Raw genomic sequence first — 576,716 nt, 5'->3', positions numbered from 1 at the left:
GCTGGTCAAGTACCAGCTACTACACTTCTGATCCAGCTTATTTTTTAAAGGTTAATTTATATGAAAGTCAGCATTACAGTTAGAGAGAGAGAGAGACAGAAAGGGAAAGGAGGGTAGAGAGAGCAAGAGAGAGAGAAAGAGAGAGAGAAAGAAAGAGATCTTCCATCTGCTGGTTCACTCCCCAAATGGCTGCAACCGCCTGTGCTGGTCCAGGCCAAAGCCAGTGGGCAGCAGGGGCCCAAGCACTTGGACTATCTTCCTCTGCATTTCCCAGGCCATTAGCAGGGAGCTGGATCTAAGTGGAGCATCCAGGACTCAAACCAGCGCACATATAAGATGCTGGTGTTTAAGGGCATGACTTTACCTGCTTTGCCACAATGCCAGCCAAAGACCAGTTTATTGTTAATGTATCGGGGAAGGCAGTGGAAGATGACCCAAACACCTGGGCCTCAGCAACCCATATGAGAGCCCAGGATGTAGCTTCTGGATTCTGGATTCTGGCTTCTGGCTTTATTCTGCCCCAGACCTGACTGTTGAGGCCATTTGAGGAGTGAACAAGCAGACAGAAGATTGTTCTCTGTTTCTCCCTCTTTCTCTGTCACTCTTTCTTGCAAATTAATTAATTAATTAATTTTGGGAAAAATTCACTTAAACTCAATAAATAAAATAAAATCTATAATATTCCTAGCTTATTTCTACTTGTCCCATATCTACTTTGTTTCTATTTTCTTATTTTTCTACATTCTATTGGATTACTTGAATATTTTTATGATTTTACTCTATCCTTTTGTAGTTTATGAACTCTAATTGTTTTGTTATTTTAGCAATTCATCTGGAGTTTATAGCATGCATATTTAACTTATTTTTGGCTACTTTTAAGTGGTGCTATCACATTTCACCTTACAATGGTATATGTCCACTTCTTCCCTGTGACTTGCAATTGTTAGCATGGATTTTACTGTTACATAACTTATAAATCCTGCATTATGCAACAATATTTTTGGTTTGGTTAGACAGTTGATTATCTTTTTAAATATTGAAATAATATAAAAAAGCTCTTGTGTACTTACCCTTATAATTACCATTTTCTGTGTTTTCCATTAATTTTTATGGGTCCATGCTTTTGACTGGTATCATTTTCCTTCTCCTTGAAAGACTTCTTTTCACATGTTTATATAGGGGTTTTGCTGGTTAAGAAATATTTCAGCGGGGCCGGTGCTGTGGCGCAGCAGGTTAATGCCCTGGCCTGGAGCGCCGTCATCCCATATGGGAGCCAGTTCAAAACCCAGCTGCTCCACTTCTGAACCAGCTCTCTGCTGTGGCCTGGGAAAGCAATAAGAAGATGGCCCAAGTCCCTGTACCCACGTGGGAGACCCAGAGGAGGCTCCTGGCTCCTGGCTTCGGATCTGCCCGGTTCCGGCCGTTGCGGCCATTTGGGGAGTGAACCATCGGATGAAGACCTCTCTCTCTTTCTCTCTCTCTCTCTCTCTCTCTCCCTCTGCCTCTCCTCTTTCTGTGTAACTCTGACTTTGAAATAGATGAATAAATCTTTAAAAAAAAGAAATATTTCAGCTTTCTGTTTTGTGTGTTGCGTCTCTGAAAAATTTTTTATTTGATCTTCATTTCTGAAAAATATGTTCACTGAATTTAAATTCTAAGATAGTAATTCCACTGTCTTCTCAGTAGAAGTATTTCTGTTGGGAATTCTCCCATCATCTTTAAACATTGTCTCTACACACAATAATGTGGCTGGTTTTGAGACGTTTTCTGAATAACTGCTCTGAGCAATCAGGTTCTGATGTGTTTTTGTATACTTTTCTCCAGCAAAACTTGTTCTTGGAGTTTGTTGAGCTTCATATTTCTGTGGAAGTGCAGTTTTCATCAAATTTGGAAAAAATCCAGCCACCAATCAAATATTATCTGTCTCTGTAGTTTAGGGACTCCATTTTTATTATATTAGTTTCTTTAAATTGTCACACAACTTGTTGATAGTCTTTTCACATTATTATTTTTTCTGTTTCATATTGTGAGGTTCCTGCATGTGCCTTAGAAGATGTACTGCCCCCGGCAGCTCCACTTCCTGTCCAGCTCTCTGCTATAGCCCGGGAAAGCAGTGGAGGGTGGCCCAGGTACTGGGGCCCCTGCATCCACGTGGGAGACCCGGAAGAACTTCCTGGCTCCTGGCTTCGGATCGGCACAGCTCTGGCCATTGCGGCCATCTGGTGAGTGAACCATCGGATTTAGGACCTGTCTCTCTCTCTCTGCCTCTCCTCTCTGTGTAACTTTGACTTTCAAATAAATAAATAAATCTTAAAAAAAAAGAAGAAGATGTACTACCATTCACTTCTTCAATGTCTGATCTATTAATTCCACCTACTGGGTTTTTCAGCTTGGACTCTGGTTTTCACCTCCAGAAATTTGACTTGCATCTTCTTTTATAAATGATTTCTTTAGTAAAGTTTTTGAATAAACAGAATGCCATTATGGTAAGTTTTAAATATCACACTGGTCATTCAAATATCACTGTGATTATTCTCCCTAGTATGGATTATGTGAGTCTGCCTTCTTGTGTTCCTGGAAACCTTTGATTGTATGACAGACACAGGGAATTCTCCATTGTTGGATACTGGGTATTTTTCTATTACGATAAATATTCTTGAGCTTTGTTTTAGGATATATTTCTTTGGAAAGAGTTTTATTGTTTTAAGCCTTGTGTATATTTGGGAGGTAGTTACTGGAACAGTATTTGTACTAGAGCTAATTATTTCTCCTGTGAATCAAGACCCTTCTTCAAGTACTGTCCATTGCTCAATGAATCTTTCTTTCTTTTTTTTTTTTTTTTTCTTTTTTTTTTTTTTGACAGATAGACTTAGTGAAAGAGAGACAGAGAAAAAGGTCTTCCTTCCGTTGGTTCACTCCCCAAATGGCCACCATGGCTGGTGCTGCGCCAATCCGAAGCCAGGAGCCGGGTGCTTCTTCCTGGTTTCCCATGCGGGTGCAGGCACCCAAGCACCTGGGCCATCCTCCACTGCCTTCCCGGGCCACAGAGAGAGCTGGTCTGGAAGAGGAGCAACCGGGAGTAGAACCGGAGCCCATATGGGATGCCGGCACCGCAGGCAGAGGATTAACCAAGTGAGCCATGGCGCCGGCCCCCTCAATGAATCTTAAAACTACATCCAATCAGGTTTGTTGGAATAGGTGCTCTTCCTAAGTGGGTGCTTCTTTCTCTGCCACAGGCAGTTTTCTGATCAGTGCTCTCTTGGACACTTGAGGGGGATCCCCTTTTTGTTTGTTTGTTTTTTGGATATTTATTACTGTAACATTATTTTAGGACATTATTTTCTGCCCTGTTTTTATCATTTAGTCAGTTTATTCTATTTTTATTTTCTTAAATTCTTTACATGGATAGTTGGCATATTAATTTTTAATAATTTTTTAATGTAATTTGTAATGTAACAATTCAATAACGTTTTCGTAGGTTTTACATATTTTTTTAATATTTTTTCTTTTTATTATTTAATAAATGTTAATTTACAAAGTGCAACTTTTGTCTTGTTGGGGCTTTCCCCCCCAACCTCCCTCCCTCCCGCGGCCCTCCCCTCTCCCACTTCCTCTCCTATCCCGCCCTTCATCCAGTTTCATTTTCAATTACCTTCATATACAGAAGATCAACTTAGTATACACTAAGCAAGGACTTCAACAGGCTGCACTCACACAACCGCACAAGGTATAGGGCATTGTTCGACTAGTAGTGTTATCTTTAACTCTCATAGTAAAACACATTAAGGACAGAGATCCTATGTGGGGAGTCTGTACCCAGTGACTCCCGTTGTAGATTTAACAATTGGCACTCTTATTTATGGCGGCGTCAGCATCACCCAAGGCTCTTGCCATGAGCTGTCTAGGCTATGGAAGCCCCTTGAGTTGACATGGCCTTGACTAAACAAGTTCAGAGTTGGTTTTACATATATTTTAAAAATATTATTCAGCAGCAGATGTTCTCTAATTGCTAATATGATTTCTTTTTTGACAAATGACTTATTTTAACATTATGTATTCAAATTATAGATAAAATTCTCTGGAAATAATTGAGATTTTCTGCTACACAATCTTGTTTTGAGTTCTTTGTTAATAGTTAGTAAATATTTGATTGCTCTAAGTTATTTGATGATAAATGCTGAGAGAAATAGATCTGATCATTGTACACTTTAGTTTGTTTTGGTATATTGCTCTGTGCAATTAAGAAATTCTGTTTAATCAAGCAGTAAGAGAAATGATATTGTAGAGTTTGATCTAATAATTTTAATGACAGCATACTTTGCTTACTATATTGAATCATTTGGAATTGTTATATTAATTTTAATTGCAATGATAGCAAGTTTTTCCACAAATAAAAATAATCATTTTAAATTTTTAAATGTTACCATGATAAAATGACAATTAAATCCTTACCGTAAAGACACATGCTAGTGAGGAATTTTCTCTGTGCGCACACAGTAAATCCTTGTGGAGAAATGGTTCAAAAATGCTAAGTGGCCCTTAAACTATATCAAATCAACTTACCACATTACTGCTCATGTTTACTTTAGCTTTCCCAGACCTTCCCTTTTCATTCCTTTCCACAAACATGTGAAGAACTGTGCAGTTGATGTAGAGTCACCAGTGTTTCATGACATGAGGTACAAGATAGGTGTATGTGCTCAGAATTGATTTTCTTTTTAGTGCAATGGTTTAAGTTTTATAATTATAATTCCTGAAATATGTGCATTTTAAATATTGTGTGAAATACAGATTTTATTTTCATAGCAACTCTGTCAACTTGAGTTTGACAGGACCAGCCAGTTTAAGTTACGAGCTCCTTCAGCACTGGAAAAATACTGCCTCTTTGGGAGGCCGTGAAAAATCATGAAGAGCCGAGAATTGCATCGAGGCCTGCTAAATAAAGAGCTGTCTTGGTTTTTATGCAAATGCTGAATGTTGTAGGATTAACCTGTTGCAGCATGGCAGATAAACTTAAAAACTCTTTGTTTTGGAGAAGAGATCCCACCACTGTCCTCACATTTGCTTTCTCTTCCATTGGAGTTGAATCAATACTCTCTCTCTCTCTCTCTCTCTCTCTCTCTCTCTCTCTCTCTTCCCATCTCCCCATCTTCTCTTTGAGTCGCAGCCACACACACACCCCTGTAGGTCCTGAGTCACCAGACTAATGAACCACCATTTAATACTTTGGTTTTAGATTGGACATAAAGAAATTAACAATGCAGATTTGAATTAATCATTTGAAAATAAAATATCAGGTAATCACATTCACTCTTCTATTGGGATCGTATACATTCGATGGCTTTTCCTGGGTAGCTGGAGACGGGCTGTCTTAGAAGAAGTCAAAGAAAATGAAAACGAGACAGGAATGTTTAAATGTAATCTTCCACTGGAGTCAACAAGGATAACATGTTCAGATGCTCTTAGTGTCCTCTGTATGTCAGGGTCATCATTGATGCAATAAAACTACAGTTTCAGTTAAAATGTCAAATGTTTTATAAACTTTTTTTTAAAGATTTACTTATTCATTTGAGAAACAGATTTATAGACAGAGAGAAGGAGGGACAGAAAGAGAGGTCTTCCATCCACTGGTTCATTTCTCAAATGGCCACAATGCCCAAGACTTGGCCCGGCTGAAGCCAAGAGCCAAAAACTTCCAGGTCTCCCAGATGGGTGCAGGGGCCCAAGCACTTGGGCCATCTTCCACTGCTTTCTCAGGCCATCAGTATGGAGGTGGGTCAGATATGGAGCTGCTGGGACTCGAACCTGCACCTATTTAGGATGCTGGTGCCAGAGGTGGAGCCTTATCCTACTATGCGCCAGCTTCTTTTAAGCTTCTTGAATGCAATGGTCTTTTGTTTGTCATTGGACTCCCCAACTTACTGTGTTGTTTTAGGCGCAGAATGAGTATATGTCCTCTAAATTGAATTACTAAGGTAGCCATATACCAATTACTCTATTGACTCCCCAAAAGTTTTTGTTGCATAGATTTATTGCTCTTGTTAAATCACACTTCTCAGATAAATTGATTATGAGCACATGTAAAAGTGATTTTCTTAAATTTTCATGAGACCAGAAATTTTTATTTTTAAAGACTATTCAAAGACTTCTTTCAGAGGAGAAATTTTATTGGGAAAAATATTTTAATACTATATCCAAAAATATGTATTGTTCAAATATATTTTTCTGGATTTTTATTCAGCTGGCTGGGCAACCTCAGTTTTCCAGAATTTCTTTATTCACTTGGGTACAGAAAAATACTACTAATTCTTAGGTGAAGGACATGGAATATGTCAAGCAGAAGTATTTTCTTCCAGCCTAGGTTTGAGAAATACTGCTTTATGATTAATTTATTATAAGTGGACTGTAACAAAGTAGGGTAGATTTGCTGTAGCATTCCTGAATTCAAATGAATTTGGATAAAACTTATTTAGTGGTTAGCTCCTTTCTCCTCTCCAGCCCTTTCTCACAAAGAATGCAGGTTATAATCTTTTGGGGAAGAAGAGGGGGGAAAAAGTGGAGGAGAAATATGGCCATGGAGAATATGTGAGGCAACCTCTTCCAGGCTAGGGAAGCAAGGAGACAGTGCACAGTCAGTCTATGAACTAGGTGTCAGTTTCTGAGAGATTCTGAGCATTTTTGCTTTGACTTTGGAAGATCTGCACCAGACTCAGAATTAAGCTTAATGATATCTAAGCCACATCAAAAAGTCACCACCAACTCAACTACATCCAGGCTAAGGCAAATGTGGGTCATGTAATCAATTCTTGGGGCAACTAGTCTATTAAAACATGTTGGATTTCATTCACTAGTCTTGTGAAAATGCTTTCTCGTATTTGATGTAACCTTTTTACATTGTTGTTGGAAGTTCAGCATAGTAGTATATAACTCATTCAAAATACAGTAGGGTGTGCATTTGACACAGCAATGAGGACATTGCTGGGGGCACCTGCATTCTGTATCAGAGGGCCTTGTTTGGGTCTCAGCTCTGCTTCCTATCCAGGCTTCTGCTAATGTGCATCCTGGGAAAACAGCAGATGCTGGCTTAGGTACTTGGGTCCTTGTCACCCATGTGAGAGACCCAGATGGAGTCTTGCTGGCTGGTTTTTGCCTGGCCCAGTACTGACTGTTGCCGGCATTTGGGAAGTGACAAGTGGGTGGGAGACCTATCTGCCTCTTTGTCTCTCTGCCTTTCAAGTAAAATGAGGAATATATACTGATGGTTGCTGAAGACGTGCTGAACACTGAGCTGGATGCTGAGGTGGCCTTTCAAGAAGCACTCAGCACAGATGGGCTCCAATTTTGGGAATGTGGAATAGAGGAATTAAATAATTTTCCAAGATCAAGGATGTGAGATGAGAAATATTGAAACCAATTTCTGTCAATGTAAATTTTTTTTTTTTTGACAGGCAGAGTTAGAGAGTGAGAGAGAGACAGAGACAAAGGTCTTCCTTTTTCCATTGGTTCACCCCGCAAGTGGCCACTACAGCCGGCGCGTTGCGCCAATCCAAAGCCAGGAGCCAGGTGCTTCTTCCTGGTCTCCCATGCAGGTGCAGGGCCCAAGGACCTGGGCCATCCTCCACTGCACTCCCGAGCCACAGCAGAGAGCTGGACTGGAAGAGGAGCAACCGGGACAGAACCGGTGGGACTAGAACCCGGGGTGCCGGTGCCACAGGCAGAGGATTAACCTAGTGAGCCGCGGTGCTGGCCAAGGTAAATATTATACCAATTAATTAAAATATACAGTCTCCAAGCTTTGATTTAAGAAACAAGAATGATTCCGTGCCATCTTGCCATAAAAAAAAAAAAAAACTAAGAAAAATTTAAAAGAAGATGGGCAAAATTGTATATAAAAACCCCAAAGAAAATATAGGGTATGATATTAATACCTAAATTTAATGATGTAAAGGCAAAACAATAAGAGAAAATGTAGTTATTTTCAAACAATGCTAAAAGTAAAGATAATATATTTAATAATATAGTCCTAATATAGTCCTAAATTATATCAAGAAAGAAATGGTAAAATTGTATGGAGAATTAAATGAATTAACCACTGCATTTGAAAATGTCAACAAGATTATGCAGAGCTGAGAAATATTAACAACATCATTATTAAAAATAGTACATTATATATTTGAAAACAAATGAAAACATCTTAAAAAGGGCTACAAATGAGATTGCAAACGAAACTCCAATGGATTTCAAACAAACCATATTATATCAAACTATGTTTACTGAACAGTTTAATTCCATTAAGTTGCTAATGGAATAGAATTAAAAACTCTTATTTTTAGAAATTCAAGTACTATCTTATAATCTTATTACATTGGAAATAACATTAATTAGAAATGTTTAGAACTAATTTAGAAATATTTAGAACTTAACAAAAATAAATACTAAATGCCAAGTTTTGTGTGAAAGCTAAACATTATTTAGAAAAATACATTACTTAAGATGAAATTATCAAGAAAACAATGTTAAAAGGAAATTACCTAAGCTTATTCAAACTTATAAAATGCAAAAGAGAAAGATAACTTCTTTCCCTCCCCACTTCTGCTTACTCCAATCCCTGGTAACCTCTATTCCACTTTATACGTATTGATTGAAATATCACAATATACACCATAAATATATGCAATTATTATGTGTCAATTACAAATATGGGGGGGAAGCCACTGTAATCCATAAACTATACTTTGGAAATTTATATTTATTAAATAAAAGTTAAAAAAATCAAATCAAACTAAAAAAAGGAATTCCAAATAATTCTCAAATAAATAAAATAGAGAACAATAACTGTTCAAAAAATCTAGATGAAATCTACTTCCTTAAAAAATATATAAACACTAGACTAACCAATAAAAGAATAAGACACAAATAACAAATTAAAGAAAAAAGTTAAAATAATAACTTCCATAATAAAAAGAACAAAATAAGTTATTATTAATAGTACACATGATAAATCTAAATATATGGCCAAATAGATAATTTATGAATAAAGAGTTAAAATGGTTAAAAGAACGAATAGAGAACTCCAAAAGATACCTCTATATTATGTACATTGAAATGGTTGTACCCTTCCAAAGGGAGGAGAAACGGACTCTCATGATTTTGAAGGTGGTATCTCTACTTTATTTAAAGTGATATTTAATTCTTTTCATATATAATGTTTTTTAGGATGTAGGAAAATAGCATTACCTTCTGGATCATATTAAAATTGAATCTTTCTTCTTTCTTACCATGGTATATTAGAATTCAAAAAACTAAAGTGGCTTAATCACTTAACTTATAAATACATGGACAAATTGTTAAAAAGATTTTAAGTTATAAAATACAATAGTGTTAATAGTGTAACTTACCTTAAAAACTCAAAGATGGTTTAAGACTAGGGAAAAAAATAGTAACAAATATAAGAAAATTTGAATTAGTATTTTAGCTGTTGAAAATGAAAGTTTGATGCATATTAGTGATTAAAAAAACTCAACCAACTAAAAATGCAAGTAGACTCCCTTAATTATGTAAGGCTTACATATCAAAGACCTAAAAACTTCTAATCCATTCTTTTAAAAATAAGAAATGGTAGAAAGATGCACATTTTTGTTGCTATCCTTTAAGAAACAATGATGCTTACCAGTGCCGTAAAGAGATAAAAAAAACTTAAAAAAGGGAAAAACTGGTCATTTTTGTTAGGTGATATGAACACTTAAAAACCAAACACATCAACAACAACAACAACAAAAACTATTAGGAAATTTGTGAGAATCTAGAAAATGGCTGAATATAAAATGAACACCAAAATATCAATAGCATTTTCACATCAGTATAAACAAACTGGACATCATAATCAAAGATAGACTACACATGATGGAAAAATAAATATCTACAAATCACTCACTCAAGAATGCATAATACTCTATGAAGACAACACCAAAGCTGCCATCAAAGTAACTGGTTGTATAATTGAGTAAAGGAATGTTTCTCATTCATAGGTAGCTCATCCTAACATAATAGAAAATTATTTCCAGATTAGTGCAAAAATTCCATGTGGTCTAAATCACATTGTTGTATTTATTATATAGTTTTAAAAGAAAAGCAATACAATTGATTATATTTATTCAGTTGCTTTTGATCTTGGTACTGGTGGACTATTAGACACAATTTGGTTTCCAAGGTGAGAAAAATATTGTGGATTCACACAATGGAGCTTCACTCAGCATTAGGAGAAATGGGAGATGTACACAGCACACTTTTGTTGTGTGCTGTGTAGATTAGTTTGATCCAACCAACAGAGCTGAGTAAAGAAAGTGAGAAAGAGAATGAAGTAGATAACGTACTATCTTGTTATTTTATGCAAATTTTAGAAGAGCACACAAGCAAGTAACATATTATTCACTTGATTTACACTAGAATGTTTGTCTATGTGGTGGCAAAATGAAAATGGAAAAAGAAAATAACAACAAATCAAGGATGATGTAGAAAAAAACTAAATCGCTGTGAGGAAACAAATGATAATAAATTTCCTTGTAGCTATATTTTAATCCTCTGCATTTGAGATCCAATAAAGAAAATCAAATAATCTGACATCTACCAGATTGTTTTCCCTTTGTAAATATTCTGTTTCTTTTTTACTATATACTTTACATATTATAATATACTATATAATTCTGTAAACACTTAAGCAGTTACGATATTAAAACAATTTCTTTATATTCTGAATTTAATGATTCTAAAATCTTCAATGGGAGAGGGGGATTGGAGTCTTTGCTTTTTGTGCTGAATCATGTTCCTGTGTCCTGCTTATGCCTGTAGCCTGAGAGATTTGTGTTTACGTCTTTCAAGAACCCAAATAAATTATAGCCTGGGATAACTTTAAACTAACTCTCTGGCTTGGGGTAATTTTGTAATGTATAGGTTATATGAATTCATTATGTACATCCACATACTTTAAATTTGTGATCAACACTGTCAGGAGAAATAGTTTAATCCCACCTAGAATAAAGATTAATACAGACACGTGTATCAGCCTTATCTATCACTGAATTTTTTCTAGCTCATCTGTCCAGGGTGTTACCCTTCAGGATCTTAGCATTATACAGAGGATTCCAGTCTCACAGTTCATCTTTTCAGAGCTTAGATTTGTCTCTTGTTGGTGCCAGTAAAAATTAAAATTCACATGATAGCTAATCAGATATGACAGATGCCTGTGCTGTGCTGCCCATTGTATCAACACTTCTGGTAAATTTGTTCCCAATTCAAAAATTCTCTCTCTCTCTCTCTCTCTCTCTCTCTCTCTCTCTCTCTCTCCCCCTCTCTCTTCTCCTACACACACACACACACACACACACATTCTATTCATTTGCTCCAGGATTGCTTTGGAGTCTTTTCTCTGAATAAGCTAGTCAGCTTTATTGCTGGAAACATAAGCTCTGATTTTATGTATTCTTAAGCATCATGTGATCTTGCTTGAGGATCTGTGCCTTCTTAGCTTCTTCAGCTCACTAATCATTCCCAGTACAAAATACTCATCAAATACTGCATGGTATTATAAGTTCATTGATGCAGTGGGTACTATATGAATTTTGATGTGGGATACTTGAGAAAATATTCACAAACAATCAAAAGAAACATAAAGCACTTTTTTAAAAAAGATTTATTTACTTATTTGAAAGGCAGAGTTACAGAGAGGAAGAGGCAGAGAGAGAGAGAGAGAGAGAGAGAGAGATATCTTTCATCTTCTGGTTCACTCCCTAGTAGCTGCAATGGTCAGAGCTAGTTGGATCCAAAGCCATGATACAGGAGCTTCTTCTGGTTCTACAATGCAGGGACAGGGGCCCAAGCATTTGGGTCATCTTTCACTGCTTTCCCAAGTGCATTGGTAGAGAGCTGGATGCAAAGTGGAGCAGCTGGGACTTAAACTGGCACCCATATTGGATGCTGGCACTGCACACAGTAGCTTTACCTGCTACACCACAGAGCTGGCCCCCATAATGTACTTTCTTTTTTTCCTCTTTTTTATTTAAATATTTATATATTTATTTGAAAGTCAAAGTTACACAGAGAGAGAATGAGAGGCAGAGAGAGAGAGAGAGAGAGGTCTTCCATCCCCTGGTTCACTCCCTAAATTGCCACGATGGCTGCAGCTACTCTGATCCTAAGCCAGGAGCCAGGAGATTCTTTGGGGTCTCCAATGTGGGTGCAGGGGCCCAAGGACTTGGGACATCTTCTACTGCTTTTCCAGGCTATAGCAGAGAGCTGGATTGGAAGTGGAGCAGCTGGAACTCAAACCAGCGCCCATATCGAATGCCGGCACTGTAGGTGGTGGTTTTACCCACTATGCTACAGTGCCAGCCCCCATAATGAACTTTATACTTAGATGAACAACTAGACTATGATCTGCTTTATACTCAGAAGTTTGCTCTGCTCAACTTTTCAGGAATGGGATATCATATCTACTCAATTCTATCATTCTACCAGAAAAAAGGGCATATTTAATTATCAGTGTTTTATTTATGTAAAGAAATAAAAGCACTCAGAACTTAGTGATGGTCAATGATTTATGAAAAAAATTTCATAATTTATATTGTTATATATAACAATAGTAATCACTTTCATGATAAGTCAACTAATTAATTTCAGAATTTTATATGATAGAAACTGCTAAGGTTTGTTTTCCAATAGGATGCGAATATACCACCTTCTTGACATTAAAGTTTTTATGATGGAATTTCCTTTTTTCTGTCTGGTTGATTTCTCCATTGCTGAGAGTGGGGTATCAAAGCCCCCCCATACTATTGTATTGGAGTGTATGTATCTCTTTAGATTTATTAACATTTTTTTGTAACAAGGTACCCTGTGATTGGGTGCATGTATGCTTTTTATAGTCACATCTTCCTGTTGGATTGACTCCTAAATCTTTACATAGTGTCCTTCTTCATCTCTTTAACATTTGTTATGTTAAAGTATGTTTTGCTGATATTAGGATAGCAACACCAGCTCTTTTTTGGTTTCTGTTAGCATTGAGTTTCTACAATCTTTCACTTTCAGTCTGTGTGTAATCTTTGTTGGTGAGATGTGTTTCTTGTAAGTAGCAAATTGATGGGTCTTGTTTTTCAATCCATGCAACCAATCTGTATCTTTTTTTTTGACAGGCAGAGTTAGACAGTAAGAGAGAGAGAGAGATGGAGAGAAAGGTCTTCCTTCCGTTGGTTCACCCCTGAAATGGCCCCTATGACCAACGCGCTGTGCCAATCCGAAGCAAGGAGCCAGGTGCTTCCTCCTGGTCTCCCATGCAGGTGCAGAGCCCAAGCACTTGGGCCATCCTCCATTGCTTTCCCAGGCCACAGCAGGGAGCTGGACTGGAAGAGGAGCAATTGGGACAGAATCCAGCGCCCAAGCTGGGACTAGAACCTGGGGTGCTGGAGCTGCAGGTGGAGGATTAGCCTAGTGAGCCGCAGTGCTGGCCCCAATCTGTATCTTTTAACCAGAGAATTGAGGCCATTTACATTCAAGGTGTTTATTAATAAATAATAACTTGTTTCTGCCATTTTCTTATGATTATTCCTATTGTTTGCTATGGAGTACTTTTGCTGGTTTTTCTGCCTTCTCATTCTTTCATAATAGTGGCTATCTTTCTGTATGTCTGTATGTAGCACATCTTTATGCATCTTCTATAGGGCTGGGCAAATGTCAACAAATTCCTTCCATTTCTGTTTGTTATGAAAGATCTTTATTTCATCTTCATTCATAAATGCAAGCTTTGTGGGCTACAGTATTCTGGGTTGACAGTTTTATTCTTTTAATATTTGGACTGTATCTTGCCATTCTTTTCTAGCCTTTAGGGTTTCTGATGAGAAGTCAGCTATGAGACTGGCAATTCTCTATAAATGATCTGGTGTTTCTCTCATGCCCATTTTAGAATCTTTTATTTGTTTTATTGTGGAGAGTTTGACTACTATATGTCATGGTGAAGCTCTCTTCTAGTCATCTCTGTTAGGAGTTCTATGTGGTTCTTCTATTTGAACATCACTTTCTTTATCCAAATTGGGGAAGTTTTCTGTAACTATTTCACTAAATAGGCTTTCTATTCCCTTTTCTCTCTCTTTTTAACTTTTATTTAATAAATATAAATTTCCAAAGTACAACTTTTGGATTATAGCGGCTCCCCCCCCCAATAACATCTCTCCCACCCGCAACCCTCCCATCTCCCACTCCCTCTCCCATATCATTCATATCAAGATTCATTTTCAATTATCTTTATACACAGAAGATCAATTTAGTAGTATATACTAAGTAAAGATTTCATCAGTCTGCACCCACGCAGAAACACAAAGTATATATGTACTATTTGAGTACTAATTATACCATTAATTCACATAGTGCAACACATTAAGGACAGAGATCCTACATGAGGAGTAAGTGCACAGTGACTCCTGTTGTTGATTTAACAATTGGCACTTTTATTGATGATGTCAGTAATCTCCCTAGGCTCTTGTCATAAGTTGCAAAGGCTATGGAAGCATTCCGAGTTCGCAGACTCCGATCTTATTTAGACAAGGTCACAATCCAAGTGGAAGTTCTCTCCTCCCTTCATAGAAAGGTACCTCCTTCTTTGATGGCCTGTTCTTTCCACTGGGATCTCACTCGCAGAGATCTTTCATTTAAGTCATTTTTTTTTTTTTTTTTTTTTGTCCAGAGTGTCTTGGCTTTCCATGCCTAAAATACTCTCATGGTCTTTTTAGCCAGATTCCAATGCCTTAAGGACTGATTCTGAGGCCAGAGTGCTGTTTAGGACATCTGCCATTCTATGAGTCGGCTGTGTATCCCGCTTCCGATGTTGGATCATTCTCTCCTTTTTAATTCTATCAGCTAGTATTAGCAGACACTAGTCTTTTTATGTGATCTCTTTGACACTTAATTCTATCATCATGATCAATTATGAATTGAAAATGATCACTTTGACTAGCGAAATGGCATTGGTACATGCCACCTTGATGGGATTGAATTGGAATCCCCTGGCATGTTTCTAACTTTACCATTAGGAGTAAGTCTGATTGAGCATGTGCCGAACTGTGCATCTCATCCCTCTGTTATTCTCACTCTTATATTTATTAAGTAGAACAAAAAAAATACTAAAAGGAATAAAGTAGTAAGTTGTTCCTCGACAGTCAGGACAAGGGCTGATCAAGTCATGGTTTCTCATAGTGTCCATTTCACTTCAACAGGTTTCCTTTTTGGTGCTCGGTTAGTTGTTACCAATCAGGGAGAACATGTGATATTTGTCCCTTTGGGACTGGCTTATTTCACTCGGCATAATGTTTTCCAGATTCCTCCATTTTGTTGCAAATGACTGGATTTCATTTTTTAGTTGTGTATACTATTCTATAGAGTACATGTCCCATAATTTATTTATCCAGTCTACTGTTGATGGGCATTTAGGTTGATTCCATGTCTTTGCTATTGTGAATTGAGCTGCAAAAAACTTTAAGGTGCAGACAGCTCTTTTATCTGCCAATTTAATTTCCTTTGGGTAAATTCCAAGGAATGGGATGGGTGGGTTGTATGGTAGGGTTATCTTCAGGTTTCTGAGGAATCTCCAGACTGACTTCCATAGTGGCTTTACCAGTTTGCATTCTCACCAACAGTGGATTAGTGTCCCTTTTCCCCCACATCCTCGTCAGCATCTGTTGTTGGTAGATTTCTGTATGTGAGCCATTCTAACTGGGGTGAGGTGAAACCTCATTGTAGTTTTGATTTGCATTACGTTGATGGCTAGTGAACCTGAACATTTTTTCATGTGTCTGTTGGCCATTTGGATTTCCTCTTTTGAAAAATGTCTATTGAGGTCCTTGGCCCATCTCTTAAGTGGGTTGTTTGTTTTGTTGTTTTGGAGTTTCTTGATCTCTTTGTAGATTCTGGTTATTAATCCTTTATCTGTTGCATAGTTTGCAAATATTTTTTTACCATTCTGTCGGTTGCCTCTTCACTTTCCTGTTTCTTTTGCTGTACAGAAACTTCTCAATTTGATACAATCCCAATTGTTAATTTTGGCTTTGACTGCCTGTGCCTCTGGGATCTTTTCCAAGAAGTCTTTGCCAGTGCCAATATCTTGCAGGGTTTCTGCTATGTTCTCTAATTATTTGATTGTGTCGGGTCGTAGATTTAGGTCTTTAATGCATGTTGAGTGGATTTTTTTGTGAGGTGTAAGGTAGGGGTCTTGCTTCATGCTTCTGCACATGGAAATCCAGTTTTCCCAGCACCATTTATTGAAGACTGTCCTTGCTCTAGGAATTGGTTTTAGATCCTTGATAAATATAAGTTGGCTGTAGATGTTTGGGTTGATTTCTGGTGTTTCTATTCTGTTCCATTGGTCTATCCATTTGTTTGTGTACCAGTACCATGCTGTTTTGATTACAGAATGTAACACCAGAAATCAATCCAAACATCTACAGCCAACTTATATTTGATCAACTTATATTTGATATTCCTGGAGCAAGGACAGTCTATTCTATTCCCTTCTCCCTATCCATTCCTTCTGGTACTCCTAAGACCTGCATGTTTGGTCATTTGATAGTATCCCATAGGTCTCCAACAATGTTTTCAAGTTTTATATCCCCCCCCCCTTTTTTTTGTCTCACTGTAAGGTTTCCAAAGTTTTGTCTTCTAGTGCAGATGTTCTTTCTTCCTCATCATCAAGTCTACTGTTAAGATTTTCCACTGTGTTTATTTGATCGATTGAAGTCTTCATTTCTAAAATTTCATTTTGATTTCCCTTTATATTCTCAATTTCCTGGAAACATTTTTCATACATATCTTGTATAATTTTCTTTATTTAGTGGATTTGCTTCTGATTTTTTTAATAACCCTATGATTAACTTTCTAAATTCTATATCTGGCATTTCTTAGATCTCTTCATCTTCGCATTCTAATACTGAAATGCTGTGTTCCTCTGGGGGGGGGGGGGTTCATTGTAACTTCTTTATTCTTGTTATTTGCATTCCTGTTCTTATTTTTCATCATTTTTGTAGTTGGTTTTTAATTTTTTTCTTTGTCGACTTCTGTTTTGGGGGCTATGCTTCTGCAGCCTACAGGAATGTCTGCCCTTTCAATGCTAGGAGTAGTGTGGTGGGTGTGGCCTGGGGGCTTTTGTCAATGCTATAGGCAGGGCAAATTTCCAGGATAAGGATTCCCAGCTATGCCCTGCAGCTTTTCATGTAGCCACCTAGGCCCCAAGGTCTCAGCACCTAAGATTCCCCAGATGTTGCTGGCTTGGGCACCCCTTTTTTTCTGGTAGTTGCCCAGCTACTTCCTGGTTAATCTCTGAGATAATGGGGCTGTGGGCCATTCCCTCTGTTCCTAGCTTTGGATCCCATGCTGGGGTCACTGGCTTAACACCTGCCTGCCGATGCTGACAGCACTGCATTTAGGCTCTCCATTTCAAGGCTGTTATATGCACGCCTGCAGGCTTCCCTGGTTGTAGTCCAATCTCTCTAAACTGAGTCGCAGATTTTGTTTTGAAGAGATTGGTTTAAATCAGCCATCTTTCTCTACTTCCACTTGGACCTCAGGTGATCACCAGCAACTACTGGCTCCCCGATTGTCAACCAGACCAGCACTATGCTATACCCATGGATTGCTGCCGTATGTCCTAACCCCCCCTCCCACTTCAGAAATGCTGCCAGCTCTGGGTGTTACGGGCTTTATTTTTCCAATCTTTCTGGGTGCTTGCCAACACTCACCAACCAGTTCAAGCTGGTTTCCCTTCTCCCATGGGGCTTCCTGGGCAGTTTTCTAATCTCTGTCCAGTGTATACCTCCTACACATCTCGCTGTTTCTCCCTAGCCCTGTGTATCATGCTGCTCCCTAATCTGCTTTTTTTTTTCTTGGAATTTCCTTTTTCAAAATTTTATTTTGTCAGTTCACAACTAAACATAGAAGTATTGCTACTTTTGAATTTTATTATAATATAACCATTATTTTTTCTTATTTTAGCTGTAACATCAATACTGAAATCTTCTATCCCAAACAGTTTAAATTTTTTTAAATCAAACTTATATTCAGGCTATGGGATAACTATTTATGGACAACAGCAACCTTTGAATATAAATATAATTCTTATCAAAATTATGGATTTCATAGCCATACCCTACATCCTACCTTGGGAAAGTCTGAGAGATCTGGAAAGGCTTTGAAGAGGTAATGAATTGCACAAGTCAGTGTAAACTGGTATGAGTGTGAGCATAACTTAGTTATGGGGCATCATTTGTGAGACTGTTTTCTAAAAATTGAATACTTTCTCTACATTTATACAGTGTGATCTTTAAGATTTCCTGTTTTTCAAAGAATGCAGAATATACAAGCTGGGAACGTCTGAAGATTCAGTATTGTGCATTCTTAGAAAATTATCCACAACTAATGTTATGGAAATGAATTTCAGTGTCGCATGGTTGTGGGTTGAAGTCCCAGTCCCTTCATCTTGTGCAGCTCTATGAATTGGGTGCGTTTCCATCCATACACTCCATCCATACACTTTACTGTTTCATCTCTGAAATATGCTTAATTATCCTTTACTTATAGAGTTATCAGAAATTATTGCAAAAATGGAGGCAAAGTGCCATTACATGGTCTGAAACATATATAAGACATGTAAATTCACTATTTACAGAGTTTCTATGAGCATTATATCATATAAGCATCAAAGTAGTGAAAAAGTTTTATTTTAAATTTCATGTTATGTGCAATTTAGCACAATCAAGTTCATTTTTTGATTGATTTGAAAAACAGAGATAGAAGGAGAGAGAGAGAGAATATCTTCCATCCACTGGTTCATTCTTCAAATGACCACAATGAGCAGGGATGGGCCAGGCCAAAGAAAGAAGCTTCTTTCAGATCTCCTACATGGGTGGCAGAGTCCCAAGGCTATCATCTACTGCTTTCAAAGATGCATTAGCAGGGAGCTGGATCTGAAGTGGAGCAGCCAGATCTTAAACCAGCACCCATATGGGATGCCAGCTCTGCAGGTGGTGGCTTAACCTATGTCACAGTGCCAGCATCAAAATATTTTGAAAATACTGAAGCACCATAGAAATCTATCACTGTTTTAATATTTTTTTTTAATTTTTAAAGATTTTTTATTTTATTTATTTATTTGACAGGTAGAGTTACAGTGAGAGAGACAGAGAGAAAGGTCTTCTTTCCATTGGTTCACTCCCCAAATGGCCGCAACTGCCGGAGCTATGCCGATCCAAAGCCAGGAGCCAGGTGCCTCCTCCTGGTCTCTTATGTGGGTGCAGGGGCCCAAGGATTTGGGTCATCCTCCACTGCCTTCCTGGGCCACAGCAGAGATCTGGACTGGAAGAGGAGCAACTGGAACTAGAACCCCGCACCCATATGGGATGCCGGCGCCACAGGCAGAGGATTAACCTAGTGTGCCATGGCACCGGCCCCATTAATAAATATTAAAATAAAATGGCACTACTTCCCTGCCCGCCTGCCAGCAAAGTTTTAAAAGGACCTGTTCCTGAACACGTGGCTCTCTCTCTCTCTCTCTCTTCTTCTCTGTCTCCTGAACTCTGTGTCTGTCTCTCTTACACTCTCCTCTTCTTTTCCTTCTTCGCCCCTTCCCTCCGGTCTGTTGGTTTCCCCCCAATAAATTCTTTCCCTTAAAAAAATAACTAAAATAAAATGGCAGAATTTCATCTATTTAAAAATTATTTTTATGAAAAACATATAAATAAAACACAAAATATAACAATTATTTTTATACAATTAGACAAGATAAAACCTTTTACTTTTCCCAATGACTCATAAGACAAAGAAATCTTATTTCACATACATACTGAAATAATAGCTTATTTTCACTCTAACCTACAACATTTACCATTTTTAAGAAAATCTATGTTGTTAATTCCATAGTAGGGTTTTAGAGAATGAAGACATATCTAGGAAATATTATTTGATTGAGAAGATAGTTATGGAAACAGAAAACTATTTTAAAAGCAGATAAAATATAAGCTATCATCATATGGACAGAAACAATGAGATAGAAAACCATAAAGGAAAGTATAATGAATGCATTTCAACTTAGGCGATAGAGAAAACCAGGGAGACTGTGGAGTTTGAGCCAAGTCTAGTAGTAACAACAGCATGTCATTCTGCATGGGAAAGACGAGGGACATGGCAGGCTGTTTGCTCAGCCTGAGCAAGGACATGGAGGTTTGAATGTGGGCAGAGTACTTGGCATAGGCCAGCAGAACAGTTGGGTTGGAGCTGGCAATTTGTAGATGATTATTGTGCTGTATTTTTCTCAGATCATTATTTTATATTTATATTTATAAGTAATAAAAATAACAAATCTTAAGGAATTACTAAATTATTCATTAATTAATGATACATGTACTTGCTGAAATAGTGTATCATCATTTAATGGCAATTGTGAAGGCAATGTAGCAACACAGATAAATGTCCCTGATAAAATGTGAGATGAAAACAAAATAGAAATTGATACTTGCATTGCAATTACCAGGATAAAAACATAAAGAAAAATAGTAAAAAGAAGCATAGAGAAATAAAAGTTGATGTGCTGTTTGATAGGAGATGGCATCCTTCCCCATTTCCATTTTTATTTTATAATCCTACTTTTGTAATCAACATTCAGACATCAATCCTTGTTTAAAATGCAGTGAGGTTTTTCTGAACTCGATATGAAATGTCTGAAACACTATATAATATTTTTAATCAGATGAGAAGGCCTGTCTTTCACTTTTAATTCAGTTCACTTCTGCCTAAAAGTAAATCTGCCTACATATTTGCAACAAAATAAAGTTACTGTGACAGTAGAAAAGGCTGCATAGTATATGTAGGGTTGGGGTTGGGTCTTCAGAGACCCATTTTAGACAGAAGGCTTACACAGTGTGATAAAATGTAAAATGTGGCATTTCACATGTTTCAAACATTTCAACTTAAATCTACAGAATTGCCAGTAACATACTGATGCATATCGTATTGAAAAAAGAGATGAAATCTAGTGGGACCCAAAAGAAGGGATATTCGTGACCATCAGACACGACGTTTACAAACATAAATGGACAATGTTGTTGGCCGTTGTGAATAGGATAGGGAAGAATGGAAGTTCAGTGAAAACAAGGGAGGAGAAAACATCCTCCTACTAGTGGAAATCAGGAAGAGATACCCTAGAGGCAAAAGCAGAAAAGGTGAAAAGGAAGGACATATAAAAAGGTATAATATCAAAACAGTAATAACTGGATAAAAATGGAAGACTTGATTATCTGAGATTGTTGAAGGAGAAGATAGAGCTTAAATTAGAGTGAGATGTTTTTCCTAGTCCAAGAGAAGCCTGTCATTGCATATGCAAAGTACAACAATGGATGAGCATATTCTCACAATGGAGAAATTCCCATCACTTGTCTACTCTACGCCCATTTCTGTACTAAGCGTTTCACAGATGTAAACTCACTTATTCTACATCTGCTGCCATCCAGAGTCAAAAAGAATGTGAACATGGGTGTTGTACAACAGCAGGTGCATAATCAAACATTTGGCAAAGATTAAAAAGTAGCATGATTGTTCTGAAATATTTCACACTGATATAGTTAATATACACTGCAATTGGAAAAAAATCCCTCATATTCATATTATACTTCCAAAGTGATAAAATATCCTCATAATTCATAGGTTAGTCTGTGATTGCCATGGTGTAGGAAAAGCAGTAGTAGCTCCTTAAACACTGTTGAAAATAGTTACCAGGAAGCGTGCTATGTGAGGGGTAGATAAAGATGAATTAAAAGTAGTGTGACTTCAGAAACTCATAAAATAGCTGCTGGAATGATGTTGGAACCAGCACCTGGTGCCTTTAATCAGCTGTTTCTGTTGCTTCTGTCTTGTGGCTTGAACTTGCACCTAGTGTATTAGTGAGCCAACTGTACTGCTAGTGATTCCTCTCAATGCTCCTCTCCAAAATGTTCTTCTCATTTGATTACACGGAGGCTGAGTGTTTGCTTTCTCAAAGTGCTATATGTGAACCAATTCTTAGAAGGCATAGCAGGTAATTTTGATGCTTCTGCCAAATCCATTTAGTGCACCTGACACAAAACATTGCTATGGCAGACAGCTCCGTTGTACTGTCAATCTCTCTCAAGCACACCTTCCACGTTTCTGTCTCTGCTTTTTCCACTCTGCTATTGACCTTTAGTAACACCAGAACAGCCATCACTGCAAGTCAAACTCCACAACCATCTTCAGCCATTAGTTGAATTATAAGGCAGGGTTTCAAAAACACGTTCAAGGGGACTTGGCCTCTAAATATTATAAAAATAATCCATTTGGAAATACAAGCACATCCATTTAAAATAACACCTGACCATAACATTTGTGTAGTATGAGTGAGGAAGTAAAAAATTCCTGCATAAGAACTTCATCTTTACATAAATATAACCCAGGAAAAGGTCAAAGATTTATTATAAAAATTAAAACACACAAAAAAATTTCAATCCCAAATCAAAAGAGGATTCAGCATCCAGCAATAAAGAAATAACTGCTATAACATTATTCACTGATGGAATCATGAAATAGTTGAATTGACTGTGCAAAGTGCATTCGAAAAACAGAAAGCAGAGGCAGACATTCAGCCCAGTGTTTAAGATACTCACATGCCACAGTAGTGTACCTGGGTTTAATTTCCAGCCCCAGCTCCTGGATCCAGCTTCCTATAATGTAGATCCAAGACAGCAGAAATGGTGGCTCAAGCAGTTGGGTCTGTCCCATCCACATGCAAAATTTTGGCTACAGCCTGGCCCACTTCCAGCTGTTTCAGGCATGTGGAAAGTGAATCAGCAGGTGGGACCATTCTGCTGCTGGTAGTGCTAGCAAGGGGAAGGGACCACACTTTGAGAACAACTGTGCCAAGGCTTCTGGCCACTCTGAAGTAATTGGGAGCTACATTTTTGAGATATCAAAAAGTAAACGCATCCACAATTACAGCCTAATTTTCTCATGACTTACGTACAGCCTTTCCATTCACCCCACTGCCACATCAACCCAAAAGAAAAAGAAATATGACTGTAGCTGCACTTTTGGCTGCTAAGTTCACAGCTGGGAAGAGAGCATGCTCGTTTTGCTATTGCAATGAAAATACTGCAGACTGTACTGAGTACCTGCTGTTTTGGGATCTTCTGGCTTGGTAAGGGGAGGGCAGACACAGTCTCAACGTATTAAGGGATTGTTAATGGAGTCTCCTGTAAATTGAAAGTCAAATGCTCTTTCACTTGGAAAATACAGGAGACTCCACAGAGCACACTCAGTGGTGGATGAATTGACTCCCCCCCGCCACGTCTGCTGTCTCCTCAGTTCCTGGTTTCCTGCCAACTGGCCCCCAGTGACTCCTTTTGCTGTGGTCACTTGGACTCCCTGGAGAGTCCCAGTTTGGAAAATTTGGGAAATGAGCTGGTTTTACAAGCTTTTAAACTATCCAGAATGGTTTCCTACTGTCTTTGGACTTTAGGGATACACATGAAATTCCCAAGCAATGAAAATGTGTTTGACATCATTTTACTATACATCAGTATGTTTTACATTTTAATTCCCTAGACTCTACAGAAATATAAAATTCTGTATTATTTCTAATTAATTTAAGCTGGATGTCCAAACTCCATTTTGCAGTTGTTAACTGGGATTCTATTCCCTCCTAGGGTTATACAAATGACTGGGCAAAAAATGAGAATAAAATTTATTTTTTAAAAAAACATATCTATTTGAAAGTTACAGTTAAAGCGAGAAAGTGAGAGAGTAAAAGAGAGGGAAACGGGGAGAGAGAGAGAGAGAGCGAAAAAGAGAGGTATCTTCCGTTAACTGGTCCGCCCCCTAAATGGCAGCAATGGTGGGGGTCGTTGCTGAAGCCAGGAGCCAGGAGATTCTTCCAGATCTCCCACCTGGGTGCATGGGCCCAATCACTTGCTTTCCTAGACACTATAGCAGGGAGCTGGATTGAAAGTGGACCAGCTGTAACTCGAATTGGCACCCGTATGGGATGTTGGCATCGAAGGCAGCAGTTTTACCAAAATGCCACAATGCTAGCCCTTGAGAGTAGAATTTCCAAGGTGAGGCTAGAACCTTGCATCTCTACTTCACAACAAGTGCCATGGCCTCTTTATTACAGCAGCTGTATGATTCTAAATGCCATAAGTTGGACTTGAGAGGGATGTTGATGCTGTTGGATACTTGACACAGCTGCCTGGAAGAGATCTTCTCACTTTCCTAAAAATTCTGCTAGTGAAAGTATGGGATTTTGAGAATGGAATAGCATTTCAATTAGCTAAATAATCACATGTGTTGGTGAGTCACAGAGTATCAGTGTACAGTGAAGCATGGAGCAATCAAGGGATATAGTACCACATGCATCCTTTATTAACAGGGATGATGACAAAGCCTGTGTTGTGGATAAGCTGCTTGTAACTACTAGAGAGAGTTCATTCATTAAATTCTAAGCTGAGGTCTTGAACTCCCAGCTCAAGTCATGGGTGCAAAATCAAAACCTCTAGGTTATTTTTTTCACTTTTTTCCTTTATTTTTATGTTAATGTGCTATTAATACAAAAAGGACAGATGCAATGTAGTTCATAGATACATTTATAAGAAAGTAACAATATTCCCTTCCTTCATCCCTCCTGTCTTCCTGTTAAAGGAAGAATAACCTATACAAGGCAGATGTTCTACACAGAAATTGAACAAGGTGCAGTATTGTACAATTATTTACATCTCATCCTTCCCAGTCTTCTTATGCTAAAATAAGATAATAGGAACTCATGGGATCTTGAAATGGGAGATGAAACCAAATTGGGCATGCTCCAATATGACTGAGAATTTTAAACTAAGAATTACAGCAAAACCTCTCTTCTCTAAAAAAGCAGCCCCTCTGCCACTGCAGTGAGGGATTAAGACTCTTTGCACAGAAATTTTCAAGAACTTCAAATGGGGATCTGGCTGCACAAAGAGATGCAGATGTGTTCAGTTTTCACATTCACCATCCAATATTATCTCCAGATCCATCACTAGAGCACAGCCCCAGCGAGGAGACAGCACAGATCCTGAAATAGTGCAGAATTTTGCCAGTTTGTATCTGGAAGAGCTAAGGGAGACTGTGTGGAGATGGTTGCTCCAAGAGTATTGACCCAAAGATAACAAAAACACAAAGTTGGATTAAACCTATGATTTTGGTATGCAAATACTCATCTGAAATGTGTGATGTATGATGTTGCTTCAAGTGGGTAACTGTGCACCTGGCCACAAAGGTGGGCTACAGGAAATGGCATTGGTACTAACTACCAGGTATAATCTAGAGGCAGGATTCTGGGAACCAAGGATATGGGAATGTTGGAGTAGAACTGTCACATGTAACCTACCTGAACATCATCCAATCATAGGAAAACTTAATGAACACTCTCTTCATGATTATAAAAATCAGCATCTATAAAATATTCTTTCAGGGCCTGTCCTCCAAAGCACAGAAGCAATCATGAATGATACAAGCATGCAGTTATGTTCCCAAACTACAGTGGGCATAGTTACCTCGTGGAGTATTACAGATGCATGGTAGCATGGTAGCAGAGGTGGGCCTGACTTTCTTAAGTGAATAACAGAGGAGCACTTGAAATTCTTTTTGATTCTCAGGACTCTATATTGGTGAGTAATCAATTGTCAAGAGAATCAATCTTAGGACTGAAATATGAGGACAGTCTAGATTTGTGTGATCAGATAAATTCTGGCCTATTAGGAAGAAAACTAACTCAATTTGCCTGACTGTTAATTCATAGCCCCATATACAATTTGCAGACCTAGAACTCCTTGATTCAAGAGGAGTCTGGTTCCTTTGCAAGGTGGCCACAAGTATGACGTAACCCTTCTAGTCAGCCTTCAAGATTTGTTGATGTTTACCAGGGGGCTGTGCACACTGGAAAAAAAATGGAAGTTTTCAGGTTTTCTGGAGTTTATTTGATGTTAGTTTAGACAAAAATCTAGTTCCTAACTTACCTACTTTCCCATATGCCACCCATATATCACTTCCCATATACCAACTGATCAGAATATGGCTTATAGAAAATAGATGATAGAAAGTGTTGTGGCCAGAATTGATCTCAGCATTGGTCCACTTGAGACCACAGAAATATCTGTGTTTTTTCCCGTGTTTCAGATGTAGTTCTAACTACCTATGTCCCTATCTAATAACTAACAGAAGTCCCACACTTGGTCCTTGATCCATGATATGAAGACTGTCATGTGGGAAAAGCCAGATTCATATTCTTGGTGTTCACTGCCTGCCATGAAATAAACTACAAAGCAATGTCATTTTCTGCAGAAAGTGCAGGATTTAATGCCCCTGTCAAAGACTTGAAAGTTGCAGAGGTGTTTCTTCCATCACACCATTATTTAAATTCAAATAGATCTTGGAGAGTGGCTGTGGATCATCTTAAATGTAATCAGACTGTTTGTGTGAATTTTTCAGAAAGTTGACCCTGAAAGAAGGATTTGGAGCACAAGTTCATGGGTGAGGTGATCTCAGTGTCCATTCTTCTTTCTTTCCTCCTTTCTGTAGAAAAAAGGAGTGGAGATGAAGAACGTTACCCTTTATTGTACATTGTTGGGTTGGATACTACTATGGAAGCTGGGACTCAATTCTTCTGGAGATACTTCGAGGGAACTGTGTGAATTATGACTTAAAATTTTCCACAAATGGGTTAGGAATTTGTGTTTGTCACTGATTGCTGTGTCTCATTAGTAGAAGAGTGCTCTTCATGATGCTCGAGTCTGGCATTTCCAGGTTGATTTCTGAGGCTCAATGTGGTTAAGTAGTTTATCCAAGGTCACAGAATTGGAAAGAGGAGTCTTGGATGAAGTTCTCTGTCTCTAAAACAGTTTTCTCATAAGGCTATACCTATGAAAATATCCAAGAATTGAAGAAAGTGGTCACTGGTATTAAAAGTGAGGATGATGCTATTGAGATGGGCAGTTTAGAGGTTTAAGGCAGTGTGTGGATGGTATTGATTCTGGACTCTGTGTGTGTGTACAAGCATGCCTGTTATAATCAGGAAGCATAGTTAAGCCAAACAAGATGTCTGAGCACAAGCTAAATTTAGGCTTGGGAGGGTCTCCATGTTTTTCTTTTTAAAAGAATGTTATCTAATCATTTGAAAAGGCAAAGATAGAGAGGAGAGACAGAAAGAACAAGATCTTTCATTTGCTGGTTCACTCCACAAATGGCTGTAACTGTCCCAACAGGGACCGGGACAGGCCAAAACTAGGAGCTGGCACTCCATCTCGGTCTCCCACATGGATGGCAGGGGCACAGACATTCATGTCATCTTCTGCTGCTTTCCCTGGCACGGTAGCAGATAGCTAGATCAGAAGTGGAGCATCATGGACTCAAACCAGTGCTCATATGGGCTGCTAACATCACAGGCAGCTGCTTAACCCACTGAGTCAAAAAGCCAGCTCATGAGGGGTGTCCCTCTTGACTTCTAATGTAGGGCATGCTGCCATTGTAGGTGGGACTGAGGCCAGCCAAGATAAGAATCGTCTTCATCTGTGCTTCACCTAAGGTCTTGGGATACCCCTATCAAGAGTGGGATGCAGGAATCTTAATGGCTAGGCTAATTGCACACTCATTATGGTTGCTGTTAAAATGTACATAGTTTGAGTATGAAGGGTCACAGAGAAAAATATAAATTTCTATAGATCATTATTATCCAAAATAAATACATTGTCTGTATATAGTATATATTATAAATATATACTATTCACAAGAGTGAAATATTAGGAAAAGATAAGCGAAATGCAAATAGGAACTATATCAAAAATTAGTTTAAAATAGGGGTGGGCATCTGGTGCAGATGTTGAGACACTGTTTAGGATGCTCAGGTCTATCAGAGCACCTGGGTTTGAGTTTCAGGTGTGCTTCAGGCTAATGCCCTGCTAAAAGCCCACCTCAAGAGGCAGAAGAGGTGGCTCGAGTACAGGTGTCTTTGCTACCTGCCTGGGAGACCAAGCTTGCATTCTGGGCACCTACTTTGGCCTGGCCAGCCATGGCTATTGCAGGTATTAGGGAGTATATCAGCAGATGAACTATCTGTCTTCCTCTGCCTCTCTTCTCATCTCCATGCTTGCAAATAAATAAAAATAAATTTATAAATTAATGATACAATAACAGAAAATGTAAAAAAAATGAAAGTACAAACACTGCACAAAAAATCAAAGGAATAGAACTAAAGAAGATCTTAGGAGAAAGCCATAAGATCTTTGATTGTCTTATTAAAGGTGATTAAGTAAACAGAGCAAATACATTAAGTACTTCCATTAAAAGCAAAGGAGAAAAAAGCAACAGTACAGAACAGCAAATATTAAAACATGTTTGATCTTTCTGAGATTACTGAGTCTTTCTGGAAAACTGGAGCACAACCATGAGGGTGAAATCTTCTAAATATTTCTGATCTCCAATCTAGCCTTTCAGGATCACCCTTCCAAATACCCCCATTAAGCTACTTCCCATTATATGCACACTTAACTATAGATTTATTCTGAGAAATCAAAAGTGCAGGAAATGCATGCATTCTGCAGTAATGTTCTTGGATGAAACATTTTCATATAAAGAGTTGAAGTCTTCTAAAATTAATTTATAAATACAGTGAATGTCAATCAAAAATATATAACAGAGAGAAGCACGCCTATATATTATAATATATACAGGGAATTTATACAACAATAAATCAATAAACAGGTCAGAATGCCCAAAAGCAGTCAATTCATGGCATGAAAATTGAATACAAACAGCAACAAATTGGAAAATCTTTGTTCCTTGAACAATTACAGCAGCTCTCCCCTGTCCGCCAGCTTGGTTGATCACAATGATAATTTTACCAGTATGCAGTTTGCCAAAACTCTTCAAATTCTTTGTTACTAGTGAGCTGGGCTAACATCTGGAGATGAAATGAAGGGCAGAAACACATGGCACTGCACTGCAAACAGCAGAATAGAAGGGAGGATTTGGAGCTTTGGTATCCTAATGCTGCCATACCTCATAAAGAAAGAAGTAGAGAAGTCAGATAGTTTTTAATGAAGAGAACCTGAAAGTGAAAGAGTTACAAGAAGGTGAACTAAGCTTTCTACATATACCAGGCAGACTGAGAAACTGTGCATGCACAAGAAAGAACCAAATGACTGAAATGAAAGGTGAGACCCAAGGCCATAAAGAAAATTGGCTATAATTCTGATTGCATTCCCCAACTTACACAGAGATCATTTGTAGAGTGAGAAAGACTGATGGGGTCCAAGGAAGTGAAACGTGTTTGCCAAAATCACTGTCTGATCACTAAACTATGCCAGTGCAGGAAAGATCCTAGAAAGCTAGGTTGAAAGTAAGTGTGATCAGAGGTTTTTTTGTTTGTTTGTTTTGTTTTGTTTTTAAGTAACTCAGTAGAAATATCAGGGGTACACATGATGAGTTAGATAGATTCTAAAGTTTAAGAATAGGCAGTTAGGGGCCAGCACTGTGGTGTAGCTGGTTAAGCCTCCGCCAGCAGTGCCAGCATCCCATATGGGCTCCACTTCTGATCCAGTCTCTGCTGACGGCCAGGGGAAAGCACTGGAAGATGGCCCAAGTGTTTGGGCCCCTGCACCCATGTGAGAGACCCGGAAGAGACTCCTGGCTCCTGGCTTCAGATTGGCCCAGCTCTCATCATTGTGGCCATTTGGGGAGCAACCAGCAGATGGAAGACCTCTCTCTCTGTCTATAACTCTGCCTCTCAAATAAATAAATATATACATAATTTTAAAAACAGGCAGTTAATTAAACAAACCAATAATCCCCAGAAAAATAAAACATGCTCTAATATTTCTATAGCATATCATCCAAAATATATATTTTTTCCACAAAAAAGGAACTGGAATTTATGACGCATGCTCAGATAAAAAAGAAGCTCATACCAACAGATTGAGTTAAAGTAAGATATCTATAAGTGAATCAAGAAATAGGAGAAAATAGTGTTTAATACAAACCACAAAAAGGAATTATGAAAATTCTGTAGTTGGGAGCCAGAACAAGTGATATGGAAAGTTCAGAAAATGGCCTAAAGATTATACATGTCAGAAAAAAAAACAATGAATTTGAAGATACAACAATAAGTTTTCCCATCAAGAAAATAATAATAGACAAAATTATCAGAGTCTCAGAAACCTGTCAGACAGCCGTAAGTCTCCCAACATACATATGAGATGGAGTCCCTGAATAAGGAATATAATAAAATTGTGCTGGAAAATCTAACAAGAAGCAATGTATAAGAAATCCAAAATCTAATGTAAAATTGATATGTTGAATCAGAAGCTAAAATAACCCCTAGCAAAATAAAAAATGAAACTATATCAGAACAAATCAGTCAACCTACTAAAATTAAAAGACATAGAGAAAATTATTCCTCTAAGTTTCTCTTAAAAAATTAAAAAAAGAGGAACAAATCAAATTTAAAGAAAAATAACAAAATAATAAAGATCATATTAAATAGAAAATAGAAAACTAAAATTTATATAAAAGAATTGATAAAATTAGTAATTCTTCAGCTGGACAGACCAACAGAAAAGTGTGAGAAGCACAAATTACCATAAAAAATTAGAGAGAGAGAGACAGAGAGAGAATGAATATCTCTGTAGATTCTTCCAAACTTAGAGTATTTTATGAGAATGTTATATCTTATGCCAACTTATTACAACTTAGGTGAAATATTTCCTTGAAAAACAAATATCAAAATTAACTTTAAAATAGAAAAACTGAGCAGAATTCTATGAAGTAAAGTTACTGAATTTTAATTACGAATTTTCATTGTGTAAACAAGTACCTCAAAAGGATTTCACTGGAAAATTATATAAAATATTAAGGAATTAAGGAAACAATGATATCAACCCTTTACAAACTTCTTCACAAATAGAGGAGAAGGGACTGCTTTCTGACTCATTTATAATAGCAAAACTCATCTAATAACAAAATTAGGCAAAAAAGAAAAGACTATACTATAAGCCTCATTAACAAAGATGCAAAAAATTCCGAAGCACATCATCCCACTGAACCAATCAACATATATTAAAATTCATTCATCATGATCAAAGTTTATTGAAGTTTATTGAGGAACACAACTTTTTTAAAATAAAAAATAAATTAGATACACTATACTAGAGGAAGGTAGATAAAAAACCGCATGGCCAGTTGAAGTTCCAGCTGCTCCATTTCCAATCCAGCTCCCTATTAATGCACCTGGGAAAGCAGTGGAAGATGGCCCAAGTCCTTGAGAGATCTGAGAGACTTGTATTAACTCCAGGTTCCCACCTTTGGCTTTGCCTAGCTCCAGCTGTTGCAGCCATTTGGGAAATGAACCAGAGGATGGAAGATTTCTCTGTCTCTCTGTCTCTGTCTCTCTCTCTCTCTCTCTCTCTCTCTGTGTGTGTGTGTGTGTGTGTGAGACTCTGCCTTTCAAATAATTAAATCAAAATTTTTGAAAAGCCAAATGACAAAAATATAGAAAAAGCATTTGACTAAATATAGCATGGACTTATGCTAAAAATTTAAAGAAATAAGAGTAGAAAGAAATGATTGACAAGTCATTGTACGCTGGCCTGGTAGTGGCATATCTCACAAGCAGGGCTCTGACTGTCATTTTGTTTTGAATGAAGTTTACAGGTATAATTTAGTTCTCTGTATCATGTTGTGAGAATTAGCGCTCAAGGAACTGATGGAAAAATATGCTGATATTTCAGCAACAACTAGCAATGTGATATAGAGTCTTTTCTCTTTGAATCAGAAGTCTGATTCTGCCATCATCCATCACATGTGACAAGAACTTGTTAGCTTACAAGTATGATAAAATATAAGATGTTTACAATTCTTTAGAGGAATTTCCTCAACCTAATTAAAGGCATCTAGCAATAACCTACAAATCATGCTAACTATTAACGTATTATTTCCTGCAAAGATCAGGAACAAACCAAGATTTCCATCTTCATTGCATCTTTTCATAGTGTCACTGAGGCTGTAGTCAGTACAGAAAAGAAGAGAAAAAGAAGAAAAGACAAAGATTGAAAATGAAGAAGTGAAAATATCTTTATATCAAGACGTCACAATTTCCATGTAGATTTGGAGAGAAGTGAAGCCACTAGGAAAATAAAATGCACTTGACAAGGTAGAAAGTATTCAAGACCCATGTGTGAAAATCAGTTATATTATTATGAGCTAGAAACAATTGGAAATTGAAAATATAAAGCAACACCATTTAGTATCCTTAAATGAAATACTACAGGGTATATTTGAGACAATTATGTAGAAGATTTATATACTAGAAATTATTAAACTTTTCTGATTGAAACTGAATAGATCCTATATAAGTAGAATATTAAATCATGCCAGTTAATCAGAAATTTTAATATACTTCAAATGGTGTATTTCTCCAAATTATCTACGAATTCAATGAAATGCCAGTCAAAATCTCAGCAGGTATTTTTGTAAAAAAAAAAAAGTTAATGCACTGATTTAAAAAATTGTGGAAAAACCAGATCTAGAATAGCCAAAACAGATTTGAAATAGGAAATAAAAATCAGACATTCATATTACCCAAACTCAAATCTTTTTATAGAGCTAAAATACTGACGATACTATTAGTGCTGTTAGTATAAAGACAGAAGAATTCAGGGAATGAAAGAGAAAATTCAGAATTAAAATTGATAACTTCCAGGGCTGGTGCTGTGGCGTAGCGGGTAAAGCCGCTGCCTGCACTGTCAACATCCCATATGTGTGCCAGTTTAGTCCTGGCTGCTCCTTTTCCCATCCAGCTCTCTGCTGTGGCCTGGGGCAGCAGTAGAAGATGGCCCAGGTCCTTGGGCCCCTGCACCCGCGTGGGAGACCCGGAAGAAGCTCCTGGCTCCTGGCTTCCGATTGGCACCGCTCTGGCCGTTGTGGCCAACTGGGGAGTGAACTAGTGGATGGAAGACCTTTCTCTCTCTGCCTCTCCTTCTATCTCTGTGTAACTCTGACTTTCAAATAAATAAATCTTTTAAAAAAATAAAATTGATAACTTCCAGTTTTTTCCTTTCTTTTCATAACCCTGACAAGTTTTGAGTTGTATTCATGCCTAAGATGTATTGCAGTGAAAGGACACACAGGAAAATCAACGAAGGGACAAGATGAATGAGGCAAAGTCCAGAGAAACGAGGAAGCAAGCTTCAGAAAGTCTTCTCTCAGAAGAGGCGAGAATGACATGTTTAATTCCTCCAATTTTTTGTAGAATGTCCTTCAATTAAGATTTTTAATAAGATCATTGATGGATGGATGTATTCTTTTTTTTAAAGATTTATTTTATTTATTGGAAAGACAAAGTTACAGAGAGAGGTAGAGAGAGAGAGAGGTCTTCCATCCACTGGTTCACTCCCCAGATGGCAGCAATGGCTGGAGCTGCGCTGATCCAAAGCCAGGAGCCAGGAGCTTCTTCCAGGTCTCCCACGTGGTGCAGGGGCCCAAGGATTTGGGCCATCTTTCACTGCTTTTCCAGGCCATAGCAGAGAGCTGGATAGGAAGAGGAGCAGCCAGGACTAGAACTGGCACCCATATGGGATATAATCACTTCAGGCCTGGGCTTTAACCTGCCATGCCTTGGCACCAGCCCTGGATGTATTCATTTTAAAGACAAAGTGACAAAAGGGAGAGACAGAGAAGAGAGGGATTTTCCATCTACTGGTTCACACCTGCTTCATGGGTAGGCTGTGGATATCTGTTAATGGGGGTAATAACTAAGAGGTGAGGTACCTTCTCATTACATCATATGATATGACTATATTTTCTTTGGGAATGTGTCTGAATTGATATTTTCAATATATTTACTGTTATTAAAAAATGATTAAGCCTATTAATTATGCTAATATTTTATATTCCTCAGTAGCATTTATAATGTATTTTCATGTTTGACAGAGTCTTAACAAGTTTACTCTTTTGTTTAAGATTTATTTATTTGCTTGAAAGGCAGAGTTACAGAGAGAGAGAGCGATATCTTCCATCTGCTAGTTTACTCCCCATATGGTTGCATCTGCCAGAGCTGGGCCAGTCCAAAGCCAGGAGCTTCTTCCAGGTCTCCTACATGGCTGCAGGGGCCCAGGTGCTTGTGCCATCTTCTGATGCTATTTCCAGGCCATTAGTAAGGAGCTGGATTGGAAGTGGTGCAGCTGGATACAAACCGACGCCCATCAGGGATGCTGGTAATACAGGCTGAGGCTTTATCCACTTTGCCACAGCACCGGCCCCAGAAGATACTGTTTTAATGTGAGACAGGATGACCCCATGGAAGAGACACTGTGTTGGTGGAAGAAGTGGAGATCACAATGTTAAACTTAAAAATCTGGGTCAGTTAAGTAATTTGGGGGATGTAGGTCAAAATACAAATGCAGTACCTGTTGTTCAAAAGTTAGGAAAAACATTAAAATTGCAACTAAAGAACAATGAACCCTTCTTTCTAAGTGTTAAGATCCTTTGTAACTGTCTAGGTTGTACACTCACGAGGCTAACCCTGTGCTTAATATTCTAAGAGCAAGTTACCATTTAAAAAATAATTGTAGTCTCAGCTTTTCATGTATTTGCTATCATACTTTTGGAACCATTATGCATGGAGTTCTGAGCAAGATTGCAAATGGTAAGCCTTTCTAAAGGACATTCATTTTCAAACACTCTTTCCTCAGGTGACCTAATTACTATATTTCTCTTTCAAACCTAAAACATTTCTTGCATAGTGATGTAAATTCATTCCATGGAAATTTCTTTGCTTTACTATAAGATTTTTTAAAAATATCTTAATGTATCTGTATGGTAAAATTCCTGTAAAAATAAACAAATACAGATGAGAGTAATGTCAAACATATATTTTAGAACACTTGAAAAGATAAAAGTCGTTTTTAGCCCGTCTCTTTTGCTTTTTTTATCTTAAATTATTCTAGGAGACAAAAGAATATTTTGATCTCTCAAGAATATTCATTCTAAGAGGTTCAAAGATTTGAGCCTTGGAACAACTTAGCTCTCTCAAGTTTCTTTCACTATAGGATTCCATGCAGTAGAAGGAGATTTTTTTTTTTTTCCATTCACCATAATGTTATCAGTGAAGCTTTCTCTTTTGAATGCTTTCACCACTGGTAGCAAATCCTTGTGTCTCTCGGGTAATGAGGAAAGTGTTTTCAATGTTAGAGTTAAGGTCCTTGTATAATTCTTCTGAATTTCAGGTCTTTAAAAATTAGATAATGAGGCTTATTCCAAAAAAGTCTGTACTCTGTCAGCTCGCTCTGCCCCCATACGTGTTCAGTGTAGGACGAGTAGCGTGAGTCTCATCGTTTAATGTAATGGATATATAAGGTGGAGGCATTTAAGTTACAAGTCACATCTATGAACCTCACTACTAATAACATCCATGTGGTGTTGGGGCAATGTATTGCAGCCCGTTCTGGCTATTTCTTCAGAGATTTAATTCAGCAATAAGAGTAACATTTGTGGGTTTGTTATTTCTATTTTTGCTTTATATCAACTGTAGTAATATGAGTAGATATTTTATAAATTTAAATGGCATCAAAACACCATTCCAATGCTGTGACAAGCACAAAGACTCATAGAATCTGAATCTTAATCATTTAAAAGTCTCATGTCTGATCATCTAAATCATCCAAATTGTGTATAATCAAATCAAAAGGTATAATCCATCCTGAGGCACAGTTCTTTTCCATTTGTGGACCTGAGTAACTGGAAAACCAGTTATCTGCCCCCAAGATACAATGGAAGGACAGGCATGGGATAGTAGTTGTAGAACTTCCCATTCAGAAAGCGAGAGTCTGAAAAGAGGGGTCACTACCTACCAGTAGTCAGTATATGATGATTTGGGTGTTCTCTTAAGAATGTGCCCTAACTCTATCATGCTCCGCACTTCCCTTTGAGTCCAGAACAGCAGAATTTTTGAATGTTTTCTAAGATTTTTAAAGGCAATTGTGGGATTTTTGCATTTCAGCTTTTTCCCATTGTCCAATTCTGAGCCACTTCCACATTTTTAGGTATTTGTTACAGCACCATCCCATTCCAATGACCACAGTCTGCATTTGTTTCTCATTTTTTTTTAACATATCCTTTGTTTCCTATTTTTGCTACACCAAATTACCATAAATTTGATGCCTTGAAATAAGGAAAATTTGTTTTCTCACTACCCTAGAATTAGAAGTTTGCAATGAGACCCACTAGGCTAAAATCAAGGTGTCAGATGAATTATACTCCCTCTGGGGGCTTTAGTGGAAAATCCATGTCCTTTCCTTCTCCAACTTCTTAGGTGTTCCCGTGTTCCTGTGCATTGCCCCCTTCCAGTGGTCACATCAATTTGAACTCTTTACTTACTCTGACCCTTCTATGTTCCTCTTTTGTGTACCCTTGTGATTACATTTTGCCAACCTGGATAATCTCTCCATCTCAAAAATCTAAACGAAATCACACCTTTTTTGCCATGTGAGGTAAAGTAACATATCCAGAGGTTCTGAGATTAGTACATGGCTATATTTCATGGAATGATATTCTGCTTCCATAATTGTTTAATGCATTTTGTCCCCTCCGTGCTTGACCACTCATAATAAAAGTCATAACATGATTACTTGGTCCTGCAAGAAGGTGAGACCTGGTGACCTACCCCTAGGACAGTCTGAATCATATGATTGGAGCAAATGAGATTGCCTTGTCTTGATCTACTTTTCTAGACAGGGGAAAGATAACACACTTCTGAAACCCATCTGTAAAAGTAAAATAATTCAAATTTAAAAATAAAACTGATCTATGTATCAATGAAGATGCTAATAACATGTTTTCTTGACAGATACATCACTGCCATGATTAGATTTGAGAAATAATGCAGAGGGCATGTGTTCTGGGCTGGGAGAAGGCATTCTCACATTTGTTAAGGCCTCTCTTGATACTTCGTCTGTTTCTCACTGTCTTGGGTTGATCCTTGGATCTTCCTTACTTCTGGGATTCCATTCTGTGCACTATTTTCTCTTCCTCACTCTTATCTGGGACTACCCAACATTAGGCTAATGTGATTCAACTAAACTTCAAAACTATTTTTACTAACCCAGAGCTGAACAAACCAATTATACACACAGCTTTGATACAATTGAGACCAACGTTAGTTTTTAGGAATTTAAAAATATGTCCCTGTTTTCAGAACCATTCCATTTTTATCCTGGCATCCTAATGAAAGGCTAACGTAGTATATATTTCCTGGCCACTACCAGAAATTTTGGCTAAAGATCATATTACTAAGTAATTTACTTAAATTTATGTTTTTAGTGAGAAAATAGAGTGTACAATAGGAAACAGTGATGCTACTGAAAAACATGTTGCCATTTTTTCTAGTGCTATTATATATTCTGCTTACTCTTTCATCTCCCAGCCACCCGTCAAGTATTCCCTGGTGCCTTTATTTACCTTTACACCTGTGAGTCCATCAAATTAGGTGGTTATTCTTCTAGACTCATTTCCAGTTGTCACTCTTCCTCCTGCACATATTTTTATGGATCAGCTGAGTGTCTAGTGTTTGAATCTTTTAGAAGAAAACATAAATTTTCCAAATATGCTTCCTTTTCAAAAACATGCTTTACCAGTATTTTATACCAGTGCAAAATTATTGTAATCTTTATGATTCCTTGAAAAATAGGAAGATCAGGGATCTTTCCACTTTCTATTATTTAGCACATAGCTTTCACAGTGGCATCAGCTCACTGAGTGAGATAGGAAAAAAGATTTCTCTGCCAATAATTGAACAGAATCTTCATTTGCCAGAACACATTGTTATACCTCAGAGAATATCAGGGTACAAGACACTGACTTTGCTACAGAAAAGAATATGAATAATATTATAAATATGAGAAAGATAAGTAAAGCTAAGACTGCCTTGCCTTACCTCTAAAAATATTTGTGAAGGTATTCGGTAAGAATGAATCCTTTCTTCTAAGCAAAAATAATTAACACAATCAATCATGTTCTTTTTATAGCCTTGGGATACAGATTTCCAGTCTAGTCTGTGTTCATTTAAGTGTTTTAAAGTTTTTAATATAAAATACTCTACTGATGTTAGTGAAAAAAAGTAGGAACAATGTTAAAGATTATTTCAAGTGTACATCCTTAGTAAAATTTTAAAAGTAAAAGAAACAGTGACATTTCTCTTGGTCCAGACAGGGGATGAAATGAAAAGCAATGTATCTTTTGTAGTATAGAACAGACATAATTACTCACAGGCCTAAATTAAAGACAAAAAAATCAAATAATATCTTAAGAAGATATGGGATCATTTCCAGGGCTATCGTCCTTTGTCCCATAGACTGAGAGGCTGATTGACCTTACAGAGAAAGATGTCAACATCAGTTAAAGTCTGTAGGTACTTGATATATAAGAATAGGTTAAGAAAGAATCAGTAAAGTTCATAAAAGTTGTCAGGGATATGTAAGGTATTGTTACCTCTGCGCATAGAAGAAGACATAGTTCTGCTGAAAAGAATAATGATTTGGAGAGTATATTTATAATATGAGTTGAAGCATTAAGAAAGTTCTATGTGTTACCCATCCTGCCTTCGCACTTCCGGATCCCCTTTCCATTCATCTGCCCCCAGTCCAGGGCTGACCTGTATTGATTGTACGCATTGTTTCTTTTGTCCTCTGACTTTCACCTGAGGGCCCTGAGAGAGAGATGGTCGCCTGCAGCAGAAAAGGAGAGACAGAGTAATGTCAGCACATTTATTCTCCTTGATACCTCCATGCATGGTCATCTTATGCTGGTTATGTGATCCCAAAAGAAATCTTGCCCTCCTTCCTGCTCTTGCTCTGCACCTTATGATAACTCCATCCTCTCACCCTGCAGGTCCAAGAGTGATATTGCCTCTCCTGTTACTTACCCAAGAACTGAACTACTGAACTCTCTTCTGTTTTCCTTACCCCTTGCCTTTGTCTTTGCAAATGTACCCTCTAGTAAATCCCCCTTATATTATCTTAATTCAAATTTTCCATCAATATCCTCCTGATACTTGGTCTGACACATCAAGTGTATGATCGTATGGCCTAAGGTTCCCATAAAGAATTAAATGGTTCACCTTAATTGTCTCTAGGTCACCAGGGCAGGGAAGTTTTCAAGAACACAACTGAACTACTAAAAAACTTTTTCACTTTATTTACATACATTTTTCAACCAATGTGTAGCCTGAACAAAACTATTTGAATAACTATAATAGGACCTATTTGCAAATGTTCCAAAACTTCTGGCAATAATGCAGGCTTAAATGATGTAAGCATTAGCTCTTGTGGCTTCCCTAAAGTATGAGGATGGGCTCACACCCAAAATTTGATGTACATATTAAGAAGATGATATCTGCCCCCCAAGGAGAGGTTTATTATTTGGCCATGTGAAGCTTTTCTAGAGAGAAATACCATTCTCAAAGACTTTGATATACTGCGTAAGTCCGATACAGGCATGTGAAGCTTGAGGGTCAGCTCAAACGTTCATATACAGTATTACAGGGACCTGCGTGTGGCACAACAAGTTAAACTGCCACTGGCAACCATGGCATCCTATATTGGAGCAACAGGTCAAGTCCCAACTGCTCTACTTCCAAGCAAGCTCCCTGCTAATGGGCCTGGAAAAGCAACAGAGGATGGCCCAAGTTCTCAGGCCCTGCCAATCATGTGGGACTCCTGGATGGAGCTCCACAGTCCTGCCTTTGGCCTGGACTGGTCCCAGTCTGTCCTGTATTCTCTTTCTCTCTCTCTCTCTTCCTTCTGTCATCCTTCTCTCTTTCAAACAAATATATCTTTTTTAAAAAAAAATACACCATTTAAAACAATGCTTAAAAATATGTACAGTGCTCTTCCCTGAGTTCACTCTTTTTTATGGTTTCCCGGACACTTTCCAGCTCTTAGCGCCTCCCTTCTTGGTCTACGGGTTATAAAAACGGAGCTTTTAGTTTTCCCACTCATTCATGTACTTCCTGCTACTGTTTTGCCTCTACAACCAAGAAGTGAAAGCACACAGAGAGCAAAAGAGCAATATGGATTCTGCCCATGTTTGCAGGTCCTGTGGCTACGGAGACACTTACCTCTCAGATTTTTATGCCATTGCTTTACTGCCACTGACACCATTGTGGCTGCTGTGGGTGCTGCCACCACCACTTGGGAATCTTACGGAAGTTGAAATGGGGAGAGAACAATTACAGCAAAATCTCTGCTTGGATTTCGTCCATTCTTTCTGACTTCAGGTTTGCCAGTTTCCCATTAGAGCAAAAAGATTGGTTTCCTGTTGTACTCTCGTAGTCAGCATCCAACAAAAAGTTCTGGGTGTCATGCTGCTATCAGTAGAGGATAAGAGATAGTGAAAGGAAAAAGGACCAGTCAGCACTGGTTTCATTTGGCTTCAAGCTCTGTTTTCTCTCCCCCCAACCATATGTTTTTCAGAGTATAGAGATGAACACTTCGTGTATTATGTCTCAGATTTTAAGAAGCAAACACTGGACAGAATGAAGGTGCTCACTCCTTCCTTAGTAGAATTGAGTCTTTGGTTTCATGATTTAAAGAAATTAAGGAAAATCAGATTCACATAGGATATGTCCGAGTAGGTGGCAAAATTTTTGTTTTGCATGCTGAATAAGTGAAGTTGTCTGATAATGATCACCACTTCAGTAATAAGCAAGATTTCCTACATTTATTTATTTTATAGTTTATAAAGAGTTTGCACATATTTTGTTTTGTTTTGCTTTCAACAAAGTTGGACAGTCGTATTAAGCTTCCTTTCAAAGAACAAATCTAGTTTAGAGAATTCGTTTCCTTTCAAGTTCATCTGGCTGCTAACTATCAAAGCCAGGTCACAAACCAGGTTTTTTGATGAAATGTTTTGTGCTTTTCCTTTAGTGTTACACATCTAAGCATTCCCTGATATTTCAAAGCAACTCGAAAGCAGTAATACTGATGGCAAACCAAAACACCAGCCATAGCAAATCAAGGTCTTTTGTTAATCAATCAATATGACACACATCCCTCTATCTAGGACTTTCAGATTACATCCTTTTAGGATCTATGATCAAAAAATACTCTTTAAGATAACTAGGACAGACTCGTAACTAATAGTAATTAATACTATCAACAACTTAGGAAACAGCCACACATATTACCTAAATTTCTAATTCGAATATTCAGCTCTATTGAACACCTTGGAAAGGAAGCTACCAGTGTTTGTAAATAGCCTATGAAATTGCTTAATGAGGGACCGATTGATATACTCCAATAAAAGAGAAAAGGTTTGTGATATCTGCAAATAAATAGATGACCTTAATGAGTCTATAGATGTTCTATTATCCTTATATAACAAAAACTAGGTTTTAATTTTATATTGTTTACATACATATATAATTATATGTATATGTAAGTGGCGCTACATAAATATAGGAATACACACACATATACTTGCATGTGTGTACCCATATGCATACATACATGTATATATATGTATGTGTTTCCAACTTATTTATAACATTTGTTTAGCAGTAAACTCTCACCTAAGTATCTGGGAAAACTAAAAAAAAAGCTTTTTTACAGAAGGTGGGCATTTGACTTAGTAGTTAAGATGCTGGCTGTACCCCATATTGGAGTGCCTGGCTTTGGATCCTGGCTCCACTCCTGATTCCAGGTTCAGTTAACGCATACCCTACAGGGTAGCAGGAGTTGGCTCAAGTAGCTGGGTCTCTGTCATCCACAAGGGTGTCCTGGATCAGATTTCTGGCTCCTGCTTACCGGCTTGACTAGCTGTGGGCATTTGAGAAGTGAACCAGAAGATGGGTACCCTCTGTCTGTTTTCCTCTGTTTCCCTCCCTCCACCCTCCTTTTAAATTAATAAATAATTTTAAAAGGCAAAAGACAGCCATTTTCAGTATCTAGAGATATCCTATTTATTCAGTACCCCCTCTACATAATTAAAGATAAACTCACAGGGGAAGAGGGCATAAAACAAGAGGGAAATGTAGGTACACAATGCAAACTGTTGGGTGTACTGCTAACACAGTAGGTGTTGTAGGAGCATGTAGGGAAAGAGCTGCGTACATAATGCTTTCCGGAGTTAATAGTCATGTCTTACACCATTAACTCATCGATAAGAAGGTAGAAACAGGCTGGCACCACGGCTCAATAGGCTAATCCTCCGCCTAGCGGCGCCGGCACACCGGGTTCTAGTCCCGGTTGCCCCTCTTCCAGGCCAGCTCTCTGCTGTGGCCCTGGAAGGCAGTGGAGGATGGCCCAAGTCCTTGGGCCCTGCACCCCAGGGGAGACCAGGAGAAGCACCTGGCTCCTGCCTTCGGATCAGCGCGGTGCGCCGGCCGCAGCGCGCCAGCCATGGCGGCCATTGGAGGGTGAACCAACGGCAAAAAGGAAGACCTTTCTCTCTGTCTCTCTCTCTCTCACTATCCACTCTGCCTGTCAAAAAAAAAAAAAAAAAAAAAAAAAAAAAAAAAAAGGAAAGAAGGTAGAAACAAACTGTACATCAGTCAACAGGCACTTGCACTACATGGATACCTCCTAACAGTTGGGCCAGGAACAAAATATGCTCATCAACATCCCTACAGGCAAGATTTTTAAAACTCTGTATCTGCGTTCATTTTCTGTTACTATAACAAAATGACTGAGGCTCAGTTGTGTTTCTAAAGAAAGAAGTTTATTTAGCTCTCAGCTTTAGGGGCTGAAAGTGCAAATAGCATGAGGGCTTAGCAGGGGGTTCTCTGGCTACACGACCTCATGGCAGGTGGTGCGACAGGAAGCCATGCAGAGATTCAGGGCCAGGTTCACTCTTACATGACAATACACTTTCTCATGAGACCTAACTCAGAGATGAGGTTCCTTTTGAGAGCAGCGCCCCAGTGACATTCAATTAGGTTCCACCTCTTAAAGTTCCCACCACCTCCTAACATTTCCACACTGAAGAATAAGCTTCTAACACATGAACCGTTTGAGGACAAATCATATCCAACCCTAGTGCCCAAGCACCAAACTGCAGTGTTATCAGTTGTCAGTGTTGTAAACCCACAAATCTATTATAAAAGATGGTCACACAATAAGGACGTGTTGTAATATGACATAAAATAGGATTTCTTGTATTTTGTACCAGGGTGGGGAGCCACTTAGAGATTTATAATGTCACTCGCTTGTGGTCCATGCAAAGTTACCAACTTAAAAATTATCCTATTATAGATTTGTCAGATTCTGAGTCCTTCCTACTTGGGCCCTGGAAGTGCCGAACCAAATGATTTTACATGCCTTATGTGGTCCTTGGGCCAGATGTTCCCCATCCCTATTATGTTGAGGCTTCTGAAAAAACAGGTCATGTATCTGTATCTGTATCTGTATCTGTATCTGTATCTGTATCTGTATGTATATAACTATGGAGAATTTAGGATCGGTGCAAAGGCTATAAGAAAATTCAAATTTCAAAATAATTAAAGCCTATTATAAAATGTACCAGAAAGGGAATTATGCTGCTGAAAATCAGATCAGTTAAATATATGAAACTTTAAAAGTATGCAAGATTCAAGAAATAATGAAATAACCAATAAGGAAAACACTGAGAGAGCACAATGTGGTGGTTCCTCAAAAACAACAAAGCTTTGATAATTGAAAAGAATTAACAATAACGGTAGTATTTGAAACAACTCTTATGGAGCCAAAGCAGTGTCTATAATGCATACAGGAAAATACATATTTTTCAATATTACTATCAGATAAATTAGTATTTAAAGGGTGGGCACTATGAAAGGGGGTGAACATCCTTTACAGGGAATATTAGTTTAAAAATCACAAAACTGTGTAAGAGCCCATCTTGTGAATGGAAAATAATGTTGCACTGAAATGTAAAGGGACTACGTTAGGCATCGTGGTGCTGGATTCATGCTCACAGCGCACAGAGGTATGAAATCTGACAAGGCAGGACACTACCTTTTTAGATCTCACACAGAGAAAACTGATTTTAAACTAGTGCAGATGGGGAGGGGGAATCTAACGCTGTGGTCTGGGCTGAGTTTGGCTTTTACCTGGAGGTTCCTTTCTGAACCCTGAGCTAAGAAAATGAAAGACAAGATTCTCTGAATTTAAGCAAACAGTAACTTCTCCAAGCTTAAATGAAACAAACTTGTAAGGATGTATACCACAGGAGAGAAGTTAGAATTTATTTATTAATTTAATTTTTATGTATTTATTTTTGTTTATTTCAAAGGCAGAAACAGAAAGTGAAGAGAGAAAGAGAAAGAGAGGGAGACAGAGAAAGTCTTCCATCACTTATTCACTCTCTAAATGCCTACAACAGCAGGGGCTGGGCCAAGCTAAGGCCAGGGGCTCAGAACTCAACCTGAGTCTCCCATGTGGGTGTCAAGGATTGGACTGCTTGAGCCATCACCTGAGGCCTCCCAGGGTGTGTTTTATCAGGAAGCTGAAATGGGAAGTAGAGGCCAGGATTCAAAGCCAGGCTCTCTGACATAGGATAAGGACATCCTAAGTGGCATCTTAACCACTGTGCCAAACACCCACTCCAGGTGTTAAAATTGAAATCCATTTGAAAAGGGAAACAATTTTAAACCATCAAGGCATTCAGTTGACTCTCTTGAAAGGCCACACAATAAAGTAAGTACTACACTGTAGAATAAGGGCTATGTCAGAAACTAAGAACTAAATTCAGAGTCCTAAAACTCATCCTCAAAAAGGTCAGGAATACCTGCCAGTAATATAACCTGCCTGCCAGAACAAAGCTCACCATGCTTTAGAGCAAGACTGGATTGTCCAGAAGAAACTCTGCAATACATCTTTCATACTACTCAACAATCACCAAACTCTAAAAGATACACAAACAAGCCAAAAACGTGACTCCATAAAACTCAAAGATAATAAATAGAGTCCCACAAATGACTCAGATGTTGAATTTGGCAGAACTTTAAAGGACTTTAAACATGCCTTCTATCTGAGTTAAATATACAGTAGAAAGAAGTGTTCACATGGTAAATTTAGGAAGAAAACTGGAAGTTTAAAAGAAAATAGAAAATTCAGAACAAAAATAAATCCAAACTCTGAAATAAAAAACTTATTAAAAGCACTTAGAAGTTCACTGAGCCCAGTAGAAAGTACAAGTGAACTGAAACTCTGCAAACTGAAGCACAGAAAGGAATTGGAATAAAAAATAGTAAAAGGGAGGTGGGTACTGTGGCATAGTGGGTTAAGCTGCCATTTGGGATGCCCACATCACATATGGGTTCAAGTCCAGGCTACTCCACTTCCAATCCAGCTCCTTGCTAATGTGTGTGGGGGTGCAGTGGATGATGGTCCAAGTACTTGAGTCCCTGCCACCCATGTGGTAAACATGGATGGAGTTTCTGGCTCCTGACTTTGGCCTGGCCCAGCCGCAGCTATTATTATTTAGGGAGTAGAACAATGGATGGAGAATCTGTCACTTTGCCTTTCAAATGAATGACTAAATAAATCTTGTTTAAAAATAGAAAACAATATCCAATACTTAGAAAAACAATAAATTATATACTTCAAGTTTAATAGCACTCCAAAAGACACAAGAATGAATGGGAAAATACGCAACAATAGTACAAAACATAAAAATTGATGAGCTATATCAACCCTTAAATGCAAAAACCACAGCAAACTCTAAGGCACAGAAAGTACATTAATGATACCAAAGACAAAACTAAGTTTAGGAAAAATGCATAAATGCTGTTTATTTATAAACTTGTTTCAAGGGAACATACCTGATATTTTTATTTCAGCATGAACTATGTAGAATAAATAATAGGAAATAATGAGGCAAACATTTTTATTATGGATTTTGGAAACGAAATTTGCTAAGTGATCTTCAAGTTCATTCAGCCATTTAAAAAAAAAGATTTACTGATTTATTTGAAAGACAGATGACTGGGAAAGATGAGGGGAGAGACAGAGAGAAATATCAATCTGCTGGTTAACTCACTAAATGGCTGCAACAAATAGGTTTGGGCCAGGCCAAAGCCAGGAGCCAGAAAATCCATCAGAGTTTCCCACACGAGTGGCAGAGACCCAAGTGTCTGGGTCATCTTCCACTGCCTTCCCAGGCAAATTAGCAGGGAACTGGATTGGAAGTGGAGTGGCTGGGACTCCAAACACCACTCTGACACAGGATGCCAGCCTCTCGAGCATTGGCTTAGCTTGCTGCACCGCCATGCTGGCCCTTCATTTGGGCATTCTCGCTGTCCGCAGGGGAGCAAATGAGCGTTCTGAGGACATCTGAAAAAGAAACAGGGAGGGACTGTGTAGAAGCATGGGGTAAGCCTTCATTTATGATGTTGGTCTTCCACATGTTATTGCTGGTCCAAATCCCAGATGCTCCATTTCTGATCCAGCTTCTTGCTAAAACACCTGGGGAATCAGCAGAGGTTACACTAAGCACTTGGGCCCTGGCCACCCACCTGGGAGCTCAGGATGGAGGTCCTTGCTCATGGTTCAGCTTGACCTAACTCTGGCTGTTGTGGACATTTGGGGAGTGAAGCAGTAGAAGTGTCTGTCTGTCCTCCTTCCCCTTCTCTGTTGCTCTACTTTTCAAATACATAAATCTTTTTTAAAAGGGGTGTGTGTGTGTTAGGGGAGTGATTGTTCAATAATAGAGGTAGAGAATTTTCTTGATTGCTCTCTTCTATGGCCTGGGAAAGCAGTAGAAGATGGCCCAAGTCCTTGGGCCCCTGCAACCATGTAGGAGACCCGGAAGAAGCTCCAGGCTCCTGGCTTTGGATCGGCTCAGCTCTGGCTGCTGCAGCCAATTGGGGAGTGAACCAGTGGATGGAAGACCTTTCTCTCTCTCTCTCTTCCTCTTTCTCTCTCTGTGTAACTCTTTCAAATAAATAAATCTTAAAAAAAAAAAAAGAAAAAGCAGAGTGAGAGAGAGGGAAGGATTAAGGGATTGAGAAAGAGAGAGAGGAGAAACAGAGAGATCTTCCATCCACTGGTTCAATCCCCAGATGGCCATACTGGCCAGGGTTGAGACAAGCCAAGGCCAGGAGCTTCATATGTGTCTCCCACATGGGTGACAGGGGCCCAAGTACTTGAACCATCTTCCACTGCTTTTCCAGGCCATACCCAGTGAGCTGGATTGGAAGTGGGGTGCTTGGGACAAAAACCAGTGTCCTAATGGGATCCCAGTGTTGCAAGCAGCAGGTTCACTCACTATTACACAATATCCAGAATTTAAGTTTTTCAAGTTCCCACAGGAAGGCTAATGTACAACCAAGGTTGAGATCCATTGCTGAATACTCGGTGGCTGCAGAGCTGCCATAATGAGAAACCAACTTCTGCTTCCATGATTACTGGCTGTCAGGGCTTCCCTGAAGCCAGGAGCGGTGCACTGATACCTTCTTAGTGAAGTAGTTGTGGTCTTTACAGGCACACGTGCAAAGCAGAAGCTAATAGAGCAGATCCTTCAGAAAGCCTCTCCAGCAGCCATGAGTGCATTTCTGCCTGCTCCTTCACGAATTCCACTTTCCCACCATCGGGGTTACGCTGAGTAATACAAATAAAGAGAGTGCGGTGATGACAGATAGCTTGGAAATCAGTAATATGTGGACTGGCTAAATGAGGCTTTGTTTTTATGCCACTGTACAATCACCATGCAGGCAACGTCCCAAGCAAGCAGCTAGTGCGTAAGACCAAGCTGGAACATATATCATAATTATGCAGTGTTTGTTTTATCCAATGGCATTTTATGTGATCTTTTTGACTCTGTTTAAAGAGAAGCCATGAAACAGATGGATGTCCTGCTGAAAGCTGCCCAGGAGGCCGCCTTCTGAGAGACAAGTGGGAAGCAGAAAGCAGTTTCAAAGTGATGAGGGGGAGGCAGCAGCACAAATCCTATTAACAAATAATGGGATTTGTGCATCCCCTGTACCTCCAAAGAGGAACGTTCCTGCATGCCTTTTCTTATTATTTGTTTTCACTTAAAAGGCTATTAAAACCATCTCTGCTCTTAGAACAGAGCACATCTTCGCTTTGTGCCCAATATCAGCCACGATAAATAGATTTGAGCTCAGAGATTCGGGGCGCTTTAATTGCCACTGTGCAGTTTTCGCAAGTAATAAAAAGAAAATGCCAACTTTTATGTGTCCCCTTTGATGTGGTCTGTGTATGGTGCCAGCACTTTATTCCCCCAAAGACCCACTCTCTGGGAAAGAACAACTGATCTGATGGTATTGTTTGCCTTTAAAGAAAATCAATAGTCAAACTTGAAAAGTGATATCACTTCAAGTACAACATGGGAGCTTCTTCAACATATTAAACAGGTATTCCTGGGCAACAGTTTGTGTCACTTGGTTAGAAATGACCTGAAAAGGACATTACATTCATACATGTGATGGGCACTGCCTCAATATACATATTGGGTGGCTTTACCAGTCTGCTCTAGACCCATACAAACTCACAGTTCAGCACTACTGAGTGTTGGAAAGACCTTACGTACTTATGTGAGAAATATGGCTTTGAGTTTTGGCCCTTTGTTTCACAAGTTGTGTGACATAAGGTAAATTGCCTAACCTGTCTGTGTCCTGTTCACAAGCATGAAATAATAACAGTATCTTTTCTACCAAAATGCTCAAGGCAAATGTGTGTTATGGAAAAAAACTAATCATGGATGTTTAACAATTTTTACCCCCAAATAAACTTAACTCTTTATTTTATCTGTCTGCAAACTTTTTGCACATCCTCCCCTTATAGTGTTCCTTTATTAATAAATCTAAGTATCTATATGATACTTAAGCTAGCATACTGGAGGCATTCAACACTCAGCAGTTATATTTTTTTTACTCTGCAAAATTTTCTTATTTCATTATATAAGCAATCAGAGAGGCCATGGATCTTTCTGTGTCTTCCAAAAAACTAGTTCTTAATTTTTTATGTGAGCTGTGAGCTTCTTTGAAAATAGGATGAAAACTTTGAATATTTCCTCCTACCCCTAACTGAATGTCTACATTTTACTCTCCATACGAGTCGGTTAAAAACTTCTGCTGTGTGTGAATGAATACTCCCTTTTGCTCCATATCTGAATCTGTACATCTATTTTAGATTACATATTGTGTCTGGGTACTTACTCTTTGATCCATCCTAACTTCTCATGTTATAGAATTGACTTGCTTTGAAGACAAATTGTAAGGAAAAAGAAATAAGTGGCTGTGGAAAAAAAGAAAACCTCTGTCAGTCATTAACTCTTCTGTCTTGCAAATCCCCTAACAATGATTCTTCAGAAAGTATGTTCATCAGACTTCCAGAGAAGATAATGAGGACTCAATAAGAGGTCACACCCACTATAGATATGATGCCCATTTACAATGAAGTGTAAAGAGTTTCTCTCACCAAGAAGGAAGGGCAAGCCAATGATTTTCTTAGGACTTGAGGATATTGTTTACTGTCTGTCCTATATGGTAGCAAATTGAAATTCAACGAATGACAGAAACATCACTTGAATTACCAGCCTTCAAAGTCTGATCATTATGCTGGGAATATGTTGTTCTCGGTTGATCAATGTCTTTCTGAGGCCAGAGGCAATTTTTTTGATGTGTGATGCTGTGGTTAAAGGCTTCATTTTTTTGCAGTCACATTCACTTACCAGAATTTCACAATCGTGCAGTTAAAATCACTTAGATTATTTGGTCCATAAAAGACAGGCTTGAGGAATAAACATCACTCTCTAGATATACATGAAAAAAAAATAAGAACTAAACCAAGAAACAAAAACTGAGAAAAGAGATGCAAACTATAATCATTTGGGGAAAGCACATTTTAGTTCCACATTTCCCTTAACCCTAAAGACCAAGGCTAGTCCTTGCAATGGTATGCTAAGGCTGAGACAAAGTTTTGCCAACTATTATTGTGCATTTAGTTATTTCTCTTCTATTGAATTACTGTATTTTAAATGAGAAGTCTACCTGTACTAGATGAAAATTATAATTTTCAACCAGTTCTTTAAAACATAATAATTTCTATACTTATTAGCCTCATATCTAGAAAGTCTTAGAATATACGTGGAAAGACAGTATGGGATACTTCTTCTGAAAGAGTAAATTTGTGGTGCTATATAAGGCATAGGTCAAAGATACCCCTCTTTTCTCCCTGATCTTATGTATATATTCTTGTAGGGTTAACTATATTCTGTGATGTTAACAGCTTTAATAATAATACATGCTTATTGGTTTATTTCTCTGTCTTTGTACAAACAAAAACTGAAGTAAATAGAAATTGTTTCCACTATTTATTTTTGTTTAAAGGTTTATTTACTTGAAAGGAAAAGAGAGATAGACAGACAGACAGACAGACACAGACAAAACTGTTTCCATTCCCCAAATGGCTACAATGGCTAGGACTGAGGCAGGTGAAAGCCAGGAGCCAGGAATTCCATCTGGGTGTCCCACATGGGTAAAAAAATCCAAGAATTTGAATTTTCTTCTGATGATTTCCTAAGTAGATTAGCAGGGAGTTGGATCAGAAGCAGGACAACTCATTGATATGGGCTGCTACAGTTGCAGCTTAACCTGTCACACTGTGTGCCTGCTCCATCCACTATTTCTTTTTAAGAGGGGCTTAGTCTACTAGAAAACAGAAACAAATATATATATATATATATATATATATATATATATATATATATATATAGTGGTGAATGTGTACCTACCAGTTAATAAACCCATTTCCCGTATTGAGATACCTGGGTTCAATTCTGGCCTCTTGCTTTTTACTTTGCTTCCTGTCAAGGCAGACCTTATGGGGCAATGGTAACAACCCAAGTAATTGAGTTCCTGCCACCTACATGGAGAACCTAGATTGAGTTCTGAAATCCTGTCTTTGGCACAGCTCAGCATCAAATGTGCAGGTATTTAAGGAGTAAACCAGCAGACAGGTGTTTTTCTGTCTCTCTGCCTTTCAAATAATTTACAAAATAAGTTATACATAAAGTGAATGCTATTTATAGTCTGTCTAATATGCTATACAGATCCTATTTAGTTATTTTCTCTTTGCTTTCCATCTTGATTTCTGAGTCTCTGTTTCTTTAAAATCAAAAAATATAGCTAAAATGCATGAGTTAAATTATGACTTCAAGGGTATCTCATTTGAGCAATTGTCATATAGCATTTGAACCATAGGTGTGCAGCAACGGCAGCATTCATTTGACAATCTTTAGATATTTGGAATGAACTAGGCAATATAGTGAAGAAGAGTAATTGCTTCCTCCTTATGACTATTTTTTTTTCTATTTCTCTAAAATATAGTTTAAATAGTTTGCTATTTATACTCAGTTAAGAGATTCAGCTTCTTAATAATTGGCTCATTATCTGAAACAAAACCTCAATATTCTTCCATAATACTTCAGCAGAACCACAGCCGTCTTCAGAATAGATTACATTTGGGGAATAAATTCTTTCTGTGCACCTAACCAGTCATTTGAAGTGCATATCAGGTCAGCCTTCATCAAGTCTGCTACTCCATCTCTTTCTCTTTCATTAATAAAAACTGACATTTCAAATTTCAGTTGCTATGTACCTAAACAGATACCCATTATACAAGCAAAAGAGCAACTATAAAAATATCCTGTTTCCATTCTGCCATGCAGGAGTTTCTGAAAAGCTTTCATTGTATTTGGCTTCCCAAACATAATTGTGATTTTTTTTTCACATTCTCTCAGGCATGCTAATAGCAAGAAGATGGTATTCACCTAACAGATTTAAATTCCACAGAAACATCAGCAGGTGCTCTGATCAGTAATGTGTGATCAGTATTTGACCTTTTGCCTTCCCTGTGGAATTCCATTAATTCTGATATAGATTGGGAAAAGATCTTCCTGCAAAATTTTCTGCATCAACTCAATGGAATTGCACATTTTTTGGATGTGACTTACTTTTCATAGTGATGGTAAGTCCAACTCACAGATACTGAATTCAAAGCATAGCAAAATAAATGTGAAAATAGGTGCAGGAATTACTAGACAGATTGAAAGTAAAAATTTACAAAAATCAATTGTGGAATAAGAAATAATTCCACATTCATCACATGTTCATTTATTCCACAAAATGAATTGCCTTAAAAACATCTGATAATAAAAGAAGTAGGGAAAGGATTTAATGGCAAATTCATGTACTGTACAGTATGGAGGAGGCCACTAGAAAGTAAGTAGAATCATGGTCAGCACCGCGGCTCACTAGGCTAATCCTCCGCCTTGTGACACCGGCACACCGGGTTCTAGTCCTGGTCGGGGCGCCGGATTCTGTCCCGGTTGCCCCTCTTCCAGGCCAGCTCTTTGCTGTGGCCAGGGAGTGCAGTGGAGGATGGCCCAAGTGTTTGGGCCCTGCACCCCATGGGAGACCAGGAGAAGCACCTGGTTCCTGCCGTCGGATCAGCTCAGTGCCCCAGCCGCAGCGCGCCGGCCCTGGCGGCCATTGGGAGGGTGAACTAACGGCAAAGGAAGACCTTTCTCTCTGTCTCTCTCACTGTCCACTCTGCCTGTCAAAAAAAAAAAAAAAAAAGAAAGAAAGAAAAAAGAAAGTAAGCAGAATCAGGAGTAAACAGTAAACAGGAGGAAAGACCTGGCTCGGGGGAAATTAGGAGAAGAATGTAATTTATAATAGATCCTGGGAGAATCAGAGGAAATACTTAGGAAGGAGATGGGAATATTTACACTTGAAGGAAGTCAGCAGAAAAGGCACTAATTCAGAGACAACACAGAGCAGAGCATGCTCAAAATACATAAATCATTGAGGATACATATAACACATGGTGTGAATAAGATGTGTGGTAAGGAGGAAAGTCAAGTTGTGCCATGTTGGAACTTGTCTTAAGGCAGTTGGACACCAGAGACAAAGTTTTAAGCAGAGAAATTCTATGATCAGATTGATAATTTAGAAAAATTGCTTTGTGCATATCATGGTGGTTGATGACGGGGTGAAGAAGAAAAATGTCATCAATTATGAGGCTAGTTCAAATTTCTGGGAAGATAATGGTACAGAATACAATTATGGTAGTGGCAAGATGAATAAAATAGATAAGAGATAAAGGGAATATAACTTGGTCAGTTATGAAAAGCACAGGTTGAGGTAGAAGGAAATAGTAATGCTCATATTTGCCTGAGTTAACAGGTTAGCTGGTGGAGTGACTCAATGAGACGTGGATAAAACATAAAGTTAAAGGGAAATTATAATCAAGTTAGTGACAATGCAATAATCCCATAATCTAGTATCCAGTGTCAGTTGGATACTAAGGTCAGTGGCTCAGGCAGGGAAACTAGGTTGGAAACACAGTTTTGGAAATCAGGAGCGCAGAAATGGATGATTCTCCTTAGAGAAAGTGCTCAGTGAGAAGGATGAAAATCAGAACCTTTTTTAATAAGAATGATCCACAGAGCAGGTGTTGTTGCATAGTGGGTTAAGCCAATGCCCACCACGTTAATATCCCATATGATTGTCAGACTGAGTCCCTGATGCCCCACTTCCAATCCAGGTCTTTGCTCATGTGCTGGGGAAGCAGTGGAAGATGGTCCAAGTGATTGGGCACCTGCCACTCATGTGTGAGACATAGATGGAGTTCTGGGCTCCTGGCTTTAGCCTGGCCCAGGTAAGGCCATTGTAGCCACATGGGGAGTTAAATAGCTGATATAAGGTCTCGATGTATCTCTTTCTCTTTCTCTCTCTCTCTCTCTCTCTCTCTTCCCCTCTCCTCCTCCCTCTCCCTCTGCTTCTCCCTCCTTTCTCTCTTCTCTCCTCTTTTTGCTTCTCTCCTCTCCTCCATCTCTCTCTCTCCACTCCCCCCATAACTCTGCCTTTCAGATAAATCAATTTATTTGTAAAGCAAGAAGAATGACCCAAAAGGGAAATGTATAGGTAAGTGGAGTCAGAAAAGCCAAGGTTATAGCACTTGAGAATAGTCAACAATACCCAATTATAATGAAAGTTTCTTTAGCAATAGGAATAAAGTTGCCAACTGACTAATGACAAAAATATCAATGGTGATTACTCTAAGAGCAGTTTCAGTGTCAAGAAGCAAATGGAAAGTAGGGACAGAATGACAGAAATGATGGGCAACACTTCCACAAGTAGATCATCAATGGCCTTGAGGGTTGGCTGACGTGCATGGGTGTGAAGATACTTGACAGGTTGACTGGTGAGTAGTCTAAGCAGTACAGAGAGCATGACACTGTCCATTAAAAGCACCATGAATATTCTTTTGTTGGAACATCCCCATGCAAGCAACTGACCTTGCACTCTCCTCAGCTGTGGATTCAGTCATCAGGGAAGTGCCTGTGGTTGGCAGAGCCTGGGTAACCAACCACATATAAGGATTTATAGGGATATGGCTTCTCTAGCTCTCCCATGGAACATGGGGCTCACAATGTATTCAATTTACTCAAATAGAGGAAGGATGTTCAAAGACAGTGGCCTTAAAATATTTGCTGCATCTTCTTATACATGAGAGTAAAATTGGGCATGTGTTAAAGTGAATCAGAAGTAAATGCTAGTTTAGCAATTATGCTAAAGGAAGTTAAATCTAGCTTGGAAGGTATTGAATATGAAGCTTGATTTCCAGAAAAAGAAAGTTAACTGTAAGGATAGATAAAGTTCAGTAATATGTTAAAGGATTAGCACTCCTCTGGTTGGAAATTATGGTTAAAAGTATGAGTGTGTGTGGTTCCAAGAATGGACAAAGTGATAATATTAAAGAACACTTTAGTTTAAGGGATTCCGGGTAAAGAAAAATAGAATTCAGGCCAAAATACTGTGAGAAAAAGGATAAATCTATATCAAAACCCCAAAAGCTGAATTTTATGATAGATTAATGGTTAAAAGTACAAATGGAGTAGTCAAATAAGGAGGGGCAAATTTGGATCTCAAGAAGTTATCGGTGATCTTAGAGAAATAATCTTCATTGGAACACTAAAAAGTAAATAGTGCTTGGGCTTAGAGTGCTTCTAAGTAGTACAATCCATGCCAGTATTTAAAATTAAAGAATGTTTATATGAGTAAATGCCAATGAAAAATCAGCAGGAGGGATTCGGAGAAATCTGGGATATTCACAAATGGTGATGCAAGTGTTCCCGTGTAAAAAACGGGTGGAGTGAGTAGAAGTTCTCAGACTTCTATATAGTCTAAGTAAGGCTCATCAGAGGCCTTAGGAGTTCTTTACGCCAACCATGGCCATCATAGGAATCTCGTGAATTCAAAGAAGGATCCTGTATAAGTATCTGTATTGCACTCAGTCACCGCTTAAGAACACTCATAGGAAACTTGAGCTGTTAGCAACTGTGGCAATGGATTTCCTACCACACTGCTTGTAAACCTTAGTTTTCCTTCATGGAGGTGGAGTTCAGCCAGACAAATTTTCATGGATAACACATCAAAGAAGAATGAGATATGTGGTGAAATTGGCAGTAAGGCATATCTAAAAGTAAAGCAAAGGTGATCAATGAGAAAATTGTGTAAGAAGATAGAGCAGTCAAAATTCCCTATAATTGAGTCACGTGATCTATGTTATTTATTAGGATGCTGGAGATGTTAGAAGGTTTACAATTACTTTTTTATTGCATACAAGGTATACTAGTTATACATAAATATTAGCAGATACTTGATAAACTATAATTTTTGGAAGAGCAGGACTCAGAATGAGGAAGAGAGATAGTTTAACCTCAAACATCAACATGAGAAAAATATAGAAGGTGAAATACTGAGATATTTTAAAAGGAGAGGAAGGAAAATAAATTGGATTCTTAAAATTAGGAAGCAAACTGTGGATATGATGAGATTGCAGCTTAAGCCAAGACAAAAAAAATATCTCCTGGTAATATTAGGGAGACTTACTTGGCCATTGATTTCTATGAAGTCACACATACAGAGTTATCAAATGTGCTTCGAATGGTATGTGATTCTCCAGAATGGTTCAAAATAGCCTGGGGACTTCAGGAGGAGGATTAATAAGCTGAGAAGAAAAGATAATTAGGAAAATTATTCTAAAATTATATTGAATAAAAATGAAATAACTCTAAATATGAGAAGGCGAGAGAAAGGGTAACTGTAATGGCAAACTCTCAATAGTACAAATCTAGGAGTTTAAATAATACAAAATTATTTCCTTTTAAGGACCTTTTGTTCTTTTTCTTTCTTTTCTACAGTATTTTTCAATATAATTTTTTCTTGGATACAGTAAACTTTTTCTCTTAGAAGAGACAGTGTTTTGAAATTTTGATACATGAGCCTAAGGGAAACACACATGCTATCCACCTGCTACCCCTTCATTAGGTTACCTACAAATCATCAGAATGTAGATAAGAAAAGAAACTGAGCCACTTGAGTCCATAAAGGTGGTTTATACTGTATCATATGGCTACAGATAGGCAGGCAACAGTCATTATTTCACTGGCAGAGTCAAGAAGTGATTTTGCATGCATCATAAACAAAGTAGAACAGATTTTTCTCCTATGGTGATGATTAAGACTTGGAACCCAAACACTTCATAAATTAATACAGATTCTCAGTTTCTTTTTATCAGTGAGTCCCGTAACGAGTGAGAATGGTGTCTTTATTCATTTTCACATTGACATAGTGCATTCTCATTGACCGCTAATTACCTTGTGCCAGCTGCTGTACTAAGAAGGTGATCAGATCGCCCCAGTCTCCACCTTGGTGACTTTTACCTTTTATTGGAGCTTGCTGCTCAAAGTGTGATTCCCAGACTTGCAGTATCTGCAATACCTGGGAGGAACTCCTTGAAATACAAAATGTGAGACTACCAGGATCCACCAAGTCTAGATCTGCATTCTGATGAAAATCCTGAATGATTTAAATGTAGAGAAATGTTTGCTAAGCACTGTTTAGCAAATACTATCTGGTCAGAAAATATTAGAGTGATACAGTACACCTATAAGGACATTCAGGGCACCAGGGACACACACAGGAAGAGTACCTGACTCAGACGTAGGTGCCAGGAAAAGTACTCATCAACCTTTCACTCTTGAAGCTTCTTTATAGGAGGACTCTGACAGTTCAAAATGCGCATCAGCAGGGAGGGCCACACTGGTAAATACTCCCTAGCCCACTGTGGCAGTCTCTTGCATTCTTGGCAATTTATCAGATGTACACTAAAATGCTGCAGCTTTTAAACATCATTCTAGGTTACCTTCATCACTCATTCTGCTTTTATGTATATTTTACCTGATGGTTGTGTCACTCTACAACTTTTTTATTTCAGTTTTTGCAACATGCAGCCTGTTTGAAGTGACTTTTAGGATGTTTGTCTTCTGATTGTCTTTAGAAAGTGACTTTATGTTCCTCAGAACTTGCAAACTAGTAAAGGCTTCTGGAAGGTCAGCTTCCAAGGTTCTTGCCCCCTTTCCTATACTTCCTGCCCAGATTCAGGTCTAGAACCCATTGCAGTCACCTCTGGCAGTAAACAAGTTTGGTTTTTGTTTTCTCCAATTCTTTGATATCTCCATGGATGAATGTGGTAACAATATTAGTGTAATAGTGCTTTGGTAAAGATCACTACTACTACTGGCAATGGTGATAATGGTCATTATTTATGCTCACATGGATAGAGCATTTTTGTATGCCAGGCCTTTCGCTAATTTCCTTATATCCATTTCCATCTCATGCCCAAATGAAGTTAAAACATAATTATTAACCCAAATTTTAAAAAATATTTTATTTACTTGAGAGGCCGTATTACAGACAGAGAGAAGCAGAGAGAGAAAAAGGTCTTGCATCTGCTCATTCAAGCCTCAAATGGCCACAATGGCCAGAACTGGGCTGATCGGAAGCCAGGTACTGGGAGCCTCTTCTGGGTCCACCACACGGGTGCAGAGGTCGAAGCACTTGGCCCATCCTCCACTGCTTTCCCAGGTCATAAGCAGAGAGCTGGATCAGAACAGTAGCAGCAGAGACAGGAACCGGTGCCCATATGGGATGACAGTGCCATAGACAGAGGCCCAGCCTGTTATGCAAAAGTGCTAGCCCCAATAACCCAATTTTATCGTTGCAAAATCAATGCCCAGAGAGAATAAATGCATTGCTCCATATCACAAAACAAAGCCTGATAATCACACCTGAATTTCACAACTTGATACTTATGCTCTTATCATCCTGAGGAAGACTTGGGGAACAAAAGGAGCATTGGCAATGACGTTAGCACTTGTGTTATAACAGAAAAAAATCACTGTGGCCAGCATTGTGGCAAAGGAGGTAAGGCTGCTGTCTGTGACTTTAGCATCCCCCATGGGCACTGGTTCAATTTCCAGACAATCCACTTCCAATCCAGCTTCCTATAATGTGCCAGGAAAAGCAGCAGATGGCTGAAGTCCTTGGGCTGCTACATCCACATGGGAGACCCAGATGAAGCTCCTGGTTTCATCCTGGCCCTTCCTTGGTCATTGCGGCCATTTGGGGAGTGAACCAGTAAATGGACAATATTTCTTTCTCTCTTTCTTTTTCTCTGTCACTCATTCAAATAAATATTTTAAAAATGAAAGTGCTATATTAATGTTCACATTTAAAAAATACAAAAAAATCATTCAAGAAATAACATCTTTTTTTAAAAGATTTATTTTATTTATTTGAAAGTCAGAATTACAGAGAGAGGTAGAGACAGAGAAAGAGGTCTTCCATCCGCTGGTTCACTCCCCAGATGGCCGCATTGGCTGGAGTTGCGCTGGTCCGAAGCCAGGAGCCAGGAGCTTCTTCCAGGTCTCCCACACGGGTGCAGGGGCCCAAGGACTTGGGCCATCCTTGACTGCTACCGCAGGCCACAGCAGAGAGCTGGATCAGAAGAGGAGCAGCTGAGACTTGAACCAGTGCTCATATGGGATGATGGTGCTTCAGGCCAGGGCTTTAACCCGGTGCACCATAGTGTCGGCCCCAGAAATAACATCTTTTTTAAACCTATGAAAATTTCTGTACTTCTTTTAGATCTTGAGGATTTCAGTTCATTTAAAATTTTATAAAGATAAAATTATCTTTAGGAAAGAAAGTTACTGCAGTTCTAGCCAATGACCCCCCAGTAAAGACAGGGTTCCCAGCTCTTCTGTGTTTTAGCTTCTGGGTCTTCAGCAAACCCAGGGCCATTCTGCTGTGGGAATATTCCATATCACTTCCCTGTCTCCCAGCCGCCTGATCTGTTTGGAAAATGTACCACCTTAAGTACCACATTTGTCTGAATTCCTAGCAATGAAATCACTATGTGTTTTTTCATGCTTCTCTTCCAGCACTTCTAATAGAGACTAGTGCATTGATTACAGCTGGTGAACGGTCCGATATGCCCAGACCAAGCATAGTTTTGTTGATTTACTTGGCTGCTGATTTCTCAAATCTGTTTCAATCTCTATGCTTTACTTAAGCAATAAAGATTGATAAAGTGATGGTGAGGGTGACTCTCTGGGACTAACAAAGATTTATGGAAAAAATAGAAGTCAGGGAAGCTTTGCCCCCCAAGGAGCACAACAATAACTTTTCTATACAGAATTGAATAGAATTCAGACTGACAAACCAAAGTGGCCAGTGAGAAAAGGGGCTTGGCTGGATTCCATTGATGTGACCTTGACATCCTTGACATCAGGGAGGACCAAACTAAAGGGCTATTTCCAATCTGAATTCTCCATTGAATATGCCTCAATCTTTTCAAAATTCAGACTGGTGAAACTATATCACACAAAACACTCTCTGCATATAATGAAAACAATGTCTGTTTTATTTCTGATATTCACTAATATTTTTCAGAGCATTGGTAACAGATTGAAAGAAGGAGACCCAGCTGTGCTTTTTTTTCCCTATATCTTCCCCAATTGCACAGGAGAATATTGTGTAAGACTATGAGCAAGTCCATGACACCTAGATAGCAAGAAAATAAGTAATGGATGGAATGAAAACACAGAGGTGTAAAAGAAAGGAAATATTGATCTTACAAAAGATCTTTGTCCCCCAGAAGTTCTTTGATTTAAGCTATTGAAGAAACTGAAAACCTTTTCTCTAAAGCCCACTACTGGAATGAACGCATGTGTATTTAACAAATCTGGAATTTTATAATGTGCTTCACAGCTGGGACTAGGCTCAAGTGCTCCATCAGTATGGACAATGCCGTTGAGTTCAACATCTCCACCATAGCAAGAGTCTTAAATAGTGCCTTCCTTGCCTGTTTAATCCTTTCTGGTGCAATTTTCCTTTGGTAGGCTACAAATAGTTTTGCATTCCTTTTATATGAAAGGGTCTTCAAAAAGTTCATGGAAATGGGTATTACAAAAAGTATACAGATTTAAAATTTATTTGCACTATTTATGATGAACTTTTTTTGAATACCCTTGTTATCAGCATCATGTGATATCTTTAGGGTAACCAAAAAGCTTCAAAAAGAAAATACATTTCTCTTAGTATTGATGATGTCAGCATTGGAACTCATCAGAAAGCAGTTGCCTTGTAAGTTTAACATAAGATGTTCCTGTTTAGACACTGCCAAGGTTGTAGTGTTTTTCAACCTGTAAAATGTTTTCTCTTCCAGAGATATTTTTTTTGGAACTTAACCCCAAATTCCTCCCAGCAGTAGCCCTCCTTGCAGCATTCTTTCTTTGTGTTTTCTTGTCCTGTTTTCCTTTCAAAAATGTCCCCTGACAAATGTGAAAAATCCACTGCAACCCCTTACCTCCTTTATATTTTACTTAACAAAGAAATCAGACCTTATGATACTTATCTTAAAGGTGGGATAAATGATAGTAAGAGTTATGCATTCTGTTATTACAATTCTAATCTATAACTCTGACTTCTAAATCCCAAAGGCTTAATGCATATTTACTTTCCTCAACAATGAAACCTTCATATCCGCCATTGGTGTATGCTCATAAAAACACCCTCCAATTATTGCTTTTCTTCCTTGGTCCATGTCTCTCCCTCTGTGGTTGATAATACTTCAAATCAAAAAGCAATCAGAATAATGAGCTGCCACCAGTTGGAGTCATCGTTGGTGCTATATATTGTCAAAGATTGTTCACACTAATCAACTAATAATGACATTGCTGCTTCCATCATGCTAAACAAAATTCCCTCCGTTGTGCAACACAATTACTACTAATAACCTCTGAAACCTTTGCATGTTTAAGGAGACTGCTCCAGAGATCATCTGGAGACCTATCAGAGAACAAGCCAGGGAAGACCGAATCTACCAGATGGAGATTACTCTTTTGTAATTAACTAGACATTGCTCCTTTGGGCTCATAACATTTCCTAACATCGTGAGGCATTTCCTTTAGCATAATGATTCATCTATATTAATATATTAGATTGGGAGTAGCTAGGAGATGGTGTTAAATATTAAACATTTCATACATGAATTATATTATTAATAGCCATTCTTTTGTTTTAAAAAAGGCATGCTAAAGTGACACTCAGTAAACAAATTTAGAGGCATTAATATTAAAGGAGAGCCAAAGAATTCAGACTCATGACAGAAAGCGCATTTGTTCATTCCTCAAGGGAGACACACCTTCATGATTATTAATGTGGTAGTTAAGGATTTATTTTGAAATGGAAAAGCTGAAAATACCTTGAGTGGAGCTAGATGAGGAGTCACACTATCAAAGCACCGAGATACACCACTTAGAGAATGTTCTCTTCCCCTGTGGGTACCAGGCTGCTTGGAGGTATGAGGTTAGATGACAAATGAGCCAGGACATCCACTGTGACACCAACATTGTACATCTTGTTTTGGGAAATATTTAAGAAGAGGGAGGAACTCTCTCAGAGGTGATAAGATTTTCATTAGGTAAAAAAGCCATCCCTCCATTTGTCTCTGTTAAAATTTGTGGTGAAAAGCATAAAAACACATTCAGGTTCAAGTTCAGTGGTTTCTGACAGGCTGACAGACAGCTGCGTTTTGCTGGTTTTGAAATGCAGATTTGGCAGTGATATAATGTGGCATCGTTATTTCAGGCCTTTTAAGGCATTTTTGTCTATGTGACAGCAGGTTGCCTCAAGGTCGATTTACTAATAGTCCAAGGTGAGGGCCTGTGTCATGTGTGAGACTCTACATTGTTAATTACCTCCTTAATAATGGCCAAGAATTTCCCATATCTTAGTCATGATTACTTGATATGTTTTACAGAAATTGCTAACTTAACTGTCAAAATTGTGCCTCAAGGGGAAAATTTTAAGTTAAACAATGTTGTCCCAAAGAAAATCAAATTCGAGATAGTAGAAAGATGTCTGAAACATACCTGCTTTACTAAAGGCATTTACTAAGGATCTGGACACTGGTGCTTTAATTGAATTGTCACATGCGCTTCTTTGCAGCAAGCATAAAGGGAATTATATCTTCCCTGGAGATAAGGAAGCCAGCCTGGGCAGTCTTGCCATAGGACTCTGCAGCTCGAACTGTAGCCCCTGCACCAGCAGCCTGCGCATCTTCAGGGAGCTTGTCAGAAATGCAGAATCTCACAATCCTACTGAGTTCAAATTGTATTCCAAAAAAAACCTGAGATTGCTATGCACCCAAGTTTGATCATCACTCCCCTGGGACAATAACCAATAAGTACTGGAACTTGTTTTCAAATCTAGCTTAGTTTAGCAATATATATACCCCATACTTTTTTTAGTAAGTTACACTGTTACCAAATGTGTTGTCATGCTGTACTTGTAAAAATTTGCCTTCTTAATACTTGTGGGTTTTGTTTGTTTGTTTGTTTGTTTTATTTGAGAGGCAGAGAGAGAGAGAAAGAGAGCAAGAGTGAGAGCAATGCTCCCACCCACCGGTTTAGTTCTTAAATGCTTGCAACAGCCAGGTCTGGTCAGGCAAAAGCCAGAAGTAAGGAACTCGGTCTCAGTGGATGGCAGGGACTCAGGTACTTGAGCCTTATCTCCTCCTGCCCAGGGTGCACAGTAACAAGAAGCTGGAATCACGCACTGAGCCAGGACTTGAACCCATACCCTCTGGCATGGATGCAGCTATCCTAATCAGTGTCTCAACCATGTCAAATGCTCTCCCTGAAATCTGCTTTGAACTGAAGCACATCACACAGGGTCTAGGCTAGTTGAAGGCTAAATCTTGTCAGGTCCTTCATTCTCCAACACTAAATTTTGATGCTACTGTTATCTCAGGTCAATGAAAACAGTCAGACTTAGGAAGTAGGGGTATAATGTACAGCTTTAGCAGGTCACTGCATGTGTAGGGGTCATTCAATGTGAGTCAGGGACATGATGATAAACACAAAGAATTGAAATGTTGGGGCTGCCACTGTTGTGCAGTAGGTTAAAGCACTGGCCTTGAGCGCTGGCATCCCATGTGGGTGCTGGTTCAACTCCTGCTGCTCCTCTTCCAACCCAGCTCTCTGCTCTGGCCTGGGAAAACAGGGGAAGATGGCCCAAGACCTTGGGCCTCTATACCGACATGGGAGACCAGGAAGAAACTCATGGCTACTGCCTTCAGACTGGTGCAGCTCCGGCCATTGCGGCCATCGGGGAATGAACCAGCGGGTGGAAGATTGCTCTCTCTGTCTCCGCCTCTCTCTGTAACTCTGTCTTTCAAATAAATAAAATAAATCTTTAAAAAATATTTTATGTTACTACTTTGATGAATGCATATAGGAGATAATTAACCACTGAATCCATGAAAAGTTCCTGATAGGTCGACAGTCATTATGGTGCAGCTGACACTTTATTATACCAAATACAGTACGGTCATTCTTTCCCCCGCTCTTTCGGCTTTGCTCTCTATTTTGTTCCATTTGTTTATAAAATTGGAAAATGTTCCCCACACCTATTTACATACAGTTCTAAAAGTTTAGCTAGGTGATGTTAAAAGTCATTCTCACAGATGTTATATGTTTTTAAATGGTGGCTTTCACTTAAAAATGTGCATAATGCCAGTAAAACACCTTATTCAAGAATATGCCTAGAATGGATCAAATATTCTCCAGTTGTTATCTTGTGTTATAGCCAAAATATGATTTGTCACCATATCTTAGAATTTCTTAAAAGACAATTAAGCTTTGTTCACATAAAGTTCATACTACTATTTATGATTTCAAGTATCTAGCTCTGTCATGTCAATAATTGCAAGGAATTTTTTTTGCAATTAAACCATACTGGGTCCCCAAATTACATAGGTTCAGAAGGAAAAAACTCAAATTCATCCCCAACTTGAACTCAAAGCTCATCTTCTCCCATGCTGACCTTTGCAAGAGCTTTCTGCCTTGGATCCGGCTCTCTGCAGCCGGCTCATACTCTAAAGTCACTCAAGCTCTCATTCTTCTGCTGGTCCTTTTCAGAAACTCAGCTTCACACAAGGACTTCTCTGCCATTTCCCTCGTTACCGCACTCTGCACCTGCCACTTCTATTTCTGTTGGATCACAGTTGATTTTATTCAGGTATGTCTCATCTGCTTCTCCTATATAGGGAACAAATTCCATTAAGGGCAGAAACTCTTTTGATCATTGATAATACTATATATGGGCTTATTCTTACTTATTTATTAAAAAGAGATTCCTACAGATAGGAATGGTGCTTATATCACACAAAACTAAGGTGGTTCTTTTTGTGCTTATTTAGAAAACACTAGACATCTCTCTTCTGTCCTGTTATCAGGCTCTTAGAATATACACTAAAAATGGTAATTAACTGCTTTAAAAAGGTACAATTTCCAAGCCATGTAGGATGGAGAAAGGGATTAGAATTATGACTTTCTACGTGATTGTTTCCATGACTTGAGCAAAATGTCTTAACATCTTCACCTGCCAAAATGCCTTATGTACACTTTATATATGGACTTTTTTGGATGTTAAATGAATTCAGGCAGCTTGTGCCAGCTTAAACCAATGCACCACATTGCTAACCCCACAAAACATATCTTGATCAAAGATGAAAGTTTCAAGTAAGCTAGAAAAAGTCTGGTTGATGCCATTTAATTCATTGTTATTATGAGACATAGATAGTGTTAGATAATTTAAATAATAATGCTTGTTGTAATTGTCTTAACACATTTGAATTTGTATAGTAATATTACAAAGTTCTAATAGTCAACTTTATAGGTGAGGAACTAAGAGTTTAAGTGACTTGCTCAATATCATAATCCTAAAGGAATTAATGAAGCAAGGCTTACAGAGTTTAAAAATTCAAGCAGTATTATTTCTGCCTTTCTGCTTCCTACTGTTGCTTTAAACCTTCTCTGTGGATACAGTCCTTCTATTGTCCTAGGAAAGTAACAAGATGTTCTAGTAACCAATCCAGAGCCATTGGTTTCAAAATTAGTTTAATTTATTAATTAAAAATGCTCATTCTGAAAGACTTGGCTTAAGGGTTAAAATGTCAGTTAAGACACTCACCTCCCACATCACAGTATCTGGGCTCAAGACCTGTTTCCACCCCCAGTTCCAGCTTCCTCTTCATGCAGACCTGAAGAGGCAATGTGATGGCTTCAGTGGTTGAGTTCCTACCACTTACATGGGAGAGCAGGACTGGTTCCTGGATCCTGGTTTCAGCTTCCTGCCATTGAGGACTTACCGAGAGTGGACCTCTGTCTCCCCCTGTCCCTGGAGTCAGGTCTTGAACCCAAGGACTCCAATATGGGATGTGGGTGTCTCAAGTAGCATCTTAACTGCTACACCGACCAGCTGCCCCCCAATATGGCCTCTTGAGGCAATCAAGGGACAGGTAAACAGGAGGTAAATGAAACTGCTACTAGCTTTAATAAAGCATACTGTTCCTTCAGAAACATTTTATTAAAGATTTATTTTATTAACTTGAAAGTAGAGTGACAGAGAGTGAGGGAGAGACACAGAAAGAGAAAGAAAACTTCCATCTACTGATTCACTTCCCAAACAGCTGCAATGGCCAGGGCTGGGACAGACCTAAGCCAGGATCCAGGAACTCCATTCTGGTGTCCCAAGACCTTGGAATATATTCTGCTGTTTCCTCAGGTGCATTAACAAGGAGCTGGATTGGAAGTGGAACAATCAGAACCTGAACCAATGTTCTGATATGCGACACTAGTGTAACAAACAGTGGTTCAATCTTCAGTGCTACAATGCAAGCTCCTATAAACTTTTTTCATAAGCAAAAGGAATATACTTGAAGATGATTATATGCATAGTAAATAGATAAAACAGTAATATAGTCATTTGTTATCAAGTAATATGTATGCGTTTTACTTTTTAAAATATTTTATTTTTTGAGATACCAGTTTTTTTTACCATCATATTAGCAGCTTTATTGCATCACAATGGAAGTCTATGACATGAAAATTAATTATGATTTTAGAATTGTTGGTTGTGTTGTCATAATAGTTGTATAACATTTCTTTTTTTAACTTTTATTTAATGAATATAAATTTCCAAAGTACAGCTTATGGATTACAATGGCTTCCCCCCATAACGTCCATCCCACCCGCAACCCTCCCCTTTCTCACTTCCTCTCCCCTTCCATTCACATCAAGATTCATTTTCGATTCTCTTTATATACAGAAGATCAGTGTAGCATACATTAAGTAAAGATTTCAACAGTTTGCTCCCACACAGAAACATAAAGTGAAAAATACTGTTTGAGTACTAGTTATAGCATTAAATCTCAATGTACAGCACACTAAGGACAAAGATCCTACATGAGGAGTAAGTGCACACTGACTCCTGTTGTTGACTTAACAAATTGACACTCTTGTTTATGGCCTCAGTAATCACCCTAGGCTCTTGTCATGAGCTGCCAAGGCTATGGAAGCCCCCTGAGTTCACTGACTCTGATCATTTTTAGACAAGGCCATGGTCAAAGTGGAAGTTCTCTCCTCCCTTCAGAGAAAGGTACCTCCTTCTTTGACGACCCATTCTTTCCACTGGGATCTCACTCGTGGAGATCTTTCATTTAGGTTTTTTTTTCCCCCACAGTGTCTTGGCTTTCCATGCCTGAAATACTCTCATGGGCATTTCAGCCAGATCCGCATGCCTTAAGGGCTGATTATGAGGCCAGAGTGCTGTTAGGACATTTGCCATTCTATGGGTCTGCTGTGTATCTCACTTCCCATGTTGGATCATTCTCTCCCTTTTTGATTCTATCAGCTAGTATTTGCAGACACTATTCTTGTTTATGTGATCCCTTTGGTTCTTAGTCCTATCATTACGATCAATTGTGAACAGAAATTGATCACTGCGACTAGTGAGATGGCATTGGTACATGCCACCTTGATGGGATTGAATTCGAATCCCCTGGTTTGTTTCTAACTCTACTGTTTGAGGTAAGTCAGCTTGAGCATGTCCCGAATTGCAAATCTCTTCCCTCTCTTATTCCCACTAATATTTAACAGCAAACACTTTTCAGTTAAGTTTCAGCACTTAAGAAGAATTGTGTATTGATTACAGTATTCAACCAAAAGTGTTAAGTAGAACAAACAAACAAAAAATACTAAGAGAGATAACATATTAAGCTGCTCATCAACAGTCAGGGTGAGGGCTGATCAAGTCACCGTTTCTCATAGTGTTCATTTCACTTTAACAGGTTTCCTTTTTTGTGCTCAGTTAGTTGTCACCTATCAAGGAGAACAAGTGGTATTTGTCCCTTTGGGATTGGCTTATTTCACTCAACATAATGTTTTCCAAATTCCTAACAGGGATCACTTTTCAGTTAAAGTTTAAACACCTAAGAAGAATTGTGTGTTAATTACAGAGTCCAACCAATGGTACTAGAACAAAAAAAAATACTAAAATGGATAAAGTATTACATTGTACATCAACAGTCAGGACAAGAGCTGATCAAGTCACTGTTTCTCATAGTGTCCATTTCACTTCAACAAGTTTCCCCTTTGGTGCTCAGTTAGTTGTCGCCGATCAGGGAGAATATATGATATTTGTCCCTTTGTGACTGGCTTAATTCACTCAGCATGATGTTTTCCAAATTCCTCCATCTTGTTGCAAATGACTGGGTTTCGTTGTTTTTGACTGCTGTATAGTATTCTATAGAGTACATGTCCTCGTTTTAATTGACATTATAGTCAAAGTCTTACTGATTGTACTAAATAAAGAACTCAACAAATAAAATGATTTATTTTCATCTACTTGAAAGGCAGAGAGAGAGAGAGAGAGAGAGAGAGAGAACTTCCATCTTCTGATTCATTCCTCAAATGTCCCCAATAGCCAGGGCTGGAACAGACCAAAGCCAGAGTCTAGAACTACATCTGAGTCTCCTATTTAGGTGACAGGGTCCCAAGCAGAACAGCCCTGATCTGCTACCTCCCAGGATCATTCCTCAGGAATCTGAATTAGAAGTACAGTATCCAGGACTCAAACTGGCACCCCTGACATGGGGTGTGGAAATCCTAAGTGGTGGCTTAACACCCTGCACCACAATGCCAATCCCTATGCTAGACTTTAATATGACTGAAGGTACAGTATGTTTGTTTATATCAGCATTGTCACAAACACGTGAGTTATGCTTTGCAGTAGGATGTTAGGATGGCTATCACATCACTAAGCAACAAGAGGTTTGAAAACCACACTATAATTTTATGAGACTAACCATTGTTCTACTTGTGGTCCATTATTGATTGAAGCCTCATTATGTGCCTTCTAATGACTTAAGCTTACAGCAAACTCTTGCTTCTGATTGCAGACTTTCTCACTAAGTTTAAGGTCAAAGACAGGTATCTGCTCCATCTCCTGTGTGGAGTGGGTGGTGGGGAAGCAGTGAAGGTGAGGTAAAGATTAGCTATTATGAATATGTCAACAGCTTTAACCAAAATTATGTTAATAAGAGTTCCCTTTACCACCCCTCCCTGACAATCATACTCAGTCACTTCCATAACCTTGGCCTGAATGGGCTAATCAAAGAGTTGCTAAGCTATTTTAAGGGTAAATCTTTGCAAAATATACCCCTATGTGGCGGAATGCAAAATTTAAGCTGCGGAGTTTAAATTAAATCTGTGTCTGTCTATGGTCATGATCTTTGTGCTTCATAGAAGGAATTGGGTGAAAGGATAATTTCAGTCAGCCCCTCAGTTTGGGTTCAGAATTATTTTACAGTGATTTCTGCAAAAAATGGACCATTTAGCAAGCTAAAGAAAGCAGTAGTGATTCATTTCTTGTATCTCTGGTCAAATCCAGTTATATTTTCTTTTTAGTGGCTTCTCTATATAACTAGATACAATGCATTCTTTAAAGGGGGATCAATGACAGGGATTACAATAATATAATCCTCAAGTAAAGGATTTTAGAGTATAAAAACTACAAAAAGACAAAAGCTAGAAAACATCTAAATTAGACAATGATACAGGAAAATTGGCTGCATTCTTGAGAAGGTGCCATATCTTTCCATCTATAGCTGTGGCAGAAAAAAAATCCACAAAAAAAGTAAACAAAATGATGCACTTAGAGTTTTTTTTTCACTATTCAGGGAAACATTTATTCCCTTCTTATGTAATCTAAATGGCAAATGCCAGAAGGAGTTAAGAATAGAATAAGTAATAATACAAAAATTTCATTGGAACTCCTGAAAGCTACCAATTTATTAAAGTATCAGTTGACATAATGAATAAAAGAAATAAAGTATATTGAATAAAAGGAATAAAGTATATATAAGGAGAGAAAGATAAAATAAAATGACATTTATATACACTTTTAACAATTAAGAAAAAATAATGACACCATTTAAACAGTAAAACTTTTGAGAGTTGGATCACCATTTACTCCAGGACACCCTTTGATATATTTCCCTTTGGCGTGCTTAAATTATTTGCTGATACATCATTATGGATAGGTGAAACTTTAATACCATGGAAATAATTTATGATAATTCTGCAAAATATACACTGTGTTAAGTACCTGAAAATTATATACATACATACATACACACACACACGCACATATAAATATATGTATAGATGTAATCTGCACTTGACTTTTATAGATCTATTGCCTATAGTGTTAAATTTAGAAGAATTTAGTTTAAGAATTAGAAATGTTGAACCCTCAATACAATACGCCTTCTCCCCACACTTTTGTGGTTTTATATGTAGGAGTTTTATCACGTTATTTTTGAAACTACAAGAACCATTGCTAAATGCTTCCAGCAGGGGAGGGGAAAAGCCAGCATTCTGAAACATGTATAGAGTCTTTTCTTCTGTCTTCAAGAAAAATTAACTCACCAGAGCTCAGCCCATTTGGAAGCAGACATGTACCCAATTCCTGTCTTACATAGCAGGAAAAAGAATCTTACAATCAGCTGTCAAGGTTACAGCCCAGGAACGCAGATCTACAAAAGGATGGAGGCATAATCATAACGCTCAAGAATGCTTTCTGCCCCTGACTACCATCTCAACAATTGTCCAACACCAACAATTCTCCAGTATTAAAAAAAAAAAAGATCCAACTAAAATGAATTGCAAGGCTCATATGCTATTTAATAAGGATTTTCTTGGAAAACCCAAAGACAATAGGACTGACAAAAGTCACCAGAGAAAAATTGAAGCCTCAGACACTGATAGTTATTACAAAAAGGAAACAATTTCTGAAAAAATATAATTAAATCATCACACAGGTTCAGTTCCTATTAGCTTAAAGCATTTTGTCCAGCTTCTAGAAGTCATGCCAAAAGGCTAAAGAATACACACTCTGAAGAGAAAAAATAAGAAGAAATCTCAGATATTGCAGAGAATCTGGAAGGAGCAGACTAAGAATTTCAAATAATGGAGTAATATGGTGAAGCTGCGTAAGGGAAAGCTGACAGCGTGCAGTAACAAAACGGAAAAGTAAGCAAGAAGGTAACTCTAATAGGATAAAAAGGAAATGGTACGAGTCAAAAACACTGTGGCAAAAGTGATGACCGCCTGCTAGTAGACTAAACACTGCCTAAGAAGCCATCAGTGAGCACTATATGACATTGGAAACATACAAATAAAATGCCAAGTGATTCAAGAATGGAAAAGAGAGAGTTGCCAAGAACTGTGGGTCAATTATAGAAGGCGCTATTTACATGAAATGGGAATGCTGGAAGGACAAGACAGAGAAAGAAGAGTAGAAACATTTTGAGTAATAATGACAGAATTTTTCAAAGAATTGACAGACACTAGACCACAGATCCAGGAATCTCAAAGAACACTGAGATTTAAAACAAATAAATAAACAAAAAACTACTAGGTATATCAAAACTGCACAAAACACAAAGAGAAAGGCTTAAGGAAACTGGAAGGAAAGAAAATACCTTACCAATAAAGGAACATTATAAGAATGCATCATACTTCTCATCACAAATCATGTAAGCAAGAGAGAGTAGAGAGAAATTTAATGCCCAAAGTGCTGAGGGGAAGGGCCAGGGAGTGAGAGGAGACTTGCAGAATCTGTCAACAGAAGACCTGCTTTATAGGAAATGTTTTCTTTTCAATTTTTTAAAATAAATATAAATTTCCAAAGTACAACTTTTAGATTATAGCGACTTTTCCCCCCATAACCTCCCTGCCACCTACAACCATCCCATTTCCCACTTCCTCTCCCATACCATTCTTCATCAAGATTCATTTTCAATTATCTTTATATACAGAAGATCAACTCAGTATATGCTATGTAAAGATTTCAACAGACTGCACCCATACAGACACACGAAGTATAAAGTACTGTTTGAGTACTAGTTATACCATTAATTCGCACAGTATAACACATTAAGGACAGAAAGCCTACATGGAGAGTAGGTGCACAGTAACTCCTGTTGTTGATTTAACAATTGACAATCTTATTTATGACATCAGTAAACACCCAAGGCTTTTGTCCTGAGCTGCGAAGGCTATGGAAGCCTATTGAGTTCACCAACTCTGATCTTATTTAGACAAGGCCATATTCAAAGTGGAAGTTCTCTCCTCCCTTCAGAGAAAGGTACCTCCTTCTTTGATGGCCCGTTCTTTCCACTGGGATCTCACTCACAAGATCTTTCATTTAGGTGTTTTTTGTTGTTGTTTTTTTGTTTGTTTGTTTGTTTGTTTTTACCAGAGTGTCTTGGCTTTCCATGCCTAAAATACTCTCTCATGGGCTTTTTAGCCAGATCCGAATGCCTTAAGGGCTGATTCTGAGGCCAGAGTGCTGTTTAGGACATCTGTAAGTCTGCTGTGTATCCCGCTTCCCATGTTGGATTTAATTTTTATTTACATTTTAATTCTATCAGTTAGTATTAACAGACACTAGTCTTGTATATGTGATCACTTTGACACTTAATCCTATCATTATGATCAATTATGAACTTAAACTGATCACTTTGAGTGGTAAGGTAGCATTGGTACATGCCATCTTGATGGGATTGAATTGGAATCCCCTGGCATGTTTCTAGCTCTAACATTAGGGGTAAGTCTGATTGAGCATGTGCTGAACTGTACATCTCCCTCTCTTATTCCCACTCTTATATTTAACATGGATCACTTTTCAGTTAAATTTAAATTCCTAAGAATAATTATGTGTTAATTAAAGAATTCAACCAATAGTACTAAGTAGAACAAAAAAATACTAAAAGGAATAAAATAGTAAGTTGTTCCTCAACAGTGAGGATAAGGGTTGATGAAATCATTGTTTCTCATAGTGTCTGTTTCACTTCTACTGGTTTCCTTTTACATGCTCAGTTAGTTGTTACCAATTAGGGAGAACATATGATATTTGTTCCTTTGGGACTGGCTTATTTCACTCAGCATGATGCTTTCCAGATTCCTACATTTTGTTGTAGAAGACTGGATTTCATTTTTTTAAAGAGTTCTTTAGGGGACTGGTGTTGTGGCATAGCAGGTCAAGCCTCTGCCTGTGACCCTGGCATCCAATTTGGGTTCCGGTTCATGTCCTGGCTGCTCCACTTCAGATCTAGCTCCCTGCTAATGGCCTGGGAAAAGCAGTGGAATGTGGGCCAATTATTTGGACTCCTGTCACTGATGTAGGAGACCCAGATGAATCTCCTGGCTCCTGGCTTCAGCCTGGCCTAGCCCTGGACATTGTGGCCATCTAGAGAATGCAACAGTGGATAGCACATATCTCTCTCTCTGGCATTCAAATAATTAAATAAATCTTCAATAAATAACTAAAGTTCTTTAGAGCGTAGTAAAATGATATGTGGAAGAATATTAGAGAAGAAATTAATGAGTAAAATATTTTCAATATTTATTTCATTTTCAATTGATCCAATGGAGAACTGTTCATTCAAAAACTAATAGCAACAGTGTATTCAGTGATTATAGCTATGGCTAAGGTAAGTGAATTATATCACTGAAATAAAAAATGGGGGTAGGAATTGTGACTATCATACTTTAACAACCTACACTACTGTGTAGTGTTTTGAAATTATTTTTATATTTTTTATAAATATATACTGCAAACTCTAGGGAATCTTCTGAAAAACACTAAAGATAAGTTGTGGAGAGGGGAGAAAATGAAATCTATAATACTCAACTAGAAGCAGAGAAGGCAGAAATAAAAGAAGAGAATGTTACAAAGAAGGCCAAGTATGCCATATACAAAACAGTTACAATATGGTAACTCTTAATACAACTATACCAATACCACTTTAGATGTGATAGGTATTCTATAGCATAGAATACAGTCTACTCTGTGAATGATACATAAGAATTCACAGTTGTTCCATGGCATATTCCATAAATATCCATTAGATTTGGTTCACTGATATCTTCACTGACTTTCTGTCTTTAGATAGATACTTGCAATAAAACAAAACTCACATAAGGGAAAATGTATTATCAGTATGTGTCAACATGGACTAAAGAAATTTAATCAATAATTGATAATATTCCCATATACAAAATACCAGTAAATTTTACCAAACATGTAAAGATACCAATTCTCTATCCTCTCTCTTAGAAATAACTTAACTTACCATATAACCTCAGTAGCACTCTAACAACAAGCCAGAAAAAGACATTATAAGAAAATAAAACCATCAACCGACATCACTCATGAACACAGAGGCAAAATTCCTCAATCAGGAAATTGAACTCAAAATATATAAAATAATTATGCACTATCACCAAATGGCATTTATTCCAGAGGTATGAGAAGGCTACATAAGCAAAGTTATATAAATGTATCAATAGAAGGAGAAAAAGCATTTGACCCTATCCAACCCCAATTCATGAGAAAACTCTTAGAAAACGAGGAATAGGGGAGAGTTACCCGGAGACCCGGGGGCAGTGGTGATCGCTCAGGTAGCTGCTCTCCTGCCACCCATGTTGGAGACCTGGAGAGAGTTCTCAGCCACCGGTTTTGCTTGCCTGACCATGGTTATTGCAGGCATTTGGGAGGGGAGCCAGATGATGCAAGTTCTCTCCCTTTCTCTCTGTCCTTGTCTTTCTGCCTGCTTCTCAAACAAACAAAAAACAACAAAATACTGCCTTTATTAAAGGCCTAAAAAATTAAGTACTTAGGAATAAATCTAAAACAAAAATAGCACTTAGAACCAAAATCTGTAAAGAATTTATATGAAGAAAGCTGTAAGACTCTGACAAAATAAATCAAAGACATTGTACACAAATAGGGATGTATGAGTTTCCATAGATTTCATAATTTTTGCACTAAAATATGCATCTCTTAACTCTATTTTTCATAAACTTTTTGAAGTGCATTTAGACATTCATATATAGGAAAACTCTATATCATAAGATGAAAATTCTTCCCAGCCATATCAATAGTTAATAAAACATCCATCAAGATCACCGAAAACTATTCTGTGGGCCCTGACAAATTGTTTCTAAAGTTTATTCGGAAAAGCAAAAGACACGGAATAGCTAACACTATAGTTAGAAGAAAAAGCTAGGGGACGGAAACTACTTGACTTAAGACTTGTAAAGCTGCAGAGGAAACTACAGCACTCAAGAGAGTACTGTACAGGTCAAAGGACAGACAAATATGAGAGAGAGAGATGGATAAATTAGATTCCACTGCAATTAAAAATATCTGCCCTCAGCAATACATTATTACCACAGTAAAGAAAAGGAAAATCAGAATAAAACGTTTGCAATTTTTGCAAAACCCTACAAATGGTGGAAAAACCCCTATCTTCACAATTTTTTAAAGCCAAAAGGAAAAATGGTTTAAAATAGGTAAGATTTCTGTAGCCACCTCACTAAAGAAGATATAAAGATTGAAAGTAAGTATAAGAAAAAATGCTTCATTCCATACTTCATTAGACAGTTGTGAATTAAAGCAAAACTGGTACACTACTCTACATCTATTAGAATGGTTAAAAATCAATGTTGCATGGAACACTGGCAAGGATGTAGAGTCACAGGAATATTCAATGATTCTGGAGTAATGCAAAGTGGTACACTCAGACTGGAAGACTGTATTTCTTACAATGGTAAACATAGGTTACTCTACAATCCAGTAATTGTACCTCCAGGTATATAGATGATTCCAAAAGCATGCACAAACACACACAACGTGTACACAAATGTTTTCAGCAATTTAATTGCTCAATACTGTAAACAACCAAGATGTTTTTTTAAAAGGTGAATGGACAAGCTATGGTGCATCCATAAAATGGATTTTTTTTCAGTAATAAAGGGAAATGATTTATGAATCCAAGAAAAGCCACTAAGTAAATTTTTAAAACTATCTGTTTATGTAGTTGAAAGACAGAGTCACAGAGAGGCAGAGGCAGAGCAGATAGATCTTCCAACCCCTGGCTCACTCTCCAAATGGCCTCAATGGCTAGAACTGGGCAGATCTGAAGCCAGGAGCTTCTTCCAGGTCTCCCATGTGGGTGTGGGGGCCCAAAGACTTGGACCTTCTCCTGCTGCTTTCCTAGGAGCATTAGCAGGAAGCTGGATTGAAAGTGGAGCATCCAGGACTCGAACTGGTGCCCATATGGGATGCCAGCACCACAGGAAGAGGTTTAGCCTTCTATGCCTCAGCACTGGCCCCACACTAAGTAATTTTCAATGTATATTGCAATGAAAGAAAGCCAGGAGGGGTGGGCATTTGGTGCAGCAATTCAGACACTGCTTGTGACTCCTGCACTCCACATAGAAGTGCCTGGGTTCAAATCCTGACTTTGCTCCTGATACCAGGATACTGAGAATACATACCCTGGGAAGCAGCAACTGCTAGTTCAAGTTGCTGGATCTCTACCATTCACATGAGAGGCCAAAATCTTGACTTCAGAACAGCCCAGCCCTGGCTGTTGTGGACATTTGGGAATGAATCAGTGAATGCATGACTGATGTCTCCCTTACTCTCTGCTTTTCAAATACGTTATACAAATGAGTCAGTCTGAACTAATAATAAATAATACTTTAGAATTAAAATAAAATATAGGTTTTATACATTATAGGTTTATACTATGCTATTTACTATAATAATATGAAGCATATACTATAGCAATATGTAATGCAAAATATATAAAATTCTAATTCTAATAATTTATAATGTAAATATTATAATATAGTCTAATAATTCTATTATTAGTTAAAACAGGCTTATTTATATAATTTATTTGAATATATTTCTACATATTATTTATTTGAATATATATATCTACATATTATTTATTTGTATATATGTGAAACTGTAGAGGCTACATAAAGTCAGCAGTTGCCAGGGTTCTGTGGGGAAGAAGGGAGGACTGAATAGAGGAACACAGGGCATTGTTTGATCATCAAAACTCTTCTGTATGACACTGTAATGGTAGAAACTGACGTTAGGCATTTGTCAAGACCCACAGAGCTGTTCAACAGAATGAACCCTAATGTACCATGAACTTTAGTTAATGATAGTGTACCAATATTGATTCATCAATTGTTATAGATGTGCCATATTAATGCAAGATATTAATAATAGAGGAAATTGTGAGCATGGGAGACAGGGGAAATTTCTCTACCATCTGCTCAGTGCTCTGTAGGTTAAAACTACTCTAAAACCTAACATCCATTAATTTAAAGAAAAAAGGTCTTTAAACAGGCAAGATACACTGTACCAGAAAAATATGAAAAAGTCAAAATAAGTACTGTAAAATATCAATATACTTATTTATCTGCATTCTCTGCCATTCCTTATTAGAATGCAGTGGTTTAAAATAAATATTTTGATGGGTGGATATGAATAAAGTCATATGAACATTATAAGATATATATCAATCAGATATAATAGCCTATAACAATTTCATATAGAAATAACCCTACAGACTTGTAATAACTATTAGAAGAGTGTGTCATTTAGCGTATCTTTATGTGTAAGTAAAAGAAAATTGTTACATTTATGTCAATTTTATGAAAAGCTATAAAGCTATAATCTCATATAACGAGAATTATTAATGTAGGACGCTTACATGTTTGGCTTAGTCAGTAGTATATCTGTCAGAATGCTTTTATCTCTAGTGATAGAAACATCAGGAAATAATGAATTCAACCAAATAGTGGTTTGGTTTTGTTTCTATAATGGAAAATGTAGAGTTTGGCAGTCAACAAAGGTTAGTTAAGGTCCCCGTGATGTCAGAATCAAGGGTCTCTTAATCACGGGTCCTTTTCTCCATGATTGTTTGTGGTTGCAAAATGGCTGTTCTCTATCCAGCACTGCATAATTGTTTTCAGTAAGTAGAAGGAACGGGTCAGAATGAAAAGATACATTTCAAGTGAGCCTGCTTCCATCTTCCAAAGTTTCCCTGGTGTCCAAGGAAACTCTTCTACTCACAGATCCCTGGCCAGAAAAATGTAATGTGGTCCTGCCTCCCCAAGGAATCCTAGGACCTCAGCTTCTTAGTTCATTAAATCAGTGCTTCCATCAAAATCAGAATTCTGCTAGTAAGGAGGAAGAGAAGAATCGATATTTTCCATGCAAATATCCATCACAAAAACTCATCTTTCTTGCTCTCCCTACCACTCTGCATCTCAGCTTTGCCCTGCGTGTGACTCTGCAGTTTAAAATATACCAGAATAGTGTACGAAATCAGTCACTTCCCGATCTGAGAACATTCAGAGGCTTGAAAAATTATTTCCTTTTGCCATCTCTTCCTTTGGAGCTGGGAACAATTTCTAGGTGCCCTTGGCCTCACTAGACTTTGGATCCATTGACTAGAATAGGCCTCAAACAGCCATCTCATCTGAGGGATTATAAAAATTTACAAAATCTTAATTCTGGCATCAAAGAGGAATTTATGTCATACATGCTGGAAAAGCACTGAACAATGTTTACTAGGGTGCTACTGTACCATGTGATAAAATTATGCTAAAAATCTTCCCTGTGTGATCAAAAAAATGGACGTTTCTTGATAACTAGCTTCTTAGGAAACATCTGTATAATTCCTCATTCCCTAATGAAAAATAAATCAGTCACCCCCTTATTATAGTAATAAAAAAAAACTCTTCTGTATTTTCTTCACAAAGCTGTTGTCTGAGGAGAAGGCCAACGGGACACTGGTTTTATCACCTCACAGGTGTAATCTTCAGGAGTAAATATAGCTAAACATGTTGAATGACCATCTTTGCTGCTACAGATTACTGTGTTAATCCTGAGTTCTGGGTTAGTAAAATATGGACAATTGGTTTTCTCATAGTCTCATAAAAGCATAATAAAACATGCCATTGAGTACTTACTATACACTGAACATACATTATTATACTTGTTTTGTGTTATAAGCATGTGAGATAAATGTCATATTCTTTTTACTATCTCAGAAAATTTGAATAATTTGTCCAAAGTTATACAGTTATGAAGTGGCAAGTCCAAGATTTGGATCTATTACTAACTCAATATATTGTTTTATTTATTTATTTATTTGTCACATAGAGTTAGACAGTGAGGGAGAAAGACAAAGAGAAAGGTCTTCCTTCTGTTGGTTCACCCCCCAAATGGCGCTGCACCAATCCAAAGCCAGGAGCCAGGTGCTTCTTCCTGGTCTCCCACGCGGGTGCAGGCGCCCAAGGACTTGAGCCATCCTCCACTGCACTCCCGGGCCACAGCAGAGAGCTGGACTGGAAGAGGAGTAGCCGAGACTAGAACCCGGTGCCCATATGGGATGCCGGCGTCGCAGGTGGAGGATTAACCAAGTGAGCCACGGCGCCAGCCCCTCCATATATTCTTGACATTCTTCATGTATTTCCTTCATAAAAGTTGGTTTTGTTTGGTTTTTGCTGACTCAGTCACACAAGTAGAATGCACTGAATTTACTCCAGCACCACAGTTCTGATATACAGGTATTACTTAGTGAAAAAGAGTAAATATTATATTTTAATAATAGAAATTGTGCAATATTCTCTTTATTTTCATTTCCATAACATTACTTTAGTAGTTGTCCTGATGATGAATCACTTTGAATAAATTCACAGGCAAATCATTAATTGTTAGAGAAGGTTATTCTTTGCTGTTGATGGTGATGGCATGCTGTAAATAAGAACTCTTTGAAGACAGACGAAAAGACAATTTAGGCTTACTGATGCAGTGACACTTTGACAGATTACTTGGCAGATATACATTCAGGGAAACATAGCAAGACAGTGTAATATCAAATTTTGACTAGAATAAGATATCAAGAGCTCAGCTCTTCCAGAGAGTGGCCAGGAAGGCTATTGGTCACCGTCACCAAAAGGCAAGAGTCTATCGTATGTCTCAGTTCAGTCTGTGAATACCACTTTAGGTGAGAACTGGAATCTCAACCCAGGAGATCAAAGAACACAGCCTGATTATAGGTTAGATGTTGAAGTTTAAGCAAAGGTTCTAATCACAAACAGAAATGAAACCTTTAAAAACAAAAACCACCAACTGGGAAATAAAAAGAAAGCCAAACTGATAAAAGAATGACAGAAACAAGTCAGAGGTGTTAGCATTCCCTCCCTAGCAAATACTTCTGTAAGTTTCAAACCACAGTGGGGTGTGAATGGGTTAAGCTCACAACTGATTAGATCCTGGGGATGAGACAACATGGAAGTGGACCTGAGAACAGGGTTTCATGTTATGGATCTTTTTTCTCTCTATGAACTCCATTAAATAGCTTTTTGGTTAAGATGAAATATCTAATTTGATCATTCTCTATTGTAGCTTTGTTAACACATGAATTTTAACATCTTTCTAAAATATTTTAATACTACAAGTTCAAGGCAATTTGTAGGACATCAAAAATTCACTGACAATGTTAGCATATTAAAATAGAACTGACACTCCATTCAGGATTAATATTCAAATGGAAGTTTCAAGCACTTTAATAAAAATGATTTTAAAAGCATCCTTTCTCATGTTTTTTACATTTGGCTTGTCTATATTACATATTAATATTATAACTTGAAGGTTCTAGCCTAAGTTAGAAAAATGTGGCAGATATGTTTCTGTGATTTAAAGACAATATTACCTTATTTGAATGAGATGGATGTATTAATACTCAGATATTTGGAGAACTTATAAAACTGAAATAGGATTCAGAAAAATAGATGTATATATGTCCAAATATTTCAAGCAAGCAAATAAAAACTCTGTTTTAAGGCTTTTTAAATATTCACAGTACATTTTGGTCTAGTCTAGAAAGCTGACTGGAGGTCACATGACTGATTTGTCCCCCAAAAAGAGTCCTCATTTCTTCCTACTCAAAAGTCTTAGAGAACTTCCCAATGAGCACAGGAAACAAAGATGAAAACATCCCAAACCATGGAACTTATTGCAATTAAAATACTCAATTTTGTGGTCTTTTGAGATTACCCAGAATCTGTTAGAAGCATTAAGATGCATAATATAAACAAAATAACAGCAAACTTTTTGTGGGCAGAGCCTGAGTCACATCCTTTAGTTTTATTTTTTTTTTATTTGTGAGTGAATGAATTGAAGACAATTAAAATGAAGACCTTGCACTTTTGAACAAATGGTAGGCCAATAGGAATATAGCTAGACACACAGATTTGTATGTTTTCTAGATTAGTATGGAAAGTTATTTGCATCTCAACAAAAACGATAAAATCCAAAGTCTTAAATTTGAAGTTAAGGGAGATAGCATGTCACAAGGAAGAAGGCAAAAAAAAAAAAAAAAAAAAAAAAAAATTAGCCAGATCTGGTACACTTCAATTGGCCATAGAACTTTATGCAAGATTGTTTCTCTGATTTCATACTCAGTTCTATTGTTACCTGAAAATGAGGAAGTAGCTCTAAAATAGAAAATCTCATCATGTAAAAGCTGCGGAGTATTCTAATCTATACAATACAAAATCAGGTGTGAACTTCCAGTTTCAGCTCCAATGGTAAAAAACCTAGAAGTTATCATTCCTGTTCTTTTAGCAAGCATAAACTAAAAATAACTTGGTTGACCATATCAAACAGCATTGAATGTGGAGAAAATTATCAATCTGAAATGTGAAGAGAGGCAAATTCAGGGCCACAGCCAAGATCCACTCACCTGGTACAGAAGCCACTGGAGTTGACAATCTGTACCAACCCTTAAAGGATGATTTTCACAAATTGTTGCCTGTTCAGTGTACATCACATCGCAGAAGAGTGAGAAATCCATGGATGCTGGGAATTACAGGGAGCCTTTCATGGCTTAGAACTTTAGGAACCTGGTATATTCTCCCAGTGAAGATCTTACAAAGATTCCCTCATGGCTCTGATGGAAAAGAACAATCATGATGTCTCAAAGAGTTTTAGCACCACAAAGAGTGCTTAGGGAATTCCCACACCAAGAGTGGAGACACAAAGAGGATCACAACAGAAATTAAAAACCTCCAACACCTGTAACTGTAAAAATAAGCACAATATATTTCCTAGCTAAATTAATATAGCACTTATTCTAAAGTCCCATTTAACTCAGCTCCTAATATGCAATATGTCTGAATTTCAACAAAAACTTAGAAAGAATCTGAAAACACAACATAAAACCATAGTGTGAAGGGACTAAATACACATCAGAACCAGATCCAGATCAGTTCAAAGATATAAGAACTTTGTCATTACTTAAGAAAAAAAACACAGCAGTTTACAATGCAAACAAAGATAGGGAAATTCTACAAAGCAAGTTTTAAAATTAATAAACCATTGTAGGGTAAATGAACAATGCCCCTTTGGGCTTATCAGTAGTTAAGACATGATGGATCAAATTGGTGAGCTTGAAGACAGCATGCAAGAATTGGAGATACTTCTAGTATAGAGGTGACCTGACTGAGATGCCAGAAGATGAAAAGGAATGGGGATGCATGTTTTAAAGAGTAATGGCTGTGGATGACAGGCACTAGACCAGAGATCCAGGAAGTTCTGCAAAGACCAAGAAGACTAAAAACAAAATGGACAAAACCTAGGCATGAGGTCCAGCCAATGTAAGAAAAATAAACCCAAAGAGAACATCATGGGGAAAAAAAACCCCATAGTATAAAATACTTCACAAGCGGAGGGCCAAGGATAACAATTGTGTGAGACTTGTCATTAGAAATACTGCAACATAGAACAGACTGAAGTGATGAAATATTTGACTTGAGGGGCCGGCGCTGTGGCATAGCAGGTAAAGCCACTGCCTACAGTGCTGGCATCCCATATGGCCGCCAGTTCTAGTCCCGGCCTCTCCTCTTCTGATCCAGCTTTCTGCTATGGCCTGGGAAAGCAGTAGAAGATGGCCCAAGTGCTTGGGCCCCTGGACCCACGTAGGAGACCCGGAAGAGCTCCTGGCTCCTGGCTTCAGATGAGTACAGCTCTGGCCATTGCGGCCAGTTGGGGATTGAACCAGCGGATGGAAGACCTCTCTCTCTCTGTCTCTACCTCTGTCTCTATATATGTAATTCTGACTTTCAAATAAATAAATACATACATCTTTAAAAACAAAAATATTTGATTTGAAAAAACTACTTAAAATGGTAAAAGAAAGCAACTCATCAGCTATGGTTCTCATCCCAGCAGAATTATCCTTCAGAGGCACAGAGAAGTAAAGAATTCCTAAGAAAACAAAACTCAGAACTTGTTAGTACACCTGCTTGGCCGGATATGTGAACCGTTCTTCAGGGAGGAAAAAATGGCCAAAGTCAGATCTAAATAAAAGATGAAATAGCTTCAAGCAAATTTAAGTCAAATATTTTATTTTTCTTTGTATTTATGCAACAGCTAACACTTTGCTTAAAGTAAGAATAGTAACGATGAAGTTGATAGTTAGGACAAATAAGTGTGTGAAATAAATGACAGCAATTTATTAAGGGATGTGAGGAAGGAAATGAGACGCCTGCACTACACATGAAGTGATACAGTTTCATATGAAGCTAGACTTGGGTCTTAGTGAAAAAACGGACAGCAGACGCTCTCAGGCAACTTCTTTACTCATTTTAAACAGAAGGTTGATGATAAGAGATAAAATGGAGTCATTTAGAATGCTAACTAAAACCAGAGAAAACAAGAAAAAAGATGATGAACAAACACAAAAATACACAGAAAGTACTTACTGAAATGACCAAATGAAAGATACATTCTACTAGACTCAAAGGAAATCCAATTGCATGCTATCAACAGAAACCTAAAGACTAAGAAAGGTTACAAAAAAAAAAAAAAAAAAAAAAAAAAAAAAAAAAAACCAACAACAACAACCATGGAGAACAATATTGCATGTTAACCCAATAAAAATCCTAACAGAAGGGGCCGGCATCGTGGCTTAGCAGGTAAAGCTTTCGCCTGCGATGCCAGCAGCACGTATGGGCGCAAGTTTGTGTCCACACTGTTCTGCTGATGCAGCAGAAAACGGCCCACGTGCTCGGGCTCCTTCCATGCACGTGGGAGATGCAGAGGAAGCTCCTGGCTTTGGCCTGGCCCAGCCCTGGCCATGTGGCCATCTAGGGAGTGAAACAGTGGAGGGAAGATCTCTCACTCTCTTTCTGTAACTCTGACTTTCAAATAAATAAATAAGTCTTAAAAAAATCTGGAGTAACTATATTAGTTTCAGAAAAAAAACAGCTTTGAAAAGAAGGATAATTATGCTACAAAGAGATAAATTAGACAAAAATAAAATGATCAGTTCTCCAAGATATAACTTTATTAAACATGTATGCACCTAACAAAAGTATCAAAATATGTGAGGCAGAAACTGTTAGAACTGCAAATAAAAATGAAGAAATCCACTGTTAAGTTGGAGACTTCAATAGCCTTCTGTCAGTAGTTGACATATTTGGCAGAAAATCAGTAAGGAAATAGAAAAAATCGAATAGCACCATTCACCAACTGTACCTAATTGATACTTAATTCATTCCAAAACCTGCATACTACACATTCTTCTTATTATTGTATGGAATATTCACCATAAGAGATCATATTATTATGTGTCCTAAAACACATCCCTGTCAAACTTAAAAGAATAAGGCATACAGAAGAAACTCTTAAAATACAAGAAACTTAACTAGAAATAGTCATCAATAGCAACAAGCTAGGAAATTTTCAAATGTCTGTAAATTAACAATATATTTCTAAATAACACATGGATCAAATAAGTCGCAAAAGACATTATTTAACAGTTTGAACTAAATACAAGCAAAAATACCAAGTTCTCAAAAGTAGTGGGTGGCAGTGAAAGCTGTGCTTAGAGGAATATTTATAGCCTCCCGTGCACATATTAGAAAAGACTAAAAATAAAAACTCAATAAGTTGAGCTTCTGTCTTAAGAAATCAAAAAATAAAGAATAATATAAATTTCAAGCAAGAAGAGGAAAGGAAACAATAAAATGAGAACAGAAATCAATGACCTTGCAAGTAGGAAAACAACAGAGAAAATCAATAAAAGCCAAAGAGCTGGAAAAGATAAATATTTTAACCTTTATCCAGGCTAAATAAGAACAGAACAAATATTTCAATCACCAGTATCAGAAATGAAATAGAGGTTTATCAGCCTTTTCAGGATGCCATACAAAATGACAAACCGAGTGATGAGCAACAGAAGTCAATTTCTCACAGTTCTGGAGGCTGAAGTCTGAGAACAGGGGCTTGCCAGTTGGTTCCTGATGAGGGGTTTCGTCTTGGGTGGCCAAAGGCCACCTTTGTGTGGTATCTTCATGATATTCACTTTCTGTACATGCAAGGAGAGATTTCTCTTCTCATAAATCCACCAGTCCTATCACCTGAGGATGCCACCCTTCATGACCTCTTTGAACTCTTGTCTCCTGAAAGCCCTAACTCCAAATTCAGTTGCACCAGGGGTTAGAGCTTCAAAAATATGAATGTGGAGGGAAATAGGAGACATAATCAGTGCATAGAAGCGGTCATCAATACTCACCATAAGGATATTCAAATTATAATAATTAAGTGCTTTGAAAAACTGTCCAAAACCTGGTAATTTTAGATTAATTCCTGAAAAAACACAGCCAACCAGCCAACCAACCCTCAGATGAGAAACAGATAATCTGAATAAGGCTAAAAAGTTTGAGGATTTCAGCTACCAATAATGTATCAATGTTGGGTCCTTGGTGAATGGTACTGATTATTTCTCTTGGTGCTTGCCAACACTAGACAGTATCCTTCTTTTATATTTTAAATAATTTCTGAGCAATGGATGTTACTTCGTATCTAAATTTATACTTATTTCCTTATTCATAAACAAGCATGCATTCAGCACATATTGACTGTCTTTATTCTTTTTCAAAGCACCTGCTTACGGGTAGGCATTTTGCCTAACAGTTGTGATGCCAATTAGAACACCCCCATCCTGTTACCAGAGTACTTGAGTTTGACTTGCAGCTTTGAGTCCTGATTGCAGCTTCCTGACAATGCAGATCCTAGAAGACATCAGGTGATGTGAAGATCTTGTCACTCCTGTCCTCCTCAAAGTAGAAAACGTAAACTCAGCATTTCTTCTTTGATCTACTTGAGAACTGAAGTCACAGGGAAAACTGCTGTCCTTAATTTGGAAAGACAGACAAATACAGAGACTCACAGCTCATTTGGCGCAGGAGCCAGCAGCTGTAGCTAATACGGATAGGAACTTTGTAACTGATGGAGGTTACAGTGTGTACCAGCCTCAGAGATCAAAGCTCTGGAGGCTTCACTGTTAGCGGCGTCCCCACCCTTAGCCAGGTTTTACCTCCAGGGATTTCACCAAATTCTCACCATGAAGACTACAGAGAAACCTCCTCTTGCTTCTCTCAGGGGAAGACGACAGTCTGGGGATTAAGTTGTTAAAAGAAACTATGTAAAATTAGGATCAGAAAATTTTGTGTAAGTATGAGACAAGGACAGAAACTATGGAGAAAACAATAAAGTATAATGCAATCATTTATGTTTTTAAAATGTTATGAATAAGATTTTAAAAGAGGAAATGTTTCCACAAGTAAGACAACAGATTATTATCTATGTTTAATGGACACATACAGATCAATATGAAAACAATGCAATGCTAACGAAATAGAAACAGGGGAAATAAACAGGCTTTTTTAAATTCAAGATACAGAGGGACAAACATGGACAGAGAGGGGCCAGTGATGTAGCAGAGTGGGTAAAGCCGCCACCTGCAGTGCTGGCATCCCATGTGGGCACCAGTTAGAGTCCTGGCTGCTCCACTTTGATCTGGCTCTCTGCTATGGCCTGGAAAAGCAGTAGAGGATGGCCCGTGGGCCCCTGCACCTGAATGAGAGACCCGAAAGAAGCTCCTGGCTCCTGCTTCAGATCAGTGAAACTCTGGCCTTTGCGGCCATTTGGGGAGTGAACCAGCAGATGGAAGACTCTCTCTCTCTCTCTCTCTCTCTCTCTCTGCCTCTGCCTCTGCCTCTCTCTCTGTAACTCTGAGTTTAAAAAAAAAGGAAAAATCTTAAATATATATATATAAAACAAGTACACTAAAGGATTTAAAAAAAAAAAAAGGACAGAGAGAGACGGAGAGAGGTTCGCTTTCCAAATGCCCGCAATGGATAAGGCTAAAGCTGTTATCTGCAAACTCAATGCACGTCCCTGACATGAGTGCAAGAAGTAATTCCACCACTTGAGCCAGTATGTGCTGCCTCCTAGGATTGGCACCAGCAGTCATCTGGAATCAGAACTCAAAACTTTAACTCCATCCCAGGTACTCTGATATGGCATGTGGGTATCTTAATCGGCATTTTAACTGCTAGGCCAAATGCCTACCCTGAAGCACATGCTTTGAAAAAGAATAAATACAAATAACCAATATAAGGCATGGAAAGCCAAGACACTCTGGCAAAAGATCTCTGTGAGTGAGATCTCAGTGGAAAGAACAGGTCTTCAAAGAAGGAGGTACCTTTCTCTGAAGGGAGGAGAGAACCTCCACTTTGACTATGACCTTGTCTAAACAAGATAAGAGTCGGAGAACTCAAGGGGCTTCCATAGCCTTGGAAACTCATGACTGGAGCATAGGGAGATTACTGATGCCATAGACAGGAGTGTCAATTGGTAAAGTCAACAACAGGAGTCACTGTGCACTTACTCCTCATGTAGGATCTCTGTCCTTAATGTGCTGTGCATTGAGATTTAATGCTATAACGAGTACTCAAATAATATATTTCACTTTGTGTTTCTATGGGGGTGCAAACTGTTGAAATCTTTACTTAATGCATACTAAACTGATCCTCTGTAAAAAAAAAAAAAAAAAAAAAAAAAAGAAAAGAAACTATCAACTCCCAACTTGACTCTCACTGGGATTAAACATGACAATAGGTCTGATCTGATTTCATCATCATTAAAAAAAATCATCTATTATTTTTCACTTTATGTTTCTGTGTGGGAGCAAACTGTTGAAATCCTTACTTAATGTATACTAAGCTGATCTTCTGTATATTAAGATAATCGAAAATGAATCTTGATGTGAATGGAAGGGGAGAGGGAGTGGGAAAGGGGAGGGTTGTGGGTGGGAGGGACGGTATGGGGGGGAAGCCATAGTAATCCATTATTCGTACTTTGGAAACGTATATTCATTAAATAAAAGTTAAAAAAAAAAAAAAAAAAAAAAAAAAAAACAAATAACCAATATATAATGACTTCATGCTCATAAGGATAAATTTAAATTTGAAGTAACATCCTTTGCTCAGAAATTCTGTAAAATATAAAAGAATGATGCTATGTAGGGCTGGCAACAATCAAAAGAAATAATGATTACTATTCATTGTTCTAGAAGATAGCTTGGTTATATATTTCAAAAACTTACAAAATCTGTCAAGTTGTGGGTCTCAAAACTCTATTATGAAGAGTTTAACTTAAGAAGTAATGACAAGGGCTGGCGCTGTGGTGCAGTGAGTTAATATTCTGGCCTGAAGCGCTGGCATCCCATATGGGCGCTGGTTCCAGACCTGGCTGCTCCACTTCCAATCCAACTCTCTGCTATGACCTGGGAAAATAGTAGAAGATGACCCAAGTCCTTGGGCCCCTGCATCCATGTGGGAGACCCGGAAGAAGTTCCTGGCTCCTGGCTTCCGATCAGTGCAGCTCCGGCCCTTGTGACCAATTGGGGAGTGTACCATCAGATGGAAGACCTCTCTCTCTCTTTCTGCCTCTCCTTTTTCTGTGTAACTTTGACTTTCAAATAAATAAATAAATCTTTAAAAAAAAGTAATGACAATACATAAAAATACACATTAAAATTGCATATCATTATTTCTTATACTATTAACATCTTGGATATACATACAGCTCCAACAACACACGGCATCTTCAAAAAGTTCATAGAAATGTGTATGATGAAAAATCTATGCATGATTTTATAAAATGATTGTACCAAAATAAACATATCATTTAATTCTATTTTTCCATGAATTTTTTGATATATCCTAATATGGGTTCATTTAAGAGAATCATAAATACTCATAAGCTGGAATAGTATGCAGTCAATGAAAAGAACACATGCTTTAATGATGTGAAACATTTACAACATATTTTTAAATGGTAATTAACAATGTATTTATTGAGACTGTAGTGGCGGCATTCCTGTTTTAAATGTTGGTAGCATTTACAAGCTTTTCTCTCACACACCCCCGCCCACCAATTTTAATCTGCACCATTGCCATTCCTAGAATTCACCCTGGCACTACAAACGTGTGAACTTCTCCTGCAGGATTTGTCAGTTTTGACTGGTATCTTTCTGACTACAAAGCATTGCACAAGTGGCAATTCACAGCTTGTTCTATGTCCCACCTTCTTCACTCCTCCGCCAATCTTGATTAAATATATCAGTTTTATAGTGTCAGAGCATATAACACTTCTATTGCACTTCCTTCATTTGAATCTTTCACGTTTAGTTTGCTCTTTCTGCGCCAGCTAAATATAACTTTTACATGTGTCCATTCCTTTTGTGTGTAGCTTTCAAAGTCTTTTTCGTTTTCTGAAGTTCAATCTTCAATGATTTCCACAATGCAGAGAACTCAAAGGGAAAACATTTCCTGACTAGTGGCTAATTAAAAATACCTTTCTTTCATCTTTTCCACATGAAGTTTGGCTTGGCTGAATATAAAATCCTTGGTTCACACCTTCTTTCGTCAATCATATTGTAGGTATTGACCATTATTTTCTGTCATTGACTATGACTCTGGAAAACTCTGATGGCAAATTTTTTCCCAAAATCATTTTCCATAAAAAGTGACTTCCACTGCTTAATTAACCAATAGTTTTCATTCCTTTATATTCAATAAACTTACCAGGATATGCCTTGCTGTTAAGTGTTCTGTGATGACTTTACCTGGAGCATTCTTTCCTTGTCTTCATTTTTAATTTGAATACCTGGGTTTTTCTTGAAAACTCCAAAAATATCTTTAAATACTGCCATTATTACATTGCTCTGATTTTCTTTTTTAGTTATAACTTTTGAATTTATCTTCTATCTAGTCTTTTAAAAACCTTAATTACATTTTTACTGTGATCCTTTGGACATTTTTATCTTCCAGCCTCTCTCTCTCTCTCTCTCTCTCTCCCTCTCTCTCTCTATATATATATAACAGATACAAAATCCCTTCAATTTTGTTTTCCTCTCTGTGATTAATTTTTCCATTTCTTTCTTGCATATGAATAAGTTATATATTTTCCCATATCCTATTGTCTACCATGTTCTACCCAAATTTGTTTTCTTTACTTTTTGTAACACTTAATCATGGAAGTAACTACTTTTACAGATATTTAAAACTTTTATGGTAAGATGTGATCACAGTTTTTATCTGCTCAATGAACGTTTCTCTGTAATGTCTCTTTTTAAATTTTAATGCCAAATTTATCTTTCTGCTAATGCACACCAGTTTATTTTTTTAATATTTAGCATTGAATAAATAATGTATTCCTGGACCATTGGTAGACACAAAGTTTCTGTTTCAGGAAGATAGTTTTGTAGTCTTTCCGTCTTCACCTCCAAGGGCTCCTTCCATTCCTTCCTGCCACAGAGACAAACAGCTCCCTTCAAAGATGGCTTTTCTCAATGAGACTGCATTCCTGAAAGCTTTTGCTGTCAGTCCTTCTCAACTTACCTCTGTTTTTACAATGAGAAGATAAGCTACTGCAATCCAGAGTGAGCTCCTCACTCTCAAGAAATGTAATTCTTGCTGTTTCCCAACACCTGCAACCAGCTGGGGGACTGCTGCACAGTATCTCTTCATTTCTTCATAATGGCTTTTGTCCAATCTGAACAGTTCCATGCATTTATCACCCACACATCAAACACACCTCAGGGGTTTCTGTGAAAATGAAGTTTTGCAGTTCTGTGTCTCCGGGGAAAAGTTTAATATGATTTCTAGAAGGAGAAGAGGAAAGATGCTGATTTATACAGTAATATTTATATTGGGACTATCTGATAACTTTCTGTTTAACAAGGATTTGCCAAATAATTATTTAAATTTACATTCACCGGAGTTAACATAGGTAGTCCATGAAAAATAATTACACATAGATTAATGTTGCATTCCATGAGAGAGAAAAGTAAATTTTTGATATTCAAAGAAACTAAATAGGGTTGCTAGCAACTTAAGCAACGCAGCAAAAACATTTATAACTACAAGACACAGATATTACAATAGATAAGAGATGCAAATATGAAAGGAGAGTTCTTAGGTAACATGGTCTATGATTATTGCTTTAGCATTTCCTTCAATTTATTCCACGCCATTCATATTTATGTCATCTTCATATTATTCAAGCAGCCCCAAAACAAACTTTCCCATAGTTCCCTTATACATCCAAAATTTTTCACTAACAACTAATAAAAGTTTATAGTCATAATTTGACTAAGAGAATACGTAGTTTTAGACATGAAAAAGTGAATATGAGATTTACAAGAAAGAATTGCAAGTTTTCTTCCTTTGGATTAAAGCCAATGGTGAACGTAAAACTCTAGTATTTAATCTGGCACAAAAAAGAACATTACGGTAGTTCTTGGTTTTATTATATAGCATCATCATCATCACTGTTATTCAGCAGGTAATACATATGTGGCAATTTTTTTTTCAAAATAAATTATTCAGGATGAAACAGAAAGATGGTGAAAAAATTCCGTGCCAGATACTCACAGTGTTTTATCAAAACAGGAAAACTACATATGATTGGGCAATTTTTCCTTTTACCTCTAAGATTGATAAAATAAAATTACCTAATAAGACAAAATATGGGCTGAATGTACCTACTCCGAGTTACTCTATGTTTTCTGCTTTTACTTATTACTTTACAGCATTTGTGAAAAAGTAAAAAAAAGCACTATTAGCAAACACAAGTAAATTTGTAATACAAATATTTTTCTCAAAAGAGTCAAAGTATATAGAGAAACATTTGTTTAATTATTCAGAAAAGTATAAGTTTTGAGAAGTATAAGTTTTGAGAATTTTCTACAAAGCAAGCTGGCAAATTATGTCAAGAATCTTTGAAAAGATCAGATCATTCCAATTATTGATGTAATTAAAATTAAATAAATGTAAAAATTTATGAAGAACATATTTAATGAAAAATTATAAAAGTAAAAACTGGAATAAAATCTAACTTCTGAATAACAGAGGAATTATTAAAAATACATGAAGCATCTTAATATTCATAGAAAATGCACATTGTTTTTTCTGTGAGTTCTTTGAAGTTCCCTCATAGCATTTCTGTGTAATAAAATGTCATAAAGTCACTGAGAAAATATATTTTTCAGCATCTTAAAAAGTGTTTCACAAATGTAAAGAAGGTTAAAAGTCATATGTACATTTAACATATATGTACATTGTTATGAGGTACCATATGATGTTTTGATACATGTGGAATCTTAAAAATGATAATCTCATAGAAGTTTAGAGTATGATGGTTACCAAAGGCTGGAGAGGCAAAGGGAGAGGCAGTGATGGGAACAGATTGGTTAATGGCTGCTAACTCTAACCATGGCTGGAGAGGAGTCAGAAGTGTAGGGTTCTATGGCACAGCAGGGTGACTATAGATCTAATGTACTATTTCTCTATAAAAAAAAAAAAAAAAAAAAAAAAAAAAAAAAAAACTTGTATAAAGAGCCGGTGCCGTGGCTCAAAAGGCTAATCCTCCACCTTGCGGCGCCGGCACACCGGGTTTTAGTCCCGGTCGGGGCGCCAGATTCTGTCCCGCTTGCCCCTCTTCCAGGCCAGCTCTCCGCTGTGGCCCGGGAGTGCAGCGGAGGATGGCCCAAGTGCTTGGGCCCTACACCCCATGGGAGACCAGGAGAAGCACCTGGCTCCTTCCTTCGGATCAGCACAGTGCGCCAGCCACAACGCGCCGGCCGCAGCGGCCATTGGAGGGTGAACCAATGGCAAAAGGAAGACCTTTCTCTCTGTCTCTCTCTCTCACTGTCCACTCTGTCAAAAAAAAAAAAAAATTTTGTTTAAAAGTCTTAAATATAAAGAAATGTTAAATGTTCAGAAGACAGATATATTTACTCTGATTGGACATCAAATTAAAATTTTAAGTGAAAAAAGCAAAATCTATAATTATTCATGGTGTGTTATCAATCCCATAAAGTTCATATGCACAAAAATAAAACGAATTAAATGAAATCCAATGAAATATGAATGACAGTTATTTCTCAAACATGTGAATAAATTTACTATGATGAATATATTTTTAATTTGAAATTTAATGCTAATAACATTATAAAGTATTTCAAGTTTAAGAAAGGAAATTAGTCCCTATATTAAGCCTGTTTTGTAAGGAAATGTCAGGATATTTTAATGTCGTTAAATGTCCCCATTCAATAACTTCTATAGAATTTGTATCTTTCAAATATCTATTTCAATCCTAAGAAGCAAAAAATTTGCTGATCTCTGAATTATTGAGTTATAATTACTGTGATCATATTCTGAGCATTATACACTGTTAAAGCTGTGGCATAACTTCCTCTCTGTGACATTTAAACAGATCCTTCTTTTTCAGCATTATCTTTGAGGTATAATCCATCTTGTCTGGAGAACTAATCAGATTCTTACCTAGTGTGCTTTCATTAATTAGTGTATTTAAATTATATTTAGTACAAAGAGACTACAATTTGCTTTTGGCCAATTAGCATCTTTTAACTTGCTTCTCAGTGTGTATAAATTATTTGCTCTCATATTTTCAAAATTTCTGTGATTTCAAAGAATTAGCTTAAAAATATAGATTTATCCAAAGTAATACTGTACCTTACATCTGTAAGTAGCTAGGATCTCCTCGCCCTTGACCAACAAAGGCCAAATGCCTTAATCCCAGCTTTTAAGGGGCTATCAATATTATGAGTGACTGTTGAATTCTTACAAAATTGATTATCTACAATGTACAAGAATGAATAGATTTTGTGTAAGATACAAAGATGAATAATACATTGAAAGGAGTCTTTTAAAGCATATAATCCAGGAGAAACATATAATTAACTTAAATATGAGGCAAACTGGGATGAGAGCTATAATAAAGGGACCAATGAATTACTTTGCAAATGTAGTGATAGGAGAGATAATTTCTAACTGATGAATGCATGCAGAACTCTTTAATAAACAAGGTACCTTGTATAAAAAAGATGATTCCTCAGACCTTGACACAAATGACAGCAATCAAAACACAGTGGGGATTGGATTATATTAGAGGATGAGTTTGTGTATGGACTGGTTAATTTTACTGTGTTGAGCAACCCGCCGCCTATTACTGATAACCCCTTTGGCCAAGGATGCTTCTAGTCACAATGCAATAGCACAAAGCCACCTCAATTGCAGTAAAGTACATGAATATTACCTTCTGGTAAATCAGCAACAGTAGCCACATCTTTAAGTATGAAGGATGCAAGTTTATTCACTGGGTCGATGTCTCCATTTGTCATGCTTTATTTACAATATGGCATCCATATAATTAGTCATCTGTAATTACATAGCTCACATCTCACCATGACTTCATTGGGGTTTTCTAAAAGTTAAAGGAGACAATATTCAGTAATCAATATTATCTATTTTAAGGACAGTATCCAATTAAATTACGCTTGCTAAATAGAGAACGTCCTTGTACTGATTAGATCATTCTGGAGTTGAATTGCGATTCTTCCATGAACTGTGAGGATGCTTCAACAAGCTAGTGGAAAATGGAAGTAAAAGGTAAGTATTTTGGTGCAAAAAATGTTGAAGTTCATACCTCAGAGGAATATTCAAAATGTTCACAAAAAATTGTATTATGTGAAAACTGTGCTCGGATTTCAAATTTTCTGCACCAAAAAATGTATCTTTGAATTCCATATTGCTGTGGACTCTTTCAAGTGATCATGTAATACAGACACACCAAGCGAGAACACCTGAGGCTCATGGTATTTTACTCAGCTCCTGAAATTCATCAGCTCCTGATGCAATCTCAGGCATATGTCCTTCTTCTATTCTGCCTCATACTTAGCTTTACTAAGGCATATGTGCATAAGAGTCTGCTCATTTCTCCTAACTTTGCAGTAATCAGTTAATATAATCTGGTCCAAGTTAGCTAATAAAAGCTGGAGAAAAATGAAAAAATGAGTTTCAGAAAATAGCTGACTCCAGGAAAGCTAAGGTTAAGGGAAATACATTTATTCTGAAAAGCATCTATTAATCAGAACTCTATTTGATTAAAAGCTCTTTCGGTAAAAAGCAACAGAAATCCATTTAAACTAACTTATTTATAAAAGTGAATTTACTATAAGAACAGGAACTTTGCACTGGGATCCAAGGGAAAAAGTATAGATAGTCACACCAGGACTGACACCAGGACCGGGAAACTCAGGCTCCAAGGCTGCAATTCTTGATAGCCATGCCCCGCCATATCTCTTTAATCATCTTTTCTTTTGCCTCTTGCATTCAGGTTCAATGTTATCTCTTCTTGTGATTTCATGTGCATACGATGAAAATGACAAACTAGAGACAGCCTCGCATATAAATTTGCTTTTCTTCCAAGTGCAGGTGGTATTAAACACTGACATGTACGACCCAATCCCAAATTTCTGTACGAAACATCCACAGTGGCACAGTGTGAATGGGGTATCCACCCCATAGGCTTTCAGGTCTGGCCTGTTGTGCAGACCAATAGGTGTGCACATGGGCAGTTCCTGTTGCAGTCTCTCCTCTTTGAGAAACCCTGCTTGGGGGTTTCTCTCAGACTTCTCTGGTCAGGACTTGTACCGAGGAAACAGGATGAGCCTTCACTTGAGTGGTTCAGCAGCCTAAAGTCTGCCTGGCAAAGCCAAAGTCAGCCTCAGGTCTGTCTCACTCCCAAACCTCCTTCCATTGCCAGACTTAGGGATGACAGACGTGTATGGAGGTTTGTTCTTCCCTGATGATTTTGAAGGAAACGCAGTTCTCTGGGGTGCAGGTAACATGGGTAGTTCAACAGAGATTTCACAATTGGGAAAAGTGGAGACCGTGCTACCCAGAGCCCTGCTGTGAACACAGCGGAGCCCCTTTCTGATTGGATCTTTGAGTTTTCAGTGAAGCCACGCTTTTGTTCTCCTGTTCCCACCCAATGAATGAGTCAGAGTGGCAGGCAGGGAACTCACTGTGTTCCCTCCTGCGAGGGGTTAAGCATTCCTGTAACAGCATCTCTAACACAGCACACCCCACCCGCTGACACAGTCTTCAAAGGGGCCTCCCTACCCCACACTCCTTCTGCCTTCCCCTCTCCAGCCCTGAACCTGCATCCCAGACAGGAAGTTCCCCTGCCTCCTCCTGCTTTCCCTCTTCCTCTGTCACAGGCGTTTTCCTCAGTTGAGTTCTTCACACCACTAAGCTCATCTTGGAGTTTGCTTATCGAGGCAATGGAAACACAAAAATGCTAGGCAATTTTAAAAGGGGAAAGAGAGAGCTGAATTAAAGAAAGACGCAACGGAAAAGATTCCTAAAATATATTTATTTCTATATTGTTTGTTGGATGTCGATTTCATGTGATTTTAAAAATAATGTGTATTGCTTTTTTTTTTCCCTATTGGGGGAAAAATCTTATATGTAAAATTAAAAACTATTTGGATCCTTTTCTTTTCACTGACAGTTATCAACACTTTCCAATGTCATTAAATAATGTTCTGTATTTTTAAATTATACAGTAAAATGAAGATTTATGCTTAGGGTCTTATATGTAATTGACTTTTTGTATATTCCTGTTTTCATTCCTATTCACTATTACAGAAAACAGATGTAAGTAGGGGGTTGACTGTGAAATGATGACTAATGTGCAGAGATAGTTAGGATTACTAGAACCCAGTGATGATTGGTTTTTGGAGTAGAAGGAAAGGCATCAACCTGCCATGATGAGTTTGGGGCTGGGACAGAAATTTCATATTAGACCACTGAAGTATGAGACACAGGAGGGAGTAATGGCCACATTTTCCAGAACTACCCCAACATCTTCCTCCCCAGGGAAGAGGCCCTGGTAAGACTGTCCTGGATTATAGCAAGTACTTAAAATATAAATGATGTAGAGTCTTCTTTCCCCAACCAGATAGCTCTGACCATGACCCAATCACCCTTCTCCTTAACCTTACTCAGAAATCTATCAAAATGGCAGCAATGACCTGAGAGTTTTCACCTCTAATGTAAATCACCCCCGATGTGTTTACCATCCTTGTAGTCATTTTACAGCAAGCACTGCTGTGGGTGTGATCAAACAGGAAGGACTTTGCTGACAATCCCTAGGCAGGCCCTCCAGAGCTACGTCCTAGACTCCATTGTTTGAATTGAATTGGAAGCCCTAAGGCCTACCAGTCAGTTAGGACAGACACTGAAGATGCTCTCAACTTGTATGTCCTTTGATGTAAGAACTTGTTTGGGGTAGTAAATGGAGGAAGCAGAAGTTACAAACACCTGCTTCTCCGAGGAACCACGTATGCACTGGGCATTGAGCTTCTTGTGAGAAAGTCAGGCATCAGCTCGCTGCAGAAAGCACAATGACTTCTATCTTCCTCAACCTTAGAAAGCTTTCAGGTCAGCCCAGTGACCTGGGCTTGTAATTTGTGATAGAATTACCCTGGGCACCTTCTTGTGGGATAAGAAGGATTCTGTTCAATTCTTAATAAATTCTACTGTAGCTAGAGGAATGCCACAGACCCAGTGGAAAGTCAGAACATAAATTTAGGAAGAAAGACTTGATTTTCTAAGGTGACCAATAATGGCTTGTGAGTTGTTTTTTCTTTCTTTTTCTTTTTTTTTTAATACGGATTTTGTTTATTTGAAAGGCAGAGTTACAGAGAAAGAGGGAGAAACAGATATCTTCTACCTAAATGTCCACAATGGCTGGGGCTAACCCAGGCCAGAGCCAGGAGCTAGAAGTTTCATCCAGCTGTCCCACATGTCTGTAGAGACCCAAGCATTTGAGCCATCTTCTGCTGCTTTCCAAGGTGCATTAGCAGGAAGCAGGATAGAAGTGGAGCAGCCAGGACTTATCTGGCATGCATATGGGTTGCCAGTGTTGCAGTGGCAGCTTAACCTGCTGCTCTACAATGCTAGCTCCAAAGATAATTTTACTGGAACCCTGGAGGCTGTGGCTGAAGTCAGTCCTGCTTCACTTCTTTTTTGTTTTGTAGTTTTATTTTTTTTCCAGAGATTTATTAATATATTACATTACATTCTCAGGGTCACAGCAAGTACAATTTAATTACTACAATAACATCCTCATCAATTCTTATGTTCTTCTAATAAGTTATTTTCAAATACTAAAGTATCTTTGCTGATGTAAATTTGCACAAGTGACATAGGTTCCAACAACTTCAGGATCCTGACTGATCATCATGTTTTGTGTTGTTTGGGATATGAGATTTAATTTTTCTCTATTGGAAAATATCTGTGTATCTGGGATGGGCTGTTGGTTGACATCTTTCTGTGTAATATTGATTCTGAACTGATGTGTGCTATGGCTATGTCTGTATTTCTTTCTGTAAATGGAGCCACTTGTCAAGACATTACTACAAGAAGATAACAATATTTTTCTTGGGATAGTGACTTCTCAAAGTCAGGGAACTCCCAGATAATGAGGTATTCCCGAATAATGCAAACCTTCAGCTGCCAAAGTGTTTCTAAGAATTATACTTCCAAGCTTGTCAGGCCTCCCCTTGTAAAATGCCACCTTGTCAACTGGGTTCTGCCAATCTTATCTGAGCTGGATCATCAGGGTCTCCAAAATGTTCTCCATTTTGTTCAATCCCTGATCATTCATTTGGTGATGCAGAGGTGAGGAAGGTATTATCATGTTGTCTGTTACCAAGTGGTAGTCTTAGCCAGAACTGTGAGGCTCCTAGAGTCCTATCACCTCTCAGTATATTACAGTGGCTATGAAAGATACAGTGGAATATAATTTCCTGTGAAGTGGTATCATGTGGGTGTAAAGACCCTGCCAACATAATCATTCCTCACACAGTCTGTTAATGTTGTGCTATTCTGGATTTCAAGAGTGACTGAAGGAAGATTTATCAGTATTGTGACCAGATCCAGTGAACCAAGAAACACAACATGTGTTCTCCTGAAGAGGTGCTGTACCTCTCCCAAGTGTTTACAATATTCATAACTATAACTTATTAGGCACCTCATCCTCGTCTTTTTTGAAATAATCACATTACCTGTCATAATTTTTCACTCTCAATAACACTTTCTGGTTCACGCATTTGATTCTTGATTTTCATATGAGGAAGCAGGCTCAGAGATAAGTCACTCAAATCCTAAAATTTGGAAGATGTAGAAGTAAGATTTGAGTGATATATTTTCTTGCTCTCAAATGCATGCTATCTCAGAAATAGGGGATGAAATGCATCTATTATTAATAAGCCAGGCAAAAATCTCAAGTTCTGCCTACTGTGACAAGTATTTTTAATACATCTAAGAACACACCAAACACAGTTATACCCCCCAGAAAAGACAAAGGCAGTAAAATATTTGAAATAAAAACAGAAAAATTGTCAAAATTCTTAGACATGCATTCTTTAATCTAAATATTTGGAAGCTGATTATTCTATAGGTACAAGGAAAAGAGGAGAGAAGGAACTCCCAACCACACGTTCATAGTCCAAATGCTCGTATTAGCAAGAGTTGGGCCAAACTGAAGCCAGAAGCCAGAATCCAGGAACCAAGTGCAGCTCTCCCATGCAGATGACAGGTAACCAAACATTCCAAACATCACCTGCCATATCCCAGGTTGCGCATTAGCAGGATGCTGGAATGGAGAGTGGAGCTGGAATTCTATCCTAGCACCCTGATGTGGAATGTAAATGTCTCAAGCAACAGATTAGCCACGCCAAATGCCAATGTCTCAACAGACTTTTTGAAGTAAATTTTCTCCCATTGATTGTGATAAAGACTCCCTCTATCTTTAGAAGGAGGAGAATATTTTCAATCTTCTATTTGAAAATCACCGCAATCACTATAGTACATATAAAAGACAATAGTTTTCAGACTTTAGAAACAGCAGAGGACTGTAATTTCTAAGAGATCACACATAAATAAGATGAACCATGTATTTGTCCCAGATTACAACCTAAAGTTGGCTCATAGGAAAAATACAAAACAGAGGAACTCAAACAAAGCTTACCATCTTTGTTGAATATAGAAAAAAATCAGAATACAAGCAAAGGAGTCCAATTTTGTAGGGCAATATACTAGAAGGAAGGGGACTTCTCATAGAGACACAATACTGGAGATCTGTAGCAGATTGTTCTCGTGCTTTTGGCTGTGAACAGATTTGTGCATGCATGGGAAGAAAGTACACACATTTCTGAAAAAGAACCACTGAAGAACAAGGTGGTCAAACTATTTCTGAAACTCGGATGAAGAATAGTTCAAATGACCAAAGAAAGAATGGAGAGACTTCATAGAATATGTGATATTGGGTAGAGCCCACAGAAAATTAGTGCACTACTCAGCCTTTCTACTTCTCATATCTCATATTTTGTTTATAGTCCAGAAAATAAACCTAAACCAAATAGTTTATATAAAACCTCACTTAATGATTTAAACAAATTTTATCAATTTGTATTAAGCATTTGTTAATGTCAGGTACTGTGCTAGGCATATGGGATAAGATATATGGTGGTAAACAAAACAGATATGGTCCATGTCTTCTTCATAGAGCTCATTGTTTACAGGAGTACCCAGACAGCAAGGAAGTAAAATAATAAACAAACAAGTATAGATTGAATTGGATACTATGAGGAAAAGCACAGAATGCTGTGACAGAGATGAATGACCAGGAGGCTTCTCTTTGAGGAGGTGTAGTGGGCACTGCAACCCACAAGACAGGAAAAAGCCAACTAAGTCGTGGAGAGTGGGGAGCAATGCACTAGACTGAGCAAAGAACATGTGCAAAAGGCAGGGAAGAGCTGACAACTTGAAGGACTTGAATCACTTCCCAGTGAAACATTTTAGCTTCTGGAAGCCAGGGCTTTTTAATGTTGCTACCCATAAATCACTATTTAATATTATTCCTTTACTAATAACCAATAATGTTACCATTTTGGTCACCAGAATTCACTCTCTGTAATTTTCCTATTTGAAAATGTGGTCCGTTAAAATACTAAGAATCCTGTTATTTTTGTAATCAATTATTATTGAACTTGAAAACAAAAATAAAAACTTCATTTAAAATAATCATAGTCTTAGATATAAAATATAAAACTATGCAAATTAACTATAGTGTTCAGAAAGTAAAAGTACTCAGCCGACGCCGCGGCTCAATAGGCTAATCCTCCACCTAGTGGCGCCGGCACACCGGGTTCTAGTCCCGGTCGGGGCGCCGGATTCGGTGCTTGGGCCCTGCACCCCATGGGAGACCAGGAGAAGTACCTGGCTTCTGCCATCGGATCAGCGCGGTGCGCCGGCCTCAGCGCGCCGGCTGTGGCTGCCATTGGAGGGTGAACCAACGGCAAAGGAAGACCTTTCTCTCTGTCTCTCTCTCTCTCTCACTATCCACTCTGTCAAAAAAAAAAAAAGTAAAAGTACTCTTTGACTATAGTGTAAATTTAGTTTTCAAGATGGCAGAGTAGGGAGGAAGCTTACTACTCTAATCCAGGGGAAGATAATTTAAAAAAGGAAAAGAGTGCAATTTTAGGGAAGAGTTAGAAAACTCAAGAGGAAACTCCACGCAAATTAGAGGGACAGTGTGGACCTACATGGAAAGTGTGGATACACACAACTCAGGACCCCAGCAGCTGAGGACCTCAGCATCAAGTCTGGAGTGAGGTGAGAACAGAGCAAACTATAGCAGCCCAAGCCACTGACAATAAAACTGTGGGAGAGCCTAGAGTGAATCAGGCTTGGAGCCTTGTGGGGGACAGCATACCTTCCAAACCAGAGGAGAAAAACTGGGGGCACATTTCTCTCTCCCCAACCACCTGGCACCGGTCTGTGTAACTAGGGAGGGGCAGGCAGGTGCCATTTTGAACATGGGTAACAGCTGTCCCAGCTTGTCCATGCACCCAGCAACCAGCTGAGAGGAGACGCCTGAGTCTGGCTGGGAGCATGGACAGGGCGCTGGGTGCTCGTGACATCGGGAGGCTCATGTGCCCAGACTGTGAGACACTGTGGATGTGTGGGAGGGTACAGGGTGTGGCTGAGACTTTGGGCAGTCACTGGGGGCAGATCCACATGCTTGGGGCCCCTGATTCCTGGGTGAGGGTGACTGCTGTGAGATCTGTTCTCAGACTGAGGACTGCACAGATTTTTTGTGTGTTCCTGTGGCAGTGCAGTTGAATATTGTGCCCACTGGGGCTAGTGCCTACGTATTGGTCTCCTTTGAGGAGAGAGGGTGAGTGTGAGATTATGCAAACAGAGAGGAACAAATCTCTACACTGATTTTAAAAAAACGAGTTACCATGCCCAACTTGGGTGTCACCTAGACACTTCCCTTACCTTGGAACACTGAACAGAGCTACCTGACCATGCCCAGCACATGTCTCTGGGAATTCACTGAAAGAGCAGTAACTCTACTAAGCCACAGAAGCATAGTCTAAAGGTAAAAACATCACAGAAAAAAAGGTAAGTATCTCTACAAATGCCTAATAATAAATGCAGCAAATCAAGAAACAAGAATAAGGAAGACAAGAACAAGCCCACAACAGAACACAACATTTCAATACTGGAATATGAAGATGAAGAGATTGAAAAAATGCCAGAAACAAAATTCAAAAAAATTGATAAGGGGATTACTTAGAAGTAAGCAAAAGCAAATCCATAAAATAAAGAAATCTGTACATGACATGAATGAAAAGTTTTCTCATGAAATTGAGATAAATTGAGATTTTAAAGAGAAATCCAATGAAACATTGGAAATCAAGAATTTAATAGCACAAATAAAAAATGTGGTGGAAAGCCTTAACAACAGATTGGTGAGGCAGAAGAATGAGTATCTGAGCTAGAAGATAAATCTTTGGAAATCTTCCAGTCAAACCAAAAAAAAAAAAAAAAACAACAACAACAACAACGAAAAAAAAAAAACAAGAGGAAATAGGAAAACTTAACAACAGTGTAGGAGATTTATGGGATACTATCAAACAATCCAACATATGGGCATTAGTAATTCTTGAAGGTGTGGAAAGGGAGAATGGACTAGAAGGCCTATTTAGTAAAGTAATTATAGAAGAAGTCTCCAATTTGGAGAAATAAAGGGACGTTCAAGTACAGGAAGCACGTAGAAATCCTAATAGACATGACCAGAAAAGATCTTCACCACTACACATTGTAGTCAAACTTTCCACAGTAAATAAAGAAGTTATAAAATGTACACAAGAGAAATGCCAGATTAGTTTCAGAGGATCTCCAATTAGACACAGCTGACTTCTCATCAGAAACCCTATAGTCTACAAGAGAGCGGTGAGATATATCCAATTCTTGAGAGAAAAAACTGTCAACCCAGAATACTGTACCCTGCAAAGCTCTCATTTATGAATGAAGCTGAAATAAAGAACTTCCATCGCAAACAGAAATTGAAAGAATTTTACCCCACTCGCCCAGCCTTACAAAAGATGCTTAAGGATGTGTTACAGACAAAAACACAGAAACATGGTCACCACTATGAAAATAGGTGAAGGCAGAAATTCTCCCAGTAATGTCGCTCCCCGTCTTCGTGGAGGAACGACACAGGACCCTGCGCTGTTCTTTCGTCTGCTCGGCCCTCCCCGGGTTTGCTGCTGGTTCTTCCCGGGTTGGCTGCCGTCCCTTCCACCTCCATGGAAGGGCGGTTCCCCATGCCACATTCCCCACTTCCGCAGGGGAGCGGCACACCACCAGCTGGCTCTCTCGGGGGTGGGGGGCTGCTCAGATGTTCCTCAGGTGTTCCCCTTAGATGTTTCCCTTAGATGTTCCTGGTGCATGTTGTCTCTCTCCTCCTTTATAGTCCTCTTCCACCAATCCCAACTCTGCTACCCACACGCCGAGTACGCTGCTCTCCTCCAATCAGGAGCAGGTCCTACAGTTTATTGGTTGAACTGGAGGCAGCTGTGTAGAAGCTGTTTCTCCCTTCTCAGCGCCATATTGTGGGAGAGCAGATGCATAGAATAAGTCTTAATTCCAGTAACTTAGTCTAGTCCGGGTTGCTCCCCACAAGTAAAAGTACAAAGTAAATCCAAAGTAAACAACAAGAAAATTTATAGAAAAATGGTAGGGTCAAGTCTTTACTTATCAATAGTTACCTTGAATGTAAGTGGTCTCAAGTTTACAGTTAAAAGATATAGACTGGGGGCTGACGCCGTGGCTCACTTGCTTAATCCTCTGCCTTCGGTGCCAGCATCCCATGTGGGCACTGGGTTCTAGTCCCGGTTGCTCTGCTTCCAGTCCAGCTCTCTGCTGTGGCCCGGGAAGGCAGTGGAGGATGGCCCAAGTGCTTGGGCCCCTGCACTCTCATGGGAGACCAGGAAGAAGAACCTGGCTCCTGGCTTCAGATCGGCACAGTGCTGGCCATAGCAGCCATTTGGGGAGTGAACCAATGGAAGGAAGACCTTTCTCTCTGTCTCTCTCTCTCTGTCTGTAACTCTACCTGTCAAATAATAAATAAATATTTTTTAAAAAAAGATACAGACTGGAAGAATGGATCAGAAAACAAAACCCATCTATTTGCTGTCTACAAGAAACATATGTCACCAACCAAGATACACAGTGAAAGTGAAAGGGTGGAAAAGATATTTCAGGCTAATGAAAACAAAACAAAAAAAAAGACTTGGTCTAGCCATCCTAATATCAGATAAAATACACTTTAACACAAAAACCATTAAAATAGACAAAAAAGAGCACTATGTAATGATTAAGGGATCAATTCAACAGGAAGATGTAACTATTGTAAACATATATGTACCTAATTACAGGGCACCTATCTGTTTAAAAAATATTAATGAATCTAAACAGAGACACAGATTGCAATCAATAGTAACAGGGGACCTCAACACTCCACTTTTAGCAATGGACAGATCAACCAAACAGAAAATCAGCAAGGAAACAACAGAGTTAATTGACACTACAGACCAAATGGACCTAACAGATATCTACAGGACTTTCCATCCTACGATTGCAGAATACTCATTCTTCTCACCAGTACATGGAGCTTTCTCTAGGAGGGACCACATGCTAGGCCATAAAGCAAGTTTCTACAAATTAATAAAAACTGAAATCATACCATGCATCTTCTCTGGCCATAATAGAATGAAGCTGTAAATCAACAACTCAAGAACATCTAGAACACATGCAAACACATGGAGACTGAACAACATGCTCCTACATGAACAGTGAGTCATTAAGAGATCAAAAGGGAAATCAAAAAATTTCTGCAAAAGAATCAAGATGACAATATAATATATCAAAACTTTAGTGATACAGCAAAAGCAGTGTTAAGAGGAAAGTATAGAGAACTTGGGGCCTTTATCAAGAAATTGGAGAGGCACCAAAATCAGTAAGCTAACAATATATCTTAAGGACCAAAAAAACAAAACAAAACAAACAAACAAAAAAAAACAAAGTGAGCCAAAGACAAAACTAGTAGGAGAAAAGAAATAATTAAAAATAAACAAAATTGAAACCTAAAAGACAATGCAAAACAGCATAATGAAGGGCTGGTTTTTCAAAAAAAAAACAAACAAAATTGACACACCACTGGCCCAACTAATCAAAAAAAGGAAGGTGAAGACCCAAATCAACAAAATGAGATATGAAAAAGGACACGTAATACCAGACACCACATAAATAAAGAAAATCATTGGAAATTTCTAGAAAGAGCTGTATTCCAACACATTGAGAAACCTATAAGAAATGGATAGATTCCAGGACACCTACTTAAATTATGCCATGAAGACAAATAAACCTAAAAAGACCAACAACAAAGATGGAAATTTAATCAGTAATGAACACTCTACCAACAAAGAAAAGCCTAGGACAGGATGTCCTCACTGCAAATTCTACCTGGCATTTAAAGAAGAACTAAATCCAATTCTTCTCAAGCTTTTCAAAAACAATGGAATGGGAGGGAATCTTCCCACACTCTTTCTATGAACTATATCACCTTAATTTCTATACCTGAAAAACATACCACAGAGAAAGAGAACTACAGACAAGTTTCCTTGATGAACATAGATGCAAGACTCCTCAACAAATACTAACCAATTGAATCGAATAACACATCAGAGAGATAATTCACCCAAAGTGGGATTTATCCTTGGTATGCAGGGATGGTTCAACATTCAGAAATTAATCAATGTGGTACATCACATTAAAAAATTGAAGAACAAAACCATATGATTATCTCAACAGATGCAGAGGAAGCATCTGATAAAATACAACACCCTTTCATGTTAAAAGCTATAGGCAAATTGGATATAGAAGGAACTTTCCTCAACACAATCAAAACAATTTATGACAATGGAGAAAGGTTGGAAATATTCCCACTGAGATCCAGAACCAGACAAGGATGCCCACTCTCATCATTGATATTTAAAAAGTTAGGGAAGTTTTAGCCAGAGCCATTAGGCAAGAAGAAATCAGGGATACAAACCAGGAAGGAGGAAGTCAAATTATCCCTATTTGAAGATGACACAATTCTACATATAGGGGACACAAAAGACTCAACAGAGAAATTATGGGAAATCACAGAAGAGTTTGGAATGCTAGCAGGATGCAAAATCAACACACAGAAATCAATAGGTTTTGTATACACAGACCATGCCACAGGTGAGAACAAGCTTGTAACTAAGATCAATCTCATTTACAATAGCTACAAAAAAATCAAATATCTTATAATAAATTTAACCAAGGCTTTCAAAGATCTCTACAATGAGAATGACAAAGAATTAAAGAAATAGAAGACACAAAAAATGGAAATATCTTCCATATTCATGGATTAGAAGAATCAATATCATCAAAATGTCTATACTACTGAAAGCAATTTACAGTTTCCATATGATACCAACCAAAATACAAAGGACATCCTTTTCAGATAAAGAAAAAATGATGATGAAATTCATATGGAAATACTGGAGACCTCAAATAGCTAAAGCAATCTTAGACAACAGAAATGAATCCGGAGGCATCACAATACCAGATTTCAGGACCTACTACAGGGCAGTTTTAATCAAAACAGTCTGGTACTGGTACAAAAACAGATGGATAGACCAATGGAACAGAATAGAAATGACAGAAATCAACCATGGCGTCTACAACCATCTTATCCTTGACAAAGGGGCTAAAATCAATTCCTGGAGCAAGGACAGTCTCTTCAACAAACGGTGCTGGGAAAACTGGATTTCCACATGCAGAAGTATGAAGCAAGACCCCTACTTAAGCCTTATGCAAAAATCCAATCAAAATGGATTAAAGTCCTAAATCTACAACTCAATACCATCAAATTCTTAGAGAACATTGAGGAAACCCTGCAAGACACTTGCATAGGAAAAGAGTTCTTGGGAAAGACCCCAGATGCAGAGTCAATCAAAGCCAAAATTGACAAATGTGACTACATCAATTTGAGAAGCTTCTACACTGCAAAAGAAACATTCAGCAAAGTGAAGAGGCATCCGACAGAATAGGAGAAATTATTTGCAAACTATTAAACTGGTAAAGGAATAATACCCAAAATATATAAAGAGATCAAGAAACTCATCAAAACAAAACAAAAAACCCAGCTAAGAAATGGGTGAAGGACTTAAACAGCATTTTTCAAAAAGAGGAACTCCAAATGACCAGCAGATACATGAAAATAATGCTCAGGATCACTAGCTGTAAGGGAAATGCAAATCAAAACCACATTGAGGTTTCACATCACCCCAGTTAGAATGGCTTTCATACATAAATCATCAAGCAACAAATGCTGGTGAGGATGTGGGGAAAAAGATATCCTAATCCACTGTTGGTGGGAATGTAAACTGGTATTAATTCCACTGTGGAAGACAGTATGGAGTTAACTTAGAAATCTGAGTCTAGAACTACCATCTGACCCAGCAATCCCACTCCTGGCAGTTTACCCACAGGGAATTAAATCAGCATATGAAAGAGTTATCTGTACCCCCATGTTTATTGCAGCTCAATTCACAATAGCTAAGATAAAGAATCAATCCAAATGTCTGTCAACTGAAGACTGGATAAAGAAATTATTGGATATGTACACTTTGGAATACTACACAGCAGTGAAAATAAATGAAATCCTGTTGTATGCAACAAAATGGATGAAACTAGAAAACGTCATTCTCAGGGAAATAAGCCAGTCCCAAAAGGACAAATACCATATGTTCTTCCTGATCTTTGATAACTAATAGAGCATTTAAATGATAATCTATAGAAGTAGAATTGACAGTTTGAGATGCAATGACTTTGAACAATCCTTATCTCAACTGTTAAGGAACAGGTTTTTTTTTTCACACTATTTGTTGAACTCTTTACTTAGTATACAATTATTCATAAATATAATGTTAATTGAAAACCTGAAAATAGATCTTAGTAAAAAATAATAACAGGAATAGAAGAGGAAAGAGGAAGAGGGGTGGGTTTGTGGGTGGGCAGGTAGAGTGGGAAGAATCACTGTGTTCTATGTTCCTGAAGTCATACTTATGAAATGCATGAAGTTTGGATTTCTTAAATAAAATATTTCTGGGGGAAATTTTAAAATTAAAAACAAAATATCTAAAGAACAAAAATAAGTAAGTTCAACGTATATAATCTCAAAAATCCCCATTATCAAGGGACATTTGACACGAAGAATGGATTTTTAACATTAACTTTTTGATTGACTCATTTAAAATTTTACATGCATATGAAATGCTGTACATTCATAGTGAAAACAACTTGATGAGAATGGATGTAAATGTACACCCATGAAACCATCTCCACACTCAACACAACAGACACATCCTTTATTCCTCACCCTACCCCCCCCCCCAAAAAAACCTATGAAACTTTTAATTAAAAAATGAAAAAAGTTGGGGCTGGAACTGTGGGGCATAGGAGGTAAAGCCACCGCCTGCAGTGCCAGCATCCCATATCGGCACAAGTTCAAGTCCCAGCTGCTCCACTTCCAATCCAGCTCTCTGCTATGGTCTGGGAAAGCAGTGAAATATAGCCAAGTCCTTGGGACCCTGCACCCATGTGGGAGACCTGGAAGAAGCTCCTGGCTCCTGGCTTTGGACTGGCCAACAGGGGAGTGAACCAGTAGATGGAAGACCTCTCTGTCTCTCTCTGTGTAACTCTGATTTTCAAATAAATAAATATATCTTAAAAAAATGAAAAACATTTTCCATACTAACCTAGACAAAAAATTCTTAATACCAAAACGCATAAAATCAAAAATTTAAAGATAATTTCTTAGTAGCTGACCTGCCTTGATAAGGAGAGAAATTTAAAAAATACATTCTTGTAGGATAAATATTAAAGTCAATTCATAGAAACTGAAACCTAAAATAAGAAATAAAGAAGACTAGCAAAAGTAAACACATAGGTGAATGTAAAAGCGTTCATGTAACGCTTGTTACCTGTTTCATTTCTTATCTGACTTGAAAGACAACTGCATTGAGTAGTAGATATAAGTCAATTGTATGAGCTTAACATGAGTAAATATGCAGTTTGTGTGAAATACTAGTACAAAGGTTTGGTGAAAAACACTAGCCTGGTGAAAAGTTTTTGTATGCTATTAAAGTTATGTTGGTGCAGTTAAGGAAATATCTTAGGTGTAATCTTGCAGGCAACCAATACAGAAAATGGTTCAAAAAACTATAGTAAAAGAAGTAAGAAAATACACAATTAAAATTGTGCACTGTAATACATCACTTCCTCACAATAGAAAGCAACAATGATGAATAAAGGCTCAAAACAGACACAGGCAAACATAAAACAAACAAGATGGCAGATTCAAATCTACATCACCAATAACTATATTAACATGAACGGATGAAAACATCCGAGAGATTGGAGGTATAAATAAAACCCTATTATTAATGTACATGCTATACATAAAAAGAATACCATTAATTCAGAGGCATAAATGTATTGCAGGTAAAAAGTACAAGAATTGGAGTGGATATAAAAAGACAAAATAGATTCTAAGAGAAAGGCTTGTTCTATTGAACAGCAAAAAATAATGATAATAAAATGGTCAGACTATAAACAGGCATAGCAATTATAATTCAGACCCCTACTCACACCATATATAAAATTTAACTGAAAACAAATTAGAGAACTAAATTTAAGAGCTTAAACAATAAGACTATTTGAAGAAAACATAGATCTTTATGACTTTAGGTAATGGAATAATTTCTTGATATGATAACAATGAAATGAATTTCATAAAAATTTTAAAAATGTTTCTTGTCATTAAGGATAAAACCAAAAAAGAAGATAACTCACAGAACAGGAGAACATTTGTAAGAGTTTTTTTTTTTTTTAAGAGATTCATATCTATTTTTGAAGAACTCTTCTAACTCAACAATACAAAATTATAAAACTCAATTAGTAACTAAACAAAAAGTTGAACAGACATTTGTCTGAAGAAGATAAATAAATACCCAATAAGCACACAGAAGATATTCAATGTCATTAATATTTATGGAAATACCAGTGAATACCACAACAAAATATTATTTCACACCCTTTAGTCAAAAAGACTGAAAATAAATACTAAGTGTTGGCAAGAAGCTGGGAAATCCAAATACTAACACAATATGATAGGAATTAAAATTCTGGGCAGTCCTTCAAAATGCTAACTTGTGAGTTTATGACACAGCAATTCCATACGTAGATATATACCAAAATGGCATTGAAAACCTATTTCCATATTGGAAAATTACATGAATGTTCATAGAAGCCTTGTGTAGACAACAAAGACAGTTCAAATGTTCATAAGATGAAATATGCATAAAATATGATTCAGCCATGCAAAGGATATTAGATAACCATAAAAAAGATGAAGTAAATAAACATGCTATAGGACAAATGAACCTTGAAAAAATTAAGTGAAAGAAGCCAGACACAAAAGATCACATGTTGTATTCTTCCATTTTTATGAAATGTCTCTAACAAGAAAATCACTATATTTAGAAGGTATATTAATGCTCTTGATTGGCTTGGGGAAAGATAATGGGGTTATTTTTGGGAGTGATGAAACTGTTGGGGAATTAGAGTGTGGTGATGAGTGTAAAACCTCAGAAATATATTAAAACCCATTAAATTTTACATTTTAAAAGGGTATACAATATATATGTGAATTATATATAAATAATTTTATTATCTTTAAAATGTGAAAGTATATAATAGTCTAATAGAAAGGCAGAGTCTTCAGAATGGGTTAAGAAAAACAAAATCCAACTATTCAGTGTCTGTAGGAGATAAACAATAGATATGAATAAGTTCAAAATAAAGGCGTGGAAAAAGATGCTGTATAAATAATAACCTGCTTCACAGATCATAAACAGAGGAGTAAAGAAGTTAGAGGTGCAGTTACACAGTTAACTGATAGCTCTGTATTCATAGAAATAACAGTGATGTATTACTTGGGAAAATACACAGCACTTCTAAAATTATTTTTTAAAGCACTTGAAAATCATGAGCATAGTGGCAGGTAAAATGTATATTTGTAATCCACAAAATGTCATGCATAAAAGGGCTGTTTATAAATTTCCCATGGGGGAGTCTCATATCTTATAGGCTCTATGACTCCCTATTGGGTTGTCTTTGGGTCAATCCTTCAACAGACTTTTCCCACATAAAATTTTTAATGAAATCATTTGGGAACCATTTCATGAAAGTGTCATGTGGATTGTAACTCTCCCTGAACCTGTATCAATAGGAGAAATGGAGTTGGATACAATTGAAATATTAACTATCAGTTTTTTACTCTGTACATAGTGAGTGCCCTGTTTCTACATATAAAAATCTTGATAGAAAAGCTTAAAGTGAATTAAACCTGGCAAAGAGAATCTGTGATTCTGAGTAGAATGAGCTGGTTATACTTAAAGTCATATTTTCTAGAAAAAAATCCCTGCAAGGCAGAAGGAACAAATACATTGTCTTGCCCTTACATACTTGCACTTATGATGTTCTAACCCATCTTTGGTAGAAATATTGAGGCAGAATGAAAAGTAAAAGCTGACCACTAAATGGTGATATACATTTTAGGTTTTGGTGTAGACTACTACTTCAGAGCCTGAGCCCTAGATCACATATCCTAGGTCTAAATCTTATGACCTTGACCAAGTCCTTAACTCTTCAAATGTCAGCCCACTAAGGATGATAATAAAGGTACTTACTGGAGAATTGAAATATCATATAATTATAATATAACACAAGTCCAGTTCCCTGGTAAGTGCTCATAAATGTCAGATATGGCTTTTGCTGTTGTAATTTTTTTTATCATTTAGATCTATAATCCCTACATGAAAATTCTGAAATTCAAAGACCCTGGAAACCAAAATATTTTTGTTATGTTGACACAAAATCATTTTGTAGCAAAGCCTGACTTGAAATGGTGTGAGGCTATTTATAGATGTTTTAATCCCATTTGATGGTGTATGTCCATGTGTTCAGCTGTAGAAATATTAAAGTGCTTGATTATATGATGCTGCCACAAATCTCACTGGGAGTATTCTGAAATATGTACCATATTGTTTTTGTGCCTTATTTGTGTCACCTTTCTAAAATTTGAAACACTGTGTTTGGAAGCTCATTTATCCACCTGGAGTTTAGGGAAAAAATTGTTAAACTATATCTTGATTATTACTGCCATTGCCAAAGGTCACAAAGCTAATATCTTTTCACTATGTACAGCAGGAAGAGATTAGAAAGGACATAGTTCTGTTGGAAAATGGAGCTGCCAGTAAGTGAGAGGTGAACAGCTAACACAGAATTTAATTACAGCTCTTACCTAACTCTGGCACATTCTGACCCCTCTGTCTAGAACAAAATTAAATGTAGAAACAGCGAGAACTAAAAATGGCTACTCCCAACTCATGGCATTGTTTGACAAAGGATATTTTTTGCAAAGATATTGTTAAATTACTTTTTCCTCCTACCTAGCTAATGATGGACTACGTGGAAGATGAAATCAGTACTGTGTGATAGAATAACACTACAAAAATAGTCCCTGATTGAGAAGCACCACCCTTAAACTAACCCAGTTAAAAACTCAATCAAAGGCACAAGCCCCAGGGCTGCCTTGAAAGAAGACCTAGTAATCTCTTTTGCTAGTTTGCAAGTTTTGGATAAGTTCTTATAGCCCTGGACCCTGCAAGACAACTTTGTTATGTTGCCTGTATATTCTAGTTCCTCAAATGTATTCTGAACTGATTTCTTGCTGATTTTTTCATTACTTAAAATCTCTGATGCATCTCCATTTTCTACTTCCATGTTGATTACATTTCAAACATTTTTTTTTTTTGGACAGGTAGAGTTATAGACAGTGAGAGAGAGAGAGACAGAGAGAAAGGTCTTCCTTCCATTGGTTCACTCCCCAAATGGCCGCCACGGCTGGTGCTGTGCCAATCTGAAACCAACCAGGAGCCAGGTGCTTCTTTCTGGTCTCCCATGCAGGTGCAGGGCCCAAGCACTTGGGCCATCCTCCACTGCCTTCCTGGGCCACCGCAGAGAGCTGGACTGGAAGAGGAGCAACCAGGACTAGAACCCGGTGCCCATATGGGATGCTGGTGCCATAGGTGGAGGATTAGTCAAGTGAACCACGGCGCTAGCCCTCAAAATTTTATTGAAATACCATATACATACCAAGACTTGCACGTAAGTATACAAATAAATGATTTTTGGTCTTATGATCATACTCATAACCAATACTCAAATTAAGACTAAAACATTACTGGTACTCCAAGAATCCTCAGTATTCCACTTGGAAAATTATATTTAATATTTGCATGGGGGAATGGATAGAGGAATGGGTAATTTTGAAAACTTCATATATGAAGTTAATAGTCCCTTGACTTTCCCAGAATTGGTAACATGCTGGACATCGGCATGGTGAGTGTAGGAACCCCATCAGCCTAATAGTCTCATCTTTACCAGTTATTTCTGGGGCTACAGAAATATAGTTTCTACCTAAATTCTGTGACTCTTAACTCTGATTGAGTTCAATAGTACTCAGCTGACCACTCCACACACTATGATGTAGAAATGACTTTCTTTTTATAATGCTTCTTTTTCTAAGTAATACTCTATTAAAATTGGGTATATTTCCTATATTCTGCCTTCTCTTCATACTAGTGTCCCAATACAAATATTTTTAAATATGCAAGATTACTTTGCTGTGAAAAGAAATACCCCGTTTTCCCATGTATAGACAGGTTGTGAAGCTGTCTGAGGCCTTTATTTGGGTCTCAGGAGGAAGAATGTCAACACACAATGGGACTTAATTGGGACCCAATCTGCTGAGCTGAGAAATTCCGCCACCTGGAAGCTGCAGTGATTTTACATGATAAATTTCACAAAAGGAAAGCACACAAACACATTTGGATATTTAGAATAGTGGAAAGAGCGTTATTGTTGCACTAAATTGTTTCTCATCCTTATTCCTTCCTTTATTAGTTGTTAGACATCAGGAAAGCTTTAGAAGACCTCTGTTTATTTTCTGTCTCTGCGAAACTTTTCTAGTAGCGTTATCGTGATGATAAATGGTAAGATTAGATGTGAATTTTTGTTCACTTCATCCAAGATATTCAAGAATATAGATTTTCAGAAATGCTGCAAACATAGCCATACTATAGAATATAATTTTTGCCATATAATATTATAATAAGTTTTCAAAAGAACTGTTTTAGGTGTAGACATTTCATGTGGACTGAACTAAATACACTTTCTCACTAGGAATCTTATTCCAAATCTTTGTGATTCAAATGTGCACCTCAGCAAAATAGTAGTGTAAAACGTCATGGATTTTCCAGTTTAAAGCGAATTGAACTATGAATGTCACATTCGTCAATAGCAAGTGCAAAGTGACTATTGCATAGCCTCATTGATGGTGGATTAATGTCCTAGTGAAGGTTTTGTGACAGAGAAAAGGCAAAGGAATGAGGCCTAGGAGTGTTCATCATGTAGGACTGACCACTCTGTGCTAGAAGGTAATCAGGGAGAAAGTGGAGGTGTGGTGTGTGCAACACTGTCCCCTAAACCTCAGAAAAGAATCCCATGCCCTTGTTCCTAGAACCTTTGACTGCTCTCTTAATTGAGATGAAACACAGAAGTAGGAGATCACAATGATTTGAGAAGGACTCAACCAGCCTTGGCTCACTTTGAAGATGGAGGAGGTCCACACACAAAGGAATTCAGACCCCATCTAGAAGCTGAAAAACAGCATGGAACAGATTCTCCCCGACAGCCTACAGGAGGAACATGACCTGGATAACACCTCACCTTTAGTACCCAGAGATCCATTCTGGACTTTTGACCTCCAGAATCACGACATGATATTGTGCTGTGTAAGTTACCAACTTGGTAACAATTTTAATAGAGCAGCTGTAGGAAGCTGATATGTTAGAGAATAGTGCTTGAAAATGGAATACATACAGACAACAAAGGAGATATGCTTTTTTTTTTTTTTTTTTTGGACAGGCAGAGTGGACAGTGAGAGAGAGAGACAGAGAGAAAGGTCTTCCTTTTGCCGTTGGTTCACCCTCCAATGATCGCCACGGCCGGCGCGCTGCGGCCGGCGCACCACGCTGATCCGAAGGCAGGAGCCAGGTGCTTCTCCTGGTCTCCCATGGGGTGCAGGGCCCAAGCACTTGGGCCATCCTCCACTGCACTGCCTGGCCACAGCAGAGAGCTGGCCTGGAAGAGGGGCAACCGGGACAGAATCCGGCGCCCCGACTGGGACTAGAACCCGGTGTGCCGGCGCTGCAAGGTGGAGGATTAGCCTAGTGAGCCGCGGCGCCGGCCAGATATGCATCTTCTTTAGTAATGTCCAGAGTTTTACAGAGGAAGGGAAACCAGCTATACTTTGTATATAGGCAGGTGTAGGCAGCCACAGATGATGAGAAGGTCATTAAAGGAGATTAGGGACCAGAGCATAAACAAGAGTAGGGCCAAAAACAAAATCACATGGAGAGGAGATTCCAAGATGGTGAATTAGTGACATACTACACTAGGCCAGGGATAAATAGTTAAAAAAAAAAATGGGAGGTGCACTCTCTGAAAAATACGAGAGAAAACCATACTGGAAATTCTACAAAAAAAAAAAAAGACAAATGCCATGGTCCTGTGTGGAAGATGCACACACACAGCACAAACACAGGCTTAACATATGACTGCAGCAGCTGAGACCCACAGCATGTGGCAGCTTAGAGCCGGAGGTGAAACCAGACTACAGCAACCTGTGGTGATCTCGCCAGAGGAAGACCATGGTGTGAGTCCAGACTGGAGCCCTAGGGGCTAGCAGTTACCCGCAGACCCAGTAGAAGTAAAAGGGCACATTTATCTCACCCCAACCTCCCCTTAACAGTGCCAGGTGCCCAGCTGAGAAAGGGCAGGAACCATTATGCACAGCCACTGGCTGAGACAGAATGCTCTGTTCTCAGCAGTACTGGCAGCAGTGGTGGGGAGAGAGCAACATTCAGCCAGTGGCTCTTGTGTACATATGTGATCCAGAGATTCTAGCGGGGGAAAAATACATAGTCCTCACTGACTTTGAGCCTGGCTGGGAGAACTGACAGGTGGCTGGGCACCCACGTAAGAGAGAAAACCAGTCTCCCAACACACTATAATCTCTGAGGTTAAAGCTGCCTAGGCAGAGCTGGCTCGGGGAACGTTTGCCTCTCTGTTGACTGAACTGGCTATCAGGGCAGAGTGAAACCTCTGAAAACATGCTAATAGAAGCCAAAAAAGAGCTGGTGTAGCCATCCTAATATCAGACAAAATAGACTTTAACACAGAAACTGTTAAAAGAGACAAAGAAGGGCACTATGTAATGATTAAGGGATCAACTCAACAGGAAGATGTGACTATTATAAATGTATCTGCGGGGCCGGTGCTGTGGCACAATGGGGTTAACACCCTGGCCTGAAGCGCCGGAATCCCATATGAGCACCAGTTCTAGTCCTGACTGCTCCTCTTCTGATCCAGCTCCCTGCTATGGCCTGGGATAGCAGTAGAAGATGGCTCAAGTCCTTGGGCCCCGGCACTCACTTGGGAGACCCGGAAGAAGCTCCTGGCTCCTGGCTTCGGATCAGTGCACTCTGGCCATTGTGGCCATCTGGGGAATGAACCAGTGATGGAAGACCTCTCCTTCTGTCTATACCTCTCTCTGTAGCTCTGTCTTTCAAATAAATAAAATAAATCCTTAAAAAAAACCATAAAAATAAATAAATGTACCTGCACCTAATTACAGGGGACATGGCTATTTAAAAGAAATGTTAATGGATCTAAAGGAAGACATAGATCCAATACGCTAATTACAAGGGACCTTAACACCCCACTTTCATCAATGAACAGATCAACTAGATAGAAATTCAACAAACAACAGAGCTAGTAGACACTAAGGGCCAAATGAACCTAATGGATATCTACAGAACTTTTCATCCTACAGTTGCAGTATACACATTCTTCTCACCAGTGCATAGAACTTTCTCTAGGGTAGACCACATGCTAGGCCATAGAACAGGTCTCAGCAAATTCCAAGAAATTGAAATCTTATTATGTATCTTCTCTGACCACAATGGAATGAAGGCGTAAATCAACAACTCAAGAATCTCTAGAACAAATGCAAACACATGGAGACTGAACAACTTGCTCCTTAATGAACAGTGGGTCATAGTAGCAATCAAAAAATATCTTGAAACGAACGAGGATGACAAAACAACATGTCAAAACTTATGGGATACAGCAAAAGCAGTGATAAGAGGAACGTTTATAACAATTGGTGCCACATAAAAAAGTTGGAAATGGATCAAATACATGAGCTGTAAATGAATCTCAAGGACTTAGAAGAACAACAAACCCCAAATTAATAGGAAGAAATAATTAAAGAATAAGCAAATTGAAACCAAAAAGTACAAAGATCAGTGAAATGAGAGCTGATTTTTTGAAAAAATGAACAAAATCCATATACCATTGCCCCAATTAACCAAAAAAAAAAAAACCCCTGGAAAAAAGAGAAGACCCAAATCAATAAAATCAGAGATGAAAAAGAAAATATAATGATATATATCAAAGAAATAAAAAGAATCATCAGGAATTACCACAAAGAGCTGTATGCCAAAATAGGGAAACCCAGAAGAAATGGATAGATTCCTGGACATATACAACCTTCCTAAATTGGGTCATGAAGACACAGAACACCTAAATAGATGAATAACCAAAACGGAGACTGAATCACTAATAAAGACCTTGCCGGCAAATAAAAGCCCATGTCCCGATGGGCTTCACTGCTGAATTCTACCAGACATTTAAAAAATAACTAATTCTAATTCTTTTCAAGATATTCAACATAATTGAAAGGAAGGGATCCTCCCAAACTCCTTCTATGAGGCCTACATCACCTTAATTCCTAAACCAGAAAAAGATACAACAGAGAAAGAGAAATACAGACTAACATCCCTGATGAACATAGATGCAAAAATCCTCAACAAAAATATTAACTAATTGAATCCAATAACGGAACAGAAAGATCATTCACAAGGACCAAGTGGGATATATAGTGGTATCTAAGGATGGTTCAACATTAGCAATCAATGTGATACATCACAATAACAAACTGAAGAACAAAGACCATATGGTTATCTCAATAGATGCAAAGAAACGTTTCATAAAATACAGCATCCTTTTATGATGAAAACCTTAAGAAAATAGGGTACAAAAGGAACATTCCTCAACACAAAGCAATTTATGACAAACCCACGGCTAGCATCCTATTAAATGGGGAAAAGGTGGAAGCATTCCCTCTAAGATCTGGAACCAGACAAGGATGCCCTCTCTCACCATTCCTATTTAACACAGCCCTAGGTGTTTTAACAAGAGCCATTAGGCAAGAAAAACAAATCAAAGGGATATAAATTGGAAAGAAGGAAGTCAAACTATCTCTATGTGCAGTTGACATGATTCTATATAGTGAAGTTCTAAAAGACTCATAGAAGAGTTTGTTAAAGTGACAGGATATAAAATCAACACACAAAAATCAACAGCCTTTGTATACACAGACAATACCATGGCTGAAAAACAATTTTAAGATCAATCTGATTCACAATAGCTGAAAAAGAATTAAATACCTTGGAATAAATTTAACAAAAGGATGTCAAAGATCTCTACAATGAAATTTACAAAATGTTAAAGAAAGAAGTGGAAGAAGACATAAAAAATGGAAAAAATCATTCATGTTCAAGGATTAGAAGAATCAATATCTTCAAAATGTCCATACTATTAAAAGCAATTTACAGATTCAGTGTGTTCCCAATAAAAATACCAATGACATTCTACTCAGATCAAGAAAAAAAGATAATAAAACTCATATGGAAATACAAGGGACCCCAAATAGCTAAAGCAATCTTAACAACAAAAACAAAGCCGAAAGCATCACAATACCAGATTTCAAGACATACTACAGTGCGGTTATAATCAACCTGGTCCTGGCACAAAAACAGATGTGTGGACCAGTGGAACAGAATAGAAGCTTAGAAATCAATCCATGCATCTACAACCAATTTACTTTTGACAAAGGAGCTAAAATCAATTCCTAGAGCAAGGATAGGCTCTTCAACAAATGGTGCTGGGAAAACTGGATCTCCAATGCAGAAGTATGAAACTAGACCCCTACCTTACACCCTACAAAAAAATCTACTCATAGTGGATCGCGGAACTAAATCTATCACCTGATATCCTCAAATAACTGGAGAACAATGGGGAAACTCTGCAAGACACTGGCATAGGCAAAGACTTCTGGGAAAATATCCCAGAGGTACAGTCAATTAAATTGACAGGTGAGATTACATCAATCTGAGAAGCTTCTGCATTGCAAAAAAAACTCATCATAGTGAAGAGGGAATTGACAGAATGAGAGAAATTATTTGCAAACTTTGCAACTGATAAGGGGTTAATATTCAGAATCTATAAAGAGCTTAAGAAATTTGAAAACAACAAAACAAACAATCCAATTAAGAAATGGGCAGAGGAATGGAACAGGCATTTTTCTTTTTATTTTTTTCTTTATTTTTTTTTTTATTTTTTGACAGGCAGGGTGGACAGTGAGAAAGAGACAGAGAGAAAGGTCTTCCTTTTGCCGTTGTTTCACCCTCCAATGGCCGCTGCAGCCGGCATGCTGCAGCCAGCACACCACGCTGATCCGATGGCAGGAGCCAGGTGCTTTTCCTGGTCTCCCATGGGGTGCAGGGCCCAAGCACTTGGGCCATCCTCCACTGCCTTCCCGGGCCACAGCAGAGAGCTGGCCTGGAAGAGGGGCAACCGGGACAGAATCCGATGCCCCGACCGGGACTAGAACCTGGTGTGCCGGCGCCACAAGGCAGAGGATTAGCCTATTGAGCCACGGTGCCGGCCCCAGGCATTTTTCAAGAGAGGAAATTCAAATGGCCAACAGACACTTGAAAAAATGCTCAGGATCACTAGCCATCAGGGAAATACAAATCAAAACCACAATGAGGTTTCACCTCAGCCCAGTTAGAATGTCTCTAATACAGAAATCAACAAATAACAAATGCTGGCAAGGACATGGGGAAAAAGGTATCTTAATCCACTGTTAGTGGGAATGTAAATTGGTACAGCCACTGTGGAAGACAGTATGGAGATACCTCAGCAATCTGAATATAGACCTACCATATGACCCAGCCATCTGACTTCTGGGAATTTACCCAAACCAAAAGAAATCAGCATCTGATTGAATTATCTGTAACCCCATGTTCATTGCGGCACAATTCACAACAGCTAAGATATATAATCAACATGTATGTTCATCAACTCTTGACAGGATAAGGAAATTATGGTAAAAATACACTATGGAGCACTACTCACTTGTAAAAAAAAATGAAATTCTGTCTTTTGCAACAAAATGGATGCAACTGGAAACCATTATACTGAGTGAAATAAGCCAGTTCCAAAAGGACATATACCATATATTTTCCCTCACCTGAGGTAACTAATAGGTGTACTGAGGTGAAATAAACACTTTGAGATTTGATGATTGTTTACAATCCTTGTCTCTTCTGTTGAGGAATAGTGTTTTTTTTTCCCCCTTCATACTATTTATTGAACTGTTTTACTTAGTGTAGGGTTAACTTTATGATCATTAATTAAACTGAAACTAAATCTTTGTAAAAGTTAAGAATAGGAATGGGAGAGGGAAGAGGAAGAAGGATTCAAATGTGGGTGGGAGGGGGGGTGGGGTGGAAAGTATCACCTGTTCTTAAATCTGTATATGTGAAATACATGAAACTTGTATAACTTAAATAAAGTTTTTTAAAAGTGAGATTGAATGTTTATGCAATAGTTGTGGAATAATTGGGCAGCAATGGAATAATTGGATGATAACTTTTCAAGGAGCATAGTTTATAAAACTATTTCAGTTTTACAGTAAAAATTAAATATAAATCAAGTTACATCTAATGATAAAGAAACTCACATGGGCAGAGGTTTCATTCTTTGTTTCATATGTTGCAATGGGCAAATACACCACAGCTATTGATTGACCTATCCTTTCATTCACTTGTTATCTATTCAAGATGATTCAGTCTGTTTCTGGTAACAGACTATACATATTGGAATAAAGTTGGCAACAGATCCAATAGGAACATAGTGTGCAAAATCCCTGTCTTTAAAGAGCCTATCTTCCTGGAAGAAAAAGACAACAGTTTGATACATATTACAAGTAACAGTATAAAGGAAAGCATGAAGTTCTGTACACAGGAATACTTACTGAGAACCTAGTTTAGATTGGAAGAATATGAAGCCTCCACTGAAAGTGCACTTCAGGGTTGAGATACAAAGTACATCCAGGTTTTGAACTATGTGAGTCTCACAGAAGATACTAAGATTCTGGGTTGTGGGAAATAGACTATCAAGAGTGCATTGAGAAGAGAATATGTAGAAACCAGCTGGTTTGGGCTCTGTCACCCCCCCCCCCCCCCGCCCCGTCTTTCACCCATGGCACTGCCAAAGACTGAGATTCTATCAACTTGTCCCTGACTGGCTGACCAAAGGTCTGTGGTGGTCCCACGATAAACTTCCTGCCCTTCCTCCCTCAGATGCCATAACAGTCAGACCTCTGAGAAGCACAGCAGATCTATCTGTTGGTAGAAAACAGCCCCCTGTAGAGGTAAGCACCTCTCCCTCAAACTTATGCCCCAGGAATAGAGTTCATCCTCTGGAGCCCTCATAATTCCCTTCACAAGGATACAACTTGTGTTTCTGAGGTCTCACCTTTATTTTTCCCCACAAGTCCATCCTTCTCAACGTGGAAAAGGTCCTGCCTGGGAAAATATTAAGAATGACCAAGAGACTAGCTAATTCCACCCTAGTTGATGCATAAACTATCGTTTCAAAATAAACTAACTTCTTATTTTTTTGTGTTAATATATGTCTTAAAATTTTCTAGTTCATTCAACTCTGTTGGCATTTTCTAGGCTGAGATCTTTGTGTGAGTTCAGTGGCTTTTTCCACCAGCTGAATATAGATATAATAATCCCACAATACATGTTAAGGAGTTGTTATTGTGTGATTTAGTTGCATTATGTTGTTACCTTGTATTATAGAACTCTCTGATGTTCTACGTATAAATGATAAAAATGGCAGGCTCTTAGAGCTGAAAGAGGTTGAGGGGAAAAGATTTTTCTGCTAAATCTCTGTTCTGAGTGATTTCAAGTTTTGTTTTCTCAAAAGGAGAGCCTTGGGCCAGCACTGTGGCAATAATGGGTAAAACAACTGCCTGCAGTGCTGGCATCCCATATCGGTTCCGATTCTAGTCTCGGCTGCTCTGCTTCTGATCCAGCTCTCTGCTACAGCCTGGGAAAGCAGTAAAAGATGGCCCAAGTCCTTGGGCCCCTGCACCCACCTGGGAGATCCGAAAGAAGCTCCTGGCTGCTGGCTTCAAATAAGCCCAACATAAGCCATTGAGGCCATTTGGGAAATGAACCAGCAGATGGAAGACCTCTCTCTCTGTTTCTCCTTCTCTGTGTCTGTCACTCCGCCCCTCAAGTAAATAAATCTTTAAAAAAAAATAAAGACCACCTACATTACACCATCAGGTGACTTCACCACACTGTATATGAGAATTCTCATCTGTATATCAGAATCTATATACCAAAGGTTGAGAACCAATGTTCTAGACCCAGTTAATTCAATGCATTATGAAAACCACTGCTATATCACAATACTCTCCAATAGACTATCATGGCCTAGCTGAATTCTCTAGAACATACATGTCTACAGACCCATCCCACTGAGCATTTGCAGTCAGACTTTTTGAAAAGGAAAAACAATGGATAATACGGAAGAAAAAGGATTCTGAGAAACCACTTCTGTGTCTTCTCAGTATATTACATTTGTCCCCAAGCAGGTTACATTCACAATTCAAGTTTCCTTTTTTGAAATTCATATTTCATAAATCCATCCCTTGATGGATATGAAGATTGAGTCTCCTATAGGATGATATCAACGTTACATTTGTCCAGATATGTCCTCCACATTAGCAAGTTGTCCACTGAGGAAGCACCAAACTGTAACTGCATTTTAAGCACTGAGTTACCCCCTCTCCATTGACATTAGCACGACTGTTAAGCTGTGCTTGGAACACCTGAATCCCATTCCAGAGCGCCTGGGTTTCGGTTCCAGCTGTGCTATTCAGCATCCCTGCGAATGCTTATGCTGGGAAGCAGCCGCTGAGAGCTCAAGCACTTGGATGATCACCACCCATGTGGGAGACCCGGGCTGAGCTCCAGGCTTCAGGTTTGGGTGAGCCCCAGCCCCAACTGTTGTAGGCATTTGGGTAGTAAATTAGCAAATGAAAAATCTCCCTGCTCTCTGCCTTTCAAATAATAAAGAAATAAAATATTTTTTAAAAGGATGAATGTATTCCTCATTACTTCATGCCTCCATGTTCTTCGAGAAGGCTCTTTTCACTGGGTTTGTTACACTAAAGATTTTCCCCTTAGAAGCAGGGATCTGGTATGAAAATATTGCAAAATTTTGGCCGGCGCCACAGCTCAATAGGCTAATCCTCCACCTAGCAGTACCGGCACACCGGGTTCTAGTCCCGGTCAAGGTGCCGGATTCTGTCCCGGTTGCCCCTCTTCCAGGCCAGCTCTCTGCTGTGGCCTGGGAAGGCAGTGGAGGATGGCCCAGGTGCTTGGGCACTGCACCCCATGGGAGACCAGGAGAAGTACCTGGCTCCTGGCTTCAGATCAGCACGGTGTGCCGGCCGCAGCACGCCAGCCGTGGCGGCCATTGGAGGGTGAACCAACGGCAAAGGAAGACCTTTCTCTCTGTCTCTCTCTCTTACTATCCACTCTGCCTGTCAAAAAAAAAAAAAAGTAAATATTGAAAAATTTTGTGGAAAAATTGAAGAAATAATTTCCCATGAAATTTTTAAATTGTCCTTGTACTTACTGGCTCAACCGTTTAACAAATCAAAATCTTTTAGCACCTAACACACAAACAGTGTGTGATCTTCAGTTACAGAATAAGATAAGGTTATTTTTTCATTCTCATCACGATATTTGTTGTTAATAAGAAGACTTGTACTTATTTTCTTCTAAGGAAGAAATTTCCTTTACAATTAAATCTACCAAATGGTCACAGATGTACTAGTTTAAAATTACAATTAACCTAATAATATCCACATAAGATAACATCAAAATTTTTAAGTGAACTCATAATTCCTGCCATAAGAGAGGTCAAGTAGCTTACCTGAAGCCATACTTCCACGAGAGGTTGAACCACAACTGAACCTACCTAGACCATTTCTGCAAGCTAACTCTCAACACTGCAAATCTCCCCTAGACAGGGCAAAGAGACACACGTGAGATCAAGGCAGATGGCTAACTGTCGTTGACAGAAATGTCAGCTGACAACTTAGTCTGACCTTGACCAAACTTTTAACATGCTCTTTAAGATTCCTGTCTCGTCATGTTCATGCCCTGTATAATCACCTCCCCTGGAATGTGATTGGGGCCAGCGACTTTGACAGAATATCACTCCTATAATTTTATTACTAATTAGCTGACTGTGGATTAGTCAAACAGGAGATTATACTGGGTGAGGCGGAGCTAATGGGGCGAGGTCCTTAAAAGCAATGTCAGAATGTCTTTGTCTTGTTAGCTGTGAAGACGTGTTAAACATGAGTTCTGCAGCTGCCAGATAAAAAGTCTGCCAATTTCCAGGTAAGCCTGGAAGAGAACCTGACCACCCGATGAGGACACAGCTGGCTGAAAACTGGACTGCAACCCTGGGATTCCTCAGCAGTGGGGCCAGCTAACTCATGCACAGCTCTGTGGTAATTCAATGTGCACAACAGAAAATTAATACAGGTCGTTTCCCTCTCTCTCTCTCTCTCTCTCTCTCTCTCTCTCGCAAACCCCTCCTCCTGCTCCCAATGTCTTTATCTACAAATATCTTTATCATTCATAATCCAAATCATCCACCAAGGATCGCTTTACATCATGCATCTTTGCCCATCTCCAATGTATTTTTTTTACTGCACCTGTCTCCTAGTGCTCAATATATATCTTGCTAAATAATTATGTGATTTGAGCTCTCTGCCCATCTTACTAGCTGTGTGAAGAAGGGACTTGCTTAAACATGTTGTTGATTGGCTACACGGATTCAAACTTTGTGGTCATATCTCATCTTTGTTGTTTGTCACAGATTCCCTAGCATTTAATAATGTGCCTAGCAAACAAGAAGCTAATAAAGTATCTGTTACTGGGGCTGGCGCTATGGCATAGCAGGTAAAGCTGCCGCCTGCAGTGCCAACATCCCATATGGGCACAAGGTCGAATCCTGAGGTACAAGGTCGAGTCCCGGCTGCTCCACTTCCAATCCAGCTCTCTGCTATGGCCTGGGAAACCAGCAGAAGATGGCCAAGTACTTGGGTCCCTGCACCCATGTGGGAGATCCAGATTAAGCTCCTGGCTCCTGGCTTCGGATCAGTGCAGCTCCGGCCATTGCAACCACCTGGGGAGTGAGCCAGCAGATGGGAGACCGACCTCTTTCTCTCTCTCTCTTTTTCTCTCTCTTTCTCTCTCATCTCTGCCTTTCACATAAATAAATCTGTAAAAAATGAAGTATGCCACATAAGATAACGTATGTGGTATCATTCAGAAAAAATTATGTTGTAGCTATTTTTTTTCTTTTCAAATATCAGGAGATGCAGCTGAATCATGGTCAGCCATTGCTTGCAGGATCTTCAATCCTCACAGTTTCAGATGTACTATACTGAATATACTATACTACATACTATACTATACTACATGCTTGAACAGTGTTGTTAAGCCGCAGGAATAGAGACCATCAAGGTAAGAATAGATTCATTTATGTGCAACCTTGATGGCAGCTGGAAGATTAGCTGTCTCGGCATGTGGGTTTTGTTTTCAGACATTTGTTTCTCTTTATCTCTTCTAAGCACAAATCAGATGGAATGAGTATGGTGCTCTGATTCTGTACCAAGTCAGGTGAAGTGAGCTAGCTGTTTTAACAGAGCAACACAGTTTTCAACATGCCTGTGTCAGCAGTCCAGGCCACTTTGGGCCTCCAGAGAATCTCAGAGGTCAGCAGAACACAGGGCCACAGCAGGATTTACTGTTTATGCTCAGCCCTGGGTAGTGTTAGTGGCTCTTCCACATAGTCTTCCACACAGTCAATATACACAATATTCCACCTCCACTCTCCCATCTCCGCTTCTGCCATAAACAGTAAGTGCATCAAAGAAAAACATCACAAGCATGTATTGGGAACCATAACAGGACACTAAAATTCCCAAAGCACTGACAGCTTGCCAAGCATTGTGTTGAGCACTTTATAAATATTATTCATTCAATTCTCATATTACACCCTTGGATAATGGCATGTATTCCCTGTTATACAGAGGTTAATATGGAACATATCAAAGACCAATCAAACATCAAAGACTGCAAACAGCAGGGATTGGAACCTAGAAACATTCTAATTCTAGGCCAATGCTTCTCTTATGAGTTCTAATTTGTCAAGATCTATTCAGGAACCAAGGCCTGAGACTGAGTCATATGGCCCAAAGAAATAGTTTCATCATGCGAAACGCTCTGAAGAGCATTTTCTAAGTGATGTGTGGAACCAGCAGGTGCTCTACTCACCACCCTCCCCCCAAAAAAGTGTCTCTGCTTATAATTAATGACAGATATGTTTCTGATTCATTTTCAAACCAAATTTTACCCATTCTTTAAGATTAGTTTAATGCCCTTTTTTGTGTGAGAACATATCCCTTACTTTCTTGGTGCTTGTGGAGAATATTATTATGCTTCTATTTGCCATTTTTATTCTTAATTTTACTGCTGTTCATTCGAAAAGTAACTCTTATTGTATAATATTTATATTCTAAACAGAGGATATATGGAAGAGTAGAAAAATCTATGAGCAGAGAAAATAATCTGTGAAACAGAGATGTGCCAATAAATACTTGTACACATATTACATAGAAGTATCTAAGGGATGGTGCCATAGCTCACTAGGCTGATCCTCCGCCTGCGGCGCTGGCACTCCGGGTTCTAGTCCCGGTTGGGGCGCTGGTTCTGTCCCGGTTGCTCCTCTTCCAGTCCAGCTCTCTGCTGTGGCCTGGGAAGGTAGTGGAGGATGGCACAAGTGCTTGGGTCCTGCACCTGCGTGGGAGACCAGGAGGAAGTACCTGGCTCCTGGCTTCGGATTGGCACAGCGTGCTGGCCGTAGCAGCCATTTGGGAGGTGAATCAATGGAAGGAAGACCTTTCTCCTCTCTGTCTCTCTCACTGTCTAATTCTGCCTCTCAAAAAAACTCTTAAAAAAAAAAAAAAAGAAGTATCTAAGAATTATACTGGAATAAGTCTCACACAAAGCTACTAATTGTATTTGGGAGTGAGGGGAGAAATAGTGAGAATATTTTGATTGAGATTAGAGGGTTTTGTAGGCTTTTTACTAGATAAAGAAGGCGATAGAAAAGCATCCTAGGAAGAAATCAGAGCATTTGCAAATACTTAGAGGTGCATGAAAGAGTATTTCCGTTTTGGAGACTGTAAGACAGACCATATGGTTGGAGTAGAGCGCATTCTGGGATCTGAAAGCAGAGTGAACATGGAAAAATGTTCAAGAGACTGATCATCCAGAGCCTTGTATAAAATCCAGAAATAAACAAGACAAAGCTAGATCTCGAGCAAGTGTGGGACTGATTATCCTGTATTTTAGAAAGAGCACATTGGAAGTCATAGGGAGAAAAGATTAAGACAGGGAGAGTAATATGGAGCACAGGGCCATCATGTAGGTGTTTACCACAAATTCCAGGAAAAAAAAAAAAGTGTAGTGATCTACTAAATAAATACTCATAGCAAGAAATACCCAAGAATAAATTTGAAAAATTTTTAGTTGACTGACACTAGAGTTGCATAAATGATAAATAAGGGAATAAAAAGAAGAAAAAGATGACTTAGGAGTTCTAGTTCATTAAGCCAGTAGAAAGACACTTAAGGAGGAAAAGAGATAGTGAGAAAGATAATTGGATTTCATTTTTGTCTATATCATTTCTCCTATTTATACAAAGTAGAATAACAGGAACAACTAATTAATAGAAATAAAGGTCAGAAAGCTGGTTACTTTGAAAACAATCTGGCTGGTGGCAGTGAATACCTCTGGAGCTCCCTGAGTCTATACCCATATTTCTTGATCCAGGTGGTGCTTACGTTGTGGGATGTTTGGGTCCAAGTTCTTGCTTCCAAGGCAAGAAAGAATTTAAGGACAAGATGTAGATGAAGGTTGGCAGAGGAATAAGATTTGCTAGCAGAGCGAAAGTACGTATTCAAGAAGTGATGTGAGTACTCTTGAGCAGACCTGCGCCCCATTCCCTGGAGGCACAGGAGGTGATGTTTTGGGTAGAGCTTTCTAGGAAATGGCAGAGATTTTCACAACTTTTGTGACTTCCCATTTTCTGGTCTTTTAAGGAAGTTTCAGTAGTATAATGTCATCTGATGTATGACCAAAGTAGGAGTACCAGCACAGTAATTTTATGATAATGGAATTATAATATGCTATAGGTCATTGTTCAGATGTGATCAGCAGGCATGTACAGGTTCTGTGCTGTGGCTTTGCTACAATTGTGATTTCAGGTTGATGGATTTGCGAGGAATTTTAGAAGCAGCCAAGGGCAAGGGTGTGGTGCACATATTTCCTCTGGCTCTTTTTCTGATTCTGAACTGTCTTTTTATCTATAATTTCTTTCTTCCCTCAGATATTTGTACCCATTAATCCTTATGGGGGAAGCAAAAGGAAGAAAGTCCATCTTTTGTAACTTCATTCTGTGTCAGAACATTGTCCCTGCCTAGCCAGGGAATGAAAATTCCTTGCTAAATGACCTAGGTATTCCACTGGAGGAGCTAGAAGTCTGTCACCATTCACTGGTAATGGCTAGAATGCCTGCATATCTATCATCTTTACATGAAACCATTGGATTCTAGAAGAGAAAAATCTGACAATTAAGATGAGTCTACATGGGCTGAAAAGGAGAAAGAGCAGAGATGCAGGAGCACTTATTACTGTTTGCAGATGGTGGAAGCCAAGGGACTTCCATTACCAAAATCATAGGGCCTCTTGGCTTGATCGTAAATCCCTTTGATATCTTCATCCACAAGCTCACTGTTGCTACATTAAGGTCCATGAGTTTTATTAATCACTGCACATGCTCTGCCCTATTCTGCCAGTAGGTAATCCAGGGTTAATTGGTTGTCCACGGCCGATCTAGCTGGGGCATCTGAAGAATCTTACAGTCATTCTAGAGCCTGGCCAGCAGTCTGAGCTCAGTCACCCAAGACAGCAGATTTCTTCAAGTGACTTTATGGTTTACAATATGGTTTTCTCCTTTAGGAATAAGAGTGGAATAGTTTACCAGGGAGTTTTCCTGCAAAGGGGCAGTTTCCAGACTGATAGAAAAAGTAGGAAAAGCATGTCATCTGGGAAGCGCAACAATTCCAATTGTTCTCTTTAGGGAGAAATTTACAGCAAAAGCAAAAATTCTACTTACCTTTTAATCTTTTGAGGATAAATTTTAGGTACTCAATTGACTCAGAAGAGTAGGCAGAGCTATCCTCTGAGTGTGTCTGTGAGAACTCCAGAGGTAGAGGTTTAATTCTTGATATATGTACTCCACTAGAAATTTCCTTTAATTTAACTGCGGTAGTTAGGTAGTACTTGAAAGGCAAAGTGAACTGTTGGGAGTGGGAGTTGCCATCTACTCCCATGATGACACAATTCCTTGAGGGTAGGGTTACACCTTGGGGATTGAGAGCAGACTAAGGGGCTTCTGTATCAATATGAAAATCCACAGTCATGCCTGCAACACCCAGGGGCATCAGGGCTCCAGGAGTGTGATGGTCATGTGAGTTGTGGGAGCCACCTGGGTTCATGGGCCCCTTCAACTCTTGGGTAAGGACATGCATGAACTGGAAGTTCTTCCCTCCCTTCAGAACAGAGAGCAATAAAAGATGCATGCCATTGGTACAGTATATTAATCAAATATTATCTGTTTCAAGTCAGACATACTTGAAATGTCTTTTAACAAGACCCACTGCGGTGCAATGGGTTAAGCTGCCTGCAACATTGGCATCCCATATGGGCGCCGGCTTGTGTCCCTGCTGCTCCACTTCTGATCCAGCTCCCTGCTAATATGTCTGGGAAAGCAGCAGAAGATGGACCAAGTGCTTGGGCCCTTGCACCCTTATGGGAGACCCGGCTGAAGCTCCTGGCTTTGGCCTGGCCTGGCACCAATCATTGCGGCCAATTTGTAGAGTGAACCAGCAGATGGAAGATGTGTGTGTGTGTCTCCTGTGAAGTAAACAAACAAATTTTTATAAAAGAAAAGAACATGAGTATCTTTATATTAAAAAGGACCTTTCCTGTTTTATTTTCTTTTTTTTTTTGGGTGTGGACTCCTGTGGAAATCCAAGACAGAATGACTCCATGTAGAATTACTAACAGGAAAAAAAGGAGAAAGTCAATGCACAAGTATATCAAATGAAGAAGAATTAAGTTTTTTTAGGTTACTGTTAATGCAAGATTTAATGAAATAATATAAGATTAAGGACATAGTTACACCATGGATTATAATTTTAAGGGCATTTTCTAATATTCAGAATTAAATTAATTTCTTTGTATTTTTTCCCAAAGAAACATTTTATTTAAGGAATACAAATTACATAATTACAACTTTAGGAATATAGTAATTCTTCCCACCATGCCCACACTCCCACCCATATGCTTTACCAACTTTCTTATTCTATTCTACCCTAAACAAATGTAATTAACTTTCTAAATTCAATTGTGAAAGTTGAAGGTAATTGTAGATTCACATACGGTTGTTGGAAATAACTCAGAGGCCCCAGACACTGAGCTGCCAGTGAGGACTCAGCAGCCCCTCCCTCGAGCCCCCTGTCTTCCAGATGCTCTGTCCCCCACCCCACCCCACCTTCTCCGCAGGCCATTTTGGCCTGCCGAGGAAAAGGAATTGTATTTTATGTCTGCTGTCCAGAACCTCCACTCTTTCGACCCCTTTGCTGATGTCAGTAAGGATGATGACCTGGTTCCCGCTGGCACTGAGGATTATATCCATGTAAGAATTCAACAGAGAACTGGCAGGAAGACCCTTCCTACTGTCCAAGGGATTGTTGATGATTACGATAAAAAGAAACTAGTAAAGGTGTTTAAGAAATATGCCTGCAACAGTACTGTAGTGGAGCACCCAGAATATGGAGAAGTAATTCAGCTACAGGGTAACCAGCACAAGAACCAGCGCCAGTTCCTGGTAGAGATTGGACTGGCTAAGGACGATCAGCTGAAGGTTCATGGGTTTCAAGTGTTTGTGGCACAGAAGTGTAACTGAGGATTTCCTTGCAATGAGTAGAATTGCCTTTCTGTCCCTTGTCACAAGTTTAAAAACCTCACAGCTTGTATGATGTAACCATTTAGGGTCTGCTTTTAACTTGGACTAGTTTAACTCCTTCATGCAATAAACTGAAAAGAGCCATGCAAAAAAAAAAAAAAAAAAAGAGTAAATAAATAACTCAGAATGATCTTCCATGTTGTTCACTCAGCTTGCTAACATCTTGCAAAACCACAGTACAGTGTCAAAACCAGGATGCTGACACTGACACACTGCACCATAGTTTGCTTAACCAGTCACCTATTAATGATCATCTTGACTGTTTTCAGCTACTATGAAGATCCATGTTTAAGTTTTGATGTGAACATAACTCTTTATACTCTGGGGTACATGCCAAAGCGTCCAGGTCATAGGTCATAACATGTTTTCAGAAATTACTAAACTGAATCCCAGGGTCACTCTGGGGGCTTAATTTCCCACCCATATTCTGTGAGTGATCCACTAGCATTTATTTTTTACTGTAGTCACTCTTAGGGTGTGTAGTAATCTCCTTGAGGTTCTAATTTGCATTTATTTATTGCTACTGATGTTGAATATATTTTATATGTGATTTGTCATGAATCACATTTTTAAAATTTGAAAACGAAAGTTCTGGTTAACATTTGGGATTGAGATGTTGAAAAGGCAACTATGAATAACATTCCTAATATCAGGAGAATAGGATAGAGTTGGCTGTAGGTACATAATTAGAAGCAGTAGATCAGGCTGGTGCTGCGGCTCACTAGGCTAATCCTCCACCTTACGGCGCCGGCACACCGGGTTCTAGTTCTGGTCGGGGCGCCGGATTCTGTCCCGGTTGCCCCTCTTCCAGGCCAGCTCTCTGCTGTGCCCGGGGAGTGCAGTGGAGGATGGCCCAAGTCGTTGGGCCCTGCACCCCATGGGAGACCAGGAGAAGCACCTGGCTCCTGTCTTCGGATCAGTGCGGTGCGCCGGCCGCAGCGCGCCAGCCACGGCGGCCATTGGAGGGTGAACCAACGGCAAAGGAAGACCTTTCTCTCTGTCTCTCTCTCTCAATGTCCACTCTGCCTGTAAGAAAAAAAAAAAAAAAAGAAGCAATAGATCAACCTAGAATTAGTGGTTAGATGGAAGAAAAAGATAGTTTAGCGGTAAAGATAGTTTAACAGGTAAAGCCACCACCCTGCGACACTGGTGTCACATACTGGTGCTGGTTCATGTCCCAGCTGCTCCACTTACAATGCAGCTCCCTGCTAATGGCCTGGGAAAAGCAGCAGAGGATGGCCCAAGTACCTTGGCTCCTGTCACCCACATGAGAGTTCCAGAGGAAGCTCCTGAACCCAGCCTCAGCCTGGCCCTGCTCTAGCTGTTATAGACATTTGGGTAGTGAAACAGCAGTTGGAAGATCTCTTACTCTCTCTGTTTCTCCCTCTCTCTGTGTAACTTTGACTTTCAAATAAATAAATAAATATTTTTTAAAAAACTGGTAGTTTGGCCGGCGCCACGGCTCACTAGGCTAATCCTCCGCCTAGCGGCGCCGGCACACCAGGTTCTAGTCCCGGTTGGGGCGCCGGATTCTGTCCCGGTTGCCCCTCTTCCAGGCCAGCTCTCTGCTGTGGCCAGGGAGTGCAGTGGAGGATGGCCCAGGTGCTTGGGCCCTGCACCCCATGGGAGACCAGGAAAAGCACCTGGCTCCTGGCTCCTGCCATCGGATCAGCGAGGTGCGCCGGCCGCAGCGCACCGGGCTCGGCGGCCATTGGAGGGTGAACCAACGGCAAAGGAAGACCTTTCTCTCTGTCTCTCTCTCTCATTGTCCACTCTGCCTGTCAAAAAAAAAAAAAAAAAAAAAAAAAACTGGTAGTTTAAAGGAAACATGGATATATGTGTAAAGCTGAATGAGAAATGAGAAAGAGTGATAGAGAGGGAGAGGGAAAGAAATGTCTCAGGTAATACAAGAATCGAGGGGCATGGGCACTCAGAAAGCATCAAGAAGTCTAGCCGAGGCAGGGCAGGCTATCATGGGAAAAAATGGCAATGCCCTATAAAGAACAGGAATTACTGAAAATTGAAAATCATGACAGCTTATCCGGGAGAGGAGTGGAGAAAATTTTGTGGGAAAGAGTTCTCTGATACTAGGATTGCAAACCATTGAAACAAATTCCAACTTTGGTGAGCATGAGAAAGGCCAAAAGTAGGATAGTTTTGGTTCAAAGCCAACAGCAGGATTTGTGCAGATGAAAGGCTGGTACCTTCCAGGGAAATGAATCTATATATAGTTCCTGAACCATAGCTGTTTCCTCATTTTGAAGGCTTAGGACTTTGCACTTAGTGTAGCTGTTAGGTACAACACTGTGTTGAAACATGGGTTCTTGCAGGGAAAGATCAAAGAAAGTCCAGGGGATGAGCCAATACATATGCAGCCAAAGGGACTGCAGAGCTAGAACAAAAAAGTGCTCTGTCTTTAGGATGTACCTACAAAGATATAGCCATTAAAACATTGTGGATCCTACTAACCCATTCCTGAGAGTAAATACTAGCCCAGCTACCATGATAGCAGCTGACATTCAGTCTACTAACCATGACTGGCTACTGCCTCTGCCTCCAATTTATTTTGTCCCTCTTTTGAGAAGAAAACAATACTTAGTTTCCTACTAATACAGATAGAGATAGAAAAGTATACAAGTGTGTCAAATGATTAGAACTAATTTATGAGGCTCAGGATTTAGGTTGTAACAAATATCAAAAGGTAAGGTTAGAAAATCATGACAACAAAAAGTCAATATGTGGATTTGAAGTTCTTAAACAATTCCAGCAACTCAATCTGGACTCCTTGTTATGTGAGAGCAGCCCAGCCCTACCTGTTTAAATCATATGTTGATTTGGTATTCTGTTAGTTGCAACTGAAAGGATTCAAAACTTATTTAGACACACAGGGCTGAAAATGGAGATGAGGCTTCCAATCTTGAATCAGAAGCCTAGCCTCCTGAAAGTTTACATAACTTTTAGAATAACGTCCCATGGAGCAAGCTCAACGATTCAGCTAATCTGTACAAGAAGAGAGTAGAGAAGTGCCCATATAACTTGAAACAGGAAGTTTGGGGAAGATCTTGTATTTCTAAGTTTCTCTCCCATCAAGGGCCACAAATCAATTCAGTTTTCTTTCTATGCTTCACTACTTGTTCTTGTTGGATCTTCCAATGATCCTAGGACAAAATATACTAATCACATGCACAAACATATTAGTGAATCATGAGATAATGTTTTCTCTTGAAATGAGAAAACCCCATAGCTTGAAAATACTGGGAACCTGCAGGTATTGGGAAACAGGGCAAAGGAAGAACAAAATAGTCAGCAAGGAAATGCGAGGATATACAAACTACACTTACCATGTTTGTGCTTTTCTCATAATGACCCAGATTTCCTCGGCTCTACATACTAGCTCTGACTCTGCTATAACACTGGAAACTCTGGAACATGAAGTTGTATTCCAGGGGCAAAACAACTACCTAGACAGGTTCTGTGCATGAGATATTTAATTTTTTTTATTTGAAAGGCAGAGAAACAGAGAAAGTCTGCTTTACTCCCCCAAATGCCCATGAAAGCCAGAACTAGGCCAGGCCAAATCTGAGATCCAGGAACTCAATACAGGCCTCCCATGTGCGTGGCAGGGATCCAAGTACCTGAACCAACACCTGCTGCCTCCCAGGGAGCACATCAATAGGAAGTTGGATCAGAAGCAGAGCTTGGACTTGAACAAGGCACTCTAATACAGAATGCAGGTGCGCCAAGCTGCATCTTAGCTGCTGCACCACATGTCTACCCTGAGATGACAAATTTTGACCACATGATTTCAATAACCTTAGTTCTAATCTAACCGACTACACAACCCAGCTTTGCCTACCACAGAGCCAGGGCTTGATGTGAGGGTGGCTCTTCAGCCTACTCTCAACACAGGTTCTGACCTGATGTGCAGCCTGTACATCAGCCTAGGGAGAGAGGTACAAACGAAACACCAGCATGCTTAACTAAGCGGATATCAGAGCAGAACAGAAATCCCTTAAGATGATATCTGTGGGGCTGGCACTGTGGTCTAGTGGGTAAAGTCTCTGCCTGCAGTGCCAGCATCCAATAAGGGCACTGGTTCAAGTCCCAGCTGCTCCACTTCCAATCCAGCTCTCTGCTTGTGGCCTGATGGCCCAAGACTTTGGGCTCCCGCACCCATGTGGGAGACCCAGAGGAAGCTCCTGGCTCCTGATCAGCGCAGCTCTGGCCATTGTGGCCTATTGGAGAGTGAACCAGCAGATGGAAGACCTGTCTTTCTCTGCTTGTGCTTCTCTCTCTGTAACTCTTTCAAATAAATAATCTTTAAAAAAAAAGATGATATATGCTATTGTGTTAATATTCCACTAATAAAATGTTTTTGATCAGATCTTGTAGCATGAGCATAATAAGCTCACTTCCCTGTATTTTGTAGTGTTCATTTTGGTACAGAAGACAGGTAACAGCCCAAGGTAGAGAGGCTTTTGGGTGAGAATTTATTTCTTTGCATTACCAGAACGTGAGCTTCTCCAAATTTCAGAGTTTATACTGATATGATAATGACTAAGATTACCATTAAACTGCTCCTTCCCCATCTCAACTTAAAATGTTTAACTTAAAAATATGGCTGATTCAGCTCTTTATATTTCCAGTCGTTGAGTAATAGATGTATTCCCAAGCAAATAACAAGCTTCTAAGAAATTATCCAAATCGACAAATCCTTTTACTCCAAACTGCTCATAGCAAGTGGTAGAGTGAGTCAGAATCAATTTCTCTGTCCTCAAGCCATAAGGGAAGCAGATAACAAGCAGGAAGCACTGAGTCTTTCTGCAGTTAATTTGTAAGAAAATGTTATACCTAGAGAACACCTGATAGTGCTTAGTGGGTAGGAACAAATATGCGCACGTGGGGTGTTGGAGAGAAGACTGTTTTCAATCTCTAAACACCCTTTGTCAGGTAAAAGAAAAGTGAAATCCTTGCTGGTATTTGGGCAGAGCAAGATTCCTTACAGCCTTCTCTTTATTTTCTATTTTGTACGTATGCACTCCAAGTTGTTAAAAAAGAAAATGAAATTAGTTCACCAAGGGCTTAATTATATCCTCTTCAATGGGCATCGATACTATTGGCAGCCCTCGCAGGGCCAGTCTCTTGACAAATCAAGTTGTTGTCTGAGGCATGAAGTGTTAGATTATGATCGAGCCAGCGTGATGCCGTGATTCATGGCTACCCTGTTTCTAAAGGGAAGCAGGATTTCTGTTTTATAAGCAGTAGGAATTCCTCGTGAGACAAGTGAAATCTTTTGTTCAACCTCAGGAGCTCATCTTGGTATCTTAGAACGGAATTATTTTACAGACTCAGATATGTGAGGACACAGAGGGGTATTAAATAACGATGCAGAAAAAGCTGCTCCACCTGAATGGAACCCTTTGGAATGCGGAGTGACTAAAGTGAGCTGAGTAATGCAGATAACAAGTGATCAGGCTGAATCTTTCCTTTGTAGAATTTAATGTAGCAATGAGTGTCATTTGGGCATTTTATATTTTGTATCATGGTCACCAGCACACGGGGCACTACTTTATTGACACAGGTGTTGCAAATCCTATTAAGGGAAACTTACTGTTCAGCTGCTTTTCACAAGCTTCGGCTTGCAATACTGGACAGAGGAAGTGTGCCACAGATCTCTATTAGCCACATGATGTTGAGGGTAAACAGCTGCTATGCTACCATGTGCTGTGCTGCTGGGCAATCATGTTTGTCAGGTTAGTTGTAGTAAATGACTTTTTAAAATGATATTTATTTGTATTTATTTGAGAGAGAAAGACACAGAGAGAGAGAGAGAGAGAGAGAGAAAGAGATTGCACCTGCTTGTTCACTTCCCCATAAGGCTGCAACATCTGGGGCAGGGCTGGGCTAGGTCAAAGCAAGGAGCCCCAACCTCAGTCTGTCTCTCATATGGGTGGTAGGGACCCAAGTACCTGACCTATCACCTGCTGTCTCCCAGGGAGCACTTTAGCAGGAAACTAATATCAGGACATGACTGGGCCTTAATCACACACTGGGGCTGGGACGGTGGTGTAGCGGATAAAGCAGCATATAAAGCCGCCACTTGCAAAGCCAGCATCCCATAGGGTGCTGGTTCAAGTCCTGGCTGCTCCACTTCTGATCCAGCTTTCTGCTATGGCCTGGGAAAGCAGTGAAAAATGGCCCATGTGCTTGGGCCCCTGCACCTGCATGGTGGACCTGGAAGAAGCTCCTGGTTTAGCTTTGGATCAGCTCAGCTCTGGCCATCTAGGGAGTGAATCAGCAGACAGCTCTCTCTCTCTCTCCCTCTGCCTTTGTAACTCCACATTTCAAATAAATAAATATTAAAAAAAAAAAAACCTCAAACGCTTTGATATTGGATGTGAGTGTCCCACGTAGCATCTTTACTGCGCCAATGAACACCTGCCCCTAAATTCATGTTTCTTTAAAAAAGACTTACTTGTTTGAAAGGGAGAGTTAGAGATAGAAGTGGAGAGACAGAGAGAAAGAAACAGATCTTCTATCCACAGGTTCACTTGCCAAATAGACGCCAAAGGCCAGGTCTGGGCTAGGCTGAAGCCGGGAATGTGGAATTCCATCCAGGTATTCCATGTGGGTGGCAGGGACCCAGGCATTTGGGCCGTCTTCTGCTGGTTTCCCAGGCACATGAGCAGGGAGCTGGACCAAAAATGGAGTAGTCAAATTGTGCTTAAAACCCCAATACCTTTAGGTTTTGTCCCCCTCCATGCCACTCTGCCTGGTGGTCTCTGATTCTAATAAATCTTGTTTTTAAACCTTTTTTTTTTTTAATAAAAGTGGAGTAGTTGGGACTAGAACCAGAGCTCACATGGGATGCCAGTGTTGCAGGGTGTGGCTTAACCTGCTGTGTCATAATACTGGCCCCCTAAGTGCATATTTGACTTCTGATACTTTCAACTTAAGTTAGGTTTTATGGGATATAACTTCATTCTCATTAGAAGATCATCTAGGACAAAAAAAAAAGGGCAAAAAAAGGGAGATCATCTAGGAAAAATATTTGTGAAAAAATAGTTCACAGAAAAATGCAATCAAAGGTTCAATTTGCTCCAAATTATTATTATTGTTGTTGTTATTATTATTATTTTGAAGTCCAGGGTCCATAGCTGGTTAAGCCATCACCTGCAACACCAGCATCCCAAATCCCATACAGGTGCCTGAGTTCTGGCTGTCCCTCTTCCAGTCCTTGCTAATGCTTCTGGGAAAGCAGCAACAGATGACCCAAGTACCTGGGCCACTGCAAGTCATGTGGGAGACGTAGATGAAATTCCATGGTCCTGGCTTTGGCTTGGCCTGGCCCTGGCTATTGTAGGCCCAGGGTGAGTGAAACATCAGATGGAAAATCTTATATTCTCTCTCTCTCTCTCTGTCTCTCCCCCAGTCCCATAACGCTACCTTTCAAAAAATGAATATATCTTTCCAAAACAAATTTTGCAGCTATACCTAATTTTTTCATAGTACTTTTATTCCATGAAGCTTTTGAAGACCTTTCCTATAACTTTGTAATACATTATGGGTAAATATATTTCTGTGTAATATTTCTTTTAACTACATGTGGGTAAAATCATCTCAAAATAGAAAGTTAAATACATTTTTAAAAGATTTATTTATGTATTTTAAAGTTAGAGTTACAGAGAGAGAGAGGCAGAGACACATCAGGTGAGAACTTCCATCCACTGGTTTACTCTCCCAATGGCTGCAGTGGCCAGGACTGGGGTAGGAAAAAGTCAGGTGCCTTTACCTGCAGCCAGGTCTCCCAAGTGGACATCAGGGGCCCAAACACTTGGGCAATCTCCTGCTGCTTTTCCCAGGCCATTAACAGGGGTCTGCATTGGAAGTGGAGCAGCTAGGATGTGAATAGGCATCCAAGTGGGATGCCAGCATTACAGGTGGCAGCTTTACCCACTACATCACAATGCCAGCCCCAGATTTAAAAAAAAAAAATCACATTCTTACCATATAAAGACAATTTTAAAATAATTTCTGTGTGTATTCCCTGTCCTTTAATATGCATAGACTTTTTTGCAAAGTAGCTCCATAACTCTACATATTGTTTTGTAATCTAAATTTTTCATTTAACAAAATGGTATGAACATTTTCCCATTAACAGTCAATCTTGTTAATGAAAATGCTGTTTTGGTGGAATATTTATGTGCAGAGACTGAAGCTGAATACTTCTACAAAGCTGAATATTTTAAAATAAATTCAGACATAATTTATGGATTGCTATAGGTTTATGTTTCCATAATTGTCGTAGGAAGTACTGCACACCCTCCCGTTCTTCACATCAGAGGGCTACAAACCCATATACAAGGCACTATCTCTGAGCATACCCTTTTCTCCCAGGATTTCTCACTGTGCAGGTTAGCCAACTAAGGAGATAAAAGCCAGGAGATGAGAAGTGGGAGGGGCTCTGCTTCAAAAATGATAGAGAATTGGAGTGTGTGTCACAATAATGATTGCATCACTCTCCCCATCCCCAATCAGCCTTCTCCAAATGTCCCCATCAGGATCAGGGTGAGAGCAATGCAGGAAATCTCATCATCAATAGAAATGGAAACACCTGTCAGCCTGGGCGTTTACCTTTAAAAACTCCATTGTTGTGAGGCCGGCAATGGTCTGGGTGCTTGGCCTCCTGCACCCACATTGGAGACCCAGTCCTGGCTTTGGCCTGACCCAACCCTGACTGTTGGGGCCATTTAGGGAGTGAACCAGCAGATGGAAGATCTTTCTCTTTCTCTGTCTCTCCCTCTGCATCTATAACTCTGCCTTTCAAATAAAATAAGTCTTAAAAAAAAAAAAAAACCTCCATATTTGTGGTTTGCCTTTAGTCTCTATTCCTACATATAGGACCCTATTTTTGTTAATGTCCCTTTGAGCATCACAGTGACACAAATCCTGCCTAGACAATGATGGGTTTCAAAGAAGAAGTCATGTATCCTCTGAACCATCCTTGGAGAATAAACCTAATTAAAAAAATCTTAGACATAGATTAAAAAAAAATCTAAAGCTTTAAAACTCAAGAGGAACACAAAAGGGGAAATCTTTCTAACCTTTGGTTAGATAATAATTTCTTAAATACAATATCAAAAGTATGATCAAAAAAAGAAAATATTGATAAATAGGGCTTTGTCTGTATTAGAATATTTGCTATTCAAAAAAATATTGTTGGTGGCTGGTGTTGTGGGTCAAAAAGTTAAGCCAGTGCTTTGAATGCCTGTATCAGGGTGCTAGCTTTGAGTCCAGGCTATTCCAAGCCGCTGATTTGGCTTCCTCCTAATGTACCCAGGAGGCAGCAGATGACTATCCAGTTAGTTGGGTTTGTGTCTCCCATGTGGGAGACCCTCAGAGAGTCCCTGGGACCAGGATTCAACCTGGCCTAGCCACAGCTTTGTGGCCATTTGGGGAGCAAATCAGCTAGGTAAGATCTGTCACTCCTTCTCTTTCTGTAACTCTGTCTTTCAAGAACACAAATAATTCTTTAAAAAATACTAATAGGACAATGAAGAGGCACCCAGAGCATAAGAAAAAATATTTTCATGGCACATGCCTGATAAAGGATGCTATTCAGAATGCAGAACCAGCTCCTCAAATTCAACAACAGGAAAACAGAGCATCAAGTAAATAAACATGCAAAAGATTTGAACAGACTTCTTATGGATAGGAAATAAACAAATGAAAAGATGTTCTGCATCATTCATAATTAAGGAAGTGTAGGTGAAAACTACAATATTATACACGACAGCTATTAAAATATTTAAAATGAAAAGAATCCAATGTAGGTGAGGATGTAAAGCTGAATCCTTCATAGACTGCTGAATAGAATGGAAATGGTATAATCACTTGGAAAAACAGTTCAGTAGCATCTTATAGAATTAAACACACATCTAACATTTGACTCGGACGAGGTATTGACCCAATAGAAAAGAAACAATGTCTACTCAAAGACTTGTACACAAACATTTATAATAGTATTATTTGCAACATCCAGAATGGGAAGACCCCCTAAATGTATCAACAAATGAATGGTTAAATCAACCATGGGATACTATTCAGTCTTCAGAAGGACTGAGCCACTGATATATAATGGAAGAAAATCAATATAATTATGCTAAGTAGAATAAACCAGATAGCACAAGGTACATGATTCCATTGGGCCAAACTTTGGATAATACAAACTAACCCATAGTTCTGAAAATGTTTGAATGTGTAGAGGGTAAAGTGGCACTCTAATGGGTGAAGAGAAGAGAAAGAAGAGATTACAACAGGGAATAAGAAAACCATGTCAGTTGATGGATATATTCACTACCTTATTTTTAATGATGCTTCATGGGTATGTATATATGTCAAAATATACAGGTAGTACATGAATATCTGTGCCAAGTATGATATGTCAATTATAGATGCATATAGTGTAAAAATAAAATGTGTTAGAAAGGTCCATGTGAGCAAAAACACTGTAAGCTTTTTTTTTTTTTTTTTTTTGACAGGCAGAGTGGACAGTGAGAGAGAGAGACAGAGAGAAAGAAAGGTCCTCCTTTGCTGTTGGTTCACCCTCCAATGGCTGCTGCAGCCGGTGCACCGCGCTGATCCAAAGGCAAGAGCCAGTTGCTTCTCCTGGTCTCCCATGGGGTGCAGGGCCCAAGCACTTGGGCCATCCTCCACTGCCTTCCCGGGCCACAGCAGAGAGCTGGCCTAGAAGAGGGGCAACCGGGAAAGAATCCAGCATCCCGACCGGGACTAGAACCAGGTGTGCCAGCGCCGCAAGCTGGAGGATTAGCCTATTGAGCCGCGGCACCAGCCAAAAACACTAAGTTTTAAAAACCACCATATATATTTCTACACTTTATACAGAGTTATCTTGTGGTGATTCTCATATTTTAACTTTAAATTGCTCCTTTAAAAAGTTAGAGACAGAATCTGTAATATGAAGTCTAGATAATGGTAAGAAATGTGTTCATTGTTGATCGAAAAAAGGGCAAAATGGTTCCCTCTGGGGATCATTTCCATAACATCAGGTAAGTCTCTGATGGCAACTCATGGATGGGAGTTGCTGCTATCCACCCTCTTGTAGGTGACAAGAGTATCATGCACATGAAGGGAAGCAACCCTGGGGCCAGAAAGCAAGGCATCTATTTTTCTGTCCCCTTCTCTCACGGAGATTCCTGACTTTGGTTGATTAGAATACACTCATGTACAAAGACACTCATCCTCCTGACCACACTTATAGTTATTTAGATCAGATAAGAAATGCAGTCACTGGAAATTGCTAAAGACCTTTGATGGAGTCTTAGCAGCTGTATTAAGTGTTTTTTTCAAATTTCAGTGTATGAATTAATATGAGTATCCCACAAAAACTTTGTTAAAACATGTAAGTTCCCAAGCCTGAATTCTAGATGTTTTGCTTCTATAAGTCTGGAATGAGAGGCACTGAGTTGAACCCAATCAAAGTAATTCCCATATTATACTTTCAGGTATACTAATTAAGTAGTGATTTTAATGCATTCTCTGTTTTAAAAGGAATGTGATGTTTTAGGTCATGCCACAAATTACTCTATAATTTGACTTCATTTTTCTAACTTCAAGATCTTTGTTATAGTTGAAATTTGGAACTTGTATTCTCTGGCTCTTAATTCCTCATGTTTCAAGTAGGTTCAGAAACTGTGAAATGATGGGTTAGATGCTTTCTAATATCTCTCCCAAAATTTACATGAGTTATGTCATTCTGCTTTATGTATTAGTTTGTTTCAAGCCTGTTGTCTAAAGGAAATTCCTAGCAGAATTTAAAGTTATAATTAAGTAAAAATAATTGAAAATTGTATCAATTATCTCTTCTACTTCCTAATAACTGACTATGGTGTTTTTGCTCTGATTGAATTACTAGAGAAGGAACACCAAGATTCTCTAGTTCACTTCTTGTTCACTAAAATTTATTTTCAACAATAAATTGCTTCTACTTGACTCTAGATTATCTGACACATATGAATACCAAAAAGACAACACTCAGCAGAGTAAGCTCTACTACACTAAGAGACTGAGACGACTTTGTATTCTGGATACACAGACAGCACTGGGAAGAAAGCCACAGTATGGGAAGTGTGAAATGACCTCCAAGGACAGGTCAGTTTAGGGGTCACCATGAATCGTCAGGGATTCCTTCTTCCATGTACATTATTCAGGAGACATCACACAGCCTTCTTTATAGAGTCAGGTCAGCATATGTATGTATCTCCAATAGACTGTTCTTAACTTAGAATGACAACTGCCAACTCTCTCACCCACTTTTCCACTGCTCCCTACATTCCAAGGTGAGCAATATTCAGAGCCCTTGTTGCATGGTTAGATTTCATAAAGAGTTAGCTTTTCTGTTGGAAATGGATAGTAAGCAATTTGTTACGTGGCCATCCGTATTTTTACTGAGGACATGCACATTTGCTTTCTCCACATTTGGAGGAAGACAGTGGCAAATGCATAGGCAGTGGCATCCAAAAGATACAGATTGCTCGGTTGGCAGATGGACCTACAAGACTGATTTTTCCAGCTGTACTGAAATGAGTTATCTTAAATGGAATATTACACACTTTAAACCATATGGAGCCCAATGATTAAGGCTCTTAACCAGAACTATGGACTACATTTTTTTCCAGGCCAGCCCTCATCATAAACAAATAGAGTGGCCAGAGAGAAGAGGCATTCACATGACTAACAAATTACCTCCACGAACAACCATAGTTTAATTGGTTGTAATTCTACATCAAAAATTGGTTGCATCTTTACATCAAAATTTGATTCTGTTGTCTTTTGGCTCACAGCCTGTCCTTTGAAAGCTCTCAGAGATTTTCTTGCTGATGGCAATGGGACTGAGCTAGGACATAGCAGGTTACTGCGGCCTTTCCTGCTGCAGAAAGTAAGTAATCAACACGCCATATAGAATTCCTGAAGCTGCATAGGCAAAAAGTGCCAGATCTGAAAGCTCACTGACACCAAGAACCAAATGAGCATTTAAGCAGTCATGGCAGGAGTCACACTGGAGAGTAATAGCTGACTTCATCCGTCTGCTGATGGAGATTGCCAACAGTTTGTCCCCCAATTACTTTTCTTTTTTCAAATCCACAGTGAAGGATGATGATTTTGTAAAGAAGGCACAGGCTTTCAAATGCTGTTAAATATATTTCAGTGCTGAAAAGCCACACAAAAAATATGAAAATAAAAACACTTGTGAATGTTTGCTTTGCTAGAGGAGTGTCTTCCATAATTGAAAGAGCTTTGATTTTCCCCCAAGTGTAATTGAAGGTCCTCTCACTTTGTTCTGAACTGCCAGGAACCCCATTGTGATGCTCCATGTCACTATAAATCCTGCAAACTTAGCCTATTCATTAACCCTGGGTCGGGCTAGTCACAGAGTTCCATGTTTATCTGTATATACGATACTAAGTAGGTAAATGGATACTGGGAATCTCTTTCAAACACTTTTTTGATTATATAATCAATGTCAATTGTAGTGAGGTCATCGAAATCCTTTCAGATTAAAAAAGCTTGCAAAATGGTAGCCTGGGGATAGAAGCTGGTCTGAGGATAGGTCGTATTTGACCAGGACAAGGTTTAACATGTTTTAACTTGATTTTAAATGAAGAATGTTCTCAAGCTCCTTGGTTTCCATAGTCCTGACTAACCCAGACTATGGGATCCACAAGTTGATGCATTAATGGTTTGGTCCTGGCTCATTTAACTATTTGAGCTTGTGACTTTTGATTTAGGTATGCCATTCTTCTGTAAAGAAAAATTGTTAAAAATGAAAAGTTTCTGAAGCTGGTAGAAACTCAAAAGCACTTGTTTCCAGCAAGTGAAATATTGTTCTGCCTATTTTTTTCATACAAATATATGCATTATTGCAGTTGTAATATATGCCTTAAAACTAAGTAATTTTAAAAGTCTTTATGAAGAAAAGGAGAATTTAAGAAAATAGTTCAATATAACTTTACTATCCCAAGAAACTCCTTTCTGAGATTAAACTTGAAAATAAGATGTCCTATTAGAAAACTTAAAAGATTCATCAGTTATTGACTAGAAAGCAATAAAGGACAATTCATATCCTAACTCTTGGAACTCATTGCCTCGAAATTGTCTTCCTGTACCTACCAATCCTAAACTATTATATCATGTTTTCTAATTTTTTTAAAGATTTATTTATTTTATTTGAAAGTCAGAGTTACACAGAGAGAGGAGAGGTAGAGAGAGAGAGGTCTTCCATCTGATGGTTCACTCCCCAATTGGCCGCAATGACCGGAGCTGTGCCAATCTGAAGCCAGGAGCCAGGAGCTTCTCCCGGGTCTCCCACGTGGGTGCAGAGGCCCAAGGGCTTGTGCCATCTTCTACTGCTTTCCCAGGCCACAGCAGAGAGCTGGATCAAAAGTGGAGTAGCTGGGTCTTGAACTGGCGCCCATAAGGGATGCTGGTGCTTCAGGCCAGGGTGTTAACCAACTGTGCCAAGCACCAGCCCCTCATGTATTATATTATATTATATTATCCAGTTCAAAACAAATTTCTGCACTTGAAGACATACTTGAAACCAGATTTCAAAATCCTATTAAATATCCCACATTTTCTCTGTCCCTTCTGAGACACTACTAAGATTTTTTTTTTTTTTTTTTTTTTTTTTTGGCAGGCAGAGTGGACAGTGAGAGAGAGAGACAGAGAGAAAAGTCTTCCTTTTGCCGTTGGTTCAACCTCCAATAGCCGCCGCAGCCGGCGCACTGCGCTGATCTGATGGCAGGAGCCAGGTGCTTCTCCTGGTCTCCCATGGGGTGCAGGGCCCAAGCACTTGGGCCATCCTCCACTGCACTCCCTGGCCACAGCAGAGAGCTGGCCTGGAAGAGGGGCAACTGGGACAGAATCCGGCGCCCCGACCGGGACTAGAACCTGCCGGCGCCGCAAGGCGGAGGATTAGCCTAGTGAGCCACGGTGCCGGCCACTACTAAGATTTTCTTAAGGTAGACTAGATAAGCAACAAACTGAAGTTTCTCATCACTAAGTAGTTTGGTGATATTTGGAAAATCAAGATTTGATAATATGTCTTAAAGCACTGTGATTCTCTCTCCCCTTTAATTCCTGGTAGATTTGAAAAATAGAATAAAAGCAGAGAAAAATAGTGTCATAGATACAGTGAAAGCATGGACCTAAGAAACAGATGTAGATATCTTGGAATGTTAAGGTTGGAATCGAAATAAGAGGTCTTTTCTGAGTTTCTGGTTTGTAATATTTTACTCTGATGCCTTGAAAACTGATCTCAGAATTTTCTTTTAAAATCTCAGTGAAAGCAAACCTTTTCCTAAAAAAAGATAACAAAACCACCCATGGATTGTAATTCATAAAAGGGTATACAAGTCCCAGACTCTGTAATGTTGCCCATAAGAAATTGACTTTTACTTGTAACATTTTCATACTTTGATTTAAGCAAAAGATTGATTTATTTTATTCTGTAATTTCCTTAATATCCTTTCCTGTCACGTTTTCATAAGAATTGGCTTCTATACACTAAATTCTTTTAAGTAAAGGAAAAAATGGCATATAATGGTTTAAATGTGAATTGGCCAAAAAGATATAGTCATAAATGCAAAAATGGAAGAGTATGGAGATATCAAGGATATGTAAAGAGTCAATATATTTAATCATGAGTAGGCCATGGAAAAAGGAGAATTAGAGAATGCATAAGAATTTAGAAATTAAAAATCTTGAGATGAAGATGACAAGGTCAGAAGGAAGGGAAATTGTCATGCCTTGATTATTTTATGGATTGACTATAAACTTGGGTGTTACTCATTTAAGACTTTGAAAGTTAAGATACCTTAAATAAATATATAATACATATAGGTGCATTGTAAGTATATGTATATATATGTACGTATGTATATATGTATGTCTATGTACTGCAGGTGATAGGCATGTAGAGCACAACTCTGTAAATGAGTATTTGGGAGTCTTGCGAGTGAACTCAGCTTTTCACAGGTACACAAAGGGATACATGGAAGTTGCCTGTTGAATATTAAAGAAAAAAATTTAAAAAAAGGAAAATGAAATAGGGAAAAAAAAAGAGGGAGGAAAGGAGGAAAAGGGGGCAGAGTGAGAGAGAAAAGAGAAGAGAAAGAAAGTCAAAGAATGAAAAAGGAAAAGGTTTCAATGAAGAAAAAAAGCTATGTGAACAATAAAGGAAAAGAAAATTCAGATTAAAAACATCCTCCCCACCCCACTCCGTGTAAAGGGTATAGCTAACTTTTCAAAATAAAGATCATAAGATACATGACCAGAATTTTACCAAAAAAACTTATACAAATAGTAAATTTTGTAACAAAAACAAAACACAGATAAGTTCTAGGATGAGATTTTAAACGTGGCTTAAGGTAAAAGGCAGGTTTTTGAAGATTAAGGATATTTGTATATAAATGGGAAAACCAGAAACGGTGTTTGAATAATTCTAGTTCTCAACTGTCTCTGTTTCATTTTATAGCAAAAACAATACACACATACACACACATGCATGTATGTGCATGTGCTGGAATCCCACTTAGCCATTAAAAAGAAAGAAGTGGATACAATTAGAGATCATTATGCTACTGAAATAAACCAGACTCAAAAAGATAAATACATGTTTTCTCTGATCAGTGGTAGCTAATATATAAATAACTGAAAAATAAATGTATATGAGTGAAATTGACATCTAAGGATTTGACTATTGTTTATAGCTATTGTCTATATTCCCACTGAATATAAAAACTTTCTACTTTTTGTCTGTTGAATAATCTATTTAGTGGAGCATTAAATCTGACTATAAAGTGAACTAAAAAATTATCTCAAAAACTTTAAAAAGAAAATGTAACTATGAGCTACATTAAATCTGTTTTCCTTATGTTATTAAAAATATAAATAACAAAAATATATAAACTATGCATGTATACAAATCTATTAGGAAAGAGTGAAAGTAAAAACACTTTAAGGGTAGGAGTTTGGTGTAGCAGTTAAGACACCACTTGAGACACCTGTATCCCATATCTCAGTCTGTGGGTGTCAGACCTGGCTCACCTGATGGCAGCTTCCTGCTAACTAACGTGCATCCTTGGAGAAGGGAGGTGATAGTCCAATAACTTGGGTCCCTGCCCACCACAGTGAGAAAACTGGACTGAGTTCTGGGCTCCTGGCTTAGGTCTTGCCCAGCTCTAGCTGTTGCAGGCATTTTGGGGAGTGAACCAGTAAATGGGAGATACTCTCTAAAAGGGGACTCTAACAAATAAATTGCTTAAATGAAAATATCTATTCCTGTGTGTGTGTGTGTGTGTGGTGGAAAGATTTAAAACACCATTTCTGTGCTCTGTCCTATCTTTTATCTCATTCCTGTTGGTCCCATTCTCCTGATTTCTGGGGACATTGCAGGTTGTGTCATCATCATGGTTTTGCTTTTATTTTCTTCCCTCTTTGCCATCACCTCTGCCTCAGCTCCTGTTTCCCAGGATTCCATGGCTCATGCAACCCATATCTTTACAGATAGATTCTTTTTAATTAACTTCCACAAAATCAAAACCATTTTGTTATGTAGCAGTTTCTCCCTTAAAGCACCTACAGAAAAAGCTATAATGATGTTCTTCTTAGGGAAAACTTTTCCCATTTCATGGATTTCATCTCGCCTGAACTTTCTCTGTAGTTAATGATATTTTCTTCCAATGTCTTCAAAATTGATCTCTCAGAATTTTCTTCTAAAATCTCAGCCAAAGCAAACCATTTCCTTAGGATAATAAGAACAAAGCCACCAGTGGTGGATTTAATTCATAAAAGGGCATGCAATCCTCAGCATTTGTAATATGTCTCAAAGGACTGACTTCTCCTTGAGGTATACTCATTCCTTGATTTAAGCAAAAGAGTTTGATTTTACCTGGTTTAAATGAAAATTAAATGCTCATGTTTACAGAGTGAAATATTGATTAAGGTGTTTTGCTTTTATAAATGTATATTGTATGTTTGGCTTCTCAGCTGTGAGCGCATCTTCAGGGTTTCGGCTTCCTTTGCTGTAAGATGTGAGATCTGCTGCTCCAGTTTCTAAGCAGCATTTCTCAATGTGTGGAACAGGTAGTACCTACATTAAAACCATTTGGGATTCTTTTCAGATGAAATGAATGAAGAATCTGCATCTGCAATAAGCAACTTCAGATGGTGATTAGGTATTGAAGTTTCAGAAATCCCCAGGAAAGAAATGCCACCAAAAGGAACCTTATTTGAATGCACCCTAAGGTACTCATCGGTGATTTGCAGATTTCTTTAGCCCACTACTGGCATTTGGAAGGAAGAGGTTCTAAGCCGTGCAATGGCTGGGCGTGGATGAAAACAGTGGCAGGCAAGTGCAGAAGTCGGCCCTCCTCACTTCCTGTGGGGAAATGCTCCTTAGGACCTCCAGCCTCTGGGCCAGCTCCTTAGTGCACCCCGCTCCAAGGTCAGACATGCAGATTTGTAAGTGCACGGTTAGTTTTCTGGGACTTTAGAAAGATGCTGCCTAAATCCTTGGGTCCTTTTCCAACATAAAGGCTAAGGCCTGATAGATCGAGGTGGTACTGTGGCACAGCAGGTGGCCACACCACCGTCTCTTAGAGTACTGCTGTTCTGCTATAGTTCTGGCTGTTGTGCTTTCGGTCCAGGCCCCTGCTAATATGCTCACAAGGCAGCAGAGAAGACAACCCAGTACTTGAGCTTTTGCCACCCAAGTAGGAGACCTGGATGGAGTTCTGGGCTCCTGGCTGCAGCCTGGCTCAGCCACAGCCATTGTGGCAATTTGGGTAGTGAACCAGCAGATGTCACTCTGCACTTCAAATGAATAAATAAATTATAGCTTTTGGGGGGGGGGGGGAGACTGATGGATCAGGCTGTGATTTAATGTATTTAGAAGATGAGGAGAAATTGACACATCTAGTGCAATGAAGGTGAGTGGTTAGTGCACAAGAGAGTACAGCTACTACTGGAAATGTAAAAGACTGGTTATTTATACAAGTACTGGGTAAGAAAAATAAGAGACAGGCCGGCGCTGCAGCTCACTAGGCTAATCCTCCGCCTTGCGGCGCCAGCACACCGGGTTCTAGTCCCAGTCGGGGCGCCGGATTCTGTCCCAGTTGCCCCTCTTCCAGGCCAGCTCTCTGCTGTGGCCCGGGAAGGCAGTGGAGGATGGCCCAAGTACTTGGGTCCTGCACCCCGTGGGAGACCAGGAGAAGCACCTGGCTCCTGCCATCGGATCAGCGTGGTGCGCCAGCCACAGCGTGCCGGCCGCGGCGGCCATTGGAGGGTGAACCAACGGCAAAGGAGGACCTTTCTCTCTGTCTCTCTCTCTCACTGTCCACTCTGCCTGTCAAAAAAATAAAAATAAAAAAATAAGAGACAGTCACCAGGTTTAATGCATATGGAGAAAAGAAAGGAGAATGAGATTTCTGGTTCTAAGAACTCTGAATTGAAGAAATGCTAGCTTTGAAATAGGTTATCATAAATTGGATACTTATTGTTTTGGGTATTTTGTGAAGCATTTTAAAGATATTATCTAGTTTAATCTCCACTTATCTTTTCTTCTGAGGCAAGCATTATTTATTTCCGTGTTGCAGATGAGCAAATAAAGTAAGGAGGATGGAGCATTTTCCCCAAGATTACATAGCTACTGGTGCCGAGTTTTTAAGACAAAGCTAGGACAATGCTTAAGAGAAGAAACTCTCTGAATGAAAGCTGAACAGACATTTTTCCCCTCAAAAGCTGAAGAGAATCAGCTGAGGATAAATTTGTACATGGGAGTTTTTGAAGGAAGAAGCAAGTTTTGCATATGGCTGCACCTATCTCTATTTGGAACATAACTATTTGCAGAAGTCCAGTGACTCATAGATCTAGTTTGCTTACTGACCGCAGTTTGTTGCTATTCTTTGCTATCCTGCACAGTGGTTCAGCCTGAAGGAATGCCAGGAATAACAAGATGACACCATGTCCACTGGCCGAGAGAGTCATGACTGGAATGGCTCGATGTGAAAGGGAGCTCTAGTCGCAAACATACAAAGAGAAATCTCCGTGTTCTCACATGAAGGCATTCCCTTTAGCACTGGCAAGGATCTTAATTTGTTCTGTATTTTCACCTACTGCCTTGTTAATCACCTCATCTTTACCTGTTAAACCTCTTAAATTCTCATGTTGAAGGCTCCAGCTACTACACATAAACAAAAGTAAAATGACCATTTCAATGTCAAAGAATTCTACAGACCCTCGTTTTTGCCTGCTTCAGAGTTTCCCCAAGGACATTATAAGTGGCATGCCCATCATTATATCACAAGACATAATGAAAGCGACATCACCTCTATGACTCCTATATGAATAAGAACTAATAAGCATACTTAATCTACTATAACTTTATTTCAAAAAAGAAGTTAAGAGAATCTGATTACTGGAGTTATGTTACTATGATCCACCTACAATCCATTTGTAATCCATGCAAATACTTTCAATTAAAAAAATAAAACAACTGAAGCAATATTACATCAGCCCCCTCGCAAAATCTCTCTGACCTAATTAAATAATTTTCTATTCACTAGTCTTCTTCCATTTTCCTACCCTATCTTGTTGCATAATGTTTTAGTGAATTTGAGATGTTACTACAAACATATTCTGGGTGGTAGATTAAATAAACAAATATTTCTACTTCACAATTCTTTTTTTAAAAAAGGTTTATTTATTTATTTGAAAGTCAGAGTTACACAGAGAGAGGAGAGGCAGAGAGAGAGAGAGGACTTCTATCCGATGGTTCACTCTCCAGACGGCCACATCAGCCAGGAGCCAGGAGCTTCTTCCAGGTCTTCCACGCAGCTGCAGGGGCCCACGGACTTGGGCCATCTTCTGCTGCTTTCCCAGGCCATAGCAGAGAGCTGGATGGGAAGAGGAGCAACCGGGACTAGAACTGGAGACCATATGGGATGCCAGGGCTTCAGGCCAGGGCGTTAATCCACTGTGCCACAGCGCTGGCCCCTCTACTTCACAATTCTTAGGCTGAGGAAGTCCAAGATCAAATTGTCTGCGGATTTATATTCTGGTGAGGGTCCTCTTTATGACTTGCAGATGGCTGCCTTCTCACTGCCCTCACATGAGAGAGAGCAAGAGACACCTCTGGTCTCTCTTGTCTTCTTACAGGGAAATTTCACCATAGTGATATAGGCAAGCAGATAGGATCAAATAGATTAAATTTGTGAGGTGGAAGACCACACCCCCTATGTGATCTCATTCCCCTACCTAACCCCACCTGGACACCACCTACCAATCAGACTACATAACCACTCCCCTTTGGAAGTAAATAAAAGGCCTAGAGCACGGTGGGCCCCTCCCTTGTTGTCCAGCACCTTCAGGGACACGGGCTATTGGCCACCTCTCTGCCTTTGCTTCCCTGCCCGTGCTAAGCTAGATGTAGCTACTCACAATCATACGCCTTGCTCCACATGGCTCCTGGCCTGCTCTCTGCCTGGGATGGACCCAAGTTAGTTTTTAGACTTCTGTCTCCCCTAAATAAAGCCCTCACTTTCCTGTGCATTTCCTTCACTGAATAAAACTAAAAACTTGCCATGTAGTCTGGTTTATTTTAAGCCAATACTCAGAATTCTTATCTGAATAGATGGTGAGAGCCCATAAAACTATTAATATTAAAATTATTAATAAGATTAGCTGATATCAATGGGGGCCCCCTTCTTACAACCTCATCTAAACCTAATGACATACCCCATCACATTAGGGGTTAGAGTTTCAACACGTGAATTTGCAGGGATACAAACATGTAGTCCACACCACATTGTACTCACTTTCTATCCCACCTGTTCCATGTCCCTTCTCTCTGTGTCACACATCAACACTGGATTTGGTCACATACAGACTCAGTATATGACATAGCAGTAGCCTATTCTGTTTAAGAGAAAGGAAGGCACAAGACATCATTCACTACCCACTGGAACACACAATGTAATTTTTGAGCTCAGAATATTCAACATCTTGTTTCTTCAACAAATTATTCAGAGTCAAACAACAATGTCAGTATCTTCAAAAAGTAATAGAGGAATTATTTGTTTCCTGGATTGATCTCTATACTCTGTAATGTGTATTTTTAAAACAATCTAAAGGTTTTTAATTTTTAGTTTCAGTTTTAGTTTATTCAGAAGGTTGTACCATAATCACCACCATGTAATTTCAGAACATTTTCATCATGCTGAATAAAAATTCACTACCTGTTAGCAGTCACTTTCCGTGCCTGCCAGAAATCATTTTCCATATCCCCTCTTCCCAGTGCTTGGCAATCACTAATCTACACTCTGTCTCTATGAATTTGCCATTTTTGCATATCTCATATAAGTGGAACCATACACATGTGGCCTCTTGTGTTTCATTTCTTTCACTTAGCATGTTTTCAAGAACCACTCATCCTGTACCTTGTACCAATACTTAACTCCTTTTTACATACAAATAGTATCCCACTATCAGTACATACTTAGATTTTACATATTTATTCATCAGTCAATGGATGTTTGGATTGTTTCCTAATTTTTGGCTCTTATGAATAATGCTGCTATAAACATTGGGTGAGCATATGTTTTGTGTTTGCTTGGGTATCAAACTTAGGAGTAGATTTGCCAGGACAAATAAGTCTATTTAACTTCTTGAAGAACTGCCAAGCTTTTCCACAGCAGTTACACCATTTTACACTCCCACCAGCAATGTTTGAGGGTGCCAATTTCTTCACATTCTCATCAATACACATTTTCCTTTTAAAAAGTATTGCTACAGCCACCCTGGTGTGGATGAAGCGATATCTCATTCTGATTTTGATTTGCAAGTCCTCAATCACTAATGGTATTGAATATACTTTCAAGTGTTTATTGGCCATATCCATGTTTTCTTAGGAGAAAAATTTAATCCTTAGCTCATTTTTAGTTATACTATTAATATTTTTATTGTTTTAAAAGATTTATTTATTTTATTGAAAGACAGAGTTACAGAGAGGCAGAAGTAGAGAGAGAGGGAGAGAGAGAGAGAGGACTTCCATCCACTGGTTCACTCCCCAGCTGGCCACGACAGCTGGAGCTATGTCAATCGTCAGCCAGGAGTTTCTTCTGGGTCTCCCACGTGGGTGCAGGGGACCAAGGACTTGGGCCATCTTGCTTTCCTAGACCATAGCAGAGAGCCAGATCAGCAGTAGAGCAGCCAGGACTTGAACCAGCAACCAAATGGGATGCTGGCACTGCAGGCGGTGGCTTTACCTGCTATGTCACAACACCAGCCCCAATATTTTTATTATTATGTTCCTGAGTACTTTATATGTCTTATATATTAGACCTTTATCAGATATATGATTTTCAAATATTTTCTCTCATTCTTTGATTTGTGTTTTCACTTTCCTCACTGTGTTTCAATACACAAAAATATCCTTAAATGTGATGAATTCAGATATATATTTTAGTTGTTTCTGCTTTTTGATATCACATCTAAGAAGCCATTGACAACCTAAAGTAACAAAGATACATACCTACGTTTTCTTTTGAGAATTTTATAGATTCAGAAAACAATGAGAAAGAAAAAAAAGAGCATTATAGATTTAATTCTTGGGGCCCCCACTGTGCCATACATGTAAAGCTGCAACCTGCAGTGCCGGCATCCCATATGGGTACCAGTTCAAGTCTTGCTGCTCCCCTTCTGATCCAGCTCTCTGCTGTGGCCTGGGAAAGCAGTGGAAGATGGCCCAAGTCCTTGGGCCCCTGCACCTGCATGGGAGACTCAGAGGAAGCTTCTGGCTCCTGGCTTCGGATCAGCGCAGATCCAGCTGTTGTGGCCATTTGTGAAGTGAACTCTGTGTGTAACTCTGACTTTCAAATAAATAAATAAATCTTTGGATTTAATTCTTATGTTTAGATTCTCAATCAATCTGAGGTTTTTTTTTTTTAATAACATGTGAGATATGAAGTCTAATTTCATTCTTTTGCATGTGGAAATCTATTTATTCCCACTCATTTGTTTAAAAAAATTCCTCTTTTCTATTTGAACAGTCTGGCACCATTATTGAAAATCTGATACTAGTATTAGAGATTTGAGTTATGTGACTACAACTAAGGAATATTGGGAGCCTCAATAAACTTAACAGGGCAAGGAATTGATTTCCACCCTAGAACTTCCAGAAGGAGCCATCTCTGCCAATGTGTTGATTTTATGCTTGACTTCTGACCTCTGGATTGTAAGAAAATAAACTGGCATTGTTTTAAATTACTTAAATTGTGACAATCTATTACATGAGAACTAGAGAATGAATACAGGTAATGTTACCACATTAATAACATTGTCTTCCAGTCCATGAATGTGGATTTTTTTCTACTTTTATTTGTTTAATTTCTTTCAATTATCATTGTGCACACCTTATACTTCTTTGCTAATGCATAGAAATCTGCCAGTGTTGGCCGGCGCCACGGCTCAACAGGCTAATCCTCTGCCTAGCAGTGCCGGCACACCGGGTTCTAGTCCCGGTTGGGGCACTGGATTCTGTCCCGGTTGCCCCTCTTCCAGGCCAGCTCTCTGCTGTGGCCCGAGAGTGCAGTGGAGGATGGCCCAGGTGCTTGGGCCCTGCACCCCATGGGAGACCAGGAGAAGCACCTGGCTCCTGCCTTCGGATCAGTGTGGTGCGCCGGTCGCAGTGGCCATTGGAGGGTGAACCATCGGCAAAGGAAGACCTTTATCTCTGTCTCTCTGTCTCTCTCTCTCACTGTCCACTCTGCCTGTCAAAAAAAAAATTAAAAAAAAAAAAGAAATCTGCCAGTGTTGTATGTTGATCTTGTATCACACAATGGAGATTTAACTTATCTTGCTGCATATTGGCTTAAAAAATTAGTTCAAGAACTGGATCCAGGTCTCTAAACCACTCTCACCAGTACTTGATTTACCCTTGAGGAGTTACAGCAACATTAGTTGGCAACAAACTCAGAATGCATTTTCTCACATGCACAGAATGGCACACTTTCTTTTGCTCTTGCGGCTATGCTAAAATTTAAGTCATGCTTAAGATTTGAATGTGCTTTAGGTATAAACTATCATTTATACTTTGCAAAATAATCAACTAAATAGTAATGCTTCCATGTAAGTCAACAAACAGTCTGCCCCCTGGATTTCTTCTGCTTCCTCTACTTCAGACTAATGTCTCCACTCATTCATAGAGTTCTATAATTTTGCTGAATTTTCTTCAAGGACGTCTCCAAAGGAAGCCGGCTCGTAAGCAAACAGAAGCTCAGCAAATCAACCAGGAGGGCCACGAAGATTGCCAGTCCTCGGAAAATCAAGTCATGTTACATACAACAAGGCCTCAGAGAACTGACATTCCTCTATACTTAGCATTTGGAAAACACAGACATTACAGACAGAACAGCTGATGCCTTCAAGACTAGAATTTCTTTACTCCAGAATAGACAGCATGAAACCTTAGACAAAAGGGGAAAAAAAAAAAAAAGAACTTTGCATATGTTCATCACACGCATAGAAAGCTTAGCACTTCATACCTTGTCAGAGTCATCAGGTGTAGAGCTGTCCGTGAATCTAATTTTCATTCCAGCTGACATGTGAAAAATCAAACCATTGCACAGGAAAAATGAAAGCTTTCTTCACTGTGCAGTTTGCTGTAATCGTATCTCTTGGGAATTTAGAAAAAAAGTACATTAAAAACATTAGGTTACATTAGATTCAATGCAAATTGTTTCACCAGATAATGGCATATATGAGCTCTAAATTACCCATATTTAGAAAACATACATTAGCAAATATCCCATGAGACATAGCTGTAAATTGTTTACTGACTCAGCCTGGTGTATTTGTTGTTTATAAAAATATTCTGTCTTCTAGGTTGAAGTGTTAAGAATTTGTAACATACTAAAGCTCTAGGAAATCTATGAGGAAACTACATGCAGAACTTTAGGTTTGGGGCCAGCGCTGTGGCGCAGTGGGTTAACACCCTGGCCTGAAGCACCTGCATCCCATATGGGTGCCGGTTCGAATCCCGGCTGCTTCACTTCCTGTCCGGCTCTCTGCTTCGGCCTGGGAAATCAGTAAAAGATGGCCCAAGTGCTTGGGTCCCTGCACCCACGTGGGAGACCAGGTAGAGGCCCCTGGCTCCTGGCTTCGGATCGGCACAGCTCCAGCCATTGCGGCCAATTGGGGAGTGAACCAGTAGATGGAAGACCTCTCTCTCTCTGCCTCTCCTCTCTCTGTGTAACTCTGACTTTCAAATAAATAAATAAATATTAAAAAATAAAAAACTTTAAGTTAAATCCTATGTTTATTTTCAACTTACAGGTAAAAATAACAAAAAAGAAGAGAATAGGTACAACAAAGCAAGCAAAGTTATAAAAAATGTTTCACAGTTAAGAGAAAAAAAGTCCTTCCTGGGATCATTTATTTTTTTCAAGTACTGAAGACATGGTGGGCGGGAGATGTGTTATTGAAAAATGTTTATTTGCTGGATTGAGTCTAGCTTGCATTAGGTTTACCTGATGAAAAATCATTGATCTATGAAACACAATAGTAATCGTGTGACTAGATGGATTCATGATTAATAAATGATGGATATGGACAGTTATTGTGATAAAGCAACTTAAAAATGTTAATGCTGGAGTATAGTAACTGAATATGTGAATATTCAGTGTAGAAGTTTTTCAACTTATCTGTACGTTATAATGTTCCTAAGAAAAAAATTTCACAAAGTAAAGACAAGTCCTAAGTCTCATGTGAATGGTCATGAGGAAGAAGTTTCAACTGCTGCTCCTAACTTGCAATATAGAAGAGTCCACATGGGGGAAGATCACAGACATCTAAAACCTGTCAAAAAGATACACAGTTAGCCACCTGCATTGTGACCCTCATATTTCTCTGGTGAATGGACTAAAGCACCACAAACATTTTAACAAAGTAAGCAATAAAATTAAATACCAATGAAGGATGCCATCTCATTAAGAGACCTATTGATACTTAAGTAATTTGAGCCCTCACAAACATGTTAGTTATGCCAGGACTAGGATTAAAGAGAACCCCGGGATTAAGATTAATATCCAAGGGAGAGAACACTATTTTTGTTCATTTGGAATTTGTCTAGTTCGTTTACTGCGTAGCATCAGAAAGCACTCTGCAGCATATACCCTACATATAACGAAGGGGGTCTTGGAGTTAGGCGGTGAGGGCAGAACATGTGACCTCCCTGCTTTCCAGTCTGTTTAAAGTGGTGAAAAATATCTTAGTGGTAACATCAAGCAAGACTCAGCCCCATCCTCACGCTTCAGCTCAGTCTCTAACTCCTCTCCCAGCCAAAGTTAACACACAGGTCCCTGATATTTTTCATTCTCATCCCCTTGTATTCCTTTATAGTATTAACATATAAATGTGCATTTTTAAGTGCTACATTTTTCTTGTGTACTGTTCTGAGTGCTACATAAATGAGACTCTTTTTTAAGAGTGAATGAGATTTTAAGAGTGAATGAGATCATGGGATTCTTTTCTTTCTGTACTGCAATTCTACCACATGGGTTCTTTCATGGTGAAGCTCTTTTCTGTCAACACTGAGTTTATGGGATTCATTCATGTTGTTACAAATAGCTATTTCTCACTACCTTCATTGATGCAAACTCTCTCATTTTATGATTATGCCACATTTATTTATTCTTTCTAATATTGACAGAAAGTGGGTAAGTTTGATTTTTGGAGCTATTGTGAATTTTGTGACTGTTAATATTCTTAATAATATCTTATTGGCACACATGTAATTGAATTGCTTCTGCATTTCTGTATATAGCTAAGAATAGAATTCCTGAGTTATAAGATAGGAATATCTTCAAACTTAACTGATAACAGTTAATGGCCTTCCAAAACAATCTTAATTTATGCTTCCATAAGTAAGTGTTGGAATTTCCAGTTGTTCCAAATCCTTCCCAACATTTGATACTTTATTTTAGCCATTCTCTTGGTTGTTACACTATTGCTATTGTTTTTGTTTATTTGACTAATAAAGGCATTGCACAACCTTTGGTCTTTCAATATCCCTTTTGGTAAATTTCACATGCAAGTATTTTGCCATTTTTCTGTTGAGATGTGTGCAGGTTTTTTTATTTGTAGAACTTGCAAATGTATTTTTTGAGTAGGTACCTTTACCTAATTAATAATTAATGATATGTGTGGCAATTGTTTTCTTCATTCCATGTTTTTGTGTTTATTATTTTTTAATCTCAATGTTTATGTCAGTTTATAATTTTTATCAATTATTGATATTTTATTATAAACTAATTTAAAGTGTTTGTTTATCATTAGTTTTCATGTCAACATTTAAGAAGTGATTATAGGGGTTGGTGTCTGCAGTGCCAGCATTCTATATGGACGCCGGTTTGAGTCCCAGCTGCTCCACTTCCGATCCAGCTCTCTGCTGTGGCCTGGGAAAGCAGTAGAAGATGGCCCAAGTCCTTGGGCCCCTGTACCCACTTGGGAAATCCATAAGAAGCTCCTGGCTCCTAGCTCCTGCCTTAGGATTGGTGCGGCTCCAGTCATTTGGCCAATGAGGGAATGAACCAGAGGATGGAAGATCTTTCTTTCTCTCTGCCTCCCCTCTCTCTGTGTAACTCTGACTTTCAAATAAATAAATAAATCTTTGAAAAAAGTGATTATATATCATGAAGCTATATGGATAATTTGCTGTATTTTTTCTATAAACGTTATTGGCTTTGTTTCACATTTAGTTTCAAAAGTCACATAGAATGAACTTCTGTCTCTAGATTAACATCTAATTATCACACTAAAATTTTTAATAAGGTGCCTTTTTCCTGTGCTTTTGCAGTATTACAGCATGGTTTCATTTCCATGCAAATCTATTCTATTTACCTTTAAAAAATATCTTCCCTATTTAATTACTATAGTTCTAGTGTGAGTATTGATCCAGAAAAGGAAATCTTTTTACCATATTTTAGTTTTCAAATTTGTTTTTACTATGTCAACTTTTAAAGTTCTACATACATTTTAGAGTCATTAGTCAATTTTCAGAACATGGAGACTGTAATCAAATCTATATATTAGTTTTGGCAAACTGCCATGATTAAAAGTTTGACTTTTCCAATCCATATCAGTAGTTTTGTGAAAGACATTTTACAATCTATTAGAACTTTTACATGTTAGTGTGTAATAAAACCATGTAAACCATCAAGGAACAATTCAATTATTTTTTAGGAATTTTGAAACAACCCCTATAATCAACATCTGATCAAAAAATAAACATTGCCTGCATCTCAGAAGCCACTCTGCTGCCCAGTGAACTCCACTTTTGAACTTCAAACAATTTGAATCATCCAGGAGGAATATTTTTGTAGTTGATTTCTTGGGACCAAGATTATATTTAAAAAATTCACCCACAATTTTGATGTTTTATTCATTAACTTTCATGGCCTTTTGAAAATACAGTAATTATTTTTCCATTTTACTATTTATGCCACCTGAAAGGGGCCATTGTGAATGGTGCTCCTGTAAGCTTATAAATAAATGACTTTTGGTTGGTTTTATACCTAAGGGTAGAATTGCTGAGTCCCAAAGATATGTATGCATTCATCTTTGGTAGATGTTGCCAAATTGTTTTCCAAAGTGCTCATACTAATGCTTGATGTTTTCAATGCTAAATGTAAATGTAAATTTAAAATATTCAGTTTTCTGGTATAGAGAAATAAAATTTATTTCCATCTTGTGATTTCCTTGTACTTAACAAGTTTGATAAACAATTTTTTAGTTTTAATCACTGCTTTATTTATTTATTTTTATATTTTAAAAAAATTTTTGAAAGGCAGAATTAGAGAGAGAGGAAGAAAGAGAAATCCTCCATCTGCTGGATCACTCCCCAGATGGCTACAATTGCTGGGGCTTGACCAGGTCATAGCCAGAAACCCAAAGCTTCCTCCAAGTCTCCCATGTGGGTGCAGGGGCCCAAGCACTTGAGCCATCATACGCTGCTTTTCCAGGCGGAATGACAAAGAGCTGGATCCAAGTGGAGCAGTCAAGTTACTAAATGGTCCCCATCTGGGACACTGGTGTTGTAGGTAGTGGCTTTACCTGCTACGCTACCATGCCTGCCCCTAGTTTTAATAATTAACTAATTAACTACAGTTTCTCTTGGATTTTCTGTGCACATAATCATGCTTTATATGAATAAGTAGTTTTCCTCCTTCATTTTTAATATTGCTATTTTAGTCTGTATCTACTACTGTATGATATGACAGAAATAGTGATAACACTTTCTATATCTCCTCCCTCCTCCCAGGAGAAACTGTTATGATCATATACTATTAAAATTGAACGTTTCTATACATTTTTCTATATATTCATTTTAGTTCTAGTTTTCAGGAGTTTTTATTGTCAATGAACAATGAATATTATCACCTGTATTCCCACATGCATTAAGATAGTTATATAATATGATAGTTCTCTTTGTATTGATATAAATTATATTAATTGGCTTTTAGATATTAATTTAATGTCAAAATTCTGTAATAAACAGAACTTAGTTACAATGAATCGATCTTTTGATACTGCTGGATTCAGTTTCCTTTGTTGAAAATTATTTCCATTTCTATGTTCAAAAATCAGTTTGGGGGCCAATGCTGTGGCATTGCTGGTTAAACCTCTGCCTACAGTGCTGGCAACTCATTTGGGTGCCAGTTCAAATCCTTGCTGCTCCACTTCTGATCCAGCTCCTTGCTAATGCGCAGAAATGGAAAGCAGTAGAGAATGGCCCAAGTGCTTAGATCCTGGTGCCCACCTGAAAGAGGCTGAAAGAGGCTTCTGGATTCTGGTTTCAGATTGGCCCAGCTACAGCTATTGTGGCCAACTGGGGAGAAACTAGAGAATGGAAGAAATCTCTCTCTCTTGCTCACTCTCTCTAGCTCTGCTCTTCAAATAAATAAGCAAATATTTAGAAAAAAGAAAATAATCTGTTTGTCCTACATTTTTTCTTTCTTTTTATTTAAAAAGATTTTATTTGAAAGGTAGAGTTACAGAAAGAAAGAAGGAGTATCAGAGAGTGAGATCTTTCAACCACTTGTTCATTTCCCAAATGGCCACAATGAATGGGGTTCACCAGGCTAAAGCCAGGAGCCAGGAGCTTCATCTGGGTCTCCCATGTGAGTGCAATGGCCCAAGCACTTGTGTCATCCTCTGCTTCTTTTCCAGGTACATTATCAAGGAGCTGGACAGAAGTGGAGCAGCCAGGACTCCAACTGCTGTCCATATGAGATGCCAGCCATTGCAGACAGTGGCTAAGCCACCATGCAACAATGCTGGTCCCATACCTCTTTTTTTCTTTCCTATGTTAGCCTTGATAAGTGTGAAGATCATTCTGGCCTCATAAGACAAAGAGTTCCTGTAAGGTTGGCATTATTTCTAACTTAAATGCTTGAAATAAATCCATAGTGAAGCTAATTGAAGACTTTCTTTCACAGGAAAGTTTTAATCACACATTTAATTTCTTTACTTGTTATAAGGCTTTTTCATGTTTGGTTCATTTTACTGCCAGTTTTAGTAAGGTAAGTTTTCAGTTCAACTACATTTAAAATTTTACTGGCATCAAGTTATTTTTCTTTTACTTCTAATATCTATGACCTTTATAGTATCTCCTTTTTTAATTCTTGTTATTGATTTTTGTACATTCTTTTTATACCATAGGGGTTTCCTCTTCCTTTCATCTCCTATACTTTTAGCTCATTCTTTAGCTTTTCTTGCTTCATCCCACTTGAGGACGTCTTCATTCATGGAGGACGGAAGACGGCAAAGAGCAGAAATCTAACTAGAGTGGCAGATTAGAGGTGGCAGCACTTGTCTACAACAGCTGTCATTTTGATGGCTCCTGCTTCAGCCCAAGTGCTCCTAGGTAGCATGAGAGAGAGTTCTAAATTTTGAGAATGTTATTTATTTATTTATTTATTTATTTCAGAGAGCGAGCGAGAGAGAAAGAGACGGAGATGACCTAGCATCTGCTGGGCCACTCCCCCAAAACCCACAAGAGCCAGGACTGGGCCTGGCCAAAGCAGGCAAGCAGGAATTCTCTCTGTGGCTCCCGCACGGATGGCATGGAACCAACTCCTGGAGATATTACTTGCAGCCTCCCAGGAGGCACATGAGCAGGAAGTGGAGCCAGGACTCAAATGCAGACACTGACATGGGATGCGGCCATCTCATATGACATCTTAACCTCTATGACAAATGCCTGCCCTCAAAGTTCCCTATTTCTTTAAAAGTTAGCTAAATACACAAGAAGTCATCAAGATAAAAAAAATAACATGCATTGGATAATTACCACAAAGAAGGGAGAGAGATGTGAGAAACCAATTTAATAAAGAACATCCACTTGGAGAAGCCCTCCAAAGGCTTCTGTGTGTCTGCTACTTTGACCCGAAACACCAGATTTACCTGAGTCGATAAGACTTAACCGTGATTACACAGATTGTATTCCAAAAAGGTTTCTAAAACTAAAGCTGCAGCAAGTTAGGAAGCCGCGTTCCGTAGGCCCATGCTCAACAGGATTTGAGAGTTTCACGACTCTGAGACAAAGCTCAGCATGCAAGAGGTTTACCAGAAAGTGAGTGCTCTCGTAACAGACTCCCAGAGAAGCACGGGAAGGGAAGCAGGCTGCAGAAGACGGAGAAGTGTGGCTATGATTTAGTCTTCGTGGACGCCTCCACTAACGCTCTGGGGATGTCTGAAGGTGGAATGACTTCCACATTTGTGATAAGTTTAGGTGGAAAGGTGAGGGTCCCAGATTCCTATATATTTCAGTCAAGTCTACAACAGGCCCTTGCCAAATATTTTGTCTATACAAACAATTTCATTTCTAAAAAACAGGTTACAAAATTCATAGGTACATGTGGTTACATGGTGATTTATGGGTGAAATTTAGAAAAACAGAGAACTGCTACTTACATTTTGAATTGTGCAATTTGTAAAGAATCCATTATTTTCTAGGCTCCAAATCTTATTCTGGCCCAGGAATCATGCTTGTCTCTTTTACTACTAACTGTTTCATTCATAGATACTTCAAAAAAAAGAATCTTTCACCTCCAACCTACAAGAGAAAAAGGTAGCAACACCATTGTTACTTAGGATGCCATGACTTCGAGCCCATCTATATTGAAGCAATATTAATCTTCTTGCCTCCTAATATCTTTTTTTTTTTTTTGACAGGCAGAGAGGACAGTGAGAGAGAGAGAGACAGAGAGAAAGGTCTTCCTTTTGCCGTTGGTTCACCCTCCAATGGCTGCTTGGCGTGCTGCGGCCAGTGCACCGCGCTGATCCGATGGCAGGAGCCAGGAGCCAGGTGCTTCTCCTGGTCTCCCATGGGGTGCAGGGCCCAAGCACTTGGGCCATCCTCCACTGCACTCCCTGGCCACAGCAGAGAGCTGGCCTAGAAGAGGGGCAACCGGGACAGAATCCGGCTCCCCGACCGGGACTAGAACCCGGTGTGCCGGCGCCACAAGGTGGAGGATTAGCCTAGTGAGCCGTGGCGCCGGCGCCTCCTAATATCTTTTATTTCATCATGCTTGCATTGTTACCATGATGCCGTGCCATCCATTATGCTACTCATGAATACTGGCTTTTAGTGACCTTCTCCAACGTTGTTAATGTGCTCCACTGGCAATGACGACAAATGAAAAGTCTTATCCAGCATACACAGGAAAATCTGAACAGTGATTCATTATCTGGTCACGTTCAATTTGTTGCTCATAACTTGATAGCATAAGTGTAGAACAGCATATCTCCTAGTCTTATCTTCTTTGGAACTATTTAGGACATAATCATTGCATTCCTGGCATGTGAACTCTTTCTCATAACATTCCCCTATGTTTTCATACAGTGCTACCAGGGAAAATTGTAAGAAACCTGTGGAATAAGCAATAAGAGTGCTTTCTTTCTTGCAACTACCATTTGCCTCTCATTTGGCACAGTTTAAGTTTGACCTAGAAAAACTTGTAGCAAGGTCAGAGGCAAGCAAGGACATTCACTGGAAGGAATGAGTGACATTATGAAGCACTGATGTTGAAAGCCTTTGCAGCCATACTTAGTGAACTGCCCAACCATGTCACAGAGCTTGTGGAAGGTTAAAGGACCACCCTGCGTACTAGCAGTAGGAGATGCACAGGATAAAGGATACCTACTGCAATGTCTCTTGCACTCAGTACAAGCAGCACAGTCGGTAGAAGACCTCATAACAAACAGAATCCCACAGTGGGGTTTAAGCCCATGAAGTGAGCGTGACAGTCCTTAGCCCAAACTCTTGAATTCATCTCTGTTCAGTGTTAGCATCACCCTAAATGAACACCTCAGTGCCATTCTAGTGGTCAAATTTCCCATGAACCCCATGGAAGGAAAGATTTTCTAGTTTTCTTTCTGTAACCGGAATCCAGCAGTGGGGTCTCAGGACGAGTCCAGAGATACAAGTCCTGGAACTCCTCTGGGTGACTGGTCAACTCTGTGCAGCATTACGGTGCACTGGTATAAGTTTGAAAACTACACTGGCATGGACCCAACTGTTTGCTCCTTTACTTGCTTTCTCTCAGGATGCACATTAGCTGGAAGGTGGATTGGCGCAAACCCTGAATGGAAACCTAGGCATTCTTTTATAGGATTTGGCCACACCAAGTAGCTTCTTAACCACTAGGCCACTGTTTTCTAAGCTGAAATCCATTGTGGTCAGAGAATATATTTATATGGTTTCTATACTTTTAAAATTTTCAGACTAATTTAAAACCTAGAAAATTGTTTACTTTGAAAAAATGCATATACGCTTGAATTCATATTCTCTTGTACAATGTAGTATTTGTCATTTGATGTTTTATGATGTTCAAGTGGTCTCCATCTATTTCAGTCTTCCATAATTATTTCCACTTTTGAAATTGGGGTTATTGTCATCTATAAGTACTGCTATTGAACAGTTTGCCCATTCCTTTATGTTTGTCTTTTTCTTTATATAATATTGAGCATTTTTGTTAGATAAATATGTATGTATATAATTCTTATATCAAAAAAGAAAAAAAAAGGAAACTACACTGAAATGGAACAGCAGAAACTTTTGGCTAAATGAGATCAGAAACTCTTGTGGTTCTTTATCCAGATATGGGGTCATGGAGCCTGCTCAGGTGGCACCATTGGAACTCTGGGTCCCAGACACCAGAAGAAGACTTAGAATTATTTTAAGAGGCACTCCAAAGGGCAAGGTCCCTGAGGCACAGAACCACTGTAGAGGCCCCATTTCCCTGGGCCTAAGCAATATTGTGGTCTGTGATCTGAGCAATTGCTCTGGGAAGAGGACTTGACTTTGAGAGAGGTGGTTCTCTTTGGCAGAGGCAATGACCACAGCACAAAGGGGTGGTGCAGGGCCCTGCTCTGCCAGCATTCTCAGCAGACAAGGTAATGAACACGTCTTTCCAGAAGCTGAATCTGCATCATGCATCACAGATCCCACTACAGAAAACTATTTCAAAACAAAAACAATGTCCAGAGTCGTTCATAATGCGTTAACACTTGTAATCATTTATAAAGACCATTTAAGATGTTTAAAATTATGATCATCGATATTTCTATTTTTACTGATGATTTTTAATCATGTTAGCCTCAATAGATTAAAATATGTAATCTGAAAAAAGCAAAGCAATAAATATTAGTTTTAAAATGCTGCTTATAAATATTTGGGGATGAGATAATCCCTCTTTCTAATCTCATGAAGAGCTTTGGCCAATTTGGTAATAAACTCTTGGGAACATAAATGCAAAATGCATTTATTCACCTGTGTGGAAAACCTACTGAATTCCATAGGATGGCAAAATTGTATTTCTAAATAATATTTCAGGGTTAAAAAAATAATAAACCTATTCCACAGTGTTTTTTAACAGTTCTAGACAATGGAATACACCAGAAGTATACTTAAAACAATGACAACTTACTTAATGCTTTTCAGCAAAATGGGTACCAGATATGGGGCAAGAAGCAGTTACTCACCATTAGCATTCATGATTTATTCAAGCCGTTTCTTTGTCTTCACTCCCTTTTTCTCAGTAATTCTGTCTTTTCCCCTCCTCCCTTCCTGCCTGCCTCTCCCCCCTCCCCGTCTCTCCCTGCCCCCAGCACGTGCTGCCACTTCCTCTCCCTCTGTGACCCGCTCTGGAAGAGTTATTTTACCCCTTCTCTTATGTCTAACCCCTTTCTTTATATTTCCCTTTTTTTTCTCTTCCATTTGCTTTTTTTTACTAGTCCCTAATGTGATAATAAAATCTATTTTAGCTTTCTTATTTGTAATAATTATATAATTCAATCATTTGCTGGCATCATTTTGAGAGATCTATTTAAGAACAGAATGCAATCAACAGACTAAGTCACATTGTTGTGTGTGTTGTTTTCTTCAACATTCCTGTTGCTGGCTCCGCAGAGAGCCACTTCCTGTAGCCCTGTCTACTGATGCACAAAGAAGAATGAGAAAAGAAACACAAGGCATGATCTTAGTATCCTTCATCCCAGTCATTCAGTCATTTCTGGAACACAGCTATTCCTCATCCTAAACGTCTAAGGCCAGCTGGTTTCACGTTGGAGGGGATATTGCATAAGATACCCAGACCCAGGGGGAATCGCAGGAGAGCCTGTGACCAGGTGAGCGCCCAGGAAGCTGAGCCACACCACCACTTTTCAGGAGCAGAAAAAGTGTTTTCCAGGTCTCCCTACTTCCCTAAACGTGGACTCTATTTCCCTTCCCTTAGCTTAGCAGTAGTGAGTGCCACCACGCCAAGCCAGTCCTCACATCCACTCAGTGACTCAGTGAATTAACACATCAAGAGAGCTTTGTCTCCAGAGCAGAGAGATGGCAGTGCTCACCTATTTACAATGGAGGAAGCTTCTATGGCAGAATTTTACAAACTCGGCCACCTGCAGGCTTTTCTTTGATTTATGTAAGGAGAGGAGCTTTATGTAGTTTTTCAAATCAGACTCCAGAAGCAATGACATACTGTACACACACACCAGCTTTGTTCATTATATACAGGTAGCAGTTAAGATCATCAAACAGAAAGGAAAAAAAAAGGGGGAGAAGGAAATTTCACTGTCCAAGTGACTGATACAGAATGAACAGAACGTTCCAATCAAGACAAACAGACAACTTTGTGGCCAAAAGGACACAATTCATAGCAGCTGACTGTTCTTCCCATTGTCTTGAGTTTATTTCTATGGCACCTGGAATAGCCTCAGATGTGCTATGCCCTTTCAATGCAGGGAGAAGTTCAACCTGACTTCATTATGGAACTTAGAAAGACTCTCTTCAAGAGAGTGGAAGTCAGGGCCAGCGCTGTGACACAGGAGGTTAACACCCTGGCCTGAAGCGCCTGTATCCCATATGGGCACCGGTTTTAGTCCCGGCTGGGCTGCTCCTCTTGCGATCCAGCTCTCTGCTATGGCCTGGGAAAGCAGTAGAAGATGGCCCAAGTCCTTGGGCCCTTGAACTCACATGGTAAACCTGGAAGAAGCTCCCAGCTCCTGGCTTCGGATCAGCCCAGCTCTAGCCATTGCAGCAATTTGGAGATTGAACCAGTGGATGGAAGACCTCTCTCTCTCTGTCTCTACTTCTCACTGTAACTCTTTCAAATAAATAAGATAAATCTTTAAAAAAAATTTAAAAAGAGATTGGAATTCTAGAGGGAGACATAAGTGCAATATTTAAAATATAAAATATTATCAACCTGGCCAGCGCCGTGGCTCAATAGGCTAATCCTCAGCCTGCAGCACCAGCACACTGGGTTCTAGTCCCAGTCAGGGTGCCGATTCTGTCCCGGTTGCCCCTCTTCCAATCCAGCTTTCTGCTATGGCCCGGGAGTGCAGTTGAGGATGGCCCAAGTGCTTGGGCCCTGCACCCCATGGGAGACCAGGAGAAGCACCTGGCTCCTGGCTTCGGATCAGCGTGGTGTGCTGGCCGCAGCGCGTCAGCCGTGGCAGCCATTGGAGGGTGAACCAATCGAAAAGGAAGACCTTTCTCTCTGTCTCTCTCTCTCACTGTCCACTCCACCTGTCAAAAAAAAAATATTATCAACCTGCTTTACCCCCCTAGCCCTGTTCTATCTTTTCTTGCCATAGCACATATCATGTTCTAAGACTCTCTACACTTTTTCTGTCAATGGTGGTATTTCTCCCCTAGTAGAAGGTAAGCTCCATGGGAGCAGGGATATTTCTCTTCTTTGGCTAATAATGTTTCCAAACACACAGAAAAAGTGCTTTGCATAGAGCAGGGTTGAATTTTGCTTGTATGAGTGAATTACACTTTACTTCTGAGGCCCACAATGCGGTACTACGGTACATCACAAAGATGCCTTCTTCCTAGCCAATGCACTCATACCCCAGCCTCTTGGAATAGTGGGCGCTACAAGGACTTCCAGCTGCATCCTTCGCAGCGTACTGGCTTCCGTGGCAGGGCACTGCACTGCTCAAGGCTGTACCTCCTTTTAGGTGCGGCCTGGGTCTGATGATTTATAACAAAAGAATACAAATAGCTGCTGCCTTTCTTTAACTTGGGACACTTGAGAAGGGGTATCCCAGGTTCAGAATTCCTGGTGGGACGAGATGAGGCTTCATTAGGAACTGCATTGTCTATGGGCTTCTCTTGCTTTGCTTTAACAGCTGTGGCTCCCCAGAGCACCTATCACTGTCTCAGAGCCTGTTACCAGGGAATCCAGGCTAAACAAAGATAAATATAAGAGTAATGAGCTTTTTCCATTGGCATACCAGGGATAGTTCAGTATGTGAGGATCAGGTAGTTAAGAGGAGAAATAGCGTTCGAATTAGTGACATAACTTATACAAATGCAGAGGAACACATGCCAATATTGTGTGTTCATCTTGACTTCAGTTTTCTGCAGGAAGAAAAAGCCATGGGTTATAAGCAGGAATTTATCATTGCAGTTTTATAGATAGAAAACTAAAGAACAAAAGTAGAGCATAAATGTTCCAGGAAAGGGGATGTGCTTTACTATTCTTCACAGGCTCTTCCCCCTGAAGCCATTGTCACTCTGCACTCCCAATTTCTTGGGGTTATAATTGGATATTACAGACTCATCAGTGTTCTTAGTTGATTCAATAAATGAAACATTGTTCTGAAGTAAAATGGAAAAATTCTGTTGACATTCATTATGAGTACATTTAGGCTAATAGAGTAACCATTTCAAATTAATCTTTTAAGATTAATAACCTAAATATAGAGTAGGGCCTACAAAAATGCCAGGAGAAAAAATAAATTATATTCACAAATCCTATAAAGCAATCTTTTGTTGTTATTGTTGTTGTTGTTATTAATTTTTAATTCTCGCCAGTTATATTTCCATATCTGACCATAAGCTTCAAATCTATTTATGTTTTGCCTTTCTTCCCTTATCTGGGCAACTTCTGAAGGTATGGGCACTGCACAGAAATGATTTACAGGAGCTCTAAAGGGTTGGAAAGACAGAAGAACAGGCCATGAGCACAGCGTCTCCTCTAAAGAACTGCAAGTACTCTGAATTCTCAATTAAAGAGCTTTAAAAAACTAACATCCTGCTTGTATAAGAATACATGGATTATATTAGAATAAATTTATAGATTATATGTGGTCTATAATTTTCAACATATTATTTACTTTAATAAAAAGATTTCTTTTAATTTTACTTCTATTTATTTTCATTTCTTTGGAAAGCAGAGAGGTAGAAGCCAAAGAGAGAGAAGAGAGAGACAAACAGCAAACTCTCATCCACTGGTTCACTCCCCAAATACCTACAACAACCAGGTTTGCACCAGGCCAAAGCAAGGAGAAAGGAACTCAATCCAGGTCATCCATATGGTGACAAGGGCTCTCAAGTACTTTAGCCATCATTTGCTGCTTTTTTATCAGTATAATCAACTGGGAACACTTGTTTGATTAAATATTAAAGGCGGAAATGGAAGGGGTTTCCTTACAGTGATGTCATTGACTTCGTTCAACTTTCTGAATTATATGCTCCTCCCACAAAATCACCTAATGATACAATGACTTAGAGTCAGAAATTATTTTATGAAATATAAATTGTTGGTTCTTGGATTGTGTTAAAAATCCACAAAGTTTCTCAGCCACCACAGGAAGATTTAGACTATACTGTGTGTGTATTTGATAAAGATTTATTGAACAAAAAGTCCATGCCTTTGGTCTGAAATGGGGAGATTATTGACTGGAGATGAGTCTAGAACCTGAGGAGGTGGCTTGTCTGGGGAAGGTCCATATCAGTGATGAGTACACACGAAAATTACACAATTCAAAATTAATCCACTTAAATTATTTGAATCTACATATTCCTTGCAAAATTGTCTTGTTTTCTAGGTAAACTAGTACTATCTGGAATAAATTAGGTGCTTGTCTGCGTCATAAATAATGATGAATGAAAAATGCATTAATAACCCTTACCTTACACCTTACACAAAAATCAACTCAAGATAGATCAAAGACCTAAATTTACAATCTGATACCATCAAAGTATTGGAGAACATTGGGAAAACCCTGCAAGATTTTAGTATAAGAAACGAGTTCTTAGAAAAGACCCCAGAGGCATAGGCAATCAAAGCCAAAATTGACAAGTGAGATTGCATCAAATCAAGAAGCTTCTGCACTGCAAAACAAAACACTCAGCGAACTGAACAGGCAACCAACAGAATGGGAGAAATTATTTGCAAACTATGCAGCTGATAAAGGATTAATAACCAGAATATATAAAGATATCAAGAAACTCAACAACAATAAAACATAAAATCCAGTTGAAATGGGCAAAGAACTTAATCAGACATTTTTTTCAAAAGAGGAAATCCAAGTGGAAAACAGACACATAAAAAAATGCTCAGGATAACTAGCCATCAGGGAAATGCAAATGAAAACCACAATGAGGTTTCACCTCACCCCCATTAGAATGGCTTTCATACAGAAATCAAAAAACAACAAATGTTGGCAAGGATGCAGGGGGAAAAGGTACTCTAAGTCACTGTGGGTGGGAATGTAAACTGTGGAAGACAGTATGGAGATACTCAGAAATCTGAATATAGACCTACCATATGACCCAGCCATCCCACTCCTGGGAATTTACCCAAAGGAAATGAAATCAGCATATGAAAGAGCTATCTGTACTCCCATGTTTATTGAAGCTCAAGTCACAATGGCTAAGACATGGAATCAATCCCAAATGTCCATCAACTGATGATTGGATAAAGAAATTATGGTATATGTACACCATGAGATACTACACAGCAGTTAAAATGAAATCCTGTCATTTCCAACAAAATGGATGCAACTAGAAAACATTATACTTAGTGAAATAAGCCAGTCCCAAAAGGACAAATATGATATGTTCTCCCTGATCTGTGGTACTAATAGAGGACCTAAAAGGTAATCTATAGAAGTGATATTGACATGTTGATATGTGATAACTTTGAACAGCCCTTGACTCAACGGTTGAGGAACAGTTTTTTTTTCCATACTATTTGCTGAACTCTTTACTTACTATAGGGTTAATCTTATGTGTATAAAGTTAATTGAAAATAGATTTTTCTAAAAAATTGGAATGGGAATAGGAGAGGGAGTATTGGGGGGGTGGTTAGAGTGTGAAGAATCACTATGTTCCTAAATTTGTATTTATGGAATGCATGAAGTTTGTATACTTCAAATAAAAGGTTTCTAGGGAAAAATAGTACATTGTCACAAAATTTTAAAAAAGAATAATGTATTAATATATTTAAATCTTAATCATGAGTAAGTTATCAGATTTATGATTTGTTATGATTTTTTTGAAAAATATATGTAGCTTTTGATAATCACTTTATAGAAAAATCTAAGCTACAAAATATATTGAAAGGCATAACTTTGTGAACACTGAAATTAATGATTAAAGAACTTTCTGCAATGTTCTATTTTACAGACATAAACTTGAAGTTAATTTTATTTTGGGGTTTGCTATTTCTTGTTTTGTTATAAATGGAATATTTTTATATAACTTGCGACATTGTCTTCTAAAAGCGTTATAATTCTTAAGTAGTATGCCTTTTGTGACTCATGGCTAAAATAGTCCTGGTCCTGCCTTGAATCTGTTGAAGAAAAAAAGAGAAGACATTAAAATAGGCAAGGACTTCTACTTTAGAGCATTTATTTAAATCTTGATTAAGGCCAGGTTTACAATAGGAATTGCAGTCTCTTCTGCTCCAAAGAGACTACCTGCCTAAGGCTGAAGCCAAATCATTAGTGAAATCATTACTCCTGGGACAGGCATTTTTTGAAAATTCATATAATAAAGTAATGAATGTAAAACATACTGAACTTCCAACTGAAAGGTCCTACTTTTCTCAAAATCAATTATGCTGGAGAAGAACAGGTGTTGAGACTGAGACTTCTGGGAACCCTATGTGTAGGCCAAAGGTGTGGGGGACTTACAGTGAAACCATGATGGGCCCAGAGAAAGAATGCATCATACATGAAATAAAATTATCAAGTTTGCCCATAACTACTCAAGTGCTTTTTTTCAGTCTCTTAAATTGTCTATTGTATTTATCATGTGCTTGAGCCATAAATGGCAACACAGAGCAGGTGTCCAGGTTCACAGACCATATTTTTTTATTTTAAAGGCAGAATAACAGGAAGAGAGAAACAGAGGGAGAGGAAGGGGGAGGGGGAAGGGAAAGGGGGAGGGAGAAAGGGAGAGGGAGAGGAAAAGGAGGAAAGGGAGAGGAAGATCTTCCATCTGCTGGTTCACTTCCCAAATGTCCACAATAGCTGGGATTGGCTCAAGACAGAGCCTAGATGAGGATGGCGGGGGTGCTGGGTGGGGGAGAGGTGCGGTGGCACTAGCTGCCGTTAGTGTTGACATCCCATGTGGGTGTTAGTTTGAGTCCCACTGCTCCACTTCAATTCAGCTTTCAGCTATGGCCTGGGAAAGCAGTGGAAGATGGCCCAACTGGGGCCCCTGCACCTGTGTAGGAGATCTGGAAGAAGCTCCTGGCTCCTGGTTTCAGATTTGCTCCACTGCAGCCACTGTAGCAGCCATCTGGGGAGTGAACCAGCAGATGGAAGATTCTCTCTCTCTCTCTCTCTCTCTTTCTCTTTCTCTCTACCTCTGTAAATCTGCCTTTCAAATAAATCTTAAAAAAAAGAACCAAAACAGGAACTTTATCCAGGTCTCTCACCTGGGTGGCAGGGACCCGAGCACTCCAGCCATCATCACCTGCTATCTCCCAGGGTGTTAACAGGCAGTACTGGAACCCAAGCACGTTTATATGGGATGTGGGCATCCAAAGTGGCGGCTTCATATGCTGTTCCACAATACCTGCCTGGTCAGACCATGTGTGTTGACACAGAGTCCTCTAAGTGCAACATCACCCAATATCTTTATTGTATACAGTATTACATCTGTATCCAGATGTAATACTTGGAAAGGTTTACCATCCAGAGCCTGCATTTGCCTACTCATTGACACTCTGCATTAGCTCACTCTTTGAGCTGCAGTTTCCTCTTTACTGTTAATCATAACGCTAGTGAACTCCACCAGTGATCAGACTCGACTTCCCAGCCCATTGAACAAGCTACCAAAAGCCATGAGGGAGTGGTTGTCTCCAGCTTCACATCAAAACGACATGGCCCAGCCTCAGCAGGGGTGTCAACCACACCCTCTAGTGCCTATGGGCCTCTGAATTCCCTTTCCCACAGCAGCTGGGCTCAACCCTTTCCACTCTCCTCAATGGCCACAACCCTCCTCATTAGTGGTCATTATACTCATCTCTCTTCATAAAGAGATGAGTCTCATAAGACCCCATAGCTTTTTGCACTTGTAACTGCATAGTGTTCAATCATTTTACATCAGTCTATCTGGTCTACACTTGAGAAAATGGCGCATAAATGGCAAGTGAGAGGCCCAAGGTCATGGAACTCAAGTGGAAAGTGGCAGAGCCAGATTTGGAAGTCAGGTCTTCTCAAAGCAAATGTGCTTTCTTCTTCCTGAAATAGTTCTCTGGTAAGGAAAAGCCATTTTCCATAATATAAATACCCCAAAATCTCAAGGTAAAAGGAGACTGTTTAATAGGACACAGACTGACTTGACCTAATAGGGTAGATTTATGGCCACTCTCTTTCTCTTTCCTCTTTGCTTCATTAGGTTAAAAATTCTGACATGACATTGGTTCACAAAGACAAACTGTATTCCTTCAATGGTAAAGAACATCATGTTTTAGACTGAATTGAGATAACTGATCAGAATGGAACTTTCCCAAAAGCTTCACAAGCCAGTTTTTTTTAAAATTGATTATTTGGTTTGTTAAGCCATATTAAGTTACCTCCATTTACCTCTCCACCATCCTCTTTTGGTACTGGGGAGGTCTGATATCACTGTTCTCTAACTTGTCAAGGGTGACACTGATGTAGACTTTTAAGTGGCAGTCTTATATGGGGCCCCAAAGATCCACGTCTCTAAGTATTCACACCTTTGTGTAATCCCCTTATCATGAGTGTGCACTGGACTAACTAAATCACTCCTCAAAAATAAAAAATGTAGTGACAGGCTGTTGTTTCCACTGTTATGTGATAGGAAGGGGGTTTCTCTCTTCAAAGCCTACTCCGGCTCTCGCTTTCTCTCGCTCTCGCTCTCGCTCTCGCTCTCGCTCTCACTCTCTCTCTTCCTCCCTCACTCTCTCCTTCTCTCTCCCCTTCCCTTTGCCAAGAAGCTAATTCCTCACCTGTAATTCGCTCCTCTTTTTATGTCTTTCCAAATGAATCGTGATTTCCTTAAGTGCAAAAATCATGTCATATTTATCTCTCCATCCTTCACACTGTCTAATGTTTTATCAAAATGCATATTAAGTATTAAATCTTTACCTTTTAAATCAATTATGCTTTTGGCATGCATCAATCAAGATAGCTTTATAGAACACATTACTGTTTGATGCTTTTATATCTCTAACAACCAACTGAAGCATTTGAAAGCAACAAAGACTTTCAGAATCAACCAAAAACATAAAATGTTGTATAATGTACATATTTTTTTCCAAATACTCTATGTGCAAAATTTGTATAATACCAAAAATAAATCCAGACTACCACTCTAAACTATAGTTAAGCCCACATAGATGCATATTTCTTGAACTAGTATCATAAGTAAGATCAAATGGTATATAAAATCACAGGTAGCATTTCTAAAAATCTAATATAAAGGTTAGCATAAAAGACTTTAGTTTACTTAATTTAGCAAAAATTATTTCTACTTAATGTATTTTGTATTTGTTTTCAATTTTAACAATTAATGTGGCACAGGGAAATCTTTATGCTAATATTACAGCTCTTTGGTTTGGCACTAACACCATTATCTGTGCTAATGAATAATTCATCCCCAGTTGAAAACTTAACTATATCATTTTTACTGGATGTGAATGAAACTTTGAAGTGCAATTTAAGTTGAAAGAATTTAAGATTGTAGAGAATTCCCATAACCCATCAAAAATGCTGTGTTGGCAATATTATCTAGCACTCAAGTGTAATAGCTTTACAGAAAGCTCCTGTGAGATTCTAAATTTTGTTTCCTTTATAACAAATATTGATGGGATTCATTTCTTGCTGTACTTTCACACTGGGCGGTGACTACTTCAGCTTCTAAATATGTAAAGCTATATGCTCTTTATTTCCATCTGTAGATTGAGAACCTACATAGTCACTGTAAGGAAAACAAACTTTTATACCTCTAATGACATGTTTGGCTCAGAAATCTTTCCTTTTTTAAGATTTTTATTTATTTATTTGAAAGTCAGAGTTTCACAGAGAGAGAAGAGGCATAAAGAGAGAGGTCTTCCATCCGATGGTTTACTCCCCAACTGGCCACAATGGCTGGAGCTGCACCGATCCAATGCCAGGAGCCAGGAGCCAGGAGCCAGGAGTTCTTCCAGGTCTCCCACGTGGGCACAGGGGCCCAAGGGCTTGGGCCATCTTCTACTGCTTTCCCAGGCCATAGCAGAGAACTGGATTGGAATTGGAGCAGCAGGGTCTCAAACCAGTGCCCATAAGGGATGCCAGCACTTTAGGCCAAGGCCTCAACCTGCTGCACCACAGAACCAGACCCAGAAGTCTTTCCTAGTCAAGAATACCAACACTTAAAATAGCTTAAAAATATCAACAAATACTGTAATGTGGAATTAACAGATTCTCTGTCCATAGTATCCCAAAAATTCAATAGAGAAAATAGGTAGGGCACATCCTGAGGCAAGAAGTTAAATGATGTAACTGTCTCAGAGTCTTAAGGAGCTTCCCAACAAACACAACATTTGGCGTTTGTGGCCCTTTAAGAAGGCAAGGGCAGGACCATGTGGGGTTGGAGATTTGCCTCAGTCTTTAAGAGGGTGGGTGCCACGGCCACTCTCGCAAATCGTCTGGGGCAAGCTTTGGGCTTCTACCATCCCACGTAAGCAAATAAGAACCACTCTGACTATCAAAAAATAAATAAATAAATAAAGGAACATTCTGCAGTTTCCCAGAACCACTGTTAGGTAAAGTTCTAAAAGCAAAATGTATCTAATTCAAGAAATGATACACTGTTTCCTGATGTGCAATACAAATCTTGCAATCACTTATTTCTCTTTGCTATTTTAGCCAATAAGAAGCCCACATTAAAACGTCTAACATAACTTTAGCACAACTATGTAAAACTAGTTTCTCTTAACCTGCACGTAGGTGCATATACCTACATCTTAGATGTTGTCTTATATTGTATTTAATTCAGAACACTTCAACTTTGGTTTAAATATCTATTTATAATTTCCTTATATTTTATGTGTTTCTGAAAATAATTCAAATTATTCATTGAATTAAATGGAGAATAAAAAGGCAGAGAGAAAGAAAAGAATAAAAGGGGAAGGAGGAAAGATAGATGGGGGAAAGGAAGAGGATGACAGAAAAGTTCAGGGAAGAAAGAAAAGAGGAAGGGAAACAAACAGAGCTGTTAAATGGTGTCTCAGTCCTTGGAGATGTATTCAAACTCCCAAAGTAGCCCAAACCTCACTTGTTAGAGAAAGAGAGAGAGAGAGAGAGAGCTAGCAAGGGAGTTAACTCATCTGCCAGTTCAGTCCCCTAATGCCATCAATTGCTCCTTTTTTTTTTTTTTTTTTTTTTTTGACAGGCAGAGTGGACAGTAAGAGAGAGAGAGAGAGACAGAGAGAAAGGTTTTCCTTTTCCGTTGGTTCACCCAACAATGGCCGCTGTGGCTGGTCCACCACGCTGATCCGAAGCCAGGAGCCAGGTACTTTTTCCTGGTCTCCCATGAGGGTGCAGGGCCTAAGCACTTGGGCCATCCTCCACTGCGCTCCCGGGCCACAGCAGAGAGCTGGATCAGAAGAGGAGCAACTGGGACAGAATCCGGCGCCCTGACCAGGACTAGAACCCGGTGTGCCGGTGCCGCAGGCAGAGAATTAGCCTATTGAACTGTGGAGCTGGCCCCAGTTGCTCCTCTTCTGATCCAGCTCTCTGCTGTGGCCCGGGAGCGCAGTGGAGGATGGCCCAAGTGCTTCGGTCCCTGCACCCGCATGGGAGACCAGGAGGAAGCACCTGGCTCCTGGCTTCGGATCAGCATAGCTCTGGCTGTGGCGGCCATTTTGGGGGTGAACCAACAGAGGGAAGACCTTTCTCTCTGTCTCTCTCTCTTTCACTGTCTAACTCTGTCAAATAAATAAATAAAAGAAATAATTACTCAATCCAGGTCTCCCATGTGGGTAGCAGGAACCAGCCCCCAAGCAGTCACCACTGCCTCCCAGGCTGCACATCACCAGGAAGCTCTAGTCAAGAACAGGAGCCAGGAATCCAGCCCAGACACTCCCACATGGGATGCCGGCATTGTAACTGGTGTCTTCACTGCTACGTTAAATGCCCATCCTTGGACATCAGTCTTATCACCAGTGCGAAAAAATCACAGATATCATAGTAGGGTGGCTCAAAGGTCACCAGTGGAACAGTCCTTGTAATAAAGATTCTGTGAATCATTCATGTTAATTAGATTACTGCATGAAGAGCTTAATTAGATAATGTTTGAAAAGAACTTCTTCACCAGCATCCTAACACACACATGAGTGTGCAAGCACACACACACACACACACAAATTTTTAACTGAACCTTGACCTTACTGTATTAGCATCTCTGTTAATCAACCATCTCAATCCCAGAGGAATTTGCAGAAGAGACTTTCATAGCAGAGCTGTGACCAGAACTGGAAGGAAAGCCTTGGGAGTGTGTTGGGGGGAGTGGTATTCTCTTCTCTCAAAGTTTCCAATGCTTCAGTTTCCAAACTACCCTGATGGTAAATGGAGCCCTTCAAGCCCTAAGAGTTCAAAGACCCGAGAAGAGCACACACGGCAGACACACTGCAGATTTCCGAAGGCTCTTCCCATCCCTGAGGGAGACTGCATGCTCCCTGTTTATGAGCCTCTCATATTCGGGCATGGGACGTTGCTTTTTATGATCTCGTAGAACTAACCGACACATCTTGGGCTGTAACATAAGGAAAGATGGTCATTTAATACAATCTCATCCCTGAGGGTACGGCGTGCCCATGCTGCCCACCGATAACATCTGCTTCCCTTCCTGGCTGTGGGCATGGTTGGTCTCATGTGGATTACGTCCCCCTCCAGAGTTTTGTTGTTAATGTTTTATGAATAAGAGACACAAGAGCTTTAAACTCGTGACCTATTCAATGGATTTTGGTTCTTCCTCAAACGCTGTTAGTCATAACTATAAAGGCTGGAAATAGGTGAGGGAAGAAATATTTAATTAAAAATTATGACAATATCACCAAGAGGATAAAAAGTAATAATCTCTTGAATTTAGTTCTGTATGGATAAAAAACAAACAAACAAACAAAAAAAGCAGCATTCCCATCTCTGCTTGATGTTGCTTTCGAGATGAAAGTATCCAATTCCCCAACACGCCTTCTGTTGTCAGCTTTCTGGCATGTGGCCCTTCCTCCAGGAAAGCAACAAAGGCAGACGCACGCGTCAGTGGTCCTGGATGACTCTCAAGACAGCAACGCCCCTCCCCTCCTAAATATCGTTTTGTGAAACCAGGTTGTGCCTCGTTTACATTCCCTACACATCTCTCTCTTTTTGTCTACCTTAGGTCTTTTAAATTTAGCTTCAAGAAAAGTGCTGTATTATGAAATCAAGTCCCCTTATCTTTTTCCTGAAAGAATTGTGTGCAGTATGTATTTCCCTTATGTTGCAATTTAAAACACCCAGGAAACTGTGTTGAATACCGGCCCTGTAACTCTCATCTCTCTGTCAAGATACACTTATCCTCTTTTTTTTAATACTGTGTATAATGAAGTGATGCTATACATTGCTATATTTTATCCATTGTCCAACAGACTTTGCACTCCTAAAACCAGTGGAGTTTTTACTAGTAATACTCCCCAGGGTAAATATTTGTCACGTTTGGTAGGAATGAATAACAACTTGAATTCTATGTTAAAAACAGATATGAGGCCAGCGCCGCGGCTCACTAGGCTAATCCTCCGCCTTGCGGCACCGGCACACTGGGTTCTAGTCCCAGTCGGGGCGCCGGATTCTGTCCCGGTCGGCCCTCTTCCAGGCCAGCTCTCTGCTGTGGCCAGGGAGTGCAGTGGAGGATGGCCCAAGTACTTGGGCCCTGCACCCCATGGGAGACGAGGAGAAGCACCTGGCTCCTGCCATGGGATCAGTGCGGTGCGCCAGCCGCACTGCGCTGGCCGCGGAGGCCATTGGAGGGTGAACCAACAACAAAAAAAAAGGAAGACCTTTCTCTCTGTCTCTCTCTCTCACTGTCCACTCTGCCTGTAAAAAAAAAAAAAAAAAAAAAAAAAAAAAAAAAAAACACAGATATGGTTCCTAACTCACTTTTGTGTATAGTTACCCCAAGGGCTAAAGAACGAGACATTTATGATATTTTCTTCACAATAGATGTTAAGCAATCATTCGATTTTTGATGAGTGAATGGTCAAGAACATCATGATTCTAATGAAACCCCCACATACTCAAAGCACAACATCAATCAGATTTAAAAAAAAAAAAAAAAAAAAAACATTTGGATGATATCCCTGTGGCCTTTTTCTCAGGAAAACTATGTTTTTAATAAAATTAAATAGCATCTCATCATAGGTTTTTTTTTTTTCTTTATGACAGGCAGAGTTAAACAGTGAGAGAGAGAGAGAGAGAGAGAGAGAGAGACAGAGAGAAAGGTCTTCCTTCCGTTGGTTCACCCCTCAAATGGCCACTACGGCTGGCGCTGAGCTGATCCGAAGCCAGGAGCCAGGTGCTTCTCCTGGTCTCCCATGCGGGTGCAGGTGCCCAAGCACTCAGGCCATTCTCCACTGCCTTCTGGGCAGTGAGTTGGACTGGAAGAGGAGCAACTGTTACAGAATCCGGCGCCCCAACCGGCACAAGAACCCGGGGTGCCAGCGCTGCAGGCAGAGGACTAGCCAAGTGAGCAGTGGCGCCAGCCTCATCATAGGTTATAAGTTGTCTCTCTCTCTCCCTCTCTCAGCAACAAGTTACAGGTTCTATGCTTGGTAAAAACCCAAGTGGTCAAATAATACAATTGCCATGATTTTTTAAAAGAGATTTTCAGGTAAAATTATCTATATTAGATTCAGGTTCATGGATCTCATTTAGTTGTCAAAGTTATAAATTAAGTGTAATTGGTTGATTTTTAAAAGACATGCTCAAGAATTATGAATTTCTTTTGAATTATAAGAGGAATTTAAAGTGTGAAAAGTATTTCTTTATGTTCTCTGACAACCCTGGAAATTATACTTGATAATCGATAAGAAAGGAAAACAGAATACAGAAAGAGAAATTAAATACATTGGCTTGAAAGGTACAAAATAAACTAGAAACACAGAGTAGAAGCAAACTCATACTCAAGGCTCGTCATCAGGACTGTCTTGGTGTTCAGAAGTATCAAAGCTTATATACAACATATAAATCACGTAAGAATTAGATATGAGAAAAACGTACCATAAGCAGAGGCTCTTTTGAAGTATCTAGTGCTTTCGCTATCAGTGGGGAAAGCAGAATTTCTAGAATTCTTCTCAGAAAAGCAACAGTATTTAAGCTTTTATAGGTCTTCCAAAGAAAGCACTTTTTTTACAAAAAGAAAGGAAAAGTGAAAAATAGGTGAAGAAAAGGAGTTTGCTCATTTTTAAAGAAAATGCTTTTTGAATATTTTATCATCTCTTTGCATTTGTAATATAATTCACTTCAGCAATCACAGAACACTTTTCTTCCAATGCCACAAACTGTATTATGAATGAAAATTGGTGCTGCTGCTTATCAAAATACACAAGACAATTGATGTTTTATATAAGACCACTTCTATGTTAACGGGTAATGTGTGACACACTCAGGATTACTAAGCCTTGCACAGGTGTAATTCTCTGAAAGTTATGTTGTTTTGTTTTGCTTTTTAACCTCTTCTGCCAACGCCCTAGAATACCCTCAGGAATTATTGGCTGGTATTTCAAGTGGGGTTCTTTTTTTTTTTTTTTTTTTTGTAGTAACAAAAAGATATTTCTTAAGATTTGATCAAGGACAACCAAAGGATCATTAATAATGACTGAAACCCAGAGTGAACTAAATGGAAATCACCAATTGAACTGTATTATTTAAGTTTAAATTATAAAACAAGTCATAAACATCTTTCAGTTTTGGAGTTGATCTCCAATCCTTCCTCTCCAAACACTGATTTATTGCTGGGCTACTGCCCTGGTTTTGCTTTTAGCCTCTCAATCCGTGTCATGTGAGGGTTTCATCTTTTGCACATGGTTCTCCCTGTCCCACACCAGTGTGGGTAACTCCCTTATAATGGGATTTGCTTGCATAATTCAGAAACTAATCCAGTTTTTCTGTGACTGGATAAAGTTTTCATATCATTTTATGTTTTCAAAATAAATTATGTAGATCCAGGAAATGAGGTGAGAACATAGGAGGTTTACTTCTCCCACTTCCTCTTGGCGGCCTCTAACTGTTCTGGCTCCCTGTTACTCAAGTAATAAGCAGTGAGTAGGGTTGGGGATGCAGCCATAAACTATTCTAGAACTTTTCCTATCATTGTCACTTCAGCTACTCCATGATCTACAGGAGTCGGTTTCAGCTCCACTTATGAACAGGTTATCGGGATTCTGATTGTATGTAGTTCTGCTTTTGGGGAGGAAAAAAACTCCAATAAGCATCTCATTCATCCCCAAAACATGGAAGGACATTATTATTTTCAGAATGTTTTTAAACTGTGTTTTAAATAATACTAATTTAGATGTGGAAAATAAATACCATGACAAACCTTTTCATGATGTTGTCCTTTTATCTGGAATGCCAATTGTTTTCACTATGTTTTGGATTATTGGATCTGTCCTTCCAGGTCAATTCTGACTCAACACTTTCCAGGTTCTCTGCCGTAATTTTTCTAGAAAATACTATGCTCCTTTCTCCCACAGTAGGGAGCACTTGGCTGTACCACACACTCTGGGATATATTTATATAATTTGTTTATCTTTCTCTGATTTGTCTTTTTTTTTAACAGGGATATGTTTACAAGTTCCTTGAAGAATGAAATCTCATCTTATACTTGTTTATACATTTTAATTACATGCCTAAGACAACGTGAAGCAAAAAATAACCCTCAAATAGTTTTTGAGCTTCAGTCAGAGAGAATCCAGTACTAAATGAGATTGGTTGATGGATTCCCCAAAGCGATAAACTGACGCTGATTCACTACAGAGGTCATGTGGAGAATGGAGCCAACTCAAAGGAAATCTGCCTTTCTAATCCTTGGCACCATTGTTTTCCCAATGCTAAATGCATAGCCACCTCCTAACAATTCTTTCCAATAAAAACTGCTTTCCAATGATTAGGAAAAGCTTGTTTCTAGAGGGGAAACTGAGCAATTACTAGGGAGAACTAAAGAAAATATTGTAGGCAGGGAGCCAATGTGAAGAACTCATGGTCCTGAATGTATTGCGGGAAGATCTACGGAAAAATGAAAGGAGATCCTAAACTCTGGCTTAAGTGAATGTGATAACATTTAATAGTGCTTTTTCAAACATTAGGTTTACCTAAGGGTATAGCACTCCACAACAACTTGCCATAAAGTTCAAGAAGGCAGCATGATTAGATTAACCGTGATTTCAAGACAAGACACCATCCAGGATTCTCTCCAGTAAAGTTGTGTGACTATTAAGGAATTTATTTATATCCCACATGTGCTGAGAAGTTCTTCCAATAGTCTATCTCAAAATTTTTCTTTAGATTTATTTTTATTTATTTGAAAGAGTTACAGAGAGAGATAGAGAAAGAGAGAGGGGTCTTCCATCCGCTGGTTCACTCCCCAGATGGCCGCAATGGCTAGAGCTGTGCTGATGTGAAGCCAGGAGCTAGGAGCTTCTTCTAGGTATCCCACATGGGTGCAGGGGCCCAAGGACATGGGTTATCTTCTACTGCCATCCAAGGCCATAGCAGAGAGCTGGATCAGAAGAGGAGCAGCTGGGACTAAAACCGGTGCCCATATGTGATGCCAGAGCTTCAGGCCAGGGCTTTAACATGCTGCGCCACATTGCTGGCCCCTATCTCAAAATTTGACATGGTAAAATAGTAAAGGATTGAGTATGGTTATTTCTATAACATAAAAGGAGAAAGAAAACCTAGAATTGATGTTGATTGAGATTGCATTGTGGCAGCAATCAAACCAGTATCACAAGAAGCTGAAGCCAAAGCTCTTCCTTTCTTCTTTTCCTTTTATTTCTACTCCTATCCCATTTCTTTAAAAAAAAATTTTTTTTAATTTATTTGACAGAGTTACAGACAGAGAGAGACAGAGACAGAGAGAAAGGTCTTCCTTCTGTTGGTTCACCCCCCAAATGGCCGCTATGGCCAGAGATACGCCAATCCGAAGCCAGGAGCCAAGTGCTTCCTCCTGGTCTCCCATGCGGGTGCAGGGCCCAAGCACCCGGGACATCCTCCATTGCCTTCCTGGGCCACAGCAGACAGCTGGACTGGAAGAGGAGCAACCAGGACTAGAACCCGGCGCCCATATGGGATGCCGGCGCCACAGGCAGAGGATTAACCAAGTGAGCCATAGTGCCGGCCCTCATATCCCATTTCTATCTTACTTGTGTTTTAAACCCATGCTCTCTATAGTTGGTGAAGGTAGGTAACTCACAGCTGGAAGTGGCCTTAGTACATTACCTGAGGCCTCAACATTCATCCTCAGTATCACAGTCAACCAAAAGGCAAATATGCCACAGTCCCTCAGAGACCAAAGTGTCCACAGTCAGTTCTAGATTGTCTGACATCTCTGTTAACACATGGCAGTGCCAGGCACACAGCAGACACCAAGTCATGCTTGCTAAACAAAATGTGCTATCACTGAACATCTTAAACTACTTCCTGATTATCTCTGATAAATAACTTTGAATTGGTCTATAATCGCACACACACATCACACACACACAACCCCTTTATGGCATGATGTGGTTTTCTCTTTATATCTTGGTTTATACTTCCAGTGTCTATCCGTCCACCTATAAACGACTGCATGAAGATTCAGAGTGAACATAGTTAGGGACACAGGACAATGGAACAGAACCAGCTGTGAGTTGGGGACACTGAGCACAACGGCGAGGTCGTGATAGCTTGATAGAGCACTTCAGGAAACCTCCGGCTCTAAATGCGGGCTGTGTTTCCCAAATGTCTTGAGCAACTTCTTGTTAACAGTGGAAGAATCTAGTACCAATTAAGTGGGGATCAGGGAAGCTTGATGCCAGTGCCCTCAGGGGCTTGATGCTTTTCCCTTCATGAAGTCTGGGAATCCTTGTGAGCCTGACTTGGTATAGGACTGAATTCAGGTTGAGAGAATGTTTGGTTCACACAAACTAATGCCAAGGTGGTGCAGCCTGTAAGCACTGGGTACAATTACACTCTCTGGATTCTCAGTCCCCGCAGGCTAACTGCAGGGACCCTAGGACAAACAGGGACTAAATCAGATTAGATTTGTCCACAAACATACTAAACACACGAACCTCACATATAAAATTATGTAAATGTCAAAATGGGTAAATATGACCCAGAAGTTTCATTAATAAAGTAGAATATTCAATAGCTATGGTTTTTAAAAATTTTTTTAAAATCCTGTTGAAAATGGTGTGAACAGTTGAATTGACTAGAGAATTTCTCTATGATACACAAATTTAACTGGTTCTCCCCAGACAGAGGCTGAATCCTTCCTAATAATACTTGAGTCTAAGTCTACCAACTGAGATTTGTGCAGATACAGACAAGACTGCAACAGCACGGTGTCAGGCAGCAAAGCAAACAGCCTGGTGAGTTGATATTTCTCTGAGGCACTAGTTATCTTTTCTCTGACAAATAAGTAATCCCTCACTCTGAACTGACTTTTTAATGTTTTTAAATTCAATACTGTCTGAAATATATATCTGTGTGGGTAGTAATTTGAGCTCAGCACACTTCAGCAAACATCAAACTCTTACCGTATACAACGTGTGTTTTATGTCGAAAGATAATAAAATTTCTACATGCAAGTACATGTGATTTTAAAACCATAGTTTTTGTTGTTTTGTCGTGAACTGGTAACAACACACCTGTTTTGTCAACAGGTACATAAGCTTGCTTTTTAAGTGGTTTAATTTGACCTGAGAAAAATTACTATTTTTAAGTTTACTTATCTATTTAACTAATTATTTATTTATTTAAAGGGAACAGATTTCATGTATTTCATACACAGTTTTAAGCACATAATACTTCCCACCTTCCCTTTTTTATTTTCCTTTTTTGGGGTGACATACTTTCAATTTGCTTTATAATCACATGCTTACCCCCCTACTAAATAAAGAATTCAATAAGAAGTAAGTAGAAAGACCATTGTTCCCCACGAGTATTGACAAGGGCTATAAGTAATAATCAAATCTTAAGTTGTCAATGTCACTCACATACATTGCATATTTTTGTATTCAGTATGTTAGTTACCACAAATCACAGTTTGATAAATTCAGGACCAAAATTAATTTAAAAATTGAAACTAAATTTAATGCCCTGAATATTTAAAAAAATAATTGATAGAATAAAAATAAAGTTGGAAAAATTTAGAATTTTTTGGAACACTACTGGTTTTACAGTCAGTGGAGGATTAACAAATATGACATGCCCCCTACTTATAAACAAAATGATTTAATTTTATATTTTTGATAGCATTGTGACACTTAAAGAATTTAATTAAAATTACTTATATAAAGGATTTTTACACAGAAAATATATTACCAGGCTGGCGCCGCGGCTCACTAGGCTAATCCTCCACCTTGCGGCGCCAGCACACCGGGTTCTAGTCCCGGTCGGGGCACCGGATTCTGTCCCTGTTGCCCCTCTTCCAGGCCAGCTCTCTGCTGTGGCCAGGGAGTGCAGTGGAGGATGGCCCAAGTACTTGGGCCCTGCACCCCATGGGAGACCAGGATAAGCACCTGGCTCCTGCCATCAGATCAGCGCGATGCGCCAGCCTCAGCACGCCAGCCACGGCGGCCATTGGAGGGTGAACCAACGGCAAAGGAAGACCTTTCTCTCTGTCTCTCTCTCTCACTGTCCACTCTGCCTGTCAAAAAATAAAAAATAAATAAAAAAAAAATACTACCGTATTAACTCTGAAAGTTACTTATAATTTGACACTTGGCAAATCTTAACATGAGTTAACCTGACTTAACTTATATAATTGAATTGTTTTTCATATCTAATTAGTATGAGTTTCTCACAGATATACTTTCCATAAATAAAAATTGACTGAATTTAAATTTTTATAAGGGCAAATTGAGTGTATATAAGGTTAAAAAATTCTAATTGGGAATATTCCATTGTTGTAGAATTCATTTGTTTGATGATATCCATTACAAGAACAGAAATTATTGTGACTGGAGCTGTTATTGTTTGTTCTTATTTCATTCTAATTAATGAGAAATAGCTACACACCTTTTCAAAGGTAATGAGCCTGCAATAATGCATTCCTCTCCTGTGGCACTGAATGCATTCATCTCCAATTATAAATTTGGAAGAGAAATATATAAAGCATTAGCCCATGAGAGAAAGGCAAGGACATTTATTCCCTGAATACACTTAGGCTAATGGGGAAAGCTAGCACTTGGACAATATATTTGTTTGAATCATATTGAGCTTTTGAGTCCTCTTGTTTCATCCAAAATTAAGGGAAGGTTTTTTGTTTTGTTTTGTTTGTTTTGCTGATGACCTAAAAGTAAATTTAACAGGAGTCAGAATGCGGGAGTATAAAATGTATGAGCAAACTGAAACGATCAGTGCAGAAGAGGTGAAGTTGGGAGTAGACCTTAGCTGGACAGTTATCAAGGAGCTCTGCTAGATCACCTAAAGTGCATCATTCTTAGGTTCAGGAAGTTTCAACAATTGTATATATCTGCAATCACACCCAAACACACCATAAAACTTCCCCTTGCCCCTTTCCAGTACCTTTCCCACCTCCCCTACAGCCAGGACTTTCTGATTTCTTTCATGTCCCATCCTAGGAGTCTATGTAAATGAATCATGTAGTATGAATTCCTTTATGTCTCTTATTATGGCTTCCATCAACATAATGATTTTGTGATTTATCCTTGTTGTTGAGTAAGTGAGTAATTTGTTCCTTTTTCTGAATATACCACAGTTTGTCTATATTCTCTCTATGGACATTGGTGGTTTCCAGTTTTGGCTGTCATAAATAAAACTACTATAAACACTCACATGCAGATCTTTTTTGTGAACATATACTTTCATTGATCTTGGGTAAATACCTAGGGATGGAACTTCTGGGCAGTAGCATAGACTTATTCTTACCTCATAAGAAACTACCAAATAAATTCTAAACCTGTTTTGTCTTCTCTTCTATTTAATAATTACTTTTCCCCCAGTGTTTCTATGACATGAAAAATTAGTTTGTAACTAGAGTTTACCTTACTATAAAAAGTCTGTATGAGTCTATTGTAGGGGTAGGATAATGGCTCTCCAAGGATGTCTGTGAACTGACTCCTGGAGCCTATACATAAGATTCCATATATGACTAAACAGAACTAAAGTTGCAGAAGGAAGCAGATTGCTATCGGATAACCCTGAGATGAGATTTTCCAGATTAACTGGATGGGCCCAGTGTAATCACTTCAGTCCTTAGAAGTAGAAGAGGGAGAAACGTAGATGATGTGAGAAACTGTCCATAAACTTCGTGGTTTTGAAGTTAGAGGAGTGGCCTAAAAGGAAGGTACAGGTAGGTTTCCTTTAGCTGGAAAAGGCAAGAAAGGAATTTTCTCCTACACGTTTCCTAAAACTTCCAGTAGGAGCAAAGCTATGTCCACACTGATACTAGCCCAAGACAAACAGAATAATAATAAGTTGTGGTATTTTAAACTCCCAAGTCTGCGATAATTTGTAAGACCATTGATAGAAGACTAATGCACCTAGGATGACCAAATGAATTAAAAATATAATCTCAAAGCTTCACATTAGACATTGAGGACCTCAAACATTGACTATATTGTACTGTTCTCTTGTACTTTAGTGGATCCACATGTTGACTAATTATTGATCCCTTATTTTCAGTGTAATTTTTAGTTTACATGAAGGATACTCTGTATGATTTTATGTGTTGGTAAGAAAAAATTTTGACCTTTTTGTAAACTTAATCTGGTGAATTAGAACTCTAACCTGACAGTAATTTTTCTCATAACATATTCAAGATATTATTCTGGTTTTTGCCCCTGGTTTCCATTGTTGCTTTGTAGATATCAGCTGTCAATTGAATAGCCTTTACAGATGGGTAACTGGTATTTTCAGTTTGGCTGCTCATAGGATTTGCTCATCTATGTTTGATGCTTCTCACTTTCTTTATTATGTATCTAGGAGAAGATTTCTTAATAACTGTATCTTACTTGGGATTTTGGGGGCTTGTTAAATCTATGCATATTGACGTTTCTGATCTGTTCTAGAAACATTTTAGCCTTCCCTTGTTTGAATGCTACCTGTCTTTGTTCCTCTTCCTCCCTCTGTCCCTCCATCCCTCTTTTTCTGCATCCCTCCTTTCTTTTATTATCAGGCATCAGTTCCAGTTAAATAGGTATTAGAACTCCTTACTACCTGTTCACTTGTATATTCTTGCTTTCCGCTTTCTGTTTTATTCTAGTTCTGAAGATTTCCTCAACAATTGCATTTTGTAATGGCTTTATTGCCTCTCAGTGTTATAAGAAATTAATTACATGAGGGATTCATTTTTGAGTCTCAAAAATACTTTTCTCTCAAAGTTCTAATTTAATTTTATGTTTCAAGGGCCTCATGTGGAAGTCATGCAATGAACTAGGACGTATTTTGAAATTCTCACCCCACAGTCAAAATTGTTCCTGGGACAACATATACTACTTTCAACACAAGAGACATATTATACACAAAAAGTATAAGAATGGGAGGCAAATGATAAAATTTCAAGAGTTCATACTGGTATTTCTCTTTTATCAAGTTCATTTATTCATTAGATCCATATGTAGTGGGTATTTCTTATGTTCCAAGCCCTATCCAGATAGAAAAGATGAAATTCAACCAGAAATGATTTCTTATTTAATGAAGCTTACTTTGGAGGAGATTAGAAGCTGGAAAATAAAGCAAGGTATATTGATTTTTCCCCCCTTGGTTGCAAACAAGAGCTCAGGTGTCAAATAAGACTTGGTGTGCTGATTGCTCCCTGGCCTTCTGCTTATAGGGCATGTGCATTTGCTACCCATCTCCAACTTCCTGCCACCTGCCTTGGCCTCTGTAGCGTTTCAGTTTTGAAAGAACTGGCGCTGGGTTCAGACTGCTTGAGTACAAATGTCATCTCTGACAAGTAACAACCACGCATCTTACATTACACCTGTGAGTATTTGATTTCTCACCTATAAAATAAGGTAATAATAGCACCTTCCTCAAAGCATCATTAGGAAGATCAATATGTGTGAAACGTCTGACTTATAACAGGTGCTGGCTAAATGCAAGCCCATGTTCATAAGCAAAGTCAGCAAGGCTCTGTCTCTGTCATAGCCCAAGTTCACTTCCAGATTTTGTTTCTCCGTAGCAGAGAAATATATGAAAATGAAATATATGTGAAAATGAACAAGTCATTTTTTAGAAGCCACTGGTGGTGGGGGGTTGGCATTGTGGCTTAGCAGGTTAAGCCTCTGCCTGTGATGCCAGAACCCCATAGGAGCCCGATTAGAGATCTGGCTGCTCCATTTCCAATCCAGCTCCCAGATAATGTGCCTGGGAAAACAGCAGAAGATGGCCCAAGTGCTTGTGTCCCTGCACCCAGGTGGGATGCCAGTGCCACAGGTGGAGGCTTAACCTAGTATGCCAAAATTTCATTTTTAAATTGATTCTGAGGCTGGCATTGAGGCACAGTGGATTAATCCACCACATGGGATCCCCACATCCCATATTAGAATGTCATTCAAGTACTGGCTACTTTATGCTTTTAGTTCAGTTTCCTGCCAATGCTTGTGAGAGACAGCACATTAAGGCCAAAGGACTTAGGTTCCTGCCACCTATTGGGAGACCCAGCTGGAGTTCCTGACTCTTGGCTTCAACTTGGCCTAACCCCAGTTTTTGTGGGCCGGGAGTGAACCAGCAGATAGTAGACCTCTCAGTATTTGTCTCTCCCTGTGTCACTCTGCTGGGCAAGTGAATCAATAAATAAATCTTTTTAAAAAAAAAAAACAGAGGTTATATAATGGCATAATTAACTATAGCATTGTTTCATCACCCCCTTCTCCACCTGCTGCTCTCCCAACCCCTTGAATATCATTTCAGCTTTCTTGTGCTATTTTTGATGAGTTTGAAGTTTAGAAGAAATATTCCTACTCCACAAATACCACTTTTGCTTTGCATTATTATGAACTGACATCACCCAAAGAACCATTCTGAAAGTAGGAGTAAGCAGGAGTGTTACATAGAAGAAAAATGGGGCAATAACTATACAGTGAAGACTATGACAGGCCCAAGATATCTGCTGAGACTAGTGAAGTTAAACTTTCAAAGAATAAGCAAAGGACGGAGATCATATGTGACACTGCACAATTTTATTCTAATTATCAGAATTACTAATTATTGGGATTTTCCTAGAGAGAAGATAGCACATCTTTAATACATGATAATTTCATTATGTTAGACCCTGATATCATGTCACACTATGGCCATTCCACTAGAATTAAGAAACTGACAGGCTTCAATAAAGAATGAGAAGGAGGTGGGCATTTGGTGCAGTGATTAAACACTGCTTGGGATGTCCACATCCCAACTAAGTGCGCAGGTTCAAGTCCCAGCTCTGCTCCCTATTCCAGCTTCCTACTAAGGTGTACCCAGAAGGCAGGAGATGATGGTTGAAGTACTTGGGTTCCTTTCACTAATATTGGATTGATTGCCCAGTTTCTTGATTTGGCTGGGCCAGGCTGTAACTGTTACAGGCATTTGTTGAGTGACCCAATGGATTAGGTCTTTCTCTCTCTCTCCCCCATCCCTTTTTTGAATAAATAATAATATGAAAAAAATGACAAACAGCAAAGACCAATTCCTAAGTGGAAATTCCACATTCTTATTTTTAGCAAATTCTATATAACCAAAGGAAATATAAATATATATTCCCAGCAGAAATTAGGTAAGAGAAATTAAGATTAAGTGCTATTATAATTATTTTTAATAGAATGGAAAAGAGAAAGAACTGAGAGAATTTAGCAGTTTTAAGACACATAACAGAGAAGGAAGGACATAAATGTTGCATTAGCAGGCAAGAAAGCTGAGTTGTTGCTAAATAATGTGCAAACATATAAATTAGAAAAGCAGCTGTAGGCAATCAGAAGCCACTGGAATAAATACTTTCTGCATCCAACTTTGGCCCATAAATATCAGATCTGTCTTTCATAGTAGAAAATGAGACTCAGTCCTTCCCTTAATTTATATTTGGATTGTTCATTTATTTATTTAATTGTTATTTATTTATATTTATTTTCAAGGCTAGACTTAGTTCTTTATTCAGCCCCATTGATCTGAGAGAAAGAATATTTTTATTTAACCCTCAGGAAATATTTCACCTTTACATTGAAACATGCTTCCTTAAAGGTGCTAAAATCTCAACATACTAGCAGCTGCTGACTTCTGCAAATATTACTACACCTGCTCTCTCTTACACATATCCCTGGGGCCTAGAGAGACTATGAGAATCAACTACTTCATCCCTTCCATCTCTGAACAGCAGGTCTAGTGTTCAGCTTAGATTCCCTGAAAGCAGAGGCCAATATGTGGTACAGAAGGTTTGCTGGGGAACTCACCTAGGATGAACACCTCCTTTGGAGTGAAGGAAGCAGAAATGAGCAGAAGGGCATGAACATGTGGCAGACAAGAGTAAGGCTTTATCTATTCCTACAGAAGTTCTGGAACTTTCACAGCTCCTCCTATTTGCCCCAGCTAATGTCAAGCCAGCCAGTCATTTGGAACCCTATGTTAACCCATGAAGAGGAGGCCTGAGTTTGGCTGAGTTGGCTCTCTTCAGCCAAGGGCAAGAACAGACAGTGTCTCAGCTGAGAGCTGTGGGCCACCAACATTCCCAGAAACTAGAGGACGAGAGGTTGGCTCAAGGCAGGCATTTGAAGGGTGCACCATGACCCCCTCACAGCTTATTACCATTGCTCCCAAAAGTCTTCAGCTGCTCACATGCTACCATCTTCTGCCCTAAATGCTTCTGCTTCCTTCCTGATTTCCTCCCTGCGTCTCAGTTGGGAAGATATTCAGTCTTCTCTACTGAGCTTCCATATTCCATTAAAGCCCCACTCACCGCCTTTTGAGCTTTTTATGTCCAGAATGTTACAACCACTGATACATTTTCTCTGCAAAATTTAGGGGTTTTTATCTTCTTCTTCTTCTTTTTTTTTTTTTTTTTTTGACAGGCAGAGTGGAGACAGAGATGTTGTCAGGTCATAGATTGAGATCTTTGATTAATTTTGAGTGGATTTTTGTATAAGCTATAAGGTAGGGGTCTAGCTTCATATGTCTGTACATAGAGATCCTGTTTTCCCAGCACCATTCGTTGAAGAGACTGTCCCTGCTGCAGGGATTGACTTTAGATCCTTTGTCAGAGATAGGATGTTGTAGATGCATGGATTGATTTCTGGAGTTTCTATTCTGTCTCATTGGTATCCGTGTCTGTTTTTGAGCCTATACCAGGATGTTTTGATTATAACTGCCCTGTAGTATATCTTGAGTTCTTTTATTGTGATGTCTCTTGTTTATGTTATATAAGATTGCTTTAGCTAATGGGGATCTCTTGAAGACACTGATTTTTCTGGTAGTCCTATTTGCTTAAATTGTTAGCCTTACATGTTTTTGGTAGAAAACTATGAATCCTACCATTTACAGTCCTTTTAGAGAATAATCTTGCATTATTACTTTGGAATTTTTGAGAGGACTCTGAACAAATAACGCATACTCTTATCCCTTGATTATACTTCTCCATGCCAGTGTGGATTCCTGGAGCAAAAATATCTCAAGGCAGATTAAATTTTCACGAGTGTTATTGGAAGAAACCCCAGTAAGGGGAAAGAAAGGAAGGAGGAGAAGACCGGGAGAGCCTAAAGGAGAGAGGATGGGGTAAGTGGAACTTCTGATGATGGAGATCTGAAGAAGCTTTATCTGGGCTGAGGAAGAATCTGAAATTTAGGGTGGTCTGTCACAAGAGTTCTGCAGTGGGCAGAAATGACCAGTCCATGTGCCTCTGCCATTCTCACTCCCTCATGGGGAACAGACCAGGTAGAGCAGTAACACCACAGCAGAGTCCTGGAGCACAAACTCAGAGAGATCTCAGTGTTGGACTTCCAGGTCTGTCAGGCATCCATTCCCCTTTCCAGCCACTGCATTTCTTCCCTTTACACTCTAAAATTTTCAGGTTTGAGTTCTAGGCAGTTATCTTTATCCATATGTGGTTTTACACACACACAAAAGTGTTTAAAATGCTTTTTTTAAGAGACCATAATGAGGCCGGCACCATGGCTCACTTGGTTAATCCTCCACCTGTGGCACTGGCACCCCAGGTTCTAGTCCTGGTTGAGGCACCGGATTTTGTCCCAGTTGCTCCTCTTCCAGTCCAGCTCTCTGCTGTGGCACGCTGACCATAGCGGCCATTCAGGGGGTGAACCAACGGAAGGAAGACCTTTCTCTCTGTCTCTCTCACTGTCTAACTCTGCCAGTTCAGAAGAAAATAAAAAGAAAAGAAAAGAAAAGAAAAAGAAAAAAGACCATAATGAAGGGCTGAAGGGCTGTGTTCTCAAAGAGCTAAAATTAGTAAGATTTGGATAAGATTCTTAGCTATACTTCCTTTGGGCAAGATACTCAATGCTACATTTTCAGTCTTTTATACACATTTTTTGATTTTTGTCTATTTCCTTCACAACTAATCACCTTCTGCTCTTTAGTTGATTTAGTGGGATTGAGGTTAAAGATTCATCATTTTAGCACAGCTCTAATGAGTTTCACCTTTTCTTCAATTTTATTGGTTTCTTTGTTTTAGGGCTACATTCCATGTATTTATGATGAACACTTTAATCTTTCAATTTCCTCCTAATTCTCATAAAAAGTATATGAGTGAAATGTATTCAAATAATTGCAAAAACACTGGGCAAGCAAGAAAGTTGGAATTAATATGCAAGAGTAACTCTGGCTAGCACTCAGCCTGCCATTGAGACTCTTGAAATGTTCCTTCGATGATTAATGAGCTAAAAGTCTACATTTAGAACACGAAATGGCATTTGGGAACATTTCTGAGTAACATGTGCAACTACATGTCTTAAGGCTGGCTTCCTTACAGAGGCTTCTTCTGTAAATAATTTATGTATAGGGTGCTCATAGGGAGGCCTCAAAAATTTGAGGAACCTGGGATAGGGGAGGAGTAGGGCCCATTGGAGACCTGGCTTTAGATGCCATCTTGCTTCAGCCAGGCACCAGACTTCTGAAACATGAATGTTTGCACTGTAAAGCCGGCTGTCTTGAGGCAACCAGGCAGTAGAGTTTCTGTTGTCACCACATCTCACCCATCACATACTCCTCCCAAGCTGCCTCAGGGGGATGCAGATCCAGTCCCCTAATGACAAGTCTTCAGAGAAATGTGATAGATGTGAGCCAATAGCAGCAAAACTCACACCAGCATTAAAATGATGGGTTCAGGCTGGGGTGAGGGATGTTGCATCCAGAATGCCTCCTCAACTGTGTGATCTTAAGAGATACACCCTGAGAGAGCTCTCCTGTATTGAAGCCACATTTGTCCCACGTAGGAAACAGGGGTGTAGTACCATGCCACATATCTCTGACCACTACTTCATGTATGCTCCCCTTAACTCTTAGGCAATGAGTTTCATGTGCTTTTGATCTAAAGATTTTTATTTATCTCCTACGGCCAGCTAACTAGCCAGAATGTATTTTTAATCATTCACTTCTCTCTCTCTCTCTCTCTCTCTCTCTCTCTCACACACACACACACACACACATGCACACACACACACACAATCTGGGACAAGTGGATAGTATTACATGTACATCTTTTAAATTGGTAATATTGATCAACTGACTTTACCAAAGCAGATTTTAAGTAAGTTATAGAGCAAGTAAGAGTCTCAAGTTATTATGTTCAGATCAAGTACTGTTTTTAGTATCATTATTACAGCTCCTGGATGAAGATTCACAGCATACACATGTACACTGGCCTCAACGACCAAAGTAAGATGTCCTCTAATTCAGCAGTTACTCAGCGTGCGGATCAAGGACAGAGGAAGATTATGGAAAGGCAAGCACAGAAGGCTGCAAGCACACTACTGAATTTTCCATCTCACAGAGAGAGAACAAAAAATGGCTGACTCAATGGCTTTTGGTCATAGGTTAAAAGTGAATGTTTTAGATAGCAGAATATCACTGACTCACCTTTCTATTTCTTTCCTTTAACATTTGAAATTTAAAAAGGTTATGAAGAAATCTTATTAAATAACTTTTAGCTAGAAAAACTTCAATTTTAATTCTCCCAAATGGTATATTCAGACTTTGCTCTCCTCATGAGCTCTTTCTATAGTAAAAGAGACTCGTTTTAGGACCTAGTCAGGGCTAAAGTAAATGGATCTATTACCTACCCCCCGGAGAAAATTCCTATGGGGCTCTCTGGCTCTGGGCTGCCTAAGTGTCTCATTTGTACCTGAAAACAAGAAGTGTCATTTTTTCCCTATTCAAGATGTCACAAGCCCAATTTTCTTTTGCTAAGGATCACAGTTATTAGTCTCTGAAGGTGCTAGCACTTGAGGCCAAGTCTGCAGTGATTAAAATGCCTCAGCACTTTGAGGATTGGTGCCCTTCCATCACTTCCAGTCTCCAGCTGCTTCCCTGTCTGATTCTCCTTCTGTCCCTCATTATGATCCATCATTATCCATTTTAAGGTCTGTGTAAGCCATGTGAGTACAGGAAAATTGAGAATCTGAGCAAAATACATTTCTAGGTGCATGTGCCCCTAGTAAAGTGAAGGAAATACAGCCCCAATCCCATTTAATGTCTGCCATTTGTAATGATGCTTATTTTGCCCTTCAGATTCCTTCTTTTCTCACTCTAAGTGAGCTTGCTCCCCCCTCTCTTCTTCTTTCACACACACACACACACACACATGCACACAGTCCATTGGCCTCATGCCAACTGAAGTTTTGGTTTTAATGCTTTTGTAACCATAGCACCATGAGGGCAAGGTGGCACCTGATAAATAGCTGGATTTGTGTAATGCATATCTTCCTGACATCTCCACAGTGTATGCCATCTTTGTTGCACACAAAGGATTTATTCTATATTTTTATCAGAAAGACAATGATCTCATGGTGCCCCAGTACTATTAAGAAGTTCCAAATCAGAAACATCCAGAAATGGAACACACCAATATATAATTGCCACAAATTATACCCTAGATTCTGGGTAATTTTCTTTATTCTGAATTCTCAGTCAAGAATGAGCATGTGGAGAAAAGAATGAATTATGAATATGATAGGAATATGATAGATTTTTATGTACCTCTCTGCTTTCTGGTAAAGATTGGGATATTTTAAAAAGATTTATTTTTATTTATTTGAAAAACAGTTACTGAGAGAAGTAGAGACAGAGAGAGTAGGGGGAGAATCTTCCATCTGCTGGTTCACACCCCAAATGGCCACAACAGCAAGCGCTGAGCTGATCTGAAGCCAGGTGCCAGAAGCTTCTTCTGGGACTCCCACATGGGTATGGGGGCCCAAGCTTGGGCCATCCTCTGCTGCTTTTCTAGGCATATTAATAAGGAGTTGGATAAGAAGAGGAGCAAGCAGGACTTGAACTGGTGCCCATATGTGTTGCTGCTGATGCAGACTGGGGCTTTAAGTTTCTGTGCCACAGCACCAGCCACAGATTGGGTATTTTTTTTTTTTTCGACAGGCAGAGTTATACAGTGAGAGAGAGAGAGACAGAGAGAAAGGTCTTCTTTTTCTGTTGGTTTACCCCCAAAATGGCCGCTCCGGCCGGCGCACTGCATCAATCCGAAGCCAGGAGCCAGGTGCTTCCTCCTGGTCTCCCACGCAGGTGCAGGACCCAAGCACTTGCGCCATCCTCCACTGCACTCCTGGGCCACAGCAGAGAGCTGGACTGGAAGAGGGGCAACCGGGACAGAATCCAATGCCCCAACCGGGACTAGAACCTGGGGTGCCGGCTCCACAGGCGGAAGATCAGCCAAGGAGCCATGGCGAAGATTGGGGTATTTTAATACTACCTTTTAGGGGTTGTCTACACCACAGGCAAGTGATTCAATCATTAGCATCAGTGGATGTGAGGGTATGAATTCAACACACTCAATTCTGCAATAGGTGATGAGGTGGCAGTGGATAGCCCACATAACAGAGACTGAAGAGGCCGATGTATTAAAATAATATGAATAGAACAAGAAAGATACAGAGAGGTCGAGGTTGGGGCATGGAAGGATACACGTAGGTGGGCTGTATGGATAGAAAAGCATGGCTCATGGGGCTGGCACTATGGCACAGTGGGTTAAAGCCCCAGCCTACAGCGCTGGCATCCCACATGGGCACAAGTTCTAGTCCTGGCTGCTCCTCTTCCAATCCATCTCTCTGCTATGGCCTGGGATATCAGTAGAAGATAGCCCAAGTTCTTGGGCCCCTGCACCCACGTGGGAGACCCAGAAGAAGCTCCTGGCTCCTGGCTTCGGATCAGCTTAGCTCTGGCTGTTGCGGTCATTTGGGGAGTGAACCAGCAGAACGGAAGACCTCTCTCTCTCTCTCTCTGGCTCTACCTCTCTTTGTATCTCTGTCTTTCAAATAAAATAAAATAATTCTTAAAAAAAAAAAAAGAAAAGAAAAGCATGGCTCTGTGAGACCTGTCAGGGAATAGTCCAGCACAGTGTGTTTCTGTGATTTCCATAGAGACACAGAAGTTCACCACATACAGGAAACTTCAGAGAGGCTCTTAAGAGGCAGCACATACTAGAAGCTATCTTCATCATGCTCCTTTGTTTGCCACTTTTATCGGGTATGTGCACTTACACTGATATTCTCTGGGAGTCACACAAGGGACCGACAGGAAGCATATAGAATCTCCTGTATTAGATGCTCTTTTTAAATGTCTTAGAGGAAAGCATTTGTAACACAAAACTGATAGTAACAGAAAAACTAGTCGTTGTAGCTTCAGCAGTTGACTGACATTGAAAAGTTAAGAAAAATTGATCAATAATTGAGGCTTGTAAAAGACAGATGAATAGATTCTAGATGAGACCTACTGCTGAGATTCTAAACCAAAGAATATATAAAAATTAAACACAACATATCTCTTTTATACAGGCTTTTTGTGAGAAGTCAGATGAATTAATAGATTGGTCCCAGTGGAAATTGAGAGTGCAAAACGCTTGCATCTCCAAAACATCATCTTTATCAAGTTCAAAAATACCTGCCTACTCCTTGGGAGCTTCCAGTCTTATCAGGAGAATAGTAAGGAAGTAGCGATTCCATTCTCCTGAGCTCACAGTTGCAAGATGTCTGGCACAACAAATTCTGCTCCTGGGCAAAGTTCACCGGTCCCAACAGGGTGGGGGGGAGAGGGTGGTAGCTTTGGGATCCCCATGGAAGGAAGGCCTATACTTCTGGGAATGGAAAGTTCCTACCTGTACTTCTTGGGAAGAAGAGTCCTTGTCAAGGTCCCCGCGGGTGCCTAAAGGTCAACCAATGAGGATCAGACCCGCCTCAACCTTTAACCCCCATGCCCTGAATCTATAAAAGGAGCTCTCCCAATCTCTGACGCGCGACTTCCCTGGCCCCCGCTCTGTTGCTCTGTTGGGACCGGGGAACCTCGCCCGGGAGCGGAACCCCAATAAAAGCCTGTGAATTGATTGCTTCGTCTGCCTGGGAAGATTGTTACGCGCTGGACACCTTGCAGATGGTGCCGAAACCCGGGAGCTGAGGGTATGTGCCTCCCCTTTCTGGGTTCGAGGCCCCCTCGCTCCTTGAACCTGTCTGGTGCCTCAGGCTGACTACGGACCACATTCGACCAACTGTAGGTAACTCCTCCCTTGCTCTCCCTCCCCCTCCTCTGGGTTGACCCAGTCTCTGCGATCTCCAGGTATCTCTCCGTCAGGACAGAGACCTCCAAATTGTGCACACGTGCGCTCTGTTCTCCGCTGTTTAGCCTCCCAGAGGCTGTGGAGACATCCCACCACTGGCTTGGCCCCATAGAGGACTGACCTCTAATCCATCTGCTGAAGTCCGGGACAGGGATCCGGGCTTCCAGGGAGACCATGGGATCTGGCCAATCCTGAGGGTGGGACCCAAAATGCCCTCTGGCCTGCCTCCTAAAGAACTTGAAGAAACTGGGACTGGCCCAGGACCTATGGCATAAATGCCTAATCTTCTACTCCACCCAGGCATGGCTTAATTACCTTAAGAATTTCTGCCGCAGGGAGAGAAAATGGTCACAGGTCCCATATGTCCAGGCTTTCTGAAACCACCACTCCCATCCCTTCTCCCTTCTCCCCTACTTTCCTCTCTGCCTGCTCCACAGCTCAGGTCTTGCTGGCCAAGATTGGGCCCCCACCTCTTCAGGACGCCTCTTCTGTGTTACTGCCAAACTCTCCACCCTCTACCTTTTCAGACCCTCCTGAGTTCCTGGGGACCCCACAGCTAGCCAGGAACTTCCGCCCCCATATGCTCATTCTTCCGCCCTGCCCCACCCCATGTCCTGCCTCTCCCCACCGCCATTGCTGGAAGCCAGGTAGCCACGTGGCCCAACCACTGGTGTCAAGCTCCACCCTCATCCTAATGGGATGCTCCGGCTTCCCTGGCTGCCCTCCAGCAAAGTTTTAAAAGAACCTGTTCCCGAACACGTGGCTCTCTGGCCTCCTCCTCTGGTCTCCTTTCTCTTCTCTCTTCTCTCCTGCTCGCTCTCTCATCTCTCTCTTCTCTCCTCACTAGCTCCTCTCCTCTCTTGTCTCTTACACTCTTTTTCCCTTCTTTACCCCACCCCTCCGGTCTGCTGGGGTTTAGGTCAAGTGCCTAAGCCCCACGTGGCCAACTGAATATGACATCATGGGCCTAAGGTGTTCTTACAAAAAATGCAACCTTATTTAAAAATGTCTTAATTTTGAGATTTTTAACAGGTTATTTCAAAATATAAAGCAAGAAAATTGGCAGATGGAAACATCACAAGTATAGAAATGTGCATTTGGTAAGGAAGGTTAAAAGGAAAGAGTTATTTTGAATAAAGAAAGGTCAAGGTTTGTAAGATTGACTTCATCCTGATGGCTAGTTTACTCTAGACTGGAATGGAAATGATGGAATGTTGAAGAGGGTGTGTGGAAGTCACAGAAGTTTACGAAAGAAATCTTGGATCTTAATGAGAAAGCCACAGAGGCCTAAAGAGTTACATGCTCTGTAAAATCCTACAGGTGCTTTCAAAAATGCTATGTGAAGTAAGCACGTGCCTCTTGTTAAGTTTGTAATAAGTTTATAATTTTAAACGAGGCAACTTAAAGTCTTTTGTCATCCACAGTTTTATATATCAGATTTGCTGCTCATAAAACTAAAGCGTTATTGGTTCTGTGGTTAGCTGTCCTCCTATAGATTCTGATGGACTTTTTCCAGCTACATCTATTGTGTTCAGTACTTTGGGACGGCTCTGTAAACAGATGAAGCCAATAATGTATTACAGCTACCAACTGAGAGAAAGTATGGTTAGCTGAGGTTACTAAGAGCAGAAAGTAATTAGAATCAATTGGTAAATTAAAAAACAGTTAAAGAGTTTAAAAAGCTAGTATTGAAACTGCTATATTTGTTATCTAATGATTGAAACTGCTTTCTAAATTTTCATTTGATATTGCTATTGTCAGTAAGTGATCTGGGACTTGAGCACCACCTTGACTTGCATCCTCTGGTCTGCTTTAACAAAAACCAGGAGGAATAGAAAGCTAGGCATCAGAAATGTAAAGATAGGTGGCAGACCTATTAATAGTTGTTCTGTACAGTGATCTGTCCTCATGTAGACCCAACAGGCCAGTCCACTGCAGTGGTTTTCAATGTGGTAAGCCTGGGCTTCAGCAGAAATCAGCTTGTGATGGGCCCTGGCAGCTCTGCCAGCCAAGATCTCTGGAAGTGAACCTGCCCTGGAGTTGAAGGACTTCAGATCAGAGCCACAGATCTTATTGGTTCTAAGCTGAAAAGCCCCTCATTCAGCCCAGCTTCCAAAGTGACCACCACAGCTGAGGGGACAGCCAAGTAGGGTCAGTAACATTGCAGGCAGAACTGTAAATTTCCTGTTAGAGATGCCACCTGCCTTTACCTAGCCAGCTCTCCTCTCAGGCCAGGTAGGTAATGGAAGTCAACAGGGTGACTTCCCCAAGGAGGTTCACACCTCCCTTAGGATGTACCCTATGTGAAGAGATAGGTCTGGGCCTCTTAACTTACAAGGCCTAAAGCCCACCAGATTATTATCAAGCCCCTTCTGTCAGGTTCTATTTGCCTCTCAATCAGAAAATTTAGTTGACTCTACTCCCAACCTGTGTGTATTGATGGTCCTCTCCTCCACCTAATTTGTATGATTATTCAGAATTTCTCTACAGACAAACCCCTCTACCTGCAAAGGTTGAGTGGCCTTTCTTCTGGTCTTGGCTGGGATCAGATTTAAACCATATCCATCAAACAATCCTCACAAGGGTCCAGGGACCCCTCATTTCCTCTCCTCTATGAAATCCTTTCATTACCTGGTTAATGCCACTTTTTTTTTTTTTTTGACAGGCAGAGTGGACAGTGAGAGAGAGAGAGAGACAGATAGAAAGGTCTTCCTTTGCCATTGGTTCACCCTCCAATGGCCGCCACGCTGTGGCCGGCGCACTGCGCTGATCCGATGGCAGGAGCCAGGTGCTTCTCCTGGTCTCCCATGGGGTGCAGGGCCCAAGTACTTGGGCCATCCTCCACTGCACTCCCTGGCCACAGCAGAGAGCTGGCCTGGAAGAGGGGCAACTGGGACAGAATCCGGTGCCCTGACCGGGACTAGAACCCGGTGTGCTGGCGCCGCAAGGCGGAGGATTAGCCTAGTGAGCCGAGGCGCCGGCCGGTTAATGCCACTCTTAAGATCATTGGTTGCTATTCTCACCCTGACTTGTATATAACAGTGTCTGTTTAAGTGTTTACAGCAGGTGATAATGGAATGAACCAAGGCCTTCAACAACCAGGCAGTCAACCAGATGTTTCTCCATCCATACGTGCCCGTCCCTATGGAGCCCCAAGATACCCCCAGCGGGCCCCTGTAGATGACGTCCCCAGTCAGCAGGAAGTGGCCAGAGAGACTCATCGTCGCCCCCTTTCCTATCATCAAAAGGTCAGGATGATAGCTTTGGGATCCGCATGGAAGGAAGGCCTATACTTCCAGGAATGGAAAGTTCCTACCTGTACTTGCAGGGAAGAAAAGTCCTTGTCAAGGTCCCTGCCAGTGCCTAAAGGTCAACCAGTGAGATCAGACCCGCCTCAACCTTTAACCCCCATGCCCTGAATCTATAAAAGGAGCTCTCCCAATCTCTGACGCGCGACTTCCCCGCCCCCCGCTCTGTTGCTCTGTTGGGACCGGGAACCTCTCCTGGGAGCGGAACCCCAATAAAAGCCTGTGAATTAATTGATTCATCTGCCTGAGAAGATTTGTTATGCGCTGGACACCTTGAAGGGGGGAGTCAGGAGTCAGAGGTTGGGAGGGCTCCTTTTGTAGATACAGGGCATGGGGGTTAAAGGTTGAGGCGGGTCTGATCCTCACTGGTTGACCTTTAGGCATCCGAGGTGACTTTGACAAGGACTTTTTGTTCCTGGAAGTGCGGGTAGGGACTCTCCATTCCCAGAAGTGTGGGCCTTCTCTCCTTGCGGGATCCCAAAGCTACCAACAATTTACTGTGAAAACTAGTTACCTAGTACACCCTTCCAGGATAGCTTTTTGTCTTATCATGAGCCAGTTAGGGCAAATAAGATTACAGTCGTTCAATGGGTTTTGTCCTTGCCTTGTAACTGAATATCAAGCTGATTATCAAGTTGTTTCCTTGTCAAAAATTGTGTTTAAAAACTCCAGTACCAATAGCCCCTTCACATTCTGCCTCTCCTGAAGTCCCCCTGCTGACCAATACACCAGGAGGTCTCTGACTTAAATAAATCTTGATTTTAAATATGTCCTCCTTTTCTCTCTGACTTGTCCACCTGGAAATTCTTCTTCCATGTGAGAAAAGAACCAAGGTAATATTTTCTCTGCCGGTGTTTCACCTGTAACATATTCACCCTAGTTTTTATAACAGAGAAAATATTTCACTTTAAAATGAATGTCAGTGTGGCTGGTTATTTTGGTACACTTGTGACCTTGCATCCCATGTCTGAGTGCCCACTGGAGTCCACCCTACTCCACTTCCAATCCAGCTTCCTGCTAATGCAACTGGAAAGTAGTAGATGATGGCTTAAGTGTTTGTGTGAGGAGTCAGACAGGTTAATAGGCAGTTGTCGCTCCCCGTCTTCATGGAGGAACGACACAGGACCCTGCGTTGTTCTTTTGTCTGCTCCGCCCTCCCCGGGTTTGCTGCTGGTTCTTCCCGGGTTGGCTACCGACCCTTCCACCTCCGTGGAAGGGCGGTTCCCCCTAGCCACTTTCCCCACTTCCGCGGGGGAAGCAGCACACCGCCGGCCGGCTCTCTCGGGGCTGCACAGGTGTTCCCTCAGATGTTCCTGGTGCATGTTGTCTCTCTCCTCCTTTGTAGTCCTCTTCCACCAATCCCAACTCTGCTACCCACACACGGAGTACGCTGCTCTCCTCCAATCAGGAGCAGGTCCTGCAGCTTGTTGGTTGAACTGGAGGCAGCTGTGTAGAAGCTGTTTCCTCCTCTCCCAGCGCCATATTGTGGGAGAGCAGATGCATAGAATAAGTCTTAATTCCAGTAACTTAGTCTAGTCTGAGTTGCTCCCAGTTGCTCCCCACAGCAGTCAGGGTGGTACTGATGGAAATTGAGGGTACAAAATGTTTTCTTCCCCCCAAAACATTATCCTTAGCAAGATCAAAAGTGCCTGCCCTTCTTCCTTAGGAATCTCCAATTTTACCATGAGAATGGCAAGGGAGTGGCAATTCTACCCTTCTGAGCTTCCAGTTTATTGTAAAGTAAATTAGGTATCTCACCCTTCTGATGGCTCTTTTTGTTTTACAAGAGCAAGCCAGACAGGGTAAAAAATTACAGTATAAATCAAGTCTTTAGATGGGTCTGTCCCCACTTTGTACTGATTGACAATTTCTTCCCCAGATCATCCTTAAAAACCCCACTACCACCAGTCCTTTACTTCTTCCTCCCTTGGAATCCCACTCCTTGCCGCTTTGCCAGGAGGTTTTTCCAACTTGACTAAATCGTGCTTTTCTTTTACTACCTTGTCCACGTGATAAGTCTTCTTTCATGTGAGACAAAGAATCAGGCTCATCTCTTCACTGCTGTTCTACCCACATCACTTGGACCCCTGCCATCCATGTGGGAGACCAGAATGGGGCTCATGGCTCCTGGCTTTAGCCTGGGCCATACCTGGCTGTCGTGGCCATTTGGAGGGTGCACTCCTGGATTGAAGAGCTCTCCATCTGTCTTGCCCTCTTTCTATCATTATGTTTTCCAAATAAATAAATCTTTAAAATAACCCCTGCAATAAGAGAAAGGATCATTCAGTACATATGGAAGCCACAGTGGACTTCTCAGAGAGAAGAAATCCTTCTTGCCCCTGCCTCCCAGGGGATGCTGCAATGTCAGCAGACAACACAGCAAGGACACTTGGTCTACACGTGATGAAGCTCTTGTTTAGGTTTCAGCTACCCATGATTTTATAATTACCAGCCTAGATAACAGAAACCAAAGCAGGTGAGGGGTGGAGTGGGCAGGGTTAAGTTTTGGAAACAGAAAGTGATGGATGTAGATGTCTGAAGATGGTACTTCTGCTTCTACTACCTGAAAAGTCACCACCTTAGAGAAACCAGAATGTAGCACTTTGATTTCATACCAACAATTCCTGTATTCTTGTCTCCACAAACAGAACATAAAATAACATCTGCTGCACTTTTCCTTTACTTAGAATGCAGTGACTCAGAAATCAAATATTAAAATATGAAAATCACATGGTTTTCTAATGCATTTACCTCATGTAGAGGATTGAAATAATCAGAAATAATCAGTGCTAATCCGTTTCTCCAATCTCACATTCTGACTCTGATGCCTCATCTCTCCCCCACCCCTTGCCAAATCAAAATCACATGTACACACACACACATCCATTTTTACCTTGAATAACGTAAACAGTAATCATCAGCCACCATTATTACAGAAGATTAGCCGTACCATTAAGGGGTATAATCTGCACTGTACTTTTATTCATCAAGCAGCATTTATGTGAAGAAAATTTAGGTGGATAATTCCACATCTTTGAAATGATAAAGAATGAGCTACTGAAACAGAACTCCAGAACAGGTGGGAGCCTGTTTTCATGATTACATTTTAAACACACAGTTCTATGTGGGGCTGCTTTGCGACTGACCCCTGGAGTGAACTGCCCTTAATAGCTGGGCTATTTCTGCTTCTTCACACACAATTGATGTACATATTCTTGTGCTCTCCTGCCTTCCCTCTTGGAATTGCACTCAAGGACCAGTGCTTGCTTTAACAGGAAGCATACAGAAGCTCCTAAAGGGATGCCTAAGTAGTACAAACATCCCCATTGCTCTTAACAGTGTTTGGGTTCCTTGAGTCATCTCACACAATTTTGTTATTTGCTTATTAGTGATCCTAATTTTTAAACATTAGTTGTTTAATACATACACACACAGAAACACAGACACACACAGAGAGAGAGAGAGAGAGAGAGAGAGAGAGAGAGAGAATATATCTCATCTACTGACTCACCCCCAAATGTCTACAATTGTTTGGACTGGGTCAGGTGGAACAAAGCAGCCACAAACTCAGTCCAGGCTTCCCATGTGATTGTCAGGGTCACAGTTGAGTCATACCTGCTGCCTGCCAGGATTTGCGTTAATAAGTTAGTATCAGAAGCAGTTTGTGTGGTGGTGGGTGGCACTGTAGTATAGCAGGTAAAGCTGCTGCCTGCCTTGCTGTCATCCCATATGGGCATAGGTTCAAATCCCAGCTGCTCCATTTCTGATCTAGCTCTCTGCTATGGCCTGGGAAAGCAGTAGAAGATGACCCAAGTCTTAGGCCCCTGCACTGGCATGGGAGACCTGGAAGAAGCTCCTGGCTCCTGGCTTTGGATCAGCTCAGCTCCAGCTGTTGCAACCATTTGGGGAGTGAACCAGTGGATGGAAGACCTCTCTTTGTCTCTCTGCCTCTGCCTCACTATAACTTTGCCTTTTAAATAAATAAATAATAATAATAAAAATGAGGGGCAGGGAATAGAACCCAGGCATATCAACTCAGCCAGCATCTTAATGGCTAAGCTAAACACATCTTCCTCCTAAATTTTCATTTTTTGAATTTTCTTTTTATTCTCAGCCCCACCCCCCTACATAGTGCCCTTAAGCATGATAGCAGAGAAGAATGAAAAGAATGTAAGGGGCATTAGGAAGGTACTGATAGAACTAATAACTAGATGTAGGAAGCTGTGGAGGAGTTCATGTTCTTACCTGTACAGGTGTAGTGATTAAGGCTGTGGGGAAGATCATATTTCTAAGGGATTAATTAGAAAGAGAAAACTGATGATAAAGGACCTTGAGAATTCCTACATTTGGGGTGTGAAGAAGAAAAGAAGGTAACAAAATGTCGAAGAATAAAGACTTAACAATGAAGATGCCAAATTTTATGTCCATTGACAGGTTGGCTCATTCATCTCTTCATTCATTCATTTAACAAAAGATTTGAGTTCATTCAATGTGACAGTCACTGGTATGAGTGCTAGGTATACAAAAGTGAGATGAATTAGACATGTGTCTAGTCTCACGGAACTTACAGTTTTGCAGGTGAGATAGGCATTAAGCAAATAATTTGGCAAATATGCACAAAATTGAAGATGAGATAAAGATTTTGAAGGATAGGAATGTGCTTAATTGGAATGATTAATCTTTGGTCAGCAAGTCCAGGGGAGATTGCCCTAAGAAAGTGATAACTACTATATGAAGGTGGAATGGGAGTTAATGAGGCTAAAAAGAGGGGAAATACAGAGCGACTCCACATACTCTAGGGCCAGGGCAGAGAATGGACTTGTACATGAACTTGAGCAAAGTTCAACTCTGGAAGCAAAGGGAAGCAGGATGGATGTGAGGCTAAAGCAAAAAGGGAAAATCAAATCACAGTTGAATGAAAAAGTCATGCTGGGGATGAGCAAAGGGAAGGCACTGGTGAGTTTTATATGGAAGAATATTTGTATATTACAATGATAACCCTAGCCAAGTGTAAATAAACCAGGATTGGGCAAACAGTGAATGCAAGATGACTAAGGAGGAGCTTCACTGCAGTCAAGTAGGAGGCCATTAAAGCTAGAGTTAGGTGCACAGCCATGTGTTTAAGTAGAGGGAATTGGACTGCAAAGATTTCTGGGGAGACAAAGTCAAGAGATTTTTCCATGATGTATACGTAGGTCCACTTGGGTGGCATACTCATCAGGGACAAGAAATATTTTAGGAAATAGGGTACAGGTACAATGGCTAGTATGAAAGAAATTAAAGAAAGTGAGTGAGTCTATGGGTTAATTTGCCTGTGTCCCATGTCAGAGCACCTGGTTGGATTCCTAGTGCTGTCTCCTAATTTAGCTTCTTGCCAAAGACCCAATGGGTAATAGTAATGCCTATTCAAGTAGTTGGGTTCCTGCTGCCCATACGAAAAATCTAGATTTCCTGGCTCCTGGCCCCTTCTCTTGCCCAGCCCAAGGTGGATACTGGGAGATTAAACCAGTGGATGGCAGCTCACTCTGTCTCTCACTCCTCTCCTTTCCTCCCAAAAACCTAAATTTTAAAAAAGAAAAAATTAAGAAGAGAACTATTGAATTTAGTAATTAAAATATTACTAACAATGTTGACAATCAGAAATTGTCATAAGATATAAAAACTCGGCAGACAGAAGCTGGAAGGGCAAGCAGACTCGAAAGATTTTTGATTTCTCTTTATATGACGCAGCAGATTTGCCGCTTGGCAAGGCTAACTTATACAGAGCACAGGCTCTGGGATGAAACAGAATTGACTATAAATATCAGTAGTGGAGAATATTAGCCGTGTAACCTTGTCCAAATTGCTTAAACTCCTGGAGTTTCAGGTTTTTGATGTGCAAAATAAATTAGAAATGGTATTTCTCAGCAATGGTGTGAAGGCTCATAATTCGGAGGGATGATGAAATAAGAAAACAGACGTAAATTGTTTGTCCCATAACATGTACTCAATAAATCAGATTTTCTCTCTCTCTTTATGTTTTGATATTGATTGTTGCCCTCTATACCCCACTATGTTTTTAAAAGAAAGATAAAGTATATGAGATGACAAAAATATAAAATAAAATAAACCCACAAGTTAGTCAATAGAGAAAACCCAGGAGAGGCAGGACCAAAGAGGGCAGAGGAGGTTTAGCTTTAGGGGGATGGAAGAACGCTTCCTGGGACTCAATAGCCTGGGTAGGGCTGCAGAACTGGAGAGGTGGGCTTCTGATACTCTTGTATCCTCCCTTTATTTCTCCTTCTCACGCACCACACAGTGAGCTGTATCTACAAACAAGACAGCAACCCTTGTTAGCGTAGTGTAGTTCTCTAGTGGTAGAACTGACTTAATTCTTCCAAAGGCGAATTCTGTCATAATATAAGAACACATCTTCACTGAGAAGTCAACCCTAACAGAATAGCCCTGTTGTTTAGCTTACTGGTTATGTTCTGTGGTTTTGTGGATAGAAAGGAAGCTACAGGCTACAGCTGTATAAAATATCTCAACTCTCACATAAAGCCTAGCTCTCTTCAGTTATCTGCCGGCGTTTTTCACTTTCAAAGAAATGCTTTAGTAAAACCAAGCAGAACAGCTTTTTCCAGCTATCATCAGAACAAAGGGGCTGAGGAAGGAGAACCATGCAGAACAGCTTGACTGGGGACAACCACCACCTCTGGTCAATGTGACCCCTTTGCTCTTGGCACTAAACATAGACTAATGGGGCTGACTTACTATTGGGTCCAAAAGAGAAATTCCATGCCCAAACTTTGGGAACAAGGCCCACATTTGCCATCTGGGCTCTTAGGGATTGGAGAACAGAATTGGACCTACCTTGTTTTCTAAGTTCTCATTAGGGAAATAAAATAGAAAACTCACTGTGCATTGCTTTTATTTTCAATGAAAATTTATTTTAATTTTAATTAGCACTTTTTGGTTTGGATGTTGATAAAAGGAAAAAGGCACTCAAATTCCCTTCTTTAAAATTAACTGGTTTAAATAAAATTTTCTTCCTTACAAAATTTCACTAAAATATTCATACTGAAATTTAAAAAAAAAAAGTCTCTGCATTACTATCCTGAACTACCTTGCAAATTAGACACTCCCACATCAAGGTGTTAATGCAAGGTCATATGCCTGATTGAAAATTCAACCAAAGACCACACTGTGAAGCAAAGGCCTGACTCCCTTCCTTTCAGCATCAGGTTGCATGCTCTTCCCCACACTCCTCTTGGCTAGGGTCCTTGCTCTCAGAAATCAGACTGTTTTCAACTCTTCCCTTCACCAAACCATGCCTTCGACATAGCAGTATTGTTGAGAATTTGGAAAAACGAAACACAGTTCACAACCTATTATACATTTCCTGAGCAAACAGAAGAGAGAAGTTTGATGGCACAATCATAAAAGAAGGACAAGAGGAGAGAAAGGTTGAATACCTGATTTGATCAGGACCCATTATATACATGCCCCAGAAAAATGTATAATTATTGTTAATCACAAGATTTTTTAATGTTTGAAGAGATAGAAATGCCAAATAACCTAACTTGACCTCCACATGTTGAACACAATGTTATCACAAAGTACCCCCTATATGCATAATTTAAAAAAAATTTTAAATTAACACCAGGGGCAGGCGCTATGGCATAGTGGGCTAAGCCTCCACCTGTGGTGCCAGCATTCCATCTGGGTGCTGCTTTGTGTCCTGGTTGCTCCTCTTCAGATCCAGCTCTCTGCCGTGGCCTGGGAAACCAGCAGAAGAAGGTCCAAGTGCTTGGGGCCCTGCACCCACATGGGAGACAAGGAAGATGGCTTTGGATCAGCCCCGCTCTGGCCCTTGCAGCTATTTGGGGAGTGAACCAGCAGATGGAAGACCTCTCTCTGTCTCTCCTTCTGTCTGTAAGTCTATCTCTCAAATAAATAAATAAATCTTTTTTTAAAAAAGATAAAGATGATTACACATTTAAAAAAAAAGTAACACCAAATTTCAATACCAGATTCCAAACTCTATGCTATGTTCATGGAAGAAATAAACATAAAACAGTGTGTGCTAGTCGATTTTAAATCTAAATCTAAATAAATAAATAAAAACCCACAGAAAATATTTACCACAGTCTACAAAGTGTGTGGGCAAATCATTCACGTTAGAAAGAGCACAAATAGAAAAGAATTATGAGGGCAGCTGAAAACTTCATAGAAAATCAAAGTAAAAGATCTGTTTATTTCAGTGCCAAAATTTTTGAAATCTATGTATATGGGGTACCTTCAAAAAGTTCATGGAAAACACTTATGATGAAAAACTGTGCATAGATTTCAAAAGCTTTTCACACCAAAATAAACTTATTTTTAAATTTCATTTCCACAAGCTTTTTGAAGTGCCCTGGCATATGAGCTAAAAATTCTCATCCTTTTATAAGGTAAGAAAGCAGAAAAACTCTTGACAAAGTGTTGGTGTAGCTTTTTAACTTACAGCAGAGAATTCTGCTCACTTACACAACCTATTTGGAAAATAATGCAACATAAAGATATTCATAACTTTGACCTAGTAATCTCTCTTCTGAGAATTAATTTTAAAGGAATAATATAGGGAGACGTAAAGTCCAAGTGAACAAAAGTGTTTGTTGTGGTGGAATAAAAACAAAACAAATAAACATAACAAAACCATTAAAAATCACCAAAATATTCAACAACAAAACAGTGGCTTATTAATTATGTAACATCAGCAGGAGATAATTTAGCAAACCCATTAGAATTATAATTACAAAAGCTATATATCTATAGAGAAACAAATTATACTAGCAACACATCTTGCACAACTACACGCCCTTATTACTTGTAGAGCTATTTATTCTGAAGAAGGCAGGGTGGGGCTTTGTGGCCAGCCAAGGAGCAAGGACCAAGAAGTCTTGCTCTCGCCATGATTGTCCTGTGCAATTCAGGAAAGAGAAACAGAAGTTAACAGATGGATTCAGACAGAGAAGAAAACGGACAGAGGGGATAGCATCAGAGGACAACAAAGGGAAATGCACTGGGAGGGATGGCATTGGCAGGAAGGAATTTCAGAGAACACAGGTAGGTATATGCTTGTTTAGATGGGTGGCTCTTGGTGCATGGTGTGAGCCCTGATCTGTCTTCCTGTCAGGATTTTCAGAAAGTCTACCTTGCCTATGCTATGATTTAAATGTGTCCCTCAAAGTTTAAATTTGGAGAAATAATTTCCAATACAGCAGTTTTGGAAAATAGGGCCTACTGAGAGGTGAGTGGATCCTGAGAGAGTAGAGATGGCCCTGAGAATTCAGAATCCTGATGGCGGAAGTTACAATTAAGGCTCCGGATCTATAAACATTTTTTCAAAATTTCAGTTGCTATTTTTGTTGAATCAACTCAGAAGAGTTTAAAGCAGAGAAAATGCAATTTACTAGATGGCCTAAATGTTAAGACTCCACTTAGAGGTGTTTTATAGGCAATCATTCAAAGCAGAGAACAAGAACAACAACAACAAAAAATCACCAAGGTTGAATTTTAAAGTGAAGGAGAAAAATCACCAAAACTGAACAAAAAGTTAAATAGTGAGAGGCAATGAGGCAGGAAAAACATTCTTTGAACAGAAGAAAAAGACAGGGGCCAGCACTGTGTCATACCACGTAGTGCTGCCGCCTGCAGTGCCGGCATCTCATAGGGGCGCTGATTTGTGTCCCGGCTGCTCCACTTCCAATCCAGTTCTCTGCTGTGGCTTGGGGAAGCAGTAGAAGATGGCCCAAGTGCTTGGGCCCCTGCACCCATGTGGGAGACCCGGAAGAAGCTCCTGGCTCCTGGCTTTGGATCAGCACAGCTATGGCTGTTGCAGCCAATTAGGGAGCAACCAGTGGATAGAAGAACTCTCTCTCTCTCTCTCTCTCTCTCTGCCTCTCCTTCTCTGTGTAACTCTGACATTCAAATAAATAAGTAAATCTTAAAAAAAAAGGCAATTGCAAATATGGAAAAGCAAGAGTAATATAGCTATGACATTTTAAGTTTTAACTTAATTTAATTGATTCTGATTACGGAAGAGAAAGCTATGAAAAACATGAGCAATCTAAGAACTGATTTGAACTGTTAATATGTAAATCCTGAGATTTTCCATGGGAATCTGAGAAGGTTACTGAACAATTCTACTAAGAAAGAGATAGAAAAGTGTTTTTAATTTGGTGTCTTTATAGCTTGAAACATTAAAAATGGAAGGAAGAAGGGTAAATTATTATATAATCATGTCAACGTATGATTATGATAGAAACGTAATTTTTAAAAGTCTTATGTGTTTTTATCTTTAAAAGATGCTTTCAACTTCTCCAATATATAAATACTGTGATTATTTAATGATGATATTTAGATGTTTAAACTTAGATACTTAGTTTTTAATGAGAAGCATAACTATGTGGAGGCAAATTATTAATCTCATTTTTAAGCTATCTCCAATAGAGAGTTTACATCATAACCCAAGCAGGATGATTTATCTGATAGAAGCTTAAGTGCATTGCAGGGAATGGGCTTGGGTTAAAATATAAATTTTGAGGTACTCATTTGACAATCCAAGAACATTATATGGGTGAAGCATTAATAGGAACAGGTTCATCTAATTAATAAGCACATAAATAAATCGTGAATTCTAGAATGCTAAAAGAAAAACCAAGGGCTGAAGAGAATGTGAATTCAGAAGTGTTTCAGGGCTAGACAACTGGATCTTCTGTGTCCTGGTCCAGACCAGAGATCCACAAAAACATATCCACTCACCCTAACACCAAATGTTCAGCACTTTCTCCGAGTGACCATGTTTACACTGGATGCAATTAGTGTTGTTCAGAAGAATTTCATCTCTGAAGTTCAAATATCTGAGCACCTGGCAAATGGAAATGAAGAAACCACTTTTTAAAAAAAAAAAAAAAAAAAAAAAAAAAGTCTGCTTTCACATCCAGACATGTTACGGATAAATGGGAGCACTAACAGAGCTACAGAAAACTTGCAGGGAATTGTAAATTACACCAGACTTAAGCTTAGCCGTGCAACCCTTCCATTCATTTGATGGGAACATGCTATGCATGTAAACTTCATTCTTCAGCTATGAACCATACCCCTCGCATCTCCAAAAATCACTGAAGAACCACTAGCAAGTAAATACTACAGGAGAACACTTAGCTCCAACTAAGCCACTCCAGGCCACCAGTGAGATGTTGACCTAAGGTGATGCCAAATCATATGTGAATTGATGATGTTTCTTTTTTACTTGATGATGTTTCTTTATTGTTTCTCTATACTGGAAGGGTCACTTGTCTCCCCAGTACCAGCTAAAAGCAAAAGAGTTTCCTTACCACTGTTTCCCAGGTCATTTCATGCTAAGGATTTTCCTGCAAAAACATTGTAATGCACACAGATGTATAAGAATCTCTAAACTAAAATGGTACCCTCAGCAACGTGGGAATCACACACCTTTAAAAAAAAATAAACAAACATGGAGATACAAATAACTCTCTTATATGCTGATTTCATTTTATTCAGGTAAATTTCCAGGAGTGGGATGGCTGGGTCATATGGTAGATCTATAGAACACTACTCAACCATAAAAAAGAAGGGAATCCTGTCTTTTGCAACAAAATGGATGCTACTGGAAACCTCTATGCCTAATGAAATAAGCCAGTCCTCGAAAAACAAATATATTTCCTGTGATATGCAGTTGTTAATATAGAATACAAAAATGTATAGGAACAAAACGGACATATTGAGTTTTGATTGCTGTTTTTAGCCCTTGTTTATACTCCTGTGGAACTGTGGTACTTCTACTATTTACCTGTTGAATATAATTGTTAGTGGTACATTAAACCTGTGATTACAGAGTGGACTAATATTATATTTTTGTAAAAACTTAAGGAAAAAAAGAAAGGAAGGAAGGAGGGGGATTGAGAGAGAAAAAGGAGGGAGGGAACTATGGCTATCTTCCTAGAATTATAACTATGAAATACAGGAAATCTATTTATATTAATAAAAATTGTTTTAAAATTCAAAACAAAAATAACTTCTATTCTTGCATATCCAGGAAAGGTTTCCTTCTATATGTGTCTGTTCTCATAACTTTCTCTGTGTTTGCTATCTTAGCTTCTTTTGAAGTGTATCCTGGGGAGCAGGATAGTGTCATGGGGAAACCTTTGGAGCCTGGATATGAACATCTTCTCCCTGATCAGTTGAAGCCTGGACTCCAGGGGGGAGAATGGCATAGTGATGGAGGCAAATTACTTGTTCTTTCCAGTTAAGCACATGCACAAATGTATGTACAGCCTTTCCCCAACCCTAGTACACATAAAGCTTCCCTTGTAGATGAGTTTGCCTTGCTGATGCTAGGGATTTGTGGAGAGAAACCAAAGGGGCTGCAATTCCTACACTCACCTCTGGATAGAAACCTGGTCTAAGCTCTTTGCATAGCTGAAGTAATAAGCATGCAATGCTCCCTGGAGCATGAAACTGATTGCTCAACTGGAAGTGTATTGAAAAGAAAGAAAAAAGAAATGAGCACATTAAATGCATTTTGGTCTGGGTTTTGTCTCACTGTGTAGAAGGTTCAGAGCCTGCTGGGTTTCCAGAGCTTTGTAAAAACTAAATATTGTAAGAAACACAGTGTATCGCCGCAGTCATCGCTCAGCACTAGTTCTCTTTTTATGCAGTAGGAAAAACTTGTCACTCCATACATCATTTGCAACTTACTGCAGTGATCCCTCAAAGTTAGAAAATACTGTATGTATGCAGTGAATAAAAACACAAGGAGGAAAAAGAGTTCTATACCTCAGCATTTTCATCACGTAGCATTGCTAAGTGGAATGTATTTGATGCCAGTAACAGGAAGCGTGCACTGAGACAAATGCTGAGGAAAATGATACAGAAATCATGTGGTTGGAAGCATGTGCTTAGATGCCTTTTCTTTTAATGCTGACTTCTCATTTGATAATTCAGGTATTTAAATGGGTACAGAAAAAAACCTAAAATGTTCTTCCTAAATTGTAAAGCTATGTCTTCTAGCCAAAAATCAAGTGGTATGTATCCCCAGCTCTCCATAACACAATTGAGAACAAAGGAAAATACGTGGGGAAAATGTCCAGGAGCCGACTGTCAAAGAAACAACCCCTTCCCACCTACTCTTTTCCTTCATGGAAATTACCAACCAGCACTCAGAAATAGATAGTCCTTGAGCTAGTTCTGTCCATAGCAGGTTAAGCCATGGCCTACAGCATTGATATCCCATATGGGCACTGGTTTGAGTCCCAGCTGCTCTACTTCTAATCCAGCTCCCTGCTAGTGTGTCTGGGACAGCAGTAGAGGATGACCCAAGTCCTTGGGCCCCTGCACCCACATGGGAGTCCCAGAGGAAGCTCTTGGCTCCCAGCTTTGACCTGGCCGAGCCCCAGTCATTGAAGCCATTTGGGTAGTGAACCAGAGGATGGAAGATCTAGCCATCTGTCTCTGTCTCTGTAACTCTCACTTTCAAATAAATAAACACATCTTAAAAAAAAAAACCGATAGTCTTATAATGTACCCATGTAAACACCAATTTTTCAGCTTCAGAATAAATACATACATAAACAAATACACTAATACAAGGAATGATGGAAGGAAGTAAATGGGAAATGAAGAAGGGTGGGAAGACCGTAGCTGAAGCAGGCACTCTGATGAGAAGTCTCAACTGACAGCTGCTTGTTCACAAGGGGAAGAGCTGTAAAACTTAAAAGCAGCAGCAGACGAGCTAGAGGCCATTTATTGCAGGGAAAGGAGTCTCACTTGCCTCAAGAGTCTTTATCGACACCAATTTATACAGCACCGCAAAACCATTGATGTGGCTCATGTAATGTCATAGAGAGATAAAAACTCTATCAGTATATTCTGTTTTAGAAGGTTAAGGGATGTAGAAGGAAGTGTAGAGTCTTTTTAATGCCATTTACATTTTTAAATAGGGTTTGTACTTGAAATTGTTACATGCAAAGTCCTTTTACATAAAATATTTCCCTCTGGGATAATGCCAAGAAAGCAAAGAATGACTAGGTAGATGTTGATTACATGAATATGCTGTAATTATATTCTCTTCAATTAAGATGCACTAATAACACATTACTGATCTGTTGAGCCTCTGTTGTGGGTAGGAGTGGTGGAGATCAGCACATGATGGAGGAGTTTGTGCCCCCAGCCATCTGGCCTGAGGCACTGTGTGGCACTGAAAAGTTCATTCAGTCTTGGGGATAGTCAGTGCTCCCAAGGAAGTAGCACTCACATCCCTGGTAGTGTGCTGCCTCGTGTGTGCCCTTACGCCTCCAGAGAGCTGTACTCTTGGGCCCATTTCAGGTCTCATCACTCTGTCTCCTTCTCTGAGCGGCCTTTGTTAAACCTTGAGGAACTACCTCACCTCTGAGACAGGGACATACACCTCAATCCTGGAAGTGGATGTGTGGATTTCATCCTAGATGCCCACTGCCACCACATGCAGGTATTGTTTGCATCATGGACTCCCCATACTGGATGCCTTAATTTCCCAAGGAGGAAAAATTAAAGGTATAAAAGCCCCCCATCCTCCAAAAATAGGGAGACACTAGCAGCAGCTTGCTTGTTCACACCATTGATACTAATCTCCATGAAGTGGGTGGATTCTGGGGAAAAGAATTTGAATATATTCTTCAAAAATTTGAAATGTGATAATAATTGTGATTTCACATTAATCTCTTTTTTTTTTTGAAAGATTTATTTATTTATTTGAAAGTCAGTTACACAGATCAGGAGAGGCAGAGAGAAAGAGAAGTCTTCCATCCTCTGGTCCACTCCCCAGTTGGCTGCAATGACCAGAGCTACAACAATTCTAAGCCAGCAGACAGGAGCTTCTTCTGGGTCTCCCATGTGGGTCTCCCATGTGGGTCTCCCCCAAGTTCTTGGGCCATCTTCTACTGCTTTCCCAGGCCATAGCAGAGAGCTGGATCGGAAGTGGAGAACCGGGTCTTGAACCGGTGCCTATATGGGATGCCAACACTGCAGGCTGAGGATTTAACTCTGTGCTCCCACAGCGCCAGCCGCTCATATTAATCTTATTTTATAATTTCTTGCATGTTTAAAAGCTGTGCACAGAGTCAAACATTTTTCATAGTGGTAAGTGCCAGCCCATGATTCTAGCTTCCTGTTAATACACTCCCTAGGAAGCAACAGGTGATGGCTCAAGTTTTTGACTTCCTGCAACTCACATGGGTAACACAAACTGCCCCAGCTCAGCTTTAGCCTGGTCCAGCTGCAGTTGCTGTGGGCATTTGGGGAGTGAATCAGTAGAGGACACTACACTCACACACTCTCTGTCATAAATTAAATAAATATTTTTAAAAGCTGTACATATTATTAATGTTTGTTATTTAACAGAATTGTACATTATAAATATGTACAGCCACACATTACTTAATGGCAGGAATATGTTCTGAGAAATAGGTCATTGTTGTACAAACATCATAGAGCATACTTTACAAAGATGGCAATAACTATGTATATCCCTACTGTATAGCTATTCAATTTAAATAGATAAAATACACATTTATATTAGCTATAATTTGCATTTTATTTTAACTATATTGATTTATCATATTTCCTAGTGCCAAAAATGGATCAATAGCTTCAAAAATTGTTTATTAAAGCATAAGACAGTGGCAAAGACATAAACACATACAATATCCCCTTCTGAATATTCTTGTTAGTAGAAATAATAAATGGAATTAGTAATGAATGTATATGTCTTAGGAAATGCATACATCCTAGGAAATTGAATCTCTAAATGTAATCACTTCACATAATTAAGCCAAATAAAATTATAATGTAGATATATATAATTATTTAAAAGTTATATTCTCTTGGGACAATGAACAATTTTCTTTTATTCTACAATGAGCTAGATGTTAATAAAAGTTAGCAAATGGCAACACAAAGCTGTTGAATTGTTTCCTAATTTTCAAATAATTACAAGATCTCCCATAGCTATAATTTTTTTAAAATTGATACTTCTTTGCTGCTAAAGAAAGACAAGGTACAAACTAAGGAACCATTGTCTGAAATTACATCATTCAGAGTAAAACTGAATACAAATGATGCTTATATTATTGTTGTCAATGCTGTAAAAACAACTTCTAATTAATGACCAGATTTTTTGCTATAAGATTAATAAATTGATGGGATGGGTCCAGTGCTGTGGCACAAGGGTTAAAGCCCCAGCCTGCAGTGCCAGCATCTCACGTGGGCACCGGTTTGGGTCCTGACTGCTCCATTACTGATCCAGCTCCCTGCTACTGCACCTAGGAAAGCAGTGGAGGTTGGCCCATGTCCTTGGGCTCCTACAACCACATAGGAGACCTAGAAGAATCTCCTGGTTCCTGGCTTTAGATTGGTTCAACTTGGCTATTGCAGCCATTTGAGGAGTAAATCAGCTGATGGAAGGAAGACCTCTCTCTGTCTCTACCTTTTTCTGTAATGCTTCCAAATAAGTAAAATAAATTAAAAAAAAAATAAGTTGCTGAAAAAATTTATTTATAAAGTGATACTGTTGGATACCAACAGTATAAGAAAACATATAAGAACGGGCCGGCACCATGGCGCAGTAGGTTAATCCTCCACTGTGGCACCAGCATCCCATATGGGCTCTGGTTCTAGTCCTGGCTGCTCCTCTTCCAATACAACTCTCTGTTGTGGCTTGGGAAAAGCAGTGGAAGATGGCCCAAGTGCTTGGGCCTCTGCACCCGCGTGGGAGACTGGGAGCAGGCACCTGGCTCTTGAACTCAGATTGGTGCAGCAGCTCTGGCCGTTGTGGCCATTTGGGGAGTGAACCAATGGAAGGAAGACCTTTCTCTCTGTCGCTCCCTCTCACTGTAACTTTACTTCTCAAATAAATAATTTTTTTAAAAGAAAAAGAAAACACACAAGAAAAAATAGAGGTCAAATGTATAGTTGGGTATGTAGAGTATGTGTATAACATGTATGAAGTACATGTATGTATGTATGTGTCAAAAGAGATTTCTTACTATACTTGGGTAGAATTACTAATATAATTATTAGTTTTTAACATATGTGCAGAAAAGGTAAAAGAATGATATGCCTGCTTAATAATCTGTGTCTTATTTCTCAACAAACTCATGGAGCTATAAAAGAAATATTTTTATCTGTGTTTTTTCTTTTTAAGGTTTATTTCATTTATTTGAAAGACAGAGTTTCAGAGAGAGGTAGAGGCAGAGGTAGAGAGAGGGAAGGGGAAGGAAAGAGAGGGGGAGAGAGAGAGAGAGAGAGAGAGAGAGAGCTGTCTTCCATCCACTGATTCACTCCCCAAAAGGCTACAATAGTTGGAGCTGAGTTGATCTGTAGCCTGGAACTTCTTCTAGGTCTCCTACATGACTGCAGGGGCCCAAGGAGTTGGGCCAACCTCCCCTGCTTTCCCAGGAGCATTAGCAGGGAGCTGGATCTGAAGTGGAGCAGCCAGGATCTGAACTGGTGCCCATATGGGATGCTGGCACTACAGGATGGGGTTTTAACCATAGCTGTGCCATAGCACTGGCCCTTTTTATCTGTGTTTATAGTAGTACATGATTATGAGACATCATGCAAACTCTAAAAGCCACCTTTGGAAGATGGCAAAAGATTATTGGCTCTGTGTGATGCAAAATAACCACATGGAACACAGGCAAAGACATGGTCTATGAAAGTTAACTCACACATAAATCATTTAAGGAGAACAGATGTTTTCAGTTTTTCCTTCTCAGGGAGTTGTGTTTAAGGCATGCTAGTTGAAGCATTCAGATTCTATAATTTGATATCATAATTTATTTTATAACTGACATGGCTCAGAAAATAGATTTTAATGAGATATATGAGTTATTGTCTCAAGATTTGAGAGCATGTTTGAGATGAGTGTCCATCTATAGCTGACCAAGCTGTAGATGGTTGCTCCTATTTCTCTATAACCTATCAGTGAACATAAGAAGGTTTTTACTTAACATAAAACTGCCACCTGTGGAACCTGGCCACTTGACTGTAGTATTCATCATTGAACTACATATACGCCACGGTATAACTAAAAAACAGCAATGTGCGCTTCCAGGATGGCGTAATAGGGAATGACATATTGTGCTAGGCTAGGGAAAAATAGTACAAAAAAACTGTAGGAAGTGTACTCTCCAGGGAGAATTAGAGAGAAAACCACATTGGAAATGCCAGAAAAGGAAGAGCAATGCCATCGACCAGTGTGGAAGGTGCAGATACACAGCAACAAACATGGACACAACACACGATTGCAGCAGCTAAGAGGTGAAGTGGGTGGCAGCTTGGAGACAGAGGTGAGAACAGACTGCAGGAGGCTGTGGTGATAGAGCTGGAGGATGAGCATGGTGTTAGTCGAGACTGGATCCAGTGGAAGAAAAAGGGGCACATTTATGTCACGCCACTCTATCCACAGCAGAGCCCACTGCCTGGCTGAAAAAGGGCAGGCACCATTTTGGGCTTGGACACCTGGAGAAGCCTTTGTGCACGCAGACAGCAACTGGCTGAGACAAGAAGCCATCTTCTCAGCACTACTGGCAGCAATGGCTAGGAGAGGGCAACATTCGGACAGTGGCCTTGTATACGTGCATGATCCAGAGATTCTAGCAGAGGGAAAAAATCTGTAGTCGCCACTGACTTTGAGCCTGGCTGGCAGGATTGACAGAGGGTTGGGCACCCAGGGAGGACTGTGAGGTATCCCCAGCCTCTCAACACAATTCAGGCTCTGGGGCTTAAGCTGCCTAGGCAGAGCTGGCTTGGGAAACATCTGCCTCTCTGTTGACCACACTGGCAAGGTAGAGTGGACCTCCCCACCCAGTGACTGTGGGAGCCTTTTGTGCTGACACTGCGGGGACTTGGTGGCTGCACAAGAAGTTTCAGGGGATAGCTGTGTTTCTGTGTAATCAGTGTGTGTGGCTCCATATGATCAGAGCTCCTGGGTTTCCTGGGGGAAGTCATTGCAGCAGGAACTAAACTCAGAGTGAGGACTGAACAGATCATTTGAGCAGTTCATACGGTGGCACAGATGAGTGTTAAAACCACAGGGGACTAAAACTCAGGCATTACTCAGCTTGGAGGAAAAGAGGTGAGGGGTTGATCACACTAACAGAGGTGACCATTCCTTACCTTCTGTTAACAAGATATCTACCATGCCCAACATGGGTGTCACCGTGTATATTTGTCCCACCATGTAGCACTGACCAGAACTTTCTGGCCACACTCAGCACAACCCTCTTGGTATTCATTGAAAGTGCAGACATTCTATTAAGCCATAGAGGCATACTTCAAAGATAAAAGCCATCAGAGGAAAAAAACAACAAATAACTCTACATATGCCTAAAACTAAATGCAGAAATTCAAAAAACAAAAATAAGGAAGACATCATGAGCCCCCAAAGGAACACAACATTTCAATATTAGAATGTGAAGATGAAGAGATTGATGAAATACCAGAAATTGAATTCAGAAGATTAATCATAGGATTACTAAAAAGCAACCAGAAGCAAATCCACAAACTACAGAAAACCATACATAACATTAATGAATTTTTTACATGTGAAATTGAGATTTTAAAGAAATCAAAATAAAATATTAAAAATGAGGAATTTAATAGATTAAATAAAAAATATGGTAGAAAACCTTAACAATAAACTTGGTGAGACAAAAGAAAGACTATCTGAGCTAGAAGACAAAATTTTGGAAATCTTTCAGTCACACCAAAAAAAAAAAAAAAAAGAAAGAAAGAAAAAGAAGAAATTAGAAAACTTAAGAACAGTGTTGATGACTCATGGGATACTATCAAATGACCCAAAATATGGGTCTTAGGAGTTCCTGAAGGTGGGGGAAGAGAGAATTGACTAGAAGGCCTATTTAGTGAAATAATTAGAAAAAAATTCCCCAATTTGGTGAAAGAAAGGGAAGTAAAGTATAGGAATCACAAAAAACTCCTAACAGACATGACCAGAAAAGATCTTCACCATGACACATTTTAGTGAAACTCTCCACAGTGAAACATAAAGAAAATATTCTAAAATGTACATGAAAGAATTGCCAGATTACTATCGAGATCTCCAATTAGACATAGCTGACTTCTCATCAGAAACTCTACAGGCTAGGACAGATCATAAAACATAGTCCAAGTCTTAAGAGAAAAAAAAGTCAACCCAGAATACCATACCCTGCAAAGCTCTTTTATGAATGAAGGTAAAATAAAGGTCTTCCATAACAGAAATTGAAATAATTTGTCACTACTTGTTCAGCCTTTCAAAATATACTTAAATGGCCGGTGCTGCGGCTCACTAGGCCAATCCTCCGCCTTGCGGCGCCGGCACACTGGGTTCTAGTCCTGGTCAGGGTGCCGGATTCTGTCCCGGTTGCCCCTCTTCCAGACCAGCCCTCTGCTGTGGCCAGGGAGTGCAGTGGAGGATGGCCCAAGTGCTTGGGCCCTGCACCCCGTAGGAGACCAGGATAAGTACCTGGCTCCTGCCAATGGATCAGCACGGTGCGCCGGCCACAGCGCACTGGCCATGGTGGCCATTGGAGGGTGAACCGATGGCAAAGGAGGACCTTTCTCTCTGTCTCTCTCTCTCACTGTCCACTCTGCCTGTCAAAAAATAAAAAAAATAAATAAAAAAAATACTTAAATGGGCCAGCACTGTGGCATAGATGGTGAAGCCACCAGCTACATTGCTGACATCCTATACAGGCACTGGTTCTAGTCCTGGCTACTCCACTCCTGATCCAGCTCTCTGCTATGGGTTAGGAAAGCAGTAGAAGATGGCCCAAATCCTTGGGCAACTGCACCCACATGGGAGACTTGGAAGAAGTTCCTGGCTCCAGGCTTCAGAATGGCCCAGCTCTAGGCTTTTTAGCCATTGGAGGAGTGAACCATTTGGTGGGGGGACCTCTCTTCTCTCTTTTGCCTTTGCCTCTCTGTAGCTCTGCTTTTGCAATAAATAATGTTTTTTAAAAAATTATGTGTAAGAATGTGTTACACACTGAAACCTAAAGATAGCCATCCCTATGAAAGAATGTGAAGGCAGAAAATACCCCAGTAAACAAAGGAAATCCAAAGTAAACAACAGGAATGTTCATGAAAAAATGGCAGGGCCAAGTAGTTACTTATCAAAAGTTACCTTGAATGTAAATGGCCTCAGCTCTCCAATGAAAAGATATAGACTGGTGGAATGGATTAAAAAACAAGACCCAATATTGAGTGCTTAACAGAAACACATCTTACCAGCAAAGATACATGCATACTGAATGTGAAAGGATGGAAGAAGTTATTCCATGCTGAAAGAAACCAAAAAAGAACTGGTGTAGCACCCCTAATATCACACAAAATAGACTGTAACACAAAAACTGATAAAATAAATGAAGGACACTATGTAATGATTAAGGGATCAATTCAACAGGAAGATGTGACTATAATAAATATATATGCACCCAATTATAGGGTGCCTGGCTATCTGAAAGAAATGTTAATGGATCTAAAGGGAGACATAGACTCCATACAATAATAATGTGAGACTTCAACACCACAGTTTCATCAATGGAAAGATCAACCAGACAGAAAATTCACAAAGAAACAGCAGAGCTAATCAACACAATAGACCAAGTGTAGCTAACTGATATCTACAAATGTTTCATACCAAAGTTGCAGAATACACATTCTTTTCATCAGTGCATGGAACTTTCTCTGGATAGACCATATGCTAGGCCATAAAGCAAGTGTCAGCAAATTAAAAAAAAAAATCAAAATCTTACCATGCATCTTCTCTGACCATAACTGAATGAAGGTGGAAATCAACAACAAAAGAATATATAGGTCATATGTAAACACATGGAGATTGAACATGCTCTTGAATGAACAGTGGGTCATAGAAGAAATCAAAAGAGAAGCATAAAGCCGGCGCCGTGGCTCAATAGGCTAATCCTCCACCTTGCGGCGCCGGCACACCGGGTTCTAGTCCCGGTTGGGGCGCCGGATTCTGTCCCGGTTGCCCCTCTTCCAGGCCAGCTCTCTGCTATGGCCAGGGAGTGCAGTGGAGGATGGCCCAGGTGCTTGGGCCCTGCACCCCATGGGAGACCAGGAAAAGCACCTGGCTCCTGGCTCCTGCCAGGATCAGCGCGGTGCGCCGGCTGCAGCGGCGGCCATTGGAGGGTGAACCAACGTCAAAGGAAGACCTTTCTCTCTCTGTGTCTCTCTCTCACTGTCCACTCTGCCTGTCAAAAAAAAAAAAAAAAAAAAAAAAAAAAGAGAAGCATATAAATTTTTGAAAATGAATGATGATACCATGCATCATATCAAGATAATGGGATACAGCAAAAGCAGATGTAAGAAGGATGTTTAGAGCAATTGGTGTCTACATGAAAAAATTGGAAAAGTACTAAATATTTGAATTATCAACGCATCTCAAGGACCTAGAAAAACAACAAATCACACCCCAAATTAGTAGGAGGAGAAAAACATTAAAATTAGATAAGAAATAAACAAAATTGAAACAAAAAACAATGCAAAATATCAGTGAAATGAAGAGCTAGTTTTTGAATGAATAAACAAAATTGATACACCATTGACCCAACTATCAAGAAAAAAAGAGAGAGCGAAGACCAAAATCAATAAAATCAGAGATGAAAAAGGAAATGTAGCAATAGATACCACAGAAATAAAAAGAACCATCAGAAATTACTACAAAGATCTGTAGGCCAACAAATTGGGAAACCTAAAAGAAATGGACAGATTTCTGGACACATACAACCTACATAAATTGAGCCATGAAAACATAGAAAACCTAAACAGACAATAACCAAGAAGGAAATTGAATCAGTAATAAAGACCTTCCCAACAAAGAAAAGCCCAGGACATGACAGCTTCACTGCTGAACTCTACCAGAGATTTAAAGAAGAACTAGCTCCAATTTTTCTAAAAGAAAGAGAACAATAGAACAATATGCCTGATGAACATAGACATAAAAAGCATCCTCAACCCAATATTAGCTAACCAAATCCAGCAACACATCAGAAAGATCATTTACCCAGACCAACTGAGATTTATTCCTGGTATGTAAAGATGGTTCAACATATGCAAATCAATAAATGTGACACATCATATTAACAAACTGAAGAATAAAAACCATATGATTATTTCAAAAGGTGCAGAGAAGCATTTGATAAAATACAACATCCTTTCTGATGAAAACCTTATGCAAATTGGGTATAGAAGGAACATTTCTCAACACAATCAAGGCAATTTATGAGAAACCCCCACCAGCATGCTATTGAATGGGGAAAGCTAAAAGCATTCCCATCATAAGATCCAGAACCAGACAAGAATGCCCACTCTCATCATTGCTATTTATATAGTCCAGGAAGTTTATGCAAGAGTCATTAGGCAAAAACAAATCAAAGGGATACAAATTGGAAAGGATGAGATCAAACTATTGCTACTTGCAATAACATGATTCTATATAGAGAGGATCCAAAAGATGCTATTGAGAAACTACTGGAACTCAGAAAAATCTTTGATAAAGTGGCAGGATATAATCCCAACACAGAAAAATTAATAGCCTTTGTATACAAAGAAAATGCCATGGCTTAGAATGAACTTCTAAAATCAATCCTATTCACAATAGCCACAAAAAATTAAATACTTTGGAATAAATTTAACCAAGGATGTCAAAGATCTCTATGATGATATTTACAAGCATTAAAGAAAAAAGTAGACAATACTAAGAAAGGGAAGTTTGTCCATGTTCATGGATTGGAAGAATATCATCAAATTGTCCATAGTGTAGAAAGCAATTTACAGATTCAACATTATCCCAATAAAATACCAATGACTTTCTTCACAAACCTAGAAAAAATGATGCTGAAATTCATATGGAAACACAAGAGACCCTGAATAGTTAAAGCAATCAAAATAAAGTTGGAGGCATCACAATATTAGATTTCAAGACATACTACAGGCAGTTACAATCAAAACACCTGGTACTGGCACAAATACAGATGCATAGAACAATGGAACAGAATATAAACCCCAGAAATCAATCCATAGATCTACAACCAACTTATCTTTGACAAAGGAGCTAAAATCAAACCCTAGAGCAAAGACAGTCTCCTCAAAAAATGGTGACGGAAATACTGGATCTCCACATGTAGAAGTAGGAAACTAGATCCTTACCTTACACTTCACACAAAAATCCACTCTAATGGACCAACGAACTAAATCTACAACCTGATACCATCAAATTACTAGAGAACATTGGGGGAACCCTGCAAGACATTGGTATAGGCAAAGACTTCTTGGAAAATACCGCAGAGGCAGAGGTAATCAAGGCCAAAACTGACAAACGGGATTACATCAATCTGAGAAGCTTCTCCACTGCAAAAGAAGCACTCAGTAAAGTGAAGAGGCACCTGACAGAATGACAGGAATTATTTGCAAACTATGCAACTGATAAAGGGCTAATATCTAGAATCTATACAGAGCTTAAGAAATTCAACAACAACAAAATAAGCAAGCCAGTTAAGAAAAAGGTATTCTAATCCACTGTTGGCAGGAATGTAAATTAATGCAGCCACTGTGGAATGATATGATACAATATCTCAGCAATATGAATATAGACCTACCATATGACCTAGCCATCCCAATCCTGGGAATTTATCCAAACCAGAAGAAATCAGCATATGTAAGTGTTATCTGTACCTCATGTTCATTGCAGCATAATTCACAATAGTTAAGATATGGAATCACAATAAATGTTCTTCAACTGTTTAGTAGATAAAGAAATTATGATATACATGTATTATGGAATACTACTCAGCTGTTAAAAAATGAAACCCTGTCTTTTGCAACAAAATGGATGCAACTGGAAATACTATACTTAGTGAAATAAGCCAGTTCCCAAAAAGACAGATACCATATATTTTCCCTTTTCTGAGGTAAATAAGAGTACCTGAACTTTAATGTATTGGAGTGAAGTACACATTTTGAGATTTGATGATTGTTTACAGCCCTTCCCTTTCTATTGAGGAATAGTGATTTTTTTCTTCATACTATTTGTTGAGCTATTTTACTTGTGTAGAATTAACTTTATGATCATTAAGTAGACTAAAAGTAGATCTTTGTAAAAATTAAGAGTGGGAATTATTTTTTGTAAAAACTTTTGTAAAAATTAAGAGTGAGTTGGAACATGGGTGGGAGGGATGGGAAGGTGGGAAGTATCACTAGTTCTTAAATCTGTACATATGAAATATATGAAGTTTGTTTAAAAAACTATAAAAGCAAATACTACCAAAAACAAAACTATAAAAGCAAATACTACCAAAAACAACAATGCATTTAGTCATATATGAAATGAATATTATTCTGTTTCACAATAAAGGGTTTTTTCTATAATAATTGCTTCAAAGGCTGTAATTTAAATGTGTATAATGATAATATAATTATCATTTTAGCCTATCACTGCACTAGTCACCCAATTATCAGTAACTGTTATAACTGTCATAACTGAGAATCACTAAGGATTCAGATTTATTGTGGATTTTTCACCTGCATATTCTCCCATATTTGGCATTTCAAGAAACATCCAGAAATCTGGGAGTTAACTTGAACATCTCCCCTGCCAAAGTATCTCATACTAAATCAACACCCAATTTCTAGAAATTTTATCTCAGATTGTTTCCTCATTCTTCATCATCCCAGCTTTACAGCCATACCTTAAATCAGGCATTTATTTCCTCCTCCTGAATGCAACAATGTCCTCCTAACTGACCTTTCTGTTCCCAATTCTTGTTCCCCTAAAATCCATTCATCATATTATCATCAGGTCTCTACTTAAAATTCATGCTTGATGTTTCTCAGCACCATTTAAAATACTACTGTGATTTTCTCTAGGTTGGTAATAAGCATTGAGAAATGAAGATGCTGAAAATATTCCCTTAACAACTATAAAAAAATATAATACTTAGGAACAAATTTGAAAAGAAAGGTCCAAAAATGGGTAAATGTGATTGAATATCATGAAAAAAATCATTAAAAAATTTAAATAACATACAATACAACCAAGAAAAATAGAGCACAGATCCAGGGAACGATGAATCAAAATTAATGAGTGAATAGACATTCTCACAATGATGACTTGCAGAGCAACAAGTCTAGAGAACAATCAAATTTTTGGTGAGGCTGCCGAGGGAATTGAACTGGTAAATAATCAAGTACTTATGATTATGGTTGCACTGACCTATGAGAAGCTATGACAGGATGTAATAATAGTTTCAAAGAAATGCACAAAACTATGATTAACAAGACCACTAATACAAAATAGGACAATATATCATGAACATGTGAGGTTTATCCTAGTAATGGGTTGGATATTAAAAAAATTGATCCATTAATATTTTATGTAATGTTTACTAATTCAGCCTTATTTAATCCATTATATCACTAGGCTATGATGAAATGTGTAAGTAGCTCAATGGCTGCAGAAAACAATTAGAGAAAAGTCAACATAAATTTATGGTAACAAATCTCAACAAACTAAGAAAAGAAAGGTATATTCTCAACTCAATAAAGAATATCTGAGAAAAGCCTTCAACAAAACTTGTACCTAGGTTTCCTTTTAAGATTGGCAAAAGGAGGTAGGTGCCACTGTAATGTAATGCATTGTTGTTTTCTTTATAGAGAACTCTTTCTTACTTTACTTCTTAAAATTTGAATTGCTTTGTATATGCAAATATATTACATTGATGGATATTAAATGAAATTAACAATAGTGTTATGATTGATGAGCATGAAAAATATGCCAGAAGAAGTGAGATACACTTTGTCTACATTTCATAGTGCTTCTGGAACTGATATCCAAATTATTTTTTATTTGGAATTTAATTTTAGCATTGAATCTCTGTTTAAGCACTAAATGCTCATAAATCCCAGTTACAAAGTTGTCTACCAAACCCCAAAAAAGCAAATGAGTTCTCCCCAAAGTGGAAAGTGAGTCCACATAAAATAATCTAATAAAAGTCTAAATCAATGTGCATATCTGCACAGGAGGCAGTGGGGAAAGATGTGAAAAATGACATTGCCAAAACAACATAGGAAAATAAACCTGCTCTTCCCAAGCTGCCACTTTAGAATAGAGTTGACAAGCTGATTCACACTGTGTTGCTTTGATGGATTATAGTTTCATGGATTATTCCTTCAAGAACACATGCATCTTAATACACAAAAAATCCCTTACCCAGAGGTATACTAATAAAGGTAAGATTTCAGACACCTACACTGGTTAATGGTAGAAACATTCAGAGGTCTGGGAGTTTGTTGGAATCTCCCAGACTACACAAGTAGGTAGAGATCTACTTGGCATGTGCATCTATCTGCAACTTGGGGGAAGTATCTCAACTAGGTGGTGCACAAATAGGAAGGCAGTCCACTTACTTTCCTATGGTCTGGCTACCACTATTTCACTCCACTGTGAAATTTAGTGTAACCAACATTTCATTTTCAATTTTCACTTGTAAATTACTTCTATAAGGGGTATGTTATAAAAGGTAAGTGATAAATTTTGAGTGCAACTGAAACATCTCAAGGCCTAAAATTTCCAGCATCTGCAATCAAGTTTTGCTTTCCTTAATCCATGCAGAGCAAGGTATTTGCAGTGCAATGCAGGTAATTTTATTCATAATCATGAACTGTGTATTTAAGTAATCAGTTCTATGCATAATTATTCATTCTGGATGAAAAGCTGTGTCTAGCACTTCTGGGGATATATGCACTTTTTTTTTTCAAATTCAAATCAATCATAAATGCTTTACAACTTCATTCTGAACTGATTTCTGCTCATCGATAAGACATGCTGCATGCGTAGAAAATTGGTTTGTAGGGGCAGATGGTGAAGGAGGAGGCAGCTCCTATAGAGAAGTGGGACAGGACTGCAGTGCCCACAGTCTGCAAGTATTGATATGGCCACATGAAGAATGACGCCCACCAATTCTGTGGGAGCACCACCCACCTGAATCACTGGCAGTGCCCAGGTCCCTAAAAAGTACTTCCACCCACCCTGAGAGATCCTGGGCCTCTCCAGAATGTGGCAACAGCTTCTGCAGGCTGTTGATTCTCACCAGTGTGCCGATGGGAATGCTCTCTGCTGGCTCGGCCCTCTTGCCAAATCCTGCCATGCCCTCTGGGGCTTGGTCACAGATGCCCCTGCTATTTCTTTGAGAAAATACTCAGATCCACTGCGTGCTGTCCTTCCAGAATATCTCAAAACAGACATCAAAAGCATGAAAGTAAAGGTGGATTCCTTCAATGGTAACTGCACAGAAGTGATAGTGCACTCTCTGAAAAGCAGGCAAGTGCTCACCCCTACTCCTCGCCATTGTGTGAGATCATGGTCAAAAGCAGCATTCATCCACTGGTTCAGGTGAGGGCGCGCCTCAACTTGCACTAAGGGGACTACATTCACCAGCCGGTTCCTCACACTTGCTTTTCCTCTTGAGGTTCTTCCTGAGCTGTTTCTCACATTGTTATCACCATTCTCCCAACCACTGAGGTTCAAGTTCTTTGAGACCTCTCTGTTCCAGGCCTTAGGTCAAATCATTCAAAGATCACATTGAGTGTCATTTGCATATTTATACCTACTTATCATAAACTCATTTGTTCATTTTCTGGAAGCCCATTTCCCAAAAAGCAAACCATGTGTTAGATACTGTAATAGAAACCTAGATTCAACATTTTAAATAAGATATAAAAGAATGGTAAATAATTACAATATTGCATGAAAACACTTAATTTAATCTGTTAGTTATCTTTCATGGGAACAATCTAAATATTCTGATATGCTCTTAAATTTCTTGACTCTCTTCAATTGCACCGGAATGGCTCTAAGCAATTAAATGAATTTTCTTAAAGCCTGGTTCTGAACCAATGTAATATTGCCCATCCTAACAGCCAGGGAATACTCCAATTACCTGATTAGTAAAATCTAATGTCTTTCGTTTACATTCTAAACCTGCGCAAGATGCAAACCTCCTTGCTTACATTTTAACCTTCCAGGTTCCTACAATTATCTGGGTTTACTTAGTAACCATTACAATCATGTTTCTCACGTTGATTATAAAACTGTTGTTTGTGCTTAGAATGTGTTCACTCCTGTGCTTTGTAGAGATCTTACACCAAATGGAGGTGGACTACCTTGTTGCAAACTCTGGCATCCCTTTCCTTGTTTTCCACCACTTAGGATGGAGTTTTATAGGCTGTTTGTGTATATCCAGCTTGCATCTCCCTAATAGAATGGAGGTTCTTTAAAAGAAAAGGATTGAGAGCTTATTCATCTTCAATTTCACATGCCACACAGTAAATAAGCCAAATCACACATTCAATTTGTTGATTGAATGAAAAAATATTTTTATTAGCAATCAATCTCTTTACTTACAGCAAGAGTGACTAAGTGGAAATATTTGTCCTATAAATCCTATTTTGTACTGACTTCCATTAAGTAATTAAAAAAGATGTCCCCACGGGAGGGGGAGTCTGCGACACACTTAGGAAGAAACTGGGAGAAAAGTGGTGACTAGCTTCATGAAACACAGAGTATTGTACACTAAGGATGTATTAAATCTGGAGGTTATTAGCCTTCTAGAGTTATTTTCATTTCTTGACAACCAGCTCAATAAATATTTGTTCAATAAATGAATAATTAAGTGAAAGAGACTCTCCATTCTAGATGTCTGTTGTTTTGTTTTGTTTTGTTTTGTTTTGTTTTGTTTTGTTTTCTGTAAACTGCTTCTTTAAGTGAGATGTCCGAGCTGGCGTATGTTGGGGCAGGGGAGAATCAAGGCTGCTGTCAGATAAGTGGGGCCACAGAGAGCTGCTGTCTCTTACCCTACATGTCACACTCTGTGATGACACAATCAAATTTGAGGTTGATGGACATGATGACTTGAGGTAAATTACATAAGGCATTCAGGAGAAACTCAGTTTCTGGATGAATATAAAGTGTTCCATCTGACATTCATGTCCTCCATGCTGGAACGAGCACATCCATTTCATTTTGTCTTCCATTATTCACTGTGGTCGACATGAGAACATGCTCTCCAAATCCTTCTTAGGGAGGGAGCTGCTGCTCAGCTCCCAGAGAGGAGTTCTTGCTCTGAACTCTGTTAGGGTTTGCCTCACTTGAAAAATCCTGCATTGTCCAAGGGAACACTCTTCTGGGGCAGCTCAGATCCCGCAATCCACTACAGTGAGAGTAAACAGGCTTAGCTATTTTGGTCTAATGTGGGGCCACTTTGCCAAGCCATGCATGATGCAGAGCCGCTGTCAGGCTGAGTGATTGTTTCCAGTCTGTACCAGAGCCCATTTCTCCCTCTGCCCATTCCTGTTGCCTCCCTCTCTCTTTCACAGGTGTTAATGAAATAAACAGCAGTGCCTTATCAATGTATTCGACATTATGCCTACTGATAAATCTAAATTCCTTCTTCTATAGTACTCAGACTACAGCACTTGATACCAGAAGTGACAAAGAAACAAAACTATAAGATGGAGTTTTTGAAGCTGAGTCATGCAACTGGCAATGAGAACCTCATCACTGGTAGTGGGGGTGACATACACAGACTCTGGCATCAGACGGCTGTCCAGTTTGTTAAAACTTTCACCATGTTTTTCCAGGAGAAGGGATATAGCCACAGGAGAGCGTTCAGGAGAGGTATTGGCACAAATGAAGTAAGAGACATGAGGGTCAAGAAGACAGGATCATGTGGCTTAACTACGCCATCAGCCTTAGTTATCCCATTTCTGTCTAACAGCAGACTGCTACCTGCAGCATCATTATCTCTGCTGGAAAGAGAAGAGCCCCAATGGTGGAGCTGATGGCACCATGACCCGGATCTGCTACAGGGTCCTTTTTTTTTTTTTTTTTTTTTTTTTTTTTAACAGGCAGAGTGGACAGTGAGAGAGAGAGACAGAGAGAAAGGTCTTCCTTTGCCATTGGTTCACCCTCCACCGGCGCGCTGCACTGATCCAAAGGCAGGAGCCAGGTGCTTCTCCTGGTCTCCAATGGGGTGCAGGGCCCAAGCACTTGGGCCATCCTCCACTGCACTCCTGGGCCATAGCAGAGAGCTGGCCTGGAAGAGGGTCAACCAGGACAGAATCTGGCGCCCTGACCAGGACTAGAACCCAGTGTGTCAGTGCCGCAAGACGGAGGATTAGCCTGTTGAGCCGCGGCGCTGGCCTACAGGGTCCTTTATTACCTTGAATCTCACTCAAAACCAGCAGCCTCCACATTACCCAGGTTATTACCAGATGTGAATATGTTGACTAACAGTCACTGTTTGGTACGGTACTTGCTTCTTTGTGTCAGAGAAAGCAACCTAGGACAGCCTACCTTTTACTTTGTAGACAATATGCTAGCACACGGCCAACCATTGGAATTCTATAGAGTTCCCGGGAGAGGCAGGTCCCTGGAATTGTGCAGGTTTTATTTCTTGTCCTCTGGAAGGCATGTGTCTTGTCAAGGCCTCCAGCATACTAGCCATCAGTTGCTTATTCTTTCCAATCAGCTTAATGTCACTGATGTGATGGTTCAATCTGATATTACATAGGATGTACAGACAGTTAATATCTCTTTAGGCACTGTAATAACAAGAAATAGAATCTATACAATATTATAACATATTATAACAGTCAAAACCTCTTTAGATAGATGACAGAAGTGAGCAAAACTGCAAATCAATATCAATGTCCACTCCACTTGGGGACTGTTGTGTTCCTCTTCTCTGATCTGCATAGCAAAGTATGTATTTGTGACATCAGTGGCTTATACCAGAAACTCTTCCACCCACTGATTCACTTCCCAGATGCACACAATAACCAAGGTAGGGCCAGGCCAAAGCCAAGAGCCAGAAAATCCATCCTGGTCCCCAATTTGGGTGACAGAAGCCCAAGCACTTCAGTGGTCATTTACTGCCTCCCAGGATGCATTAGCAGGAATCTGGATTAGGAAACAAAGATCTGGAACTTAAAATCATACCCCATACGCCATTATGGGATAGGCATGCTAGAAGAGGTGGCCTAACCCTCTTAGCCACAGTGCCTACTCCAAGCTCAGTTTTTTTTTTTTTTTCTTATTGTGTTCAAAAATGTTTTCCATAGGAATAGACTTCCTGAAAGATGTTTTTTTTTTTTTTTTTGGGGGGGGGGATTATTTTAATAGAAGGATCACCATGGCTAAGGCCATGCCACTTTTCCATGGACACCAACATCCAATGAGCTCTACATTTAGCACCCCCTTTCACACACAGGGTCAGTGTAGGCTTCTAGAGATCATCACAGCTCAATACCTTTCTGTACTCAGTTTGGCCTCTTTCTTCTTATTTTACCAGATGAGACTCCCAGGTAAACATCCAGCATGCTTACCATAGAACTGAATTTGCGAAAGTTGGCACAAGGAATATTATGCAAAAGCTGAAGGACGGGATTTTGGGGGCTGGATCACCCACCATCTGGTTAGTGATGAGGAATTCATTACTTGTGGTAGGCAGGGTAGAGATGGACTCTGGTGGCTGCACAGTGGCAGTCCAATCATGCTAAAATACCATCAGTAGTCAGCCACAATGGTATCACATTGAAAAAGAATGCATTAACCGCTGTGACATGTTAGGGTACTTCAAGAAACTAGGACTTGGGATAAAGTTGCAGTATAACCCAGCTGAAGACGCACTGGGTATGATGGGGATGCGGGGGAATATACCCAAAGCAGAGGCGGGACGTAGAACATCTGCAATAGCAGAGGAGTAGCAACAGCCTGTATTCAGAATGCGCTTCATCAAAGGAAATAAAAAACAAAGTAATGAGGTGATACAAAGGAGAGCTAACTGACCTAGCAGTCTCCTGTGAGAGAGGACTTAATGCCCCAGCAGGATCTCAGAGATGGTCTAGCCGTATTGTTAGGATAACTTCTAGAATTATGAAAAAGGTGACGTTCTTCAAACACTGGGCTAAAATGCTACAATTTTCATGGAAGACAGACCAAAGCATTTTTAGGCTCAGTGAAAATGGCACGCTGTGGGGTATAGACTGCATGAGTAAGAGGACGCATCAGAGGACCATTTCAAAGGAGGACCTGAAGGGTGCATCATTTACAAAGCAGGGCAAAACACACCAATGAATTCCAATCTTGCTTTGGGCAGAGAAAACATTATAAATAAAATAGAGTATTGTGTCCATCCTAACAAGCAGGAGAAGTTGGATAATACACAGAATCATAACATTTTATGAACCCACAATAACAAGGTTAACAAGGTAAATTGGATTTCAAAGGTTGACAAGATCCTGAGAAAGGAAAGCACTCACATTCTTTTACCTTTGAAAGATCATCAGAGGAAAAAGAAAGGGTCAAAAAAGTAGATGGCTAAAAAACACTGGGGAAATGTTCACTTAAAAGCTCAGTGTGGTCTAGTTTCATAGTTTAGCAGCTCTGGGAGATCTAAGCATAAGGGTGGTCACTCCATAAGTTCTTACGCATGTGTCTTAACAGAATGCTCACGGAGAAGATAGGGGACAGAACCAGAGAGAAGACTCTTCATTGACAGAAACCAGAGGAGGTAACTGGCCGCCCCTGCCACAGCAGCAGAACCTATTGTTCATATAAGAGATTACAAGCAAATCCTATCGGGCTTCAATCAGACCCTTTGGAAATCCTTCCCATCCACAGGTCACAGGTAAAGATCAACTGCTTCTGGGTAAAGAATACAAGGAAATCTGCATCTGACTGAGATGCAAGCAACTCCATTGAGCTCAAGATCCCAGCAGGTGAAGCTGAGCTCTACCAGGAAACGCTGTCTACACAAGACCTACCAGACACAAGACACAGCAAAATTAGGCCAGCATGGGAAGGAGAAGCAGGGCCACTGTAAAAGCCATACCCTTGAGGCATCATTGCACAGGTCTTGTCAAAGACTGAGGTTCAACAGCAAACACTGCTGCCGGGAATATAGCACCAAGCAAAGCCTATCACAGCTCACTCTTCTGTAGGGAATGGCAGTATGGACAGAGTCCCCTCTGTGGTGTGTGCTGAGGGTTGTGGAAAGCTTAGATGGAACACAAACACTTTGGCACCATAGGCTGCACTATAAAACAGAAGGCAACTGCAAATCACTACTTAATGCATGGAAGGTTGTAACACAGGTGACATAACCCAAACCCAGCCCTACACCTTCCCATTAAACTTCACTGCACCCTCACACATACATGTTTTCAAGCAAAAAATGGCCCTTACGTCAGGCTCATGTTCTTTTATGTGAAGCATTTAATAAAAAACTATGTGACACACAGAAGAGCAGAAAGGAAAAATGCATTATTGAGAGACAAAGCAATAAGAAAAAATATTCAGAAATGACTGTGATGCTGAATCTTAGTGACAGGGATTTTTAAAGAAAAACTGTGATTAAAATAAAAAAGCATCTGTGGAAGAAGTAGAAAACAGGCATTAAAAGGTGAAGAATTTCTGCAAAGAGGAATTATTAAAGAACAGATGAATAAAATTTGAGAAGTATAAAATAAAATCAAAGATAATACTTTTGGTATGCTAAAGTAAGGCTGGATATATTTTCTGAAAGAATTCTTGAACTTGAAAATAGATCAATAAAAATTATCTAAACTGAAACATAAAGAGATAGTAAAAAAGAATAGACTCCTCAGTGTGTAGGTACGATATCCAACAGGCTAGCCTATTGGAATTGCAGAACAGGAAGAGAAAATAAGACCAAAGAAATAGTTTAAGAAATAATGAGCAATTAGTTTTTCAAAAGTTAATAGAAGGGAAAAGATGCTACATATCCAAAAGTCCAGAGAAGCCAAGAATAAAAACATGACATACACATACACGCATGCTCATACATAATATGTAAATTGGTAAAAGGGAAATAGAAGAAATTGTGAAAGCCACTAGATACAAAGACACTACAAAGGAATAAAGGTAAAAAATAAAATCACAGAACATTTTCAGAGTTTTTGCCAAGCATGGAGTTATATTGTAAATGTACCAAGTTATTAAAACCAACAACCCAATATGTTTAACTTAGAATTAAATGTTTGGGTGGCATGTTTCAAAACTGAAGGAAAAAATAAGACTTTAAAAAATTTATCCATGTATTTTAACTCAGGATCACAGAGAGGTGGAGTGGGAGGGAAGAGAGAAAGGAAGAGAGGAAGAGAGAATTGGAAGTGGAGCAGCCAGGATGCAAACCAGTGCCTGTAGGCAATGGCTTTACCCATTATGCCACACTATGGGTGCCGAATTAAGAATTTTGTGGAAACAAAAGATGAGAAAATTCAGTACCAGCAGATGAGAGATTCTGACATAAATTCTTGGGAACAAGTTGTATGTTGAAGGATGAAAGTAAATTTCATATACACAAACAAATAGAAAACAAAGAGTAAAAATGAAGATAAATACACAATACAAATGATGATAAATATACACAAAGCTTCCTAATGTTTAGCTACTATAAGGAACAAATGATCATAGAAATAATGTATATTGGCAATGGAGAAATTCCTAAAAAGGCACAAACTACAAATATACAAAAGTACAAGTATGTTACATCTCATGAGGAAACTATATGGATGGGCTCCTTTCGCTCTTTGATCCTGGTCCCCAAATTCTCACTTGAGGAATAAATTTTGCCTTCTCATCCCAGTGTGACTGTCCCAAGATTTAGGTCACTACAATCTGACTTCTATGAATTGGTAAGGTATTGACAAGTATTCTGGAAATTAAAAAACGGAGGCAAGTAACATCACTCATCTCGGAGACTTCCTGTCTGTCTGGGATCCTGGCCCCTCAAGTCTATTCTCTCGTATTTGCTCTGTAATTTCTCCAAATACTTGTTTTCATGTCCAGTTCAGTTTGCATGGTTGATTTTGACAAGGAAATTAGTTTAATAAATCATCCACCATAGTCAGCCATGTAAATAGTCTTTCTTCACATTTACTCTCATACCTTTAGGCATATATTCTATATGTTAATTTTATATTTTATGTAATGATTTCAATACATGAACATTTGTGGGTCTGATCCTCATGTCTGTTTTGCCTGCTGGCTTTCAATGACTGAGTCATATGCTTCAACCTACCTACTTAGCGATTTTTTTTTTTTTGACAGGCAGAGTTAGTGAGAGAGAGAGAGAGAGAGAGAGATAGAGACAGAGAGAAAGATCTTCCTTCCATTGGTTCACCCCCCAAATGGCCTCAATGGCCGGCGCGTTGCGCCGATCCGAAGCCAGGAGCCAGGTGCTTTTCCTGGTCTCCCATGCGGGTGCAGGGCCCAAGCACTTGGGCCATCCTCCACTGCTTCCAGGGCCACAGCAGAGAGCTGGACTGGAAGAGGAGCAACCGGGACAGAATCCGGCACCCCGACTGGGACTAGAACCCTGGGTGCCGGCGCTTTAGGCAGATGATTAGCCAAGTGAGTCACGGAACCAGTCTACTTAGTGATTTTTGACCAACAGCTTGTCATCCTTTGATACTCAGGCTAAAGATTGGTTCATTTATAAATGGCATTTACTGTTACCACACATCTAGAACACAATTCTTTTATGAATATTTGTGATTTAAATCTTCAACAAAATATTATAAATTTGGTGCACAAATCTCTGTGAGAGTTTACTTGCAATTGTAAGTTTCCGTGGGAAAATATTTCTTTCCTTAGTGCCAAAATAACTATTTGAGAGAGGAGATCACCCAAAACAGTCCAGTAGGTAGAAAGGCAGTCTGGTGAATTTCTCAGTGCTTTTACACAAGGGAAGAGCTCTCGGAGGTCCTAGCCTAATGGCAAGGTAGGTTGATCTCCTATTGGATTTGCTGCTGAATCTCATCCTGGGCTTTCTCTTGTGTCTCCTATGAGGTCATGAAAACTCATTGATTTGGATTTGGGGTCTTCAGGGTGAAACTCAAATTCAGTTTCTTCACTTCTCTAGGTTTCAAGTTTTACTGAATGTTTGATTCCTTACATTCCTTTTATTAAGGCCATGCTTTTTTAAAAAGTGAGTTTAAAATGCTTTGTCCGCTGACTTTAGCTGCTAGAGTTGCTAAGGACATAGAGCCCTCCTGACTTCAAGCACCAGGTGTCTATAATTGCTTCCATATCCATCACTTTGGTTGAGTCTCATGTGAAATGGATGCCTTTATTACAGGCATCCCACAGATGACGACACTGTCACTTGAGCAGCTAGAGGGACTTTTCACAAATCTGCTGCCAGAAAGCCGCAGAGCTTTGCTTCCCACTATATTTTCTGATGCTGGGTCCCATATTCTTTTTATGATATATTACTGCCTTTGTACCACCTGCAGCGGATAATGAGTCTGAACTCCAAAATTTACATCAGCTCTGAAGCTGGAAAAACAAAATTCAACCCTGGGTCAACATAGTTCTGAAGATTTTTCTTGATGCATTAAGTAATGCCAGTTTAGAAAGGACATAGCTATTATCATTTGGGTGCCGCCATTCAAACTGCCATTGCCAGATACTCTCCATCAAAAGAACATCTCTGAACAACAGCTTAATGTCAGCGCTGGCTGCCTCCCAGTGAAAATTAATCATAATACCAGGAGTTAAAAAGATCTTGCACAGATTTCGGGAATATTGCATTTCTTTACCTTAACATCCACATTCTACCTGCTGTGTTTCATTACAAAATCCAGATATCACACCCAAACACCACAGCTACACTCCTCACTATATGCTTTTTAATCAAAAATCTTTGATCCTTGTGATATTGGCCCTGCAGGCAAAAAACCCTCCTCTGTTAAGAAACACTCCATTCTATCACTACTATGAGATGTTGTTAAAAAATATTCCCAGTAAAAGCCAGGGGCAAATAGTACACTTAAATGAAATAAATGTACTGTATGAGAATTAGCAACAGATGTTGTCTAGATTGGTGAAATATTCATTCACCTTGATTCTCTTGAGTATTGAGAAGGTACGTTGTTCTGTCCCCTATCCAATATCTATACTATTGTTATAGATCCCCTATCTTTCCTTTTTATTCCTCACATCAGTTATTCAAAGACTGTTCAGTCCTTTCAGGAAATGCATATGTTCTATTGGTCTACAAAGAAATGTATGGCTGGATTTGGAGATTCTTGCAATTTGGATATTCATATAAATGCTAGTTAATATTTTTGTACTTTGTTGCTGAATTTCATTTGCCTGGTAACTTCGATGTTTTCTTTGCTGATATAGGGATATGCACATGTCTTATTTGGTTTTCTCAGATTCTCTAGGTTTTCATAGAGTGTCAGAGCTCCAGGAGATTTTATGTCTAAGAAATAAAGAAAATACTTTTTATTATCTATGTGGCTTTAACACATTTGCATGGAACTCGAAGTTCCAATATAAATACTTATAGTAATTTCATATGTTACTGGAGTTGTCCTTGGAGTATTATCACCTGAGTTTCCCTAAAGTTAGGGAAAACAATGACAACTGCACCTTTTCTAACTTTTCCCCAGCTCTATGCAGAGGAAACAGTAGATAAGGCATTGTTGCTTTTGTTCTTAATATTACATTTTTTAAAGGTACAGGAAGAGTGAGCAATTAAGAGACATTCCTGGAAGCACAGAACTCTAACAGAATTCAAGCATGCTTTATTGTGCCAGGGTACGTGAATTTATCATTCTGTGTATACAGAATGTAATTCTGTCTTCTTCATAATTACAATAGAATGAGGAAAAACATTCACTTCTGAAACACTGCCATGTCCCTTGCCTGTGTTGCTTGCTGTCTGTCTACACTCAATCCACCTGTTCCATCCCTATAGTATGGCATTTAGGTACTTTGGTATTTACTTGGCTTATTATCAAGTAAACTTTATTTCCAGTCTGTTTCTGATCTTTCAACCTATTTCCAGTGATTAACCACATTTTGCTAATAATATAGCACAGTTTTAAAAAATATATGAATTTGGGCCGGCGCCATGGCTCAATAGGCTAATCCTCTGCCTGCGGCGCTGGCACACCAGGTTCTAGTCCCGGTCGGGGCGCCGGATTCTGTCCTGGTTGCCCCTCTTCCAGGCCAGCTCTCTGCTGTGGCCAGGGAGTGCAGTGGAAGATGGCCCAAGTGCTTGGGTCCTGCACCCGCATGGGAGACCAGGAGAAGCACCCGGCTCGGGGCTTCGGATCAGCGCAGTGCGCCGGCCGCTGGCCGCAGCGGCCATTGGCGGGGGGGTGACCCAATGGAAAAGGAAGACCTTTCTCTCTATCTCTCTCTTATTGTCCACTCTGCCTGTAAAGAAAAAAATATATCTATGAATTTGAACAACTGGGCTCAAGTCTCAGGTCTACTAATTTTAGGGATATGACTACAACATAGTTACTTAACTTTTTGATATCCTAATTTTGTTTAATTTTTTTTATTTCATAAAATAAGACTGCTAATTCATAATCTGTAGGCTATTTGTAATAACCAAATAATGTATCTTAAGGTGACTGGATCATGATAGACACTCCATAGTTGTTTCTTTGTCGCTCAGAGTCCTAGTAAAATACACATCATACACTGAAAAGTCAATCAATGATAATTTAATTAAGATACTTCATACAGAGGTGTGGGCCAGGTTACGGGGATGGAAAACAGATGGCCAAGCACATAGGACCTCATGGCAAGTGGAAGCTGTTCTCAACCCTGGGCCTGAAGGGATAGAGGGATTCTTGGCCCTGAACACAGGCAGGGCTATAAGCACATTTGAGAGGTTTCTTGACAGGATCTGTGGCAGAAGATAGCAGACCCTGCCAGAATTCCCCCTGCTAGGGGCTCGGGGAGGATAGGTAGAAGCAGAAATAGCATCCTAGGCTTTCTGCCATCATGTCCTCTCTTGTACTGCCAGGATATTTTATTGACAGATCCCACTGAAACTTGCAAGGCAGCCCACGTACCACTGTCCTGGGCATCACCTCCCTGTGACACAAAGTGGAAGTAGAACAGTAAATGATGCATCTAAAAGAACACCTGGAGAACCACCAGCAAAGCTCCTTTCCTTCATCTGCCACTTCTATTACTCCAACAACCCACACTGGTAACTTCTGCCACCACTGGCTGTCTCTGAAAGCAAGCATGGTATTCATTAATGTATGACTCTAGTATTTCCTAAAGGATGCACCATTAAATAGGCTGTGTGTGGGAAACGTAAGCTACTATATACACATTTTGGAAAAGTACGGTAGAAGTACACATGTGCTATAGAAGCTCTTAATGGTATTGTAGAAAATAAACAATAACAATAAAGGAGTGTCCAGGGAATTATTTTTTGGGGAATACCACTAATACATGAATATTAATTCAGGAAATACAATTTTAAAAATTACTGGATCACCAGTGCCTAGCCCAAGGTGCAGAATATAATATACACTCAAAAAGCATTAAGCAATCGCATAAATAATGGAGATCCTCTGTGACTGGGTGCCGAATTGCTCTTGCTGAAGTCTTAACCTTCTCTCCCCGTTCTTCCAGAAACTGCAATCTTGTCTCTTAACTGTAGTCTCACTGATCAGAGTTCCACATCTTCCCTCACTATCTGGCTAGATAGCTGCCTGAGACAGGCTTCCCTGTGCTGGGAATGAACAGTCGTCAGCAGCAGCAACAGCAGCATCATCCTCACCATCATCAAAATCTCTACATCTTACCTCATTTTTAGATTTCCAAATACGATACTCTATTTTACTGTGTTTGGGTCATCTGCCCACTCTTGAAGCATTGATTCTCAACTCAGAATTTACCTCCATCCACTCACTTGCCTTAACTTTGCCTAACCTGTGTATGGGTTTGGTCCTCCAGCATTTGTCCCAACACTGTATGGACTATTCCTGTTTCCAGTCCTTCCAAGTAAATGCTTACTACCATTTCCCTTCCACATGCAGACTCTTCAGAATGCAACAGCATCTGATTTATTTATTACCTAGGTTAACAGATCCATAAGAATGAGATGGTACCTTTGTAGAACTTCCTTCAATGCCACTAGGCCCTCTGTATACCATTGCAACATCTTTGTCTTTAAATTTCATTAAGCATGACACCAAACCAAAATTGACAAAGTAGAGTCAAATCTAATCCAAGACTAGAGGACATGATGATGGAAAGCTTCTATAAGAAATTAACTGTACCTTCTCAGAAGACTTTCTAGGGAGTGAGAGAGTGACAAAGAATAAGAGCCCAGGAAAAGAAAGATGAAATCAGGAGAAGACAAAATTCCTTAATAATCACCCAAGCTTAAAAGGTTTTTTTTTCTCCTTCCATCTTGCTTTGCTGACAAAAGTTATCCGTTGTTATACAGAAATGTGTGCACTCTTGAGATTTAGAATAACAAAGGCAATGACCTGAATGTGGCTGAGAATCTGGTTATAATGAGCCCAAGACCTTGTTGCTTCATTTCCACAAATTTTGTGTATGATGTGAGCCTACGTCCTGCATTTTTTACAAAGACACATGCATACAGACATAAAGATTAAAGTGTTCCACTTCTGGGCATAGAAACATGTCAACCTAGACCACAAAGTCATGGAGAGAAGAATACAGAACTCACGGTCCCCTTGCAGTTGCCAGCTGATGGAGAATCATTGACCTAGGACTCAGCCTTTAGTATTGCATTGGTGAGGGGACACTCAGGAAGCAAAGCCACTGGGAGTTATGCAAACAAGGAATTTACTCTAGAGACTAAGTGTACATTGTGCAGGGAGTGATGAGGAAGCCAATGGAAAGCTCTTGCTACGTCTACTACAGCCCTAAAGTTCCTGTAGGTCAGCATGGTTGGCAGTGGGAAGAAAACTTGGACCTGCAGCAAAGGACAGTAGGGACAAACTGAAACCCAGAAGCTAGAACAAAACCTGCTTCTGTCTACAACCTGACTGCAGTAGTAATCTGTAGGAGCTGGTGCCTTCACCCGCAAGCTGCACATTTGCCGGGCGTAGGACTTGGGGAAGCTTGAAGGGGTTCAGAAAGCACCTGCAAGCGCTCCAGGCCCGACTGCTGTTCCTCCCCAGTCAGCTGAGGCAGCAGCTCAGTGGCAGTGTGCGTTTCAGCGTCCCCTGCCCTGCTGCCCCAGCCTTCAGAGTGTGCTAGCGGCTGCTGCTTCTCCTTCCAAACCTCGAGCAAATTCCCATACAACTCAGTGTCATGAGAGGAAGGAAATTCTGGAAACCATAACTCTAACATAGAGCAGCTGCCATATTAGGAAATCACTGCAATTATAACACTTTTTAAAATTAAAAGATAGAACTTTGTAAAAACTAAGAGTGGAAATAGGAGGAGGAGGAAGAAGAGTGGGAGCATGGAGGGGAGAGAGGGCAGGGTGGGAAGTACCACTATGTTCCTGAACCTTTATATATGAAACACATGAAATTGTATACCTTAACTAAAACTTAAAAAATAAAATCAAAAGATAAGTTTATTTTGCTGTAAAAATATTTGAAATCCATTCATGGAAAGTGCATATTATGAAAAAAAAATGCAAAATTTTGACAAGGTTAGAGTTTGCTGTTCCAGATCTCAAGGGAACACAAAATCCAAGAATGGAAGCATCTGGGATCTGATCGCACGTGTGCCACTAATGTGATTTGTGGCACGGCCAATTCCATTTCCTCACTGTTCAGAGTTTGATTAGCCTGAGAAGTCAGTGCCCTGCACAGGTGATGTTAAAATGTGATCCAGTTGACTTCTGTCCTACAATGTCCTTTCTTGTGTTTGCCAAATATTCTTTTTTTCTGTATTTTTCCATTATTTGCTTTAATATAAAGACATGTTTAATGTATTTCATAGATAAAATTATAAGAATATAATACTTCCCTTCCTCCCTCCTGCATCCCTCCCTCCCTCCCTTGCCTCTTCTTTCTCTCCTTCCTCCCCCCCATTTTTCTTTCCTTCCGTAAAACTTTGAGACAACATATATTGAAAGTTTTTATAATACAAATTTAAAAACTTGGAGAGGTATTTGGTAGAATTCTGAGAACGCTATTCCTATTGGTAATGGGGTATGGAATTCAGAGATTGGATTAGAGGGAAAAGAACCTCGCAGATATTGGGATTATGTAAGGAAGGGCCTGCTTACTCAGATCCTACCAAGGGATGTGGTCATTTAGCGCCCTTCCCTAATTAACACCAAGGAGTTCCCTGTTCTGCGGTCTACTCTAAGGCTGTGAAATTTTTTACTCAGTCATTAAAATAGACTTCAAATTAGTAATGCAAAAAGCTTTCTCTGTTCTACCCTTGCCATGATAGTTGGTTTATTTCTAAAACACTTTTCCTAACTGTTTGAAGATCTGTGATAAAAAAAAAAAGTAGATGAAAATTGCATCCAAATTTCTGACAGTTGAAGATAAAACTGGGAGCACAGATTATCAATTTGAAAATAAAGTGCCTGACTGCATGTAAAATTTTTAAAAGGTGTTGATTTATACTTGATTCATGGGGTGAGTAGTTGCATTATAAATGATCAATGAACATTATCACCTGAGTAATGTCACACTATTACAATTATAGTGCATCAGAAATGCAAATCTAATTGCTTAGCTCTTAATGAAATACAAACGCCACATTTTAATATTAGGGCTATGGTTCAAACTGATAAAAATCATACATATTCAAAGTTAAGGGAATAAGTTAAGGGAATCCATCTCTAGCCCTTTGATATCTCAATGCAAAATATAGCCCACTTCCACCACGCTTATCCACTGTAAGAGTGGAAGATATTCTCAAAACCTAGATGGCTGGCTTTTCATAGGAAAAAATGTAGTTCTCAGTTAAGCTGACAATTCAGTTTATTTCATTTTGTTCAATCTGAAAGTAGACCCACATACACAAGTAAAACTGTATACATTTTTCTATAAGTGCTTGCAAATATTTTTATATCAGAATTTAATCTGTTCAAACTTTCACAAAGCAACACACTGAAAGCAAACCTTGAACACAACTGAAGGATGTAGTATTTCTTGGCTAATTCTAAGGACTATATTTGCTATCTGCAAATGGACAACAAGTAGGTATGTTTTTCCTCAACAGATTAGAGCTGTAAGCTTAATCAGCCAACTGTTGAAAAATCGTGCATTCATCACATGACTCAACTCTAAAATAACAAACATAGTAACTTGAAGAAATTCTGGGAAAAACTCTGGTGTGCTGTGTTGACCTTCATTACCTTTTTAATCCACCACCTTACCACATAGAAACAATGGCTAGTGAAGGATAGAATTTATAAAATTTCCAAAAGACAAAGCACAAGTCCCAAGTTCACATTTCCTGTTCTACTTGTAACTATATAGTAATTTTTTAGTGTATTTTAGCTTTATAGGAGATTCTTACATCAGATGAATAATTTAGAATACGGTCTTGCTTTCATTATGTAGACAGCACTAGTAATATTTGGCAGGGTAGCACCTGTACGCATCATGGATAACTCATGTTATCCATCATTTCAGTAACATCACCTAACTCCAGATGATTCATGTTGGTTACACACACACACACACACACAAACACTTTTTTATTTATTTTATTCATCTGTATAATATCAGGAGATCTAGAAAAGCCCTGTGAGGAACAATCTAGCTTCCCTAATCCTCTGACCTAATTGCTTCAACGAATACATTAGATGTGGGACTCTAGCCACTCCAGGGAAGTCAGTGATAATGAAACCACTGAGTTTTCCTGATAATCTTCTATTCATCCCCAAAGCACTTTGTACAGTGGAATTAGAAGCACCCCCCTCACACATTTTGTATTTCTTAAATAAATTTTATTAGGGACTTAGAATTCTTTTTACAAAATTCTCAGCAAATTATTATTCTACCCTTAGGAAATTTGGATGGCCTTAATTTAATATATTCAGAGAAATTCCCCTTTCTCCAAGCTTTAGCACTCTTTCCACATTTCAAGACTTCTCCTTCACTTCTCATTGATACTTAGCCAGGCAAAGGTTCTATTTCAGTACCTACTCTTTCTCAAAGTTGAACTGTACCTACCCTAGCAAAAGCACGGTCTCCCTGAATTTCAAGGGCTATGTACGGCAATTCTTTCTGCATTTCAATAAAATTTAAACACTAAAACCTACATTTTGTTATTCTTAAACTGAAAAATTATAGGAAAAATGCTTTGAGAAAACTTTATTAAGTAAAATACTCTAAATTCTGATGCTTCTAAAACATTGTTTCCTGCAGAAATCTCATCAATACTAAGAGGCTTAAAGGCTCTTCCTGGGGCCAGCACTGTGGCACAGCAAGTTAAGCCATTACTTATGGTACCTGCACCCCATATTGGAATGCCAATTCAAGTCTTGGCTGTTCTGTTTCTGATCCAACTTTGTGTTAATATGCCTGGGAGACAGTAGGGTATGGTACAAGTACTGGGGCCTCTGTCATTCTTGTGGCATGGAGCTCCAGGCTCCTGGCTTCAACCTGAACCAGTCGCAGCCATTGGGGCCATTTATGGAGGGAATGAGTAGACAGAAGATCTCTGTCTCTGTGTATTTCAAATAAGTAAAGCCATGTTTTTAAGAAGCTCTTCCTAGTTTACTCTGTCAAGACTAGGCATAATCATATAATCTGTCCAGTCCTTAGCATCTTCCGCTCCATCTAGAACCACGGTTCAAAGTAATTGTTGGAAATCCCCAAGGCTGAGATGCGGCGCAGTGACTTGGTATCCTCAGCTGGAAATAATGTGTTCTTGGTTGCTGCGTTGTCCTTTTCCTCACGTCAGTGCTTCTGTCTGCCTTCCCTGTTTCACTTTGCTCATCTACTTACATTTCTTTTGGCTTGCCCAGAATCTAGGGTCAGTCCTGACAACTTTCTTACGTTCTTTAAAAAAAAATAAAAGATTGATTAATTGATTGATTTGACAGAGAGAGAGAGAGAGAAGGAAAGTCAGAGAGAATATTCCATCTGCTGGCTCACTCCCCAGATGGCTGAAATGGCCAGGGCTGAACCAGGCCAAAGGCCAGGAGCTTCATCGGGGTCTACCACGTGAGCGGAAGGGACCCAAACACTTGGGGCATCATCTGCTGCTTTTCCCAGGCCATTAGGGAGATGGATCTGAAGCAAAGCAGCCAGGTCACACACCAGCACCCATATGGGATGCGGGCTTTGCTGGCCATGGCTTTACCTGCTATGCCACAATGCGGATCCCAGTCTTCCACCCTCATAGAGGAGAGAACCTCTCTAATTTCTATATCCAGCCCAGATCCCTGGTTTCTATTCCTCTGAAACCAGATATGATATCCAAGCTACTCAGCTAGAAATAAATGACTAATATGTGTTAGAAACATATATGTGCATATCTCTCTAGTATATATAACTCTTTAGTATATATAACATATAGATGATATATAATATGTAATGTATATTAAATAGATATATATGTGTCTGCATATATATACACATATACTTACCTACTATCTATGCATCTTTCATATTTTTCTCTATCCCACCTACATGTCAATAAGGAATTTTAAGTAAAAGTCCCTGTTCCTGGCTCTAGGAAAACAAAAAAGATCAAAGCAGTTCTTGGATGCAGCCTTTCAACAGGAACCAGCGAAGAATGTCTTATCTTTCATTTCCTGACTTACAACTAAATCCAAGCTATAGAAACCTTATAATCAATTTCTATTGGGGAAAACATAAGTAATTATTATTTAATTGCTGGTTTTTCACAAAGAATGTGAAACAGACTCCAAGTCACATTAATAATTTGGAACACTTGGAGTTGAGGGGAGCTTGTGAAATAACACAGTACAGTGAAAACAAAGCAAAACATCTTGGGGCTGACATTGTGGTACAGTGGGTTAAGCTGCTGCATGTGACACTGACGTCCTATATAAGCACCCATTTGAGTCCAGGCTGCTCCAGTTCTGATCCAGTTCCCTGCTAATGAGCCTGGGAAAGCAGCAGAAGACGGATTGAGTTCTTGGGCCCCTGCTACTCACATGGGAGACCCAGATGGAGTTAAAGGTTCCTGGCTTCAGCATTGCCTAGCCCTGGCTGTAGCAGTCATCTGGGGAGAGAACAAGCAGATGGAAGATTCTCATTCTCTCTCTCTCTGTCACTTTCTCTAACCCTGTTTTTCAAATAAATAAATAAAATATTAATAAAAAAATCAAAATAAGGTTTGGTGTGGCACAGTGGATAAAACAGCCACCTGTGATGCCAGCAAACCACATGAGTGTTGGTTCATGACCCAGCTGTTCTACTTTTGATTCAGCTCCCTGATAATGACCTGGAAAAATCACTGAAAATGGTCCAAGTGCTTGGGTTCCTGCCACACACGTGGGAGACCCCAGTGAAGCTCCTGGCTTTGGCCTGGCCCAGCCTTGGTTGTTGCTGCCATCTGGGGAGTGAAACAGCCGATAGAAGATCTCTCTTTCTCTAACTTTCTAGTGAATAAATACATTTTAAAAAAGAAAAATCCCTTCTAGTATCTTTGGATCAGCTTTTATATTCAGTACTGTTATTTTTATTACAAATGATGCATTCATCAAACCAAATGTCCTCCAAAGTTCTCCCCAACCCCCATTATCTTTGCTTTTTGTTGTGGTTGTTATGATCCTTGATCTGGTTTCAAAAATTCTCTGTGCATTTTTACTGTTCTATTATCTGAGGAGCTACATGTTAGTTGTCATTAATGCACTCCTCACAAGCAATAGTATTTGCATTTTGTTCATTTGTACAGAAAGGTATTTGCAAAAATGTATTTTTTTTTTATTTTTTTTTTTTTATTTTTTTTTATTTTTATTTTTTATTTTTGACAGGCAGAGTGGACAGTGAGAGAGAGAGAGAGAGAGAGAAAGGTCTTCCTTTGCCGTTGGTTCACCCTCCAATGGCCGCCGCTGCAGCCGGCGCACCGTGCTGATCCGATGGCAGGAGCCAGGATCCAGGTGCTTTTCCTGGTCTCCCATGGGGTGCAGGGCCCAAGCACCTGGGCCATCCTCCACTGCACTCCCTGGCCATAGCAGAGAGCTGGCCTGGAAGAGGGGCAACCGGGACAGAATCCGGCGCCCCGACCGGGACTAGAACCCGGTGTGCCGGCGCCGCAAGGTGGAGGATTAGCCTATTGAGCCACGGCGCCGGCTATTGCAAAAATGTATTAAAAGAATGATTTCTGCTTAATCAGTGAGTCATAAAACACTGAAGAACCAATGGAAATGAAATAGAACAATCCAGAAATCTTAAAATCATCATTTACAAATCTCTATCAGGTTAGGTTAGGGCCCAGATATTATTCCTTTCTAAACCTTTGGTAAGTATACAAACCAAATAAAAATACACAAAAATTTTAAAAATATATATTTTTGCTGATTTCCCTACAGGGATATACATGTTATAAATGTATTAAGCAAACACTCTCCTCAGTTACTATGCTTGATCCTACTAATAAATATCACTGTAGCAGCCTTATAAATAGTGGGGGCTCAGGAACAAGTCCTTGAAGACCTCTGCCATTTCTGACCTTTCAGGATTTGACCTAGAAATTTGATCTAGATTTGATCTAGAAACTTTGCCAACAACCCTGCAATCTGCAGCATGCAGAATCGTAGTCCGTGTAAGACAAGTCCTTCCAATATGCACCTTATAAGGACAGCTTTTTATTTACTGACACATTCAATAGGCTGTGTCAAAACACCTTGAACTCTGTGAGTGTATGCTTGAGTGTGTGTAAAAATGAAGGGTTACACAGAAATCTTTCTCCTGCCCATTTTTAGACCTGATGAACTAAGCCTTGATTGCTAATTGAAACGTGACCTCCTCTTTAAAATCCTTCTGTCTTTTCCAGAGTAAGTCATTCTTTTATGTTCCTTTGTAATGTTTTATTAGTATTTATAATATTGCATGTTTCATACTGCAATCTTCCTTATATATCTATCTTCCTACTGGGTTTTGAGCATCTTGAGGGAAGAACCTTTTATTTTCTCTTAATCCTTCATGTTAAGCATATTGCCTGGTATGTGGTTAAGAAATAAATGTTGGTTGCATGATGAATGAATATCATTTATATTTAATGTGTGCTTTGGGGAAAAATTAGGTCTGGAATAGTCAGAAGCATTTTAGATGGAGGAAATCTAGAAGTTGATTCTTCTGCCTAGAAAATTAAAACTAAAACTGGTTTATATTCTTCTGCAACTAACACGGAAATATTGTTAGATAGACACAATATAGAAGCCTCAATGTTCTGCCACAGGACCCATGGAATTGTGTCACCAAGGCTCACTTTCTCACATTTTATTTTACACGGTTTGCAAATTGTCTATATAATTAATTTCAATTAACTTCCCTCCACCAATCAATAGACCATAAACTCAACTTAAGCACTTATGAACAGAGCTTTGTGATGAGAATTTGTCTTTATATTAATTGTTAGTTCATTAAAAGTTTGCGCTCAGGGAATTACAGTAGCTATATTTGGGCTGCTCATTTAAGACTGCATTAATATATCTAAAATAAGACTTCTCAATCAGTAAGCCCAGAATATTAAATGCTTTAAATCATTTTTATCAGACTTCTTAAGATGGCTCCAACTATGCAGTAAATGCACTCAGGAATAGTCTGGAATTTGCTTAATCACTCAAAATAAAACTAGATCTTCAAAAGCAAAACCATGTTCTTTTTTGTCACTTGACCTCAATGAGGATAGCTTTACTTCCAGTAGTGCGTGGGTGCAATCCTCTAAGTAAAGCAATAATATCAGGCAAATATTGTTATTTTGAAATAGATCTAAGGGCTGGCGCTATAGCTTAGTGGGCTAAGCCCCTGCCTGTGGCGACAGCATCCTACATGGGCTCCAGTTTGTGTTCCAGCTGCTCTTCTTCTGATCCAGCTCTCTGCTTATGGCCTGGGAAAGCAGTAGAAGATGGTCCAAGTGCTTAGGCTCTTGCACCCAAGTGGGAAACCTGGAAGAAGCTCCTGGCTCCTGACTTCAGATAGGCCCAGCTGTGGCTATTGTGGACATTTGGGGAGTGAGCCACTAGACAGAAGACCTTTGTTTCTATCTCTCCTTCTGTCTATAACTGTGCCTCTCAAATAAATAAAATAAAATCTTACAAAAATTAAATAGATCTATCCCTGATAAATGTTAACTAGAAAAAAACTAAATCGTACTAGAAAACACTAGATCTCTCTGAGGTGTAACAGAAATTTAGGACAATGGGAGGAACTCACAAAATAAGAAGTAAGTGCTAAAGGGAACTGATAATCTAATTCTATTGATCAGTTAAGACAAAGTGCAATCTGAATGCAGTATGAGATGATCTGAAGCATACTTTGTGCCCAGAAAAGAGAGGTTCAAGACTCTTTCTATAATAGGTTAGGAAAATAAAGAGAAGACCCTGACTGTCACACAAATGGACAGGACATAAAATAGCCCAGAACTCTAATAAAACCAGTCAGAGAGGACCTTGGTTTCCCTGGGACTAGTGATACATAGATATAACTTAGAAGGCTGGAGAATGAAACCAATTGAAGTTAATGGATTAATCCTCTCTTTGCCAGGCAGACATGATACTGAAAACCAAATTGCAGCAATTTTGCAATATAAATAAATATAAATGTTACTGGAGAGAAGGATAAGACAAAACATCCAAAGTCTCTGCATTTCCATACTGATGTATTGTATGCACGTATGGATACACACACACACACACACACACACTGCCTAAACACACGTCTCACATAAAAAGAGTGGACAAAAATGAGAATGGGGCTATTGATCTCTTGAAGGTGAGTGGTGGAAATGGGAACATAAATTATGGGATACTGTGACTGGGTGTCTTCAGAGTTCTCAAAGATCTCATATCCCTGCTAACACAGTGAAATATTAAGCTCTGAGAGATGAAAGATGAGTATGGATAGGTTAAGCTGTGCTGTGGCAAAGGACACCCCCCATGTATCATGACTTAACAAATACTGTTTCCCTGTCACACAGAGTTCTGGGAACTGCTTCTGATGCGGCAGGAAAGAAGCCCTGGCTGATGAAATCTCCATCGCCCTACAGATTCATCATTTATCACTTCCAGGCTTCTTAACTGATAAGGATTGGGAAGAAAATGCTGTAAGGTCTTACACTAACAATTCGCAATTCAGCCAACCCAAGATACACATCACTTCTCCTTACCACTCACTGGCTGAAAGTTGTCAATGGCAAGGACTGGAGAAATTGAGTCTTCTCTGTGCCCAGAAAAGGAGGAAAATCAGACATTGTGGACACAAGTAATAACTACTACACCTGATTTTCCTGAGTGTGTTCACTGCATCCAAAATCTCTGACTTAGACAGGTGGTATTCCCCATATAATTGTAGGTCTTTGAATAGACCCTGAAATGGACACTTTTATGTGTTTCTTCATGGGATTTGTCACACTCTGACATGTTGAATATCAAGTTCTGCTGGCTCATTGTCTCAACTGCCCATTCAAATGGAGAACTCAGAGAAAGTCTTATTTTCTTTTTAATTTTGGGCCTGTTGCATTCTAACATTTAGAACAGTTCTTGGAAATACTAGACACTCAATAAAGATTTTTGAGTAAAAATAATAAAAGAAATGGATGTATCATTAAGATAATATTTATACATCAATGATAAGAATTATATAGAGCTTAAGGAGACTATAAACTACCTTTATAGCAAAAGTTACCAGTCTTCACTATTTTATGGTTAAAATATTGGGAGTAGACAGAAAATTTAAGACATAAAAAGAAGAGACCTTAGAACAATCCTTGAGAAATGTTGTGATCTAAAATTTGGAGAAGGCTGCTCCAGCAAGGAAAAGTGAAAAGAAGCAAAGGATATTGAAGAAAAAAAAAAAAACAGGAGAATTTATGGGTGACTGCATCAGTGCCAAGAGCAAGGCTGCATTGTAGACATTGAGGTGATCAATGACCTGGGCAAGTGTAGCTTCACTTGGAAGTGATGGGAGTGGAAGTGTGATTAGAGTAGGAGAGGAGTAAGTGGGAAGTGAGTAAACGGAGGCACCATTCACTTCTTTGAGACCTGCTCTTGCCACACGACTGCTATGTGATAGCTGTGATCTTGCTTTTTCATTTACAAAATGATGATAAAATATACTTCACCTATTTACCGTCACTAGAAGGAGTAAATGAACACAGCAAGCAAGTATACCTATAATGTGAAATATAACTGTGGGAGGTTTGCTTTTGTCAGTAATCTTTCTATTGAATTTGTGATTATAAAGTGAATTGAAATTCTGTTATTGTAAAAATTAAGGGGGAAAAATGAAAGAGGAAGGAGGTGGGACTGAGGGAGGCAGGGAGGGAAGTATAGTTGTTTCTGAAAATGTATCTAGGAAATACATGAAATCTGTTCTCTTTATATTAATAAAAATCATTTTTAAAATGGCAACTAAAGAACAAAAATCACTATTTGGATGTCAATTTGTAAGGTTTTTTTTCCCAGTTAACTTAGGTTTACCCATAACCAAGGCTAAATCTGTCAACAGAACATTAATCTTTTTCTTCTTGTCTGCTTTCACATAATTAGTACATGGTACTACATGCACTGGACAAAGAATACAAAATCTTTAGTACTTTGTCTTAAAAATAATCAAGTATCCAGGCATCAGCTGGTAGAGCATGTTTTAGCTTGCTCAGCCCTTGTGGTAGCACAAAATCCCCTTATGCTTGGATGTATGACTAAGACTCACTGATCTCTAAGCCCTAGGCCCACAGTCTTCAGCACTTCTCCTTAAGCATGCAAATGTGCACAAAAAAAATCTGATTACCCCTAGGTCTACATGGAGAACCCAGCAAAAACATTAACACTCAAGAGAAAGTTAAGGGTTCATCACAGTCAGCCTCAGCCCCGAATAGTATGTCGCAAAGGTGATAAAAGGGAACAATAGGAAAGTACTGCTTTCAAAAAGGCTTCCTCAATTTGCTGTCTCCACATCCATTATGTAAGTCCAAGAAAGTGACTAGACTCTCTGGAGGAGCTCATTAGTGGTGGGTTATTATTTTCCTGTTTTCAGAGTAAATGTGTGAGCAGGTGCTGAGGTCCCCACTAATGACCTTTTTCTCATCTGTAGAATGAAGTCAATAGTATCTACTTAGAAAAATCCAGCTGCGGTGATGAAATGCTGTGTAACATATTCACCATGTCTCTCATATTCATCTCATTTTTGTTCACTGTCATTATCTTTTCCCCTCCCTTGGATTTTGTATAGTTTCAAATGCCCACTACCAATCTATTAATTGAAATAACACATGTTTTGCATATAAAAGACCACTCCCATCTTAAGAAAGCCTATACTTGTTCAATGAAAGGCCAGGGTCATGGGGGGTGCATTTTGTTGCTGCAGGTAAGATGGTTGTTGGGACACCCTCATCGCACATTGTCAGAGTGCCTGAATGCCAGTCTTCACTCTGTTCTTGCTTCTAACTTCCCGCTGATGTCCACCCTGAGAGGCAGTAGGGTTGGTCCAAGTAGTTCTGTTCTTGTCACTCATGTGGCAGACCTAGATTGAGCTCCTGGATGATGACTTCCGCCTTGTCTGCCCCAGGGCCATTGCAGGCATTTAAAGAGAGAACCAGTGGATAAAAGCTTCATGTGTGTGTGAGTGTGTGTGTGTGTGTGTGCTGTGCGCATGTCAAATAAAATAAATACATTGAGAAGTCCCTGGAATTACAAAGTACCCAGAAGACAGAAGAGAAATTTATCACATATATTTATTTATAAACTCCTAGGTTTACCCTCAAGATATGCACATAGTGCTCCTACAAGTCATATCACTATGAGAACAGAATTAAAAATCAGACCACAACCCAGGTTGCAGACTGACCACCAGGTGATGTATACCAGCAGAGACTCAATTCAGTAAAACCACAGCCCACAGAAGACCTCTCACCAGAATTTGTGATATGACCCTGAGGAGGTCAATTGCTTGATAAAATGAAAACATCAACATTTTTCACAGCTTTAAGAGACCCAAGGTCTTACAACACAATATTCAAATGTCAGAATGCAATGCAAATTCTATCAGCATGGGAAGAACCAGGAAAAGCTCAACTTCCATGAGAGAAAAGAAGATCCATTCAGAGATCACATAAGGTGTGACGGGGTAGACTTTATATAGCTAATATTGAAATACTCCAGCAAATAAGGACAACTCTTGAAATAAATGCAAAGTTAGACAATCTGACCAATAAAATAGCAGATGTAAAGAAGAGCCAAAAGAAAGATTTACAGTGAAAAAATACCACCATCAAAATAAAACACTTAAAAGACTCACTAGCAGGCTGGAAGTGAAAGAATAAATACTCATTTAATTTGAAGAAACATAAGCTTAAATATCAGATATAAAAACAGAGAGAAACTAGATTTTAAAATACCAGTGAAAAATAACAGAGGAACATGTGGGGCAATGGCAAATGTCTCACATTGGTGTCATTATACTGCTATAGTACTTGAAAAAAATAAAGGCTAAAAATTTGCTAGATCTGATAGAAGATATAAACTTACACATTCAAGAAGCTCAGGAAAACTTCAAAACTATAGACCCAAATAGTTCATGCCCCCAACACATCATAATCAAGCTGCTCAAAATGAAGATTCAGGAGAAAAGTAAGGAAAAGAACCAGAGAGAAATGAAACATTATCCATAAAGGAATAGCACTTCAAATTACTGAGGATTTCAATTCAGAAAAATGGAGGCCAGAAGTAGGTAGAACAATGTTTTTAAAGTGCTGAAATTTAGAACATGAAGCTATATGTATACTAACATTCAAAGTATTATAACCATAAGAGATAATTTTACTATTTATTGTGTTAAAAGGTAAAATTCAAAATAAAACAAAAACATGGATAAGGAAGGAATTGATCAAAATCAAGTGACATAGCTTTGCTTTCTTTTCTTGCAAAAGTTGCCACATTCTACTGCATTTCTTTTTACCTCAAAAATCTCCAGAAATAGGGACCTCATCCTCCAAATTCCCTCTTCTCCTCCTTCTGTGGAGATCAGGGTCACATAAAGTATCACTGAACAGAGATTATAACCCCTCAAAACAATAAAGTAGTGTACCTAGGCTATCATGCCAGAGTTTTTAAATAATTTAAAAATTTTACACAAGTTAGGATCATAATTTTAAAGTCAAATACTTAAATGTATATATATACATATATATACACACACACACCTACATACATAGTTACTTAGAAAGAAAATATATTAGCTGCTCCCAGTTACCACTTTGCCAAAAGCATTTGCCTTCACAATTCTAGCTGATTAATTTGATACTTAATATTACATGACTTCATTGCTACTTTTGATTTTTTTTTAGTTTTAACAATTACCTTTTGGATTTTCAACATGATGATTTAGTCTATTTTTTGCACATACACATGGAAAGTTTACACAATTCCTGTCTCCCATATTCTCTTAAGACAGATCAAATTTTTAAAGATATTCAGTGTTTGCATCATTTTCCACTATAAAAACTATCAGTCAAATGAACTGTGCATGTTACTTTGATTTGTTTTCCCTTTCTGAATTTTTTATACTTACCTGTTTAGTATTTATAACCATGTCATTTTATTTTACCTTTTTTCCTGTGTTTTTAACATAAATCATAGCACAGCCTTCTCAGTGGTGAAAAATATCTGTTAATATGCTTAAATTCATTGGTAATTCTATCACACTCTGTCTTTGCTGTTAAAGAAGTCTTCTGATCTGCTTCGGTGTTGTTTGGTAGATCTCTAGCTCTGTTGAATACTAGCTATTAACAATCTCCTTCTAATTTCTTCTAAGGATCCTTTTTACCTTTGTCTCCTGCCAGATAAACCATTTCCTAGATCAAATATTTCCAACTGTTCTCACTTCAACATGCCTTTTGTGTGACATTAATATTTCTCATGGCAATCAAAGGCCCACAGAAATGCCTTATAGTTCTGAGTATGAAGCACTTGGGTTCCAGAAATGAATGCTGGTCATCAGTCCAGCATACGTCATTTCTTCTCCCCAGAACCATGTGATTTGGTTGTGTGTGGACACAGAATGTGCTTGGAAAAATATCTTCCACTCACCCTGTCTTCCATTGTAATTCCGTTTTCTTGGTGATATATGTGTTCTAGAAACTTCCTGCAAAATGCTACCCCAGAGGTAATTTTTGGAGACATTGATACTTTTCATTTATATTCAGGTTAAATCTATATTTGATTGACTTCAATGAGGATTATCTATTTTGCTTTATTATTTTCAAATACCTGGTAGATACAGGCAAATAAAAGTGATTGAATGAATGAATACAGCGGTCCCTGAAGAGGTCTAATTCAAGTCCACCAATTACATTACTAACATGACTGGTTCTCATTGTTATTTCTTTAAAAACAACTGCAAAATAGGATCAATTTTTATACAATTCAATTATCTGAGACTGTAGTGAACAAATATGTGCTTACATTTTACAAAGTATAAATGGGAAACTAAGAGAAATTTTGTAATTTTGATCTGAATTATGCTAATGAATTACAACATGTCACCCATCTTTTAAATTAATAAAATATTGCTTCTGCTTTTAATGATGTTGTCAATAATGCAGACAGCTTGAGCTCAATAGGTAAACTAGTTTATCATAGCTTGAAAGCTGTCCTATATTTATAGTGTATTAAATGTATGAGCTAGAATAATGCATCAATCCATAATGAGAATTGCATTTAATTTAGCTATTGATAAGTAAAAGATAACTCAATATTCCTCTTCTGAGAAAGCTATTTTGATAATGACTCAACTGTTGTTTCTCAATAATAAAGTCAACCACACAAGTAAGCATGCCATGTTCTAATTCCAATGAAAATGAGGTTATCTAAATCCTGTTAGATCAAAGCTAAAAGGGCCAGATTTGGAGCCTTGAGTCCCATGACCTCATACTTTTTCCCATTCTAAGGTAAACTTTATGCAGTTGCAAGTAGGGAGATTAAACAGCAGATATATCAATGCAAACATCTTTTTTTTAAAATTTAAGGATTACAAATTTCATAAGTACAACTTTAGGAATATAGTTATTCTTCCTACCGTATCAGCCCTCCCACTTCCACTCCCACCCCTCCTCCCTCTCCCCTTGCCAGTCCCATCCTCCATTAAGATCCATTTTCAATTTACTTTGTACACAGAAGACCAACTCAATACTAGGTAAAGATTTTAACAATTTGCATACACACACACAAAACTGAGAACTGGTTTTGTAGTTAATTCTCAATACAACTCATTAGGGACAGAGGTCCTGCATGGGGAGTTAGTGCACAGTGACTCTTATTTTTAACTTAACATTCTTATGTATGATATCAGTGACCATCCAAGGCTCTTGAAAAAGCTTCTTAGGCTATGGAAGCCTTTTGAGTCCACAAATTCCATGGTATTTGGACAAGGCCCTAAGCAAAGTGGAAGTTCTCTCCCCCCTTTAGAGAAAATGCATCCTTCTTTGATGGCCACTTCTTTTTACTGGGGTTTCAGTCACAGAGGTCTTTCATGTGGAACATTTTTTTGCCACAGTGTCTTGGCTTTCTGTGCCTGAAATGCTCTCACATTCTTTTCAGCCAGACCAGGAAGCCTTAAGGGCTGATTCTGAGGTCAGAGTGGCAAACACCTTTTTACAATAAAACAAATAAGCTCCACATCAGCATACCATACCATATTTAAATTTCTTATCAATCTCCTCTTTCGGTTAGAAAATTCTTAGGAGTTAATAATTACCTAGAGATAAGAATGTAAGCATAAGGCCAGAGATGCAGCTCACTAGGCTAATCCTCTGCCTGTGGTGCCGGCACCCCAGGTTCTAGTCCCGGTTGGGGTGCTGGATTCTGTCCTGGTTGCTCCTCTTCCAGGCCAGCTCTCTGCTGTGGCCCGGGAGTGCAGTGGAGGATGGCCCAAGTGCTTGGGCCCTGCACCCGCATGGGAGACCAGGAGAAGCACCTTGCTCCTGGCTTCGGATAGGCACAGCATGCTGGCTGTAGCAGCCATTTAGGGGGTGAACCAACGGAAGGAAGACCTTTCTCTCTGTCTCTCCCTCTCACTGTCTAATTCTGCCTGTAAAAAAAAAAAAAAGAATGCAAGCATAAACAGGAATATTGGATACAAAATGTATAGATTAAAGATTATACTGGTCAATAATTACTAATTAGTGTTTAACAATAGGTACTTGGGGAAATCGGGGTAGGCAGTAATTTGAGGCATTTATCTATTCCATGGCATAAATATGCCCCTCATGGCTGATATTAAGCTACCAATAAGATGTCATTGACAATCTAATGCTTAGGGAGTTATGAAAACATGTACGCAATCAACTGTCATGACCAAGAATGAGCTGCCTTCAGCCCTCACTCATTATTCTCCATCCTAGAATTTCTTGTCTAAATTTATACACTGCACTGTCATCCATTGTATGTAGTCCTCCTTTATGAAATTTATTGAGGAATAATTTACATATAATAAGGGGAATCCATTTAAAGTATATAATTCAATAATTTCTGACAATTATATAGACCCCTAAAATCATTAGCTTACATCAAAGATAGATCATCCACTTTGTGCACCATTTCAAAACACTCCTTCCTCACTCTATACCTGGCACTGCTGCTCTGGTCAGATCAGTTTGCATTTTATATAAAATGGAATTATTCAATAAGTAGTCTTGTGTCTAGTTGTTTTTCTCACTCAGAATAATGATTTCGTGATTCATCCCTGTTTTTGGCTACATCATAGTTCATCCTCCTTTTATTGTGGAACAGTATTCCAATGTTTGTCTTTCTGTTCACTTGACATGATGAGTTGTTGGTTTTTAGTTACTAGAAATAAAACTGTTTCAAACACTAAGGTATAAATTTTTGTGAGGACATGCTTTCATTCCTCTTGGGTAAATAGATAGGATTATAATAACTTAAAATTACTTAATAAACTACTTACAAAATAACCAAAAATTTTCCAAGGGCTATATCATACTTATGTTTCCATCAATAGTCTCTTTTTAATTTAGTTGTTCAAATGGGTAGGTAATAGTAACTCATTGTTGTTCTAATTTATGGTTTTCTGATTATTAATGATGTTGATCATACAATTATTCCCTCATATTTAATTTTTTTTGACAGGCAGAGTTTAGACAGAGAGAGAGACAGAGAGAAAGGTCTTCCTTCCGTTGGTTCACCCCCCAAGTGGCTGCCATGGCCGGCGTGCTGTGCCAATCCAAAGCCAGGAGCCAGGACTTCCTCCTGGTCTCCCATGCGGGTGCAGGGCCCAAGCACTTGGGCCATCCTCCACTGCCTTCCCAGGCCACAGCAGAGAGCTGGACTGGAAGAGGAGCAACTGGGACAGAATCCGGCACCCCAACTAGGACTAGAACCTGGGATGCTGGCACTGCAGGTGGAGGATTAACCAAGTGAGCCGCGGCACCGGCCCCTCATATTTAATTTTAAACTCTATACAAGATTCACGCACTTTTTGTGAAAAATGAATGTGAACCTTTTTAACTAATATCCAATGTATAGAGAATTCTTGCAACTCAAAACCAAGATGACTTACCAGCTTGATGACAATTCAGTCAAGGGAATCATGAAGATACACTAGGAGAGGCTCAAGTTCCCAGTGATTTATGTTTCTTTATTTCTAGCAACAAAGAAATAAGCCTGTATGGAAATAAAGTCAAAACAAAGGGAAGTAATGTCAAGATAAAGAGTGATTCCTTCAGATATGGTTCCACATCTGGGTTCAGCCATCCCTGAATCTCGATCACCCCAGACTTTCAGTAAACAATCTACTATATATGCCAGGCATGATACAGTGTTATCTGGAGAACAGATGAGCGAGGACAGATCCAGTGACAACGTGGTACAGAGGTGATACACAGACAATATGGATAGCATTGTGATATTAGACAAAGTCATTCTGGTCAAATCAGTGTAGGAATCATCTTGGACCAGATCTGACTTGTTGTTCCTTTGGATCTTGGCATTCCATCACAACAAATCAACTCTGTTTAGATAACTAGATAAATCAACTGTTTAGATAAATACTTATATATATACATATATATACAGACATATCTATATCTATATAAATAATAAGATAGATACGTGTGTTTGTGTATGTGTGTGTTGTACATCCCCCACAAAAAGCGCATTTTGCCCAATTTGAAGTTCTCTAGACAGTTTTATGTTGCCATACCTCTCAGGAAGGATATCCTTCCAATGGGCCTAGCCCTCATTCCATGGAGAGTTATTTTGTGGACTGAAAGACTAATTTTTAAGAAACAATTTTGACTGCCAGATAAGAGAACCTCATATGCAACCAAAGGAAAGAGCAAAGATATCAGGAGAGACAAATGTGTAAGAAAGGGAAAGGCTTCTCTTTTTGCTAGTTCATAGCAGGTGAATTTTATAAGTAGTGAGAGCAGAAAAACTAGTTAAGGAAAAGATGCAGAAAACTCCGGTTGGCAAGTGGAGGAATCAGGACATCCTTCTAATAGGGGTCTGAGTAGGGGCATCCCTCTTACAAGTGTAAGCCAGACTAGCACAGCCTAATGGGGAGAAATGGGCAGGAAGGAACTGCACACAATGCTCTGGAAATAGTTTAAATTGTAGATAGAGAAAGTCTGACCCAGAGTCTCAGCAATATAAATCAATAGGAGAGACATTTTAGGGGAAGCAACCTATAAACCTCATTACATATTGTTCCAGAAGAGTCAGGAGGAGTCAAGGGGACTCCTGGGTTTGGACTAAGTCTGATTGCCAGCCAGGTCTTGCAGCCAAAGAGCAGGGATCCACTAAACAAAGAAAGAAAGAAAGTAGTTTTTGGGGAGGATAAGGTTGGGAATGATGATAATTTAATTGGGAACATTTTGAGGCTGAGATACAGGAAGCTTAGCTAAGTAGCCGGCAATTGAAAAGGAATATCTAGATCAACACAGAGAGGCAAAGACCAAAAATAGAAATTTGAGAACCACATACAGGGAGGCTAAATTTAGGAAGCAGGCAAGGGGGTACTACTCTAGGACAGCAAACTGAACATTATGGGCCAGTTTTGCCTGACATCTATTTATTATCAGTTGTAAACTTTTCTTTTTTAAATAACTATAGACATATTCAATTGCTTAAAAATAATACAAAGATATCCATATAAACTTTACTCAGCTTCCCATAATCATAACATTTTGTAGAATTTTAGTATAATACCACATCAGGATATCAAGATATTGACATGATACCATCTACCAATCTTACCCAGATTTCCTCAGTTTCCCTTGTATTCATATAGATGTGTGTGTTTAATTCTATACACTTTTATCACACATGTAGTTTAATCCACCCATCACAATTAGCATATAGACCAGAGTTCTATCACCCTAAGGACCTCTTGAGCTGCCTCTTCATAATTGAGCTCGACACCTTTCCTTCTTAGGCCAATCCCTGGCAACCAGGCATCATTTTCTCCATTACTGTTATTTTGTTCATTCTATTAATGGAATTACATAGTTTGGAACCTTTTAGAATTACCTTTTTTCAACTAGCATTGCTCCCAGGAGATATGCTCAGCATGTTGGCCCTATCCAAAGCGATGCCTTTTCATTGCTGAGTAGGATTCCCGGGTATGGATCTACCACAGCTTGTTTAACCAGTCCTCTATTGAAAGATGTCCATTTTATTTCTAGGTTTTTTAAAATTCATATGAACAGTTGTGTGCAGGCTTTTATGTGAGTATAATGTTCATCTTATGGAATCAATGCTCAAAAGTAAAATTTGCTGGATCATATAGTAATCACATGTTTAATTTTATAACTGTCTAATAATTCCACAGAGCAGCTGTACTGTTTGGCATTCATGCCAGTGTCTGAGTGATACACTGCCACTTGTTTTTGTAAATTTGGTTTTATTGGAATATAGACATACTCTTTTTTATTTTACTTTAGAGGCAGAAAGAGAGAGGTCAACAGACAACAGACAGAGCTTCCATCTGCTGGTTCACTCCCCAAATGCCTGCAGTGACCTGGAATGGGTAACAGCCCAAACTAGGAGGTGGGAACACCACGCAGGTATCCCATGTGAGTGGCAGGAACCCCACTTACTTGAGTATCATCATTGTCTGCCACCATGTCTACTAGCAGGAAGCTGGAGTCAGTAGCCAGAGACAGGAATCAAACCCAAGTACTCTGATATAGGACACAGGCACCTTCATCTTTAGGCTCAATGCCCACACCCATTTGTTTCCATTTGCTTTCATATTACAATGATGAAGTTGAAAAGTTGTGACAGATACAATATGGTCTTCAAAGACTAGAATATTTGCTTTTTTCTCTTTTACAGAAAAAAAGAGGCTTTTGTCTTCATTTGTAAAGGTTGGTGTCTGACTGTAGACCCAGGCTCAGTAGCCTGAGTTGGGTGTGTATAGAATAAGGCAGCCGAGTAATGCAAAGAAGAATCCAAGTCTGGGTCAAGAATCTCCTGTGTTTATCCTGAGTTGGACAGAGTAGACTTTGAGGGAAATTCTGAATGGCATGTCTACAGCATTGGGAAAATCCAGGTTGAATGAGAGACCTGGAAGGAAGGGGTAACTAGAAAGACTTTCTGTGCAACAACCAAAAATGGGACAAAGACATTGATAGAGGGCTAAAATCACAGAAGGGATAGTGATAATGCTGGGACCAATAGAATTATCACAATTTTTCAGTTGTAAGAAGTCATCAGTTATAAGAAGCAAAATTATTTAAATAGCAGTATTTTAAAGGGAAGTATGATTGAAAAATTTAAAAATCAAGTGCAAAATGCATCCAACAGAAGTTTAAACATTTGAAAGCTCTGGCCTCAGAATCAGCCCTGAAGGCAGTCGGATCTGGCTAAAAAGCCAATGAGTGTATTTTAGGAATGGAAAGCCAAGACACTGTGGCAAAAAAAAATGACCTAAATGAAAGAGCTCTGTGAGTGAGATCCCAGTGGAAAGAACGGGCCATCAAAGAAGGAGGTACCTTTCTCTGAAGGGAGGAGAGAACTTCCACTTTGATTATGGTCTTGTCTAAATAAGGTCAGAGTTGGTGAACTCAAGAGGCTTCCACAGCCTTGGCAGCTCATGACAAAAGCTTCGGGTGATTACTGACTTCATAAATAAGAGTGTCAATTGTTAAATCAACAAAAGGAGTCACTGTGCACCTACTCCCCAAGTAGGATTTCTGTCCTAAATGTGTTGTACTATGCGAATTAACGGCAAAACTCAAACAGTACTCTATACTTTGTGTGTCTTGTGGGTGCAATCTGTTGAAATCTTTACTTAGAATAAACTAAACCAAGTTGATCTTCTGTATAGAAAGATAATTGAAAATGAATCTTGATGAAAAATGGGATGGGAGAGGGAGTAGGAGATGGGATGGTTTGCTGGTAGGAGGGTCGTTATTGGGGGGAAAAAGCCCCTATTATCCAAAAGTTATACTTTTGAAATTTATACTTATTAAATAATTTTTTTCTAAAAAGTAAGTAAAAACATTTGAAAAATGTATGTCTGAGAATGGAAGAAATGTAGGTGCCTAGAGGTTGAGAAGAGTATGGTGACCTTGCAGGTATGATGGGTCACAAGAAGCATCACAGGATGCTGAAGTCTTGGAGAATGATTTAAAGATGATTTAAAATTAGAAGACTGGGGCGGCGCCGTGGCACAATAGGTTAATCCTCTGCCTGCAATGCAGGCATCCCATGTGGGCACCGGTTCTTGTCCCTGTTGCTCCTCTTCCAGTCCAGCTCTCTGCTGTGGCTTGGGAAAGCAATGGAGGATGGCCCAAGTGCTTGGGTCCCTGCACCTGTGTGGGTGACCAGGAAGAAGCACCTGGCTCCTGGCTTCGGATCAGCACAGCTCTGTCCGTTGCAGCCATTTGGGGAGTGAACCAATGGAAGGAAGACCTTTCTCTCTGTCTCTCTCTCTATCTCACTGTCTGTAATTCCACCTGTCAAATGAATAAAAAAAATTAGAAGACTGAAACATCTGGGGATCTTGAGAAATTTGCCAGTAGTGGCAATCTTATCCATAGTAGCCAGGCATTACCTTGTTCAGGAAGCCACAGTCAGGTTTCTTTCACATTGGATCACTGTTTCAGCATTTACTCAAGGTAGGCATTACCATCTCCATTCTACAGATATGTAAACTGGCAAGATGGTGCTAGGGATTTTCCTAGGTCCAAAGACGGAGAAGGAGCAGAGCCCTTAGGTATAAAGTCAAGCACTCTCAGCTGCCTGCTGGAATGCCCTCGGTTGCAGAATGAAGATGAGGAGGATGAGCCAGCATCATGAGAATGGCACAGACTTCACTTATCACTATGAGATTCTGTCATTTCAACAGCCTGGTAGAGGAAGTTAAGAACAAGAACACTGATGCCTCTCACTCCATGCTTTTCACTTATGCTTCAGGGTTATGGGGCTCTGAAAGGCACCACCATCAGGGAAAAGCTACAACGTAGCAGGTGAAGTTGTATGAATGGAGGAAGAGGCACCTGCTAATAGATGGATAGAGGACAATATGTTCCTAACCACGCAGGCCCTGCTGAGATACTGAGCAAAAGGAGCAGACAGGATAGGGAGGATCTGGGGAACCCCCAGCCATTGCAGACGCAGGTCCCACCTTTCCCAGTCAACATTCTCTTCTCCTCTTCCTTTTGCCTACTGACTTAATAGGTTGCATCAGGCGTCTGTTTCATGTTGTTCCACTCTCAGTCACCTCCTGAGGCTCTCTTCCCAGGTTGCCTCTAAAGCTACAGGGCTTCTAAAAGTTCTTAGCACTTTTTTTATTCTTTCTGGGTCACACGATCTTTCTTAAGCAACACGGAGGTTGGGTAGTGTGCCCAGGTTCGCATGTTGCAGAGTATTCATTCACTTTCTATATCTTGCACCAAGAAAACACAACAACACAATGTTCTCTACATCCATCACCCTCTTCTGGAAACTTCCTTCAAATCAGTTATTTGAGGAAAGGCCTATGTTTTGGGTTTGCTATTATGTTTACTGTTTTACTGTAGCCACAATTTGTTTCTTTCAGGCCTCTCACAATTTCTTGCAGGCCTTCAGCCCATGGTTTGAATAACCTGTTTGCTTACATCAAATGGCGCAGGAAACAAAGGAGCAGAGAACAAAGTAGAGCATTCGTATATAAACATTTAAAGGGGTGTACTTAGGAGCTAATATAGCAACTGAACACTCTCCAAAGGGCATGCTCACTGAGGAGGACCTCAGATAAGCCTGGCATGCAGCCAAACACTAAGTACTGAGCAAGTATTTTAGTTGCTTTTTCTTTTTTTCTTGTTCATTCACTAGATTTCAAATAACACATAAATGATTAATTCAGCCTCCAGAGACTGGCTGAGATCTGATTCACCAAGGCTGTCTGCAAAACAAGAGGAACCAAAACAGAGATTTGGGAGTTCTATCAAGGCTAAAATAAAATGCCACATGTGTTTGATTTCTTCCTTTGTTTTTCCCTTTTACTAGTACCATTAACTATTTAAACAGATTCCTAAATGCCTTTGAAAATAAAGAGAAAATGGTGGCAATAGTAAAATTGGGGTGGCTCCCAGCATACTTAAAGTATATATATTTTTACTTTAGTTGAAACCACTGTGGCTGGTTTTTTTTTGGGGGGGGGGCATGCTTAAGCCACCAAAGCCATTTTACCTTCTTTAGTCCTTCTGATCTTTACTAACTAACTAATAGGGTAGTGACCCCTCTTCTAATGAGGCCTACAGACAAGAAAAGAAAGGGACCTATGTGTGCCATAGAAAAGTGGCTCATGAATGCAGCTGAGAATTTTCCTTCCTCCCTTCCTCACTCACTCCCTTCCTTCTCTCCTTTGTCCCTTCTGGGCATGGAGAAGGTCAGTTTGTGAAATGAATTTGTGTTGCCACTTCCCAGTCTTGGGACTGCCTGTAAATTTGAGAGTATCCGCTTATTAAAAGATATGTGTGTTTTTGAGTTGAGAAGAGACAAATAGAGACTCGAGTGACCCAGTTCTAAACATCACCTATTCCATTATGAGAACAATTAAGAAACTGAAACTAGAATTAAGAATCAATAAGAAAGAATTGTTTACCAAAGTAATTTTTTTAAAGATTTATTTATTTATTTGGAAGTCAGAGTTACACAAAGAGAAGAAAGGCAGAGAGAGAGAGAGAGGTATTCCATCCGATGGTTTTCTCCCCAATCGGCTGCAATAGCAGGAGCTGTGCCTATTCAAAGCCAGGAGCCAGGAGCCTCTTCTGGCTCTCCCACACTGATTCAGGGGCCCAAGGATTTGAGTCATCTTCTACTGTTTTCCCAGGCCATAGCAGTGAGCTGGATGTGAAGAGGAGCAGCCAGGACTAGAACCAGCACCCTTATGGGAGACTGGCACTTCAGGCCAGGGCATTAACCCACTGCGCCATACCAAGAGTAATTTTTTAAAAAATTAAAATTATTTTTCTTTGAAATTCAGAGTAACTGATCGAGAGGGAGAAACAGGGAGAGAGATCCTACATTCACTGATGCAGTCACCAATGGCCACAATGGCTAGGACAGGACAGGGCTGAAGCCAGGAGCCAAGAGCTTCATCAGGGTTTCAAACATGGTGGCAGGGTCCCAAGCACTTGAATCATCTTCTGCTGCTTTTACCAGGCTGTTAACAGGGAGCTGGACTGGAAATGGAGCAGCCAGGAAATGAGCTGGCACCCATATGTCAGCAGCTTTACCTGCTATACCGCAATGCCGGCCCCTAAAAAATTAACTCTATGGGTTCCAGACGGAAACCCAGCTGCTCTGCTTCCAGCTCAGCTCCCTACTGAAGGTTTGGGAAAGCAGTGGAAGATGGCCCAAGCACTCGGACCTCCATACCCACGTGGGAGACCCTGAAGAAGCTCCTGGCTTCGGATCAGCCCAGTTCCGGCTATTGTGGTCATTTGGGGAGTGAACCAGCAGATAGGAGATCTCTCTGTGTCTCTTTATCTCTGCTTCTCTGTCTTTCAAATAAATAATTAAAGCGATTTTAGTTGCAAAAATCTAGTTAGATTACATGAGATAGCTTCAATATTATGCTTTGTTTTACGTTCCTCAGAATCTATGATCCACATGTTCTGACTTGCAAGCAATTTGATTATTTAAAATTTTCTAGGTAAACTGAATCTACTATGAAAATTCATCAAATGTTCAAAATAATGCTTTGATAATACTTAGTCTAATAGTTTACAGAATAAACAAATTGAAAGGTCCTTTTGTATCCAAATTACAATGGAAAGGAGTCCTTTCACCCCTCTCTGGGTTCCTTCTTCATAGACCCTCAGGTTGTTTACAAGGGCCTGAGAATCAGTCAGCTACCTGCCCAGAGAACCTATAAGCCTAGATTAAGCTAGACAAAAAGCTAGACAAAAGAGAAGTGGAACGTCAATGTTTCTCTTTAATTTTCACGAGCTATTGGCAATTTGTGTTCAAAAACCCCTTATCATTAGCACTGAAAACATCCCTGCAGATACAAGGGGGTTCATCATGTTTTCCCCCAACACCTCCTACATTAAGGAAAATATCAAATTAATGTCCTGCAGAGGAATATCCTACAAACAAAAAGGTGGAGGCTAGGGGACTCAGAATGATTTATAGAAAAGAAAACACAGGATGGAAGGGTTTTCAGGGGGAAATGCTCGAAAATAAATCCCCAGAGTGATGTCCTGCAAAGGAAGATGCAAGCCCAAGAAGCTCTCACACCAGGCCTGCCCGCCCGCGGTGGGCGAGGTCACAGTGACATAAGCACCAATAGGTGGGTAGGCGCTGAGGCGCCCCTCGCCTTCAGCAACAACAAACAGAAAGCTTACAGGACTGGATATCAAAGAGGACATTGCCAGAGAGGTTTCTCTACTTTTGGGCTGTCAGGATTCTGAGTTGTGTAATGAGAAAGAAGTGGCTTTTTGTCTGGCGTCAATAGGGCTGAAGTCCAAGCCTTGAAATAGTAGTGGAATTATTTTGCCAATGACTCTGGCAACCTAGCAACAAGATGTCACCATGACAGATGTCACCAGGGCACCATTAGCCCTGCCTTGACACAACGTTGAAGCCGGTTTGGGAGACTAGATTGCAAATCAATTTGTTGACTAGGCATCTTGGGCTGTGCATAGTTTTCATTGAACCTTGAAGGAATTCAACTCATTTTCTGGGAGACCAACCTACAGACAGTCTTAGATATGTTACTTCATATTAACTCAGACCATCTCCCAAAGATGACCTTTAACCTTATGGCATGCTTTACTATATTATCAGCTTGTTCCACATCAACCCACAGCAATGCCCTCAGTGGTTTTGCTTGGGAGACTATAAAGGAGGGTGAGTTAACCAGGAGACTAATTTTGTTAGGTCGGAAGTTAGAAATTAGCCTATGTGCACGTGAGGGGGCTGAAGAGAACAAAATGTCTTTGGAAAAGAATGTAACAACCTCAGAAGCAGCCCAGTGTTGACACTTCAAGGTCCTGCCTGGACCCTGACCACTTTCCACGTGGTCTCAGCCCTTCCCACAAGGAAATCTCCCCAGGACAATTCTCTCTCCTCAGCACCAAATGGGTTACCTGGCCTGAGAATACGGAGCAATGAAACCTTCACAGCCTTCCTCCAAGGCAGGCACACGAGGGGAGGCTCTCCAGTCTGATAATACAGAGCAGTAAACCTGCGGAGGAATTTTCTGATTTGCACTCAGCAAACCCTTTGTCCTGGAGGAGAAGGGTGAGGCAGTACAGAGAACCAGCGGAAAAACAGCAGGAAAAACTGGGCCCTTTACCTTGTAAGCTGCAGTCTGAACTAAGACTGCTCCACTCGCCACTGAGCTGCTCCCTGGCCAGGTGCATTCTCTTCATTCAACCATGTCACCTTACCCTTCCCCAGTCTGCATGACTGGGCACTCTGTCCCTTCCATTCTGATGGATACTCCTATCTCCAATAAACCTTGCTACTTTGCTCTCTGTCTCATGACTGAATTCTTTCTTGTGCAGACAAGAATCCCACCACTCATCTCTGCTAACAAGTCCAGGATGCAATCATTTTCACCCAACGAAGGCAGGGTACTGCTGCCATTTGTAGGAACAGCCTAGTGGAAACACTTTTTAAGTTTAATAAAAGTAATAAGGCTGGCATCCTTTGGCTTTGGCTCTGAGGCTAGGTAAAAGTTAACCATGGCTACAGCATGGCAAGAGATTGAGAAACCCTTGTCATCCTGTGGGGAGAAAGTGTACTATATAGCTTATACAGCCTCTGATCTTAGGACCCATTATCGGCAGCCATTTTCACTGGCATGTACTAGCGGTATATCTTAGAGGCATTAGGCAAGACAGCAAGACAAATTTGGACAAGCTACATAGAGTAGCAGACTCCAAGACAGCTGCCACCTCCCCACTGCCTCCCTTTTGTTAATTATTATTATTATTTATTTGACAGATGGAGTTAGACAGTGAGAGAGAGACAGAGAGAAAGGTCTTCCTTCCGTTGGTTCACCCCCCAAGAGGCCACTACGGCCAGTGCTGCACCAATCCAAAGCCAGGGGCCAGGTGCTTCCTCCTGGTCTCCCATGCAGGTGCAAGAGCACCTTGGGCCATCATCCACTGCCTTCTTGGGCCACAGCAGAGAGCTGGACTGGAAGAGGAGCAACTGGGACTAGAACCCGGTGCCCATATGGGATGCCGGTGCCGCAGGCAGAGGATTAACCAAGTGAGCCATGGTGCTGGCCCTACTGCCTTCCTTTCACACACTCCTTCTCAACTTCTGCACTAGACAGCATGCCCATTACCCTGACACATTAGTTAGGAAGGTCATCACTATGAGGTAGCATGCTGTGCCTTATGGTATTTCATCATCTAATTGATACAGGCAGGCAGAGAGGACTAAATCGATTAGCTTTGTGTGCTGGAGGCCACGCCTTCACCCTGTGCCTTGTGATCTCATGCCTCTACCTGACCTCACCTGTATGTTCACCTGTCAATCACACTATGTAACCACTCCCCTTTGGAAGTGAATAAAAGGCCTGGAGCAAATGAGCCCTCTATAGTGTTCACCCCCATGCCTCTGGGCTTGCATGGCCTTTTGGCCACCCGGATGCCTGCTTGCCTGTGCTGCCCACATGCTCTCTCTCCATTGCAGCCTCTGGTTTATTCCTGGAATAGCCTCCTTCTCCCTAAGCTCCTTCTCCCTATTACAAAGCTCTCACTTTCCTGTCTATTTCTCTCATGAATAAATGCTAAAAACTGACCATGTTACCTGGTTTATTTGAGCTGATATTCAGAATTGTTATCTGAAAAGACAGCAAGGACCCTCAAAATATTAATATTAAAATTACTAATAAAGCTAGCCAATATCATAATTGGATAGGAAGCAGGGTTGTCCAATAGGTCCATGAATTATAAGTAGAGGTTTCTTTAGCTGAACAGCTCATCTCCACATCAACATTTGAGTCACTTCTCTAACCCTGGCATTTCAAGGAACTAGCTAGATTCTTTCCCAGGACTATTGTGGAGCCCGCTTTACCATTTCTTATGGATTATAGTATCTCCTCAGCCTTGTACCAATCCACTGCATGCTGATTCCTATTGGTGTATGTTTGTGCTTGTGGATGAATATGTGGAGTTGAGTTATAAGTAATTAATTCAAACCCTGAGTTAACTTAGGTTAAGTGCATTTGGAGTTAAGACTTAATAGTGTGTAGTATGTCAAGATTAAGTGATATGAAATACGGGGCAACATATTAAAGTCAAGCTAGATCATGGTCTCAAGAGCTTTTAGGACCTGTTGCGAGAATCGCCATTCCTCCATGACAGGCTTTATTTTAAGCTAGAAAAGACAGGCCTAAGGGTATTGGAGTGAAATTATTCCTGGAATTTAGATTCTTCCACCTTCCTGCATGATGCCTAGCCCCTGAATTGCTCAAATGTACCAAATGTACCAATAAAATGCGTAGATTTAGGTGATTGCCATATAAGGAATAAGGAACTCACCTACGTGTGTAGTGACGCATGTACTTGTTTACTCAAGTGCATAAAACGCTGGGAGGGAGAAGGACGGGGCTTCTCACCTTAGCACTACACTGCATCGTATGTGCTGGTGAGAGCCCCAGGTAGCTGGAAATAAATCCTCTTGCTGTTGCATCCAGCCTGCCTTTTGTGAGTTGTTTTGGGGAGGGTCTCATACTGGATACAACGAATACACAATTGTTTTTTAGGGGGCATGGTTCAACATTCCCTTCCATGGAACTAATTTCATTCTGAGTAAATTTCTCTGTAACACTTATTAACAATCTAGAAATTCAATCTAAGTTTTCTAGCCCCTGCAATATTCTATTTCTCTGGACTTCATAGAAGTTTCCATGAATAGTGACTAGCCATGCTAACAGCTATCCATGATGTCCAAAGTAGATATTTCCAAGATTTATCCCATCTCTAAACTGAGACATTGATCTCTAATTCTTTGATTTGCACCAGAAGTCTAAGGTGATTCTGTGGTTACATGTCTGGTGTGAATTGTAATGAAAATAAGGACAAATATTCAGGGGACATCTCACAAAGCCAGCTGTAGCACTGCTACCAGGAAAAAGCAAGGAGGAAAGAGAAGTAGCTGGTGCATAAGCCCTCATTAGTTTTATGTATTTGGGACAAGCAAAGAGATCAAATAAGACTGAGCATCAGACTCAGCGCAAGAGAACCTAATCCTTGGGCTATGGAGCCTTAAATTGTGTTAAGAAAAACATTAGTTCCTGCTGTTGTGATGATGGACCAACATACATACAGTAATAATATAGCATGATAATACCATGTCTCTGGCCATATCCTACCAGCTCAAGCTTTGTCATTGAGGGGAAGAACCAGAACTTCCCCGGCCTGATCAAGGAACCACTCTCAAGCCTTGCAGTTGTATTTCTATGACAAGACAAGCTAACAAAATAAATGCTCACATGTGTGTGTGTGTGTGTGTGTGTGTGTAATTTATTTCAACATTACCAGAGAGAAAGAGAGAGAGACAAGGATTCAGACCAGGATTGATTGTCGCAATCACTGAGCTGCCTCCAGTTTCTATGGAGCTTGAGAAAGTCAGCTTAGAGGGGATCAGCACTGAACAAATTAGTCCACAACTCTCAGAAGATTTAAAGCAGAAATTACAGATTCTTCTGAGCTCGATCATGTTTACTTGAATAAGTGAAATAAGTTAAAAGATGGCAGGGACTGTGGTGAACTAGACAGGAGTCCATCCAAATGGGGAGGCACTTGCTTAGCAACAACCATTGTTGTCTTTGGGAAGGGCATTGTCAGATCTTCCTTTTATGAAGAATCTAAGAAAAATAAAAAATATATATATAGTTTGATAACAACTATATATTTTTTAAAACAAAGCCCCTTTTCAGAATGGTCTGAGTTCTTGAACCACTAATTTTCAACCTCCTAAAACATACAGCTGGTTATTCAGCTTAATGCAGCTAAAAAGGGGGAATCAGTGAGAAGAATGCAGGCCCAAGCTTGTTTCCATTCTCCATACTCCTCAGAAAAGCACTCTGCGATTCTCTCTGAGCACTGCCTTTGTAAGCTCAATGAGCATCTACTAACCCTGTAAATCTGTTTCTCTGAAGAATGGTTTTATATCTGCTTGGAAGACTGAGTATATTTTATTGCTGCCAAGATTCTCTACAATATTTCAATGATATCATTTTCTGCCTTCTTGTTGCTTTTGCAGGTTTTTTTTTAATGCTACCATAAACATGAACTTGGGACAAAAGAACTTGTTTAGATAAAGTTCATCCCTCTGGAACTAAATCTACAGTGGTATTACAAAATACCATAAATAATGTCATTTCATCCTTGAGATGGAAGAAGGGGGTGTGGTGGTGGGCGTGCTTGAGTGACAGCTCAATCTCTTCTCATCAGTGTATCAGTCTCCTGTGGGTTATCCCAGGGATAAAGCAGAAGAATAGTTTTGTAGAAGAAATAGGCCTCAAAATCTAACCAGAGAATTTTGAAATGTGCAGTTGCGTGTTAAATCATCACTATTTTTTATTTTAACTTTGAATTGTTCTAAATAGAGAATATAAGAAATATACACAAGAAAACAAACAGATTCAAGGTCACTTAAAGAAACCATGTAGGATCGAAGTAAAATCAGACGAAGACAGGAATTCAGGGATCATCACCTTGAGAAAGGACAGGTTATGAACTCTGGGGTCATTACCTTTCTTTAAAATTAATTAATTAATTTTTTATTTATTTGACAGATAGAGTTAGACAGTAAGAGACAGAAGGGTCTTCCTTCCACTGGTTCACCCCCCAAAATGGCCACTACGGCTGGAACTACGCTGATCCAAAGCCAGGAGCCAGGTGCTTCCTCTTGGTCTCCCATGTTGGTGCAGGGGCCCAAGCACCTGGGCCATCCTCCACTGCCTTCCCAGGCCACAGCAGAGAGCTGGACTGGAAGAGGAGCAACCGGGACAGAACCTGGCACCCATATGGGATGCCAGCACTGCAGGCGGAGGATTAACCAAGTGAGCCATGGCGCCGGCCCGGGATCATTACCTTTAAGCGGGGAAAAGTAGGAATGGAGAGGTGAGAGAAAGAAACTAGTATGACTGTCTACACTAAGACGTGGACAAACACTGCACTCCACACATCCGGAGGGTTGCAACAACAATCTTTTCAGAAAGCAGAGAAAGCGCATCCTGGGGGTGGGAGGTAGGCGCACCCGGAGTGTGCAGGCCTCCCTTCCTGAACTTTGAGTAAACCAGCTCAGGGCAGGTGATACTGGAGAACTGAGTCGTTTAAGCCACCAAATAAAACAATGAAAATAAGCAAACAAAATGTTAGCGTTTTTGTTTCTGATGAGTTTACAAACTATTTATAATGTGATCTTTTATAGTATATCTTTATGATATATGTCATTACACTGTGTAGTGTATACACATGTGTCACATAAAAGGTATACAGTTATCTTTTTCTGTTATTGATAATATACAAGGAAATTACTATAAATCACATAGGAGAGACAGGAAATATCTGTGGTGCTGAGGCTTTTATCCTGAGTCAGCATCGCTGTGTTTTGTGTCTTTTTAGTCTTGTGAGGAGGTACATGTATGTGTGGTGGTGGTGGTAGTTTTGAGAATAGGAACATTTAAAACAGGTAAATAGAAATCAGAGAGTATGCTGTCTCCAGCTTTGTTCTTTCTCAATATTGCCAGGACTATTCAGGGTCTCTTATGATTCCATGAAAATTTTAGATTTTTTTTATTTCTATGAAGAATTCAGTGGTAAAAACAGAATGGTTACTGGCATAGAAACAGACACAAAAACCAATGGAACAGAAAGGGGTCCAGAAATAAACTCATGCATCTATGGTGACCTAAACTTTGACAAGGACACCCAGAAACACAGTGGGCAAAAAAATAACTTTTAAATAAATGAAACTGGGAAAACTGTATGTCTATGTGCAGGAAAAAATAAGCTTGAACTCTCATCTTATATATTAATATTAACTCAAAAACTTAGATTTGAAAGTCTTGGAAGAAAACAGGAAAAAAATCTTGACATTGGCCTTGACAATTTTTAAGATATGATATGGTAAGGAGTCAGATGGGTTAATAGATAGTTAGGGGATCCTGATGGAATTTGGGGGTGTAAAATATTTGCTTCCTTCGTTATCTTCCCCATGAACAAACAGGCCTTCCTCCTTCCTTCGGAATCTCCAAATTTACCTTCAGAATAGCAAGGGAGCTCTTCCTGAGATCACAGCTTATTTTGAAAACAAGTTACCTATTCCACCCTTAGCTGGCCAGACAGGATGGAGAATTGTAAATGAAGTCTTTAGATGGTTTTTGTCCCTGCCTGGTAACTGAATGCCAATCTGATTGTCAGTTTTTTTTTTTTTTCCTTCAAAATTGTAGTTAAAAAGCCCACTACCACCAGTCCCTTTGTGTTTTCCTCTTTTGGAAGCCCCCCTCCAGGCCACTCTGGCTGGAGGCCTTTGATTCTAGTAAATACTTTTAAATGTCTTTGCTGTCCACTTGGAAATTCTTCTTCTATGTGAGACAAAGAACAGAAGTAACAATAATTTCTCTGCTGCCATTTCCCCATAACAATATCAAAAATACAGGTAACAAGCAAAATTAGACAATGGCATGATATCAAAAAACTTATCAACAAAATGAAAAGGCAGCATACAAAATGGGAAAAAATATGTGCGTAGTATATTAACTGAAAAGGGGTTAATATCCAAACCATGTAAGAAACTCACCCAACTCATTAGCAAAATAAAAAAACAACATACCCAAGGTAATTCAATTAAAAATGGAAAAACTACCTTAATAGACATTTCTCCAAAGACAATATGCAAATGTCTTACAGGTATCAGAAAAGGTGTCAATATCACTAATCACCAGGGAAATGCAAATCAAAATCATAACTCACTTCACATCTGTTACTATGACAAGAGTCAGTGATAGTATAGGGAAAAAGGAAATTTTGTACAATGTGGGAAGGTAGATTGGTGGAGCCATAATGAAAATCAGTATGGAGTTAAAAAGATAATTATCACATGGTGCTATAATCTCACTTCTGGGTATATACCCAAAGGAAATGAAATCAGTATCTTGAAATGACACCTGTAGCCTCATGTTCATTGCAGTGTTATTCATAATTGCCAAGTTACAGAAATAACGGATGACTGGATCTAAGGATTGTGGCAAATACATACTACAGAATGTTAGCCACAATAAAAAAGAAAACCTTTTCATTTGCAACAAGGTAAATGAACCTAGAAGACATTAGATTAATAAAAGATAAATACCACATGATCTCACTCATATGTGGGATCTAAATTGTCAAGCCCATAGAGGTAAGAGTATAGAATGCTAATTATCAGGGGCTGGGTGGTGGATGAAATGGAGGTGATTTTGATCAAAGGGTACAAATTTTCATTTATAAAATGAATATGTTCCAGGGAATCTAATGCATGGTGTTGGTGGTGATGGATATGTTAATTTCATCATGATAATCATAACACAATAGACATTTGCCAAATCATCACATTTTACTCCTGGCATATATTTAATCTTTAATTGTCAATTAGCTCTTTTAAGTTAAAAATAGGTAAATTAAGAAGACAGTGGAGAAAGGTCTTTTTGGTTTGTGTTGGTACTTTGGGTCTTAATAAAGTAGAAGTCCCTTGAGTTAGTTTTCATCTTCCCCCAAACCAGGAAGGTATATGATCAGTTATTCCTGCTGCATAAACATGAACAAGCCTGAGAGAAGAGGGAGACTGTATGTGAACAAGCAATTCAGTCATAAAGACAGGAATACATGGGCGCCTGAGCGAACAGGGTTATGAGAGGAAGGGGGGGCAGATGGTGTGATCTGGGTGCCCAGTGACCCTGTGGTATGTCATGAAGCCAGGAAATGGCTACAAGGACGTCTGGGCTCTTTCGTGAGGGGACAGATGGGGAAAGAGGACATATTGCTTGGCTAGTAGGGACTGAATCTAGCATAGGGACAAATAAAGAAGGAAAATGAACTATCATATTTCCCTATTTTGAATGAATATATAGGAAGCAAAAATATGGAAAGAGCAAACACAAATGCAATAAAAAAGACCTAGGGAAAACATGGCAATGACAGCAGAAATAACAATCAAAAGAGAATTTTTTTTCTCTCTTTAGAATGGAAAAGCACTGGGCAAAAAAAAAAAAAAAAATGGTTAGAACAGAGTAGAGACAAAGAGATTTTATAAAATCTGCAGTATGAACAGAGGAGAAACAGGTGTGCTGAACTAAACCAAGAGAGGCTGAGAGAAGGGGAGCCACAATACTTTGTATCACACAGCCTGAGGAGTGAGTGCAGAAGACCTGACTCTATTATAGACTGGCTTTGCCCCACCTCTCCTTACAAATAAGTCCTTTGTGATGCACACTACTATTTTCTAACATCCTGCATTTCTTTTTTATCTTGAAGTAAGTAGACTTGAAAAGACTTGTAGGGTCCTTTGGGAATTGGGTTTATTCAGAGTTGAAGATCTTGACCTTGGCAATATTTTCTCTGGAGGACCTATGCAATTCTAGTGTTGCTTTATTTATTTGCACTGGATCATGGCGGGGGGGGGGGGGCAAATAAAAATGAAACAAAACTAATTGTGCTTCTGGCAGGATCCTTATGCCAGGAAACCTGAACAACACAGAATCAAAGAAGGTCTTGATATTCTGACTGTTAGGAGATATTTCCTCAGACTTACCAAGAATCTACAAGATTACTCAACAAAATACTCCCCCAGACATGGAGCAGAGGTGAGAGACCCCACTTCCCCTGGGGTGTGGCTAGGGTCAAAATGTGAGGACTTTACTTGTCGATGACTGTGGACGATATTGCAAGACAAAGAGAATGAGGCTTCACGAACTTCAGTCAAAGATCCTCATTTGAGTTGCACATCACGAGACCCAAAAAATTTGACAAAATTCAAAAAGGAGAACAGGCCTCTATTTTCCAAACATTGCATCCAGCAGGTGCCACTGGAAGGCTCCCACAGTCTGAAAGCACCAAGGCATAGATCTAGTTCTTAGCAAGAAGATCACCTGCAGCTCTACTAGATAGAAGATGCCGACAGAAACATTTTGAAGTGATAGCTATAATCTGAAATGTTAGTGGATTTAGAGAAACTGTACACACTCCATGCTTTGGTGTTTGTTTTAAAATGATACCTTTATTTTTCAGCTCCCAGAAAAGAAACAATTTCGCATTAGGCACACTATTGGAATCCAAGAGAAGTCAAAGTATAATCCAATTATTCTAATATTGTTAACTAAAACTTCCAGAGTCCTACAAGTGGCAGGTTATAAATATCACATATCTAAAATATTATCTTTGATTAAAACTACTCTATTTATTAGGTAAAAGAGATTAAGAGTTAGGTTGAGGTAGGAAGAATTTAAAAATTTTGCATATGAATTAGTTTTTACAATGCTATTCTGGGAGTTGATATCTTGTCAAGAGCAAATTTTGAAATTATTGGCGCTGCCATGGTAGATTCAGAGCCAAAGGAAAACCTAGAAAATATTCAATGAAAAGACCACATTGATGTGGTTAAAAGCAGGTAGCCTACTTGAACAGGCTTTAGATGCTTGAGAATTCTAATATCAACAAGACTCAAGATAAGATTCAAGTATTAGAAGAGAAATCAGTAATGAGATCAGCTTGAGTTAAAGGAAAATTCAAGTACAGAAACTGATTAACAAAAGACAGTCACAGATAAAGAGGGAAGACAGAGAGAGGTCTTCCATCCACCGGTTCACTCCTCAGATGGCTACAGTGGCTAGGGCTAGGCCAGGGTTAAACCAGGAGCCGAGAGCTTCTTCCAGGTCTCCCAGGTGGGTGGCAGAGTTCCAAACACTTGGGCCATCTTCTGCTGCTCTTCCCAGGCCTTTAGTAGGGAGCTGGATTGGAAGTGGAACAGTGGGGATGTGAACAGGTGCCCATATGAGATGCTGGCGTCACAAGCAGCAGCCTTAGCCACAACTCCACAGTGCCGGCCTCCAGAAACTGATTTTAAATAAGCATTGCAGGGTCATAAACTCAGTTTGCTGAAATCAGCTGGTCTTCGACATGAGTTTTAGAAACACTATCTGTGTCAGAACTGGGAGATTTCTAGATCTCTCCCACTCCTCCTGCACATTGGTTTGCAGGTTCTCTGTCATGTGCACAGGCAATGCACCTCCTCCCAGCCTCCTCCTAACCCGGAGTCCATCCACAGAGCGTCTTCTGCAAGGGTCTTCGTGACTTCCACACTTGAGTCTCATCACTACATTATGAAATCTCATTTCAATTTTGGTGAAATTATAATTTACTTAAATCAGAATTTAGGGTAATTGACCTGATTTGGAACCCGTCCCCCTCCTCCCACACAGCCTCAATCTGCCGTCCCACACATGCTTTAAAAAGTCGTATAAAAGTTTGCTAAGTACATCGACAGTGCAAAAATATTAGGGAAGGATGTTTTCTCTAATTAAGAGGGGAAAATTGCTTTAAAACACTTGAGCACAAACATTAATATGCTTCTCACTACTGCAAACATTAGATCGTATCTAAGGGAAAATAAGCAAGGCATTTGAGAACCGGAGATTGGAAAACCCCCAAACATTTTGAACGAAGGCTGAGAATGCCTCCAGGCCTGGACAGCACACATGGCCTAACTCCCTTTCCTCCTTGGGTCCAGAATTCTGTGACACGTCTTGGCAAATGGCAAGCATTGACTTGCAGGAGCGGCAGTGCAGTGCTCAGTAGACCTCTTAAATAAAGCATTCAGGATTTCAGTTTCCTGGATCATAGATTAGCTCACATACACAATCTTACATTTAACTAGTGATGGCCTGGCATCTAATTGTTTTAGGCGTATCTGTTCATGTGCATGCTTTTGTAAATTTCCCAAGGCAACACCCACTTCCTAGTGAACTGGTCCTCTTTTTAACCCTCTCTGATTCACCCTGGTGGCTAGGAGGAATGGTACTATTTAGAATATGGATGCTGAACCCAGGCACCCATGTTCTGGGTTTGAATTCTGACTCCTCTGCTTGTGGATTTGCTGCTTTGGGAAGTTAATGATCCTCAGCTTTCTCCTTAGGTTTTGTGATGAGCAGTCATTTAAACTGAAGAGGGACCAGCGCTGTGGTGTAGCAGGTGAAGCCACCCCCTGTAGAGCTGATATCCCATGTGGGCACCATTTGAGTCCAGGCTGCTCCACTTCCAATCCAGCACTCTGTTACATCCTGGGAAGGCAGTGGAGGATGGCCCAGGTCTTTGGGCCCCTGAAACCAAGCAGGAGACATGAAAGAAGCTCCTGGCTCCTGGCTTTTGATCTGAGCTTCGGCTATTATGGCCATTTGGGAAGTGAACCAGTGGGTGGAAGACCTTCCCCTCTTCCCAACACCTCTGCTTCTCTGTAACTCTGCCTTTCAAATAAAAAAGTAAATCTTATAAAAAATAAATACACACAACCAATTTAAAACCATAAATAAATAAACTCAACGAATGCATGACCCAGCTAGGGTGAGATGAATGAAGCAGTTGCCTTAATAGCAAAATTTAAGGTGGTGCTAAAAAAACTCAGTAGTCAAAACATATAATGTTTTAATGCAATGTTTTAAGAAATCTAAATGTTAACTGTACCTCATGCATTAGGATCATATTTGAATTTCTGGGGTCACAAAGTTCTCCGTGAACTTAACTGGTCACCTAGCAGAGTACACACATTCATCCATCCTTAAAAAGCATTGGCAGTTACTGAGAGAAGAACATACCCGAGATTATTGAGTCATTAGGTACAATTAGACTGCAGCCTGTTGCAGAATCACTGGGGGACCCCCAAACATATGTATTATTTCTTTTGAATCCCCTTTAATATTAGTGCACCCAGATAAATCCTGGGCTGTTCCCTTGCAATTGTATTAGCCTTTTCCCACTAAGAAATGAAACTACATATAATTTCACTCTGGCAATTTTTCTAATTATTCCTTCCCCCAGACAGTGCTAAATCACAGATGATGACAACCTGAGTCACTGTTATCTCTGGACACATTATCAAAAATCCTGGGTCCTGGGTTGGTAATAGCGCATCAGCAAGCTCTCTCATCATTTTGCGACTTTAGAATGAGTAGTATTTGGAAGATAAGGAACCCCCCCATCCCATTTCCCTTCCTTCCTCCCCAACCCAGACTGCCTATTCCTCTCTCCCTCCTTCAAGGAAAATTAAATGAAGACAGCTAACGAGCAGTTTTATTTTCTTTCAGCAAAGGTCAGCAATCCCACAGCAGCAAATTAATCCCAATTAGTAATGATATTTTGTCTTGATAAATGATGACACATTTGATTTACTGTGTTTCCAGGATGCAGGCAGCAAATGTTAATGATTTGGTTTGCTGGGAATTTATACTCTTGCTCATTTCCCATTTGCTGATCAGTTGTGGCTCATGAAGACTTGGCTGCTTCAGCTAATGAACTGAAAGCCTCCCAGGAATAATGGTGTGTTCTGCAGGCCTCATTTTTTGTTCACGCCATCTGTAGAAATGCAGGTTCTTCTCAAAAAATATCTCTGGCAGCCAGGAAGGAGTGATTATGACCATATCAATGTCACTTATAATTTGTATTTCACTTGTTTAATGGCATTCTCAATAAACGAAGCTTTCTGTAGAGAACAAAACTAATTATGGCAAATCCAGCATGATATGTGTTTGTGTCTATCTGCGAATGTGTATGTGTGTGTGAGGGAGAGAATTCACAAATAGAAAATACCTAGTCTTTCCTCCTTTTCTTAAGATTTTCTGATAGCAGTGATATGGTTTGCATAAAGATTTATCTACCCAGCTGGTGTGGTCTTAAATTAGACCAATGAGAATGTTTTCTTGAGGTTTTCATAACCCAACATGGCACCTTTTTGTATGCAATAAATGCAGACATAAATCAACTGTTTTCTCTTTTTTCACCTCCGGATTTCCAGGGGTACTTTTGACTGCTAATAAAGGCTTTGGGAGTTGTCCCCCTGAGGCTGTGCAAGGCAAGATGTGGGAGGTTCTGGGACTAGAGCTTGTCTGGCAGGCATAGCCTAATATTCAAACCAGCAGAGAGCCCTGGGGAAGGCGGGCTCTTCCTCCTCTGAAGGAACCAGGCGCCTTTCTCACAGCAGACATAATCTTTGCTATAGAAAATTGATGTGATCGGCTGTAACTCTTGGCAGAATGGTCTGTTTGTTTACATGGCACTGTGAGAATGAAACATGAGGGATCATTACCCATTCTCATTTAAAGCTGGGAATGTTAGAAACCCCATTTAGATCTCCTTCAGGGTAGTGGCTGTTTTCTTCTCATTCTTAATCACTGTTCTTACTATAAACTAATAGAAAATCAATAAACTTCACTCTTCTTGCTGACGGGGACACTTGTTACTGTGGCGAATCACTGGCTTCCCGTTGTGCATCTTCCTTTCTGCTGCCCTTCCTAAAGCTTTCATTCTGCCACTCCAACCTTGGCCCAGTTGCTTTTCACACTGGGATGAAGCAGACTTCCTCTGCTGTCTCTGGATTGCAGACAGTCGGGGCTATTGGCCTGTTTCCTCCATCCAAGGCTGATGGTTTGCCTGGTGCAGGGAGGGGTATTTGCAAGATGGTTTGTGCTAGACAACTTGCCTATTTCACTAATGGGCTCAGGGATAGGTTTTTCCCAGAGTGAGGAGAGGAGAAGTAGTTCCCTGTATTAATCCAGACATCAAGATGGAATTAAATGTGTGAGAACTTTACAAATGGAAATGCCTGTATGGGAAAATAAGAGAGCCAGAGGAGGTAGGGGTACCCTCGGTTATTTGAAGGACAATGTTTTAACATTTCTCTTACAGTGCACATGATTTAGCAATTACCTTATATCCCCATTTCATTACTGTTCCCAGATAAAGAATTTGCATCCTCATGCTACTTTTTTCCTGGAAAAACCACTTATTATAGAGGGCAGAAGAGATAGAGGAGTTGAGAATTGAGCAGAACAATAATCCTTTTAATCCTCAATTCCATGATAGTGATAAAACATCATGTTTTACCAAATTACTTACATATACATTATTACTTTGAATTCTGACAAAATGAAATCAGAATTATTTCTGTCAAAAATATGAGGCATTTCACCATATATGATGTGAATGAAAATTTTTCCCATGAAATTGAGATTTTAAAGGTAAATAAAAACAAAATATTAGAAATGAAGAATTCAGTAGATCAAATAGAAAATGCAGTGGAAATCCATAACAGAGTTGGTGAGGCAGAAGAAAGAATATCTGAGCTAGAAAACAAATTACTGGAAATTTTATAGTCAGACCAAAACAACAACAACAACAACAAAAGAAGCAGCAGCAGCAATTAGAAAACTTAAAAACAGTGTTGGAGATCTATGGATGCTATCAAATGACCCAACATAAAGGTCTTAGGAGTTCCTGAAGGTGAGGAAAGATAGAAGGGATTAGAAGGCCTGCTTAGTGAAATAATTACAGAAAACTTCCCTAACCGGAGAAAGAAAGGGACATCCAAGTACAGGAAGCACATGGAACTCCTAACAGACATGACCAGAAAAGACCATGACATAGTGTAGACAATCTTTCCACAGTAAAGCAAAAAGAAAAGATTCTAAAATACGCATGAGGGATATGCCAGATTACTTTCAGAAGATCTCCAATTAGACTCTCAGCTGACTTCTCATTAAAAACTCTACAGGGTAGAAGACAATGGCAGGATATAGTCCAAATCTTAATAGGAGAAAAAGAAAACTGTCAACCCAGAATACTGTAGCCTGCAAAGTTCTCATTTATCAATGAAGGTGAAATAAATACCTTCAATAACAAACAGAAACTGGAAGAATTTGTTACCATTCATCCATCCTTACAAAAGATGCTAAAGAACATGAAACACAAAGCAACACTGAAGGAATGCCAGCATCATCAAAGAATGTGAAGACAAAAAAAAAAAAAAAAACAGTGAAAGTCCAAAAGAAATCCAAAGTAAAAAACAGGAATATTCATGGAAAAATGGCAGGGCCAAGTAATTACTTATGAAAGTTATCATGAATATAAATGGCATCAACTCTCCAGTAAAAGATACAGATTTGCTGAATAGATAAAAAAAAAAAAAGACCCAACTATTTGCTGTCTACAAGAAACACAGCTCACCACAAAGATACAAGCAGACTGAAAGTAAAAGAATGGAAAAGATATTTCATTTAATGTAAATAAAAAAGGGAGTAGCCATCCGAATATCAAACAAAATAGACTTTAACACAAAAACTGTTGAAAGAGACAGAAAAGGACACTATGTAATGATTCAGGTATCAATACAACAGGAAGATGTGACTATAATAAACATATATGTAACTAAATACAGGGTGCCTGGCTACCAGAATTTTTAAAAGATTTGTTAATGGATCTAAAAGGAGACAGAGACTCCAATACAACAGGAGACTTTAACACCCAACTTTCATCAACGGATACATCAATGAGACAGAAAATCAACAAGGAAACAACAGAGGTAAAAGACACTATGGACCAAATGGATCTAACTGATATCTACAGAATTTTTCACCCCACAGTGGCAGAATATATATTCTTCTCAGAGGTGCATGGAACTTTCTCATGGATAGACCATATACAAGGTAATAAAGAAATTCTCTGCAAATTCAAAAAAATCAAAGTCATACTATGCACCTTCTCTGGCTACAGTGGACTGAGGTTGGAAATCAATAACTCAGGAATCTTTAGAACATATGAAAACACATGGAGATGGAACAAAATACTCCTGAATGAAAGTGGGTCATAGAAGAAATGAAAAGAGAAATTAAAAACTTTCTGGAAACAAATAAAGACACTACAACACATGAAAACATATGGGATACAGCAAAAGCAGTGCTCTGAGGAAAGTTTACAGCAATTAGTGCCTACATCAAGAAACTGGAAAGTCACCAAATGAATGAGCTGTCAGTGTATCTCAAGGACCTAGAGAAAAAAAAAAAAAAAAAAAACCAAATTAGTAGAGGGAAAGAAATAATTCAGGAAGAAATAAACAACATTTAAACCAAAAACAATACAAAAGATAAGTGAAATAAAGAGCTTATCTTTTGAAAAAATTTCTAAAAATTGACATGTCATTGGCAGAACTAAGCAAAAAAAAGAGGGAGAAGACCCAAATCAATAAAATCAGAGATGAAAAAGAAAATGTAACAGCAGCTACCACAGAAATAAATAAAAAGAATCATGAGGAATTACCACAAAGAGCTATATATCAACAAATAGGGAAACCTAGAAGAAATGGATAGATTCCCAGACACATATAATCTACCTAAATAGAATCATGAAGACATAGAGCACCTAAACAGACCAATAACCAAGATGGATATTGAATCAGTAATAAAGACTCTTCCAACAAAGAAAAGCCCAAGTCCTGATGGCTTCACAGCTGAATTCTACTAGACATTTAAAGAAGAACTAATTTCAATTCTTCTTAAGCTATTCAAAACAACTGAAAAGAGGAAATCCTTCCCAAATTCTCTATTAAGCCTGCATCATCTTAGTTCCTAACCAAGAAAAGGATATGACAGAAAAAGAAAACTACAGACCAATATTCCTAATGATCATAGATGCAAAAATCAACAACAAAATACTAGCCAGGTGAATTCAACAACATATTGGAAAGATCATTCATCTGGTACAAGGAGATTTATCCCAAGTATGCAGGGATGGTTCGACATTCAAAAATCAATAAGTGTGATAACAAACTGAAGACTACTAATATGATTATCTCAATAGATGCAGAGAAAGCATTTGACAACATTCAACACCCTGTAATGATGAAAACCTTATGCAAATTGGGTATAGAAGGAACATTGCTCAACATGATCAAAGCAATTTATAACAAACCCTTAGGTAGCATCCTACTGAATGGGAAAAAACTGGAGGCATTCCCATTAAGATCCTGAACCAACAAGGATGCCCACCCTCACATTTGCTATTTAATATAATCCTGGAAGTTTTGGCCAGAGCCATCAGGCAAGAAAAACAAATCAAATTGTTACAATTGGGAAGGAAGAAGTCAAACTATCTTTATTTGCTGATAACATGATTCCATATAAAGGAAACCCAAAAGACTACATGAAGAAACTACTGGAACTCATAAAAGAGTTTGGTAAAGTGGCAGAATATACAATTAACACACAAAAATCAATAGCCTTTGTATATACAGACAATGACACAGCTCAGAAAGAACTTCTAAGATCAATCCTATACACAATAACTACAAAAAATTTAAATTACCTTGCAATAAATTTAACCAAAGTCTATGATGAAAATTACAAATCATTAAAGAAAGAAATGTAAGACATAAAAAAGAGGAAAAATATTCCATGTTCATGGATTCAAAAACTCAACATTACCAAAATGCCCATACTGTCAAAAGCAATTTATAGCTGCAATGTCATCCCAACAACATTCTTTTCAGGTCTAGAAAAAATGATGCTGAAATGCATATGGAAATATTGGGGACCCATAATAACCAAAGCAATCTTAAACAATAAAAACAAAGCTGGAGGCATCATAATAACAGACCTCTAGACATACTACAGGGCAGTTATAATCAAAACAGCCTGGCACTGGCACAAAAACAGACATATACACCAATGGAGCAGAGTAAAAACTCCAGCAAATAATCCACACATCTACAACCAACTTATATTTGACAAAGGAGCAAAAAACAACCCCTGGAGCCAACACAGTCTCCTCAACAAATGGTGCTGGAAAAACTGGATTTCTACATGCAGAAGTATGAAACAAGACCCTACCTTACACCTTACACAAACATCCGCTCAAAATAAATGAAAGAGCTAAATCTACAAGCTGATGCCATCAAATTACTAGAAAACATTTGGGTAACCATACAAACCATTGACATAGGGAAAAACTTCTTGGAAAAGACCCCAGGGGCACAGGCAATCAAAGGAAAAATTTACAAGTGGGATTACATCAAGCTGAGAAGCGTCTGCAATGCAAAAGAAACACTCAGCAAAGAGTGTTTGACACTGAGTGTCAGAAACAACTGACAGAATGGGAGAAATTATTTGCAAACTATGCAACTGATAAAGGATCAACTTCCAGAACCTATGAAGACCTCAAGAAACTCAACAACTACAAAACAAACAACCTAGTAAAGAAATGGGCAAAAGATTTGAACAGACGTTTTTCAAGAAAGGAAATTCAAATGGCCAGTAGATACATGGAAAATGCTCTCAGGATCACTAGCTATTACTGAAATGTAAATCAAAACCACATGAGGTTTCAGCTTACCCTGTTAGAAGGTTCTCATACACAAATCAACAAACAACAAATGCTGGGAAGGATGTGGGGGAAGTGACCCTAATCCACTGTTGGTGGAAATGTTAAACTGGTACAGCCACTTTGGAAGAGAGTATGGAGATATCTCAGGAAGTTGAATATAGACCTACCATATGAACCAGCCACCCCACTTGTGGGAATTTATCCAAAGGAAATGATAGCATGTGAAAGAGTGATCTATAGCCCCATGTTCATTTCAGCTCTATTTACAATAGCTAAGATATGGAATCAATCCAGATGTCCATCAACTGAAGACTGGATATTATATATAAGGACTGGATATTATTAAGAAATTGTGGTTTATATACACTATGGAATAATACATAGTGGCAAAAAATGAAATCCTGTCATTTGCAACAAAATGGATGCAACTGGAAACTGTTATATTTAATGAAATAAGCCAGTCACAAAAAGACAAATACCATATGGTCTCTCTGGTCTGTGGTAATTAATAGAATACTTAACATGTAATCCATTGAAGTGAAACTAACACTTTGAGATGCGATGATTTTGAACAGCCCTTGCTTTGACTGTTGATGAACAATGTTTTTCTGGTTTATTTATTTTTGTTCTTTTTTTCCTTTTTCCTTCATACTCTTCAGTGAACTCTCTAATTAGTGTAGGGTTAATGTTATGAGTACAAAATTAACTGAAAATTGATCTTGGTAAAAAATAAGAATGGGAAAGGAAGAGAGAGGAGGAAGAGAGGTGGGAGTATGGGGGAGAGGGAGGTAGCAAGAGAAGAATCACCATGTTCCCAAGTTTGTATATGTTAAATGCATGAAGTTGTATTCTTTAAATTTTTTTTTAAATTTGACCAATAAAAAATAGGAGGGCTTTTCAACATAGTTTATGCAAAGTGTATATTATGAGAAAACCAAGCATGGATTTCAAAACATATGCAGCAAAATACACTTAAATTTCATTTTTTCCACAAGCATTCAGAGGTACATACTCTGAATTAATCCATGAGGAAAGATCAAAATGTCCTTACTAAGTGACATTTTACAAAATAACTGGCACATATTTTTTAAAAGATAGTAAGGTTATGAAAAACAGACTGAAGAATGTTCTAGATACAAAGGGATTTAAAAGATCGATAGTTAAATACAACATGAATTCCTGAATTAGCTGTTATAGTGGAATCTCTTTCTCTACACAAGAAATTTCCCCAAAAGGGCATTTTTAAAATAATTGGCAAAAAGCTGAAATTTTTTCCTAAATTAGATAATATTGATTTAAAATTAATTAATTGATTTTTTAATTCTTTGTCTATATGGAAGAGAATGTTCATGTTTTTAGGAAATATGCACTGAACTATTTAGGGTATTTAGGATATTGTGTCTGTAATCTTCCAAATGGTTATGAATGATCAAGAAAATGGAATTTTGGGGAATGTAGTTGATGGATACATATATTGATTTACTATTTTGTAAGTCTGAAATTTTTAGAAACATGGGTTGACATGAGCAAGACAGCCCCTCCTCTCTTACTTTACAAAGGAACAAATTCGGCTCCAGAGGAGTATAAAGGTGTCATAACTAACTGCCACTGTTGTTTATTGTCAGATTCCAAGCTTAATTCAGATTTATCTCCAAGTCCAGTGATCTTTTCACAGGACAAACACATCATCCCTCTGTATATGGAACAGCAAAATGCCTAACCAAATCCACAGCACCAGCTCACACATTTACTGTCAAAATGTCTTTGTCTGGATGGGACAATATTGCATGTTAACAGAGCCAATGACCCTCAGAGAGACCAGCTTGTCTCCGTTAATGGAAATATGCTTCAATCCTAGCTTCTATTAACTTGACAACCTAAATTGTGGTTAGTGAACTCATTCCTTGCTAGCTGTAGATCATCCTGTTCTTGGTCAATTGGAATTCTGAAATCCTTAGGCTAAGAGATAAGTACCTTATCAGCCACGCTATTGTCTGTGTTCTGACCACATTTCTAATACGCCTTTATTCCTTGAAATTAATTACCTTCTATGTGTCTCAGCATGTCTTTTTTTCCCTATAACTAAATCTTCATCATTTTTTTTTTCTTTCTGGTCCCCTTTGGTTTCTAGGTTCTATTCACTTCAACAATCCCAGTCACTATGAATTTATTCATCTGTAGGTCCTAACTAGACCTTCATGAACCTTCTACTCCTTCTTCCAGATGTGTGAATCAATGTCTCAATTTTCCAGGATCCAGACATTCTTTGACTGTCTAAGTCCATAGGTCCTATATCAAGCACAAAGTATAGTCTCTTTTTAATGTGATTCTCTCATTGGAGAGCTGAAATTTCACTTGATTCATTCTTCCTTTAAAGTCTAGTTTGAATCCCATATCCCCCTTTAGAGCCTTCCTTGGTCACCCTTGAACCTATGATAGCTCCCATGCAAATACCTCAATAAAAGCACATTGATCTCTTCTCAGACACACCTAGGCCATGCATCTAATCTGCTATGATGCTGGGACCCAGGAGATGATGATGTTGGCACCAAGGGCAGAGAGGGATTCCTGGTGAAGGTCCAGCATTTGCCCTGGTCCTTCTCAGAAAATAAAAGACAGTGGTTTTGTTCTGACTGCAAAATTAAAACTGCAGCTCAAGTTACTTGTTTCATCTCCACCCGAGAAGGCAGACTGAGTGGTGAGGCTTCTGTTGAACTTGAACCACATGTACCATTCATGAGCACAAGCCCCCATGATCCAATCACCTCCCAAAGATCCTGCCTCCTAATGTATCATTACCTTGGGGATTATGTTTTGATAAACAAATTTTGGGCGACACAAACATTCAGGCCAAAATATATAAGGAATTCAAACAACTCAACAGCCAAAAATCCAGAAAACAATAGATTATCAAATACAGGTAAGAATCTGAACAGACATTTTTCCAATGATGGCCAATAGACACATGAAAATACCTTTAACGTCATTTATCATCATGGAAATGCAAATAAAACCACAATGAGATATCATTTCATATATGTTAGGACGGTTATTATTTTAAAAAGATAAATATTGATAGGAATGTGGAGACTACTGCTAGGAATGGGACTTGGAACAGTCTTTATGGAAAATAGTGTGGTGGTTCCTCATCAAATTGACAATAGAACTACTTTATGATACAGTAATCCTACTTCTGGGAATATATCCTGAAGAAATGAAATCAGTATCTTAAACTTATATCTGCAGTCCTAAATTCATTGCTGTATTATTCACAACAGCCAAGAAATAGAAACAATCAAGGGTCCACAGATGGATAGATGGATCAGGGAAGGATGATGTGTGTGTGCGTGTGTGTGTGTGCATGTCCATTTTTTAAAAAGATGGAAATCCTGTAATTTGGAACAACCTAAGTGAACCTGGAAAGTATTATACTAAGCAAAATAAGAACAAATGGCAAATAATGCCACTTATATGAGGATTCTGAAATAGAATGGTGGTTGCCAGGGGTGGAGGTAAAACAAGATGGGAAGGAGTAGGTCAAAGGGTACAAAGTTCCAATTACACAAGTTAAAGAAGTCCTACTTCTGACACATTCTTCATGGTGCAGTGAGGCTCTGGTGAGGTGTGTAACACCCTGGAAAGCCCTGAAGAAAGGACTGGATTCATACAGACGAGGCTAAATGTCATACAGAAGTTCCTCCTCCGATGCACAGGGACACCTTCTCCTACAGAGCAGTTCCTGAACACTGATGGGTCATGTGCACTTCAGGGCCTTTCCTCAGGTCACCCACAAGGTACCTGCTACTTCACACCATCACTCAGCTGTCAGGACACCAGACAGAGCCCTGCACCTGCCTGATTCGTTTTTCATAGGCCTCCCCGCTCTGTTATGAAGAATTTCCTTACTGTCCTCACCTCGCTCCTTGTAAACCTCATATAAATGGAGGATCTGAAACACACTATGGTAAAACCCAAGCTCTTGGTATATACAGAGATCATGGGCACAGAAAGAGGCTAAGGATGGAGAGGCCAAGGGGAGACGTCAGCCATTCTGTCAGTGTGCCCAATGAATAAAGGCAGAGTGCACCTGTTTGTCATGGGTAGGAACCCTATAAAACCACTGAAATGAGACCTATCCCCCACCCCAGCCCCTACAGACCACCAATAGCTGACATTCACTTGAGAGGCCATGTGCTGCCAGTGACAGGGTCGGCCTCAGTGCCCTACTTGAGGCGGGGCTATGCTGGAGATGCAGAGGCAGGCAAGCAGCCCGCACAGAGAGTTTATTCCAATCTCCTCCCCAACGGTCCCACACTCGAGCTCAGAGGTCTGTCTGTGACAACCCTGCCCTCCCAGTTTCAAACTCCATGTCTTCCAAGTGAGCTTACTCGGTGCTCAGGAAGACCTGCTTGCACGAGGCGTTGGTTAAGGGGGACTAGCACCACTCCACATCTGCCATAGCCTCCTGCTCCATAGCGCCCAGGAGAATCATGTGCGGCTCAGGTCAAAGAAAGGCCTGAACTTGGTCAGTGTATGTCATGTCATCCATTTTCTTAGAGATATGGTGCTCGAACCAGATGCACCTGCTCTGCTTTGCAAAAGTGATGAACTGGTGGCTGTCATCTTCGGGTACAAGGAACAGATAACCAAGGGTATGAGGTACCTGCATGCCCAGGTTGGCAGAGAAGCCATGTCTGATGAGGTAGGGCTTGGCCCCTGACACAATGGTCCCTATTTTTAAAAATGGGGCTAAATTCTTTCATGCTGATAAAATCAAGATTTCAAAGGAGTCTCCAGTTACCTAATCAAAGCAAATGACACACTATGATGCTAAAACAAAGCAGCATTTGGGAGTGGGAAAGGAAGTGTCTTCTTGCCTGTAGTGCAGCTTTGCCTCTCTCCATCCCATGAGGCAAGTTCTGAAAACTTGTCTTTAAGCATTTGTACTCATAGCCATACTGTTGAGGTAGCCCTAACTGCATAGCTCAAGAGGGGACTATGGGAGTTTCCCAGGAGTCAAAATCAAAGTGGAGTGTCTCATTTAGTGTGTTTTTACTAAATGTGTCTGTAAAAAGGTCCTGATGTTCCCATATTTAAAGATTTGTTGTTTATTTAAAAGGCAGAGTTACAGAGGGATCTGCTGGATCATTCCCCAAATGACCTCCATGGCCAGGGCTGGGCCAGGTCAAAACCAGAAGCATCATGTGTGGCATGGGCCCAAGTACTTGGTCCATCTTCCTCTGCTATTCCAAGTACATTAGCAGGGAGCTGAATCAGAAGTGGAGCAGCCAAGACTCAAATCCATGTTCATATGTGATGCCTATTTCACAGGTGGTGGTTTAACCTGCTACACCACAATGCCTACCCAATCACGTGTGTGTGTGTTTTAAATTCTTTATAACAAAAGTTATTGGACTTCATGAATGTCATTTCCTTTTTTATGTCACTATTTGGAAAGAGGAAAGAACTCACAGGCTCCTTAATCACTAACAAAGTAAAATGTATAGTGAGCAAAAATGAACTATTTTGTTGTTTTGGTCATGAAGACAATAAAAATTGCAAACATGTCATTTTATAATTTCTTTCTTCTTTTTTTCTGGTCACATTTTTTAGGTCTGCAGTCTAGCCAACAGGATGTAGACTATATATGGAGATGAGTCTACTGCCTCATTAAGTCAGTGTAATGGACATATCCATGTCAAAACCAACACGGCTGGTCTGCCCTGGCGGATGGAGTCGCCCCAGCATGATGGCTCCCCTGTTCTGGTCCATTACCACTGGCTTTTGTGTATAACAGCAGGAGGCTCTCTATTTCCCTGATCATTCTGGATGAAAATGGCTGTGCTATTCTCCAACTCGGCCACATAAAGCACAAATAAAGAATCTTGTTTAAACTGTATTGAGATTTTTTATGATTTATATCCAACTTTATGAAAAGCAAGAGTCAAGTATCAGTGAAAAATAAAAGCAGTCCATTGTTTCAACTTAAAAATAATACCAAAGAATTAAATATATCTGGATTTGGTGTGTAGGCAGAGGGAGGGGACAGGGAATGCGAGTTGCCAAGAGAAGGGGTGTATATGTATGGAAATGGAGGCCCAAAAACATGTTCACAAGAACTGTAGCTAGATAAGCAAAGGTTGTCTGAAAATGTTAGTTCCAAATATAGCCTTAATCATATTGACAGGGAAAAGAAATGACATAAAAAGTGATGAAATCAAAACAAGGCAATTTATGCCATGAAGAAGCCTGAGCTATAATGATTTCTGAAACAGATGTTATAAAGAAAAGAAAACTGTAAAACTTTTTAAACTGCACTGTTATATTTAAGACAAAATGAAAATTTGGTAAGAGACCTATGGCAGTTTGCAAAATATCAAGAGCAAAGAGGTTAGCAAAGTAACTCTAGCACACCTCTGGGGGAGACCAATGTGATTGAATGCTGAGGAAGGGTGATTACAAGGCCACTGTCTACTGACAGAGTATTAGGGGCTTTATGGAGCAGGGAATCATGAAGTCATTCAACAGACTGGTTTTATTATCTCAGCCGTTTGGACAAGAAGTAAATAGATTGGAAAACTCAAGTGGTGATCTGAAATGTAAGTCAAAAAGCAGAAGTGGATTCCTCTTAGAGTTTGGAGCAAGAGGGAAATTGACACTTCTTTTCTGATAAACTATAGAGTTCAACACCAGAATATATGCTGACCTGTAAGAACCAGGGACGTTAACGTAGACTTGAAGTGAAAAAGGCAGGCAATACAAAATATTTCTGCTAGGTCATACACCAGAAAAAATGCAATATTTGCCTTCCTTGTCTGTTTTATTTCTAATAACCTAAAAATGAATAAATACTGTTAGTTTTTAAAGGCAGAAATGAAGTGGTAACTGTTCAGTGATGATTAGTAATGATTGCATTGCTTAAATACATAAACATAATGATGTTTATTAAAAGCACAATATAAATTCTTAAGGAACATTTCATTGCATCCTTAGTTTCCATGTAACAAAAATATGAAGAAATATTTATGTAAGTAAAGTGATTTTTACATAAATCAAATGTGTAATAAATTGTTCAATTTGGGGTGCAGCTTACCCAGAAATGTGCATGTTTTATATAAAATTACCTTGAGGGAAAAGCAGCCTTGCCTAGCAGCTAAGATACCTGCAACCCTTATCAGAATGTCTGGTTTTGATTTTCAACTTTTACTCCTGACTCCTGACTCTGGGAGCCAACAGTGATGACTCAATAAACTGGGTTCCTGCCATGCATGTGTGAGACATGGACTGAGTTCCTAGCTGCTAGCTCCGGCACTGGCCCAGCCAAGCAAATGTGGTCATTTGAGAGTGAACCAGGAAATGGAATCACTCCCTCTATGTCTCTTTGTCTTTCCTTCTCTATGTTTCTCAAATAAAAATTTTTAAAAAGACCTTCAATTCATCTATTTTCCTTCATTCCCATGTGTATTATGATTGTAATTTTGTCAATACTTCCCATTAATTAATTTCAGATTGTTTATTCACAAAATGGCAACTGTTACTGCTTTACTGCATGTTGTCATAATTTTTCCTGGGTTATTACATGGTTATTAAAAAAAAAGAGGCTTTGTGGGGAGCAACTCGGACTAGACTAAGTTACTGGAATTAAGACTTATTCTATGCATCTGCTCTCCCACAATATGGCGCTGAGAAGGGAGAAACAGCTTCTACACAGCTGCCTCCAGTTCAACCAATAAACTGTAGGACCTGCTCCTGATTGGAGGAGAGCAGCGTACTCGGCGTGTGGGTAGCAGAGTTGGGATTGGTGAAGAGGACTATAAAGGAGGAGAGAGACAACATGCACCAGGAACATCTAAGGGGAACATCTATCTGAAGGAACACCTGTGCAGCCCCCGAGAGAGCCGGCCGGCGGTGTGCTGCTCCCCGGCGGAAGTGAGGAATGTGGCAGGGGGAACCGCCCTTCCACAGAGGTGGAAGGGTCGGTAGCCAACCCGGGAAGAACCAGCAGCAAACCCGGGGAGGGCCGAGCAGACAAAAGAACAGCGCAGGGTCCTGTGTCGTTCCTCCACGAAGAGGGGGAGCGACAGGCTTCATCTACTTGAGTCAGAGACTCATCTATTAATGGGCTAGTGATGATTATAGACCAAGAACCCAAAGAATGTAATGACCGTAAGCATATGTACTTGAAGTATACTTTTAAAATAATATAAATGGTGTCTTAGTACATATTCTGCTGCTATAGCAAATTGTCCAAGACTGGGTATTTGTAAAGACTGAAGTTCATTTGTCCCGCAGTTCTGGGATCAGGGATATAAAAGTATGGCGCTGGCACTTGCAGGGCACCTTGTTCAGGTTTTCTTGCTGCATGAAAATATGATTCAGGAGGGCAGCACTGTGGTGCAGCTTATTAAGCTACCACTTGAGTTGCCAGCATCCCATAACAGAGTGCTGGCTGCAGTCCAACTGCTCCACTTCGGATCCAGCTCCCTGCTAATGCTCCTGGGAAGGCAGCAGATGATGGCCCAAGTGCTTGGGCCCCTATCACACTTGTGGGAGCTCCATATAGAGTTCCTGGCTCCTGGCTCCAGCCTGGGCCAGTCCTGGCTGTTACAACCATTTGGGGAGTAAACCAGTAGATAGAAGATCTCTTTCCTTCCTACCCCTCCCTCCTTTTCTTCTGTCATTCTGCCTTGCAAATAAATAAGCAATTAAATCTTTAAAAAAAAAAACTGTATGGAGTTGTGTAACATAGTACAGAAATGTTTAAAAGATTTATTTATTTACTTGAGAGGTAGAGTTACAGACAGAAAGAGGGAGAGGCAAAGAGTGAGGTCTTCCATCCACTGGTTCACTCGCCAAATGGCCACAACAGCCAGAGCTTTGCCAGTCTGAAGCCAGGAGCTTCTTCCAGGTCTCCCACATGGATCCAGGGCCCTAAGCACTAGAGTCATCTTCCACTACTTTCACAGGCCATCAATAGGGAGCATGATCTGAAATAAAGCAAATACGACTCCAACAGGTGCCTATATGGGATGTCAGCACCACAGGTGGCTACTTAACCTACCATGCCACAGCACTGGCCCCATGAAAATTTTTTTTAAGAAAAAGAAAGAAATGCAGAACTTCAGGCCCCACCCAGATCCAGGAACCAGGATCTGTATTAAAAATAAAATAACACGGTGGAGGACGTTGCATGGCACGGCAGAGCAAGCGTGCTAGGTTGGGTCTCTCTTCCTCTTCTTCTAGAGCAATGAAAGCACCATGGAGGCCCCTATCTTTGTGACCTCACCTAGTTTTTTTTTTGTTCTAAAGTCCTTATTTATTTAGAAAGTAGAGCAACAGAAAGATCTTCCATTTGCTGTTTCACTCTCCAAAGGCCCACAACAGCCAGGATTGGGTCAAGCCAAAGTAAGGTGCCAGGAACTCCATCAGGATCTTCCATGTGGGTGGCAGGGAACCAAGTTCTTGAGCCAACATCTGTACATTAGCAGGACCTGACCCCAGGTACTCATAGATGGGATGTAGGCACCCTAAGCAGAAGTTTAACCTGCTGTACCACAGCACGCACCCCTACACCATTGGATCTTAATTACCTCTCAGAGGCCCTAGCTTGAAATACCATTATAATGAACCTGAGGATGAGGGTTCCACAGATGAACTTTTGAAGGACACGTTCAACCCCAGCAAATGGTAAACTCAATTTGGAAAGCAGTTTGGCTAGTCCTTAAAATATTAAAAATGAAGGTACTACATGATCAAGAAAATCCACTTCTAGGTACATACCCATAGTAAAAGAAAAAAAAAATGTCCACACTAAAACTTGTACACAAGTTCTACTAATAGAATTATTTATAACAGGCTGAAAACAGAAACAATCAAAGGCAACCAACTGAAACATAAGATTCATTCGTACAATGAAATATTAGTCATCCAAAAAAGGGAATGAGATCCAGATACATACAATGCAGATGAACTTTAAATGCTAAATGAAAGGATCCAGATACTAAATATTACATGTATATGAAATGTCCATAAAAGGAAGAAGTATAGAGAGAAAAAGTAGGTTTCGAGTTGTCTATGCTGGGGAAAGGAGTTAAAGAATACCACTAATGGATACAGAGTTTCTTTTGGAGTGTTAATGACATTCTAATTTTAAACACTTGTGCTTGTTAAACAACTCTTTGAACATAGTAAAAATAAACTGTATGCTTTATATGGGAAAGTTTATGACATTTTAATATCTCAATAAAGCTGTTAAAATATGCTGGCTATTGTAAACAGTGCTGATATATAAACACAGCAGTGCTAGTATCTCCTTGATGCAGTCAGTTCATATCTTTTGGGTATAGACCCAGCAGTGGGATTGCTGGATCATATGGTAAGTCCATGTCTAGTTTTTTAAGGCATCCCTATACTGCTTTCCGCAGTGGCTGCACTAATTTAGTTCCCATCTACAATGTATAAGACTTCCCATTTCTCCACGTCGTTGCCAGCGTTGGCTGCTTTCTGTCTGTTGGAGAGCAGCTATTCTGAGAGAGGTGATGTGTTATTTCCTTGTGGTTTTGATTTAACGGTCCTTGATGGCTAGTGATGTAGAGTATTTCTTCTATTGAAAACCAACTGTTGAGGTTCTTTGTACATTTCCTCACTACATTTTTTTTATTGCTGAGTCTTGAGTTGCTGATATATTCTGGATATTAATACTTTGTCAGATAAGTAGCTTGCAAATATTTTTCCAATTCTATGGGTTCTCTCTTTACTCTGTTGATTGGTTCCCATGATATGCAGAAGTTTTTAAGTTTGATGTAATTTCACTTGTGCCACTTTCCTTTTGTTTCCTGTACTTTGGAAGTTTTTCCTAAGAAGTCATCACCTGCTCCCAGGATCTTCTCCTCATGGACTTCCACCAAGCACTCACAAAAATGACTGATGACACACTGGTTGGCTGGAGAGAGACTCCATCCTTGCTCCAGGTGTGGCTGCAGAGAGTGACTGTCAGTGTTAAAATGAACAAAACTCTGTTCTCTCCTACAGAAAAAAAGCCTTAAACTGCAAAGGGAACAGCTGCATACCTTGTAGTCCCCAGGGTACCAGAAAATACCTGTTGTGTCTAGGAGAAGAGCAAAAAAAAAAAAAAAATCTAACTCTTGATGGAGGGTAGAAATCATGGCTAGAGGAGGTGCAAGAATACAGAGAAATTTCCACTCTAAGAAAATACTCACCCAGACTGTCACCAAGCTTACAACCAGGAAGGAGAAAGCCACAGCACTCAGCTGTTAAGGAGGGACAAGGATAAAGACAGAGAACTTACTTGGGGAGCAAACCAAAGCTGAGGACAGAGCATAGACCTTGAGAAAATCTCTCAGATAAACCAATGTTCACACAATAAAAAGTGCAGAGGTCATAAAATCAAAACCTAGCTCAAGTCCCAACTTCATTGCTCAACCCTTGGCACTGATGAACTAGCAGAAGGAAAGCCATGCTCAAGTCCACAGTCTCAAGAGTTCTGCATTGTTGCTTAGCAAACAAACAAAACTATGACAAAACTGAAAATTGAAGGATAAAAAGAGAAAACCACTCTAAGGAAATTTTGATTATCGTGTTAAAGGTTTTATAGAGAACACAGCATAAATGAACAGATAGAAGATTTCAACAGTGGAATGAAAACTACATAAAATTTTGAATAGAAATTATGCGATAAAACAAAAATAGTGGACATGGAGAATGTTTTCAGTGGGCTAATCAACTAACTCACACGTCTGATGAAACAATCAGTAAACTTGAAAGTAGGTCCATAGAAAGGATTCAAAGTACAAAAGAGACATAATCACAGTTAAAGAGGAAGAATATCAAGAGACCTGCTGTACAGTAGGTGACTGTAGTCAATGATAATACACTGTATTCCTAGAATCCTGTACCCACATAGGAGACATGGAAGAAGCTCTGTGCTCCTGGCTTCAGCCTGGCCCAGCCACAGCCCCAGCAATTGTAGCCATTTGGGGAGTGAACCAGCAGATGGAAGATCTTTCTCTCTCTCTGTAACTTTAAAATTAAAAAAAAAAAAGGTTGAAAAAAATGAGAAAAACAGAAGAGTTCCCAAAGCTGTAGGATATTATCAAACAATGTGGTATGTTTGCAATTTGCATCCTGAAAGCAGAGACAGACATGGTGGAAGAAACCACAGATCCAAGATCTGCATCTCAATCTCGCTCTCTCTCTCTCTCCCTTTCCCTCTCTCTCTCTCTTTCACCCACACTCACACACATATATTCTTACACATTATATTCCAATTGCTGAAAAATAAAATTTGCAGAAAATCTTAGAGGCAGCTATAGAAAACAGAGACACAGCTATAAAAAAGAGAGGCACAGGAAAAAAAAAAGAGAGAGGCACAGATACAAGCACACCAAACTTCTCACTAGAAACTAGTTAAGTGACAATACCAATAAATCAGAGGAAAAAATCCTGCCATGCAGAAAGTAATAAACAGAAAAGTCTATAAAAATAGGGAGAAATAAAGATTAATTCAAATGAATCACATAAGAAATAATTAATCCCAATCACAGCTGTAATTCGAAAAATATTAAACTTCTTGGATGCAACATGGAAAGTTTGGATAGTAGGTACTAAAGTTACAGGGAAATAGGAGTAAGAAGTTTTGGGGTTCTCATTCTATAGTAAGGTGACTATAGATAATTTATATATACTATACTATATTTTTTGTATAAGAACAACAAAAAACCCTAGAAGATTGGATTTGGGATGCTTATACCACAAAGAAATGTGAAGTGTTTGACACAAATATACTGACCCCAATTGTATATGTCACAGTGAATACATATACTGAAATATCACATGTACCTAAGTATGTATAATTTATATGTACTGCATAAATTTTTAATGAAAATGTAAAAATAATTTATTCAAGAAGGAGGAACTTGAAGATGCACAGAAACTTGTATCATCTACATGAAGAAATTGATATTATCACAGATACTTAAAGGCTAATATAGCAGATTTTTTTATTTGTAATTACTCTTAAGTATACTTGGTTTTCTAAAGCAAAGAGGGCAGCAATGTATTGTGGGTTTCTAGTAATTTTATATGACAAAAATAGTATACCAATAGAAGATAGCAATTGGAAATATAGTTCAAAGATCCTGAAACTACTTACAAATATTGTTAACCCTGAAAACCATTAAAATATTTAAAAGATACTTAATAGTAAATAAATGGTAATAGTAAAATAGAACAAAGCCATACCTAGTCAAAATCAGGCAGAAAAGGAGATGCATAAGGAACAATGAATATATTAAAAGAATAGAAAATCACTAGCAAAAAAGTAAAATTTAATTATATTAAACATAGTATACACATACAAATTAAAAGACAGAAATTTTAAGTTTGAATAAAACAAGAAGCACAAATTATATTTACATATTACTATACTTATACCTATGGCTAAATATCTCTATACCATCTAGAAGAAAGCCAAGCTTGGGGCCGGCGCTGTAGCGCAGGAGGTTAACGCCCTGGCCTGAAGTTCCAGCATCCCATATGGTTGGAGACCCGGCAGCTCCACTTCCAATCCAGCTCTCTGCTATAGCCTGGGAAAGCAGCGGAGGATGGCCCAAGTCCTTGGGCCCCTGGCTCCTGGCTTCGGATCAGTTCGGCTTGAGCCACTGCAGCCGAACTAGCAGATGGAAGACCTCTCTCTCTCTCTCTATCTCTGCCTCTCCTCTCTCTGTGTAACTCTGACTTTCAAATAAACAAATTTTTTTTAAAAGAGAGAGAGAGACAGAAAGCCAAGCTAGATATAAAAATACAGGTAGAATCAAAGTTAATTATGGCAAGTGATACATGTAACCATTAATGAAAATAAAGTTAAACTTATCACATTAATATCAGAGCAAGCACACTTCCATATAAAGAACTTACTAGAAACAAAGAAGAATGTATAGTAAATAAGTTTCTTCACAAAAACTAACAGCAAAGACTGATGGAAACAAGAGGAGAAATAGACAAATGTACAATTATTTTTAAATCATTGATGCTTATTATCCAATAATTAAATGGATGTAATATCAGTACAAATACAGAAAACTTAAAAATATTGTAAATCATCTCTGCCTATTGACATTAAAGAACAAGTCACCAAAAACAGCATACTACAAGTATCTGTTCAAATTCTTATAGGACATTCACCAAGAGAGACCAAACTGTGGGCCAAAAAACATCAACAAATTTGAAATAATTGACACCATACAGAGTATCTCCTTCAACATGATGAAATTCAATCGGAAATTAGTAACAGAATGATAACTAGGAAATACCCCACATACTTGAAAATTTAGATGATACTTCTAAATAACCCATGAGTCAACGAGAAAATTAAAAAAAAACATTTTGACTTGGATGAAAATGAAACTGCAATACATTAAAATGTGTGAAATGCATTTAAAATGGTTTTTAGAGGGAACAATATAGCATGAAACATTTGTATTAGAATAATGCCAGAGTCTGGCATGTACAAAGCTTAGAAGCCGTTATTCTAAGCTAACCACAACTGCAAAGTTGAAGTAACTGAAAATCAATAGTTCTTTTTAGTTCTATAAGAGAAAGGAGGTTATGAAGCAAAATACCGCCCCCAAAACTTGAGAGACAGGCAGGCAAATCCAGAGACCCACACTGACTGGAGTAGAAAGTGCCACAGCAATCAGTGGAGAGCAGAGAAACCCAAGCAGTAACTGATGATTGCTCAAGGTTCCGTGGAGACAAATGTAAGAATTAAACTCCAGGAGAACCCAGCCAAAGAGAGCCTGTGCTGTTTTGAGTTTTACCTGCAGGAACTCTCTGAGATCCGCACAATGGAGAGCAGAGAAAAATCCGCTATGCTTCTGGCAGGAAAAGAGGAATAATGTTTTTCTTCTTAATAAGGTATGCCCTAATGAGAAACTAGTTGAGGAGGGCCCAACCAGTTGCCGTTTTTAATATGTATGTGTTTATTTTTACCTGTTTTAAAGGCGGGGAGGGAGACAAATCTTCCATCAGCTAATTTGCTCCCCAAGTGCCCACAGCAGCAAGGGCTTGGCCAGACCAAAGCCCTCCAGGTTCCATCTGGGTCTCCGATCTGGGTGGGAGGGTCCCAAGCACTTAGCCACCATCTGCTACTTACTAGGATGCATCAGTAGGAAGCTGATTCAGAAGCTGAGCAGCCAGACCTCCAACCAGAAGTCTGTGTGATAGGAGAAGCAGGCACCCTGAGGCACAGCTTAACCCACTATATCGCAATGCCTGCCCCCTGTTAGCGTTTTATAGGAGCCTAACTGACCTTATAGAAGGAAAATACCCAATTCCAGCCAACTGTATCATTCCACCTATGGGAAGGGAAATGGCCAACTTGAGCCCACTCGAATCATTCTGTTCCATCTAAACAATGAGGAAATGGGAAGCACTTGTGAATGAAGTTCACAGTCCAGAGGTACAGGATCAGCAAAGACAAGCTTCTCCATAGGACATAGAGCAGTTACTCCCCACCCCCGTCACCATCACCATACCAAGAGCCTATTCACAGCAGTTCCTTTTGCCCATCATGCCAAGCTGGCTTGATATACTGATGTGAACCAAAACTTGAAGGCTGTACTGTACTGTAAATCTCACTCAGGTGTGTCTGGTCAAGCAATAAGGAAAACAGTCCTCCAGATTTGCATGCCAGCCCCCTTGTGTGGATGAAGAAATGGGCCAATAAAAGAATGTACACAATCGCATGGTCAGTGGAAAATGGTCTACCAGGTTGATTATGAATCCTGAGAGAAATATTGAAATGTTGAGACCCAGGAAGTCTGAGAAAGAGGCCTAAGGATGGACAAAGGAGAAGGAGTGTAACATGGGAACATCTTTGTTTCATGGTAATGTTCAGAGAAAAAGCACTGACCACAAACGAGTTATAAAACAACTGAGTAGACATAAATGCTTGAGTAGCTGACATCACACAGCTTCTATCATTGGCCACTCGACCGCTGGCATGATGGGCTCCTGAATGGCAGGAAGATGAAACCTATGCAGGGACTTGATGAGTCAGGCTCCCTGTCACCAAGACCGATGACACTGCTGAATGTCTCAAATAGCAGCAACTGCCAACTCTGTATCACCACTATGATGCCATTCACGGAGGGGTCTGGCCAGCTATTTAATGACAAGTTGCCTAGATTGGACACCTTCCTCTCTAGAAGAGACAGGGATTCATCTAACTGGGATTAAATGAATTCAAGAGTAGGTTTGCTTTTTATGCCCTCAGGACCTCAGCCAGCAAAACCTCCTAAGACACAGCATCCTTCACAGTACTGTATCAGGTCAAGGGCCCTATCTCAGGGCAAAGAAGTCTAAAATTGCATACATGATCTTGGGATATATAGTTAAGCTCTCACACACTGCAACCACGTACAAGCTACCTACTTGAGAGGTCACCAAAATAGCCTTTTTAAAACACCACTGCCCAGTCACCAGTATACAGAGGACACTCTGACAGCACAAGCGCCGCCCTCCAGGCTGTGATAATAACCATAGATTAAAGGCTCTGTCCTCAATATGCAGATGGCATGTGTCTGGGAATCCATACGCACAAATAGGAATGGCCCCACTCTTCATTACCCCCACTGATCTGCTCGCAGAATGTGTGCCTTCCATCCCTGTAGTGTTTTATGATTTGTGCATCCACAGGATTTGATTCCAGATGAAGATGATTGCCACCAAGGGTTTTGGTTAGCGTTTCATTGACATTTCGGCTATAACAGCCAATCTGTCATTTGTGTCACAGACCAGCAGGCAAGGAAAAGAATCCTTGTGTGCTGAGAGGGGTAACTGTCCACAGTCCTCTCAAGCTGGCAGGTCAGAATATTTTTGGCATACAGGCAACACACTGTAGTACCTCTCGGCGCTTTCACGCTTAGATTTAATAGTGGACGAATACATGCAGCAACCACAGCCTATGAACAGCAGGTAATCTATGGCCCACATCCCTCAGGGATAAGGATCTGAGTGCACATACCAGGACAGTCACTGAAATCATTTAAATCATTTAGCTTAGCTTCAGATAACCTAAAAAGGGTAGTAGCAGACAGACATGATGAGCATCAGGTGTCACCCCAAGACCACTCTTATTGTTAATGGCTGTATATTTCCCACTAACCCAGGAAACAAGAATAAGCCAAATGCTGGAAAAGTAGCTCCCAGATGGGAAGAATTACCTTAAGTACCAAGGGGTGTTCTGTTCATATCTCCTTCCCAGAGCACGACGCTCATCCCCTAGCTGCTGTGAATACCAGCTACAGTATTTGCCGGGAATTGTTCCCACCATAAAGGAAGGCTTTAGCCAAAGTTATACTCTTTTTGAAGTCAATGATTAGTTTGCATAGGAATATGAAGCCCTGAGTCCCTGCCTACTCAATTTAAGATAGCACTGAAGATCTATTCCAGCTCCAGATTGGTACTCCCCTACCCACTAACCTAAAGTCTCTACTGAGGTCTCACGTTGTCACCATATTGTAAGCCAGTTTCTCCCCATTTTCAGAACTTGCTTCCATGTAAGTGTATATGTTCTGAGAAGTCTTTGCAAAACCTTCCTGTAATTCACTATCTCAAAGTCTGTTCCAGAAATGTATATCCTAAAATAACAGGCTTAATTACAGCTTACACAGTTCATCATTAACCTTAGGAAAAGTATGGTTTTGATGTGTCATCTAATCAAATCAATGTCAGTAATGAAGTTCATAAGAAGCAATAAAGACGCAGAGGAGAACCGAGAGACTGCTGAAATGGGCATTGGCAATTATGGTTCATCTACCAGTCTCTTCTAATGCCAGAGATATGAAATCTGTTGGCAACTAATGACACAGAATAAACAGCCTGACAATATTTATAATGGATTTATTTAGGTGTCATTCTTCTTTGCATTTCCAGAAAAAAAATGAAAGTAGAAATATAATATATAGTGCCAGATGCTTTATTTCAATTTTAATGGGAGAGTAGCCTACTTCTCTTTAAATCTATCTGCCTTCATTTCAAAATCAGGTCTAGTAATTGGTATATTGAATGCCGGAAGAACATCGGTAGTCCCTAGGAAACATAAAATGTCATCCAGTCAATTGATATCAGATTGAATGCAAGTTGAAGCCAAATAAAGTTTGAAATACTTGCCTTGATGCCAAACTTCAGTGTGAAATTGAATACAAGCGAAGCACCAGAAAGAAATTTGCAAGCAGTAAAACAGCACAACGCTCCATAGCAATAGAGAATTCCTATTGTCATGGCATTTGTGACAGACCTTCTGTGGATCTTAAAAGAAAGTTCTTAGGGATATTTCTTAAACTGCAAAGTGATTTTTATTTAGAACCTAATGTGGGAGGTAATTTGACATAAATTACATATATGGAAGACCTGACAGAAATGAAGGGCTATTTGGTGCATGTCATGTCAAAGAACGTAATAGATTACAATTCTGTTACAAAAGGTTTCTTAAAGAACTTGAATTCAGAAACAGTTGTTTAACCTCAAAGGGGCACACATGTACTCATTCACAAGAGACTGAACCTGGAGGTTAGCATCTTGGAATAGATGTCCGTTGGAATGAGATTTGTTGACATCAGGGTACAAAATGAAAATCCAGGAGCATTTTATTGGTTTCATAACATTGGACAAGGCCAGAGGTCAGGAACTTGCTTAAGCCATCTTGTCAGTGCTGACAAGTCTAAAATTGGCACCAAAGGCTCTCAGGAGGTAGCCTGAGACAAAGATGAGAACACAACTGTAAGCATTTTACAGGCAAATTTCCTTCCCTAAGCATGGACTTTTCATCCATGTAAAATTATATTGCTGCAAAATAATGTGGCTGCGTTGCCTTATTTTTGGCTAAAGTGACTGAGCTTTCTGGGCACCTGTGTAAGAAAAAAGAAATTTTCCCTTCTTCTTTTTGCCACAGATGACTTGTGAAACACACAATGGAAATACTCTGGGAGTACAGTTTCCATCATCCTTTATATCAATTAATGTGCCATTGGCTGCAAGAAATAGAATATCCAATTCAAATTGGTTTAACAAAGAATAAAATGTATGCATTTTATCAAGAAGTATGAGAGCAGGACAATTCCAACTATTCAGCAACTCAATTGTTGCCAAAGCTATGGTTCACCTTCTTTACTGTGATATTCTTGGCTCTAGGCTTCAAAGTATCTCCTTTAGGTTCCACCTTCAAACCTTCATGCAACAGAATCTAAATTCTGCTGGTTTATGTATTCTACTTCTACTTAAGGATCAGAAATACTTTCCAAAAAGCTCCCGTATGTACTTTCCCTTAAATCTCATGAGTCAGGATTGTATAATTTGCCCTCAGCCTAGTGGTAAAATCAGAAAGGGAAGTGGAATGATCATGGCTTGCTCAGGTCTTAGAAGGGATCAGAAAGCTTAAGAACAATTGGTACCCAGCAAAACTGGATGCTGTTAGCAGCAGAAGTAGCTGTATGCATATGGGCATGAATAGAGAGCAAAATTTTGTACCTTCCAAAATTCTTATGTTGAAATCTAATCCCTAGGAAAAAAAATAAAAGAAGAAGACCTAAATGGAAGATCTCCACTAGTGAGATCCCAGTGGAAAGAACGGGGCCATCAAAGAAGGAGGTACCTTTCTCTGAAGGGAGGAGAGAACTTCCACTTTGACTATGACCCTGTTAGAATAAGATCGAAGTTGACAAACTCAAAAGGTTTCCATAGCCTTGGCAACTCATGACTAGAGCCTAGGGAGATTGCTGATGCCATAAACAAGAGTGTCAAATTGTTAAGTCAACAACAGGAGTCACTATGCACTTACTTCTCATGTGGGATCTGTCCTTAGTGTGTTGTCCAATGTGAAGTAATGCTATAACTAGTACTGAAACAGTATTTTACACTTTGTGTTTCTGTGTGGGTGCAAACTGATGAAATCTTTACTTAATATATACCAAATCGATCTTCTGTATATAAAGATAATTGAAATTGAATCCTGATGTGAATGGAATGGGAGAGGGAGCGGGAGATGGGAGGGGTGTGAGTGGGAGGGAAATTTTGGGGGGGGGGGGAGCCATTGTAATCCATTAACTGTACTTTGGAAATTTATATTTACTAAATAAAAAAAAAAAAAAAGAAATCTAAGCCCTAGGACCTCACAGTGTGACTGTACTTAGAGAGACATTCTTTAAGGAGGTAGTTATGATGAAAAAAACACCAGTTCAACATATGGACAGGACAATGGAAGGAAAAATAAGGACGAGGACACAGAATGCAGAGAGGTAAGACCATGAGAAGACACAGGGAGAAGATGGCCGTCCACAAGCCAAAGAAAGAGAACCTCAAATGAAATCCACTCTACCAGTATCGTGACTTCAGAGAGCTGCCCTCTGAGACAAAAATTTCTGTTGCTTAAGCCACATAGTCTGTGATACTATGAAATGGCAGCTATAGCAAGCCAATACAGTTAACACCAGGCTTAAAGTCCTACTACCCTTTTACTTAACTCCGTGAAATCTTAAAGAAACCCAAATATTAGTTACATAGCTAATTTTATCTAATTTTATCTAGTTTCTTCTTCTCTCATGTGAGATGGTAAATAACATGCTCTTCCAATTAGTCTCAGAGCCAGAACATTCAAAGCAGTTTTATGGAAATTATTGTAATGAGTTGTTCTAACTTCAAATAGCTAGAATTCGCTGCCTTTATGCATGCAAGAATACAGGGCTAGGATTGTTAGCATATTTGTAATATGTAAAGTGGGAACTTTCTCTAATATGTTCGAATTTGAGCTGAGTTGCCACAGCTGACAATGATTTTGATTTGTGTTAGGACTGTAGTTTCCTCTAATATTTATTTTCATAAACTTAGAATTGAAGTACATCGTGCCCATGGGAATATACAGATTATAGGTGCACATGTTGATGAATTTCCCCCACTGAGATGACTGGGGGAGGGATTTTCATGTCTGCTGTCCAGCTCAACAAGAGTATTTCCAGACCTCAGGAGGTCATTCTCAGCCCTTTCAGTTTTTAACCATGATATTGACATTTAGCATTGTAGACTAAATCTGAATGTTTTAATTTAATAACAGTGAAACTCTATGGTGGATGGTCTTCTGATTCTTTGCCCTCATTGTATATATCTACATATATGGTGCCAGTGTCTCAGTATTTATCCCTGCTAATATAAGTGAACCTTGGGCTATTTTGAATAGTTGTAGTATGAAAATTTTGGTGAACACATTTTAGTGAAATATGAACAGATTTCTGTTAGGTATATATCTGGAAGTAAAATTTCTGGGCTGTAAGGTAAACGTATGTTCAAAAGTTTTTTTAAAAAATTACTTATTTTAGAAGCAGAGAGAAAGCAAGTGAGTGCTCCCATTTATTGGCTCACTCCCCAAACGTCCAAGAGCCAGAGCTCAATCCAGGTGGCTGGGACCCAACATGGGTGGCTGGAACCCAGCCTTAGAGCCACCACTGCTGCCTGCAAGGTCATCCCTAGCAAGAAGCTGTAATCAGGTGCAGAGACAGTAGTCAAACCGAGGCACTTTGATAGGGGATGCTGGTGTCCCAGTTGGCATCTTAACTAATGTATCAAATACCCAGCCCCATATGTTCAGCTTTAGTAGATGTTGCCAGACAGCATTCCAAATTATTTTTAACCATTACACTGCCATCAGCAATGTTATGAGAATTTCAGGTGTTCCATATATTCACCAAATCTTGATATCTTCTACTTTTTTCTCTCTACACAATCTGTTGACATATTAAGTAAACGTTACAGGCTTAATTTGAATTTCTGTAATGGCTAATGAAGCTGATGACATGACTCTTACATACTTGTTGGCAATTGGGATTCACCTTTTTAAGAAACAAATTTTGAAGATTCTGTCAATTTTTTAATGAGCTGTCTATTGTTCCCTTACTGTTTCATAGAGTTATTTCTGTATACTCTGGGCATGAATTCTTCATTTAAATGCATTATAAATTCTTATGTTTTGTACTTTGTATTTTCACCTTTCTAATTTTAAAGAAAAAAAAATTAGTGTTAATATGGGCCAACTATTTTTTTAAATCAGACTACAATTTACCCACTTCAAGATTATAAAGATGATTTTCTTCTAACATTTATATCTTCAATCTGCAATTCAATTTGGTATATGATGTTAATAGAGGTCAATAATAAATTTGCTTATATGAGCATGCAATAATCTCAGCACCATTTATAGAACTGAAAAAAATTTAAGTACTTAAGAAATGGTAGTTTAGAAATCAATCAGATTACAGTATATGTTGATTCAGACTCTATTTTGTTGGCTTATTGGTCTGCTTCTAAATTACATTATACTTTTACTTGAGATTGCTGTGTAATGGGTCTGAAATCTGGTGTTATTAATCTTCCAGCTTTGTCTGTTTCTTCAGGATTTGCCATATTCTCAGATGTTTGACTTCCCTTATAATTTTTAGAATCAATTATAAATTTTTTTAAAAATATATAAACAAATCTCTGCTGGTATTCTCATTGTGAATAAGTGAAGTTGACCATTTCAGTGCTAGATGATGGATTACTTTTATAATACTGAGATTTATAAAATGTAGGCTTGATACATACTTTCATTTTTTTCTTAGTTTGGCTTAAAATGTCTTTGTGTCTTTTTGTAGTAGGACTTTGAGAATGTTTTGTGAAATTTAATTCCAGGTATTTAATCTTTATTAAAAAAAGCCCACAACACTGTTATGAAGTATAATTTGCATAGAAAAAAATCACCAATTCTTCTCAAATAGCTAAAGCAATGATTACAAAAACAAAACTAGAGGTATCACAATATCAGATTTCAAGACATACAACAGGGCAATAATAATCGAAACAGCCAGATATTGCCACAAAAATAGACATGTAGATCAAAGGAAAAGGAAGAAGCTCCACAAATCAATCCATGCATCTACAACCAACTGATCTTTGACAAAGGAACTAAAATCAATCCCCAGAGAAAGGACAGTCTCTTAAACAAATGGTGCTGGGAAAACTGGATCTCTTTATACAGAAGTATGAAACAAGGACCCTACCTTACAACTTATACAAAAATCAACTCAAAAGGGATCAAGGAAGTAAATCTATGAACTGATACCATCAAATTACTAAGGGAGAACATTGGATAAACTCTGCAAGACATTGGCTTAGGCAAAGACTTCTTGGAAAAGACCCCAAAAGCACAGGTCATCAAAGCAAAAATAGACAAATGGGATTACATCAAGCTATAAAGCTTCTGTACTTCAAAGGAAACACTCAAAAAAGTGAAGAGGCACCTGACATAATGGGAGAAAATACTTGCAAACTATGCAAGTGATAAAGGACTAATACCCATAACCTATAAAGAGTTCAAGAAACTAAAAAACAACAAAACAAAACAAATGGGCAAAGGACTTCAATAGGCATTTTTCAAAAGAGGAAATTCAAATGGCCAACAAATACTTGAAAAAATACTCAAGACCACTAGCCATCATGGAAATGCAAATAAAAACCACAGTAAGGTTTTCACCTCATCCTAGTTAGAAAGACTCTCATACAGAAATCAACAAAAAAAGAAATGCTGGCAAGGAGGTGGAGGAAAAGGTACTCTAATCCAGTGTTGACGGGAACATAAACTGGTACAGTCACTGTGGAAGACAGCATGGAGATATGTCAGAAATCTGAAAATAGATCCAGTATATGATCCAGCTATCTCACTCCTTGGGATTTACCAAAAGGAAATGCAAAGGAAATGAAATCAGATACGAAAGAGTTACCTGTACTCCCATGTTTATTGCAGATCAATTTATAATAGCCAAGATATGGAATCAACCCAGAGGTTCATCAGCTGATAACTGCATAAAGAAATTGTGGTGTGCGTGTGTTTGTATAACAGAGTATTACTCAGCCATAAAAAAGAATGAAATCCTGTCGTTTACAATAATTTGAACTCAAATGGAAACCATTATACTTATCGAAATAAGCCAGTCCTAAAAAGACGAATATCATATATTTTCCCGGATCTGTCATAACAAAGAAAGTACCAAAAAATGTAATAACTATGAGTGAAATTGACATCTTGAGATTCAATGAGTGTTTACAGCCTTTGTCTCTACCATTGAGGAGCAGTGTTTTTTCTTTCATTTGTTGAATTCTTTACTTAGTGTAGGGTTAATTGTGTGAGTATAAAATAAACTGGAAGTAGATCATTGTAGAAATTCAAAGAATAAGAAAGGAAGTAAGAGAAAAGGCAGCAGCATGGGTGGTAGGGAGTATAGAGTGAGAAGTATTGTTATGATTATGTATATATGAAATATATAATATTTATTCACCTTTGAAACTTTAAAAAACATTCTAAAAATCACAAATTCTAAGGATACTATTTGATGTTTATTGACAAATGCATGTTTCCAATTAAGTTCTATAAAACCAACAAATACAACAGCTTATTTTTCCTTTCCCAATATTCAATCTTGTATTTCTATCATAGTAAGGACTGATAACCTTTTATGTCTCCATAGATTAGATTTTCCTTCTTATGAATTTCTTATAACTATCAATAGTATGTATTTAGTCGTTCCTTTTGTTTAGTATTTGATTCATATAAGTAATTTCATGTATTGGCAGTTAATTTCATATTTTTGAAGAATTATATTCCAATAAATGTACATATAACCATTTGTATATCTATTCACTTATTGACTGACAATGTGTTCAGGTTTTGGCCTTTATAGGTAAAGCTACTATGAATGCCTATGTATGCATTTTTTGTGTATAAGCTTTCAGATCTCCTGCACAGAACCTAGAAATTAATTGCCTGGGTCATATGGTAAATTTATATTTATAGTTATATGAAAATAAAAAGCTGTTTTCTTATATGGATGGCAATACCACATTGTATCATTTTACATCAGTAGATATCGATGAATATTCATGTTAATACACACTTTGGTCAACACTTGGCATAATCAATCTTTTTATTTTTAGCTAATTTAGAGCGTAGGAAGTAGTATCTCATTATCTCATTGTAGTTGTAATTTTCATTTTTCTAACAATGAGGCTGGGTACCTGTAAATGTCTTTATTAGCCATTTTTGTATCTCTCTCTCTCTCTCTCTCTCTCTCTCTCTGTCTCTCTCACACACACACACACACAATATTCTACTCTGACTTTCAAATGCATAAATAAATCTTTTTTTAAAAAAAGACTAAGGCTGGTACTGTAATTCATCAAAATTTGTGATATTTCAAAATTATCTGTATGTTTCCAAATGAATTAAAGAATAAGCTTGTCAAATTTTTATCAAATATGTTGACTGTGGTTCTCATTTGGGATGCTTTGAATATAGTTATTATTTTGGGAGAGGGTGATATTATTTTTTGTTTATTTATGTGATCTATCATCTCAGCAGTATTTTGTACTTTTCTGTGTATTATGTAAAACCTGTATATCTCTAAGCATTTCAGAATTTTATGCTATTATAAATGGCGTTTCAGATGAATTTATATTTTTTAAACTGTATAGAAATTCATCTTTTTATGTATTGATTTTACATCTTAAACTCACTTATGCATTTTAGTAGCCTCTGTGTGTCCTTAGTTTTCCAAATAAACCAGTCATGCTGCTTACAAAGACAGTTTCACTTCTTCCGTTCTTATATATTTTTAATTATTTTTTCACATTTTATTACACTGATTAGGATCCCCAATATATTATAGCATAGCTTTCTGTTAAAACTGAAAACATTTCTAACATTTCTAACATTCTACTCAACAAATTCTAGCCAACATTTCTTCACCAAACCCAATTTCTTTCTCCACAAATCAGCAAGACTGTCACATGCTAATTTAGGTTCTAAAGGAACTGTCATCAGCCAATAAGCTGGTGCATTCATAGAGCTTATCTTGTTTGTACCACTCTGTTTGCTGCAAATATTATTTCTTAAACATTGCTTAGCTTTCTATTTTTTTGAGGTGTTTTCTTTTTGTGTGTGTGTGCCTGGTACTCCAAATGATCTGCGAGCAAAATTCATTTTGTCTGCCTTTGAAATTCAAGTATCTTGTAAACAGCTTATACTTACTTTTTTTTTTTTTTAATTTTATTCATTATGGTAACCACTGGCTTTTTTTTTTTTTTTTTTTTTTTGACAGGCAGAGTGGATAGTGAGAGAGAGAGACAGAGAGAAAGGTCTTCCTTTTGCTCTTGGTTCACCCTCCAATGGCCGCTGCGGCCTGCGCGCTGCAGCCGGCGCACCATGCTGATCCGAAGCCAGGAGCCAGGTGCTTCTTCCTGGTCTCCCATGGGGTGCAGGGCCCAAGCACTTGGGCCATCCTCCACTGCCTTCCCGGGCCACAGCAGAGAGCTGGCCTGGAAGAGGGGCAACCCGGAAAGAATCCAGCACCCCAACCAGGACTAGAACCCAGTGTGCCAGCACCGCTAGGTGGAGGATTAGTCTATTGAGCCACGGTGCCAGCACCACTGGCTTTTAATAAGATTTGTTGTATATTTACATTTTCTGTAATGATTTATATGGTTGAGTTTGATTCTACCCTCTGGTTTTTAATTTTTCGTTTGCTTTTTTGTGTTTACTTCTTTTATACTTCATTTCCTTTCTTTTCAAGAATATTTGATATTCCATTCCTTCTCTACAATTGGCTTTATCAATACCCTTTGATATTCAGTATTTTGTCTTTATTATATGGTTACTAGAAATATTGGAATATTTTTGCTAATTTAAAACTATCTTGAATTATTATAGCACTGCACATATAGAACTTTGCAATATAATCTTCTCTCCAATGCTTTGTACTATTCTCGTGCATATCTTAATTTTACACTTTATGTATGCCACACCATTTACTTTTTGTTATTGTCCATTGACTTAAAATATTCTTTCATATTCATCCAAATAACTAACATTTATAGTAATTCCATTCTATTTCTTCCTGTGTTTTCCTAATTTCATTTATTTAAAATTTCCTTTAGCTAGGAAAACATTTTAACAGTTCTTATTTTACTGATCTTGTAGTCCCATGATTACGCTGTTTTCTTAAAAAATCTCCCTTTTTCTGGAGAGTTTGAAGCTAGCTCTATTAATTTCAGATATTTATCTACCATTTTCATTTAAATTGAAGTGTATAGCTGTGCTGTTTCTTTGTTGTGCTCTAGGCATGAATTTTTAGGTTTTATTTTCTCTCATTATTGACTTCATGTGCTATTGGAGGATACGTGCATTGGAGTAGCTGTTTTTAAACTATGTAAACACAGGATTACAGTTAGAAAACACTTGAAAAAGGATTGTTTGAATGTTCAAAAGTGAATGAGGAAACAGAAACCCTTATCTTCCAAGGATATTGTTCAGGGAATAGGGGAAGAGTTTCTGATTGAAGGCAGTGTGGGAAAAAATTAAAAGCTATTTCCTGTCTAGACATTGTGTCCAGTCAGGTTAATAAAATAATTACAGAAGGAGAACATATGTCCCTTGTCAAGCTAGGTAATTTGGGAAATCAGAAGAGGCATAAAACATAGCTCTTGATTGGCAAAATGTATTGATCAATTTTGGAGATATTTATATAAAATGAATTATATAAAATGAATTATAATATGAAGGTTTAAGAGGGATTAAAATCAAGAAATAAATAAGTAGAACTGACTCAAAAATTGTATTGCTGGAGAACAATCTTTGATCTGACTCAAGTAGGTACTGGAGGAAGGGCTGGAGATTCTCTGTTAGAGTAACTAGTCAGGTTTCTGATGAACAGTTCTAGGGTTACTCAGATAGAAATATCAAGTAATTTATTAACACTTTTTCACTTTACTTCAATCTGAGAGACACCATATTCAATTTGTCACAAAAATCCCTAACATGAGATTATTCTTATATAGTAGGACCTCAAGATTCTATTCCAATTCCAAATCTCTTAAAGCATCTCAGTACAGAAAGTAACACTCCATGTCTTCCTGAAGATGTTTTCTTCCTCTAACCAAACACTTTTCAAAATTGTGGCCCAGAGAAACAAAATGAGGGAGTAGGGCATAGCAACAAGTTGCCATTCCGTTCTAGCACTCCTGTCCTTAAAGAGTGCTATGATTTTTAGGCAAATAACTCTAGTGAGTTATCTGATTCCAGTATCCCCATGTCCTTTATGGACAGAAATCCTATTTTATCTCTGCTGACAATGAACCACAACTGAAAAAAATAAATTTCCCAGCCTCATTATGGCTCAGGGTGCCCAAAAGATAGATGCAATAATCACTGAGCGTATTTACTAAGAAAGTGCTTTAAAGACAGTTGACGTGTATGCCAGTCATTCTGCGCTTGTTTATCCTGCGGTTACTGCATTCAATCTAGGGAGTCAGTCAATAATTTGGAGACAATTTAAATGCTGATTTGGGGATCCACTTACTTGGGTCTACTTTTAATTCTCCTCCTTTTAGTTCTTGAGTAACCAGTATGCTTATTCATCCATATTCAAATAGGTTCTATCCCAGTTTCCACACAGTTTCCTTTCATTCTGCTACTTAATTACCTTCGTTGTTATGGTTGCTTTGTTTTTCTGAACTGTTATTTTTCTCCATAGTCCCCAGCTGAATAACCAGAGTTTTGGAGGGGTCACCATATTGCTTTTATTCTCCTCTTTCTTGAAACTTAGAGAGCCAGTATTTATCTTAGACCACGGATCCAAGTGTCTGAGATGGCTATACACATGGTTGGCATCTTGGTGGGGAGGGCTGGGAAGCTGAACTTATCTGGTGCCTCTCCCTCTCCCTCTGGTCTCAGGGCCTTTCTGCATGTTCTGTTCCGGTGAGTAGTCAGATTTCTTACATCAAAGCTCAGGGGCTCCCGTGAGGAGGTTTTAAGAGGCCCAGGCAAAAGCTGCTGCATTTGTGATCTATCCTCAGAATTCCACGAGCTCACATAAGCCATATTCCATTTGTTACTAATTCCATGACACACTCCAGATTGAATGGAAGAATGGCTAATCTCCACACCTTAACCAGAAGAGTGGCAAAGAATTTGCAGCCATCCGTTATCACAAGTTGCTTTTCTTATTTTCAGAAATCCTTAAAAGGATGAAAATTATCTGCCTATCATAGATGGATTTAATTATTAACCAGAGGAAAGGTCTAGCTAAAGGTGAAAGAGGCCCAATTGTAAAAAGGAAAACAAAAGAGTAATAATTTAAACTCTGAAATATTATTCAGAGGGTGAATGTTAGGGGACAGGCTTTTATATCCTTAATTGAATACAGAACTCATATTCTTTAAGGACCTAAAAAGCAAGCAGATCATATCCAAATCAGAAAAACGAGATCCTTCATGGGTTCCCCCAAACCTTTTATGTTCATCTTATTATGGTCAGCAGGGATGACCCAGCATAGACCCCACCAGTGCCGAGACACTCAAGCCCTGCTGACCAAACTCAGGGCCCGGCCACTCTAAAAAGCTCCTAGTGACATTTCTGCACTTTCAAATTTTGAATTTTCCCTCTTCATGGGGATCTATTTAAATTGATCTCTCACACTATGTCACCTATCCCTTGGTAGCATCTCATTTTTTCTTTGGAGAGAAGAATAATAAAAAAATGAAAAAAGAAACAAAGATGATCAAATGCACCTTTCACTGCATTTCTTCAATCCTACTAAATACACCACTGACATAAGAAAAATCAAACATTGGCCTATCATCTAAACACATGCTTTCCTGAGTGGCTCCAACAGTGACTCACAGGTCCTCGTCAGAGCTCCACTGCAAACCTTTGAGAAACTGTCATTGATAGAGGACTCCAAGTCCATAGATTAACCCATGAATAAGCACAGAAAGATAAAATTCATGTCCTTTTCTCCACTGACAGCACCGCTTGATCAAATAAATGAAACATGCTTCATTTAATCACCTTAATATAAGGCATTCCAGCTCACATGCTTTAGAAGATTTAAAAAATGTTTTTTGTAATAATAGATTTTATTCTGCCTGAGGAATCAACCACTAATTACTCTTTTTCCCCCATGGCAAATAAATACTTTAAAACTTTAAAAAAAAATAAAAATCAATACTCAAAATGTTTTTTAAAAAAACTAATCATATTGATCTTTTCTTATAATGTTTTCATTAAAATATTTCCATTTGAATTTCATTATTCCTTGAAGGCATTGGCTTTAATAGATCTAATTTTAATGGTTTCTCACATGATGCATATCACTGGTTTATATTAACATTCTGTCATCAGCTAAATAAATAGCTTTGCCCTGGTATAGTGTGTTTCTCTATAGTTAAAATCACATCCATAAATGCACATTTGCCAAAGATTACAATTAGGTATTTTTTAAGATATTCAAATACAAGGAAAATGTATGGAAATTTAGAAGGCATTTATAAACAGTCTGGAATTTTACACAAAAAATGCAGTATAAGAGCATTTATTATGTACTCTGCATGTCTTCTTCAAATAATCAAGACAAAAAATCTGGAAACTGTGTATTCTCCACTTTTCTTCATTATTTTCACTTTTCAAGGGACAAATGTTTCTAGCTTATCCTTAAAAGAAGTCATTAGCTGCCTAGAAGCCTACATACTCTATCAATGGAGAGGTTAATATATTACAACAGCAACATACAGAGAAGTTAAAAATGATAATTTAGGCTCTGAAACATCTCTTAAGCCTTCCTTTAAAAAAGAATTAGTGTTCTAAGAACACTTTAACTCCATTCATAAGCTGTGATGTGCCTCTGCTCTCTTTGTCTGTTCAGCTACAATAAGCACAGCTAGTGTGTTACTGAGTTTGTAAAGAAGTTATCCAGGAAGACAGTTTATAGGTGTGTAGCTTAGTTACAAATTTCATCTTGGTTTGACTTGGACAAATATGCCTTCTAAGTTGCAATGGCTTCATCTACATGCTTCCTAGATACTGCATTCAACTGTCCAGCACATGAATAGGGGGCGTATTATCCAGAAAATTGCCTATGTACCTTGTGACATAGCAATAAACAAGGCAGAGTCTACACCCTCAAAGAGTGCACATCGTACTTCTTACAGGAACTAAAGCATTTCTAGAAGCACCTGATACTACAAATTTGAATTCCCATCTTCAGATTCTGCACCCGAAGTCCACTGATTGTGAATCCACATCAACTCTCACCAACTACTGTTATTTTTTGTTTAAAGTTTAGTTCTCTCCTTTATATCAATTTCTTCATTATCCTCATATTTGACCAGACTACAGTTTTTATCACATAACTCTAACTTATCCATTCTCTTTGGTTCATATTTTCTGCATTTTCAAGATATCTTTACGGTCAGATTGTAGATTCAAGCTAGCTACTAATGTCATTCAGGTATAAGTTTAATGGGATTTCCTTCCTTACTCCTCTAGCCTAAATTAGGTGGCCCTCCTATATTTTTAGTGTGTAGTGCAGGAAATAGTGGTGTGTCTAGCTAAATCTTCAAATAAAGTGAATATCAGAATTCAGGCAATAACCCAGGTCTCCTAATTCCAGTCCAGCTCTCTACTTATTTTATCAGAGCTCATCTCCAAATTGAATATGATTTTTAAATCAATTTATATATGCTGTATTCCTACTAAACCATAATTTCCTAGAGGAAAATATAAATGTTTGTGTGTAATGAAAAGAATATAATGACAATATGAGAATTGGTTTCCTTCCAATCATCACCTTAAAATCATGGTTCTCAGATTGTCCAATTAAATAATCAGAAGGCCAATAAGTCCTATACTAAGAATGCAATACCCCATAGCATTTGTGAGTGATTCACATATAAATTTCTGTGCACAAGAACTTGAGCAAATAACAACTGCTGAGCCTTCCTCTCTGCCATTCCCGCTAATGAAATAACCAAAATCCCAACTCCTAAAAAATAATCAATTTGAACTTATTAGTTTCATATGCTAGGGGAAAAGACAGCAAAAGTGTTGAAGTGATGTGGATGGTTCTATCACAACTTTGTCGCAAGAACTAAACTGGCTAATCATAGTTACACCCCTTACACCAATATATTTGTGAATATCACTGATAAATTATAACAAGTCATTTTCAGAAAAAAATGATTAATTATAGTTTATAATGACAGACACAGCAGTAGCTGTCACTCTGTTCATGTGGTTGAGTTGACTCGTGTCTAGAATTCTGCCTGACAGCTGTCAGCCACTCAGGAATTTTAGGTAATATAAGACAGTTTCTACCTACAATTTACAGTCTTTTCAAAAATACTGAAGGAATAAAAAGTAGCCTTGACCCAATGAATGATATTTTCCAGGAGACTATTAGTTTTCCCATAAAACAATAATGGCTGCCTCTTACAAAATGAGGCAGAAATTACTTCTGTAAGTATTCTAATAAACCAATTAATATTGAGTACATTTATGTGAAAACCAAATTCTCTTGGCAAACATCAGGCAAATTATTAATTTATATCACTGAAAAATAAAATTTACAGTGTGGTTATCTATCCACTTATGTCTACATATATCTAAAGTTTTCTTAGTTACAAATGATGTTCAATAACCAAGGCCAAAGGCATGTTGTGTGGTCTTGTATGAAAAGAAAATGTGGGTCCTTTTGTTAAAAAAATCATTAAACGTGGCATTGGCATTGTGGCATAGTGGTTTGGTCTGCTGCCTTTGACACCAGCATCCTATATGGGTACCATTTCAAGTCCTGGCTGCTACACTTCCAGTCTAGCTCCCTGATGCTATACCTGGGAAAGTGGTGGAACATAGCCCAAATCCTTGGGTCTCTACATCCACATGGGAGACTGGGAAGAAGTTCCTGACTACTGGCTTCAGTTTGGCCCAGCCCTGGCTGTTGTGGTCATTTGGAAACTGAATCAGAGAAAGGAAGACCTCCCCGCAACCTCTCTCTTTTTCCCTCGTGTGTATATATGCCTTTGTGTATCTCCCTTGCTCTAACACTGCCTACCAAATAAATGAATCGATCTTAAAAAATATCACTAAATGTTACAAGCCATTAAACCAAATAAACGGTACCATGTTTTTGTACAACATGCATATCCTGGCTGTAATTTAGAGTTTTTATATCAAGTATCCTCACATACACAGAGAATTACAAATAAAAATATTCCATCTAGAGATGTAAGCTTGGCCACTGATACTCGCATGGGAAGAAGCTGCAGAATAGGCAGTCAGGTTGTGTCCCGCTAAAGCTTCCCAGGAATTCAGCATCAGTACTCAGGCAGTAAACAAGGTCTCTCAACCCCTGTCCAGCCCTCTGCTGATCGGATTTCATCTCCAAATCAAACTCCATTTTCTACAAATGGCAAAGACATCTATGACCATCATACCCCCTTCCTCCTGAAAACATGACCTCTGGTGTCAATTCCCAGATTTTGATTGTATGAGGCAAACAACAAATGTGGCTTTTGTGAATTTCTTTTTGTTTTCCCATTCAGACACCAAAATATTACAGGATTGGGGAAATGAGAAAACTCATAAAGCAGCAGTTTCTTTTTTATCCAGTACCGCAGAGGGATGCAATTAATAAAAACGGGGAGGCTCGACAGCCTAGTAGCACCCAAAGTAATAACCACTTTCATGAATATGAGACGTGGGTCTCAGGGCATCTGGAAGCAGGTTTCTGCTCTATGGATTACACTGTCAGACAACACATTTCATATTCCTGAGCAGGCCCCATTCCAGCACATGTGCGAAAGAGACGCTGAAGGAAATGTAAGTGTCACAGGAAATAGCAACGCACATGTTTCTAAAACTAATAAAGGTGATCTGACTCTGGATGGCAGTCCCAGGGGTGATGGGAAATGAGAAAAGCACCCAGAGCTGGGAAAGAACTTCACCATATGCTAACTACAGACAATGGCGCATCAAAGACCACGCTACTGAAAGAAGGAGTTTCCTGGGATCCACTGGGAAGCTATCTGTTTCTCAGTGTTTCTTTCAGGAATTTGGCGAATACTCATGTGCCAGGGCATCTGCTGAGTCACATGGCCTCCCACGACAGAAGTCACTTTATGCATCCTATACAGCCACAAATTCAATGCACGTGTAGTATTATGTCTATGCCCTATCTTCACAAATGTTATCTCCTGCTAATCTTACCAGAAAGTGAAAACTCTAGTTTCATCAGTTCCTTAATAAGAAGGGACAGCTCTTTGGAATGTCAAACATGTTCTTTTCAGTAACAAAATGATTGTCCTTTAACTCTGAAGATCACACAGCTTCCACAGTCACCACCCTCTCTTTGTAATGCCCCTAACCAAGTTCTCACTCACTTTGTCTTCTTAACCTCCAGCTGGGACCTTGTCCTCTGGCTGAAAGGCAGCAAGGTGTTTGTTGGAACACAGGCATTTCTACCCGAGTCTTTCCAGGTGGAAGCATTTCTTTGCTATGCAGAGACTGACATTCTCAATCCCTTTCAGTGACTCACAATGTATTGAACAGCAATGAGGTGATTTGTGTACATTATTTCTGGAGGTATATGAACACCACACATGGAAATGTTATTTGCTCTTCAAAAACTAGGTGGGGATGGAGCAAGGCTTTGAACATGTGAAGATGTGAAGCGGAAGAGAGATTTTGCAGCTGAGGGGGGATGGACAATCTGAATTGGTAGTATCTGATTTCCTGAGATACAAAAAAAAAAAAAAATGTAAGTGGGACTCTGTATGGAGATTATTCAAGAGTGTCCTTTTTTCCTGTTGATTTCAATTAGGCAAAATGGGTGGCCTTAGCTACACACGTTTCCTGATGAGAAAAATAACTGCACAGATGTCTATTACAGAACAAGGATTACCCTGTTGTCCTACTTTCTTTCTATAGCTATCTCCCTCTATTAGGTTGTGCACCTTTTGACACAAATACATCTGTTGACTGTTATTTTATTCCCAGAAGCCTGCATTCTGTATGGCTAATCGAATTTGTAACAACAATTTTAATAAGGTGTTGAACTTTTATATCACATGAGGTGTTTTGCTCCTGCTTTTGTGGAACTCATAATGCTGGTTTACATTAATAATAACCCAATGGCTTGAATATTTATTATTTCCATTTTACTAGTGGGAAAATTGAAGCTTTCTATTATATACACACTAACTATGGACTCCGTTTTCTGGGCTTGAGCAGCATCCTAGAGTTCTTTCTCTGTTCCAAGTTCAGTTTAGCTTCCTTTCACTTCCAGAAGCACCACCTCAGGACTGAAATGCAAATAAGGGGGAAGACTCAGGCTCCTCAGAGCACTTCTGAACCAATCCTTAGGGTGAGGGACACATCAGTTGGTCAACTAAAGGCTGCTCGGCTTACATCATAGCAGCCTGTCTTCAACTGGGATCCCAGAAGAGCACAGAGCACAGGGACAGCTGGCAGCAGAGGGCTCTTCATTCCTCTTAAAAAGCAGCAAACTCAGACCACACACAGTCTTAATAGCCAGGTTCTGTCTGGCTGGTCTCTGCCTTAACACATCTCTTCTTCCTGTGGTCCAGAATCGAGAAGGCCTGTTTCCATCCCTGTGGCCTGTTTCCTCTAGATTGCTGCCCCATAGAGAATCCTAGCTGGGCCAGTCAGTTTTATGTGATCATCAGAGCCATAGGTTTTAAGCATTCCTCTTTGAATTACCACTTTAGTGGAGGCCAACGAATCAACAACCCCTGGATGTCTGGCTCGTTTTTTGTTGTATGTCTTCTATAGTGTGTTATTTTCTTGTACTCTTTCAACACTTCAGACTGAAGAGGAGGAAAATTATGCCTTTGCAACTTCTTCTCTCCTACCATTTACTACTTCCCCAAAGGAGGACAGGATGAAGTGATTGGTCAGAGCTAAGCACTGAAAGCAATTTAAAAGACACCCAAGCATTAGTGGCCTTTTGCTTTCAGCTCTTTGACCACAACAGAGCTTTCTCCCCTTCTGTCTATAATTCAGGTGGCAGAGCCCACCAGTCTCAAGTTTAGACCTTCAACTCCAGCTCTGATTGGCAGAGGGGAAATGATTTATAATGCACACTTCTTTTTCTTGTCCATGTGGCTTCTAGAATAAATAGGATTCAGAATTGATTCTATGGACCCCCAAAATTGGAAAGGGAAGTCTTTTTGGCTTACAGTCTTATTCTTCCTAAAGGCTAAAAAAATCCAGAAAATCCCTATATTATATGATTGTCTATATAAAAGATGCTTGGCTGGCAAGAAATGTGACTGGCACTTTTGATGAGATTTCAGTGCCAAAACCCTGCCTTAGCATATTTAACTATGTATATCTTTTCCCTTATTGGCCCCTCTCCAGAGACAGTTAAGGCAAAGAGGAGAGGTATTTTTCAAAAGGGAGTGGGCCTCTGAAGGGACAGAGCAAAGTTGTCCGCTCAATCTCAGCACCATGACCCTCCTTCAGGGTCAGCGTCCTGGGCGCCTCTGCCCCTGAAAGTGTGGCAGGCGCTCTCCACTGTGGACTGTGCTCACACTCCCCTCCAGAGCCACAGCTGAGCCGGTGGCCAGTTGACCAACCAAAGACTCCACGTGCCAGCCTCCTGTTGGCCAGGCGACTGTGCCCTAAGCAGCATGGTAACTGCACCACCTCTGCATCTTGCTGTCTGCACGTTGCTCTTCCCTGTGGTGTTGGCTGGCATGCAAATATAACAGTAGATGCAGGAGCCCAGGATACTGAGAGGAAAGTGTGTATTAAGGATGAGAAGGCTACCCTAGTAGTCTTGAGCATTATGGGAAAGAAAATCTTCTGTAATATTAAAGCCCTTGTATCTTGGATCTGCTGTTCTATCAATAGAGATTATTCCCAACACAAGGCAAGGGGTTCTTTAGAAAGTTGGCCTGCTTTCTGCACCTGCATTTCCTTTCTCACAATCCCCAATTACACATATCGCAGTGCATGGCATAGTGTTTAAGATGCCATTGGCCGTGATACAATTCAAGAGCCAAAATCCCATTCTATCTTTAAGTACAAAAGTCATGTTTTCCTTCCTCTTTATAGACATTCTTCTAAACCGATGATGCCTTCCTTTCATTTTAAAAACCAAAAGTACTCATATTCTATTTTGATCCCCTTATTTTGAATCTTTACGAAAAGTAAATGAAAACCTTTGGATATTTATGAGTTCACCTTTGCAAATACAAGTACAGAGTGATGGATGGTGCTTCAATCTCATCCATTAACAATTGCAACATTTTTTCACCTTTGTAGTGCAGGCTTCACCAGTCTCTCCACAGTGAATGCATGTGCTTTTCTGGAACATTTTTCACTAAAATGCATAGTAAACATCACTTCAAAGAGAAGCTCAAAGAAAAAAATTATAAATTTCCATTCATTGTAGAAACTGTGGGAAGGAGGGTAGTATAATTCAGAGAATCAGAGATGTTGAATGAGACAGACTTGGGTTAAAATATCCATCTATCAGTGGATATCAATGGATATTTACCTCTCCAGACCCCAGTTTCTCCTGTATGAAACAGAACAGTAATAGCTGCCTGCTGTGGGTCAATGAGATAGCACCGCTAATACGTACTTTGTAGGGTGAAAGGCACAGGAGGTAGTCTCTCTGTTAATGCCTCTCTCTCTAAAGGTAATGTCTTCTTTCTTTTCTAAATTTGTCTTCATAAGGAATTGACAGTCAGTGTACTTGGAAGCAGTGTCTTAAGCTAAAATGTTCGCCTGATTTAGGAAGAGTGAATGCTTTGTGATGCTACTGGGGCCTACTCCAAATGCATAAAAACAACAGAAAATGCTTACTGAACTGTAGAGCACTGATTATGTACCCTATTTGTAATAATCTCACAAAGTCTCATTACCTACAGCAGTCACAATGCATTCACCTCGTTTCTGTTTGGGCTGGAAGATTACAGGACGGCCTTGTCATTCTTTTTGGAGTTTTCTGTATTTGGTGACATTTCCCCATCTTGCTGCAAAACAGCAGCTGCAATTAATTACTTTTTGAATCAACCAACGGACAGCTTGTAAGTTTCTGCTGCCCTCTGTCAATTCTGGCACCATGAATTCTCTTTTAGACTTTCCATACAACTTACATTTTAGGCATTTCAAAGATGGCAAATCCTGAAAATAAAATGGTAGGATAGAAAGTCTTTTTGTATTTAATATTTGTCCAGAAAATACAGCACTATAACCATAATCAATCAACACAGGATCCTAATGTTTGTGATTAATGGATTATTTTTCAATTTTAAAAGAAGACTGAAACTTTTTAGAAACCTCTTCACTGTTCAGATGATACCACATCATTCCTCCAAGATATTAGTGAACACCTCAACCACTTCGGGCTGGCTTATGCTGATTCCATCACATTTCCAAGCTTGAATCAGCTGAGAGTGAGATGAAATGCATGAGCAAAATCCCACCCTGGACATTCGTATCAGTGTCATTTAGGCAGTGCTTGCAAATACTTCTGCTCTGTTCAGTAGCTATGTGAAATGAAATGTCTGCCACTTATTTTCTTTTTTAATGTTCAAGCCATTCTCAGGCACTTATCACAAGATGTTCTATATGGCCGGGCCCAATCTTCAAAGCTGACACTGAAGCAGAGCTGAGTGGGGGCGGGTAGTGAGTTCTATGAAAACTCACATAACTAATGAGAAAGATGATTCCCCCACTGACCATTTATAAAATATTAGGGGACTTCAAAAAGTTCATGGAAAATGGAATTTAAAGAGAATGCGTAGGGCAGGTTTGTAACCTGGACATTAAGATGCCAGTTAAGATGCCCATGTCCCATATCAGAGCACCTTGGTCCTACTTCAGGTTTTGGATCCTAACTCCAGCTTTCTGATAACGCAGGTGCTGGGAGGAAGCAATGATGGCGTAAGAAGTTGTCTTCTCGCCATTGACTTGGGAGACCTGGACTGCATTCTTTGCTCCTGGCTGTGACCCACCCCAGTCCTGATTGTTGCAGGCATCTGGAAAGTGTACCAGCAAAGGGTAGTACACTGTCTGTGTCTGTATCTGCCTTTCTAAGAAATAAGATAATGAGTATTTGCATGAACATTTTGAAGTGCTCTCATATTTCATGTTATTTTTAATTAATTTATGAAATATGCTTTTCTTTAATAATTTATTAGCATGTCTACAGCCCTTGTCTCTACTGTTGAGGAACAGTATTTTTTTAACTTATTTAATAAATTTCCAAAGTACAGCTTTTGGAATATAGCAGCTTTTTTCCCCCATAACCTCCCTCCCACCTGCATCCATCCCATCTCCCAGTCCAATCCCATCCCATTCACATCAAGATTCATTTTCTTCTTCTTCTTCTTCTTTTTTTTTTTTTTTTTTTGACAGGCAGAGTTAGACAGTGAGAGAGACAGAGAGAAAGGTCTTCCTTTGCCGTTGGTTCGCCCACCAAGTGGCCACTATGGCTGGAGCGTTGCAGCCAGTGTGCTGCGTCGATCCGAAGCCAGGAGCCAGGTGCTTCTCCTGGTCTCCCATGAGGGTGCAGGGCCCAAGCACTTGGGCCATCCTCCACTGCCTTCCCGGCCACAGCAGAGAGCTGGACTGAAAGAGGAGCAACGGGGACAGAATCTGGCGCCCCGACTGGGACTAGAACCTGGGGTGTCAGCGCCGCAGGCAGAGGATTAGCCTAGTGAGCCACGGCACTGGCCAAGATTCATTTTTAATTATCTTTATATACAGAAGATCAATTTAGTATATATTAAGTAAAGATTTCAACCGTTTGTACCTACACAGAAACACAAAGTGTAAAGTACTGTTTGAGTACTAGTTGTAACATTAATTCACATTGAAAAACACATTAAGGACAGAGATCCCATGTGGGGAGCAACTCGGACTATACTGTTACTGGAATTAAGACTTATTCTATACATCTGCTCTCCCACAATATGGCGCTGGGAGAGGAACAAACAGCTTCTACACTGCTGCCTCTCACCAACTTGACAAGCTGCAGGAGCTGCTCCTGATTGGAGGAGAGCAGCGTGCTCAGCGTGTGGGTAGCAGAGTTGGGATTGGTGGAAGAGGACTATAAAGGAGGAGAGAGACAACATGCACCAGGAACATCTATCTGAAGGAACACCTGTGCAGCCCCCGAGAGAGCCGGCCGGCAGTGTGCCGCTCCCCTGCGGAAGTGGGGAAAGTGGCAGGGGGAACCGCCCTTCCACGGAGGTGGAAGGGTCAGTAGCCAACCCGATAAGAACCAGCAGCAAACCCGGGGAGGGCCGAGCAGACGAAAGAACAGCGCAGGGTCCTGTGTCGTTCCTCCACGAAGAGGGGGAGCGACAATCCTACATGGGGAGTAAGTGCACAGTGACTCTCGTTGTTGACCTAACAATTGACACTCTTGTTTATGGCATCAGTAATCACCCTAGGCTCTTGTCATGAGTTGCCATGGCTATGGAAGCATTTTGAGTTTGCTAACTCTGATCTTATTTAGACAAGGCCATAGTCAAACATAGTCAAAGTGGAAGTTCTCTCCTCCCTTCAGAGAAAGGTACCTCCTTCTTTGATGGCCCCCGTTCTTTCCACTGGGATCTCACTCGCAGAGATCTTTCATTTAGGTAGTTTTGTTTTTTTTTTTTGAAATAATCAAGATGTCCTTTAATAAATTACTGGATAAACAAAGAGTGGAGCATCCATAAGTGAATATTATTCAGCAATAAAAATAAATGTTATAAAGTCACATGAAGAACTTTAAATGCATATTATTACGTGAAGGAAGTCAATCTAAAAGGGCTACACACTATGTGATTCCAACTAAATGACTATATGACTATATGCTTTTTTAAAAAACTAATCTAAAGGCAGAAGTACAGAAAGAGAGGGAGAAGAGAGAGAGAGAGAGAGAGAGAGAGAGATCTTCCATCCACTGGTTCACTCCCCAGATGGCCAAAGCCAGGAGCCAGGAACTTCTGGGTCTCCCACACAGGGTCAGGAGCCTAAGCACTTAGGCCATTTTTAGATGCCTTCCCAGGTCCACCAGCAGGGGGCTGAATTAGAAGTGGAGCAGCTGAGCCTCAAACAGGCACTTACAGAGTCCCAAGAAGGAACTTAACCCGAACCCGCCGTGCCACAACACTGGACCCTTTGTCACTGTTCTAGAAAAGGCAAAGCTATTGAAACAGTACAAGAATCTGTGTTTGCCAGGAGTTCAGGTTCAGGGTAGATAAGGTGAAGTTCAGCAGATTTTTAGAGCAGCAAAGCTATTCTCATGATACTGTGATGTTGGATACTTGAGATGATATGTTTGTGAAAACCCTTGAAAGCTGTAACACAAAAAGTGACCTGTTAAGAGCTAACATTGTGGCCTAGCAGGTAAAGCTGCCACTTTCAATTCTTGCATCCCATTTAGCTCCAGTTCATCTTCTGGTTGCTCCACTTCTGATCCAGCTTCCTGCCAGTGACCTGGGGAAAGCAGTAGAAGAAGGCCCAAGTGTTTCAGAGAAATGAGAAACCCAGATGGAGCTCCAGGCTCCTGGCTTTGGCCTGGACTAGATAACCCATTGTGGCCACTGGGAAATGAACCAGTGGATGGAAGATCTCTGTCACTCTCTGTCTCTCTCTGTCTCTCAATTCCCTTCAAAGAAAGTCAGTAAAGAAACTTTTTTTTTTTTTTTTTTTTTTTGGACAGGCAGAATGGACAGTGACAGAGAGAGACAGGGAGAAAAGTCTTCCTTTACCGTTGGTTCACCCTCCAATGGCCGCTGCGGCCAGTGCGATGCGGCCGGCGCACTGCGTTGATCTGAAGCCAGGAGCCAGGTGCTTCTCCTGGTCTCCCATGCGGGTGCAGGGCCCAAGGACCTGGTCCATCCTCCACTGCACTCCCGGGCCACAGCAGAGAGCTGGGCTGGAAGAGGGGCAACCGGGACAGAATCCAGCGCCCCGATCAGGACTAGAACCCAGTGTGCCAGCACCGCAAGGCGGAGGATTAGCCTATTGAGCCGCGGCACCAGCATTTTTTTTTTAAACTTTTATTTAATGAATATAAATTTCCAAAGTACAACTTATGGATTACAATGGCTTCCCCCCCATACCGTCCCTCCCACCCACAACCCTCCCCTTTCCCACTCCCTCTCCCCTTCCATTCACATCAAGATTCATTTTCGATTATCTTAATATACAGAAGATCAGCTTAGTATACATTAAGTAAGGATTTCAACAATTTGCTCCCACACAGAAACATAAAGTGAAAAATAATAGATGATTTTTTTTAAAATGATGATGAAATCGGAGCAGACCTATTGTCATGTTTAATCCCAGTGAGAGTCAAGTTGGGAATTGATAATTTCTTTCTTTTTTTTTTTTTTTTTTACAGAGGATCAGTTTAGTATGCATTAAGTAAAGATTTCAACAGTTTGCACCCCCATAGAAACACAAAGTGAATTGGTTTTTTTTTGTGTGTTTGTGTGTTTTTTGTTTGTTTGTTTGTTTGTTTGTTTGCCAGAGTGTCTTGGCTTTCCATGCCTGAAATACTCTCATGGGCTCTTCCGCCAGATCTGAATGCCTTAAGGGCTGATTCTGAGGCCAGAGTTCTGTTTAGGACATCTGCCATTCTAGGAGTCTACTGTATATACCGCTTCCCATGTTGGATCATTCTCTCCTTTTTAATTCTATCAGTTAGTATTAGCAGACACTAGTCTTGTTTATGTGAACCCTTTGACTCCTAATCCTTTCATTATGATCAATTGTGAACAGAAATTGATCACTTGGACTAGTGAGATGGCATTGGTACATGCCACCTTGATGGGATTGAATTGGAATCCTCTGGCACGTTTCTAACTCTACCATGTGGGGCAAGTCCGATTGAGCATGTCCCAAACTGTACATCTCTTCCCTCTCTTATTCCCACTCTTATATTTAACAGGGATCACTTTTCGGAACAGTATTTTTTAATACTATTTATTGAACTCTTTACTTAGTGTAGGGTTAATCTTATGAGTATAAAGTAAACTCAAAATACATTTTTGTAAAAATTAAGATTGGGAATAGGAGAGGGAGGAGGAAGAAGGGTAGGAGCATGGGCTGGAGGAAGGGTAGGATGGAACGTATCACTATGTCCCTAAATATATACATATGAAATACAAGAAATTTGTATACCTAAAATTTTAAATAAAATAAAAATTAAGAACTCAAAAAAAGAAAAAAAACCCTGTGTAGTGCTTATACATCTTTATGGGATGCAGTACACTATTTCAACGCGTGTATCCAACCTAAACTTAATGAAATAATGAAATCAGCCTAATTAGCATTTCCATTTCCTTATCCTTTCCCTATACCTGAAGTCCAACAGTATAGAATACATTATTGTGAACTGTAGTCGTCTCACTCCTTGTGGAACACTGAAACTTGTTACTTCTATAGAACTGTTTAGGTACTCGTTATCCAGCCCCCTCTATTTACTCTCACTCCACCTCAGAAGACATTTCTGAATATAGGTTTCATGTAAGAAATCTGAAGTTCATCAAATGTGACTTTCTCTAACCTATGCCTTATATCTGCTCTACATTAATAACGAGCTGTTCTCATTTGTACTGACCTCTTTCAGAACTTCCTAGACATAGGTATTACGAAAATGTGAGGCTCAAAGAATGCTGCTGGCTGAATCCATATTGAGAACAAAAAGGAAGTATTAAATGAAACAGCATTTTTACTCTCTGCACTACTGCGCTCTCTCAAGATGGCACCACGGAAAGACAAAAAGCCTCAGAACTCAACCTGGAAGTTTAATTAGGACTTTACTCATCCTGTGGAAGATGGAATTTACGATTCAGGAAATTTTGAACGGTGTCTGCAGGAGAAGGTTAAACTCAATGGGAAAACTGCAATCTTGGAAATATTGTTCACATTGAACGCTGCAAGAATACAATCACAGTTGTTTCTGAGAAACAGTTCTCTAAAAGGTATTTGAAATACCTCACCAAGTAGTACCTTAAGAAGAACAATCTCCTTTATGATTCAGTATGTGTGGTTGCATCTGACAAGGAGACTTATGAACTTTGTTACTTCCAGATTAGTCAAGATGAAGACAGATCAGAGTCTGAAAATTAGGTCAAGCTTCCCCTTAGAAGCTTGCCTTAACTCATGAAGTACTCAAGAAAGAAACATCCAGAAAGGGATTTTTTCATTTATTAGCCAATTAAAATATTGTATTCTTAAAAAAAAAAAAAAAACAGTGTTTCTAATGTGAAAACATGGTTTCCATCCAATGAGTCAAAGACAAAGGTAAAGATGTTTGTACTTACAACTTTCTAATCATGGTAAAGCAAGGATGTACGAGATGACTCTCTGTATTTTAGATTGACTGAAGTTTCTATATAATTATTTCTTAGATCATCAAACATGAAGGAGAGACAAACTATCCATTTGCTGATTTTCACACCCTGTTGCTGAAATCCTGAACCTTTTCACTTGCTCCACAAATACACAGAGTATGAAGAGGGGACTTAGAGAAACAGATTGGTAAGCATTGCTCTTTAGAGAGAGCTTTTGCTTGGCTTAACTTTGACTGTTCCCCTTTCACTGTAGAGGAAGTGAGGGGCCACCTTCTCATTTCTAGCCCAGAAAAGGGGCTTCAAGGCATCAAAATTTAATTTTCAGAAACTTGACTCACACAAATATACAGGGATTGTGAGCCAATAATTTATTTAACTCATGAATGAGTAAACCAGTCTAGTGACAAAAGTTGTTCAAAAATATTTTTAAAATTATTTTTAATTTATATACAATAATGGTACATATTCACAAGTACAGTTTGGTAATTCAATACATATATGCATGTCTAATGATCAAATAAGGGCCATTAGCTGTATCGTTAAATATTTATCATTTATTTGGAGCCTGCGAATTCTCTTCTTCTAAGTTTTTTTTATAAAATATATAATAAATTATCTTGAACAGCAGTCACTCTACTGTATTTTTGGTACCTGTTATGCAAGCTCCTGCTATGCTCTTTTCTCCTACCCTTTCTAGCCTCTAGTAAGCACTATTCTAGTCTCTCTCCTATGATATCACTGTTTTTAGCATAAATGAAGATTTGATATACAGCCATTGACGTGCAACCATAGGGTCTGCATCCATGGATTCAACCAACTACAGATCATGTACAGTGTAGTTAGACCTGTGATGGTTGTGTTTGTACTGAATATGTACGGATATATTTTTTTCTTGTCATTATGCCCCTAAATAATATAACAATTATTTGACAGAATTTATATTATGTACAGAATTATATGTGATCTAGAGAGGATTTAAAGAATCCAAGAAGATGTACATTGGTCATATGCAAATACTATGCCATTTTATATAAAAGACTCTAGCCTCCTGAGATGGTGATGTTCATAAGGGGTCCTGGAATCAATCCCCCATGGATACTTAGGGACAAATATCCTAAACATCTAGTGAAAAACAAATACCAGAATAAGTTATTAAATTGGATAGAAAATTAGATAATAGCCTACAGCACAAACTATCATAGTCATAAAAAATCACAATGATCTTCTCTACTAAAATCAATTGTAATTCTAGAAATCACAAATATGCATCATATGCAAATGACCAATATTATATAAGTTAATAGCTAACTTTTTAGAGTGTGAGACCTGTTACTTAATCTTAAATAAAAAATACAATCTTTTTCAAGAGTGACAGGTGACTTTTGGACAGTTCTGTCAGACAATTATCTGATGTGAATTTGAGTGCCTATGGTTATTCTTATGCCCCATTTATAAGTTGTGGATAATATTCTTAGATAAGATCATTCAGAAAGCTTTGAGAATATTCCTTGCAGTCAAAAGACACAGAAAGTTGGCCTGATTCCTCCCTGAAGAAGCCGAAGTGGACAAGGGCTGGGGTTACAGACCATCACTGAAGAGTCTTGAGGTGATAGGCAGACTAACATCCTGATGACAAATTCTGTTTAAGGTCATTGCGCTGAGATTTTCCTAAACTAAGAGTGTTTAAGGAGTGCTCTCAGCTCACCAGGTAGAGCCTTGTGAACAAGACAGAAAGGGAGCATCCTTTTGGTGCTAACCAGTCTGGTCTCCTAGAGGGGAAAGGAGACCTCGGAGCACAGTGCAGGTGTGGCTCTGAATGCCCGGGGCTGAGGTAAGAGTCACTGGAGACCATCTGGGAGACAGATGCATGTGCATAAAAGAGGAGCTGAGCAGGAAACCTTGGAAGTTCCACAAGGGAAAGATCACCACTGGCTATGCTCAGCCAGGGCCACTAACATTAGCTATCTGCTAGGCCCAGTTCTCTGACAAGCCAGACCACTAACTAGCCGAGGGCTCACCTACCCCTGCCCTCTCCCTGGCCATGCAGACGCAGAAGGTCAAGAGCAGCAGCACCTCATGCCCTTCCCTCCAGTGACTCTCAGCCTGAAAGGGATTAAGTCAGAGATTTCACAGTAAGTCAAGGTTGGAACTTTAACTCTGGATATTAATTTAGTTTCTGATTTTTAATTTTTGTGACTGCAAAAGACTAGATTTTGTTTTTCCTGTTTTTAATCTAAAAGGAAACCAAATATCCTGTTCAAGTTTTCATTTAGAAGCAAGGCAAGTTTATATCCTTCCAAATAAACTTTTTAGATAGGAAAATAGAAAATTTCAGGCTAGGAAATAGAAATAAAATAATTTGTAATTACCATCTACATGGCATGCTTTTTGTTAGTAGAAATTATGTTTCCTATGTGGAAAAAAAGAGAAGGCTTTTACATTTTTCAGGGACCACATCGACTCAGTCATGACACCGACAATTCTAGTTTGGGGCCGAAGCACTGAAAGTAAACCTTACCACTCAGTTGACAGAGATCTGTGCTTGCAATGGAAGAAATCAAAATCAAAATGATAATAAATGGTACCTTGTTCTCCATTCTCCCCTTCTGTACTAAACTTTATAGGTTTGCGCTCCAGGGACATGTATGTAATTCCACTGTGGAAATTTTTTGTTTTTCAATATAACATGAACTGGACAGCCTAGAAGACGTGTGATTTTCCCTACAAACAAAATTGTATCTTTGAAATGGTAGAATTTTTAAAATTTGTTTTGGATAGAGCGCTACATGGCATTGTGGCAAAAGTAAGTGTTCTGAATCAAAGAGTACTCAGATTGAATCCCACCTCTACCACCTGTTATCTATCTGACTTTAAAAAGATATTGCTCTTTTAGAACCCAAGTTCCTTTATTAATAGGACAGTCATGCTACTTTATTACGTTTTAAACACAATTTCCCATTCTTCTGTATCCCTTTTTTGAAAGATTTATTTTATTTATTTGAAAGGCAGAATTACAGAAATAGAGAGGGAAAGATAGTGAGATCATCTATCACTGGTTCACTCCTCAAATGGCCACAATGGCCGGGACTGGGCAAGGCTGAGGCCAGGAGTTTCTTCTGGGTCTCCCAAATGGGTGCAGGGGTCCACACACTTGGTCCATACTCTGCTGCTTTCCTAGGGCATTAGCAGGGAGCTGGATAGAAGTGAAGCAGCTGGGACTTGAACCAGTGGCCATATGGGATGCCAGCACTGCAGGCAGTGGCTTAACCTCTAATGCCACAATGCCAGCCCCTCTTCTGTATTCTAAATAGGAATCAGATGGGATACTAATTATTTCATGTCTGAAGCAGAAATTATTCAATATTTTGAAAAAAAAAAAAAACCTTGTAATTTTCAAGGCTTGTTATAATGTAAGTGACCTGGTGAGCAGTGTTTCCCTCTAAGCTTGCTATGCAGGCTTTGCCTTTGAACAGGTGACTCAAATGGTTCCTTATTAGGTTCATTTTGCTGAGCTCTGCCCCAGGAACCCCCAGACAACCATTTGTTTACCTCAAAACTCTGAGCTGCAGCAAGGGACCCTTAGGTTCTAAAGCCAGCCAACCACATTGCTTTCTCCACTGCTTCAGGGGGGTTTTGAAAATCTCTCAGCAATTTAACTTCTGGACAGGAAAACTGTTAGGAAACTGGCGCAGTTTTAGCCAGGTGGCCGCATGGCCCAGCTACCTGAGCCAGGCTCCACCCCCATCCTAATGGGATTCGCTGCTCCTGCTTCCCTGCCCGCCCTCAGGCAAAGTTTTAAAAGGGCCTGTTCCTGCACACGTGCTCTCTTGACTCTTCTCTCTCGGTTCCTCTCTCTAGCCTCCTCCTCTGGTCTCTTGGCTCTTGGTTCTTCTCTCTTGACTCTGCTCTCCTCTCTCCTCTTCTCTGCTCTATCTTCTCTCCTTGCTAGCTCCTCTCCTCTCTGTTTCTCTCTTATATTCTCTTTCTTTTTCCTTCACCGCCCCTTCACTCCGGTCTGTAGGGTGTTCCCCAATAAACCCTTTACCTTACTCCGGTGTTCGGTGTGTTTTGCGACGGCTAACATTAATATATAACAAAAACTAATTTCAAAAGTCAGCTGGTTTGAATTTCCAAGTTTGGAGGCACAGTAATTTAGTAGAGGGCTGTGAGATTTCTGTGGAATTCTGAGATAAACTAGAGGTCCTTTCCAAAGAGGATTAAGAAGCGGAAGAGTGCAGACGACTGTGCTGTGCTTGTCAGAACGCAGTGGGGAAGTGGTGGTAATGCCACCATGCTTCAGAATAAGGGAAACATTCCTGGATCCTCATAAATCTTTCCTGGGAATAAGAAACAAGAACTAGATCTTTGATTGTTCACAAAGAGGAGTTCTGAGTATGCATGTGAAGACAGAGCCAAATAAAATGCAAAAATGAGAGCCCGACATTTAACACCATGCTTAAAATGCCTCTTGGGATGCCCACATCCGCTGTTGGAATACCAGGGCTTGAGTTCTAATTGCAGCTTCCTACTAGTGAACAACTAGGGAAGCAGAAGGTGTGTAATTGGGTCCCACCATCCATGTCGAAGACCTGGATTGAATTCCTTGCTCCTGGCTTCTGCCTGCCTGTTGTGGACATTTGGGGAGTGAACCAATGCAAGGAGGATTTCTCTCTCTCTCTCTCTCTCTCTCTCATCCCCAACTCCATGCCTTTCAAATAAAATAAAATTTGTCAATTAATTTTTAAATAAAATGCAAAACTGAAATGTTCAGATCAGCTGATCATTTACAATGGGCAGGAGAATCCTAGGTAAAGCACAGGGTAAACCATCAGACACACCACATATGTGAGGATGCACACTTCAGCGCTATAATCTTCTACAAACTCAGGTACCTGTGTTTGTTGCATCAAGTAAAATTATTGAGATTTTCCAATGTGTATGTGAACACATCAGTCAAGACAGCTGGAAAAATGGGCTATGTTCACAATGTGTAGTGCTTAATAGGGCCAATGATTAAGTCCAGCCACTCCACATATGAGTAGGTCTGACAGCTCAGCATTGTTCACCCCGAAACAGATGAAAGCATTTATCCATTATCTCTGGACTCCGCTGGATGAAAGTTGCCCCCCGGCAATATAACTCCCTGCATGCCAGGTTGCAAATGTTCATTTGAGGAGAGAGGCCCCCCAAAGGCTGCAGCACAGACAAGGATCGGAGATGGAATGAAGGACCTCTGGAGGCAACACACTGTCCTCGTGAGCCATGTGCCTGAAATCAGAAAGGTGGCTGTGAAGATAGTAGTCGGGATGCAACAACTGTATGATGACGTCAGAGTTAGCAATCTATTAGAGAGCGGACACTAGACACACAGGATGTTCAAACTACCAGTTGTAGTAAGACTAAAAAGGAAAATAAACGTGTTCGATGAGAAAAAAATCTGGTGGAAAGAGAGAAAGACCTCATTTTGACAGAAGGAATCAGAAAGAGACACTGTGGGGAAACGAACCTCTTCTCTGAGACCAAATTACGGTCATGATGGAGGACTTCTGAGGGCTCTTCCAGCGTACAGTGTGTGCACTGTGAGAGAGAAAGCTCCATGGCCATGCTAAAAACCCACTGCCCGCTCCAGGGATGAAGATAGAACACCATAAAGTTATGTTCAGGAATGCTGAATGAGGACCCTCACACAAATTAGCCTTAGTATAAAGGTACCTCTTACAGTGTCTAGAATTCTAACATTTTTCTATTCCATCCAGCCCTGCATGACATTATAGGAAACATGTTTCAAAAAATCAGCTGTACTGCATTTAATTAGCATAATTCTATACATAGGGCACATAGAATTTTCTATTATTATTTCTGGGAAAATAAAAATAATAAAAGATTATCCTGGTTCATGAAAAGAAATAATTCAATATATTCTCCAAGTACTTGAAATCTTTCATTCTTCTCAGCAAACTCCGTAAAGTGAATAGTAATCCTTAATTTTGTCAAGTACTGTGACAAATTGTAAATTATTTTGCTTTCAGAAAGATCCTATATAAGGCATTCCAAAGACATTTCCTGCTATTATTTGAAATATGCCTTTGATTCATTTATGCTAAATTCAAAATGTTGCTTCACACAATTCATTTGATTGTCAAGCCAAATTTTGATTATTATATCTTTCCTCATAAAACTTTCAAGAAGAAATTGTGGTGGGCCAGCACAGTGGCATAGCAGGCTGACTCTGCCTGCAATGCCAGGATCCCATATGGGCACTGTTATGCACCCCAACTGCTCCTCTTCTGATCCAGGTCAGTGCTTATGGCCTGGGAAAGCAGTGGAAGATGGCCCAAGTATTTGGGCCCTGCAACCACATGGGAGACTAGGAAGAAGCACCTGGCTCCCGGCTTCAGATTGACTCAGCTCCAGCTACTGGGGCCATTTGGGGAGTGAACAAATGGATGGAAAACCTTTGTCTCTCCCTCTCTGTAACTCTATATCTCAAATAAATAAATATAATCTTAAATAAAAGGAGAAGAAGAAGAAATCCCGTTCCGGCAGTATGAAATATAACTGGATTCCTGAATAGTGGTAATTCAGTTCTGTTTCTCTCTCGGGGGCTGGAGTTTGGAGGGGTTAAAACAAAAAGAACAAACTGTCTTTGATTAGTGGATATAGGGGCTGACAAGATATTTTAAACTTTCTGAAAAATGGAAAATATCATTAACCAGTGAAAGAAGATATTGATTTTAGGGAAGCATGTGGCTTAGTTTTGGACAAACATGTCAGAGATCAAATTCAGCTTACAAATTTATTTTTTGAAAAACAGGCGAAAGACTTTAGTTCTAGGCAACTGGCTTGTTTCTTGTGCCCTGAGGAAGAACAGGCGGTTGGAAGAGTCTGAAGGTATTCCACTGGCTAACGAGAATATAGACCTTGAAAGAGTCGCTTAGACGTCCATTATTTCAACTACTGTGCAGCATAGAATAGCACGACATGGATAACAAAGTATCAGATTCCCAAGGCACTGTCTTGACAGGCCGCCTTGGCAGCTGTTCATTTCACCTGGAAACATCAATTCAGCATTACAATAAGTGGAGTTTTGAATGGAGTTGTGAGAGGTCCCTAATTTATTAACATCAAGAGGCAAGTTTTAAAGGGACAGTTGCTCTTTCTGTTCATAATACTTCAGAAAAGGTCAGAATCTTTACAGTCCCTCAAATGTGCAAGCAAATCACCTTGACTACACAGCTGCATAATTACTCACATCGGTTTGGATAGCTTAAAGAATAGGTTCATCACACAGTTGTGAGACATGTTTCCTTTCACTGCCATTCTGCCTAAGAGTTCAGTCTTCACCTGTCTGACCCTAAACATTTTTTTTGTAGATATCTCAATAGTGATGGATGGGCCTTGGGGCTGAACATCTAAATGTTTTCCAAAATTGTGTTGTCCAGCATTATTTCTTAATAGTCACATATCATCAAAACTGTAGTAATATATCATAATAATGACTGCTGACTATTTTAAAATTTATTATGTATGAGTGAAATATTTTCATCTGATTAGTGTTTATATTCCTTGCCTATATTCCTGCTGCACTATGGTTATTTGTATTTGCTGAACTCTTCATTAGTGGAGCATTAAGCCTTTTACTAAAATATAAATTGAAAATATGTTATCTCAAAAATTAAAAAAAGATACAAAAGAAACACTTCTAATAGTTATTGTTCTTTATTTAAGATACCTTAGCAATTATTATCGTTCACATGTGAGCCTGATGAAATGGCTCATTTTTTAAAATTTAGGTTTATACATTAAACTTCCACTCTAGAAAACACAGAAATAAATCTTTACGGTAAAGGACTAATAAATATGAGAAATTACCTTAATGGTGATAGATTTATTGGGATTGGATTTATTTGGTTTAAAAGACCTTTGTGGATTCGATCCCACTGAGGTTATTTTTGGTATTTCAAGAAAAACAGCTGAAACAGGACTTACTGATTAAGAACAAGCACAATCAGCACAAATGGCACTGTGGCCTGGGAAAGAAGAGAAGATGGCCCAAGTCTTTGGGCCCCTGCACCTACCTGAGAGACCCGGAAGAAGCTCCTGGCTGCTGGGTTTGGATCAGCCCAGCTCCAGTGGTTGCAGCCAATTGTGCAATTGTGGAGTAAACCAGCGGATGGAAGACCTCTCTCTCTCTCTCTCTCTCTCTCTCTCTCTCTGCCTCTCCTTCTCTGTGTAACTGACTTCCAAATAAATAAATAAATATTAAAAAAAAAGAACAAGTACAATTTTCTTGAGCCTGAGATTATTGATACCATTTTTATGATGGTTAAGTTAAGGCAGTTCAAAGGCTTGCATTATGTACAGAGATCATATTTCCAGATATTCAAGGAAGCTATGGGGGCTGCAGATTGGCTTAAAGGAAATCTATTGACTCTTTAATCTTCTGTCAATCCCAACTGTACTCTTTTTTTCCCCACCTTCTTATCCTGCATTATTTCAATAACGTTCTTGGATACATCATAAATTGGGGCGGGGGGAGGAGAGAAAGAGAGAAGGAAATCCTCCATCTGCTTGTTCACTCCCCAAATGGCCACATAGCTGGGCTGAAGCGAGGAGCCTGTGTCTGGAATTCCATACCATTCTCCCACATGGGTGGCAAGGACCCAAACACTTGGGACATCCTCCATTGCCTTCCCAAGCACATTAGCAGGGAGCTGGTTCCAAAGTGGAGCAGCCAGGACTCAACTGGCACTCATATGAGATGTTGGCATTGAAGATGGCAGCATAACTCACTGGGCCATAATGCTGGCCCCAACATATCATAAATTCTTTTGCTCTTCTGTCATTTCATTGCATCTCACCTCTCATGCAGCCACACTCTCACTGTCTCTAAACAAATGATCAAGTGCCCCACTCCAAACACAGCATACTGGTATTTATACAAAGTTGACTTCATTATCCTCAAAGGAGCTCTCAAAGCTGTTTAGCAATCCTATTTAACTCCATGGTCCCTTGCTTTCTAAATCCACACAATCTTACATACCCATAAACCCTTACCTTTTTGTTCCTTATCTATAAAGTGCACCTAATATTGGTTCTTACCTACTAGGTGTGTTGGCAGGATTAAATGAGTTGTTACATGAAGCTCTTAGAACATTTCTTAGCAAAACCTAAGAAGTATATTGTGTTACTCCTTATTATGATGACCATCATGATTATATACAGTTGCCTGCTCTATATTTCTATTTGAAGGCAAAATAATTTCAACATTTCAGGGCAGGGTTTATGATATTCCTCAACAAAAATTTTGGAGGCACCTAGTTCAATGTATTGTATCAGCATTCATTCAATTTCACAAGCTAAATGGAAACGTTCTTTATTGTCTCTTCCCCTTCACCAATCTTGAGCTGGATTCCAATTCATATACAGTCAACAATGTGTTCAGTACAGTATGGCATGGCAGGCACCAACCACCTCCATAAGACTCTCTCTTCCCCATACTGCAGCACAGTTTTCCTGCTTCCATTTCCTTGCACATACAATTTTTGCAAGTATCTATCTCCTGTTTATGACATCCTTTCCCTACTTGCACAAATCTAATTTTCTTACGATAAACATGACATTGTTTTAATAAGAAAAAAAACTAGAAAAACAACTTGAAAAACCAATTAAAAACAACTTTATAGCCTTTCAAATTGATGAAGTTAAATCCAACCTATTTGCTCACAAAGGGTGGGAAATTTTCTGAATTGGAAAACTGCAAAGAATACATTACTAAAATGCAAGCTGCTTGAAATCAATGATGATATCTTATTCTATTAAATCCAAAATGGATTTTATTGGGAGTAAACTAAACAGTCTGAAATACTGTGACATAAATGAAGTTTACAAAGATTCCTAAAATGCACCACTGCTATTAGAAAAATAGCCAAGGGGAGGAGATGGACAAACTTAGAAAGCACTCCACTGACATGCATATAAGACTCTGAATATTTGTTCTCCATTTCAGGTTTTTGGTAAGACTACTGTGCTGTAGAAGTAAACTCTAACATCACATGTTGCTGGTAGTCACACTCAACTGGGTTTTTGTGTGTGTGAACCTTAGATGTAATTTCCTATTTTTTTTGAAAGTTCACAAATAAAAGCAATGCTATTTGTATATAAAACTGTGGTACTACTCCAACCTGTGACATTATGGAGAGAAAAAATTTGATGTATATAAATGAAATTGATATCTTCAGATTTATTATTTATTATCCTTGTCTATACTCCTACCCAAAAGCAATCTTTCTACTTTCTACTTGCTGAATTCTTTATTTAGTTGAGGATTAAGCCTGTGATTATAAAGTAAATTGAAAGTATGTTATTGCAAAAATTCAAAGGGAAAAAATAAGAAAGAAAAGAAGGAAAGAAAAAAGTGGGACGAAAGGAAGGAAGTATCATTATGTGTTTAAAATTGTATATGTGAATACATAACATCTGTTCTCCTCATATAAATAAATAAATAAATAAATAAAATATCCCCCCTCAAACATTTCAAGAGTACACAAAGGGAAGAAGACGTGGAGTGTCTGGATGCTATTGAATCTAAGTTTTTGTAATTTAAAAACTAGATTATAATGTTAGTGACAAGACAAGGACATTGTGTGGAAGGATTACAATTCTTACAATTTGATCTTGGTGGGCACTGTAGTCTCTATCATACTTCTGAGGATAAGTGCTTTTAGTCAAGGATAACAAATGATCAGGTTGCATCTCCACTCACTTTAGGACTTGCCAGGAAATTACCAACGTTGCCAACTGAAGCTTTTAGATGTGTTGTTTTGTTTTACACATTTACTCGGCATTCAATTAAAATATAACACATATAACTACTTATAATTGTTCCTGATTATTGGCGTATTCCATATTTGCTTATATTTCTAGCACTCAACTTTAATTATAACCATAAAGTCAACACTTTAGGAATTTTCACAGAAAAATTTGCCTTTTCTCTAGGAAGGACAATATGCTAGGCCATGAAGCAAGTCTTAGCAAATTCAGAAAAATAAAAATCATTCCATGCATCTTCTCCAACCACAGTGCAATGAAGCTGGAAATTAACAACTTAAGAATCTCTAAAACATACATAAACACATGGAGACTGAACAATGTGCTCCTAAATGAACAGTGGATCATAGAAGAAATCAAGAGAAATTTAAAAATTTCAGGAAATGAATGAAGATGACAATACAATACATCAAAACTTAACAGATATATCAAAAGCACTGTTAAGAGGGAAGTTTAAAGCAATTGGTGCCTACAGCAAGAAATTAGAAAGGCACCAAATAAATGAAATATCAGTGCATCTCAAGGACCTAAGGAAACAACAAACCAAACCCAAAATAGGAGAAAAGAAATAATTCAAATTAGAGAATAAACAAAAATGAAACAAAAAAATACAAAAAATCAGTGAAGAGTTAGTTTTTTTGAAAAAAATAAATAAAATTGATACAACATTGGGCAAACTAACCAAAAAAAGGTGGGAGAAAACATAAATCAATAAAATTGTAGATGAAAGGAAATGTAACAACAGACACCACAAAAAAAAAAAAAAAGAATCATTAGAACGTAACACAAAGGCCTAGGAACCATATGCCAACAAAATAGAAAACCTAGGAGAAATGGATAAATTCCTTGACACGTACAATGTACCAAAATTGAGTCATTAAGACACAGAAAACGTAAACAGATCAATAAATAAGCTGGAGATTGAATCAGAAAAAAAGACCTTACCAACAAAAAGAAGTCTAGGACCAGATGGCTTCACTGCTGAATTCTACCAGACATTTAAAGAACTAACTCTAATTCTTCTCAAGCTATTTAAAATAGTTTAAAGGGAGGGAATCCTCCCAAACTCCTTTCATGAAGCCATCATTGCCTTAATTCCTAAACCAAAAAAAGAGAGACAAAGAAAACTGCAGATCAATGTCACTGATGAACATATATGCAAAAATCCACAACAAAATACCAGCTAATACAATCCAACAACATATCAGAAACATCATTCACCCAGACCCAGCGGGATTTATCCCTGGTATGCTGGGATGGTTCAGTATCCACAAATCAATATATGTGATCCATCACATTAACAAACTGAAAAACAAAAACCATATGATTACCTCAATAGGTGCAGAGAAAGCATTTGATAATATACTACATCCTTTCATGCTGAAAACCTTAAGCAAATTGGGTATAGGAGGAATATTCCTCTGTATAATCAAGGGAATTTATGACAAACCTACAGCCACCATCTTACCAAATTGGGAAAAGTTGGAAGCATTTACACTAAGATCTGGAAGTAGACAATGATGCCCACTCTCAATATTGCTATTCAACATATTTTGGGGAGTTTAAGGCAAAAAAAAGAAATCAAAGAGATACAAATTGAGAAGGAGGAAGAAGAATTATCCCTATTTGAAGATGACCTAATTCTATATATAGGGGATCCAAAAGACTCCACTAAGAGATTATTGGAATGCATAACAGAGTTTGGTTAAGTGGCAAGATATAAAATTACACACAAAAAGCAATAACCTTTGCACAGACACAAATAATGTCATGGCTGAGAAAGAATTTCTAAGGTCAATTACATTCACAATACCTTCAAAAACAAATAACTTGGAATAAATTTAACCAAGGAAGTCAAAGATCTCTACAATGAAATTTACAAAATACTCAAGAAAGAAATAGAAGAAGACACAAAAAAATGGGAAAATCTTCCATGTTTGTGGATTGGAAGAATTAGTGTCATCAAAATGCCCATACCACCTAAAGGAATTTACAGATTCAATGTAATTCCAATCAAAATACCAATGATATTCTTCTCAGATCTGGAAAAAAATTGTGCTAAACCTCATATGGAAACACAAGAGACCCCAAAGAGTTGAAGCAATGTTAAACAAAACTGTAGGCATCGCAATACCGGATTTCAAGACAGAGTGCAGGGCAATTTTTTTTTTTTTTTTTTTACAGGCAGAGTTGGACGTGAGAGAGAGTGAGAGAGAGAAAGGACTTCCTTCCGTTGGTTCACTCCCCAAATGACCACCACAGCTGGCACGCTGTGCTGATCCGAAGCCAGGAGCCAGGTGTTTCCTCCCGGTCCCCTATGCGGGTGCAGGGCGCAAGGACTTGGACCATCCTCCACTGCCTTCTCAGGCCACAGCAGAGAACTGGACTGGAAGAGGAGCAACCGGGACAGAATCCAGCGCCCCAACCAGGACTAGAACCCGGGGTGCCAGTGCCACAGGTGGAGGATTAGCCTAGTTAGCTGCAGTGCCAGCCCGCAGGGCAATTTTAATTAAAACAGCCTGGTACTGAATAAAAAAGACATTAGACCAAAGAAATGGATTAGAAACTCCAGAAAACAATCCATGTATCCATAACCAAATTGTCTTTGACAAAGCAACTAAAATCAATCCCTGGAGCAAAGACAGTCTCTTCAACAAATTGTGCTGGGAAAACTGGATCTCTGTGTGCAGAAGTATGAAAGAAGAACCCTATCTTATAACTTACACAATAATCCACTCACATCACAACCAAATACCTTCAAATTACTAGAAAACGTTATGAAACTGAAATACACTGGCATAGGCAAGGACTTCTAGGGAAATGACCCCAGAAAAACAATCAAAACCAAAATTGACAAATGGGTTTACATCAAGCAGAGAAGCTTTTGCACTGCAAAAGAAACACTCAGCAAAGTGAAGAAGCAACTGACAGAAGGGGAGAAAAATTTGCAAACTATGCAACTGATAAAGGATTAATGTCCAGAATCTATTAAGCGCTCAAGAAACTCAACAACAAAACAAACAATCCAGTTAAGAAATGGGTAAAGGACTTGAACAGGTATTTTTTCAAAGAAGAAATCATCAAGATCACTAGCCATCAGGGAAATGCAGATCAAAACCACAATGAAGTTTCACCTCACTCCAGTTTGAATGGCTGTCATACAGAAATCAACGAACAATAAATGCTGGTGAGGATGTGGGAGAAAAGTTACCATAATTCACTGTTGGTGGGAATGTAAACAGCTATTGTGGAACACAGTATGGAGATACATCAGAAATCTGAAAATGTATCTACCATATGACCCAGCAATCCCATTCCTGGGAATTTACCCAAGGGAAACAAAATTAGCAGATGAAAGAGTTATCTGTAAGAGTTCAAAGAGAAGAAAAGAGTTATCTGTAACCCCATGTTCACTGCAGTTCAATTCTCAAAGCTGAGATATGGAATCAACCCAGATTTCTATCAACTGATAACCGGATAAAGAAATTATGGTATGGGGCCAGTGCTGTGGCACATCGGGTTAAGGCCTGACCTGAAGTGCCGGCATCCCATATGGGCACCAATTCTAGTCCTGGATGCTTCACTTCTATCCAGCTCTCTGCTATGGCCTGGGAAAGCAATAGAAGATGGCCCAAGTCCTTGGGCCCCTGCACCCATGTGGGAGACCCAGAAGAGGCTCCTGGATCCTGGCTTCAGATTGGTGCAGCTCCAGCCACTGAGGCCATCTGGGGAGTGAACCAGAGGATTGAAGACATCTCTCTCTCTAGCTCTCCTTTCTCTGTGTAACTCTGACTTTCAAATAAGTAAATAAACCTTTAAAAATGCTCATGATTCATCAACATATATTAAACAGGAATCCTTTAACACCAACACATAAAACAAGGTCACATATCAGTTGACTAGAATGCTGTGATGAGAGGCTCACAGTGACCCAACCCTGAATTTCCTCTAGGAGCCCTGGGATCATGTTTGCTAATTCAGTGTTTCTGATCACTTGGTAGAGTAAAACTGATAAATAGAATCAACTGTATATATATATATGTGTAAATGAATACATATATAGTCCATTTTAAATGTACACATTCATGTATATGTGTGTATATATGTATGATATGCATGTGTTATATATGTGTATATAAGTATTTCAAAAATTGTATGGAAAAAAAAGTTTGCAGAAAAATGTAATGAAATATTTGAGGATGTTTCAGTACAAAAATGTTTGGGGTGCAAAATTTTTTAGCATATGTGGGAAATGTGTATTATGAAAGAAGTACACATGAATTTCAAATTTTTACAGCAAAATAAATTGTATATATGTGTTTATAAGAGACATGGGGGAATATTTTTGAAATTGACATTGTCTCAGGGAATCTGTCCCTAGTGAATAGTGTTCAGTGACATCAATTCGGATTGAAGGAACAGAAAGTAGTTACTAGAGGAAGAATTAGAGTTTGGAAAATTGGTTCAATTTCAGCATTTTTGCCAAAGAATATTTACCCACACCTGAATGAAAGGATTAGATGGAGAAGGCAAATGACTGCCAGAAAAGTATAATGGATTAATTAAAATCTGTGAGTACAATCAAACCCTCCTGACCCCTCAAAGGAAGATAGTTTCACTCTTTTAATATTTCTATTATTTATTGGTGCCCTTAAGTGCCTCTCCTTTCCATATTTCAGATGAATTTAATTGAATTTCTCAAGCTAAAAAAGCAAAAATCAAGGAGAGCACTGGAAGAGTGAGAACAATTCTTACATTAAATGAAAAGGAGGCATGTAAAGCAATGATCCTGAAATATAGCCAAGAAACATACAGCTCAGATTTTGGGCAACTAAACTTGGAAAGAAAAGTGATTTTGCAATCTGGAATGATATGGTTTCCCTTCCAGTCAAAGGAGGGCAGTGGCCAGATTGTGATTCTTATTCATACTGGCCTTTGGCTTTCTGATGCCATCTCCCAGAAGCAAGTACCTCTCTGTGAATTGATGTATGAGTGAGGGCGCAAAATCATTATTCCTGAAAGTACGCAGTAGGTGCAGAAGGCACAGGCATATTCTTCAGAGTGGTCTCTCGCCCTGTATCTAATTCCCACATGAGAACTTCATCTTACACCAGGGTTGTGCTGTGGGTTTTAGTTTGTGTGTGTGTGTGTGTGTGTGTGTAAACAAGCACTACAAAAAGAGCACTCTGAAATTACCCTACACCACTCTGGAGTGTGAGGAGAAACATCGATCTTTACATCTATATTCAGAGATTTGATTTTAATTTCAACTGCAAACAGCACCAGCAATATTGCAACCCTGCAGTATGACCATTCTCAGCTACATTAACTGACAAGAACAAAAATACGCTCAGTGTGCATAGAGGCTACTGGTCCCATGACAAGCTCTGAATACTAACGGGGTGTCCCTGCCTCTGGAGATGTAAGAAGACCCATGACAAATGATGCGCACCAAGAGACTGACAGCTCATCTTCCCCTGCGCTTGCCTGCACTTTGTGGAGAGATGGGTAGCAAGCAGGTAACACATACAATGCCTCTGCTCCCCATAACATGTTCGCATCATTCCTCTGATTGTCTCTTGTGCAGCAATTGCCCTTGTCCAATATTTGAAGCTCTTTTAAAGTTAACGATCTCAGACTCTGGAAATAGCCTTCGAACATATGAAAGATTATTAAACAGAAAATAATAGCCAGGAGTTTCCCATCTCCAGTCGAGGATAGAGCTAGGGCTGCTGTCTTTCACTCTAGAAGGGCAGAAAAGTTGCTCCCTGATGTGAAGAGGATGATGGTGGTGATGATGTGACTGCAGCAGACATAGAGAAGACCTGGATTCCAACATGGGAACTTGAGCATAGGAATGCCCACACAAGGAGCACTGTGATAGAATTCAGAGAGTACATAAGAAATGAAATTGTGTATTAAAAAATCCTGCTCTGCCAAATTGGTTTACAACTTATATAAAGACAAGGACTTCCATATGGGAAATTATTAAGCAGTGCTTAAAAATAATGTGAATTGCAGTACTGACTATACATGAGTTGAGGCAGTTTGAAAAACCCTGAAGACTTCATAAAGAAAGTTAAGATTCAGCTAGACTTTGAAGAATACATTGGCCCAGGTAGTAACCTCCAAATATGTAAATATTTACCATATACCTAGTATGCATTAGTACTATTGTCATTGAATAATACAATCAAAAGGCATGTTTGAAATTATAAAATATTTTGTCATGATACGAAGATGTGCCCCTTGCTGTTACAGTCCCTGGATAAGCAATGTAGCAAATTTGTGACAAAACCAGGAAAAGAATTAATTTCTACTTCAGCCAATACTTTTATATGAGAAAATATATCACCTTCTCTACCTTCATTCTCCAGTTGGAAAAGCAAGATCCCCACTAGAAACTACTTGAGGGTAACTACAAGATGTCCATATGAGCATCCTTTGTGTGATGAAATAGTAAAGAAAATCCCTCCATACACTAAAACCACCAACCTGAAGGCAAAATAAAATAAGGAATTTGTCCATTGTTAAGAAATTCTTGGGGCTGGCACTGTGGCGTATTGAGTAAGGCTGCTGCCTGCAGTACCAGCATCCCATATGGACGCCGGTTCAAGTCCCAGCTGCTCCTCTTCTGATCCAGCTCTCTGCTATGGCCTGGGAAAGCAGTAGGAGATGGCCCATGTCCTTGGGCCCCTGCACCCACGTGGGAGACCTAGAAGAAGCTCTGGCTGTTGCAGCCACCTGGGGGAGTGAACCAGCAGATAGAAGATCTTTCTCTCTCTCTGCCTCTCCTTCTCTCTCTGTGTAACTCTGATTTCAAATAAATAAATAAATAAATAAATCTTTAAAAACAATAAAGAAATTCTTACATGTAGATTTTCTAAACTTTTTTCTTGAAAAAAAAAACTAGTTTTCAAGACAATTCCTATATGTGATTAAGCCCTTGGTATTTTATTTTTTGTAAATTTACTGTCTTCAGCAAAATGCCCACACAACTATCTCCATTTTTTTTTTTTTTTAATTTACTTGACAGGTAGAGTTACAGACAGTGAGAGAGACAGAGAGAAAGGTCTTCCTTCCGTTGGTTCACTCCCCAGATGGCCGCCACGGCAGGTGCTGCGCTGATCCGAAGCCAGGAGCCAGGTGGTTTCTCCTGGTCTCCCATGGGGTGCAGGGCCCAAGCACTTGGACCATCCTCCACTGCCTTCCTGGGCCACAGCAGAGAGCTGGACTGGAAGAGGAGCAATTGGGACTAGAACCCGGCACTCAAATGGGATGCCGGCGCCGCAGGCGGAGGATTAGCCTAGTGAGCCACAGCGCCAGCCCCGACTATCTCCATTTTTAAGGTGTTTACCTGCTTTATTTATTAGCCCCAGCTATTAAGTTACAAGCTACTTTATATTAAATTTTCAGACATCAATAAATTTTAGAATATATTTCAGAATAGGATTTTTTTCTCATTCTTTCCAATAGTGACAGCAAAGAACAGAAGCCAGTTATGCATGAGACATTTTCTGAGAGGCACCATATGTGGAGGTCAAGAAATTCAACCCTGAAGGGGCGCAGATTCGACATCAAATGCCAGTCTCTGGAGTGAGTGAATGTGGGCAAGTTAATCCCACTAGGCCTCAAATATGGGTTCTGTAATATAGCGAAAAAGCATACCTAATTAATGGGCTAATTATAAAGACTAAAGTAAAGTAAACATAACACACAAAAGAATTAACAATGCCTAGCACACAGAGTGTACTTTCAAGAAATACTAGTTGATCAATGCCTTGAGAATGGAGATGAGTTATGTCTATGTTTGGCTACTAAATTGGAGTTGGGATGGCTAGACAGGTAATTACAATCACATGAAAAAAGGCCATCAATTGTGCATGAAGTTGTAAACACATCTAATTGAGCATACAATTGTCAAGAAACAAAGATGAATAGGAGATAATCAACAATTGTTCTAGCTTGAAGATCTGTTAATTACTTTTAAAGTACTTAAGGAACCTTTCATCAGATTTGTTTTCAGATTTTGAAACCATTAATGCTTATCATAAAAATCTTATAGTGCACCAATATCTAAAGAAGTGAGCAAAAACTATATGAAATAATACTATTCAGTCAACAAATTTGATGAATTCAAATTCTATATTTTTTCCATACACATATAATTTTAAAAACTTGTACTTTAAAACAAACATTAGGGCCCAACCACAGGAATATTTTATATTCTGCTTTTTCATGTTATATACTTTTCAAGATAAATATCATTCAAAAATATCATTTTTACATAAGATCCCATTGAATGATTTTAATATTGTCATTTTTACACATCATTTCTAATGATTTTCTATAGATAATGCCAAAATGAACATTCTTGAAAATAATCTTTGTAGGTTTATCTGTGATAAGTCACTTTAGATAAATGATTAGAAATGATTTTATTAAGAATTACATTTATTCAAGCTTTGTAGGCATACAGGTAAACTTCCTTCCAAACAGTGTATGCCAATTTACACTCTCATTATGGTGGAAGAAAGTGTCTCTCCAACTCATTGCCCTCTTCATCACAGATCATTTTCATTATCATATCTTTAATAATAATTACTGACAGTTCCCAAGACTTTACCTACTGGCTGACCCCGTTCTGTTCAGAGATTTTTATTCTTAAATCTCAACAACACTGTGAGGAATATTTTTAATGATTCCCATTTTATAGATTAAAAAATATGTCTCCACCAAATCAAGTTTAATGTCTAAGTGCACACAGTTAAAAATGAAGTTCGTACTTCAAGCCCCATGCTTGCCATACTTCAAGCCATGCTTTCAAACACAACTCAGTATTACCTTCAGTAACATTCATCAGACATTTTCTTAATTCTGAGACCAAAAATAATCCATTGTTTTGTTTTTACATAATTTCACTAATGAAGTTAGAATTTTTTTAATGTTTGTTTTTTATATTTTGGTTTTTCACTGTGAATTTTTTAATCACGTTCAGCGATGCTTATCATTTTCTTATGAGGAATATCTTAAAATTAGATGCTGATTAAGTCTCTTTGGGGCAATAATAAATATGGATTTTCAAGAGAGTAACACAATTTGTTCATTTACATGGATTTGGAGAAATGTTGCTAATTGCATTCTCTGGTGAGCTTTGGACTCCCTACCTGCCAATGTGTATTGCATTTTACAGGTTTTGTTTTTTTTTTTTTTTATTCTCTTCAGTTTGTAATTGACGGATTTCCAGAAGGCAAAAAGTCACAGGAGACTTAGTATAAAGTGGTGAATATTTAAAGCATTTTTTATGTTAATACAAAAAATTGATCTAGCTAGATATCTTTTTGCTCTGTTGTTCAGAAAATGAATACATCAGTCAAAAAATTTAAGCATAGCAGATGTGCAAGTGCTAGTATTTGGACTGTTGATGGACACTATTTTGTCAGATTTGTTGGTAGCCATTCAATATGCTGCAAGTACTGGAGATACCCACAGTCATGGTGACATTTACAAACACTTTAATGAATGTACCGCACTAACATGATTAATTGCAATTGCAGCAATGCCCCTGGACTAGAAGATATTGCTACACATTAATGGGGAATATCTGCTGGATTTAAGATCAGTAATGAAGCACAAGGACACAAGGGGTGGGTGCAATAAAAGGAGAATGGAAATCATGAGCCAATGGAAGGAAAAGGTAAATCAGAAATTAGAATAACTTGGTGACATCAAACAAAATGGGCATTGAAATCAGAGATGACCCCCTAAAATTTATACAAAAATGTGGCCCCTGAAAGTTCCCCAGAAGCGCCATCCCGGGTGCCACATATGTTACTGGAATTTGGGGTGCCATACGTATCACCATACGCTTATTACTAAATCCCCAATATCAATAAGCCCAAGAGGGTTCTTGCCTAATATTTAGAGAAGAATTCTAAATACTGGCACAGATAAATGAGGCAGCATGGTACATTTTAGGCTTTTATTTAGTGAGAAAGATGCACAGGAAGAGTGAGAGCTTTATCTAAGAGAGAAAGAAGGGTAAATCTGGGTTCATACCGAGCACCAGGAACCAGCCACGTGGAGGAGCATCTAGGCCAGGAAGCCTAGGGCGGGGGCCCAAAGGCAATGCGCCCTGGAGGCACAGGGCTACAGCAAGCCCCCTCTTGGCAAGAGGGCAGGGAAGAAGAGAAGGGCCAGACACTTTGTGTCCCAGGCTTTTAACCCACTTCCAAAGGGGAGTGGTTAATTAACCTGATTGGCTGGTGGGCACCCAGGTGTGGCCAGGTAGGGGGATGAGGTCATGCAGGGGCGTGGTGAAGGTATCAGGTAGGGCGTGAGGTCATACAGGGGCGTGGCAAAGGCGTGGTCTTCCAGCTCACAAACCTAATTGATTTAACCTGTATGCCTGCCTACTTCAGGCATCACTCCTTGGAAGAGTGAGTCCATGAAGCCTGAATTGTAGACCAGATCTTGCATTAGGGAAATTTGGAAACTAAATAAAGTGCTGCAGTTTGTTTAGAAGTTGATTGTGCAAGACAAGTTTCATTAGTAATGAAAAAAAAGAAAATCTCTGTCCATGTTCTCCCCACTAGAAGTCCATTTCAAAGCACCATTATGGCAAGGTAGCAATCAGAGTCCTGACAACAGAGAGATGATCCACTCAAATGAGGTAACTGAGCACTGAACAAAGGATTTCTTTGAAGGAGGAAATGAACTTAGTTAAGGGAAACAATAGCTCTGGTGGTGCACCCAGGGTATGCAGGGAACAGATAAAGCTGTGAGCATCTTCATATGAAAAGATAGGGGTGGGGGTGGGTGGGTTATGTGAACTGGAGGGAGTTAAGGCCATTGGCAGACATGGCTAAACTAATTCACCTCTTTTTCCTCTGATATGTTGGTGCTTCCCATTGAGTAAACCCAACAGGAAAATAGAAGGCATAGAATTCTCAGCGTACAACCCACACAGATCTGCCTCAGAGCAGCATAGAAAAGAGGAGAGTTGTGAATATAGGATAAGCCACGAATGATACTAAAAAAGAAGCCTATACAGACGAATTCAGGATCTTTTTGCAAGCCAAAATGACACTATCACAGGGAAAGAAAAAAAAATTTCTTCAACCTGTATAGAGTCTTACCTGCAATGGATCCTTGTTACAAAAGAGAGATTAACAAGAGAAAAGCAAACAGTTTATTCGCATGCATTTTTCATATATGCATGGGAGGCACCCAGGGAATGAGCTATTCTCAAAGAGGAGACTTTGATTTACAGTGTGTGGTGTATTGAGCATCTTCAACCAAGAACAGTTTTAGGGACGTGATAAGACAAAGCAAACCAGCTTTGAGTCTCTAGGGGCAGCAACTTTTGTGAGGGCAAATAAATGGCAGAGAAAATCTACTTAGCAAAGCCTGGGGCTGTAGATTACTCTAGTATCACCTCCAGGACCACAGGGGTCTTAGGTTGTCTTCAGAGGTTAATCTTTGTTCTCTTTGGAGGGGCATGGAGGAGTGACACCTTTTGCCTTTGCGAATCTAAGGCCTGCTTTTTGACAAACAGAGGAAGGGCAGAGAGCTTCCCAGTATCTACTTCTTCTTAATGCCTTCACCTCTACAATTCTTCACATTTTGGGTGAATGTACGAAGTTAAGTATGCCAAATAACTTCTCAATATCCTGGTTCCCCACTCTACAAATTCCCTAACACCCTTGTGGGACTTCTGGGACTAGGGAGAATTCAAAAATTGGGAATTTTTAGGGAAACCAGAAATCAAATTTTGAGAGAAGATGATAAAACAAGGAGGAAAGAACCTCAAATCTGAGGCCCAAGTGAAAGTCTGTCTCCTAGAAGTCTTCCTGCTCATTTATTAAGAATATTTCCATAGGCAAAATCAGTGGTGTGCTGCTCAATGTTTAAAAATGAGTTTCTGGGGGAAGAAAATAAATAACAGAGTATTTGTCGATTTCCAAAGTGTAAATTTTCAAATCATGGCAGATTTTGAGCTGCCATGTGGTGCTGTTGAACTGACATAGGGAAGAGATGTATGCAACTCTTGTGAAGTTGGTAGAAACCAGCTAGCTCTAAGCACACCGTTGGGCAGAGCCCCGTTAGAAAAGCCAATGCTTCTCGTTAGTCAACTCCTGTGGTGGATGGTCCCTTGATGAAAACATCTGTATTTGGTATTCACTTTACTTACGTATAGCCACTTTTCCTGCTGAAGTACAGGAAGCAGCAACTATACTGACGTGAGTTCTTGGACACCCAGCAGTCCCACTAGCAAAGCTCAGTTTGGGCCTTGACAGGGCAATCTATACTTTGTTAGTTCTTTTGTAATCAATCAACAAAAGCAGGTCTCTGAGGCCTAGTATCTTGCATCATTGAACTCACTCGAGCACACGGTGCACATGCACACACACACACACACCAGAAACACATAAAACTAACATCCATGGGTTCTGTGCTGCATATCTTCCACTTACACCTCCAGCGTTAGCAGGCCCCATTGCACTATGGCTTACCACTGGGCTTGTCCACTAGGGCGGATGAGTGAGCAGATTGTCAGAGAGAAAAGTGACTTCAGAGTATTCTCCTTCTACCCCCTCTCAGGGTTTCTTTGAAGCCACTTACTACTTCCTTTCTCCAAAGGTGACAGGTCCTTGTAAGAGTTCCTCTCTACACAGCCGCTCTGTCTCCATGTTACGGAATCAGCTCCCTTTACCATCTTCTTGGAGATAAAGTAGAACAAGGGATTTCCACTTTTCTTTGCACGAACTCCTCTTTTTTGTCCAGCACTCTCTAAACTCTGATCGGAATACTCTTTTTGAGTGATTTATCTTTTTCCTGCCAGGACCCTGGGAGATACTGGTAACAAGTTCATATAGTAAACTACAGAGACACCAAAGAAAAAGTCTCCCTTACCAACCCCGTGGTTCTGGATCTGTCTTAGTCATTTAAATCTACTCCATTTCCAGAGGTGAGAGTTGACAAATGTTCAATAACCAGTTCCTAAGAAATGAGGAAACAAAAAGCCCTGATTGGTAGCTGTGCCCCTACATGCCGCGGTGTAACTACTCCCACCAGGGTGGATTTCAGCTCACCAAAGTGACATTTCTGAAGGATAGCTGGGAACAGATGTGCAAAATTGCTTCTCTCAATCTGAAAAGAGCCAATGTCAACCCTAGCACTCTAGGGCCGATTCCAGTCCCATTTTTTTTGGTTATGCACACACAGGTACGCACACACACACCTGCACACATTTTGTCCCATTTTTCCTGTTTCATCATCTTTTCCTTTTTGCGCCCCCAAATGTGGACCGGGTTATCCGAGGACAAACAAATCAAGGCTTCATCTATCACAACCCCTCATGGTGGGCTCAACTGTGCTTTCTTCTCCTGCCTAACTTCACTGCTTACAACTGAGTGGTTTGAGTCGCTGTGGTGTGTGAGATATTTCCCTCCTAAGAGCACCAGAGTCAAATACTTTATGAAAATATAACAATTAGTCATAAAACGGGGTATTTGATTAGCATTGTGGAAGGTTCCGATTCCTGGATATTGTATCCTCAGGCCTATGCAATGAGTTATTTTCGCTGACCAGTACTAGTTCCTTTAGGAAACAACTCTCACAGAGAAGAGCCCAAAGCAGCTGTGTCCCCTTTGCATTAACAGCACACTGGCAGGAGAAATGTACACTCTGTGGTGCATTTCTCAAAGGACATAAGACTACAAAGACTGCTTTCTAAATCTAGTTTGAGCTATTTCTGCCCCCTCTGCCACACAACAGAATTTATAGTCCTGACAGCTGCAGTGTGGGCTGGGGTCTCTGAGGGATCAGGGCCACATGGTCCTTTACAATGCCTAGAAGATATTCATTGTACCCTTTGTGTAAGAAAATATTAGGTCATTTAAATCACAACAGAAACAACACACCTATGTACTGTAGGAAAATTTTTATTGTCCTCAGGATCATTTCATATTGATCAAATAATTGAATTCCTCAGAAGGAAAATTGTTAACTTTTTTGTAGGTATTTCTTTGCTCTGCCTTCAACAGTTTTGAAAATCTTCATGGTTAAAAATTGCAATGGCAAATAATCTGACCCATACCATCCTTACACTTCTTCTGCTGGTTCCATATCATTCAAGCACTCAGCACTCTCTAAAACTAAGCCTTTGCATTATTGGGACAAGATCAAATCTAAAATAAATTTAGTCCAAAACACTTAACACTGAGAAAAAAGACTATAGCTACTAGTCTCAAGTGAGTAGGGACGTAATGAAACGGCATAGCCTAATGAGATCAGTATGCCAGTTGATTCACATGGGATACACATGCAATCCAGAGACAGGAAATCTTTTTTTTAAAAAAAAGGATAGGAGTTCTCCAGGACAGAAGAAGAACTCCAGATGAGTGTGAACATACCTACAAAGGAGAGGAGCTGTGAAACCTCAAGATATATGTGATGAGTTAATAGGAGTTTGCTGTTGTGAGTTTAGAAACACAAGATTGAGCCCAGAAAAGGAAGAAACAGTGAGAATGTTGTATCTGGTAGACCAGTTCTTTTGAAGTAGAATTCATAACTTCCAAAAGGAACATAAAATAATCCATAGAGCATTTAGACTTCTCGTGTATTTTTAAAACCTATTCACAAGTAAGCCATAAGTCAGTAAATACATAAGATAATAAAATACAGAGGTGATCTTGTGTGAAGAGAACATTCTTCAAGATAAAGGGAGGGGAAGAATTGGACCATCAGTCTATATCTATCTGAACTTATATAGCTTACATGTGACTAGTCAGCTACATACACCACATAAAATCTAGTTTTAATTAAATAATTAAAAAATGACTAGAAAGATCATTCCTGCAGAGATACTTGATCGAATATAATGCTAATGATGGATGTACTTTTTCAAAACAATAAAAGGAGAGAAATGAAACATTTTCTAATTCTAAGAAAACTGTCAGCTATATATCAATTTCCAAAAGGATCTAATCATATTACACAAAACATCAACATAGACACAAAAATTATCAATGACATGATTTGAAACATGGGTTTGTATCCATTATTATAAATAAGGAACACTGCTCAGAGTGCATAATTCCCTCAGTGGATTAGCTAATGGATACTAGCAGACAACGTAACAGGCAGCAGAACATTGACAAACGAAGCAGCCAGCTCATGATACACACTTTCATAATTTTTCCAGGCATCCCTGAGGCCACATTATACTCAAGTATTTACAAAGTTTCTCTGAAATTTAATAATGAATAATACCTGTAAATTGTTCCAATGCCAATTCCTGGTTTTGATAACTGATAGGTTACTCGAGTTATGTGAAACTTTATCTCTGGAGGAAACAGGGTGGATAAAGGGGATGCAAGACATCTCTGGGCTATTTTTGGAAATCTCTGCTGTTTCTGCCTCTGTCTTTCAAATAAATACACAAGGAATTTTTAGATACAAAAGAAATTTGATAAGGAGGGAATAAATCCTACAATAACTTTTTTATCCATAGTAATAACAATCGCCTATGGTGGGAAAACCACCAAAGAATTATTGTTTTGAATAGAATTATTAAATTCCAAGATTTTTAAAATGATAAGAAAACAATTGGAATTATTTTATTGCGCTGACAAACTTATTCAATTGCTCTGATGCTGCCCTGTCCTAATGTCAAATGTCAATTGTCTATTATTTCCTACAGTGCACCTGTGTAGTCACCATAGAACTTACATGATACCAAACTCAAAAGAACTTAACCCATGGAATGAGCAAAATTATCACAATGTGAGAATCGATATAATTTTATCAAAACAGGTTTGTGCTGCACATTATATTAATGCTGTTCATTTCACTTTTGATGGTTTTGTAATTTCCTAGGTATTTAACATGTAAACTTGTTTCAGATGTGTTCTTGTACTTCGTTTTTAAGTCATAAAGTATGCCTAATTTTAAGTTCATAAATGCTTATTTTAATAAGTCATTTAAGCTAATACTTTGATCTCAACAATTTTTACTCTTTATAAAAGAGTTATCTGTATAGCCATGTTTATTGCAGCTCAACTCACAATAGCTAAGATATAAAACCAACTCAGATGCACATCAACCAATTATTGGATAAATTTGGTAAACATTCACTGTGGAATACTACTCAGCTATGAAAAAGAATGAAAGCCTGTCTTTCACAACAAAATGAATGCAACCATAAACCATTATACTTAGCGAAATAATCCAGTCCCAAAAAGACAAATACTATATGTTTTCTCTGATCTGTGGTAACTAATAGAGTACAAAAAATAACATATATGAGCAAAATTGACATTTTGAGGATTGATTACTGTTTACATTCCTTGTCTATACTATTGAGAACAGCAGGTTTTTTTCTTACTATTTCTTGAATTCTATACTTAGTGGAGGGTTACTATTATAATTATAAAATTTACTGAAAATATGCCATTGTAAAAATTATCAGATAGAATAAAAAAAGGAAGCAAGAGGGAGGGTAGGGTGGAAAGTTATCACTATGCTCTTTCATCTGTATATATGAAATACACAAAATTTGTTCACCTTATATGAATTTTTAAAAAGTATAAAAAGGGTGGAGCATTCAAGTTGTCAAGTTTAAGGAAAACAGCCTAAATAAATCCTTATGAATTCTCCCCAAGTCCCAAGTAAGACTTTGTTGAAATAAATCAACAGAGGAACAACTTGTGTGGAAGGGAAAAGACAAGTAGGGAACTGACAGTGTATGGAACACGGAGCAATAGCCGAACTTAACAAGGTGAGCAGATACTCACGGGAAATTTTACCCACTGCATCCTTTGTCTTGGTCCAGTGCTATGGATTTGATAAATATCCCCGACTTTTCTTATGGTACCAATTGCATGGTTTCTTCAGCAGTACACAAAGACCACATGGAGACCCTTCTTGGCCATCAGGTATAATTCCCTCACAGATTCACATGCCTGGAAACTTTTCAGCAGTCTGTGTTAAGCATCACTGAGAAGTAAGATATACTCATTCTGAGGCAACAAAGTGGGCACCTCTTAGAGACCACAGGTGCCATCAGCACTTACAATACAGAACGTAGAATCTGTATGGATATGACTTCATTCAACCTCTAGACACACCATTTCAGGAAGATGATTGCAATCAAGATTTGTTATTATGGTCTCAGATGTGGTCTGTATTAGCAGGTGTTTTTTTTTTATAACTTTTATTTAGTAAATAAAAATTTCCAAAGTACAGTTTATGGATTACAATGGCTTTTCCCTCTCATAACTTCCCTCCCACCTGCAGCCCTCCCATCTCCCACTTCCTCTCCCATTCCATTCACATCAAGATTCATTTTCAATTCTCTTTATATATAGAAGATCAATTTAGTATATATTAAGTAAAGATTTCATCAGTTTGCACCCACACAGAACATAAAGTGTAAAATACTGTTTCAGTACTAGTTATAGCATTAATTCACATTGAACAACACATTAAGGACAGAGATCCTACATGAGGAGTAAGTGCACAGTGACTCTTGTTGTTGACTTAACAAATTGACACTCTTGTTTATGGCGTCAGTAATCTCCCTAGGCTCTAGTCATGAGTTGCCAAGGCTATGGAAGCCTTTTGAGTTCTCCAAATTCAATCTTATTTAGACAAGGTCATAGTTAAAGTGGAAGTTCTCTCCTCCCTTCAGAGAAAGGTACCTCCTTCTTTGATGGCTCATTCTTTCTACTGGGATCTCACTCACAGAGATCTTTCGTTTAGGTTTTTGTTTTGTTTTGTTTTGTTTTGTTTTTTTGTTTGTTTGTTTGTTTGTTTGTTTTGCCAGAGTGTCTTGGCTTTCCATGCCTGAAATACTCTCATGGGTTCTTCAGCCAGATCTGAATGCCTTAAGGGCTGATTCTGAGACCAGTGTGCTGTTTAGGACATCTGCCATTCTATGAGTCTGTTGTGTATCCCACTTCCCATGTTGGATCATTCTCTCCTTTTTTTATTCTATGAGTTAGTATTCACAGACACTAGTCTTGTTTGTGTGATCCCTTTGACTCTTAGACCTACCAGTATGATCAATTGTGAACTGAAATTGATCACTGGGACTAGTGAGATGGCATTGGTACATGCCACCTTGATGGGGTTGTATTGGAATCCCTTGGCACATTTCTAACTCCACAGCTTGAGCATGTCCCAAATTGTACATGCTCAAGAGAGAGAGCAGGCCTTTTAATATAAGAATTCTTCCCCTATGTTTCCACTCTCAAAAAAAGGGTACACAATATTATTACAAAGAGATGATTATGAATAGAGTGGAATTTCCACCACTATAACATGCCTGAGAAATATTGAATTTTCATGACTTATGAAAGCACAAATGATATGCAATTGGCTTAAGGATGAAAGACTTTTTATTTGTCAGTTTTGGGATACCGCTTTGCTTTCTTTGGCCTTTTTTTTTTTTTAATCTTTTCCTTCCTTCCATACATTGTGCTGTTTCCCAGTCTCTGTTCTGGTGCAGGACTCAGCTCACTTTCAAATGGCATTCCAGTGTGTTTCCTGGGTTCCTAGCTGCCTTCCAATGACCGCCACCTGGGTGGCAGGTGGTACGAATGGCCCACTGGAGATTTCCTGGATTGATGAAGACATCCATCAGGAGCCTGACCGCAGAGGCCTGGGTGCCTCATGACAGAAAGGCTGGTCAGGAGGAGAGACAGCAACTGGAAACAACTTTTATGAAAATGATCTGGAACTTACTGAGTTTCAAATGCTTTTACTCCTTCCCTTCATTACACTTATCCATCCTTACATTTTTGTCCTGAAAATGTACTGTGAATAAATTGGACACCACAGCACCTTAAAACTCAAAAATACTCTATTTTTCTGGGTGAGTGTCTTGCCTCACAGAAACACTTCATAGCCTGCCGTGACCTCCTGCTTCCTGGGCTAGCCTGATCAGCTATCAATAAAGGTTTGCACATTTCTACCATGAACTTAATTGTTCTGCAGAGGCAAAGGCAACTGTTCTGGCATCCTGGGCGTAGAGAACAATTACAGAGTCAAAGTCCCAGCTTTGGGTTTCAAAGACAGAAATCGAGAACTTTTAAAAGGGGTATAATTTTAAATCTGCATCGTTTACCACCATAGGATTAATTCACTGGTTCATTAGAATCAGAATCATCTACCCATGAGACCTGTCAAGAAATACCACTGTGCTCGTTCTTTCAGTCCACAAGCACTTACCAAAACTATCTGGCAGATGCTAGGCACATTACTGGATCCTAGGTATTACCCTCGCAGGGACAGCCATGTCCTCTCTCTGACCTTCACCATCCCAGTACTCTGGGGAATTCTCAAGTTTTGTCTAGCTCTGAAACAGGTCTTATGCCTGTGCCACGCTCTCTTTCCTTTACTGCTTCAGAAGATCAGCATTACCCAGCAGAGGCTGCGATTGTCCACACCGGACAGCTGTTCTAGGTAGAGTTCTCCAGAGGTGCCTGCACAGCTCTCTTCCTATGAGCTGAAAGGTCCCTTGATAATGAGTTCATGTTGTAAAATTGTAAGGTGCTTCTGTTAGCTATTTTTTTTCAGATTTGTTTATTTGAAAGGCAGAATGACAGAGGGAGAGGCATGTGCACAAGCACACAGACTTGGGCCATCTTCTCCTGTCTCCCCAGGTGCACTAGCAGGGAGCTGCACTGGCAGCAGGGCAGTCAGGCACACAGCTGGTGCTCCAGCACTGGAAGTCCGCATCATACATAGCTGCTTAACCTGAGGCTCCACAATGCTGGCTCTTGTACTACCTTTCTCAAAGAGGGCTCACAACCTGCACAAGTTTAAAGCCCACATAACTTGCATCTACCCTTAAGGAACAGATTGGGCATGAAAGACTAACACATAAATCCATTCCCCAAGCTGCTTGTGGCTGGAACATTGGAAAAACCAAGAGAAAAAGTACATTTTAGTACAATGTCTTCCCTTCAGTCTAGTTAATGCCCATAGTACCTTAACAAGAAAATATAACTCCCCAAAAAACGGAAAAATAAGTATTCCTAGCTGGACATTATTTTCATAGGACATTCTAGTTAGATGAAAACATCAAAGGAGTCATATTTCCTACTATCCCTGTTTGCTGTTGTTATGTGCAGTGGCATTTAGAAACAAAATAAGAAATACAGGTTGAATTCCTGATACCTGGGAGAATATACTCTGAAATCAATATCTGCATTTTGTTTTTTTTTTTTAAAGAAAAAATAATATTTATTTGCAATATAAAGAAACTCCCGTTGCTGGCTCGGGAGTTATATACATCTGTGTGTGTGTGTGTGTGTGTGTGTATACGTAGGGTCACAAATCTTCCTTCATACCGTCAGAAAGCGAAACTGGCCACCCTCGGGCAAGCCCTCGCTCACACAAATCTGATGCATCATTCTGGATTTGTCTTGTTAAAAATTAAAAAGAGACAGAGAGAGAGAGAAAGAGAGAGAGAGAACCATGTCCAGTGCGGGAGCTTTTTGTCAATTTCTCGACTGTGGCAAGATTTGAACCCGTTGCCCGAGAGCATCCCTGAAGAGCACCCCCGTGAGGTAAGACGTGGTAGGGGTGCAGTTCCGTGGCCTGGCTCCCGCAACGAGTGCTGGCTCCAGCAGGGACCCCAGTTCCCATGCAGTCCTGATGCTGGGTGGAACCGAGGTTGAAAAAGGAACAAAACTGGAGGGGAGTAACGGAATCCGTGGCTTTGTTCTGTGGAGACTGGGGTGGGACGGACAGAGCCTACGCCCCTGCCACGGGACTGAAATGGGTGCAGGTTTCCTGGTGGCAGAAGGCATGGGACAAGGAAAGTGCAGGGCAGGTGTCTGTGGGGTGAGGGGGGGGCTGCCCTCCCCTACACACCCAGCGAGAGAAGAAGAGACAGAGGAGGGGTTGTGTGTACAAGAGGGCCCCGGGCTCGGAGCTCCCAGGAGCTGAGCCCAGAGGGCTAATGCTACTGCTTGGCAGTCCCCTGGGGTGCCACTCCACTAGGACAGCAGCAGGACCCCCCCACCTTCTGCCTCAGGCAGGGACCTCCAGAGGGGCAATGGGAACGCAGAGAACGCCGAGACCCCCGTGCAGGCCACCAACCACAACCCGCGGCAGTCACCGCAGGGTCTGCCGACAAAACGGAGGCTTCACACATGTGCAAAATGCATTTGGTCAAGATCCACGCAGGGTTTGTCTTTCCCATTGGAAAACGGGAGTGAAACACACCGATAATGCTTTTTTGAAGTGGGGAGAATGAAACTGAGAACGCTTCTCTCTCTCTCTCTCGCAGGACCAAGAAAGGGATGAAATATCGGTTGATAACAATCCACTGCTGTGTGGAGCCTGAAAAATAATACTTCCCATTAAAAAAAGAGAGAGAGAGAGAGAGAGAGAGAGAGAGAGAGAAATCAAGAAGAGCTTGCACATTCTCTCTGCTCCAGGGAGCTCGGATTCACGTGCCCCAAGTATGGAGTAAACTCAGGGCCGTGATGCCTCTTTAAAAACCAGCCCCTAGGCCGGCGTGGCTCACTAGGCTAATCCTCCGCCTTGCGGCACCGGCACACCGGGTTCTAGTCCCGGTCGGGGTGCCGGATTCTGTCCCAGTTGCCCCTCTTCCAGGCCAGCTCTCTGCTGTGGCCAGGGAGTGCAGTGGAGGATGGCCCAAGTCCTTGGGCCCTGCACCCCATGGGAGACCAGGAGAAGCACCTGGCTCCTGCCATCGGATCAGCGTGGTGCGCCGGCCGCAGCGTGCTGGCCGTAGGGTGCTGGCCGTAGTGGCCATTGGAGGGTGAACCAACGGCAAAAAGGAAGACCTTTCTCTCTGTCTCTCTCTCTCTCACTGTCCACTCTGTCTGTCAAAAAAAAAAAAAAAAAAAAAAACCAGCCCCAGCGGCCAGGCCGGCCACACAAAGGTGCTCCGGGCACAAGAGGCCCCGGCGGTCCCCCAGGCTATGTCTGAGCTCTGCAGGCCCTCAGCAAGTCTTGAGAGGCAGGCCTCTGCCTGGGACCCGGGCATGGGTGGCGTCTATGTGTTCCTCAGGCCAGGGCCAGCAGGCTTGGGCCCTCCCACTTGGCCCTGGCGGCACGGACCAGGAGGGGCACTGAGCCGTGCACACCAGCACATGAGGTCTCACGTGGACTCCAGCGTGTTGAGCGGGAACAGGTTGTGGTTGGTGGGCGTGGAGAAGTAGAGGGGCTCACTGAGCACGTGGTTGTCATGCAGGCTGCTTAGCCCCAGCGTCCGCTCAAAGTCCAGCAGCTGCCCGGTGAAGTTGACGTTGGGCGAGATGTTGGACTTTTTCCTCTTGACAAAGTCATAGGCGTCGTTGAGCGACAGGTTCATCTTCTGCCTCAGGTAGGCCACGGTGACCGTTAAGGAGCGGCTGATGCCCGCCAGGCAGCGCAGCAGGACACCACACTTCTTTGGAGCGGGCCTCTTCCGTCGATGAAGCTGATGGCCTCAGGGAAGAACTGGGAGAGGTTCTGGCTCCAGGGGTCCGAGATGGGGATCTGCTTGTAGGTGAACTCCCCGCCGTGCTCCAAGGAGTTGGGCAGGTTGGGCGTGACGTTGAGGATGTGCTTGATGCCGTACTTGCCAAGCACGTCCAGGTTGGTGGAGTCCTTGGCGCAGCCAAGGTAGAGGTAGGGCAAGATCTGGATGAGGAAGGCTGGCTGGCTGGACGGCACTGGGCTGCCATCCGACTCCATGGCACTGCTGGGCAGCTCGCGGTCCGACTCGCCATCCGAGCAGTCAGAGCTGATGCGCAGGCCCCCCAGACCCAGCACGGAGGTGGGCGGTGAGCCGCTTGGCGAGGACGAGCTGTCCACGTGGGTCTCGCAGTGCTCCGAGTTAAAGTCTGTATTTTGAATAGTTGTTGCAAAAAGAGAGCTTGAGAATCTCTGTGACTAGTGTGTCAATATTTGGACCCAGATGCCCCCAAACAAGCAGAACCTCATGTGGACCCTAGGGAGACTCTTTAGTCCCAAAGAATAAGGGATTACTCTATGTCCTATAAAGACTCATTATAGTTAAGGTGACTTCAGAAAGTTCATGGAGAAATGGAATTAAAAGAAAAATTTATTTTGGTGTAAAAAGCATTTGAAGGGCCCCGGCGCCATGGCTCACTTGGCTAATCCTCCACCTACAGCACAGGATTCCCATATGGGCACCAGGTTCTAGTCCCGATTGCTCCTCTTCCAGTCCAGCTCTCTGCTGTGGCCCTGGAGGGCAGTGGAAGATGGCCCAAGTGCTTGGGCCCCTGCACCCGCATGGGAGACCAGGAGGGAGCATCTGGCTCCTGGCTTCGGATTGGCGCAGCACCAGTCGTAGCGGCCATTTGGGGGTGAAGCAACAGAAGGAAGACCTTTCTTTCTGTCTCTCTCTCTCTCTCTCTGTAACTCTACCTGTCAAATAAATAAATAAAACATCTTTTAAAAAAAGCATTTGAAGCCCATAAATAAAAGGGGTCCTCATAATGTTCATGAAAAGTGAACATTTTGAAAAAAAAAAGCATGCAAAAAATTCAAAATTTTTTGCACCAAAATAAATCTATCTTTAATTCTGTTTTTCCATAACTTAATTAAGGTACCATTGTAACGGTTAATAGGACTGATTTACCATTCAACTGGTGTTGTGTGGATTCGTTCTGAGAGGAGGAGCATGGTGGGGGCAAGAGGCATGGATTCACCATAAAGACCCTGGGAGTCAGGTGAAAGCGGGCCGGGGGCGAGCAGCCCACAGACTCATTTATTTCAGTTGGTACATCAGGTTATATAACTGAGGCAGCCAATCTGGTCAAGGGCCATTTTATGCCCTTAACCCATCACAGCCTGTTGCCAGGCAGGCTCCATTGCCAGGTGGTTTCCCAGGTGGTTTCCCGAGGCATTCCTGAGTAACTGATGCTTGCTTGCCAACAGCCATCTTGGCACGGCCTCCTCATTTACCACAAACTGGCATTCAAATGTTGGATCCTGGAGTGGGCATTTGACACATAGGTTAAGACACCATGTGGGACACCTGGATCCCATATTAGAGTCCCTGGGTTCAAATGGTAGCTCTGTTCCTGACCCAGTTTTCTGTAATGTGCATCTGGAAGGCAGCACTTGTATTTGGCTCCTTGACACTCACATGAGAGACTGGGATTGAGTTCCAGTCTCCCTGATTCAGCCTGGCCCAGCCCCCGCTATTGTAGGCATTTGGAAAGTGAACCAGTGGATGGACAATCTCTCCTCTCTTACCCTTCTCCTCCCCTCTCTCTTTCTCTTTCAAATTTTAAAAATGTTGAAGTCTTGAATTATTAACCTAATGATGTAACACAATTTAATTTCTTCAATTTCTCCAGTTGTGAGAGAAAAGGTAATGAAAGTCTATCTATGGTACACGGCAACCCCCTAAAGAATGCTACTGTAAATTTATTGTGTGATTCAGGAAGGTCACTGGTTGGTTGCAGATGAAACTAATGATGCATGCCCTCATGTAGAACACTAAGAGGAAAGGATTGAGGAGTTTTATAATTCCAGGAAAGCTGTCAAGTCTAAATGCTTTAAATGGTTATCTAATCAGATTGCATAAGATGGCAGTCTAAAAAACAGAACTTATTAAAAAGAGTCTCTGAAACATGGATTTATATCTGCTTTATGAATGAAGAACCTTGCTTCAAAAGCATATTTTCCTCCAGTTAATTAATTAAGGGTAGCATGAAGGCATGATGATAGGCATCAAAATGTTTAAAACTAAGCAACCAGAAAATAATGCACACCTCAATTATGTTTTCAGTAATATCTGAGATCTTTTTTTAGTCAAGTCAGTATTTACAACGTTTTACTAAAATGTAATGTCTATAGATTATACACACAGAGATGTCAATTTGCTGGTTTTGAGATGTGGTGTTATGTTTGAGTTTTACATAAGATTTTACATTGAAGAGAAGCAAGGGGCTTTCCCCTTGATGAACTAGTGTTACAAATGCCTATGACCCTGCAATTATTTTAAAATAAAAAAGCTTTAAGAAATCTGTTTATGTCTATTTTATACATTTGGTATTTCAGTAACATTTAATAATATTTCAATTGAAAACAGAATTCTAATGAAGCCAGGAAGCCACTTCTGGGGCTGGCATTGTGGAGAAGTGCTCACACTGGCATCTCTTATGGTAGTGTGGTACAGATTCCAGCTGCTTGGCTTCTAATCCAGCTCCCTGCTAATGCACCTGGGAAAGCAATAGAAGATGGCTCTAGTACTTCGGTACCTGCCACCCACATGGGAAACCCAGGTAGAGTTCCACACTTCTGGCTTTGATCTGACCCAGCTCCAGACATTGCAGCCATTTGAATATATGGGTGGAAGGTTTCTCTCTATTGTCTCTGTCTTGACCCCTCACTCTCTGTCGCTCATTCTTTCAAATAAAGTCACTTCTTCATGGAACAGTTTCTGAAGACAGTAAGTCTTTTATCCACTTACATGGCATCCACATGTTACTGATACTTGGTTTGACAATAGTCAGGCTATACTGAGAAACTCAAACTGAGGTTTGGAATGATTTATAAACTGATGCTGGGCATTGTCTGTCTTCAGATATCATATATTTAGGAAAACATAGCTGTTTTCCAGTCCAGGGTATAGAGTTTTTGTCTTATCTTTGACACTGAAATAAAATGTTCAGCCAGCTAACCTCTTCTGCTCCTCCCCATGACTGGAACTCTGGCCACATGAAACAGTATGGAGTAATTAAAGGCTTTCCTTGGTGCCCCTTTCCCAGAAACTCTTGTGCTTGAGCCAGAAAAGAGAAGAAGCAAAGTAGATTGAATTCGGCACTATGGTAAAGGCCCAGACCCCCAGTGCCTGGCCGGCAGAGCCTCTGCCGGGGCAGCATTTACCGTATCTGCTGTGGGAGATTACAGTGATAGTGGGCTGGGGATGATCTTGAGCAACTCCCATGTTTTTGGCAATCATTGCAAATCAAGGCTTGGTAACCTGACAGCAAGAATTAGCCTGTGGGATGTTAGTTCTGCATCATGCTCTCTGCTCTGTGTTTCCTTACGAAGCTCACAGAACATTTTCCACATGGCATCCTCCTGTGTGGCTTCTTTTCCTGCTGTATCTATAACTGGTTGATATAGCTCATGCCTTTCAATTTGTTGTTGCTCCTTGCATCGTAATAAAGATTGCTGCTTTCTGCTTGGTTAGGCTCCTGATCTTGTGTTATTCCCACAGGCTTTTGGCTTGCTTTGGTAAAAGCCCACATTTCTTAGATTCTTCCTAGTTATTTCTGCTCCAAATGCACAGCTATGTGGGTGCTAAAGTCATTCATACACAGATGGCCAAGGAAAACCACCCTAGAAGGACAGGGCTGCTTTGCTAGAATTCAATAACCATTCTCTCCATTTATCATTCACCTACATGACAGCCTTAGATTCCAGGAATTACTTCTCGACGTAAGCCTGCCTGTTGACGTGCAGGACTGCATCTTTGCAGACACATTCTCATTTCTGTATTTCCCGAATAGATCTCTCCTAATGCGCCAGTAAGGGGAGAAGACATACCAATCTTTTTCAGGATTTGGGTGGATTATGAATAAATATGCTATCAAGGCCTTATCAGGTGTCTCCCAAGTTTTCTTATATTTTGTCTTTCCTTGCAGCTTATTTCATGTGGAATCTGAAGCTAGTATAATAGATCGTTTTAGTCAATAAGATGGTTTCTGGTACCCTTCCAATATAGGGGCTTGTTCCACCTTTGTGTGTTCCTTTCACAGACATCTCTGTAGCAGGTTACTAAAACACTGGGAAGAGAATACAGAACCACAGTGTTCCTGTCCTGCTATCGCTTGTGAAACCTGCATTCTGGGGCCAGCGCTGTGGCGTAGCAGGTAAAGCCACTGCCTGCAGTGCCAGCATTCCATATGGGTGCTGGTTCGTGTCCTGGCTGCTCCACTTCCAAACCAGCTCTCTGCTATGGCCTGGAAAAGCAGTAGAAGTGGCCCAAGTCCTTGGGCCCCTGCACCTGCATGGGAGACCTAGAAGAAGCTCCTGGCTTCAGATTGGCACAGCTCCGGCTGTTGCAGCCATCTAGGGAGTGAAGCAGCAGATGGAAGACCTCTCTCTCTCTTTCTGCCTCTGTATCTGCCTCTCTGGACCTATGCCTTTCAAATAAATAAATAAATCTTAAAAAAAAGAAAAAGAAAAAGAAACCTGAATTCCTGGGGAATAGCAAGAGGGGAAGAACCATGTGCAAAGACCTAGCCTCATCACCCAAGTCCCCACAGATAAAGTACTTTAATAGGAGCAAGATGGCCTATAGGGCTGGGAAAGAAACTGTATTTCTGCAGAGCACGCATGAACTTGAACCTCCAGTGGAGACATGAGGCTGCAAGACACTGCCCACACAAAGTACCAGACCTGAAAAGTGTTCTTCTTTATATACCTATGGTCTCCATCTCCACTAAAAAGAAATTACATAATAAATTGATTCAGTACATTTAATGGAGTATTATTAAACACTGGACTCTTGCAACTCTTCAACAAATTCAAAGGCAGATGGCTATCTGTAAAGTTGTGACCACAGATTCAGTGTGCAAATATTTCCAGATACCTCTGCCTACAGTTCTCCAACATTCTGGAAAATTTATTTCCTCCAAGACAGAAAAACTCTCCACAACTACATGGTGACTATTTTATTTTGTTCTGCAATACCACCATGTCCACCAAGTATTAAGAGAATTATGCATTCAACTGTTCATTTATTTCTACAAAACAGAAAAATAAGTATATCCCAGTAGTCACTCTGTATCCCTTTCAGTGCTAAGAAATTCATTAAAATAAAATATTTAGAAGCATCAATGTGGAATGTACAAATAATGCCTCAGAAATAAAATAAATGATAGAATGGATCACGAATTCTACAGAAAAAGATAAATTTGAACTCTGGTCCCAGCAGGAAAAATTTCTGCTGTCCCATTACCTTTCCTACAGATACTCTTGCTTTTTTAAGCTTTATTTTATTCTTTTATTTATTTGAAAGACTAACAGAGAGACAGAGAAACACAGGATCTTACATTTATTGGTTCACTCCCCCAAGTGACCTCAACAACCAGGGCCAGGCCAGGTTGAAACCAGGAGCCTAGAACTTCTTAAGGTCTCCCACATTGGTGGCAGGGACTTAAGCACTTGGAACATCCTCTGCTGCCTTCCAAGGTGCATTAGCAGGGAGGGAGCTGGGTTGGAAGTGGAGCAGCCAGGACTACAAACAGTGCTCTGATATGGGATGCCACAGGTGGTGGCTTAACCCACTATGCCATAACACCATTCCCATATTTTTGCTTTCTTATCCCTTTCATCCTTCTCCTTCCTGCTCTCATATGTCAAAGATGGTTTGATAAAAACCTTCTAGTAAAGCTACAAAAGCTTGGCCGGCGCCGTGGCTCACTTGGCTAATCCTCCGCCTGCAGCGCCAGCACTCCAGATTCTAGTCCTGGTTGGGGCGCTGGTTCTGTCCCAGTTGCTTCTTTTCCAGTCCAGCTCTCTGCTGTGGCCTGGGAGTGCAGTGGAGGATGGCCCAAGTGCTTGGGCCCTGCACCCGCATGGGAGACCAGGAGAAGCACCTGGCTCCTGGCTTTGGATCGGTGCTGCGCACTGGACACAACAACCATTTTGGGGGTGAACCAACAGAAGGAAGACCTTTCTCTCTGTCTCTCTCTCTCACTGTCTAACTCTGTCTGTCAAAAAAAAGCTACAAAAGCTTACTATCTGTTTTCTTTTTAAGTAAATTTGTATAAAAGATTATTCTCAGCTTCCTTAAGAGATGCAGCAGAACAAGTGGGGGTCGGCTCTGTAAGGGCCCTTGTCTCATTTTCCTAAGGAGAAGCATCCCAATCTCTTTAGAGCAGTAATATTCACAGCATGGGCAGTGACCTATGGACCGATCCTCTCCTCTGCTTCCTAGTCTCCTTTACAGTTAGGGATGGCTGCAGGATCCAGTTCCACTCAACACCATGTATGTTGGGGCAGTAGTGGGTGGGGGTTGGGAATGGTTGTTTGGGTGAGGTTTTTGCTTATGCTTTCCTAACAAAACAGGTTTAAATCGCTTTGATCCCATCCCTTTCTGCTTGAATGCAGACATAAAGCTAAGGCTGCAGCGATCATCTTGTGGGGAAAACAGGAAAACATCCGGGATGACCAGATCAGTCACAGATGTCAGCCCTGATGTCATCAGCCTCCAAGACAGTGTAGCCATGACCTTCCTCAAGACATTCTACTGACAGAAAGAGCTTCAGTCTTCCATGTCACCAGCCCACTTAATTCAATGATTTACACACATTTGTAGACTCCTAGCTGGACAGGAATACGCTTGGTTGAAAGTGACCAACTCAAGGACCTCTCAAGAAAATGAGACTAGATTATTTACTGAGAGTGTTCTATCTCATAAATAACATGCTAGAATGGCTCTTTAGTAAAACTATAACCCAAAATGGTCACTTAGATACTCCATCATTTTGGAACTAGCCCCTAAACATCCCATATTTTTCTTATATTTGAGAGAAGAGCTTGGCTTTCCAAGATTCCGTGACTTCCTGTGTTTTAATTAACTCAATGATGAAAGAGAAGGGGCTGTTGTTAGGCAGTTCCTTCTTTTGTTTTATCTTTATCTCTTTCCTATCACCAGGGAGAAAATCGCTTTCATGTTTCTCATCATGATTTCCCTGAATTATCATTCTTGCTTTTCACAGTCATTCACGAAGTATCGTTAGTTAGAAATGAATATGGCAAACAGTTGAACAGTCACTGTCTGTCACCTTGTATTCTTACCAAGAACAGGATAGGGCAGAGGATAAAGAGTAGAATAGGAACATTCTGAGAACTGGGGACAAACTGTACTTCTAGGGGGCTGCAAAAGGCAAGAATAACCCCTGGAAAACATGCAATAATAAGCAAGAATGAAGGGAAAAGAGGAAGCGATGGATTTGAGTCTTCTGCATTTGAGCGTGGTAAAAAAAAGTTTATGAAAGTTTATGAAAATAGAGAATTGAACAGAGGACAGAGGGTGTTGAGAAACAGGAGTAAACTGTTTGGAATATAATTTAGACTTAATATTTCAAGAAAGTATTTTAGTTACTTCTAGATTGCTTTCCTTAATACAATGCTATGTGAAATTGTGTTACATGAACACATAATTTAAATTTACATTTAAAATTCTGATGCATGGATAGATACACAAAATGGTAATTAGTGGGGCATGTCAATAATAAGTACAGATATAAGAAAAATCTCCAAATAATTCACACAGAAATGCAGAAACTAACCATTAATAGGAACATCAACAAGCACTAAAATCCTAGAATGTCACAGTTGAAGTGATGATATAGGTTAACATGTGCATTGTACCGATAAAGACGCTGAGGCCAAGCAGGTTAATGGACTTGCCCAAGGTTATTCCCAAGGTTTGCCCCACTTCCATGGTATGGTCCTGTTGATCTGCTGCCTGCAATACCACAGACTGGTCAGCAGTTCAGCACTCCACTTGCATTTTATACACATTAGACCAATGGGAGCTATAAGAAACAGTGAGTGACATTTACTTCAAAAAGAATAGAAGAAGTAAATTACAAGGAAAACACAGTTGAATGTGGGTAATGACACCTGCCAACAGAAAACGGAACATGCACTCATCTGCCATGACACCAGGAAATGAAACTAAACTGAAACATAGAGGTGTTCTCGAGGTGCTAATATCCAACCTGGCTCTCTGGGGCACCTAAGTAATGACTATACAAATATATTATAAAAATATACTATACAGTCTGTAAACACAAACTTGGTACAGAGATGCTGAGGAGTCCTCCATGACCAACCCTCACAACCTCCCAATCTTGCACCCTTTATGAATCTCCAGATGCAGTAAAATATTGGGATCTACTATGGTAAAAATCTGATATTTATCTGCAGGTAAGAAGGCCCTCTCGGTTTTTGCAATCCGGATTTAAAGCACCAAGCTCCATGTACTTTCCTTTTTTTTTTTTTTTTTTTTTAACAGAGTGGACAGTGAGAGAGACAGAGAGAAAGGTCTTCCTTCACCCTCCAATGGCCGCCATGGCTGGCACGCTGCAGCTGTCGCACCACACTAATCCGATGGCAGGAGTCAGGTACTTATCCTGGTCTCCCATGGGGTGCAGGGCCCAAGCACTTGGGCCATCCTCCACTGCACTCCCTGGCCACAGCAGAGAGCTGGCCTGGAAGAGGGGCAACCAGGACAGAATCCGGCGCCCCAACCGGGACTAGAACCCAGTGTGCCGGCACCGCAAGGCGGAGGATTAGCCTAGTGAGCCACGGCGCCAGCCATCCATGTACTTTCATCCTCAAATAAAAATCAATTTAAGGGGAACAGAAGACTGAAAAGCACTCAACTCATAGTTGCATTTGATGCTACGCAAGATGAAGCAGACAAAGCCTTCTCCCTCGAAATAACCCTGTCATGAAGCTATGAGCATTAAGGAAAGAGAAGATCTCTCTAGAAATGATGACACTGTGGGAGCAGACACCACACTTTCGTAGTTGAGGGAGGGGTGATTTCCACTCAGATGACCTACAAATGCAAGGCCTTCCAATCAGAGTGCTCACAGGCACTCCCTTGTCAGGTTTCACAACTTGTAGATTCCTTAAATGCCCCACAGAGCTTTCTAGAGAACCCCAGGTTTTATTATTTTTCCAATTTAGCCAGCATTTTCCAGTCACCTCCTAAATGTCAGTCACTGTGTTCAATTCTGAAAATTCAATTACTGCTCAAACAATATTTTGTGGAGACAGCTGCAAACTTGGACTTATGTTCTCTGTATTATAGCGAACCTGACAAACTAAAAGTTTTCCAAAACAAAATACCTAGGAATACAAAACACCTAGGAACAGCCATTAAAATGTGCAGCCGAGCTCATAAGGACCAAACAGACAGAACTGGAAATCAGAGCATTGAGCTTGTAAGTCACACTGGGATTAACCTGTCATTTTCTGTTAAGACATGACAGAAACTACTGGTGTCCATCCAAATTCATGTGTTCATCTGTATTTCCCAGCCTTCCTTATAGTTAGGATTACTGTGAAACTGAGTTCTGAACAATGGACTGTGGGTGGTCGTGATGGCCTCAAGAAATACACTACTCACTCTTGTATAAGCTGTCTCCCCTATCCATGTCTCCGGAAGCAAAAGAAATTGGGGAAGCCACATCATGGAATGGAACAAGAAAGGATCCAAGAAAGCTGCCCAATCTTCCTGTATTATACGTCAACAATAACATGCATTTTAGTATTATTTTAAAATTGATTTCTGAAAACAATTTCAAGGTAACCAAAATGTTTTGACCAGTAGCAAATGAAAATAAGGAAATGCAAATATATTCCCGAAAGCCTTCTATTTGTTAAAGTGAGTAAGCAATGTACTTACTCACCAGCCCTGGGAGATGGATGCCCTCTTCCCCACCTCACAGGCCAGGGCCTGACAAACCCAGAATGCTTCAGAAATTTCCTAGGATGACTCCCCCTTATAAACATATGAAGAGGGGGTCTTTAAACAGTTTGTGGAGATGCAATTATGAAAAAGTATGCATGGATTTAAAAAATGTTTGTACTAAATAAACCTATCTTTCTGTTCCATTTTTCCATGCAAAAAAATCTTGCTGGATTCCTAAGGTAATATTATTTTCACTCTACCACAGTAGTTCAGATGAAATTTATGGTTAACAGACATGATTATTTTGTGATTATGATATTCTATTTTTAATACATATCGTACATATTCTAAGATTCATTGACCAGTTTCAGAATTTAGTTCTCACTTTTACTATTTAAAATGCAACAGAAATTGGTCAGTTTGTATTAATGTACTTATATGTGGGAATTTTCCAATATCTTAATGTAATAATATACTTATTTGGCAACTTCATTTATCTGAAATATTTGTAGAACAAATAAATTAACAAAAATGGTATCAAATTCATGATCTAAAGAGTAATACTCATAGTAAGTCAATGTGTTATCCAGAACACATTATGAGTACTTTTAACAAAGATAGTGATTTTGACAACCAAATTCATAGCCTGAAAATCTAAAATTAGAAGAGAGAGGAAAAGGCCACTAAAGTTGAACTGAAAAATAACATAAAGATATAAATAACAGCTAACTGAGAAGTCAAGAAAGTTACCAAGCTATAAATACCTGCTAATTGAGAAGGTAAAAAGTTACCAATATAGACACAATTATTTCACAAATGGTTCCCTATTATGGAAGGTCTTGTATTCATTTACTTACATTCATTTACTCAATAAACCATATTCTTAAATACACCAATAGAATAACAAGTGTTCATAACAACCCTGAAAAAAATTAATACCAGAAAATTTCAAATCCACTCACAGGAAGCAGAACTAGAAGACATAACAGAAATGCATCATTGAATGAAATACTTCATTTTTTAACTGAAATCACTGAGTCTGAGAGAAATGACCCAACCTCTGAAAGCAGTCCAGCTCGTCCTTGGAGAGTCTGGCAGAGCTAAGAAACCAGCCAGCCAGCCAGATAGCCCCCTGCACTGCCTCCATTTTCCATTTGCATTATCCATTGATGCTAATATTCACAATGTGCTTTTCCATAATTACCATTCTTCATTAAGACTTCCACTTAAAAAGAAAAAGTTGGGGCTGGTGCTGTAGTGTAGTGGGCTGGGCCCCTGCCTGTGGCACTGGAATCCCATTTGAGTGCGAGTTCGAGCCCCAGCTGCTCCTCTTCTGATCCAGCTCTCTGCATTTGCCTGGAAAGGCAGTGGAAGATGATCCAACTGCTTGGGCCCCTGTGCCCATGTGTGAAATCCAGAATCTCCTGGCTCCTGGCTTTGGATCAGCATAGCTCTGGCCATTGTGGCCATCTCGGGAGTGAACCAAAGGATGGAAGATCTTTCTCTCTGTCTTTCCCTCTCTCTGTCTGCAGCTCTGCCTCTCAAATCAATACATAAAATCTTTTAAATAACTTAAAAATATGATTCCTATTAATATAAGAGTCTAAGAGAAAATGACTTTTGTTATTCTTAAAAATCACTTCTATGATGGCCGGCCTTGTGGCTCAGTGGGTTAAGCCACTGCCTATGACACCTGAATCCAATACAAGCACGGGTTCAAGTCCTGGCTGCTCTGCTTCCAATCTAGCTTCCTGCTAATGCACCAGAAGATGGCCCAAATGGTGGAGCTGATGCCACCAATGTGGGAGATCCAGGTGAAATTCCCGGCTCCTGATCCAGCCACAGCTATTGCCATCATCTGGGGATTGAGCCAGCAGTTAGAAGAAATCTCTCTCTCCCTCTATCTCTGTATCTCTGCCTATCTCTCTCTCTTTGCCACTCTACTTTCCAATACATATAGTAAATATTTTTTAAAAAAAATTTAAAAGCTACTTCAGTGAAATACCTCATATCCTTAGGAAATGGGGTGGATGTGCTATTGCCATATGATAAATGTTTAACCAGCATGGACACACAGGTCACTCACCTGTTGCTCCTTTTGACTCACCTCTATGGGCACTGGTTATGGGAGAAAATGAAATGGAGAATTTGTTACTGAGCCATGCACACTTTGGTCCTCTGAAATGGATGGAGGCAACTTAATTTCCTCACAGCAGTCTGGGGGTGTCAATTAGACATGAAGGAAAGGTCAAGATGAGAATGCGGAAATCATTAAAATAAAGGGAAAATTAACCTGAGTGCCAGGGACTCATCACTGAGGCTGAAAAAGTAGAGTGGAGGCGAAGTCAGATTGAAATCGCATTAATATTAACTAGGAAGGAAATACAGCAGGGGAGAGTGTGGGAGAGGAAATGAATCCCAAGTAGTGCAAAATAAAGTTAAAACCCTTCATACTGGCTGTTTAATTATCTGTAACTATCTAAAAGCCTTGGGAAGAAGGAGGGGGCTGGACAAAGTAGCCGTTGCTCCCTCTCAGCACAGGACACTCTCTAGACCTTCCTCTGAGCATCCATTCCAAAGAAATCCCTGTTCCAATTTGCCTCTTGCCAAGCTCTAACCATCTGCTTCCTGTATCTGGATTTCAAGTATTAGGGAAATGACTTTCAGCCAGAAAGGTCCTAAGAAGTGACCCATGTGCTCTGGCTGTGATCATCACACTTGCCTTTTTTCCCATGGTACTTACTTTACTAGAGAGTCATTTATCTATCACTCTAGTACCAGCCAGGGCTACAGACAGCACTCGGGGTGAGAAGGCTGAATCAGAGCAGCTCAGTCATACGGGGAAGTGGCAGGCTTTAAGAATACAGAGGGTACTGTTAGTAACATGTATGAGGGGGTCTTCAAAAGGCTCATGCAAGTGTGTATTAGGAAAACTTAGGAGCCAATTTTTAAGTGCACCAAAATTAAAGTAACTTTTAATTCCATTTTGCATGAATTTTCTGAAGTATCCTCTGGTGTCTAGGTGAGGGATGGGGGGGTAGAGGGGAGGGAGTACATAGTAGGAATTCAGAACTTTTAACACTGAAAACCATGTACGCATTGTAATATGGAAGGTAAAGTTGATTAAAATAAACCAGCTACTCAAAAACAGCCTAGACACTCAAACTTATGAAGGTGCTACAGTGAGCACTCTCTCCCTTTGCAACTTTCTCACTTTCTTTCCTCTAACACTAAATGAACAGGCTCCTGTCGCTCTAAACCATCTCCTACACCAGGAGAAGAGAGGAATGGGGAAGAGGAAAAAGAGAAAAGGGGGAAGGGGAAGGGAAGTGGGAAGTAAGGGAGGAAAGAGGAAGGGAGGAGAGGGGAAGGGAAGTCAGGATGTGCAGATATTCTAACCCCTCGTGCACCTCTAGAGACACAGTAGTGGGGCTTCAGCAGCGTCATTCCATTGCACCTGCTCTTGCTTCAGACTGTAACTCTCTTCTCAGACCACACCTGACTAGATCCTTCAACAGTGTGATGATATTGGCTGTGACCTTCTCCTGGAAACTCCTCCTTTTTGAATTCCTATAATCTTGATTGACATCTCTGCTAGAATTCCTCTTTTCACATTACCCAGGGGTGTGAAAGTTTCACGGAGCCTCGCTGTTCATTTCTTCTTCTCACACCTCAGTCTCTCAGTACTGAAAAAGTATTTTGGGATGACTTTCTGCCCATGTGGTTAGCCTGATTCAGAAACTACAGGATACACATTCAGATATTACAATTTTCAAAAGAAGAGAAGCCTTGTTTTTCTGTGATCCTTGTTTTTGTTGGCTTGTTTAGAGTTGGTAAACCTTTCCCAGAAGTAGATCAGATTTTCTTCCTGTTTAGTGCCCAGGAAGGGGGTTGTCATGGGTCACTTGATAACAAATGTTTATTGAACTAATGACAAGCAAGAAGAATGGACTTTCCATGGTGCCTAACACTAATCATCTGGAGAAGGAATTATACTTGTCAGAGTCCTAGCAGGAGAGTTTAATCAAGGACATTTTACTTCAATGTGGACAATGTATAGGAAAACTATAAAACATACTACAGTTCCCTAGGTCTACTTAACGGGTGCTCATGCAAGGGGCAGGCTCTTCCTTATCACCCATTGGTATGAAAAAGGAAAAGGGAGAGAGATATTGAGGGGGTTTCCTATGGGGAAATAAGGTCTTTGGCACAATTGATTTTGGTGTAATTTGTGTATTGGCCTGTTGTGTGTTGCTTTCTAATATAATCTTCAATCTAGCATACTGATAGATTGTTTTTTGCTTTAATAGCTTGTCTGTGGTTTTCAAGCTTGTGTGTTTATGTATCACATCCCATCATCTGTAAATAATAGCATACTGCCTGAACCCTTCAAATATATATACATCTTATTTATTTTTTAAATTATTGAATTGGCCAGAATATTTGTGCTATATTGAAAAGTATCAGTGACAGCAGATACCAATAGCTTATTTCAATTTAAAAATAATCTAAATTTTCTCTATTATGTTTGCTCTTCGCCATAGGTTTTTATTAGATAACCTCATCATCTCCTTCTATTCCCAATGGCTCTTCTTAGCTTAATCCCTCATTATCTCTCCTCCTGAATATTGCAAAAATGGCCTTGTAACTAAATTATCTGCCTCCAGCTTCTTACCCCACCCCCTCAGATTCATTGCATTGTGATCAAGAAAATATTTATGAAATGCAAATTCTCATGGCTACATGCTTAGGACTCTTCAATAGCCTAGAGATATATCTATATATCTATATCATAGCCGCATAACAATATCATATCTATATACCATTCATATATAGATATAGATAGATAGATAGATCCCACAACTCTAGACTCCTAAAAAAGTCAGCTTCCCTGTATTAATCAGAATTTTATCTCAAATAGTTTCCTGTTAGAGAGAAGAGTATACAGCCCCTGAAACAATGAGGCTACTTTAATGTCTACCAAATACTGTTCACCTTTCATGTCTAAGTTGTCCCTCCTCTTCACAGCCTTCAGAAAGGGCTTCTGGAAAGCGTTCTTCTTCTTATTGTTCGCTTACATTCCTCTGTCCTCCCTTAGCAGACCACCAGCATCAACCATAGGGAATCTAATCATACTCCAATAGCCTCCCCTCTAAACACCAAAGTCCGATCAAATTTCTACCCTCTTCATACCTCACAATATCAAAGTCATCCCACGAAAACAACCACAAGAGGACCTCAGAGGCAAAGCAACTTTAGTTACTCAGGAACCTAACACACTGGGTCCTACAAACATTCAACTCCTCATCAGACTACACATTACAGGTATCTTTATTACTCTGAGGAACAAGGGTGAGGCGGCTCCATGGATGCCTGACGCTTTCCCCACTGCTGGGGAACTCCCCTTTTAGAATCATCCAAGGACAGCAGGTCAGAGCTCAGAGCCAAAGGCACCGCCTGGCCTGAATGCGGGACTGGACGGTGCCCTGAGCAGCAATGCCGTGTGTGAGAGGGTGTGGAGGGCTGCGGCAGCATCAAGAGCTAAGAGATCATCTATAGCCCATGCTAATTTTGGAACAGAGAAGCAATAGTCAGGCATTACACTAGAAGAAGCATTCTAAAGCTCAGTTAATTAGCACAACGGGCCTGCACAGTCAATATTATTCCCATTTTATAGGTGAAGACCCCTAGGGCTGAATGAAATCAACTCATTTAACGAAGATTATAGACATAGTAACTTTCTAGGCCAAGCTGCAAAATTAGGTTCCGTTTTACTCCAAAGAAATTAAGTTATTGCTTTTCTAACCCGATAGAACTTATTTTTGTCTGAAAGCAGAAGTGGCTTCAGCTTTCACCATCCTCACAGCACCCCACACCCCTAGGATACCTAAGCTGGCTGCCTGTGGCAGTGCAACGTATCAGGGTATTTCTAGAAAGGAGAGAAGTCAGCGAGTATTTAATGCCAGATGTCATCAAACTGACCACCCACTTCTCACACACCAAGAAGCAGTAACAAGAGCAATTAGATTGTGGTGACTGATGTCACTCTAAAGAAAAGAGGCAAGAAAGTGATGTGGTACAGTTTAAGAAGGGGAGCTCTAGTTCAAAAGCAGCATGAATCAGAATTTAAGCTAAACTGTAATTTCTGTAATTTGGTGAATAAAAAAGAAATTAAACATCTATTCACATCCAATTCAAAAAACCTTTGATTGTCACATTTCTATTGTATAGAAATACAAAAGTGTGAATCCATTCTAGTTTTACAATAGTAATGTAAGACTATTGTGTGGAAGGGATATTTAGTATGTTTTGGTTGATCCCACAGGTAGAAGAAAACCAATGGGGCTGGCACCGCGGCTCACTAGGCTAATCCTCCGCCTGCGGAGGTTGGGGTGTCAGATTCTGTCCCGGTCACTCCTCTTCCAGTCCAGCTCTCTGCTGTGGCCAGGGAGTGCAGTGGAGGATGGTCCAGGTCCTTGGGCCCTGCACCTGCATGGGAGACCAGGAGAAGCACCTGGCTCCTGGCTTTGGATCAGCACGGTGCACTGGCTGCAGCGCGCCAGCTGCAGCGGCCATTGGAGGGTAAACCAACGGTAAAGGAAGACCTTTCTCTCTGTCTCTCTCTCTCTCACTGTCCACTCTGCCTGCCAAAAAAGAAGAAGAAGAAGAAGAAGAAGAAGAAGAAGAAGAAGAAGAAGAAGAAAAAGAAGAAGAAGAAAACCAATGAATGGAAACTCCAGAAAACACTATTCACTATGGATTGAGTTGTCCAAAATGGAATGAGTTGCTCACGGTGAGATTGCCTCCCCAATGATATTCAAGAGTCAGTAGGACAACACTTAGCTGGAGCATTCCAAAAAGATAAGAAATAGCAGTGAAGTGGGATGAGATGCTCTTTAAGGACATTTCCCATCTTGTGGGTCTTTGATTGTAAAATAAGTAAAAGAGCTTTCACTTTCTGGCCTAGCACTTGCTGGCTGTAGTGGGCATTTGGGTAATGAACCAGTGCACACGGGTCCCCACATATACAAACTAAATAACAAATTGATAAATAAGTCAATTACTTAAATTTTTAAAATATAAAAGTAAAGAGAGCCAAGAGTCCAGTTTCAATATTAGAGATAAACACTATGTAGAAGTACATCAAAGAATGACGGAATTTGGGCCTTGAGAAGAGGGGATGATGTAAGCAAGGCTTTCAAGGGACGGGAAGGCTGAGTGGAAATCTGAAAGGGGGATAGCAGTGAGCCAGGGAAGGAGGCCTAGAGGGAGGGGGGCGAGAATTAAAAATCGAGGACATAATTCAGAGTCACCGAGACAGAACAAGGAGCACTCAAGAAACCAAAAGAAGTTGAGTAAAAATGTGTCAGAAAACAGAGGACACTAGGCAGGTGGGCATAAAAGTGGACACAAAGAAGTTCAGCTGCAGAGACTCACACTGAATAGCACACAGACAGACAACGGGGCCACGAGATTCACATCAGCAGTTAAGGCTCGTGTTGAATGTTCACGTGATACACGGCTATCCTCCCCAGTACCCCAACCAGCCAGAGCATTTTGTTCTTCTGGCTCCATGGATGGCGCTCAGCTGCCCTCTGCAGAATTCCCACAGTGAGTTCAATCATCAATACTTCTGAATTAAGCCTTCAAAATTTCTCTTGTATCTTTAACTTTCTCACATCCTCACTGCAACTGCTTGCTTTGTTTATCCTGGTTTATACAAGAGCCAGGAAGTCTTCCTCCTTCGAGTTTATCCCTTCCTTTGCCAATCCATGCTCTTCACACACCTACATCAGCCGTAGGCAGAATGGCACAGTGATGAAAATGCAAAAATTCAAGAGGGGAGAATGAAAGACTTCGCACCAAGAGTCTGACACGTGGCTAAGAATCAGAGTCAAATACAGCTGACAATCACATGGGAAACATGAAGACTTCTCCCCACCACCTGTTTCCTTCCTCTCAATATTGTCCAACACACACACATATACACACTCTGCTTTCTAGAAGTACCTGTTGCCATGACATAGCCCTGAGAAGCCCAGCAACAGAGACTTCTGGCACTGAGTTGACAGCAGACAACTCCTGCCTATGCTGCTGTCAGATCTTCCTAATGGGTTGCCAATGTGGTCAGGAAACTGTTGGCAGCCTAGGAATTGGCAGCTTTTAGTAAGCAAGGCAATACTAAAACCCAAGTGGTGTCCATTGTCTATAATTTGTGGTACCAAAAAAAAAAAAAAACAAAAACAAAAAAACAACTAGAGCCTTAAAAGAAGAGAAATGAAGGATGTGAAATTCCAGTTGGCCAGAAGGCATAAGTTCAAGACATCTACTGTGGATCCTTGTGATTGTAGTTAATAACAGTATATTGTTATTTTAAAGTGGCTAATAGGCACTAAAGTGTTCTCACCATAAAAAGGTGATAAGCATGTGAGGTTATACAGATGTTAATTAGCTTGATTTAGCCATTCCACATGTATAAAAATACCAAAATACCCTACATTACACCATAAATATGTTCAATTTTTGATTTGCCCATTAGAAAATAAATTCAGAAGATATCCAGAAAACTGTTCACATTCTAAATTTCCAGTAATGCTATTGAAACATATTTTGAATTTTTTAAAGATTTATTTATTTTTTATTTGAAAGAGTTACAGAGAGAGAGAGGGAGAGCCAGAGAGAGATCTTCCATCTACTGGTTCAATCTCCAAACGGCTATAATGGCTGGAGCTGGGCCAGAGAGAAGCCAGGAGCTTCATCACGTCTCCCACATGGGTACAGGGCCCCAAGCACCTAGGCCATCCTCTGCTGCTTTCCCAGGCTATCAGCATGGAGCTGGATCAGAAGTGGAGCTGCCAGGAGTCAAATCGACACCCATAAAGGATCCCAGCATTGCAGGGGACAGTTTTACCTGTCACGTCATGGCCCAGGCCCCTGAATGATTCATCCTTAAAATAACTGCCAAAATAAAACCTCTGTGGATAGGCTGCTATCTCCACTAGTCCAGGACTGCCCATTTAGATCCATCCGTCTCACAATACACACACATCATTTCCTGTGCTTCATTTCCTCCACTGCAGATGTGAACAATGAGCTCCCCTCCGCAGCCTTGAGAGATGCGCAGAAGACTGAAACAACGCCAAGAAACATTTCTGGGAGAAGCAGTGTGTGAGCTGGCCTCACTGCGCACAGATCTGGGAACTCTGTGTTTAAAGCCACACAGTCCTTCAGCAGTGTCAATGACAGGACTTCTTCCTATGGCTAAGGCACAGGACCAGCTCTAAGAAGAGCCTGGTGTTTGCTGAGCCTCCCTGTGCCAATGCTGAGGTTTCCACAGGCCCTGGTTTCCATGCTGCATCCTCATGTTTAATGAGTTTTGTACAATTGCATTTTCTGTGATCATACTTACTATCTTATGAGAAAAACTACCAGAAAGAAAATTAAACTTCCCATGAAAAATATATTCTGAGCACATAGAAGCATTTATGTTTTTTGTTTATTTGGAAGTCAGAGTTACAGATAGGAAGAGATGGTGAGGGGCTCGGCGTTGGGGCACAGATGGTAAAGCTACCACCTGCAACACCACATCCCAAGTGGGTCTGGTTGGATTCCCAGCTGCTCCAGTTTGATCCAACTCCCTGCTAATGCACCTGGGAAAAACAAAAGATGGTGACCCAGCTCAATGGGCTCCCACCTCCATGTAAGAGACTTGGATGAAGCTCCAGGTTCTTGTCTTTGGTCTGGCCCAGCCCTGGCCATTTTGGCCATTTGGGGAATGAACCAGCAGATAGCAGATAGAAGACTCTCTCTCTCGCTCGCTCGCTCTCTTGCTCTCTCTCTCCCTCTCTCTGTGACTCTGTTTTTCTTAAAGATGTATTTATTTGAAAGAGTTACAGAGACAGAGACAGACTTTCCCTCCACTAGTTCACTCTCCAGATGGCTGCAATAGCCAGGGCTGAGCCAGGCTGAAGCCAGAAGCTTCATCTGGGTCTCCCAATGGGTAGCAGGGGCCCAAACACTTGGGCCATCCTCCACTGCTTTTCCCAGGCCACTCACAGGGAACTGGATTGGAGGTAGAGCAGCTGAGACACGAACTGGCACCGTACGGGATGCCAGTGTCTTAGGCAACATCTTTATCTGCTACAACACCAGCCCCAAAATCTGCCCTTTAACCTGCCCTATTTCATGAGTTTTGTCAAATGTTTACAGTTATGTTTCTTTTACTACAATCATAATACAAAATGTTTCTGTCCTCCCCAACAAATTCTCACATGCACTTTTTTTTAACTTTTATTTAATGAATATAAATTTCCAAAGTACAGAATATGGATTACAATGGCTTCCCCCCCATAACGTCCCTCCCACCCGCCACCCTCCCCTTTCCCACTCCCTCTCCCCTTCCATTCACATCAAGATTCATTTTCGATTATCTTAATATACAGAAGATCAGTTGAGCATACATTAAGTAAAGATTTCAACAGTTTGCTCCCACATAGAAACATAAAGTGAAAAATACTGTTTGAGTACTAGTTATAGCATTAAATCTCAAAGTACAGTACACTAAGGACAAAGATCCTACATGAGGAGTAAGTGCACAGTGACTCCTGTTGTTGACTTAACAAATTGACACTCTTGTTTATGGCATCAGTAATCACCCTAGGCTCTTGTCATGAGCTGCCAAGGCTATGGAAGCCCCCTGAGTTCACTGACTCTGATCTCATATGCACTTTTGTGATGAACTGCTGAACTCTCACAGCTACAGACCTACTTTCTATTACTATGTGCTTTCTTTTCCTAGAATTTCACTGGAGTGGAGTTATAGTTTCTGGGTATTTACTTAACACCCTGATCTTGAGGTTCAGTCATGATGAAGTTTGTTACCTTTCATTTCTGAGTTACGCTGCATTGTATAGTTATTCCAAAATTTGTTTATCCTGTAGTTAATGAACGTTTGGGTAGTTTACAGTTTTTGATGATTATGAATAAAACTACTATGAACATTTCTTCACAAGTATTGGGGTACATTTTTTTTTCTCTTGTGTAAATACCTAGGGAGGAAACTTCTGAATGCTTTTCATAGATTTGATTTTGTATCTCCACCAGTTGTTCTCTTTGCCAACACTGGGTATTGTCAATCTTTTTCAGTTGTTGAACTAGATGTGTCATGACATCTCACTGGAGGTTTAATATGCACTTGTCTGAAGACAAATGATGTGGAACATCTTTTCACATGCTTATTTGCTACTGGTATATTAGTAAAATATCTGTTAACTTTTGTCACTCATTTTTTTTTCATGTTTCTATATTTTTTCCTTTTTTTAACTTGTATTTAATGAATATAAATTTCCAAAGTACAGCTTATAGATTACCATGGCTTCCCCCCCATAACGTCCCTCCCACCTGCAACCCTCCTCTTTCCCACTCCCTCTCCCCTTCCATTCACATCAAGATTCATTTTCGATTCTCTTTATATACAGATCAGTTTAGCATACATTAAGTAAAGATTTCAACAGTTTGCTCCCACACAGAAACATAAAGTGAAAAATACTGTTTGAGTACTAGTTATAGCATTATATCTCAATGTACAGCACACTAAGGACAAAGATCTTACATGAGGAGTAAGTGCACAGTGACTCCTGTTGTTGACTTAACAAATTGACACTCTTGTTTATGGCATCAGTAATCACCCTAGGCTCTTGTCATGAGCTGCCAAGGCTATGATTAATCAGATTTTTCACTATCTTATTATTGATTTGTTCTCCTTGATTAAGTTTAAAGAAAATTATTTTATTTATGTGACTGAACAATTAGATTTAAACTTTTATAGAATACCTATACAGATTTGTCTTAAATAATTACTGGATAACTCCATTTTCCAACAGTTAAAATGTTACCATTTGTATTGAATATAAAATTATTTTTAACTTTTAGATGTTAAAATTTAAAACTTACAAAAAGTATGTAAAATAACAGACTGACATCTCAAGGACCCACTACCCAGCTCCTACAGTTATCAACATTCTGCGATTCTTGTTTCCTCTATGCTTTCAAACATTTTGAATTTATCACTTGATTATTACTACTAGTATCTGTAGTATTTTATTTTTTGTTGAGATAAAATGCATCCATACAATATATGCAATTATTAGACATGCAGATCTAAAAAAATGGATGCAATTGGCTAACCCACAATCCAACCTCTCTCACCACATAGGAACATTCTTGTCTCCCTTGAAAGTTTTGTTGCATTCCATATCAGTCGCACCCCTCTGTCTCCCAACCCAGGCCGTAAATATTTTGATTTTATTTTTGCCTTAGATAATTTTGCCAGTTCTAAAACTTGACATGAATGGATTCATTCAGGCATGTACTTCTTACATCTTGGAATGTACTCTGTACATTATCTGTCAGAGTAATTCATGTTGAATGAATCTATAGGTATCTGTTACTATCTTTGAATGGTATTTTGTTATATGAATATACATTGGCTTGTCTACTTTCTATAGATGTACATATGGGTTGTTTCCAGTGTTTGGCTATTGTGATTAAAGCTGTCATGAATATTCTAGGCCAAGACTTTGTTGAGCTCATGTTTTCATTTTTTTCTTGGAGTATAAAATTGGGTCAAAGGGCAGGCAATTTAAAAGAAATTGTCAAACTCTTTTGTCAAAACAGTTAAGCAATTTTACATTCATGTCAGTAATGTATGGGAGTTCCAGTTACTCACATCTTTGCAATATCAGTATGGTTAGATTTTTGCATCCTTGCCATTGTATGGGGATTTTATTGACAAAGCATTTTGTTTTGCATTTCTCTTATGATTAAAATTAACCACACTGAGTTCTTTTTCATGTATTTATTGGCCATTTGTGGAAACTAATTTGTGTATAACTTGCATGTTCATATGTTCTGAGCTGTAGAATTCTGAATATAATCTAGATACAAGTCTTTTGTCAGTCATGTAATTTGTGAATATATATTTTTAAGTATTTTTGGTTTGTATTCTGGCTTTCCTATTCATTTTCCTAATATTAATAAACATATCTGGGGGTGGAGAGGGAGACCTGTACCTAACAAGACAGTCACATCCCATAGTGAAGTACCTAGGTCAGTTCTCAGCTCTAGCTACTAACTCCAGCTTCCTGCTGATACAGACCTAGGAGGCAGTGGTGGTGGCTCAAGTGGTTGCATCCCTGCTGCCCCTGTTAGAGACTTGGATTGAGTCCCTGGCTCCTAACTTCAGCCTTGCCTTGCCCCAACCAATGCAGGCATTTAGAGTGAACCAGAGGACAGGAACTCTCTGTTTTGGGGGCTTTCTTTGATTCTTCAGTTAATTAATTAATTAAAAATAATACGGTTGAAAAATAATACTCTTGTATGTTCTCTACTAAAAGCATCATCGATGTAATGTTTAGCTGATACAGCTGAACATTTCGTTTCCATAGGGATAGTCAATTATTCCAGTAGCATATTGAGAAGATTATCCTGTCTTCATTGAATTCACTTGACACCTTTATTGCAAATCAATTAGCCATAAAAATATAGGTTCATTTGGACCTCTCCATTCTATTTCATTGGTCTATTCATCTATCTTTGTAACAATGGCATGCTACCTTGCTAAATTTGACTTAGAGTAATTCTTGAAATAGTGCAAGCCTTCCATTTGTCTTTTTCCTTTTGGTTCCTAAGAATGTTTTCAAAATAATAGATCCATTGTATATTCACATAAATTTTACTGTAAACACCAATTTCTATGAAAATACGTGCTGGATTCTGATTGAGATTATATTTGAACTATCAATTTTGGGAAAATGGACATATTAAGAATATTGGGAGTATATCTCCCTATTTGTCACTATGGTGTATTTTATTGATTAACTTTTAAATGTTAAAACAAGTGTGAATCACTTCAGTAAATTTCACTTGGCCATCCTGTATTGTCATTGTTTATTTCATATTTTATTTAAAAATATTTTGTTACGTCCATTTGAATCATCTTTATGAGAGATATTGCTCTATACCTTTGTGATAATGTCTGCTTAATTTTCCTTAGAGAAATGTGTGGATGTCATCAAATGGGTTTGGGCATAGTTTCTCTTCCTCTATTACCTGAAAGAATTTAACTGTGCTAATAATTTTCACTAAATGTTTGATAGAATTCACTAGTGAAATTTTAAGACCTAGAATTTTCTTTGGAAGATAATTTTTAATATCAAATTCAAATTCTTTGATAGGTCCAAGTACCTAGGTTTTTATTTCAACCATGTCCTTTCTGGTGATTTGTATTTTCCAAACAACTTTTTCATCATCAAATTTTTTGGTGTAAAACTGCTCGTAATGTATCTTAGATCCTCTTAGTTTCATAGATTTTAAGGTAATATTCCCTCTTCTATTGATAATGTTGGTAATTTAGGTTTTTTATATGGCTTATCTGATCACTTCTGCCAGGTACTTACCAATTTTGCTTAACATTTTCAAAAAACGAATTTTTTTGCTTTAATTTTCTCTATCAGCATATTTTTTCATTTTTATTGATATTTGATAAATATTTTCCATTTATTTTGGGTTCAATTAGCTTATCTTTTTCTACCTTACTAAAGTGGGAATCATAGCAGTTTATCTTAAGTTTTTTAATCTTTCTTATATATACATAAATATTTAAAATAAGAAAAGTAACTAAAGAAATTCTTCTACTTTAGCTGAATCAAATTTTGATAATTTTCTCTATTATTACTTAAAACATTATCAACTTTTCCTTATTATTCCCTATCTAACTCATTAGTTTAAGTGTATTATTTTATTTGCAAATATTTGATGATTCATAGTTCAATTTTCTTAAGGACAGAGAAGTGTTTTTATGAGTTCAGTCTTTGAAACTGAGTGATACTTGTTTCATGGCCAATCCATCCTGGTGAACCATCCATGTGCACTTGGAAAGAATGCATGTACATGCTTAGCTGTAGGCTATAGTGTTCTATTGTCAAGATTGTATGATAGTGCCATTCCGACTTTAGGTATCTTGTTTATTTTTAACTTTTTTTTTTGCAGAACTGCTATATTTGTTATTAACAGAGGAATGCTAAAATATGTGATAATGATTTTACTTTGATTGATTGACTTGCTGTCTCAGTTTCTCAATTCTCTTATTTTGAAGCTACTATGGTCAGGTACAAGGAAATTTGTAATTTCTATATCTGCCTGATGTATTGACTCTTTTATTCTTATGAAATGCTCATATTTGTCTCTGGTAATGTGCTTAAGTCTTCAAGTATATTTTGTGTGACAGCCATTTTTTTTTTTTTTTTCGGCCTGGAATATCTTCTTCCATCCTTTTATAGTCACCATATTTGTTTCTTTATAATTAAAGACTATTCCTGACAGAGTAACTGTAATTGGATCTATCATATCTAGTTTGACAATGTCAGCCCTTTAATTGTAGTGCTTGTGATATTTATATTTAAGGTAAACAATGATATGATTGGATTTGGAATAACTTTTTTCTCTTTGTATTATCAACTTTTGTCCTAGTTCTCCTTTCTTGCTTTTTTCAGGTTATCAAAAAAATTTACTACTGCAGTTTATTCATCTATTATCTTTTTAGGTATATCCCCTTTGTATTGAATTTTTTTTTTTTTTTTTTTTTGACAGACAGAGTAGACAGTGAGAGAGAGAGACAGAGAGAAAGGTCTTCCTTTGCCGTTGGTTCACCCTCCAATGGCCGCGGCCGACACGCTGCGCTGATCTGAAGCCCGGAGCCACGTGCTTCTCCTGGTCTCCCATGGGGTGCAGGGCCCAAGCACTTGGGCCATCCTCCGCTGCACTCCCTGGCCACAGCAGAGAGCTGGCCTGGAAGAGGGGCAACCAGGACAGAATCCGGCACCCGGACCGGGACTAGAACCCGGTGTGCCAGTGCCGCTAGGTGGAGGATTAGCCTGTTGAGCCGCGGGGCTGGCCTGTATTGATTTTTTTATGTTTCTCTGAGAATTCTAGTATACTTTATGAGAATTTACTTAGAGCTTCTCTTATATACTAGTTCACATAAAATATTTGAACCTTTCAACTGCCTGGTTCCATTTATCTCTCCCCAATATTTTGTACTATTATTGCTGGTGTGTACAATTATATGCTGCATATATAAAGTGTACATACAAATGTTATAAACTCATGATATGGTTTTGTTATTTTTACTTTTTCTTTTCTTTTCTTTTTTTTTTTAAGGCAGAGTTAGAGAGAAGGAGAGGGCGAAAAAGAGACTTTCTGTCTGCTGGTTCACTCCCCAAATGGCTGTAATAGTCAGTGCTGGGCCAGTAGCTTCCTTGGGTCTTCCACGTGGGTGCAGAGGCCCAAGCACTTGGACCATATTCTGCTGCTTTCCCCGGCACAGCAGCAGGCAGCCGGATCAGAAGTGGAGCAGCTGGGACTCGAACTGGTGCCCATAAGGGATGCCAGTGTTGCAGATGATGGCTTAAGCCATTATGCCACAACACCAACCCCTTGTTATTTTAACTTTAAACCATTCTAACTGTTCAAACAAACTTGTATAGACATAGCTATATACAGAAATAGTTATAAATACATACCATTCAAATACGTGTATATAACATACATTTCTATATATAATGCATTACAATTATAGTCACTCATTTTCATAGATCCTACTTACTCTTGGGTGTAATTTTCCTTCGGCCCCAATTATCTTCACTTAACATTTCCACAGAATAGGTCTTTGGGTACTGTTTTCTCTTGTTGGTTTTTATTTTAGCCTTTAAGATATACTTATTTTATTATATATTTTTATTAGCTTTTAAGATACATTTATTTCACTTTGTCATTTTCATTTTAATTAGTTTTTAATTGATTCAATGTGACTTTTAGAGACAATTTTAGAAACAGTTATATTCCCTTCCCCCCTCCCTCTTTTTTCTCCACCCTCTTTCCCTGTCCTTTTTTTCGTTTTAAGTTTCTGAGATAACATAAGTATTAAGCCTTTTTACTGTAATGCACTTTCATTTACCAAAGAATTTTTCTATGTATAACTAGTTCGACAGGATTTCCCTGCCCCCACCCTTAGACATTATTAAAACATCACTTGAGATTGAATGTTTAACCTGACAGCTAAGATGCCCATGTGCCACATCAGAATCCTCAACATCAGAACTCCAGTTTCTTGCCAGTGTAGACTGGGAGGCGGCAATGATACCTGAAGTAATTGGGTTCCTGTCCCTAACATATGAGGTCTGCACTGAGCTTTGGGCTACCCCAGCCCTAGGAATTGCAGGCATTTGGGGAGTGAACCAACAGATAAAAGGTCTCTCTCTATTTCTCTATCAATGTGTGTTTCTCTTCCTTGAAAAGAAATATTTAAAAAGATTAGAGGCTGGCATGTGGTATAGCTGGTAAAGCCACCACCTGTGATGCCAGCATCCCACAAGGGTGTCTGTTCAAGTCTTGGCTGCTCCACTTCTGATCCAGCTTCCTGCTAATGTGTCTGAAAAAACAGGGGAAGACAGGCCAAGTGCTTGGGGCCCTGCCACCCATGTGGGAGACCTGGAACAAGCCTCTGCTTTGGGCTGCCATTTGGGGAGTGAACCAGTGGTTGGAAGATCCCTCTCTCTCTAACTCTTTCAAATAAATAAGTAAATCTTTTTAAAAAATTAAATATAAAATTAAAGTAACATTCAGTCGTTTCTTGTCTTCAGTTTTGACTTAGAAAAAAACCCCTCCTTTTAATATTCCTTTTCCATTTGAGGAAAAAGCGTTGAGTCTGACCTTTTCTGGTTACTTTCAAGATTTTCTTTTTAGCTTTAGTTGCAAAAGCTTGACTAAGACACAGCTATTTGTGATTTTCTTTATTTTTAAACTCCTTGCTATTCAAGAACTTTTTTTTCCTATAAATTGAGATTTTTTTGAAATCTTGATACTTTTCAGTCACTATTTCAGCTTATTTTATCCTTGTTGTGGTTCCCATTCCCTTTCCTTGCCTTCAGGCGCTCAGATCCTGAAGTTCCTTGATATCTTTCATTTCTCTTTGTTTTTTTTTTTTTTGTTTTGTTTTGTTTTTGTTTTTGTTTTTGTTTTGTTTGTTTTGACAGGTAAAGTTATAGACAGTGAGAAAGAGACACAGAGAGAAAGATCTTCCTTCCGTTGGTTCACCCCCAAATGGCTGCCACAGCACGTCAGGTGCTGCGCCAATCCAAAGCCAGGAGCCAGGTGCTTCCTCTTGGTCTCCCATGCAGGTGCAGGGGCCCATGACCTGGGCCATCCTCCACTGCCCTCTCGGGCCACAGCAGAGAGCTGGACTGGAAGAGGAGCAACCAGGACTAGAATCTGGCACCTGTGTGGGATGCCGGTGCTGCAGGTGGAGGATTAACCAAGTGAGCCACGGCGCCGGCCCCCTCTTTCTTCTTTTGATTAGATCATTTCTACTGCTCTACCTTCAGGTTCACTAATTCTCTGTCCATCTCAAATTTGGTTTTAAGCTCCTCCAGTAATTTTTAAATTTCTGCTATTTTATTTTAAACATATATAAATCCAATGTGGCTATTTTTAGATGGTTTCTATTTTCATACTGACATTCCCCAAATGTTCACTCATTATGTACAGTTTCCCTTCAAGAATTTGAGCTTATTAATCTGAACTGTTTTCGTGTATTTTTTTGCTAATGGCAACATTGGTTCACCTTGAGGTTTGTTCCACTGATTGAGATTTTTGAGTGAGGGTTACACTGTCCTGCATTGTAACATGTCCAGTAAATTTTTTCTGGATCCAGAGCATCAAGGTAAACATTCTTGATATTGTTACATTTATGAATGGAATGACATTTCAGTCATTAGCATGTAATTAATTTGATCATCAAATTTTTTCTCCTCTGCATTGGTAGCAGCTGAACTGCTACCAATCACCACTCAGTAATTTCAACCTCCAGCTGATTTCTCTCCACACCCTTAGGCCTCTCCTGCCAGTTAGTGATTAGCTATGAAGCCGGGTAAATCTTTCACACATGTCCTGGGGATCGCCTCCTTCTTCATCCCTCCCCTTTCAACATCCATCCTCCCTGACTGCGCTGACGACCCAAACTGTACATACTGACACCTCAGCCATGGACAGTTATGTCTTTCTGTTACATTTGACTTTATAAGACAAATAGACACAAAGATGGCAACTTGCATATATATCAGCTCATCTTTCAAAAACAGTCACCGGCCGGCGCCACAGCTCAATAGGCTAATCCTCCGCCTAGTTCTAGTCCCGGTCAGGGCGCCGGATTCTGTCCCGGCTGCCCCTCTTCCAGGCCAGCCCTCTGCTATGGCCTGGGAGTGCAATGGAGGATGGCCCAGGTCCTTGGGCCCTGCACCCCATGGGAGACCAGGAGAAGCACCTGGCTCCTGCCTTCGGATCAGTGCGGTGCGCTGGCCGCAGCGGCCATTGGAGGGTGAACCAACGGCAAAAGGAAGACCTTTCTCTCTGTCTCTCACTGTCCATTCTGCCTGTAAAACAAACAAACAAACAAACAAACAAAAAAAACAGTCACCATTCTGGTTTCTGTTTGTTTAAGCCACATGAGATTGACTTCAAAGAGTTTTTTTTTTTTTTAATTTTAATTGTTCTCTATAATTCTTTGCTTTTGAGGACTAACAACTCAGAAGTCATGAGGGTCACGAGTATTTAACAAAACTTGAGCAATACAAGAAGAATCAGAGGGACTTGGTTGTCTCTTCATGAATTTTCCTCAATCAGGAAGAAATTTTATTTGTTAATCTGTATGTATTTCCCTAGGCATTTTGCTAAAGAATTAGGATAAATCTGATGAGGACAAATTTTGTCTGAAAAATGATCAGGACAACATATGAAATCCTGCCAAATACCAGTTATTCCCCACCGTCTGTTTCCCAGGGGTAGGGAGCTAAAAGAATCAAGGTTCTATGAATTCAAATCTGATACTGTAATCGACAGGCATGACCTATCACCCTTCTAAGTCCCCTGGTTTGTGAAGAACTAACATAAAAAGGCTTGGGACCAGCTGTTCTCTCTTTTTACTGTGGGGCTAAAAGGAAGAAATAGATAAACTGCTGCATTGCAGATTAAGATCAGCTATATACAAAAATATTTCTCAATGTTGAAAGTGATTAAACTCCTCAATGGGAAGCCAAAGGCAGCATCTGAGCAAGTGCTTACGTGAGTGTGCGTGTGAACATGCGACTGACTGCATCTCTCCAGAGGGAGACATCTGTGTTTAAAAATGATAGAATGTGCTTTTATCTGTTTTGAGTCTAATCAAGGTACTGTCATAAAAGCTTATGTCAAATTTTTAAAAGATACTATTTAAGAATGGGCTTGATTTTCTAGGATACATAAAGAGTACCCAGGATGGTTATGTGGCAAGCTGACAGATATCAGTTATTCAAGCTTTAGGAGTCCCTCAAGAAAAAGAATACATTCAACCAAGTACCAACACCCTTCCAGATCCTTCTCCCACTATCCAATGCACAATACAGGTATTTAATATATAATTAGTAACCAATACATACCTGAATGTTAGAACACTGTTAAGTCTATGCACCGAAAAAGTAAAGACAAAGCAACAGGCAGCTGGTTTCAAGACCCAGCTCCACCACAGGAAGGCAGAGGTATTAAGACATAATTCCGGTTGCTGTCACTACTTGGAGGTACACAGTCGATGGACCAAGGGTGTCCATGGCCATGAGATGCTACAATATCTAGTAGTTCCCAATGTATAGGAACACTAAGTGCTTGGTAGGCAGGTTTGTAAAAACCACCACTCCTGTGCTGGACACTCCCCAAGGCTTCAAGGCCTGGCACTAAACAGTCAGATTAAATCACCTACAGAAACATAGCTTCAGTCTGTGAGTCTGGCCACTTTTTAATACATATGTCGAAAGGACAAATCAAGACCTGATTTTTCCTCAATGCAAATTTCTTTGAACTAATTAAAAGGGAAATGGTAAAACTGAAGAGCATGAAAACCTGTTAATTTTGTTCTATGGCACTGTATCAGTTTTCTAAGGCTGCCATAACTAAATACCACAGATGGATATTTGGCTTATACAACAGAAATTTATTTTCTCACAACTCTATAGGCTGACTTTGAGGCCTTGGCTTACAGTTTGCCTCTTTTGCGGCAGCTTTACATGGTCATCCCTTTGTGCAGGTGCGCCCCCTAGTGTCTCACGTTGAGTCCAAATTTCCCTACAGAAGGACACAGGTCAGATTGGATCAGGGCCCAGGTCACTGGATTCATTTAAACTTAATTATTACCGTGAGGCCTTATCTGCAAACATGGCCACAGGGTTAGAGACCACCATAATGACCTCATTTAACCTTATTGCCTCTTTCAAGGCCCTATCTTTGAAAGCAGCCACATTCTGAGGTTCTAGGGATTAGGACTAAAAGAGGAATTTGCAAGGAGTAGGGCACAATTCAGCCTATAATAGGGAGCAAATGTATCACTATTTTGGCACAATCACAGACATAAGTAAAGAGTTATCAAAGAAAAGGCACTGACACAGTTGACACCTTTAGAAGCTCCTCAACAAAATTAACACTCATCAACGTACCTGTCCCAACAATATCTTCTGAATCGTCTCTGCCCTTTCTTCCCGAAGAGTAAACTTGCAAAACCAAATTTGCAATATTGGAACAAAGCAATAAAAAACAAAAGATGGAATTCTAACAATTTTCACAAACCAAATTTTAAAAAATGTTGAAAAATGCAAATAAAAAAGTAAAATTAGTAGGCAAAATACTTTACTGATTACAGTGCAATAGACTACCTTAGAAGGTTGGCATATTTAGTTAATATATCTAAAGCACTAAGAAGATTAGCTGGCCCGAGTGTTCAATATACAAGCCTGACAGACTGCATTATTGCTTGTATTATAGTGTTGAAGAATTTAAGATTTTTTTTTTTTACCATCTACCTAGTTGTTCTTCTCTATACTATAGTCCATGACCTCTCCTTGTCATTCATCCTCAGATTCCCTGTGCAACTTCCTCTTTGGAATGTAACATCTCAAGTGAGGCAAGAATGTCACAGTGGAGCCTGGTGTGTTAAGTCCAGCCTACCTGTCAGACTTGAGAATTTCCTTGGAGGTTGCTTTGTGATTGAAATTGAGAGGAATACTTTTCTCCAGCTGGAGCTATTGACTAGGCTGTCAGATACACAGCAGATACAAAGGGCTTGAATTACACAATTGTTTGGGGAAAGCTCCTGCCGCCTGTACCATCATTAGTCAGGAAGAAGCAGCTCTTCTATTAATCAGGTCCCCTAAGGATGTTGACAAGGATAATAATTCTTTCCCAATGCGCTGATATAACTCTCAATTGTTTCATATTAAAACAAGAGAGGAAGAAAGCTTTGGGAAAGAATACACATTTTTAATAGAAGCTATAATTCTGTGTGAAGGGTTATCTGAATAGTTTGCACAAGAAATGAAATTATAGCACTTATTCCACTGATAGAGCCATTGAGGGAGCGAAGCCCAAGTGCTATCATCTTCACAATAGAAGCTTGCAAGGACACAGTTAACCCTGTGTGACTTCTGTCCATAAGTCCATAGGCTTTTGCTTGGCTCTGAAAATAAACAAACTAACGCTGTTAACCTTTGTGCAATCTGATTATACAGCCTGACCAAAAAAAAAAAAAAAATTGAAATTGGTATCATAGTCACTGAATCCTTCCAGGTGCTAACATTATTTAAAAATAGGTGGCAAGTCACAAACATAAATCTGCATATGGCCTAATGGATAATCTTAACTGTGTACATGCTGATAGTTTACTTGGCATCATCCCAACTCTATGAGATGTAGAAGTATTCCGCCTTTGCTATTTAAAAATATCAGACATTTCTGGCTTACCTAAGTTTTTGTCCCTCCATCCCCTGGAAAATTACCAGAAGGCTTAGTAGGACTGAAGTTTGGTCTCCTTACAGCCTTACAGAGAGAACTCTGCTTCCTTGTTTAACTGAAACTTCTTTTGAGAACCTCGTCACCTCTGAATCTCACAGGGAAAGTAGAAAATCCCTACTCAATTTTGAAGCATACTTAGGCCCAGAAGATAGCCAATTAATGCATCTCACCCTTCCAGAAATCCCAAGCACAAGCAAGCAGCCCCCAAGGCCCCAGATAATGATTGCTATTTCTATCTTCATCCAGGAGGAGAAAAAATAAAAAGCTGGAAACAGCCTTCATTCCAACCATGCTCTGGGCCACTGATTTTATTACCCAGGTATGAGTCACTTGCAATTAATGTATAGTGTCTCACCTCTCAGAGCTGTAAGGATCCACAGAGAAAATCTAATCCACGAGTCTCATTTTACAGATGGGCACACTGAGGTCTACAGAGGTTTAGGGACTGGTCCAAGATTACATGCTTGTTAATGGTTCAGGAGGGATAGTTACCAAATATACTTCTCTAAAAGTCTTGAAAAACAGCTGAAAGTAACTGTACAAACTCTTCCTCTTCATCATGACTTCAGACATTGCATTATATCTCAGCCCAGCTCTCACTTAAAAATTAAAAATAAAAACAAAAAGCCAAAGATTTTTGTTTAGACTGTGATCCTGCTTTGGCAAAGCAGTGCCTAAAAGACTCTGCTGTTACATGTCCAGTGCTCACTTCCAGGAAGAGAAAGGGTGGGAGGAGGGAGAAAGTTGCCTGCCAAATCCATGCAGAAAAGATCGCAGACCTCAAATGCTTCTCCTTCCAAGGTAGAGACAGCCCCTTGCTCATTTTAAAGAGGATTGCTACATTCATTCATTCAAAAGGCAAATTTACAGAGATGAGAGAGAGAGAGAGAGAGAGAGAGAGAGATCCATCTTCCATATGTTGCTTTACTCCCCAGTGGCCCCAACATCAAGCCAAGCTGAAACCAAGAGTCTGGAATTTTACCCTGATCCCTAGGTGAGTAGAAGAGGCCCAAGGACCCAGGTCATCTTCTGCCGCTTTCCCAGGTGTTCTCAGGAAGCTGGACTGGAAGGGGAGCAGCTGAGACAAAGGAGAACCCAGGTAGGATGCTAGAATCACAAGCGGCAGCTTAAACCACTGCACCACAATGCCGGCCCCTACTCATATCTCTTGACTCCTTAGATACTGAGGTTCTTCTGTCTACTGTTCTGACTGCAGCAGACACGGGAGACCCAGTACCCCAGTGATTTCTTCTTTATATACTTGATTAACTTGGAGAATAGGAAGGTGGGGACTTGTTTACATGACTTGTACAATTTAATAGATAACAAGGGTATCTGCATCTACAGTAAAGAAATATTCAAGCTAAATTAAATACATGTTTATACAAATTGTAAATGCCAGTATCTGGGATGACCAGGAGTTCGGTTATAAATTCATTGGGCCAGTGTGATGTTTTGGACTCATGTTAGTAATGGGGCCCACAGGATGTCAGTGAAATGAGCACCGTGTAGCAAAGCATTGTGTTGCAAAGTAATAGAGGTCTCAGCCTCTCTGGGCCATCCTTAATAGAATTAGAAATTTCATTTGAGAAAGGGAAGTTAGAATCACAGTCTTGCTTTTGGTCTCAAGTAAGCATGGAAGCTTGGATTTCACCATCGCTATTGCTACTATCCACTGTCCCTTGAGCACAAGCTACCCCAAGCCAGAGGGAGGGAAGCTTTTCCATAGTGAGAGGTCAGCAGCTGGCCTGGCCTGGCATGGGTTGTTGTGGAGGGGGCAAGGAATACTTGCAGCTGCTCCATCGCATTACTTTTGCAACTGTAAATGAGGTTCATCATTAATCAATCATGCATAGAGACTGCCAGGGTCTCTACATTAATTGGCACTAATGGGACCAGCTAATGGCTAAAGGGAGAGCTACGGGAGCCCTTCAGTCTGATTTCAGCGTGATTTGATTTGATTTGGAAGAGAACTCAGACAATTTCCAATTTCTGTGAAATTCTAGGGCAGCCTCACCAAACCATGTTTGCACCCCAAGCCACAAATAGGTTTCTGAAACAAAAATTTTTACATAATTCTTCAGGAGGGAGAAGGAATACCAACAAAGGCTGCAGTAAGATTTTCCTTGCCCTGCCAGGCATGGTACCTGCTGTTTGAATCTGCTTTTGAGTGCCCTATGTTTCCACAGTCTAATGTATGCATGTAATTTACTTTATTCCTTTGAGATCATTCAGCAGAAATTCAGTGTTACGTTAGCCCTGAGGAAGTTTTGTCCAATAAATTGTATTTAAAAAAGGTGTCCTCCCACAATAATATATTGTTATTCCAACAAAATAGGCTGATGAAAATATTTAATCTAACCTGTTTGGAATGTTTTTCTCTGTAAGAGGAATTGATATGTAACATCTCTTTTTTAGCCCCAACAAAAGAGTCCTTTGTAATTAGTTTTGTGACAAATAGTCAACATTGAGGAATCTTTGCTAATTAGTTTGGTATAGTTTAGATCTTTTAGAATAAATGAACCTAACCTCCATAGCTCATACTAAATCTTAAAGTGAATTAGAAAAAGGCTCAGCTGCCTTCAGTGTACATGCACCTGCACCAAGGCACCCTGCTCACAGCTGCTAGTCGCATCGTCAGTTCAGTGCCTTTGTGCAGTACACAACCTATACAAAGTACCTACCTACCTGGGCAGTTTCCTTGTGAATATTAACACCTCTCTAATCCAATAATGAATCTGTGGGAAGAACATCGAACAAGCAAGTTGATCCTATTTAAAAGATGTGGTACCCAGAGAAGATGATGTGGAGCATGCCTGTGGATCAGATATAATGATGAAGTAATTTTCAGTAAATGAGAATGTGATAGAAAGTTTCAGAGCCATACCAATATTACCTTAGGGAAACGTTTTTATCATCTACTGTCAGAAGTAAATATTTTCTTTAGGATCATGTAACTTTTTGCAAGGAAGCCACTTAGGGGATATTCCTGTCCCTTATTTCACGCATGAAAAGTCACGTCTATAGCTTACCTCTACATAGCTAGCTAATGTGAGATCCTAGACTAAAATCCAGCGCTCATAACAAGACACTTAATTCATACACCATCTGTCTAGCCAAATGTGACACCCATCTCCTGTGTCCGAGACACGCATCTAAGTCTGATATCCTGCTATTGAGTGTCTGCATCTGGGTTTGCGCATGTGCTTAAGAAATGTTTAATGAGCATTTGCTATGTGCCAGGCTTGGATAGGAAGATAAATCAGAAAGAATTCTTCATAAATATATATGCACAGTCTTCATAAATATATATGCATATATATATGTCCAAATATATATATTTGGACAGTTGGGGAAAAACTTTACTGTGGTGAGGCTATTGCAGGCTGTTATAGTAGCAGGCATAGATTCCTGAACCCTTGAGGATTTTAATAGATCTAAAAGCAAGGCCTCCCCTCCGTGAAACCAACTGGCTCAGTATACAATGACTGTAAATGCCAAACCAGCTTTTGCACTTAAGAGGTGCATGAGAGAATGCTACTCTATCTGCAGATTCAGAGAAGAAAGAAAACGAGTCTGGCTAGCAAAACTCAAAGGTGCCCATAATCAAGACAACAAAAGCTTTCTTCCAGTACCATCTGGCAAACGGAAGGTCTGAGTTAATATTAACATAGCATCTTGGGCATTTTTGCTTTCATCCTGATGTTCTCCTTTCCCCCTTTTATTTGAGGCTGAAGTGAGAATATTAGCTGCAGTCATCTATCCATTCATCTAAATCCTCACACACTGTAAAGTATACCGTATGTAGAAGAAAAGCTTTAAAAATACATAATTCTTCTATTTTCATCTACTTCCATAAACAAGCACTATGAATTATGCCCGAACACAAAGTATATTATTGAGCATCTGTTCATCTCATTTAAATGTCTAAAGGGGCTAAGGTTGTTTATCCAAGAAAGGAGAAAACCAGAAACAGAATTTATGACACTATATTATTCAAGGGGCAGTAAAAACTGGCTATTATGCCCTCTTATGAAAAAGTAGAGAAAATAAGCTTGAAAATATAAGAACTTCTTGAATATGAAGTTTCCAATTAAACAGCTATTTAAATCTATATTTATAACCATATGATTATCTATGTAACAACCCTATGCCCATATAGAATTATAAAACCTAGATGCCCCAAATTTCATGACAGAGGCAAAAATTTGGGGTGATGAGAAAGCTGTCTAAAGACAATATTACTCTGTGAATACCTATTTTTTACAGTTATCTACTAGCCCTTTTTTAAAGAGTACATTATTGGGCCAAGGGCTTGAAGAGTTACAAAAAGTCTAACGTTACAGTGAAGGGGTTCATAGTCTGTTGAGAGATAAACTGGATGCATAAAGCAGGGGGAAATATAGCATTGCTCATAATTATGTTCCATATTGGCTGTACAGTGTAGGAGGCAACGTTACAGGTGTTTCAAAGACAACAGGCCTAGATTAGTTTGGAACTTTTGGTCAGTCAGGATACAGAAACAAAATTTGAATTGGTCCTTGAAAGATCAAATATCATAGGTAAACAAGAGAAGAAAAACAGACAAACAAAGAAAAGGAACATTGTGAGAAAAGGTGAAATAGAAATTATTAAGATATTTTTGTGGAGTCAGTAAAATATAAACCCAAGCAGAGAGGCAGGAATATGTGACAGAGTAGGGATTAAGTTCCAGCAGCTTAAGTAGCACGACACACCCAACTGTCTTCACTTTGTCCCAGGACAATGGGACTGCTGGCCGTTTCTACTCCAATGGAAGGAGCTAGGCTCATCAGCCTCATTCCCTACCTTCAATTCTTTCAGAACAGCAAATATGCAATCATGTGGTCCAAAGAGATGGAAATCAAAATCCCTGCAGTGTCTGATAAGGGTGTGCTGTGCATTCTCGAGGAAAAGACCTTTCCGGTAGCACATCCCTCTTGTAATTCTCTCTCCCATTTCTTTGCACTGTTGTTGGTGCTCTTTCATTATTAGCTGACCAAAGATGCTGTGGAGCTTCTGTTCCTCCCATGCTCCAGGAGAGACACCAGGAAGACAGAGATTTGAAAGGTACAGTTCTTTCCTTTGAGAAGTTTTTGCCCTGGCAAATGGTACAGACAAGTCAAACATGCAACTCTAAGAGAGAGAGACTGAGGCATGTTCTGCGCTGCAGTACTGTGCCAGGCTCCCAAGGAAAATCATCTAAGCTGAACACTAATAGGAACAAGGAGGCAAAAGTGGGGAGAGAGGGGGCCCTGCACCAACAGACAGAACAATGCATGGTACATGGAGTGAGAAAACATGGTGCACTCGGGGGATCATAGAATTGTATCATGGACTACAGTTTGGCAGAGAACAGAGATACGAACAGGAGAATCCTGCAAGCTGAGCTCCATTAGCATCGGTATTTGATAATTTCATTCAGCCATCAATGCATCAGGCACATACTTAACAAGCACCCGTTTTACATTAGGATTTATAAGCAAGATGAGATGTAGAATTACACACAAGACACAGAGTCTCCTCAAAGAAGCATTCAACCTGGGGCAAGCATTTTGGCCTAGCAGGTAAGGCTGCTGGCTGCAATGCCAGTATCCCTTATAGGTGTTGCTTTGTGTCCCGGCTGCTCTACTGCCCATCCAGCTCCCTGTTAATGACCTGGGGAAAGTAGCAGAGGATGGCCCTAGTGTTTGGGCCCTCGCCACTCACACGGGAGACCAGGATGAAGCTCCTGGCTTCTGCCTGACTCAGCCCTGGCTGTTGTAGCCATCTGGGGTGTGAACCAGCTAATGGAAGACCTCTCTCTCTCTCTCTCTCTCTCTCTCTCTCTCTCTCTTCCTTTCTTCCTCTCTGTAACTTGACTTTCAAAATAAATAAAGTCTTTTGGAAAAAACAAAAGCAGCAGCACTCAACCTAACTGAAATGTCACCACAATCAGTGACAGTTTATGATGTCTATCATGGATGTAGAAGGGCACAGGGCTCATCCTAACCTGGTTCTGTAACATGGTCTCCAACTTTAGTCTTCCTTACTCCTATGCAGCCTCATTTTTAAAATTTGGGGGAAGTATGTCTGAGCTCTATTGTGTTCTGCTGCACTCCTCCTGATTTCATCCCTAATCCTTGTATTGTTCAAACAACCAGAATGGATATTAATACTCAGTAATGTGTTCTTCCAAATATATCACATAGCTGCATGAAATGAGGTTTGCTTGTATCTAAAGTTTCTAAAAATCTACAATTTTCATTTGTTTTTACCATACTATTTCTGAGTTTTATCTATTTTTAAATTAAATAGAAAGGAAAAATGAGAAGAAAGTGTAGCTAGTGTTCCCCCTCATTCTATACCTCTTAGAGGAGCCAAGACAAAAATGTAGAAATACAAAAATATATGTGTAATTAAGAAAGTAACCTTAGCAGAAAAATTACAAGAACACAAGAGGTTTACTTCTACAACCTAATTCAGTGTTTCTTTCAGGAGGCAGAAATTTGTCAGTGAGCACATCTTGGCGCAAAGCACGTTCCTGGGGGAAGGATGAGGAACTGAAACAAAACAGTGCTGGCACGACTAGAAAAGGTAAAGAGGATGCTGGAGCAACAGCAGTCAAAACGAAAGAGTTAATGAGAAAGAAATCATAGAAATGCTGAGACGGCAATGCTACGGAATTGAATGCAACAAGGAAATTAGAGAGAGGACACGAACAGAGAGCTAGCACAGTTCTCTCTCTCCTGTTTCTTTCTCTAAAAGAAATAACCGTCAGCCATAGGTCATAAAACTTAATAGACTAATAACCTCTGACCTCTGGCCCCCTGATTTATTTCCCGTGAGCAGAAGTACAGTCTCCCTCTTTCTGAGAAAAATGAGGCAACATGGCTGGATGGCTTCTCCCATCCATCAGGCAATGAGATGTATCTCTGGGTCTCAATTTGCCATTAGCACACTTCCTCCAGGCCAAGTCAGAACTGGTTCCTAAACCAATATAAAAAGTCAGTACACACATTTTTTAAAAAGAAATATATATATATATATATAGTATGTACTCACACAGGTTTATATATGTATGCATATATATATATATATATATATATATATATATATATATATCCTTTCTAAGAAACACAGAAAGCGGGCCATTTTCACTTTAATTAACAGACCTCAACTGCTGAGAGTCAGCAGAATCAGTAATTGGCCAGAACTCGTCTGCCCCGTTTGGAAAGCAAGAAGTTCAGTCAATGGAAGTGAAGAAGGCTGCTTTCATTTGCACTGAGCTGCTCCACTTGGCAAGTAGAGGAATCCATTTGCAAACGGGCACATTTCCACACGCAGGCCATTGAAAGGTATCTCCAGAGGAGCAGTGGTATTAGCCAGTGTACACACCCTCTCTGGTGGCCCTTGAAGCAGCAGGGAGACTGACTGGAGTCTGGGAGGGGCCCTGTGGTCAATTGTTCTTTGTGAAGCAGAGACTGCTGGTAGCCAGAGCTGGCTGTGACTTTGGGGGCAAAGGAGACTGAGTCACCTCCCTCCATCTAGCTGATTTGTTGAAAGGGCACAAGAAGTTCCCAGAGATTTCACGCTGCTTTGAGGCAACCTTCATTTTAAATGGATGGGAAAGAGGGTGAGGGAAGTGAATTGTGTTGCTAGGTCTCCCAGTGGCTTGCCAAAATTTTGCCTGATTTTTGTGAACTCAGTAACCAACCCAGCTGGGCTCCCCATTACTCTAAACAGGAAAGGAAAGACTATGCCCGCCCAGGCCTTTTCAGCTTGCAAATGTGCCCTGGTGAGGGTAAACATGGCTGTGTTTGTTCTCCCTGGGGAGCAAGTCAGGCATGAAGTCCCTTTTGTTCAGGCTAGGAACAACCCCCTCTCGCCATGCTCAAATCCCACAGGGAATGGCCAATTAATCTGGGGAGGCTGACATGAACCCCACCTGGGAAGGGCAGAGCTCTCTGAAGTTGGCCAGGCATCGGCAAGGTCTGTCTGAATCCTCTGGGAGACACAGAGAGGCAGGTGACCCTTGGGTAGACAGTTTCATAAAGAGGCTCTCAAATATGCAGGACAGCCAGGTCCAACAGTGCCTCCAGTCTTAATTAGCTTAAAAAAAGGTTCACGAGCCAAAGGAGTGAGACAGAGCTTAGATGCCATGGGACTACAAAAGTATAGCTATGATTAATGCACTAGTGTATGTTTTCTGAATGAAATAAAAACACACAAAGGAAGCAGCAGGATGGATGTTTCTCGAACTCTTCATGAAGACTGCAAGTACCTGGGAACTTGTGCATTGTTCTACATACAAGTCTATGTGTCTGTGTGTGTGTGTGTGTGCACAAAAAGGAGTTATGATTGGTGTGGGGGTGGGCTGATAACAAAAATAAGTAAGGCATCATCTCTAAGCTCGGTAAATTCAAAGGAAGAAAAGCAGCATTAGTCAGTCAAATGATTATAGTAAAGGGCAACTACTGATATGGTACTCATTAGATATGATGGAAAAAAAACAGTTGCGGGGACTTCAAATGGGAGAGATCATATTTCACTAAGCAAAATCAAGAAAGGCTTTACGGTGGAGGTGATATTGGAAATAACCCCCTAAAATATGTACGAAAATGTGGCCCCTTAAAATTCCCCAGAAGTCCCATCTGGGGTGCCACATATGTTACTGGAATTTAGGGTGCCATATGATATCACCATACGCTTATTAATAAATCCCCAATATCAATAAGCCTGAGAGGGTTCTTGCCTAATATTTAGAGAAGAATTCTAAATACTGGCACAGATAAATGAGGCAGCATGGTACATTTTAGGCTTTTATTTAGTGAGAAAGATGCACAGGAGAATGAGAGCTTTATCTAAGAGAGAAAGAAGAGTAAATCTGGGTTCATACCGAGCACCAGGAGCCAGCCACATGGAGGAGCATCTAGGCCAGGAAGCCTAGGGCGGGGGCCCAAAGGCCACATACGCTGGAGGTGCAGGGCTACAGCCAGCCCTCTCCTGGCAAGAAGCCAGGGAAAATAAGCGAGAGAGCAAACACACCATGTCCCAGACTTTTAATCCACTTCCAAAGGGGAGTGGTTAACTAACCCGACTGGCTGGTGGGCACTCAGGTGTGGACAGGTAGGGGCATGAGGTCACACAGGGGCGTGGCAAAGGCGTGGTCTTCCATCTTACAAACATAATGGATTTTAACCTGTATGCCTGCCTACATCAGAGGTGGCTTCGATCATGAAGTTTATGCATGGACAAGACTTTGACAGGAAGAGAAAAGATGGGCAGGAGGGTGTCCCACTAGGTGGGAAAGTACAGCACTGGTGGAACAGTGTGGCCTGGCAGCAGCACCTCATTCTTACAGGGAAGTGAGAAATAAGGCCAAACAGCCAAGCTGGGACCCCCTTACTGTAGCTCCTAAGTAATAGGCTCTGTGTTTTTTAACTAAGTAGAAAATCGGGAATATTTGAAGATGTTTAACCAAAAAAGTGGTAATCAGACTGATATATTTCAGAAATTAATCTAGCAGTGGGATATATTGGAAGAAGAGTAGAGAATGAAACGTGGAAGACATCCATTTCGGTCCCCGATCACAACTTCACATGTATTTAATATTCATAGGATTGTGGAAGTGGGAAAGGACATGGAAGAAAGCAATTGGAGAGAATCTGGAAGAGCAGAATCTGAAGACTTCACAACACAGTGGCTGTGGCTGGCAGGGCAGAGGTAGGAGCCAGAGATAATGCCAGTGTTCAGCGCCCAAGGGATTAGAATAATAGTGTCACCATGGAGAAGCAAGAAACCCTGGAGACTTGGAGGAAGGTGAATTCAATTCAGAGTACACTGTAACAAAAGAACTGGCTGGAAATAATTAGAAATTATCAGCATGCAACTAAAACACAGGAAATAGGCCAAGGCCAAACTACAGAATTGGGAGTCATTTATTTACCAGATTGTTGGGAAAACATACTCTATATTAGACACCATCAAAGGGACTGGGGTTAACAAGATAAAAAAAAAAAAAAAAGTAGACAGCTGCTGTTGCAAGACACAGTTTAGAATACAGGGAAGATCACAAGTGAGCCCTCCATGATTGCGAGGTAATAACTGTTTGAGGGGGGATAACAGAAGAAAGAGGGAACCGTCCAGAAGGATTCCAAAGCACCTTCCTCGAATTGTGATGTCATGGAGACTCCAGAAAAAAGTGCCCACATTGTGTCTAGAGCCTGAAGCAGTGGACCAAGAAGTCCATTTTCTATTGCAGCACTGAAGCTCAGCTTAGAGGGAGAACAGGGTGCAGTTAAGCAGATAACACAAGCTGGAAACAGTAAGAGGAGGCTAGAGAGGGCCAATCATTCTGAACTTTAAGGGCCTTTATCCAGAAGGTCAGAGGAGCCAGCTGATGGGTTTTAAGCTGAGGCACTATGGGAATGGGGATGGTAGGAGAGAAGAGTCCAGAAATTATTACTTTTCTTGGACTCTGTGTGCTTGGTGTTGCCATTTACTAAGTGGTACACGAAGAAAGCTGGAAATAGTGTGTATGTGTGTGCATGCATATAAGAAAGGCCTGGGATATTGTTGAATTTGATATGATATTTTAAAAAAAAAGATTTATTTATTTATTTATTTGAAAAGTGGCATTACAGAGAGGCAGAGGCGGAAGGGGAGTGGGAGGGGAAGGAGGAGAGAAAGCCTTCCATCTGCTGGTTCACTCCCCAGATGGCCACAATGGCCAGAACTGGGCCCATCCGAAGCCAGGAGCTTCTTCCAGGTCTCCTACATGGGTGCAGGGGCCCAAAGACTTGGGCATTTTCTACTGCTTTCCCAGGTCATGGCAGAGAGCTGGATCAGAAATGGAGCAGCCAGGACTTAGACTGGCACCCATATGGGATGCCGGCACTGCAGGTGGCAGCTTTACCCGCTACATCACAGTGCTGGCCCCTGAGATTACATTTAAAGGAACATGTCTAGCCAACAAGTAAATATGTGTTTGATGTATATGAACAAAGTCAGGACAGGATATAAATTTTGAAGTCACGGCTACATAAATGCAAACTGGAACCTCACAAGATGATCTTACTATAAATTCCAGGAAAAAAAAAAACAGAGAAAGGCCAAGATAGATTCCTAAAGAATATTAATGTTTTGTGGAGAGGAAGGGGAAGGCAAGACCCTAGTGAAGGCTAGGAAACCATTCCCAGAGAGGAAGAAGGAAAACCAGGGATGTAGGCTATGAGTATGAGGGAGGAGTATATCATTTAGGACACAATGTTAACTCTACAAAAATACTGCCAAGAGAATCAATCTCTATGGGATACAATTTCTTAGGCAAGAGAAATTCCTGCTGAAGGGGGTAGAGGACAGATCATGGAATCAAAGACTCTAAAAGCTCAGGGAACTGAGTAAGCGAGGCAGTGGGACCAGACTGTTGTCTGTGTTGGAGAGTGGAGTAGTGAAAGCGAAATCCAGACAAGGGCTGAAGAATGAGCAACTGTGTGGCATGAGAAGGAGGAAGAAAAGGAGTGGAGATCACCAGCTGGAGAGATGCGTTGAGGAGGACAAGAACAAAAATAGCTAGCAGGTCCACCTGTCACATTTGCTGGTGAGTAAGAAGGAAGGGAACAGAAAAATTCAAAGTACAAAGGAGAAGCCTAGAAGATGATGTGTTGGGCAGAGTTGGATTGACACTCAGGTCTACATAGAGCCCTGCCCCCTCATTCTACACACACACACACACACACACACACACAGAGTGAGGGCTTTGGTGTGTTGATGCCATAGGAAATTTCTCCTACTTTGTGTCCTGAATAGACCTGAAGAGGAAGGGCAAGAATCACTGTCCCGTGAAATCAACAGAAAGAGAAGAGAGTTGGAAAGGCATTTGCAAACACTCCTTTGAGAATGGAATTATCCCTCCACCATCTGCAATGCCAGCATCCCATAGGAGCTCCAGTTTCAAGTCCTAGCTGCTCCAATTTCGATCCAGCTCCCTGCTAACGTGCCTGAGAAAGTAATGGAAGATAGTCCAAGTGCTTGGGTCTCTGCTAATAATGTGAGAGACCCACATGGAATTTCAGGCTCCTGGCTTCATCCTGGCCCAGCCTTGGCTGTTAAGGCCATTTGGGGAATGAACCATCAGATGGAATAGAGTCATTCTCTCTATCTCTATCTCTATCTATCTCTATCTCTATCTCTATCTCTATCTCTATCTCTATCTCTCTCTATATCTCTATCTATCTCTATCTATCTCTCTCTCTATCTCTATCTCTATCTCTTCCCTCCCTCCCTCCTTCCATCCCTCCTTCAAGCTCTGCCTTCCAAACAAATAAATAAATATTTTTAAAAAAATTCTTGGACTCTCAGGTAAATGGTCTAAGCTTTGATGGAAGATATCTGTCAAACTGACTGATGTCATGGGGACCAGGAGCCATGAGAGGGAGAAAGAGGGATTTAAGAGAAGTTGGGGAAGGATTAGAGGAAGGGAAAGAAAGATCAATGCAGTTCAGATCTGCCTTTCACTGGGTAAACACCCATCTCCTCCTCTTCAAGCTCCTTCATTCAGAAATGAGTGTCTCCTCATTTGCACTATTCACTGATGAGCAGAAACGTTTACAAGATGTTTTAAACAGCTTAGCAGTAGAAATGGCTCAGTAGCCAGGATCATAAACAGCTTCTGGGTTCTGATATTCAGCGGATTTCCCTGAAAGTAGATTGGACAACAGTCTTTATGCACATTGCAGGAGCAACCAGAAACATGCGTAGCCCAAACCAGGTTCACCATGGGTAACGACAGAATTTTAATATGGAAGTTATGGCAGATAGGGAGATTAAACATTTTGACTTCACTGTTTTTCTAAAAACCATGGATGTACAGTTTCCTTTCCTTTAAATATATAAATAGGTAGTTAGTTCCAATGGCTTCTGTTCCTTTCATGCTTAGTAGTAGGAATCCAAATATGTTTTAGCTTTCAGAACCTTTCACAGTTTGGAATGTACAGTAAATACTAAGAAAGCAATTCAATATGTGACAATAAACAGGCAGAATAAATCCGCCCCCTTTTTTCAATGTTGAACCTCCGAGCACTGGGCAGGGAAGAAGCATTTCTTTTAATACAGAGATAGAGAGTTGTTTGTTACAAAAAGGGGGGAAATCCAATTAAAAGTAGGATTTGTGAGGTCCCTGCTTTGGCATGAACAGCATAGCAGGGTCGATATATCAGCTCTAATGCCCAAGGCCTGGATGCCTGATATTGGAGATTATAAGCAAGTTTCCAGTCTATTGGCTTTCTCATCAGAGGAGATAGTTTAATGTCCTGAATTCAGTAATAAATATTACTGAATAAACTTAAGGAATAAGGCCTAAGCTTACTTTGCCTCAAATGCTTATGCAAAAATTTCTAAAACTTGCCAACATAAGCAACTGAAAAATGAAAATTTCAGTCATACTGGTTGTATTGTGCAGAACAAAAATGATCATTTGGCTTACATATCTCCTATTTAAAACTAGAACCTAATTAATGGGTCAATTAAGAACATTTCAAATGATGTCTATGTCCTCTTTAAGCAAAATGAAATAATAGGTCATATCCCTTCTGATTCCTTTGTTTTTGCCCTGTACACCTGGCGCAGAGTGCTGACAATCTTGACAGGCACCATCTGAGTCTGTCGAGAGCTGCCCCAGGCCATTGGATCCTGCTTTGCCTGCGGGCATTGAGGGCCATAGGTACTCTATAAATGATATCTAACATTTACTGAGTGCATACTATATGCTGGACTTTGTATTAAGCACTTTATCTGAAACTTCTCATAGTAACTATGCATGATATAAATGAAGAAACTGTTGACTCATTAATTTCTCTTCTATGAAGCTGATATACAGATTTTATTATACATATACAATACAGTATATGGTTAAAAAAATTGCACATTGAAATTTCCATCAGCAGAGGACTGGTGATTTAAATGTAGGCATATCCTTGGAGTTCTATGAAGCTAAGCAAAGAGAATGAGACAGATCTTTATGGACACTTTAATGGAACAATTTCTGAGATAATTTGTAATATGGAAAAGCAAGGTTCTAACATTCTTATACACATAGATGCATCTGACTTTGCATTAACTATTTCTTTTCTCATTTATTATTATTATTTTAACATATTTTCTGTAAAGAGAATAAAAAACAAAGACTTAATACGTTATACCTCTCAAGAGAGGGTCTAGGGTAAGAGGAAAGTTTATTTTTATTTTATACTCTGATTTGTTTCTTTATGTGATGCTTTCAATTTGAAAAGCAAATGAAAAATTCAGAAGACTTTCAGAACTTCAGAAAGAGAGAGGTTAATATCAAAATTTCCTCAGTAATCAAATATTTTAAACACTTGGACTAAACTTTTTTTAATTTTTTTTTTTTTTTTTGATAAGCAGAGTGGACAGTGAGAGAGAGAGACAGAGAGAAAGGTCTTCCTTTGCCGTTGGTTCATCCTCCAATGGCCGCCGCATCTGGCACACTGCGGCTGGCACATCGCGCTGATCCGAAGCCAGGAGCCAGGTGCTTCTCCTGGTCTCCCATGGGGTGCAGGGCCCAAGCACTTGGGCCGTCCTCCACGGCACTCCCTGGCCACAGCAGAGAGCTGGCCTGGAAGAGGGGCAACCGGGACAGAATCTGGCACCCTGACTGGGACTAGAACCCGGTGTGCCGGCGCCGCAGGCGGAGGATTAGCCTAGTGAGCCATGGCGCCGGCCTGGACTAAACTTCTTATTCAGTGATGCACTAAGCTTTTTCATGATAACATAAATTTCAAACATGTTATCTCAAAAACTAAAATATAAAGAAAGAGAGGGAGACAAAGGGTGAGAGGAAGATGAGAGGAGGGTGAGAGGAAGAGGATGTTTTATATTTAGAACTTTATCTACAAACTACTAAATCTGTTAAAAACTGACAAACTATTAAATCTGTTAAAAAGTAATTAAAACTTTTTAAAGCTTAAAAACTACAATAAATGCATAGACTATCTGTCTTACTTATACAATGTACAACCTCAAAGGTGATTGTGATTATTCATTTTAAGGACAAGGAAGTGAATTCTTGAGAGTAAATAGCTCAAGCGCTCACAGCTAGTCTACAGCAGCACTCAGAGTCTGAATCCAAGGCAGTTTGATTTCTAAGCCCTTATTTTCAACTCTGTATCCTTTTTCTTTCAAAAACAAAAATGGAATAATGAAAATATTATTACTAAACAAAAATGAAGTAAAGCTGAACCAGAAAGTGTCCCAATTTAATTTTTTCTTTATGATACAATTTGAGTCAAAAAAATACTTAATATGAATGTAAATTCAGCCACAGGAAAGTTTTCCTCCTTCAAATAATATAAAATTATAATTAAATAATTTTAATGGAAATGTAATATTAGTTGATTATAAGTGGGGAAATTAATGGAATGATAGTAAATAGATGATTTCTTTAAATGGATTAAAATGGAAAATTTATTTACCAAGTAAAAGAATAATTTTCTTAAAATCCTCAATTATTTTGTTTTACTTAAAACTTCTTATGAAGTCAGCTCATAAAACCAAAAATACAGAAAAATATCCAAACAATGATGGACTAGAGATGGCTCATACTGGCGCAAGAGACACAGCCATGAAATTCTGAGTCATTATTTTAAAGTAATTACATAAACCTACAAGTAAATAAGTTATATTAGAAATAAAGGCAATAGACACTAAAAGCTCATTACTTCCTAATGAATTTACTGTTACCTATGCTCTTAAAATTATTTATAGCCAATCAATCTTTTTGGTGGAAATACTATGTAAGGGTTTGCAGCCTTGAATCTCTTCTCAGACACCCTATCCCCCTTGTTTAAAAGCATCACATTTGAAGCTTGAACTTGGTGAGAGTACACTGCAGAAATCAGCAAATGGTAAAAAGTACAGCTTTCTCCACCCAGAAAGCCAATTGTGAAAAAACTATGAAACACACAGACTCAAACCTCATTCATAGCCTAATATATGAATTTGCAATTTTTAGTTTTTTAATATGCAAAAAGCTTGTGACTTTTTCACTAAAGATGACTATTAAATAGTGATAGAAAATCATCCAGTGATTTCTGAAGTTGATTCTAGAAACTGTATTCTCAACCACAATTTAACAAATATACACAAAAACATACTTAAAGAAATTAGAAAGTAAAAGGCAAAATATCCCCTTCTTAACGGCCAATTATAGATCTAGACTTCATCTTTCCTTGAGAAATTGCTTATGAGATCCACACAACGCATGTTTTTCAGATGTATTCATTTTCTGTGCTATCCATATTTGTGAACTTGAAAAAGATTCCTACCCATACTCAAGGCAAACTCCTTTTGTTATTTTCTGGTACACAATGATAGACAAAGATTCCAAAAATTAAAAGGATTTCAAATTGAGCTAATATAATATTGGACAGCACTCTAAATGGAATATCTAAATGATGAAGGAATCTAAAAAGACAGCACTCTGTCAGATGAAATAATGCATGGGCTTCCCTCCTGCAAGGGATATGGAGAAGATTTCTAATAGTCTATCGGGGTAAAGAGTTTTTAGGTTTCTTCAGGCCTTAAAATACATATATTTAAATTTATGAGATTCTAAGATGGCTGAATAGAGAAAAGATGTGATGCTTTTGACTGAAGGAAATACAAGAAAATTGGAGAAAGTGCATTCCCAGAGGAGAGTAGGAAAGAAGCTTGCAGTGGAAATTCTACAGAAGGAAGACACCATGAGGCAACATGTGAGCTGCCAATGTGCATCAACAAATGGAAACACCACTTACACACTCCAAAAGCAGGAGCTGGAGGAGGGTGCAAGCTTCCAAGAACAAGGTGAGAGCAGACTGTGGCAACCAATGTCATGGGTAATATTACTGAGGGAGAACCTTGCAGGCCACACTGTCAATGAGTTTGGCCCAGATCCATAGTTGGGAGAGGGTACCCACCTAATCCAGTGAAAGAAAAGCATGTTTCTTTCTCCCTATCCCTCAACAAGGGAATCCAGTAACTGGTGGAGAGAAGGTGCCATTTTGACACCATAAGAGGCTGCAGCACTCTTGTGTACACCTGTGACCAGGGGATTTTACCAGAGGGGAAAAGCCGCATTCCCCACTGGCTTTGAGTCTGGCTGGGAGGGTTGACAGGGGACTGGACACCTATATAGGACTTTCAGGTGCCCCTATCCTCTCAAGCTCTGGGGTTCAAACTGCCAAGGTAGAGTACCCACAGGCAACTGGCTCTGGGAATGTCTCTAATTTCTCCATGGACGGGGCAAGCCCATGGAGCTGAGCAGATCCTCCATACCCCGTAATTGTGGTAGCCTTTCACACTGTGACTGGGAATTCTGTGACTGCATGATAGGGTGTGGGGTCTAGCTGAGTCTCTGGGCAATCACTGTGTCTAGTGTCAGAGACTCAGAGCTACCTGGCAGCCTGGGGTGGGTCATTGCTGAGCGTTCCTTACTCAGACTTGGTAGCACATTGATCCTTTGTGGGGTTCATGTGACAGCATGGATGCAGATTGTACCCACTGTGGGTTAACCCCAGTCACTGATCACCTTGGAAGAGAGGATGTGAGGGTGTGACTATGCCAATAGGCATGAGCATACTTCTTCCCTGTGATAACAGAGATCTATGACACTCAACTTGTGTGTCACCCTGGCTTCTTACCCCACATGCCTCTGGATACTCATCGATAGAGCAGACACTCCAACAAAGACACAGAGACATAGTTCAAAGAATCCCTATCAGATCAATACACAATTATTCTTAAGTGTGAAATTTAACTGAAAAGTGATTGCTGTTAAATATAAGAGGGGGAATAAGAGAGGGAAGAGATGTGCAATTTGGAACACGCTCAAGCTGACTTACCTCAAACGGTAGAGTTAGAAACATACCAGGGGATTCCAATTCAATCCCATCAAGGTGGCATGTACCAATGCCATCTCACTAGTCCCAGTGATAATTTCTGTTCACAATTGATCATAATGATAGGACTAACAACCAAAGGGATCACATAAACAAGAATAGTGTCTGCAAATACTAGCTGATAGAATCAAAAAGGGAGAGAATGATCCAACATGGGAAGTGAGATACACAGCAGACCCATAGAATGGCAGAAGTCCTAAACAGCACTCTGGCCTCAGAATCAGCCCTTAAGGCATGCGGATCCGGCTGAAATGCCCATGAGAGTATTTCAGGCATGGAAAGCCAAGACACTCTGGGGAAAAAAAAAAAAAAACTAAATGAAAGATCTCCACGAGTGAGATCCCAGTGTAAAGAACAGGTCATCAAAGAAGGAGGTACCTCTCTCTGAAGGGAGGAGAGAACTTCCACTTTGACCATGGCCTTGTCTAAATATGATCAGAGTCGGTGAACTCAGGGGGCTTCCATAGCCTTGGCAGCTCATGAAAAGAGCCTAGGGTGATTACTGATGCCATAAACAAGAGTGTCAATTTGTTAAGTCAACAACAGGAGTCACTGTGCACTTACTCCTCATGTAGGATCTTTGTCCTTAGTGTGCTGTACATTGAGACTTAATGCTATAACTAGTACTCAAACAGCATTTTTCACTTTATGTTTCTATGTGGGAGCAAACTGTTGAAATCTTTACTTAATGTATGCTAAACTGATCTTCTGTATATAAAGAGAATCGAAAATGAAGCCTCATGTGAATAGAAGGGGAGAGGAAGTGGGAAAGGGGAGGGTTGCGGGTGGGAGGGACGTTATGGGGGGGAAGCCATTGTAATCCATAAATTGTACTTTGGAAATTTATATTCATTAAATAAAAGTTAAAAAAAGAATCCCTATCAGAGGAGAAAACAAATAATTTTTTCCACAAATACCTAAAGATACATGCAAAAATTCAAGAAAAAAGAATAAGAAAGTTAACATAACTTCCCTGAAATAAAACAACATTTCAACATCAGAATGTAAAGATGAGATTGATGAAGTATTTGAAAAGGAATTCAAAAGATGATCATAGAATTAATCAGAGGTAATGAGATTCAAATTCATGAGTTAAAGAAATCCATACATGACATGAACGAAAAAAATTTCCCATGAGACTGAGATTCTGAAGAGAAATCAAATTGAAATATTAGAAATGGAGAACTCAATATATCAAATACAAATGCAGTAGAAATCCTTAACAATAGACTTGGTGGAGCAGAAGAAAAAATATACAAACTAGAGGACATCTTTGAAAAAAATCTCAGTCAGACCAAGAGAAAAAGAGAGAGAGAGAGGAAGAGAGAGAGGGAGAAGAAGAGGGAGAGAGTGAGAGAGGGAGATAGAAATTAGAATAATTAAAAACAATGTTTGGGATTCATGGAATTCACCACATGGGTCTTAATAGTTTCTGAAGATATGGAAATAGAATGAATTAGATTGCCTATTCATTGAAATAATAACATAAAACTTCCCTAATTTGGAGAAAGAAAAGGATGTCCAACTACAGGAAACACATAGACTTCCTAATAGACATGACCAGAAACAATCTTCAGATTGACACATTATAGTCAAACTTTCAACAATAAAACATAAAGAAGAAGATTCTAAAATTTGCATAAGAGAAAAGCCAGATTACTTTCAGAGGATCTCCAATTAGACACAGCTGATTTCTCATCAGAAACTCTACAGGCTAGGAGACAATGGTAATTCTATTCAAAGTCTTAAGAGAAAAAACTGTCAACCCAGAATGCTCTACCCTGCAAAGCTCTCATTTATGAATGAAGGTGAAATAAAGACCTTAGATTGTCACCACTCATCCAGCCTTATAAACGATGTTTAAGGATGCACTACACACAGAGACACAGAAAGATAATTGTCAGTATGAAGGGAGATGAAGGCAGAAAATCTTCAGGTAGAAGTACAAAGGAAATCCAAAGCAAAAAAACAAGAATATTCACAGAGAAATGGCAGGGCCAAGTCGGTATTTATCAATAGTCACCTTGAATGTAAATGGCCTAAATTTCCAATTAAAAGAAACAGGATAGCTGAATGGATTAAAAAATAAGACCCATCTATTTGCTGCCTATAAGAAACATACCTCACCAACAAAGATTCATGCAGACTCAAAGTGAAAGGATGGAAAAAGATATCTCATGCTAACAGAAAACAAAAACAAGCAGGTGTAGTCATCATAATATCAGACAAAATATACATGAACACAAAAAGCTGGTAAAAGAGACAAGGGTATTATGTAATGATTAAGGGATCAATTCAACAGGAAGATGTGAGTATAATAAATGCAGATGTACCCAATTTAAGGGTGTCTGGCTATTTAACACAAATGTTAATGGATCTAAATGGAGACACAGATTGCAATACAATAGTAATGGAGGATTTCAACTCCCCACTTTCATCAATGGACAAATCTACCAGACAGAAACAACAGATCTAGTCTAGACTATGGACCCAATGGACCTAAGTGATGAGTAAATTACATTTCATCCTACAGTTGAAGAATATTCATTCTTTTTATCAGTGCATGGATCTTTCTCTAAGATAGACTATATGATAGGCCATAAAGAAATCTCAACAAATTCAAAAAATTGAAATCATATAATGCACCTTTTCTAGCCACAATGGAATAAAGATAGAAATTAACAATTTAGAAAATATGTAAGCATATGGAGACTAAACAACACACTATTGACTGAACAATGGGTTATAGGATAAATCAAAAGAGATATAAAAAATCCTGGAAATAAGTGAAGATGACAATACAACATATCAAAACTTAAAGGATAGAGCAAAGTTCAGTATTAAGAGGGAAGTTTATAGCAATTAGTGCCTCCAAGAAATTTGAAAGACATCACATAAATAAACATAAATAAAACATAAATACATCCCAAGGACCTAGAAAAACAAGAAACAAAATTCAAAATTAGTAGGAGGAAAGAAATAATTAGAAAATAAACAAAATTGAAACACAAATACAAAAGATCAGTGAAATGAAGAGCTTTTTTTTGAAAAATTAAACAAAATTCATACACTATTGGTCCAACTAGCCATAAAAATGAGGAAGATCCAAATTAATAAAATCAGAGATGAAAAAGGAGATGTTGTAACAGATGCCACAAAAATGAAATCATCACAAATTATTATAAACAGCTATGTGTCAATAATTTGAAAATCTAGAGAAATGGATAGATTGCTTGACACAATCTAAAAAATTGATTCATGATGACATAGAAAATATAAATAGACCAATAACCATGATAGAGGTTGAATCAGTAATAAAGACACTCCTTACAAAAAAGCCCAGGACCAGATGAATTTTCTGCTGAATTCTACCAAATTTTTAAAGAACTAATTCAAATTCTTCTCATTTTATTCAAAACAGTTGAAATGGAGACAATCTTCCCAAACTCTTTCTATTATGCTATCATCACCTTAGTTCCAAAACAAGAAAAAGATACAACAAAGACAGTGAACTATAGACCAAATCACTGATTAACATAGATGTAACAATCCTTGACAAAATATTAGCACATTGTATCCAACAACACATCAGAAAGACTATTCATCTGGACCAAGAGGGAATTATCCCAGTTATATAGGAATGGTTCAATATAGTCCAATCAAAAATGAAGTACATCATATTAACAACTTGAAGGATAAAAACCACATGATTATCTCAATAGAAGCAGAGAAAGAATCTGATAAAATATAGCACCCTTTCAGGGTAAAAACCTTAAGAAAACTGAGTATAGAAGGATCATTCTTCAACCCAATCAAGGCAATTTATGATAAACTCACAGCCAGCATCATATTGAAAGGTTGGAAGCATTTCCACTAAGATCTGTAACCAGGAAAGGATGCTCAGCCTCACCACTGCTATTCAGTATCATCCTAGATATAACCCAGAGCCATTAAGCAAGAAAAAGACATTAAAGGATACAAATTAGAAAGAAGGAAGTCAAATTATCCCTGTTTCCAGATGACATGATTCTATATATATGGGAACCAAAAGACTCCACTAAGCAACTATTGGAACTCATAACAGAGTTTGCTAAAGTTACAGGATACAAAAATAGCACACACAAATCAATAGCCTTTGTATACCCAGACAATGTTATGGTTGAGAAAAAAACTTTTAAGATCAGTCCCATTTGCAATAGCTACAGATATTTAAATATCTTGGAATCAATTTAACCAAGGAGATGAAAGATCAGTAGGATGAAAATTACAGGACATTAAAAAATAGGAGAACATACAAAAAAACTGTAAAACTCTTCGATGTTCATGGATTGGAACAATTAATATCAAAATGTCCATAATACCAAGCAATTCAAAGATTCAATACAATCCCAATCAAAATACCAATGACATTCTTCTCAAATCTAGAAATAAAGAATCCTAAAATTCATATGGAAAAGCAAGAAACCTTAAATAGCTAAAGCAATCTTTTTTTTTTAATTTCTTTTTAAAGATTTTATTTATTTGAAAGTCAGAGTTACACAGAGAGAAGAAAGGCAGAGAGAGAGGTCTTCCTTCCATTGGTTCACTCCCCAATTGGCCACAATGGCTGGCGCTGCGCCAATCCGAAGCCAGAAGCCAGGTGCTTCCTCCTGGTCTCCCATGCGGGTGCAGGAGCCCAAGCACCTGGGCCATCCTCCACTGCCTTCCCAGGCCACAGCAGAGAGCTGGACTGGAAGAGGAGCAACCAGGACTAGAACCCGGTGCCCATATGGGATGCCGGCGCCACAGATAGGGGATTAACCTAGTGAGCCATGGCACTGGCCCCTAAAGCAATCTTAAACAACAACAACAACAACAACAACAAAAAAGAGCCATCACAATGCCAGCTTTCAAGACATACTATAGGGCAATTAGAATAAAAAGAGCCTGGTACTGACACTAAAATAGACATGTAGACTAATGGAACAGAATAGAATAACAAGAAATCAATCCATGCATCTACAAACAACTTTGAAAAAGTAACTAAAATAAACCCCTGGAACAAGGACAGTCTCTTCAATGAATGGTGCTGGGAAAATTGTATCACTGCAAGCAGAGGTATGTAAAAGGACTCCTATCCTATTTTTTTAAAGATTTTATTTATTTATTTGAGAGGTAGAGTTACAGATGGTGAGAGGGAGAGACAAAGAGAAAAGTCTTCCTACTGCTGGTTCACTCCCCACATGGCCAAAATGGCTGGAGATGTGGCAATCCAAAGCCAAGAGCTTCTTCCTGGTCTCTCACATGGGTGCAGGGGCCCAAGTATCTGGGCCATCTTCTACTGATTTTTCAGGCCATGGCAGAAAGATGGATTGGAAGAGGAGCAGCCAGGACTAGAACCAGTTCCTATATGGGATGCCAGTACCGCAGGCAGAGTATTAACCTATTGCACCACGGCACCAGTCCCAAGATCCCTATCTTCTACAAAAATCAACACAAAATTGATCAAAGATCTAAATCTATGATGTAATACCATCATATTACTAGAGGAGAATATTTGAGAAACTCTGCAAGACATTGGCATAGGCAGAATCTTCTGGGAAAAGACCCCATAAGCAAGGCAATAAAAGCAAAAATAGACAAATTGGATTATAACAAGCTAAGAAGCTTCTGAAATGCAAAGGAAGCACTCAACAATGTGAAGAGGCAACCAACAGAATGGGAGAAAATATTTCAAACTATACAACTGATAAAGGATTAATATCTAGAATCTATAAGGAGCTCAAGAAATTCAACAACACAAAACAAATATTCCAGTTAGGAGATGGGCAAAGGACTTGAACAGACATTTTTTCAAAATATGAAATTCAAATGGCCAACAGACACATGAAAAAATGCTCAGGATCATTAGACATCAGAGAAATGCAAACAAAAACCACAATGAGGTTTTACCTTATCCCAGTTAGAATGGCTGTCATACAGAAATCAACAAACAATAAATGTAGGTGAGGATGTGAGAAAAATTCCTACTGTTGGTGGGAATGTAAACTAATATAGTCTTTATGGAAGACAGCATAGATACCTCAGAAGGCTAAAAATATATATACATATAACATATGATCCAGTAATCCCACTCTTGGGAGTTTATCCAAAAAAATGAAATCAGCAGATGAAAGAGTTATCTGTACCCTCATGTTTATTTCAGCTAAATTCATAATATCTAAGATAAAGAATCAACGCAGACAACTATCAACTCATGACTAAAGAAAACATGGTAATATACACCATGGAATAATACTCAGCCATAAAAAAATAAAATCTTGTATGTTGCAACAAAGTGGATGCAACTGGAAACCATTATACATAGTGAAATAAGCCAAATAAGACACCAATATCACATTTTCGCTGAGATCCAATGATTGTTTTACAGCCCTTGTCTCTACTATCAAGGAACAGTGTTTTTTGTTGTTCTTGAATTCTTTATTTAGTGTAGGTTTAATCTTATAAGGTAAACTGAAAGTGGACCACTATAAAAATTAGAAGAAAGAATAAGAAAGGAAGAAGGAGCAAATGTGAGGGTGGTAGTGTGGATGGGAGAGTGGAGTGGGAAGTATCACTATGCTCCTAAACCTGCCTACATATATATAATTTGTTTACCTTAAAAAAAAAACTTCAAAAATTAAACAAAAAAAGAAAAAATTTTAAAAACCTAAAACTTGCTGGAAAATCAGTGACTAGTAATTATATAAGGCACATGATCCTATTGATTTCCACATTATTACCAGAGAAAAAAACTAATTTTGGTCAATAGAAGAACTCAGTTTCTTTCCTATAGAATCAGCTCATATCACCTCACATAAATAAGCCATTTATTTTAAAGACAATATTACACATACATGTGCACACACATTAACCCATACACAGACACATTATGTATTTTTCCAGTTAAGGTATTTGAATGTTGTCCAAGGTTCTAGCATGTACTGAGAGGCATAATTAGAAAATTCTGGATTCTGCTGAAGGTATTTAAGGATAATTCCCTATTCACATCTTCATGGCTTGAGAGGTTGTTTTGCTGCTAGGGCCAACTGATGGCCTAAAAAACAGAATTCTAACTTCTTCCTTTACAATACAAATTAAAAGGAATGTAGCTGAAGCTTCTTAACTGTAAAAAGCACAAGTTCATGATCATTGGGCACTGCAGCTTAAGCACAATTAAATTTGCACTGTGATGCAAAACCAGACTTGACTTCTAGGCAGCTTAGATGTCCACACATATTATATAATTAAAAAGAACCTCAAAGGACACTCATGTTTTAAAAAATACTTTAGCCTATTAATCTTAAATTTCCACTGTTTAGATTACTGCATCGGATCAATCACTTGTCTCCAGAGGAAAGTCTTGAGAACCAAAGCAAAGCCAGAAAGGCATATTCAAAGAAAGAAAAAACAACAAAGGAATACTGCAAACGAATGAGTTAAGAATCACAACAAAACTAAATTTAAAAAATACAAGAGAGACAGCTTCTAAGATGGCAGAGTAGGGAAGGAATTTACTGCTCTAGTCTAGGAGAAGAGAGTCTTAAAAAAGTGGAGAGAGTGCAGTCTCAGGGAAGAGTTATGGAGCAAATGGCACAGCATACTCTACACAAATTGAGGAGATACAATGGACCTACATGGAGGGTGGGGACCGCCATAAGTCAAGACCCCAGCAGCTGTGAGCTTCTGCAGCACTGTTGGAGAGTGAGGTGAGATAAGACTGCAGAATCCCAAGCCACTGGTGATAAAGCTGCAGGAAGAGCCTAGAGGGAGCCCGGCTTGGAGCCCTATGGGGGATAGTGTACCTGCCAAACTAGAGGAGAAAAAAAAAGGAGGGACACATTGCTCTCTCCCGATCACCCTGCAATGGTGTACTGTAACAGGCTAATAGAGCAGTTGCCCACATATGTAACAGCCATGCCAGCTTGTGTTTGTGCCCAGTAACCAGCTGAGAGGATACTCCTGACTATGGTGGGGAGAACTAACAGGGGGCTGGGTGCTCCTGACTGTGGGAGGCTTGTGTGCTGGGACAGTGAAAAAATTGAGGCTGTGTGGGAGGGCTCATGGTGTGGCTGGGACTTTGGGAACTCACTGTGGGAGACTCGCTGGTTACCTGGTGAGGGACATTTCTGGGGAATCTGAGCTTACACTGATGACTGCACAGATTCTTTGAGTGGTACTTGTGGAGGAAAGGAAGAATATGATACCCACTGAGGCTAGCACTCAGGCACTGACCTCCTTTGAGGAGAGGAGCTCTGCTGAGTATAATAAACCTCCCCTCCGCTAAAAAAAAAAAAAAAAAAAAAAAAAGGACATTTACTCACTAAACCTGAGTGTGTCACCTTAGACACACCCTTTACCCTGGAGAACTGAAGAGAGTTCCCTGGCCACACCCACTAAATGCCTCTGGATCTTCCCTGAAAGTAGACACTCCACTAATCTACAGAGGTATAGTACGAAGATAAAAGCCACCACAGTGGGAAAAAAAAAGAATAAACCAACAAGTTTCTCCACAAATGCTGAATAATAATTGTACCAATTCAAGAAAAAAGAATAAGGAAGACAACATGATGCCTCCTAAAGAATACCAACACTTCAATACTATATTGTGAAGAAGATGAGTTGAAGAAATGCCAGGAATGGAATTAAAAAATGGATCATAAGATCACACAGAAGTTAGCCCGTGCCACGGCTCACTAGGCTAATCCTCCACCTGCAGCGCCGACACCCCGGGTTCTAGTCCCGGTTGGGGCGTCGGATTCTGTCCCGGTTGCTCCTCTTCCAGTCCAGCTCTCTGCTATGGCCCGGGAAGGCAGTGGAGGATGGCCCAAGTGCTTGGGCCCTGCACCCGCATGGGAGACCAGGAGGAAACACCTGGCTCCTGGCTTCAGATCTGCACAGCACACAAGCCATAGCGGCCATTTGGGGGGTGAACCAACAGAAAAGGAAGAACTTTCTCTCTGTCTCTTTCTCTCACTGTCTATAACTCTCTCTCTCTCTCTCTCTCTCTCTCTCACTGTCTAAATCTGCCTGGAAAAAAAAAGATCACACAGAAGTAATCAGAAGCAAATGCACAAACTACTGAAATCCATACGTGAAAAGAGTTTCTGCCAAAAAATTGAGATCTAAAGAGAAATCAAAATGAAATGAAGAATTCAATGGAACAAAAAAATGTAGTGGAAACACTAAACAACAGAATCAGTGAAGCAGAAAAAAGAATATCTGTCTTAGAAGAAAAAGCACAGGAAATTGTACAGACAGACCAAGAACAAGAAAAGGAAATCAGAAAACTAAAAATCACTGTTGGTAATCTATAGGATACTATCAAACAACCCAACATATGGGTTCTAGGAGTTCCTGAAGGCATGGAAAGAGAGAATGGATTAGAAGGCATTTTTAGTGAAATAATAACAGAAAACTTCCCTAATTTGGAGGAAGAAATGGACATCCATGTACAGGAAGCACAAAGAACCTCTAATAGACATGACCAGAAAAGATCTTCACCATAACACATTGTAATCAAACCTAACTTACATCTTACACAAAAATCCACTCAACCTGGAGTAAAGATCTAAATCTATGACCTGACACCATCAAATTATTAGAGAACATTGGGGAAACCCTGTAAAACATTGCCACAAGCAAAAAGTTCTTGGAAAAGACCCAGGAGGCACAGGCAATCAAAGCCAAAATTAACAAATAGGGTTATATCAAATTGATAAGTTTCTGTACTACAAAAGAAACACTCAGGAAAGTAAAGAAGCAACCAACAGAATGGGAGAAAATATTGCTAACCACGCAACTGATAAAGGATTAATAAGCAGAATATACAAAGAGAATACAAAACTCCACAACATAACAAACAATCCACTTAAGAAATGGGCAAAGGACTTAAACATTTTTCAAAAGAGGAAATCGAAATGGCAAACAGACACATGAAACAATGTTCAGGATCACTATGTGTCAGGGAAATGCAAATCAAAATCACAATGAGGTTTCACCTCACCCCAGTTAGAATAGCTTTCATATAGAAATCAACAAACAACAAATACGGGTGAAGATGTGAGGAAAAAGGTACCCTAATCCACTGTTGTGGTAAAGTAAGCTGGTAAAGCCCCTATGGAAGACAGTATGGAGATTCCTCAGAAATCTGAATATAGACCTACCATATGACCCAGTCACCCTCTCATGGGAATTTACCCAAGGGAAATGAAATTAGCAAATGAAAGAGTTACCCCCATGTTTATTGCAGCTCAATTCACAATAGCTAGAACAAGGAATCAACCTAAATTCCCAATAACTGAAGACTGGATACAGAAATTATGGGATGTGTACTCTGTGGAATATGACACAGTGGTAAAAAAAAAGTGAAATCCCATCATTTGCAACAAAATGGAAGAATCTGGAAAACATCATACTTAGTGAAATAAACCAGTCCCAAAGGGACAAATACCATATGTTCTCTCTGATCTCTGAAAACTACTAGAGCACCTAAAACAAAATCTGTAGAAGTGAAATTGACACTTTGAGAAGGGATGACTTGAGAGTGGCCCTTGTCTTGACTATCAAGAAATGTTTTTTTTTTCTTCATAATATTTGTTGAAGTCTTTACTTAACATAGAATTAATTACATGTGTATAAAGTCAATTGATGATGGATCTCATTAAAAATGAGTGGGAATAAAAGAAGAAGAAAGAACTTTGTAACTGTAAATCTGTATAGTTCTGCATATATTCCTACAGACTTACTTCTAAGAGTACAGTTTAAAAACTTGCCATGGGACCTCAATTCCCATTAATCTGGGTGGCAAAAATGCCATCTTCAATGTTAAAGTAATCATATTAAGTGTTAAAGTGAAGATATACATAGGATTTAGTGTTAAAGTGATCATGTAAGTAGGATCAGGTGTGTGGTGATAATGATAGATGGAATTAAAAAGGAGAGAATGTTCCAACATGGGAAGCAGTCCACACAGCAGACTCATAGAATGACAATCCCTGTAAGTAGCACACTGAACTCAAAATCAGCCCTTAAGACACCCTGGTTGGCTGAAAGGCCTGTGAGAGCATTTCAGGCATGGAAAGCCAAGATATTGTGGCATGAAGGATCTTTGTGAGACCCCAGAGGAAAGCAGTGGCTATCAAAGAAGGATGTACTTTCCTCTGATGGCAGGGAGAACTTCCACTTTGCTTATGGCCTTGTCCATATACTGATGGAGTTTGTGGGCTCAAAAGGATTCCATAGCTTAGGCAGCTTATTTCAAGAGCCTTGGGTGGTCACTGACATCATATATAAGAGTGTCAATTGTTAAACTAACAACAGGTGTCAATGTGCATCAACTTCCCATGTAGGACCTCTGTCCTAAATGAGTAGTATTATGAGAGTTAATTGTAAAACTTTTTCTCAAACTATTTGTGTGCGTGTGTGTGTGCATGTGTAAATGGTTAAAAATCTTTACTTAGTACAGAGTTGGTCCTCTGTGTACAAAGTTAATTGAAAATGAATCTTAATGGAAAATGGGACTGGGAGGGGAGAAGGAGGAGGATAAGGGAGGGGAGTGTGGTTGGGAGCATGGGTATGATGGGAAAAGTAACTGTGAAATTTGTATTCATTAAATAAAAGGTTTCTTTGAGAAAAAATTTTAAAAAAAGACAAGAGAGCAAACACACCCACACAAAAACAGATAGGAAGTAACTATAAACAAAAATTAACGGGGAAAATGTTTGGAAATGTAGTGTAAGCAAAGAGTAAAGACAAGTGATAAACTGGAAAATACTTGGAATTGTGTGAGAAAGGGCTTATTAGTTATCCATAGTGTGCAAATTAAAACAAAAAAAAAATGGACTTAACCATTTCATCTCTTTCATAATGTCAAAATTTAAAAACCTGACTTTAACAAGTGAGGATGTGGGATAACAGGAAATCTCACATAGTACAATTGAAATTGTACAAACAAAATGGAAGGCAATTTGGTGACCTAATAAAGTCAGTTGCCCTTCCTAGAAACTCATTAATTCTATTTGTGGTTAAGATCCATGACATACTTCACACATACATGTTTATGGGGAACACCCAAAAGTGATCATTGCCTTACTAGCAGAACAACAGATCTGGAAACAACTACAATGTCTATCCATGTTGAGAATAGAAATAGTGTGCTACCCTTTTATAGAAAATCCCATAGAGCAGTCAAAATGGATACACTGGTACTATCAATACAGATAAGTCTCAAACACATAATTTTAAGAAAAGACAGAAAAATATAGGATGATTTTATAAAGGATGTCACTTCCACAACATATAAAAACATGCAATGTGTCCTATATATAACACGATTAAGTTTAATAGTACAAATAAAATCATGGATAGAAAGGATAAAAGACTTCAGCACAATATTCACTTCTGTGAGGCAAGGAAGGAAATATTTTTGTTTTCGCCTTTTTGTGTGTTTTTTAAAGATTAATTGATGGATGTATTTGAAGGCAGAGTGATAGAGAGAAAGACAGATCTTCCATCTGCTGGTTGGCTCCCCAGATCGCCACAACAGCTAGGGCTAGGCCAGGCCGAAGACAGAAGTCCTGGAATTTCTTCCAGGTTTTCCAAATGGGTGGCAGGGGCCCAAATAGTTGGAACATCTTCAGTGCTTTCCCGCACACATTAGCAGGGAGCTGGATCAGAAGCAAAGCTGTCAGGGTCATCATATGCTCTGAGACGGGATGCTGGCGTTGAAGACGGCAGCTTAGCAAGCTGCACCACAATGCTAGGTCCAGTAAATGGACTCCCGAAAGGAAATGCAGGGAGAAATGTGTAAAATGTGTAGCGTTATTCCTTCTACTAAAAACACAACAGTAATTTTTAGTGAATACCAAAGTGGCAGATTTAATTAGATCTGGTAGTTAGAGGGTATTGGTTCTAATTTTCTCTGAACATTTTGTGAATTTCCAATAGGTCATAATAAAAAAAATAAAATATCCTTCTAAAATAATCTTAATAAGAAATCTCTCCCTGTTCCTTGAAAACAAAAAGTGATAGCATTTTACCCTATTGTGTCTTAAATTTGTATATATGGTTAAATTCATATTTGCAAAATGGAAATGTTGATGTCACATAAACAAGTTCTACTTTTGTTTTTGAAACAACTTTAATCTGTCTCCCCCCCAACAAATATCTGTGTTTTATTTATAAAGAACAAGATACATTAAAAAACACATAAGCACACATAATCCTATATAGAAACAAATATGCACTAACTCACCTAGAATTATGTGGACGCAGATGCACATGGCTTACACTTGCACCAACATACTAATTTCCCTTATACTGATGTGGTACTTCTGTACATGATTTCACATTAGATTCCAGAGCTATCAAGCTTTTTTTTTTATTCAATGTGTACATACCTGAATTTGTTTCTCTTTGTCCTACAGAATAATGTTGTCAGAAGGGTGTGACACAGTATGTCTGTAGCACCGCAGAATTATGTGCTCACTGCTAGAATGCTGTTAGTTTCTTCCACAATTCTACATGTATATTGTAATTTACATTAGTTTCATGACAAAGTATCTTTAATCTGGAAGTTCTGGAATTCATTTAAACTGTCAATTTTTTGAATAACTGTTTTTCTCCTAATATTTCAATCAATTTACTTTCAGCCATTCTTATTTGCTGCACACATTTTTAGCACTTACACACAATTCCTTTTTAGATAGGAAGGGAATAAACTATCCCTAATGACTTAGGACTTATAAACTTGCATAGGCTACATTGCAAATCAGTTTTAATAACAATCTTCGTGACACTCACAGATTCCATTTATAGTTCATATAAGTATGGCAATAGCTCAATTTCTGTATGTGAACACAACTTGAAATTTAGCAGAAAATTAAAGTATTGGGAATTTGAGCTTTACTTCTAAAAAAAATGGCCAACTAATAAGATCCATTGGTTGATCTGATATTGTTTCTAGCGATTAAGTTAAGTTTTAGTATTGCCTGAAGTGTTTCTCTCGTGGCAAATGATTGAGAAAATAATTGTAATGGGCTAGTCTTTGACAGAGCCTATAAACACTGGGATGGCAGCACATGATTAAATTTATGTTTAGATTGTAGAAATCGTTGCTACTTAAGAAGAGAACAAGCATATTGATCTTCAAGTGTGAAATAAGGCAAGATGAAAGGAATAATTAAATCTGGCGGTATTGGTGTTCCCATCCAAAGAGGTACAATTATATAAATTGCATTTCTCCTCACCCTGCCCCTCCTTTCTCTTCTCTTTGGGTTTAAGTTCAGGATCCTCTGAGCCAATGTTGTGAAAGGATTTTGTTTTCTTTTGCCTTACAAGTCAGCCTGTTTAAATAGGGAAAGGCACCGACAAATCCCTGAAAATGATTCTCTCCAGTTCCTGTTTGAGGTAGAAACATGTTGAATGTTTAAAATCATTCCATGACTGTGCACGGATTCTCTTCGGACCTGAAACCTTCTGAGAAACCTAAGCACTTGGGGAAGTGAACAATGAACTCACCCAGGCCAGGAGCATAGAATTTAGTGCCAAGGCAGACAAGGAGCTGCTGTAGGGTGGTGGGGAAACTTCTAGGATTATGCCTCTTCTGGAAGAAAAGAAAAGAAATCCCTTTGAGTTCAAGCCAAGCTTTGTTTTTCGTTTGAGATGAAAAACTCAGAGTCTGTTTCTAGCAACTCTGATCTTTTAGATTCCACCTAGAAATGACTTGCAGTGTAGAAAGCTCTGAGAGTGACTCCTTTCTTTTCGAGGATCTCCTTCAATTGAAAATGACTACATTTACAGGGCAGCACTATCCATCCCAGTGCGTGTAGGCTTGAGGGTCCTTCTGAGCACCAGATCAGCCCTGCACGGCTGCTCGTGTGCCCACTAGGGCTTCTCAGAGCACCAGGCTCCTTTCTCTTTCTTCCTCACATTGCAGCCCCATTTCCTTCTGCCTCTCGTCTGGTTATCCGGTTGAGTGTTGGACTGTTCCTGCCATATGCGAACCCACCGAGGTATGGTCCCTGTGTGTTATTAGGCTAACATTCACAAAAGCTGCAGCACAGGCCTCCTGTGCACCCATCTCATCCTTTGATGGCGTTTTCTTTCTTCTCTTGGATCTGATACACTCTCCATTAGCCTGCTCCGTGTTTCTGGAGGGCGGAATGCGAAACGGCTTGCTTAGGAGTCGGGCAGGCAACAGCCCACGGCATGTGAGGAGTCTAAGAGCCTTCCTAGCTTACCCGGAGAAATGGCACAGCCCGCCCCAATCAGACAGCGGTGATGCTGGCAGCACACTTCGCCAAAGCAGCAGAAACTTCGAAAAGCCCATTGCAACTAGCAGTAAAAAAGATGCCTTGAGGAAGCAACTGTAGTCAGACTTGAAAGTCAGCCAAAGGCGCCTGGCCTCAACTTGGCCACTCAGAAAGGACCGACGAAAAGCAGCAGCGGGGTGGGCCCTTCCACCATACGGATAGCGCTGGCCATGTCAGGACTGGATTGTGGTAACGCCAAAGCACTGTGTAACGCGGCTGGGCTTCCTGGGTAGAAGCCCTAGGAACTGTGCCATTCTCATTCCTTCCAGCTATGGACATGTGCAAACAAGCTTTTCACAGCCACCTTAGGGATTCAGATCCTTTTAGAATAAATTTCTAAGTTTGGGATTTCATTTGTTTTCTATCTGTAAATTGTTGCCCCCCCCCCCACCTTAGGAAATTTACAGAAAACTTTTACAATCTTGTTTTAGTTGTCAAAGCCCCAATAGGACATGTTGAGAATCTGAAATATAATTATTTGTAATCTGTAATATCTACTTAACATTTCAGCCTAGTATTTAATATAATAAATAAGTGTCTGTCAAAAACCTATTTCATGTAATTTAATCCTTAACACATCCCACAAAAATTCAGGCACAGGAAAGCGATTTTGACAAATACTACACATTCCAGCCCCACAGTACCAAGTGCAGTACCTGCTCACTGTGCATGGCTGGGGAGCACTTGAAATGTGTGGCTAGGCCAGATTCAGATGTGCCAAAAGTTAAAAATACTCAATGGATTTTGAACTCCTTTACTGGGTGGGGGTGGGGAGAATGTAAAATGTTAATAATTTTCATATTGATTACATGTTAAAATATCTTTTTATTTATAGGTTAAGAAAATACCTTATTAAAATTAATGTACCAGTGGCTGACACTGTGGTACAGTGGGTTAAGCTTCTGCTTGTAGAAGGTTGGTTTGAGTCCTGGCTGCTTGGCTTCTGATTCAGCTCCCTGCTGATGTACTTGGGAAGCATTGGCATGGAACCAATTTTCACAAAATTACAATTAATAATTTCTAACACCTAGTAGCTTACAAAACCCATTTGTCAAAGTAGTATCTGAGGTACAATGTTAAAAACAGAAAAAAACTCGATCTTCCTTTTTCTATATAGTGTGCTTCCTGATTCTCAGGAAGAGGTACAGGGTGTGGTTTAGATAATACAAATGCCTGTCCATTTAGTGCCTGGTATTTCCCTGACACTAATATAAATTAATTACTTATACTTTCACTGATTACTTTTGTCAATAAAGCTAAATGGAATTCAAATTTGCAAATTTGCTAATGTATCTTCTCTGCCATGAACATTAACCTTCATTCTGGATTTGGCAGTGTTAAATACATACATAAATGTAATCATTTGATGGCACAAGAGAATGGATTTTTTATTAGCTCCACAATCATGATATGCACTTAAAACTTGGTCTGTAAATATCCTGAAACATGCAAAGGAGTAAGAAAGTCAAGATTATGGTAAACAGGATTAGAGAATCAAACTGAGCCCACATTCCTATTATGCTTATACAATCTCTGATATTTAGACAGTAGCATACAACTATTTCAAGTAACAATAATAAAATATTAGTTAATTTTGGATCAAGGCTCATTTCCCAGCACTTTTCTGAGTGCTTTCCTGGTCTCATGTCACATAGCCATTAGAATAATATTAAGTAGAGCTGCATTCTTTCCATTTCACAGACAAGGACCCTGAACTTCAGAAAGGTTAAGTAACTCAGTTGTAATTTCATAGCCTGTAAGTTAGGGAGCCTTGAACGAAGAGCCTAGACTCTTAACTATATGACACCCTATAAGGTATAATAATCTCCTTCCAGCAAAAATTCCCAGGGAAGGAAAGGAGGCAAGGCATGTGTGTAGAGGAGGCTGCTGTTCCAATTTCTTTTTATCTTGTGACATGTGTGCAATACTGCCACAAATTAGTTTCCATGCAATCAGTATAGAGAGGACAAACGTATCTATTTGTAACCCTTAGACATTTTTTCTGAAGCTTCTTCCACTAAGGGTAAATAAACTCTGTCCACATAGGCTATATTTTCTCCAGATATGCCAGAGTCCCTGCCAATTAAAAGAGATACAAGGCTGCTTTTAAAACTTGCAGTATTGTGAATACAACTTGTACAAATGCTGTTTTCCTCAGCTGAAAGTGCCCTTGTTCTCCCCACCCCCCATGTTCTTATCCTCAAATCCCCAAGATGGCTTAGACAGGCCACCATCACCACCATGGGCATTTTATCCTGATGTCTTTTCTTCATAACAAAGCCTATCATACTGTTCTGAAATGCAATAATAACAAGGGCCTAGTAGTGGATATTTGACACTTGACATCTCTAGGTGAGCTCTCTGTGGATGTTCAAGACTTGCTTTACTCTATAATCGTTGATGGAAATATGAGCTCATCTCTCTATGATACAGTCACCAGTTGCAAGAATTTTTTATGCCTAAAGAGGGTAAATTTCAAGAGAAGATTTCAAATAAGGTCTACAGGGTTTGACATTGAAACCACACTGAATGGGGAAAGTTTTTTTGGACTCTTTTTCTATAGTCACTCTTCCTCTTTTAACTAATAACCTAATTGTAAGCTAACAGGTGACCATATGTTCTGAGCAGTTTTCCATAAACTGGTGTTAATCTATACACCAGCCCTAAAGACAGGCATGCCCCAAATGACTCCATCATCCTATGAAAGTGATCCATAGGACATCCAGCTTTGGCAGGCCATGAAAGCACAATTAAATGTGCATGCTCAGAAGACTTTCAACCACTGCAACTAATCTTGTCTCATGGTCAAACCTCCTTCAGCTCCTACCTAGGAGCTCCTGGACTAGTTTGACTAAGAAAGAAAACATGCCAAGATGGAGTCTGGAATGCAGAACATTCATTAGGAATCAACAACAGAGAAAAGGAAGAGAGGAAAAGCAGGACTCATTTGAGGAAGAAGTTAAATGGTGAGAGAGGGCCAACAACGCTTAATCAACGTTATGGGGAACTTGAGAGAATTTTCATCAGCATTGTCCTGCTTTGGGCCAAAATGTCCAGGCCCTTACACTTCCACCTCAACCAGAGCAAATTTTTGTCCTTGGACAAGAATGCTCTTGATGCTGAAGCAAATCTAGAAGCAATTGACAACTGGAGTATATCCTAAAAGGAAAGCCCTCCTGTTGAGGCACAACAGTGAATAGTATATATGATTGCTCACTTTTCCTTGAAGGAAATATTGTCTCAGTAAAGGTTGTGCATCAGGATGTAAAAGAATTAAAATATTAGTGAAGGAGGTTTGGTGCAGCACTAATGGATCTCTTGGCATGGGTTAATAACGGGATTAGCTGGATTGCAATGTGAACATTCATCAGAAGCCCTCCTTGATGGATAAGTCAATCAGATGAATAAGATAAGTCTTAAGTCTCCCTGCAAATGTTAGTCACCCTCCTCCCATAGTTAACTCTAAACCCTGTTCAGAAGGCTCACAAACCAAGAAGTGGCCTTGATATCAAGGGTTAAGGTTATGAAGGGGATCAACTTTATAAACCTCAACCCAAGACTGGCCTATTCACTTCCACTGATAAGTGAGAAATCAATTAGTAGCAGGAACCAATGTTGAATGACCTCCATTCACTCCCTCCACTTTCTCCACTCCCGGCCGTTTACTTGCAATTCAACTACCTCACATCCTTAATATCATAGTAGGGATAACAATAGGATATTTTTTATATGGTGATCATTTTACTTTCTCTGTTTACCATGGTCATACCACCATCACCATCTGAGGAATCAAAGAATTCTCTACTAAATATTATGATGCAACACAAATACTTGTAACCAACGAACACGCACTTTCCAGGAAAAATAAGGCAAAGATTTAGATCTCCATCTTCTAAAAGCAGCTGGACATGGAACACAAACAGATGGCCTTATAAAGAGTCAGGCACCACACCAGCAATATATTCTTTGAATGATTACTCAGTACACAGTAATATGTCTCCCATCACTAGAATATACTGGGTTTGGAACTGAAAGTTGGAAGTGAGAGAAGACTGTCTTACTATCAGACCTTGTGACCTAATGATTTACAAAAGTTTTGCTTCCTATGCCTCGTGACCAGCTTAAAGTTCTCCATACCTAATGAAGTAATATTTCTATCAACACATACAGCTCTTATCTTTGCCTACTATCAAGAGGGAATAGATATGCTGTTACAACATGGAAAGGGAAGAGACTAGATAGGACACAGATCCTCCATAATTCTCTTTCCAGAAGTAAAATATAAGGGAAAACAATCCACAGCTATACAAGCAATAGCACAAGGTGTTCAGATTCTTCAGTGATAACAGTTCGGTCAGAGAACCTTAGTCAAGGGAAGTGGAAATTGAAAGCAAAGGAAACAGGCTGGCGCTACAGCTCACTTGGCTAATCCTCCGCCTGCGGCGCCGGCACCCCAGGTTCTAGTCCCGGTTGGGGCGCCAGATTCTGTCCTGGTTGCCCCTCTTCCAGGCCAGCTCTCTGCTGTGGCCTGGGAAGGTAGTGGAGGATGGCCCAAGTGCTTGGGCCCTGCACCCGCATGGGAGACCAGGAGAAGCACCTGGCTCCTGGCTTTGGCTTGGCACAGCGCGCTGGCCGTAGTGGCCATTTGGGGGGGTGAACCAACGGAAAAAGGAAGACCTTTATCTCTCTCTCTCTCTCTCTCTCTCTCTCTCTCACTGTCTAACTCTGCCTGTCAAAAAAAGAAAGCAAAGGAAACAAAGCATTTGTGTTCAGAGAGGGAAATCATGGCTTCAGTTTCTGCCTGCAAATCAGCTTCAGTGACAAGGTCTACAGCTCTCACTCACATGTCTTTCTTGTTCTGTGTAGTATGTAGTTATAAATTCTAACTTATTTTCTTCTTTCATCTCCCTCCTCACTATGTTATTTCATGCACTGGGTGGTGTTGTGCTTTCCAGGCTAGTCCATATGTTCTAACTGGACTTGTGACAGAACTAGAGAAGAAATGGCATCACCTACAGATTGCCATTTGTAGCTAGAAGCAAAGAATTATAAATTTTACCCTTCCTGGAAAAGGTGTAACAGTCTTGATGGTTTATGAGAGATTTTTGCATCAGAGTTATGAAAGCACTTTTTTTTTAAAGATCATTGATTTTTTTCTATTATAGACTGACATTTTCCTGGGACCTCATGTCCTGTAAAACTATTTACAAATTATTAGAGAGCTTATCAGGAAAAAATAGAGACAAGCACTCAAAACCTGTGTAATTCTGTAAGCAGACGAATAACAAGTAAATACTCTAACCAGTTTTTTAATGCTATAATTACTATTTTGTTAATAAAAAACTCTACAGACAATTTTGGATTTTTTTCTATTTTAAAGGGTGAAATGTAGAAAGCAGTTGAGGCTGCTGACTTATGAAGACAAGAGCATAATGCAAAAAGGCTGGCCAGAATCTCACAATAAACACTTGTTGAGCAGAACACATGCCCAAAATAAAACAGAAGGGAGTAGTGTGAATGAGTGCTGTGTATCGGACTGCTCTCCCCCACAGCTCTCTCTGTTCAGCTGTGTAACCCTTCACTCATTGTTACTTAATGGCACAAAACATCTGTATGCTGAGAAAAATTATTAATGAACCAATGCAACGTCTATGTTATATTAAAAACATCTCATTATCAACCAATCCTATAAGCTCATTTGTTTATAGACATACATGTTATCCGCGAAGGTTATTTACATGAAGAAAGAAATTTTGGTTGCTTTTTGGGCAACCCAATCAGGGACTATGGTGTACATTTTTCACCATGGTTGACTTATATGCCAAAACCAGGCTTAAATTTGGAGAATTCCACTATAGAACCTGAAAATGTTAGATATTCATCTTCTGGCTTCTCTTAGCCCTAGGGCAAGGTGCACAGCCAAGGCTCACAAGCAGACAGGCACACCTAAGCTTTAAAAGCAAAGGGAGGGATGAACTCCTCCAGATGGTGACAGCAATTACAGCAAGATCAGGATCAGGTTGCTTAAGGCAGCAGGAGGCACAGGTGAAGGCAGCAGCCTCCAGTTGCCCAAACCAGATGTGTTTCAAAGATGAGCTGCAGAGTCTAGTGCTGTGTCTGCAGTACTGATGCCCACACTGGTGCTACAGTGGTGTCATCTGGGACATTGTTTATGGCATTTTAGGCTTGCATCAGACTCTTTTGCTTTCTGGGTGTTATTTTGAGCTACTTCAAGTCTTTCAATAAAATTCTGTTTCCAACTAAGCCAGACAGCATTACTTTTAGAAATTTACAACCAAGAGCCCCAGATCAGAACCATCTTCTGGGGTGAACCAACTTGAGAAAGGGGCTGTACCTCTTATCACTGAATCCACAGAGTAGAGCTTTGTAACTAGTACATAATGAGTACTCAGTAAATGTGCAAATAAATGAGTAGATGGTGCTACTGTAAGAAGCTTTAGAATCTTATTTCTGTTAGGATACAAGTAATTAAAATATCACACTTCAAATAGCTTTCAGAAACTAACATGATCCTAATAATTATTCCAATAAACCAATAATTTTTCTAAATATTTAAACAAATAACAAGGAGAATTGCCATTTTACCATAAGTTACCATTTAATGTTAGGCTTATGTTAAGAAAATAAAACCTAGGTCGGTGCCGCGGCTCACTAGGCTAATCCTCCACCTGCGGCGCTGGCACATCAGGTTGTAGTCCCGGTTGGGGCGCCAGATTCTGTCCCAGTTGCCCCTCTTCCAGGCCAGCTCTCTGCTGTGGCCTGGGAGTGCAGTGGAAGATGGCCCAAGTGCTTGGGCCCTGCACCCGCATGGGAGACCAGGAGAAGCACCTGGCTCCTGGCTTCCAATTGGTGCAGCTCACTGGCCGAAGCAGCCATTGGGGGGTGAACCAATGGAAAAAGGAAGACCTTTCTCTCTGTCTCTCTCTCTCACTGTCCACTCTGTGTGAGGTGTCTGGCGCATAACAAATCTTCCCAGGAAGACAAATCAATTAATTCACAGGCTTTTATTGGGGTTCTGCTCCCGGGCGAGGTTCCCTGGTCCCAACAGAGCAACAGAGCAGGGGCCAGAGAAGTTGCACGTCAGAGATTGGGAGAGCTCCTTTTATAGATTCAGGGCATGGGGGTTAAAGGTTGAGGCGGGTCTGATCCTCACTGTTTGACCTTTAGGTACCCGGAGGGACCTTGACAAGGACTTTCTTCCCCGGAAGTAGGCCTCTCCATTCCCGGAAGTGTAGGCCTTCCCTCCTTGCAGATCCCAAAGCTACCATCCTGACCTTTTGATGATAGGAAAAGGGGCGACGATGAGTCTCTCTGGCTACTTCCTGCTCACTGGGGACGTCGTCTACAGGGGCCCGCTGAGGGTATCTTGGTGCTCCACAGGGACAGGCATGTATGGATGGAGAAGCATCTGGTTGACCGCTACTCTGGAGGCTTCAACTCCACATGGCACCCAACATGGGGTGAGGTCATCCCATACAGCATCGGACTCACTACACCAAACACTGGCCCCAGAACAGAACACGCTTAGATACCTGAAAACTGATTCTGCTGTTTTTATTTTCCATGGCAAAACAACTAAAAAAAAAAAATAAACAAAATAACCTGTGATTTTAACAGAGACCAAGTGCTAAGTAGAGAGATTATTTACAGGTTAGGTTTTGGAAAGTTGATACTTATGCGCAGGATTTCCTCACCTTCTAAAGTTGGTGACTGATAAGGGTGATTTAGACCAGAATATCAAATGTCTCCAGTGGGCTTCCCTCAATATTCCAACCAGAAAATGTGCAAATTATTAAGAAGCAAGCATCTCCAATCCAGGACAGAAAAGGTCAAAGTTAAAAGAGAATATGAAAATAGTTGGGATACAGGCAGAGATGCTCATTTGCAAGCTCATCAACAGCAAATGCCTAGATGCCTCTTGATCAGCTCTTTGTTTCACAAACCACACAAAAAATGTTGTTGTTGTGATCTTACTCTTGACAGCAGACAAAAGGGAAGATTACACATATAAACAACACACGTTTCTCCAAGCTTTCTTCTTTTCCCTCAAACACAGCAAAGTGATATAAGAGAGGAAATACATGCAAGAAGTACTCATTTTGGATTTGGATTTTAAAAAAAATCAATGGGTATCACTCCGTTCCTAGGAGCCTAAGTTGAAAGGTACTTTAGTTAAGCAATTTCCAGGCTTGTTCTACATGTAAATGTTTCAGATTGCTATCCATCAATGAAATATAGAGAAATGAAAGAAGGAAAAAACCCACTGTCTTCTCAGATGGCTGACAGCCAATTTTCTAGGCTACTTTTCACTTTAAAATGTGCTTATTGAGCCAGTTTCCAATGCATTATTTGGGAGAGCTATTACATTTGAATGGGTTCCATGCTGGCAAACTGCATTTTGGAGTCACCAAGGTTCCCTTGATGCTTTACATTAGCTGACTACATTAGTTTCCATCCCTGTGGTTTTACACTTAGATTGATGGATATATTATCTCACATTCTTGAACTCTAGGAGTCATTATAAACTGAGAAATGGCTTAGGGTTCATATTAGGAGTGAAATGTGCACTGTTTAAGCTGATACTTGTACCATAAGGATTTCCCCTAGACTTCAGCTGGTTCCTCAAATTTGGAGGAATTCCAAAAAGGTGAATTGGTTTGAGAATCTTTCTACAGATTCAGGATTACTGGGGGAGAGTGTTTTAATTCTATGGGCAGAGTGAAAGAGTAGGCACCAAAGCACACTCCCAAAGAAGCAGATTCATTATCTGAGTGCCAGACAAAGTACTTCCCAGAGAATTTTAGACAATAAACCAAGCTGACTGGAACAGGGGAGGAATGCTATTAACTCATTATTATTCTATTAGACTCAGGTTTTGCTTCATCTAGATCATCTAGAATTCTTCTACTCATTCTGCATATTCAACCCCCAGCTTGTGTGTGCTTTGTTTCTAACACTGTCAACGTGCAGCTGTCTTCAGAGGACTGGTCTTGGGCTACTACAACAGCTTTGCCTGCAGGTACAGAGAATCAGAAGTACCCAGTAATTCCTACCACCAATACCTCCCCCCTGAGAAAAGCCAGCAGCCAAGACTGGTGTGGTAATATGAAAGTTCAGGCTCCATGCATAGAAGCAGGACAAATTACAGGTGCAATTTACCCTCCAGAGCTTGCCACAGAAGTGAGCTAAGGCAAGCACCCCAATTTTGTTAGTAAAATGGCCCAGTCTTATCAATGGTGTGGGCTACACCCTGACACCATCCTAGGCTCTAGTCCCCCGCCGCCATTATTGGAAGCCAGGTGGCCATATGGTCCAACCACAGATGTCAGCCCCACCCCCACCCTAATGGAATTCGCTTCTCCTACTTCCCTGCCCACTCCCTGGCAAAGTTTTAAAAGGACCTGTTCCTGAACACGTGGCTCTCTTTCTCTCCATCTCCTGATCTCTATCTCTCTGTCTCTTGATCTCTCTCTGGATCTCTCTCTTAAGCTCTCCTTCTTCCTCTTTTCCTTTTTTGCCTCTTCCCTCTGATCTGTTGGATTTTCGCCCCCAAATAAACCTTTTCCCTTACTCTGGTGTTTGGTGTGTTTTGTGGCAGCCTTACAAATTTGGCCTCTCTTTTCCTATTCTGTTCACTACTCTTACCAGTTTTCCCTGACAACACTTCTAAATACATCACTTGCTTAGGAACCCTTATCCTGGAGCTTGTTTCTGAAGAATCTGACTTACTACACCTTACGGAGCAATCAGGATTTGCTCTGCATCCTGATGGAGAGACGGAGTTGAGTATAGAAATGAGAAGGATAGAGTTGTATCCCTAAAAGCCAGAATGAAGCACAAGATAATGGACTAGAATGGAATCTGGAACTGATATTGTGTATTAGAGTATAGCAAAGAGAAAATTATACTATGATTAAGATATCATTGAGGAAAAAGAAATGTCCCTTCTCAAGTCATCATTTTTTTTTAATTTTACTGATTTAAAAAAATTCATTTGTTTTTACTTATTTGAAAGTCAGAGAGACAGAAATCCATCTCTTCCATCCACTAGTTTACTCCCCAAATGCCCACAACAGCCAGGGCTGGACCAGACTGAAACAAGGAGCCAGGAATTCTATCTGGGTCTGCATGTGGGTGGAGGGGATGTAGTACTGTGCCATCATCTGCTTCCTCCCAGAGTGCTCAATTAGCAGGAAACTGGGATCAAAAACAGAGCTGGAACTCGAACCCAAGAACTCCAGCACAGGAAGCAGCCTTTCCTAATGGCATCGTAACTCCTTTGCCAAACACCCACCCACCCTCCTGAATTCATCTTGACACTCTATGCCAGAAGACAGTTTTTAAGAAACAAAATTTTCTGTCTTTGAATTCATGATTTAATCAGTTTTCGCTTTCTCCCAGTAAATTCTGGGCTAAAAAATATCCTAACTATTCATCCTATGTCATAAAGATGTGCAAAATTAATAATACTAGGAGACCCAGGTGAGAGAGTTTTTTGCAGCCTGGATAAGAGACTGCTCTATGGTCAAAAGGAACAGGCAAATCAGAGCTCTCCAGATTTTTTGTCATATATATGAGAATAGATGATAAAAGTAAATAACTGTTAATTTAAAAATTATATATTGTATAATCCTTAGCATGGCGTAAAAGGATCTTCATAATCTGACCCAAGTTGCATTTCAAGCCTTTTCTTTTACCATTTCCTTACCTACACATTAGTCGTTAGTACTTCACTGAGGTCCTTGTCATTACTGGAGTACAGTATACCACCTCCCGCCCATGATGCTCTTTGGAAAGCCCTCTACCCTTTCTCTAAAAAGCTTCAGTCCATTTTCCATACGCAGTTCAAATGTCACATTCTCTGATACCTTATCCTGCCTTTCAGGTAGCTTATCACTTCTTTCCATATGCTTTGATAACAAGTTTGTATTTTTGATATACCTTTGGTTTGGATATCGCCTTAAAACAAAGACAAGTCACAGGGATCCTAGATAGTGTGTTTATCCTTGTTTCGCCTCACTATTGCAATGTCTACTACACTCTTGATTGCCTTACATGACTGTTGCTTTCTGAAATAAATTGAATAAATTTGGATTTACAAAGTGGAACCAAATTAGAAAAGCTCTCAGATGGTAAAAGAACTTGAATTGGAACCCAATAATGTGACAAAACACTTGGAATTATTTGCTTAAGGAAAGAAGAAAATGTGCTAAATGTCTGGAGAGAACCACAAAATTGTAGCTCCTCCTCACACCCAAATGTATCATGAACGAGTGTGCAATATATTTCCAGCAGCACTAGTCAACAATGACTCTGATGCATTTAAATTATCTCCTTTCACTGTTTCAACCAATGGATTTAAGAAGAAAAGTCATTTCCTGAAAGTGGTTAAGATTCAGGAGTTGAAATCTGAAGAATTTAGACAGAATGCTGAGATGGCTAATTACAACTATATGAAATTGGACAATTTTCACTAGTAAAATAAGAATAAAGGCACTGACCTCATATAGACATTGTAAAGAATAGTTGCCTCTGATACTACGTATTATAAATAACTATATTGTGAATTTGAAAATTATTGATTTTTAGGGTAGAATTCCTCAAAAATGCCACATTCAAAATGTGCTCATATATAGTTATCCCATAGGCAGTTAAGAGGAGAACTAGAATTCCAATTTGAGGGACTAGCCATGTGGAAACATACATTTCACATACTCAGGGAGTAAGCTTTATGACTTCTGCTGCTGCTCCTTCTCACACCCTTCTCATAGACCAAAGCAGTGGCTAACCTAGGGATGAATTCTTCAAATCTCAATGTCTCCTTGAAATGTGATAGCCTTTCTGAGCCTGGCTTAGCTTTGAGAGTTTCCTTGAGTCACCAACTACTTTCAGCTCCTCTGTTCTCTGCTGCATGCATTTAGCAATGAGTCTGCTGGTTCACCCAGGTGATAGATAACTCCCCTGCCAGTTTCCTTCGTGATCTAGGTAATATCTGGGAATTACGGACTATGTCCAAAGGAGTCACTGTATTTCTTTTTGAAAAACTATGTTTTTAAGGACACGGGGTCTTGTCTCTTCTATTCTGAATGGTGATGATCTACAGAGTCTAATACTATACTGCGTAGCCAGGAGTCTTAAACCACGAGGCGATCTCTTGGTTTAAATCACATTCTGATGAAGTGAGCAACACTTCCCTTTGCGTGGATTCACTTTGTGTGAATAAAAATGTTGTGAACCCCACTCTTTAGCAGAGGATAGGATAAAATATGCTGCCTAGGGAGTCAGGCATATGTGGGGTGTGTAAGGGACAGATCCGTGCCCCTCAGCTTTGTTCCACAGGTTCATCTGTTCCTCAGATTTCACATTAAGAAAGAAACTATCACATACAGTTTCTCTTTTTCATATCTTTCATATCTTTTTCCTATCTTTTCTATTAATCTGACCTCAAAGCTCTTGGTTCTTCAGAAAATAAAATCTTTCTTGTTTGGTACCTGAGGCTACCTTTTATTTGATATAAAAAAATGTTTTGTTAGCACCCAGCAACACGGTAGAGTGGCTTCTCCTGATTCTTTATTTTTAATTTTTATTTGTTTGAAAGGCAGAAATAGAGACAAATATACACAAAGAGATAGAGAATTCCCATATACTAGTTGACACTCCAATGCCTGAAAGAGCGAGAACTGGGCCAGAAGGAACCCAAGGGCTCAGTTCTAGTCTCTAACATGCGTGGCAGAGACCCAAAGACCCGAAGACTGCTGGTGAGTGCATTAGCAAGAAGCTGGAATCAGGTGCAGAGCTAAAACTTGAACCCAGGTACTCTGATTTGGGACACAGGGGCATCTTAATTGCTGCACCAAATACCTACCACTCTCCTTCCTAATCGCAGAATTCACCTGTGATGATAGAAATCCATGTCCTCAACTGCTTCACCTTTTTGGAAAACACAGCTTACACCACGGCGATTGCACTCAGCACTGCTGCGGAAGCCAAATCCACCTCCTACACTTCCCATCTGGGATTTCCAACTTCCTGTTGAACACCATGGACAACAACCCACCATCCTGAGTAATCCTACTTTCTGGACACTCATCTGCCCCTTAGACACACACACAAACCACATATGCCTGACTCCCTAGGCGCATATTTTATCCTCTGCTAACAAATAGGATTCACAACATATTTATTCACACAAAACTCTACCACACTTGGGGTAATAAATATTTTATTTAAAATCCATAGGGACTATGGATCCTTTTCTATATCCTAATGATAGGTTCCAAAAGTCCCCCACTATGCACCTTCCTTCCTTCCCAACTTCTCTGTGGTGTTTGCTATTTCTTACTATGTATCTTCCTCCTCCAAACATACATCCCTGAACTCATTTCATAAAATCTTTTAGTTTGTAAAAGATCCTCCAGTAACCAGGTCCACCTGCCTTACATAGCAGACAGGAAATTTTAAGTAGCACATTTGGGGATTGTTTTGTGGCCACATAACCACAGAAAAATGAAATATTAGTACACTTACAAAGAAATTAACAAAGTATCAAGTAATTCAGGGAATTCATGTCTACAAGCCTTGAGATGCTGTTTTTTTTTTTTTTTTCTGTGTTGTTGTTATTGCCTGGTCTGTTTTTGTTCAATTATTTCAAATTTCTTCAAATTTTCCCAATCAATTCCTTCATTTCCACTTGGGAATCTTTACGGAGCATGAATGGCATTATGCCTAAAGCTGAATTTACACCCGCTTTCCAACTTGCTCTTCAGGTCACCTCCCATTTATAACACTTCCATTTTCCGTTTTCTTGCATGAAAGCTAACAATTTTTGGCCCACCTATTTTCTGTACCCATTGGTAATTTTTCTTCCTCAATGTTTCAGAAAGTAAATTCCTTTTCATAGTTACTGTGGCTGGTTGCTGAAAACCCTCTGAAACCTTCTGTATGAGAACATAAACCCTATTAATATGTCTACTACCCTGCAATTCTTCCTGCCCATCATTCATAGACAAATTTTCCTAAAAGATCACTTCCCTGATGCCATTCCTCTAGTGACAAAGCTCCAATGCTTCTCCATTTCCTAACTGTTGAATCAGTAAGAACAATCAGTAATGTTAATTATTCTCCAATGGCTCTAGTTCAAACAAGCAAGAGGAGGAAGAATGCATGTGGGTTCACCCCATCATAAGCATCTGGAGGTTCTAATGTATTGTGCATGAAATGAACCGTTTTTCAAGAAGGAAAAAAATGGAACATTAGATGGAGAAGAGAAGGAGAAAAAATTAAGGGAGGGATTAGGGATGAGATGAAGAAGGCAGGGATGGACAGAGAGAGGATGGAAGGAAGAAACCAATCTAAGGATATTTTTAATTGCTTTTTCTCAGACTGCTTCATTGTTTCAACATCATGATTTCCTTTTGTGTGTAAGTCCAATTTCTTAAAAAAAAAAGTAAAATAAGTAAAGTAAAACTCATGAAACTAAAAAACAGCACATGACTTACCTTGACTTTCATGCTTCCCTTGAAGACATTAAATCAAGATAGCTCTCTTTATTCTAATTTTCCAATTCAGAAAGAGAAAATAGAAAAATATTTTTGTGGCTTTCTATCATAAAAGTCAGAGCATCCTGTATATTTGAATCCTATCTGACTCAGATGTGTTGCCTAATATTTTTCTCACTTCTTAAAGTTTTTTTTCCTCATATGCTAGTTAGTATGTCAGAGAGAATAGTGAAACTAAGACGTGGTAGTCTGCATTTAAGGTATTTTATTGGCACAGGATACAGAAAATAAGCAAATTTAAAACTGGAAAGCAGACTTTCTCAATTAATTTAAGCATTTAAGAATAAATGCAGAAACATGATTGAAAGAATGAAATTAATCGTCAAAGTAACCCAAAATAATTTTGTTTTAAAGAAGAAAAAATAACAAGTAATTAGCTGTGGCTAATTTTAATATTGAGGTTGGCTATTTAAGTCACCCTGTAGAAAATCCATTGGGAAGTAGACCCTAATGTGAAGAAGTTGAGTTAAGGTCTTTTAATTAAATTTAAAGATTTTCTTACCCTTGGGAAAGGGCATAATTAGCTGTTTTCTAACGCATTTGACCCGAAGATGCTTGAATCAGCAGATAATTGAATGTATTAAAAGCAGTAGCAATTCTAATTATGAGACTTAGTTGTTGGTAGGGGAAAAAAAGAAGTTATTCATTATTTATTCAAGATCATCCACACAAATATAGGAGCAGGGAGGGAAATAGGCAATTACCAACCGTCTTAGGCCCACAATTGTGCATCCTCACATGGTGCTCTTAGGAGGAGAATTGGGCAACTCAGGACATGAGTCATTTTGTTATTCCCACGAAAGATCTCAATCTGCATGCCAAATAAATTATCACTAAAAATAGAGTGAAGCACTAACAGCAGTAGAATGTACCAGCTGGACTGATGCCTGCATCACAGATTAACTCTGATATATTGGGCTTTGGTATGTTGCTGGGATGTTTCTGAGGGCACATATATCCAAATCAGCACACTAACAAGCTGTTCTCAGATGGAGTTCTACTAAATAAGTACTTGGGTTGTATGGTGCTTATGCAAGTTTGAGTAAGGGAGTGATCTTTTTATCTTACTTAATTTTCTTGAAATGCTGAGAGAGAGAGAGAGAGAATCTCCTACCTACTAGCTTCACTTCCCAAATGCTCACAAAAGCTGGGCTGGGCCAGGTCAAACCAGGAGTCAGTAATTTAATCCAGGTCATTCATGTAAGTGGCAGGGACCCAATTACATGAGCCATCACTGATGCCTCTCAGCATGTGCAATAGCAGGAATTCGGAATAAAAAATGGAGCTTGGACTAGAATCCAGGCACTCCGATATGGGGTGTAGATGTCCTGAGCAGTGTCGTAACCTCTATGCCAAACATCCACCTTGTACATTCTCGTCTCTTTTTAAAGGAAAACAAGTCTGAAATCCCAGTCTAAAATTTCTATTATAACCAAATATTTAAACAAATAAAAGCTACTAACTTAAATATACATTCTTATGTTGTTAGCACTTGTGCAATTAAACTATTCATTAAAATACACAAAATGAACCCCTAAAATATAAATCAACAAAATTTAATGTTGTGGGTAATACTGTTTTGCTGAAAATGTATCTCCACTCAAATCTCAGATATGGAATTCAAGACACAGTTTTATAGAATGTATAGTGCCTAATCTATTATGTGCCTTGGGTAAGTCTATTCTCCTCACTCTTCTATATTTGATCTAATGCAAAACTGACCCTTCTATTATATGCCATGAGGCATTTGCCTTTCATTTGCATTAATACATAGTTTATATATTAAGCAATCTTTTTGCTCTCTTTAATAGTTCTGGATAATTAGTAAAGTGATGCTGACCCAAATAAAACTAAAACAAACATAAACTCAGATGCTAGATTATTTTGGCATACTAGAAGATATAGAAAATACTATTTCATTCCTTTTCATTCATGCATGCATGCATTCATTCATTCAACAAAGTGTTCATTACATATTAGTTACTACAAATGATGATGATGATGATGGAGAATGTGGCAAAATCCCTGGTCAAGAAAATTTTAAAACCTTGAAATTGAATATTTAGCAATGAATTATATGTCCAAAGAGCAACAGTTTTACACTATGTTAAACCCATTAGAGATGTGCATGGACAGGGTTAAGAAATTTTGAACAGAGCACATCTTACTGGAATGGGCAATGGGCCCCTAATTGAAAACAATTCCAGCAAAAATAATGATGATGGTGATGATATTTTACACATTCCATTGACTGCCTAGAAGTTAATTATGATGTAGCTATTATCTGGGCAAATCTTCACAGCAACTTCATGAGATACCTATTATTTTGATCATAAAATAGCTAAGGCAATTCAAACCCAAAGCACACAGCCTCTAGGGATGGAAATAGGACTTTAATACAGGTACAGTAGTGCCCAAATGAGAATGATTAACTATATTTCTACTCTAAATAGTTGGCATTTGAATTAAACATTTATTATAATTAACAAACATGAATATATATAAAGTATTGGGTGGCCTTAGATGCCAAGCATTTCATTTAAAATATTTTATGGTGTATAACAAATTATGTCTCATATGCATGTATATATTATAAAAATCTCTAAAAATAATACATATTATCATAAATTTAATAATAGCTTGGTCAATTTTATGTGTCATTTTGGACCACAGGGTACCCAGGTACTTGGTCAAATATCTGGGGGCTTATCAGCCTTTGGAATGACACAAGACAACTGATAATTCCCTATCTCTCAGGCCTTTCACCCTCTCTCCCTCAGTCTCTTCGTCTATATCTGTATGGAGAGAGATAATCCATAAATACGAACTTCATGTTGGTTCTCTGGATAACTCTAATACAAAGAACTAATATTTATTGATCTAATATTTATTATTTACCGGTCATTGTCCACATGTTGTCTATATCAATTAATCACAATCCTATGGGATAAACATTTAAATCATCATTATTTTAAATAAGAAAATGAGGCAAAAAGAATATGAGAAACTTTCCCAAGGCTATATAATTTGAAATTGATGAATTCAAGTGGTAGCAGATATATAGAATATTAAAAAATTAATATATATGAATGAAATTGACATTTTGGCATTTGATTATAGTCTATAGCCTTTGTCTATATTCCTGCTGAACAACGGTCTTTTCACTTTTTACTTGTTAAACTCTCTATTTAGTGGTACACTAAGCCTTTGACTATAAATTAAAAATGTTATTGCAAAGATTAAAGAAGGGAGAGGGAGGGAATTATGATTACATTCTTAAAATTGTATCTACGAAGTACATGAAATAGATTCTCTTTAAATTAATTTTTAAAAGTAAATTTTAAAGCAACTAAACCCATGCACTCTTGGGGCCAGCACTGTGGCAGAGCAGGTTAAACCACTGTTGGGCATAATACATCAGAACACTAATTTGAGTCCCAGGTACTCTGCTTTCAAACCAGCTCTCTGTCAATGCACCTGGGAAAGCAATAGAGGATGGCCCTGATACTTGTACCCATGGTACCCACATGGGAGACCAGTATCAAGTTAAAGGCTCCTGACTTTGACATAGCCTGTACTTGTCTGTTTTAAACATTTGGGGAGTGCACCAGTGAATAAAGATCTCTCTCTCTCTCTCTCTCTCTCTCTCTTTCTGCCTTCCAAGTACAAAATAGATCCTTAGGGGGGAAAAGAGAAACTAAGCAATCTTACATCCAAGCTTATGCTCTAAACATATATTGGAGTTCTGAGATGCTCTTAGTCAAAATCATTCAGATTCTAGAGTACACAATACATTAGGGATATAGAGAGGGAGACTGAAACATAGGTTTAAAATGAGGAAAACTGTATTTTCTGCAATGGTATTGGTAACCTAGCAATAGAGATCTGGAATACCAGAGTACTTTAAGTAATTCATGGAAAATGTGTATTTTCAAAATATTGTGCATGGATTTTAAAATTCTTTTATCTTACAATTCCATTTTCCAGAAATTCTTTCTCAAAAAATGTTTTCTACCAATCTGTGGCTTGTCCTTTTTTTTTTTTTTTTGTCTTTTTCTTTTAAAGATTTATGTATTTATTTGGAAGGTAGAGTTACAGAGATGGAGAAGCAGAGTCAGAGAGAGAAGCCTTCCATCTGTTGGTTCACTCCCCAAATGGCCCCAATGGACAGGGCTGGGTGAAACCCAAGCCAGGAGCCAGGAGCTTCTTTCAGGCCTTCCACAAGGGTGCAGGGACCCAAGCACTTGTGCTATCAATGCTGTCTTCCCAGGCATGCAAGCAAAGAGCTGGATCTGAAGTGGAGCAACTCGGACTCAAACCTGTGCCCATATGGGTTGCCAGCACAGCAGGTGGCAACTTAACCTGCTATGCCACAGTGCTGGCCACTGGAAATGCTTTTAAATAACCTTGTGTGATTCTCATAACGGAAATGGAGGAAGGATGGGATATGGATATTTCCACCCAGTTTGCTTTATTATTTTCAGTTTGTTGTGTCATTTACTTTGATGATCAGTCATACCACTTTGAAAAGAATAATCCTTGCACAATTTTTTCCAATTTTTTTCCCTTGTGATTCCTATAATTGAAAACTATGAGAAGTTCTCAAAAACATGAATATTTCTCTAGTCCCAGATCTTAAACAATATTTCATCTAAAATAACAGCAAGATGCATACCTTTTTGTGCACTACTTCTTTCCATGCTTTTAGAAATTAGGATACTATTAACTTGCTAGCATCCCTAAAGATTACTGAAGCTTCTCCTTGGGGGCCATGTGTAAAGGTCATGTGTGAGAAGGTTCAGCAGGCCTTCTCATAGGAGCCCAGGACTATCATTTACATAATGCTCGATTCTGGTATCCACTGTGTGATCTAAAAAACAGCATCATGTATTTAAATAACTCTATGTCAATTACTTGAAAGTGACTTGGTCAGTCAGGTTGACCCTAAAAATGTCCAAGAACACTGTTTCATAAATTTTGATCTAACTTTCACAGCTGCTGTGCCTTCATTTTATCTACTTGATCTTCAACAAATAAGGTAAAAGAAATAACAGTGTATTTTCCCAAGGGAAGGTAATATAGAGTATAATAGGGTACAGTGGGATTTTATAATGTATTCAAAAATTTGTGGAAAATGTGATTGAAAAGATAATTCACATTTTCTATTATCTTTTTGAAACTCCCACATATTTACCACTCTAAAAACATCACACTTCATTGTTTCACCATAAAAATCACCTTTCAGCACTGCATATATATGGATTGATGAACAGAAAATACATATATATGTATTTATATGCATATATAAGGATCTATGAAGAGAGAATACTGCTAGTAAGGATTCCAAATACGTAAGGAAAATAAAACTTCAAAGAGCAAGTTGGCAGTATACAGTACTTGAGTTACCAGAGGTTTTCTTTTTTAAAAACAAACAAACAAACAAACAAACAGCCGGTACCATGGCTCACTAGGCTAATCCTCCGCCTGCGGCGCCTGCACCCTAGGTTCTAGTCCTGGTCGGGGCACCGGATTCTGTTCCAGTTGCCCCTCTTCCAGTCCAGCTCTCTGCTGTGGCCCGGGAGTGCAGTGGAGGATGGCCCAGGTCCTTGGGCCCTGCACCCGCAGGGGAGACCAGGAGAAGCACCTGGCTCCTGGCTTCGGATCAGCGCAGTGTGCTGGCCACAGGGCACCAGCCGCAGCAGCCATTGGAGGGTGAATCAACTGCAAAGGAAGACCTTTCTCTCTCTCTCTCTCTCTCTCTCTCTCTCACTGTCCATTCTGCCTGTCAAAAAAAAAAAAAAAAAACAAGCAAACAAAAAAAACACAGAAGCTGACTTGGGTCCTGAAGTGTGAACCAGGACAAAAGCATGCATCACTTCTTCATAGAGTGTACCACAAGGAAGACAAAAAAATGCATTTTCCTAAAATCTCTGTCCAGGAATGGGAAATGAAATCTAGTTCTAAGAATAAAGACCTAAATTTGTATCTTTACTGCCCTCACCACAATGTTGGCCATTACAGGTAAGGATCTGAGATGGCATCAATGACACTGAACTGAGCATAACCTGTTGGGAAAATAGACCCTTAAAACTTCGTCTCACTTTGTACTTTGACACAATTAAAACATGCAAATTGAAATATCTACATGGTCCTCTCCCCACAAGGAGCAGGAAGATATGAGGACTAAGTACCATTCGCATCATGAAATGATTAAAACAGTACAAAAATCATGGAAAATCCCTGAAGTGTCAGAACTGTATCTTCACAAAATGGCTTTTCAATCTAAGAAAAACTTGAGGGTTAATTATCTCACCCAGTCTCAGAGATAAAAGTAGAATTATTTTAAGTCAGTGATTTTTAACATTGACAATTAATAAAAAGGCATATACAATTATACTTAGGTGTCTAAATGTTGTAAGCTCACCTTCAGAAGAATATCACTATTTATCTAAGGCTGGTTCATGGTTATTATTTTTCATTTTTAACATGCAGCTTTGTATTGTATTTATAAACATGGTAAATGAGAAGAGGTATGAGTTCTAACATGAGTTTCAACTAACCATGGCTAAAACATGTCCATTAATTTGGACCATGAGGTATTATATAGATACCCCTATACATCTACTGATAATTTATCTAGATTTCAGACATGGCTTGTGGGAACAGAGGAAAATAATTATGTTTATTCGCTTGGCAAACCTAAAACATGGAGGAATATCAATTGTCCTTAATAATACCACTGAAATGCTATGAATTCCTTACATGATAAACAAGCTGTTAATTACCTAAGCACCTCCTCCATACAATAGGACTGTGGGAAATAAATCTAGAGGTGAAATGTACATGGCTCAACTGCATCCTGTACAGAATATATAACTCTAGCATAATTACACAGTAAGATTTCAGCTGTCAGCTATGAAATTACTGGCACTTCTATTCTCAATATTTGGCCATCTTTAAACCTTTTCTGATACTAAATATGTAAAAGGCTTATCCAAAATGTCTAACATACTTTAAACCCAGTAACTTTACACATAGTTGCTGGGCTTCACTAAATTAGAAACTTCAATTAAGCTTTGTAACTCCACAGAACTAGTTTTGCTACTGAAACAAATCCTTCACGGCTACCATCTGAATTTTCTAAAAACACTTTAACATTTGAAGTAAAATAACTAATGTAATTTACACAAACAATATGCTCTGTGGCTTTGCTAACCAATAATTGAATATGGCATACAACATGTTTCTTTTTTCTTTTTTTTTTGACAGGCAGAGTGGACAGTGAGAGAGAGAGAGACAGAGAGAAAGGTCTTCCTTTTGCTGTTGGTTCACCCTCCAATGGCCGCTGCAGCCGGCGCACTGTGCCAATCCGAAGCCGGGAGCCAGGTCTCCCATGCGGGTGCAGGGCCCAAGCACTTGGGCCATCCTCCGCTGCCTTCCCAGGCCACAGCAGAGAGCTAGCCTGGAAGAGGGGCAACCGGGACAGAATCTGGCGCCCAGACCAGGACTAGAACCCGGTGTGCCGGCGCCGCAAGGCAGGGGATTAGCCTATTGAGCCACGGCACCGGCCACAACGTGTTTCTTAAAAGTGGTGTAAAAACATACCATTCTAAATATGGTCACTCTCCTAGAGTCCAAAGGAATATTATCAAAAGATATCACTCAATGATTATGCACCCTCAAGTAGCTGCTCACTGAATTTATATTTTAACCACTAAAATTATTGTCCTGTTTTACTCTGTCATAATATATATTTTCCTACTTACATGCAAGTTTTAAAGGTGCAGGGTACATGTGTGAAGAAACAGTCTTCCCCACAGCATCTTGTCCCACATCTAGAAGTGCTCTTCTTCCATAGCCCAATACTTAGTCTAAGAAATTGAATCCAATTTGGTGGCACCCCATTTAATAAATTTCCATAAACAAATATCAATAAGCACATATGATAAATTACAAGACAGCAAAACAGTAATTCCAAGAACAAGTTACTAAAGCAAGCTATGTACATTTCTAACATAAATACTCACTGTGGTATTTCACATAGTTTGCATATCATAGAATGGTTATTTCATAACTGTGTGCATTCAAATGGTTTTCAAAAATTTCATAGTAAATATATTTAATGATAAAATCTCGAATGGATTTCAAACTGCTTTGTACCAAGCTCATTTCTTAATTCCATTTTCCATGATCAATTTTGAAGTACCACCCCCTGTATAATAACCTTAAATGTCTTGAAAAGTCTCAGGGAACTGGCATTTTAGAACTCAATCAGTGGTACCTGGGGTACCATCAAAAGCACAGTGTTAACAGAGAAATGGGACTCAAATGTCAGGGAACCAAGAGTAAAACTGAATTGATGTTGAACCATTGAGAACTTCTACAAGGCTTATTTGTTGTTCTGCCTGACTCAAGATTGGCTGTAAAATCTGCATTCGGGAGTCAAGGATGCCAGATGGCCACGGTTACAGTGATGTACTCAAAGGGAATCATGCACCTGCAGGGACCAACTACCCTCAGAAAATCCCCATCTGCTTCTCTGTGCCCAGCCACTAGGTGAGAGTAATCAACATAGCCATGGGACAGAAACAAAATTATTAATGTGTGAATGAGCACTTACAACCTTGTTTTCTTCTTGCCCATTGGCATTGCCAATGTGCGATTTTCATTGTCTCTAAATTTAATCACAAGAAATGAAAAAATATTAAGAGGAAAAAAACAAGCAGTAAGCTCCAATCGTGGGATGCCAAGCAGAGCTTTGTGGAGAGATGGAGAGAGAAGCTTAGCAAAGGCTGAGCCATTCGGAAAACATGAAGAGTAGGGGAATGTGGTATGGAGTCGTATTACCTTGTCAATGCTGAATGAGAAGTCCTTTCATGTTTGCAAGAAAAGATGCCAAAAATGATTACTAGAACTGTGTTAGATAATTTTTCATTATTATACCATGCTTCTGGAATATTACACTTCACAAGGACTAAAATTTTAAGCCTATAACATTAGCTGAACAATGGGAGGCCAAAGTAGCAGCAAGACCTAAACATACTCCTAATTCATAACTTTGGTTTTGGATGGGGGCTATGAGGACAAATGAGAAGAAATAGGTTGGTTGGAGACCAGCACAAATACAACCAAAGACAGATTCAAGATGAGGTCTAGCATTCAGAAACTGAACAGACTTACAACTTGGAGTGGGACAACTACCATGCAGTAATTTTTATCAAGTGACTATTTTACTATTTTCACATTACTGAAATTGGGATGAATCTTTAACACATAATTTGACATGTAGCACTTCTTATTTTCCTTGAAACAGTGTTGTAAACTGAGGGATGTGTCACAATTCACCTTAGCTCAATGAATGTATGGACTACGTCTGCATTTTAACCATTTTGATGAACTACAATCTATTGTATGTTAGTATTGTGCACAGGTTTAGCACTATAGGACATATCAAAGGGTACTCACTGAATGAAAAAAAAAAATCACTTGTGTCTCAGAATCAAATAAAGTGATCAATTAGAACAGTAATAGTTACTACACTTGATCTTAGCCAAAAGGCCGAGAAGCGATATATTTCACTTTGTGTTTCTATGGGGGTGCAAACTGTTGAAATCCTTACTTAATGCATACTAAACTGATCCTCTGTAAAAAAAAAAAAAAAAAAAAAAAAGAAACTATCAACTCCCAACTTGACTCTCACTGGGATTAAACATGACAATAGGTCTGATCTGATTTCATCATCATTTAAAAAAAATCATCTATTATTTTTCACTTTATGTTTCTGTGTGGGAGCAAACTGTTGAAATCCTTACTTAATGTATACTAAGCTGATCTTCTGTATATTAAGATAATCGAAAATGAATCTTGATGTGAATGGAAGGGGAGAGGGAGTGGGAAAGGGGAGGGTTGTGGGTGGGAGGGACGGTATGGGGGGGAAACCATTGTAATCCATAAATCGTACTTTGGAAATTTATATTCATTAAATAAAAGTTAAAAAAAAAGAACAGTAATAGTTTCTCAAGAAATTTTTAGTTTTAACATGTATCAGCAGCATAGGTCTACCATATTACTGTATTTAATCCTCCCAATACTTCTTCACAAATGCTATTATGCGTTTGTGGAAATGAGTAAACTGAGTCTCAAAGAGGTTAAGAAACTTGCCAGAGCACGAGGTATTAGCACTGCATTGCTTCAAGAGAAGCAGTAGACAAATTGAAACAAAGTTCAAAAGGGAAAAGAAACAGAAGCAGAATCTGACACTGGACTCTGAATGGTCCAGTTCTGCTTGGGGTCAGAGAGCAATGAGGAAACACAGAAATCATGAGAAGGGCTATGTGTGCCTAGATGTAAACATGAGCCAAATAGTTCCCTGATGTTTGAGAAAATCTGCATTTTGTCACCATTTTTTTACCCATATAATACTGCACTTTAGATTCTTAAGGAAGAGTGAACAATACCACTACCCAAATGCTCACATGCGTGTAACCCACCAATTTTTTTTCCAGATTCTTTACTTGAAAGAGTTACACAGAGAGAGGAGAGGCAGAGAAAGAGAGAGGTCTTCCATCCACTGGTTCACTCCCCAGTTGGTCGCTGATTCAAAGCCGGGAGCTTCCTTTGGGTCTCCCACGTGGGTGCAGGGCCTCAAGGAATTGAGCCATCTTCTACTGCTTTCCCAGGCCATAGCAGAGAGCTGGATAGGAAGTGAAGCAGCCAGGACTCGAACTAGTGCCCATATGGGATGCCAGCATTGCAGGAGGCGTCTTTATCCACTATGCCACAGCACCAGCCCCATCCACTAACTTTTAATTTAACAGCATAATATATGTTTTGGGACATTCATTTTGTAAGTAATGAATTACTGATTCCATGACTTAAATAAGTTCTCAAAAGGGCTTAAAATACAATGAGTAACCTGTAATACTGGAGAAAAGCAGAGGGACTTCTTTGTAAATATTTTAAACTGAATATTATACACAGAGAATTTGTTTTGTATGCATACATTTCTGTTACACGAGCTGAAAGAACAATGCTACAGTTCACTTTATAAGCAAAATGAAAGGTCTCCGACCAATTCCTGCTAATGAGCAATAAATGAGAAGCAAATGACTTAGTCACCATCACAGAATAACAGAGAGGCCAATAGCCCGTAGTCAACAGCCCCCAAACCAATTATAAAGGACTAAGCATATTGGGGTGAGGCACAGCATTGGGATGATGGCAAGTTTGCTGTTCACAGACAGATGGCGTCCTCATCATCATTTTCGGTGCCAACTGAAACTTGTGTGGCTGGGAGGCAGAGATCACTGTGGTCCACACACAGATTGTTCCGTTCCATCCGTGTCAGGACCTCTCCCAGCAAGCCATGAGTCTCCCTTCTCTAGGCCATGATGTATTCTACAGTCCATAACAGACTACAGCTGTCTCATAGCCTATTATATCTTCTCAATGACCAAAGCAAATCCATGCACATGTATAAATGTGTCTTTTCTTTGGTAGATGCCAAAATGAGATGCAGACAGTTAATCATGCCACAGTCTCTCCTAAAGAGTTAGAAACCATCAGTAAGTCTCCTCTCACCCTGCTTCAAACTCAATAGCCCCAATCAGTTCAGTGTTCCCCCTCAAACCTTTAATAATCTTGTTACTTGTGTTTTCTCTAATTTCCTCTGGATCCCATTCAAACCCTCTATTTCTTAGGTCAGTGATATGGTTAAAATGAACCTCAGTATAATAGCTATAATAGCAATTAAGACAAGAACAATATGATCTATACAGAGGGGATCATTTCCTATTTCCAAAGCCTGCCTATTAGAATTTGGTTTGAAATGGTGGACAGGTGTTATTGAATCTTTTGTCTTGTGGTCTAGATTTTCAGCCATGTTTATATCCACCCTGAATGAATAATCGCACCAGCTCCTATTCAAGTTCTAATGACCTGCCCCTATGTTTTATTTCATATTCCTTCCCAAGAGGGTTACATTGGGACATGTCAATTGAAATATTAAATTCAACAATTTAAATGTCCAGCTTCAGGGCTGGTGCTGTGGCATAGTGGGTAAAGCCACCACCTGCAGTGCCAGCAACCCAATGGATGCCAGTTTGAGTTCTGGCTGCTCCATTTCGGATCCAGCTCTCTGCTGTGGCCTGCAAAAGCAATAGAAGATGGTCTTGGTGCTTGGGTCCCTATCCCCAAATGGGAGACCCAGAAGAAACTCCTGGCTTCAGATCAGCCCAGCTCTGGCTGTTGCAGCCATTTGGGGAGTGAATTAGCAGACGGAAGACCTCTCTCTCTCTCTCTCTCTCTCTCTCTGCCTCTCTCCATCTCTGTCTGTAACTGTCTTTCAAATAAATAAATAAATAAATGTCCAATTTATGACATTTAATTCCCGTAGTATCCTAGTTTACAATACTGACATTAAAGAATATACTAGTTCATGGTTTTTTTTTTTTTTGCTTTAGATATATACATTTAAGTATAAAATATTATAATTCATTTTGTAAGAACTACTGAGTAGCCCACAGTTTGCTGGCATCTTGGAAGAATATTACATCATAAGATATTCCTTCCTTCAGGGGCACCAACCTTGTTGCCTTAGTTCTCAAAAAGAGAAGACAAGAAGATGCAATTCTGTGACTGCAGCAACTATCAAGCCCACCTCCAAGAATATGAACTCTTATGACCTTGATACAGGGACTGTGATAAGGAAATGATAAAAAAAATGCAGTCAAATGTTATCCAAAAGATGCATCAAAGATATTCTCTACTGTAGAGTCATTTGACACAGCTATAAGATGTTGCTTAGCATTTCCTGTAGCCCATATCACAGTGCCTAGGTTCAAGTGCTCACTCTTTTCCAATTCCAGTTTCCTGCTAATGTACATGTTGGGAGGCAGCAGGTGATGGCTCAAGTACTTGGGTCCCCGTCAGCATCATTGGAGACCCAGACTGAGTTCCAGATCTTGGATTAGACCTGGCCCAATGCTGAATGGGCATTTGGAGAGAAAAACAGAAGATGGAAGATCTCTCTCTCCTTCCATCTCTGTATACCTGCCTTTCATACATTTTTTAAAAAGATATTCACCATAGAATTCACAGAGAAAAAAATTCTAACTTCCTAACTAAAATCCCCAACTAGAGTTAGCCATAGCTACTTTTTAAAATACGAACTAGTGGGGAAAATCCTCCATACATGATATTCAGTTTTTAAAAAATATATGAAAGGGGCCAACACTGTGGCTCAGTGAATTAAAGCTGCGGCCTGCAGCGCCAGCATCCCATAAAGGCACCGGTTCTAGTCTCAGTAGCTCCACTTCCTATCCAGGTTCCCGCGAATGCACCTGGGAAAGCAGCAGAGTCCTTGGGCCTCTGGACCCACTTGAGAGATCCAGAAAGAGCTCTAGGCTTCTGATCAACCCAGCTCCAGCCTTTGCAGGCATTTGAGGAGCATACCAGAGGATGGAAATCTCTCTCTCTCTGTCTCTACTTCTCTCTTTCTCTGCAACCCTGCCTTTCAAATAAATAAATAAATCTTTAAAAAGACCCATGACAGTACTTCAAAAGGTTTGTGAAAAACATGAATTAAAAGGTAAGTTTATTTTAATGCAGAGTAAGTTTTGAAATTGATGCGTATTTTTTCATATCATGCATTTCCATGACTTCTTTGAAGTTCCCCATATTTATATATGTATATTTACATATATCAGGTGTTCCCAAAATACCAGGTAAGGAAATATAGCTATGTAGACAGATACATAGACATATAGAAATGGATAAAAAAAAACGAAGGTAAGCAGTCAATAGTGGTAATGATCTCAGGATAACTACAGGTGATTTTTATTTCTTTTTTCTATAATTCTGTTTTCCAAGTTTTAAATGTGTATTACATCTTTAAATTGAAATTAAACTGCATTTATTTTATAATTCTGTGACTATTAAATTAATCTTTATTCTTCTTTTTGCACTTCAGGCTGTTTGCTTCTAAACTAAGGTACTTGATCTTATCACTAACTTAAAGCAGTCATTAAAAATAAACCAAATGCAGGGCCAGCACTGTGGCCTACCCGGTAAAGCCACAACCTGCAGTGTAGACATCCCATATGGGCAACGGTTCCAGCCCGAGCTCCACTTCTGAGCCGGCTCTCTGCTATTGCCTGGGAAAGCAGTAGATGATGGCCAAGTCCTTGGGCCCCTGCACCAGCGTGGGAGACCCAGAAGAAGCTCCTGGCTCCTAGCTTCAGATTGGCGCAGCTCTGGCCATTGCAGCTAATTGGGGAGTGAACCAGTGGATGGAAAACCTCCCTCTCCCTCTCTCTCTCTCTCTCTCTGCCTCTCCTCTCTGTTTAGCTCTGAAATCAAATAAATAAATAATTTTTTTAAAAAGTGAATCACTAAACTTCATCAGAATTTAAAACTTGGTGATTAAAAAAGAAGTCAGTCATGGACTGGGAAACAATATTTGCAACACACATATCTAATAAAGGGCTTGTACACAGGATGCATAAAGAACTTTTGCAAGCCCATTTGAAACAGATACACCACAAAAGGTCAATAAGCACATGAAAAAGGGAAATGTGAAATATAAACATAAGGAGAGGGGCCAGCATTGTGGTGTAGCAGGTAAAGTCCTTGGGCCCCTGCACACTAGTGGGAGACCTCGAGGAAGCTCCTGGCTCCTGCCTTTGGATTGGCTCAGCTTCAACAGATGTGGCCAACTGGGGAGTGAACCAGTGGATGGAAGACCTCTCTCTCTCTCTCTCTCTCTGCCTCTCCTTCTCTCTGTGTGTAACTCTGACTTTCAAATAAATAAATAAATCTTAAAAAAAATAAGCAAAATGAAAATATTCCTCCTTCCAAAATTGTTATTTCTCCATGGATGATATTGAACCAATATCTGGCCCACACAAAGGATGAAAGATTTGTAGAAAATCTTGGAAAATGAAGAATTCAAACCAGTTCAGGTACTGAAGGGGCCAGACATACAACAGAAAGTCCAAGAAAGCTGCTGCACAAACCTGATTTCATCAAGACAATGAATGAATGCTAAGAAATCAAAAGAACCACAGTGAAACTCCTGAAAACACCCCTTATCAAAAACAAGGAGATCCTAATGAACTGTCGCAGCCAAGTCATGTCTAAATGAAATGACGTGACAATTAAATGAAACGGGATACCCTGGAAGGGATCCTGGAACACAGCAAAGACATTATGTAAATTTTTTAAAAAGGAAATTTGAGTATGCTGTGGACTTTAGTTAATAATCAGCCTATCATATATGATACAACAAACCCACTCTTTGGTATATATATCCACGGGAAAGGAAACCCATCCGTCAAAAAGGCATGTGTACCCCCATGTCTAGTGCAGCACTATTCATGATAGCCAAGAAATGGAAACAACTTGTGTCCAGCCATGACGAATTTATGAAGAAAATGTAGATATACATACACACGGGCACACACACAAACAACACAGTATTACAGAGCCAGCCATCAAAAGTATGAAATCTTGTCATTTTCAACAACATAGATGGGACTGGAGACCATTATGTTAAGTAAAATAAACCAAGCACAGAAAGATAAACACCATATGATATCACTCATACGTGAGTCTAAAAAAAAAAAAAAAACGGTGATCTCATTGAAGTTAAAAATAGAATGGTAGTTGGCAGAAGCTCAAGAGAGAAGAGCCAAGGGAGAAATGGGGAAAGGTTAATTGATGGGTAATAGAATATACATAGATAAAAGTAAGAAGTTCTTGGGTTCTATTTCAGAGTGTGGTGACTATAGATAATGCGAATGTACCATATATTTCTTTATTTTTTAAAAAATGAGAAGACAGGATTTTGAATTTTTATACATTAAAGGAATATTAAATGCCTGAAGGCATAAATATATCTGCCCTGATGAGGCATTGTGTAATATATACATCTAACAAAATATCACCTGGTACCCTATATATATACAAGTACAATTTTTGTGTTTCTATTTTAAAAAATAAATTTGAAAACAACCACAATATTGATTCATTAGCTATAAAATATAATAAGATTTTTATAATAGGGAAATAGTTTGGAGTGTACAGAAGCCTATATTTTATGACTTTTTATGAATGTAAATTTATTCTTTAAAATATTTTAAATTAGACACACACACGCATATGGACTTTATCGTGATGTCACCACAGCTACAGACTGATACTGATACTGATACTGCCTTTGATCTAAAACCTCTTAAAAGGGCGATGTTGTTTACTTCATCTTTGTGTCTCCTACAAATGCTCAGACCATGCCTATTATGCGATAACCATAGCCATTGATGTCCAGGGAGTTGAAAGAAAATGCAATGTCTAGGAGTCAGCAGGCTGCACAGTAAAAATCAAAACTTTCTATTAAGATGCCCTTTTTCCACTCCCAGTAATTATCGTGGAATTCAATCTTACTTTGAGATACTGACTCACAATAATTGATAGAAATAAAGAACAAAGAGTGAACACAGGGTAGCAGCTGTATCACAAACAGTAAGTACATACTTGTATTGAAATCTCATAGAATCTGTATCTTAATTTACAGAATTACTCTGAACTCTACTGCTTGGTACTTGAAAATCAAAGCAGGGAGGACATATTAAAGAAGATAAGACATACACCTGCATTTTGAAGGTTGTTCTGAGGATTAGATGAGAAAAATAGATGTGAACGTCCGGCGACAGTCACAACACAATCAAATAGCAGTTTCTAAATGTCCTCAGGTGTGGAGCACCTGAAAGTCATAGAGCTCCTTGGGGACCACTGTGAATACTGATGTACTGAATTGCATTACAAGAACCATTTGAATAGTGAGAAATCTAACAGCATAATGCAGGATGAGATCACAAGCATTAGTCCATGCCACACACACATGAATTCATTAAATTAAGCTCGATTTTTCTCCATGATTTTTTCCATTATGCATTTTCTGCTTTCTTTTGTTTTCCTGCATCCACTTGTTAATTCTGTTTCTCACTAAACCATAAGCCAATATGCAAGTCTTATTAATGCTTGTACCTTCAAAATACAAGAGTTTGATAGATAACAGACATCTATTTATTCAACAAATATTTCCAGAGCACTTAGCAGATGTCATAAAATATAGTAAAAGATTAATTTCCCTTTCTCAGGCTGTTTACCTTCTAATTCAAGCAGATTAAAATGTTACAAGGTGACAGATGAAAGGGGACAAAAAAGATAGACCAACGGAGACAGGATTGAGAGTTGGAAAGGGAAAGATATCCCAGTATCAGGGCACTTCAACAATTTATAGAAAAAAAGGCATTTTGGTGTAAAAAAAACCTTTGCAATCGACATATATGAGCTGGTATTCAAACAGTGCATGGCAAATACACATCATGAAAAAGCTATGCATGCATTTCAAAATATCTGCACCAAAATAAACATTTTGCCAAGATTGTTTTTGAAGTTCCCTGATATTAAGCAGGGTGGTTGCACTGAAAAGGTGAGGTTTGAGCAAAAACATGAAAGAACTAATGTTTTCTGCCCAGCAGATATCTGGGACAAAGCATTCCAGGCAGAAAAATAGGCCACTGACCCTAAGGTTCAAACTTACCCAAAACATTCAAAGGATTCTCAGGAGGTCATGGGGCCTGTAGCGGAATTGGAAAACCAAGATGACCTGGCAATGTCAGGCCTTGTAGACCCTTACAGCGAACGTGTGCTTTACTCTGTAGTGAAGTGGGGAACCATCGCATAGTTTCAATCAGGATACTATCTGACTCCCTCTGGCTGTTATGTGAACAGACTACATGGTGGCAAAGAGGCACATTGGTGGGTACCATCACACCAGGTAGTTGGTGTGGTTGTAGTGAAAATTAGTCAGATGCAGAATCTATTAATGTAAAGCCAACAATATTTTATGATAGATTTAACAAATCGTTCAAATGAATAAATATTGGCCAGTATTCATTAAAAAGGCATGTATCATTGAGAGCCAAAGGCTCAATAAACATTTATGGACAAAGAAGCTTAAAATCAAACAAAAATCCAATTTGTTATATTGGCACTTTATATACTACATTTTTCTCATGTCAACAATGATAGAACCATTGGTTTTCAGCCTTTGACTGTTGGTACTCAGCTTATGGGCTCCCAGGGTTCTTAGGGGACCAAGTTTGAGAAACAACAAGTTGCACAAATGTGAGAATGATGATGCTGATATTGAAACTGCTTTATCACAGGTGCTGTGTGAGGATACTTCACCTGTTAAAAGAAATATGAATGTCTGATTTGAACTTGACATTAGGGAGCCCATCTGGAGCCAGACAAGTGGAAGGGCTCACAGCGCTGATATCATTTTCCAGCACATGCTATTTTGATAAAGATATTAGCAAAGCAACAGTAAATTAAAGAGCTTCATAATCCTCAGCACCTGTTAATTTCTGAAATATTACTGTTTTTTACTGTCCCTTTACAAAAGTGCTAACAGGCAGAGAAGACAAAATCTGCTTAGGGTAGTAGGAGGCACTATTGCCCCTTTGTAAATTGTGGCATACCTTCCCCCAAAGCAACAGAAGTCACAGAAGTCTCAGGAGTCTCCATTTTGCTGAACTTGGCCAGAAATTGGTAGACACACTCTAGAGTACACAGGGGAGGGGTCGCAGAACACAAGCCTGGGAAGACCAAGACATGGTGAGCGGTCCCTCGTTTTCTTTCCTCATTCTTCTTCTTTGACATCTTTTTATCCCCTGCTCCCAATAGCTTCCCAGGGATCCAAGCAAGCTCATAGGAAATTAACTGTGATTAGTGATTCACATTCCACAGGGAATTTAAATCACCACACACTCTGTGGGCGGGGCATGCACACTCTGAGCTTGAGACGCAGAATAGCAGGCTTGGTTCTCCTCTCGTCCATCAAGTGGGGACATTGCTTTATTTACCCAGGGGATACGGGGAGCAGAGCTTCTTTCCTCAGGGAAGAAGAAGAGGATTTTAATAGGCAGAGCATATCCAGGCTCCCCAGATCAGTAACCTAACAGCATTAGCATCCTCCACCTAAATCCACGGTATACTGAGAAAGCATGGTGGTCCATGGCACTCCGAATCAGAAAGCAGGAGGCTAGAATTATTTGCCTGGGACCCCAGTTTTGTTTTTTTTTTCTTTAGAAAATAGTATCACTGTATATACACACTGCCTCACAGGGCCTTACCGCAGATGAATAAAATAATGTGATCTGTTAAATGCAAGCCTGGCCGCCCTCAACTCAATGAAAGATGCTATGTATTATGACCAAGCTCTCTCCAGCTGAACTCAGACACCACAGATTACAGTGCTGCCTATGTCTATTCACAGTGGTATCTAATTTTGCATAGGAAAGTGGAGACCTGAGTATTTGCATTTCTCCTAGTGGTTCCACTCTCCTGGCCAAGAAACACATGAAGAAGGGTCTTCACTGGCCCACGGCCCCTGATAGGATGCCATTCATGCCCGCCACTCACTGACAGAGAAAGCACCCCACAAAGCACCCCACAAGAAGGCTCGGCTCTCATAAAGAGCTCTGCCTGATTCCGGAAGACGTGGCTTTTTGTTCAGTACCCTGGGATCCTGTGTGGCACTCCACGGCCCGGGCGAGGGGCTGTCACAGCAGCCTTTCACAATTCAAAGAGAAAAGGAAAATAGCCTGCCTTTGAGCATCAGAGATGTGGGAGAGGCAGGAATCAAATCATGAATAAATAAATAAAAACACCAACAGCTGTGATATTTAAAACAGACAATCACTATAACAGCAAATGACAACTCTGCAGCCTGCAGAATCTGCTAATAAACTGTCTGCCACGACTGTTATTAAAGATAAACTTATGAGCCATGATTATTCAGCCATTAAACCTAAGTGGAAATCAAAGGAAGATCTGTGTCAGATGATGTTCTTAGTGCCGCACGGCCTAAGAAAATTACTCATCAAATCTGAATCCTGATGTCTCTATCCTCTCAGCTTTGGTCCTTTAAACTTTGACATTATTTGTGCAATAGCTTTCTTCTCTTTTCCCTTTAATTATAATTTTAGTTCACTAGCATGCGTCTTTTTGTTTTCAATAGGTTGCTGTAAGGAGCACATCTCATTATCGCTAGAAGAGAAGGAGGAGCATTCCAATCAGTTAAGGGCCCATCTCCAAGAAGGAAAGAAAATAGGACGCTCCACACAGCTACCTGCTGGCCAGACAACCGTCAGCCCTGAGCTGCTGATGGGGGACAAGCTAAAGAAGTGTAGATGGCGGCACCGTTTGCAGGTGCAAATTTAACCTAACGTGAGCACCGCTTGTATTCAGGAGCCGGCCATTCGCGTTTCACGTGGATCCCGGTCTCTCTCTCTCACTGTACACTCAGCAGCGCAGTTCATAGTGGAGTGGCCCTAGTATGGCATAAACAAAGTTACAGAACAGGGTGATTACACGAGCAGCCCACTTTGAAGACCTAAAAGGATAGCCCAGACTGAAAATAATCCTCCTTTAACATCCCAGATAACATAATTATATGCAGGATATAGGAGAGATTATCCGAGAGGTCAGAACTATTCAATCTGTAAGAGTTTTAAGGGTTGCCTTTCAAATTTCCACTCAATATTATTATGACCTAGGCCTTCTGAGGAAGGAGGTAATTTGAATTATTGTGGTAACTCCAAACGATGAGGGAGATAGCTTTGCTTATGTATGAGATACACAACACCATCTACAAATCTGTAAATCTATACAACCTGTAGCGATGGAAATGTGTAAGGCGTTACAGGGATAACCAGTGGACAAACTGTCTTTTTCATATCCTGCACTTGGTTCTGGTCTCAGTATTTGGCTGATTTTTTCCCTTGCCCTTTCCACCTCACCCACTTCAACATTTGCATCTGATGCTGCCTTCCTGGGAGGCCCTGGCTAAGGGTGAGGATTCTTTTTGTGTTCTCACGTTTGGAATAAATGTACCCATTAAGCATGTATGATGTACACAACAGACTTGGAAAGAACACATAAATGCCCTAAGCACTTGGATGTAGGCCTTAATCTCAAGTTTTCCCAGGCAACAACCTACAGGGGGAAAATAAATCGGCAAACACAGTGTCCATACCACAAGTGAAATAAAGTCAGGAGGCCAAGCCCCAGCTGCATACAAGTACCACGAGTAGGAAATAAGCCCACCTAAAGCCTGGAATGCGGATTCAAAGAGTCAAACTGCTCATGCTGAGATTAAGGAGCAACCCACAACCACAGCGAGAGACATTTCTCCTGAATTCAGGGAGGCTGCCAAGAAATGAAGGCTGTAATTCTCACACAGGCTGGACATCAGAAACACCTGGGGAGATTTCTTGTCTTTCACAGTCAGATTCCCAGATGTCCCCCAACCAGCTCAACAATCTCCAGGGAAGGCACCTAGCAAGCCGTCCTTATACCGAGAAGGACAGCTGATCAGTGACTCAGCCTCCGCCTGAGGGTCCTGTCCTCTGTGAGCCCCTGCTCAGGGGCAACGGAGTCCCTGGAAGTGGTCCTTCTGTCACTACTTCAGCAAAACCAAGGGCAGCCTCCACACCCACTGAGTAAGGCAACTAAAAGAATACGCATAACAATAGAACTCCATCATACGCGCCATCTCAGAAAATCCTAAAATGGAAGGGGAGGGGAAATAAGCCTCCTTAGCTTCAATGGATAAATGCTGCAGTATGATCAAGGATATGACCCTGAGCATCTTCATAATGAACGTGGACTTGGCAAACATAGAGCCACGCGAGCATCACAGGAGTCTCCTGTTTCCAAGGCTGCAACAAGCCATCTGAAATGTTTTCACTTCATGACTTGGGACAAGACCATACCCTGTTCTTAGAATAGATGTGTTCCTTAAAATTGTGCAAACTTGGAATCTGTTAGGTAGTTAAAATGATGAACTATGTTTTAAAAGAAACATGAACTAGATTAATTTTTGAGTTTAAAATGAGTTAGCAATCCTAAAACCAACCCAGGTTTGTTTTAACTGGGATTTTCTACTGTAAAACTGTGTCATAGTTAGCACAGCCTTCTTTGGACTTGGGTATCGTGCTGTCCTCTGAAACACAAACCCACGTAACACAAGCCTGTTCTAACCAGAAATCATTACAGAAAATTGTTGCCCTGAAATTTTGGAAATAAGGACACACCCACTTTATGAGAAGATCATATTACTAAAAATGTAGCCAGCGCTGCGGCTCACTAGGCTAATCCTCCACCTAGCGGCGCCGGCACACCGGGTTCTAGTCCTGGTCGGGGCGCCGGATTCTGTCCCGGTTGCCCCTCTTCCAGGCCAGCTCTCTGCTGTGGCCAGGGAGTGCAGTGGAGGATGGCCCAAGTACTTGGGCCCTGTACCCCATGGGAGACCAGGAGAAGCACCTGGCTCCTGCCTTCAGATCAGTGCGGTGCGCCGGCCACAGCATGCTGGTTGCGGCGGCCATTGGAGGGTGAACCAACGGCAAAGGAAGACCTTTCTCTCTGTCTCTCTCTCTCACTGTCCACTCTGCCTGTCAAAAAAATAAAAATAAAAAAAAATGTAGCTTCATGATTACTATTACCATCAAAAGTTCTTAATGTGGATAGAATATCATTTGAGAACAGAAAAGGGTCTGGCACTGTGGCACGGTGAGTTAACCCACGGCCTGCAGTGCTGGTTCAAGTCCTGGCTACTCCACTTTGGATCCAGCTCCCTGCTAATGGCCTGGGAAAAGCAGCAGAAGATGACACAAGTCCTTAGGCCCCTAGACCCATCTGGAAGACCTAGATTGGGTTCACAACTGCTGGTTTCAGCAGCATTTGGGGAGTAAATCTGCATATGGAAGTACTATTTCTCTCTCTCTCTATTTATATTTATAGATATTTATCTATATTTATAGATAGATAGATATCTATAAATATAGATAAATATATTATCTATATTTATAGATAGATAGATATATACACATTTAAATTTTTAAATCATTAAGAATTTAAATAATGAACTAATCAATATCTGCTGTTATTGTTATCCCCATTTTACAGGTGGAAGAAATAAGTTAAGGGAAACAGAGTTCTATCCAAGGTCACAAAAGGAGTCAGTGATGAGATGGAAATTCATTTCACATTTTCTGCCTCCCAAGCCATTTTCATCAGGCCATGAACACAAAGAAACAGCTTGCAAATGTTAATGAACAATTCCCTTTGGCTCCATATAAAGAAAAGCCAAAAATGTCATTTTGTAGGGAGGGCCCAGAAGTGAATTCTTGGCCCAAAATAGAGTTGCCATCAATTTCCATCCAAAATTTAGAATATGTTTAGATCAAATAGTCAGCAATAAAATGTTTCTTTGCATACTGTGGTTTTAAAAAACAAGTTTTCCAACAAAGCTATCTTTGCTATGAGCCAGTGGTGAGTCAGCTGCTCTTTTGGTAGAAGGAAAGGTTAAAGTCCTCACCCAGAATGACCTAGCATCCCTGGGAAAGGCATCACAGCACAAGAGCAGTCACAGTGTCTGCGGCAAACCCTCATCTTAGAGCCATACGTGCACAAGGTAAGTCTCAGATTCTTACTGAATAACTGGGGCACGGTGAGTGGAGAAGTGGGCAGGAAAGAATTAATACCTGCCCCACAGCCTGGCCTGCTGCCTGAAGTATTTGGCACACGGTATGGACAAAATGCCTATCCTCTACCTTTTAAGTTTCCTTTCATACAGAAGACTATGTATTAGCATTGTAATTCTGGTATCCCTCTATTTCCTTCATTCACTCTACTCTCTCAGTGAGTCTAAAGGGAAAACATTTGGGTGGCCTTCCCCCAGAGATCATACCCTCCTGTGTTCTATCATGGCTAAGGCTCTCTAGTAAGGGGCCTATCTTGGGGCTTGCATGGGGGTCTAACAGGTTAAACTGCCGCCTGCAATACAGACGTCCCATATGGGCACCCGTTGGAGCCCTGGCTGCTTCACTTCCAATCTAGCTCCCCACTACTATGCCTGGGAAAGCAGCGGAAGATGACCCAAGTTCCTGGGCTCCTGCACCCATGTCAGAGACCAAGATGAAGCTCCTAGTTCCTGACTTCCACTTGGCCCAGCAGATAGAAGATCTCTTTCTGTCTCTCACTCACGCTCTCTCTCTCTTTCATCCCCCCACACCCCTATTTTGCTTTTGTAATAAATAAATCTTTTTTTTTTTTCTAAAAAATGGTGGGGGCTATCTCCTCACTGGAGATGTCTCAGGTCAGTCTTCTGAAAAGCAGACTCGAAGCAGAGATTAGCCTGTGTGATTTTAATAGCAGTCCTCATTCCTAACTTGGAGGTAACACTCAATTTCACATGTGAGGTTCTGTCCATTTCAAGTGCCACTGAAGTTACAGATGAGAAATTAATTCATCTATGTTTCTATAACTTTAAGAAAGAACTTAGTAAAAGCTAAGTATGAGGGTATGTCAAAAAAGTTATGTAAAAAAGAATTTAAAAGATACTCATTTTGGTGCAAAAAATTCTTGAAATACATGTGTAGTTTTTCAGAATACGCATTTCCATGAACTTCTTTATCATAAAGATCCATTGTAGGTATGATGACTATGAAGATGCATCTCCATCTTCAAAGCAAAGTTGATCCAACAATGGTGCTAGAACGAGATATCAGCATGCGAAAGAATGAAGCTGGACCACTATCTCACAGCTTATCCCAAACTTCAGTGAAAATGAGCCACAGGCCTAAATGAAGAGATAAAATTTAGAAAATATTTAGAGAAAAGCACAGAAGTAAATCTTCACTACCTTAGGTTAGGCAATGGTTTCCTAAATATGAAAGCAGGAGCACAAGCAATCAGAGATGGAGGGAAAGACAGAGAGAACAGATAAATGAATATTCTCAGAAATACCACTCATAATAGTCAAAAGGCAGAAACAACTCAAATGTTCATTGACCGATATGTGAGTAAACAGAATGTGGTACAACCAGTGAAACATTATTCAACAATTAAAATCAGTGAAGTACCTGATAAGTGCTACAATATGGGTAAACCTTGAAAACATTACTCTAAGAGCAAAAACCCAGACACAGAAGACTGAATGTGCTATGGTTCTATTTATAGGAAATATCCAAAATGCACAAATCCAAACAGACAGAATGTACATGAATGATTTCCAGGGTGCGGGAACTCTAAGAATTGGGACATGAAAGCTAACAGGTACAAAACTGAGTTTCTTCTAAGAGTGGTAATCATGACCTAAAATTAGATAGTGATGACGGAAGCATAACTCTGTAAATATACGAAATCCACTGAATTGTATAATGTAAAAAGGAAAGCTTTATAATATATGAATTAAATTTCACTAAATCTTATAAAGACTTTGTATTCACAAGTGTTTTTAAAAGTAACACTGGAAGATCCATTGAATATGACATAAATCAGCAAGTAAGAATAATTTACCTTTATGCACTTCAGAAAATCAAGAACTCACAGAAACTTGTTCAGACACATCTCCCTGAATTTGGGTAAAGGTTCTGGATTCTGGGCTGTTCGGACTCAAAAGCGGTTTTTAAAAAGCCTGTGGCTTACACCACGTTATATGATTGACTACATATGGTTTACATTGAAAGGCATACAAAAGCCTTAGTCTGGCATTCAATGTCTTTTGAGTCAATACACCCAAGTCTTTCTAGCTATTTCCTTATTCAGTATCCTTGGCTCAGAACTGTATGACTCAGTATTTCCCATCCACCTCACTTGTTACCAACTGCTTCTTTTCCTTTTGCTGTTACTACCCACCAAATGCCCTTATATCCATATAGGTCAGTCCCACCTATCTTTCTTTTTTTTTAAATGTTGAATTAATGAATTTAGTGGACCAGTAATAATTATGTGTATTTATGAGGTGCAATGTGATGTTTTGATCACAGTGTAGAAAGATTCAATCCAGTTAGTTAACATGACCATCACCTTACCAACTTATTTTTCTGTTGCAAGGACACTAGGACTTGTTCTTCTAGCAATTTTGAGATATACACTATTAACTGTGGTCAACAGGGGATGCAATAGATCACCAAAGCTTACTCCTCCAGTGTAAGACTTTGTACTCTCATCAACACCTGTCCTTCCACCATCCCCCCCCACCTTCACTCTTTTTCTCTGTGTCTGACATCTTTAGGTTCCACATTTAAGATCACAAACTATTTGCCTTTCTGTGCTTCACTTATTTCACCTAGCACAGTGCCTTTCAATTCTATCCATGTTGCTACAAGTGACAGAATTGTCATAATTTAAGGCCTTATGCAGTCCTCATGAACACTGAGATGCTTCAAAAGCCTCACAGAAAACAGAATTAAAAGATAAATTTTGACAAAACATTTCTTTAAACATAGTTTTTTCATTATATGGATTTTCCATGAACTTTTTGAAGATCCCTTGTATGCATGGATTTCATATATTTTTTACCCAAATAAACTTATTTTTAATTACATTTCCCATGACCTTCTTGAAGTATTTTCACATCATTGCTCCATTTGTCATATATTTCTTTAAGGTTTATTTATTATTTGAAAGGCAGTGTAATAGAGAATGAAAATGGCTTCAACAGCTGGGGCTAGGCCAGACCAAAGGGAAAGCACAGAACTGCATCCAGCTCTCCCATGGGGATGGCCATAGCTGGGCCACATGCTGCTGCCTTCCCTGCTGCATTACCAGAGAACCAGATCTAAAGCAGAACAGCTGGGTCTCGAACTGGTGCTCCACCATGGGATGCCGCTGTTGCAAGCAGTGACTTAACCCGCTGCGCCACAACACTGGTCCCTGTCATGTATCTCCTCTTCATAGAATATTGAGAATAGGGGCTGTGCTCTCCAGTTACCCATCACACTTCCATGTGTCTAGAATATCAGTTATTGCTGACTTTCAGTTTATAAAAAAAAAAAAAAACAGATTAGCCATTAAAAGGAAAATCCTGATTTTCAAAGGTTGAATAAAGTAGTAGTTTAAAAATAAAAATGTTTAAATAAAATCCAGCTGGTTAAACTAAAGCCATTGAAAGAAAGCTTAATTTAGGAATATTTTTTGGCTCTGAGCCCACCATCTTTTCATTACATTGTAATTGGATATAATTTTATTCACTTCCTGCTCTTGTCTTGCAGTATTTTATTCCACTAAGACCAGTAAACAAGTATGAATAGACATACTGAGCTCAGTTAGGCTACTTCCTTCATTTAAACTACACATTTTCATTGCATTATTATCAGCCAGCCTTTTGCTTGTTGATAATTTTATTGAATGAGGGTACAAGACGTGCTGATATCTTCATATATGGTTTTGACCTTTCACTAATCCTCTGCATCAGTCATTTCTTTCACCAGAAATATTATCTTCTTCCCCCAAGTTTGTGTCATTCATCTACCAACAAATGCTGCTTTTTCTCATAAAATATTGGCAACGTGTGTCCTTCAGTAATCTTCCCACAAGATTTCACTCCTCATTTTCAAGGAGCAAGCTCAGAGGATGCACAATTTCTTGATGGCAGAGGGTTTTAGACTCTTTCTTTACCACAAAACTGTTTTGTTTTCAGAGAGGGGCAGGGACAGAATTGATCAGGCATGGACAGGGATTTCTTACATTTAAAAAAAAATCTGTCTTTTCTATGCTTTGTGCTTTAGTAAAACAGCTCTCAAGTGATCTCAAAATTAAGATCTGTTTTCCATGCCCATATTCTTTCCCCTGAAATTTCTAATCATGTGTCTAACACTTTAACTGTGAGGCATGCTCAAAATTAAATTCCTACATTATTGTTACTGAGTCTCTCTTTGTATGAATTAGTCAAGTATTACTATATTTTGTCATGTGCTATGTGACAATGTGGAGATACCATGATAAACATATTGGAGAGATATTCATGAGGCTGAATGAAAAGGGAATACTGCATCAGAGAGGTCGAGGCAGAGAGAAATAACTGTGGGCCTGTTGACCTTGAGGTTTCTCTTGAGTACTCAAATGGAGAACAGTCATAATGCAGACTGACACACAAATTCCTGGTCAGAAAAAAATACATGTTGGTTGATGCTGTGCTTTGGATATTAGTTTGAATGTCAAATGTCCCCAAAAGGCATGTGTGTTAAAGGTTTAATTCCCAAAGATTTATGATAATGGTACCAAGAGAACAGAACTTAATTCAATTATGGTGTTGGATGGCGGGGCCTTTGAGAAGTGAATGGATTGGACTGGATCTTAGTGTAGAGCCCCAGTGGCGAGAGCACATTTCCAGACACAGGTGCTCCTTCTTGTCAAGTGAGGTTTTGTGCTGTTGGGGTTCTGCCAGCAAGGAAGTCCTTACCAAACTCTGAAGCAATAGGACTCACCCAGTCTTAGATTATGAACCCTTAGAACATGAGCCAAAGTATGTCTCTTTCCTTTAGGTATTTTGTTGCAATAATGAAAAGGTAACTAATACAGCAGACATACAAATAATAAAGAACATATAATGAGTAGTTAGTGCATACCAGGTATTGAGAGAAAAACATAATTAGTATTAGTTCATTTAATCTACACAATATCACTGTTATTTTAGAAGACAATTATTATTGTATTCAGTTTAGGAAGTTCAAAGAAGTTTAACAATTTTCTTAAAGGCACACTGACATACACTAATGGTATAGTTGAAATTCCAAGTTAGAGTATTCCTGACCACTATATTATGCATTTCCTCTATTTCTACCTAAGAATTACAAGCATATAGACAATAGGCTGTATCATGCCAATGGATATGGTCACATTGATATTTTACAAAGAATACTTCAGGCAGAAACTTAACACTGAGTCTACTGATTCTTTCCTGTAGTTGTTAGGATCCACCGTCTGTGTTGGCAATCCCCAGGCTGCCACGTATATGTTCCAGCACCAAATATCTTGGCAACCTCTCTTTATACAACCCATCTTATCAACACATCCAGAACCTGTGTCTCCAAGCCTGGCTTCTGAGAACCTAAACGAACTTGAACTTCACTTTGAACCACATAAAACTCCTTTTAAACTTTAAGTGATCTACCATTGGAACTTTCTTCCTTCTATTAGTTTCCATCACATATTTTCTAGCCATGCAAAAACACTTAGTGTGACCATGCTCACACATCTCTCTCTCTCTGAACTTGCTCAGTTATTTTCCAAAGATAATTCCCCTGTCATTTCCCTCTGCACCAAAACACCTCCCCTCTCTCCTGTCAAACATACACGTCTTCAGACAGTCATCTTCTATACCCATATTAAGCTCCTTACTCCCATTATAAATCACCATGATTGCTCAATATGTATAGGCAATTCTGTGCAGATGTTGCTAAAATCAAATGTTTATCTTTTTCCCTAATTTCATTTATAAATTATCAGAGAATACTGTTACTAGAGATGTATAATGTATAATATGCATGAATGGCCAATTGTCTAGGATTAAAATTCAATAATAGCCTCAAACCTAAACTATACTGAAAATAATTTAATCTTCTTTTAATGATTCTGAAAGCACTTTAGTGTTTTGCAAGTCTCAAGGTTATCATTATCTTTGTGCTATATTTGTAGAGAAGTAATAAAAATTTCCAGTCCATAGGTTACCAGATCGATCAGCTTATACTGCATTTCTTTAGGGTTGCCCACCTTCTCCACTATTTTGTAACATCACTAAGATCCAGAACTATGTCTTTTATTTATTTTGTACTTCAAATTGGACTTCATACAAATATTTTAAAATGTGTATTTCCTTTTGTTTAGAATAGAGTTCACAGAGTCTCACTTTAATTTCCAATCTTTCTTTCTCCTTTACTCTATGTGTCAGGGTAAGGCTTATTTTTACATTCTACACCTAGACAAAAATACAAGCAGTGACCACTTTACTCGCACTTAAAAACTGGCTAGTGACCCATGCTCTTTGAGTATACCTTTGTGTGTAGCATACTGTGGGAACCAGGCAATGGAGAAGTTGTGTTTCCCTGCTGCAAAATTAAGTGTGGCCATACAACTTGCTCAGGCTATGAAGTAAGAGTGCAAGTGACATGTGTTGCTTTTTGTTAGAAATGTTCATTTGGGTGCTTTACTCTCCGGCTCTCTCCTCACCTGACCTGATGATCCTGAAATCATCTATTTATGTGAGATGGTCACAAGACTGAAGCAACTGGAACAGTGAACTAATATATGTCAGATACCTGCTTTCTGGAGGCAGACCAAGGGCAGGCAATGCAAGACTGAAAACACAAAGGCTTGAGTAAAGCCACTGAGGTTTGTGGCATTGCAATCTGATCAAGGACTTACTTTATAAAGGTCCTATTATATTTTCTTTTCATAACCAATGCATCCTTTCAGGTCAGGTACTCTTAATATCTTGCTAAGTAAGATACTTTTTAATGGGCTTACAAGTAGTTTTTGTGGAATGAATGAATGAAAAGTAAATCATCTATATTTCCGGCCAGCGCTGCGGCTCACTAGGCTAATCCTCCGCCTGGCGCCAGCACACCCGGTTCTAGTCCCGGTCGGGGCGCCGGATTCTGTCCCAGTTGCCCCTCTTCCAGGCCAGCCCTCTGCTATGGCCCGGGAGTGCAGAGGAGGATGGCCCAAGTGCTTGGGCCCTGCACCCACATGGGAGACCAGGAGACGCACCTGGCTCCTGCCTTCAGATCAGCGTGATGCGCCGGCCACAGCGTGCCGGCTGGGACGGCCATTGGAGGGTGAACCAACAGCAAAGGAGGACCTTTCTCTCTGTCTCTCTCTCTCACTGTCCACTCTGCCTGTCAAAAAAAAAATCATCTATATTTCCATAGGAAATGTGATAACATTCTCCACCTGATTATTTCTTTATTCTGTATAATTACTATTTTGTCTTGGGAATCTGCAGGCTTACCACAGTTTTGTCACTCGGAAGTCTTTCCTGAAGTTGCTAAGTAATCATGAATTGCCCCTAGACGTGGGTGCTCCACAAACCTAAAGAATCTCCTCATTCCCAGCTGAGTCCATCGGGTATCCTTTCAGATTTTCTGAAGCTACGTTTCTTCTTTTTAAAGCTGTCACTTGCACTATTTAGATTCCTTTGCTCCAACACTAGCTTCATAGTAGATCATTGTCTTGGCTCTTTCTGCCATCTTGTTCCGTTAGGCAAGCCTCTGGAACACCTCACAAGAAAGGCTTCACATTAGTTCTTTGGGGAAACAGACTGGGTGTAATGGATAAAACTAACGTGGTGAAGTTTCAAGTTTCTGAAGCCTTTGTGTCCTCCAGTTCACAATTTTTAATTTCCTTCTTAAATGAGTCAAGGAAGACTTCCTGGGACCCTGATGAAAACTGTTCTAAGAAGCTGAAAGTGTATTCCAAGGTAGATTTGAGATGACCATTACTCATGTCCTACTTAGCTAGGAGCTCACAGAATTAGGAATGAATCAGGCAAAGTCAATACACTGATCCAGGTTACATGACCCATGCATAGTCTCTTTCACTAAACAAGGTAGGAGTGTTTAGAAATTGGGAAATGTTTAAGCATAAGAAGTGCACACATAAAGGTAACAACACATTTCATGTAGTAGAAACAAAATGGGCTTGGGAATCTGATACATCTACTGTCAAATTTCAACTCTACCACTCTCTTGTGGTGAGTAAAAAAAATTATCACATGAGGCAAGAAGAAATTAGTTGTCTGCTTCACACATCTATACAGACCCACACACAATACTAATAACTGATTTCAGCTAAATGGCAGCACATATAGATAGTATATTTTTCTATTATCTTCAATACTTTTGTGTTTTTCTCAGCAATGATTTATGGGTCTTACTCTATAGATTTTATACATATTCTGTCAAATTCATTCCAAAGTACTTTATGTTTTTGAAAATTACATAATTTGTATAAATATTATTTAAAAATATTAATTGTTAGATAATTCAAATCAAAAGACAGATACCATCAGACTAGCTCAAAAAATAATACTAACTGTATTATGTATATAAATGTACTTTGAAAAAATATATCCTTATTTTAGGGGCTGGCATTGTGGCATAGCCTGTGAAGCTGGGGCCTGCATCGCTGGCATCCCACATGGGCACCAGTTCATGTCCTGGCTGCTCCACTTCTGAGTCAGCTCCTTGCTAATGGCCTAGGAAAAGCAGTGAAAGATGGTCCAAGTATACATGCTCCTGCCAACCATATGGGAGATGTGCAAGAAGCTCTTGGCTCCTGGTTTTGGCTTGGCCTAGACCTAGCCATTGCAGCCATTTGGAGAGTAAACCAGTAGATGGAAGCTCTCTCTTTCTCCCTCCATCTGCATAACTCTTTCAAATAAATAAAATATTTAAAATATTGTTTATTTTCATCTACTTGGAAGGCAGAGTGACAAAGAAAATATAAAGAAAGAAAGAGAGAGAGATCTCTTCTATCCACAGTTCACTCACCAACAGTCAGGGCTGGGCCAAGCTGAAGTCATGAGTCCAGAAGTCTATAAAGGTCTCCACATGAACGGCAGAGCCCAAGCACTTGAGCCATCATCTGTTGCCTTCTAGAATAAATTAGACGAGAGCTCAATTGGAAACAGAGAGCCCAGGACTTGAACCAGCACTGTAATATGGGATATGGGTGATATAATCCATGCTTAATCCATGTGTTTCAAAACATACTTTTAATACATAAATACAGTAAGTCAAAAATCAAAAGAAGACATGGTGTCTATGGTCAAAATAAGAATATTGGGTTGTCTATGTTAATATTATACGAAATAAAGAAAAGAAAAAGTAAATGGTTTTGGGAAAACTAATTAGATTTGTGGGAAAAAATGAATATCTACCCTTACATCATACCATAAACAAAAATTTTCTCAAAATGTGAATAAGAACTGAAAATCCTAACACTTCTAGAGCAAATATAGAGGAAACTCTTTGTAAATATAGGATAAGCAGATTATTTAGATAAATTTCAAAAAATCTGAATCATAAATTTCATTAATTCAACTTAATCAAAATTAAAAACTTCTTCCCTTTGAGTGTCCTGATAAAGAAATTTAAAAAATAAACCAGAGCTTGAGAAATATGACTATGAACCAGTAGACAAGATAATAATGCTCTTATTACAACAATAAGAAAATAAGATAATTAAACATGGGTGAACATACATTTCACAAAAGATATTCAATTTTGCAATAAGGAAAATATACTCAACACATTCATGATAAAGGAAATAAAAATTAAAACCCAATGAATACTATTAACCCATTACAATGAATAAATTGAAAAAAATTGGTAATAACAAATATTGCAAAAAGTTCAAGCAATTGGAACTCTCATGCAATTTTGTAGGAACTCAAAATAAAAAACCTACTTTTAAGAAGCACTTCAACAGTTTTTTAGGTAGCTAAATGCAGGGCCAGCATTGTAGCCCAGTTGGTAAAGGCAGAGCCTACAACAGCGACATCCCATATTATTGCCCTGGTCCAAGTTTCAGCTGTTCCATTTCTGATCTGACTCCCTGCCCAGGAAAGCACTGGAAGAAGGCTCAAGTACTTGGGTCCCTTCCACCCATGTTTGAAACCCAGACAAAGTTCCAGGCTTCTACCTGCAGCTTGGCTCAACCTAACCATTGGCAGCCATCTAGGGAGTAAACCAATGGATGGAAGATGTCTATCTCTGTGTTACTCTGCCTTTCAAATAAATGAAATGAATCTGGAAAAAAAAGAAAAGTTAAATGTATACTAAATTCATGACTTGGAATTTCTACTACTAGAGATTTGCTGTAAAAAATGAAACATTTGCCTATCAAAAAAGATGTACAAGAATGTTCATAGTAACTTTATAATAACTCCAAACTTGAAACCACATAAATGTCAATATACTGATGGATGGATAAACAAATTATGATATGTTTGTATAATAGAATACTCAAAAAGTAGAACTTTGATACACAGGTATAAGTGTATACAAAAACATGGATAAATCTTTAAAAATATCTTGCATGAAAATGGCCAGACACCAAAGAGTAGATAGTGTATTATCTATTTTTATAATGTTACAGAAAACACAAAGATAATCTATATTGACATAAATCGTGGTTACCTGGGATCAAGGGTTTATAGAATTATTAGGCAAGAGTTATAAGGGAACTTTTCAGGAAAGAAAGTTAGCGAAAGGTTCTATATTCTGATAGTAACAATTATTATACAGCATATAAATGTATGAAAACTCACCAAAAAGCCTTTATAATATGATAAATTTAGTATATATAAATAGTAACTTCATAAGTAACTAACCAAACAAACTACATCTTAGGGATTAATGCATAGAAATACATCTCATTATATCTCTTGAAATTAAGGATAAACATGAAATGGCTCCATTCGTCCTAGTGGTGAGCTACCAAAATATTTTTCCCCTCAAACTACAAATGTGGATCTGCTAGGACAGAAGTTTTCATTCCCAGGGGAAAAATGGTTCCACCAGAAGACACAGCAATGGTTCCACTAAACTCACAAGTTGCTATTGCACCAGGCCACTCTGAGCTCATCATGCCAATTAATCAACAGGCAAATAAAAGGCTACCTTGTCAGTTAGACTGACAATCTTGATTTTTAAGGGGGAAATGGGGTTACTATTACAGGCAATACGCTAAAGAGCATCTTAATAATTCCATGCCCTTTGATAGACATTAATGTAAGAATCCAACAAAGATTAACTGGTAATGGTTCATATATTCCTGGAATGAAGTCTTGCGTCTCCCTGATAGGCAAGGAACTGAGGTGCTTGCTGAGAACAAAAGGAATGGATAAAACAATAATATAATTTTAAATATCAGCTATGACTATGTGACCAATGATCAAAAAACAAGAGTTATGATAGTTATTGTCTTATTTAGATACAAATAAATTTGTGGACACATTAACCATTTTTCTTCCCGTTTCCATTCCCTATATATTAACAGTAGTTATCCTGACATTTCAGTAATTGCAAGTATGCTCATCTAGGAGATCAATGAACATCCTCCAAAACTGGATAAAGGGACTTGGTATCTTATTTTGGAAGAGAGTTAGTGAAAAGGTTAAGTATGAACAACAGAAGTGGACATGGATGTCTCATTGACAAAAAGTGGACTGCAGTGGCTCTGTACTGTTAATTTAGCTAAGCTGTAACTAATGCCCCAGACTTCTCTTCCCTGTATAATTCTATTAGCATTGGACATGTACCTTGGTACAGTTTATGGGAAGCAAAAGTGAAGTAGTAACTTTAACACCCTGAAGGCTAGTGCAGGACACTGAGCACCATGGTTGCTGAGGTTCACTTTTATTGAACTACTGGCTTATTTTGTTGACATGAGCACCATCCAAAGCCACAACTCCTGCAGATCTTTTTCATCAATTTCTCCAGATCTCAATCCAGATACACATGTAACACTGTATTGTAACAACTCTTCTCTCACATGTCACCAGCAACAAGGCTGGAAGTGACAAGGAACAGAAATGGGTCCCAGTTTCTCTATGTGTTTCTACCTCTCTTTCCTCCTCCACTTCATATCCAGCTTTCCAAACTGTCAACCTGGTTTAGTTACAGTGTCCCCCTACAATGCAAATACACCTATGCCATAGGTTTTACTGTCTTTATTTTTTTTAATTTCCTTTGTAGAATGCATGGGAAAGATGTGTGGAGATGCAAGAAAGCAGAAAAGTGCGTAGCCACATTAACTTCAGCCGCTCTGGAATATGACGACCATGTTTCCAAGGAACTGGCTGATGGAAATTTTCAGCAAAGAACTGAAAAACCAGCAAAGACTCCGCAGGACAGGAGGGGAGGACGGGACATCACTGCAGTCACCTGCCCAGCACAGCCACCTGCTGGCGGAAAGCAGCCATCATATCTTGACAAGGTAGGAAGAAATCGCCAGGCCCCACCACTCGCAGTTTTGGCTGAAAGGGAATTCCACTGTCTTCCATTGACTTTTATTTCAGCCTGGGGAGCAGATGAGGGTCTAAACAAGTGCCACGCTTGCAGCAGGGACGCCAGCTTGATCTTCCCCTCCCCCACTTCGGCAGAGTGCTATATTTGGCAGGGAAAAGTCAGGGGGTGCTCCTCTGTTCAGCTCTTACTGGTACCAGAATGAGCATCAGGAGGAAATGCCATCTCCTTTAAGAGAGATGAGAGGAAATTGAAGCAGCCAGTGTCAGTGGGGATTCTGCTAGGAGAACCGGTGGACCACACAGACTTTAAGTGTGGCCTGGAGCGCCAGTAGGGGTGGGAGAGATTTGGGGGGTAATGGGGAAGTGGACAGGGTACTACCTGTTTCCCATCACTCCCCTAACAAGGGCTCACAGTGAATAGCAGGGAAAAGCATCATCTTAAATGCTGAATACAGGCTACCACGCTCATGCATGTGACTAGGGGATTTCATCAGGTGGATAAATCTGTGGTCCCCAGTAACTTTGAGTCTCACCTGCAGGGTTGGCAGGGGACTTATGCCCACATAGGCATTCCTGCACCCTCTATATTACTGGCACTTATACTCAAACACCAACAGGCAGCTAGCACTGGGAATGCCTTGGCTCTCTGTAGATGGAGCAGCTTTACACAGCTGAGGGTGGATCCCCTGCTCCCTGTGACCACAGGAGCCCTGCTCCATGACTGTGGAAATTCTGTGACCGAATGATAGGGTGTGGAGTATAGCTGGGTCTCTGGGCAATCACTGTGTCTGATTCAGAGGCTCAGATTTCTTCGAGTGCCTGGAGTGGGTTATTGCAGAGAATTCTGTACTCACATGCAGAGGGTCCTTGCTAATCCATGGGTGGGGTGTAAAGCCAATATGGCCTACCCCTGGGCATTGATACCCTGGCAGAGAGGCGTTGAGGCATTGATCACACCAGCCGACATAATCATATTCTTCCCCCTGCTGACAATAGGATATTTACCATACCCAACATGGTTGTCACCCTGGACTGACCAGAACTCTTTGGCCCAGCTAGCACATGTCTCTGTATACCCACCAAAGGAACAGATACTCCACTAAGCCACAGAGGCATAATTCAAAGATAGAAGACATCAAAAGAGAAAACCAACAAGTAGTTCCACAAATGCCTAAAAATAAATGTAGAAACATGCAAAACATGATCAACAAAGACAATATGACTCCCCCAAAGGAACACAACAACACATCAATACTGGAATGTGAAGAAGAGACTGATAAATGCCTGAAAATGAATTCAAAAGAGTGATCCCAGGATTACTCAGAAGCAACAAGAAGCAAATTCATGAATTAAAGAAATCTGTACATGACATGGATAAAAAATTTTCTTGTGAGATACAGCTATTGAAGGGAAATCAGACCGAGATACTAGATATAAAGAATTCAACATGTCAAAGAAAAATCCAGTGGAAAGCCTTAACAATAGACTTGGTGAAGCAGAATAAAGAACATTTGAGTTAGAAGAGACCAAAACAAGCAGAAATTAGAAAAATTAAAAACAATGTTCAAGATTTATGGGTTACTATCAAACGTCCCAACATGAGGGTCTTGGGAATTCCTGAGGATGTGCAAGGAGAATGGGTAAGAAGGCCTATTCAGTGAAATAATTACAAGAAAATTCCCTGATTTGGAGAAAGAAAGGAACATCAAAGTACAGGAAGCACAAAGGATTCCTAATAGGATCAAGAAAGATCTTTGCCACTACACATTGTAGTCAAACTTTCAACAGTTAAACAAAGAAAATATTCTAAAATGTGCGTAAGAGAAACATCAGATTACTTTCAGAGGATCTCCAATTAGACTGACAGCTGATTTCTCATCAGAAATCTTACAGGCTAGGAGAGAATGGAGAGAAATAGTCAAAGTCTTAAAAGAAAAAAACCTGTCAAAGAGAATACTGAGCCCTGTAAAAGTCTCATTTATGAATGTAGACAAAAAGACCTCCTATAACAAACAGAAACTCAAAGAATTTGTTACCACTGAATCTGCCTTACAAATGATTCTTAAGGATGGGCTACACACAGACACAGAAAGACATCATTATGAAAGAATATAAAAGCAGAAAGTTTCAAAGTAAAAATACAAAGGAATTCCAAAGCAAACAATATAAATATTTACAGAAAAATCAACAGACCAAGTAATTACTTATCAATGATAACCTTGAAAATAAATCGGCTAAATTCTCCAATTAAAAGATATAGCCTGGCTGAATGGATTAAACAACAAGATCCATCTATTTGCTGCTTGCAAGATACATATCTCAAAAACAAAGATACACACATACTGAAATTGAAAGGATGGAAAAAGATATTCCATACTAATGGAAATTTAAAAACTGTAAGTGTATACATCATGATATCAGAAAAAATAACTTTAACATAAAAACTATTAAAAGAGACAAATAAGGGAATTATGTAATGATTATGGGATAAATTCAACAGGAAGATTTGAATATAATAAATGTATATTTACCCAATACCAGAGAGTCTGGCTATTTGAAAACAATGTTAATGTATATAAAGGTAGACATGGATTCCAATACAATAATAATGGGGGACTCCAATAATCCACTTTCATCAATGGAAACATGAACTAGACAAAAAATCAACAAAGAAATAGAGTAAATATACACTATTGACCAAAAGATCTAATTGATATCTAAAGAACATTTCATCTCACATCTGCAGAATTCACATTCTTTTCATCAGTGCAGATAACTTTTTCTATGATAGGCCAAATGCTAGGCCAGAAAGCAAATTTCAACAAATTCACAAACATTGGAATCATATCCTTTATCTTTTATGACAATAGGGTAAAGGTGGAAATTAACAACTTAAGATATGATGTATTGTTATCTTCATTCATTTCCAGGATTCTTTTGATTTACTTTTTGATTTCTTCTATGCCCCACTGTTCATTCAGGGGTGTGTTGTTCAGTCTCCATGTGTTTTTATCTTAACAGATGCAGAGAATACATTTGATAAAATACAACATCTTTTTCACAGCAAAAACCTTATGCCAATTGGATGAAGAAGGAATATTCCTTAACACAATCAAACCAATTTATGACAAACCCACAGCCACCACCATATTGAATGGGGAAAAGCTTGAAGCATTTCCACTAAGATCTGGAACCAGACAAGGATATCCACTTTCACTACTGCTATTCAACACAGTTCTAAAAGTTTTAACCAGAGCCTTTAGGCAAGAAAAAGACATAAAAGGAATAAAATTGGAAAGGAGAAAATCAAATTATCTTTGTTTGCAGTTGACATTATCTGATATGTAAAAATGAAAAGTCTCTACTAAGAGACTATTGGAACGCCTAAGGATTTGGTAAACTTGCAGGATTTAAAATCAACAGACAAAAGCAAATAACTTTTGTATACACAGACAACATAATGGATAAGATTCTTATCATTCACAATAGCTACAGAAAGTTTAAACACCTTGGAATAAATTTGATCAAGGAGGTTAAAGGTCTCTACAATGAAAATTTCAAAACATTAAAGAAAGAAATAGAAGACATGAAGAAATGGAGGAATTTTGCATGTATGTGGATTTTAAGAACATCAAAATGTCCATACCACTAAAAGCAATTCACAGATTTAATGCAATCCCAATCAATATACCAATGATGTTCTCAGATCTTGAAGACATGATGCTAAAATTCACATGGAATTACAAGAGACATCAGTATCTAAAACAGTATTAAACAATAAAAACAAAGTCAGAGGCATCACAATATCAGATTTCAAGAAATACTACAGGACAGTTATAATCAAAACAGCCTGGTACTGGCACAAAAATAGACAGGTAGACCAATGGAATATAATAGAAACTCCAGAAGTCAATCCACACATCTTCAACCAACTAATCTTTGACCAAAGAGCTAAAATTAATCCCTGGAAAAAGGACAGTCTCTTCAACAACTGGTGCTGGAAAAATTGGATCTCTGGGCAGAAGTATGAAAGAAGATCCTTACCTTACACCTTATATAAAAATCAACTCAAAACAGATCAAGGACCTAAATTTTTGACCTGATACCATCTTATTATTACAGGAAACACTGTAGAAATTCTGAAAGACATTGGCATGGGCAAAATCTTCTTGGAAATGACCCCAGAAGCACAGGCAATCAAAACTGAAAATAGAAAATAGGATTACATCAAGCTAAGAAGCTTCTGCACTGCATAGGAAACTCTCAGCAAAATGAAGTGGCAACCACCAAATAGGAGAAAACATTTTCAGACTATGCAACTGATAAAGGATTAATATCCAGAATCTATGAAGAGCTTAAGAAACTCAACAACTACAAAACAAACAATCCAGTTAAGAACTGGGAAAAGGACTTGACCAGGCATTTTTCAAAAGGTGAAATACAAATGTCCAACAGACACATGAAAAAAATGGTTGGCATCACTAGCTGATGAGGATATGGGGGAAAATGTACCCTAATACATTGTCGGTGGGAATGTAAACTAGTAAAACCATAGTGGAAAATAGAACAGATATTTCTCAGAAATCTGAAAATATATCTACCCAGCCATCCCCACTGTTGGGAATTCGCACCCCCCCAAGTCAGTATATGAAACATTTGTCTGCACCTCCATGTTCATTGCAGCTTAATTCACAATAGTTGAGATATGGAATCAACTCAGATGACCATAACTGATCACTGGATAAAGCAAAGGTGGTATATACACACTTTGGAGTAATAATCAGTCATACAAAAAGAATGAAATCCTGTCTTTTGCAACAAATGTATGCAACTGGAAATAATAATACTTAATGAAATAAGCCAGTCCCAAAGAGACAAATATCATATGTTTTCCCTGATCTGTGGTAGCTAATAGAGCACAAAAACGTAATGTATGTGAACGAAATTGACATTTTGAGATTTGATTATTGTTTGCAACCCTTGTCTCTAATACTGAGGTACAGTGTTTTTCATTTTTTCCTTCTTCCTATTTGTTTAATTATTCCTTGGTGGAGGGTTAAGTTTATGTTTATAAAACAAACTGAAAGTGTGTCCTTGTAAAAAATTAAAAGAAAGAAAAGGAGGAATAGGGAGGGTAGGGTGGAAAGTATCACTTTGCTCCTAAGTCTGTATATATGAAATGCAAGAAATTTGTTCACCTTATATAAATTAAAAATTTTTTAAATAAAGTTTCCTTCTATTATCAGTGGGTTTTAGTGTCTATAAACCTGATATTAATAGTGTATAAATTGGATTTATTTAATTATGTAGTAAAATATCATCTTATAACTAGAAGACATATAGCAATTTTTGAATATCATTTAAACATACTCTGACTTTATCATTTGAATAGTTATCATGCCTTTCACATGTTGCAGTATAACAACTTGATATAGAACATATTTTTAAAGAAGAGTAGGGAAGAAGATACAAAGTATAGTAGGATGCTAGATATGTCTGTCTCAAGAAGGAAGACATAGGACAAACGGTAATTGTCTTAAGAAAAGAGTGTCCCTAGTACCAGGACAATGATGAAACACAAAGGAAGCAAATCACTGGATATTGTATAAATCGACACAGTATTTGCCATGCTCCTATAGTTAGTGGTGTTTACCAAAACATTACTCAATGACCATTTAAGGAAATATATTCAAGCAAAATAATTAAGACCAAAATCCAAAGGAAAAATGTTTCTCTTTTTTTCCTTAATAAGAATAGAAATTATTTGATCAATCATATTTATATCTATTTTGCTTTGGCCACTTGGAAGCTCTAATTTATTTTTAAAGTATAATTTTAGAAATAATTTTTTCTGGTCTTGTCTTTACCAATGAATTACACTTTTCCAAACAGTGACATATAGTCTTATAAGCTACCCGAATTATGTATTAAAATAATATAAAAATAAATTAATGTATAAATAAATGAATAAAACATACAAATTAAAGACAATTTTGAAAAGAATATCCTAGTGTGAATTACTTCATTTATATTACTAATATACTAATACTAAATATACACCTACTCAATTCATTTTTTATTAACAAGGAGTCTTAATCATTTGAAGCCATTTTAGTTAATCTATTTCACTTAAAACAATGTATTCTGAAAGGCACACTAAAATTCATCCTTTATGGTAGATATATTTAACACTCAATCTCTTCTCCATGTCAACATTCTTTTTCTTTTTCATAGACCCGTATGGAATTATTTAAAATGAATCTATTATTTTCATGAAGGTCAGTTCTAGGAACTGATAACTATGGCACTGTAGTATGTTCATTATGGCAAATTTAATATATTTTAAATTTTAGATGATTCCTCAGTGTTTGGTTTAGTATATATTATCTAAGCCAATATCTGAAATTGAGGAATATATTAATATGCATGCAGGTCTTACATTCAGTTCATTTCCATTCATACATCATGGCATTTGACTGTTGCATTGTAAAAACATTGCCATGTTTCTCACATCAGTGTTATTTTAGCACATGGCATCTAACAAGCTCAGTCTATCATTCCTCATCCACATGTCCTAGTTTTATTAGCATTCACACTAAGTGAATGTCATTTAATTTAATAAGTCCGTTTCCTCTGCTCGTTTTACTGCCCCCTTTAGTGCCTATCTTCCTTCCTACACCTGTTGCAAGGTATGTGTGCAGTCAGCACACTGAGGATTTAAGAAGATTTTTACTTTATATGTCTTGAACTGAATTGCTCTTTATAGGCATGCTGAAACCAGAGAGATCTATGGTCGTCCATGTTCTTGGTGCCTTCTTCACCATTAGTGACTTCCATTATGTTCCCACCAAAGTGGTTTACTCAGCAATCTAATGATGTCAGCATCAACTTTTCAGCCCCATTTAAGTCATGATACATTACACAGATTCTGGTAAGGACCGAATATTTGGGTCCCACTGTTTCAGCTGAAAGAAAACTAAAACTATGGTTCCCTATTACATCTCCAGTAGATGTACTACTCGAAGTATTTTAATACCTTTCAATACTTAAATGATTTGGAGTTCACAATAAGAACACACAAATTCTAAGAAAATTATGAAGCTGTTGAAATGGAATTGCCATTTTCTGAAGTATAACACCCATTTCTTTCCATGAGATTTAAGATGCTGAACAGCAAACCACAGAGAATGAGATATTGGCCAAGGAGATGGTAGCGAAAGAGCAACAACAACAAAACCTTGATGGATTCCTTAATCATGTAAGTCACTGGTGAACAATAAAGCACTGGTAATATTGCTTTAGAAATTAGGTCCTGACCTGACTTTTTGAAAAATAGCGCAAAGTAAATTGAAAACATAAATGGATATGTGCTTCTGAGAAAGGTGGGGAGAACTGGCTCAGTCTAACGAAGATGAAGAATGTTTGTTCTAACAAAAATAAACGTTAAAATTAATGATCCCAACCCTAAGGAGAATTATTCAATTTTTAGAGTATTTTTCATATATTCATGTCACTGGTATACAGGTAAAGGGTATGTCTCTACTCACAACATAATTTCACTAAGATGACGAGTACCGAGCCAGGAGGACGCACAGCTGGTTGAGAGGTATGCGTCTGCCCTGTTGCTAAGAGGACACAGAGGAGATGCGGCATGTCCAAGGCCATTTGCATGCCCAGCACTGTCACCTTCTGGGTCCTACCAGGCCAGTATGTTTTCCTCCCCAGACTCTGTTCTGCTCTAGCTTCTTCCCTGGCTTTCTCTCCCTGCTGCTAGCCCTCCCCACCACCTGCCTGGTTCCAGATTTATGGCTGTTTTCTTCCAGCCTCGTCAGGCACTGCTGAGCTAGCACAATGCATAGCCTGAGGCAAACCTCCCTGGCCTTCAGTCTCAGGCATTAAGATTTAGCACTGCTTACCACAAGGGCCACCAATGCATCATTTATTATTGTTTTGACCATTTTTGTGCTTATTGCTAACTAAAGTTTTAGAAGCCCAATGACAAATACCACCTGACTCTTGGGTGTTTGCAGGCACCGGGTGCTTCTGCAGAAGTGACAGGGCAGCTTGGTGACCAGCCTTTGCATGAACTAGACTCCTCAAGAAAGCACAAATCAGAGAGAATGGTTTCAGTCAACAAACAAAAGTTAGGCAACTTACGATAATATTCTGATTCACATGATGATAATTAAACCTAAAACACTGAGTATAATTGCCTGGAACACATGATGGTTATAAGTTTACACTGTTTAAACTTTGCTGGATGACTCAGTGTTGTAGAAAGTGCATCTCCGTAAATCAGAAGAATCTCAGAGTCGCAACTCATCCTTAGGACTCTGGCACTTGGAGTTGGCTTAATTATTTCATGTAAGCACACTGAGCTGTAGTTTTTACATCTCTGAAGCAGAAAGAGTGTCTGCCTAGTTGACTTGTTCTATGAATTTAAGTTAATATCAATCAATGAGCATACAATAGGCACTATTATCAAGTTAAAATCATAGCATACCATATAAGTATGTATATACGTTATACTTTTATAATTACTCTGCCATCGTGTGTGTGTATATAAACATGCAAAATGCTGTAATTGGTGATGTTTAAGAAATACTTCAAATCTCTGACTTTATATCATTCTGCCCATTTCATCCTGCTTCTCTGGGCTTGTAAGACTACCTACACTTTGCTAAAGAATCTGAAAGCCTGTGTGGTCCCCTCAAGTCTTGTAAAGAAAGAAGAGGCGACTGGGAACATCTCTGCACTCAACAAGTGAGTAAATATTTTTCCAATGATGGCTTTGTCCCCCTACAATCTGCTTCATTCAACCGAAAGTGACAACAACATAGAAAGATCAGACAGAGGGATGGGTTTACATAAAGCCAGTTTTACCTCTGACAAGGCTTCCCTGGAAATGACTCGCCTGCTTTCCGGCTGTGTTTCCAGCTCTACCTGCCTTCTCAGCTCCAGGCAGAGTGCGCTCTCCCGGAGGTGACTGCTCACCTCACTGTCTGCCTTCCCGGCTGAACCCTTTCGATGACAAAGCTGGCATCATAAAAGCCGAAGAATCAGGTAAAAGATATCCTTGCTGTCCTTGTGCTCCTGCATGTGTTTATTTCACAGGCCTATTGTCAACTTTGGCACTTTCTCCCTCTTCCTTTAAAAGTTGCTGTCTGCCCTCAATTTCCCTGTGTGGGGTGGAATCACCTATTAACTAACATCATTTTCAATCTTTTTTTCAATAATTTATTACTCTAAGTTAAGATACTTTACATACTGAGTATCAGTGTATTTGCACAGTTTGAAATTATTTCACATACAAATGGGCCTCAGTTATAAAAAGATAGTTGTGCAAAATGACTTGATCATTTTGGTGATCCTCAGACCAAAAGTGGTCTATTTTCTTGGGGGCAGGCACTGCGGTAAAGTGGATTAAGCTGCTGCCGGGGACACTGACGTTCCATATCTGAGTACCTGGGTTTGAATTCCAACTCCACTCCTGACTCCAGTTTCCTGCTAATGCACACACAGGGAGGCAATACATGACCGCTCAAGTTCTTGGATTCCTGCCACCCGTATGGGAGACCCAGACGGAGCTTCTGGCTCCAGGCTTTGGCCAGGCCTAGCCCCAGCTATTGCAGGCATTTGAGGAGTGGATCAGCAGATGAAAAATCTCTCTTTGACTTTCAAATAAATAAAATTAAATAAACTTCAAAATTTTAAAAGGTGACATATGTTTCCATACACAAAATCTTATTAAATCCAGATAGAAGCAAAAGAGCTAGGAAACCCTTCTGCATAAAACGGGAATTTCTATCTCAATAGTTGAAGCTTTTCTCTGTGTGTGTGCGTGCGTGTGTGTGTGTGTGTGTGTAACACAGATTTCATAGCTCTTGATAGAAGTGAGGCCCCTTTCTTATCTTTCCCTTTTTACTTGAAAATGAAATCAGAGCCTCAAGCTTTATCAGTTGAAGACCTGAGAACTTCAGACTTCATCTCATTTACTTTTTACAATAACCTCATGAGGGACGTTGTGTTATCCTCATCATGGAGCTTTCACAATATGTTTCAAAAAGTTAAATAGCTTCCCTCAGATGAAATAATCAATATGCAGCAAGGTGGGATTTACACTGAGGCCACCTGAACTCCATCAAGCAGTATTTCTCCAGGGAAGATGATAAACATGGCGGTGATTTTCATCTACAGAAGTCAAAATGTGGGAAAGGAGCTTTAAAGGGAGTACAATGTGGACATTCACAAAAGGAGAAAAATACATTAAAAAAAAAAAAAAACGAAGAAATGCAAACACCTAGGTGTCCATCAACTGAGGAATAGGGAAAGAAAATGTGGAATGCGTACACAATGGGATGCCATTCAGCCAAGAGTAAGGCTGAAGTCCTATCACTTGCAACATCCTGCACAGAAGTAGGGATCACTGTGGTCCATGAAGCAAGGCAAGCCCAGAAAGACAAGCACAGCAGGAGCCTGCTCACGGGTGGAGTCCACAAACGGAGGTTCCACAGAAGTTGAAAAATACAATGATGGTTACCAGAAACCAAGCAAAGTGTAGGCAGAAAGGAAGCGCTGGGCAAGGGCTGACCAGTAGATATCAAATTATAGTTTCACAGGAGAAAAGAGTTCTGGTGTCAATCAGCAGTGTGACTACACATAACATTAATGTCCTATATATTTTTTTCTTTTTACAAAAGCTAGAGAAAGGATCTGGGGCATTATCACTATAAAAATGCTACATGTTTGAGGAGATATGTTTATCATAATTATACACACTGAGGTATCAGTTTATTTTTTTTTTAACTCACTAAGACAATAGGCACAGAAACAACTGTGGGAATGCTTAAGCCATAAATTAAGAATACCACCAGGGCTGGCACTGTGGCACAGCAGGTTAAGCCAATGCCTGAGGTGCCGGTATCCCATGTGGGCACCGGTTCAAGACCCGGCTGCTTCTCTTCTGATCCAGCTCTCTGCCATGGCCTGGGAAAGTATTAGAAGACGGCTCAAGTCCTTGGGCCCCTATACTGACATGGGAGACCCAGAGGAAGCTCCTGGCTCCTGGCTTCCAGCCATGGCAGCCAACTGGGGAGCGAACCAGCAGATAGAAGACTCCTCTCTCTTTTTCTCTCTCTCTGCCTCTCCTTCTCTCTCTGTGTACCTCTGATTTTCAAATAAATAAATCTTTAAAAAAAAAGAATACCATGCTACTGATCTGGTTCTTTCCTCTAAGGCAAGGGACAAAATTAGAGATATTTTTGCAAAAGGCTTCTGAGAACCTCCTGAAGATCTTGAAGGCAGTCTGCGGAGTTTGGATTTCCTTCCATGCATCATGGGGAATCCATGAAGGCATCTGAGAACTGGGATATGTTTCAAGAAAAGCAATGTGGACAAATTCCACAAGGAAAAAACTCAGAGAGGGAAACTCAAGTGGGGGACACCAGTCCTCCAACTGGTTATCCACTCCTCCAACTGGTCAGAGAAGGGAAGCCAGGACTCTCGATGGCATACAGGCAGTGGGAGAGAAGAGCAGTGTCAGTCACATGGCTAGAGGAGGGCTGGCCACGGAATGAGAGGTCCCTGTCACCTGTCTTTTTCTCAAAAGCCTGCCTGTGATTTGTATTTAAGACCTAGTCAATAAAGAGCTGTTCTAAAAAATAGAAACTGCAAATTTACACCAGGAAACCTTTAGAAAGTTTGAGACAATATGCGAGGAGATAGCATTGTTCTCATTCAAAGCCAGTGGCACTAAAAAGATACATTATTCTAGAGACATGGGGTAATGGTAAGAGAAAATGAAATTGACAGGTGAATCTACACAACTAGCTTGATAGATTTTAAGTTGAAATTTCATTTCTGGAAAGAAAAAGTAATCAACAATGGAAAAGTTTTAAAAGGGCTTTGTAGTGAGATATTTCTAAGGACAAAGGCATTCAATCATTCTCAGGTTAGGGACTGCCCCCCAGCTGGTCACCACATGCTTGCACTCTCCCTTGTCATTAAAGATAAAATAAAGTGTAAATAAAATTGAAACCACACATATAAAGCAAACACATACAATTTAGATAAAAGGTGATAACACAGCATAAAATAAAGAAGATGGAATAGCAAACTAAAAATTCAGGCTAGATAAGATACAATAAAGAGATAATAAAACAAAAAAGATTAAAGAAGTTTAAAGTAAATAAGCAAATATTGACTAAGGAGTACACTAAGAAGACAGACTAAAAGAGCATCCTTTTTTAAAGGATAGAAATGTGCTGTGAGCTCAGTTAACCCTTGGGAGAAATCAACCTACAAATCTCCAGCAACCACTCTGCCCCCTTTCTTCTTTCTTAAGTTGGGCTTTATTCCAAGGGTCCACGGCCAACCATGAAAAGTCTCTGGACAATGTACTCATGGAAGGAATCCTGAGAGGTGCGTCCTTTAGAAAGAAGGCTTTCATTTCCAATTCCCAGCCTTCTTTACGTAGTTGGCAGTCTTAATAGCACACCTCCAGTCCACTTAATACAAGTTAGCAAATCTGCTATACACACTGCAAGGAGATCGACTGGGAATATTTAGCAGCTTATCGACTGTGGGGATCAAAAGAATAGAAGAATCAAAATTCTAACATCACACATCTTCATCCAAGATTGTTGAGGTACAAAGAGACACTTTACATGTGAGATACATCCTTATATGTGAAACCATTAATACTGAAAGAAAGCATCTCTTAGATATATCACACAGAGACAAATCAGCAAGAACCACTACTAGAGAAAAAATTGGTATATCAAGTTAATTTTACTTTTAGAAAGAATCTTACTTTTGATGTATTTTGACAGTAAATCTCAGTCATTAATGAGCTAATGACTCAAAAATTCTGATCAGTTATCAACCTGTAAGAAGGCTGGTGCTACTATTTAGCCATAGGAAAAGCAAAGGCTGTTGACTTGATGGTGGTCAAAAGGACACAGCAAAGAAGGAAAAGATGTGTCACTGGAGTACAGCGAACCAGCCCAACCTGACTGCTGACTCTGCCATCTGCTGGCTGGCTGACCTCTAGCAAGATACCTCAACTCTGGTGCACCTTAAATTCTTCATTTGTTCAAGTAGAGATAATGCTATAGAGTTGTTATCAAGAAAAGACGACTTGAAATGTTGGTCCACAAAAAGTCCAATGTATAAAATGTGCTCAGTGCATATGAGCTAGTACTATTATTATTCTAATGAAAAAGGTTTGCTTGTGTTTGGAAAAAATAATGGCCATAATACCTCAAATTTTAAAAGAAATCTCAAAAGGCAGAGAGGCCACTGGCTAACAGCTAGAAATCTAGGATAAATGGGAAAAAAAAAACAACCTTTAGATAAAATTTCTAGTAACATCTGACCCTTTTAATGAAAGTTTTGATAAAATTTTGGTTTAAGATAAGAGACAAAAATAATAACAAGTATTTATTGTATACTTAGCTATGTGGCAGACCCTAGTTTAAGCATTTTATATCTATTACTTTATTAATCATAATAGCAATGTTACATGGCAGGTACTACTAGAATCTGAATTACTAACGAAAAGTACAGAGTGGCGAGATAACTTGCCCAAGGTCATGCTCCTTATTTGTGGAGGAGCCAGGATCCAGATACAGGCCTGAGACTGCTTGTTTAACTAAATCTAAGAGAAGTCTATTCTTCCAATGAAGTAAAATTAAATTTTCTCCTCTTCCCAGAAGACCACATTTATTGGGTGGATTGTCTTTCCAATAATCTATCTTCCTTTGGGATTCTGTAGCTGAGCTTCTGTTTCTGCGAGCTTAATGGCGTGACCCTTGATGTCCTTCCCCTTCTCCTATTTTCTCTTCATTTGTTGTACGTCATCATCTTTATTCCAAAGTCTGTTAGTACTCATTTGCATGTACACACACACAAGAAGGTGCTTCAAGAAGTCCTTAGAAAATACAATTAAAAGCTAAGTGTATTTTGGTGCAAAAAAATTTCAGAATTCATTCATACAAGTGGTTTTCAGAAAGTTCACAGAAATGTGTATTATAAAAAACTATGCATGGATTTCAAAAAATTTTGCAACAAAATAAACATAACATTTGATTCCATTTTTCTATAAACTATATTTGCATGCCTGTGTATATAATACTATATGAAGATGAAAGAATTATTCTGAAATCAACATATAATATTTTCAAAAATTATTCAGAAGCAAATCTGAGTTGTCAGCCACTGACTTCATCCGGCATTTGCCTCTCTCTCTCATTTTAATGGACATTTCTAATAGATCAGCTCATCTCCTTTTCAGTCATCTCCACCCTCTCCTGCCATCCCATTCTGCAGGCATAAAACTGTAAAATAAAAGCCTCTGGAACAAAACACGGGGCAGATAATGGCCCCAGGTAGAATAATCAGCTACAAGCAAGGTACCTTGGAGAATGTAAAGAAAAACCAGAGGAGCAGAGAATATTCCAATTTGGAGGGGGATGAAATGGTGATTGCATCACGCAGAGGGGCTATAGTCCAGAAACAGCAACAGAATGTTGTAATGCCACCCTGCCCATTGATTTATGGAACAGGGCTCGAATGGTGCCACTAAACTAGTATCCCAATGGCACAATGTGGCACTGCCCAATCAATTCATAGGGTGACCCCACAGCATTAGTCAATGGGGGTTAATGGTCATTTAAAATTCACTGTGAAAGAAAGGCTTTTAAGAAGCCCTTAATCAAAAGTAATTAGTTTGGAAGGTGATGGAGAACCCATTTAGCCATGTCTCTGTGCAGTAATTTAAAGCAACCATAAGCAGGGTTGGCTTTGGGATATTTCATTTCCAAAATCAAATTCAGTTAGATTCAAAATTTTCAAAGTGACACCTGAGTATTTGCTTCCCTTACTTACCTAACCTGAGGCTGACCCATTGCAATAACCAGAGAGGGCCCCGTGATTTGCTTCTCCACACTCTACCTTATACTTACAAAGAGAAGCAAAGCACAATTATGCCCATTGGAAACACGTGTCATGTCATTTATGTTTTTGTTTCTAAATGCAAAATAGAGTCATATAGGCAAAAAAAAATCCATCCAGCAATAACTACTGCTAATATTTTGAAATATGGCCTTCCAGTTACTTTATTTATTTTTTGCCTTTAGGTACAATGATGGTATCTTGAGATTTTTCTCTCCTGTTCATTCTTATTTTTGAGCCTCTTCCTGGAAGAGAAATCCACAAAACCTCCAGGATAATTGGGGTTTTTATCGTAGGAAGGCAATGAGACACAGTAAACCAGCAAACTTTGATCTATTTTGTCTACAAAACAGAGTTAAAATGAAAGCAGAAGCCCCCAAAGAAAGCTAGGCATAGAGCTTATGACAAGATAATAGGTGGGGCACAGACAAGGCAATCTGAGTTGTACATCCCTTCGAAGACTCTTTGAGGATCATTCAGGAGTTGGAACAAGTCACAGGTGGCATGGGGTGGTAAGCAGATGAGCAGACCGGAGCTTCAGAGAGACTTCAATACTGAGCCACCCTTCCACTCCTCCTCTGGCTCTAGCACCTCTTGGTAGGAGTTGAGTCAAGGTCTACAGGTCTGTTGTGGCAGCAAAGCCATCACCTTTGTCAGCCACACCAAGAACACATTTGAGCCCAGCTTTTCCTTCCAATCATGGTAGGAAGCAGGCCACCCTGGGGGCCAAGAGTGTTGCCAAGGGAACACAGATGAAGTCTGCATTTCCCACCCCCAGACAAGGGCAAACAAATTATAGTGTCTTATTTGGTTGTGATTTTTTTCTGAGACCAACTGGATTTTTTCTTACTTTGAAAAGACCTGAATTCTTCCAAGTTCCTTTATATCTGAAATATTTTCACATACAAAGTATGTGTATTCCTCATTTAAATCTAGATCACTAAATGATAACTTTAATTAAGATGACAAAGATGACTCAGAACTTCGGAGCTTTTCACCACCATGACCATATTGTACACAAGCATATTATTCTGAGAGCTGCAAGAACAACAATAACAAAGAAAAACCACACACACAGAGTTTGAATGTGTTTGACATATAGTAACAAACATCGGGTTGACAGACATATGGTAAAAGATATGTACGGTGCATATGGAGAGAGTTAATGGCATCATTTGTTCAGCATCCAACCCCTTGGGGAACAGTCAGTTCAGTTCTCCTTCCAGCTCAGGCAAATTGGCGCTCTGTGTCAGAGGAGAGGAGCTTCCTTCACCGCGACCCACGCTGCAGCAGCAAACACATTCAGCAGTTCCAACACGTTTCCCTGCAGGATGCCCATGGGAGTGGAGGGTGCTGGCTTACTGCTTCTCTACTGGTTCCCAAAGCGCTGGGCTGGCAGTGGGCTGCTAGCTAACCATGAGTGAGCTGGCCTCTGGGGAAGGAAGGAAACTGATTCTCTAGCTTGAAAAAGAGAACCAGATTTTATTTTTTTAATTGGCACTGGTAAACAAATGCTACTACTTCTACTTTGTCAGTGACAGAGTCTCTAGGTTGGCAAGACCTCTCCATAGTCTAGTGAGCAATAGAGTCTGAATTCAGAAATTCCCAAAGCCTGGCTTCTAGGGAACATTCTAGGGCCTACGGCCACTTGGATTCAGTTATCATCCTTTATTTCGTTTTTTTCCCCCACATCTTTTTCCTCTTTGTAACCCTTGCACATGGAAGCTGCTTTATGAATTTTCATTGACCAAATAATAAATCAAAATGTGACCCTGGACATGCCACTCTCTCTGGGACTTATTTCCCCATTGATATATGAGGGGCTGGGCTACACAGTTCTAAGTTGCCCTTCAAGTACCAAAATCTTCTAAGGCAGCACCACTAGCACTTCACCTGTACTACCTGTCTTTGGGCCTAAGCTGCTTTCTTCGCTGAACCAGTACAGGTGGGTCCTCTTAAACAATTCATGAAACACAGGATCTGAGCTTCATCTATGATATCACGGACCCAGAGAAAGAATGTGCCCGAGAACGGGGAGCAGTGCGGATGTCAGTCAGGTCAGGGGCCCGTGTTGCCACCAGGAGCTGCAGTGGGTGGGTCAGGGCTGTGTCCTCAGGGCCCAGGCAGCCCTACACAGCGCAGCTACTTCTCTGAGCACTCATTCTGTTTTCCAAGTCACTTTCGGGTACTAGGCTGACTTTGTAATACCAAGGAAGCGATCAGGTTGTCCTAATCAATGGAAAAACATTCTTCGTGTTCTTTGTTAATTAATGTGATGTTTTAAACATTGTGGGAGGTGGGATCATATCCCCCAAAGGTACCAAAGTCCCAATCCCTGGCCCAGGTGAATATTGCTTCGCAAGGAAAAGTGGCTTTGATGATGTGGTGAAGCTAAGACTTCTGAGATGGGGAGACTATCCTTCACCGACTGGGTGGGCCCTCGGTGCCATTGCAAGTGTCCTTGTAAGAGGCCAGAATATATTTCAGAATATATGTGTGCTGTTCGAAGCCACTAAACGTGGAGACATCCATTACAGTGGCAGTAAGAAACTAGCACAAACACAGACCCCCTGTGATAACAGAGCTAGTGGGCCCTTGTCTAAGCATCCAGTTATTTTATATAGCCTTAAGGAAAGCAAAATATAAGATCTAGTTTCTGCTGTTGAAATCCTTACTTAATGTATACTAAGCCGATTTTCTGTATATTAAGATAATCGAAAATGAATCTTGATGTGAATGAAAGGGGAGAGGGAGTGGGAAAGGGGAGGGTTGTGGGTGGGAGGGACGGTATTGGGGGGAAGCCATTGTAATCCATAAGTCGTACTTTGGAAATTTATATTCATTAAATAAAAGTTAAAAACAAAACAAACAAAAAAAAAGAACAAAAAAAAAAGAAATGTGAAAGAAAAAAATAAATAAAAAATAAAAAAATAAATAAATAAAATAAGATCTAGTTTCTGGACGTGCAGGTTCCGGGTCATACATAGCAAATGCTTCAAAGAAGCCACCAGCCTCTCCCAGGCAACCCCTCCAGTTTTGATCCCCACTCTCTTTCAGACTGTGATAGGATACAATTGTCCCCACTCTGGTTCCTCTGATAAAAGACACTGGCTGATCGGTTTTGCCTATAACTATAAGGAATCTAATCGGGTTTAATGAAAAATAAGCCAGAAGAACATACAAAGTTTACATAAGAGTAACAGGTGCACCTACTCTATCCAAATGCAGCTGTGCCCCCTTGTTTCTTCACTGCAGGATGCCCTTATTAATCTCCTATAGACATCAACTCCGCCCAGTCCTGTCTGGACTGGCTGCTGGAATGTTATTTCTCAAACTTTAATATGCATAATACACACAGGAATCATCTGGGGATCTTGTTAAAATGCAAATTCTGATTCTGTAGGTCTGAGGACCTGAAATTCTAAATTGTAATAAGCTCCCAAGCGATGCCAGGGCTGCTGGGCTGCAGACTCCACTTCAGCACGGTGCTGCAAGATCCTGCCGAAGTTCGGGCCTCACCGGATTCAAGTTGCCACTGCTAACAACAAAGTCTTGGAGATCCTCAAATCCCCGCAGAACTCACTTTGGAACGCCTTCTCTAGGCATCGTGCTCTCTCTGGCTCGTTCTCCCTGGTCCCGGCCTCCGCATTAAGCACTTTCCATTCGCTTTACGCACGTAAGAGCCTTCCGTACTGTCCTTGTCGTCAGCAGCCTTCCTTATGATGTAGTCACTGACCTTGTGGGATTCTCTGTTTCCCTTCCTATGGATCGGTACTTCCCCACGTCCCTGAAATCCGACCCTCGAGTTTTCCTTTCTGTCCTGTTCATATGCACTCCTGGATGGTAAAGCCTTGCTCAGCCCTTAACTAAACTCTTTTTCTATTGGTTTGGGTTTATACCCAGGCATAGACTCACCAAGGTTTGAGTCTCAGGAGCTGTATGAGCCCAGCATCATCAGCAAGCTGGCTTGCCTTCGGAAGCTGCCAGCAGCATCTCAGAACCTGTTTCCATCTCCTCCCATTTTAAAAGTGCCATTCCCTATTGCATCTCTTATTGATTTCAGTTTCTGGACTGAGTAACGACTCTGGTCTTTGGTTAATTTATGAAGCACAGACAACCGGCATACCCTGCGCCCCAGAAAGGATCAAACATTTCCGCCTTCACCACCTGCTAAGGATTCTCCCACTTAGCCTGCTTCCTCTGGCCTGTAGCAAAGGGCTTCCCAGCTCTCTGCTGCCCTCTCCTGGAGTCCTTCAGCACTGACTCGCACCAGCTCTTGGAGCACCACAATCAATCCTGATCATTGCAGACTCCGAAAAGGTCTAAGAGTGCCAGGAGGTAGATAAACCAGAAAGCAGACCTGGCATCTACTGTATCTATCTGGATTTCTCCAAAATAAGAATTTAACAAGATATATCAAAGGAGAATATCGCTAGCAGGGTGCAACTCATAGAGGATGGAAACTTTGGAGCATATTTGAAGAAAGGGAAACTCATTTGGCTAAACAGTGGCCCCAGCCCTAGTTGGAAAAATATCAAAAGGTCATATTCCCTGGCTCCCACTTCTGCCCACCTCAGTACCAATCTCTGAGGGAGATCCTGATGAATTCACATTTTCACTCCCCTTCCTGGGGAACCCCATGAGTATTAAGAGGCTTTTGTTTTGTTTTGTTGTTGTTGCTGTTGTTGTTTTTTCCCTAGAAACCTCTTATTTAAGGTATGTGAACTTTATGCATTTCACACATACAGATTTAGGAACATAATGATTCTTCCCATGCACACGTCTACTCTTCTTCCTCCTCCCTCTCCCATTTCCATTTTTTTAAAGATCCACTTTCAGTTAACTTTATACTCATGAGATTAACCCTATACTAAGTAAAGAATTCAACAAATAATATGAAGAAGAAAAAAAAAAGAGCTTTTCATTTTGACTGTAAAGGGTGAGGGTTGTGAAGTGAATGCTGGCCCTGTGATAGAAAATATTAAATGCCTTACTTGCGATCTCTGGATAATTTCTGAAAATTTTAAGGAGCTGCCCCCTTCAGACCTTGCATCTATCTTGGTTGATACCTCCTGTTTACAGATCAGTTCTCAACCCCCCAAACTGCACCTTGTTCTCAGGCCTGGCCCCATCTCCCTGCACCTGTGCGGCCTTTCCCTTCATGGGTGCTGTGTCCTTAGCTAGGACACCGGAGAGCAAACATCGTCTCCTAACGAGGTCTCACCACCTGCATTCCAGCAGAGCGATTGCAGACCACTCAGGGAGCCCCCTCCATCTTCACACCCCCAGGCAGCAAGCCCCTTCCCCTTAGCCAGTGCTGCTGTAGTGGACAGATCCAGGCTGTGAAGGCTGTGGTGCAGGGGGCGACCAGGGGAGCCGAATCAACAAGCGATACCATGGGGCTCTTTGTTACCATTGTCACCACTCAAGTTCTGACTCTTAAAAAGCATCATTTCTCCCCCAAGCTGTGATCTTTCCCACCCTCCATTCCTATCCTACCCTATCCTGCACATCCTTAGCTTCACCCTCTCCCAGAAGTCTCTCCTGGGGCTGGCTTGGGGCATCCTCCTGCCAGGAGGTCCTCACCACACTCAGAAAGCCAAAGTTAGTTGGTATTTGCTGATTGGATTTCCTCTAAGTTTCACCAGCTCAGTCCTTGGAAATATAAACCTAAGTCCTGCTACCCATCCCTCAGAGCTTCTGGGTGACGTGGCATTTTTCCCGATTTGCTAGGATTTGCCCAGTCTTTCCTTACTCATCAGAGGCCAGGCCACATTTCTTACCCCCTTCAACACACACGATCACTTCCACTCCCCAGCCAGCCTCCAACTGCCTTTTCTGCTTTGTTGCATTTACTCTGCTTAGATAAAAGATCACTGACAATTTTGAATTTGCATTTTTAATCAGTCATTGTATCGGATTTTTACTCTGCTATTCTGAGTTCTTTATACTTAAGCTGCTTTGTGTTGTATGGGTGACAGCATAAATGTAATGTAAATAAGAAAGTAATTTGATTTTATTTATCTTTTTAAAAATCTCTAAGCCTTAAGACATTTTATGAAAAGCAACATAACTTTTGCTTCCTTGTATGGAAATTCTGCCATTTAAAGTAAAACAAATGCTCCCTTAGGGCAAAACCCACCTACTCAAAGCCCTTGTTGGAGCAAACATTTAACTTCTAGTAGAGCTTTTGCCTAGACTACACTTTCCAGTGGGAAGGCAGCAGTGCACTTCATTTTTCTCTGTCCCGCTCTGTCCCTCCTCTGTAGCCCATGACCAACACACTTTGTCCCTAATCCTAAAATGAGATGTCTACTTTGTTTGGTGGAGAAACTTATCCTGGCCAAGCTGCTGGACTACAAGAAAACCCCTGCTCTGTGACTGTTGCGGGTTTCTCGGGTACAGCTCTACTTCTCAAACCACGGGATCTTCCACACCCAGCTGTCTCCTTCCTCTGTCACTCACTGAACAGTTCAAAAGGTCCCCACATCTAGGCTCTTTGCTGCCCTCTCCTGGTGTCTTTTGACACTGCCACACGGATCCAGGAACACTGGGGTGAGCCTTCACCTTCCCTCTCTACCACCGCATTGCCAAGTCTAGCAGTCCTGAATGGCCTCAGCAAGAACACGAAAATCTGAGATCCTGAAATGAAAGGAGAATTGTGACTGCTCCTCAAGTGAGCTGAAAAAGAGAAGTGACCCCCAAATCACAAACAGAAATGCCAAGGGGTCCCCAACAATGTGGGAAGTTGACAGAGGCCTGTAGGAGCTGGAGGAGGAACTGCCTGTTAAGGCATAGGTCAGTAGTAGGATTTCCCTATGCCAACTGACTTACTCAGTGTCATCTTTCATAGCCACAAAATAATATTCTAGCAAGAAAACAGCAAAAAAAAAAAAAAATGACAACACTCAGTGTTTATCCTTGTGCCAAATACAGTGCTAAGAACTTTACTTACATTTCATCTCTTGATCCTCATGCTATCCTCAAGAGATAGACGCCATCCTAATCTCATCTCACAGATGGGAACACTGGCCATGGAGGCACGTGGTAAAATACTGCAGCGCATTGTATTTGACTGCGACAGTGACTTAGGAGGATAGAAGCTGCAGCCAAGAAAAATAGCCCCATAGTAAATGTCCAGCCAGGAGGGTGGGAACATTTGGGAGGGCAACAGGGAGAGAGAAGTGCTAGAGAGTGCAGGCAAAGAGAGGGCCCTGCGGGCATCAGGGAGGGGAGGGCATGGTTGTGGTGCTGAACACAGCTGTGGGCTCAGCCTTCTTATGTCTAAATCATGTTTCAGCCAATTATTATCTACCTCTGGGCACTTAACCTTTCTGACCTTTATAAAATGGAGATAATAAAACCCACCCCACTGGAAATATTACACATAAAATGCTTAGCAGAATGTCTGGTAGACAGTAAGTGCTCAATAAGTGTTAGTTATTGGTACAGGCTTAATCACTTGTGAATCTAAGCAATTTTTCTCCCAGCAGGGAAGAGCCAACTTCACAGACCCAGCAAATCATCGCGCATGTAAATAAAACTGACCTGTGAGTTGTGACATTTCTAAGGACTCAAAGGAAATCAGTTGGTCAGCAGCACACGGTTCCTGGAATACGAGATGACACAGCCACGGGCAGCTGCAGGTGGCCCCAAGCACAACCTGGGACCAGGCGAGTATCCAGGGGAAGGAAAATGATGACCGTGGCTGCTTTTGTTGTTGTTTTACTATAAACACACACACACACACACACACACACACACCCTATGTATATGTCTCCTGCAACAATTGAACAAATTGACTTCCGGCCACCTCCCTTGGGCCTTCTTCAAGTTCCAGACAGTACCTGAATCTTGGACTCTGTCCAAGCACATGCCTGGCTCCTTGCCTTACAATCCAGACAAGGCAGCAGGTCCCAAACAGCTCATCAACAGCAGGTAAAGCTACACAATCAGTGGACACGCGCGTCAACACTCGGTGGATACAATGGCACATGAGGCTGGGTGAGAACCATCTGTCTAGCAGGTCGGGTTGAGTGGGACTCATTCTTCAGGCAAAAAAATCACACATTTTTGACAGCTCAAGGCTAGCTAGCTCCCTCTGCTTTTCATTTCACAACAGGGACGATGATGAGAGGAACGGTGAGACTTCTTGAACCATTAACTTTGCCAGTGTAGTTATTTTTGTCACTCCCTAGCTGTTTGTCTATAGTGTTTTGCCATAAAATTCTTAAAATGAAAAGAGCAGTACATTTATTTCACACATATACAGGAAGAGGCAGGGGGAGAGCAGTGCATTTTTTATCAGCTTCACAGACTGTCCAGTCCTAAAAGCAATTCCTTAGAGAACATGTGCTTTGCACATCAGGGAATGGCAGGTGACCCTGTCTGCTGAGGAAGAGCGCAGAAGTGGGCATAGAGAGAGGAACAGGAGGAAACGCCTCTGGACTTGAACAAAGGGGACAAAGCTGGTTGAAATTCCTCTGGCCGTAACTCCATCAATGTGCCAAACTGGGCTACTCTTCCTGCCTTCTTTTAAAATAATTTTTAAAAGGTTTATTTGAAAGGCAGAGTGAGAGAGAGAGAGAAAGTCAGAGAAAGATGGATTAAAAGAGATCTTGCATCATCTGGTTCACTCCTCAGAATGGCCACAACGGGTCTGAGCCAAACTGTGACCCCAGAAGCAAGGAACTCCTGAGTCTCCAATATGTGTGGAAGGGGCCCAAGGACTCGAGCCATCTTCTGCTACCTTCCCAGGCACATTACCAGGATGCTGGATTGGAAGCAGAATAGCCGGAAGTCGCACCAGCGCTCCGACATGGGATGCCAGTGTTGCTAGCCGCACCACGGTGCCAGCCCTCTGCCAACTTTTTTGTTTTATAATCTTCAGGTGGGAAGACAAAAAAATTTTGAGAAAATCACTCTTCATTCTGTATTTCTGCTGAGCTGGGACCGTGCCAACAGCTTGAAATCTGCGTCCCCATCACTCATTTCTCACACTTCCTTCAAAAACTCTCGGGAGAGTTGCCTCTCGCTGACTTCAGACCTGTTGGCTGCAACTTCGGTTCAGAAAAGACCATCACTGCTTGTGAACCTCCACCCTTGTTCTTTCTTTCCCTTCCCTGGCTGGACAGCCTGTCTGTAGTTGACAAACACATCATTTTCCCTCCAGCTAAGTTAAATCCTAGGAGCAACTTCACACTTAAAAACCTCCCTTTCTTACAATTTTTAAATGATCCCTTATTCTTAATGTTCCAAGTAAAATCATTCTTTTTCTATTCAATCAGAATTATTTCCTCCAGGAAGATAGTTTTTAAACTACATTGGACTAAACCTATACCTCCAGGAAGTTGAATGCCTCAGATATTAGAGCAATGTTCTCCTTCAGAGTAAAAGGGAGAGTCATAGACCAGATCCAGAGGCTGTCTTTCTTCTGGAGATTAACTGTGACTGAGTTCCACCCTGAGCCAAAGGAGGCGTCTTAATCCTTTCAAGTTGCTGTAACAAAATCTCATGCAATAGGTGGCTTATAAATAACAGAAAATTTATTTCTCCCCGTCTGGAAGCTGTGATCATGTTCAAAGTCAAGGCATCAGCATGGTCCATGTCTGGGGAGCGCCTGTTTTTCTGTTTTTCTGACTCACAGATAGAAGCTTCTCATGTGTCCTCAGATGGTGAAAGGGGACAGCTAGCTCCCTGCGGTCTTTTGTATAAAGGCACCAATCCCATTCACAAGAACTCTACCTACTTCCTTATTCCTTCTCATAGCATTACCTTGGGGGTTAGGATTTCACCACATGACTTTGGAGGCAGGGGGCGTGAGGAAATACAAACATTCAGACTGCAGCATGCCCCACCCTAGACACGTGCTCCCTCTAAATTCATGTCCTTCTCAAAACACAAAATACATTCATCCTATTCCAGTAATCTTCATTTGTTTCAACATCAATTCAAAAACCTGCAGTCCAGAATCTCATCTAAGCATTATCTCTATTAGATATGGATACAACTCAAAGAAAAACTCATCCTGAGGCAAACTGCACTCCAGTTGTGATTCTTTGTAATTGTACGTTATGATGCTGACACAAGCACAGACAGTCATTCCCATTCCAAAAGGGAGAAACAGGAAAGAAGGAAGAAATGGTAGGTAACAGGTAAATCCAAAGCCCATTATGGCAAACAACATTAAATCTTAAAGTTTGAGAATATTCTGACTTGCTATTGTTCTGGACACACTGAGACAGGGTTGGTTCCCTATAGCTTAGCTAAGCACGTTAGCATGGGCTACATGGGAGCTACAGCTCTCACGGGTTGCACTTGGGTACCTGCGGCTCTCCTACACGGGAATCTACAGTTTGGGTTTCTAGGGTGGCCACAACCCTATGGCTTCTCTAGGCACTGTCCTTGTAGAAAACTCTCTGCCCCGACTACCTGTCAGCAGCCCTCTGACTGAATCATGTGCATGAGGATCCGGGCAGCTTCATCCTTTAAATTCTAGATGGAGGTATCACGTCTTACAGTTCATGCACTCCGAGAACCATCATAGAGGGTGCTAGGTATGGATGCAACCAAGGTTTTCTACCTGTGCCTTCCAGAGGTATAGCAATCCTTGTAACTATGCTTATTGGAACTGAATCCGGGGTGGCTAAGGAGTACCGTGTTGGAATTCAGGGAGTAGAGCCTTAAGAAAGCACCAAGTAGTAAGCCTAGGTCCCATGGATTCTCCTTTGAAATACTTCTGACCCAAAGGTCTTTGTTCAATGGGATTCTGATGCAAGTATCAGCCTTGAAATTTTTCAAAATGCCATAATGATCATGCCTCTATTGCTTTGATGACAGTCAATCCACACTGATTTCCTTACCAACACCCTTGATGATCTCTCTCTAGGATGCAGCCTCTAATTTGCTAAAAAAAAAAAAAAGGCTAAAATTTTTCCAAATCTCTAAGTTCTGCTTTCCTTTGGATTAAACATTCCATTGTTAAATCATTACTTTCTTCTCTCATTTTAACATAAGCATTCAAGGGAAGCTATGCCACACCTTCAGAACTTAGCTTAAAAAATTTCTTTCACTAACTATCCGATTTAAGAACTTACAAATTCTACTTTCCAGAAAACTAAGAGACAAACACAATGTGGCCAAATTCTTTACCACTTCATATCAAGGATCACCTTTCCTCCAGTTCCCCACAATATGGTCCTCATTTCTGTCTGAGATCGCCTCACAATGGCTCTTACCATCCACATCCACATTCTGCCCATGCCCACTTAGAAATTCTCCAAGAAGATTAAGCTTTTCTTTATAGCTCTCCCTTTTGGAGCTCTTTCCAGAATAATTCTTAACAATCCACTGACAGCAATGTAGGGTTTTCACAGCACACACTTCACAATCCTTCCAGCCTGTACCCATTACATAGTTCCAAAACTACTCCCAGTTTTAGATATTTGTTAGGTCAACACCCTACTCCAAGTACTAATCTTGTCTTGATCCTTTCAGACTGCAGTAACGAAGCACCAGACATAGCCTGGGAGGCTTGTGAACAGCAGAATTTTATTTCTCACAGTTGTAGGCTGGCAACTCCAAGAGCAAAGCCAGGCAGATTAGATGTCTTGTGAAGGCCCATTTCCTGATTCACAGATGGAACTGTGCCTTCACATGATGGAGGGGATGAGATAGTTCTCTGGAGTCTCTTTCACAAAGAAGTCATCCCATTCAGGAGGACTTTGCCCTTATAACTCAGTAACCTCCAAAAAGGTCTTCCCTTCTCACACCATCACTTTGGGTGTCAGGATTTCAACATACGAATTTTAGGAAGACACAAACATTCAAAACCTAACACTAGCATTGCCTATGAGACTAGCACACAGGGTTGGCAGTGCCTCAGGTTAAGTTATCCTGGTGGGTTATAGATTGAGGACCATTTATTTGTAGAGCCACCAACCTGATCGAGAAAGATGAATTGTGAAACCATGAAAGGAAGTACCACTCAGACATTTGAAAGGGTATCATTCATGTCAATGTGTCAATCTGAACTTGACCATTTTGATGTACATTCTGATGTATGATTTTTCAAAATAAAAATCACTCAACAATCAGCTGGCGTAGAAGAAATACTCTCAGCCCTTTCTGATGCCATTGAGACGAAATGAAGCACAGGGGTGCTCGTTGAGCTGATTTTTCAACAATTAGAAACAATTATCTTTTCAAAACGAGAACTTATTATTGATTCTGTCACAAGGTTTGCTTTGCTCTGCTCTTGGAATTAGCAACCAAGGTGAGCCAACATGGACAAAGCCTAGGAGGAAGCTGATCAAGTCGACCCAGTGATGAAGGTGAAGATGGAGGAGGTAGAGGAGGTGGCCCGGGGCAGCTCAGTACACCTGGACTTTAGCTATATAATCTGGCAGGAAACAGTTTCCATGTTTAGTTTAGCTCCTGCGCTGCCTCTTTTCCTATGGCTTTCATGAATTTTTCTGAACTTACTTGAACATCTGCTCACCTTTTCCCCCACTGTAGAAACATCGATATCTCCACAGTGGTGTTCTCTTTTGTTTCTTTTTCACTCCACAGACTCCTTAGTCCTTTTAGTCCTTAGGATGATTTTTTTTTTTTTTTTTTTTGGACAGGCAGAGTGGATAGTGAGAGAGAGAGAGACAGAGAGAAAGGTCTTCCTTTGGCGTTGGTTCACCCTCCAATGGCCGCCACGGCTGGCGCGCTGCGGCCGGCACACTGCGCTGATCCGATGGCAGGAGCCAGGTACTTATCCTGGTCTCCCATGGGGTGCAGGGCCCAAGGACTTGGGCCATCCTCCACTCCCTTCCCGGGCCACAGCAGAGAGCTGGACTGGAAGAGGGGCAACCGGGAAAGAATTCAGCGCCCTGACCAGGACTAGAACCCGGTGTGCCAGCACTGCTAGATGGAGGATTAGCCTATTGAGCCACGGCGCCGGCCCTTAGGATGATCTTAAACACCTGAACGGTTGTTCTAGACCATGTATACCTATAATCTGCAATTCTGTATGTTTCACTCAACTTTCTATATAGATTTCTAATTCCTAGTAGATATCTCCACCCAGATCTTCTAAATGAACTCTACTCCGTGAGTCCAAACAACAAATATCATCCTCCAGTAACCTGTTTTTTTCTCTTAGGTCATCAGTTTTTCTTAAATGTTCCCCAGTGCATGTGGGTCCTCATTCCCTCTTGGCTACCTCTGCAGTTCTGAAATCTAAGCCCTCATCTCTTAGTGTTACCTTCACAGTAAGCCTGCTGTTATTGTTGTTGTTAGTATTTCTTGTTTGAGTTATTCTAGTGGCCATTCAATTAGCTCCAAACTGTAAAAGAATTTTTTTTTAAATTATTTTATACGGCCGGTGGCACGGCTCACTAGGGTAATCCTCCGCCTGCGGCGCCAGCTCCCCGGGTTTTAGTTCCGGTCGGGGCGCCAGATTCTGTCCCAGTTGCTCTTCTTCCTGTCCAGCTCTCTGCTGTAGCCCGGGAGTGCAGTGGAGGATGGGCCAAGTGCTTAGGCCCTATACCCCATGGGAGACCAGGAGAAGCACCTGACTCCTGGCTTCGGATCAGCGTGGTGTGCCGGCCGCAGCAGCCATTGTGGGGGTGAACCAACAGAAAAAGGAAGACCTTTTTCTCTGTCTCTCTCTCTTTCTCTCACTGTCCACTCTGCTTGTCAAAAAAATTATTTTATTCTTGTTACAAGAATAATGGAAGTAAACTGACATTTTTTAAAATAAAGATTAAAACTGAAAGATAGGGGCCGGCACTGTGGCATAGTAGGTTAAGCATCCCATATGGGGGCGCTGGTTTGTGTCCAGGCTGCTCCACTTCAGATCCAGTTCTCTGCTACTGGCCTAGAAAAGCAGTGGACTGCCCAAGTGCTTGGGCCCCTGCACCCACGTGGGAGACCAGGAAAAAGTTCCTGGCTTTGAATCAGCCTAACTCTGGCCATTGTGATTGTGGCCATTTGGGGAGTGCACCAGCAGATGGAAGACCTCTCTCTCTGTGTCCCTCCTCTCTCCCCACTGCCCAGGATTCTGCCTCTCAAATAAATATGTAAATATTAAAAAAAAAAAACCTGAGAGATAGAAACTACTGAGTCCACCACACAGAAACAACCTGAGCTATTCTGATATTCGCATAGAAAGAAAAAAACAAGCTGGTATCTCATTATTTTGGATTCCCCCATAAGCTGATCCTAAATGTGATGTTTAAATGGAAGTGTTGTTTGGAAGGCTATTCCAGGAAGCACCAGTCCGCAGTCCTGGACTACAGAGAACATGATTGCGCTGTGTCACCCAACAGGCAAAATAGCAGTTACTTATCCACCAACTCCTATTTTTCCTTTTTAGCCGAGGACTGCTTCTGAGAGATTCATCCCCTGGCACTGCTAACCTGCTCTGTGTATGGATCAAGCATACAAGCATATTCCTGTAGTCCACTAACGGTCTTCGGTGAGAGTTTCAGGTGCTTGCATTGGGAGGCCTAGGCGTGTAGAAAAGGAAGCTAGCAGTGGGCCATTAACAGCACCTGCTTGATATCCCACTGCTTAAAATTCTTTAGTGGTTTCTCACCAGCCTAAGGTTTATACAAGCTCCGTTCTTACCAGCTTGCAAATGTTCACTCCAGTCTATCCCGGTGAAACTGTGTTCTACCTCGAATCCCAGGCCGCAGTACTCACACCTCCACGCATCCGTGCTGCTGCTCTGGCCTAGGCTGCTCTTCCTTGTGAGGCCAAACACATTTCCTCTTTCAAGATTCTGTTTACATCTTGTCCCTTCCCTGACACATTTCCAAGAGCTAGTGAGCTCAATTTCCCCCATTGCACATTACATACACATCCTTAGAACATTCTTTGGCATTTAGAAAAAAAACAGCATGTGTAATAATAAATTCAATTTTGACAAGAACAAAAAATATCCTGAAACTACCTCAGAGGCTTCAACATCTTTAGCATTTCAGCAGCCATTGTATCAGACAATTACATATTTCTTCACACACACACACACACACACACACACATTCTGAACTGCATAAATTTGTTTAAATAGGATTGTCTACTATACCATTTTTGTAATCTATTTTTTTACTCAACTTACATTGTTACATTTGAACACTCATCTTTTCAATCCAGTGAATGTAGACTTATACCTTCATGTGCAACAGTTAATATGTATTCCAATTTTATCCAAGCCTCTTTTTTGTGCATCATAAAGTTGGCAATTTTTCCTTTGTAAAATTTATTTATAAAGGGAACAGATTTCATATATCCAGTTTCAAGAACATAAATATACTTCCTGCCCTCCTCCCTCCTCCTTTTCAAATTTTTCTAATTCTTGTGATGATATACTTTCAATTCACTGTATCATCATGAGCTTAATCCTCCACTAAATAAAAAATTCAACAATAAGTAGAAAGATCATTGTTCCTCAAGAGTATAGTTAAGAGCTATAAACAGGCTGGCACCGCAGCTCAATAGGCTAATCCTCCACCTGTGGTGCCGGCACACCGGGTTCTAGTCCTGGTCAGGGTGCCGGATTCTGTCCTGGTTGCCCCTCTTCCAGTCCAGCTCTCTGCTGTGGCCCGGGAAGGGAGTGGAGGATGGCCCAAGTCCTTGGGCCCTGCACCCACATGGGAGACCAGAAGAAGTACCTGGCTCCTGGCTTCGGATCAGCTCAGTGTGCCGGCCACAGTGCAGCGGCCACAGCGGCCATTGGAGGGTGAACCAACGGTAAAGGAAGACCTTTCTCTCTGTCTCTCTCTCACTGTCCACTCTGCCTGTCAAAAAAAAAAAAGCTATAAACAATAATCAAATATCAAGATGTCAGTTTCACTCATATACTTTTTTGTACTCTATATATTAGTATACATGATTAGTATATGTAAGATATGATTTTTGTCTTTCAAGAAATGCTGTAACGGCTACACCCAATAGGATGATTGCTTATGTACTTGTCCGTCTCCCACTGTGGCTTATAGCTTCTTCAGAATAAAGCTTTTGACTTCTCATATTCCCACTTTCTTCTGAAAGGAAGCGAACTCTCTTTTGATTAGTTTTTGTGTCTTTTAGAATCTTTTTTTTCTACAGAGCAAAAGTGAGTATTCACAGTTCATTAAAATATACCCCTCATCCTCCTTCACCTAATTAAATCAAGGAAAGCCTAATAACATTTTAGAGCTGTGGGTTTTAAATTTTTTTATCATGTTCCAATTTCATCAAAACACATTTTAACATGAATCAGGACATACTTTTTAAAATAAATGTTTTTTATCTGAAAGTTAGGGGGAGAGAAAGAGATGTAGAGACAGAGATCTTCCATCTACTGGCTTATTTGCCAAATGCCTTCAACAGTCAGGGTTGGGCCAGGTTGAAGTTCGAACCAGGAACTCAATCAGGGTCTCCCATGTGGATGACAGGGACCCAAGTGATTGACTATTTCCCTGAATGTTCAGAGTTAAGACACCAGAACTGGAAGTAGAGCCTAGACTTGAACTCAGGCTCTTGGATATGGGATGTGGGTACCCCAAGAGATGCCTTAGCTGCTGTACTAAACACTCACTCTAGGACATACTCATATAAAATAATACCCTCTCCATATACAGTTTATTCTGATATCTACTGTTTCATTCCATCTTAAGTATGTATTTTAAATTAACATGCCATTATATTTATTTTTTACCTCTGTATGTAGTTCTCTAAACTGATTTCATAATCAATTATGAAAACTGAGTTGCTGCCATTGCTGGCCCTACAGTTTCACTATAAGCACACAACCCAGAAAGAATATTCTCTTGTCACTGTTGAAGTCTTTGTATTTTAAACACCAGTCTCACCATCCCCACCACCACTAAGCAGATACATACATATTTTCATTCAGAGATGTGTCCCAGTAATGAACGCTGGAAGGATCATTACTTATGTCACTTAAAACTGTGTCACTGGGGTGAACACTTGGTGCAGCTCCTTTAGCCCTGGCTACTCTGCTTGTGATCCAGCTTCCTGCAAATGCACATCTGGGAGGCAGCAGATGATGGCTCAAGCAGTTGGGTCCCTGCCACCCATCTGAGGGACTCTGGAGTTCCAGCCTCCTGGCTTTGACATGGCTCATCTTTGGCAGTGTGAGCATCTGGGCAGTGAACCAATGAATGGAAGAATTTTTTCTCTTTCTCTCTCTCTCTCCTCTTCTCTCCCAAATAAAATGGAAATACATAAAATTTTTCAAAATAGTGGCATTATATGTGTGCACAGAGAAGGGCCCAGGCTAGGCAGGAACTGAGACATAGGAGACTCCTTACCCATGAAGTGGGTAGAGTCTACTGAAAGAGAAAGCATAAGCTGATTTCAGCTCACCTGAAACCCCCGTAGGATTCTGGGAGTGTGATTTGTAGTGATGTCGGCAATCTCACATCAGTGTTCAAGTGCCCCAGGTGAGCAGAGCTTCCCACCACCCACCACAGAAAAAAGTCACTGCGCAGGCCCAGCCTTTTTTCCTGATTGAGATTCTACCTCACCCCCATTCCCATTCCCAGCATTTGAAAGCTCAGCTCTTCTCATTTGGTCTTCATGAAGCACAGGGGAGCTCCATGGAACACATCCTTCCCTCTGCCCGCTGGGTGAAGCAGAGCAGTGATCCCCCTTCAATGAGTAGCTCCCTAAGCTCCTTTCCCATCTGAATCCAGCCCGTAGGAATTATTCTCCAGCAGAGGCATGTGTGAAAGCCGTAAGAGTGACCAAGTTCCCTCTGGGTTCTTTCCTTTAGTTTTCTTTTTGAGTGACACTCCCAAAAACAGACATCACAGATGAATTTATTACTTCCTTTGCTTTTATTCTACCATATAACAAAACCACGTAGCCAACCAGCCAACATGTCATATATTCCTTTTATATTTGGACACTTAATGTCCTCAGAAGGGAGGTAGGGTCTTTGGTGCTAGCAAAAGCAATGAAATTTGAGCAGAAAGAATACTATCCCAGTATAGAACTTTTTGAACCTAAAAAAAATGTGTTCATTTACTGACATTTGACTCCTTTTTTTTTTTTTTGCCAATTGTAATCCAGTACATAGCTGATACATATATACACGTTGATGCTTTAATGGAATCAGTTGATAACTGGATTTGTTGTGCTTCTAGAAGGCACAGGGCATCCTTTGAGGCCCTGTGAGACATACAAATGTATGTGAGACATACAAAGAAATGAAGTGTGTTGCTGGTTCTTCAGGGAGGTCAGAGGACAGGTACAGGAAAAGACAATGTGTAGCAGTTAAAGCTGGATGCAAATCAAGTCGCCAAGAAAAGTCAGTCCTCTAGCCACTCAGAAGTGGATGATATAAACATGGGCTGTGGCTAGGGAGTTAAAATTTGAGGAAAACTTGAAAAATGGGTAACAAACAGTTGATGGCCTGGAGAAGAGATCTTGGACCACGAAGTAAAGCAAAGATCAAAAAGGCAATACAGTACGACCGGGGAGCAGTGAGTAAATCCTTCAGGCAGCAGTGGGGCTCCAGAATAACCCTCCAAGTCAGCCTTGAGGCTGGGCCAAAGTAATCTGTTCAAGCCTAGTATTCCTGCATGCTTAAGGCATAAAGATGCAAATAAATCCTGTAAATTTGCAGTTTATCATCTTGTCCTCCATTTTTGATATTGTGAGTGTGGCCTCCAAGCATGTATTTCCAAAGGCTCTCCAGACAGCAATCTCTGCAAGGCTGGCTTAGCATAGAGGATTCTGTGGAATCCGCAGCTAATGAGTGATTGGAGAGCAAATGTGAACAGTGATTGAATGGTAGTCACGTACAGGCTCACTCGATACCGCTTCAGGGACTGGCAGAGTTGTTTTTAAATCCCTCGGCTTTTCCCTGATAAATTAGTTACACTATTTATAATATGCAGCCAATAGTCGAATTATATGTTTATTTCTTGCATGTGGAAGGCAGTGTAAGGTGGAGGCAAGCCCATCAGTTTCGAAATTGGAACAGGTCTTGGTTTTGCAGTTAACTCCCTCTGCGAACTTGAGCGAGTCACTTCCTGTTCCTGAGCCAAATTATCTCATCTACACAATGGGATGATACTCCCCACCTCACAGTAATGATGAGGCTCAATTTGAGGAAAATAGATACAAAAGTGTCTTTCTAAACTCCAAATCGCTGTATCAGCTTAGGTTATGATTGTTTTTGCCTCATCAGTACCAGGCTAATCTGTTAAACTGCTAATTGGTGATGCTACAGAAATTCATCACTAGCATTTTCTGTCACAAATCTCTAGAACACTGACACTAAACTTTAGTCAGTTATAAATGTGACTGAAAATAATCATATAAAAGAGGAGCAATGACAGCTATTACTTTTTGTGCTGCTTGTAAGGCAGGTATTATAAAAAATGTCACATGTGCTGTATCAAAAATCGTCATAATTCCATGAGATAAGCACTATTATCCCCACTTAACAGATGGGGAAAGTAAACTTGATCATTGGTTCAGGAAGTGGGGGAGCTGGGATTCCAACTCAGGAAATTCGGCTCTAAAATTCATAATTTCACTCCACCTATCTTCCCTGAGAAAACGGAGGCACTCAAACCCCATAGCTTCCCTACAGATCTCACGACCCTCACTTTGCAGGAAAACAACAGTCCACACGATGAGCCTTCTTTCAAACCTATGATACAGTTATATATTTGCTCTCTCACCATGGCTGCATTTCAGGAGACACAGACACACACTCAAAATGGGGTTGCCTATTCCTCACTTTTTCTCTCACTCCTTTTCATCCTGATTGTACGGGACTGTCTGTGTTTGAGATCTGTTGTGCTCCCCTCTCCCTGCCAGCTCACGGGGCTTCCCTTCTATCACCCTGGCCTCACCAGCCCCTTGCTGGGAACAGCATGCATGTTCCAAACACACGGCTGCTCAGCCTTACGAGTGAGCGTTGTCTGGATGAATGAGGTCCTACTGCAGAAATCAAAGCATCCTCCCGAGCTGGCAGCCCAGAGCGCTCAGGAAGGACATTGAAACTGCTTCCGCGCCCCACAGGGAACCCTGCTCCTGAAGGAGGTGCCAGGGAGCAAACTGAGAGCAGTGCTCAGAGTGGCCACGGGAGACAGCCAGTGTCAGCTGGCTGACACTTTCCTAGAACGTTCCCTCTACAATGCTTTAGAAGGCAGAACCACACAACCATGGCTACATGTGGAGGTGCCCCACAGGGCAGGCAAGAGGCGTGTGGCGAGTTCCAATGGAGGTTCCTGCCACAGCAGGGATCCTAAGGTCATCAAGCTCATGCCAGATGTTTTTGGATGGTTTGTGGCTCATTCTGATGGAAACGTTATGGAACGGGAAGCAAGACGCTGTGTGCAGCATACAGCTCAATACTCGTCTGTGTTCACCTGAAGTGGCTCGGAAAGAATTAGCACACTTCACAGAGCATCCGTGTTTTTACCTCGGCAACATTTCCCCAGGAAACCTTAAAGTCATGTCATCTACAAATCAAGTGACATTTGTTTTCACTGTTCTTTCTTCTCACTCTTTCAAGTGCAGTGAACCATTTAGAGGAAGGGGTGCATTGGATGTGGACTTTGTGATGAAAATACATGGGGGAGGTCAGAGAGAGATGGTAGATAAACCCAGCCAGGATGACACCATCACCACCCTCATCGCCTTAATCTATGTGTACATTATATCATTTCATCCTCTCAATAACCTTATCAAATAGACACTATTTTTTCTAATCCCAAGAAAATGGAATCACAGCGAGTCTGAACATATTGCCCATGGTTAAATAGCTAGTTATTAAAAGCGTCTGAACCCAGGCACACTGGTTCCACAGCTACTACACTCTACTGTCAAAATCAACTGACTGTTTTCTTAACAAGTATTTCAATTACTTACTCTAAGCATGTGAAATGAAAAAAACAAATCCTTACTGCAAACCTACACCATGAACTTTAAAAAAAAAAAGTGTTTTATTTATTTGAAAGTCAGGGTGACAAAGAGAGGAGGAGAGGCAGAGAGAAAATCTCCCACCCACTAGCTCACTAGTGGGTGAGCAGCAGTCAGGGCTGGGACTAAAGACAGGAGCCAGGAGCCAGGAACCCCATGCTGGTCTTCCACATGGGTAGCAGAGGCCCACGTCCTTTGGGTCATCGTCTGCTGCTTTCCTAGGTGCATTAGGAGGGACCTGGAGGGAAAGCAGAGCTACCGGGACATGAACCAGCATTCCAATACGGATGCCAGTGTCACAGGCGGTGGTTTGACCCACTGTGCCACAATGCAGGCCCCTGGCATGAACTTTAATGATCCTGTCTCACTGTTTTCTTTATAGAAAGCAGAGACACTCTGCCTAAAGAACGGGCCTGAGGTCACTTCACTAATAAATAATGGAGCTACAATCTACGACCATCCTTGGGACACTGATACCGACAGGAATGGAAAAATAGATGCTAATAGAAGAATCCTCTTGAAGCCTGGACAGGGAGACGATCCTGGCAGCTGTGGGAGACATCTGGAAGACTCCATGTGGCCCCGGCTCCTGGCGTCTGAATCCGGATTTGCTGGGGCTTCCTAGCTCCTCTCCACCTTCCCTGCCAACTGAGTCCTCAGAAATGTTAGCTCGGTTCCCCCACCAGCAGCAGCAGCATTTCCTAGCTTCTGGACATCGCTCCTCATGCTGCCACTCACAGCTCCAGTGCAGTGCTAGGCAACTTCTCCTGCCTCACTCCCCTCCCAGCGACAGAGCAGGGTAGAGAATATGGCTTGTCTGAACGTTGATTTCTTCCCTCAGTAGTTCACAACATAGCCAGGAATTCAGAACGTACATCTGTGAAACAACAGGTAACAATACCAAGATCGTCTGTAAACACAGATTATGTGTGGAGACTGAACAAAGAGGCAGAGCATTCAAAGGGATTCAACATAAACCCAGGCTACTTTCTAGGACAACTGAGTTTTTCTTTGATGACAAGTTCCCAGGGTAGTGCAGCTTCCCAAGTGGCCAACTAACTACCAAATGAGCAAGCATGCGTGCTTTCAGCAGTTGCTCTGCAAAGAAGCCCACAGGGCTCTGCAGCGAGCCAGACCACACACCTCCCTGTGCTGTGTCCAGGCAGACAGGACAATGTTTCTCTACAGCTGAGGATGCAATGATTGGGCTTTTGGCTCAAACCCAGCGATGCCTTTCTTCCCTTCCTTTTCTTACCCCACAATCATTGCCCTAAAAAGAATTTTCACTTCAGAGAGTGACCTTGCTGGGCTGAAGCCTGTTGTTAAAAGCCCCACCAGGTTTCATTCTGAAAAGTCATCATGGACTTTAGATTGACTTTCTCTTGAAGGCAGCTTAAACCTTGTTCATTTGGGAGTGCGGTGGAGAAGGTTGAGGAATCCCAAGGCTTCAGCTGCCAGCTGTCTCATTTCTCGGATCATATTTTTTTTTTCTCTTTCCCAGCAAGATTAAGATGAGTGAAATAATTTCTTTTTAGTTATTATTATAACATTCAAGTTTTCCATTACTGTCAATTTCTTGAGACTTGTCTCATTAGCATTTTCAGAACAGATTTTTTTTAAAAAAAACCTTTCATCAAAGAAAAAAATGTGCATGATCTCTAAGTGCAAGTAAGTTGTCACGGGATTTCATTGACATAAATTTGTTCTCTCTTGTCTGCATTTCTGTTTTCTCAGTTCTTAGAATATTTGAGAGCCTGGGAACCATACCCAGTGCTCTTTGATTTGAAGAGTTGGAAAGATGTGGCTTATGTTATGAAATAAAATATCTTAGAAGCAGAGTATAAGGAGGGATTGTGGGGTATTATAGCGTACCCCATAAAAATTCTAAGAACAAAGGGAAAAATGCCAAAAGCTACATGAGAGGAACAGAAATAACATTCTTGAGGAAATCCACCCACGACTCCGGGGTATTTTTTGTAAGCACTAGAGTTTTGCATGTTTGTAGGAGCTGGGTTAGTTAAGCCAATGTAGGAGTCTTGGGATCTCCTTATCACCAACACAACTAGCAGGTAAGAGCTCCCTGGTGTTGTATCTCTGTGATAAAGACCTAATCAGCTCTTTATTTCTCCAAACCTGAAAGTGCTTTCGTAAATGCTGGTAGATTAGCACTGAGGAACTAATTATTCTGTGAACCATGGTGTTTTTCCAAAGAGAAAAAAAAAAAATCTCTCAAGATATAGAGCAGTGGCCTCTTTTATAGCATTCTCTGGAATGGAGACCTTAGAGCTGGAAGCCAGCTCAGTAAATTTAGTGTGTGAGCTTTTGTGGGAAATGGGATATAGTGATTTAGGACATGTGGGTGCTATATGCAGCAACAGACAGAGGGAGAAGACAAGCAGACTGAATGGTCCTCACGCCAAAATTGTAAGGTCAACAAAAAGCTAGAGTTGTTCACTCCTTTTTTTTTTTTTTTTACAGGCTGAGTGGACAGTGAGAGAGAGAGACAGAGAGACAGAGAGAAAGGTCTTCCTTTTGCCGTTGGTTCACCCTCCAATGGCCGCCGCGGCTGGCGCGCTGCAGCCTGCGCACCGCGCTGATCTGATGGCAGGAGCCAGGTGCTTCTCCTGGTCTCCCATGGGGTGCAGGGCCCAAGCACTTGGGCCATCCTCCTCTGCACTCCCTGGCCACAGCAGAGAGCTGGCCTGGAAGAGGGGCAACTGGGACAGAATCTGGCGCCCCGACTGGGACTAGAACCCGGTATGCGGCGCCGCAAGGTGGAGGATTAGCCTAGTGAGCCGCAGCGCCAGCTGCTTTTTTTTTTTTTTTTTTTTTTTTTTTTTTTTTTTTTTGAGGTGTTCACTCCTTATTCTCTACGTGATGCAGGCAACTGCACTGGTCGGACATGGAAGGTTCTGTTGCTCACTGGTAATTTCTGCCCTACCCCTCCACCACGCGAGAGAAGACAAACTCAGAGTAGATATCGCTCACAGTCTGAGGAAGGTGATCGGCGAAGCAGGGCTTCCTAAACATGGTCAAGCTGGCACTGAAGAGGACCTGCTCATAGGCCTCAGCCATTTCAGAAGCCCTTTGCACAAATGCAGTCATCTGTGTATTGCATTTTCTCTGTTAATCAATATCTTTTTTCCTTGGTTTTTAGTAAAATCCCCTTTTGAGGTTCCACCTTATTTTGTAAAAGGAATTATTTTGTCTGACAAGATCAAGAAATTCATCCTCTAAAATTCGTCAGATGCTTTTAAATTTTCTCCCTTATTAATTCAAAAAATATTCATCGAGTACCTACAATGCTCCAGGCCTGGTGCTAGAAGCAGGGGGTTCATCCATTAACAAAATTAACCCAATCTCTGGATTCAAGGAGCTCCCAGGCAAGAACAAATCATAAACCAAATAAATTATTAAAGTATATAGGGTGTTAGAAGGTGATAGCAATGATAGGGAGAAGTGAACCCTAGAAGGAGAGCAGGGAATTGGGAAGCAGTAGGCTTTCATTTCCAATGATGTGATCGGGTTCAGCCGCACAGCTCTGGTGACATTTGAAAGAGGAGAAAGTGCAGCTACGCAGTTACCTGGGGAGGAGGTGATCTAAGCACAGAGAACAGGCAGAGCAAAGGCCCTGAGAAGAGTTCATGCCTGCAGCACAGCACGTCGGGAGAGAAGGAGGAAGAGAATTAACGGGGCCCCAGGTCACCCTGAATTTAGTAGGTCCTTGTAAAGACCTTGACTTTTTATTTGAAGTACACTGGAAAACCTTAAAGGGTTTAAATCAGAGAAGTAACATGATCTGATTTAATATTTTCCAAAGATCTTTCTGACTCTCATGTTGAGATTAGACCCTGTAGGGACAAAGGCGAAAGCAGGATTTTGTATTTTTCTGACAATTAAGACAAAATACATGAAGTTACATAAATTATGGAAGGAGGTATATGGTTATGTCTATATTCTATCCTCAAATGCTTGCCTTTGACTTCACAGATGCAAATCCTTTTATCAAGTCATCTTCTTAAATTTCCCAGAGTTTGAATTGGGGCCACTTTTCATCAGAATATTTTAGCTGTACATTTTATTGCTCTTGAAAAATATAAAGAACCTATAACCTCGAGGCCTTTCTCTTACTGCAAAAAAAATTAGAAGTTTTAGCTACAAGTTTCTTTTAAGAAAGTTGAAACCAGAGAAGCAGCATTTTGAGAACGCCACTTAATCTACTAGTGATTGTCATAAAAAAAGGTCTGTTAGGGGTGAGCTTTGGCCTAGAAATTAAGAAGCTGGTAAAGATGCCTGCATCCATATTGGAGAGCCCAGGTTTGATTCCCACCTCTGCTCCTAGTTCCAGCTTCCTACCATGTACATGCTGCAAGGCAGCAGATGATGGCTCCTCGACTGGGTTCCAGCCATCCACATGGGAAACCTGAATTGAGTTCCCAGCTCCTGTTTTGGACTGATCAGACATTAGCTATTGTGGGTGCTTGAGGAGTGAACCAACAGACTATATATCTCTCCATCCCCCCCCTCCTTAAACCAATAAATGAATATATAAATAATCATTTTTAATAAAAGGATATCTTAACATGTTCTTGGTGAAGATATTCCCAGAAAAAGAATTCTCTAGCAAATAAGGCAATGAATAATTATGTCTGTCGATCGCAATAATAGTGGGAAACCTGGTAGTCGCTCTCCCATTGTACAGGTGGAAAACAGCTCAAGGTCACAGTGGCAGAGTTGGAACCTGACTCAGCTGTGTTGAGCTAAAAGACCTTCACTGGAGATAGGATCCAAGATGGCTGAACACGGAGGCCCAGCACTGGCCTCTGCCATGGAGAGAAACCAGAATAACAAAGGAAGGACCATGTCTCGAGGAGATTGACTGCAGGAAAACTTCAGTAGAGAAGCAATGAGAATCATCAACATGACAGAGACTCCAAAAGCCTGCAGAAAGAGCAACAAGGCAGGTTGAGGTTCCTAGCCCCCATCTCTGGGGGAGAGAGGCCGTCTTGCCAGGAAGAGGTAAGCAGGAAGACCCAACATCCCACCATCAACACAGACTAGCAGCCCTAACTGCAGGAGAACTCCACAGTCCTCACTGCTTTTGAGTACATTCTGGAATGTACATTCTAGTACATTCTAACTGGACTCCAGGCAACTGCTTTACTCCAAAAAAGGAACCCACATTGTCTCCCTCCACCCCCTAACTTGAGATGGATCAAAGAGATATATGCACATATGTCTTTGAAAGTAGTAAATTTCAGTTATATATTTAAAAATATTATAAATATTATTTGTTTAGAAGAAGAAAAACATTCACTGATGAGTTATGGCCAAGTGGAGGATTCTGGGGCTTCTCCTATAGGAAGTATGTCAGGAAGCTGAATCCTCTCTTTAACATTCAACATTTCCTTCACAAACTTCTATGCTTTTTTTTTTTGAAAAACCAAATAGATAAGCGATATGGTGGGCTATAATTATGGGGAGAAAGTTGGAAATATAAAGGCTAAAATGCATCAGGCTGAGAAGCCTAGACACACAGGTCTGCCCCATGGTCTCCTCTTAAATTTTCTAGTCACCCATGCCCAGTTACTTCAACTAAAGATGAACCCAGACCTGAGGAAGCACTCTTTCTGCCCTCCCTGTTGTCACACATTGTTAAAGGGATTTACTAAGTCCCAGAGGGAGTGAAATGAAATAATCTTTATCCTGAACTAAGAAATCATAAAAGCCAAGAGGCAGCCAATGGCAATGAGGAGAAGCCGTAGGCTGTCAGAAAATAAATCGAACATTTACAAACAACTCAAACTACAAACAATTTCCCTCAAAAGATGCAGAGGTCCTTCTGGGTAAAACCAGTCAAACCTGACCTTTAAAACCAGAATGGTTGGCTAATTACCATCAATTAATTTTTTTAAGTCAATCTGTCAGAATCTGAGTAGAACAACCTTTAGGCTACCCTGAAGATGGAATTTAAATAGAAAAACAGCCATTATTTCTAAGCGTGATGCTGGAAGTCTCCTGGCCCTTGTGGTACAGATGCACCCGTGTGTGAGACTCGCTCCTGAGCCTGATTCTCTCACTTGGGACACAAAGAAAGCAAAGCCGGGCTGGTATTTGCTGATTAGAAACTGGTTGATCTAGGGAAACAAAGGCAGCTGAAAGCTGCAGCAGCCAGGCTTGCCCAGAGTCTGAGAGGGAGGCACCAGCAGGCTGCAGGGGCAAAGACGGAGCTGCGCTAGAAGCTGTGGGGAAGCAGTTTTGGGTGATGTCAGCAGCGAGCAGTGTCCCAGGGAGCACTGAAGGCTGTCAGTGCAGGTGGAGCCAAAGACAAAGCAACAGCCTTGTCTTGTCCTGCTCCCGAGACAAGAACGCACCTTCCGTGGGATACTTTAATGCACATAAAATTACTCTAAGTAGGAAAAGGACGGTTTATTCTCTGAAAACAAGTTTCATTACATTGATTGTTCAGTTTGCGCTCTCTCAGACTGTCATCTGTATGCGTAAAATGTTTTGACTTTACAGACAAAAAAGAAATTGCAAGGGTAAAAGAGTTGTTACTTTTTAAACTTTTCACTTTTTTCTTTGAAAGTCAGTGGGAGACACACACACACAGAGAGAGAGAGAGAGAGAGAGAGAGAGAGAGAGATCTTCACTGCTTCACTCCCCAAATGCCTGCAACAGCCAAAACCTGGGCACATCAAAGCCAGCAGCCAGGAACTCAATCCAAGTTACCTACAGGAATGGTAGGGACCCAACTACTGGAGCCATCGCCTGCTGCCTTCCATGATACTCATTAACCCGGACTTGAACTAGGCACGTGGGACACCCAAGGGACATCTTAATCCACATCAAAACCCCTCCCATCACCTTTTTAAAGCTAAGTATTAGGTCTTTTTACTGTAATGTAAATTTTAAATGTTATCTCAAAAGGGGGGGGCACACAGTGGGAAAGAGGGAGAAGAAGGGAGGTAAAGAGAAAGGAAGGGATTATTATTATGTTCGTAGAATTATATCTACAGGCCGGCGCCGTGGCTCACTAGGCTAATCCTCTGCCTTGTGGCGCCGCACACCGGGTTCTAGTCCCAGTCGGGGCGCCGGATTCTGTCCCAGTTGCCCCTCTTCCAGGCCAGCTCTCTGCTGTGGCCAGGGAGTGCAGAGGAGGATGGCCCAAGTGCTTGGGCCCTGTACCCCATGGGAGACCAGGATAAAGACCTGGCTCCTGCCATCGGATCAGCGTGGTGCGCCGGCCGTAGCGCGCTGGCTGTGGCGGCCATTGGAGGGTGAACCAATGGTAAAGGAAGACCTTTCTCTCTGTCTCTTTCTCTCACTGTCCACTCTGCCTGTCAAAAAAAATTTTAAAATTAAAATTAAAATTAAAAAAAGAATTATATCTACAAAGCACATTGAATCTGTTAAAAACTTAAACAAATACACATGAAAAAACCTGAAAAAAAGATACATACTTTCTTTTATTTTTTCCTTTTTCTTTTGTTAAACTGGAAAATGAGTGACTATAAAAAATAAACTGGTTTATTCCCATAATGGAGTGAATTAAATGGAGAAGTTCGTGAGGTTTGATAAGGGGACACTCATCAGCTTGCAGTATCTCCAGCAAAAGGCATTCTCAAGATAGGGGGTATAAAATACTGAAACATTTCCCTAACATCACAAAGGACATGAGGGGGAGGGAAGCAAAGAGAAAGTGCTAAGAACCAAAATATTCCAGAATTGTTAAAGAAAAAAATTTTTGATTACTCAACTTGGGAGATGATCCTTTATGTACTCACTTCTAGCAACAGAATTATATGTATAAAAAGCAAAAAACAATTGTTAAACTTAAAAAATCTTATTACAAATAATTTAAGACAAAAAACATGATTTTGCTTTAAAAGAAATTCTCATCATATTTGCAAGCAAAACATTAATAACACCATAGATTGATGAGCATGCAAAACATTCATTTTTATTAATGCTAATGTAAATTTGCACAACCCTTTTGTGACGTACATCAGCAGTTCTGAAAATAGGTATGTTTTGTCCTGGCAATGATACATTTGCAGTGTATCACATGAAAATAATTTGAAACATATAAAATGCATTATTTAATAAAGTTTTTATAGTAATATTTCTTAAAAATAGTAAAACAAACTTTAACTGTCAACCCTGAGGGAATGGAGTTTTGAAAGAAAATAAAATATGGACAGAACAAAATGTCCAGGGATAATGACCAAAACTTTCCAGAAGTTGTAAATAAGCACTGATCTTTAGATTTGGAAAGTCCAAAAAAATCCCAGGCAAGATAAACAAAAAGAAGTTCTCAGCTAGATAAAGATCATAGTGAAACTGCAAAGAGAAAAAAATGTAAGGCAGCAAGAAAGTAAAGATGCTCTACAGAGACATTATAAATAGACTAATTTTTCTATATCAATAATAAAAACAAGACAATGAATGGGATTTTTAAAGTGCTGGGTAAAAACTATCAACCTACAATTAGTATGTGGTAAAATTACCTTTCAAAAATGGGAAGCCAGAGAAAACAACACAATTTACCACTAGTAGACCCTTTTTAAAGATAATTTTTCAAGGATGAACTTTGGGTAGGAGTAACAACAAATGGGACGACTCCAATGCAGACAGGAATGGTGAGCATCTTACAAATACCTAAGTAAATCTCAACAGATTTTGACTGTGTAAGGTAATACTACCTACCTTTCACATTAAATAAAGATAAAACACAAATACTGACAATAAGAGCACATAATTTTAGAGAACTTTGATTAGATGCAAAGCATTCGAAAATCTGTTGATTTGGGTAGAGAAAGCCAATATTGAAAACCCTTCAACCTTTTAAAATATTTGTGTTAAAATATCTGCAGTAACTAAGAAAGAATAGATGTGGAAAATATAACGGTACTTCAGAAAGTCTGTGAAATGGGATTTTAAAACAGCTTATTTGGGGATGGGGTGGCAAGGTGGTACAGTGAGTTAAGCTGCACCCTGCAACATCAACATGCCATGTGGGCACCAGTTCTAGTTCCAGCTACTCTACTTCCGATCCAGCTCCCTGCTAATGTGCCTGGGAAAGCAGCAGCAGATGGCCCAGGTACCTGGACCTCTGCCACTCATGTTGGAGACCCAGATATCATTCTAGGCTCCTCGTTTCAGCCTGAATGAGCCTAGGCATTGCAGCCATTTGGGAAGTGAACCAGCAAATGAAAGATCTTTCTCTGACTTTGCTTCTCTTCCATAACTCTGCCTTTCAAGTAAATAAATAAACCTTTATAAAAAAAGCTTGTTTTGATGCAAAACATTTGAAATTCAAAATTTCAAGCAAAACATAGAAAAATTGCATTTTTTCATGATATACATTTTCCTTAAACATTTTGAAGATACTTCATGTAACTTTCAAACTCATAGAAAGCAAAATAAAATAAAATTTAATTGTCCATGCAAAACTCAGCCTACTGCAGTAAAAAAAAAGTACTTTACATAGACATATGTGTATATAGATTTCTTTATTCATAAAGCTATTTTTTAAGACAAGGGAATGTTAGACACCAAGATCAGGACAGTTGTTTTCTCTGGAGGGGATGAATAGGGCTCTATCTAAAAGGAGCACACACAACTCTTCTAGAATTGGCAATGACCTCACCTCCTAACCTGGATGGTGAGCACATAGTCTTTGGATTATTAATATCACGTGCAATCCTCTAGAAACAACATAAGGAGGGGAGAGCAGTGTTGTAGCTGATCAGGTTAAGCTGCCACTTCTATGCCAGCAGCCCATATGGGTGTCAGTTTGAGTCCCAGCTGCTCCATTTCTGATCCAGCTCCCTGCTACTCCATCTGGGAAAGCAGCGCAAGATGGCCCAATCACTTGGACTCCTGCACCCATGTGGGACACCCAAATGAAACTCCTGGCACCTGGCTCTAGCCTTTCCCAGCCCTGGCCATTGAAGACATTTGGGTAGTAAACCTGCAGATGGAAGATACTTCTCTCTGTATTTGTGTCTCCTCTCTCTGTAACTCTGACTTTAAAATAAACAAATCATTATAAAAATGTTCTTTTTAAAGGATTTATTTGAAAGAGTTACACAGAGAGAGAAGGAGAGGCAGAGAGAGAGAAAGATGTTCTATCCGCTGGTTCACTCCCCAATTGGCCACAACAGCTGGAGCTGCACCAATCCAAAGCCAGGAGCCACGAGCTTCCTCTGGGTCTCCCATGCGGCTGCAGGGGCCCAAGGACATGGGCTATCCTCTACTGCCTTCCCAGGTTATAGCAGAGAACTGGGTCGAAAGTGGAACAGCTGGGTCTCAAACTGGTGCCCACATGGGATACCAGCACTTCAGGCCACCGTGCTAACTGACTGTGCCACAGCACCGGCCCCTATAAAAAAGTTTTTAAAAACCCCATAATTTAATGAGCATCCAGTATTTAATACAAAAGAAAGTACAGCTTAAAATGTCTATAGAGAATTCTATATGCAATGTGAATTCTATAATTTATAACCAAACATTAGAGAGGAAGGAATGAAAATGCTATGCCAAGATTTAAATAATTAAGTTAACAAAACACCAATCCAATTAAGAAATGGGCAAAGGACTTAAAGGGGCATTTTTCAATAGAGGAAATCTAAATTGCCAACAGACACATGAAAAATGTTCAGGATCACTAGCTATCAGGGAAATGCAAATCAAACCCACATGAAGATTTACCTCACCCCAGTTAAAATGGCTCTCATACAGCAATAAACAAACAACAAATGCTGGTGAAGAAGTGAGGAAAAAGACACCTATTTCATTGTTGGTGGGACTTTAAACTGGTGCAACTACTGTGGAAGACAGTATGGACACCCTCAGAATTCTCAATATAGACCTACCATATGATCTAGCCATACCACTCCTGGGAATTTACCCAAGCCAAAAGAAATCAGCATATTAAAGAGTTATCTGTACCCCCACATTCATTTCAGCTCAATTCACATTAGCTAAGATATGGAATTAACCCAAATGTCCATCAATTGATGACTGGATAAAGTAATTACAGAAAATATATATACACTATGGAGTACGACTCAGCTGTAAAAAAAAAATGCTTTCTTTCATGACAAAATGTACGAAACTGGAAACCATTACCCTTAGTGAAATAAGCCAGTTCCCAAAAGATAGATATCACATGTTTTCCCTGGTAACTAATAGAGAACTTAAATGTGATGTATTGAAGTGAAACGGACATTTTGAGATTCAATGATTATTTATAGCCCTTGTCTCTATGGTTGAGGAATAGTATTTTTTGTTCCATACTATGTGTTGAACTCTTAGTGTAGAGTTAATCTTATGAGTTTAAAGTAAACTGAAAATAGATCTTTGTAAAAACTAAGAGTAGGGGCCAGCGCCGTGGCTCACTAGGCTAATCCTCCACCTAGCAGCGCTGGCACACCGGGTTCTAGTGCCGGTCAGGGCGCTGGATTCTGTCCCGGTTGCCCCTCTTCCAGGCCAGCTCTCTGCTGTGGCCAGGGAGTGCAGTGGAGGATGGCCCAGGTCCTTGGGCCCCGCACCCCATGGGAGACCAGGAAAAGCACCTGGCTCCTGGCTCCTGCCATCGGATCAGCACGGTGCGCCGGCCGCAGCGGCCATTGGAGGGTGAACCAATGGCAAAGGAAGACCTTTCTCTCTGTCTCTCTCTCTCACTGTCCACTCTGCCTGTCAAAAAATAAAAAATAAAAAATAAAACTAAGAGTAGGAGTAGAAGAGGGAGGAGGAAGAAGGGTTGCAGCATGGATAGGAGGGAGGCTAGGATAGGAAGTAGCACTATGTTCCTAAATCTGTATATATGAAATACATGAAACTTGTGTAACAAAAATTAAAAAAAAAAGAGTATTAAGGCACTTTACAACGTTCATGGAAAAGTTAACAGAAATTGGAATTAATGGGTAAAATTATTTTGGTGCAAAAAAAAAATAAAGGTAAGAGGTAAAGTCTAATGAGAATTCCTCTCAGATCATTTTTTCTAAATCTTACAATTTTTAAAAATAAACATAAAACAGCCCGCTAAACACTAGGCTAATCCTCTACCTGCGGCCCTGGCACCCCAGGTTCTATGCTGGTTGGGACGCCGGATTCTGTCCCCGTTGCTCCTCTTCCAGGCCAGCTCTCTGCTGTGGCCCAGGAGTGCAGTGGAGGATGGCCCAAGTCCTTGGGCCCTCACCTGCATGGGAGATCAGGAGAAGCACCTGGCTCCTGGCTTTGGATCAGCGCTGTGCACCGGCCATGGCGGCCATTTTGGGGATGAACCAACAGAAGAAAGATCTTTCTCTCTGTCTCTTTCTCTCACTGTCTAACTCTGCCTGTCAAAAATAAATAAATAAACACTAAAGATTGTTTTAGTTTGTTCTCTAGCCATATCATATAATGTTACTTAGGATAAGTATTTATTTCTTTTTTTATTTGACAGGTAGAGTTATAGACAGTGAGAGAGAGAGAGAGAGAGAGAAAGGTCTTCCTTCTGTTGATTCACCCCCCAAATGGCCACCACAGCCAGAGCTGCACTGATCCAAAGCCAGGAGCTGGGCGCTTCCTCCTGGTCTCCCATGCAGGTGCAGGGCCCAAGCACTTGGGCCATCCTCCACTGCCCTCCCGAGCCACAGCAGAGAGCTGGACTGGAAGAGGAGCAGCCGGGACTAGAACCCAGTGCCCATATGGGATGCCGGCGTTGCAGGCAGAGGATTAACCTAGTGAGCCATGGTGCTGGCCCCTCTCCATACTCTTTTATGATCAACCCAGACTCAAATACTTTCTCCCTCCTTGCAACTTCCATTTTGGGCCTTTATCCTTTGTCACTTCACATTAAAAGAAACAAATTTACTCTAAACTATCTTTAAAGTATTTTTTAACTTAATTGTGACTGTGGAGCTCTAAGCATACCAGTCCACTTGTCTACCTTCAATGTCCAGCTTGGCACTGTTTTTCAGAACTTAAAATAGAATTCTTAAATCTATCTGGAAAACATTTCAAATTTTGAAGTTTGCTCTAAAATAGTTTAATTCCAGGTTATTCTTTGTCAGTTGCAAACTATATGCTCCATGGCTAAACACAGAATGAAGACATGTTTAGAGGACATAACTTTGATGCATCTATGGAGTTAGGACCACAGGAGAAGATCCCAAAGAATGATACTATTGAAAAAAAAAATATGGGAGAATAAGAAGTACATTTCAGGAGGAGAATACAGTCCCATATACAAATTCTCATAAAATATGCCCATTCTCTGAGCTTCCTCCTTCCCTGACAGAAGACAAGGAGTGGTAGCTTCTCCACCTCAAAGCTAAGCCTGGGCAGTTGCCCCTTTTGTCCAGCTGATAGAAGAAACAGGCTGTGGGATCCTTGGAAGAATACACTTGGAGTTCCTCCTGTCTCTCTTAACTGTTGTCGAAGTAATTAAGGAGAAGCAGAAATACTTCACCCAAATCTACTAGTAACTCAATCTGGAATTCAGATATAGTCAAGGAGACTGAAAGGTCCTGTCCACAACTGGGTAGCACTTTGAACTACTGAGAGTCAACTCTTTCATTAGACATTGGAATGTAGTGATAGCCAGACAGCAAAATTTCAAGGATCTCTCATCTGAAGGAAAAGAAATCCATGGATTGCTATAAAATCTCCTTAGGCAACCAGATAAACCTTTGGATCAATGATTTGCTGCAACATTTGAGGCAAAAGCCAATGGTTCTCAAGGGTATTGTGCTCAAACCAATTGAATGCTACATCACATACAGGTGCCCTTCAAGGGAACGCATCAATCTTGAGGAAATATTTTTCTCTCTTTTCTAATCTTCAGTTCAAGAATATGTAAGAGTAACCATGAGAGTAAAGATCCTTTGCCACTCTCTTTTAAATTATTAATGTCATGAATGCGTCTGCTATACCCAGGTGACCCCGTGCCCAGTCAGAAGTACCTCAACCTTCTCCTTTGCGCTTCTGCTGTGTGCTAAGGGTGGACTGAGGACTCACTGGTGGCCATGCACTCAAACAGCCTGCAGATGTCAGGCCAGCAGCTCTTCCTCACAGCACTGCAGTGGGGTCACAGCTGCTTGTCGACCAGATATCATCCTACTCCCTGTGTGTAGTCTACTGCTTTTAATTTTGATATAAAATGCGACCTTAAGTTGTTATACATAGGAAAATTGCCTTTTTAAAAAAGGGAAGACTAGAAAGAAGATATTTAACATGGCCATGTTAATCTATCTGTGTCTCCTTGTAACACACAAAGCACGCTTGCTGCCTGCACATAAAGTGCTGGGGACAAGCGCTCTGAGTCACTGTGTAAAGCACGGATTTTCACTACAGCGCAGAGTCAAAGGGGGCAGAGCAGTACTGTACTGTGATCAAGAATGATAATCGCCTTGCTATCCATTTTGCATTTCTTCTACTCCTCACCAAAAGCACTGTTTATAAATTTAAGAGTGAGATTTAACAGGCAGAAGTGGTGAATTTTAGAGCGAAGGCAAAGGTATTCGAACATCCACCGCAAAGGATGTGTGTTCCCTAACAAAACTTTATCAAGCCTGTCACATCTATTATCTCCCTTACTATAATCTGCTTTAGGTTTTCTATCTCCTTTCTTGATGATGAGAAGATGGAAGGAAAGTTATTTTGCCAAAGCCAATCAAGATAGTTCGTGATGGAGGAAAATTCAATCAGAAATCTTCTGACTCTCAAATCAGGCTTTTGACATCAATGTATCCTGTCACTCTGTACTTTTGATTCTCTCAATAATGTATATGAATCTGGCTTCCATGAATTTAGGTAAACCCCTTTATAGCATTGGGATCCATAACATAATCAACAATATCGACTTAGAGTAACTGGTTCCATAAGATTACTTTCAAAAGGAAGACATACTTTTCTCTCTTCCTTCCCTTTCTCCCTCCTTTCTCTCCTGTCTCTCTTCTCTCCTTCCTTCCTTTTCTTCTTTCTTCCTATTTGTGGAGGATTTTTAAATATATTTCTCCAAATAAACCTTCCACTTGTTTCTATGAATGGAAATCGTTTGTCATCTTTTGACTTTCCACCATGGTCAAGTTTTTATTTTATCACAACCTACTGCTTCCACTCCATAAAGATGTTACTTAGGTTGACAAAACCTACATGATAATTTTACTAATATTGGCCCCTCTTCTCTAAGAGGCTTGGAGCTAACTCACTTCAGGCTCAATATACATATACTTCTACTTGCTTTAATTCCTTACGTCATTTAGGTATATATATGGCCTTTCTTTTTCTTTTTTTTTTTTTTTGTCAGCTCCTTATGACTAAGGATAAAGTTGTATTTCTTCTAAACACTGAGCAGCTAAAGAATAAAGATTTGCAAAATGAAAAGTTATCCCTTTGCTTCTGTTAAGATTCCTTCATCTTTTTTTTGCCAATTTAGCATCCATTTTCCAGGTTTAGGGTCTGGATCTTTAGGGAGTCTTTTAGTTGCAAATTGCCTTTGTTCTGTCCCAGTTATGGATGCTATCTATGTTATGGCTTACTTCTAAGCCCTTGCCAATAATATGTGGCATCCTAGTGTTATTTTTGGTCTCACAGCTTACACAGATTCCTAGTTTTATCATAGGTTTATCATCCTGGAGCATGATCAATGGGGATCTGAACTTCTTGGACTTTATTAGTCAAGCTTTTCACTACTTTAATTAAAATAGTAGAGAGATGCTCATTTTGGCTTATAGCTTGGGGTTTCACAGTACAAAATCAGGTGGCCCCATTGACTAGGGATGCAGAGAGGTCAGAGAATGACAAAGGGATGATCACATGGTGAGCCAGGAAGCAGAAAGGTGTAGAGGGCACAGTGGGTTTATCTAATCAACTCTCTCACAAGAACTACCTTTCAAAGGCAAGCCACCAATGGCCCAAAGGCCTCCCACCAGGACTTCCTCCCAGACACCATAATCACATCAAGTTTTCACCCTTAATTCACTGACAGTAATCCATTAACTGTTAACATTAGACTTTTGGGTTTAAACATCTGCATGAGTTCAAGAAACCAAATCCCGACCAAGCCATGCCATCCTGACCCTGGCTCCCCAACTCTTAATCTTTCCACATACAATATACAATCATTGCATCTTCAATGTTTTCAGTCCAACATTAATTAAAAATGTGTAGTCTCATCAGAGCCTCAAGGCAAACTCCCTTAGCTGTGAACTCATATACAATCAAAAACAAGTTGTATACTCCAAAGGTATAATGAGAGGACAGGCACAGGGTAAAAATTTCCATTCAAAAAGGAAGAGGAGGGGGGAATATAGAGGATCAATTGGGTCAAAGCAGGATTGTAAACCAGCTCAATTCCCAACATTCTGGGCACTACACTATGGTGGGGGCTGGGTTCCCTATGACTTGGGCAGCCCTGCCTCTACAGTTTTATTGGGCATAGCTTCCACGGCTCATTTGCCCCAGGTTGGAGTCTCCTGTCTGCTGCTCCACTAGGCACTGCCCTAGTGGAGACTCTGCAGCAGCCCTCCCCCACATCTCCACTTGGCACTGCCCTCATTGTGAATCTTGGCAATGACTCTGCTCCCGTGGCCACACTCTGGGCCACTACTTTGTCTATGACATCCTTTGAAACCCAGGTGGAGGACTCCACTCCTCCACAGCTTTGTGGTCTTTGCCCATGTGGCTACTCTCTGATGCTATCATCTGCAGTTTTCCCAGGCTTGCCTGGCATACTGCTTATAGCTTTCTTCAGTAGACATCTCACATGGCTGGCACCTCTACTTTTCTGGGGTCTCCCTCTGCAGCTCCACTCTCACAGCTTCACTGTGCATTGCTTCCTGCAGGGGATGCAGCACAACTCTGTCTGCCTGCCCAGGCTTTCCTTTGAAATCTAAGTAGAAGCCACCCTGACCTCATCATTCTTGCATTCTGCAAACCTACAAAATCAGCATTACCAAAGTCCACATCCAACAGGACTGCACCTTGATATGGCAAACCGGAATCCACAGCTGACTTGGGGTGAGCAAAATGCTCTTTCCTAGAAGGATTCTTCCCTGAAAGAACTTCCAAAGGAAACTTCACTTGTAAGTCTCTGAGAGGACTGTGGTGGGAGGGGCTGCCTCAAAGACCTCAGAAATGCCTGCAGGGTCTTTCTCCCATTGCTTTGCATAAAGAGTTTCTCTAGGGCTTGCTACTCCCCCTAACAAAAAGTATTCCCTTTATTCTGGCTCTTTACAAGGAAAGAAATTCCCAATCTTACTCCTCTGCTCTTCTGATTCTCACTATAAAACACAGTAGCAGCAGCAGCCAGTAACACCCTCCACTTCCTTGAAATCTCTTCTTCCAAACAAACTGGTCCACCATCTTTAACTTCAGCCTCCCATGAAGTCTCAGGAAATGGACACAAAAAGCCCAGGTGCTTTGCCACCATGTAATATGGGGGCTTTTAGTACAATTCCCAGTTGAACTCTGATTTTACACTAAAGACTCATCAGCAAGGCTTTATTGTCCACGTGTCTACCAGCATCCTGGTCCTCTAATCCATCATAAGAATCACTCAGAATACTCACCTTAGAGCAGTTGCAGGCTTTCTCTAGCCTGCTCCTTCAAACTCTTCCAAGCTTCATGGAAAAACCAATTCCAAAGACTCCTCTGCATCTTCAGGTGTATTGAAAATAATAACCCCATTTCTTTGGTACCACTTTTGTCAATAAGCCAACTTTTCACTACTGTGACTAAGATACCTCAGAGGAGCTAACTTATAAAGAAAAAATTTATTTTGCTTACAGTTTGGAGGTTCACAATCCAACACAGGCAGTCCCATTTGTTTAGTCACCTGGCAAGACTAGACAATGATGGAGGCATGATCAAGTCCTGTTCAAATATAACATTAACATGTAACTACACAAAAAAGTATTTTATTTCCTTCCATAGGTTCCATAGGCTCACAACACCTGTGGGTTGGCCGGTCTGAAGCCAGCAGGCTAGAACTCAGTACACGTCTCTCATATGGCAGGGACCCTGGAGCCATCCCTCCCACCTCTCAGAATCTGCACTTATATGCTCTTTTTTCTTCTCAGTTCCATAACCCGCAGGATCTCCCTATCAGCGTCCATCCTGCTGTTAAACTTTACGAATGAATTTAGTGTCACATATAAGCATAGAGATCACAAGGCATTCCCTTCTACAGATAATTTATCACACTGTCCACAAAGAAAAATTCCAGACTCCCAGTTAATGCCAGGGCTCATATTTGCCTCCTAAAGCACATATTTGTCTCTCCCTCCTTTGCCTGAGAATTAGAAAGAAAGGTTGGCTCTGACCCTTTAGGAACAGTAACTATCTGGACTTAAATTATCTAAACACAGCACGCCTACCATTTTATCCTCACATTAATTAGAGATGATTCTTTTTGGTTTTTGCCTAGAGTAAAAATTGATAGTGCTATTGACTTAAATTTGTAGAAAGTTCTTCTCAAGTACTCTACTCCAAATCTTCATGATGGAGATTGTATCTGATAATCGTTAGTGCCATTTTTGACAGATGTTCAATGTGTAATAATGATCTACTGCTTTGACTAATCCAGCCAAATCAACAGCTTTAGAATCCAAAGGCCAGTTTCGGAGCACTGCCAATATCTATTCCAAGGAATCTTGACAATATAAATCTTCAAATAAAAGAGAGAGAGAGAGAGAGAGGGCAAGAGTAATATAAATCATCAGACTAAATCCAATAACTGAGCATAGCATAGCACAAAGAAAAAAAAAAACAAAAGCCAAGAAAAAAACAAAAGCAAAACAAAAATGTGGCCAGTATAATAGTCCATAGGTTCAATATTTACCAGTTTGTGTAACATCTGAGCTATTTCCTTTCATCAACCATGCACATGGCACTTTTATTCTCAGGGGACATTATCGCCATGACAACTTTATCAGACTAAACAGTGAAATGCAGCTCTTGGAGCGATCTCAATTTGGGCATGGTTTAGAATATTATTTATGTTATTCTTTTGTCAACATTCTTGGTGTGCCCAACTGAGATGAGAACATTTTTAAATGACTATTAAAATCACAATAAAAAAGTAAAAACTTTACAAAGAGAAAAGGAATAAACCATTAGGCTGAAAAATGGGCAATCAAAAGAGCTATTGCACTTGGCAGATGGAGAAGCAGCAGGTGCCATGGTGTGGCGGGACCCTGCTTCCCATCATGCATGCTCTACAATGATGCAGGCTGACAGGGAAGGGAATTAATGTGTCAGAGAAGGTACTTTCTATCCATTAGCTGATTCCCAATATGTCCTCACAGACTGCTACCCATGGCTCTTTCATAAAATGCCTTACAAAACATGGCTCTAAAAGTTAGGGAAGGACAGCTGTGAGTGACCCTCCCTGCAATCCCTCAGCTTTACAGAGTTCCAGTGACCAAGTAAACATTTCTCCACCCCAAACTGGGATTAGGGATTTCAGTCCATGAATAAATTATTTGACTGCAGATGCTATGAATACATTAAGAACAAGGGCCACAGACTCTCAGGGTGGGGGAAGGAAGGGGACACTAATGAAGAGAATTCTCAGGGTTACAAATCAGTTCCCAAACAAATAAGAGTCTCAGAAAGGCCATGAGGATACACTCACCTCTCTGCTGTCAGAGAAAACAGGCCAAATCATGAAGCACCCATCTGAACTGGTGGGTCAACTCAGAGGAACAGGACACATTAATATGGTAAACACAGCATCCTCGGGCTTTGGCGTGTGTCAAGCTGGCTTCTTTTCCTTTTCTTCTTCTTCCTTTTTAATCTCAAGTTTATGTTCTAATCCTGAAACATAACCACCTCTTAAACCTCAAAATGAGAGTGAAATCAAAGCAGAATCTAAAATGAAATGTGTACAGTTGATAAGATTAACTCTAGATCTTTGTCAAATAAAATAATTGAATTGCCAAATGGTTTATTAGCCTTGGCTATGAAGACAGTCCAAATAGTGGGGTTAGGTGTGATAAACTTTTTTTTTTCTCTTTTCATTTTCATGCCTAAATTGGAGTCAAGGACTGCCTATTCCACTTATTAGATGTAGTCACCAAAGGAAGGTAGATTAGCTGGAGCTGGTACTTAGGATAAAGCACTGGCAATTATATATGCATCAAGGGAATATCAGCACCCAAAGATTTGATTCTACCCTTTCTCCTCCACTAATCTATGTAAAGAACATGCTTTCTTATCTTAATCAATCCTGTATTTTTATCCTGTATAGCACTTAGCCTTTTGGCATTTATAAATAATTTTAATTTACTATCTACCAAATTCAAGGAAAGCCATTGGGTACCTTATTATTGTATTCTCAAGTCCTTAATGATATACTACTGACCACATGGTAGAAGCTCAGTAAATATTTATGGAAAGAAAAAAAAAAGAAGGAATAATATAATAATATGGGAAGAAAAGAAGCCATAAGAGGACCAAAAAGATGAATAATACTTCTTCAACATTTTAATTATTTAATTTTGTTTGAAAGACAGATAGAAAGACAGAAATAGAAAAAGAGATCTTCCAGCCACTAGTTCACTTCCCCAAAACCGACATCGGCCAAGCTTGGGATAGGCCAAAGCCAGGAGTAGGAAACACAATCTGGGTCTTCTACAGTGGTGGCAGGGACCCAACTACTCGAGCCATCAGATGCTACCTCCCATGGTGTGCATTACCAGGAAGCTGGAACCAGAAGCAGGGTTGGGCTTAAACCCAGGCACTCCAGTATGAGATTCAGGTGTCTTAAGTGACATTGTAACTTCTGTACAAGATGCCTGCCCGAACTGAAACAATCTTTGCCTCTCTATTTCTGTATGTCTTCTTTAGAATCCTCAATGAAAGACTTAAATGTTTTGAGATGCCTAAAAATATTCTACAGCAAATGAAAAGAAAGAAAAGGAAAAGAGGTACAACAACATATCTATGAAAATAATGATAGAATAGATATAATTGAAAGGTGTGCAAAAATGAAATCAATTTTATGAAGAAACTATGGAAATGAAAACATTTTAGCCAGACTAAAATCCATTTCAGTCTATTCAGAGGCCATACCAGAAAGTTTAATGTTATCCTTGGGTATCTAGTTTTTACCCCAGATATTTGGAATGAAGATCGGCATCTTATATTGCATATGCTTATTCATTTCAGTCTATTCAGAGGCCATACCAGAAAGTTTAATGTTATCCTTGGGTATCTAGTTTTTACCCCAGATATTTGGAATGAAGATCAGCATCTTATATTGCATATGCTTATCTTGGATCTGATTGCTCTCTTATTCACATTTCCACATAAATCAAGTCTGAGTATATTGCCTGTGAAAGCAATTATACAAGACAATGATAACGGGATACACAGCAGACTCATAGAATGGCGGTTGTCCTAAATAGCACTCTGGCCTCAGAATCAGCCCTTAAGGCATTCGGATATGGCTGAAGAGCCCATGAGAGTATTTTAGGCATGGAAAGCCAAGACACCCTGGAAAAAAAAAAAAAAAAGAAAGAAGAAGACCTAAATGAAAGATGTCTGCAAGTGAGATCCCAGTGGAAAGAACGGGGCCATCAAAGAAGGAGGTACCTTTCTCTGAAGGGAGGAGAGAACTTCCACTTTGACTATGACCCTGTCGGAATAAGATCGAAGTTGCCAAACTCAAAAAGCTTCCATAGCCTTGGCAACTCATGAGTAGAGCCTAGGGAGATTACTGACACCATAAACAAGAGTGTCAAATTATTAAGTCAACAACAGGAGTCACTGTGTACTTACTTCTCATGTGGGATCTGTCCTTAGTGTGTTGTCCAATGTGAAGTAATGCTATAACTAGTACTGAAACAGTATTTTATACTTTGTGTTTCTGTGTGGGTGCAAACTGATGAAATCTTTACTTAATATATACTAAATCGATCCTCTGTATATAAAGATAATTGAAAATGAATCTTGATGTGAATGGAATGGGAGAGAGAGTGGGAGATGGGAGGGGAGATGGGAGAGGTGCGAGTGGGAGGGAAATTATGGGGGGGGGAGCCATTGTAATCCATAAACTGTACTTTGGAAATTTATATTTACTAAATTAAAAAAAGGAAAAAAAAAACAAGACAATGATAACACTTTTTTTTTTTTTGACAGGCAGAGTTAGATAGTGAGAGATAGAGAGAGAGAGAGAGAAAGGTCTTCCTTCTGTTGGTTCACCCCCAAGTGACCGCTACAGCCGGCACGCTGTGCTGATCCAAAGTGGGTACAGGGCCATCCTCCACAGCCTTCCCGGGCCACAGCAGAGAGTTGGACTGGAAGAGGAGCAACCAGGACAGAACCCAGCGCCCCAACCAGGACTAGAACCCAGGGTGTCAGTGCCCCAGGCAGATTAGCCTAGTGAGCCGTAGCACCGGGCCAACACATTTTTAATGTGGAAGTAAAATAGTAAATGCAATGAATCTTGTGGGAATCATGATGACCAATGATAATACCTAAAGTTCACATATCTCAGTTTCCAAAACAATTTAATATTACCTTATTTAATCTTTAACACATTTGTGAGTGGACATTTATTAAGTAATGTTATGTAACCTTTCTACCCTTTAGTTTTCTCTCCTAAAACTACCATATAAGCTTGTTCAAAGATTAACTAGGATAATGCATGGAAATAATATGCTCAGTATATGTTAACTATTTTTGATATTATTATTAGGAATTACATTAACTGCATTTCATAGACCATAAAAAAGCCTTAAAAAATGAAGTGATTTTAGTATCTGCTAGGTAATATCCTCAGAATCTTAAATTCTGAAACCATTATACCTTGTGCTATGCCAAATCGACTCTGAGCTGCTGCTGACTTTAAGACCTAAGTTAATGGATGTGTGGCCTCTTTGGAATATCTTTCAGTGCAGGATTCTATGGATAACATCTTGGTGTGGAGCCAATGCATCAAGCCAGCAGGAGCAGGTCCTGGAATGCCAATCCTGCTAAAGAGGTCACTCAGAATCAGCCATTTCCCAAAGCCTCCAGAGAACCTGACACTTCGGCTTCCCTTCATTTCAGTTGCTGTCAGTTTCAAAAGGGATCAGCTCCTAAGACTGCATCTGATGTGCTTGTGTGACCATTCCAGTCTGCTGACATTGACAAGAGTATGAAAATGATTAAAGTAACCAATTTGTCAATTTCAGCAAAGGGACAGCTTTGAAGGCAGAGACTAAGTCTATTCTTCTTTGCCTGGCCAGGAAACTGATTTTCTCTTTACACTAAAAAAGTTCTGTGCTTATGCTCAGAAATTGTTTTGGACTATTGTCCAAACACAACCTGAATTGGCAGGACAGTTTAAACAGATGGTCAAATCCATCAAACTCAATCCAATGTAGTGTGTATTGTTTAGTAGAACTTTGTTTTACATGGGATTAGCTGATTAACTTATTCAATTTTTTTTTTAAAAAAAGAGGTAAAATGTGGACTCATTCTAAATTCTGCTGCTAGTTTTCAAGATGGCCAAATAGAGGTGTACAGCATTTACCTCCTCTTCTACAGACAGGAACTCAAACAACAAATGCATAGATAGCTGCATTTCAGTGTAAGTGCCCAAGGTAGAATACTAGATAGAACTCAGTAAAGGAATTACAAGAATCTAGAAAGAATGGAGACCTGGGATGGCAGAGAAAACTGGCAACTGAGACCTTAGACCCATGGCCAAGGGGGATCCCCACTGCAGGGGAAAGAAAGCAAAGTTATACAAATAGGGAAGTAGGGAGTCAAATTATTCCTTTATGCAAATGACATCATGCTGTATATAGAAAAACCTAAGGACTCTACCAAAGCTGTTAGATCTGATAGATGATATCAGCAAAGCTGTAGAATATAAAATCAACATACAAATATCAGTATCATTTTTATACACCAATAATAAGCTCACTGAAAAGGAAGTAAAAAAAGAAGTGCTATACATAACAACTACAAAAAAAAAATCCATGGAGCAAACAACCAGGATGTGAAAGACCTCTACAGTAAAAAATTATAAAACATTTGTGAAAAAAATTGAAGAAGACACAAAAAACTGGAAAGACTTATGTTCATGGACTAGAATAATTAACACTGCCAAATGTCCGTACTCCCCATGTTACTTACAGATTCAACGCGATTACCATCAAAATACTAATGGCATTATTTGAAAAACTAGAAAAACAATCCTAAAATTCATATGGAAGCAAAAAAGTCCCTGAATAATGAAGCAATCTTGAGCAAAAAAGAACAAAGCCAAATATATCACAAAACCCAATATTAAAACAAATGAACTATAGTAACCAAGACAGCATGGAACTAGCACACAAACACACATACCAATGGAAAAGAACAGAGACCCCAGATGCGAATCCAAACATTGACAGCCAATTGATACTCAAAAAAGGCACTATAAACTTATGCTAGAGAAAAGGGAGTCTCTTTAATAAGTAGTGCTGGGAAAACTAGATATATAAAAGATTGTACAGAAGATTAAAACTTGATCTGTCTGCCTTTCTTACCCTCTACAAAAATCAATTCAAAATGGATCAAAGGCCTAAGTTTAAGATATGAAACTATGAAGCTATAAGAAGAAAATATAGGGGAAACTCCTCAGTGTATTGGCACAGGCAGTGTCTTTTTGGATAAGAACCCCAAACCAAGACAATAAAAGCAAATATTGACAAATGGTACATCAAACTAAGAATTTTGTGCAGCAAAGAAAATGATCAACAAAGAGACAACTGGCAAAAGAGAAAATATTTGCAACTATTTCTGACAAAGGATTTGTATCTAGAAAATATAACTCAAGAACAAAAATAATCCAGTTAAGTGAGCAAAGGATCTGAATAGACATTTCTCAAAAGAAGTACAAACAGTTAACAAATACATGAGAAAAATATATCAATAACCATTGGGGAGACGCAAATTAAAGCCAAAGGAAGATATAATCTCATTATAGTTAAAATGACTATTATCAAAAAGACAAAAAATAATAACAAATGCTTGCAGTGATCTGGGGAGAAATAAATGCTTACACATTGTTGGCATGAATGCAAACTAGTAGAGCCATTATGGAAAACAGTATGGAGGCTCCACAAAAATAATAAAAAAGAGATCTACTATTTGACTTACCATCTCCCTTCTGGGTACATAATCCTAAGAAGAAAAAGAGATACCTCCACTCCCATAATCATTGCGGCATTGTTCTCAATAGCCAAAATGTGGAATAAACTTAAAATGCGATGCACACACATACACGGAATATTATTAAGCCACAAAAAAGTGAAATCCTGACATAAGTGAGACAGAGAGAAATACTGCATATTCTCTTGTTCTCACTCATATGTGGAATTTCTTCTAAAATATAATCTTAAAATAGTGATTACTAAAGTATGGGAAAGGTGGAAGAAAGGAGAGGTGAAGAGGTTGGGTAATGGATACCAAACACAGTTGGGAAGAAGCGGTTGGTTCTATTGTTATACATCACAATGAAGCAACAATAGATCACACTGATTTATTATATATAGAACTGGAGGAGAGAAGCTGGTAGGTTCTAAACATGGAGGAATTAGGGAAGTTAATGATACTGATTGCCTGATTTGAGACGCTTACACTGCATTCATCTATTGAAATGTTGTGTTGTTTTTTTTTTTAAATCATTTTCATTTTATTTGAAAAGCAGAGAGACATATACAAAAAGAGATAAAGCTTCATTGGCTGGTTCACTGCCCAAAATACCCACAACAGTCAGGACTAAACCAGGGTGATATCATTAGCCCAAAATTCAACCTGGGTCTCTCCCATCAGTGGCAAGGACCCAAGTATTTGAACTACCACTTGCTATCTCCTAGGGATCACATTAGTAGTAAGCTGGATGGGTAGTGGGGTAGCTGGGACTTGAACCAGGAATTCCAACATGAGAAATGCATATCCTAAGCAGTAAATTAACCACTGAGCCAAACTCCTGCCCTGATATGTTGAAATATTGTACTGTGCCCCACAAATATGTACAGATATTGCATGTTAACAAAACGCTTTTTAAAATAAAAAAATCCTGTTGTTTACAAATGTCAATGCATTCCATGAAAACCAAATATTTTTGATTTGGCAGTCAAAAACCCAAATAACTCTAGAAATTGCTATTTCATCTTCCAAAGATCTAGTTTTGACGTATTTTAATTGATTAATAAAAATGTTTTATAGATGTCTAAAAAATTGGGAGAAGCATTGGCATTAAAAGTGCTAGATTCAGTTTCTGTTATTTACCAGTTACATGATCTTGTCTAAGCTATCAACCCTTGATTCTAAACCTTTCCTCCTGTAAAATGAGGTTAGAAGAGAGGAGCATTTTCCAGAGCATATTCTTTATTAAAGTACTTTAAAGCATTAGTAGGTCTAACCACAATTCATAATTAACTAACTTTGGAAAACAGTAGTTGAAAAAATATATTGATAGGACTTCCCAGAGCTTTTTATTATCTTGTTTACTGGATATAAATCTCAGCTACAAAAACTGGTATGCAATAACCTGAACTTAAACTCATCAGATCTCATCCTGAGAATCTTTTCTTCTGTAATATTGATGATCTTGATTCTATAACATTCAGATGCCAAGGATATGAGTAGTCTATCGTGTCCTTCCTAAGCCATCCATCTAAAAAACATATTTCTGGAGCTGTCTACATTAGAGATCAGCAGGCTGTTTCTCTAAAAGGCAGATAGAGCACAGTTTAGGGGTTTCAAGCCATTCAGACTCCATTGTAACTACTCATTTCTGTTCTATTATTGTGGGGCAAAAGTAGCCATGAGTACTATGTGACATATACAAAAATTTCCTCTATTTTTTAAAAATGATTTTCCAATGTAAAAACTAATCAGTTTGTGGATTACAAAGAAAGATAGTGAGCTGGATTTGGCCTGTAGGCTGTAGCTGCCAACTTCTGATCTGCATGACTGGTCCCATGTTATGTATATTGGCAAGAGTAAGAATGGTCCCATCTTCCTGTACACATCAACAATCCTTCTCAAAGATCTCTTTTTCCATCACAATGCCATCTCTTCTCAGTAAATAAACACAGGTTTTCTTTCTTTTAAAAACCTCCTGATTTTTTCAAATGTGTCGACCAGTATCACCATATTCCACCACCTTTTCAAACTTGAGAAGTTCACAGGGAAACTAGCCTCCCTTCACATTTTTGACAGTAATTCCAAGACTGTCTCTTTCTCTGGGCTATTTCTGCTTTGTATTCTTCACAATCCTCCCTAAAACAATGGACACAGCACTTGATTCAATGGCGAAAATGGAAAACTACAGGACAGGAAAAAAAAGATATCTCAAAATTGTCAGCCTTATCTTCATCCTTTACATGAATCTCCAAATGCAATGTAACATTTTCTAAATTGTTTTGGCTATGGTACCCTTCTACAGGCCATCTTTCAGGAGAAGTTTCCAATATACACACTTCGGGAAATAATAGCCAACATCACATTTAAGGTACCGTATGTCATCACTACCACCACCATTATCCAGTGCCCTGAAGGAATCAGCAATCACAGGTAGGGTGTGAGCAGACACTGCATACATCTATGAGTTGTATCTCATCCCCAGTCTCATTTTTTCCTACTGTGATCCAAAATTATCTTATGTATGGTAGCTTCTGCATATTTAAGAGCATCTTTACAGTATCTGTAAAGAGCTTGAGATACTCAGGAAGTTGGAAAAAGCTTCCTTAACTAAAGCATGTTGACCAAGGCAGATCGCCATCTGTGACAAAATTAGAGAAACAGGAATGAGTCACCTCAAAGTCCATGGTTAAAGTGAAGTTTGAGTCATAACCTAAGTGCAGCCAGATCTAAAAAAGGACACACATGATATGTTTTCTCTGATTTGTGATAGCTAACACGTGGAGTATAAAAATGTACTGTATGTGAGTGAAACTGAGATGCTGGAATTCGATTATTGTTATAACCCTTCTCTATATGCCTGAACAGTGATCTCTCTACTTTTTACTGGTTTAGTTCTTTGTTTAGACATACACAGTCCATCAGACAAGCCCATCCTTGATGTAACCAGCTGTAACATAGGAAGTTGAGTGCTACAGCAGGGTGAGCAGTGAAGATCCATTCAGAAGCGAAGCAAATGGCTGGACCTATTCTTTCCATCTCAGAATTGTCTCAGATTCTCCTTCTAAATTTGTGCTCTAAATTCTCCAAGTCCCATAGTTTGGCTATTTTTGCACACCATTATTTTCATATTTCTACTTATCTGTTCTGAGGCCCATAGATTAGTGATATGGGCAGATAATCTCTCTCAAGCCAATTTGCAATTCTCCTAGACACTGCCTTTTGTGCTATCTGGGGAGAACACCTCTCTTGATCCCATTCACCACAGCTGGGGAAGTAAGACGTCTCCTTTCTATAACCCTCAAGACTGCATCTAAAAGTGCAGACACGCTGTACTGGGAAGGGAAAGACTAATTTAAGGCCATTACACAAAACACTTGTTTTGCATAGGTGACTGTCACAGCCCATTCATGCACTGGTACTGAGAGCGTAAAAGAAAATCCACTACAGCTTCATGAAAACCTGTAAGAAATGCTACAGACTGATTTCTGGTCAAGGCCCTATTCAGGAATTGTGCATTTCATCAGTGTGCATTAACTGTGGAAATGAGAATGGAGTTGAAGACATTTCCATTCCATGGGACGGACAATCGCAACAAGGAGTGTGGTTCTTAATGTCTATGTCAGTAAGATAGGAGGATCAACTTGCCCTGTGTGAAAAATATCCTCATTCAAAAGACCTGATGTTGCTCCCACATTCAAGATTTGCCTTTAGTTAGTATGATAATGAGACCAACAGCTCACCAAATAATTGTATTTATTAAAATTTATGAATGTGCATTAGAGAGTTCAATAGCTTTCAGGAGATCTTAAAGCTATAACATATAGCCTCAACTTCACCTTCTTCTATACATTTTACTTTTAGAAACTGTTATTTAAATGCAGATGGCTCTATAAATTTCCACTCCTGACCTGAAATATTTCCGGCAATATATGCTGTGATTAGTTGGCACTTCAGAGCTTCTTTCTCCCCCCCAGGGATTATCTGTTTTGCAACGTATGAGACTGAATGATAGGCTCTTCTCTAAACAATATACATTCTCTCTTCAGCTCCCAAAAAGTGGCTTCTCAGAGCAATGTTGGGCATTTAATCTTCATCCTGTATCTCTGCTTGTTTCTAAGTCGTGTCCAATAGCCAGCACAGCTCTGGGTCTGTGAAAGCTACTTTGCTTAAGTTCAGAGTTTCTCCAGCACTTTATTTTTTAGCATTAAAGGCCAAGCTCAGAATCCCTATGTTCATCATGGCTGAGTGTTGACAAGCCACAAACACTGCCACTGATAGTTGCTAAAAATGCAGCTGGGTTAATGCTGACATATTGCTATCTTCTGAGGGCCAGTTGACATGTATTCATTTATAATCTAATTGCATGTCCACTTTTAAAAATCAGCTCCCAGTGTGGAATGGATAAAAACACAATTACCAAATGATATGCGTAATCATTCAGTGCTGTTAGTCCCGAAAGGTGATATTGCAGTGACATTGAGAAAATTAGATCTATTCTTCATACAATTATATGGCTACACTCTCACTCTAATGCCATTCTAATTGGGAAGGAGCATTGAAATGTGAAGCCGGGTGCATTTCACTCTCTAATTATCACCGAGCAACTTATTCTTAAGATAGGCTTCTGGAAAAGACAGTTGCCAGAATGCTTTGATAATCCCAAATGTTCCTTGTTGCTTTTGTGGCAAATAAAGCTTGTTTTTCTCCTAAAAAGTTTAGATTTCTATGGAGAGTTCACTTCACATAGAGGTTTGGGTGAATGCCCACAATTTATTTTAATCCATTTTTCATTTCTGAAAATAAAAATCCCATGTGAGCACATAGCCTCTTATTGTGAGTCCTGAATGGACCCTCAGAATGTGAATATTTGCCCCTTTCTTTTATAGGGCTATTAACTCAAACTTCCACGTAAAATGCACAAGCCATTTTATAAACTACGTGGCATACAAACATGAACTATCATCGTTATCACTGTGATTACCTGTAACACATGTCAGTACTCTATTTGTTAGCAGCTTTTGTGAACCACACCTGCAGGAATTCTAGTCAAACCAGTATCTCCAGTCTTAATGGAGTCTTATTGTACAAGGCAGGGATGTCTAGACATATGTGTAATTATTAAATATTCTCCTCTATTCCTTGTTCTAGAAATCAAAGTACTGTCTTAAAGATGTACTACAGCCAGCACTGCAGCTCACTAGGCTAATCCTCCGTCTGCGGTGCCAGCACACCGGGTTCTAGTCCTGGTCGGGGTGCCGGATTCTGTCCCGGTTGCTCCTCTTCCTGTCCAGCTCTCTGCTGTGGCCCGGGAATGCAGTGGAGGATGGCCCAAGTCCTTGGGCCCTGCACCCACATGGGAGACCAGGAGAAGCACCTGGCTCCTGGCTTCGGATCAGTGTCGTGTGCCGGCCACAGCGTTCCTGCCGCAGCGGCCATTAGGGGATGAACCAACAGAAAAGGAAGACCTTTCTCTCTCTTACTGTCCACTCTGCCTGTCAAAAAAAAAAAAAAAAAAAAGATATACTACAATGCAATTTTCAAACGCACATTTCCTAAACAAGAAGTAATTACTAGTTCAAGCTAGATGGTCTTAAGCTTTCATGTGGACGTTCCAGCCTGTTCTCACCATACATCAAACAGCGTTTGCTGTGGAATATATGTCCATCGATAACTAGTTAGTACTGTAGATGAAGCCACATTAGCATGCATTCCTTTGTAATATAAGACACAATTCACTGTTCTAAAAATGATCGAGAATAGACAAACACAATAAAGACAATTATCTCCAAGTTTAAAATGAAAAACCAGTAATATAGCTAATGTGACCTTATATTCTACCAATTATTCCATCGTTACAATATAAACCCTAAGAAAGGAAAACTTCTTTCCCACAGAAAGTACTGAAAAAATTAGTTTATCTGAATAATACTTTTATTCCTTTTGAGCTTATATTCATTTATATCATTGAACACAGCTTTAATAACTGGTTTTAAATCCTTGTGCACTAACTTTCCACACAGGACCTCTCTCCCCAAAGATTGTACCATGATACTTAACAGTAAAACTTGTTCTCAAGAATCATTTCCTTTTAGTATATTAGCATACTAAAAGGAGGATATTATTATGCTTCATAAGTAATAGTTATACATAAGAGCTCACAAAAGATGCATCATCCTTGGATTCTTCTTCAAAGACAACTAAGTTGCTAAAAGGAAAGAAAGGGGAGGAAGGAAGGGGAAGGATTAAAGGAAAAAAAAAACATGAAAGCATCTTCAACAACATAGACCAGCCGTTGTAGACCATAGACTGTTGAAGAACACTTCTCTTAGTTTTCTTTACTCCATTCATTCTTTTCTTTTTCTTTCAGTTTTTGTTTTTCAGATAAAACAGCAGAGGGAGCAGGAAGTGGGTAGGGAGAATGGGTGGGAGGGCAGGTATGGTGGGAAGAATTACTATGTACATAATATTACACTTACGAGATACAAACAAATAAAAAATAAAAATAAAAATAAATCCTTGTCTACAAATCCCTGCATCTGGCTATTGGTTATTGTGGTAGTAGTCTCCCTGGATTGTTTATTCTCTTGAGAATGGATCATATTTCTAGGTTTTTAAGAGTGTCTTGTCGAGACTTGGATAAGAGTGTCTTGTCGAGACTTGGATTTTATATATATCTATATATATATTTTTGACAGGCAGAGTGGACAGTGAGAGAGAGAGAGACAGAGAGAAAGGTTTTCCTTTGCCGTTGGTTCACCCTCCAATGGCCGCTGCGGCCAGCGCACCACGCTGATCTGAAGGCAGGAGCCAGGTACTTCTCCTGCTCTACTATGCAGGTGCAGGGCCCAGGGAATTAGGCCATCCTCCACTGCCTTCCCGGGCCACAGCAGAGAGCTGGCCTGGAAGAGGGGCAACCGGGACAGAATCCGGTGCCCCGACCGGGACTAGAACCCAGAGTGCCGGCGCCACAGGTGGAGGATTAGCCTACTGAGCTGCAGCGCCGGCCGGATTATATTATGTTCTTGCCAAGATTACTGACTTTTATCGTTGATGTTTTAACAGACAATCTGACTTGTCTCAAACCTAAACTCTCTACTGGACAGCAGCTCAAATTAAGTTCAGTTCTTTCATTGGTAGCAAGGCTATTTGTAGTCATCCCCGTGGGTGTATGGTTTAAAGGCCAGTTAGAGATGTACACAGACTCTACGCAGAGTCAGGCCTCACTTTCTCTGGCTCGTTCCTTCCCAGGACACCCTCTATTCTTTCTAATGGTTACGGTTGCTTCAGTTCTATGCTTTGGTTCTGAATTCCAGAACGATTGAAAATTTCTACAGTTGTTTGAGCTGTGCCATTTATGCTGATGGCTAAAAAGGCAAACTAAGGAAACTCATGATATGTCATTTCCTTCATTCAAACTTCAGCATTGTCGCTCCCCCTCTTCACGGAGGAACGACACAGGACCCTGCGTTGTTCTTTTGTCTGCTCGGCCCTTCCCGGGTTTGCTGCTGGTTCTTCCCGGGTTGGCAGGGGGCGGTTCCCCCTGCCACTTTCCCCACTTCCGCAGGGGAGCGGCACACCGCCGGCCGGCTCTCTCGGGGGCTGCTCAGGTGTTCCTTCAGATAGATGTTCCTGGTGCATGCTGTCTCTCTCCTCCTTTATAGTCCTCTTCCACCAACCCCAACTCTGCTACCCACATGCCGAGTACGCTCCTCTCCTCCAATCAGGAGCAAGATCAGCTCCTGCAGCTCAGTCAATCAAATTGGCGAGAGGCAGCTGCGTAGAAGTTGTTACTCCCTTCTCAGCGCCATATTGTGGGAGAGCAGATGCATAGAATAAGTCTTAATTCCAGTAATAGTCTAGTCCGAGTTGCTCCCCACACAGCATCTCTTCAAAATCTGCCTACTTTTGTTTATTTCCCAAAGGCTTTGAATTTTCCAGAGTTTATAGTTTTATCTTCAGAAGGGGACCTTTTATATTATACATGATATAAAATTAGGTTCAACAACGTAATGAAAATTATCTACAGCCATGACTTAGTTTTGAGTCTCTAATCATAGCAACATAAGCATAGTCCTGTAGTTATTATCTTTGTTTATTCTAATCTATAATTCATTTTACACCCCATTACTGTCTTTTCATTCAATATAGCCCACTGTGAGAAGCCCCTCTCAAGCTTATGCTACAATAAAATTTTTTATTTTTGTTTTCCGAGCGGCACTATGGCACTGAGGGCTAAGCCACAGCCTGCAGTGCCAGCATCTCATATGGGAGCCTATTCGAGTCCTAGCTGCTCCACTTCCTATCCAGCTTCCTGTCAATGAACCTGGGACAGCAGCAAAAGATGGCTCAAGTCCCTGGGCCCTTGCACTCATGTGGAAGACCTGGATGAAGCTCCTGGCTTTGGCTTGGCCTAGCCCAACCCATTGTGGCCATTTGGGGAGTGAACAAGCAGATGGAAGAGCTCTCTAACTCAACCTTTCAAATAAATAAGTAAATCTTTAAAAAGAAAAAAAAAAGAAATAAACCCCACTTTGTCTACTTCTCAGCTCATCCATTCAATTCTGGTTGTTACAAGGCTTCTCATAAAGATCTAATTTTAAAAATCCCTCCAAAAGGAAAGTGAAAAAACATGGAGTAGTTTCTAAGGATCTTGAAAAAGATGAGTTTAATGGGACAATGAGAGTTAATAGGTTTTTCCAAAACCTCTGTACCATGTAATTTTATTAAATCTTCTTTGCATTGATTGCATTGATCTTTGGCTTTTCCAACTCTGATCCTCCAAAATGTCAATTGCTTTCCTGCATTATGGGCAAAACTCATGAAACGGGTTCTTGTATGCTTACTCCGTAGGCTTTGGTCTTCATTCTGTAACCTCATGCAGCCTTGGCGTCTAATCCCCAGAATATTGCTTCTTATCTTAGCTGTGGAATCTTTTTCACTGCTCAGTTAGAACCTATGCCAGACTCCGCCCAGTTCTCAGTTATCCTTTTGACACCACGCACCTCCAACCGTCAAAAGAAAAAACCCCACCTGACCCAGACAACTCCTGAGATTCTACCCACAGCATCACAGTCAGGCTGCCAGACTGGGCTCTCTCAATCACCAATCTTTCCCCACCCCTGGCCCTGTCTCCTGATGTGTAAACAAGATGGTTGATCTGGATAAATTAAAACTATACAAATTCTTTTCATGCGTAACTGTCTTATCCTAGTGTTCTTTAGGGAGTGGCATGAGACCCCACACTATGTTTTTCTAGCTTGCTTTCTTTGCAGAAAAGTTTTACAGACGTAAAACACTTTCATTCTAGGTGTCAGTTATGACAATTTGTCACAGCACGATTCCAACCTAGACAATTTAATCACAGAAGTACTTTTAAGTGACCTTATCATCCATGCTTCATTGGAGTTATAATTCACATCTTTTGTAACTAGAAGAGAGGTGTTTTTCTCTGAAAATGTTTCCAAAGCGTGGTGGGCCCACAGGAAATGTAGAATCCTTTGCAAAAGGCAAACAGTGTTTTCCTCACCAGTTTGTTTTGTTCCCATTTTGAAGGTTGCTGTATTGACAGACTGGCCCCCAAGTCTTGCTATTGTGTTGAAAGTGGCATTTCATTTCAAGGGGTAATGGCTACAGGAGGATAATTTCAGCGAAGCGATGTGAATTGGTTATCAAAGTTTACAATCTAGCCATCCTTCTGGGGGGTCGAGTCATCCTGCGGTGTCCTCTCCTGTCAGTGAGGGACATGCTCCTAGGAAGCTCGTGGTGCTGGACAGCTGAGACTTCTTCATCATGGCAGACAGCAGAGTTTACTACAGACTCACTCGGGCATTCCACCAAGCTGATCCTCTTTTCTTCCTTACGTTCATGCCAGTGTTCTTCTTTGAACTGCATTATTGTATGTGATTCAGTCACAGCACGGACCAAACATTAGCTTGTTCTTGTATTCCCATAGCTGGCAAATCTAGCCCTCGTGCATATGTACATGAGAGAATTTCAAAATTTCATGGAAAATGGAATTAAAGTTCATTTTTATGCAAAAATTTTTGAAGTTTATACCTAGTTTTCTCATACTATTCATTCCTATGGACTTTTTGAAGATCCCTTTTGTATCTAGAATTCAAAGTGTTTTTTTGCACCAAGATAAACATTTTATTTCTATATTCCATATATTTTTGAAGCATCTTTGTATCTTAGCAATATAATCATTTTCAATCACTTGACAAAACCTATACCCTAAAGAGATGCACTGACAGTTCCATCACATAGAACTCAATCAGTGAATATAGTTTCTAGGTATCAGCATCTCTACCCTGTGGATTATGCATCAGAAATTGAATTTCAGCAGCCTAAACACTCAAGATAGGACTTATAAAATTATATCCATCTATATCTATCTATCTATCTATCTATCTATCTATCTATCTATCTATCTATATCAACCTAAGGAAGAGGAAATAAAGGAATGAGGCTTTAAATTTCAGTTATTTTCATTTGATTTGAAATGCAGAGATGGAGAGCGATCTTCCATCTGCTGTTTCACTCCCCGTATGCCCCTAACAGCCAGAATTGGGCCAGTTCAAAGCCAAGAGCCCAGAACTCTAGCTGAGTCTCCCTCGTGGATGGCAGGGCCTCAAGAGCTTGAGCCTCCCAGCATGCACATTAGCAGGAAGTTTCACTGGAACTGGAGTAGCTGGGACTGGAACTAGGAATTCCAAAATGGAATGCAGGCATCCCAGGCAGTGACTTGAGCCACTGTGCTAAATTCCTTCCCCTTGAATTGGCTTTTAAATTGCTCTTCCCTCCTAAATGTACCAGATAATGCTTTGATTAGTGTTTGGATGAATGCAATGTTTAGCTTTATTTCATTAGATTTACTTATTTTGCTTTGGTTATTTATTACATTTGTTCTGTTTAGTTGTGTAATAAAAATTTTCTGTCCCATCATATTTCTCTCACCCTTGTTCCCTCACCTCTCAATGCCGTTTGTCTAAAATGCATTTTTTTCCTCTCAAGTTTTTCTAGCCAAAAGGTAGATCCTTCCCGTGAACTCCATATTCTTTATTCTTTTGGTAATTATCACTTCCTTGTTGTTTAGCTTCTTTCAACATCTTTTGACTTTCTCTAATTAGGCTACAAACTTCCTCAGGACAAACCTTCATACCCCTAAAACACAAAGGGCTATGCTTGTGTTTCTGAGATGCACCAGAGAAATTAAGGTGTATGAAGGAGTAAGTGTTACAGGAGGGGACAGGGAGATTATCCTAAGTTTTCTTCATAGATAGATAGATAGATAGATAGATATAGATACAGTATTTTTTTTTTTGAGAGGCAGAGCGACAGAGACAGGCACAGAGAGAGAACTCCCATGTGCAAGTTCATACTCTAGATGCCAGGATCTGATACCTTAATCCAAGTCTCTCAAGCAGGTGGGAAGGACCCAAATACCTCAGTTATTATCTGCTGCCTCCCAGGGTGCACGTTAGCAGGACACTGGAATCAAGAGCAGAGCCAGAACTTGAACCCAGCACTCAGACATGGGATATGTTTTTACTACTGCACCAATTATCCATCTACCCTAAATTTTTATTAATACTGCCACATTTACCAATAATATGAGATGCTAAATAATAAGGTCTTAAAATAATGAAGCAGTTATTATTTAAGTACACTAAATAAGAACAATTCCTAGACCCAAATGAAGATTTCTTTAGTTCAATCTTCCAGGGGAGGGTCCCCTTATGTTGCCTAACTCTCTTCAGCCAGATTTCATCAGAAGTGAGAACTTCCTTCACTGTTATTTAATGTAAGGTACATTCAGATCAAGCAAGGGCCAACTGTGTTGAGAAACAATCTGCTAACAGGCATTAAAAACACTGATCAATGGTCTAAGTTTAAAAGAGATGATATAAATAACAGCAAATACCCGATAAAAATAATAGAATTAAAAAGGAAGGAAGGACCAACATGGGAAGCAGTCCACACAGCAGACTCCTAGAATGACTTTCGCAGTAAATAACACTCTGATCTCAGAATCAACCCATAAGACTTCCCAGTCGGGCTGAAAGGCCTGCAAGAGCATTTCAGAATGGGAAAGACAAGACTCTGTGACAAAAAATATCCTCCACAGAGGATCTCTGCAAGACCTCAGAGGAAAGGAAGGGTCATCAAAGAAGAAGACACTCTTCTCTGAAGGGAGAGGAGGACATCCACTTTGCTTATGGCCATGTCCAAATTCCTATGGAGTCTATGGTCACAAAAGGCCTCCATAGCCTTGGCAGCCCATGACAAGAGCCTCGGGTGATCACTGACGTCATAAATAAGAGTGTCAATTTTTAAAGGAACAACAGTAGTCACTGTGCACTTGCTCCGCAGGTAGGACCTCTGTCCCTATTGAATTGCAATATGAGAATTGACTGCAAATTCTCTCCCCAAACTGTACTCTATATGTTGTGTGTGGGCATGGGGGAAATTGTTGAAGTTTATGATTAGCATAAAATTGGTACTCTGTATATAAAGTCATACTAAAAGTGATCCATAATGAAGAAGGAGATGGGAGAGAGAATGGGAGGTGGGATGGGAGCAGGGTGGGGGGTATGGGGGAAAGAACCACTATATTCCTAAAGTTGTATCTATGTAAACATACATTGATTACATAAATTTGTTTAAAAAAGTTAAAAAAAACATTGATCAGGTTTTTCAGATTAATACAAGAGGCTGTGTTTGCTCATTTTACCCAAAATTACATTATAAATAAACAAAACTTTCTTTTCACATTTCTCAAGACAGAATAATCTCAAAATTTGAAGAAATTTCTGCAAGTTATAGTATACGCTCAGTATCACGTACTCATCAATTCTTACTTTTCCATGTTATTTGTTACATTTGCACTCAATAATCCCTATGAAGGAGCTTGGTGCAAAGCAGAATGAATTCCTGATTTTAAATAACTGATACTATAAAAAAGGGGAAAATGAGAAGTAAATAACCGCTATGCAGATGGGTAGTAACTTAAGTTTTTGTGAAGACAAATGAAACTCTTAGGCTTTTTATTTAAAATGTTATCAAGAATTGGCATAAAATTGTAAGTATTTAAATTATTAAATTTGGTAAGTGTTAATGTATATGTACAAATCCATGAAATACTCACCACAATCATGTTGACACCAAAATTCCCAAAAGTTTCCTTTGATTTTTCAATTAACTCTTTCCTCTCACTCATTGAAACCCCACCCATCCCAGAGCAGCCAAGGATATGATTTATGGCCCTACAGATTATTTTTAATTTTCCAAAAGTTTATATAAACACAGATATGTAGTATGCATTCTGCATCTTTCACACAGCATGATTTTTGGATTCATCCTTGTTGGACCACATGTCTGTTCATTTCCTTTTATTGACAAGCAATATTCCATTGTATGCATATATGTGGATTTATTTATTTACTTGTTGACAATTACTTGGATTTTTTTTGTTTTTGGCTATTATAATTAAAGCTATGAACACGTATGAACTCATTTTTTCATATGAAAATGTACTTTCATTTTGCTTAGGTAGTTACCAAGAAACAGATTGGCAGGATTATCTGATTCACCTTTCAAAAAGTGCCAAATTCTTTTTCAAAATAATTGTACCATTGTACAAACCCACTAGTAATCTGAGAAATGTAGCTTCTCTAATTGGCCAATATTTCCAATTTTAGCTATTCTACCACAAGTACATTGGTAATAATTTTCGCTTTATTTGCTTTTCTCTAATGAATAATAATGCTGAGCCACTTTCCATGTGCTTATTTGCCATCTGTATGTCTTTTTTGGTAAAGTGCCTGAGCAAAACTACTGCACATTTTGAAATTGGCTTATTTGTGTTCTTATTGAGTTGCAAGAGTTCTTCCTGTTTTCCAGATACAGATGCTTGGTTAGATACATGTTTTGCAAATATGTTTTCCCAGTCTGTGAAATACTGTTCATTTTCTTGTGTCATTTTCAGGCCAAACATCCTTAGTTTATATGGAGCCCATCTATTGACTTTTTTAGTGAATGTTGTGTTATACTTAGGATGTTTTGCTAACAGCTTGCATAATAAATTTTTTTTTCTTTCTCCTAGTTTCTTCTAAACTTTAAGCTTTAATTCATAATTAAGATTAAGGACTTTTTTTTTTTTTTTACATACAACTATATACTTCTCGGGGCTGGTGCTGTGGCACAGTGGGTTAAGGCCCTGGCCTGAAGCACCGGCATTCCATATGGGCGCCAGTTGAGTCCCAGCTGCTCCTCTTCCAATCCAGCTCTCTGCTATGGCCTGGGAAAGCAGTAGAAGATGGCCCAAGTTCTTGGGCCCCTGCACCCCCGTGGGAGACCGGGAAGAAGCTCCTGGCTCCTGCCTTCGGATTGCAACAGCTCCAGCCGTTGCAGCCAATTGGGGAGTGAACCATCAGATGGAGGATCTCTCTCTCTCTCTCTCTCTCTCTCTCTCTCTCTCTCTGCCTCTCCTCTCTCTGTGTAACTCTGACTTTCAAATAAATAAATAAATAAATAAATCTCTGCCTCTCCTCTCTCTGTGTAACTCTTTCAAGTAAATAAATAAATCTTTAAAATAAAAACAACTATATACTTCTTAAGCACAATTTGTCAGTCATAAAGTTTATCCCCAATGAGTTGCCTTGGCAAATTTATAGAGCATGAATTGAACATATACCTGTGTATCTACATAATCTGATTGCTCTATTCTTTTCCAAAGAAATTTCATCTATTTTCTAACATGATTTTTCTCCTAGTTTTTGTTGTTGTTGTTGTTTTTGTTTTTAAGGTAGCATGACAAAGATATGGAGTGATCTTCCATCTGCTAGTTCATTCCCCAAATAAAGCAACAGCCAGGGCTAGGGCAAGCCAAAGCCAGGAAGCTGGAACTCCATCTGGGTCTCCCACATGAGTAGCAAGGATACAAATACTTGGGGCATCATCTGGTGCCATTCAGGTGCACCAGCAGGAAGCAGGATCAGAAGTGAAGTATCCAAGACTTGAACCGGCCCTCTGATATGGGGTGTGGGTAACCCAAATAGCAGCTTAACTGGCTATGCCATATCTACTCCCTCCTACTTTTGTAAGCCTCGAAATAAGCTAATATAGTTCTCCAAGTTTTGTCTTCTCACAAAGTGGCTTTCATTCTTTAGGCCTACTTCCTTTAAAAAAATTTAGAATTAATTTGTCAATTTATATCCAAAAAAAAACCTGCATGGATTTTGCTTGAATTGCTTGAATATGTAGATTAACTTAGAGAAAACTGGCATCTCAACAATATTGACAATTTCTATCCAAGAATATTATGAATTTCTCCACTAATTCAGGTCCTCTTTAATTCCTCTGATCAATTGTTGAGTTCACAATGTCATATACTGTGCATAATTTGACAAACTTATCCCTGAATACTTCTTCTTCTCTAAGATTAATTTATTACTTTGAAAGTCACAGAGAGAGAAGGAGAGACAGGGAGAGAACCTCTATCCACTGGTTCACTCCTCAGATGGACACAAGAACCAGGGCTGGGCCAGGTCAAAGTCAGGAACCATCTTCCTAGTCTCCCTTGCAGGTGGCAGGGGTCCAAGTACTTGGGCCACTCCCAGTGCTTTTCCCAGGCCATTAGCAAGGAGCTGGATGCGGAAATGAAGCAACTTGGACATGAACCAGAGCCACAGAGGATGCCAGCATTGCAAATCGTGGGTTTACCTGCTACACCACAATGCTGGCCTCTATACTCAATATTTCATCTCAGGGCCGGCACTGTGGCATAGTAGGCTAGGCCTCCATCTGCAGTGCCAACATCCACATGGGTGCTGGTTCATAGCGTATGTAGTAGTTGTCACGTCTCTAGGCTCCTCCTGGATGTGGCAGTTTCTCAGGCTTTTAATGATTTGATGACACTGATAGTTTTAAGAGTCAGGTATTTTCGAGCTCCTACTGGAATTTTTCTGATGATTTTTCTCAATGTAAGGCTGTGTTCGTGGCTTACCAAGAACAATTGTCCTTTTTCTCATCATGTCAAATAAAGACTATTATTACTATTAATGTTATTTAATGTTATGCTGGGTCGTCTGGATCAGCATTTCCTATCTTCATGACTCCCACCAGCCATTGACCATTTTACTTTCTAAATAGCTTTGTTTATTTTTTCATGATATCACCTTATTCAAATCATGCCATGTGTATCTTTACAGAATGGATTATTTCACATAGCAATATACATTTCAGGTTCCTCCAAGTCTTCATTAATCGACAGCTCATTTTTTAGTCACAATTTGATGGTACTGCCCTTCATATTTAGACTTATAATCATATTTTATTTTTGAAAAAAAATACAAGCTTCTGTGTAGAATGTTTTATTTTTCAGATAGACTCAATTGTTCAGCAGCATTTATTAAAGAAATTATTCTTTCTCCAATGAACACCCTTTATTCCTTCATCAAATATCTGCTGACTATACTTGTTCAGAGATATTTCTATCATATTCTATCATATGTTTCTATCAGGGAGTTCTATCATATTCCGTTAATTTAGGAGTCTTTTTCCAGTTCCACTCTGTCTTTATAATTGTAGCAGTTCCTATCTGGGTTTGGTTTAAGGGAAATGTTGGGATCAGAACAATGAGTTAGGAAATGGTTGTGCTTCTATTTTCTTGAGGAGACTGAAAAGAATTGATAGCAATTCTTTATTAAATTTTGGGCAGAATTCACCAGTAAAACTATATGGACCTGGTATTTTTATTTTTGAAAGTTATTGATTCAGTTTCTTTAGTAGATATAGAGCTATTTAGATTAGCAGATCAGAATTACTTATATCTCTTCTCCTTCCCTCCCCTCCCACTCCATCCCCCACCTCTGCTGTCTCTCTGCCTTTCTCATATGTGTATGTGTGTGTATATGTTTATTTGTATGTATATATTTTTAAACTAGTGGGTTTCCTGGAGTTTGCCATATATATATAAATACATATATTTATACATGCATATACATGTATGTGTGTGTGATTACAGCTTACTTAAGTTCACTCTTGAATACCATACAACTTTCACACATACTGCACGTGCCTTATGATAATAGATCTCAAATCTTCCCTTTTATATTGTACAATTACATAAATGAGTGAAATATTGGCATTTGTGTATTGGTTCCTAGATTGTTTATTTCTTCACTGCAAGCTGAGAGTCATTAGCTTAAAAGCCTGAAATAGCAAAACTCAAATGTTTATATAGCCAATCCTTTGAAAAATAGCCCAAACAAGCAGACTCTTGCCACTTAGAGATGGCTTGCTTTAAATATCCTATGAAACTTCACTGTTCATTTTCCAGCCATTGGTAAAATAGAGGCCTATGGTTATAAAGTCCCAAGATATTAGGGCCTTTGGAGTTCCATGACCTAGAATCTCCCTGTTTTTTTCCAGAGTGATATCATCTAGAACTTTCAACTCTCCTCGGAGTATTCCCTGGCCCTCCCACCCTTCTGAGTAGTCAGCCCAATGCTCTAGCCTCTGGAAGGACTCCAACTCTAGAAGACTTCTGCCACATGCCCACCTGGCAGTGCCACCACTAGAGCTTCTGTCTGGGGCTGGCACTATTGGCACAGTAGGTTAAGCCGTTACCTGCAATGCCAGTATTCCATGTGGGCCCTGGTTCAAGTCCCAGCTGCTCTACTTCCAATGCAGCTCCCTGCTAATGTGCTTGGGAAAGCAGTGGAAGATGGCCCAAGTGCTTGGCCCTTTGCACCCACATTAGAGACCCGGATGCAGCTCCTGGCTCCTGGCTTCTACCTGGCCCAGCCGCAGATGTTGTAGCCATTTGGGGAGTGAACCCATAGATTTAACATCTGTCACTCCCTCTAACTCTACTTTTCAAATAAATAAAATATTTTTCAAAAAAGAGAAACCTTGTGTGTGTGCTACTTGCCCTCATGATCATTTTTTCCCTAGATCAGTCCCCCCAAATCCCCTATGCTTATTTATCATTCCATTTAATGATTTAGTACATTTTACCATCTTTGTTTTGTTTGTTTGTTTTAAGCTTTTATTTAATAAATACAAATTTCCAAGGTACAGCTTTTGGGTTACAGTGGCTTTTCCCCCCTATAACTTCCCTCCCACCCACAACCCTCCCATCTCCTGCTCTCTCTACCGTTCCATTCACATCAAGATTCATTTTCAATTTTCTTTATATACAGAACATCAATTTAGTATATATTAAGTAAGGATTTCAACAGTTTGCACCCGCACAGAAACACGAAGTGTAAAGTTCTGTTTGAGTACTAGTTATACCATTGATTCACACTGTACAACACATTAAGGACAAAGATCATACATGGGGAGTAAGTGCACAGTGATTCCTGTACCATCTTTGCTATGTATTTCTTTCTTTTTTTCGACAGGAAGAGTTAGACAGTGAGAGAGAGAGACAGAGAGAAAGGTCTTCCCTCTGTTGGTTCACCCCCAAAATGGCTGCTACGGCCGACGTGCTGCGCCGATCCGAAGCCAGGAGCCAAGTGCTTCCTCCTGGTCTCCCATGCAGGTGCAAGAGCCCTAGCACTTGGGCCATCCTCCACTGCCTTCCCGGGCCACAGCAGAGAGCTGGACTGGAAGAGGAGCAACCAGGACTAGAACCTGTCACCTATATGGGATGCTGGCGCCGCAGTGGGAGGATTAACCAAGTGAGCCACGGAGCCGGCCCACCATCTTTGCTGTGAATAATTATCTATTAGATCATTTAAGAATAAAGGCAATAATAATTGTGTATGACCTTCATTTATTTCTTCTTCTTTTTCCTTGCTTTATGTAAATCCAAATTTCTGACCTATTCCACTTCCCTTCTCTTTGAAGAATGTCCTTTAATATTTCTTGTAGGAAATAAAGTTCTGTTGGCAATGAATTCCTTCAGTTTTTCTTTGAGCAAGTCTGCAACAAAGTCCTTCAGCATTAAGGATAAATATAGAATTTAGATTTGTGTGTCTGAGTAAATATTTTTCTCTACTCTTTGGCTTGCATGATTTCCAAAATGTATGAAATGATTCCTGATCTTGGGATTTTGTAGGTAAAGTACATTCCCTGGCTGCTTTCAAGATTTTCTTTTTCTTTAGTTTTCTTCAGTTTAATACGATATACCTAGAGAATTGATTGTTTTTAGCCAGCTTTGTGTTTTCTAAGTTTCTATTGAAACTTACTAAGTTTCTTCAAGCTCAGTAAACTCTCTCCTTGAGCATGTCTTGTTTTCTGATGTCATTGAAAGTATTCACTTCTCCTTGTGATTTTTATTTTTCATATTTCCTTTTCATTTTTTTCTTAGTTTGCAATCTCTAATATAACTCATCTGATACTGTATGCTCTCATTTTCATCCAGAGTTCTTGACATATTCATATTTATTTAAAATTCTGTCACAATTCCAAAATTTGTGCCATAACTTGGTTTGAAGGTGATGCTTAATCTGCCTCTCTCCAAACTATGCTTTTGCTGGTCTTTTAGAATGCTGTGGAATTTTTTTATTGAAAGCCTTCTAGCCGGCGCTATGGTGAAGCAGGTAAAACCGCCGCCTGAGGTGCTGGCATCACATATGGGTGCCAGTTCAAGTCCCGGCTGCCTCACTTCTGAGCCAGTTCTCTGCTCTGGTCTGGGAAAGCAGTAGAATATGGCCCAAGTCCTTAGGACCCTGCACCCATGTGGGGGGTCCAGAGGAGGCTCCTGGCTCCTGGCTTTGGATTAGCACAGCTCCAGCCATTGCAGCCAGTTGGTGAGTGAACCAGTGGATGGAAGACCTCTCTCTTTCTGCCTCTCCTTCTCTCTCTGTGTAACTCTGACTTTCAAATAAATAAATAAAAATTTTTAAAAAAGCCTTCTGCCATGTTTCACGTAATAGAATCCACAGTAAACAGGGCCTCAGTATCAGGTTTTACGTTACTCTAACTGTGAAGTAGGTTTGGTCTACTGTTGCTCTAGCTGCAGGTGCCAGATCCTTCCATTCCTGCAGTGTTGTTCGTGGCTCCCTTCTGTATTTGGGTGTCCTTCAAAACTCTTTGTTCAACAGTCTGAGCCTTGCAGCTCTCTGTGCAACACACAGATATGCCAGAGGCCTGCTGATGTGAGGGGAAGAGGTAGAGGAAGGGAAAGCATCCCACAATCTTGTGCCTACACCTGTCTTGAAGTGAGCCCGTGTCACTGAGTGTGACTTCACAAGTATTTCTCAGCTTTTCTCTTGGGAAAGACAAAAAGCCTCCTAAGAGGCTAGAGTTGAAAAATCTATATTCTCCTATCTCAGATCGGACCCTGGTAAAAGACTGCTAAGCAGAATGACAGAAAGTCTGGTCCTATTTAGCCAGCTCTGCTTTCCCCTCCCCGGTCAAAAACGTGAGGATTTCCCATGGCTCCCAAACATGAGGGCCTGAGTACTTCCTGGTAAAATCCTCACAACTGCTGACTCCCCGAAGCCTCTGGTGTGAGACCACATTCAGCTACCAACAATTCATCAGAGTTGGCATCCTCACTGCTGCTAGCTTATGGAACAAGCGGCCTATTCCACTCAAGCTGATCCCAGCTTTGACTCTGTATTCACCTGTCTCTTCACACTTCAGGGTGGCACTCGGCCCTGAGACCCCAATGCTCTCATGCCTTGAAGAAAATCACCAGTGTTCAGTTTATTCAACATGTTCATGTTGGAAGGACAGGAACAAAAGACTTCCAATGTCTATAGATCAGAGCTGAAAACCAAAGTCCTCTTGATTTATTTTGGAAGGCGAAAATAATCTTGCATGTGACAGATGAAGCTCACGTGAGGGGCCGACACTCGGCCTGGAGGTTAGGGTACTCACAGAGACATCGAGCCCCATACTGCAGTGCCCGAGCTGGATGCCAAGCTCTGCCTCCCGACTCCAGCTTCCTAATACAGACCCTCAGAGACAGCTGTAATGACACACATAACTGAGTCCCTACTACCCAATCTATTTTCAAATATTGCAGGATAGAATTTGCTGAAATTTTAAAATGATTTCTGAATTTGTGTTCATTAGGGATATTGATTTTCTTGCAATGTCTTCCTCTTGTTTTGGCATCAGAGTGATGTTGGTTTCACAGAATTAGTTGGAAAATCTGCCCCCTCCTTCACTTTTCTGAAGGAGCCTGGGTAGATATGGCATGATTTCTTCCCAAAATGTTTGGAAGAATTCACCACTGAAACAGCCTGAGTCCAACTGGAGGCTTTTTTCTGGGAAGTACATTTAGCTCTCCATTCGGTTGCTTTCATACATCTGAAGGTATTCGAGTCATTTATTCATGAGTGGCAGTTTGTCTATCAATGAAATTCAGTTCATTAAAGTTGCTGAATTTACTGGCATGAAGACATTCATAATCTTCCTTTATTAGTCCTTTAATGTCTGTGGGATCTTTACAGATGTTACCCTCCCATTCCTAATATTAGTAATCTCTATTTCCTGATTATGGCTGGCTAGACTAGTTATCATTTTATTGAAATTATTAAAGAATCAGCTTTTGGGTTCATTAACTTTTACCTACTATTCTTCATTTTTTATTTCATTGATCTCTATTTTACCTTTATTTTCTTTCTTCTGCATACATTAAGTTTAATTTTCTCTATTTTTCTTTAGCCGAAAGCTGAAGTTACAGACCTGAGATCTTTCTCCGTTTCTGTACTGGTTTTCAGTGCCATAAATTTCTGTCCTGCTTTGGGCGTCTTATACATATTTTGATATGCTATATTGTCATTTAGTTTTCAGTTCAAAATACTTTCTAATTCCTTTTGATTTCTTACTTGAACTAGGAGTATTTACAATTGATTTATTTCCTTTCTATGTAGCTGTATATTAATCAGGCATCTTTGATATTGTCTTCTAATTTAATTCCTTTGTAGTCAGAGGATAGAGTTTGCACAATTTGAATTCCTTTAGATTTATTGATACTTAAGTTATGGTCCAGAACAGGCTTATCCAGGTGAATTTTCCACTGGAAAAAAAAGAAAAAAATATTTATTTGGACATTTTGGGTGAAATGTTCTATACATTTTAATTAGCTCTAGTCAGTTAGTAGTATTGTTCAAGCCTTCTATATCCTTAATAATTTTTTATCTACTTATTAAAGCAATTACTAAGAAAAGTATTGTAATATCTTACTATAATTTTAGATTAGCTTATTTCTCTATCAGATTTTGTTTCATATGTTTTCAAACACTATTATTAGGTATATACATTCAGGATTATTACATTTTCCTTTAAGAATTGAGTCCTTTGACATTATGAAAAGCCTTTTTTCAGCCTTGGTAATTCTGTTTTCACTGAAATCTGTTTTGTCTAGTATTAATACGGCCACTCGACTTTTTCATTTTTAGGCTTTTAAACCCTTCCTGTGTTTATATTTAAAGCCAGCTTCTCTTTGTCAACAAGTATTTATGTCTCGCTCTTTTTGTCCATTCTGATAATCCCTATCTTTCATTCCACTTGAGGTTCTTAAGCCATTTATTCAACGTGATTACTTTAATGATAGTATTTAAATCTACCATCCTGCTATTTGATTTCTACTTTTCTCATCTGTTCTTTGTTTCCTTCTGGCTCTTTGTTTGCCCTCTTTTGTCTTTGTTGGTTTAGAATCTACAGTTGTGATCTGGCTTCTGTTTCAGTTATTACTTTAAGGTTTACAGCATACAATTTTACCTTATTACCCTCCATTACTATGCCTTTTCACATGTAGCAGTATATGTCCATTTCTCTCTTAATGGAATTTGGGTTATTGTTGTATCAATGAATAGAATTTCAACAAATTACTTTTTAGAAATTGAATCAGATTTTATTAGTGATTCATGAACCAGGCAAGCATCCAGTTTACAAAACAGACAAGAAGGATGCTGGACTGACAAAACAATTGGTTTTTGTAAGACAATTTGAGTAGGAATAGGAAAACAGCACAGTAAAGAGCAGACTGGTTAACATCAGTTTACTTCTAATAGTTAATGTAAAAGGGGCTACCAAATTATGCCAACTCTTGTTGACTGGACCTGTTTTTATTTGTTTTCTATGAATCTCATGCCAAGAAAACTAAACTTAAATCCTGTTTTTAAGTTTAGTTTGATCACTTGACACCTATCATTAAAAAGTTCATTCTGGTTTGGTTTCTTCTGGTCTGTTGGACCCGAGTTCTGGAGCTGAGCTTGAATTAGTGGTCTCTTCTAAGTTTAATTTGGGTGTTTAAATATATTTTAAATCTACATGTGTCATAAATACCACAATACAATGTGATTTGTTTGCTTTAAATAGCCAAATTACCTAACTAGTGATTTAATAAAATTTATTTTTTATTTCTAGTGTTCATCCTTTATGTAGGTGCAAAGGCCAATTGATACCATTTTTCTTTTGCCTGAAGAACTTCAATGATAGCTTACTATTGCTTGTAGGGCATATTGATAGGTGGTGAATTGTTTCAAGTTCTTTGTGTATTTAAAAACTCTTGGGGCTGGTGTTGTGGTGTAGCAGCTAAAGCCACCACCTGCAGGGCTGGCATCTACATGGGTGCTGGTTCCAGGTCCAGATGCTTTCCTTCTAATCCAGCTCTCCAATAACGCCCCTGTGAAAGCAGCAGAAGATGATTCAGGTCATTGGGCCTCTTACCCACATGGGGGACCTAGAGGAGGCTCCTGGCTCCTGGCTTTGGACTGGCCCAGCCCCAGACATTGTGGCCATTTAGGGAGTGAACCAGTAGATGGAAGACCTCTGTCTCTTCCTCCAAATCTACCTACCTTTTAAATACATAAAATAAATCTTAAACAAGAAACTATTTTCTCACATTTTTATGAGATATTTTTGCTAGATAGATAACCCTAAGATCAGGGCTGGCACTGTTGTATAATGGGTTAAACCACCACCTGTGATGCTGGCATCCCCTATGAGTGCCAGTTCATCCCCTCATGAGTGCCAGGAACAGCCCTGGCTGTTCCTCTTCCAATCCAGCTCCCTGCTAATGGCCTGCGCAAAGCAACAGAAAGTGGCCCAAGTACCTGGGCCCCTGCCACCCATGTGGGAGACATGGATGAAGCCCCTGGCTCCTGACCTCAGCCTGATCCAGCGCTGGCTGTTGTAGCCATCTGGGGAATTAACCAGCATATCGAAGATCTATCTGTCTCTCCTTCTAACTCTTTCAACATAAATTAATCTTTATTTTTTAAACAAAGGAAATTAAGGTGATCATTTCCTTATCCCAATACTTTTCAAAATATTGGTCCTTTGTGTTTTGGTTTGCTTTGCAAACCACAAGAAGCCTGCTCTCATTTCTAAGTGTGTACTTTACACCATGGTGCCTTTATAATAGGGCTATTTTAAGACTTTCTCTTCATTGCTCATTTAAAAAAGTTATTAGAATGGCAGGTGGGAGAGAAGATAGCACGCACAGAGAGCACCTACCCACTGGATCATCCGCCAAATGCCCACAATGACCACAAGCCAAGGGCCAAAGAAGTTAGGAGCTGGGGCAATCCAAATCTAGTACACGGATGGCAGCACTCCTCTTATGTGAGCTATCAGCTGCTGCTTCTCAGTGTCTGCATTAGTCAGGACCTAGAGGCAGGACCTAGAGGCAGGTACCAAAGTCAGGTAGGGTCCAGGGTATGACCCACACATCCTAACTGGCACCTTAACTGCCAGGTCAAATGCACATTCATCATTATCATTTTAAATGGTTCGAAGACAATGTATCTTCATGTGATTTTCTTCAAGCATCTTTTGCCTGAGGTTTATTTATCTTGGATCTGTAAATTTATAATTTTCAACAATTTTGGAAAATTGTAGGCCATTATGTCTTATTTTTCCCTCCTTTGGTATTCCAATCACAAACACAATAAACTGCCAGGAGTTTAGCCCACCACTCATAGTCATGCTATTCTTTTCCATCTCTCCCTGTCCTTATTTGAATAGTTTCTATTACTGTTTTCAAGATCGCTAATCTATTCTTATCAAGCGTATAATGTGATCAGTTAGGTATTTTTTATTTCTAGAAATTTTATTTGGATATTTTAAACACTATTTATGTCTTTACTTAATGTGCTCAATATTTGCCTTCTTGACTGTTTCAACGCCTTGTCTACTAACTCTATCATTTATGTCACTTCTGAGTCTGTTTTACTAATGGGTTTCTTTCTTCATTATGAATTGCATTATGAATTGCAGTTTCTTGTTTCTTTGCATATCTGATAATTTATTGGATTCCAGGCATTGTTTTTTGAGTGCTCTATATTTTTTATTCCTTTAAATATTACTAACCTTTGTTCTTATATGCAGTTATTACTAGGAAATAGTTCTTTTTAAAACTTCATTTTTAGGTTTTGTTTTGGTATAACCAGGGCTTAAATACTCTGCCCACTGCCTCTAGAATTATGCAATTTTTTTCTTTATGAAATATTCTTGACCCTGTGCAAGCTCCCAGGACTTTTTCCTCTGCTTCTTTAACATAGATTTACCTTCAGCTGATGTACTTTCTTCAGGTGCACAAGCAGAGCAGTACTCAACTAGTGAACAGGAACCCTCTGCGGACTTAAGGTACTCTCCATGAAGCACTTTTTCCTTCCTTACTCTGCCCTTTTTATGGATAGCTGCTTTGACCTGAGAATTCCAGCTCCATCTTCCCACCAAAGGAGACCACTGGGATCCATATTTTTGAGTTGCAGCCTAGAAATTCTCTAGAAGAACTAACTTGGGGACAATTTTAAGATCTATACTGCTTGGTTCCCTGATGCAGGAGCTACCAGCCCAGACGACTTAATTTCCAACATCTGAGTCTGGATCTTCTTACTATAGTTTTGCCCACACACGCCTCTTTATCCACCAAGTTAAGTAAGGGTCAGATGGTATTGTGAAAGTATCTCACCTTTTTTTTCTTCTGGGGGGAACACTCAACACAAGTACAGTTAAGCAAACGTCATCATTTTATTCCTTCTATCTCAAGAATGCTCTACATTCTGAGAATGAGCACATAAGAACTTCGCTTGGGAGGCCTATTCCTATTCCATCTTCATATCAATCAGAATCCTACCTCCAAATTTTGATGAAGACAATCTGTTCACTGCCTTGTTTCAATAACCAGTAAAAGCACTTGTGAGGTGAGCACCACCTCTAACACTGATCTGCCTCTACTTTCTCCTCTCAAACAAGAAGCAGCCCACCAGGTCCTCTCATTCAAGAATCCTTTCTCCTCCACCTTGGGTGGAAAACTCCCCTTAGTCCTGGGTAAACCACCTGGATACTGTGTGATTTATACTTAAACATGTAAATCTAGTGCCAGAATACCTATTGATCTTAGATGGAGATGGAGATAAGGAGAATGTAAAAATGAAGTGCTTGGAGAACAGTGAATTGAACGTAAAAGATTTTCGGCAATCATGCAAATAGCCTTATTTGGTTCGTGAAGTGATCTGATTAACAAGCGCTTGCTTTGTGAAGAAGTAGTTCAAAAAACCTGTTAGTGCTCATGACAGAGAGAGAGGCTGATACCCACATGATGGCAGGGATACTTTTCCTCTTCAAGGGTGACTTCCTAGCTAAGTAGATTGAGTTTGCCAGTTAGTCTGCCACGAAATACTTAACACCCAGACTTGGAGATATGTTGAAAACCCAGCAGTTATTTTGTGACTTTCCTAATTTAAAAGGAGAAGAATAAATAAGAGTAAAAAATGCAGAAAGAGATTAAGGAAGATCAGGCTTCACTCCACAGGACCCATAAGCCGTCCAGGATTGGCTAATGGGAAACCTCAGTAGGAGACAAGAGAAAGATTGCTCTCATCACATGTGGAGAGCAGAAGTAAGCAAAGTGCCTGTGAGGAAGGACAGCAGGTCTTAGAATGGTTTGGGATTGGGGTTTAAAATCCCTTATCCTCTAGGATGTCTGAATAGGTCACTGGATATTACTGCTGAAATATCATATGAAAAGTTTAAACAGATTATCAGCCTGAATTCTGCATACAGATAAGTGAAGAGACCAATCAATGAACAAATTCGAGTGTCCCTTCTATTCAGGATAAACCATCATGATGAGCTTAAGTTTTAAGAGGAAAACAGAAGGAAACTTTTCTTTACACCAGTTTTTGATGGAGGGTTTTAATGAACTTGAAGAAGCACTTCCCAGTTTTAAGTATTCTATCTAAAGACCTTTAAAATCCTAACCATATTTGCATGCTCTAGGATTATTTTTTTCATTGTTGACCAAACAAAAATTTATTTTTAAGTGAGATTTTAAGATCTTATAATCAACATTTTTGAAAATAGCATAGTACCTAACTTGGAATAAAAACATTATAATCAAGAAATATCATATCAACAATGCATAAAAATGACAAGAAAAATCAACCTAAGTTCTTTCAAATTGCTATTCTGTAAGATAAATCAGAAATGGGAGAAGAACATGGGAAACCAGAAACAGAAGTTTTATGCTGTTTCAAGGGGAAAGGTGAGGTTCTTCTAAACTAGATGAGGATCCTTAGTTTTGAGACTCAGGAGTCTGGATGAGGGTCAAAGAACTGGCCTACAATGTTCTACATCCTTATTTGCTGTGGAAAAGCAGAAAACATCCTGATAGCAGCCTTAAACACCATCAGGAAAAAAAACCAAATGCACATGGAAGGAAACAATCAGTCAATTGTAATTGGGCATTCCCCAGGATTCTCATTTTAGGCATGACAAGTATTAACAGCCTAGCTGAACCTGTAAGGTGAGTGATGAACACCAACATGAAGTAGTTACAAGTGGCTACCTGGAACACATAATTGAGGAGGGGATGCTTGTCAGGATCACCAAGAAGAGGGCCATGCTGGATTAGTGGCATCCGCCAAGTGTAAAGAACTGGCCTTTGATGGCATTTCCACATATGACACAGTGTTTCATTCATTAACTGTCAGGCAGAAGGGAAGTATTTAGTCTAAATCTGTGAATAGATAATTGCCTTGCTATTAGGATTCATTTACACAAAGCAGAGAGAGTTTATGAACAGCTGCCTCAACCCACAGATCCTCAGTTGCAGCCCTGCTCATTTCCATGCTGCCACTCTGGTTGACATTCTCCCTCTCACATATTGTTCCTTTCTAGACCTTTTGGCTCTACGCTTGACCCTAAATGGAATAAAGATGGTAAAAGAAAGAGAAGAGGACTGAAAGGATGAGAAAGGAAGAAGGAAGAAGTCAATGAAATATTGTGTAAAAATAGTCCCATTACATATGTATGTGTATAACACACACACAGTGTGGAGTCTAGCGCTTCTTTCTTCCACTTCTTTATACAGAAAGCAACAGGTTACTACACTCACCTCACTGCACTGGGAAACACCAACCCATTACTTCATCCAACTATATTTTGAAACTCATTATCAAACTTCCTTCCATTATCCCTCCTCCCACACTTCTCAGTCTCTACTAATCAATCTCTCAAGTGCAGAGTCCACATAGGAGAGAGAACATATGGTAGTAGACTCTCTGTGTCTGGCTCATTTCACTTAATACAATGAGCTCCAGTCCATGCATTTTGCTCCAAATGACAGAATTTTTTTAATATTTAATATTCATATATATATAACACATTTTCTTTAGTCATTAATGGACATCTAGGTTAATCTTTTTCATATGCTGATTTAATTTCCTAAAGATTTATACCCAGAAGTGGGCTAGCTGGGTCCCATGGTAGATCTAGTTTTTTTGTAGACTCTCCATACTGTGCTCCACAATGGCTGTCCTAATTTCCATTCCCAACAACAGCACATTCCAGCAAGCATTTGTTACTGTTCTTCTTGTTGATAATAGTCATCCTCAGTGGAGTCAGATGATATCTCATTGTGAATTTGATTAGCATTTCCCTGATGGTTAGTGATACTGAGTACTTTTTCATATACGTGTTGACTATTTGTACTTCTTTTGAAAACTGTGTTCTCAGATCCTTTGCCTATTTCTTAATTGGATTTTTTTGTATTCTGGTTCCTTGTGTAGTCTCAATATTAATTCTTTGTCAGATGAATAGTTTCCAAGTATTTTCTTCCACTAAAATATTACAGTGCTTCTCACTCCAAAAATGACAAAATTAAAGCTCAGAGGAATTAAAGGCCCCTCCCAAGATCATAGGGTTAATAAATGATAGCATAGGATCTGAAACTCATTTGTTTGTTCTCCTAACATTCCACAGCCAGCATTTTCTTTTCCTATACTATATTGCCACCCTATTTACACTCAGTATGACCTCCCCTTCTTTCTCTGGTGTTCACTCCTCATTTTCACTCAAGTTCTATTTTGCAAATAATGGTAAAAGGAGAAAAGATTAGACAGATTAGAACTGAGACTTAGTTTATAATTCAAGAATGTATTGCCTTAGTCCCCTGA

General features: G+C 39.6%; 2 long non-coding RNA genes and 4 pseudogenes across 2 annotated transcripts; 3 read left to right on the top strand and 3 right to left on the bottom strand.

Annotated features, from left to right (window-relative positions):
• Positions 1 to 131,586: 131,586 nt before the first annotated feature.
• LOC100352859 (eukaryotic translation initiation factor 1 pseudogene) lies at positions 131,587 to 131,952 on the top strand (annotated as a pseudogene).
• Positions 131,953 to 157,640: 25,688 nt separating this feature from the next.
• Positions 157,641 to 451,662, bottom strand: LOC138844677 (uncharacterized). The gene is made up of 5 exons (XR_011380902.1): positions 450,381 to 451,662; positions 435,068 to 435,152; positions 215,971 to 216,076; positions 165,064 to 165,205; positions 157,641 to 157,765 (listed from the first exon to the last, which is right to left on the bottom strand). It is a non-coding gene; the product is annotated as an uncharacterized lncRNA (long non-coding RNA).
• On the top strand, positions 295,629 to 298,007 carry LOC127483783 (uncharacterized). The gene is made up of 2 exons (XR_007910432.2): positions 295,629 to 295,902; positions 297,722 to 298,007. It is a non-coding gene; the product is annotated as an uncharacterized lncRNA (long non-coding RNA).
• On the top strand, positions 335,776 to 336,146 carry LOC100355317 (ribosomal protein eL22-like pseudogene; annotated as a pseudogene).
• Positions 369,345 to 408,579, bottom strand: LOC100353368 (dual specificity protein phosphatase 7-like; annotated as a pseudogene).
• Positions 451,663 to 459,892: 8,230 nt separating the features above from the next.
• Positions 459,893 to 460,010, bottom strand: LOC127484078 (U2 spliceosomal RNA; annotated as a pseudogene).
• Between the last annotated feature and the right edge of the window lie 116,706 nt (positions 460,011 to 576,716).

The sequence above is a fragment of the Oryctolagus cuniculus genome, chromosome 12, assembly GCF_964237555.1.
Source record: "Oryctolagus cuniculus chromosome 12, mOryCun1.1, whole genome shotgun sequence".
In the NCBI taxonomy this organism is placed as follows: domain Eukaryota; kingdom Metazoa; phylum Chordata; class Mammalia; order Lagomorpha; family Leporidae; genus Oryctolagus; species Oryctolagus cuniculus.
Note: the sequence above shows the minus strand (reverse complement) of the source record. Positions and strands in the feature narration are given on the sequence as shown.